General features: G+C 44.8%; 3 protein-coding genes, 1 long non-coding RNA gene and 2 pseudogenes across 10 annotated transcripts; 5 read left to right on the forward strand and 1 right to left on the reverse strand.

Annotated features, from left to right (window-relative positions):
• Nucleotides 1-42,243: 42,243 nt before the first annotated feature.
• On the forward strand, nucleotides 42,244-43,264 carry LOC122205521 (annotated as a pseudogene).
• A 50,473-nt stretch (nucleotides 43,265-93,737) lies between these two features.
• PIP5K1B (phosphatidylinositol-4-phosphate 5-kinase type 1 beta) lies at nucleotides 93,738-404,848 on the forward strand. 6 transcript variants are annotated; one of them, XM_042913809.1, is made up of 15 exons: nucleotides 134,564-134,772; nucleotides 134,931-135,088; nucleotides 217,202-217,270; nucleotides 265,516-265,646; nucleotides 274,497-274,614; nucleotides 283,564-283,716; nucleotides 289,439-289,738; nucleotides 312,524-312,735; nucleotides 314,314-314,397; nucleotides 314,504-314,552; nucleotides 317,880-317,964; nucleotides 321,110-321,265; nucleotides 328,210-328,354; nucleotides 378,359-378,476; nucleotides 380,870-381,139. In XM_042913809.1, exons 2-15 carry the CDS (start codon nucleotides 134,963-134,965, stop codon nucleotides 381,005-381,007), a joined length of 1,884 nt encoding a protein of 627 aa, XP_042769743.1. In that variant the 5' UTR covers nucleotides 134,564-134,772; nucleotides 134,931-134,962; the 3' UTR covers nucleotides 381,008-381,139. The 6 variants fall into 6 exon arrangements, with proteins under 6 accessions (XP_042769747.1, XP_042769743.1, XP_042769746.1 ...); XM_042913813.1 differs by lacking the exons at nucleotides 134,564-134,772; nucleotides 134,931-135,088 and adding an exon at nucleotides 93,738-93,885; XM_042913812.1 differs by lacking the exon at nucleotides 134,931-135,088 and having other exon boundaries at nucleotides 134,750-134,772.
• On the forward strand, nucleotides 170,185-176,793 carry PABIR1 (PP2A Aalpha (PPP2R1A) and B55A (PPP2R2A) interacting phosphatase regulator 1). The gene has a single exon (XM_042913814.1). The coding sequence runs from the start codon at nucleotides 174,342-174,344 to the stop codon at nucleotides 175,203-175,205; it is 864 nt and encodes a 287-aa protein (XP_042769748.1). The 5' UTR covers nucleotides 170,185-174,341; the 3' UTR covers nucleotides 175,206-176,793.
• On the reverse strand, nucleotides 225,884-230,743 carry LOC122205426. 2 transcript variants are annotated; one of them, XR_006196047.1, is made up of 4 exons: nucleotides 229,837-230,743; nucleotides 228,377-228,479; nucleotides 227,106-227,286; nucleotides 225,884-226,887 (listed from the first exon to the last, which is right to left on the reverse strand). It is a non-coding gene; the product is annotated as an uncharacterized LOC122205426 (long non-coding RNA). The 2 variants fall into 2 exon arrangements; XR_006196046.1 differs by having other exon boundaries at nucleotides 225,884-227,286; nucleotides 229,837-230,742.
• LOC122205425 lies at nucleotides 286,606-288,083 on the forward strand (annotated as a pseudogene).
• A 56,796-nt stretch (nucleotides 404,849-461,644) lies between the features above and the next one.
• On the forward strand, nucleotides 461,645-485,307 carry FXN (frataxin). The gene is made up of 5 exons (XM_042911932.1): nucleotides 461,645-461,827; nucleotides 469,902-469,999; nucleotides 472,428-472,548; nucleotides 481,044-481,141; nucleotides 484,719-485,307. Exons 1-5 carry the CDS (start codon nucleotides 461,660-461,662, stop codon nucleotides 484,867-484,869), a joined length of 636 nt encoding a protein of 211 aa, XP_042767866.1. The 5' UTR covers nucleotides 461,645-461,659; the 3' UTR covers nucleotides 484,870-485,307.
• Nucleotides 485,308-553,734: the final 68,427 nt, after the last annotated feature.

A 553,734-nucleotide genomic window follows, 5' to 3' on the forward strand; every position in this document is an offset into this window, starting at 1 on the left:
GTCAGGGGCTGGGGGGAGGGGTAGTGGAGAGTGGCTGTTGCATGGGTGTGGGATTTCCTTTTGGGGTGATGAAAACAGTTTGGGGCTAGATAGGGGGGATAGTGGCACAACACCAACAGTGGAACTAAGTGACAAAGAACCGCGTGCTTTAAAATGGGGGGCGCCCGGGTGGCTCAGTCAGTTAAGCATCCGACTTTGGCTCAGGTCACGATCTCATGGTTCGTGAGTTCAAGCCCTGTGTCGGGTTCTGTGCTGACGGCTCAGAGCCTGGAGCCTGCTTCGGATTCCGTGTCTCCCTCTCTCTGTGCCCTTCCCTCACTCGTGCTCTCTTTCTCTCTCACACAAATAAATAAAAATAAAAAACTAAAATTCCTAGGTGATGTTGAGACTGCTGGGTCAGGGACCACACTTTGAGAACCACCGACCCAAGCTACAGGCACAGAGAGGGGAAGAGACTGAAGGAGGGCTGAATTCTGAAGTGAATGGCAGCATCTATGCTTTCCCCCAAGCAGGTCTGTGACAGAGAACTCCAGAAGTCTGAAGTGCGTTGTGACCTTGAAATCTTTGTTCTTGGTTTGGGCGTGGACCCAGAGGTGTTGGCGTCTTCCACACTCCCAGTTCAAGCCCCGGGCCACCTAAGCAAAGGAGGTGGCTGAAAACCACTGTTGCCCTTGTTAGCTGCTTACTTACCTTGGGCTGTAAAGAGGGATTTATAGTGTGAGGGAACGTTGCCCAGTAGAGAAGCAAAACGTTTAGATGTGGTCACCAGCGTTCTGTGAGGCTGACCTCACGTGCTGGGGAAGGAGAGGGAACCATTCTGGTCCTTCTGATGGTCCTTGTGGCCCCGTATGTTCTGTGCCCAAGAAATACAGACAAAGACCATAGCTGCTCACCACGCCAAGCGATAACTACAGCTTTGGCGAAGTGTACTTTCTCCTTGTTTCTTCGAAGGAGCAAACGTGTGTTGTTGTCTGTAGACCCTTGATCTCCCAATCTCCCTTGCTGGAACATCTACTCTGGTCCATGTACCCATACTATGGGGAGTAACGGTTGCCAGGAGCTAGGGGTTGCTGGGGGTGGGGTGACTACACCAGAGTGGGGCAAAGAATTTGGGCGAGGGAATGTAATTAATTGTTCTACGTTTTGATTCCGGTGATAGTTTCATGATGGCATTCACTGGCTGAAATTCCCCAAATCGTACACGGAAAAGGATGAATTTTATGGCATGTAAAGTATACCTTCATCAAAAAATAAACTCCCCTCCCCCCCCCCCCCCCCCCAGTATTACAATTCACTTGTTCTGGGTTGGAGCCCAGGGATTGTTTCATAAAAGCTCCCCAGGTGGGGAATATCTGCTTCTGTCCAATATGGAGTGACAGGGACCGGATGTTTCCTTCCCACCTGAGACAGCTTAAAAAAAAAACCTAACAGACAAAATACATGAAACAGTAGTTTTCAAGTCATTGGACACCAACAACCAAGGACAACGATCCCTGCAGTGGAAGGGAGATAAATTATTTATTGTCTTGATTTTAGTGATGGCTTCATGGATGTATACATATATTTAAATTTACCAAGGTGCTCATTATTCATATGTGCAGTTTATTGTACATCAGTTATACCTCAATGAGGGTTGTGGGTTTTTTTGTTTGTTTTTTTGGGTTTTTTTGGTTTTTTTTTTTGAGTTCCTGAGGAGATTCCAAGAGTATTTATAGGTAAAGTCAAGAGCCATCAGCCCAAACATATGACCTTACTTGGCCCTGGGATCTAACCTCCTTTGTCCTAATCATTTGAGTCCAACGTAATGTAGTAAAAGAATATGAAGTATTAAAGTTCATGAGAAGACATGCTTTGCTTCAATGGAACTCATCTTGGAAAATAAGTTGGCATTTGCAGGATTTTTTTTTTTTGCTAATATTTTTTGCTAATGATTCTTCTGAGAGCTCCCTGGAAAGAAAGAGGAGCTCGACCTTCTCTGACGAATTTTTAAAGATTAGGACAAAACACGTTAATAATGACTCCTGGGCAATTACAATGTGTATTAAAAGCCGTAAAACTATTCAGAACATTTGACTCAGAATTTAAGCAAGTAGGAAACGGGCTCAGTTAATAATATAATACTATAGTATAGTATTATACTATACTATAATAGCGAAACACTATAATACCATACTCTAATACTATAATAGCGAAACACGTGAATGAACTCTGTGTCCACACAAAGGAAGTTGCCTGGATTATGCTGTGCCGGTCAGAATAGAGTTGGTCCGGTTCAAACGATGCTGTGAAAGAACACCTGATGACAAGAAAAAGTCTGTCCGATAGGATGCTTTGGTTCCAAGTAGCAGAAGGTTTTAAACAGCATGAACCGCAAAGCTCTTTATCTTACCCTGGAACAAGATGCCCAGTTTGGGGATGGTTGCAAGGTTGGTGAACTCAGAAGCTTGGCAAGGAGCAGCCGTGCTGCTTCTGACGATCTTTCTTTGCCCTGGCTGAACCTCTCGGGCCCGCTCCCTCACCTCTTACACCTGCAAAATGGGCTGCCCTGGGTTCAAATACCTCCAGCCGTGAAAGGGAGAAGTTTCTTTTTGCAGGGCAGTTTTTTTTTTTTAATTTTTTTTAATGTTTATTTATTTTTGAAAGAGGGAGAGAGAGAATGAGAAACACAGCGTGAGTGGGGGAGGGACAGACAGAGAGGGAGACACAGAATCCGAAGCAGGTTCCGGGTTCCGAGCTGTCAGCACAGAGCCGATGCGGGGCTCGAACTCAGGAACTGTGAGATCATGACCTGAGCCGAAGTGGAACGCCTAACCGACTGAGCCACCCAGGCTCCCCTGTTTTTTTGTTTTTAAGAACGTTTTCCAGGAGCTCCCCGAAGATTTCCCTCATGTCTCTTTGGCCAAAATAATGTCACACTTATTCCCAAGCCAATCACTGACAGGACCAGGGGAATGATCAAGAGTGGCCTAGACCATTAAGTTTCATTCCCTCAGGCTGGAGAAGATCCCAGCCTTCCCTCGGGCACAGGGCTGCCCTATATCTGACCAAAATCGGGGCTGGCTGGCAAAACAGAAAGGAGAGAAATGGCTATTAGCTAGGCTAACGGCAGGTAACACAAACAGTGAATGTTGATAGAGTTCCATTTTTAGAAATAAAAGTGAATATAGATCGGCCCAGAAAAAGAGAAATGCTGTCCATTTTTAAATGTTATCATCTCCAGTTGGTGTGATTACAGAGAATATTTGTTTTTCTTATGTCTGCTTTTCCTTTTGTCCCCTAAATTTTCTGTAATGAATACGTAAGGCACTTGAGCAACAACAAAAACCCTCCAGAAATGTTCTTGTAAAGTATTTACAGCCATCGCCGGGGCTTTTTGAAAAGTAAATACGAAGAGCAGTTATGTAAGATCAAACCCAGGGAATTCAGTTGAGGTTGGGCTCTGTCTGGTGCAGCCTCCAATGCCTGGGACCTCTTGCACCCACGGGCATCTCTAGGACCCTGAGGCCCCGCAGAGAGGTCAGCAGGTCTACTTGAGGGGGCGCCCCCTGCTGGCTGGAAGACTGTCACCAACCAGTTCTCTTCACCAGCACAGACCAGATTCTTTTTTTTTTAAATTTTTTAAAATCTTTATTTATTTTTGAGAGAGAGAGAGAGAAATAGAGCAAGAGGGAGACACAGAATCCTAAGCAGGATCCCGGCTTCCAGCTGTCAGCACAGAGCCCTACACGGAACTCGAACTCACAAACTGCCAGATCATGACCTGAGCCGAAGTCGGATGCTTAACCAACTGAGCCACCCAGGCACCCTGCACAGACCAGATTCTAAGCCAGTCCTCAGAGCCTGCGGGGCAGAGGAGTCTACTGTAGACCAGGTTAGAGCGCGGGGTTACCCGGGGACCCCTGTCCCTGCCACAGCAGGAAGACAGGACCGGAAGTTTGGAAATGGAATGCATGAAAAAGAAGACGAAAAAGCAGCGAGGTCACTCTCTGCCCCCCGAGCACACTTCCAGTGACTTCGCACGTAAGCACATGCATGTTATGGCCATGTCAGACTGGAATCGTATCCCGGTCTATCCTAAGCATCACCAATGGTCACTTCTCAGTCCAGACCTGGGACTCCAAGGATTGAAGGAGACCAAGAATGACCAAAGTTGGCCAATACTGAGAAAAGGCATTCAACGGCCAAGACGTCCCATGACATTCTCCATTTAGTCACCAAACCTCTGAGCCTCTCTCTCCAACCCAGCCAAACCTGGCATCTGCATCCAGCCCACCGCTGGGGGAGTTAACAGCGGTGGCCCCAGGGGCAACCAAAGACACCAGCTCTAGAGTAACTCAGACCTCCGCTCCTGTCAGACTCTGCCACCTCCTAGTTGTGCAAATTTGGAGCCGCTCCTTCACCTCCCTGTGCCTGTTTCTTCGCCTGTAAAATGGGGATGGGGCGCTTAAGGCATTAAACGAGCTGGCTCATGCAAGGTGTGGCAAACCTCAGCTCTGCGTAAGCCAGTGAGGACGCCAGAAGGGTAGCAGTTGCCTGCCGTTCACCTCTTCCAGCTGCAAGGAATCCCCTCCCGCCTCCTCACCTTGGGCCCTGAACACAGAGATTAATCAAGTGCTCTGGGGCCGGGACTCGGGGGCTGTCAGATTCACGTTTCTGAATCGAGGTTTTAATGGACGAAGATCCCAGGGGCTTGCTCTTGCCGAAAAGGAAATGGTTCTTTGAAAATTATACCCAGCTACCTTCACCTGCTCACAGCCGGACCACCTGAGGCTGGGGAAGTGAGCTCTGGCTGTGGGGAAAAAACAAATCGTGCGGAAAGGAGAACGTAGGTTTAAGGGCAAGTCTGTCTGGAAGGATTATGTGGGCGGTGGGAGGGATAAAACCAGACAAGGAAGAAACAGAAAGCAGCTAGGGCTAGACAGTAGAGTGAATCCTCTCTCTGGGAGAAGCTATAACTTGGATTTCTTTCCTTCAGAAACGTTGATTTCTTGGCTGTTCCCCATGTGAGGGGTTAGCCCAGCTCGGGGAATGGTGCACAGGAGCTTGGGGTGAGGTGGATAATAAGTTCTCTGCGGTGAAATTTCTGGACTGTGCTGCATTCATTCCACATAAAACCTCTCAGTCCTGCAGTACGCACAGGAATCTCTCTCCAGTGGGGAGAGTATTCTTGGGTGCTTCTCTGGACACCGAATTCTGGTTCAACAGCTCTTGAAACTGTCCTGATTGGGGATGGGCGGGGTGTGGGGGGGGAGATGTGGAGCATGTGAAGGTGAGAACTCTCAAGGTCATGTTTACTTACCTGCATTGCAAAAACTAAAATTGGGTTCCCCCCCGCCCCCAGAGCTCGCCAAGCTGTTACGAAATACTCCATGACAAAATGTGGCCAATGTGTCAGAGCCTTGTACTTGCCCCCTTTTCAACCTAAAGTATTTTGATGCATTTCCGGATTTCACTCCTCAGGAAGAGCCACCTCCTAACCTGTCACCTGCTTCCCCTGGCTTGTGCCTCCACGTGTTTAAATAATCTGCTACCACCGAATTTCTTGAGTCATCAAGCTAAGGCATAATCTGATCTCCTACTTTGCAAGGCGAAGATTTAACCCTTGGCTAATTCCCCCTCACCCCTGGCCCACCTCTATGTGGCAGTTAGTTTAAAATTTCTGATTAAATGGAGAACGGCAAAAAAAAAAAAAAAAAAAAAAAAAAAATTCTTACAGGCATGTTAATATTCTTCCTGCAGAGTCAAATAATATACTATGATTTTATTTCTTTGCCGTTTGCAAAATTTTCTTGTTCTTGGAGTTAATAATTACCTTATATTTTAAAATTTCCTTTGTTTTTGGTTTTTGGGTTTTTTAAATTTTTTTTTTAATGTTTACTTATTTGTGGGAGAGAGGGACAGAACATGAACAGGGGAGGGGCAGAAAGAGAGGGAGACACAGAACCTGAAGCAGGCTCCAAATTCTGAGCTGTCAGCACAGAGCCCATTGTGAGGCTCAAACTCCCAAACCATGAGGTCATAACCTGAGCTGAAGTCCGACACTTAACTGACTGAGCCACCCAGGCGCCCTTAAATTTCCTTTGTTATCCAGCTACTGTTGTTAATTCTTAAACTTGCCAACAGAATGTACTTTCCCACCAGCCCTATTTTCCACATACATCAGGTTTCCTTCCAGTTAAATATTGTTCCTGGCTAGGTTCCCCTGGAGCCCTATCTTCCTGCTCCAGGCCAGCCAGAGGCTCCCTTGGCTCTGCCCGGACATCAAACTGGGGCTGCCCTTCTCACGAAGTCCTACTATCTTGAGTTGGGGTCCCCTGTTTCCTAACACAGTCATTTTGGTAGAGTACTTTCAGAGAAGGGATACAGAAGATGTAAAAGTTTTGTGAAAATGACTGTATTCTATCTTCATACTTGGTTGCTAGTTTGGCTGGGTATAGACTTTTCCTTCAGAATGCTGAAGGCATTGCTCCTTTGACATATGGCTTCCCATGTTCACGTTTGGAAAGTCTCATGCTCCTCTGATTTCCAGTTTTGATCTATTTCTAGGGATGTTCTCTTGATCCCTCCGAAGGGGAAGAATATATTGAGCATTTGTCATACATTAGACACTGTGTTAGAAGCTTTACATACTCTCGCCTTGCTTAGTCCTCACCAAAAATAAACAAACCTGAGATAGAAATTACTTTTTCTCCTCTCACATAGGGTAACTGAGACTCAGAGAAAGTAAGTGTATTGCCCAACACATGGGGCCAGTCATTACAGGGTATACTATAATGAGGACTGCAAAATCTCAAAAAAAGTTTCTCCTGTCACGCATCCTCCATGATTGTCGGGGAGCTCTGCCTGTCACAGGCACTCACGGACCCCATTTCCGGAAGCTCTGACTACACACGTGCTTCCCTAATTGATGCAGCAGCAGGAAGGGAATGTGGCAAATCTCATAATGGTTCTTACAGTTTGTGCCTGGAAGTAGCACGTTCCATTGGCCAAAGCCTGTCACATGCTATACTGTATGTTCAAAGGCTGTGAGAGTATTTCCAGAAGAGAATTCTTTCCTGGCAATTTTTTCCGAAATGCTTCCCCCTGCCCCAATTCCAAAGTCCCAGTAACATTTAGCCAAGAAATTGGGAAAACAGGAAAAAGCTGTGATTCTCCTGTAAGAATTAAAATATAAGAATCAACCTAGAGATGTTACTGGTCCAAAGCACTCACTCGTGGCAAGGTGAAAGCAAGACCAAGAAACGCTAATGTGTGGAATCAGAGGTTAAGGGTAACTTTTCCAGGAACCAGGCCAGGAGCACCCCAGAAGCCAAGAGCGTCTCATGAGTCAGTCTTTCTAGCCGCTCTTGCTGTGGTATAAGTGAATCTTCATGGCTCTGTCTGCTACGTGAGCCATTCTTACACATAAAATAAATATCAGTAAGTTTGTATGCATAATATACTTCGCATGAGTCCTATGAGTTATGTTCTAAGAAATCAGTTTTGGAAACAAAATATATCCTTAAATTGGCAATTTCAACACATGATTCTACTTAGTGCTGTTAACTTTGGTAGGAGATCTGAATGTTATGTTGTTGGAACACAACCCAGCAACATGCACTGGTGTTTTCCAGTGTTTGAATATTCCCTCCAGGCACAGGTCTTTGTAAACACTTAAATGGAAGAAATGCAAAGAGCAGATGATGTGAATATTGTGGAAAACTCTGACAGGAAATCAGAAACTGAACAAAGATCTGCGTTAGTCAAGCAGTATCTATTTCAACAGCAAAATCAAAACCAGGGCAAGAAGATAAGAAAAATAAATATTTTTAATTTTCATCATTAAAAAAGGAAATAAACTTATATGAAGAAGTAGGTACTCTAGAACTTGACTCAAAAGTACTTTTGGATGTACTCCTAACAGTTAAACAAATGTGAAGGCCAAAAAGGAAATTGGTCAGGCAATTAATGCCTGTGTCTTCTAAATTTTCCTTTTAATAGTCATACTTTACAGAATTATATGTTGCGTTGTATTCAATTTTTATGGCAGTTTTCATCTGACATTTATCGTGTGTATCTTTCCCTTCTTTTAATATGTTCTATTGTCAAATTTCTGTATAAGGAAAAGACTGTTTTTGCTTGTTATTGAAATACCCAATCTTATCACAAGAAATCAATTCATAATAATAAACCATGCATTTATTATATACTTTTTAGTGGAAACTTCCAGCAGCATGATTCTATTAAAAAAATTGATCCAGTGGTTATTATGATTGCACATTATTATTTAAACAAGTAAATAGTCTCACGAAAAATAGAGAATAATTTATGATTTCAGAATTCTTGGGAATTCTGATTTCTTATTCCCAAATCCCAAAGACTGATGTCTCTCAGGACTCTGGAAGTATTAAGCAGTGGAAGACAGAACCTGTCGAGAGCCTGAGATTACCATAGTCAGAGATTTTTGGTGGGGCGCCTGGGTGGCTCAGTCGGTTAAGCATCCGACTTTGGTTCAGGTCATGATCCATGGTCCACGAGTTCGAGCCCCACGTCAGGCTCTGTGCCAACAGCTCGGACCCTGGAGCCTGCTTTGGATTCTGTGTGTCCCTCTCTCTCTTCCCCTCCCCCACTCATGCTCTGTCTCTCTCTCTGTCAAAAATAAATAAACATTAAAAAAAAAATTTTTTTTTAATTTGGTGACTCGTACTAAGTTTCACTTAAATGGTAGGCTGGAACCCAAATCTTTCTTATTCCAGAACTCATGTTTTGTCCTCTACCTGAAACTTCCTCTATTGTCACTGTGTACTAGTATTCATTCATTCATTCATTCATTCATCCAACAAGAACTTATTGGACCTCATGTATGCAGGAATCATACGGGTCTAGCCCGGAGATATATCAGTCAGTATTTGTTGACTGCCCGATTACCAGTCCCTAAAAAGTGCTCTAGCAAGAAACATTGGTTCTGAAGGAATGAGACATAGGATAGCCCCCCTTTTGATGGGGAATAGAAGGTAAAGTCAAGAGAAGGACAGGGCAGTTGGAATGGAATGTTTGGTAGATGGCTGCTGGAGTCTCCTCTTTGCTCTGTGCATTCTCACGAGCGCAAGGGAGGAAAGGAGGAAAGTCCCAGAGACGGTGGGCTTCTGAAAGAAAGATGAGAGGTCTTCAAGACAGTGAGGGGGAGTGCCGACTTTGGCATCTCACAGTCCCGAATTCAAATCCTAAGTCCGTGGTCTCGTCAAATCGCTGAAGTGCTCAGAGCTCTGGTTTTCTCATTGGAAAATAGGAACAACAATTCCTAACCTCAAAGCGTATCATGTGAGTTAAATATATTTACTTACAACACATCAGACTCTTGGTACAGCATTTGGAACATAGCAAATGCTCAGTGAGAGCTATTCATCATATTTGATTATCATTTTGCCTGATCCTCAATAGTCTTGAGAATTTTCGAGTATTTATGAGTAATGTGCCATACAGAGCTTTAGAAATTTCCTCAATGAATCAAGAGTTCTTGCCTAAGGGGAGACTATTTAAAATGCAGCCTGACTTTCTAGAGGGAGAAAAAAAAAAAAAAAAAAAAGACCTGAGCTTTCATATTTCCTTTTCCATTCAGTGGTGGGAAAGGTTTTTCTTAGCTTGTTTGTCCTGAAACCATGGATACCGCATAAAAATAAAAGAACGTGACTGCCCTGGGATATGAGATGCATGTGGTAGTCAGAAAGCATAAATAAATATATCTGATATGTTTCCAATATCTTTTCTTCTAAGGTAAATGTGGAACCCATCTCTCCCCAAGCCTTTTGCGGGGTCATGGCACGCCCTCTGGTGGCCCATCTCTTTCAATGGCTTTACCTGCCCCGATGAGCAATCTTTCAGAAGCCGTCTCCTGGTGAGTACTTCTCTTGTCAACTGAAAAGCAGGATCCACAGGGTAGGGGCCACTCTCTACAGTCAGAATCCTAGAAACGGTCAAGTCAGCGCTGTTTGCATGGTTTTCTAAGGGAAGATTGCCTTGTGGGTGGACACTGATGAGTTGTATATGTTTTTTCAAGAACACATTCCATATATATGTCACCTTGTGCCTGTCTTGATCTGTCTGGCCAGAGTCGAGGCTAGTAAGAGGTGGCACCACGATGACAAATCCCCCTGGTGAACTGGGCCAATTCTAGGCTGGGGGGGGGCCTCATATGCCATGGCGGGGAGTTAAGACATATCACTTTAACCAAGTGATCCTTACTGCAGTGGGGAGCTACCCAAAGGTTTAAGGGGAAAGGAGAAGGGGCATGATCAAATTTCTATGGCAGAAAGGTCACTCTGGCTAAAGTGAGAAGAACAGATTGTAGGTCACAAGATCTCGAAGGCCCGTGGACAGTCAGGAGGAAATGGCAGAAGAGCAGGTGTGGGATGATGGTAGCCTGGCCCAGGTGGTACAACAGGAGACAAGAGGCTGAATTCCTGGCGATGTTCAGAAGGTATCGTCATGTTAACCTTGGCTGTCAACTAGATGTGGACAGTAAGGAAGAATCAGGGGTAGAGAATGCTGCTCAGATTTTTGGCGGGGACAACTGGGTAGAAGGTGGTGGTATTTAATGACATTAGAACTCTGGAGGAGGCCCAGGTTGGAGGGGGTGACCCCCTCAGAGGAGTTCAGGTTAGGACATGTTCACGTAGAACACGTGGAATCTCCAGGTCGGGAATGCCAGGTCGTCTGCTCATCTGACTCTCGACCCGAGGCCCTTTCCACTGTGTATGGCCGCCCCGTCCTCCAGACATAGATCATTCTATGGAATGGTGGGGAGGAGGTGCTGTCAGGGACTTTAAGTCCCACCGGCCCAAATGATTTGCCTTAAGTATCTCTTTTGGTCTTAGGGAAGGAATAGTGGAGAAGTGCACAGAGAAAACCTCAACGTGACAGTCTTCCTTTTTTCAATAGCATCTCCCTGCCATAGCAATACTGTAATTGACTCAGGAAAGGGCCATCAAGAGATGCTAAAGCCAGTTTGTTTGTAAACCAATTATCTACACCGTCTAAAAGTGTCTCTCTACAGATTTATTATGACAAAGGGAAAAAAGTTACCCTAAGAGTGAAGAAATGTGGTAGCACCACCAAATGTCCGTTCATTGATTATTTATCAATTATAAAGAGGGAAAGATTCCTCTAAAGTAGAGAACTCACGGGGCACCTGGGTGGCTCAGTTGGTTAAGCGTCCAACTTCAGCTCAGGTCATGATCTCACAGTTTGTGAGTTCGAGACCCACGTCAGACTCTGTGCTGACCGCTCAGAGCCTGGAGCCTGCTTCGGATTCTGCGTCTCCCTCTCTCTCTGCTCTTTCCCTGCTCGTGCTCTGTCTCTCTCTCTCCTTCAAAAATAAATAAACATTAAAAAATGTTTAAACAAAATAGAGAACTCACTTTGACCCCATGACTGACAGTTAACCATGGACAGACTGACAGCAGGTGTTTCCTAACATGATGTCCTGAGAAGGACATATCATGTGCAGAATTTAAACTCATTCAAGGGACATGCCACACAAACCCACCTCAAAGGGCATGCCAGAAAACCACAGGCCTGTACTCTTCAAGAATATCATACGATAAGGGGCGCCTGGGTGGCTCAGTCGGTTGGGCGGCCGACTTCGGCTCGGGTCATGATCTTGTGGTCTGTGAGTTCGAGCCCCGAATCGGGCTCTGTGCTGACAGCTCAGAGCCTGGAGCCTGTTTCGGATTCTGTGTCTCCCTCTCTCTGACCCTCCCCTGTTCATGCTCTGTCTCCCCCTGTCTCAAAAATGGATAAAACGTTAAAAAAAATTAAAAAAAAATAAAAATTAAAAAAAAAGAATATCATACGATAAGAGATAAAGGTCGAGGAACTTCTCTGGAATAACAGAGACCAAAGAAACATGACAGTGAAGTATCCATATGGAATCCTAGATTAGGAAAGCATGTTATAAAGGAAAATATCGGAGAGACTGGGAAAAATTGAAAACAATCGTGTTCATCAATAGTGTTCTATCAACGTTAAATGTCCTAACTTCAATCACGATACTGTGCCCTTATTCTTAAGAGTCACTTGCCCGTATGTTTACCCATTCGGGAAGGGTCAGGGTGTCTGCAGTTTACCCCAAACATTTCCTGTCCTTGTCTTTGCAGGCTACTGTAACAAAATAGCACAGACAGAGTGAAAGGTACACAACAGAAATTTATTTCTCAGAGTTCTGGAGGGTAGAAATCCAAGATCATTGTGCAGCGTGACTGGGTGAGGGTCTGCGACCTCTCCTTATACCCGGACACGGGGAAGGGTTGGGGAGCACCGTGGGGTCTCTTTCATAAAGGGACTACTCCTCAGGAGCGCTCTGTCTTCATCGCGTAATACTTCCCAAAGGCCTCACCTCCTCATAACATCCCGTTGGAGGTTAGCATTTCGACATAGGAACGGAGGGGCGGGGCACAAACATTCAGCCGCTGGCAGCTCCTGACAATAATATGAATACGTATGCATGTATATGGAGAGATAAAGCAAGAATGGTAAAATATTACTACCTGACGACTGTGAATAAGACTATAATGTTCCATGTACTCGTTTTGCAATGTCTCTGGGGCTTGTTATTATTTTTACTCCAGATAAAAGGAAAAGACCTACCTCTGCCCAACCCATCCACAAAGAGAAGAGATTCTGAGCACAGAAATGTAACCGGTGTCTCTCGTTTAAAGTCAAATACAACAGTATTATCTTTTATAGCCACTAAATTCCATCTTGATGAAATGTCAAAATAGGAAACAGGTGAAGGAGTAATTTCCTGCTTCGCCAGGCTCTTAAGAATGTACAGTATTTGCTGTCCATTTAGAACCTGCCGGGTTTAGAGAGGAATTTGTTTTCTTTTCAGTGGAGGCACCTCAGATGAACGCTGCTGAGGTCCAAAGAGCAGCGAGCTGGGCTGCTGGCAGGTGTTCCTGGGTCCGTGGGCGCCCCGGGAACCAGGCTGGGGCGGGGGCACCCGCACCCGGCTGTTCCTGCAGGGGGAGGTGGGGACCCTGCGGACACTCCTGTTCCCGGGGGGGCTCTTTCTGGCTCTTTCTCACTGCCCAGGTGAGCTGGCGGGGAAGTCCGGGAATCAGAGTGCTGAAAGGGATCTTGGAAGGCACCTTAACTCTCTCTCCTGCCCAGCTGTGGATTTGAGCTCCCCTTCGGGGTCCCTGCCACGTGGTCGGCCAACCTTGGCCGGATCGTAGGCAGTGGCTAAGAACCCCCCAGCCGGCCCCTCCGTTTTCAAACAGCTGAAGTCACTTGGACATCCTTTCTCATAAGAACAAGTACCAGAGCGAAATGTCTACTTCGATGTTTCGAGGCCCCTGGTAAAACATTTCTAAGGAAAAAAACGTCAGAACAGGTTAACTCACATTGACTTACGGTCCATAAGTTAAGTCTTACAGGACTATCTATTTCAGATCCTTCAGCAAGGCTTCTCTGGGTAACATCTTTCAGAAGTAACATAAAATTACGGATCGGGGTGCTTTTTCATCACCTCCTGAGACATGCTCATTTTATGACTATATTTTTTTAAATTTTTTTTCATGTTTACTTATTTTTGAGAGAGAGAGAGAGCACGCGTGAGCAAGCAGGAGAGGGGCAGAGACAGACACACACACAGAATCCGACACAGGCTCCAGGCTCCGAGCTGACAGCACAGAGCCCGGTGAGGGGTTCGAACCCACGAACCGTGAGATCGTGACCTGAGCTGAAGTCGGAGGCTTAACTGACTGAGCCACCCAGGCGGCCCATGTTTTTTTAATAAAACAAAAATAGGCAAAATAGAATGATACGTATACATGTAGTATGCCTATGTATACGTGCAGAGAGCACGTTTGCGTGTGCAGAGGTGGGGATGTGGGGGGATAAGGCATTCTGAGGAGTGGGTGTGGGCGAGGGAAGCGGGGACAGGAGGAAAGAGGAAGGCTTTTACTTTCCACCTTACATGTTTTGTCATGGTCTGAATATTTTTTTAGAAGAGCGTGTGCTATTTTTATCATTAAAACGTGTCTCTCAAAAACATTTAAAAAACAACAGAAAAGAGAAATCACTTAAATCGAGCTGAAATCCTGTGGCCCAGCGTTTCCATTTTGTACTACACTGTGGGCAACACAGAATAAGCCTGTTCCTTCTTGCACACAGCAGCAAATCAGGTCCGTGAGGCCACCCCCCGGGGCCCTCTGTTTCTCTTCTCCAAGCTGCGTGTGCCCATCTCCCTCAGCTGCCGTTCAGTTGACAAGGTCTCAGGTCTCCTTGACATTCTGTCCCCCTCCCCTGAGCTAGAGCGGATCAAGGGGGCTCAGAGAGAAATCCGTTCAGAAGTTCAAATGGCAGTTGGTTGTCTGTTGAAAATTAGCAAGTCCGTGGTACCCTGTGTTCATGCATGAACTTGGCCTAACGTTGTGGGGTCTCGGGTATTCTATTAAGAGATGCGTCAGTGACACACAAAAGCAAGTCTGCAGGGGCCCTGTTATCAATACCACCACGAGCTCTGACCGCACTTGTAAAACCTGGCCGACTTACCAACGCGAGCCCAGCAAAGGTGGGCAGCAAAGAACAGCAAAGGTGATGCCTGATATCCGAGTCAGGCTTATCCAGAATAAAGCCTCTGGCACAGCTTGAAGCCGCTCGTTCCGTGTTCATTTACCATTGGAATGACCATACCTTCTGTTTGCCTGGTTGAGTCCTGCTTTAATGCCCATTTGTCCTTGCATAACGGTTAATAATGTCCCTTTTACTCTTAAAAGTCTTGGCAACTTGAGTGATGAGATATATACAGTCACCCCACTTACCACACATCAGAATAATAATAGTAGAGACATTTTTGTCACGTTAGAAGAGGAATTTCCCCCTGCCTTTGGTGATACCCAAAGCACCCGTGAACATTCCATATCCATAGATGCCAAATTTCAGGAAATGAGACGGCCGCTGGTGTGGGTGCTCCTGTCTGAGGTTCCATAACCACCTTGGAAATGGCAGCCCCCCAATTTCATCCTGGGAAGACCAGAACTAGATTCCGTGAGGTGACTGATTTCAACTGATCATCTTGCCCAGCCCACTTGGCAACAAGCCTTCACTTGGCACTCCGTCTCTACCTCTCCCACCCAGGAAAATTTATTCCCCCAGGAATCAGGAGCGTTAGCAACCGTACTCACAAGACCGGCATGTCCTATCGGCACGTAGCAAAGAAGAGAGCACATAACAAAGCGGTCAAGAGTATTGACTCTGTCACTTATGTGGGCAGGTTTCTTAACCACTCTATGCCTCAGTTTCCCCATCTGTAAAGTGAGGTTGACCGTGGTCCCTACCTCGTACAGCTAACAGGAGATTCGAATGAGTTTGTTGCTTTTTGTTGTTGTTGTGTTTTTTGGTGTTTCAAGTTTTTATTTAAGTTCCAGTTAACTTACAGGGTAATATTAGTTTCAGGAGTAGAATTTAGTGATTCAACACTTAAAAAAAATTTTTTTTAACGTTTATTCATTTTTGAGAGACAGAGACAGACCACGAGTCGGGGAGGGGCAGAGAGAGAGGGAGACACAGAATGTGAAGCAGATTCCAGGCTCTGAGTTGTCAGCAGAAAGCCCGAAGTGGGCTCTAACCCATGAACCATGAGATCATGACTTGAGCCAAAGTCAGACTCCCTTAATCCCCGTCGCCTGTTTTACCCATCCCCCACCCACCTGCCCTCTGGTGACCATCATTTTGTTCTCTATGGTTAAAGGTATGTTTCTTGGTTTGTCTCTCTTGTTCTTCCTTTGCTTGTCTGTTTCATTTCTTAAATTCTACGTATGAGTGAAATCAAATGGTATTTGTCTTTCTCTGACTGGCTTATTTTGCTTAGCATAATACTCTCGAGCTCCATCCACATTGTTGCAAATGACAAGATTTCATTCTTTTTCATGGCTGAATAATATTCCAGTGTGTGTGTGTGTGTGTGTGTGTGTGTGTGTGTATACATACACTCTACATCTTCTTCCATCTCAATCAATGGACCTTTGGCTTTTTCTATAATTGGGCTATTGTCAATAGTGCTGCTATAAATATCAGGGTGCATGTATCGCTTCAAATGTGTATTTTGGGGTCCTTTGGGTAAATACCTAGTAGTGTAATTTCTGGATCGTAGAATAGTCCTACTCTTAACTTTTTGAGGAACCTCCACACTGTTTTCCAGAGCGGCTGCACCAGTCTGCATTCCCACCAGCAATGGAAGACGCTTCCCCTTTCTCTGCATCCTTGCCAACACCTGTTGTTTCCCGAGTTGCTAATTTTAGCCATTCTGACAGGTGTGAGGTGATACCTCGTTGTAGTTTTGACTTTTCATTGTTTTAAAACATTGCCTGGCACCTAACCCGTGCTACATAAGCCTTTGGCAAACGGTAAATACAGTAACTTGACCTTGATTGCATGGCTTCAGACTGGAATGATCAGAGGGAAAATATAAATAAGATGTGTCTGAGTGGGTCTGCTTGGGCCATTTGAGAATCCATCTGGGCTCTGTTTAGGAAACATAACCAAAGAATAGAGTTTTATCAGCCGAAGCATCCCACCCACTGCAAACACGGAGGAAATTGTCCTTTCATAGATTAGTGCTCTGGACACCTGCCTGCCTGCCATTTCCTCCGTGTCAATAAAGGCTAAAATAGACCGACCTCATTAGTGCCGGGAGGACATGAGCAGTTAAATGGTTGCTACACGAATCCTGTTCAAAGGCACAGTGTCAGAGGAAGAAACAACAGTTAGGCCTCGTTACTGACGTTCCTTCATTTACAGGAAGCCTCAGTGGGTTTATCTGGGGCACACAATTGAAGTATACCTTCTTTATCATTTTCTCCCGTGAGGTCTCATCAGTGTTTGTGCACGGGGCAGACTGGGCGTTTCAAGGAGCCAGAGTTCTCACTATGCTGAACATGATCAACAACATACAGATTATCTTTGAACCGGGTCATCTCTGAATCTGCGCTCTCTCTCCCCATTCTCTTGTTTTCCCTCCCCTCAGCTGGACCTCCCCAGCCCCCGCCCCCACCCTCAGGCCTTAGAAGCCAGCCTGGCCCCAACCTCCCTTTTCAAGCCAGTTTTCGAATGCTCAGTGGTTAATTTACCCCCTTTCTTTTCCTACCTTCCTTTCCTGCATGAGCTAATTTGGCAAATTTTCCTAGTCATATGGCCATTCTGAGGAGTTTCAAGGGTATTATGAGTCAATTTCATTAATTCCAATCTTAGAGTTGAAGAGTCGACCTTGTTCTTTTTTTTTTCCTTTTTGTTTTTTTGTTTTTTTTTTTTTAGGTACTAAGGAGACCTCTCACTTGGCCTCCGACATACTACTATTCTCTGTGACTGGTCATAGATTTTGCTTGTTTTTTTCTTTTTAATATACATGTATATATGGTACTTAGATGAAAGAAAATAAAAACAAGGGGAAAAAAACCCCACTACTTTTGCTCTGAATTTAGAACCAAACTCTAATTCCTCTTCCAGACTGTCATGACCGCAAGGAAATGAGGAATATCCTCCCATAAAATGTTTCCCCTCCTGATTTCTTTCAGATGCTTCAAAGCAGTCAGGAGTTTGAGGTCTTTCTTTGGCCAAAGTCTGGTTCAGGTCATATATTCTCTGGGTGCCTGAGGCTGGGCAGTGTAGAGGAACAAATAACATTAGACATCTGTGCTAACTAGGACTGCCAGATTTAACAAAGGATGTTTGAATTTCAGGTACAAACGAACACGTGTTTTAGTATAAGTCTTTGCCGTTCAAATTGGTAATATCTGCAATATATGTCTCCTATAGACAGACTTATACCAACACGTATTTCCTGCTCATCTGAAACTCAAATGTAACTGAATGCTACAGTTTGGTTTTGGTTTTGGTATGTTGGCTACCCTACTCCCACCCCACAAGGTCAAAGCCCCTTGTCAGGGGCCCCTGTAAGCATACACAGATTACGCTCATGCTCTGACACACACTTCTTGTCCCCCTTCACCTGCCCCCCCAACCCCCCGCCGGTTAGGGTCTAGATAGTGCAGAGGGTGAAGAGAGGTATTTCTCCGAGGGACTGAAATTCCCCAGGGATGGAGAAGCGTTTGTTAGATCTCTATGACAGTCGTCAGCACAGGTCCCTTGGAGAAATTTCAGGAATTCATGCAAACACAAAGAAAACTCTCTTCCATAAACACAAAGCACACATATTACTACTGTTACCATTTTGGTGGACAAGAGAGAGAGAGAGAGAGAGGGCACATTGATACGGGTGGCCCAGCATTCATTCTGCCTTCTTCAGGGAGCCACACCCACATTTTGTTCCATACATGGCCCCTCAACCCATAGAAAATCATTTCAAGTGGGACTGCCAATCTGGATGTCACGAGCTCTGTTGGCAAGACAGTAGGCAGATGACCAAGGTGGTATTTCTATCTCCCACTAAGTGAGCCTCACAAACTGAAAATGCTGGATGTCTTTCCTTCCAAGAGGAAAACAGCGAGGAGATCGCCCATTGGTTCCCATCACACAGACGCCCAGTGCATCACTGGGTCCTGGGCCTTCTGAGAATGAATTCTTCAGCTTTCCTTTCAATTCTTTTATAGTAAATTGATTGCATTGATGGTCCCAATTGGTCACCTCCATATTCGTGCTAATTCCAGGGGTAGAATCCTATGAAGAGGTGGAGTCTAGTTCTGCACCCCTTGGGTCTCGGATGCCTTGTGATTTGCTTTGGCCTGAATACAGGGGAGGCGAGGGTGTTCCAGCTCAGAGCTTACTCTTCCAGAGGCCCTGTGTGCTCTTTCAATGTTCCTAGAACCCTGACTCCACTCTAAGAACAAGAAGGGCCTAGGTTGCTGAGGGATGAGAAAACATTGGAAGGAGGGTCTGGGGCCTCACTGCCCAGAGAGATATGGGAAAGAGCAGCCTACATTACGGAGCTGAATAAACTGATTTTTTTAAGCCACTGTATTTGAGATGGTTTGTTATGCAGCAGTAGCTAACTGATACATCCATGAACTTCCACATCCGTCCAATAAATTCTTTTTCTTGTCAGCCAGAATGAATTTCTGGGGCTGTGAACAAAGAAGTCAAATTGAGACTTTCCATTCTTTTACCAAAATATAATCATATGCTATATCCTCTTTGGGAATCTCGCTATGTCCTTTAGCAGTTGATTTTGAGCATCTTTCCCTAACAGTAAACTGGGCCCAGGAAAGGAGGAAAATCTACCCAATGCCACTTCTGAGCCTCTGCCCAAATCCTTTTACATCATGACATTATGGCCATTGGCCAAACTTCCATTTTTAGATATGCCTCGCATGACCTGTTCAGCAGGAAATGCCTTTGTTCAGTGAGAGTGTTGGACAGTATAATGATTTTTCACAGCTTGCTGGCCAAGAGAAGGACAGAGTCATGCCTCAGAGGTGCTTGAGAGCATGAACATTTCCAGGCACTGTTTACCTCTTTGGAAAAAGAAGACAGTAATTTTATTCAAAGTGTTCTATTCTCTTCAAAAGGATAAGATATGTGGATGGAGAAGACAGAAAAAGAGATAGTCCCTATAATGACTTTATTTTCCGAAAAAAAAATCTAAGTAATTGAAGTTCTCCAGTCCTTTTTTTCCTGGTCATCCTATTTCCAACATCTGCTTTTCCTTTTGTTTTTCACTGAATGGTGCCTTAACTTGACATATTATTTGTTTGGAGGAGTAGGACAAGGGGAGAATGCGATGTTGGTCTGATAATCTGAATCTTATGCTAATGGAAATACATTAAAATATCCCCCGCCCTGCCCCCAATAATGAGTGTTTGCCAAATGGATCTCCTGCAATTCTGCACATCTTTCTGTTGGAGGGAGTTTTCTGAATGCATCATCTGCTTTGGTCCTTTCCAAAATGGCGTACAACCAGAAGTCTATTATTATCTTGATTCTTTCTCCTTTGTATCTGATTTTTTGCTGATAATAATAGCTAGCACTGGGGTACCTGGGTAGCTCAGTTGGTTAAGCATCCAACTCTTGATTTGGGCTCAGATCATGATCTCGTGGTTCATGAGATCGAATCTCACATTGGGCTCCATGCTGACAGTGTGGAGCCTACTTGGGATTCTCTCTCTCCCTCTGCCTCTCTACCCCTCTTCCCTGCTCGCTCGCTCTCACTCTCAAAAAAAATCAATAAACTTAAAAAAAAATAATAGCTAGCATTTATAACATTTTCCTTGGCATTTCACTCACCGAATCCTCACAAAACCTCTATGAGGGAAGCGTTATTTCCCCAAGGCTTAGGGAAGGCAAGTTAGTCATACAAGGCCCTGTACGTAACAAGTATCAGAGCTGGGATTTCAACCCCAGTTTGTCAGACTTCTCAGTCAAAGTGTTTTAACTTGTTGCTATACTGCCTCAGTCACTTTGGGATTTTAAATAAAGACCAAAAAACCACAAAACACATTAAATCACAATATGGAACCCATACTTTTTTTTTTTTTTTTTTAAGGTGAAAGCAGTAAGTGGTCTTAATGAGCTTCTTTCCGATCCCGCAAGGGTAGGATGTTGAAATCATACCTGATCCTGTCTTTTCCACCCGAAGCAACTTTCCCAGTTTTCCACATAAGCCTGAGGGGACAGGAGAACACACAGTATCTCCCTGAATGAGACATGGGGGACCGCGATACAGAACCTTACGCAGAAACTTGAGAAACATTCACAATGTTAACTGCGGACAATTACACAGGTACTTGAGGGGGAGAAAGAATGGATGGTATGCTGAGCAAGCTCTCTCCTTTTTGAAGTGGATTTTATCTTAAAGGGTGGATATTTATGGAAAACACAAGATCACCTACAAGAAAAGCCAAGAGCACGAATGACAGCCCATTCTATCAATCGGCGTATCCAAAAGAACTTTGTGTAAGTAGGGAAATGTGTTCTAGCTGTGGTGTCCAATATGCTAGCCACTGACCTCGTAGGACTATCGATCCCTTGAAATGTGGCCAGTGCAGTGGACGGGACTGAATGTTTAATTTTCATTAATCTTAGTTACTTTTAAGGAGCTGGAATTTAAATGTTAATCGCTACATGTAGCCAGTGACTTATTGGACACTATAGGTCTAAATGGCTACAGAAGTGTCGTGAGTCTCGTAGGTGGAGGTCGGTGGGAAGGTTTCACGGAGACATATTTTGAGCAGCTTTCAAAGTGGAGTAGGGAGGGAGGAAAATGCAGCTGGAATGAAAAAGAAACAAAGAAACAAAAGCCTTGTCATACTAGAGCGCCGGAGGTTACAGATTCAAACGCCTACCGTAAGGACCATGAAAGCCACATAAACAAGGGAAATAGGGTGCGGTTAAGAGACAGTAGGGTGCAGTGGCGACTGTGGAAAGTTAGAGACACTACCTGCATCTAAAGCATCAATCGCTACTCCGCTCCAACCAGTTACCGCCATACAGAAATGCAGACCCACTGGTGACTATCTGCTTATGTTTTGAGAGAGGTCAGAAATTCAGAGTTTTATGTTGCCGTCTAGTTTCGAACGTTGGCACCTGCATCAGTGTGGGCTAAACATTTTCAGCAGACGTTGTCGGTGGCCTCCTCGTGTCCACTCGGCACTTGTCTCCGCCCACCAAGCTGCCTCCTGAACACAACTTTAAGTCTTGCTCGAAACACTGTATGCGCACTGGGCATTTGTGCAGGGTATGCCCGGTATGTTGAAGAATTAATGCTTTTGGAGGCATCATCCCACCAACGACAGACACACGGGGAGTGCATGAATCCCCAGTCTCTTCACCCCTCCGCTGAGACAGCCCTGAGGCGTCTTCTGGGTTCCCCCAGCGTTCCCTTGTGTGACTGAGCTGCCCACAGCAGACGCTGGCAGACAATGTATCATTCATTGGTTTCCACTCCTTCCCCATCCCACCTCCCCACGCACCCACCGATGTTTCCAAGGGATCACCTCCAAATAAGCCACTTGCACACGAATCCATACCTCGTAGCCCGATTTTAGAGGGACCCAAACAAAGACACGGTTGTCGCACACAAACTCAACATCTCAGTGGTGTTGATGTTCCCTCCCATCACAGCCAGTGCAGGTCACGGTGGAGACCCTGTCAGCTCCTTCAGGGGCAAAGGCTCCCTTCTTCATGAGGATCTACATCTGCTACGCTAGTTTCCCTCCGTGGGTCCAGCTGCGGATACAGCTCGAACACTGGGGGAAGGATTTGCCATGACACTGCCCAGAAGCGTATATTCCATTGGCAGAACTTAGTCTCGTGGTCCCTGCTCTACGCTGGGGAAGCTGGGACCTGTGGTGTAGCCGTGCACCGTTACAAAAGTAGCTGGTGCCGTTGCAGCTCGCTTAGACTTTGAAAAACACCGTTCTGGCCAAAGAAACCACGTATGTCTGTGCACCCCCGTCAGCTTGCCGTTCACCAGTTTGCAATTTCTGGCCCACGCATTATTGCCTAAAATTGAGAAAAAAAAAAAGTGCTAGTAAGTTACCCGAGTTGTGAACTTACACAGAATCAAGCATCACACCTTTTTCCCAGTTGGGTGATAAAATAGACGTATGGAAATCAAATCAGTTCTTCATTGACTAATTAAAATTTTTTTTGACATTTATTTATTTTTTGAGAGACATAGAGAGACAGAGTACAAGTTGGGGAGGGGCAGAGAGAGGAGACACAGGATCTGAAGCAGGCTCCAGGCTCCGAGCGGTCAGCACAGAGCCCGACGCGGGACTCGAACTCACGAACCGTGAGATCATGACCTGAGCTGAAGTCGGTGGCTTAACCGACTGAGCCACCCAGGCGCCCCGATTCATTGACTAATTTTATAATTTCTGGGGGGAGAATAATTTCACCTCTGATAGTTCTTCTGTGAACAGAGGCTCCCAACATGGTAGCCTTTCTTATTTCTTGCATCTCCGTGAAGTGTTGCTCTATCTGTAAATAAAAGGTGATTTAAACACAGTCTTATGCCCCGCCCCCTTCCTTTTGGACCCCTCACCCCCTTGCTCTTGACACTCCAGTCATGCTTTTTTTTTTTTTTTTCTTCCTCAAACTTGCCAAACTTTTCCCCACCTCCGTGGCTTTGCAGATACGGTTCCTTCTTAAAAGAATGTGTTCCTTCTCTCCACTCCTCCCATTTTCCCATTCTTTACCTAGCTGGCCCCCACGTATCAGTCGAGTCTCAGGAACAGAGTAGAAATGTTCTTTCCTCAGAGATGCTTTCACTGACCACCTTAAAATCAAGTCACTTTCCTCTGCCCACGGTCATTCTCGTTCATTCTGCCTGTGACTGTTTGGAACCATATTTGTCTATTTCATAGATGTTTTCCCCAGAGACTGCTCACTGCGGCACCACACACGCAGCACCTAGCAGGGTCTGGGGTGGTGCTCAAAATAGGCTCGAATAAATAAATACCAAGGAGAGTCCGCGGCTTTAAAGAATTTTGTGGGGATGTCTTTTCTCACTAAAATAGCGCACCCCAATCCGTTTTGCACGTTTGTTGAGCTTTACGGGGATTTCAGCAAGAGGAGTATTTGTACAACGAATGCTACCTGAAGCAACAAAAGAAAATAAGAATTCTTTCTTTAATCCCAGAAATTCATGAACCTATTAGTGTTTTCTAAAACTGGCCTGGATAAAACCCGCTGTGAACATTTATGTCAACAGGAGGGCAGGGTTGAAAGCTCTTTGAAAAAGTGAGGAGGCGTCACAGCGGAGAGGGTTATTTCCCAAGAGCATAATTGGCCTAAATAATCTACCAAGTTGTTCAGGGAAGAATAACATTGGGAGTTAGCTTCTGTTTCTCCCTGTTTTGTTTTGTTTACCTGTGTACTCCATCCATCATTCTGAATGTTACTCCCAAAGGTAGCCCCACCTTCCCCCCCCCCCCCCCCCCCCCCCCCGCCAGAGATAGTGGCCTGTGTGGAAATAAACTAAGGGTGTTACATTAAAAGTGGGTGGAGGTTTTTTCCGAGGGCATTTTCTCCTTCATGTCTGTGCTACATTTTGTCTTTCATTGTTCTAAAATGGCCCTGGCGGCATTATGCAGAAGTTAAAAGTCAGCTGGCCAGACCATTCGGTTCCAGGTCCCGCACCTGCCAGTTCTGATACCGAACGTGTCACTTAGTCGGGTCTCAGCCCCGATCCCTCATGTGTGAAAGGGGAATGTTGGCACCTCTTTCGAAAGGTGATGACGGCCATGCATGAGTAATGCAACACGTAGACCCTCTAGAAAAGGAGAAAGAGAAAAAGGAAAACTTACCTTGAATCCACTATGAACTTGTTACCAATTTATGTACCATAAACTCTCTGGGACGCACCTATCTTTTTCTGGAAACATCAAATGAAAGGGTGGTGGGTTATAAGACTTCTGTGGTGCTTTGGTGGTAACATCCTGCAATTCGTGGTAAATGACAAAAGACCCGGAGGTTCTGCTTTTGCTCGAGATTGTGTCACGCCAATCTCCAAGTGCACACTGCAGCTGTCTATCTAAGAAGCAGTGACTTGTTTAGTTTGAAATGTGGTTTTCGGTTTTGGGTTTTTGTTTGGGAGGGATTTGTTGCCAACTGGTGGGATTTGAAAGCGTTTTCCCCGTGGGAGGCAGATTCGGAAGTCTGGCCTGCTAAGACTCTTTTGGAAGCTGAAACTAATTAAAATATTTATTTTAGCCCCAGTAGCTAAGACGCAGCAGGGGAGGAAGTCCAACATTCATTTTTATGAAAGTGTAATTATACTCACTAACCTTTTGTGTACCCTGTTCGGCAACTGCCCCGGGGCCACCCCACCTCAAACACCTGCCCGGTGTGTGAGTATTTGGTAGAACAGTACTTAATGCCTGAGCCCAGGGCATGCGGGGCTCCCCACCTCCACCAAAGACAATAGAGCCTTGTTATAACTTTCATCACCTATAGACTCACCTCTGGGTGAAGTATTTTCCTAGTTTCACCTTCAGTGAGAGCCATAAAGCTATGCAAAAGAGAAAAAGGAGAAAGAAGCTAAAACAGAAAGCAGTTGCCCATTTCTGTATGTGGTATCACAGAGATTGAGTAAGACAGGAGACTGTGTAAGAGCCCTCTGTACTTCCTGACCACTTACACAATCCTTGACGAAATGTAGAGTCACGTTACAAGACAAGCTAATGTAAACATGCCCTGTTTTTAAATGGTGACAACTAATAATGATTGCACTTTCCATGAAAAAAGTGCTCAGGAGCCTGGGTGGCTCAGTCCGTTGGGAGTCCGACTTCGGCTCAGGTCATGATCTCACAGTCTGTGAGTTCGAGCCCAGCGTCGGGCTCTGTGCTGACAGCTCAGAGCCTGGAGCCTGCTTCCTGGAGCCTCGCTCTCTGCCCCTCCCCTGCTCATGCTCTGTCTCTCTCTCTCAGAAATAAAATAAACATTAAAAAAAATAAAAAGAAAAGAAAAGAAGAAAGTGCTCAGGGGATGAGCCTGGTAGATGACCCAGAACTAGGAACACTCAGGATGTCCAAGCACTGGGGCCAGAGGGTTCACTCGCATTCCCGTGTTACTCCTCCCTACTCTCCACCATAGGTGTTTCCATGAATGCTTTACGAACGAGGAAACTGAGACCCCAGGAAGGTCGGTGACTTGGGAAGCAGTTCTTAGCGGGCTGAGAACATACACCGAGGGGTCCCATGGACCCCTGAGGTTGGAGCCCCCGCTCCGCTAATGACCAGTGTGACTTCGGGCAAGGTACTTAATCTCGTTAAACCTCCATTTCGCCATCCCCAAAAGGGAGGTGATATGATAATGAGCTACCTTTCCTGTGAAGATTCATTGAGTTAATGTATGTAAAATACCTGGTGTGTCACCTGTCACTGGAGACTCGGTGATTCGCGCTTTGTCATCACTATCCTCAGTGACGGCATAAGCTTGGAGGGAGCACGAGCCAGGATACCAACCCGGGTGCAGTAGGGAGCAGTGCGAAGCCTGCTTGGGATTCTCTCTCTCCCTCTCTCTCTGCCCCCTCCCCCTGCCCCCCAATAAATAAATAAACTTGAAAAGCAAGAACTGCCGAGAAGCAGTCCTCCTGCCTCTGGGACACACCCTACGTGGGTCCTTGGACTCCTACCCCAGGCTTTTAAGAAAAATCTATTTGATGAGCTAAGAAGTATTTGTTTTATCAAGGGGAGAGAGACTCTGTGAGGCTTCTAGAATTCCCAGCCTTGATGAGGAAAAGGACTTACAGTGTATGTATTGTATTGTTACGGGCCACCTCCCCATTTTCTTCCCCCAAGACTTTCCTCCCACCCTTGGGCCCTCTCCTCCCTCTCCACCTCTTGACATCAGCTCATTCTTCAAGGGCCAGGTCAAATCCCATCACCTCGGCGTGATGTCCCGATCCCCCCTCTGGACCGCTGAAATGTTTATCTTTAGTTTAACACTTAATTGATTTTTCTGTTTCTTACGGACTAACCTCCCTCAAAGAGATTGTGTACTTCCTTTGTCTCTCCGGTAGGGTTCGATACTACGTTGAAAACCCAGGAGGCTCCAAATAGAGACGTGCTCTGTATAGATTCTCGTTGAGAAGTGGACGGGTCTCGGCATTTCTGAAACGCCCGCCTGGTAGTGAGAACTGAACTGTAAAGTTGGCACAGAACTTTAAGGCTTGGTCCCCACCCCTCAAGGTACTTTCATCTCTGAAGAGAACAAAGCTCGCAGCCTTTCGTAACTGGGAGACACTGTGGCAGAGAGGGCAGTAATGTGGGTTCTAGTTAATTCCCCCTGCTTCGCTTAACATTAAAACGGACATAATCGCAGTACCAACTTCACGGAGTCTTTGTTGGGTTTAAACGAGGTCACGCAAGTCAACTTCAGCGCAGAGCTTGGCATTGAGAGTTCAGAGTTAGTTACAGGTCGGTTCAGAAATGAGGAGAGCAGTTGTCCAAATGCAAGTACTCCAGAGGCTTACCTGGACGTATTCCAGGTCCAGCCCAAGCTGCCGTCAAATTCTTTCAAGGCTTTTCACGCTAAGTGTGAGCCCACAGTAGGAACAGACACTCTGCCCGTGCCATTTCCGTGCCCTGGGGGAGAGAGAGAGGGAAATAGCGCTGAAGAATTGATAGGAAAGGAACTCGCTTCTGGATCTGGGAAGTTGCAGTGGAGGGGTGGCTTTCAAAGTCACGGCCATGTATTGTTTTTTGTTTTGTTTTGTTTTGTTTTTTGCCCCTGAAATAGAGGGGTGGGTAAATTGGGGACACGGAAAGCAATAGGGTCCCAGGTGGCGAGCCCAGAGAAGTTGGTTGCTGTGTCCTCAGCGACGGGGCGAGGGCTGAGCTCACTGGGCTGCGGTGGGACTGTGTTTGCTTTTGTGCAGCAGAGGCCCTTAACGCGGGCAACCTTTCCTAAGGCCGCTTTGAGGACAACAAGCAGGCAGCTTTGGTATTACTGAGCTAGAGTCAGCTGGCCTCAGAGGCATCGTGGGGAACAGCTGTGCGGCTCTGGGAGCAGTTGTGTCCTTCCCTGGCGCAGAGGAGGGAGGAAATCAGCTCTCCGGGCAATGCCTTTGGTCCGCGTGAATGTGCTCTACAAGGCGGGGTCCGAGGTCCCTGGAACAGGTATTGACTTGGTTTCTGGCGGTCGCTGGCCTTGTTGGAAGCACCCACGACGATAAAACGGAGCTTCCCACTGGCTGCACTTAGCAGGGGGTGGGGGTGGGGTGGGAGGTACCACAAATGGTTAAAAGGGGGTTCTGGTTCAAAAGCTCCTGTTCCAAATTTAACCCGTGTGTTTGTGAACTTCTGGGGGGGGGGGGGGGTGGACACCTGCCTGGGGGGGGGGGTGTCTCAGGTTGATCCTATTAATATGCATCCCTCCAGCTGGGGGAAGTTACAGTGCTAGGTTGCACTTGGTTGAACCATGGTTTTGGATGCGAGCTTGCTCCTCGCCTGAATGAAGATAAAAGAGAACCGCCCACAAGTACAGATTCAGCAGAAGCACGTGTTGAAATACACAGAGGAAGCTTTGCAGGCTCAGCAAGGATTAGCTGAACCTTTCAGGAAGGTGATAAGGAAGACGCCCCAACGACAATAACAGCTACGCCGAGAGCATTTCCGGCTGGCGGCAGCCGTGCCCTGCGCTCGAGAGGGTTCCTGCAGTACCTCAGTTCTCGCCCTCGCGCTGCAGGAAGCTAGTAGGATCTTCCTCCAGGTTGAGGTGCCCCAGGCACTGAGAGGTCAGGTGCCTGCCCAGAGTTATTCCAGACGGAAGTTCAGTGGCAGGACTTGGGTGCAGGTTGGTCTGACTTCGGAGTCTCCGCCCCTTCCCCCAGGCTGTCCCCATTAGCCGCTGACACAGGCTTCGCTGACACCTGTAAGGACCGCCCAGTTGCTGGCCAGCTCACAAAATCCCCAGAAAGCGGGGCGGGGCACAGAAAGAAATACAAAACCAAGTGTGCCTGCAAAATAGTTCTGGAAGTTCTGAAAAAAAAAAAAAAAAAAAAAAAGTACCATTTGTGTGGTCACTCATTGGATGAGATAAGGGGCATCTCCCAAAGAAAAGAGTCATCCTTCCTGGGGTGGAGACCGTCTCTGCTTCCTGTCCAGAGCCCTTCCTTCAAAAGCCTGCACCTCGTAGACAGGAGGGGCTGGGTGTCATAGGACAAATCAGGTCTGGAGGCTGAAGGTCCCGAGTGAGAATCCCAGCCCTACACCAGACGAGCTCAATGCCCTGGGCGAGTCACCTCACCTTTTAGGGACTCAATTTCCTTTACTGTAGAAAAGGAATAATACAAAACGCAAGTATAACGTATCCCCTGGCCTACTTCACAAGGTCCCGTGGAGATCAAACTAATTATATGAGCCTGCTGTAAAACACTCGAAGAAACGTCTTCATTGAGCTTCATTCCTTGGAAATACTGCAGGACAGCAGGGAGGGGACCTCACTGAGGATTGAGAGCTTGGGGATGACCTTGCAGAAGAGGACAGCTACACAGTCTTCTGGTTCTGGAAGCCTTAAACAGGTCCACTCTCATTTTTAGGGCAGATCATAATCACGTTTGAAAGCCGGAAGAGTGAAGGATGGGATCCAAGGTTCTGTCCAGCTCTGTTTCAGTGAAAGTCGCCTTGCCAGCTTCCGTCCCTGTAAGCCCCCTGGCTTCCTCCTCCATGGGACTCTGCGCACCTAGGGAATGACGTTTCCCGGGGGCAGGGAAGCATAATGGTCAGGCCCCAGGGTCTGGATTGGGAGTTCTTAACTACCACCGATTTCTTCACCGCTCTAAACCCGTTTCCTAAGCAGAAAGAAAAGGAAGATGATAGTAATACCTACCTTAGGAAGTCATTGAAAGTATCTGGGGCACCTGGGTGGCTCAGGAGGTCAAGTGTCTGAGTCTTGGTTTAAGCTCAGGTCATGATCTCACGGTCAGGGGATCGAGCCCCATGTCGGGCTCTATGCTAACATCCCGAAGCCTGTTTGGGATTCTCTTTCTCCTCCCCTGCTCATATTTGCTCACTCTCTCTCTCTTTCGCTCTCTCTCTCTCTCTCTCTCTCTCTCTCAAAATAAATAAGTAAACTTTAAGAAAGCAAATATTTAAATAAGATAATTCTTGGGATGGAGACCATATCTGCTTCCTCTCTGGAGTCCTTTGCTCCAAAGCCTGCACCTCACAGGCACCGGGGGAATGTCTCAGGGTGCTGAGCCCAGTAGCTGGGAAATAATCAGTGGCTATTATTATTATTATTATTATTATTACCTTTACAGTTACGACTACGTGTCATTGCTGGTCTACATCCTCACTCCCGATACACTTGTTTAGTGTCTTAGAAAGTTTAGTGTCTTAGAAAGAGATTTTAAGGCCTTGGTAAAGGTTAGTGAAATCAATGAACCAAAAGCTGCTAAAATGTTCTAAGGCAAGGGGCACCTGCGTGGCTCAGTGTGTTAAGCGTCAGACTTCGGCTCAGGTCATGATCTCGCGGTTTGTGAGTTCGAGCCCTGCCTCACCTGCTTCAGATTCTGTCTCCCTCTCTCTGCCCATCCCCTGCTTGTGTTCTCTCTCTGTGTCAAAGAATAATTTTTTTTTAAAGTTCTCTCTCTCAAAGAATGAATATATTTTTTAAAAAAGGTCTAAGGCAAGAAGTCAGAAGCATCACCTTCCCTGAATCCAGCTTTCCCCCCAATGATCCAAATTGAAAACATGAATTAAGGCAGAGAGAATCTGCCTTACAAGATTATGCATCAGTGACATTGAAGGAATTTTATAGTTTATTTTTATATTATATGTTTATACTTATTTATATTTATATTTTGAATTCTATTATATTTCAATTATATTTTATATTTATATACCCTCTCAGTCCAGAGTATTGGAAAGAGCTTTTTTTCTCTCTTTTTTTTCTTTCTATAACACACTCATTGTCATTTACTATCAATTGCCTTAAATTTCCAGGCTTGCTTAATCCCCAAATCAAGCCCCTGGCATCCCCCAACAGAAGGATATTGGATGATTGCAAGTCTTCTGAAGTTTCCTGATTCAGCCTCCAAGGGCCATGAATTTAAGAAACTTCAACAAAAATGTCATTCTGTTTTCAGGATTTATAGGTTTGGGGGAAATTTTTCTTTCTGGGTGGGGAGGAAGGAGGGAAGAAAGAAGGCTCAAAAGCATTTCTCAGATTTCCCGAAATAGTGATGGAGACTCCCCACCCTCGAGGCTTCCTTTTTCTCTAGAAAAACAATGCTCCTGGTGTTTCCCAAGAGAGCCCAGAGGCTAGCCCTAAGCAAACAGATGTCAATGATTCCACCCTCCATTTTGCTGACCGAGTTGCTGGAGCTTAAAGAAGAGGAAGTAAGTTACTTCATGCGCACATCCTGGTAACCTGTAGCCACAGGTCAAATTTCACGAGATCTGTTGAAAATGACCAAAGACCCTCGTCTTGGAAAAAGATTTGAGCAGCCATTTTGTCTCAAGGAAGCTCCTTGAGTCCAGTGCAAAGTAGTTGCGGGTATGTCTTGGTTGAGTATGGCGTTTCCTTGAAATACGCAGACCTTTCTGGAAAAGATCACTGGGCAGAAGAAAGGAAGGTGCTTTGTGGTGGGGTAGAAACAGACATCGCCTTTCAGCCCCAGCAGGTATTAGCCCTCCGGCTGCACAGGAAAAGCCTGGAAATCCCAGAGCACCAGCTTGGAAGTCCCACACGCTACATATTTGTCTGAGCATTTTTATGCTCGTATCAACACTTGTCCTTCTGTTTGTGTAGATTAACTTTAAATAAACGTGTTCTCTTTTTGGGTGGCATTTCTTGTTTCATGGCTCTTGATTTTTTCTCTCCCTTCTGTTTCGTAATCATTTCTATTGCTCCTGTGACACTTTGAGAGGAGAAAACCTTTAACTGAGGGATGATGTTGTGATCACCTTGAAGCCACAAACACAGGGGTTCACCTTAACTTGGAGCATGCCTGCCTCCCTGCTCAGACTGGTTCTGAGCTGATTTGTCAGAGAGCGTCTTCTCTGGTGAGGCTCGTAGCCCAGCATGGCAGTAAGAACCCCACGGTAGGCAGAGGACGCCTTGAATCTCGTCATTACCAGTTGAGTGTTCCATAATCTCACGCCAGCTACGTCACGCCGTAAACCTCAGTTTCCCGGTCACTAAAGGTGGGACTACAGTAGCTTCCGTGTCACAGGGATATTGTAAGGATTGCATGATTTGATAAAAGTTCAGGAGACCCTAACTCCAACTGCGATACCTTATTGAGATCTTACTTACCTACACATCTGAGAGAGAAGACGAAAGGAAGTGCTTCAGATTTTATGACATCTTTACCACGACCCGCACTTTTCCTTGAAATTGTCATGTCTTCCAGTTTGAACCACGCCTTCTCTTCAACCTCCTTAGGGTTACCCTATGACGTCTGCTTTGGCTCCCTTTCTCTCCCATCTTCCTTAGGAAGAAACTTGGATAGGTCAAGGATCCCCTCTCTCCTTCCAACTAGGTCCTTCCCATCAGTATCGGAACCCCTCTTGGTGCCTCCATGTTAGAAAATAACCTTCCTGGACCACGTCCCCCGCCCCCCCACCTCCCCGCTACTACTCCACTCTCTCTTCAGCCTTTAACCAATTGTGTATTCATTGCTGCCATTTTTCATGTGTGATCCACAGCATAGAACATCATAATCCGGTTTCCAGCCCAAATATTCCTCCAAGAGTCTTGAGGCCCCTGGTGCTCTCTGTGTGGTTAAATCCAAAAGCCATTTTCGGTCTTCATCTCGTTGACCCCTCGTCAGCACTGGGTATGGTCCTTCTTGTTGGTCTTTCTTGGCCCTGAGACAATGCATCTTGGCTCCCCTTCCACCTCTCTGGATGCTTCTATTTTGTCTCTGTTTCTGGCTCCTCCTCCTCCCCCTTTCATTAAATGTCAAATTTCCTCAAGATTTGGGCCTAGACCTTCTTGTCACTTTGTGCCCCGTCTCCAGGAAATTGTTACAAATTATGATTTCACTTATCTCCACATCAGTGGAAACCGACTTCTATCTGCAGCAGAGTGCTTCTGTGTCATCCAGTCCTACAGGCTCAGCCACCTGTTACGTCTCCACTTGGAAGCCATTCTTCGTCAGCGTGCCCAAGACCAAGTTCATGATCTTTCCCAGCAAATCTTTTCCCCTTCCTTTGTACGCTAGCTCCGCGAAAGGCACCGCAATCCATCCTGTGGGTATCATTCTTTAGGTCTTCCTCTCCCTCACTCCGCATTGTTAATTTATCACCAAGACCTACTATACCGTCTGCTTCAGAAATAACCTCTCAAAATAATCCCGACTCCTACGCTGCCCTCATGTTCTGTTTTCCCAGCCCGGTTCCTTTCACCACCACAGCCGATCATGTTCTGTTCTTCCAGAAACCTTGTCAATGACTTCCTATTGATCACAAGAAAGTAGCCAGGATCCTTATATGGTATGGCAGAGACTACTTTTCTAGCATATCCATTTTCCCCCTCTTCACAAAGACGTGATATTATTGGGATGGCATCCGATCTCTCACCCACACACATACACAAGACATTTCTAACCTCCTAGACAGAGAGGAATAACCTGTAAGATGTAAGCAGAAGCTGTCAAATGGAAAGGCTAGGAAAGCCCTCGCGAAGCACTTCTAATTCTTCGTGCCTAAAATGTGGGTATGATGACTAGAGCTCCAGCAACCATCTTGAGACACAGAGGATGGATGTTAGAATTAGAAATGGTAAGGCAGAAAGATGAAGGAAGCCTGTGTCCTGGTGACTTTGTGGAACCACCGTGTAAGGCTTGACTGTCTACTTCTGGGTTTCTACATGCGTGAACAAAATCCTTGGAGTTTTAAACACTGTCATCGGATTTCTGGCTCTAGCAGCTGAGCTCAGTCTCTGGTTGATACACACGGGATTTTCAAGTCTCTCTGTGGGCTGGTCTCTTCTCTGCCCCACCAGCTCTCTTTGCCCCAGTCCTGCCCTTACGTTCTTCGGTATACACCAGCCTGAATTCTGTTGTTCACATACGTCACGCGGGCTTTCCTGACCAAGGCCTTTCCATAGTCTTCTCTCTGTCCCTAGGACTTTCCTTCCTGACCCTTTATCATCCAGCCTGACCTAATTGACCTCTACCCATCCTTCAGATCCCAGTTGAAGCAGAACGTGCCTAGAGGAATCCTCCCTAAGAATCCCTCTTTTCCTCTTCACTCCCTCCCTCCCTCCACCAGCCTAGAATAGGTTTCTTATTACGCGGTGTCGCAGAATTCTATTCTTTTGTTTCAGAATACCATTCTTAGGTTTAGTAATTAGTCATTTATTTATGCAATTATTTGGTAACTCTCTGTCTCCTCTATTAGCCTTGAACTTCATGAAAGCAAGGGCCACGGCTGTTTTCGTTTGACATTTTATTCCCAGCATCTGGCCCAGTCCTTGGCACATGTGTGCATATGTGTGTGCCTCTGTGTGTCTGTGTGTGTATTTGGCACCTAATAAATACTGTCAAGTGAATAATGAACTCCTCTAGTCCCCTTTTCATAATCTGTATCAAGACCCCTCATTCTCCTTTGCCTTAATCACTTTCTTGCCAAGATTTCCAACTACCTTGCAGTAACATTTTCATAGTGTTTCATGGCTTCAAAACACCTTCATACAAATCAGCTCATTTTCAGTCTCTCCAACAGCTCTGTAAGATACTTACCCAGGAGCAGAGCTTTTCCCAAACAAGACTTTGAATGTAAAATCAGTTATTAGTAAACTGCTTGTTTGTTTGGTTTTTAAGAAAGAGAGTACGTGCGCACACACAAGTGGGGGAGAGGCAGAGGGAGAGACAGACAGGGAGGGAGAGAATCTTAAGCAGGCTCCAGGCTGAGCACAGAGCCCGACTTGGGGCTCGATCCCATGATCCTGGGATCATGACCCGAGCTGAAATCAAGAGTCATTCGCTTAACTGACTTAGCCACCCAGGCGCCTCATTACTAATCTGTTGAAGTGGTCACCCAACATTTGTGACCACGTTCCCTCTCCTTTAAATCTTAAGCCTCAGCCATAAGCTGTGATTCTGAGAATTTTTCAGCCGGTCTGTAACCATCTATATACATATTCAATATACATATTCAAGCTGGAAAAAGATCGGCTAAGGAATAAACTCTTAACATCTCTCCGCCCATCCCCGTAGGGCTTTCTTTCTCCCCTTCAACTCCCTTGACCTCAGGCCCCAGGTGATGCTGCTGCTTCAGGCATGCTTTGAGAATCACTGTTCCAGGGGCTCCTCAAGGAACGAGAATGTATTTCTGTAAAGGAATCTGGCAGGGGAGGATTTGCTGCTCTGCATTTCACAGCAGCCTGCAGAGCGGGTCAACTTAGGCACAATTTCTAGCTCCCCAAGGACAAAACCATAGAGTCATGACAAGCCTGAGGACCACAGAGCTGCTGCAGATCACCCTGTGGGGAATGAGGGACGCACACCATCATCCTGCATGGGGAAAGCCCTGGTCGGTGGGAGGCTTGCCCGGCCTCCTGAACCTCCCCCTCTCCCAAGACTGTGGGTCTCAAAAGACCGCAACAGTACCCCTGTGTGCCGCTGGGTTAGCCCGCGTTTCAGCTTTTGTTTCACAGCTCCCCCAGCCCAGGCCGTGTGACCCTAGCCATCCACCATAGCCCGAAACCCTTGGCAATCTTACTCTCCTTGGCAATCTCACTCTCCGTGTATTTTATGGAGCATCCCACCAAGATGCTCACCTTGCTTCCCACTTTTATCCTCCGTTTCCCCTCCTCACATAGCCTGGGGAGATTGGTTTGTTCCTAAAGTATGGTTGTGTCTACTTCCATGATTGATTTTGAAAACCTATTTTGGATGAAAGGCCCAGGACCAACATAAAGTCTCGGGAGGCTTCACTATTTCTTTCACCCATTTGACAAATCTGTATTAAGTTCCAGGCCATGGGATACACCAGGAGAGACGACAGACATGCCAAGAAAGAAGCATGTCTTCAGGGCCCTGAGGAACCTCTCCGAAGCAACCATTTCTTTATCTGGAAAATGAAGGTAATAATGATCATAATAACCTTATCTTCTGCAGTTGTTAGTGGTTAAATTAGATAATATATATATATTTTAGCGGCATGCTAAGCACACCCTAAACACTTGGCACGACCTGGTTGTTATTAAACCAGATAGAAAGATAACAATACCGGTGTTTCAGTTGATAGGCAAAAGTGTATCATGCTTTATCGAGGTTCAAATAAAAAAGTGTTTGAAGAGGAAAGTGTAAAACTTTGTTACGTCTCCCATCGCCAACAGTACCATTCTTTGTTTTAAAGTTTATGGACTTATTTTGAGAGAGAGCATGCACACAAGCGAGGGAGGGGCAGAGAGAGAGAGAGAGAGAGAGAGAGAGAGAGAGAAAGAGAATCCCAAGCAGGCTCTGTGCTGTCAGTGCGGAACCGACCCAGGGCTCGACCCCACGAACCATGAGATCACCAACATTACCACTGCAATATTTAGTCATGTTATTACCCCAGGCCTTGCTTAAGGTAGATTGTATATCACCTGTAAACCAGTATAAGTTGTGTCTTTACTGCATTACCATCTGGTGCATGTACTGTTATTACCATCAAGGAATAACCAGTAACACTTTCGATGTCCTTACCGTGTGCCGGGCATTGCTCCTAAAAGCTTTGCAAGTAAGACCTCCTTTAAGCCTCGAGACTACACTAGGAGATAGATGCTCATTTTCATTGGACGGGGAAACTGATACCCAGAGAGTTGAGGTGACACAGACAACTTCACGTGGCCCTTCCAGTACACACGGAAAATTCTTTCCATTTACATGGATACGTGTGTGTCAGAGGAAAAGGTACCAAGCACATAAGCGTTCCGGATCGCACGATGAAGAGAATTCTGCTTCTGCCTGCTACGTTTCTTTTCCTCCTCCCCCCACCACGGCAGGTCTCAGCTGGCCAGGTGGTCCACTGTGTTAGACTTCTGTGCCACTAAATGATTAAGATGGCTGGAGGGAGAAAAGGACCGAGGAACTTGAGTTGGGTGTGAGAATAGTCTGAGGAAAGGAGCGTGGGCATTGCCGCAGTGTGTGTCGAAAGTGGGTGCAAGATAAAAGAGGAATTTTGAGAGCTCTGCATTCTAATGTGTTCTCGAAAGACAAGTAAATATCTTGAGTTATTTTTGAATGGCTTTTTTGGATGCCAGTCTGGGCTCCTTTGATGGAGAGAAGGCTTTGAAACTAGATGACATAGATGAACAACTTGTAAACACGATGAGTGTATATTTGAAACATTAAAACTACCACAATTCTCCTCCTGATTTTACGTGACTGTTCGCGATATCATACTGTTGGCGACAACAGACTTTGTTCTAGGATACAGACTCTTACATTTGCCAGGGGTCAGAACACATAGAAATTACAGTGCCCTTTGCAGAATGCCATGAAATATTGATAGGTCTAATTTCCTTGTAGAATAGATCACTTGAGCAAAGTTATCAGTTGAGCCAAAAACTGATCATGGGATATGAGAGCTAGAAAGTACCTCAACGAGATGGAAACACTCAGGATCATAGAAAAGTTTACTTCCAGCAATAAAGACTTCATTACATAAACTCTGCACAGGTCTTTACATCTTAACTGATACGAGCATTTACCATATCTTTAACAAATTAAGTGTATGGGTTTTCGGCTACGATAGGTTTCCTTCTAATTCATCCATTTTTAAGTAATAGCCAAAACGTCATTCTGGGCATACACATGTTAGAAATACGCTGTGGAAAAAAATTTTTTTAATTGAGAAAATGGTCATTCATTGCCTAAGAGTCTTCTGCAGATTGCGTGTCCCTTATTTTCTATTGGTGGTAGGACCTTTTAGCTCAGGTCACTGAGAACTGTGTCTTGTGGGAATAAAACACAAGAACCTGGGAACAAAGGTGGTTTGGGTACAAAGGTGCTTACAAAGAGGTCAGTTTAAGTCCTGCACCTGTTGAAGTCAGGCACTGATGTGCCGTTAACCACATAAGTGTTTGGAGTGTGTACATCTGATTGTGCAATGTATTTAAGAACCCACATTTTCACTCAAGAATTCCTATAATTCTTTGTTCCACGGGAATCATGATGTCTAATGACGTTACCAACGATTAGTCAAAATGTCTGACCCACATGACGTACCAATTTTTTTCAGTCAAAAGCTAGGTGTTTTGATTAAGTTGTGAATTTAGATGTTTACACTGATACGGATTCAGGTGATGTTTTAGGAAAAGTAGAATTAGACAGTGGATTTCCATATCTGGCATTATGCCAAACTACATAGCCAGAAAACCCTTCTAATACAGAACACATAGGATTTTAGATAAACTATAAAAACATTCTCTTAATTGACTAGTACCTGAAAAAAAAAAAAAAATATATATATATATATATATATAATAAGGAAATAAAAACAACCAAGGAAATTTTCAGTAGCCAAAAATAAACAAGGAATTGACAACCAGAGGGATCAACAAATAGATCTGACACTATGCGAGCTTGAGAAAGAAGGGTCTCAGTTACTTAGGTAGGGTCTTATATTTTAATAGCTTTGGGTCCCTACAAAGTGGGGAGTTGAAAATGAAATTTCTACGTAAAGCCATGACCCCAGAAGAGTTACAACTTTGCCCAATGGCACAGGGAACTTCTTCGTTTCAATCTAAAAACTGGTGGGGGGAAATGTCTCTCTTAAGAATTTATTATCACACGAATGTCCTCACATGGGTTAGGCATGGGTTCAGATCTCAAATTAATATGACCCACATCACTTAGGAAGCCATAGTTGAAAAATAAAAACCAAAGTGGTTTGTGGTGGGTCATACCTGTAAAAGTATGTGCAAACCTTCTCTGGAGGGGATACACAGGGTTTCAGATAATGGAATTGTCTATTAGTACCTATAAGTTTTTAAATAATTAAAACTTAAAAATATATGGAAAAGAACAGCTATGAAAAGTGAATAAGCTGACTTGAAAAACTGGCAAAGAAGAATTTCTAACAATGTAATTGTAGTTAATAAAATTTTAAAAAGGGAATAATACAAGCTAAATGCAGATGAAAAGAATATGAATAAACTGGAATACAGGACAGAAGAAATTACTTAGAAAGTAGCACAGGGAAAGAGATTAAAAGTATTAAAGTTAGGATAAGAAGAAACATTTAAAGAATGAGAAGTTCTGGGGCACTGGATGGCTCAGTCCGTTAAGGGTCTTGATTTTGGCTCAGGTCATGGTCTCACGGTTTGTGAGTTCGAGCCTCGCATCAGCCTCCATGCTGAGGTGGAGGCTGCTTGGGATTCTCTCTCACTGCCCCTCCCCTGCTCTGTCTCTCTGCCTCTCTCAAAAATAAATAAATAAACATTACAAAAAAAAAAAAAAGATACCTAGGAAATCCAGGACAAGGTAGTGAGAATTACATGTACTTATTAGATAGAAGAACATACAATGACCAGCGAAAGTAGTTATTCTTCTGTTCAGGAAGAGCAATGAAAAGAGCCACTCTCTATGCTCATTGGGAATGTGGTTACTGGGGAGAAATCCTTATTTAGAACAACTCTCTTAAACTTATCAAAATACACTTTAACTGGGTTTTATTAAAATGGTGCTTTTAAAAAATGATAGTCCATGGTAAGGAAGTGAACCACTTGGCACTCAACTTGACATCCTTTCAAATTGCGAACAGGAAAGCTATGAAGGCACAATAAGATAATTCAGATAATTAGCCTCTGAAGCTAAATGAATCTTTTACCAAAGGAAAAAAGGAATACAAGTTAGTTTTCAAACAGGTCGCAAGGTTTTTTTACTTTAGATCTATTTTATTTTTAACGTTGTATAAAATGCTAACTTTAAGAAACTAGAATGACTTAAAATATTACATTAGGGACATCATGATGGGGAAAATACCATTTAAAAAGTATTCAAGTAAAGGGGGTGCCTGGATGGCTCAGCCAGTTGGGCACCCAGCTTTGGCTCAGGTCATGATCTCACAGTTCTTTGGTTCAAGTCCCACATCGGGCTCTGTGCTGACAGCTCAGAGCCTGGAGCCTGCTTCAGATTCTGTGTCTCCCTCTCTCTCTGCCCCTCCCCCACTCACTCGCGCGCACTCTCTCTCTCTCTCTCTCTCTCTCAAAAATGAATAAACATTTAAAAATTAATTAAAAATATTAAAAAAATAAAAGTATTCAAGCAGGGGCACCTGGCTGGCTTAGTTGGTGGAGTCCGCAACTCTTGATCTCATGGTCATGAGTTCAAGTCCCATGTTGGGCCAAGAGCTTACTTAAAAAAATTTTTTTTTTAAATAATAAAATAAAATGTATTCAAGTAAGCACATGCTTATTGTAGAAATTATGGGCCTGAAGTAGGAGGATTCAGAGTTGGAAAAATATTGATATTGCCTCTTTAAATTATTTTGGGTTGATACATTAATGGCCAGATGTTAAGATTATTTTCTTGATTTTTTGTTAAGTGTTCCTTTCTTAAGAGATTTTTCCTTTTGGAATTGAACTGTGTTTTTACAGTTACCCAAAACACATCCTTACAATATGCTATTGTTCATAAGTAAAATTTAAGAATAATTTTTAAAGAACAGATTTATATTCATGGATCAAAAAGGAAATTATAACGGAAATCAGAATTATTTGAAATTAAACAGTCCTCATTTGCAAATATCTTCTCCCAATCTAAAAGTTACCTTTTAGTTTTGTTGATTGTTCCCTTTGCAGTGCAGAAGCTTTTTTTTTTCTTTTTTTTTCTTTTTTTTTTTTCTTTTTTTTCCGGAAGCTTTTTATCTTGAGGGCGTCCTCATCATTTTTGCTTTTGTTTCTCTTGCCTCCAAAGACATATCTAGTAAGAACTTGCCTCAGCCAATGTTACCGCTTTGTTCTCTTCTGGGAGTTTGATGGTTTTCTGTCTCACATTTACATCTCTCACCCATTTTGAATTTATTTTTGTATATGCTGTAAAAAAAGGGTCCACTTTCATTCTTTTGCATGGTGTCATCCAGTTTTCCCAACACCATTTGCTAAAGAGACTGTCTTTTTTCCATGGGATACTCTCTCCTGTTTTCTTGAAAATTAGTTGACCATATAGTTGTGGGTTCATTTCTGTGTTTTCTATTCTGTTCCATTAATCTATGTGTCTGGTTTTTTTGTGCCAGTACCATACTGTTTTGATCATTACAGCTTTGTAATGTAACTTGAAGTCTGGAATTGTGATACCTCCAGCTTTACTTTCCTCTTTCAGGATTGCTTTGGCTATTTGGGGTCTTTTGTGGTTCCATACAAATTTTAGGATTGTTTGTTCTAGCCCTGTGAAAAATGTTGTTGGTATTTTGATAGGGATTGCATTACATGCGTAGATTGCTTTGGGAGTATAGACATTTTAACAATATCTGTCCTCCAATCCATGAGCATGAATGTTTTTCCATTTCTTTGGGACTCTTAATGTTGAGAACAAGCTGAGGGTTGCTGGAGTGGAGGTGAGCGATGGGGGTGCGTTAAATGGATGATGGTTATGAAGGAGGGCACTCGTGGTGAGCCCTGGGCATTGTATGTAACTGATGAATCACTAAATTCAACACCTAAAACTAATAATACACTTTTGTTAAGTAACTGGAATTTAAATAAAAATGTGAAACTAAAAAAAAAAAAAAATTAAATTAAATTAAATTAAATTAAATTAAATTAAATTAAATTAAAACTCTGGGGGGCCATACTAGATGCAGCTGAAAGGAACATGAAGTAATCCAAAGAAAGAGGGACCATATAATACAAAAGGAACACAAATGAAATTGAAAACACATGTTGGTGTTTGACCACATGTTGTATTAATGACTGTGGTGTTCTCTCTCTAACCCTGAATCCCCTGAGAGGTGAAGAAAAAGTCACAAATATGAAATTTTCTCCTTTATTAATGATAAACTACTTACAGGGTATGACTTGCAGCAAGGGCCAAATGCGTCCCCCAGTACTCTCTGCCCAGCCTCCCTTTGTAGAACTTGGAACTCCACACTAGAGACAGCCAGATGCACTATTAGGATTGTTATCTTACACGGGTTTGGAGAGTAGAAAGAGATCCAGTTTCTGGTGTTTAGGATTTTTGATGGTTTACAATCACTCAATCAAGAAATGAGTCCCAATAATGGATACTCAAGATCACCTCCATGCAGAGGAGTAAGGAATATGAGAGAACATCAGGATTATTTAGGGAAACCTAATCACATGTAAACCATAAGTATTTCCTTCTAGTAAATACAATAGAGAGGATCAACCACATCAAACATTTTAAGTTTAATAAAGTAGACACATTTTGGACAAAGTTGAAAAAATAAAAAGGATATAGATAGAGCCCTAATATATATATATATATATATATATATAATGCTTTATTATATATATGCTTTATATGATACATATATATGCATTATATTATACATATATATATGTTCCATGTTAATACATATATATATTAAGTGCCATATATATATATATATATATATATATATATATATACACTCATATGCTTAATATATATACGTATTAACATGGAACAGGTCATATATATATATGCTTTATAATGACCTATTCCACATTAATACATATATATATTAAGCATATAAGCATATATATATATATATGGCACTTACTATATATATATATATGTATTAAGATTGAGCAGGGAATATAAACTAAGATAAAACAGATATTAAAATAATAAAGGACTTTTCTGCCCTCGGACACTGGTGAGTAAGCACGGTTAAAGTCTCCCGTCCCACCGCCATCATGTCTAAGTCAGAGTCTCTCCCAAAGAGTTTGAACAGCCGCGGAAGCTTTTCATCGGAGGTTTGAGCTTTGAAAGAACCGATGAGAGTCTGAGGGGCCACCGTGAGCAGAGAGGAATGCTCACGGACTGTGTGGTAATGAGACGTCCAAACACCAAGGACGCCAGAGGCTTTGGGCTTGTCACGTTTGCCACCGTGGAGGGGTTGGATGCAGCCGTGAATGCAGGGCCACACAAGGTGGATGGAAGCGTTGTGGAACCAAAGAGGGCTCTCTCAGAGAAGATTCTCGAAGACCTGGCGCCCACTTAACTGTGAAAAAGATTTGTGTCGGTGGCCTTAAAGAAGACCCTGAAGAATATCATCTAAGAGATTACTTTGAACAGTATGGGAAGATGGAAGTGACTGAAATCATGACGGACCGAGGCAGTGGCCAGAAGAGAGGCTTTGCTTTGTAACATTTGATGACCATGACTCCGTAGACAAGATTGTCATTCAGAAATACCATGCTCTCAGTGGCCACAACTGTGAAGCTAGGAGAGCTCTATCTAAGCAAGAGATGACAGGTGCTCCCTCCAACCAAGGAGGGCGAAGTGGTTCTGGAAACTCCGGTGGTGGTCGTGGAAGTGGTTTTGGTGCGAATGAGAACTTTGGTCACGGAGGAAACTTCAGTGGGCGAGGTGGCTTTGGTGGCCGTCGAGGTGGTGGTCAAAATGGTGGCAGTGGGGACGGCTACACTGGATTTGGTAACGATGGAGACAGTTTTGCAGGTGGTGGACGCTATAATGATTTTGGCAATTCCAATCAATCTTCAAATATTGGACCCATGAAAGGAGGAAAGTTTGGAGACAGAAGCTCTGGCCCCTGTGGCGGTCGAGGCCAGTACTTTGCCAAACCACGAAACCAAGGTGGCTAATGGCGGCTCCAGCAGTATCAGTAGCTATGGCAACGGCAGATGGCAATGGCATTGGCAATGGCAGCTTATTGCTGGGAAACATAGCTTAGCAGGAGAGGAGGGCCAGTGACGTGACGGGGAAGCTAGAGGTTACAACAGATTCGTGAAGTCAGCCGAGCACAGTGGTGGCAGGGCCCAGCTGCTACAAAGAAGACATGTTTTAGACAATACTCATGTGTATGCGCAAACAACTCGAGGGCTGCATCTGTGACTAATCGTATAACAGGTGACTTTAGTTTCTGTTCTGTGGAAAGTGTAAAGCATTCCAACAAAGGGTTTTAACGTGGATTTTTTTTTTTTGCACCCATGCTGTTGATGGCTAAATGTGATAGTCTAATCGTGATGCTGAATAAATGTGTCTTTAAAAAAAATCATGATGATAAAGGAATCATGTGAACTTTAAACAAACAAATTTAAAAGTTTAGGAAAAAAATGGATAATTTCCCAGGAAAATACAATTTTGTATGGCTGACTCAGAAAGAAATAGCAACCCAAATGGACTTAGAATCATTAGAGAAATTCACTCTATATTAAAAATCTACCCAACACTCCCCCATCTCCCACCAGAAAGAAAGAAAGAAAGAAAGAAAGAAAGAAAGAAAGAAAGAAAGAAAAGAGAAGAGAAAAGAAAGAAAAGGAGGACAAGAGGGGCACCTGGGTGGCTCAGTCAGTTAAGCCTCCAACTTTGGCTCAGGTCATGAGCTCCTGGTTGTGAGTTCGAGCCCCACGTCAGGCTCTGTGCTGACAACTCAGAGCCTGGAGCCTGTTTCAAATTCTGTGTCTCCCTCTCTCGCTGCCCCAACCCCATTCATGCTCTGTCTCTGTCTCTGTCTCTGTCTCTGTCTCACACTCTCTCAAAAATAAACACTAAAAAAAAAAGAAAAGAAAAGGAGGACAAGGAAGAGTTGGAAGAGGAAGAGGAAGGAAGGAAGGAAGGAAGGAAGGAAGGAAGGAAGGAAGGAAGGGCAAAGAACCATCACCGAATCCAAAGAAATCACAAATGGTTCCAGACAATTTGGACCACCCAGACTTTTCTCAAGGATGACTTAAATTTCTTCTCTGAGGAAGGGCAATTCTATTTTCCTTTAATTTCTTGAATTTTCTTTGGTAACATTTGCTTTCTTTTCATCAAATATTTAAAGGGAGGGGAACAGGCTATGAAAATATAGTTCCTTCATTAATAGAAAAGTGGCCAATGTGAGATAAATTTTGTATGTAACTCCATTTTAGGGGAATAGTCAATATTAATTTTAAAATTGTGTGTGGGTTGAGGGGGGCCACTCTACACCTATTAGAATGGCCATTTGCAACAACATGGATGAACCTAGAGGATGTCAGACACAGAGAGCCAAATACTGCAGAACTCACTTGTATGTGGAATCTGGAACTATCAGACTTAGAAACAAAGAATGGTGGTTACCAGATGCCAGGGGAAGGAGATTATGGAGAGATGTTGATTAAGGGGTAAAAGTCTCAGTTGTGTAAGATAAATTCTGGAAATCTAATGTACAGCAATGTGGCTATATAGTTAACAATATTGCATCGTATAATTGAAATTTGCTGAGAGGGTAGATCTCAAGTGTGCTCACCATGCACTTGAAAATTATAACTGTGTGAGGTGATAGATATGTTAATTAGCTTGATTGTGATAAATATCTTATGAAGTATACAGTCATCAAATCATCGAGTTGTATACCTTAAATATATATGATTTTTAATTGGATTGAAAAGAAATTCAGTTATGGCGTCAGCTCTGTGGCAATACTTTCCATTGCTAGGGTAACATCCACCAGGATGCGGTATATGCTCTAAATTACCAGCCAGTATATGGCGATGTTTCTCTTGTGGCCAGGAATCAAGGGGGTAGAAATGGGAGTCACTCCTTTCTCTACTGTCCTTAGGGATCCATTAGTAAAATGTTTGGCTTTTGTTCCACAGCTTTGGGATCTACTGATTTAAAGGTAAATCCCAAAGGAGAAAGCTTCCACTAGGAAACACAGCAGTGGGTTTTTGACTGGAACCTCACATGCTCTACTGATCGTTTTAGGCAACTCATGCCAAGGAACAAACTAGCAACGACAACAACCAGTCTCCATACTTGCTGACTGGGGTGATTGATAGATCCTGACCATCAAGGAGAAGTGAGGTCAGGGAAGAGTATGGCTGGAAGATAGGAGATCCTTTAGGCTGCCTGTTAGCCTTCCGGTGTCCTGCAATAAATGTTAATGGAAAACTACAACAGCCAGTACAATCAGGATTGCTAATGGCCCAGACTGTTCTGGAACGAAGGCTTGTTTCACTCCATCATGCAAGATTATGACTAGCTGCCCTGCTTGCTGAGGAAAAAGAAAATACAGACTATGGGGACGCCTGGGTGGCTCAGTCGGTTAAGCGTCTGACTTCAGCTCAAGTTATCATCTCACAGTTCGTGGGTTTGAGCCCCGCATCAGGGTCTGTACTGACACCTCAGAGCCTGGAGCCTGCTTCGATTCTGTGTTTCCATCTCTCTCTGCCTCTCCCCAGCTTGTGCTCTGTCTCTCAAAAATGAATACGCCTTGAAAAAAATTTTGAAAAAAAAAGAACATACAGACTATGGTAGCAAAAGAGAAAACTAATAAGTACCAGCTATGACTACATGACCAGTTGTAGAAATGAGGAAGATAGTATTTATTTATTTTTATTTTTTTAACATTCATTTATTTTTGAGAGAGAGACAGAGAGACAGAGCACAAGCAGGGGAGAGCAAAGAAAGAGGAGACACAGAACCGGAAGCAGGCTCCAGGCTCTGAGCTGTCAGCACAGAGCCCAATGTGGCACTCGAACTCATGAACCATGAGAGTTCATGACCTGAGCTGAAGTCGGATGCTTAACCGACCGAGCCCCCAAGGCTCTCCTAGGAAGGTAGTATTATAACTGTCCCTTGCTTTGATATGAACATATTCATAATAAATATTATCCATTGTAATTTTTCTAATCCTCCTACTTTTTAACATAGGATTGTTAATAGCAGTGAACTTTATATCCCAGTGTTTAAATTCAGGGCTGAAGGTGACACATAACTCGGCTAGGAGAGGTCTGAACATCATCCAGTGAGGGACAGCAGTGACACGTGAGTGTCTGTGTATACCTCTTTTGGGGAAAGGGTTTGCATCTTCCAGCTGTACGTGGGACAGCTGCATCATGTTATATAGAAGCCTGATTTTACTGTTGTCTTTACTTGAAAATTCAATGTGGTTTAAAAAGAGAGAGAGACTTGTATAGGCACGCCAGGGGGGAGGAGTGCGTTGTGGCCGTTTGTATGGCACCACCTTGTAAACTTGGAGCTCCGTTTCCCAGAATTCCATTGCGTGTATGGTTCCAGGTTGTAGTTGGCCAAAAAAGGAACCCGCGTGAAATTTAGGAGGCAGAAGTAGGGCAGCGGTCATTATTCTCCAATGGTCATTTTGTTGGCCGCTATGATGACAGATGGTTGTAGAGGTGTCCAACAGTTTCCGGCTGTAACTCACTCCCACCCTCTTCCACTGTATGCCCAGCTCCTCTTCGGAATTTCTGGCCCTGGTGACCAACAGCAGCCACTGACTCCCATCCAGATGCTTGACTCAGATCCCCAGAGGTAGCAGCAGCTTCCCTCAGACCTTTCCACGAACTCCCCCTTTGCAGCTCCCTTCTGGTAGCTTGATGGGTGTGGCTTTTCAAAATGACCAATTGGTGACGCCATGTCTGACCCTCCAACTTTCTACAGCTCTTCCCATGCAAGAAAAAGTTACTATTTTTCCATAAGAAGTCCTTTATCCTGTAACACACAAAATGACTCGTCTCCCTCCCTGAACTCCGACTGCTCCAGGTGAAATCAGACACATCATGAGCAACTTCTTGGCCGTATCTATAAGAGAGACTTCCCCTTCTTTATCCATTCCTTCTTCCTACTGCCTGGAGTGCAGACGTGATGGCTGGAGCTCTAGCAGCAACTCTTGGACCATGAAGGAGCAGTCTCACTCTATGGACGGAGGAACAGCGAGAGAAGAAGCCAAGCTGGTGATTGTGGAGCTGCCATTTACACCCGCTTCCCTCTGGCTTTTTTTTTTTTTTTTTTTTTTTTTTAATTTTTTTTTTTTTTAACGTTTATTTATTTTTGAGACAGAGAGACAGACTATGAACAGGGGAGGGTCAGAGAAAGAGGGAGACACAGAATCTGAAACAGGCTCCAGGCTCTGAGCTGTCGGCACAGAGCCCGACACGGGGCTCGAACCCACGGACCGTGAGATCATGACCTGAGCCGAAGTCGGACGCTTCACCGACCAAGCCACCCAGGCGCCCCCCCTCTGGCTTTTTGACATGAAAGGAAATACATTGCCGTTTAGTCTGTTCTAAGTGCAAGTTTTCTATCACTCATACCCCAAACTAGTCTTCTCTGGAATACTGCCTGAAGATTTTTTCTTTTTATTTGCTGCGTGATATTCCATCAGATTAATATACCTTATTATATTTAACCATTTCTCCTTGTGGACATAGGCTCCGAGGTTTACTCCAGCGTTCAGATATTATAAATAATGCGGCCGCAAATATCTTTGGGAATATATCCTCTGCCCTTCCTTATTTATAAACCTCTCCCTCTACCCATATGTGGAGGGAATTTTGCAGTCCCCATCTTTGTAGGGAGCGTCTGGAACACTAGAGTGCTCCAAGTATGTTTGAGCAGGGATGGATAAGTGAATGAATGCTCCACGACGTTAGTCGTGGTGTTGCAATGCTCAGTCTGTCACAGGCCTTCCCCAGTGCTCATCCTACTGACCAAGTTCTTACCTAGGATGCCACATCCTACAATCATCTCAAGCCCCCCCCCGCAAATAAATAAATAAACAGCACCAAGATGCAAGCTAATGTTCGTCTTAATATCAAATCCGTGCATTTTGTGCCTCCATCCATCCATCCATCCATCCATCCACCCATTTCTTCAAGAAACATTTATGGAGCCTCCCTGTAACGCATCAGGTATAGTATCTGATGCTGGGGATGCAGTAATGGAAAAGACCCAGTCCTTCATCTCAAACAGGTCACAGTCTAGTTGGGAGACCGTTGGAAAAGCAGTTACAATGCTGAGGGACAAATACTCTGATGGGATAAGATCTAGGTGTCATGGGTTAAGGGAAGGCCCTTCAACACAGTCAGGGCAAGGGGGAGAGAGGATATAGAATTCTTCAAGGGGTGAGCTCCACAACGTGGGGAGGAAGGTGGAGAATATTCCCAGGAAAGGAGAACAAGGCCCTTTCATGGATCGTGTGTCCTTCGCCGATGGCCAGTACCTACTCTTAACTTTCTTGAGCCTTGTCCCTCACTCCTAGTGACTCAGAGATACCTGGTGTGATGGTTCAGACTCCCAATCTCACTTCCTACTGTGCTCTTTAACTATCTTGTGTTCTTTGTCATCTTTACCCCTCCCCAAACTTGGCCTTGAGTTTGTTTTCTTATTTGAGCCTGTGTTCGGTTTCCTGGGGCTGCTGTAACAATGAACCGCAAATGGCAGTTTAAATAACAAGAGATTTACCATCTCACATTCAGGAGGCTGAAGTCTAGGATCAAGATGTCAGCAGTGTTGGTTTCTTCTGAGGGCTCTGAGGGAGGGTCTGTGCTCAAGTGTTCTTTGGCTTGGAGATGGCATTCTCCCGGAGTCTTCACGTTGTCTTGCTTCTTTGTGTGTTTGTCTCTGGATCTAAATGTCTTCTCACTGTAAGGATACCATCGAATTGCATGGGGGCCTACCCTCATGACCTCATTAACTCGATTATCTGCAAAGCTTATTTCCAAATAAGGTCACATTCAGAGGTACTGTGGTTAGGACTTCAGTACCTTTTGGAGGGATACAATTCAACCTTCCACAGAACGCGAGATCTCACCTCCTATCTAATTGTTCCTGCTCTGTCCCACCTGCTGCGAGGTGACGTTTAGGAAAATCACCACCAAAAAGTCCTGATGGTCCTGCTTGTGATTTTTTTCATCACTAATGTCCCCATGTTGTGGCTGGTGTTTAATGAAATTGACCACCTCCTCTGTGGGCTGTAACTATAAGGCCGAGGAAATGAACGACAGAGAAACCCATCTGACCTGGCAGTGAGGCCATTTCCAGGTAGCTTTTTGCAGATCCCCACCGTGTACTTCATTCTCATAAGCCATATGCAATTAAGCAGTGAGCCCCCCTGAGTCAGGCCCTGCTGCTCCCTATTGTCGAAACGAACATCTGGGGTAAGTAACGATAGCTGGATCACAGGCGCACATGAGGCTGCGTTCGGCCGTGTAGGCGGGGTGCAATGTCAGCATGAATGTCTGTTACAGGCTGCTGGGGGGAGGGCTCACTTGAATAACTGCTCAAAAAGGGAGGCCTGAGAGCACAAGTGAGCCACCCACCGCTTCAACAGAGAAGCAGACGCTTGCGGCTGGGAGGTTTATTAGTAAACCTGTTCCAGAGCCTCTTAACGAGCGCGCCTGGATGAGTTTCCCAGGATCCGTATTCGTGTTAGTGTCCCACCCGCCTGCCCCGGGCCCTCCCAAAGGTCACCTTCAGATTCACTGAATGGTTCCCAAATACCTTGAAGCCTTCTCAAACACCTGTCTCTTCTGCCTTAGGACTTTCTGTGGCCGGAGGACCATCTTCCCCAAGGGCAAAGCAGGCTGGGATCGCTGCAGAGTTAACTTCCGATTTCCCAGGTACGTTCTGCACCTTGTCTCAGAGGGTCTCCAGCCGAAATGAGCCTCTGTTATCCACAGTGGCACCTGTGAATTAACAAACTCACCCTTTATTGGGTTCCCTCCCTTCTCTGGTTTACCTCCCCCTGTTTCCTGGGATTCCCTCCCAAATAAACTACTTGCCCCCAAATTCTCATCTTAGAGCCTGCTCTTGAGGGGACTCACATTAAGTCAGGGCTTATAAACCCCCGAAACTCTAGGCAAACGTATGCATGCCTGCGTACTTTTCTGGGAAAGGGTACACGATTTTCATCAGCTTCTCAAAAGTTCTTACCCAGCACCCAAATAAGGGTAAAAAAAAACAGTGCTCATCATTTCATGGATAAGAAGAGTTATTTCTGTCAGGTTTAATCAAATCACTTTCAGCCTGGGAAACCAAAGGGAATGGAGTTAATATTTCAACTTGTTGACAGAGCAGCTTGATGGGAAGCAGGATGTGTGGGAGTTAAGAACAGGAAAGATGTTAACATACAGTCCCCATGTGCTGTTTCCTAGGCCAGTGATTGTCTAGGGCTAATCTGGTGTGTGGTGGTGGTGGGGGGGGAGGTGTTATTTTATGTCAAGGGGAGAATGGCCAGTCACAAAAAGACAAAAATTATATGATTCCACATATATACAATTCATGGGGGTAGAAAGTAGGACGGTGGTTGCCAGGGGCTGGAGGGAGGGGTAAATCAGGGGGGAGTTGCTCAACGGGCATAGAATTTCAGTTTTGCAAGATGAAGAAGTTCTGGAGCGTGATTGCACAACAGTGCGAACATACTTAATTCTATTGAACTATACGCTTAAAAATGATTGGAGTGATAGTTTTTACGTTTTGCATATTTTACCACGATGGTCAAAAAAATGTTTTTAAAAGATGTTACTGAGCTCAGTAAACAACAACCCACAAAGGTACTGTGACCCTCCCCCACCCCGCCATATTGGCATTCGGTCTTTTTCAGAGATTGGCGCTCCCCCACAGTGTGTAGTAAGGACTTCAGGGGCTCAGCAAGGTCTATGTGGGGGGAATACGGAAAAGGAGGTGAGGGGGTGGCCTTGCTCCCTGACCTAGGCGTGACTTTAAGCAAATCCCTTTGATGTCTTGATGAGTCGAGGACAACAGTCACTGCTGCGAAGCATCCTGGGTAATTGCCAAGAGAGTGTCCACTCAGGAGGAAGGGGGCCAGGTGTTGGGCTGAGAAGCTGCTCCAACAGGAACAACGGAAATGAAGAAGAGGGAGGAGAAAGGTCAGTGTGTTGTGTGAGGAGTGAGTACCAGGGAGGCAGATAGGAAACAGAAACTGGGGATTGGAAATAGCCAGGAAGGAAATAAGGATGAGGAAAGACCAGACAGTGAACTACTGGCAAAGATGCTTTAGACCGATGGGTCTCTCAAACTGTGGTCCTTGAACCCCGAGGGGTGTGGAGACAGATTCTTGGTTCTCAGTGCTCAGTAAGGATATTTAAATGTTGTTTTCCTCTTATCATGAGAGCTAAACAGTGATTTAAGTATATCCTACATAATATGGCCTTTGTGTGTACGTAATTGCTAAGCAATCCCCTCAAGTTAGAGACCTTGACTTGTATTGACTTCTAGAGTTTGGCCTCTGTTGGATGGGCTCTTAATAGCATGGTATCTGCCACTGTCCTCGTGTCCAAGACCTGTAGGGTCATAAATGGCCCCTGGAAACCTTTTCCAGAGTACGATTTTAGTCCCCCTTTTATTTAGGTATTGAGGCTCAACGTTTGCCGTTGTGAAAATGACGGGGATTTGCAGTAACGCACTGTTGTGACTGCTGCCGGTGGATGGAAAATGCAAGTGAGATGCTGGAGTCAAGGACCCAGCAAAGGACACTTAGCTACGCTGCCTGAGCAAAGGTCTTACAGGAGTGTGAAAATCCTAGGTGCAAATCCTAGAGCTGGTGACATAAAGAAAACTTGACTTGAGATCAAATTGTTTCTAAAATGTTCTTTCTTTTTTTTTTTTTTAATGTTTTTTTAATTTTTGAGAGAGAAAGAGAGAGAGAGAGACAGAGAGAGGGAGGCACAGAATCCGAAGCAGGCTCCAGGCTCTGAGCTGTCAGCACAGAGCCCGATGTGGGGACCGAACCCACGAACCGTGAGATCGTGACCCGAGCCGAAATCAAGACTCAGACGCTTAACTGACTGAGCCACCCGGGCGCCCCTAAAATATTCTCTTTCTAGTACTTACAGGATTTTGTGAACATTCTGATTGTGACCTCTTTACTAAACCCAGAAATTTGTTTTTGACGTCTGCTGTGGAAAAAAAATCTTGAGACGTTATTTCCCTCCGCTGATGCCACCAGTAATTAGATCCAAGAATGCATTTGGTCCAGGTTTTGGTAATTCAGTGGAGCTAACAAACTGTAACGTGAGTATGATAACTTTTCAGAGTTTATAAAGCAATGCAACATTAAAATTGCCCTTTAATTTGGTTAAATGTAAGATATGATTACGCTCACGTAAAGAAAACAGTACTGGGGAGCCTGGGTGGCTCAGTTGGTTGAGCGTCCGACTTCGGCTCAGGTCACGATCTCACAGTTTGTGGGTTCGAGCCCCGCATCGAGCTCTGTGCTGACAGCTCAGAGCCTGGAGCCTGCTTCAGATTCTGTGTCTCTCCATCTCTCGGCCCCTCCCCTGCTCATGCTGTGTCTCTCTGTCTCTCAATAATAAATAAACATTAAAAAATTTTTAAGGAAAAACAGTATTGTTATTAATATGATTTTACCTAAGAACAAAAGCAATAGATTCAAACTCAGGCATCATGGTACCAAATGCCCGGTACCTACATTATCAACTTAGTTTGAGCAGAACAATAATTTCCCAACTGTTAATTTAATATTATAAACATAAAATTGATTGAATTTCTTGTTTTGGTTTACATTTAACTTAACCCCCCCCCCCCCCCCCCCCCGCACTTTGTCTAGTATGTGAAAGTTATGGGCACAATGAGACTCTATACCTAGGTTTACTTGTAACATTAGTTAAATAATGTTACAGTGAATCCTGGGAAATCTATTAGACTTTGTCTTTTCAGAAGAGCTTTCTTTGTACGTTACTCAGTCTAGAGAAATACCGTCTTAGGGCCTGCAAGGAAGGCCATGTCAACATACACTAGGTTATCAGTGTTGGGAGATCATTCTCTAGGAGACCCTCATGTGCTTGTGCACATCTTGTGAGCAGCATGAAAATGCTGATCCTCTAGCTACTACTATTGCTGTGAGTAAAAAAAACCACCTTTGTCTCTGACCCAAGCGTTTTGTGTCTTCTGCCACAACCACGAAACTATAGCTGGCTGAATTGTTATCTTTCCAGTAGGGCAAAATCTCAGATCCTTCCTGGTTCTAGAGAGTTAAGCTGGCCACATGCAGGAAACGGGTCTAAGCTATGACCTGAATGATGAGTACAGTGTAACTAGATAGATGTGAAGCTGCCATTCCACTGGATGAATGTCACAAAGACTTGGAATGGAAATTGGTTGTGGCCTTTGGTGGGGTGGTGAATAGATTAGCCTGACTAGAATAGAGGGTTGGAGCAAGGAAGCACAAAAAATTAGATTGGGAAATTAAACAAGGGCTAAATTATCATGTATTGAAATGTTATGTGAAAACAAATCCTGTATGTAATAGAAAACCTTTGAAGCCTTCTACCTCTGAATAATTGGTTTATTTGTTCACTCATTTACTTAAGCTTCTAAGCAAGGAGGCGACATAATGAATGTCAAAGTATGATGGTACTGAAAGTGAAGTATGGTGTAATAAAACATCACCAGATTTCTTATCCTGACTCTGCCACTTACCAGGTGTGTGACCTAGTGCAAGTTATTTCTGAGTCCAGTGTTTCCATCTGTAAAAGGGGGGTAGTAGTCACCTTAGCTTAGGGAGGTATTGCAAAGATGGTAACTAATGTCTCTAAAGTGCTTAGTGCAATGCAGTACATAAGGGGTCAAAAATTGGTGAAGATTCTCAGCCAACTATGTGCAGAATATAGATATGAGAACATAGACCTCCTTTTTTTTTTTGAAGCTATAACAGCTATATAAGGATAAGATCATTAGGACCCAGACTAAGATAGTGATGGTGGTAACAGAAAGGACCTTGAATAAATGAAAAACTAGTAGAGCTTGGAGATTGGTTGGACATCATGAAAGCCAGCATTTTGTTGAGTACCTCCTATGTGCCAAGTGCTATTCTAAGCCCTTCAATATAGTAATTCAGTTCTCCTAAAAGCACTATAAGTAGATATTCTTAGTCTTGCCATCTTACAGTTGAGAAAGCTAAAGCTCACCGAGATAAAACGACTCACCTAAAATCAAACACCTGAGAACAAAAGCAATAGACTCAAACTCAGTCAGCACGGTACCAAAGCCTGGGTGCTGAACTTTCATGCTATGCTATCTCCGCAACATCGGAAGAAGCAAGGAAACAGTCAGTGAGGACTCCTGTCAGAAGTTCCAACAGCCCTGCAGCATGTGGTTCTGATGCTTGCTCTGTCTATTTTGCCTTTTAGTCTGCCTTGTAATTTTTTCTTGCTGGCCAGACATGATGTACTGTGTGGAAGGAACTACTGCTCTAAATAGGCATTTAGTAATGAGATGGTGAGGTGTGGGAAGTGTTCTACAGTCATGTGATTAGGTCTCAGTGTTTGAGTGAGCCTGTGCCTCTGGACTGTGAACTTCACAAGTGTTTCTCAGGGTTTTTTTTCTCCTCACATGGGACAGGTTGACTAGATTGGGCTGGAGTTCGGTATTTCCCTCTCAGTCAGTTAGCCTCTGATAATACCCTGTCAGGTTAGGCTCCTGAGGGCACACCTTGTTAAGAACAGAGTGCTCTGGGTTTATTTCAAAATTATTCCTTTTTCCTTCCACCTGCTAAAAGCCCAAGGGGATTTTTCTCCATATATACTGTGGGAACCTAGTTGAGCTCCTAGAGGTAAATTTCCCAGTACTGTGGAGACCCCAAGTGGGTCTCCCTGGAGTTTATAACTCTCAGATTTGTCCACAGTGAGCATACATCAACTCATCAATGACAGTTCAGGTTTTCTTCCTCCCAGTGGTATCCACTTGTGAGTCTCGGCTTTGGGAAACCGTGACTCCCTCTACACCCTTGTCTCTCCAGCCGTGGGGGCAGCAATTTGCCCTGTGTCCTCCAAGCATCCAAAAATAGCCGTGGATTGTTCAGTCTGCTCAGCTGTTTACTTGTTGGAGGGAGTAGTGACTTCCAAGCTCCTTATAGACCTGGAAGCTGGAAGTCTTCTTCACTGGTCTAGGACCTGAGGAGGGCAGGAGGGACAGAAGCTTGCCCTGAGAAAATGTGTGTGAGGGGGAACATCAAAGTGGAGGTGGCCTGCAGGTGTCTTTGTGAGAAGCTGGAGGTGAAGGTGGAGATGTGAGAGTTGCCTCTAACACAGGAGATGTGTTCCCTCAACATCGCCCTCTTTCACTGTGAAAGGAGTGTGCCCTTAGGTAGAGACTGCCTGGCACAGCTGACCAGGAATTGGAGAAGAGTTAGGGACATCTGGCATCTCTGGGACTGGGGTTTCAGGGGGTATTGTTATATCTTATATCTCCTCAGAAGGACACTCAGGCCCCTTCCGCCATTAGTGACTCTATTGTCCAAGAGCAAGAAGGTAAGACCATGGGTTTTTCCCTTTAGCCCCCGTCATTGCATGGCCTGCCATGGTTGACTCTTCATTTCCTCATGATAGACATCATGGTAAAATGGAAAAAGTCCCACAGTTGGAATTAGATGGATCTGCATTGAAATTGCAACTCTGTAACTCACCAGCTCAGTCGTTTTCTGTAAGTTAATCATAAATCATTGAATCTCGGAATTTTTTTAACTGGCAAATGAGAATAATAATACCTTTCTTACACAGCTGTTTTGAAATAACTATGGAAAGCCTTTAGTAAGTGTCAGTTACCTGCCCCGGCTACTCCGTCCCCTCCCGGGCTGGTTTTAAGCCATGGCCACGAACTCTTCGACACCCTTTCCACTGAGAGGTGGGGTCCGTGTCCCCTCTTCTTGAATCTGGGCAGGCTGACGACTACTTTAACCAATTGAGGAGGGTGTAAGTGTCTTTATGTGACTTCTGTGGTCATGAAAGACACTGCAGCTTTTTTGCTGGTTCACGGGAACACTTGTTCTCAGAGCCTGAGCTACCACGTAAGAAGCCTGGCCACACTGAGGTTGACATGTTGGAAAGCCCATGGGTAGGTGGTCTGGTGGACAACCACAGCCGAGCCCGGCCTTACCACCACTCCCAAGGCACCAGGCAAGTAGTAAAACTGAATTGACCCTTTCAAAGCAGCCCAGCTTCCAGCTGAATACCACAGACTGACCTCTATTGATGACACATCAGTAGAAGGATCACCCAACCAAACTCTGTCCAAATTTCCAACCCATAAAATTGTGAGATACAGTAAAATGATTGTGTTGAAGCCATTAGGTTTGGGGGTAGTTTGTAACCCAGCAGTAGTTAACGAGAACAACCCCTTCTATCCCAATCCCTCCTATCCTCGGCCTCCTTACCTAAGATTGCCAATCCTGAGTGTTTTCTGACTTGAATCTCATCCTTTCTTGTATCTCATTATAAAAAAATCTGATTTGGGGCGCCTGGGTGGCTCAGTCGGTTAAGTTTCTGACTTCAGCTCAGATCACGATCTCATGTGAGTTCGAGCCCCATGTCGGGCTCTGTGCGGACAGCTAGAGCCTGGAGCCTGCTTCGGATTCTGTGTCTTCCTCTCTCTCTGCCCCTCCCCTGCTCACTCTCTATCTCTCTGTCTCAAAAATAAGTGAGCATTAAAAAACATTTTAATGTGATCTGAGGGCAATTCACTGCATCTCCCTGCACCTCCTTCCATCCTTCCTTCAGTAGGAATTTCCTGGGTGTTTCCACTCTGCTCGATGTTAGGTGCGACAGTGATCCCTTTCCCTTCTGTCAAGGACCAGCACACTTGTTGAAAAGACCAGAGAGTACGTGATTTAGGCTTTGCCAACAACTACCTAACTCTGCTTTTGAACCACAAAAGCATTCATAAATGTAAGCAAATAGGTATGGCTGTATTCCAGTAAACATCACTTACAAAAATAGGCATCAGATTAGGTCGTCTCCACCAGGCCCAAGTTTGTTGACCCCTGATCCAGGTGATTAACACCTGGCCAGGAACCTGTTACCTCTGCAGATATCTAGTTGCTAGAGAAAGAGCATCCACCCTCTCCCCCTTTCAACTCCAATAGGACCTAGGACGTAAGCCGAGTCTTGGTTGACGGAGGGTGGATGTTCAGATACAGAGATCATGACACCAAAGTACAAACAAGGATGTTGAAGAGGCTGATTGAGCAGCAGAGGAGAATGATCCTAGAAGAAAAGTGATAGGTAAGGCAGGAATGCTGGAGGACCTCATTTTCTGAAATTGAAAGCGCGTTTCTTCGGCTCACTCATTTTTCTCTCCAAAGAGTTGTAAGGACAAGTCAGATAGGATAAAATGGCCGTGAGCTTCGTAGATGCCTGCCAGGTGTTATTAAGGCGATCGTCTTTGGGTTTCAGGAAAATAGCTTCTTACAGTAGATGTCTTTGCAACACGGTGTAAAACCTCTCCCCCTCCCTCCAGCAGAGCTGGCATTCACGGGAAGGAACCAGAATAGCATGTAACGTTCCATCAGCTCTTCCAGCAGTGAGACTAAATACACACAAACTCTTCCAAATTTATACCTGCTGCGAACGTGAACAGTGACACGGTGTCATTCTGCTGTGGGGTTCGTCTGGACGAATCACAAAGAAGGGTTACGCGCGCCCCATCACTTTCCTGCCTTTTCCAACTTCACCATCATGCCTTTGTGACCAAAACCACAACTCTGGCTTCACTTTCATTCTCCTTTATCTGGTAGCTCTGTCGTGACGATCGCGAATCCAGATTGAGATGGAAATTGAAAATTCAGAGGAGATACGATGCAGGTTTATCTGGCTCTCTCGGCTTTTTATCTTTAAATCAACTCAGTTTATTTCAGTTAAAGGGGTTTATTGGAAGGTTACACAGGGACATAAAGAGGGCAAGATATCTTCTCAGGGCTGCAAAACCAGGCAATCTCGTGAAAGATTAGCAAAGCGTGGCACCCAACGGTAGCTCCAATCCTCCATCCAAAGGTCAGGGAACCTAAGAGCGGGGCTTTGTCTTACCGTTTTCCTGCTGTCTTCTTCCTTAGTGTCCTTTGGCTTCTAACTTCACTGCCGACTGCTGACCCTTTCGAGCTCTCTCCTTCCCATTCCGTATGAGAAAGAGTGTGATTTGGATCGTCTGTATCCTGGGAAGAGTAGAACAACACCTGCAGGAAGGATAGTGCAGGACTACCAGACAGCCTGTCAATGTTGGCTTCGGATCAGTTTCTCGTGTTTGGTTCCATCAGCTGAGGCTGGTGGGGGCGGGGCAGGGGATGCAAAGCCTTATGACTTGGCTGTACTCATAGACTCCTCTCCAGGACCCGCCTAAGCCCCAGGTCCAAGCCATGGGCACCAAGAGGCGATGCTCTAGGACCTCCCTACGCTGCCCCTTCTCATCCTGTGTCCCCAAGTTTCCTGACTCTGAGTCTTCTCTTAATCATGATTCCACACCTGGCCACTCATATTTGCATTGGCTTCTGACTCCTCGAGAACCTTCAAAGGCGGTGGCTCAGCCTTACTGTGCCAACTGTCTCTGTGTCACATTGCCCTGGAAATAATTCTTCACCCGGAGGGGCCTGCTGGTGTGGAGGGCACAGTCCGAGCTGCTGAAACAGAAAGACCTCAAAGTCCAGAGGCTTAAATAAATATGAGCTTACATCTCTTCCCACTCACGGTCCAGAAGTGAGCGGTCTATCATTACCTGCTCCCTTTCATATGTGGCTTCCTTCTTTGGGTCCCAAGATGGCTGCTCCCGTTAATGCCCTTTGCCAGCCAGTAGAAAGAGGGGAAAGAAAACAAATGGGGAGTGTATACCCTTAGAAGGGGGAAACCCCGGCAGTTGCCCACATTACCTCTGTCCACGTCCCACTGGCAAAATCCTAGTCACGTGACTCCCTCCTGGCTTCTAGCCAGGCTGGGAAATGCAGTCTCTGGACGGGCAGTTGTGCCCTTCTAAAACTCAGAGTGGGCATGGGTGGGTAGGTCGTTGAAAGGAACGAGGGAGAATGAATTCTGTAGCACAACAAGGGGGCTCGGCTGCAGGGAACAACTTCTGGACTGAGCCCAGGGGCGGATCCAGATTTTATGGGACCCGAAGCTCAGGCACCTCCTGAAGCCCTCTTTTGGACAAAGAAAGCAAACTGATGACCACAGGTTTATGAATACAGGACTTTGGAAGAGACCCATTCTAGTGAGGGACCAGAAAGCTGAAGCCTTATCGGCTTCATGGTCAACCCGCCTCTGCTCAGGTACATTCACCACTGTCTCCATCAAATCCTCCCTACTTGCACAAATGGCAGGTTAGACCCCCCTCTACAGGCTGGATTTTCTAAGCTTTCAAAGCCACTGCCAAACGTGGTGGCAGCATCTTGCTAAATGGTAAGAAAACAAAGCAGAACATGTCCTAAATTTCCTCTTCCCGGTGCTTTTGCTCTAGTCTCTACCGATGCAATGAGGCTGGCTGGGGGGCTACCCCAGCAAGGGTTGAAGACTGCTCTGCCTCTAATGGTGTAACCGGGGTGTAGTCCTAAACCGCGCTGCCGTGAGTTCTCCTCGGGTGCAGTCTACTCCCCAGCCCCTGACTGGTGGAGAGACCTCCTTATTTATGGACAATTATTCCGTGCAGACACGATACCGTAAGAAGCCCGTTGGGCAGCTGCTCGTGGAAACTCTTACTGTGTCTTCATTTTCATATCAGTGAGCACGCTGTAGGAGACAAAGAACAGACTGAGGACCATGGCATTGTCCTGCACACAGTCAATCAAGACCAGGCTAATTAGATTTTCCAGGTGCTTGGATACGGTGGGACTGCGTATTACACAAATACATAGATAAACATTCCCCGGCCACGAGGACCAAAGGATTGCCGCAGAAGGCTGCAGAATAAGTCTTTCGAAAAGGCTTCCGTTCTCTTGCTTGCATGTTCTTTCTCGTTCAGGGAACATAATGAAACCCCAATACAATCGAAATGCCTGGACTTGTGCGTTATTAATGAGTTTTATGGAGTATAGCAGTGTCCCCCCCCCCCAAATGAAAATCTGAAAATATACGTGCCAAAGGCTAGATGAAATCAAATATATAAATACTAGCACGTGGAGAAAAATATTCAAAAACAGTGTGATGCATTCATGCCATCACAATAGCAATCAGGGACGGTGATTGCTGTTCATATCTGCATTCATACCGTCCCTTGACTAATTTTAATCTCCTTGACTTTATATGAGAGATTTTTTTTTTAAATCACGTTCCTCATTCGTTAAAGCTATAGCCTGCCCCTGGCTATTGACTGTGTGGCACATATACTCCGCCTCCGTGGCCTTAGCATATCTTCCCCTTTCCAAAGGTTAGCTGACACCAGAATCTCTAAACGTAAGAACGCTGTGGCTTTGTGACTTCTTTTTTTGTGAATATGGACATCTGGGCATTTGCGTGGTCACTGTACTCGCATTTCCTCTTACGTGTTGTGTGGATATCCCTCGGGGGTCCATCCTTAGTCCTTCCCGCCTCTTCCTTAACATTCATACATCGGTGATTTTTCGTGCCTTATCGCCAACTCAAAACTCTCCTCTTTGAACTTTGAACGGATCCTGTGGAGTATCTCCTCTCAGGTGGGACACAAGGACTACAATCTGAGACGGTTCCAAATATGAACGCACTGTCCCTCCCACCAGTTTGGTCTTCCTCTCATGCTTCCTAGCTCCATGAATAGCTCCATGAATGGCTCCGTCACCCCCGCGGGGTTGGGAGTCACATTTCACTCCTCCCTCCCATTGATCTCACTCTCCATGTTCAGTCCCCAGGCTGTGTGGATTCTACCCCTCCATTTTATCTCACACCTGCCTACTGCTCGTTCTCCACTGGGGAACCTTCAGCCAGAATTTCATGATCTCTTGCCCAAAGTACTGAACAGCTTCTGCTCTCCCTGCTTCCCGCTGTCAGGGTGATTTTTCTAACGACACGTGTCAGTTCTATTCCTGCCTCGTCTGAAATGTTTCACAATTCCCCACAGCTTTGAGGATAAGGCCAGAGTTCCCTCAGGATGGCCTTCGACACCCTTTGTTTTCCATCTCTCGCTTACCTATTTGGCAAAACCAATGTGCCTCAGAGCTTAGAAAAGTCAGTGCTTTCTTTGTTCTCCGAAAATGTCTGCGGTCTCCCCTTCTTAGAGGTCTCACCACCTCTGAGGAGCTTTCTTTCACCCTACCACCCTGGGTTTGGTGCCTCTTCTCTGTGCTCTCATCGCCCACTGGGTCTCCCTGTCCCACCGTTCCTGCCATACTGCATGGGGACTGCCCAGTCTTACTGGCTTCCCCCGCACCTATACCAGGCCCCTGAAAGGACTTGATCTCATCAGAAAGAGACACTGCCTTGTTCTTCTTTGTGTTGCTTACATCTTAGCATGATACTGACCCACAATAGGCGTTCAAGAAATGCCTATTAAATTAGTGAATTTGGTAAAAGAGAATCAAGTGTTAGATAGGTGGGATCAATGGCTGAGAATGTCTAGAAATTATGCGTTATAAAATCCACTGGGCGTATTCTCTTCTACTCTTTGCGGTGTCACTTTCTACCCTCTCAGGTCCAAGTTTCTTATCCCTTAACCCATAACTAAATGTGTGATGTGCACCTCCTCTGTGTCAGAAATGTCACAGCGCACCAAGGATATCTAGGATGTAAAGTTGCCCGTGGGATTATCTCTCCCTCAAGAATCTCATAGTCCAGGTTAGAGACATAGCTAAAAACAACTAATTATATTGCAGTGAGATCATTGTTAGTAACACAGGCGATATAGGAAGACAAAGGAAGAAACCTCTTGTCTCTCAGAGACAGAAATAAGGAAGAGGTGATTTTTGAATCTTGAAGCCTGGGTTGGTGTTTACCAGGATGATGAAGGTTTGGGCATGAGTATGTTACAGATGGAAAGGTCAGCCCCAACATTAGGTGACTGACTGAGTTCCGGAGATGGGAGGTGGAGGGCTTAGCTGGACAAAGTCACGAAGGGCAATGCCCACCGTGCCAAGAACTTTAGACTTGGCCTTCCAGGAGATGAGGAATCACTGAACAGTTTTAACCAAGTTTACTCCATTTTGCATTATTGAGGGACCATTTGGGGAGCTCTGTGGAGAGCTTTAGAAGAAGAAAGAAGCAGCGGCAAGATTAGTTAGGAGACTATTATAGGGTTGCAGGTCAGGTGTTATGGCAGCTCCATATCCTAGTGGTTACACATGTGGCCTTCACATCCCAGCTCTGTTGGTTGCCAGCTTCAAGTTACTGAACTTCTCTGTGCTTCAAGGTCCTCATCTGAAAATCCGGCTTGTCATAAAACTGATGAGATAGCCATCCAAGACTAAATGCGCAGTCAGACAAAGTGCTTAGAACAATGCCCACCTAATTCTATGAGGGCAAGAACCAAAAAGAACATAGAATAGAGGGACCAGGTCCAAAAAATATTTGGCAGGGAAAATTGAAAGCATTTGGAATATGACAGTATGTGAAGGTAAAGAAATGGGCAACTCAAGGATGAGTCCCAGGTTTCTGGCCTTCGCAACTGGGTGAGTGGTGGTGCCTTTCAGAGGAGGAAGAACAGGAATTGCTCGAAGGTCAGGGGTTGGTAGTGAGTTTTAAGAACGGTCACCTGTTACTTAGCAATGTCACGAACATTGGGTGCCTGACAATACACTGTACCGAGCGATGACTCCGAATTCCAAATTTTGTGAAAATTGTTCTAATTTTGTTGAGTCCAGCTTCAAACCTTTGAAACTGCAGATTTATCCTGATTTGCACACATAGTTTGTATCCCACAAGCAGAGCAAAACTAAGATACTGTCGCCGCAAAACTTCAATTTTCCATTTCAGGAATCAGGCTGTTTGTAATTCAGTTTTCCAGCAAACACTTACTGTTTGTTAAATCAAGAGCAAGAGCTAATATGCCTACAAGGATTAAATCTTCGACAGGGCAATTATACAAGGGACGGTGAGAGAGCCATGTGATTCTTTAGCTCACCTTCTTGGTGACTCAGGAATTTAGAACAAATTCCCTGGTGTGATTCATTTGAACCCACACCTAATCTGTCATACATTAAAAAAAAAAATTATCAGTAGGTGATACTCGCTCATGAGAAAATCAGTGAGCATTATGCCATAGAATTCTTATAATTAAAAATGATCCTACTGAGGGTCTAACAGAAGGAAGAATAAAACATCCTCCACATAGAAATTTTAAGACTTTAAGGAATCCAATTCAATGATCAGAATATGCAGTGTGAACCTGTGTGTGTAATTTCTACTTTTATTTTTTCATCACATATGCATCGAACAACTGCTTTCCCTAACACTCTGCAGGGTGCAGGGCACGCGACAGCATTCCAGGCAAATACCCACACGCTCTGGTGGAGTTCACGGTAACGCGAGGACATCAACACAAAAAATAAACCGGAAAAAAAATTTTTTAACGTTTTAATTTGTAATAAACGCTGTGATGGAAAGAAGGGGCTGAGCCTGGGGCTTACGGATAAGGAGGAGATAACCCTGAAAAGACTTGGGGGAAAGCTTCCGAGAAATTGGGAATAGCACACATGCAAAAAAGCCTGCTTAGCAATTCAAGAAAAAGACGAACACGGCTGGAGTTCAGCAAATGGGATCGGTGGGTGACAGCTTCAGGAAGGAGCTTGGCAAAAGTTTCAATGTTTCTTTCAGTACATGGGGGAGGGTTTCCATAAGAAGGAAGGTGGCTGATGTTTTCAGTTTAACCACACCCCGGGACCTGGGCAAAATGTTGCAGCTATCCATATCCTCGACACACTGTAGGTCACAATAACAGGCTGCCATTATAAGGGGCAAGATTCTTTCTTGGCATTTCCCACACTGGCACAGGTAGTTATGAATCTAGATAGCAGGTAAGTGCACTAAGGACTCCTCTGGGGTCCTGGAATAGTTCGGACCTTATGTTCAGGACGTGTTTCCTCCTGCTCTTGACAGGCTTGGGTAGCAGATTCCATCGCTCTGAAGGAGAGCTTACCTTGATCTCACTTGTGAACTGATGCTTAAGTCAGGAAGGCTCGGCCTCTGTTAACCCACATTCAAGATTCACGTCCGGGGGCACCTGGGTGGCTCAGTTTGCTGAGTGTCTTTTGATTTCAGCTCATGTCCTGATCCCAGGGTCATGGGATCAAGCCCCGTGTTGGGCTTTGTGCTGAGTGTAGAGCCTGCTTAAGATTCCCTCTCTCTGTCTCTCTCTTTCTCTCTCTCTCTCTCCCCACCCTCTCTTTCTCTCAAATAAAAAAAAAAAAATAAGAGAGATTCACATTCAAAAGGAATGCTGAAGAACTGAAATGGAGCTCACAAACAAGATTTTGGGAAGGTAAGTGGATTTTAAAAGAATGTAAGATTCTCTAGCCAGACTTATCAAGGAAAAAAGAGAAAGGGACCAAATAAAATCAGAAACAAGAGAGGAGAGGTAACAACTGACACCACAGAAATACAAAAGATTACGACCGAATTCTACAAAAAGTTATATGCTAACAAAATGGACAACCTAGAAGAAATGGATAAATCCCTGGAAGCATACAATCTTCCAAAACTGAGTCAGGAGGAAGTAGAAACTCCGAACAGACTGATAGCTGTTAATGAAATTGAATTGGTAAATCAAAAAACTATGGGAAATAGATGTCCAGGATCAGGTGAATTCACAGGTGAACTCTACCATTTAAAGAAGAGTTAATACTTACCCTCCTCAAACTATTCCAAAAAATAGAAGAGGAAGAAAAGCTTCCAAATAGGCTTTATGAGGTCAGCATTACCCTGACACCACAATCCAAGACACCACACACACACACACACACACACACACACGAAAACTACAGACCAATGTCCTTGATGAACATAGATGCAAAGATCCTCAACAAAATATTAGCCAACCACATTCCACCACATTTTAAAAGAATCATTGGCCATAATCAGGTGGGACTGATTCCAGGGATGCAAAGATGTGTCAATATTTGCAAGTCAATCAATGTGATTCATCACATCAACAAAGCAAAGGATAAAAATCACATGATCATCTCAGTAGATACAGAAAAAGCATTTGACACAATTCAACGTCCGTTCATGATAGAACTCTCAACAAAAATGGGTTTAGAGGGCACGTACTTAGAATAATAAAGGCCATATATGAAAAACCCACAGCGAACATCTTAATGAAAACAACCCTGAAAGCTTTTCCTCTGAGATTAAGAACAAGACAAGGATGTCCCACTCTCACCACTTTTAATCAACATAGTACTGGAAGTCCTAGCCACAGCAGTGAGACAAGAAAAAGAAATGAGAAGCATCCGTGTTAGTAAAGAAGAAATTAAGCCGTCACTATTGGCAGATGACATGATATTATGCATAGAAAACCCTAAAGACTCCCTCAAAAAAAACCCCAGGAAGTAATAAATGAATTCAGTAAAGTTGCAGGATACAAAGTTAATACCCAGAAATTCATAGCATTGCTATGCACTAATAGCAAAGTAGCCCAAAGAGAAAATAAGAAAACAGTCCCGTTGACAATTGCACCAAAAAGAATAAGATACATAGGAATCAACTTAACCAAAGATGTTAAGGACTTCTACTCTGAAAACTATAAACTATTGATTAGAGCAATTGAGGACAACACAAACAAATGGAAAGACATACTGTGCTTGTGAATTGGAAGAATTAATATTGTTAAAATATCCGTATTACATAAAGCAATCTACAGATTCAATACCGTCCCTATAAAAATACCGACAGCTTTTTTCACGGAACTGGATCACATAATCCTCCAATTTGTGTGCAATCACAAAAGACCCTCAATAGCCAAAGCCACCTCCAACAACAGCAACCACAACCACAACCAAGCCGGAGGTATCCCAATTCCAGATTTCAAGATCTACTACAAAGCTGTAATAATCAAAACAGTATGGTACTGGCAGAAAAACAGACACATAGATCAAGAGAAGAGAGTAGAGAATAGAAAACTGAGAAATAAACCCACACCTAAGGCCAGTTGATCAATGACAAAGGAGGCAAGAACATACAACGGGAAAAAGGACAGTCTCTTCAACAAATGATTTTGAGAAAACTGGACGACCCTGTAACACCATACACAAAAATAAACTCAGAATGGATTAAAGACTTAAAAGTATCAAACTCCCAGAGAAGAACAGAGGCAGTTATTTCTCTGACATGGGCCATAGCAACATTTTTCTAGATATGTCTTCGAAGCTAAGAGAAACAAAAGCAAAATTAAACTGTTGAGACAACACCAAAGTAAGCTTATGCACAGTGACGGAAACCATCAATAAAACAAAAAGGCAACATAATGAACGGGAGACGAAATTTGCAAGTGATATAGCCAATAAGGGGTTAGTATCCAAAATACATAAAGAACTTACACAATGCCAAAGATAATAATAACAATCTAATTTAAAAATTGGCTGAGGACCTAAAAAGACATTTTTCCAAAGAAAACATACAGATGGCCAGTAGGCACATGAAAAGATGTTCAACATCACTAATCATCGAGCAATTGCAAATCAAAACCACAATGGGATATCACCTTACACCTGCCAGGAAGGCTAACATCAAAAGGACAGATAACAAATATCAATGAGAGTGTGGAGAAAAGAGAACCTTCGTGCACTGTTGGTAGGAAGGTAAGTTGGTGCAGCCACTGTGGAAAACACTTTGGAGGTTCCTCAAAAAATTAAACATGGAAGTACCGTATGATTCAATAATTCCACTCCTGGGTATTTACCCCCCAAAAAACAAAAGCACTAATCTAAAAGGCTATATGCACCTTTATGTTTATTGCAGCAATATTTACTATAGCCAAGATATGGAAGCAACCCAAGTGTCCATCTGTAGACAAATGGACAAGGAAAATGTAGTACACACATGCGCACACACACACACACACACACACACACACACATCACAGGAATATTACACAGCCATAAAAAGGATGAGGTTATGCCATTTGCAACAACATGGATGGACCTAGAGGGTATTATGCTAAGTGAAATAAGTCAGCCTGAGAAAGACAAATACCATATGATTTCCTCGTGTGTGGAGTCTAAAACCAACCAAAAAACCCCCCCAAAAACCACAAATAGACAAAAAGCAGAACCAGACCTGTAAACACAGAGAAAAAACTGATAGTTGCTAGAGGGAGAAGGATGGGTCGGGTGGAGGGATGGGCAAAATGAGTGAAGGGGGAGAGGGAGATACAGGCATCCAGTTCCATAATTAATAGGTCATGGGAACAAAAGGCATGTCATGGGGAACATAGCCAATGATATCGTACTAGCAACATATGAGGACAGAGGGTCGCCACACCCGAGCGTCGTGTGATATTGAAACTTGTCGAGTCACTACACTGTATACCTAAACTAATGGAACATTGCGTGTCAACTACACTCAAATAAAAATTAATAATTTAACTTAATAATTTTTTAAAGAGGACATAGGGTTCTCTGACCCCTAGGGACAGTATTCTTGTTGTTTTCAGCATCTAGCTCAGCGGTTAGTTGGTACCAGCTGGCTGGCTGGCCGAATAAGCAAATACACTTGGCATGAGTTAGGACCCAGCCTGGCACAAGAGAAGGCAGCTTGACTCTAGAGGCAGCCAGACCTCGCCGCTCTGGGTTTCTGGGACCCTCCGCTTCTGCATCTGTAGTGCGGGAGTGACGATCCCTCTTTGGGAGGTTGGATGAAAATTGGAGATAATGTCCTGAAGCATCTGGTATGCAAATTAGCATTGATAATTTGGTTGCTATTTTTACTGTCATCATCTCAGGCTCCACACTTGGTGTCTTTGGCTCTCATCCATCTTCTAAACCGCCCGGTTGGGGTTTCGTCCGGTCCCCTCTTGTTGCCAGCTGGTCATCTCCTGGTTGGGTTGTGTCACTCATTTCTTGCCGATCCCCGCTCAGCCCTCCACAGCGGCCCACAAACCCACCCCCAGCCTTCCGACCCTCCAGCCTCCCTCCCATTTCCCTAAATAAGCCAAATTACTCGAAAATTGTTTCCTGTCTAGAACCCTCTCTTTTTCTTTCTCCACCTTCTCATCCTTCAGGGCTGGGTGACATTTGGGAGGCCCAACATGTGAGTCTTGATTGAAAAGAAGGAAGTCAGTCGACCGTGGCCGGATTTCCCATCCTATTTACCAAAGGTGCTACTAGGGGCTTCTTGGTTACCGAAGAGAGTACCGCACCTGCTCACAAGAAGCAAATAGGTGTAAAGCTTCATGAGCCTAAGAAATGCGCTGGCAGTTGGTAAAAACCAAAGATGTAGTTAAGTAAGAAAGCTCTCACGTGGATTATTAAGCTTCTGAGCAAAGCTGCAGAGAGGTGGTCCAGGAAAGGGGTCCACCAGACAGCAGTGTGAGTAGGAAACCCTCTCTTGTATCTCAGTAGAGACAAAAGTGATTCTGCGTGTGTTGTCTGTTTGTGGAGAGTCATTTGTAACTCACCCGGTAAGCAAATGCCTTTTTTCTTTAAGATGGAGCTAGGAACCGTGCCAATAAGGGAGAAATTAAGTGTCAGTATGTGTGCTGAGTACCCTGTAACAGAGACCTCAAGCCCTGTTCTCCCATCCGTCTTCCAGAACATTGTGGCCATGTGATTTTAAGCCTCTTCTTGAGGGGGAGTCTGGCCAGCTCTGGAGGAACGACTCCAAGATGCTAGCATCAGTCTCCCCAAAAAAGCCTTGCGAGAAAGCCCTAGAAGGACGCCCAGAGTTAACAAGCCCCACCCGTGCTCTGAGAGATGCTGGTCAGCATTTTAACTCCCAATTCCTCATCATGAGCAAACAGCCAACATTACCAGACAGCTTAGGAAAGCCTCCAACAATGAGATGAACAAATAAAAGCATAGCGAGAAAGGCACAAGCTATTCAGGGAGAAGAAAACTTCATCTCCATAAACTGTAATAAATATCCACAGAGAGAGGAGACAATGCCTCCATGAAATCAGAACATGATGCTGTAATAAAGGAAAATTTAGAAAACAAAGAGAGCTTTTGGAAAAAAAAAAAAAAGCTTTTAATAGCAGAAATGAAGATCGTTCAAAAGAGGGAATAGAAGACAAAGCTGAGAAAATCTCCCAGACAGTAAAGCAAAGTGACAAAGAGGAAAAGATAAGAAAATAGAGGAGCAGTCCAGAAAAGTCCATACTTAAGTGACAGAGGATTTTGTGGTAGAAAACACATGGGGGGGCAAAATCATTGATGAAATAATTCAACAAGCATTACGGACGTTAGGTTTACCTGTGAGCTGGGCGGCCCGATTAAAGAACTCACGGCACAGTGAACGAGGCTAGAGCCACACCAGTGCACGTCATTGTAAGTTTCCCGGGACACTGGAAGCAAATGTGGCACTTCCGAGGTCCAGAGAGGAAAAAAAAATAGGTCACCCCCAGGGGGACGGCCGTCAGAACGGGTTTAGACTTGCCGATGGCAACACTGGAGTCAAGAGAGTGGAGCCACTCCTCCAAAATTCTGAAGAAGAGCGGCTCTGTGCTGGAATCCCACCCTCACCCAGACTGTCTTTGTGTAAGAGGGTAGAATAAAGATGCTTTCTCGAGTGCGTGATCTCAAGAGATTTGCCTCCCATGTATGCCCCACCAAAGGAGGGAGTACAGCTTGGAGCAGAGTCCAGAGAAGGTGAGATCCAGAAAACAGAAGGTCCAACAGAGCAAAGCGGTGAAACCACTCCCCAGGAGCGTGGCGGAGGGAGAGCTCAGAGGGACGGCCCCGCCGAGAGGTACAGGGCAGCCCGTCCGGCTGGAGCAGCGTGGCAGAGAAAGAATGCTGTGATCAGCATGATGCTTTCTGCCACTGTCCTGTCTTTCACTAAAGGGGACGTGTCTGGGTGAAACTGGCGTCGGTTCTTATCTGCGCTTGGCCTGTCTCCCCTCCCTGCCCTGCTCCCTGGATCAGCGGGGGCACCTGTAACACACCAACGTGATCTGCTTTGTCCTATTCTTTTGTTTTTCATTGTGGCGAAAGTAGGTTTACCTATTTATTAAAAACTTAACCCCTTTAAATGTACAGTTCGGTGGTGCGAAGTCCATCCGTGGGGCTGTGTAACCACTCTCCAGAACTCTTTTCATTTTCCAAACCTGAACCTCTGTACCCATTCAGCAACAGTCCATGCTCCCTGCCCCAGCCCCTGGAACCATCCTTCACTTTCTATCTGTATGACTTTGACTGCGCTCCATACCTCATAAAAGTGGAATTATGTAATATTTATCTTTTATAGCAAATTGTTATTTCCCTTAGCATGATGTCCTTAGGGTCCAGCCATATTGGAATGGGAATGGGAATCTCCTTCCTTTTCTAAGGCTGAATAGTATTCCGCTGTGGGTACATAGCAGATTTGTTTCTTCATTTATCCACTGATGGACGTTTACGTTGCTTCCACCTTATATTGTCAACACTGCTGCTGTGAACGTGGGCACACAAATATCCCTCTGAGACCCAGTTTTCAATTCTATGGAGTATATATACCTAGAAGCAGAATTGCTGGGTCATACGGTAATTCTATTTTTTTTTTCCAGGTGTGTTGAGATACAGCTGACATATAACGTCATGTCAGTTTAAGGTATAAAACGTATTGATATGATACGCACACATACGGCAAAATGATTCCTAGTGTTAGCTCACACCTGCACCGCATCACATAATTACCACTTCTTTTCTGAAATGACAACATTTAAGATCTACTCTCTTAGCAATTTTCAAATATAAAATACAGCATTATCAACAGTAATCACTGTGCTGTATATTGGCTCTCGAGAACTTACTCATCGTATAACCAAAAGTTTGTTCCCTTTGACCGACATCTTCCCATCCCCCCACTCCTTAGCCCCTGACAACTATCATTCTAGTCTGCGTTTCAGGGAGTTCAGCTTCTTCAGATTCAAATATAAGTGACACCCACTTATTTATCTCTCTTCATTTAACTTTTTTCACTTAGCATAATGCCCTCAAGGCCCATCCGTGTTGTTGCAAAAGGCAGGCTGTCCTTCTTTCCCACGGTGGACTAAACCTCCATTGTGTGTGTATGTGTGTGTGTCACGTCTTCTCTATCCATTCATCTCTTGACGGGCACTTAGGTTCTTTCCATATCTTGGCCGCAATAAACGCGAGAGTGCAGTTACCTCTTCCAGGTCCCGATTTCATTTCCGCTGGATAAATACCCAGAATTGGAACCGCTGGATCATATGGCATTTCTATTTTTAATTTTTGGGGGGGGACCTCCGTACTGTTTTCTGTGGTGGTGGCACCCACTGACATTCCCACCAATGGTGCACGAGCTTTCAACTTCTCCACATCCTTGTCAACGCTTAGTAGCCATCCTAATGGTATAAGGTGCTATCTCATCATGGCTTACCATGCTGGGGAGAGCTGGGGGAATCCGTGGTGAACTTAGAAGATATTAGAGATCACATTCTTTGACCACATTTCTAGTAGACATCGAGTGTCCGGACCATTCCACAATACTGCCAGATACCCCAACTGTGGTGATCTGGGTTGAGTTCCCACAAAATGTCCGTTTGTCAAGTGGGACTGTAAGAATCCTCGATCTCACTTAACACCGAATTTTGTTCATGACTCAAAGGATGCAGGCAAGAAAAAGGCACAACCAGAACCTTCTTCTCCTGCTGGGTCCTCAAACCACCAGCTGCCAAACGATGTCCCTCCTCCCGCATTAAAAAACATTTTGGTGTCTGAGCAGCTGATGAGTTTTAAACCGTGTGGACGACTGCTCTCAAAGAAGGCTACATCTGTTTGGAGCCTCGTGGCTTTTTAATTCATTAACTATGCAGGTAGGAAGTGTTTACCTGAATACCCCCATTCTCCAGGCAGCCACAGCCCTTAATCCAAAAAGTACACATTTATTTACAATACCCAATCTAAACAGAGCAGGGGATTCCTGTTGAAAACATTTTTTACATAGTCCTTCCCCATATCTTTCTCCTCCTAAATATCACTGCCGGGATTATAGGGAGGTCTGGCTGAGGCGTCTCAGGGAAGGAGTGAATTACAGGCCTGTGCTAACCCTTTTTCTCCCATTTCATCCCCAGGACTCAGATATGACCTTGCCCGCTGACCTACCCCCTAGTCACTTCCATGCACGCCCAGGAACCTGCCCACGGGCTCTGGCTCCAGGACTCCATAGTTTATCCTTTCCCGAAGCCTTCATCCCATAGAGGTAAGATCACCCTGTCCTTAACACAGCTAGGCTTGTGCTTGCTACTCGGCATTTTAAATTTTTTTTTTTTCAATGTTTTTTATTTATTTTTGGGACAGAGAGAGACAGAGCATGAACGGGGGAGGGGCAGAGAGAGAGGGAGACACAGAATCGGAAACAGGCTCCAGGCTCCGAGCCATCAGCCCAGAGCCCGACGCGGGGCTCGAACTCACGGACCGCGAGATCGTGACCTGGCTGAAGTCGGAGGCTTAACCGACTGCGCCACCCAGGCGCCCCGCTACTCGGCATTTTAAAACGAAACCATATTTTGTTTAGATATATACATAAACATGTGAAATCTGTAAAAAACAAAACAAAACCAAAAACCAGCAAGGGACTGATGAACCCAAAGTAAGGTAAATGTTTACTTCAAACGTGGGAGGGAGGGGTATGATTAGGGAAGGATGCACAGGAGGCATTTTTTTTTTTTAAGTTTATTTATTTATATTGAGTGAGGGAGAGAGTGCGTACGGGAGGGGGCAGAGAGAGAGAGAATCCCAAGCAGGCTCCGCACCGTCAGGGCCGTCGGCATGGAGCCTGACGCAGGGCTCGAACTCACAAACCGCGGGATCATGACCTGAGCCGAAATCAAGAGTCAGACCCTCAGCCGACTGAGACCCCCAGGTGCCCCTTTACAGAAGCCTTCTAAAAGAAGAAGATCTAATTCTTCTCCAGGATATTGTGGACCCGGAGCTTTACTGGTTTTCCAACTGTACAATTTTATGCTCTTCTCGATGCACGATACGTTTTATGATAAAAACGATTGAATTAATTATAATTTCCTGGCGCCATGTCAGTAGTGAGAGGCGTGTCAGTGAATTCGTTTGGAAGCAAGCCCATCACTTTGACATGCGTGTTCTGTGAGATGTTCCCCGAAGTCACCATAGGATGGAGGGGGTAGTGAAGGAAAAAAAACCTAACCCAGGAAAAGGCAAGGCTCCTGACAGTCTGCCCTACTGCCACCATAGCTGTGCTTCAGAGGACAAGCCACTTCCTCTCTCTGGTCATCAGTTTGCTCATCTGCAAACTGGGATACTAATAGCAGGATAGTAGGGAATATGGCTCAGCTGCTGCCTTCATGGAACTTAGCAATCGTTGGGACAGAGAGGCAAGTACATGTAGGTTCTACGGGTACTAGAATGGGACAAGCATGAGGTACAGTGGGAGCAGAGAGAAGGGATCTCTACAGTTTGAAATTAAGGCGGTGCCACATATGAAATATGTGCTATATGATTTTTAAGGGAAGTTTCTATACTTTAGGGTTTAACTAGGAGGCTGCAGACATTGTAACTTGCAAAAGACAGCTAAAGGATCACTCTTGCTTCCTACCTCCACACGTCCTGCATACCCACCTCGATGACGTTACTTTTCCCTCTTCAGTGCATCGATTCGTGTGTTTGTCTCTCCCACTGGATCATGGCCTCCCCGAGGGCAGGGGTTTGTGTTACTTATCTTTGTATCAGAGATGCTTGGCATGTACATTGCTGTTTCCCAAGGACTGCGAATCAAGTGTTGCCCTTTTATCATGGCCTCTCCCTACCTCCGGTCCCTCTCTGTCTCTCTGGTCTCTTCTCATACCGCCGTCCCCTGCTCAGTACACTCAGACACTCTGGCCCTCCTTCTGTCCCTTGATCATGCCGAGCTCATTTTCACCCAGGGCCTTTGCACTTGCTGGGGACTCCTCCTGGAGTGCTCTTGCCTCGTTTCGTTCAGCTCAGCTTATACGCCGTCTCCTAGCACCTTTTTTCCTGTCTTCCCACCTGTCCCCTCGGCCCTATGATCTCGACTTATTTTCTCCAAAGCATTTGTACTACCTGTAATTAGATGATGTATTTACCTTTTATTTGTGGTCTCTCTCCTCCATCAGAGGAGTGGAGGGACCTCCAGTGTCTGTCCTGTCGTTTCTGCCCTATCTCCGTTAGCTAAGCTATTGTCTAGCATATGGTAGGTACTCAATAAATTTTTTGAATAAGCAAGTTCATGGACAGGTATTCTATAACTATTTCTGTAACTGAGATGAATAATGTCTTCCCGAAGAATTTTGCAATGAAGAAAATGGACTCAAAATTAGTATGCTAATATAGTGCCTGACACATAGGAAGCACTCAATAAATATTTATCCACTGAATGAATATACAGAATACATAAATAGCTCTTGCAAACCAATTTTAAAAACCCAAAACCAATATATAAATTAGCAAAGGAAGAACTTTTAGAACTAATGGGTTTAGCAAGGTTGCAGGATTCAAGGTCAATATACAAAAATCAATTGTATTTTGGGGCACCTGGGTGGCTCAGAAGGTTAAGTGTCTGACTCTTGATCTCAGCTCAGGTGTTGATCTCAGGGTCATGAGTTCAAGCCCTGCATTGGGCCCCATGCCGGGCATGAAGCCTACTTAAAAAGAGAAAAACAAAACATAGAGCCGAATTGACTGAAAGACACGTACCCTGTTCATTGTTAAATGTCTGTCCTCCCTAAATTGATCTATCCATTCAACATAATCCTTATCAAAATCTCAGCAGGATATTCTTATAGGTGTCAACAAGCTGATTCTAAAAATGACGTGAGAAGGCAAAGGAATTAGAATAGTCAGTACGTTTCTGAAAAAGAGGAACGAACAGGAGGAGGCATGCCACCGGATTTCAAGAGTTGCTATAAAAAGCCAGCAATCAAGACAGCGTGGAATTGGCAAAAGGATGGACATATAGACGAACGAAACAGAACACAGAGCCCAGAACCTGACGCGTACATTATTGATCAACTGATTTTTTTTTTTTACAGAGATGCAAAGGCAACAGAGAAAGATAGTCTTTTCAACAAAAATAGTACTTGAATAAGACATCCATGTGCAAAGGGGCGCCTGGGTGGCGCAGTCGGTTAAGCGTCCGACTTTAGCCAGGTCACGATCTCACGGTCCGTGAGTTCGAGCCCCGCGTCAGGCTCTGGGCTGATGGCTCAGAGCCTGGAGCCTGTTTCCGATTCTGTGTCTCCCTCTCTCTCTGTCCCTCCCCCATTCATGCTCTGTCTCTCTCTGTCCCAAAAATAAATAAATGTTGAAAAAAAAAATTAAGACATCCATGTGCAAAAAGAATGAACCTTGACCAATGTCGTGCACTGTATACAAAAATTAATTAAAAATACATCAGAGAGGAGTGCCCGACTGGCTCGTTCAGGAGAGCGTGTGACGTTTGATCTCGGGGTTGTGAGTTCGAGTCCCCTGTTGGGGGTAGGGATTACGTAAATAAAAAAAGTTTTTTTAACCTAAAAAAATAAAAAATAAAAATACATCATAGACCTAAAATGTAAACCTGAAAATACAAAACTTTTGGAAGATAACATGCAAAAAAAAAAATTCTTGTGACTTGGGGTTCTGGGAAGATTTCTTAGCTATGTTACCAGAAATATGATCCACAAAAGAACAAGCTGATGAATTTGAACATCATCAAAATTAAGAACTTCTGCTCTGCAAAAGACACTTCAGGGAATGAAAAGACAAGATAAAGACTGGGAGAAAACATTTGCAAATCACGTATCCACCACAGGACTTAGATCCGTGATCTATAAAGAGTTCACAAAAGTCAATAATAAGAGAACAAAACCCCATTTTTAGAATAGCCAAAAGATTTGGATAGACACTTGATCCAAGAGGATATATGTATGGTGACAGGTGGTAACCACATATAACATGATGAGCCTTTTGTAATGGATAGAATTGTCACATCACTATGTGTGCACCTAAAACGAATGTAACATTGTATGCCAACTCTCCTTCAATTAAAAACATTTTTTTTAATTGGAAAAGAAATAGTTGCTATTAAAAAAAAAAGAGGACATATGGATGGAAAGTAGTCACGTGAAGAGATGCCTCTCACCATTAGGTGTTATGAAAATGTAAATTGAAACTACAATGAAAAGCAATTTTACATACGCCATTTTGGAAATCTACGTCTGATAGCTCCCAACGGTGTGGAAGATGGGGAGAAACCGGAAGTCTTGGGCCCTATTAGTAGGTGTGTCAATTAGAATGATCTCTTTAGTTTGAAGTTTGGCACCATTTAGGTGGAAGATTCGTATACCCCAGGACCCATCAATTCCACTCCTAGACAGATGGAGAAAAACACGTGAAGTTATGCACAAGAAAGGTGCACATGAACGTTCGGGACAGCATTGTGTAGTAACGGGGGGAAATGTAGAAGATATGAAACAGGAGAGTGTATAAATTGTGGTTTGCCCGTACAACGGTGTATCATATTGCGGGAGTTACCAAACCATAGCTCTTGGGTCCAATCCAGCCCGATGACTGTATGCGTAAATAAACCTTTATTGAAACTCAGCCACCCCGTTCCTTGACGTGTTGTCTCTGGCTGCTTTCATATTACAATGGCATTGGGAAGTGCTTGCAACAGAGACTGTATGGCCCACAAAGCCTACAATATTGACTGTTTGGTTTTTATAAGGAGTTTGTGGGTGCTTGCTATACAGCGATGCAAAGAGATGAATCGGAGATACATGTACTGTATCAGTCAGGGTTCACCCAGAGAAACCGAACCAGTGGGAACCAGAGGGAGACATACGGTAAGAGGTTTATTGCCAGAAATTGGCTCATACAACCGTGGACCTGGCCAGACAAGTCTGAAATCCACAGCACACGTCATCGGGAAAGACAGACTGGAACAGCCGCGTGCGAGCTCAAGCTGCTGTCCACAGATGGAATTTCTTCCTCTTCAGAGAAGCCTCGGCTCTCCTCTTAATGTCCTTCAACCGATGGATCGCATCGGGTCCACCCAAATTATCTAGGAAAATCTCCTTGACTCGAAGACAGCTGATTGTGGACTTTAAAGCACATCTATAAGATACCTGCCTAGTAACACGTAGGTGAGTGTTTCATCGAGTAAGTGGGGAGTGTAGCCAAGTTGACACATAAAAGCAACCATCGTGCGTGCCAACAAAGAAAATCTTGTAAATAGAATGCTGAGCACCGGCAACACAACGTTGCCCCATGGTATGTGAGGTATGGGGAACCTTTACATAAAAGCTTAAAACAAGCCAACAAGAGAACAAAGGTGATGGATACATGGGTCTGTCAAACCATGTGAAGCAATGATAAACAGCTACTTTTGATCCTGACTGCCACCGGTGGGAAAGGAAAGGGATGGAAGTAAGGGTGGGTGTGCGGAACCTGTGATTTTTATATATTCATTTATTTTTAATGTTTACTTGTTTTTGAGAGAGAGAGAGAGAGAGATTGAGCATGAGCAGGGGAGGTGCAGAGAGAGGGGGAGACGCTGAATCTGAAGCAGGCTCCAGGCTCTGAGCTGTCAGCACAGAGCCTGAGGCGGGGCTCAAACTCACGAACCATGAGATCATGACCTGACCCAAAGTAGGATGCTTAACCGACTGAGCCACCCAGCCGCCCCTATCCGTGATTTTTTTTTTTAAAGGTATAACACTCCAAAGCAAGTAAGGCTTTTAAAAAATCTTGCTAAGTTTGGTCTTGATATTGCAATTGTTTATTGTATCATTGTGTTTTTAAAATTCTTTTTAATGTTTATTTATTTTTGAGAGAGAGACAGAGCACAAGTGGGGGAGGGGCAGAGAGAGAGGGAGACACAGAATCCGAAGCAGGCTCCAGGCTCTGAGCTGTCAGCACAGCTGACAGGGGGACTTGAACCCACGAATTGCGAGATCATGACCTGAGCCGAAGTCAGACGCTTAACCAACTGAGCCACCCAGCGCCCAAATTGTATTATTGTTAATACCTGTGTGTGTGTTTGCAATCTTCCACAATACTTTTTTTGAAATCATGATGATTGCCCTTCTTCAGACAAGCCTGAAAAGCATGTTCACACTGGATAGATAGTCAAGTTTGAATTAGAACCCCACTGGATAGGATCAGAGAATAGAAGCTTCTATTTTTCCCCTAAATGCCAGATACACCTTGGGTGGCTGCTTTGGGGATTTTTTTTTTTTTCATAGATCAGTGTCTCAGGGAATGAGCCTCACCTCCTGGGAGCTAAGTCCGGAAAGTCATGGTTTTCATGGTACTCTAAGCCTGTGCCCAGCGGAGAGCGCAGAGCAGGGTGTGAGTCATTCTTACTGGAGCATTGACCTTGACTGACCTCCACAGTGTCAAGGTCTATAGCCAAACAGAACTCCTCACTTAAGGAACTAGAGATAAAGAGGCGGGTGGCCAGTCACATGGCACATGGCCCCTGTTGGAATGAGACTTGTCACACCTCCCAGGGGGCTTTCAGCAGGACCTGCCCATGCATTCACAAGCTAAGGCACACGGTGCTGAGACACCCGGGGCTGAGGGTTCTTCCTGAACTACGTCAGATGACTTCTGATTTCATAAGTGGTGTTAATGTTTTTTTATGCTTATTTATTTTTGAGAGAGAGGGAGAGAGAGCATGAGCAGGGGAGGGACAGAGAAAGAAGGAGACACAAATCTGAAGCAGGCTCCAGGCTCTGAGCTGTCAGCACAGAACCTGACGCGGGGCTCAAACTCACAAACTGTGAAATTCTTAAGCGGTTTTATACACAGACCCAGAGAATACAACCTGCCACATGCCTGCAGCAGTGGACCGACTGACATTTCATACGGCATACCAACATAAGTCTTTTTGTGAAAATTAACTCTGTTTTTACCGTGAAAAAGAATTCGTGTCTTTGCAGAAATTCAACATATCTGAAAAAGCAAGAATGGAGAAAATATTAGTCTCCCAAGAATATCCTGATACTATGGTAGCGGTAGTCTTTGTTTTTCTTCGCCATATGTATGTATATTTTCCTGCACTGAAGTCATCCTTTCGATAATGATTATTGATCAGCTACTGCGTTCCACGCTTTCTTCTGGGCGCTAGAGATATATAGGAACCAAACAATCAAAGGGTCCTTGCTCTTAAGGAGCTAAGAGTGAGGAGGGCCAACCATAGACAAGTAAATGCATTAAGACACAAGAGAAATGTGGATAATATGTGGTGTAATGAAAAAAATAACGCCGGATGACACTGCAGACTTATAATGTGCTGTTCTAAGCCCTTCACTTCATCCGTATTATTACATCCGGTAAAACTTGTGCATCTGCGCGCGCTTTAGAGGGAAGGTGGTTACCGTAAATCTTAGAGTACAATGGTCAGGGAAATGCTCTTGGAGGAGATGACTGAGGAGTGGAGGTGCGCCTGAACAGAATCTTACAGCCTGGGGGTTAGGAGCCTTCTTGGAGAGGGCACAAGAAGTTCAAGTTCCCTGAAGATAAAATAGATTAGCATGTTGGTGAAACAGAAAGCAAAAGACAAGTATGGCTGGAATTTGGAGACGAGAGGGACAGAGTTGTCAGCAGTGACACCACGGATGCGTATTTTGTGATCAGGCCGTGGAGGGCCCTGAAGTCCACAGGAAAGGCATTCCAGTTTTATTCTATGATACTGGAAAGCCTTTGGAAGATTTTAAGCGGCAGAGTGGTAAAATGCGCTATCTATCGCCTTAAAGATCACGGGGCACAGCATTCGGCACATGGATTTGAAGGAGGCAAGAGCCAACACAAGGGGATCAGTTCAAAGGTCCCTGTGGTCGTCCAAGCAAGAGGCTGTGGCTCCTCGGACGAGGGTTAGGGCAGAACAGACGAACAGAAGACGAGCCAGATAGGATTTTGTGAAGGTGACACTGTTTTTAAAGTTCTAGGTATGCCATTTATTCTGCTGCACTTTATAAAATAAGGACTTGAAATTTCTTCTGAAACAGAATTTTCAATTACGGAATTACAGAAACCAAATTGGAGAACAAGCAGGGGAGCCTGCGAATGATACATCCCAGGAAGATGGCAGGGTGACCCCAGGACTGCCTTCCTTGGACTCTCCGAGGAAATTTTGAAAGCGGCAGAACGAGGCAAGTTTCTCCAGCTGTTCCCCCCACCCCCCCCCCACACACACCCATTTTACCCCCTATTTTCATGGTCTCATTTCGGTATGAGTAAAGGACAGCTTTTGTTACAGCTGCTACTCATGCAACAGCGGAGACAATCAGCTGACACATCTCCTGTGCCTGACTTCCCAGCATCCTACAGACACGATCTGAAGGTCAGGGACCCTCTTTGCTACAACTTTGCCTGCCTTAAGTCCATGGAAAGTTGAAGGCAGCTACAGGCAGGGCTTTACCAAAGGCTAGAGCACCTGCATTACTGGTTGTGACAAAGAAGCCGCTCCTCCTGCACCTTACTATCTACAGTAATGATGCCAAATATCTTTTTTCAAGTCTCCCTTGTGGAGAGATTGCCAATCTCAGAGTATCGTCTTGGTCCTTAAATTTTCGCTCTAATGACCACAGGATGGCTGCCTCTGTTTTCCAACCAGACTTGGCTACCATCTGGGTTTTTCTGATTGAATCCTCATGGTGTAATTTAACCCAGCCCTCCATTCTCTATATTTCCTATAAAGTTGTAAACCCCAACGCACGTAATCCTGACAACTGAGACAGGGCCATCAATGTGCCCGCTTTACAGAGGAATAAACTGAGGCACAGAAACGTTCCATTCCAGAGGTCATAAAGCCAGGGTTTGAATGCAAGCAGATGCTTTTAGCCTGCATACTGAACACAAAGAAATATATCAGAAAAGCACGAAGGCAAGTCCCCGTGGTCGAGCATTCTCCGCGAACAGATAACTGGCGGGTTTGTAAGCCTAGAAATCGATTAACTCAATTATCAACAGTTACTGAGTACCCGTAGTGCGTGCTGGGCTAAGCTGTGGGATACAAAGGTGGACCGGACCATGCTGAAGATGATGAGGGCTATCATGCCTGAGGGCTACACAGAGCCTGCTGTGTACCAAGCCCCATGCTAGGTGCTGTGGAGACAGTGATGATGGTCACAAAGTGAATTTCCTGTTGGAGCTCATTCTCATGCAAGATACACGGTGTGTTAAATGTTGTAATGGGGATTGTTCAGAGCTGTGCAGTCCAATCCAGGGTCACGTGTGGCTACTTAATTACAATTGAATAAAATTTAAAATTTAGTCCCTCAGGTGCACTGGCCACCTTTTTTTTTTCTAAACATTTTTATTTTCAAGGTTTTTGGAATCCATTGCCACATTTTTCCCCGGAAGAGTTTTGCCAATTCATACACACAAAAGCAATTCACTATAATCAGTGCCTGCCGCGAGCTGGTCCTTGGGAATAAAAGGCAGATCCTCGTGTAAATTCCAGTTTTTCCACATCCTCGCCAGCATTGGGCTTGAGTTTTCTTTTTTTTTTTTCTTTTTTTAAAAAATTTTATTATTTTCCTAATATAATTTATTGTCAAATTGGCTAACATACAGTGTGTAAAGTGTGCTCTTGGTTTTTGGGGTACATTCCCGTGGTTCATCGCTTCCATACACCCAGTGCTCATCCCAACAAGTGCCCTCCTCAATGCCCAGCACCCATTTTCCCCTCTCTCCCACCCCCCATCCACTCTCAGTTTGTTCTCTGTATTTAAGAGTCTCTTATGGTTTGACTCCCCCCCCTTTTGTTTGTAACTATTTCTTTCCCCTTCCCTTCCCCCTGGTCTTCTGTTACATTTCTCAAATTCCACATATGAGTGAGACATGATATCTGTCTTTCTCTGCCTGCCTTATTTCACTTAGCCTAATACCCTCCAGTTCCATCCACGTTGCCGCAAATGGCAGGATTTCATTCTTTCTCGTTGCCAAGTAGTATTCCGTTGTATATATAACCCACATCTTCTTTATCCATTCATCAGTTGATGGACATTTAGGCTCTTTCCATCATTTGGCTGTTGTTGATAGCGCTGCTATAAACATTGGGGTACATGTGCCCTTGTGTCCTTTGGATAAATTCCTAGTAGTGCTATTGCTGGGTCATAGGGTCGTTCTATCTTTAATATTTTGAGGAGCCTCCATGCTGTTTTCCAGAGAGGCTGCACCAGTTTGCGCTCCCAGCGCAAGAGGGTTCGCGTTTCTCCACATCCTCGCCAACATCTGTAGTTTCCTCTCATTTTAGCCACTCTGACCCGTATGAGGTGGTATCTCACTGTGGCTTTGATTTGTATCTCCCTGCTGATGAGTGACGTTGAGCATTGTTTCGTGTGTCTGTTGGCCATCTGGATATCTTTGGAAAAGTGTCTACTCATGTCTTCTGCCCATTTCTTCAGTGGATTATTTGTTTCTCGGGTGTTGTGTTTGGCAAATTCTTTACAGATTTTGGATACTAACCCTTTATCTGGTATGTCATTTGCAAACATCTCTTCCCATTCCATCGGTGCCTTTTCATTTTGTTGATTGTTTCCTTTGCTCTGCACGGCCCCCTTTGAAAGTGCTTTAGTTTTTTTAAGGGCATGTTACTTTTTCCTTTTAAAAACAAACAAGCAAACAAACAAGCCTGCTTTATTGAGGTGAATTTGTATGCCATTCAATTCACCCATTTCAAATGTATAATTTGATGGTTTTCATTATAATCACAGAGTTCTACATCCGTCATTGCCATCAATTTTAGAACATTTTCATCCTTCTCCCCACAAATCTAGCATCCATTAGCATTCATTCCCCATTTCCCCACCAAGTCCACCGCTCCCCAGCCCCAGGCAACCACTAACCCACTTTCTGTCTGTGTAGATCTGCCCATTCTGAACATTTCCTAGAAATGCCATCAAACAATGGGGCCTTTTGTAACTGGCTGTTTTCAGTTAGCATAATGTGTTCAAGGTTCATCCATGGAGTAGCACGTATCGGTGCCTCATTCCTTTTTACTGTTGAATAATATTCCGTTGTATGGATGTATTCCATTTTGTTCATCCATTCTTCAGTTGATGGAGATTTGGGGTGTTTTCACCTTTTGACTCTTGTGAATAATGCCATGTAAACTCTCGTGGGGATGTGTGTTTTCATTTCTCTTAGGTGTGCACCTGACAGTGAAATTGCTGGGTCATAGGTAACTCTGCGTTTAACGTTTTGAGGAACTGTCAGACTCTTTTCCAAAGTGGTTGTACCTTTTTATATTCCCACCAGCAGGGTATATGGACTCCGGTTTCTTCCTATCCTTATTAACACCTGTTATTATGTTTTCTGATTCTAGCCATCCAATAGGTGTGAAGCAATGCTCATGGTGGGTTTGATTGACATTTTCCTAGTGGCTAATAGCACTGAGTATTTGTTCACGTGCTTATTAGCCATTTGTATACCTTCTTTGAAAACAAAATGTCTATTCCCATCCTCTGCCCTGTGCATATGTTATTTTGAGCTAAAAATAGAGTATAAAATGTTGTAAAGCATAGTAAGCAAATACTAAATGCTGGGGATGGTCGTCTCTGGGGAAAGAAAATGGAGTCATTCCTTCTTTGCTTTTCTCAATTTTTACAACACACGTAAGCTTTTGTCATTGGCAGATATTAAATATTTTCCCCAATTCTTTGTCTTTTCTGATGTGAAAAAGTAGCACAAGATTGTTTTTGTTTTTTTAATTAGAGACAATATTAGCCTGAAGGTAACAGTAGCTAACACTTCAGCAGATGTCCCTCCAGGACATTTTTCTAGACTTTCTGCACTTGTATGAGGCTGCAGAATACACCCAAGTTCACGTTATGCCTTTTGTTCTAATCGTATCATAAACGAGCCCTTGCATATTAAATAAACCTCTTGAACTGTGTCTTCTGAAAGTCTCTAGAAAAAAAAAAATGCTACGGTATATCTCTTGGTGTGCAGAATGGTCCTGAAAAAGGGCGTCTTTCCCACAGTCATGACTTTAAAATGAAGGGGAAAAAATGAAGGCACACACGGATACACTCTGTCCCCCAACCCTTGGAAACCGCAAGCGCAGTAGAGCTTGGGGAGCATGTAGCCCGTCCTTTGCTTCAGTTGGACCCTCCCCCTGCTTCACGCAGGGAAGGACAGAGAGGAGCCTTACACAGTCCGAGCCAGCTGGGCGGCTGTCCAAAATTTTCTAACTCCTATCTCCATGGCATGGCTGTGCTTTTTGACTTAAAGTGTTTGTAAATCCCCACCACACTCTAAACTCCCATATTTTTTCCTCAAGGATTATTTGTGCGAGAAAAAAAACCACATTCCTCTTGCTTGCCCCATCCTCTTTCTCGTGAAGTCACCTGGGCCATCCGGACAGGCTGACTGCAGACAGAGCTGTGCTGCTTTTTGCCTTTCTTTTCCCCGCTCCCAAAGGCTCCAGGGATTCCAGTGGCAGTGGCTTCAAAAGCTGATGGCACAGATTCCATTTTTTCCCACGATAACAGAATCGACAGCACTCTTTGCTAGAAGACACCTTGACACTTGGCTTCAAGTGCTCGATTCTCGGTAACAGTAAAAGCTGTGGACTCTTTACGTTCCCGTGCGTGTCCACAAACGTTTCCAAGACAGGGTTGCCATCCCCCAACCCCCCACATCCTAGGCTGCTTCCAACCTAGACACTCAGGGAAAACACTAAGAAACAAGAATACAAGAAATCTGACGGCTGAAGACCCTCCCCTCAGCTCGCAAGCAGAGCTGTGCGAGAATAAGTTTAACGTGAAATGATTTGTCTTTATTCGGCGCATCGGGGAGAGACTATAGTGTTCTCCTCTCCTTCCCAGGCACAGGGCTGCAACAGATTTTTCCGGGCGTCTTGCTGGTGGGTGTTATGAAGGCCCAAGTCTGACCAGCAGAACGTGGGCGGATGCGATGTTTATCCCTGACATCTTAAATCTTTTGCCCTCTCGTCTAATTCAGCGGGCATTCGGGAATCGACAGTTGACCATTATGCTGCCACAAGATGGAAAGACCCAGGGTCCCCGAATGACCGCGTGAAGCCAATTCTGCCACCAAACTGTGTTGAACAGAGGCATGAACGGGCAACGAACCTTTACTGTATTAATCCACATTGGTTGTATCTTAAAGCAGTTGGCATAGCCTGCTTAATAGATTTCCTTTTTCTATCCCCCATCCCAGCAAAACGTTCTAGGTTGCCAGGACAGCTTGTGGACCGTGTGCTTAAAGAGATGTCAGGGTAAGCGTTCCATTTTGCTAGCCAAGCATTCAAACGTCGCCAAGAGACGAGGCTAGCCGGTGAGGTTCTGCCAAAATGCTTCCAAGTCAGGGAAGCCCCTGCATTTTCTGAGAAATAAAAGGAAAAATGAAGGTTGTGCTCCTGGTGCGTTCACACCGTGAGGTGTCACAGAGACCTTGAGACGTCTTAATGTGGGCTTTGCCGGGTGACGAAAGTGAACACCCCCTTCTCTTCCACAAGTATTTATTGTGTGGTTAGCATCATGCCCCCCATCTCGCCTCAGAAAGCAAGTCTGAGAAATTCAAGAGTTGGCCCTGGACGCTGCCCCTCCATGCAGGGGGACCTCAGATGGCGCATGGCAAGTGAACTGCAAGAATGTGTCAGCTACGCCAATGTGATGTCTCAGGTGGACGGCTACTGCCTGTATTCAGGGAGCTTAAGTGTCTCTTGTATCCATTCCCTTCCCTTCCCGGGTGACTCCATTATTTCTTGGTACTCTTTCTAGACCTGTCACCCTTTCGTGGTGACCCATTTGGTATCACGTAGGTTCGCTGTTGATGAGAACTGTTTTCGGTGTTGCAAGGAGGTCAAAAACAAACAGTATTTCCCGGGTTAGAACAAAGAAGGCTTTGGCTTGAATGAACTTTTGCTTAGTCACGAAGAACCCGGGGCCCGGCTCTGCTCTGGGGATAAGACGACAGCCTGGGTTTCACTCCTGGTTCCACAGTTGGATTTTGTGACTTTTACAACACACTGTTTCTCGGGGCGTAAGAGTCGCGATGCAGTTTGAGGAGTTTTGAGTGACACGACTGATGTATTTCAGCCTCTTTTCCCTACTTCAAGCTTCCCCTCCCCTTTTTTTAAGTTTATTCATTTATTTTGAGAGAGACAGAGAGAGAGAGTGCAAGCGGGAGAGGAGCAGAGACATAGGGGGACAGAGGATCGGAAGCGGGCTCTGTGCTGAGAGCAGACGGCCTGATGAGGGGCTCGAACTCACAAGCCCGAGATCGTGACCTGAGTCAAAGGCAGACGCTTAACCGACTGAACCACCCAGGTGCCCACCCCCCCCCCACTTCAAGCTTTTAAACCTCTCTTTTTAAGCCTCTCCAACCCAAAGAAGGTTTCTTACTCTCTTATGCAGACCTTGACCTTCAGCTTCCTGAGAAGCCACGCTCAGACCTGATGTACCAAATGTGTGTATACATTTTGTGTGCCTTTACACTACTTTCTGAACTGCTGCATGGTTTTCTGTGCTGCCGTCCCCTCTCTGTTCTCTTCCTTCGTTCTCCCCTCCGTTCTGACACTGTCTCGTTTTTCTTGTTCACTCTTCCAACCAAACCCCGTTAAGTCTATGCTGGTTTGTTTTGTGTGGTTTTTTTGTAACTTCTGGGCAAAGTGAAAATTCACCTAGAAAAGCTACCCACGTGAGTCTGGTGGTAACAGGAGAAAGACGCCACGGAGACAAGGAGTAAGTGAACACAGAAAACAGATCGTACGGGCTGGTGGAAATTCAGCTGGAGGTTTTCACGGCCTGTGCCTGTTTTTAAACGCGAAGGCAACGGAACATCAAATTTTTTCTTCATCTTAGGGTTTCCCCCCACCCCAGCATGAACCTTTAATTGGCAGCCATTTTCTTTGGGGAGTTATTCACGTGCATATGGTTTTCGCGCGATGCCCATCTCGACGCGTATCATTTAATAAGTGGAATAGGGTGTGCAGCTGCTACAGGGGCATATTTTCTACCTAAAAAAAAAAAATAGTTAGGAGAAAAGTAGTGAGGTAGTGGGAGTTGGCCGAGGTACACGTGTACTTCCTGCGAAGAGTTCCGCGTCCTTGACTCTTCACCCGGCTCAAGCCTTGGCACCGAATGTGCTACAGAAGGTGTCTAATGACCAGAGACCGTTAGGTTTCCAAGTGACCTCTCTGAGCCTCCTGTCTCACACTCTTGGGATACAGACCAGGAATCTCAACCCAAAAGAGGATGCAGACTTCACTGGTATGGGGACAGAGCTGCGAGGAGAAAACAGCCACTGGGGCTCCTCGCTCGGTGTTCTTCTCAAGCCTGAGAGGAAGGAGGGACAGAAGGCGGATGGGATTGAGGAAGCAACGAAGCAACGGGAAAAGAGAGCCCAAGCTCCAGGAAAGGGAAGATGGTCCAGGAGAGAAAGAAGAAAGGGACTTGGGGCTGAGGTGCCCAAGCCTTTGCTAACCTGAAAAGTAAACTCAAAGTTAGAGACCAGAGGGTCCCCAGGGGGGATCCGGTCCTCTGAAAGGAGCATCTCACATTGTACAGGGGAGTCGGCGAAGCATTTGGTTTGTCTGCTTAGAAAGGAAGTTTCTAGAAAGAGAAGGCATTGTGATGTTAAGATGACCCTTCAGAAGCTGTGAAGGCTGTAGTCTCTACTCTCCTACCGTTTGATGCCCCTGGAGGCTAGGCATGCCTTTCATGTGGATGCTTGAGTGGTTTCTTTCTAGTCAGAGACTTAATGGCAGACCGAGTTGCTAGATCTACCCACGGCCGATCAATGCTTCGCAGATTCCCTCTGGCCATCCTTTCTGGATCTCCCTTAGATATCACTAATGAAAAAGTCAAATACGCGTTAAGCAACCTAGAAGAACCCACACTTCCTCATTTCATAGAAAGGTCCAGAACGGAATTGTAACTAGCCCCCAATCCCCCATAGCTTAGAAGAATGTATCCAATGTGGTACCACAATCACCCTAAAACATAGCGGGCAGGATAGTCTCACCAAAATGGCTGTGACCAGGCCACTTTATCCCTGTACGTACACGCTGCCCTGCAAAATGTAGGGTGTATTTCCCCTCCCCTTGAACCCGGTTGCTCTTGTGACTGCTGTAGCCAATAGAATGAAGCAGAAGTAGCATTCTAGAACTTCCACGCTCAGTACCAAAGTTCCAGTTCCTCCCTCCAGGACGCCAGCTGCCGTGTAAGAAGTCTGACCCCCTTGCTGAAAAGACCACATGCTTTGGAAGCCACATGGAAAGAGACAGGGGGCACAGATGTGTGAGTGAAGCCTTCTCAGACCTTCCAGCAGCTGGCTGGTTGCAGCCAAGTGAGTGACACTAGCCGGTGCCCAGCTGACTCAGAATCATGAGAAATAGTAAATGGAGGTTGCTTTTGGGTTTCGGTTTTGGGGTGGCTTTTCATGCAGTGATGGAGGACTGAAGCGACCGCTTAAAAGAGGCACCACGCATTATTTTTCACGGACCTGGGAGTCGGGGGCGGGGGGTGGTTCTGCAGATCTGGACCGAGCCTGGCCAACCTCATCTGGACCTGCCTGGGCCTCTGCAGCCTGTGGAGGGCTCGCCAGTCAAGGATGGCCTCAGCCGTGATGACTCATCTCGGTAGCACAGGGTCTTTTATCCTTTAATGGAGTTGTCCTCCAGCGGTGGCAGGATGCCAAGAACAAGAACAAAAATGCACAAACTTTTTAACAAATAAACTTTTCAGGGGGTGCCTGGGTGGCTCCGTTGGTTGAGCGTCAGACTTCGGCTCAGGTCACGATCTCACGGGTTGTGGGTTCGAGCCCGGCGTGGGGCTCTGTGCTGATGGCTCAGAGCCTGGAGCCTGCTTGGGATTTCGTGTCTCCCTATGTCTCTTGCCCCTCCCTCACTCGTACTCTGTCTCTCTCAAAAATAAACATTAAAAAAATTGTTTTAAATAACAAACTTTTCAAGACGAGTTTTAGATTCACAAACCAACTGAGGGGAAGGTGCAGAGATTTCCCGTATCTTCCCTGCCTGTCCCCCACATGCTGAGCCGCCCCCCTGTATTAACACCCCCCCCCCCACCAAGAGTGGTACCTTTGCTATGGTTGGTGAACCTATGTTGACACATCATTATCAGCCAAAGGTCACAGTTAGGAATTTGTGCTGTACAGTTTATGGTTCGGACAAATGTGTAATGACAAGTTTCCACCACTGTAGTATCGAAACAGAGTAGTTTCACTGCCCTAGGAATCCTCCTTGCTCTATTCTTCAAACCTCCTCACCTCCAACTCCTGGAAACCACCGATCTTTTTCCTGTCTCCATAGTTTTGCCTTTTCCAGAATGCTATATGACCGGAATCAAACAATATGTAGCCTTTTCAGATTGGCTTCTTTCACTTAGCAATATGTATTTCGATTTCCCCTTGTTCTTCTCCTAGCTTGATAGCTCATTGCTTTTTAGCATTAAACAACATTCCATTGTCTGGATGTGCCAGTTCGTTTATCTGTTCATCTACTAATGAACCTCTTGGTTACTTCCAAATTTTGTCCAAATTATGAATAAAGCTGCTAAACACCCTGTGTGTAGGTGTTTGTTTTTGTTTTTTTTCAGGATGCTATTTTTTTAAATGTAATTTATTGTCAAGTTGGCCAACTTACAGAGTATACAGTGTGTTCTTGGTTTTGGGGGTAGATTCCTGTAATTCACTGCTTACATACAACACCCAGTGCTCATCCCAACAAGTGCCCTCCTCAATGCCCATCACCCATTTTCCCCTCTTTCCCCCAGTCAACCCTCAGTTTGTTCTCTGTATTCAAGAGTGTCTCGTGGTTTGCCCCCCTTTCTGTTTGTGACTATTTTTCCCCCTTCCCTCCCTCCACGGTCTTCTGTTAAGTTTCTCAAGTTCCACATATGAGTGAAAACACGATATCTGTCTTTCTCTGACTGACCTCTCTCGCTCGGCAAAATACCCTCCAGTTCCACCCGCATTACTGCAAATGGCAGGGTTTCATTCTTTCTCATTGCCAAGTAGTATTCCATTGTGTATATAACCCACATCTTCTTTACCCATTCATCAGTTAGTGGACATTTAGGCTCTTTCCATCACTTGGCTGTTGTTGATAGCGCTGCTATAAACATTGGGGTACATGTGCCCTTGTGTCCTTTGGATAAATTCCTAGTAGTGCTATTGCTGGGTCATAGGGTCGTTCCATCTTTGATGTTTTGAGGAGCCTCCACACTGTCATGTAGGTTTTTATATGTCATGTAGGTGCCACTAGTAATGACTCAGAGTTCCTGTTGCTCTACATCCTCGCTAGCGTTTGGGACCATCAGCGTTCTTCCGTCAGAAATTCTAATAGGTACGTAGAGCTATCTCGTGGCACGGACAATTTTCAAGGCTTCGCTTACATTAAGTCTACTGATGTTCTACTGGCCAAAGTAAATCGTACAGGTGAGCCCAAGGTGGGAGGGGACTACAAAATTGAAGAGAAAGGGCCTGGATAAAGGGAGGCCATTAATTGGAACCATTAAGGCATCAAATCTACCATAAGGAATCTGTGCATATTTCTCACAGGGGAGTATTAAAGGGCAGTAAGATGTTGGACTAAAACCTAGAAGCAACTAGAAAAGTCACATTTGAAATTAGGTAAAACAATTAGATGAGCGCTTTCTAATTTGTAAATGTTTCCAAGCTTTCTGCCAAGTCGCTCTTGCTCTGATATTGATGTTGTTTTATTTCCATTAGAGGGTGACGTTCCCCAATTTCTGTTGATATCTATGGAGAGACAGAATTGGGAAGAAATGCACATCTCATGTAGGACCAATCACTATGCGGTCCCTTGTTCCATGAATTAATTCACAGTAATGATAATGTTAAGACTCTTGGCAGAGTTCCTTAGGATCCTGTTTAATAAGAGCTTTTATTTTTTAATTTTTAAAAATGTTTTTATTTATTTTTGAGAGAGAGAGAGAGAGAGAGCACGCGCATGAGTGGGGGAGGGGCAGAGAGAGAGGGAGACACAGAATCTGAAGCAGGTTCCAGGCTCTGAGCCGTCAGCACAGAGCCCGATGCGGGGCTCAAACCCACGATCATGACCTGGATGCTTGCTTAACCGACTGAGCCACCCAGGCACCCCAGTAAGAGTTAGCTCTCTAATTAGCCAGTGGGCAGTCTGCTGTGTGACTTCTCTCTGGAAACCTAAGGCTGCTGGCTCAACAGAAGGGAGGTAGTGGGAAAGAAGGGCTGTGTTACACGTATATGCATGCATCTGTATGTAATGTGCGTGCTCCCCTCTGATCCACCGTGATTTCAGTCTGGTTTTACCTGTTCTCACCTCCCCGGCATTCCCAGGAAACACTGAAAACGGACTTTACATTTGCCTTTCCCACTCTGGGAAGCAGCTTCGTTTTCCACTCCCTGGATTTCAGAGCGGCCAGAGGAGCAAAGAAGGGGAGACTGGGATCACCATTCCCAGATCCTAGCCAGCCTGCTACTTACAGTGGTGTGGTGCTGCCCCCTATGCAGGGATTCACTGCAGGCAGATGACGGGTCCTTGGATCTGTTCTTCCTCCAGCTCCCCCTCTATCAACCCCAAACTGAACTTTGCTAATCCAGTGCCTCTGTTATTTCCTGTTCAGGAATTGGGAGTCAGGGAACCTGTTTTCTGGCTCTTGGGTCACTTAATGTCTTTGGATAGTAGTTTTCTCTTCTGCAAAGGGATCAAGCTGAACCAGATGTGTGTTCCTGCTCTGAACTTCGAAGAGTCTGTGATGCTAAGATAAAACCACGACAAAGTCAGGGCGCCTGAGCAGCTCAGCTGGTTAAGTGTCTGACTTTGGCCCAGGTCATGATCTCGCAGTTGACAAGTTTGAGCCCCGCGTCGGGCCCTGTGCTGACAGCTCAGAGCCTGGAGCATGCTTCGGATTCTGTGTCTCCCTCTCTCTCTCTGCCCTTCTCCTGCTCTGCCTTTCTCTCTCAAAAAGGAATAAGCGTTAAAAAACATTAAAAAAAAAAAAAAAAAGCCAGGACAAAGTCCCAGGATCCCCAACACGTGATGCCCTAAAACTCCCAGGAATGGCCAGACACATCTAGAGGAGGTAGGCTGGAAAAACTGTCCAAGAAATAATTGATATTTGCATTACCAAGGAATGACTATGCTCCATTCCAAGCTGATATTAAAACCATTACAAACTTACCCAAGGAAGGGGGAGAGAGGTACAAGAAGATTTCAAAACCAAAAAGAGGTGTTCATTTGCTGACAGCTTAGGAAGCATCCTTTCAATCAGAAATTGTGACTCGCTAAGCCAGGGATATGTGAGGATAGGGGCCATGAAGTGCTTTTTCTCCAACGGAACGTATCCCACGTTTTACATCCGTGTTGTGTTTTGTTTTGTTTTTTTCTAAACAAGGAAAAGGAAGGAAATGATGAGGGTGAGAAATACCAGTAGCTTCCATTCATCTGGGAAAGATCCTGTGGGTACCTTTCAGTTCCTATTAAGTAAATTCAGCTATCGTTTTCAAGACGGCCTTTTCCCCAGAGCGTCCGTACATCTGTCCCCTACCCTCTCTTCTCTCCCCCAACATCTGGTGAGACTGCAGGTGCCCCCACGCCCGCTCAGCGCCATCAACACGATGGGTCCCCTACTCCCACCACAGCCCATCCGCTCTTGACCTCTCGACTTCAGCCCTCCAGCCTTCTGGAGTCCCTCCAGCCTTCTCTCTCCCGGGACCCCTTCGCCAACCTACCCTACCTGTTGGGTAGGTCTTACTTCCTGGGGACTCCTGCTGTCATTGCAAGGGGAGACACCGGCGCCTTGGAATCCTAGCCGTCCCTTCCTGGTGCAGGGGGCACCTGTGCTTAAACGCTGGCTTCGCGCAAGCACAGTCCAGCGGGCAGGCGACCGGGCGCTGCGGAGGTCAGCGGCCTGAGGAAGGCCGGGAGGGGGGGTGACCTCTCCGAAACACGGCTCTGTTTGGCGGGGCTCCAAGACTTTAGAACGGCCGGGGGGCCCGTGGCGAGCCCTGGAGAAACCCGCCAGACCTAGGGGCCCGCCCCGGCCCCGCTCTCCGTCCTAGGCACGCGGCGGCCGGACGGAGCGCCCGGCCCCTCCGCACCGACTCCCGCGCCCAGTCCGACTGCGGCGGAGGCTCCCGCCGCCGCCGCTGCAAGCCGGTCTGCCTTCCCTGCAGGGCGTGCGGGGATGGAGCGAGGGGGTGGAGAGAAAAGGGGAAGAGCCTGGGCGGCCGGCGGGCGGGGCCTGCAGCCTCCCCGAGCCGCGGCAGCAGCCGCGCCGACTGCTCTCTCCGCGCCTCGCTCCGACTCAGGCGCGCACTGCGCCGGGACCCGCGCCCGCGCCCGAGCCCTGGGGGCGCCGCCGCTCCTCGGCTCCCGGCCCCCGAGCGCGCCGCGTTGAGGCCGCGCCGGGCAGGGGGGGGCTCCGGCTGCCGGGGCTTCGGCGGCCCGCTCGCCGCTCCGTGTGGCCGGAGGACTGGCGGGGAAGGAAGGGGAACGCGGGGACACACACACTCGCCGCGGCGCGCGCGCATTGCACACTCGCCGCCGCGCGCCCCCGCCGAGGCGCGTCCCGGGTGAGTTTGGCCCCGCGGCTCCGGCCCGGCACCTGCCGGCTCCGCGCGCCGCGCCCCGCCCCCGCCCGCGCCGACCCTCCGGCCCCTCCCGCCCCTCGCCCGCACAGATCTCCCGGCGCCGGGGGGGAAGCAACTACATCCCGACAACTTGCAGACTGTGGCGCAACTGGTCTCGACAGCAGAGGCGCCCGAATGCTGCCCGGGTGAGGTAAGTTTCCTGCGCGTCCCCGGCCCCTCCTCTCTAGACCCTCCTCCAGGGCTGGGGCTGGGGGGGCTCCGCGTCCTGACCAACCCCGGAGGTCTCTCCACGTTCGCACTTTGTCGGCGTAGTGCTGGGGGTAGGGTGGAGGTTGTGCGTGGCCACCGAAGCGGGACCTTCATTCCGCTGGGGCCACGGCCGCGCGCTCCCCGCGAGCACCCACTAGCTCGCCGCCCGGATCCCCTCCGGCCGCAGTAACCCTCGGGGACCTGTCTGGGTTCACCTAAGGGGGAGCTTCCCGCCCCCCCCCCCCCTTTTCGGAGGAAGCGGCTGAGTTTGGCAGCAGAAGGTGGGATCTCCCACCCTCCCCGGGCAATAAACAGAGGCGAACTTGTTAGGCGCCCCTGGGATCTCAAGAGGGGCTTGCGAGTCGGTGTTCTGGTCATTTCTGGCGCCGAAGCCGAATTGCACAGGTGCGGAACGGTTGCAGCCTATATGCAGCAGCCGACTTGGGCGTTTCGCGTTGTTCTCTCCCCCAGCCCCGTCAACGTGACGCTTCAGCAGCTGGGGCGAGGGGTGGGAATGTGGGGGCAACGGAGAGGGAGAATGCCAGGGCTCGATATGCCAGGCCGGTGCCCGGAGTCGCCAAAACTGAAGACAACCAGTCTGCTTATCTCGCATCTATGCAGATGAGCCCGTTGTATTCTTATCCGCCCCCCCTCCCCCCTCACCGCCCCGGTTCCCTGGTCTCTGGTGCCCAGCATGGTCGGGTAGAAACCTGTTCCAGAGAAGTTGTTTGGATAGGCTGATGAATTCTTTCATCTGATGTACAAAAATCAGGGCTCTCAACGAGGAAATGCTAGTTACTCTGATGCTTTTTAAAGGCAGAGTGTTGGATACTCGAAACACCCACCGACCCCGTCTTCGCAGGACCTTTCCAGCCTCCCAGGGGCCCGAGCTCTAAGGTGAATGACCCTTGAGAGACAGGTTGGGCCTCAGAACGTGTTAGTCTCCTGCAAAGAAAAAAAATCGGGTCTCCCCATCAGCACTCCTCAGCATGGGTTTGGGGATCCTCGGTTGCCCCTCCGGGGGAAAAGCATCCACCCAGACTTGTCCCTTTTCCGCGGAAGGGCTGAAGTGTTCTGCAGTTGTTGGAGAAAGGCCCAAGGGTTGGTTTCATCCCCCCTCTAATGTGATGAAGTAGAATAACGTTCATGGAAGCTTCGGGCAGAGCATTTCTAGCTGAAAGGAGGCCCTGAGAAAAAAAACCTTTCTCAGCCAAGCCCATGCCGGTGGCACGTTCGTTGAGTGAGCCTTGCACCTAGTCTCGGTGCTGAGGGGAATGATGCATTCCATGCTCCGTAATGGGAGTGGAGACTTAGGAATACCGGGGAGAAAGCGGTGAAATCTGAGCCTCATGAATAATGACATCTTAGTTGAGAAAGAAAACTGTTCAGAACTGAATGGTAAAACCACATTACATTTTTGTCCAAATTAAGACTAGAGGAAATCTAATAATAATACCTTGCATTTTGAATCCGTGCCTTGTTGTTAGTGAATGTTTTTCAATGCTCATTAAATTCTAACCATTTCTGGGGGAGGCAGGGCAAAGATTATTAAGCACATACTCGCAGTGGGAACGTGAGGCCCACAGATTCAGGGACTTACCAAGGTAACAGGAGGCTGGAATTAGAGTCACAGCCACGTTCTCTGAAATACACCCCCCCCCCCCCCATCACCGTAGTGCTGGCTCTGAACTTTAAGGTTTTCACGATGGCCAGAGTGCTTCTGCATTTCTTGTGGTCTGTGCTGTCTCACTGTGAATCACTGTTCACATTTGACAGATGAGGAAACTGAGGTTTAGACCGGGATGGGACTTTTCCATGGTATCCTGCCTAAGCTAGTGGAGGTTACAAGATAACAGAGCTCTTGATGTCCCGTCCACCGCTTTGCAAATGATGCCATCATTGCGCTCCTGATGGCGATGAGGGGACATCACGGATACTGCAGTACATTGGGGGACTATTAACCGTGTCTGCTGGTGACCTGAGTTCTAGTTCAGGCACTCTTTTTGGCTGTGTGACCCCGGGCCAAATCATACCACCTCTGAGCTTCAAGTGTCTGAATTATTTTTTTCTTTCTAGTCTTAGCATTTTATAATGCTTATCGATGTGTTTTTAATCCATCTCATCATTTTCTCTAGGGGAAAGAAAGCTTTTTTTCACCCTGCCTTGAGTAAGGGATTTAGCTAATTATCTCTTCCCCTTGTAATTTACTCCCGCTTCCCACTGACCACGTCCCACTTAGTGAGGGGGAGAAAATTCTGAGGGCACTTTAACTTAGCATCCCTATTGTTTAGTGTTACTATTTGACTTGGAAATATCCTGCTGGGCTGATCTACTGTAAAATACATATTAAGATTCACTTGGCTATCCCAGTCAACTCATACCTTTAGTATATTTTTAGCTTTGGAGTTTGTATGTAGTAACACTCAAGAAATAGCTGTTGAATGAAGGGGGTGAGTGAAATCACTCATAAGGAAAGCACATGCTGTGAAACAAAGCAAGTGTCTCGCCATGTAAATTCCCAACATCTGCTGACCCATAAGGTAATTTACCTACAGGAGGTGCGCCTCCTGAAGCTGGCAGAGACAGGTGCCTGTTACTCTCCTTCCTGAATACATCATATAAAGAAGAGTTTTTCTTTCTCCATGTAGGCAATAGACTCATGTTGTCTCTGTCATGCTCTTTTGCTCCCCTTTCCCTCCCTTAGTTGCTAGTAATGGGTAGCTGGCTGTGCATTGCTAGACATTGACTTATGCCCTTTTGTAAGAGTCTTGAGATGGAGAAACCTACCCCTTTTTTTTTTTTTTTTTTTTTGAGTAAGTTTCAAGCAGCTGCTAATACTGGCTAGAGGTTTCACAGAGGAAACCTAATTAACAAAACCAACCTAGTTTCTGTTCCCTTTAAGGGTCCTCTTTCTACCCCTCCTTCCCATATACACAGGAGTTGTGTTTTTATTTTCAGAAGAATGATGAAGAATTAGAATGGTTCTTAAATATTATGAACAGATCCAGCCATTGGGATTGAGGTGTCGGTCTTCGTGATAAAGAATTTAAATGTTAAATAGTTCAGAGACTTGTCGCTTTTACGGGTAAGACAACTGAGGAATCGAGAGGTGAATTGGCTTACTCAGGGTCCCACCTATGTTTTGCAAGAATTCTTAGGGAGGTTCACATTTAAGGTTGCGCTGGGGGTTCTGTGGTGAAGGTGCATTCTTGATTTTTAAAAATCATGGAGATTAACAGAAAACTTCTCTTTACTAGTAATAGTAGAGTGTCATAATTTTAAACGATTTAGTATGGAGATTTGTAAGTTTCTCATCCAAGCAGACACCATTAGAGAGAAAATGTTTGTCTGTTTTCATCTATTCACTCTGATTCTCCTGACTTATGTAGATCATCAGACTCAGAATTAATACTTTGTTGCAACCAGTGCTTGAAGAAAGGGAACAGTTGGAATAGAAATACAAATGTATGGTGGTTTTCCAGGCTTCTTTTCCTGGTAAATAAAACCAGAAGCCAAAGGTGGCCTTGCTGTAGAGCCAGTGAAGTCATAAATATGTATACATTTAATTTGCATTTTCATTTTGCTTGTACTTCAGTTAAATGGGAGTCCGAAGTTTGATATCCTGGGGGGAAAAATACATTTTTTTTTTTTTTTACTATGGCTAGAACCTTCATTAGCTACACTGTAAAACATCAAGTCCTAAATGTATTTGTTGCAGAAATGTGTTCTCTGTATCAAGTGTATTAACCGGAGTTGGAAAGAGTCCTTTCTTTTTTAGAAGCTGCCCAGTTAGGACTGTACATTATGTAGCTCAGCTGTTAATTTGTGGATTCATGTATGGCAATTCTCAATGCAAGGAAAATTAGGGAGGAAACCTAGCCTTCGGTTTTATTTAATATTTTTCTTTCTGAAAAAAACATCTAAACCTAGTTTAGTGATGAAATTTTTGAAATACTGTATAGAAAACCATTGGCTGCCATTGATGAAGTATTTTATTCAGCCAGGCTCCTTTCAGTATAAAAGATGAGGCCCGAGAAAACACGCTTGATTTTGTGTATTCCAGTTACAATCGTATCTACTTCTGTCTGGTTTTGCAGGAGGTGTATAAAGGAGACCATGATAGAGGAACATACAGGAATTGTACTCACAGGTTACTCCTGGGTAAGGTGTATTTGAAATACGGATAATAATCGGCACGTGGTTACATGTTGACTCAGCCGGCAGCGCCTTGGCATTATTTTAAGTTACAACTTGTACTTGAATGGAGAGCTGCGCAAAGTATGTGTTCTTCTGGTACAAAGTCTTCTGTGTTGTTTATGGGAATGAATGAACGACAGGTGTGCAGTATGTTTTGGGGAGTTTACATAGTGGGCGAGCAACTTCTGGAGACCTACTTGTTTTCTCTAAGAGTTTTAAAAAGGCACTTGCAAAATTATGATGAACTGCAAAGCATTGAGTGGACAAGGTTGCTTCCACTAAAAATGGGTGAGTGTGTATTTCAGTTGAGGTTCTACAGGCAAGGGTTGGACTTTCAGGCACGGAGGCGAGTGGACTAGAAAGTAGAATTATCTTGAATCGGAGCTCAAGTTCTGGGATGAAAGATAGGACTGTAAAAAAAATTTATTTGGTAAGAACGAGGTGATATTTAAGCTTTTCTGTCCAGATCTGGATCTTTGGTCATAACATTTGTTGATAAAGTAGGAAACAAAAACACTGGAGCGATGAAAAGCAATGTTATGACCTGCTTGAGGGAGTAGTAAGCCTTTCATGCGTGTTTAGCTAATATTTATCAGTGGGAAAGGTTGGGCACCAGGTTTTATTTTTGTATTCTTGGGACTTAGCACGGGGCTGGCAGATAGTAAGGGTTTAATAAATGGGTAGTGACTGATGTATGCATTCAGACAAATAATGCTCTTCACACCTCTGGGATGTTTTCATAATTATTGTAATGATTTTATTTTTTTCAGACCATTTAAAAAACATCAGTAGTTTCAGCAGTTGATAGGGGTCCTTCATTTTTCATCACATACAGTGTTTATTCACCAGACCCAATCTTTTTAACCAACATGCCTGGGAATGATTTTTTTTTTTTTTACTTCCTCTTTAACAGAAATAATAAACTGGATATAAAATGTGCCCTTTCTTTTATTATTTACAAGTACCAGATTGACATATTTTTAAAGCACCTGGAGTGGGTTAGTAGTGAGTATGGTTCAGGTACACAGATAAGAATGGACTTTCTCTAAGTTGTTGTGGTTTTTTTTCTTTAATGTTTGTTTATTTTTGAGAGAGAGCAAGAGGGTGAGTGAGGGAGGGGCAGAGAGAGAGGGAGAAACAGAGTCTGAAACACGTTCCAGGCTCTGATCTGTCAGCACAGAGCCCAACGCGGTGCTGAAACTCACTAACTATGAGATCATGACCTGAGCCAAAGACGGGCGCTTAACTGACTGAGCCACCCAGGTGCCCCAAGCTTCTCTAAGTTAATGAATTTAAGCGTGCCTCTTCTTGGGACTTTGGCCTTCTGTGATCATCTGACCTAAAGAGAACCTTCTTCCTCTGTCTTCTTCACTTCTCACAATGGATACTTGTACATGTATGTGTTTTACTTGTTTTTCTACCACCTTTGCCCAAACTCCCGCTCAACTTAAGAGTAGAAACTCCTTGGGGCGCCTGGGTGGCTCGGTCGGTTAAGCGTCCGACTTCGGCTCAGGTCATGATCTCACGGTCCGTGAGTTCGAGCCCCGCGTCAGGCTCTGGGCTGATGGCTCAGAGCCTGGAGCCTGTTTCAGATTCTGTGTCTCCCTCTCTCTCTGCTCCTCCCCTGTTCATGCTCTGTCTCTCTCTGTCTCAAAAATAAATAAACGTTAAAAAAAAAAAAAAAAGTAGAAACTCCTTGAGGGCAGAAGTCCTGGTTGTTTCACACGATTTCTCAAGTATTTGGTACATAGTAGGTGCCTGCTTAGTATTTGAATGAATGAATGAGTCCCATCCGTGCTGTGCAGATGAACTGGACCACCCCTGAGGGCACTGGAGTCGAACAGGTGCAGCTCTAAGACAGCTCTTAAGCGCTAGCTGTCGTAGCTCCACGGGAATGCCGAGTCCTCCAGGGGGAGGAAACAGAGCTTGCTTAGGTGACTAGATTGTGGCTTGAGTATGAAGCAAGGTCTCCGTTTCGAGAGTTATTATTATTCCTTTCTCTTCGCTCAAAAATGAACGGCAGCAAACTGTTAAGAACTTCTCAAGCAAAACCAAACATTCCAAAACTGTTAAACCAGGGCCTCAACATCCCTAACTCCTAAGTACATGCGGTGCGTATCTAAGCCAGCTTGTGATCATCTACGGGGCAAGTCCTAGGACCCTTGAGGTGAAAACTTCTCAAGGCTCAGCTGATGTTTCTTTTTTTTTTTAATTTTTTTTTTTTAACGTTTATTTATTTTTGAGACAGAGACAGAGCATGAATGGGGGAGGGTCAGAGAGAGGGAGACACAGAATCTGAAACAGGCTCCAGGCTCTGAGCTGTCAGCACAGAGCCCGATGCGGGGCTCAAACTCACGGACCACAAGATCATGACCGGAGCCGAAGTCAGCCGCTTAACCGACTGAGCCACCCAGGCGCCCCTAGGATTTTTTTTAATATATATATGGAAAGTATTTTTTAAGTTTTTATTTTTTAAGTTTCAGTATTTTTAAGTTTATTTGAGGGAGAGAAAGCACACTTGGGTGGGGGGTGGGGTGCAGAGAGAGTGGGAGAGAGAGACTCCCAAGCAGGCTCTGCGCTAACAACACAGAGCCCAGATGCCGGGCTCGATCTTACAAACCGTGAGATCGTGACCCGAGCCAAAATCCAGAATTGGGCGCTTAAGCAGCTGAGCCATCTGGGCACCCCAAAAGCTCTTGATAGTCATGGCCCTGCTAAGTGATGGGTCCTGCCAGGACTGGGAGACAGACCAGGGTATCTAGGTGATGAAGGGTGAGCCATGCTCTATGTATAACTTAGGTTTGGATGTGACTCCAGGAGGATAGCAGGTAAAGGAATCATTCCATGAGCTGATGGTTGTCTGGGAAGAGGAGACTGGCGGTGTCCTGACAATTTCCAGGGTATTTCAAGCCAGTTCAACATGCTAGAGATTGAGGGAACACCTGGCCCAGACTCTGCCACTGCTGTGGGGCGTGCAAAAAAGTATAAACATGGTCTGGCTCAGCTCGACCAAGAACTTAACGTATCCCAGGCACCTGTGATGTGAAGTGCTCTTTCTTGGATCTGCATCGTGCACCTGAAGGTGGGCCCAGCATCCCTGTTAACAGTGGAGGACAGGGAAACCTGTTCGGATGATCACAGGCTCATGAGCACCGAGCCAGTAAGAGTGGGGCTAAGGTTCCAGTCACAGCTTTTCTGACTTAAAAATTTTTTTTTAAATATTTTTATTTATTTTTGAAGGAGAGAGAGAGAGACCAAGTGTGAGCAGGGGAGGAGCAGAGAGAGAGAGGGAGACATAGCATTTGAAGCAGGCTCCAGGCTCCGAGCCATCAGCCCAGAGCCGGACGCAGGGCTCGAACTCACGAACTGGGAGATCATGACCTGAGCCGAAGTCGGACGCTCAGCCGACTGAGCCACCCAGGCGCCCCGTGGCTTTTCTGACTTTAAAGCCCACATGCTTTTCTCTGCTTTGTGCTGTTGCACCACGAAATGAAGTTTTGGGGGAAGAGCTTAAAAAAGGAAGACACAGGGGCGCCTGGGTGGCTCAGTCGGTTAAGCGTCCAACTTCAGCTCAGGTCACGATCTCACACTCCGTGAGTTCCAGCCCCGCGTCGGGCTCTGGGCCGATGGCTCAGAGCCTGGAGCCTGCTTCCGATTCTGTGTCTCCCTCTCTCTCTGCCCCTCCCCCGTTCATGCTCTGTCTCTCTCTGTCTCAAAAATAAATAAGTGTTAAAAAAAAAAAAAAGGAAGACACAAGTGAATCTAGAAGTTGTTTCTCCCACCTGAGCCTCTCTATGAGCTCCGGATTACGTAATTAACATTACGGACTTCGTGCCTGGGTATCTCAAAGGCACCTCAGATTTGACTCGTCTGAGACCAGGAGGCTGGTCTCTCTCCATCCCTGGTCCTCTCTCGCGGTTCCTTAGCTCTGTGATGGGCCCTGCCGTCCACCAGGTCACACGAGGCCGACATTCAGGAGCCGTCCTTGACCCCAGGGCATCCAACCTGTCCCGTTTCTGTTGCTTTTGCTTCCTGTGAGCATCTCCCCCGCCCGTCTGTTTCTCATTGTTCCTGCTGATTCCGTCCTAACCTAGCTTCTCATCCCTCCGCTGGATTCCAGCCAGAGCCTCCCTGGGCCCCCGAGTCCTCTTTGGCCCTCCCCTCGTCCATCACCCTGCTGCAGCCAGGCCAGTCGAGGTGGCCTAGACTGTGCCGGCCGCATTCTTGTTGCCCACGCGCGTCCTTGTCCTCAGGGAAGCAGACACATCCTGGCCTCTGTGGCTCTCCGGGTAGGTGGGCTGGTGAGCTCCTGCACAGCCTCTCAGGACTTGCTCTTCCACACTGATCTCTGCCCATGGCTTTTCAGTTGCTCAGTCACAGTTGAACCGTGAGTAAAAGACCGGTATTAATCTGTCTTAGTTCAGGCTGCTGTCACAAAGTACCACAGACGGTGCGGCTTAGAAACAACGGCGGGTTATTTCCCACAGTCCCGGAGGCTGCAGTCGCAGATCAGGGCACCAGCCCGGTCCGGGTTTGGTGAGGTCCCTTTTCTGGTTGCAGACTTCTGACTTCTTGGACCCTGACTTGGTGGAGAGAGGATGAGGGGGCTCTCTTCCTCAGGACATTAATCCCATTCATAAGGGCCCCAATCTCAGTAACTAATCCTTTCCCGAAGGCCCCACCTCTTAGTACCATCACACTGGGTTAGGATTTCAATATATGAATTACAGGGAACCCAAATATCGAGGCCATCGTACAAGCCTTTATGGCCACGTCATTGCCCTTTAAGAAATCATTCTGTGTTGAAACCCCGCATCCAGAGACCTACAAACAACAAATACAGTCCAAAGAAACGTCTCATGAGAGAAAAGTGCACTACACGAGATGTGTTCTGGTATTTTCGGAGATGTTCCTTCCCGCTTTAACTTACGAGCCTGTCCTGTTACACGGGATCGGTACGTTGCAGTGGTGAAACACCGCCTTTATACGGGGGTATTGTCTCTATTTTTTCGTATGAGCCTCATCCCAAAGTTCTCACTGACTTATTTTAGCAAGACCCTGAATACTGTAAGAAAAAACGAACCCGGCTTTAAAAATATGTTAAGAACCATTTGACGGTTTTTATTTTTTTCCTGCCTGAAATTCACTGAGACTTTGAGACTGCCCATTTTAATTGCCTCCCCAAGCACAAAAGGAAAGGAGCTTAAACCAGAGAACCCTGGGCTACTCAGAACTCTTAGACGGGCTGTTTTGCGTCTGGAGTGAATTTCCTGATGGCTAAGAGTTTGCTTGCTCCTTGAAGTCTCTTAATCTGTCACATCTAACATTTGCATGGAACATTCCCGCCAAGTTGTCACAACCTTCCCCAGTTCTTAAGATTATACAGAACAGAGTGTGTCTTTTGTACTATAATAAAGCGATAGCTTTGGATCTATTCAGGGATGAGAAGCTCTTTGCCCCTGTACCAAACAGCCCCACTTTACCGTCTTTGAAAATTGCATCTGCCTTTTCTTGAAAAAAAAAAAAAAAATTGTTTTGGGCCTATTTCTGTGACTTTCAGCAGTGATTGCCCCTTCATTCATTGTTTGCTGTTGAGAATCTGTTGTGATCTTGGGAACCAGATAGCACCCAAGTTGTCTGAATGATTTCCCAAATAAATTCGTATTAGGCGCTGACATTGATATTTAACAAAAAGAGGAAAACACAGGTTTTGAGGGGGGACCTCAAGAGTTCTTGATGTAAAGGAAGCAAGATTTAGTTTTTCCTCATTCACTTTGTTTTTTTTGCCCAATAAAGAGTGTGTTTTTCTTACCCTGTTCTGTGGCTGTTCAGATAAATAAATTTCTACCTCTTAGGCTGAGATACTCATGGTTTCTTTTTTCTTTTTATAAAATATTTATGTGTTTCCTACATGATGGCATAGAGCACACTTGCTTGACTTCTTAATTTAACTTAAACGGAGTTGTAATTTATGGGTGTTTTGGTGACACCTTCATTTTTAATCTTTGATGCCTTTAGAGGTAGTAGATAACTGAAGATATTTTTCTTCCCATTGGAGAAGTGCCATAGAAAAATTTCCCCAGTTTCCTGATGTACTTCTTCCATTGGAAAATAGACTTAAAACCTGCACTAAAACCAGGAAGGTGAATATGAGATAGTTAACTTTTTTTAAATGGAGAAATGTAGCTTATTTAAAAATTTTTTTTTTCAGTGTTTATTTTTGAGAGAAAGAGACAGAGTGTGAGTGAGAAAGGGGCAGAGAGAGAGGGAGACACAGAATCTGAAACAGGCTCCAGGCTCTGAGCTGTCAGCACAGAGCCCGACGCGGGGCTCGAACTCACGAACTGGGAGATCATGACCTGAGCTGAAGTTGGACGCTCAACCGACCGAGCCACCCAGGCGCCCCAGGGAAGTGGAACTTACTTTTAAGGAGTGAGGTGAACCACACTCTTTGTAGGCTTAGAAATGCCTTACAGAGGAACAAAAAAACCCAGGAGTGTTGTCGCTTTAGCAAGCTATGTTTAAATGATGCCTTTTTATTGTTTTTCCCAAGACATGCAGTTAGAACGATGTAGCGAAGATTCGTGGAAAGTGGAGTAAATGGGAATTGTCTCATGCTGAGGGTTAAGAGGGAAACATGACTTTTGTTTATGTTTGTAGAAAACAGAATGGAAATTCAGCCTGTGAGATTTGTGGAAGGTTGGGCCCCATTACTCAGTTTTGTGGTTTGTCAGAAACTCCCTCTCCTAAGTGGCTATTTATAAACGTGACCATGATGCAGCATTTCATCTTGTGCAAACTTTATATAAGACAGAGTCACTTGCCACGTAAATCAGAAGACGTCTGGAAGCGTTTGGAAACTGAGTGTTAAGCGTCCTACACGTGCACCTAGCAGCTCCGGAGACGATTATTAACAGTCCCTGCAGTTACATTTTTACTGGTTCCTTCCTTGTCTGCCTCCTTCACTGGGAAGTGATTTCCCCAGGGGGAGGGACTATGTACGGGTCACTGCTGTTGCCCCAGCACCTAGCAAGGTGTCCAGTGCAAAGAGTGGTTGAATGGATGAGTAACTGATGTCCTTAGGCTACAACTGTCTGTTTTCAACTTGCCAGCTCCCCTTCCTTTTTTAATTTTATTTTTTTTTAGTGTTTATTTTTGAGAGAGAGCGAGCGAGAGAGAGAGACAGAGTGCAAGCGGGGAAGGAGCAGGGAGAGGGAGACACGGAAGCCAAAGCAGGCTCCAGGCTCCGAGCTGTCAGCACAGAGCCCGACGCGGGGCTCGAACCCGCAAACCGTGAGATCATGGCCTGAGTCGAAGTCGGACAGTTAACCGAATGAGCCACCCCCCCAGGCGTCTCCTGTAGCTGTCACTTTTTATTTTATTTTATTTTATTTTTTTTTTTTTTTTTAAATTTTTTTTTTTTAACCTTTATTTATTTTTGAGACAGAGAGAGACAGAGCATGAACGGGGGAGGGTCAGAGAGAGGGAGACATAGAATCGGAAACAGGCTCCAGGCTCCGAGCTGTCAGCACAGAGCCCGACGCGGGGCTCGAACTCACGGACCGTGAGATCACGACCTGAGCCGAAGTCGGCTGCTCAACCGACTGAGCCACCCAGGTGCCCCTAGCTGTCACTTTTTAAAACACGGAACCCATCTCCCTTCCCAAGTTCTCAATTTTCATCAAAGGTCCCCTCATTCTTTTTTAACCTATTTTCAGAACTTTCACTGACGTTTATTTTCCTCACCCTTGTTTCCGTGCAGCTTCCAAGTCCTGAGAAATTAAACAAAAGCACGTTGTTCTCTGTTCTCACATTTCCTGTACGAACACCTGTTACTTGGACTATTGTGGCAGGTTCCCCATTGGCTTCCACATCCCCCCTTCTATTAATCATTGATAATATCTGCTATCAGAGATTATAATTTTGTCACCAGCAGGCCCCCAGACGCTTAAATGCTTTACCGTGCCCGAAATCTCAGCGCTGTTGTTTGGTCCACAAAACCATCCGTACTCTGGCCCTTACGGACCATTCATTATCATTGTTGTCCCTCCTGTCCTTGTAGGACTATAGTGTGACTGCAGGTACCATTTCTTCTTCTTTTTTTTTTAAGTTTCTTTATTTATTTTGAAAGAGAGAGCGGGCGCGCGCACACACACACACACACACACACACACACACACACACACACACGGTAGAGAGAAGGAGAGAGGATCCCAAGCAGGCTCTATGCTGACAGTGTGGAGCCTGACTTGGGGCTCAAACTCACAGACTGTGAGCTCGTGACCTGAGCCAAAATCAAGAGATGGACGCTTAACCCACTGAGCTCCCCAGGTGCCCCTACAGGTACCATTTCTTGAATGCTTACTCTCTAGCAGGCACAGCATAGAAGAAGACAGGTCAGAAAGGTTTTCGGTGCATTTTGGAACCATGTGACTGTGTATTGCATAGGGTTGGTGTGGTTGGAAGGAGACAGGGCTGCAGCGGGGTGTTGAGGCCAGACCGGGGACATCTTCTTAGACGTGTTAAGGAGTGTGAACTTTTCTTTTCTGAGCAATGAGGCAACAGCTAGAAGATTTTCAGGGACGAGTGTTGAGCTCGTGTTTTATGTGACATCAGCAACGTGGGCCGTAGTTTGGGAGATGAGGGAGGGGGAGGGACTGGAGACGGGGTGGGGGGTTAGTTACAGGGGAGATGAGGGTCCAGTGAAGGTAGAGAGGGAGGGGAAGAGTGAGCAGATTGGAGATGTCATAGGGAGAATTGATAGGACTGAGTGACCGCTCGCATGTGAATTTTGAGGGAATAGGAGCCGTGGAAGATGGTTCTCTGGCTTCTGGCTTGAGTGGCTGCAGAGGTTGGGGAGTGATGGTCTGGTTCTGTGAAGAGGCCGCGTGTAGGCGTTGGCAGTGGCAGGAGGGCTGTGATGAGGAGTCCGGCCTTGAACTTGAGTTTGAGGTACCCGTGGGATGGCAAGGTGGAGTGTGGCTGTGAGGGGAGAAGTCTATGGTGGGAACACTGGCCGTGATGGTCCCTGGCTCCGGGCGGCGTTTCAGGTCATGGGAGTCGATGAGATTGAAATCGAGTAGAACACCAGGCAGAAGGTCTAGAAGGAAGCTTTATGAGTATGGCTCTAAGGAGAGAGCCTCGGGATGGGGACAGTGTTACGGGTGCTCACCAGTGTCTGAAGCTGTGGATGAAATGAGACTTGGTTGAATGGGTTTAGAGACAAAGAAGAGAAAATGTCTGAGAACCAGCCTCATTCACTTATCTTCCTTTGCAGCTTACTTCTCTGTACCTTGGCTTCTTAGATCTATTCTTTCTGGATCTTTCATTTTCTTTTCCGTTTAAGGGAATGGCATCAGATTTTCATGACCCCCCCCCCCCCATACTTACCATGGTTCTGGAAAGCTTCTCTGACCCCACCATTTCCCACACTCAGTTGCCCTGAAGGGATTTCTTGACACACGTTCCCTTTGGGTTTCTTGCTCTTCTGACTTTCCGGGAGCTTTCCCTACGGGCCGGCTTTTCATCTGTTCTCAGCTTTATCTCACCAAGCAGATGCAGAGGCCTGACAGCACGGACCATGTCTTCTGTCTCTCTGTGTTTCCCACCCTCCCTGATGGCTCTAGTGTCTTCCACGTGTTACAGCCACCCCTTGTGATTGACCTGTATTCCATTTTATTTTATTTTTTTTAATTTTTTAAAAATGTTTATTTTTGAGAGAGAGAGAAACAGAGCACGAGCAGGGGAGGGGCAGAGAGAGGGAGACACAGAATCAGAAGCAGGCTCCAGGTTCTGAGCTGTCAGCCCAGAGCCCATCGTGGGGCTTGAACTCACGAACCGCGAGATCATGACCTGAGCTGAAGTCGGATGCTTAACCGACTGAGCCCCCCAAGTGCCCCAGACCTTTATTCCATTTTAGAAGACTGAAGTATAAAGGTGAATAACTCAAAGTTCTTTAAGGATTTTTACCCATGCTTGTGCCTTGAACTAACTTGAAAGTACCTGCTTATCATGGGTTTGTAGGTAGGATGTTCCGTCTTTCCCCGAAAAAATGAAATTTAGCTGACAGAAAGGTCCACAAAATGAGGGCCGAAGTCTGGTCATTTTTTTTTTTTTTAATGTTTATTTATTTTTGAGAGAGAGAGAGACAGAATGTGAGTGGGTTAGGGGCAGAGAGAGAGGGAGACACAGAAGCTGAAGCAGGCTCCAGGCTCTGAGCTGTCAGCACAGAGCCCGACGCGGGGCGCGAACTCACAGACCGTGAGATCATGACCTGAGCCGAAGTCGGACGCTCAACCGACTGAGCCACCCAGGCGCCCCAGTCTTGTCGTTTTTTATTCTAACTATTTAAATGTTGAGAGGAGGAGGAGAGCTCTCTGACAGCTCCCCTGTGCCTACCCTTACTTCACACAGAGTGTATCTCCTGGCTTCTCTGGGTCCTGTTTCCTGTGTTTTTAGACAGCATTTTGCATACATTTGCCCAGGCTGAATCTGGATGTGGTGAGAGTTCCAGCCTGAGAAGCGAGGGTTCTGGCTCATTCCGCCCTTCTCCTGACATTCTGATGACCTCTGGTCAAGTGGCTTGACAGTCTTGTGTGAATTTTTTCCCCCCTCATCTGTTGAATGAGAATCGATACACTGGCTCCTGGCTAGTTCAAAGGCATGTCGTGAGGCCACACGAAATGAAGGCCTTTGAGGTTCTTAGAACAAAAGCCTCATGCACATGATTTCGTAAGAGCTGCAGAAGGAGGTGAGGCTCCGGACAGCCCCATTTATAGCCCGTGGGTAAGCAGTTCTGACGCCAAGGATGTAACATCTGCTGTGACTGGGTTCCCATGAAAGAATTCTCCTTCCTTATTCCCAGGGGTCAAGGGTGACAGGTGGGATGCTTTGCCAAAGCCTGATGAGAGTTCCAGAATTTAAACCCATCCTCGTCATGGATGAGGAGAGCAGCATACCTTTATTTTTAAAGGTGGAGGGCTGTCAAAGTGAAACTCAGGTTTAGTTGTTAAAGAAACTGAATGTTCGTAGCAGCAGATAATTCATAGGACACGTTCTAAACTAGAACATCTGCTCAGTGTATTAAACAAGTTCGTTGCTTACTCATTTTCGATTGTACGGTGGATGGTTGTCATCATCCCACCTTACTGCGCTCGCCTAACGCCGTGCCTCACATACACAGATGGTCAGTGTTTCCATGAATGCCTTTTTAGGTGGTGTAGGAGAAGATCCTAGAAGTCATCCAGAAAGCACTTTTAATACCTGTGGGAAGTTGTTCGAAGCTCAGTGGACATCCCCTAAATGAGGAATGAGATGAAAACTTAATGACAGAAAAATTTGTGGTCTGATGACCTATATCAAGTGGCAGAGGGGTTTGATGGCAGTTATTGACATGGGTTAATACCGGATCAGAAATGAAGGGAACTCACAGAGTTTAACGTCGTTGGAACAAGGGTTGTGACGTGAGATCTGTAGTCATGACTTCGGGTCAGGGGCCAAAATTTGAATTCCTTACTCAACCTGGAAGTTGGCTTAGTGGCATAATCATAATCATACAGGTGCACTTTCTTGGTTTTCTGCCCTTATAGTCAGACTGTGGCCTAAGCCCGGTGGACTTGGTTATGCTCGTAGGCTAGATGGCAAATGGTAGCAACCTCCACAGAGTAAAAGTCTCACTGGCAGGAGGTGGGATGACATGAAGGCAGAGAGAGGTGAGAAAACAGGTGCTAAAGTCCTCATCTCCTAAAACGGGGGACTAAGATAGGCTTGTTAAAAGTTGGTGGCATTCCAGAGTTGTGCCATCTTGCCTTCCTACCGTCGGCGCGTGAGAGTTCCAGTTGCTTCGTATTTTCATCAATACATGATACACTCAGTCTTTTTCATCTTTGATATTCTAGTAAGTGTATAATGGTGGCTCATTGTGCTTTCACATTGTAGTCCCCTGATGGCTAATGATGTTGAGCATCAAGTCATGTTTATTTGACGTCCTTACATGTTCTTGGGCAAGGTACAGAACTCGCGTATTAATTCTAGTAACTTTGTTGTGGCATGCATCGATTTTTTTTTTAATGTAGACAATCGTGTCTGTGAACAAAAGCAGTTTTGCTTCAGTCAAGGAAAAAAATGGGTGGAGACACCAATGAAGACTTGAGTACTTCACATTAGGAAGGTAATGAGAAGAATTAAAATGGTATGGTGGAAATTCCTATCATGAATCAAGAATGAGGCATTGAAGCATGTGATCAGGTCATGGAGATGACCACCAAGAAGCCCAAACAGAAAATTTTGACAACAGTTGTCTTGGTAGAATTGTGGCAGGAACGGGAAAACGCGGAGGCGGTCGTGGTCATGAAGTTCTCTGTGTCATTTGGTATGTTACCTTGCATGTGCCTTTCTGTGATAAATCATTGGTATGTTGCGAATTAGAACACAGAGGTAGAAAGTAACATGAAGCAACTGAAATGGGTAGAGTGTAAGAACTGAATATTGTAAGAAATGCCGGAGGAAACCGTCAACGATCGGAAAGTTGTATAAGGGAAGGAAGCACCCTCGCGTAACCAAGCTGTCGAATACCTAGCATTTACCTGGGTACTCAGTACATTCGAGGTACTTTCTAAACAATAAACATGCATGAACTTGTTGAATGTTCATAGCGACCCGTGAGGTAGGTTCAGTTACCATTTTGTAAGTGAGGAAACCATGGAGTGGAGACATTAAGTACAGTTTTGGAGGCCACACAGCCAGATTTCAGAGCCGGGTGGTCCAGCTCCAGAACCATCCCTCTGGATCAGGTCTCATGGAGGACGATGGGCATGACACCCCCCAGTGCATTGGGTGCGCAATCCTTAATGCTACCATGGCTCGTTCTCTGAAGTCTTCTAAAGAGGTCCCTGACTTTAATTCATTCGCAGTTCAACAGATGTGTCATTGCCTGTTAACACAGTTCTCGCTAGTAGGATTATTCCTTTCTAGCCGGGGAGGGCAGTATATAATTTGTAATTAACATATGGTGTATAATTTAACACATAACTTTAATAAGTTCATTAGTGTATTTTTGTACACGTGTAATATATGATATTTACTCGTGTAATCTAATACAAGATGCTGTGGGGAAAAAACTAAAGCGGGACAAGGCGTGGAATAGAGGTAGCGGTGGGAGGGGGGTGTTCTTCTCCAAGGGAGGTCAAGGAATACCTATGAGCACTGTCTTAGCTCCAGCTGCTATAACAAATGTAGCACCAATGGGCGGCTTCAATGCAGACATTCACTTCTTTCAGTTGTGAAAGCTGCAAGTCCAAGATCGAAGTGCTGGTAGGTCTGCTGAGAGCCCACTTTGTCCTTTGTAGGTGGCCGTCTTCTCGTTGTATCCTCACGTGGCAGAGAGGAAGCCCCCTCTGCTGCCTCTTCTTACAAGGGCACTAATCCCATTCACCAGGGCTCCACCCTCATGACCTCATGACCTTGCAAACGCCTTACCTCCTAGTACCATCACGTTGGGGTTAGAATTTCAAGGTAGGAATTTGCGGGAGAGGCACAAACATTCAGTCCGTAACAAACAAAGTTCTGCACGAAATAGACGAGCACACTACACAGGTTTGGAGGAAAGCATTTCAGGCAGAAGGAACAGAAAGTGCAAAGCCCTGAGCTAGGCAGAGTTCCTCGTGTGAGTACTTGGTGGAAACCGGTACCTCCAGAGCTGAGGGAATGGAGGGGAGAACCCGGGGCCATGGCAGATAGAGTCTCCTACACGTGACAGTGACTTTGGGTTTGAATTTTGTGTGATGGGAAGTCCTTAAAGGGTTGAGAAAAGGAAAAGGACGTTAAAAAAGAACATTCTGTGTCGTCTCTCATGAAGAGGCAGTGTGTTTCCAAACTGATGGCGTTTCGCTGGTCAGTGAAAGTTTGCATGAAGGATTTGCTAGAGAAGTCTGGTCCTCTGTGGACAAGGGAAAATTCCACATTCGCAGTACTCCCACATGCGTTCCTTAAAGGTGATTTATTGACCTGGACGGTAGTTAAGTGTGCCTACATAGAGATGGTGACTCATGGTACTGTTACTGATTGCCTTCTAGGTGGAATAAAGTGCGTATGTTTAAACACCATTAAAAAATTGTGTTTCACCTGACGGTCGATGGGGAGAGGTGGATGGGGGAGGGGCTAAATGGGTGTTGGGTATTAAGGAGCAAGGGCGCTGGTTGTGATGAGCACTGGGTATTGAATGTAAGTGACAAATCACTAAATTCGACACCTGAAAGCAGTATTATATTACATGTCAAGTAACTAGAATTTAAATAAAAACCTTAAGTTAAAAAATGTGTTTCTGGGCTATAAAGGAATAATTGCAAGGATATATTCGTGGACTGATGTGTGAGGTGCGTATGGAGAGGTACACGTTTTTGAAGGAAGGGTTTGACTTGAATTTAAAATATTTGGATAAATGGAAATTCTAGACATCCAAATACATTCATTTTTTTTCAATGAAATGAGAAAAAAATCAACTTTTTTTTTTTTGCATCTTCATGCATGCTTTTTTATTATAACCATTCTGGGTGTGAGGGATCATCTTACTGATTTGTGGTTTCGATTTGCAGTTCCCTAATTATTAGTGATCTCAAGCATCTTTTCTTATGCTCATTGGCTACTTGTATATTTTCCTTCGTGAAATGTCTGTTTAGATCCTTTACCTATTTTTAATTGGGTTGTCTTTTTATTTTTAAGTTTGAATCCTTGTTATGACATTCTAAACGTTTATTTATTTTTGAGACAGAGAGAGACAGAGCATGAACAGGGGAGGGGCATAGAGAGAGGGAGACACAGAATCTGAAACAGGCTCCAGGCTCTGAGCTGTCAGCACAGAGCCCGACGCGGGGCTCGAACTCACGGACCGTGAGATCATGACCTGAGCCGAAGTCGGACGCCTAACCGACTGAGCCACCCAAGCGCCCCTGTTATGACATTCTAGATACAGGTGCTTAACAGATGCATGATTTGCAAAACTAGACTCCCATTCTGTGTATTTGTCTTTTTGCTTTTTCATGACGTCCTGTGAAGCATTAAATTTTTTTTATAAAATTTCTTTTAAAGTTTATCTTTTTATTTTTAATTTTTTTAATGTTTTATTTTTTTGAGAGTGAGAGAGACAAGAGTGTGAGCAGGGGAGGAGCAGAGAGAGAGAGGGAGGGAGGGAGACACAGAATCTGAAGCAGGGTCCAGACATGGGGCTTGAACCCACAAACCATGAGATCATGATCTGAACCGAAGTGGGACACTTAACTCACTGAGCCTCCCAGGCTCCCCTTAAGTTTATTTATTTTTGGAGAGAGAGCAGGGGCACTTGCGTGCAAGTGGGAGGGGTACACGAGAGAGAGAGAATCCCAGGCAGTCTCCATGCTGTCAGTGCAGAGCATGATGTGGGACTTGAACCCACAAATGGTGAGATCATGACAGCCAAAATCAAGAGGTGGACGCTTAACCCACTGAGCCACCCAGCTGCCCCTGAAGCATTAAAGTTTTTAACTGTGATGAATCTAACCTATTTATTTTTTCTTTGGTTGCTTGGGCTTTTGGTATCCTACCTAAGAATCCTCTGCCAAATACAAGGTCACAGATTTATATCTGTGTTTTCTTCTAATTGTTTTATAGTTTCAGCTCTTACAGTTTGGTCTTCAGTCCATTTAGAATTAATTTTTGTATATCGTATGGAGTAGGGTTCCAGCTTCATTCTTTTGCATGTAGATATCCGTGTGTCCCATTAACATTCGTTGACAAGACTATTCTTTCCCCACTTAGTTGTCTTGGCACCCTTGTCCAAAATCAATTCCACCATCTATAAAAGGGTGTATTTCTGAACTCTCATTTCTGTTCCATTGATCTATGGGTCACTTCTTAATGCCAGTACCAACTATATTGCTTCCTGTAACTTTGTCATCAGTTTTGAAATCAGAAAATGTGAGTCTCCCAACTTTGTTCTTTTCCAAGACGGTTCTTCTTTTGCAAGATTGTTTTGGTTCTTCTGAGTCCCTTGAGTTTCCATATGAACGTTAAAAGCAAACGGTCGCCCATTTCTGTGAGAAGGGATTTTCACAGGGACTGGATTGCATCTGTAGATCGGGAAGTATTGCTGTATTAACAAGATTAAGTTTTGCAGCCCTTAAATAGAGAGTGCCCATTTATTTCACTCTAATTTCCTTTAAAAAAAATTTACCTGTTATCATTATAACACCTTACAAAATTTACGGATTTTATTTACTTATATGCTCATTTCAAAAAGAATTTGAGGTGGCTGACCAAATTGCTTATGAATATAATAGGGTAGAAACAGTTGAGGAAATCTGGGGGAGGGGAGGCGAGAACCAGGAAAATAAGACTGAAAGAATAAGGTTAGTAAATAAACACGTGCCTCAGCGTATTGAGTATTTGTTGGGATATCACTTTTGTCCCAGGCTTTCCCGTGGCTGGCTTTTAGCATTTAATGTGAGCTAGTATAGAACCAAATGTAAAGAAATAGAAACCTGGAGGCATAAACTGTCACCTTTCTCCCACGCTCAGCTGTTATGGACGTCTATGCGAATAAACCTTGGCTTTTCTTTTAAATCTCCGGAAAATAGTTTCTTCCTCTCACGTCCACCATTTCCAGTGGGAAGTTCATGGACCTGCCCATTTACTGCAGAGAAGTGCCTCAGGTCGCTGTTTTGCGTCTTGTGCACACTACATTCCGAGGAAGAGAGAGGCTTTTTCCCCAAGCTCAAGTGCAGAAATTACGGTTAGAAAAGAATTAGCCTGGGTTGATGGAAAGTCTTTAAACTTCCCTTCTCTGGTATTTTCCACTCTTTTAATTTTTCTTTTTAATGTTTGTTTATTTTTGAGACAGCACGAGCAGGGGAGGGGCAGAGAGAGAGAGAGAGAGACACAGAATCCGAAGCAGGCTCCAGGCTCCGAGCCATCCGCACAGAACCCAACGCAGGGCTCGAACCTGTGAACGGCGAGATCGTGACCTGAGCCGAAGTCTGCTTAACCGACTGGCGCCCCCAGACGCCCTACTTTCCACTGTTTTAATGTTTCATATTCTTGCTCCAAAACAGGAAAGAGCCTTCCGCACCTCTGGTCCTTAACCCACGTACACTTTGCACTCTCTGTGGTGGTGATTTTATCCCAAGGGAGGTGTTCCCTTAGCAACCAACTTACCAGCTCACTCAGTTAACATACTTCCTATCTGTAATCAATACTCATTAGTGCTGAATCACTTCTTTGCTTTCCCTTGCTGTATTTTTTTCCTTAATTTATTTTTATTGAAATATAGTTGACGTACAATATTATATTAGTTTCAAGTGTATAACGTAGCGATTGGACAATTACATACATTACAGAATGGTCACCATAATAAGTCTAGTTACCATCTGTCACCGTACGAAGTAAGGACAATATTATTGGCTGTATTCCTTCTGCTGTACTTTATACCCCCCTGACTTATTTCTTTTATAACTGGAAGTTTATATGTCTTAATCCCCTTCGCTTATTTTGCCCATCTGCTACCCCTCCCCTCTGACCATCAGTGCTCTGTGTTTATGAGTCTATTTCTGTTTGTTTTGGTTTTGAGATTTCACGTACACATGAAATCGTATGGTACTTGTTTTCCTCTGACTTCTTTCACTTAACACAATGCCGTGGAGGCCCATCCATGTCGTCACAAATGGCAGGATTTCATCCTTTTTTTATGGCTGAGGAACATTCTAACGTACCTGTACATCGCAGTTTCTGTATCCATTCACCTGTTGATGGTTGTTTCCATATCTTGGGTATTGTAAACAGTGCTGCAGTGAACCTGGGGGTACATATATGTGTTTGAATTAGTGTTTTTGTTTTCTTCGCCTAAGTACCCAGAAGTGGAGTTACTGGGTCATGTGGTAGTTCTGTTTTTAATTTTTTGAGGAACATCATACTGTTTTCTGTAGTCGTTGGACCAGTTGAGATTCCTAGCACCAGTGCACGAGGGTTCCCTTTTCGCCACATCCTCACCAGCCCTTGTTATTTTTGGCCTTTTGGTAATAGCCATTCTGACAGGTGTGAGGGGATATCTCCTGTACTTTGGGTTTGCATTGCCCTGATGATTAACGATGTTGAGCATCTTTCCAGGTACCTGCTGGCTACCTTTGGAAAAATGTCTTTTGAGTTCTTCTGCCCATCTAACTGGATTATTATTTTCTTCTCCTCCCCCTCCCCCTGTGACTCCCCCTCCCCCTTTTCCTTCTTTGCTCCTTCTCCTCTTTTGCTACTCATTTCTATGAGTTCTTCATATATTTTGAATATTATCCCCTTACTTAATACATGACTTGCAAGTACCTTCTCCTATTCGGTAAGTTGCCTTTTTATTTTGTTAATGGTTTCCTTGGCTGTGGAGAAGCTTCTTAGTTTAATGTCTGTTTGATGTTAGTTTGATGTTTGTTTGTTTTTGCTTCTGTTGCTTTTGCTTTTGGTGTCAAATTCAAAAACTCATTGCCAAGACGTGTATCTGCCTTTGTTTTCTTCTAGGAGTTTCATAGTTTTAGGCCTATGTTCAAGTGTTTAATCCATTTTGAGTTAACTTCTGTGCATGATGTAAGATAGGGGTCCAGTTTCATTCTTTGCATGGAATGTGTAATTTTCCCAGCATCATTTATTGAAGAGACTGTCCTTTCTTGATTGTATATTCTTGGGCTCTTTCTCGTAATTGATTGACCATATATTCCTTTGATAATTTCTGGGCTCCCTATTCTGTTCCATTGATCTATCGGTACTCTGTAACTGTACTGTTTTAGCTACAGTAGCTTTGGAATGTAGTTTGAAATCAGGAAGCATGATGCTTCCAACTTTGTTCTTTCTCAAGATTGCTTTGGGGTATTTTTATGGTTCCATGCAAATTTTAGATTTTTTTTGTCCTATTTCTGTGAAAAATGCCATTGGAATTTTAATAGGGATTGCTTTGAATCTGTATATTGCTTTGGGTAATATGAGCATTTAAAAAACATTACGTCTTACAGCCAGAGAAGATATTCTGAGCACAGAATTGCTTTCCATTTATTTGTGTCTTCTTCAGTTTCTTTCATTAATCTCTTGTAGTTTTCAATATAGAGGTCCTTCACCTCCTTGGCTGAATTTATTCCTAGGTATTTTTATGTGGTTATAAATGGGATTGTTTTCTTAATTTCTCTTTCTTGTAGTTTGTTATTTTTTGAGGGAATCCTCAGGGTTTGCTTTATATAATGATTTGTCATCTGCGAAGAGTGACGGCTTTACGTCTCTGTGTCCAATTTGGATGTCTTTGGTTTCTTTTTCTTGCCCAATTGCTGTGGCTAGGACTTCCAATACTATGTTGAATAAAAATGGCAGCAGTGGGTACCCTTGTCCTGCTCCTGATTTTAGAGGAAAATCTTACAGCTTTTCACTGTTCAGTATGATGCTCACTGTGGGCTTGTCACATGTGGCCTTTATTACATTGAGGTATGTTCCCTGTAAACCCACTTTGAAAGTTTTTATGATAAATGGAAGCTCGGTTTTTTGTTCATCTATTTTCTGATTTCTGCATCTATGGAGATGGTAATGGGATTTTTTCATCTTTGATTTTGTTACTCTGGTGTTCACAATAAACAATTTGTGGATGTTAAACCATCCTTGCATCCCTGGAATCAATTCCACTTGATCATGGTTTATAATCTTTTTAATGTATTGTTGAAATGGGTTTGAAAAAAATTTTTGAAGAGTTTTGCATCTATGTTCATCAGGAATATTGGCCTGTAATTTTATCTAATTTCTTAGGTTGTGCAGTTTGTTAGCATAAAACTGTTCTTCATAGTCTCTTATGATCTCTTTTATTTCCGTATCATCAGTTGTAACATCTTCTCTTTCATTTCTCATTGTTTTAATGGTCATTGAAGGGTAAGAGTAAATCCTTAATTTCTGTCATGTAGAACAAAGTATATTTGGGTTTATTTATGGGAGATAATAAAATCTCCAGTCTAATTTATTTTCCAAGATATAAAAGAAAGATAAAATCTTAACATGTTCGGTTGTTTTGAGAGATTATATTAGAACCAATAAAATTAGGATTTTTGAAACACCTATTGAAATAGAAACACATCGACACACACACATGCACACACACAAGAAGGTTACTATCCAGAATGTATAAGGTGCAGATATAGCTATGTTACAACTAGTCTTTATTTGGATAAATGGCCAAAAGTTAAGTACTTTATCATTTTTATACATGAGAAAGACCAGTGTGTGCACAAAGAAGCAAACATAGTAAAGATACAAGAAATGCCACCTGAGGTCAACTGGGATTTTAAAAAATAATTAAAATGCTAAGTTAGAATATTGGTGTGGCTGTGTAGACTTGCAAATACACACAATTGGTAGCATTCAAATCAGTGCATATTTCCTGAAGGGTACCAAAATTATTTAACAAAAGTTATTATAATGAACGTACTCTTTAATATAGTAATTTCTCTTGGCAGGGGAAAAATAGAAAAAAAATTTTGTTGGAACAATATTAGTTTTATTTAAAAATTTTTTTTCATTTATTTATTTTTGAGAGAGAGAACACAAGTGGGGAGGGGCAGAGGGAGAAGGAGACAGAATCCAAAGCAGGCACCAGACTCCGAGCTGTCGGCACAGAGCCCGACACGGGGCTCGAACTCACAGACCATGAGATCAAGACCTGAGCCGAAGTCGGACGCTCAACCGACTGAGCCACCCAGGCGCCCCTAGAACAGTGTTAGTTTTAATGAAAGGCTACAAATAACTTTATTCTCTAACATCTGGGGAGACGATTGGACAAACTGTAATAGAACAATACGCTCTTCTTTGTATTATAGAATACTACGGAAAAGCCCCTGGAAAATAAATATAAAGTAGGGTATAGTGCTATAAAAGAGGATTTATAATTCAGTACATGGATAAGCAAGAGAAAGCGTAGAGTACTTTTATGCGATTTGCTTTGATGCTTTTGTTGACCTTTTTATTGGGTGTATTTGGTCACATACGAATATGATAGGATCACGAGAACATAATTCACAGGCTGTCGTACGATGGAGAAGATAACATACAGGGTCAACAAGATTTGGAGCACCTGATACCACCCACCAGGAGCCATTCACCAGTGACAGTCCCTTCCCTGCTTTCCGTACGGGTGAGGATAGGGCAATTGAAGAAATACTCCACAAGACTAATTTGGGATGAATGCCAATTATTATTATTATTTTTTAAGTTTATTTATTTTGAGGGGCGCCTTGGTGGTCAGCCGGTTAAGCGTCCGACTTCGGCTCGGGCCATGATCTCACGGTCTGTGAGTTCGAGCCCCGCGTGGGGCTCTCTGTGCCGACAGCTCGGAGCCTGGAGCCTGCTTCGGATTCTGTGTCTCCCTCTCCCTCTGCCCCTCCCCTGCTCACGTTCTGACTCTCTCTGTCTTTCAATAGTAAATAAACGTTATTAAAAAAAAATTTTTTTTTTAATAACGTTTATTTATTTTGAGAGAGAGTGCGAGCAGGGGAGGGGCAGAGAGAGGGGGAGAGAGAGGATCTGAAGCCGCTCCACGTGGTCAGCACAGAGCCCAACAGGGGGGCTCGAACTCCCAAATGGTGAGATCACGACCTTAGCTGAAATCAAGAGTCAGGCTTCTAACCACCCAGGGGCCCCAGGACTGCTACCAATTCTTGAGAAATGGCCCATATCAGCAGATGAGACTCACTTGGGGATTAAAAAGGTTTTAGATCTATTCTAACAGCCCATATCCTATTCCATTTGGAAATTGTGTCAAGAAGAAGTTTCTCAATTCTTAACCGATTTCACACTTTAAGTACTATGAGAACTAAATTGCAGGAAAGCAGAGGATTTGAGTAAGCCCACAGGAGTCACTGGAATGGAATTTGACCTGGACTATGTTGAGAAATAAAACTCTTGAGCTTGTCATATCAGGTGTATTGGAACTGACAGTAAATTCCATGGATTTCATTGGGTGCTTAAAGTGGGTCCTACCCACCTTGTATATACACTCGGTACAAATACAGATCAACTAGAGTGGAAACAGGAAAGGGATCAGTGATTTCCTGATTGTTTTGAATTGCTCTAATGTATCTTCTCTGTTTTTTTTTTTCCCCCGTGAGAATTATTCCTGAGATGGGACAAGATTGGGGCACCTCCTTTACACTCTTAGTTGAAAATTGTTCCTCCTTACTTATCCTTCAATCATTAACAGGTAAACAGATAACCATCTCTGGAGCCATCCCTGTTAAGGAAAGTTACCTTTAGCACAAGCCTACGGACTCTTTTAAATATGTGTGATAATTTCGTTTCAAGGGACATGGGTCATGTTCGAATGCTGCTTTCGAGCCTTAGAGTTAGTCTGTTCTAGACTAACTCTTGATGTCTGAAAGTTGCGGTGTTTCAATTTAACATCAGTTGACGAGTCTCTGTTCTACCAGGATGATTTCTGATACTTGTCCTGTCTGGGTAGGATGTGTACGTTTTGCCCTGCAAGTTTCCCAAGAGAGGGAAACTTGACCTTGCGTTGTGTACGGTGGACAGAATCTAAGATGAGCCAATTTCCTTTGTCTTCCCAGCAAAGAACAGCCTGTGAAATGAAGCTGATGTCGCCTATTTCGACGGGTTATTGGGAAGATGGGCTAAAATAAAGCAATATTGGTAGTAGGAATTAGGTAAATACTGAGTCGTTTGTTTTGTGCTTTTTATAACAGGTCTCAAGCTTTTTGTGAGGTGCTGAGGGCAAAGGGGGTAACATTTAGAGTGGGGGTGAGGTGGGGAGGGAAATTGCAAAACAGATGAGTGGGTTTCGCCCTCAACAGATTTACAGCAGATTAGAGGAGCCAGGCACTGTCAATTAGGGGTCGATAGGAGTGCTGAGTATGGCAGGGTTGGGGGTAAAGCCAGCCCAGGGGCTCTAAAGTAAGCCTTGGAGGTGGCAGGGGAGCTGGTGGTTCTCCAAATCTGAAGATGGGCTGGTGCCAAGGGCTTACAACATGCTGTGAAATTGCTTTTACAGGGGTGCCCGAGTGGCTCAGTCTGTTGAGCGCCTGACTTCAGCCCAGGTCACGATCTCGTGGTTCACAAGTTCGAGCCCCAGGTCGGGCTCAGAGCCTGGGGCCTGCTTCGGGTTATGTCTGTCTGTCTGTCTCTCTCTCTCTCTCTGCGCCCCTCCCCTGCTCACACTCTGTCTCTCTCTCTCTCTCTCTCTCTCTCAAAAATAAATAAAAACACTTAAATCAAAATAGAAGTTGCTCTTAGTGCTGCACTTCAAAAAGTGTTAAAATGTTAGAATTATGCTCTTTGCTTGTGCACATGGCCTTTTCTTTGCAGTGTTTCGGGAAGTATTTCATAATAAACAGATTGCAAGCCTTTTTATAACGTGGAGGCAAGGAGACTAGGAGACGAGGAAAGGAGCGAGCCGGGTTCCAGCACCTTCCGGCTCATCCTCCGCTTCCGGGGCTCCTGTGCTTCTATGTGAACCAGGCCAAGAGGGAGTTGCTTCTAGAAGCTCTCGAAATCTTTCCTGTGACCCTGGGGAATCAGTAGTGGGGTGGAGGAGATAAGCATTTTCTTTAAACCGCTCTTACGGACTTAGCATTCTCCGGTGTGTATTTCCAGTTATCTGCAGGCATGTCTCCTCTTTCCTGCGGGGTTGTAAGTTCCTTGAAGGAACGAGGGTTGCCTGATTATTTTTTTAGGAAATAAAACGTTGTCCAGAGCGGTTATCTTGACCTCAGAATCATGTTGACGGATGGAGTCCCCTGGATCACTTGCACTTACTTGTGGCAAAGTCCTGTTCAGGAGTTTCTGAAACGAATCATCCGGGGTTTGGCGTATCTGGGATCCGAAGGAAATTCATGCCCTTGCCACTTCTGACTTAGGCTCCACCGCCAGATCCCCTTCGGCCCACTTGGGCAGCGGCGATGGTACGTCTCACGTGGTCTTCATTCATATTTCTTCCGAAGCTCCCAAGTGTGGCCACCTCCTGTTGGCGAAAAGGACCTCAGAAGAGGGGGCGCTTGGTCTCCAGTCTGATAGCTAAGCCAGGCAGTCAGTTGGGTCTGGTAAACCGAAGATAGCGGGGCCTAAAGAAAATAGTTAACCCATCTAACAGGTGCGGCAAGGCCAGTAGTTTTTCCCCGGGCGAGGCATTCTGGGAGTGCTCAGGGTTAAGTAGCCCCTGGCCTGAGAGAGACGTCAGGAACACAGCAGAGTAGAGAGGTGCGCCCGCCCCTTTGGCAAAGCCTGGTAATTCTTGGCTGCGTGGAGTGGGCGTTTCAACTGATGGCTGCCGCCGGGGTCGGGCATCCTTTAAGCTTGTCATCCGGTGGTGACCATGAAGAAATTGGAGCCTCGGACCAATTCTGATGCTTTGCACCTGCGGAGGGAGGCCAGCACCTTGTTCCTTGTAATAGAAAGGAAGGGTGTTTGATTTAGGTGTAGACCACAAGGTGACCGTAAATACTCATGTACTTGGGTAATTGAATCGGCGCTCACTTATTTTTAGACATCATGTGAGAAGCTGGTCACCCAACCACAAAACTGCCAGCGGGAGATGGGAAGCAGATGGCCGGAGAGAACCTTGCTCTGTGTTGTACGTGCTCACACAGCACGGTGCTGGGGGCTGGTTACTCCTCTGGCCCGATGCCTTGTCTCTGCCCAGTCTCCTCGAAGCATGTGAGCTAGCCTGGCATTGCAGCCGAAACGCTACAGCCTTGCCTGCCTTAGTTTTCGCTGTTTGTCCAGCCTGTGTCCCTCGGTCCTTCACACTGGCCAACGTGTGAAGAACGATGGCTGACCGTGGTGCTTCCTAAAGAAATTTGAATCAAGTGCTCTCTTCCTTGAGTCCCGTTGTCTCTGCTGTACACAGACTCCGTGTGACTTTTAGGTTTGGGGGGCACAATTGGATAAACGTTTTCTCAGTCAGTTTGGGGCCTGTAGACCAAGGGTTTTTAACTTCCCTTCTGAGATCACCACTTACTAAAATACCTAGACTCTGTAAGGGATCGTTTAGCTGGTAAGATGCAGCGAGATGTGCTGCGGTGATTAAGAGCATGAATCTGGATTCGCATTCAGCCTCTGTTTCTTCCATGTGACCCCGGGAAAGCCACTCGGCTGCTTCACTCGTCAGCATGTTCGGCTATAAAATGGGGGTAATTGTGTGCCTCTGTCGGTGAGTTGTTGTAAGGTGGGATTCTTTGGAAGATTGTCTGAGAAGCCCTCAACTGTTTGCTGGTGTTGACTGGACAGTTAGAATGATCAGCGCGCCAAAGGTAACCGGAAAAGTAGACGAGTTTCACCCCATGGAGGAACTCAGAGTGGAGGTGAGGAGGTAAGATCGTGAAACACAACCAGCAGGGCCGGGAATGCGAAATAAGACGGGGCTACCGAGAGTTGGGAGAAGGGAAGGGTCACTCCGGTGGGGGAGGCACACAGGATTACTGCAGCTGGAAGAATGACCAGAGAAGGGGGACGTGTCCCAAATGGGGGAGGGGGAGGGGGAGGGGAGAAGGACAGCAAGAGCAAAGGCTGAGAGCTCCACGTGACCTTACGGCTGGGTTAAGAACTTGGCCACTGAGGACCAAAGGGTAGCAGGCAGGTGATTCCGGAATATGTCATGTGGACTAGATAGAGAAGATCCTACTCTTTTCCCTATGCTTTTTTTTTTATTATTATTGTGCTGACTGATACTTGCTCCCCTGGCTTCCTGTTCAAATGCCCTGAGACTCTCAAAGGGATGGGATTGTCTCTGCAGTCTGTGGAAGGCCAGAGGAGAAACTGGGTTGATAAACAAGGAAGAATGGGCTTATCTTCAAGCTATAATTTAATGGAGAAGCCATTCTACATAGCATTGGGTGAGGTTAAAAGGGGGTGGGAGGGAAGTCCGTCAGTTTGTCGTGGGAACCTTCTGCTAAGCAGACAGATGGAGGCTGGGGCTGATGGGAGTTTGTTAACACCACCTGCCTAAGTGGAAGAAGCAGTAGGGGTGATTGTCTCAGCATCTGCTGGGTGGCTAAGTGGACTCAAAGTCCAATACCTTTTGGTTTTGTTGGAGTCACTTGGCAGAATACAACGGGGGAAGTCGCTGCATGGGACTTACCACTGGCCACTCAGGAAGAATTACTGTAGGATGTGGAAGACCAAGGAACCTTTGAAGACAGTGCTGATGATCTGTTGGAATTACTTGCAGTGAACCCTTTAGAACTTTTTTAGACATAGAGAATTCTCAAGACTACAGCGTAGAGTGTGGGCGGCGCTCTTAGATGAACACGGTGCCCGCGTCCCAATTCCTGAACCAACATCTCTGCGTTATAATCGACTGAAGTGTGCACTCTATTCACGTTTGCTGATTTTCCCGACTGCCCTTTTTGTGTTCCAGTTTGCATCTGGGATACCACATTACATGTAGTTGTCGTGTCTCCATGGTTCCTAATGACGGTGCCAGTATCTTAGATTTTTCTTGTTTTTGATGACCTTGACAGTTGACAGAATTACTGTCCGGTGTGTTACAGAATGTCCCTCAGTTGGGATTTGTTGCATGTTGTCTCATGATGAACCCAGGGTAAGGTGTTTTGGGGAGATAATGTGCTGTTCTCATCACATCATAGCAAGATTACATATCCTATTAACATGACATCACTGTGATGTTGATCTTGATTGCCTGGGTGAAGCAGTGTTTGTCAGATTTCTCCACCGTAAAGTTATTCTTTCTTTCCTCCGCCTTTCCACACTGTACTGTTTGGAAGGAAGTCCCTATGTGCAGCCCACACTTTAAAAAGTAGGAAGTTACGGTCCTTCCCTTGAAGGAAGAGTTTCTGTAAGAATTATATGGAATTCTAGGGCACCTGGCTGGCTCAGTCGGTGGAGCACTTGACTCTTGATCTTGAGGTTGTGAGTTTGAGCCCCACATTGGGTGGGTAAAAAAAGAAAGAATGTGGAAATCTTCTGCATGGGAGATTTGTCTATTCTGCCCCCATTTGTTGATTTTTAAAAATTTTTTTAAATGTTTGTTTACTTTTGAGAGAGAGAGAGAGAGCATGTGCGCAAGTAGGGGAGGGGCAGAGAGAGAGGGAGACCCAGAATTCGAAGCAGGCTCCAAGCCCTGAGCTGTCACCACAGATCCTGACGCGGGGCTCAAACTCGTGGACCGCGAGATCATGACATGAGCCAAAGTCGGATGCTTAACCGACTGAGCCACCTAGATGCCCCATCCCCCCATTTGTTTATTCAGTCATTTATGTCTCTGTGGCCTCCTCTATGTTATACTTTTTTAGTTGTAATCTGATGCTGCTTTACTTTCTTATGTTGTCCTAGCTTTGGCCCCCATTTTTATTTGCTCTTTTAGTTCATTTCTGTATCCCTGACGTGCCCCCTATCATTGTGGGGTCTTGTTTGTTTGCTTTCGCACCTCCTTATTTCCTGACATTCTAAGCACTTGGGGCTCGTCCTGTGTGTTTCCTGTCTTGAATCTCTTGGAATCTGAAAACAGAAGAACAACTCTGGTCATGAGACATGGGGCTAGGGTGTTAGGAGGGCGGAATTTAAAACATTCAGTGGAAATACATTGGATCTCATGGATTTTAAGGGACATGTGACCCAAAAGGGCTGAGAGTTTCTGAAGAATGGAATTCTGGTTGCACAAAAACTATGAAACTTGATGAGACAGATGGGAGACGGCATCTGGGTTCAGAGGATACTTGATGACTAACTTGATTTTTAAAAGGCTTGTGCAGAAGACTTGTGATTGAACAGGGAGTTTCCATGAAAGGCATCACTAAAAGTTACTTGGCTGGTGGTTTGTGAAAACAGTATTGTGACAGCACTAAACGAAGTGGGTACAGTTCACCTTCAACCGAGCTACATATTTCATTTCTCTGAAGTCCTCTCTAATCTTAAGCGAGTCCCTTAACAAATATTCATGGAGGCATCGGGGTGACTCAGTTGAGCATCCCGTTTTTGATTTTGGCTGAGGTCATGGTCCCAGGGTTGTGGGATCAAGCCCCACATCAGACTCCACACTGAGCATGGGACCTGCTTCAGATTCTCTCTCTCTGTCTCTCTCTTTCTCTATTTCTTTCCCTCTCCCTCCCCTCCCCTTGCCCTCTGCCCTGCTTGCATGCTCACTCTTTGTCTCAAAAATTAAAAAAAATATATATATATATGTATACACACACACACACACACACACACAAACATACATATTTCTGTAACACCCACCGTGTGAACTCACTTAGGCTCCAGGAACACCCCAATAGGCCAAGCTGCTGATGTCTGCATTGTTAAGGAGTATACGTTCTAGTTCGGGGAGACGTATAACAACGAGGTATTTTTTAGAATGACAGATGGTAATACATGCCACAGGGAAAAGTAAGCAGGATTAGGGAATTGGGAGGTGGGCTCTGGGATTCTTACTGAAAATAAAGTCGTCAAGGAGAGCCTCGTTCATAAGGTGGTGACCTTTGTGCAGCGACTGGAAGGAAGTAAGGTAATGAAGCATTAAGATACAGATGACGTAGCCCCCCCCACTATTCTCTTACACAGATGACACCAAAAGGTATCCCAGTGTGTAATGTGTGTGGCGTGCTATTTCTAGTCGTACACGCTCACAATGTTCAAACTAGAAGTGAACACAAAACTGAACTATCACTTTGTAACAAACACACCTTGAAGTGATAAAAAGCAGTGCTGGTGAGGTTGTAGGGAAATAGACATACCCACCTCTTTACAGATGATGTAAGTGTTTGGAGAGCAGATCCAGGAGACGGCCCTGCCCTGCCCTTTGTCCTAGGAAACCTACCCCTGGATATGGTACTTGAGGCAGAGGGAGCAGGGCGTGTGGAAAGTATGAAGGAGTGTGCTTGGTATGTTCTAGGAATAGAAAGTTGGCCAGTGAGGCCGAGGTGGCGTCAGCAAGGCAGAGAGCAAAGGCGGGAAGCTCGGAGAGCCGGAGGGAGTAGGAGCCGTCTCGTGCCTGGGTGGAGGTCACTGCCAGTCACGTAAAGTACGCGTGGGTGCCTCTTCCCAGAGCCGTGCGCTGCCACGGACCTGGGCTCTGTATGTTCTTCTCGGGACTTGGGCTTTTTCTTTGCGATGACAGAAGCCGTTGGAGGGTTTTGAGCAGAGGAGTAAGGTAATTAATTCCATATTTGAAAAGGACCATTCTGGGTCTTAGGTGCTTGTGGGCAGAAGTGGGGGGACCGGTTACGAGGCCTTTTAATCTATTGATATATTTCCAACTGTTTCTATAAATCTTTTTTTTTAAATTACTTTATTTATTTAGAGAACGAGCAAGCGAGCCGGAGAGGGGCAGAGAGAGAATCCCAAGCAGATTCTACACTGTCAGTGTAGAGCCCAGTGCGGGGGTCGAACTCAGGAACCTGAGCTAAAATCAGGAGTCCCGATGCTTAGCCTCCTGAGCCACCCAGGTGCCCCAGAACCTCAGTCTATCTGTATGTATTTCACAGAGTAATAATCGGCATGCCTGCCGTTTCCCCATCTGTGTGTGTTAGCAATTTTCTTCCGTTGCCATACGCTCCTCTGTTTTATCGTTTTTAGTGGCTGCCTGGTCGTGTATTAGTGTTGCTGCTGTAAAAATTTACCATAAATGTAGTGACTTCCGAGGACACAGATGTAGTATTCTATGGTTCTGATGATCAGAATTCCTACAGTTGAGGTATTGGCAAGACAGTGTCCCTGCTGAAGTCTCTAGGAGAGAATGTTGTCTTGCCTTTTCCGACTCCTGGAGGCCTCCACGTACTTTGGTGCATGACCCCTTCCTCTGTCCTCAAAGCCAGTAACAGACCAACCTCAAATCTCATCTCTGAGTCTCTCCCCTCTGCTTCTCTTGTCATGGCTCCTTCTCTGGCTCTGGCCCAGGCAGGGCCCGCCTCTTAGCATGGCCCTTTGTGATGTGTTGGGCCTGCTTGGATAATCCAGGGTGATCTCTCCATCTCAAAATCCTTAAGTGAATCACATCGGCAAAGTTCCTTCTACCACGTAAGACCACATATTCACAGGTTCCGTGGGTCAGGCTTGGACATCTTTGGGAGGGGATGTTATTTGGCCACCCGTGGTTGAGGTTTTGTAGTTCATTTAACCATTTCCATTGTTGGATATTTAGACTGTCTACTCTCTCAATATCTATTGGATATTTAGACTGTTTGGGGCCATGATGATATTTCTGAGGGGCATATTTGTTTACTTGGACCTTCTTTGATTTCAGATTTATTTCAGAATGAGTCCCTTAAGATAAACATTCAGGTGTAGCTTTCCTGGTTTCCGAAGGGCATAAACATCTTTTGTATTTGCCCTCCAAAGGCACAGTTAACGTTATCCTAGGTCCAGCGGGTATGTCCGTTTTCCCTGCAAACTCACCAGCATGCTGTTGAAAGGTGGGTTTCCATGGCTTTTGCTACAAGATGACATTTCGTTGTTGTGTTAATTTCTTCACTGGCCAGGTTGAACCTTTTTGGCCTACGTGCAGGTGTGTGTTTGAGGCCGTACAGTGTGTGGTATGTCCTTTGTAGTTTGAAAATAGTGTCTTCGTTTGTTTTGCTTCTTAGTTATAGCTGGAGCTAGAAGAATGGAGACAGAGACTATTGCATAAATGAGAGGATGAGGCTGACATTAATACATGACACATACAGACCTATTTTGCTTCCCTTCTCCGGCAAAGAGAAAAATGATCTTCACAGTGAAAAGGGAAGAATTAAGGGGGATGTAGAAGACGGTGAAAGAACATCTAGTTAATCTGAAGGAGTTCAGATCTCTAGGACCTACTAGATCATATCTGGAGGTGTCGAAGGAGTTAGTAGTTACCACCTTTGAGACACTGCCAGTGATGGTTGAATAAATTTTGCAGGGGGGAGACATTTCAGAAGTTGAGAAACATGCAAATGTTCTTCTGTGCAACTTTTGAAGGAGTTTAATTCCTGACACGTCAGCGTATGAATCGTTCCCTTGCAAATATTCTGGATTACCATGCATGTGTGTGATTTGCAGACCCATAGAAGAGATTGTATTGATCCCTAGAAACCAGCATCAATTTACTAATGTGCAGTCACTAATTGATCACATTGCCTTTTTAAAAATGTTTTCATGTTTATTTATTTTTGAAAGACAAAGTGCGAGCGGAGGAGGGGCAGAGAGAGACACGGAGACACTGAATCTGAAGCAGGCTCCAGGCTCCGAGTTGTCAGCACAGAACCCCACTCGGGGCTCGATCTCACAAACCATGAGATCACGACCCGAGCCGAAGTCGGTTGCTCAACTGGCTGAGCCACCCAGGCTCCCCCACGTTGCCTTTTTCGAGAAGTGTTCTAGATCGGCAGAGGAAGAGAGAGCCATAGACGTGGAAGCATTTGACAAAAACCTTTCACACATTTCCTTACGCACATAATAGCAGTTGGAGGATGGCAGAACGATCCAGTAAGTTCACAGCTGAGTCTATTCATATGCCATAGCTCAGTTAACGATTGAGTGACAGCTTGGAAAGAAGTCCCCAGAGGCAGGACTTCAGATTTTTCCTTGGCTCTCATGTAAGAAAGATCCTTAGGACTTGGATAGAGATCTTTAAAAGCCCTGTATTTTATCTGGCTGATGACACAAAGTTCAGTGGGCCAGCTAATAAACCAGTAGAATAAATAGTCATGCTATGAAATATATATTGTCCAACTATGACAATGGCTCTAAACCATATTTAACAGAAATAATGAAAATTTCTTAAAAATGGAGGTTGCTTTGAGAAATGAAGCTGCAGTTGATTTTCCTTCTTTTATGGCTTTCCTGAATTTCCCCCCAATTAAGAATAAAAGCAGTAATAGTTTTCTAGCAAAAACAAGTTTGATTCCTGTTTGATGGGAGAATGCTGGGTGCTACCTATGGTTCATGTGAGAGCACAGAATAATGTGAAAATTGCTGGAATGATAGGAAAAGATCCAGGTGCTAACCCTGGCACTGCCGTGAGAGAGTTAGTTTTCATCCTGGGCAAGCAGTTGGCCTCGCCTTTCTGGGTGTGAGTTTTCTTATCTGAAAGGTGGGGACGGAAGGGGGGTGGGGTGACCTTAATCGCTCTGCCCCATTCCCGCTCTCCTGTGGTCATCAGGCACTTACAACTTGGTCCTCGTGCTCCTCAGCGAGTTGAACAAATTTCTAGACTAAATGGAACCTTCCAGATGTTTCTGGATTAAACAGACTGTTACAGGCCCTGTGTGAAAAGGGCTCCATTTACTTTCAATCTGCAAGCTCTTTCAGATCTCCCTCCTTCAGGGTCCTATGAGACTCCTTATTTTCAGCCCTTCAATCCAGGGTTAATTAAGCACTACCCTTGAACCCCTTTCGATCAACCAGCCAAGACCAACATCTGTTCTTGTTTAGGGCTCAGACCCACCCCTTGGGATTTCAGAATGAGCTGGAGCCTCTGTTTGACTGGTTCTGCATGGCTTTACCCTTTACCCAAGGAGGACTTGCCCTCAGCATCTGTGTCCTCCATCGGGGCACCTCAGACCATCCTGGTCAACATCTGCTCTCGATCACAGACTCCTCCAGCTTCCTCCCTGGCCACCACCATTTTGATTTAGCCGTATCCTTCATGAACATTTAATTTTGAATTTTTAAGCCTCACGTTTTATCTTTCCAACGTAGATCTCCATGTTATCAGTCCTAAAGGGGTTGAGCGGTTTCCTTGTGTGTCTGGTCAAATTCTTCCCTATCATTAGTCGTCAGATATGACCCAGCGTCGGTGTTTCTGCTTTTATGGAACATGACGTCTTAGACACCTTTGTACAGTCTAGCCTTTTGGCTTCTTTTGTCTTATTTCCTTAAATTCTCGCAGTTGAGGTCTGTGATTGAGGCCCAAAGCCACATGGTTCTTGTTTCGTTTTGGTCGCCTTTGTTTTGACTGACTGCAAAGCAGACAGGCCACTTGGGCACACTACGTTCTTCCGTGAAAACTTGAAGGTATTTCAGAATTGCGCGCTTCCGCTGAAACATGTCTATGTCCGTCTCCTTCCAGGGCTTCCCTCAATACCGAAGTCATTTGGGGGGCAGGAATAGAGCGCACCCTGAGGTCTCTCAGGTGGCAGTACTTTTCAGCCTGCTCTTACCTAGATTCTTTTGGGGCTTCGTCCACCTTGGATTCTTCCCACGGTCAGCATTTCTTTTTGCATTTTTGCAGCTCGACTCGGGCACTCCCAGCTCTGCTCTGCCTGTGCATGCTCCAGGCTTGGCAGCTAACTTCAAGTTCTAAGTCTCGGTTAATTACTGCTCGGCCCAGGCGGCAAGGCGACGGGCATATTGTCCAGGCTCCGGCATGCTCTCTCCCTGCCTGCCATAAGTGGATCTTGGGTTCATGCGTTATGTTTCTGGTTAGCCCGTAGGGAGTCCGTATGCTTGTCTGAAAAACAATTCTTTAACTTGCCACCTGTAGCCGGTCCTTCTCTGCTCCTGTGTCCTTGGAGGCCATGTCCCCACCCCCTTTGCCTAGAAAGCTCTCCCAGCCCAGCCAGCTGGAGATAAGCAGAGCGAAATGGAAAGCCACTCCTGTGTGGCCCCAGGCTGCTCTGTACACGTGCTTGCGTCAAATGTCCGAATTTTCTTCCTTAAGTGAAAGGTTTTAGAATTGATGCTTTTGTCAGATGGAGATGATGCTTGTTCCTAACAAGCTCCCTATTTACAAATAGGAAGTACCTAAAGCCTTTAAGGTGTGGGTGCTTCTAAAGAAGGTTTTCAGTCTGTCTGCTCTCCAGACCTTTTTGGGGCTGGGTAAACGTTAAGTAGTGTGGACGTCTGGGTGGCTCAGTGGGTTGGACGTCCAGCTTCAGCTCGGGTCGTGATCTCACGGTTCGTGGGTTTGAGCCCCGCGTGGGGCTCTCTGCTGACAGCTCGGAACCTGGAGCCTGCTTTGGGTTCTGTGTCTCCCTCTCTCTCTGCCCCTCCCCCACTCATGCTCTGTCTCAAAAATAAATAAAACATTAAAAAAAACTTAAAAATATTGCTGTATTACATCTGCTTAACATGATGCCACGGAGTGGAAGTGAAGTGACTATTACGTGTGTAGTTCGCAGCAGTAGAAGATAGAATAGCCCGTTTCTTAATTGTTCCAGAGATGCCTGGCTTCAAAGGATAGGGGTGCGTTCTGATACAGTTTGACCTTGAAAGTCTCTAGAGGTGGGCTTCTGTGCAATGCAGGCGTAAGGCCTTTGTAACCAGGACGCAGGTTCACTAGCTGTGACAAAGTCACTGGGGCTCCTGTAGCAACTGACTTGTTTGCATGTCATAAAACTATGATATAATGCTAGGCAAATATTTATTTAGCGAGAAGTGTAGGTGTGCACAGTAAGTCTTGCTCTTTCCTTATGGAGCATTTCCTTATGAAGTTCGTTCGTCCCTGACTCTAGGACACTGTGATATCATGGGAGTGGCACAGGCCATAAATGTCACAAGATCTGAGTTCAAGCCATGATTTGGCTAAGTTGTCTGCCAGTTGCAAGGCTTGAGGTTTGTAAGTCACCTGAGGGTCCAGACGTGTTTTACCTACATGATTGGGAGAGATTGGGAGAAATACTGAATTAGGTCATTTCTTTTTTTTTTTTTTTTAATTTCTTTTTTTAACGATTATTTATGATTGAGAGACAGAGACAGAGCATGAGCGGGGGAGGGGCAGAGAGAGGGAGACACAGAATCTGAAGCAGGCTCCAGGCTCTGAGCTGTCGGCACAGAGCCCGACGCAGGGCTCGAACTCACGGACCGTGAGATCATGACCTGAGCCGAAGTTGCACGCTTAACCGACTGAGCCACCCCTAGAACACACAGTTCTTTTTTTTTTTTTTTTCTTAATGTTTATTTATTTTTGAGAGAGACAGAGACAGAATGCTAGTGGGTTAGGGGCAGGGAGAGAGAGGGAGACACGGAATCCGAAACAGGCCCCAGGCTCTGAGCTGTCAGCACAGAGCCCCAGGAGGGGCTCGAACTCCCAAGCCGCGAGATCATGACCTGAGCTGAAGTTGGACACTCAACCAACTGAGCCACCCAGGCGGCACCTGAATCAGGCCATTTCTAAAGACTTTTTTGCTTTTCCGTATCTAATCAGTGTATCTAAATGTCATTTCACCTCTCCTCTTAAAATTATTTGCCCATTTCACCAGGCTTGGAAATACAGAAAATTACAAAGGAAAAATATATATATATAACCCGTATTTCCATCACACAGACAAAATCATCATTTACATTTTAAAGTATTTCGGGGCGCCTGGGTGGCTCAGTCGGTTAAGCGGCCGACTTCAGCTTAGGTCATGATCTGGCGGTCCGTGAGTTCGAGCCCCGCGTCGGGCTCTGTGCTGACCGCTCAGAGCCTGGAGCCTGTTGCGGATTCTGTGTCTCCCTCTCTCTGACCCTCGCCCGTTCGTGCTCTGTCTCTCTCTGTCTCAAAAATAAATAAACGTTAAAAAAAAAAAAAATTTAAAGTCTTTCCTTCCAGTCTTTTTTCTAAACAGATATAGGTAAGAGTGGCTAAACCATAGTGCGTACATATATGTCACAAGTGGGATCATACCATATGCACATTTTCATAAAGTGGTTTTTGTTTCATTTAACATCGTACTGTGAGTATTATCTCGTGTGGTCCGAGTAGTGCTGTGTTGACGTAAAACTACGTAAAAGCTTGGTCATTTCTGCAGTCTGTTCCAAATGTTCTCTATTCGAGAGCCCATTACAGGCACTCTCCAAGCCGAGCACACTTGTCTTGCAAACATCCTGTGAGTACACACAGCCAGGCTTTGCCGTCATCCCAAAGAATAAGCAGTAGGAAGACCCCAGAGCGCTTTGTGCCCGTGGCAGGGGGTCAGGTGGGCACAGCCAGGGACCAGAGTGAGGGTGACGGGGGGCTCCTAAACAGTGACATACGCATGGGACCCGGCAGGGTCTCTGGTGTCTTCAACAGATAGTTATGTCTGGGCACAACTTGGTGAAACAGAGCCGATGGGGATAACGGAAGGAAACTTGGTAACTAACCAAGGCTTTCCTGCCTGTGCCCTGCTCCGCCCCACTTCTCGCTGCCTTGGTTGGACACCCCTCAGCCCCTCCCCCACGTATCTCCTTCTCCTCCACGGGCCTGTTGCATTTTGTTCATGCTGCAGATAAGGTTCTTATCGTATCCTGACTGGAAGGTTTCTTTTGTAGCAGTTGCTGGGTGTGGGGAGGGGTAGGGTAGGTTACAAGACGTGCCAAGCGTAGGTCTCCCCTTCCTACATCACTGAACTTCAGGGTAGAAAGACAGTCTAGTTAAGGTCAGCAGAGCCTGTGAAGATGCGCAGTCACTGAATATTTTAAAATCGTTTTCTCTTTCTTGTTTGCTGGTGCGTAGCGTTTCAGCTGCATCACGGGCTGTATGGTTTTGGCGGGCTTGCACCCACGGGGGTGCCTGGGGTAGGACACACTCCACTGCGCGGGAGCTTTTACAGATGCTCTTAGAGGCCCCTTCTGGTTCTAAAATTCTGTGATTTCTAGCATTGTTTCTATGGGAAGAGGCATTCCAAGTTCCAAGCAGCTGAGCTGTGGATCTCCCCTCCTTTGAGTTGCGAAACCCCCATGTATGAAAGCGTCCTTGAATATGCAGGTAGGTGTATATAATTCCTTTTATGTGTACGCAACCGTAAGACCGCTGTCGAATGAAACCTCCACCTTATGTGGCAGCCACTGCCTTCAGAGCCTCCCGCCATTAGGTTCTCCTCACAGTGCTTGTTTGAGGTGGGCATTACTGCCTCCATTTTACAGATGTGGAAGCTGAGGCCCAGCGGAGCTAAGACATGACCGCAGGTCTGTCCAACTCCGAATCTTGTGACCTGTCTTCTTTGGTGCCTGCTGCCTCCATCCCTGCGCTAGCCAGCCTTCCTTCTCTCTGCTTCGTCCCCAAAGGTCCTTCCACAAGAGAGGTGAAAATTAATTTGTTTTTTTAATATGTTTTGATGTTTATGTTTTATTTTGAGAGAGAGAGAGAGAGAGAGCGCGCAAACGGGGGAGGGTCAGAGAGAGAGACACACACACACACACAGAATCCAAAGCGGGCTCCGGGCTCTGAGCTGTCAGCACAGAGCCTACGCACGGGGCTCGAACTCACGGACCGCGAGACCGTGACCGGAGCCGAAGTCGGACCACTTAGCTCACAGAGCCACCCAGGTGCCCAAATTCTTTTAGCTGTATCTGTGTTAAAGCAGTACTACTCGCTTTGAGAGACCCGACTCGTTGATTCTCGTAGATGGAGTCATGGACCACGATGGAGGTTTTTCACTCTTTTCTCAGTGGGCAGTGAACGGGCAGTTGACGTGGTCTCAGAATCTGTAGAAAGAGTAGCCTGAGGGAAACCTTCTGTATAACCTAACACTGAAGTATCCAATTAGAAACATCAAATAAACATACCAAAGCTCATCTGTAGGGAATAGACTGGGGTAGTCAACAATGATGAAAAGCAGGCCCCCCCCCCCCCTTAAAACATATGTACACTATTCACATGAATCTAGCTTAAAACATGAGCCGGGATCTTCATGTGTTCATTTGCTTACTTATCCATCGGATTTTCGAACCCGCTTATGTCCCAGATTCCATGCCAGGCCCCCGGGGACACAAAAGTAGATGAGACCCAGTCCCTGCCTTCAAGGAACTGAAAATCCAGTGGACAGTGGGCCCAGGAACATCTTTTAAAATTATCTCGGTTTTAAATATGCTCTCATGAGGGTAGGGCTTATGAGCGAGGATGAAACTCCTCGCTCATAGAGCGAGGTAGAGACTTGGCGAATATTTACAATCACGGAAAGAGCGAGCCCGTGTGTGTTGATCGGCAAAACCCACTGAAATATACTTACGTTGTAATTGGGCACTTCTGCACGGCTTACCAAAGGTGAGTTCTGGATCACGTTTGACTGCTCTGCCCTCTTGAGATGTGCTCTTCATGACATAGGCAAGGGGAGAATGAATGCAGCAAGGTAGACCCCCGTCCTGTGCTTGATTTCCTTGGGTTCACTGCTGGGTATGAGTTGAGGCTCTGCGCTTCGTAGCTGGATCCCCATGGAAGGAATCCTATTAGGGTGGCATCCGAGGACATGCTCAGGAGGCTTAAAATTGGGAACTTCTTTGGAGCCTGTTGCGTGAGGATCAGAGTTGAGCTCAGTGGTGCTTCCTGGTGGCCGGGATCCCTTCCTGAACCACACGTGTGTTTCTGGAAGAGGAGGAGGGTGTAGGGGATGCGAATCTCTTCTGTGGGCTGGAAGTCAGTAGGCTCCGTGTCTATAGCTGCCGAAGGCTCTGTGTGGCTCCGCGGGGGATGCAGGTGATACAAGGTGAGCCCAGGAACTGCGGTGGCCCCCGTGTTGAGGCTGGGGCACGATGGACCTCATTTTCACCAAGTCTGTTTTCCGCAAAATGTGCCGCCATGACGAAGTTCTCTGTGTAATCCTCCTCAAACAAATAGCTGTCGTGGGATGCTGTCACAAGACAGCTTTATGTCATCACCCACTCTCCCGTTAAAAGTTATTCAGCAGAGAGGCACCTGAGTGGCTCGGTCAGTTAAGCGTCTGACTTTGGTTCAGGTCATGGTCTCATGGCTCGTGAGTTCCAGCCCCACATAGGGCTCTGTGCTGACAGTGCCTGGGAATATTCTCTCTCTCTCTCTCTCCCTCTCTCTCTGCCTTTTCCCTCGCCACCCCACCCTCTAAATAAATAAATAAATTTTAAAAAGTTTTTCAGCAGAAAGCATTTTCCCTCTGTTTGGATGAAAACGTATCACATGACCGTGCTGATACGTCTTACGTTACAAAGAGTCCCCGCTTAATTTGCCAAATACTTAAAATATCTAATACCATGTAATAGTCAAACCTCCCAACTTCATTCCCATTCATTCCCCCTCCTCCTTCTCCATTCCCCCTCCTTCTCAGTCTCCATTCATTCCCCCTCCTCCAGCTACGGCCTCTTGCTGGGAGAAGGGTCTGTGGTTGGACGCTTTCTCTCTTGCTTACTCAGTGGCTCTTGCTTCTGGGTACGGAGGGGGTGGGAAGGACGGGACAGGGCCTAGAAAAGTTTGTATTGGCAGACAGTGTCACAGTAGAGCTGTTTTTGTGTTGCGGGTTTTTGGCATTGGATCTTGCCCTTAGGGGGCCCTTCGGTGCGTTCTTCAGAAACATCCTGCCATCCTGTCTGTGAGGACCTCCTCCCTCCAGCCACCTTGGTTTGGCTGCTGTACAACTCTGTAGTCTCGTTGCCACTCCTTTCTCAGTCTCTGGAAAGCTCACTGGTCCACTCGCTCTCCTATCTGTTGGGTTCCATTGCCATCCACTTGGCCCTCTTTGGGCGGAGACTGGCAGAGCCCCCTACGTATGCTCTTGGCACGATCCGAATCTGGGCCATGGCACATGCACATCCTTGGTCCCCACAGACTTGGGGATTGCATGCTGTTCCCAGTGTAGGTGTTGTGCCACTTGGCTTGTCCATCATCAGCCTGCCCGCCCGCCCATCCCCCGCTTTCGATTTCTCAGGCCAGAGTCACCAGCAAGGTCGTGGTGTCTCCCATATTGTGGGAGTCTCGTGCTCTCCAGCTAGTCCCGCTGAAGGCCTTTGCCGGACCGGAATGGGGAAGCCGGCTCTTCTTAGGCCCTCCCTCTGGGACCAGACTGCCCACGACTCGTTCAGTCGTTCCCTCCTTGTAGCCACCTGCAGCCTGACGTGTTTGCACCCTCGCTCTGGGTGAGTTCAAGAGCAGTGAACTTGGTTTGGGGCTGTGTCTTCTGAAGAAGTGCATCCAGGCCTGGCGCTTCACCTTGGAATGGGATGGCCATCTTATCCTGGTGGCTTAGTTGACACGTCCCTGTTAGCATCCTGGGATACGTTTTTGGGAGGCAGTGCTTATCCTCTCTCTCACTCTTGGAGGCTCACAAGGTACACAGCATAGAAGAGGCTTCCAGGCCTCCTGCCCGCTTGTCTGCAGCCTCTTCGTCTCCTGACCCTCCTGCTCCGAGGCCTGTGCTCACACTGGGTCTCCCTACTGGAAACTCACTGCCAGTTCCCTGCTCCTTCTTTGCAATGCTGGCTCCCCCTGAGCTTTCAGGGTTCTTTTTTTTTTTTTTTTTAAGTTTATTTATTTATTTTGAGAGAGAGTGCAGGGGAGGGACAGAGAGAGAGGGAGAGAGAGAATCCCAAGCAGCCTCCACGCTGTCAGTGCAGAGCCCGACACAGGGCTCAATCTCATGATGGTGAGATCGTGGCCTGAGCCGAAATCAAGAGTCGGTGAGATCGTGACCTGAGCCGAAATCAAGAGTCGGTGAGATCGTGATCTGAGCCGAAACCAAGAGTCGGTGAGATGGTGACCTGAGCCGAAATCAAGAGTCGGATGCTCAACCAATTGAGCCACCCAGGCACCCCGAGCCTTCAGGAATCTTAAATGTTGCTGCCCCAGAAAAGACTTTCTTGTCCCTCCCCCCCATCTAAATAGATCACCCCTTAATTATCTATCACTGCACCCTGTCCCCTTCATTTTCCTCACAGCCCATATTACAGATGATATTTTGTCCAAATAAAAATTCTACAGACTCTCCCATCAAATTGTAAGCCCCGTGAAGAAGTCCACGTCTGTTTTATTCAGTAATACCTACCTAGTTGGTGCCCGTTAAATATCTGCTGAACAAACAAAGGCATGAATTAAAAAAGGAAATGTGGCTTAAGCTATCATTTCCCAAATGGATCTCCTCTTTTATGTTAACTCTTAACATCTGGGGTCTTGGTTGTGTGGGATTCTGCCGCGGAGTTTAGGCATGCTGATAGGAGCCTAAACTTCTGGTTGTGTACTTTTGTGGTCATTAATGATGCCCCCCACCCCACCCCGCTCACTCTCATGACCTTCCAACAAGAACTTTGTTTTCGGCAAGCGGGGCAGGGCCATCGCCCCATTGTACAGATAAGCACACCAAGGGAAAGGAGTTAAGTGTGGGTTCCCCAAAGGGGTGAATGGCAAGCCTGGGCCAGAGCTCAGCACTCCCAATTCCGTCCTGGGCTTGTTCACTTCAGTCTCCCCTGCCGTCCCTGTTGTCACAGCCGTCCTCCGGCCGCGGTGCCTGACTGTGGCCCCAAGCACTGCTTCCGAATTGTGGGAAGGCCACAGAAGCGCAGCCTTCATTTGAAACGAAAAGACTAGTTCCTGATCCACAGCCCATCTTGCGTGGTGCAGAGGACGAGGATTTTTCTTGCAGATTCTGCCCTAAGAAAGCGGTACGTTCGCAGGTTTCAAATCCCCTCCCTGTCCTTGGCCTCCACAGCTGGAAGTTCATGCGTGATGGGAAGGTCGTCCTCCCAAGGGAGAAGTACAAGCTGGATTTTGAAGGAACGTGTGAGGCTTGAAGTCGGCTGGGCGACCGCCTCCCCTCTCCTTCTTTCCCCGGGTTGCCCCACAGACGGTCCTAACCCCAGGCACAAGTCCGAGAACTTCACATTCTTCCTTTGAGGAGGTTTACTCCACCCAGGGCCATCCAGACTCCCTAGGGCAACATATCGCCCTAGGCGATATGCTTGCTTCAGGAGGAGGGAATCTTATCTCCGACGTGCACATTCTCTGGTGTGTCCTATCTGGTTATTATCACATCGAAACTGCAGCTGTTGACGGTTGTGTAATTACTGTCTGTTGATTATACAGTAATAGACCGCCAATTTCATTGGTTAGTGATTACTGCTTCCCAATGCACACGAAAGGCCACGTTTTACTTCACGCTGGCTTCTGAACGGTCATCAGTGTTCACCCTCCTACTAATAATGCCTGATATTTGAAATGTCCTCCGGAGTTCGCTGAGCACCTTCCATTTGATGATCTCCTGGGAAAATGCAAGCAGGCACCTTAGGTTAGGGGAGTGGGAGGTAACGCTTTTCTCCGTGGTGTTAAGTAACTTTCAATGTTGGCATGATATGGCTATTTTTTTTTTTAACAGCGCGCGTATCTTAGGTTATTAGCGAAAATTAAAAAGTGGCTTTGAGTTTGTAGGACTTCCAGCTCTTTAAGCCTCCTCCTCGTCACAGTCCAAAAGGTAGAGTCATAGTAGATGGACCCTGTCCAGGATCGTATGAAATAAACCCTTGTTTCCCGGCCAGGTCCTAGTACCCTCAGATCTGAACCAGAATATGATTTAATACTACATTGTAAAGAAGTGGGTTGTCTACTCTATGCTAAGTTTGCTTAGCATAGAGGCCTCCACTGATTTATTTTGATTTTTATGGAGGTGAGATTCATGCGACCTAAAATGTCACCATTTTAAAGTGAAAAACAGAGGCGACCGCCACTATCTAATTCTGAGACATTGCCATCCCTCCCAAATAAAACCACCTGTCACTAAGTAGCCATTGCCTAGTACCTGCTCCGTGTAGCCCTGGGCAACTAATCTGCTTTTTGTTTCTGTGGATTTAACTGTTCTGGGTACTTCGTCGAAGTTGAATCACGCAATACGGGTCCTCTTGGGTCTGGCTTCTTTGGCTTAGCGTACGTTTGCAAGACTCACCCACGTTGTAGTAGATATCCGTACTCTATTCTTTTTGCCGGCTGCATACCCGGTATTCTTAATGTCACAAGTTTTATGGGGTTCTGAAAATTCCAGCACTGACCCCCTGTAGACCCACCATATCCTTCTCTTGGTTGGCATTGCCTTTCTATCTCAGTAAGCTTGGGATTTCAACCCATAATAACGTGCAGATCCTGAAGATGCATGTGCAGGTAAAGCCATAATCAGTTGCATATCACTCAAGCAAGACTCAGGAAGAAAGCTGTAGGCCATTTTCTGTAAGGATTACAAGTAATTCTTTGGATAAGAAGAGCTTCTTGGGGATAAGAGATGTGCGCTAAATTATGTCGAGGATAATAATGGATACAAACATTCTCAAGACTCTCGCATCATGGAAATCTGTGCTTTCGTGATTTTTATTGGCAGTGCTTAAAGCACCTGTCGATGTTTTTAAGTTTCTTTGCATTGGTTCCCACTCAGAGCTTGGGACCTGCTGGTTTAAGATCTTTTCTTCGGCCTTTGTAGGTGGAGTGATATAAAGAAGAACATGAGCTTCAGAGGCGGAGACAGCTGGGTTCGAATTTCACCTCCACCCCTTGTTAGCCATTGGTCCTTGGGCAAATGACCTGAGGTCCCTCAGGGGTCAGCGGATGTGTTGTCACCCCCTTGTCCTGAGCTGAAAAATCGCTCTCAAAGAGACCCGCGTCCTCGTCTCTGGAATGTGTGTTACTTAGAAAATAAAAGAATCTTTTCAGAGGTGATCCATTTAAGGATTTTGAGATGAGCAGACTATCCTGGATTATTATCCCTGTGTTCCTAATGCCATCCCAGCGTTCCTAATAAGAGAGGCAGGGGGATGACACATAGGGACACAGACTGAGCAGATGATACATAGACACGGAGAGGAGAAGGTGAAGTCGAAGGCAGAGACTGAAGTGATGCGGCCACCAGCCAGTGAGTGCCACTGCTAGAAGCAACCAGAAGCTGGAGGAAGCAAGGGCCAGCTTCTCCCATGGAGCCTTCCGAGGGACTACGGCCGCTGACACTTTGATTTTAGCCCAGGAGTACTGGTTTTGGACTCCTGGGCTGCGGAGGTGGGAAGGAGTACGTTTGTGTAGTTTGAAGCCGCAGGTTTGTTGTGCTTTGTTTCAGGTGTTGTCGGGAAACACGCCTCCTTCTTTGCTAAGCTAGTGTGTGGCTGCATTTAGCTGGCGTGTCACAGTTCGTTTTCCTCCTTTCTCTCCTTGCGTCAAAGATGGTGTTTCTCGAACTTTGTGTGCAGCGGTTAAAAGTTTTCACTCCAGAACTACGTTTGTCAGCCTTGTCGCCGTTGACCTCCTGGGCCAGATACTTCTTTGTGGTGAGGCTGTGCTTTGCATGGTAGGATATTTAGAAGCATTCCTACCTGGCCAGATACCAGCAGCACCTTCTGTCCAGTGGTAACAACAAAAAAAAGTCTCCAGGCATGGCCAGATAGCACCTGGGGGACAAAATAACTGTGCTGAGCACCGCTAACCTAGATTTGATCTCAGCTCCTTCACTCAAGAGCTGTGCGTTCCCAAGTAGGCTAGACAACCTCTCTGAGCCTCCGTTTCATGATCTATAAAATAATACCAATATCTACCTTACAAAGTGGTTGTGAAGGTAAGCACATTAGATAACGTACACGAAGGCCTCAAAATAGCGCCTGGTACCTAGTAAAGTGTTAAATAAGTGAAAATTTTTACATTATTAACACATGCTCCGCCACACCAGTTTATCACGCTGTTTTGTGTAGTTTCCCTTATAGAAATAATGGGCTTTTAAAACCTTTTCCGTGTAGTAACTTCTATTACAAAGATCAGGGTTTGAAATTAAATATGCTTCTTTCATTACCCGCCCCTTCCCACCCCACTGCTCCCCAACTCTGTACCTAAGAGTTGAGGAATCGTGGCTGAGTTCACACGCTCGGATCGCCCGTCAGCCGTGCTAACTCGCTGAACTCTTCCTATGATCCCGGTCCGTGAGCTGTAACAACAAGAAAACCCCTTTCCATCTGTCAGTGATCGTTCTATTATTCTGTAATTACGGCTTTCTCCTTCGTGATGTAACTGTTGAATTCACTTATAGACGTGTCAACGTCTCTATTCAAATGTGCGAAATATTTAGCAGCGTTTAGCAGTTTTTGGTGAAATGCTAGAAAGTGTTTTGAATAGATCCCATCATCTACTTTTGTAAGGAAGAGGAATGTGCTCCAACTATGGTTTAGGCCATTGTGTCTCTAAGCACGGGGGAAACTGCACAAAACAAAGACTCCCTCTTGTCACTGAGCTTGCGTTCAAGCACAGAATAATAATAATATGCATGATGATTAAATGGTAGGGTATATTGGAGGGTGGTAAGAATTTAGGAAAACAAGCAGTCTAGGGTAGAGGGGGGTCGGAGTTCTGGATAGGCACTTGGGGACGAGACGTGACCTTGAATAGGTTGGGAGCATTTTTCACTCTTCATAGAGGTGAATGAAAATGTCTTTGTGGACTGAGACTGATGTTTGCAAATGGACCTCTGCTTTTGATGAAGAATTGGGATACCTGAGTCTTTCCAGGGTGCTAAAACTCTGTTCCTTCTCCACAGTGCTGCCTGGGAATGTCTTTGAAGGTTAAGCCATGGGGCTTTGGTTTATCCCAGCTGCCGTGGGAATTCTGCATGGGAGCTGCCTCGCAGCTCAGAGCACTGGTATTTACGTCAAATAGATTATCTTTTTAATTCTGGTTCTCTACGTCTATAGTGGATGACTTTGGGCAAGTCACTTAATGTCTCCAAGCCCCACCCTCCTATGACCGTGGTAAGGATTAGAGGAAATAATGCATCGAAAGCGCTTAGACATGTGTCTAGACCATAACAAATCCTCCGAAAATGCGGGCAGTTTAGTTTTCCAGTTAGTACATAGAAAATGTCTAAGGTAGTATGTAAGTATTCGTGGTAATTGTAATTGTTTCAAATCTGTGCTGCCGCTGCTCTAATAAACCCTGCCTGCAGAAGGGAAGTCTACATCGAGAGCCTGTGAATTGGTTTTTCGTGAGCTTGGGGTCCAGACACACTTTGAGTGTTCTGTGCAAAATAACCTGAAAGGAGTTTGAAATGAGAGAGTGGAGGCAGGGCATCATTCAGGTAATAAAATCCAGCTATCAAAAAAAAAAAAAATGTGATTAATCAGTTATCATGGATGGTTCCATTGATGGACTTTTGTCTCTTAGGTAGCGGCGTGGCTATTCACTTAGCTGGTAGATGCTTAGATAGGCATTTGTTAAATGATGGAGAAGAGCAAGTCGCCCCGTGATGCTGAATGACTGCAGATGTTCCCGAGGGAGGGAGAGGCTTGATTGGGAAATGGTCAGGACCAGGAACAGAACATACACGGGATGCCCTGCTGTACCACCAAAAAAGCCCCAGAGGTCATGGACTTGGTGGTTGTACCACACTGTGATGTGCTAAGTGCCACTGAATCATTCACTTGAAAATGGTTGGTTTTGGGGCGCCTGGGTGGCTCAGTCAGTTAAGTGCCCAACTTTGGCTCAGGTCATGATCTCGCGGTTTGTGAGTTCGAGCCCCACGTCAGGCTCTGTGCTGACGGCTCAGAGCCTGGAGCCTGATTCGGATTCTGTGCCTTCTTCTTTCCCTTACCCCCCCCCCCCCCGCCCGCCCCACTTATGCTTTGTTTCTTTCTCTGTCTCAAAAATCAATGTTAAAAATTTTTTTCATATTCTATGAATTTCACCTTAGTTAAAAAAAATGAATTTATGACAGTGCCAGGACTAAGACCCCAACTCCGCCATCCCCATGTCTAGTCTTCAAAAAAGTCAGCAGAGAATAGGGCATCTTATGCTGGGACCTATGGAATAACTGTTCTTTAACTTTACAAATGTGTTAAAAGCTTGATGTTTCAGATATCCAACATTTGGGGACTGTTTGCTTGTTTGTAAAATTCAGCCCTGATACATTGTTGACATAGATAGAAGCCAATACAGTTTCCCCCTAGTATTTATCCCAGTATCTTGCCCGTAGTAGCTGCCCAATAAATCGGGATTGAACTGAATGTATGTTGTTTTCAGTGTTGCCGTAAGTTTAGGTGTAGTACGTCAGTGGAAATGGCGTTGGACTATACAATATTAGCGATCTCGAAGTTCACCTTGCTCTCAGTTGGGTAACCTTGAGGTGGGGCCACTCATATTGTTAGTGGCAAGGCCAGGATGTTGTGTTTTCCTCCCAGTTTTATTGAGATTTGATTGACATACAGCAGCGTTTAAGGTGTGTGCATAATTATTTGACTTACATATATCGTGACATGGTTACAGTGATAAGTTTGGTTAACATCCATCATCTCCTATAGATACAGGCAGAAGAAAAAAAATTGGTCTTTTCCTTGTCATAAGAAGCCTTGAGTAAATACTCTTGTAACAACTTTCAAATATACCATATGGCATTGTTAACTGTAGTCACATTGCATGTTACCTCCCCAGTAGTTCTATACCTTAAAACTGGAAGTGTGTCCCTTTTGAGCACCTACATCCAGATCCCCGTCCCCCCACCCTACCTCTGATAAATGCAAATCTGATCTCTTTTTCCTATGAGTTTGGACTTTTTTTCTTTTGTTTCTTTCTTTTTAGAGACCACATATAAGTGAGATCATACAGTATTGTCTTTACCTAACTTATTTCACTTAGCATAATGCCCCAAGGTCCCACTGTGTTGGCTTAAATGGCAGAATTTCTCCTTTTTATGGGTGCGTAATACTCCATTGTGTGTGTGTGTGTGTGTGTGTGTGTGTGTGTGTGTGTGTCTGCGTGTGTGTGCACCATATCTTCTTTGTCCATCCATTTGTTGATGGATACTTGGGTTGTTCCCACATCTTGGCGATTGTGAATAATGTTGCTCTTGAACACAGTGGTGCAGATGTCTCTTTGACCTACTGTTGTCTTTCCCATCAGATACAGTCCCAGAAGTGGAATGGCTGAACCTGACTGTAGTTCTTGTTAATTTCTTGAGGAACCTTCATACTGTTTTCTGTAGAGGCCGCACCGCTTGGGAATCCCGCCAACAGTGCACAAGGTTGCCTGTGTTCCCAGGTTGTTGTCTTTAAACTTAGTGTTTGTGAAAACATCCGTAGGTAATCCCATCAGCGATAGCACTGGAATATGATTCGTTTCCTTTTTTCTCCTTACTTTCTCTCTAAGATTCTGGCAACCCAATCACGTTTCTAGGAACATAAGACCCAGGTTTCATCTCTTCTTTTTGCCACTGCTTAGCCAATGTGTGTTTCAGCCAGTTCTTCTCCAAGTTTCTGCTAGCTCACCTATCAAGTGGGAGGAGTAGGGGCCAGGGACTGGACTAGACATCCTTCTGAGGCTCCTTTTGATTCCACCTGCCGTGTCAGGAATTAGCTGGTGAGTTGGTGTTGAGCTGACTTAAAGATGAGGGGTTATTGCAAGTTCTGTTTAAATCGGACCTGTTCCTTATACTGTTTTCGTGATAGTGGTTGAGAAAGATCCAGAAGGAATTAATATAGCCGCGGAAGAGGTGGCAAAGGGTCATATCTGGAGTGTGGACGAAGATTCTGCTGTATTTTAAGTTCATTGTAACAACAACAACAACAAAAAAAAAACAAGAAAAGAATCACAGGAAACATACTGCTTTGGAATTTGCTTCTTAAAAACTTAGGATGGTTGGTGCCCAGCTGACTGTCAGTGGGGCATGTGACCCTAGATCTCGAGGTTGTGAGTTTGAGACCCACATTGGGTATAGGGTTTACTTAAAAAACAAACAAACACACACACGTATTTATTTATATGTATATGTATATACACATAATTTGAATAATAAATAATATATAATAAAATCTAAGATGGCATGTATACATTTTCTGTAACTTTTTTACTGGTTGCATTTTTAACAGGCATAGTATAATGAGTACAGATTACTAGTATTGGCAATGTAATTTAACCATTAAGTGTTATAAAATACTTTAAATAAGCTTTAAACATCTCCAGTCATTTCCATGGGATAAATTCCTGGAAATGCAATTACTGAATCATTTGAGGTTACAAAATGATAGGGTTTTTTAAAATTTATTTTTATTTTTTTAATGTTTATTTTATTTTTGATGGAGACAGAGCATGAGTGGGGGAGGGGAAGAGAGAGGGGGAGACATAGAATCCCAAGCAGGCTCCGGGCTCTGAGCCGTCAGCACAGAGCCCGATGCGGGGCTCGAACTCACAGACCGTGAGATCATGACCTGAGCCAAAGCAGGACGCTCAACAGACTGAGCCACCCAGGCACCCCAAAAATGATAGGTTTTTTTAAACGTACATGACCAGATTTGTTTCCATCAAAATTGTATTTATCTAGATTTCAGACCAGCAATGAGATTGGCCAGTTTCCTGCTTGTTGGAAAACATTTGATGTGATCACTTTTTAAAAACCTTTAACATGTCGATAACAAAAACACTGTATGAATGCTTTAATGTGCATATATTTGATTTTAGGTATGTTTGAATATTTTGGCTGTTTGTATGATTGCTTCATAAATTGTCGTATGTCACGTGCCTGTTTCTAAAAGCAAAATTTTAATTTAATTCACAAGAAATTTTTATTGGTTAAGGTTATGAACTCCTTTTCTGCCCTGTGTTCAATTTGCCTGCCTTTTGGTTTTGTGTTTAGTAGTTTTACTTTTCTCAAAGATTGATATTTTATGCTGTCAAATCGCATAACATTTTTCTATATGAACTTGGCCTTTGTCATGCTGAGCCAGGCCTTTTCCACACCATTATTATAGAAATAGTACTGTAATTTTCTTCTAGTACTTCTGTGGTTTTCTTTTTCACATTTGAAAGTTATTGCACCTGAACTTTCTTTTGGGTAAGGCAAGAGAGATGGGGATCAAGTTTATTGTTTCCAAAGTGAACAGCCAGTTGAGCGACCTGATTTAAAATTCATCTTTTTGGCATTGATTTGAAATGTCAAATGCTGAGTTCTAGACTATTCTTCAACACTTTGCTGCTAAGAACAAAACGCGTTTCAGTTCCTGTAGCTTGAGAGCACATTTGGGTGACATCTGGTAGTACAATAGTTATTCATCCTCTTGCCCCCCAAATTTATTGAGTATTCTGGACAATTCTTCTAAAGGAAATTTAGAGTAATTTTATCAAGTTCTAAAGAAAACCTCCAGCGAGGTAGTAATGGGAACTGAGTTTCATTTCCGTATTTCTTTGGGGAGAATTGTCATCTTTACAATTGAGCTTGCCCCTTGGGAAGGATGGCACATGATTTCATGAGTTCAAGTCTTCACTTGTGTCCCGCACTAAAGTTGACATGGTTTTCTTTATGTTACTTCTGTTCACCTCTCTTTAAATGTACTCCTGTTTGTTTGGTGTCTTTTTCCTTGATAAATGTGAGTTTCATCTCCATTATATTTCTTAGTGGGTTATTTTTCAAGATTAAGGATATCACTGATTTTCTAAGAATGTTTATTTATTTTGAGAAGGAGACAGAGAAAGAGAGTGAGGGAGGGGCAGAGAGAGAGGGAGAGAATGCCAAGCAGGAGCCATGCTGTCAGCAAGGAGCCTGACACAGGGCTCGAACCCATGAACCGTGAGATCATGACCTGAGCTAAAATCAAGAGTCGTATGTTTGAGCCACACAGGTGCCCTAGGAAACTATTGAACTTTATGTTTTGGCTCTGATTTTTTTCCCCCTAGGCGATTCTACTGGATTTGATAAGTGGATTGATTATTGTTTTTCCAAATAATGTTAATTATATCTTCCAGTTCCCGTCATTTATAATTTTGTACTGCTTCGGCTAAAACTTGGAGAAAAGTATTCAAATAACAGAGGTGATGGGAGGCATCCTTACCTACTTTTTGACTTTAAAGGGAATGTCACTAGCGTTTGACCAGCCTGTGTGATTAGTGGCTCTCTTCCCACAGGACCTTGGCAATTCCAGTCTCTTTCTTCTCCAAATAAAGTACAGTTCATAACAAGTTACTGCTGTGTGGCCTTCTTGATGTTTAATGGTTAAACTGTGTGAAAATGGTAACTACATTTGCCTGGAGTTCTATGACTTCTAGGTGACCTCATCAGTCCTGTAAAGAAATACCTGTTCGCGTAGATGCTCAGTGATACTTGGCTGCCCTGCTGAACTTTGCAAAAACCTGTAAGAAATGATTTGGAATACATCACACTCAAATTAGAGGAGTGGGTTAGAAATTCCTATAATGCAAAGCCTTAATTTTGTATGCAGTATTATTAAGGTGTAGACGCACCACGTAGTTCAATGGTTTAAATTTCATTCCTACGTCAGCGAAACAGAGTTTAGTTTCAGCGTGTCTTACTTTGGAGGCTGCTCTCCTAAAGAACCCATTTCTGGTTTTCGTACTGGTCCTATTTTTTGGATTAGCAGTGTGGTACTTTTGAAAGCACATTTATGAGTGTCCTTCTGTTTAATGATGTCACAAGCAGTTTATGTATTGTGTGTTAATGTATTATGTGCTAGGGTCAGAGGAGCGTGTTAACTCAAAATATGTTCAAGTACCTTAGTAATATGGACTCTTTATTTTTTTTTTAAGTTTATTTATTTATTTTGAGAGAGTGTGTGTGTGTGAGCAGGGGAGGGGCAGAGAGGGAAGGAGAGAAGAATCCCAAGCAGGCTGTGCACTGTCAACACAGAGCCTGATGCGGGGCTCGAACTCATGAACTGTGAGATGATGACCTGAGCCAAAATCAAGAGTTGGATGCTGGAGCCACCCAGGCACCCCTGGATTCTTTATTTTTTAACACTCCCCCCTACCCATACAAAAAGAAACGGGGGGGGGGGGGAATATTGACATGTATAAATAATTCAAGGTTGCAACGTGTGCAAAATCTTGAAAAGTGTAAGGAATATAATCCTACGAATAGAGATTACCATTGTTGGCATTCACAGTAGTTTTTCCTTCATCTGTGTAATTGCCGTCATACTGTATATCTAGGTCTTCTCACCTAAACATTATAAATAGATGTTTCTCCTCGATGCGTAGCATTTAAATAGGAAAACAGGGCAGTTGGGCTGTGGGAGTCTGGGGAGAGATGATCCTTACAGATGGCCACAGTCCTGAGGATGAGTCCCAGGGGATGACCTCAGCATGGTCTGCCACCCTCCTGAAACAATCACGGACCCAGGTATCCTCAGCGAGCCGGGAAAGCAAAGCTGAGATTATCCCGCATGACCTCTGGGAGGCTTAGGGTCGCCTGAACAAAAACCCTCCTTTCCTCTGAGCAGCCCGGTGGCTTCTGGAAGCTGGCCTCACTCTCTGAGCCACCATGTAGATTTTGCTTTGACATCTTTGATCAGTCATCTGACACATGGAGGTATTACCCGCGTAGATGTGCTCCTGTTTTTTTTTTTTTAAACTTTTTTTTTTTAACGTTTTTATTTATTTTTGAGACAGAGAGAGACACAGCATGAACGGGGGAGGGGCAGAGAGAGAGGGAGACACAGAATTGGAAGCAGGCTCCAGGCTCTGAGCCATCAGCCCAGAGCCCGACGCGGGGCTCGAACTCGCGGACCGCGAGATCGTGACCTGAGCTGAAGTCGGGCGCTTAACCGACTGAGCCACCCAGGCGCCCCAGACGTGCTCCTGTTGTACGCAAAGAATAGCATGTAGAGGGAGAGCAGATAAATTGCCTTATTCCTAAGGCCGAATTCCAGGGATTTTTTTTTTAGGGCCTTTGGCCATGTGATATTTTACATAAATATTTTTAAGAACCCTGTTTGCCAGATCAGCATATCTCCCGCTGTGGTATAATATTAGTTCTAAAAACTTATAGCTGATCCATTACCAAAGTCAAAAAAGGGGGTGGTGGGAGTGCTTGAATTAGAAATTTAATGTGAAGAATTTGTGAATTGCTGGTATTTTCATTTTGTAAGTGTGGCACATTTGTGGAAGAAATAGGTTTCTAAAAATGTGTAAGTGGCTGCTCTGTGGCCCATGTATTCCTTCTTAGTTTACAGTTGTTTTACAAGGTCGTCTGTAAATTACAAGCCAACCGACAAATAAGTGAAGTTTTTAAGCAGAGTAATTTTGTAACTTTTTTGGGGGGGGGGCAGGCATCCTGTACTCCCAGTTGATTGGAGATAAAATTAGGGGCGTGTGGGTGGCTCAATTTGGTTGAGCATCCGACGCTTGATTTCAGCTCAGGTTATGATCCCTGGGGTGTGGGATCAAGCCCCACATCGGGCTTTGTACTGAGTGTGGAGCCTGCTTGAGATTTTCTCTCTCTACTTCTGCCCCTCTCCCTGCTCACATCTCACTCGTGCTCTCTCCCCCCCTCTCTCTCTCCACAATTGAATGAATGAATGAATGAATGAATGAATAGGAAAAGAATTTTTTTGTATCTTGGACATTTTTACAAAGTTTGGAGATTCTTATCATGTGTTTGTATGATCCTTTGCCACCTGTTCCTTCTATAATTTCTTCTTCACATCAAGCAAATAGCTTGTATTTTTGCCTGTGTTTCCATTTTCTAGAATTTCAGGTTAACATATACAAGTGTGGCAATTTACTCCTTTAGAACAGCACTGTTTGATAGAAAATACAGTGAGAGGCACTTACATCATTTTAAATTTTATAGTAGCCACGTTTTACCTAATACATCAAAAATATTATTTCAACAGCCACATGAGAACTCAATGATATATTTTATATCTATTTTTTCTTCAGACCAAATCTTCTAAATTCCAGCATATATTTTACACTGAGAACACATTCAGACCCTGGATTTTCATCAGAAATACTGGGTCTTTTCCTGAGATTTCATAAGTTTTCAACTGAAAAAGTAGACTCCCATTCCCAGGTGGTCTCAAACATACGTAACAGTAACATAAACCAGCAGAGTTTTAAAAACTTTTTACATTAAAATTCAATAAAATTAGGGACGCCTGGGTGCCTCAGTCTTTTGTGTCCAACTTTGGCTCAGGTCATGATCTCACAGTTCATGGGTTCAAGCCCCGTGTCAGGCTCTGTGCTGACAGCTCAGAGCCTGGAGCCTGCTTCTGATTCTGTGTTTCCCTCCCTATCTGCCTCTCCCCTGCCTGTGCTCTCTGTTTCTCTCTTAAAAAATAAATAAATGTCAAAAAAAAAGTTTTTAATTACATAAAATAAAAAATCCACCTCCGTTACACAATTTCAAGTGCCATTTAATTTTATGCCTGGTGTCGAATCCTAGTTATTGGTTGCATAGGGAATTGGAAGAGAACTGGCTTGAGGAAGAGGAGACTCCTATTGGATCTGTGATTAGCTGTGCGATCTGGAGTATACAGGGCCTGGAGGTCTTCATTTATAAATTAGTTACAAGGAATGGACCATATATGTTCTTCACTGCGGTCCCTTTGATGCTCACAAAATGTGATGAATCTTGGATGCAGAAAGCCTCAGAATGCAACATAACATCAATTTGAATGTATTTCAGACCACTGCTGTGAAATAAATCGCTTTCAAGTGTTATGTTTCACGACACATAGCTCAGGTGGGGGGAGAGAAGGGAATGGCCACATCGGCCATGGTAGTCCATGGGCGCTCTCTGCTCTCCTTCGAGGGGGGGCGGTAAATGTCCACGTGCTGTAGAAATTATAGAATGAGTGTATTTCTTTTCTCATGAAATTGCCTATATTCATTTCCTGTTGCTGCTGTAACAAATTCCCACAGATTTACTGCCTTAAAACGACAGATTTATCTTAGAGTTGGAGAGGTCAGAGGCCCAACATTGGTCTCCTGAGGCCAACAGTGACGCACCAGCAAGGTTGCCTTTTTCCTGGAGGCTCTGGGGGAGAATCTGTCTTCTTGCCTTTTTGAGATTCTGGAGGCCAGGAGCATTCCTTGGCTGATGGCCTCTTGCCGTCCTCAAAGCCAGCAGTAGCCGGGACAGTCTTTCTCACAGTCTGTCATTCAGATACCAGCTTTCCTGCCTCCCTCTTGCCTTTGAAGGACCCCTGTGGTTCCCCTGGGCCCACTAGATAATCCAGGATAATCCTCTTTTAAGGCCAGCCGATTAGCAACCTTAATTTCACCTGTATCTTTAATCCCCCCACCCCCCACACACCCCGACTTGGCCTAATCGCAATACAGTCACAGGCTCTGGGGATTAGGACATGGCCATCTTCGGGGGACCGATTTTCTGCCTGCCACAGTGCCTCCGAGGTTTCATAGATTTTGCCAGTAGTTTCGCAGCTGCTCATTTTTGTTGCTCTGCTCCCTTTTCCTTCTCCAAGACAGGCAGCAGTCATAAGGCAGGAGTCAACTGAAGGAATGAGGGCTAAGTAGTGACGTCGAACGGCTGACGCAGAATTTCTCTTCCGTGAAGCCTACCTCCATCTCCAGCTGTTTGTTGAAACTAATTAGATGCGGAAGGTTCTCTTACTTAGGACCATGTTCCCATCCATGGGATGATAGACTGTGACCTTCTAAAGGGAATAGGGATGTATTCCCTAAGTTTATTTTTCTTCCTTTACCTCTCATCAGAGACACCATAAATGCTTGCCAAAGGTCGGCATGAAGTTTTCTGTCTCTGCTGCGCAGGTGGTTCAAAGTTGGGGAGTGTCTTTCTTCTGAGGACGGAACCATGATGTCATAATCATAATGTGAATGTGCTCGTTAAAATGGAAGAATTGGACTGTATTAATTTGCACTTCAGTCCACTCTTCTGGGTAGATTTTTATGTCCGGCTCTCGCTGTAATTCTTTGTGTCTCTGGAGAAAACGCCATATCCATTTCCAGATGTGTTCTGCCATTATCAAAGGCTCAGAGGGAAATCTCCTGCGTGCGCCGTGAGCATTCAGAAAAAATGTCTAAGAAGCTGATACGGAGAAGATAAGGCAGAGATTTCTGAGTGTACTGAGTAAGCACCAGCAGCCTTTACCTTGAACTTGACGGTGTTATTTAGACTTTACCTTCTGCTGCTTTAGAGGGTAGTAGCCTGATTGGGAGACCTCCGTGGTTAAGCTCCGTTTGATATGATCATGATATCTGTCTCAGCCACTCACTCAGCAGTGTTGATGAGTGCATACTCTTGTGTGTCACGTTTTAGAAAGCGATGGGCTTACTGTCCTTAGAGCTGCCATACTGTACGAGGCTAGGAGTCACGATTTGTGTCACTGTGTCGTCTCCAAGAATGGCACCCCTCGCAGTGGTGCAGTGAAAGACAGCGATGCTGACATTGCCCGTGAGAGAGCCCCTAGCCTGGTGGGGAACAGATTTGCATCGAGTCCCTTAGTGCTTACATTACGTGTGCGTGGGCACCTGCCCAGGAGCACGGACGAGAGAGTGTCTTAACTTTTCCTGAAAAAGTTGGGGTATCTGGAAGGTCTCCCGGAGGAAGCCCAGCCTAAACCGAGTGTGGAAGAATGAATAGGAGGTGGTCAGATCGGAAAAAGCCAAGACGGTGCTCTGGGCCACGTGAGCAGTGTGCAAAAGCATATGGCATTTGCAAGACCTACGACTACTTCGGCGTGAGTGAGGTGTGAGATTCGTGTGGGAACATGATGAGGCAGAGCATTTAACCTTCCTCTGCCTCAGTTCCTCATTTAGTGAAACAAAGAAAACGTTAGCCACCTTTTGGGTTCTTGTGAGTTTTAAATGAACTACCCTAAGTAAAATGCTTAGAAAGGGGCTCACATGGGAAAATCACTTGGGACGCCTGGGTGGCTCAGTCGAGCAAGCCTCCCACTTCGGTTCAGGTCATGATCTTGTCATTCGTGAGTTCGAGCCCCGTGTCGGGCGCTGTGTCGACAGCTCGGAGCCTGGAGCCTGTTTCGGATTCTGTGTCTCCCTCTCTCTCTGCCCCTCCCCTGCTCGTGCTCTGTCTCTCTCTCTCAAAATCAAATAAAACATTTAAAAAAAAAAAAAAGAAAAAGCACTTAACAAACGTCAGCTATTGATGAAGACAATCACAGTCCTGTCATGTGAGGTTTGAAAAGTAGGCAAGGTCCGCATAGCGAAGGAATTTCAGCGTCCTAATGCTGGCATGGGGAAAATTATAAAGGAATTTTTTTTAACGTGCTTCACAGCTTTGTAGGTTTATAAACTCTGTGTCGTCCTTTTTCAAGGCTAATTAGACCCTCGTGAGTTGACTCATCCCACTCACAATCACCAGATTGATGAAAAGGGCCACCTTGTTCATGTACGTGCAAACGTGAAAACGCTCATCACGCTGCGATAATCATGGCCATGGGGTGGTGTATCTTCCTCCCACGAATGGGCCAACTTTTCTTCAGCTCGTCTGTTAAGGTCAGATGGTCTGTAGGTGAGGATGAGGGTCAGAGCAAATGCAGAGGAACATTCGAAGGGCTGGTTTCAGCAGATGATGTCAACCCCGTGGGTCAGTCCGGCTCATGAACTACGTGTCTGTTAGATGAAGATTCTCTGAACACGGGGTCCGGGGCCCCACCTTCTCTGGAGAGGCTCGAGACGCCACACTTCTCTTCTCTCTCCTTTGATACATGTCCATCTTTTCTGATACATTTGTTCCCCCGCTTTTTTCTTTCTTTACCTTTGTTTCAGCTTACTTGTAGGAGATGTCGCGGTTTTCCAGTTTATCTGGATTCTCTTTAAGGTTGGCTGCTCTTTGATGAGGCTTTGGGGTTTGCTTAATCTCAACAGTAAAAGTCTCCATAGTGGTCAGTTTTTCATTGTGTGCACGAGCTAAATGGTGGATTATTTCTGGGAGTATGTATTCATTTGAGCCCATCACCCATGGAGGGTGAATTCAGAGAGCTATTAATGATGTAGAGTGGCCTGTCCATTTCTTGATGTCATTGTATTTCCCTAATCTGTTGTTCTGGTCATCTCTCCCACTAAACTGTGGAATCCATTATATCCGGGGACCCGTAGTAGAATGAATGAGTTGGTAGGGTAACAGTTGTATCTTAAAGTTGTTGTATTTGTATCGAAATGAACATTCTTTCATCAGAGTACTATTGTAGGACTTCAGCCTTTTAGGATCTTTTACTGAATGCTTTAGGAATAGAAAAAACGTTTATTTTACTGGATTTTCATGCTACCATTTAAAGCTATAGTGTTATTTTATACATTTTTATCAAGCATTACAAGGTCAGGCTGATTAAGCAATACTTAAAAAGTAATGTTAAGACAGAATTATTCTAGTTATCCTTGGTAAAGGAAATCTTTTCTTGCCCTCATGTCCGTTATGTGATCTCCTAATCATAAATAGCAACGTATCCAAAAAAAAATCGATCTCAGGTTTCCAACTGTAATCACATTGATTTCTTTAATCATAGTTATTAAAAACATGGAAGCATTTTACATGTTCGTGTGTATGTGTTTTTTAAAAGGTGGAGAAGACCCATGTAAATTTGCTGCCTTATGGAATATATGTTCTGAATATTGTTCTTAAACATTGAAACAAAAACGCTTTGATGGAATGCTACATTCAGTGCTCGTTATCTTGAATTTACTTGCAGGTCATTTGTTCTCGACTGTTAAAAAAAAAAAAAGTGAATGTTCTTGCTCCAAAGGAAATTTTTGCTCCAAAGGAAATCAGTCACAATTGTTCCTAACGGGTGCTTATTTAAAACGGAGAGCTCTGGCAAAAATAAAAATGAAAGCTCTGCGAGAGACTGCACTCAAAATTTTTAATGTTTCAGACGTTACAGATGTTGACATTTTGATGAACCAGAGCCTGCCTCCAGTGTTATTTTAGTGGTCTGTTCCATGGAGCTGTGAGAGATGAGACAGTAGTATAATGAAACGTTTATTAAAATGCTTACAGTGCACGGAAAAGTTGGGCGTGGCTTGTGCCCCACTGAATTCTGTGCTCTAGCAAAAACATCGTATAATAATGTTCTGGTCCATATTTATGTTAATGCAACATGGAGATAATGGGGGTTCTCCCTCACTTGGAATAAACTAAAAGCAGAATTTCAGCAACTTTCAGCAACAGTACCAGACCTACTGCTAAAAATGCAAGGCATGTTTTTCTTCTTCTTCTTTTTTTAATTCTCCAGGAAAATAATAGGACCTACAGTGTTAAGGAAGAAATAGAATTTCATATGGCTGTTTTGTGTATAGGTAGATACTAGATCATATAAAGCGATTTCTTCATTGATTGCAAAGGACCAAAAAGCACATGAAAGAAAATATCCTATTTGTTAATAACTTTTTAAAGGCAAGCAGGCAAGCAGAGAAAGAAAGAGGAAGGAAGGAAGGAAGGAAGGAAGGAAGGAAGGAAGGAAGGAAGGAAAAAGCGCTACATTTTGTTACCTAAATCTCAGTTTTTTCAACGTTTTTTTTTTTTTTTTTTTTTTTTTTATTTTTGGGACAGAGAGAGACAGAGCATGAACGGGGGAGGGGCAGAGAGAGAGGGAGACACAGAATCGGAAACAGGCTCCAGGCTCCGAGCCATCAGCCCAGAGCCTGACGCGGGGCTCGAACTCACAGACCGCGAGATCGTGACCTGGCTGAAGTCGGACGCTTAACCGACTGCGCCACCCAGGCGCCCCCTTAAATCTCAGTTTGAGGAGAGCTATAATACCAAGGTTGGAGTAGATGTAGAGAACACTCTGTTGGGAGCATCGATTGATGTACACTTTCTCAAGGGCGAGGGTGTTCATCAGAAGCCTTGAAGTACATAACTTCCCATCTAACAGTTCCACCTCTGGGAATTTAGCCTAAGGAAAGAATTGAACGATGGGGCCTTAAATAAATACACACACACACACACACACACACACACTGATACTCATTGTAGCATTGTTTGTAAAAGCAAAAATTGGAAACTTCTCCAATTTCCATGAAGATGATCAGATTATGGCTCTTTTATCCCTGAATACTTTAGAGCTGCCTACAATGATACTATGGAAAGATGGCATAATATGGTAAGTTAGTTAAAAACTAGTGTGGATAATACAGTGTCATTGATGATTACAGAAAAAGAGTGTTAGAGCTCGGGTACCTGACAAAATTAACAGAAGCTATCACTGGATAGTGGATGGCAAGAAATCTTTGTTCTTCGCTTATGTTTTTTCTTTGCTTATTTTTTTATGTAAGGAATAGAGACTTTTTTATAAGCAAAACCATTTTGTGAAACTTACCTTTGACTATCACTTCTATATGAATAATTGGATGCGCGTCACAAAGATGTTAAATAATGTTCAACATAGCACTATTAACAGTTTTTAAAGAAAAATTTTTAAATGTTTTTTTATTGGTTTGAGAGAGAGCACGTGCAGGGAGGGGAAGGGAGAGAAACTGAGAATCCCAAGCAGGCTCCATGCTGAGCAGTGCAGGGCTTGATCTCAGGACCGTGAGATCATGACCTGAGCTGAAAACAAGAGTCAGATACTTCCCTGACTGAACCACCCATGTGCCCAATGGTTCTAAAAAGTTTTAACATATATATCCCCTCTTGTCAGGAATTTAAGTAAGAAAGTCATGGTATAACAATGGTAAAGCATGGCATAACAATGCTTCATAGCCATTGAAATTATAGATCTGTATGTATTGATACGGAAAAGATGTTCGCATCGTGTAACAAGGAAAAAGCAGGGCAACAAACATTGTGGGTAGGTAAGGAAAGTAGGTATGTAGACAGATAAAAGTCTGAAGTGTTTTTCATGATAGTCGCACTAGTAGTCCTTTCTGTGTGATGGGATTATGGGTCATTTTCAACTTGTTCTACGTCTCTTTATTTTTTCAATTGTTTACAACGAACAGATACTCCTTTGATGACTAGGGAAAGTAAAAATCAACAAAATTAGAGGCAAACAAGGAGAAATTACCACAAAATGCTATGAGATACGAGGGGACATTCTGTGGCGATAGATGAGTGGGTGGTGTTTCTAGGAAAATTTACTTTATCAGAGTGGTTCCCAGCAGAGAGATCCGAAGTCAATAACCACGTAAGAAATGAAAAACCTACCAAAAGGTGCTTTCTCAATTCAAAGTGCAAGCCCGGATGGCCTCAGTAAATTCTTCCAGCATTCAAGGATATTATTAAATAGGGTGAAGTTGCAAATTATCGAAAGGGGCTTTCGTGCGGGACATTTGGTGTAAACCAGAACCATTCTGCATAAACCTGGATACATTTTTCCCACCACGATTTCAGTGTTTTCTATGCATACGGCAAAAGTCAAACTTGGGAGTTTAAGATGTTAAAGCGATCTTTATGCCAGAGCTTTGCACTGGTAGTGTGTGTGCATATGTGCGTGCGTTCATTCACACACACTGAACGTCAGTCATGCTTATGAATATTGATGCAAAACCCCTCAGTGAAATACCACCAAATACAATTTAGCAGCACATTAAATAAGTACCATAATCGAGTGGGGTGCATCCCGGGAATGTGTGAGCTTGGCTTCACACTAGACCAAAAAAGAAGATCTGTGTGTTCATCTTTCAGTGCCAAAAATGCTTTGCTGTAATTCAGCGCCAGTGATACATTGATTGTGGCAGTGGTTACGTGACCGTACACATTTGTCAAAACTCCTTAAACTGTATTCTTTATGAGGGTGAATTTTAGGGATTGCCTGGGTGGCTCAGTGGGTTGAGCGTCCGACTTTGGCTGAGGTCACCATCTCCTGGTTCTTGAGTTCGAGCCCCGCGTCCGATTCGGTGTCTCCCTCTCTCTCTCTGTCCCTCCCCTCTTGAGCTCGCTCTCAGAATAAATAAGCTTAAAAAGAATTAAAACTTGGTACAATTAGAATAAGTAGAATGAAACAGAACATCGGAGTGGAGGTTGCAAACTTCGCTGTTATTTGTAGGTGTTTGAAGTGCACACCTGGAAAGTAAGAGAATCGGTGGAAAAAGAGAATCAGTGTGGCCAGTTGGAACGGGTGCCTGGTGGGGGAAGCGGCAGGAAGAGAGGGAAAAAGTGGATGCATACATCATCCGCTAGCACAGGTGTCTGAAGTATCGCCCACCATCATTCATAGGCAGTGCCCCACACCTGGCCCCTGCAAGGCAGTGCAGGACATTCTTTCACCTGCAGGACATGACTTTGTCCTCTCCTAGAGAGCATGTGGCCAGAGACAGGGGTTGAGCATAAATAAAAATGACAAGGACCTTACGAAAAGAGAAGAGGAGTGACAGTCGTGGGGCATAAGGGCTGAGCTTAAGCCCGACTTGCCTTTTTGTTTTTTTTTATTCGGTATTAGTGTTAGCTTTTCATTTTTTTTTTTTGATCAGTGTTAAAATGTGTTCACTCTTCACTTTTTAAAAAATTGAACGTCTCTAGGGGGGTCTGGGTGGTTCAGTCGGTTGGGCGTCCGACTTCGGCTCAGGTCATGTTCTCGTGGTTCGTGAGTTCAAGCCCCGCGTCGGGCTCTGTGCCGACAGCTCGGGGCCTGGAGCCTGCTGCGGATTCTGTGTCTCCCTCTCTCTCTGCCCCTCCCCCACTCACGCTCTGTCTTTCTCTGTCTCAAAAATAAATAAACATTAAAAATTTTTGAAAAAATAAAAGAATAAATGTTAGAAGAAAATTTTGAAAAAATTGACATCTGTCGACTGTGAGAGTCCACAGTTTTAGAAATCTGGATTTTCAAACCCCCCCTTTTTTTAAATGTTTTATTTTATTTTTGAGATGGAACAAGTGGGGGAGGAGAAGAGAGAGGGACAGAGGATCTGAAGTGGGCCCTGCACTGACAGCGGAGAGCCCGATGTGGGGCTCGTACTCACAGATCGTGAGATCACGATCTGAGCTGAGGTCAGACTCTGAACCACCCAGGCGCCCCCAACCTCTTGGATAACTGGAGGCTCCAGCATCCACGGCCGCCCTCCTCTGCAGGGGCAGGCGTCTGCGGGAGCTGACTGGTAGCTGCCTGCTCTCCTGAGATGCCCGAAGGTTCTCCAGTCTGCTGAGTGCAGTGCTGTCTCCCGGTGCTCTCGTCCATCTGTCCGTCTGCCCTTGGAAGCAGTTCAGTTGCGTCTCCCAGTGTTGGTGATAAACTGAAGAGCGATTCAGGGCAAACTGGGTTCTTAGTGGTGAAGCCGTGTCCATGGGAATCGACTAGTCCTCCCGTTGGGAAAAGTGATGGAAGAAAAATTGGAACAAACGATAAGATTTTTACTGCATTGAACACACAACTTGTTCATACCCAGTGATAACGTCCTTAATTCCCCCATCGTAGTTTTCACATGGAAAAATTGTTATTTTTTGAAATACCAGATGGAGGGTTCGTCTTGGCGGGGAGCTGGCCATCGCCCACCTCTTCCTCAACATTCTTCCTTCCGGGTTCTGCCGTTTGTGCAGAATTGCTTTTAGGCCAGGGTGGTCCTTCTCTTCTTTGACGATCATTAAGGTTAATTGAGCCTTTAGATTGTATACATTCCACAAGCAAATTCTACTTAACGGGGCAGGCTTTCACTGTCGTTTATGCCGTGGGACTTTTTGCCTCTTGTCTCCTGTGTCTGGCGGCCAGATCTGTTGGGTATTCTAGAAGCAATAGCAGCAGTGGCCTTTTGCCTACATTTTTCTAGAAGGAAGGTGGACGGTTTTATGTTGTCAGTCATGGAGCTGGTTCAATGTCAGTAGCGCCCTGAAACTATGGCTGTTCTTGATGAAGAAAAGAATGAGATAATTTCCCCAGATCTGACTGATCTAGAGCTAAAGCTTATTTTATAGACTTTAAATAAATATTTGCAATCTGTTACTGGTGTCCTCCTCATTCACCTCCTCCACCACGGCAGGCTTTTTCTCTCAATTATATGTATTTTTTCCTTTCTTCTTTGTACCACCCACATTCCTCTTACCAATCGTCTTTTCTCAGGAGAGAAACAAAAGTTTAAGCAAGTCCCATCCCGTGACCCATCGTTGGTGACATTGTTTTGCTTGTTTTCCTCTCCGTGTACGTGGAAGCACCTTGCACCCGGGTTCTCAGTCTGAATCAGCCAAGTTCTTCAGTGCTTAGTCTGTGTGGCTCCCCCCACCCCCACCTTTGTCACCTCCTCCTCCGGGCCCGGCTCCTTCCATCTTGATTTTTTTCTTTTTTTGCACTCTCTCCCTCTGCCTCTACCAGAGTCCTCTCCCCACGGTTACCAGGTGTCTCCCAGACACTAGAAATGCCCCCCCCCCATCCTTCTATTCTTCAGCATTTCCGCCACATGGGACAAGTGTCAGATGTCCCATGTGTAACCAGCAGCACTCGTGGGATGTGCGCAGAACTCTTTATTTTTGCCTCTTGGTGTAAATTTATTCAACGGGGAAAGGTCTGCTCTCGTGAATGTGAGACCCAGGAACCTTTCCGCTCGCTCGTGGGCGGTGAAGTGTTCTCCTGTCACTTGAAGTCACTGTCTGCAGCTGGTGTCGCAGATGCTGGGTGCCTTGCAATTGGCAAAGAGTCCAACTTCACGTTAGGGGCTCCCCTCCCTGGGTGGGGGGTGGCCGCAGGCAAAGCTGCTGGGCTCCTGGGGAGGGCATGCTTGTCTCGTCCCCTGCCTTTGGCCATCTTGCTGGGGCTCTCACCTCCCTGGGTCAAGGCAGGAGGAGGAAGGAATCCAGGTGATAGAAGAACAGAAATTCTCGGTCAGAGGTCTTACCCAGCTGGTACTACCATAAAATGGCTTCTCGTGTTCCGGGTTCAGCAAGTTAAACCAGACTCTCTGGGCGTGTTTTGGGTTCAAGGAATCTTCACAGACCGTGGGTCCTTCCTCTCAGCGGAAAGCAATCTTGCTCGTCTCCAGAACTCTTCGTACTTTGATAAGGACTTGGGAGCCGTAGAGGTGCTCTCTCCGCCTCCCCCCGTAGTTTCTAACCGTTGGAGCACATCAGACTCACTCGGGGGCAAAAAAAAATTTTTAATAGAAATTCCAATACCCCGCCCCTGGCCTAGTGAGTAGGAATCTCCGGACTGGGACTCTGTTGTGTTTGTTTTTCAAAATTCCACAGGTCATCCTGATGCTCCCCGAAGGCGGAAGACACAAGAGCTAGCCTGTATTATATTTACTCATTTGCAACCTACCTCCTTCCCGGACTCTCAACTTCCTTCGGGGTCCTTTTCATCTTTGCAACACCCTCTACAGAGCCTTAATCATAACAGACTCTGAGGACGTGTTTTGTGGCACGAAGAAATTTGAAATCTCAGGGTTCTGGCAGAGAAGCTGTGTTACCAGCATTGGTTCCGTCTTCAGACTGAAGTGTGTGCAGTTTTAGTGCTCAGTAAATATTGGATGATTTGCTGGCCAGGTAGTCGGTGCCCAAGAAGGAGAAGCAGGAGACAACAATCTAAGTAAATAAGATATGATCCTGGTTTGGGTTCCAGGATCTCTTTTGAGGAGTGTCCTGTCGGGCTGTGTTCTAAGAGCTTTGTGCATATCACCTGCGTTACTGTTCACCACAATCGGCTGCTAGAGGGACTGTTCTCATTTTTTAGGTAAGAAAAGTGAGGCTCAAGGAGGGGTAAGTAATTTGATCCCCAAGGTCACACCTTTGTAAGTTACAGTCAAGATTTAAACCCAAGCTTTCTGACTTCAGAGCCCAAGTTCTTTTTAAATTTTTTTTTAATGTTTATTATTTTTGAGAGAGGGAGAGAGACAGAGCGTGAGTTGGGGAAGGGCAGAGAGAGAGGGAGATAGAATCGGGAGGAGGCTCCAGGCTCCGAGCTGTCAGCCCAGAGCCCGACGCGGGGCTCGAACTCACAGACTGTGAGATCATGTCATGGGCCGAAGTCGGACGCTCAACCGACTGAGCGATCCAGGTGCCTCTAGAGCCCAAGTTCTTAGATACTGTGTTAGAGCACTTTTCACTGAAGGCAGGGGAGGGGGGAGTAAAGCTTTAGAAAAATTTGGGGAGATACTAGGGTTAGCCACCTCCTCCCTTCCCTCCCTTCTGCCCTCCTTTTCCGTGTGCCTTTCTCTCTGTAGTCTGCCTGGCTGCACTCTTGCCCTTGAGGAGCATTAATGAAAGAATCGAGGAAGAGGAAGAGGGCGTATGGACCTTGATGAGATGATTTCAGTTGATTCACTCCGGCAATGTTGAGGCAAACTGGGTGGGAGTGGAGGCATCCTACCTGACCAAGCCTCACTGGAGTCCTGGCATTAGGGGTGGGGCACCTGGGGGAGGGGGCGGGGACCCAAATGCTTTAGTAACAAAGGCAGAAGGGAAGGACACAAGGCACTAAGAAGGTAAAACCGAGGACATGGAGTGAGCAAAGACAGGAAGGAGAGGAGAGATCTAGATGATGTGGAGTTTTGACTTGCAGGGGGAAATTGTGGTGTAACTCATTTTTAACACCAGCAGACTGGGGGAGGGGAAGAGTGAATTTGTTCACCGAAAGGTGTGAAAAGTCCACGTGGGGACAATGCCTTGTAGGTGGTTACAGATTCCAGGCTCAAGGAGGGTCAGCCATATCTGGGGACAGAAGTGTGAGCCATCAGTAGAGTGGTTGCAGTGAAAACCATGGCCGTGGATGCTGTTGCTTGGAGAAGGACTCTGAGGTGCAAGGGAAACCCACGGGGCAAACATCGCAAAATAATCTGTACAAATTTAATAAAACATCCTGACTCTGTCCATCCTGGATGCCTTTTTGAGCCTGAAGAAATCGTTGGCTCTCGCTGAACCTCAGTTTACTTGCTGGTCAATTTTGGTACGCCTCATTTCTAAAGCCTCCTTCCGATCGGATATTCTGCCATTCTGACCCTTGGCACTGGTGCTCATGACTGCTTTGGGATAACAGGGCATTTAGTAATGGCCTGATTTTGTAAGGTCGCTAGGACCCGTAAGCCCTCGCGGTTCACGGAGCCCTCATCTGTCTGGCAATCAGAACGATGGTCCTGTGCACGTCCAGCCCACTGACCTTCTTGGAAGATCACTTGGAGTACCATTAATGGGGCAGGTGTGAGGAATCCACGGGTATTTTTTGAGACGCAGTAGGGGAGATTAAGAGCTCACCTCTGGGGGCACCTGGGTGGCTCAGTCAGTTGAGCGTCCGACTTCAGCTCAAGTCATGGTCTCGCACCTTGTGAGTTCGAGCCCCCATTGGGCTCACTGCTATCAGTGTGGAGTCCGCTTTGGATCCTCTGTCCCCCTTTCTCTCTGCCCCTCCTCTGCTCGATGTCTATCAGAAAATAAGCATTAAAAAAAAACCCACTCACCTCTGGGCTCCCATTCCTCTACCTGTACCGCTTAACCGGTTATGTCACCTCAGGCAACTTAGCCTCCTGAGAACCTCTATAAAATGAGGATAATAATCCTAGAGGTGGTTTCGGGCCTGAACAGGGTGATACACAGTCCTTATGAGGGTCCCTGGCATGCATGCCTTCACTAAATATGTTACTATTCTATGATGATGACAATGACAAAACCATTGGTGGAAAGCATCTTAAGAAATCAATCTTAGGGGCACCTGGTGGGATCAGTCGGTTAAGTGTCCGACTTCGGCTCAGGTCTTGATCTCGCAGTTCGTGGGCTCGAGCCCCACGCTGGGCTCTGTGCTGACAGCTCAGAGCCTGGAGCCTGCTTCGGATTCTGTGTCTCCCTGTCTCTCTGCCCCTCCCCACTCATGCTCTGTCTCTCATTCTCAAAAATAAATAAACATTAAAAAATTTTAAAAAAATTGATCTTAGACTTTTGGCTTTCAAAAGGAGAGAGAAAGAAAAATCTGTACCATTTCCTAATAGGTGGGAACTCTCAGAGGGCTGAACCCCACGGGTGGTAAAAAATACACTTCCTGTTAACAAATGGACTTGCGTTCGGTTTAGAAATGAGCTGGTGTAAAACTGAAGGAATCTGAGCACCCCTGCCCTTAATACTTGTTCTTTTTGCTACGTTTACTTGTCCTCTTACCCTTAAAGGACTGTGGGTACAAAGAAAAGAATAAATCATAGACGTCCCTCTGTGTCAGAGAGGTTAAGGGACTCTTGGCTACACATTGGTCACCTTCTAAAGCCAAAAAAAAAAAAAAAAAAAAAGTGGCCCTGAATCATGTTGCTTCTCAGCCTCTAAGTCTGGCTTCCACCTTCTTTGGAACATTCGACCTGCTTCTCAGAACATGCCTACGGAGGTCAGCCACCTGGAGGGAAAGACACATCTAGAGGAATGGTGACTCGTGCAAACTTCTCGAACCTTTCTGCAGTTCCTTCCCCTGTACTTCTTTCTGCTTGTTTTGTCCGAAAGAGGGCCGTGTTCAACCTGTTTGTCGGGCATCGCCAAATATGTGTCCCTGCACAGCTTATTATATGCCAGGAAGGACAGTAGCATGACAGCAGTAATTCAAAACAGGGTTTAAAATGAATAAATAAGAATAAGCCACTGGGATTAGTCGCCATTGAAAAGTTGAGAGCGACCAGGGAGGGTAGCCGCAGCCTCTGGGGATTAACAAATGGCTTGCTGTAGGAAATAGTATTCACTGATCCGGCCGCATTTTTACTTTTTAACTTACTGACGGCCTTTCTACCGCCCTGGGATCTGTCTCTTCTCAGACCCAGTAAAAGTCTTAGAAAGGAGGTTTATTCTTATTTCTCCTTGTCAGAAACTGTCAACCTGACTGATGATGAACCTTTCCATTCATACTTTTTTAAACCACAGAAAACGTCTTTTTCTATAAATGACGACAATCTCAGGGAAGAAGCCAAAGAGAATTTTCTTGCACAGAACCAAACTAAAAGGCGACAGAAAAAAAAAGGGGGAGCCTTCTGGTGAGAGGGGTGGAAAAGTGGGGAGGACCACTTCGTGATCATGGCACTGAGGATTGTAATAGAGAGGAACCCGTTGGTACAGGGCTTTTACTGTTTGTAAGGCCTAGTATAGACCTCATGCCTTTGATCCTTACGAAGAGGTTGTGTCCCCACTTCATAGATGAGACAAGTGAGGCCCAGAGAGGTTGACAAACTTGCCCAAGGTCATAGAACTACAAGTATAGTAGTCCGACTCCAGATTTGGCACTTTTTCCCTGTGGTCGCGCTATGTACTGATTTGTCGTGCCTTTCTGGAGGCTTCTGAGACACGCAACTGGAAGGCCCAAGTGTGTAAACCCAACTAGATTTGTAGCCTTTGTGTGTTTTGCAGCGAACTTTATACACGATCCATAAAGCCTTGAATTATTGTTTCCTTCTTGCCAGATGGATCACTCCTGCGAGTGAAAGCTAGCAGACAGGCAGAGAGAAGCATATAGCCACAGAAAGGTATACCCGTGCTGGCCTTGGCTTACAGTCTAGAAGTCTGGCCAAAGTGAAGGCACCGAAAAATGGATGCTGCCTAAAACACATAAAACCAGTGAGGGACAAGTGAAATCAACTCCTTTTTCTCTCCTATTGCAAGACTTAAGGCGGTAGAGTGTGGGGGCTGGATGGCTCTTTGTAATATCTTCCTTGATGTTCTCCTTTGGGAAAACTGAACAAAATAACTACAATTCACATTTACTTCTTTACTTGAACTTTGCTGAGGGTCTAGGCTATGAGACTTCTTCCATTAGGGCTTTGAGGCCCCTTTATACCATTTGGCCTGTGTGCATATGATGGGCCTTGCTCTGTGTGAGTGTTCTGATGGCTTTGAAAAATAAAGTGGTTATGAAAAATAAAACGCAAGAGTGGTTTTAACGTCCATTGGTAAACTTCTGCTCTGATTTTCTTTTTAATTTTTTTTAATGTTTATTTTTCTTTGAGAGAGAGAGACAGAGCACGATCGGGGAAAGGGCAGAGAAAGGGGGAGACACAGAATCCGAAGCAAGCTCCGGGCTCTGAGCTGTGAGCACAGAGCCGGACACGGGGCTCGAACCCATGAACCTCAAGGTCATGACCTGAGTTGAAGTCGGATGCTTAACCAACTGAGCCACCCAGGTTCCCTGACTGCTCTGATTTTCTAATCCTTGCTGTCACTTTAAAGTTTTTTTTTTTTTAAGTCTATTTATTTATTTTTGAGAGAAAGAGAGAGAGTGAGTGAGCAGGGGAGGGTCAGGGAGAGAGGGAAAGAGAGAGGATGCCAAGCAGGCTGGAACTCATGAGCCACTAGATCATGACCTGGGCCAAAATCAAGAGCCAGCCGCTTAACTGACTGAGCCACCCAAGCGCCCCTTATCGGAAAGTTTTAAGGATTAGGTGAAGCAACCTTGAAGGTAAACACTGTAGAGAATATCTATACTTCGCATACTCTCAGTAATTAGAGATGGAATGGTCGATCAGTTTCTGATGTCATCTTGTGTTTATTTTTCTTTCATAAGGATAACTAAATAAGTTCCTTGTGGTCAAAATCATGTCCTTAAATACAGTTCTCATTCTTGCCATATAGGAGGACAGCCCCTGCCAATTTCCTGGACTCCGTTTACTTTGACCATTCTATCTCATGAATTCAGCTGGGGGGGGGCGGGTATCACAGAGCTGACTTTGAACAAACACACAGTTGAGAAAATCCAAGGCTATGAAATGGGCTTCGTTTCCTCCTTCCTGCTTTCTTAGAAATGACCAGCTTTGAGGGCACTGTGGGAACAGGATCACGGAGAGGCAGTGGTTGTGTTGATGATCCGTAACCAGTTTCAGACAGGTATCCAGTGCTTACGTGAGGCTGCTAGTGTTTATGACCCCAGTGAAACGTAGCTTGAGGAGTGGGTGTATGTGTGTGTTGGGGGAAGGGGGCGGTGCATGTGTGTCTTTGTCCATTCTTCCGGCTGGCAAGGCCGGCTGGCTGTTCTTAGGCTGATACTGTTGTGTGTCAGAGAGATTTGGAAGAGATTCTAGTTTAGACTCGTGATTAGTGTGTGAACAGAATATCTTCCTTTCAATTGAAATACATTCTTACTTTCTTCCACCCTCCACTTAGATTTCAGCTTCCCATTCTCTTCCTCTGCATCGGTAACATTTTGAGGTCGATGATTCCTGATTCCTTATACGGTACAGTGTATACATTTCAAGTATTGAGTTTAATGAATTTTCACATGTGTATATACCTCTGTAACCAGCACCCATATCAGGAAATGGAACACTTCCTTGTGCCCCTCTCCGTCAGTTGTCCCAAAGGTAACCAATATGTTGACCTTCTACCACTAGAGATGGATTTGGGCTGTTCTTGAACGTCATAAAAATGGAATCACAGAGGATTTGTTCCTTTGTCTTTGGTTTCTTCCATGAGGTATCATCCTGTAACTCACTCATGTTGTTAAATAAATAATTCCATTGTATAACTTGATTCACCCATTCGACCGTTTATGGACATGTGGGTTGTTCCCAATTAGGTGCTTTTACAAATAATAATGCAAGGAACATTCGTGTACATGTCTTTAGGAGACGTAAGCATGCATTTCTCTGGGGTATATACCCAGGAGTGGAGTTGCTCAACCACAGAGCATACATATATTTCCTTCTGGTAGACACTGCCAGCATTTTTCCTAAGTTGTTGAACTAGTGGACACTGCTGAGTTTCTATACTTTGAAAGTCAAGTTTTCCTCTGCAGTATTTTTTTTCTGGGTTGGTGATGCTAGTAACTGTTGAGATATTTGAGATATTTGCTAGTAGATGTTGAGATATTTGTCATTCCATCTAAGAGTATACATATAGGGGCACCTGGGTGGCTCATTCAATTGAGCGTCCCACTCTTGACTTTGGCTCAGGCCATGATCTCATAGTTCGTGGGCTCGAGCCCCGCTTATGGCTCTGCACTGACCACAGAGCCTGCTTGGGATTCTCTCTCTCCCTTTGTCCCTCTCCCCAACTCACATGCACTTCCTCCCTCCCTTCCTCCTTCCCTCTCTCTCCCTCTCACCAAAAATAAAAAAAATAATAAATAAAAGCATGTACACACACACGTTTGTATTTTAAATTCATTCAGTATGGATCCAGAGGTAGGTATTTGCCTTGCCATACGCTTGGGGCTTAATAGTGAAAAGCTGCCCCTAGGAATTAAAAAGAAATTATCTGTTAGTTTAATATTATCATACAATTAACATACAATATTAATCACAATAAAATTTAACTATTGAATAGAAATCTGCTTTTATGACTCAGGAGTGAGCATGAATATCAACTATGTACGTGTAGTATTTAATTCATACCAGAGTGAAACCAGAAGGATGAATTGACTCAGGGACAGTCTCCTGAATCCTGCCTCTGGCATTATTCATTTGCAGCGGGCTGAATTGCATTTTATGGCGGCTGTTTTCTCCCATTTATCCCTTTGAGAGGAAGCAGTAACTAAATATATTAAACACTGCTTGGAGTCCTCAGCTCTGAGCATTTTAATTCTATCAAGAGTGTATCAGCATATGATTGAAAAAGAATGGAAACTTAGGGCTTCAGTTTCTCAGTTCACCTAACCGTTAGTTCAAGAGATCAACCTGTGTGGTCTGGAGGGCACTTTAATAATAATGTCGATAAAAGAAAACAAATTGTCCAAGTAAGTACTCAGAATCAGTGTAAAAAAGGGGTGCGTGGGTAGCTCAGTCAGTTGAGCATGTGACTTTGGCTCAGGTCATGATCTTGCAGTTCTTGAGTTCGAGCCCTGCTTCAAGGCTGTATGCTCACAGCTCAGAGCCTGGAGCCTGCTTTGGATTCTGTGTCTCCCTCTCTCTCTGCTCCTCCCTCACTCATGCGCTGTCTCTCTCTCAAAAATAGATAAACATTATCTTTTCTGTGTAGAAAAGGCTGCTAAGCTGGAGTTTCAAATAATAGAACTTTCTTCCATTTCAGTGGAGCTGTGCTAGGCCGTTCAGTCATTCATCATTCATTCACACAGGGATTCACAACTACTCTTGAGTCCTACGTACTAGGCCCTGTTCTAGGTACTAGGCATACAGTGGGAAATAAAGCGAAGGCCTTGTTTTTGTGGTTGTGGAGCTGATCTTCTCGAGGACAAGAGGCAAGAAAACAATATATGCAAATATGTCATTTGGTGCTCTAGAGGAAAATACAGACCACGTAAGGGGTATGGGAATGAGTGTAGGTTTGGTGTTGGGCACCGCTGTTGCTATTTATAAGGGACGGTCAGGGAAAGCCTCTAAATGACATTTGTGCCGACACCTGAAGGGATTGACGTCCACTGGAAGAAGAGTAAGCCAGGAGGAGTGGGGAACCTGCCTAGTGGGCTGAAAGACAGTAAGGGACCTCTGCAGTTGGAGGAAAGGCAGTGAGGGGGGCAGTATTTGGAGGCGGGGTCAGAGGGACAGCAGAGACCCACATCACATAGAGTTCTACAGACCGTTGTAAGGACATTGGCTTTTTCTCTGAATGAGAACTCACTGAAGGGTTCTCTTCAAGTCTTCCCTTGAGGATTACCTTGAACACTGGTTGGAGAATGGACTATAGAGACAGGGATGGGAACAAAGAAATGAGTAAAGATAGCTGGTAAGTGTATTCAGGCAGGAACCAAAGGGCACAGGTGTTCGATTTTGTGCATTTACCACCATCTCTTTGCTTTACTGGTAAAGATTATTGTACTTGTCCAGATAAGGATGAACACAGTGTTGGCACATTTGAGCCACGTTAGGAATACTTTAATAATACGCAAATTAGCAATATGCCGTGGCTCTTGGGAAGTTCTGTCGTTAATGCTTTTTTCTATTTATCCAATAGCAGTGTCCTTCTGAAAGGTCTTCCTCTCGTCTCTCCTGTTTTTATTTAATGTTGTACCATTCTTTGAGCCACTCACGCTCAAACTTGTCACCTGTGACGTCTCTCTCCATAGTCTACAAACACAGGGGGTCAGATACTGTTGTTACCTGCCTATCTTTCAAACCCATATCCTGTTTCTGCCATTCCCAACTTGAGTTTAGACCCTCCTTTTCACCTGTCTTTCAAACCCATATCCTGTTTCTCCCATTCCCAACTTGAGCTTAGACCCTCCTTTTCATCTCACAGCTGGCCGTCAGATTCCCCTTGTCCACTCCGTGGAAAGGGTAGCAAAAACAATGCAGGGTTTGAAGCGGCATCTTGATTCAGATTGGGCCATCCTGGTTCTTCCACGTACCTCTTGGGCATTTTGCAATTTTTGAACCTCAGTTGTCCCTCTACAGAATGAGCATAACAGTGTCTAATTGGTAGGATCGCAGTGAGGATTACGGGGGACTGTGGACTGTTGAGAGTGCCCGGCAGGTCCGAGGAGTGGATTCTTTCCGCTTCCATCCTTCCAGCTGGCTCCATCCTTGAGCTGCCTGGCAGGGCCCAAAGCGTAGGTCTCATTGTCTTGCCTCTTGCCAGAAACCTTTCGTGGTTTCCTTTTGCCTCACAGGTTAAATATGGGCCCTTTTGCCTGGCATTCAGAGCCCCGGTTCTCTCCCCATGACTTCCGTTTCCGACTTTGCCTCCATTACGGTTCTTCGTGTATTTCATGTAGAGCAAATTCACCATTTTTATTATCATGCTGTCACTTCTGTATGAGAACATCTTCACTCTGTTACCCTGTCTTGGGTCCTGTTGTCTTCACAGAGCTCACAATTGGAAGTGGCTTGTCTCAGTCCTAAAACATCACTGCACTTGGAGGAGTCAGTGTGGTACCCCAGCTCTGGAGCCAGAAAAGCCAGATGCTTCTGTGTACTGTCATCCTGGGGATGTTGCTTAATTTTTGCATCTCGATTACCCTTGCAAAATGAGGACAATAATACCTCCTTGCTAGGGTTGTGGTGAGGACTAAGCAAGGGACTACATGTGAAGCAGTCTGAATAGTGTCTGACACTTGGGAAGCTTAAGTCAGTTTCTATACAATTACAGGCATGAATAGCCAACATTATTGTATCATTAGGACCTGTATGTTATAGTGAACTCAAAATAAAAGCATTTTGAGATACAGTGGAGAAAGAGGCATGGACTAGGAACCAGAAGCCCTGGATTCTAGTGCTGGTTCCCATTACGAAATAAGCTGTGTGATGGCTAGTATGTCAGTTAGCCTCTCTGGACCTTACATTCTTCAGCCGCAGAAAGAGAAGGATGAACAAAAATCTCTAAGCTTCCTTTCAGTTCAGATAGCCACATGGATATCTGATAGCCACCTGCAATTCAAATCGACCAAAACGGAACTCTTAATTTCCACTTTTTGAAACACACTCCCTCCTTATCTCCGTAAATGAATGATACTACCATCTATCAGTGTAAGAAACCTGTGGGTTGCCTTTGAATTGTCTGTTCCTTTCATCATCTACATCTAATCTATCTGCCTATCCTTTTGGTTCTACTTCCAAAACGGATCTTGGTTCCATCCCTCCGCTGCCTTTCTGCTTCCACTCTTGCCCCCTTTCAGCCTCATTCCCACCGAGCCAAAGCGATATTTAAAACCTCAACCAGATAATAGCATTCTTCTGCTTTAAAGTCCCCGGTGGCTTTTCATTGTACTTAGGATGAGATCCAAACTCTTGTATGTCCTCCCACCACTCTCCCTCTTGTGCTTCAGCTGCCGTTTTCTCTTTTCCTGCCAGCTCCCCAAACTCACGTCTGCCTTGGGCTTTGCTGCTTTCTGTGCTTAGAATATTCATCCCCCAGATGTGGACGCAACTTGTTTCTTGGATTTAGATCTCCGCTCTAATTGCCCCCCTCCCGCTAGTGCCTTATCACACCATCCTGTGTTTTCCTGAGGTTTACCACTATCTGAAAATAGCTTATTTATCTCTCTCTGTCTTTGGTAGAAATGAAACGCCTTCATAGTAGGGCCTTTTTCCTAGCAGTGCTTCGTACATAGTAAGAATGCAAAATAAAAATACATGAAGGAGTAAGTATAAACCCATTTTTAAGGAGCTATCACAGTTCATATTAAGCGAAGGATTGTGTTTGTAGTTTTCCAGTGTGAAAACTTTCCCTTCGTTTAATCTCTCCTACTGAATGAAGATTACTGGGCACACATGCGTGTGCTAGAAATAGGACCGTGAAACAGTGTAACGACACATTGGTTTCTTCCCCTGACCTAAATGGCTCTCCAATTTACCATTCTCTCCATCTCCTCTCTCACACTAACACCTTACTGCAAATACCATCTTCTGTGGCCTAGAGGACTGCCTCCCCTCCGGTCTTTTTCCTGTAGGTTCTTATCTCCCAGCCATCCGGACTGCAGACAGCAGCCGGCGAGCTTTGCAGTCGTTGCCGTACCCTTGCTTGAAATTTGAAAACCGAAGTTTTCCATTGTTCTCGGGATAAAGGCCAGAATCCGCCCTGGTCCGCTACGTCCTGTGAGGCCGGCCCTCGGTCTCCACCGCAGCCCACGCTCCCTCCCTCCCCTCCTGGTTCCCGCCTGCCACCAAGCTGGTACGGCTTCCTGGACGGGTTCACTACCCAGCACCCATGTTGTCTCCTTCGGAACTCAGGATATTGTCCCTTCCTCGGGGAAGCCCTCCCTGGTGAGGCCAAGCTCCACTCCCCCTCATGCAGCCCCCTATCATCCACGACGTCTCTTTCAGTGCTCTGGTTTTATAAGCGCACACTCTGGAATACGGTAGCCTTGTAAACACGCGTAGCCGCGAACTCGCAGCTCAATAGCTAATTGCGGAAGAAACGTACTGAATAGTCGCCCGGCCGGTCCTCGCCCCTCCCCCTAGGGCTGCGCTGAGGCTGTTACGCATTAAGCCGGCGCCGCGGGGAGAGGAATGTCACCGCGCCTGCGCGAAAGGGCACGCATGCGCAAAAGAACGAGCCCGCTGACAGATTTGCGGCGGCAGCGGCGGCGGCGGCCCTGGCCCTGGACTGCGGGGAATGGGAGTCCTAGGTCTCTGAGCGCCGCCCCCGCCTCCCTGCCCCCGACATGGCTCAGGAGAAGATGGAGCTAGACCTGGAGCTGCCTCCGGGTACTGGCGGGAGCCCGGCGGAGGGCGGCGGCACTAGCGCCGGCGGGGGCCTCAGGAGGTCTAACAGCGCCCCCCTGATCCACGGCCTCAGTGACACTTCGCCGGTGTTCCAGGCCGAGGCGCCGAGCGCCAGGCGGAACAGCACAACGTTCCCGAACCGCCACGGCCTGCTGCTGCCGGCCTCCCCCGTCCGCATGCACAGCAGCCGCCTGCACCAGATCAAACAGGAGGAAGGCATGGACTTGATCAACCGAGAGACGGTCCACGAGCGCGAGGTGCAGAACGCAATGCAGATAAGCCACTCCTGGGAGGAAAGTTTCAGCCTGAGTGACAACGATGTGGAGAAGTCCGCCTCCCCGAAGCGCATCGATTTCATTCCGGTGTCACCAGCACCGTCACCCACCCGGGGGATCGGGAAGCAGTGTTTCTCACCATCCTTGCAAAGTTTTGTGAGTAGCAATGGATTGCCTCCAAGTCCTATTCCCAGCCCAACGACTCGATTTACCACCCGGAGAAGCCAGAGTCCCATCAACTGCATTAGACCAAGCGTTCTTGGACCATTGAAAAGAAAATGTGAAATGGAAACTGAGTATCAGCCAAAGAGATTTTTCCAGGGCATCACCAACATGCTTTCTTCTGACGTTGCACAGCTGTCAGATCCCGGTGTGTGTGTATCTTCCGATACCCTTGATGGAAACAGTAGCAGTGCCGGATCTTCTTGTAACTCACCAGCGAAAGTCAGCACTACCACCGACTCTCCTGTGTCGCCTGCCCAAGCGGCCTCTCCATTTATTCCAGTAGATGAACTTTCATCTAAGTGATTCACCCACCCATCTGAGACTCGGGGTGTGTTTTTTTTGCAATGGAGAGAAAAATCAAGTTGGAGCAAGCACTGAACTTTGTCAATTAATTTGAGGCTCTTTCCTATCTGACCCTTTTCCTTTTTTTGGAATTTCCTGAAATGTTGTTATTCTAGAGAACTTTTATGTCAGGTTCCTGCAGGATGCCCTTGAATTCAGTGTAGTAATATTTTCAGACGTTTTCCCAATAAGTGTGTTGAAGCATACGTCTTTATGCTGCTAATATGTTTAAATACATATGTTATCCCTTGATTTTTTAAAATAATTGAGAGCTCTATTTATTTATGGGATTATTAAGTTCTGATGCAAATATAAATGTTGAATTAATCAGCATAGTAAACTGATGTTTTAGAATTCCATATTTCATGCCCACACTAATTTTTAATATTACTTTTCAGTGATTGCCGATTTCTATTTGAAGAATAACTTACGTATTTACAGCAGTTTTTTAAAAAGAATGTTAGTTATAACACATCAACCCAGTGGTTGTCTCTTTTACCCAGGAGTCCTTGCATATTTAATTTTCTGGGTACATAAGTGGCTGGGAGGGGGAATGATGAGCAAAATATAAAAGCTTGCAACAAGTCTTTTAAAATTATAAAATAGTAAACATTTAAGAAAAGCATTTTCTAATGAAATTTTAATGGAAATTCTAATTAGTCATGCAAATGTCGCTACAGAAAAGTTAAAAAAAAAATTTTTTTTTTTTTTTAGACCAGAAAGTGCATTCTCTCGGGTATAATCCTGAAGTGACACGGGCCAGTGCCTTGCAGTCTCAGCCCACTGTACATAGGCTGAGACCAGGTTCTTTGTACCACTGCAAACTTAAAAGTTTTTCAAACATAGAAAACGTGGGAAGCTCTGCTGGACTTCACCAGGGCCCCCAGGCAGATAAAAGTCTCTCGTTGATTGACACGCTTTAAAATATCCAATTGTGCCTCAGTGAAAATCCTTGCCACCAAGGAGCCAGAGCAACTTTTGGCCACCTTTCTGTCCTGCCCATCTGTCACCTTCCGGGTTTTCCCTGGCTCGGGAGGGAAGCAGCTGTTTCCTTGCCAACAGGTCCTTCCCCCCCACCTCCCAACGAACTAGGGCATCACCGGTTAGACAGAGGTACAGTGTATCTTGGATTTCTGACAGTGAGCAACCACAGAACTGTGGGGTCATGTCAGGAACCTCTAGTTAAAGCTGTAGCTGGAGTCGACCGCCTTGGGATTGCCGACTGATTCAGGGTCAGTGATGTGCAAGAGAAAAATCAGTGGAGAGTCACGTAGGTAAATCATTGCTTAACTTAGGTTTCGTTTAGGTAGAGTTCTGAAATGTTCTTTTCCTTGCCTTGTTACAACTAAGACAAAATACGGAAATATTTAATAGCAAACGTTTCTATATTATACTTCCTATATCTTCCTTTGCTGGATAGATAGAAAGAATGGCAGCAAAAGGGGAAGGGGAAAAAATAAAAGAGAGACCAATACAAAAAGCTCCGACTTTCTTTAAGTTAACTGCTTACAGAGACTTTTAACGATTGTGTGGAATTTTTACAGCTATGAGAATAAATGGAACTGGTCAACTTTTGAAAGTTGCCTTAAGAATTCAGTGCAATTATGTCAAGGGTAAGATTGTTTATATAGGCTTAAAATTCTCTGTTCTGGGTAATAGTTCACATGCTTCAGTCTTGATCTTGTTCCTCAAATTCAAACCTATATATCCAACTTCCTGTTGGGTACCTTAACCTGCTTCCAGAGGTACTTTAACCTCAGCATCTCCAAAACAGAATTTATCATCTTCTCATTGAACCTGTTCCTGAATTACCTAAATTGATGTCCTCACTCTCTGATTTTCTAAACTAGAAACCATGAGAAGCATTTTTGACTTTCCCTTTTTCCTGTCACATCCAGCTTAATCACTTAAGTTCTGTCTACTGAAATGCATCTCCAGCCTCTCCTCTTCTCTATTTCTTTTGCCTCTGATTGAGCTTATGTTCCAGCCTAAAGTGGTCTCCTCACCCATTTTCTCACCCTCCTTTTGACCCAGTCTCCACACGGCCTCCGAAGTGATCTTTGTCAAGTAGAAAACTTGCTTTGTTTTCACCTTCCTGCTTGAAAACTTCCTTTGCTTCCCCATTTCCCACAGTTTAGGGAATGCTTTCTCTAGCCTGGCATGTAATAAGGTCCTTCATGAACTGGCCATCCTGGAAAACCACTGTACAACTCTGCTTATCCTATCCCAATACACATCCTTCTCACTCTGCAAACACTAGACTACTTGATGGTCCTTAAATATGCCATGTACTTTCATGTGTTCGTGCCTTTGGATGGATTGTTCCTTCTCTTTCAAATGCCATTCCTATCCTTTTCAGCCAGGCAAATGCTTTGGTTCTTTTTATTGCCTGTTAATTTTAACTATGAAAGAATGTATACCTGCTGATTATAAAAATATTTAAACAATGCAGTTATCTGTGGAGTAAAAAAATGAAAGTCTGCCGTTTACTATGTAAAATTCATCTTCCCTTCCCCTAGGTAATTTCTGTTAATTCAGTATATATTGTATAAGGTGTTTTACTCCTCATTTCCACGTATATCTGTATATAAATTTAGGAAACCATCATGTCATTGACATCTCTTTTCCTTTCTTTCCTCCTGTCTTCACCAAGTCTTAACTGATTTTCTCTTCCAGAATCTGTCACCTTGTCTTTTTCTAAACTGCCACCCTGACCTAGGCTTCCATCATTTTCCTCTTAGACTTCCAAAGTAGCCTCCTAATTCCCACTTGTCCCTACACCACTCACTCTGGTTGGCTATCCATTCGTTCTTCATACAGCAAGCAACTACAGTAATCCTTTTAAAATTGCACATGTGATCCTTCCATCCCCTAGCTTAAAGCTTTTCATTTGCTTCCTGGTGTACCAAATTGTATTGATTCTGGCCTAGGAGGCCCTAAGGGATCTGACCCTTGGTGCTCTGTCCCCTTGTTTTCTGTACCCCATTCTCACTGGCCTGCTTTCTTGTTAAAGACAGCATCTTCTCTGCTATTTTATGGTCCTTTTGCCAGATCGTTTTTTCTGAAAGTATAGGGAAACCTTTATTTCTCTAAGCTTATTTTTCTATATGGTTGGTAAATTTTAAATCAGATGTAGCTCTAAGAGTTTATAGAGACCATTTACATTATCACGTTCTTGTTCGTAACGTTAGTCATTACTTTGTAAAATGTGAGGACTTAGCTCATGTAAGAATTATCCTTCAAAGAAACATGTTTAAGGTATTAGTATTGCTGTGCTATAAACTTTGTGCTCGAAGTCCCAAAGCACCTATCAATATTTAGTTAAAGTTCAGTCTTATGTAAGAGACGTCTGTGGTATAGTTCCCTTTATTATATTTGTGAAAAACAATGAAAATGGAAAAAATAATGAACGGTCACCAAATACGCAGATGTTGGGTGTCCCAACCTATAAACATACTTAAAAGATTGCTTATAATCAAGAATAATCTGTATCACGTTGCGTCCCAGTGATTCACATTTATTACGTTAGGTCAACAGGTCACACTCCTACAGCAAGAGACCACTCTTAGATATTTGGCAGTAAGGTGGGAGAAAGTGTCAAGGCTTATAAGGGAAACAGAATTAGGGATTTTTTTTTTTTTTTTTTTTTTTTTTTGTATAGCCATGTTTATAGAGGAGTAGGAAACGTTTGAAGATCCAAGAGAGAGGTGGGAGACGGGAATAGTTGCCAGAACAACAAACCAAGGAAGATGTAACTTCTATTTCCTGAGTAGCCTCAGCGAATAGAAGAAGGGGTTGGCCTGAGAAAGGAGGTCTGAAGGCAGAAAGAAGAGCAGAAAGGCTAGGCAAAGATACCAGTACCTGCCGAATTGATTTGTTCTTGCAGAAGTTTATGGGTGGGGAAGAAGGTATCTGAAAAGTAGAAAGAACTTGTATCTGATTGCTTCTTTTTTTCCAATTATCAGGTAGTCTAGGATATTCAGGGGCGGGCGGGAGTAGATTCAGAAGCTTGAGCAAAGGAAAGATTCAATGTTGCCTCTGTGAAATTCCATAAAGCAGTGACTTAAGGTCAAGAGGAAGGTTTATGAGGCCACATTGGATGGCTGGTTGCAGTTGGATGGCAGGTGCAAAAGAAATGGGTTGGATTGACCTAGGTTTGGGCATTGGTTAAGTAGATCTGGGTTGAGTCCAGTGTTTGAAGCAATTAAAGCTTCTGCTAAAAGTGTAGCTGAATTGCTGGCCAGGGCCTTGAGGATGGTAAGAGAAATCAGCAGTGGGTGATGGATGAGGCCCCTCTCTTCACGGCCTTGCTTACGATCAGCCATGGCAGTGCACACAGAGAATCGGACCTCACTGCAGAACTCTCGCTTCAGCTTTGCCCGTATTTTTCACGGCTCGTTTTGTTTTGTTAGAGAATCGATCCTAAATCAGCAAGGCTTGAGTTGCACTTACAAAAATAAATAAGTAAACCATTTAAGTCACATTGCTCACTGTAGCCAGGCCGGTTCTTTATTCCTCCCCTAACTTGGCATCCAAGTAGAAAATTTTGTTAAAAGCTGAAATGACATATATACACATGTATATAGATATATATATATATATAGATATATATATACACATATAAATATATATGTGTGTGTGTATATATATACATACACACACACACAAAATTGTATATAAGGTACTTGCTATGTGGCAGGCACTATTCTAGGTACTAAACAAATCTATTTCATTTACTCCTTATCACTGTCATCTGAGATAAATGCTGTTATCCTCGTTTTACAAATGAGGAAGAGAGGTTAGCACTCAGGTTTCTAAATGTGGGGGGTAGGCAGCGTATAGTCGAGGTTAAGAGCACAGGCTGTGGAGCCCAGTGGCGGTGGTGAGGATTAAACGGGTCCGTGTATCTAAAGTGGAGCAGTGCTGGGCAGTTTCTTTAGAAGTGTCAGCTGTCATTATCCCCGTGGTTATGGTGGTTGTCCTGATTGTCATCTAGAGAGGATGTGCCAAGGAAGCTTTTCTTGATCACCCTTGCCTGGTGAAACTCCTGCATTCACACCGGTAACAGTATGCTCTCTATTCAGGGCATCCCATCCTTTTATGAGCTGAGTGTTTTCCACGTTGGAGAGTCTTTCTCGTAACCACCATGTTCCTTTGTAACTTTCACCGTTCAATTCAAGGCCGTGGCTCTGGAAAAGGCAGAACAAGCCTTATCTCTCTTTTTTAGGCGATAGCCCTTCCTTGACGGATCAGAAACACTGATCCTTTGTAATTACCTTCTCTTGCTTCTGGATTTGAGAAATCTTGAGCAGTTTTTTCAGTGTATTCCCCACCCCTGGGAAATAGGGCTAGTAGCATCCTTTACAGCGAAGATTTTCGCAAGATTGTGATCCCTTTGGTACTGCTTGCCTTCCCCGGTGGGAAAATGGAAGATGGCCTGATAACATGAGCCATTGCCTGTAATGATAATTAATAAGAATTAGCACTCATTTATTGAATGCTAAATTGAGCCCCTAGACACTATTTCCAGTGCTTTGTATGTATGTTTCATACATGAGATGAGAAAAACAAGTACATTTTCTCAAGCCTATATTCCTTTTTTTTTCCTTTTGAATTTAGGGTTTTTTTTGTTTTTTTTCTTATGTACAGAATTTTTCCTTACTTGAGATAAAGCACGTTTCCAGCTGGCTAGTGCTGTCCCTTGTATGTTGAATCAAATGATATGTTGATGTAAAATGATGGCTTTAGACGTTGTTATCATAGTAGAGGACGCGCAGAATTGTTTTCTTTAGTAATAGTGAAAAGTAAATTAGTATAGAAAAATTAGGATTTACATATTTCTTAACTGATTTGCTATTTGAAATAGGAAACCCCAAACCAAAATAAATTTTAGACTGTTTCCTTAAACACACACACACATATTTGTATATACACTCTCTCATATATATATATATATATATATATATATATATATATATATATATATATATATGCTTTGTTATATTTGATTTATACAGTATCCTTGGTTGTCCTTAGATTATCATTCCTAGGTCAACAAAAACAAGACCACTTTGATGCCCCGCCCCCCAAATTAGCCCTGTAGGTTAGAAATGTGTATTTTTCCCTTTTGTAAATTGAAATATAATTAACACACAGTGCTATAGTCGTTTCAGGGATACAATATAATGATTCAACCATTCTATATATTAGTGCTCTTCGAGATTAGCGTGATCTTAATCCCTTTTACCTGTTTCACCCATCCCCCACCCACCGCCTTCCTGGGAGCCACCAGTTTGTTCTTTGTATTTAAGAGTCTGGTTTTTGTGTTGGTTTCTTTGTGTGTTTTCTTTCTTAAATAACACATAGGAGCGAAATCATATGTTATTTGTCTCTGGCTTATTTCACTTAGTCTTATACCCTCTAGGTCCATCCATGTTGTTGCAAATGCAAGATCACCTTCATTTTTATGGCGGAGTAATATTCCATTGTGCACACCACGTCGCCCTCACCCGTTCTTCTGTCGACGGATACTTGAGTTGTTTCCACCTCTTGACTTTTGTAAATAATGCGGCAATAAACACGGGGGTACGTATATTCTTTTGAGTTAGTGTTTTTGTTTTCTTGGGGTAGCTACACAGTAGGGGAAACCCTGGATTATAATTCTCATTTAAGATTTTTGAGGAACTTCCATACTGTTTTCCACAGTGACTGCACCAGTTTGCATTCCCAGCAACAGCGCTCACGGGTTCCTTTTTCTCCACATCCTCACCGACATTATTTCTTGTCTTTTTGAGTGGAGCCATTCTGTTGAGGTGATACCTCCTCATGGTGTTGGTTTACTCTTCCCTGATAATTAGTGATGTTGAGCATCTTTTCACGTGTCTGTTGGCCATCTCTATGTCAGCTGGGGGAAGATATCTATTCAGGTCCTTTGCCCATTTTTAAATCCGATTGTATGTTATTTTGGTGTCGCATTGTATGAGTTCTTTATTTATTTTGGATATTAACCCTCACCAGATACATCATTTGCAAACCACAAAACTGCCAGAAGGCGCCATAGGCAGTGATCTCTTTGACATCGGCCATAGGAACATTTTTATGTGTCTCCTCAGGCAAGAGAAACAAAAGCAAAAATAAACTGTCAGGACCATACCAAAATAAAAAGCTTTTTGCACAGCAAAGGAAGCTGTCAACAAAATGACGAGGCAACCTACTGAATGGGGGAAAATGTATCTTTTTTTAGAGGAAAAGTAAGCAGGATTCAAAGGAGGATCCAAAACCTTTTATTGCCTAATAACAAGCTTGCCTTCTTTCTCTACAAGAATTCTCCCCAGAGGGCAGACATTTAAATTCAGAACAATTGAGCAATCTCTGAGAAACTTTATTATTTTTTTTAGCTTCACCTCATAGAAAATCAGTGCTGAATGAAAGGACCCCAAAAGGAAAACTTGCCTTTCAATACATTTTCGAATTTGTGCTTAGACTTCACGTTTCATGGTGACATGTCCCTACGTTAGACATTTTGAATTTTTTTAACGTTTATTCATTTTTGAGAGAGAGACAAAGCATGATTGGGGGAGGGGCAGAAAGAGAGGGAGAGACAGAATCCGAAGCAGGCTCCAGGCTCTGAGCTGCCAGCACAGAGCCCGATGTGGGGCTCGAACTCAGGAGCAGTGGGTTCATGGCCCGAGCTGGAGTTGAATGCTCCACCCACCAAGCCACTTGGGTGTTCCAGAAATTCAACAAATCTCTGAAAACACTTCAGAAGTGACTTTTAGTCCTATAGCTTGATTGTGAAGATAATTTTGTAACGGAGAATATAGACAGATAACATCAAATACTCAAGTTTTGTGTATGTCCAGCCTAACGTACACACACATGCGCACATTCACGTGTTCGGAAGCACACACACCTGACCTACTTGATGACCCTTGATCTGTGTGCCCGGAGCCATATTTAGCTTTCTTCCCATTTTAGATTGCCTCTCGTTTCCCCCTCCTATTTCCAAGTGCTACCCTACAAGAGAAGTAACCTCTCTGTGCCTGAAATCAAGTTCTCTTTTATGGACGTCTGCAAGAAGTACTTAGGGAGATGGAAAATCCCTCCTTAACAAAAAACCTAGGACTGAAACCAGAAAACAGAGAACCTCATTGCGTTTATGGACCTACGAAAGTTCGGCTCTGTATCAGTGCCAGGGATATTCTGGGTTGTTTCCAGTTGCCTACAATGGTCTTCCAAGCCAAACTAACATCTAGGGCTTGGCTCACAAAGGCATGTTGTGAAAGAAGACAATTGAGAAAGATCTTTTATGCCTTCTGAAAGTAGAGTGGTTGGTTGAGGTAACCGTTCCTGTGATTCGGGCGGTCCCTCCCCCTCGCTTTAGGGAGAAGGAACAGTTTTGCTGTTGGAGTGCCGGGAGGATTACGGGAATTCTAGAATGCCAGGTGGCCGTTGAGCGTTGGTATCTTCCGAACGGGAAAACGGGATGTTTGGGAGGGAGTGCGAGTGAAAGGTGGTGGGTGGGTCGGGTATTTCTGTTGGCATGTGAGCCAAGTTGGCACGTGAGCTCTCAAGTTCTCTTGGACTCTTGAGAGCTCCTTGTTGACTGGAGAGCGACCTTCACGGTGGTTTTCTTCATGGACCTTTGTTGAGTCTTTGCTCCACTCCTTTGGGGATTTGGAGTTGAATCAGGATCTGGTTTATGAATTTTTTCGAGCGTCTTTCTTGAATGTTCTCTTCTTTTGAGTCTTCTGGGGAAAAAAAAAAAACACAACAGTAAATGCTAATAATAAGAATGATCCTTGTCAAGTTTCTTTGAGTCAAGAATTACAGTTCTTGGGGCTCCTGGGTGGCTCGGTCGGTTACGCGTCCAACTTTGGCTCAGGTCATGATCTCACGGTTCGTGGGTTCGAGCCCCACATCGGGCTCTGTGCTGACAGCTCGGAACCCGGAGCCTGCTTCGGATTCTGTGTTTCCCCCTCTCTCGGCCCTTCCCCCGCTCACGCTCTGTCTCTCTCTTAAAAATAAATAAACGTTAAAAAAAAAAATTACACTTCTTGCTGCGCTTTACCATGCCAATTTCTACTGGGTTTCTAACTCTGAATTAAAATTCTATACCTATCTATATAGTCTTCTTCAAGGCCCCATTTTACCACACTGCTTGCTACAAGGTATTTCTGAAATGCAGCATGAAATGCTACCCTCCAACTACAGGATTAAATCAAATTATGCAGCGGGAGTGTAAGAAGACCTCCCCACCTCCATGTATCCCCTGAATTCCAGGACTCTAGCTACACTGAGCTTGCCTGAGGCCCCCCGGGGCTTCGCGTTCCCATCTGCTGCCTGTGTTGTGGCAAGCTGTGTCCTCTGCTGAAAGTGGCTCTTACTCCCTTCTTCTTCCACAGTCTGTACCAACCTTCTTTCATTAACCCCTTCAAAACTTAGTCCAAGAGGTACATGTTCCGGAAAGCCTTCCCTGATGGCCCCCGCCTCTCCAGCCCTGGTCAGTGAGATGGCTTTCTTCTCTGATCCTTTTCTACCTGGTGTTTCCTTCTGTAAAGTCATTAACAGGTTGCCTCGTATTTGTGTGGTTTCTTGTCTCTCTGCCATGTGCATAAACAAAGCCTCAGCCTTTTATTTTTGTCCTTACTACCTGTGCAGAGCACATTATTGTTGCTGAAACTTACATTGAATGGATGATTATTGGATGGATAAATGGATGAACGAATGGTACAGACTATTTTTAAGGAAGCCGGCCGTGTGGCTGAACTCTTTATAGTTTGCTAAGAGACTAGAAATTCACTTTTTGAGCGCTTCTGACTTGAGCATCTGTCACGTGCTTCACACTGGCTAGCCTCTTAGAATACACCAGTGGACGAAACAGAGACTCAGGCCCCTGTAGAGCACATGTTCTGTCTACATTCTAACAGGATAGAGGGAAAGGTGACCGCAAACATAGTAAGTACATAATATATAGAGTGAGGAGCAGTACGGAGGTCAGGGCAGCTGGAGAAGAGTTACTGAAGGGCAGGATAGTCGGAGGGGCTTAGAGAGGTGCACAGGAGGAGGGATTGTTGCAAATGTACGTGATGTAGGGTCTCGTGCACCGTGGAAAAACATTGGCTTTGATTATGAGAGATGGAGAGCCGTTGTGGAACTTGGTGCATACAATTGACATGATCTGTCCTAAGTTGTTTTTTTTTTTTTTTTAAGTATGAAATTTATTGTCAAATTTGTTTCCATATTGGAAACAGGGCTCATCCCAACAGGTGCCCTCCTCAATGTCCATCACCCACCCTCCCCTCCCTCCCGCCCCCCATCAATCCTCAGTTTATTCTCAGAGTTTAAGAGTCTCTTATGGTTTGGCCCCCTCCCTAACTATTTTTTTTCCTTCCCCTCCCCCATTGTCTTCTGTTAAGTTTCTCAGGATCCACATAAAAGGACCACACTTGCTGGGTTGACAGTAGGCTCTGAGAGGCAGGCGTAGAAGCAGGGGCACCTGTCAGGAGGCTTTCTGACCGTCCAATAAGAGATAGTGATGGCTTGGTTGAAGGTGGTCGCATTGGAGGTGGGGAGAAGTGGTTAAACTCTATATTTTGAAGGTAGAGCCACCAGATTTGAGATGGTCACATGATAATTCCAAGGTTTGGGGCCTGAGGAACTGGGGGAATAGAGCAGCCATCATTGCCTGAGATGTGGAAATCTATGAGTGCAGTCAGATTTTATTTTTTTTGGCTGGGTTTGGACGTGGGGGTCATCAGTACCTCCATTTTGGATGTTAGGCACATGATCCATTTTAGACATTCAAGTGGAGATATCAGGTGAGCAGTGAGATATCTGAGTCTGCAGTTCATGAGAGGGGGCTGTGTTGGAAATACACACTTGGGAGTCCTCTGCCTGTGGAAGGTACTTAAAATCAAGAGCACCCTTGAGATCCCTAAGGGTCAGTCACATGGAAGGCAGCTATGCTCACCACTGTGCCACCAACGCAAGGGTCAGTCACATGACCATGTGCCAAGAATAGAAGAGTAAGAAATGAACCTTGGAGCACTCTGTAACGTTAAGAGGTCAGGAAGAGGAATGAGAAGGAGCAACCAGGGAGGTAGGAAAGCAAAGACAGTATGGTGTCCTGGAAACTTGGGTGAAGAAAAGTGTGAAAGGTGATGGAGCTGTCTGGGACGCCCATCGCAGCTGATCTGACGAGGAGGACTGATGGCTGAGTGCCGATTTGGTAACATGTATATTACGGGCGGCCTCCCAAAGAGTCCTTGCCTTGGAGTGGTGGTGTAGAAGCCCCATCAGAGTAGCGGGAGCCAAATTGGAGTGAACCACATGGCTCAAGAAAGAGATCGGATCCTTGAGGATAAAGACGAGCCAAAGTAAGGGTCATCCTTCCTCTCTTTCTTATTGGGAAACTGTTTTTAAGTGTTTCCCAGGAAGTGTCTTTACCTATATATGATTATAGTCTGGGGGGAAGAAAACAAGGCCAAGTCACAATTTCTTGACTTGTTTGTTTGTTTTGCATTATTGTGAGGGGGGAAAAATCTGTAAATGTTTTGACCCCAAACATGACTAAACTGCAAAAGCTAAAGGCTTAACTGATTGGCTTCCTTCATGAATTCGTCGGATTTCGTTTTATTCCCTTGTCGTCTATTTTTGATGGCTTTTTTCCACTTATAAACTGAAATTGAGTTCCACACCCGTGACACAATTACTTCTGTGAGTTTGGCCCAGTTTCTTAACCCAGAGACATTTTCCTCTTCAGTGAGTGCTGTTATTTATTTATTTATTTATTTTTAAGTAGTTCATTGTCCTCTTAGATTTTATTCAGGGACCGATTTTTTTTTTCTTACTCCTTTTCAAAATTCTTGCCGAACGGTGGGAGAGGACAGCGCCAGTAATGATAAGGAAGAAAGAATGCCTTCCTCACGTGGAATGGCTCAGACCTCATTCTAAGTATAAAATACTGTCAAATTCATTCTTGTGGGTTGGGCAGCGTGTCCCGATCCTTCATAAAAGAGGACTCAGGGACGTCCAAGCCTTATTTGTACCCGGGACGGAACAGTGCCTGCTCTGGGGTCCGCTCTGTCCTGATACTGCATTTCTGTCTTTGGAGACTCCAGTCAAGTACTGCTCATTCCGTGGGGCCGCCTCTGCTTCTCTCGGTAGTGTGGGTTTCCTCCGAATCACCGTACTGCCTACTGCCTGGGGCTCTTTGTCGTTTTCAGCCTGTGTTTGGGGGTGGGGGGTGGGGGGTCCTAAAGTAATGGTTCCACAGCACAGTTTCTGCAGACTGGTAGAACTGCATTCCAGACCTAGCCTTCCCACTTCCCAGCTCTGTGATTTTCCGCAAACTGCTTAATCTCTGTGCCTCTTAGTCTGCTCACCTGTTAAATGGGAATAGCCCCTAGCTCAAAAGTAGTAAGGATTAGAGGGATTATAAGGCATGTAAAACTATTTACCTGGAAACTGGTAGCTTGAATGAGTGGCAGCCTGAAGAGTATGTATCATAATGAAATAATCCCCTATCTTGATGGCACATTTCCCGGAAGAAAGGGACACTGGCTTATGTATCTTTCCTCATACCAATGCTTATCCTTAGGAAGAACTCAGTAAGTGTTTATTATTGGTGGTCGTTGGTGCTTGGGAAACAGGGCATGTGTGCTCATGGAAAACTGCGATATGCGTGTCATAATGTATTTGATTATTGCATACCGGTGAGTGCTTCAGGCTTTTGGAAATCTTCTAGACTAAAATCCATACGGTGCACAGTCTTCGGGAGTGATGTTACAAATTTTATGGTACATGAAGTCGATAAGCTTTCCTTCTAGTTTCCCAAACACTCATGAAAATGCTGAGTTTCTTCCTTCTTGACATTTCACAGCCTAGAATAAAGAAATGTGCTTTAACTTTGACACAGTCTATGAAATTCTGTATAATTAGACGAGGAGCTTAGATGACTTTTAAGTAAACTTTTTTAAGCCATGTATTTCAATACTGTGAAAGAAGACTAAAGGCAAGTATCCACATAGGCTAAAATACACGCACACACCTACTTTCTAACGATAAAGCAATATAGGTTCCTTTTACAAACTTCAGAAAATTCCAACAAGCAAAAAAAAAAGTACACTTCACTGAGATGCCCCTGTGTATACTCCCATGTGGATTATTCTGTGCTTTTTCTGTGATTGAAAATGCGTATGTAATTTTTGCCCCCAAATGGCATCATACTGTATACTCAGCCCCATAAACTCTGCTATTTCTCATGTAATATACAGTTAATGTTTTAAATATGCCACAGCATCATTTTATCATCTGTGGCTGTCCCATGTTGTAGTTAACCAACTCTCTTTGGCCCTTTAGAATGTCTCCAGTTTTCTCTCAGTTACAGTGTTTTGATGTCCGTCTGAACAACTCTTGAAATGTAACGACCCTAGAACTTTCTTGGACTTGCCCATGTAAATTAGCTGACATGTTCATTTCCATTAAGTTTTGTCCACTCTAGAAACTTTTTTTTCCAAGTCAGTTTTGAATGATTTATTAACAGTCATGTTTGGAGCTTATGTGTGTGACTGGAAAAGGAAAAAAAGTGTAGTTCTCAGAAAATAAGTGTTGCAGATTTTTTTTTTTTTTCATGAATCTGCAACAGCCTTTTTCTCATTTGATCCAGACTAGAGAGTTATGGCAGCGTCGTCAGGAAGATGTTGCTTTGTATCTCCTACACTAGAATGATCCGTAATTCGGGGCTAGTAAGGTCACCAGTAGGTGGGTTGTTATGCTTCTGTCATTTCCCCGGAAGAAAGACTGAAACATAGGGAGTGGGTGGTGGTTGATGAAGGAGGCCAGTGTTAAATAGGTATCTACCCCACACACTTACGGCCACCACTGTTTCCATCTTTCATAGTTCTGGCAACTTTAGATCCTAATTTTCTAAGTTATCCAAGATACCACATATTACCTCCAACGGCCCATTGAAACATCTCAGAAATCTTGACATTGAAACTAGTATAGTTCTGTTTCATGCACTTAGAGATGACAAATGACAAAATTCCTTCATGAAGTTATGTATTTTTTGATAGGATTCTTTTTTTTATTATGAAATTTATTGTCAAATTGGTTTCCATACGACACCCAGTGCTCATCCCAACAGGTGCCCTCCTCAATGCCCATCACCCACCCACCCCACCCTCCCACCCCCCATAAACCCTCAGTTTGTTCTCAGTTTTTAGGAGTCTCTTATGTTTTGGCTCCCTCCCTCTCTAACTATTTTATGAAGTTATATTTTTATTTTTTTTTTAATTTTTTTTAACGTTTATTTATTTTTGAGACAGAGAGAGACAGAGCATGAACAGGGGAGGAGCAGAGAGAGAGGGAGACACAGAATCTGAAACAGGCTCCAGGCTCTGAGCTGTCAGCACAGAGCCCGATGCAGGGCTCGAACTCACGGACCGTGAGATCATGACCTGAGCCGAAGTCGGACGCTTAACCGACCAAGCCACCCAGGCACCCCTGAAGTTATATTTTTAAGTATTAGGGTTATAAAATGTGGTCACCAAATTTATAGGTCTTCAGAGAAGGAATAGTAGAGGTGACTTAATCATTCATTTTACAATAATGTCTGATGAATACCTACAACGTAGCTGGCACTGTGCTAGAAGCTGGTGTTACAAAGAAGGATGGGCAAATCCTTAAGCTGCTCTTTGTAGGGTCCACGCACTTACAAATAACTACCAAACAGTGCTAATACTTTGTTGCAATATGTAATAGACTTATTTCCCACGTGGTACAGGAATCCAGAAGAAGGTAATAACAAAGGTGTTGCTAAAGGAAGCAACTCTATTATGGCAGGTTGATAAGTGAATGGGTGTAAAAGGAGACAAGGGGAACCTCAGAGGAGTTATCCAGCTGTGTGAAAGAGTATATTCTAGGAATTTCCAGCAAACAAGAATCGCAATCCTCATTTAAAACAATTAATTCTTGGGGCACCTGGGTGGCTCAGTCGGTTAAACCTCTGACTTTGGCTCAGGTCATGATCTCACATTTTGTGAGTTTGAGCCCCGTGTGGGGCTCTGTGCTGACAGCTCAGAGCCCGGAGCCTGCTTCAGATTCTGTGTCTCCCTCTCTTTCTGCCCCTCCCCCGCTCACACTCTGTGTCTCTCTCCTTCAAAAATAAATAAACATTAAAAACAATTTAAAACAACTCTTGAGTTTAAAATTTTTCTTTACTATTTTCATGTTTTCTTATTTCTTTGTGTCTGGTTTAAAAAAAAAAAAAACAACCCTGATTGTTTATTGGCATATTCCTTTTTATAAGTTTATTAAATCATTGGATCCTAAAAAAGCAAATGAAACAGACGTGCCTTAGTAGGGTGTTCTTGTAACTACCTCCCATCTCAGTGACATGCTTTTTTTTTCTGCCTTGGATTTAATAGGTTAGAATTATGACTGCAGATTCCAGGAGATAGAAGGATAGACTAGACAAAGAATATGTAGTTTAAATTATTTACTAAATTTTTCATTCTCTTAGTACTACTCTGAAACACGGTCAAGATTGCTGTGTATATCTGTTGATCTCAGCATTGGAAGAGCCTCATGGGCTCTACATTCTGAGATTTGAAACAAAGTAGATTTACAGCAGAAATGAACCAGAGGTTTAAATAGATATGTTGTAAGAGAGCCATAATGACCTTAAATATTTTCCACATTAAAGAAGGCATATAGTCCTATGATGTTACTGCCATAATTTTTTTAATAAATGAATTTGCATTCATAATTTTTTTTTTTTAATTCTCCATGGAGTGCTACGTAGCAGCCAATGGGAATACTTGAAGAAAATAATCTTTTGGAGTCCGGATTTGAATTAAACTGCCTCCAAGTATAATGATTTATTTATTAATTTTGAGCTTGTTTTATAATCAAGGATTTTTAAAAATTTTCTTGGGATTTACTTATTTATTTTAGAGAGTGAGTGAGTGCACAAGCAGGGGAGAAGCGGAGAGAGAGAATATCTTAAGTAGGCTCCATACTCAGCATGGAGCCCTACAGTGAGACCATGACCTGAGCTGAAATCCAGAGTCAACATTTAACCAAGTGAGCCATCCAGGCACCCCAGCAAGGATTTTTTTTTTTTTAAGTTTAAGAAGCTTACTTAACTAACAAAAGTTGGGAGAGTAATAAATAGGGTGTATTTCTAATATGGTTGTCACATTGTTCACTGGGTAAATATTTCTTGAGCACCTACTATGGGCCAGATCCTGAGCTTTCATTAACAATTTTATGTCTAGTTTCTAAGAGACACATTAATCCCCTGGCTTCATGGAGTTTATATTATTGTGAGGGGAAATAGACATCCTCCTTTACCCCGCAGAAAGAGAGACTCACATACAGATAGTGAAATCATTTACATGCCAATGACAATAAAGGTTGGGAAGGAAATACACAAGGGGCTGAGAATTTGAATGGTAGAGAAGCAGTTTGGGAGAGGGTGAAGGGAAGGACAGCATGAGGTGAGGTTGAAAAGCAAGGTCAGCAGAAGCTCTTACAGGGTTTTAGAGGCCAAGGTGAGCAGTTGGAATTTTATTCCGAATGCAATGGGAGAAGCATTAAAGGTGTTTTGGGAAGGGAATGATCTGAAAGATTTTCTCGGATGATCCCCTGGCCCTGTGGAGAAGGGAGGCAGGGAGACCAGGACGAGGCAGTTGCGCGTTAGACTAGGCGAATGGTGCTGGTCTCGGGGCTGAAGGATAGCAGAAGGTGGAGAGGAGAGGTGGTTCTGAGAAATCAGCAGGACTGGGGGAAGGGCGGGGGAGGAGGGCAAGAGAGAAATCCGGGATGATGCCTAGTTTACTGACTTGAGTAAAAAGGGGCCATTGGACGGGCTGGGGAGGTCAGAAGCGACGGGAGTAGAGCGTTGGTGACCCTTCTATTATTCCAAATGCTTTGGCATGGCACGCAAGACCTTCCCTGCAGAACCTTCTGGAATCATGCCAGTATCCCTGTATAGGCACTGTAACACATAACTGCTAATTTCCAGAAGACACTATGTTATCTCACCTCCACGCCTTTGCAAATGCTGCTCCTGTGCCCTGGAAACACTCATTCTAGCTTCTTTCTACCTTGCTGTGTGCAAGCCATCGTTTCCGATACGACTTAGGTGGGCCCCACCCCCTCAGGGGAGGCTTTCCGGAGTCCAGGCCCCATGCTCCTTCCATACGCTCCTCTGAGCAACCTGTGTCCACCCTGTCTGAGCACAGACTTCATGGTTTTGTGGCTGCTGGGTGGACCTTTGTCTCCTAGGCAGTACTGCCCTGGAACCCAGGCAAAGGGGGGCCCTTCCCTGGAACCCCTAACCTAGGTCTTGTCCTTGAAAGGGCCTCTCTCTGGCCCTTCTCTGACTGCGCCCCTTCTCCATGGGGCAGCAAGTCTGAGAAGCCCAGGGGATGTGCCCAGCAGAAGCGCATGTATTCCTCTCTGTGCCATGCTCCATGGAACCAGGACCCCACCTTCCAGAATTCTCTGCATTAATGATACTGAGCCTCCTTTGAGGGCCTCTTTTCCAGGTCCCTCCTCTTGAAGGGCAGCCATGGCCCCAGTGACTACACCCTTGAGTCTGAAGGACAGGGAGCATCTTCCACAGGGCTGTCCACACATATGCACGCAGGTCCCTTTGAGACGTGGGACGGAACTGCGGTGGGGAAGAGAGGGTGGCAGCCCCAGGGTCAGGGGTGAGCCCTTTCTGGCCCCGACTGTCGAGGAGCCCCGGAATTGTGAATCCACAGCCCAGTCCAAAGCCCAGCCTTTCCACATCAGGTCTTTTGGAGGAATTGAAAACAGTGACGCTGGTGGGGACGGAGGTATGTGTGGACAGCGGGTGACCAGGGGACGCTGGCAAAGGAGGAGGAACCACACAGCATACCCCATGCGGGCCCAGACCCTGCACGTGTCAGGGTGGGCCTTTCCGTAGACAGCCGGCGTTTGACATTCAGGCCATGCCTTCCCTGGCACAGGACCTACGCAGGCACATACGTGTGTTTCTCACGGAATGCTCCAGGCCTCCAGGACTTCTCTGGCCTCGTGATGAATCAGGGCGGTCTGAACCTCCTGGAGCCCCCTGGGCCCCACTGCTCCTTCTTCCTGCTCGTACTGGCCTTCACCACCCATGCCCCTAAGCTGCCCGTGGACGCGGCCCGTATCAGGAGGGTGCGGGACTGCTGTGTGTGCTTCTACGAAGGTGCCTGCCGAGGAGTGAATGAAGGCTCCTTTCCGGCCCCCGCTAGCTGCCCGGCCCTGAACCTGCCGATGCCAAAGGTCCTTTATCTTCGCAGGGGCTGAATCTGCCCGGAGGAGATGTGTTTTCTCATTTTCTCCAGAGAGTTGGGTTTTTGCTGATAAGTCAGAAGGGCTTTTTTTTTTTTTTTTTTGGTCATTCACATGGAGGTGTTGGAAGCTTGCCAGGGTCATGGCAGGGTAGAAAATGTGGGTCTCCCCAAGATCTCCATTACTGTTAAGTTCTTGAGATGCTTAAGCTGTAACCATTCCAAGTGCCAGGATGTTGGGAGGGATGGTCTCTGTACCTGCATCCCTTACCCCTCCCCCCGATCAAGTCCCAAACAGGAAGCTATTGATCCAATCACAGGTGTCCCTGCCCATCCCCAGTGCCCAGGAGCCTCTCTTACTTAGCACCTGCTGCTGCCACACAGATAGATGGGTCCGTAGGTCTGCTAAGCCGTCCCTCTGTCTCCGGATCCCTCTGCCTGCCTTCCGATAAGGTGAATTGACATTGTGTTTGGAGGTGGGAGGGCGGGGGGCAGTGTACTTCCCTTGAGCGAGGACACAGCCCTGTGTATTTTGATGAAAGCCCCAAGTAGAGGTCTGCAAAGGCAAACGGCGGGCCTGGGCAGGAGGGGGCATGAATATTCCAGGGATACTTAGCAATGTTAACACTAGGGAAAGGGCACGTATTCTTTCTGTTGGATTGCTAAGAATCGCAACCTGGCTCCGCCCTTCCCAGATTTCTTTTACTTGGGCTCACCTTGAGGTTCATCCTCTTCCGTGATGCTGAAAAAAGGTGTGTTTAGTTCTGAGACATCAGCGCAGCGGTGAGCTTTGCGGTGGCCCGCCGGGTGTATGAGCTTTGAAATACCCTAAAGGTGAAGATCTGGAATGTTCCCCCCCCCCCCCCACTTTCAAAATGATTGGGAGTGAAGTGGTTTAATGACAAGATTCAGAGTCACTCCTGTGAAGTGAAGGCACCACTTGACAAGAAGTCTTTGCCAGAGTGGACAGATAAGCCCAAATCCTGAATTAGGTCTTCCCTTAAAGGTCCGGGTCCTTTGCAGACCCCAGTGCCATAGACAAACCCACTAAGGTCTGCAGGTGGAGAACAGCTTTGCTCAAGAGAAGCCCGGTCTCAGGGTGACGTCGCTCCTGTTTGGGGCAGCTGCTCCACGGGGGTCCTCACATTTTTCTCTTGCGTCTGATGCTGTGTTGAATTCTGATGGAATGAAGGATATTTGCCCCCGGGTGTTATGGCCCGTTTCAGCCTCTTGGGCCCTTCTAGAAGCAGCGAGGGGGTGGAGAGCAAAAAAGTCAGCATGTGGGCGTCACAAAACACATATCAGAAGTTGCTCCACAAGATGGACTTTGGGCATCTCTGGGTGGTGAGACCACTGGTCACATCAGTTTTCTTTGTGATTCTGTGGGTCACCTGGTATTTCTACGAAGATGTGAGGTGTTTTAAGTTTATTTCTTTGAGAGAAACAGAGATAGCATGAGGAGACAGCATGAGTGGGGGATGGGCAGAGAGCGAGAGAGAGAGAGAGAGAAGGAAAGAAGGAGAGAGAATCTCAAGCCGTCTCCACACCATTGGCCAGAGCGCCATGCGGGGCTCCAGCTCGTGAAACTGCGAGATCATGATCTGAGCTAAAACCAAGGGTCAGAAGCTTAACTGACTGAACCACTCAGGTGCCCCCGGAAGGGTGTGAGTGGTACTTAGGATCAGATTTTCTAAGTTACTCCACAAGAGAATCCATTCAAAGCAACTGAGACTGTCTTGTGTAAAATGGACCTAAAACAGCAGGAGAGGGGAGGAAGGGAGAAGGGAGGAAGAAGGAAAGCTATCTCCTGGAAGTCTCTGTGTCCCAGATTGATCACTGTCCCTGTTTTTCATCTCGTTTTATCACTCTGTAAACTGAACATTGATGGATCATCCAATGCTAGAAGGGAGGAGAAGAAAACATTAAGCATTGACTTAACGTGCAAGCCCCGATGAGAGGACATCTTCTGTGCCCTCCAGATGGCGTATCTAAGAAGTGTAGTGGACAGACTCCTAGATACATGCATCCGGCTTTCAACGTCCAAGTCTGTCCGTGCGCCGGGCGCCGTGCTGGGTTTTGTGATTTACACATAAATACACGGAGGTTGTTGCCCTGAAAGGGCTGTCAGTGTAGAGGAAAGAAAAGAACACGAAACTGATGATGGCGGTCAGTCAGTGAGACCGTCGGGGCAGGCCCACGGCATCTTGGGAGCACAGATCAGAGGCGGTGAACCCGGATTTGGGAGGGCTAAGCGTGGACTTCCAGAAGGCAGTGGTGCCTCAGCAGCATCTGGAAGACAGGGAGCCCCTGACCGGGGGAGGGGCAGGTGCCGCTGTGAAAGCAAAGACAGGAGGAAGGCTACCGGAAGCCATCCCGTATGGGCAGCCGCTGTGGTGGGGCTGGCCGTGGGGAGAGAGGAGTTAGAGATCATGTCAGGAGAGGTCAAGTGCTGTGCCAGAGACTGAGTTCTGCCCCGAAGCGGTGGGAAAGCCTCTGCCGGATTTTAAAGAAGGAGCGTGGCGTGGCCAAATTGGCATCCTAGAAAGGTCCCTTGAGCCGCGGTGTGCCCCAGAGAGGCAGACTGACGAGGCTGAGGCGGTGATCTGTGCAAGAAAGGATGACGTCTCACTTATGATGGTAGCAGAGAAAATGCCAAGAAGGGGTCAGAATCAAAGGCCATTAAGGAGATTGATTGGAGAGGTGGATGGGCTGGGATGGGGTGGGGGTGGGGGTGTCACAGAAGAGTCGGGATGGCCATCCCTTGATGTGGGGCTTGGATGGCCCAGTGGGAGATGGTAGTGTCCTGTGAGGGGGGCAGAATGTGAGAAATTGGGAGTTGGAGCTTCTAGGATTTGTAGAGCCTGTAAGACTCTGTAGGCACCGTGAAAGCCACCAGAAATAAATAGGGATGCAGAGCTCAAGAGAGAGATCTGGGATCCAGCGTTACTCGGGACTTAACACAAGGAGGTTATCTTTGAGGCCATTGGCAATGGAAGACATTATTCAAGAGCGAGAATAAGAGAATACAGAAGATCCCAAGGAACGTGAATAGTTAAGAGGGAGCCTGCCAGAGACAGAGAGGTGTTTGGAGAATTAGGGGAAAACAGGAAATGTGGAATCCGTGCTCATGCTTTCTCTCAGGTCCACCGTCCGTGGACAAAAGAGCAAATGATGGGTCACAGAAATGACCACGCTGACTGCATTTGCCTCTTTAATTTTTTTTTCATGTTTTATTTATTTTTGACAGAGAGAGACAGAGCGTGAGCGGGGGAGGGGCAGAGAGAGAGACACAGAATCCGAAGCAGGCTCCAGACTCCCAAGCTGTCAGCACAGAGCCCGACGCGGGGCTCGAACCCACAGACTGTGAGATCATGACCCGAGCCGAAGTCAGATGCTCAACCGACTGAGCCACCCAGGCGCCCCTCATTTGCCTCTTTAACAGATGTCCCAGGACATCTGCATCCGCCAGCCTGTCCTTCCCAGAACATCTGGGAATACGAGGTTCTCGTGTTTCTTTCACTGGGTACATTGCCTCCCCCAACAGTACCAGGGCCGTGTTGGTAAAGAACACCGGCGTAGGGGTTTAGGGAAAGCCAAGGACGGTGTTGGCCGAGAGCAGAGGGGCCCTCGGCCAAGGGGGACTGGTCGTTTGTCACTTCAACAGATATCCCAGAACCTACTGTGTACCGAACCCTCTCAGGTCAACGCTTCAGAAAAGTCCAGGAAGATAATGGAAGAAACCACGTGGGCAGAGCCGCAGTGTCGTGTGGCTGTGGGGGAGGCCAGATTGCTGTGCCCCTGGAGGTGAACGGAGAGGTGGAAGTGAAGGTGGGGAGCGTGTGTGTGTGTGTGTGTGTGTGTGTGTGTGTGTAGAGGCCCTTTCTGCCCCAAGGGAGGGAGAGGGGCCGGGGAGCCACCTGAGCACAGTGGGAGCCCAGACCGCAGGGCCCCCAGCGCTCTGGGTCACCTCTGTGGCCACGGAGATTTTGGAAGCAGAGCAGTGACAGGGGGATGAGGGCAGCTGGTGGTGCCGATGACGACACTAAAGTTTTGGAGCGTGTACTCTGTGCCACTTGGTCCCTCCTCACACCCGGCCCGGGAGAAAGGCCCCTGTTGTTTTTCCCCACTGCTCCGACGTGAGCACGAAGGCCCACGGATGAAGTGACTCGAGCAGGCCGAGCAGCTGTTGAAGCTGGACAGTGTGACGCAGAGCCTGTTCCTGTGACCACCACGTTGCCACCATCTGTCCCACCGGCGGGGAGGGCGACAGGTGGAGGGATGGGCCGATGACCTCAGCGAAGCCTGCGGCAGCCTCCTGAGAGCAGATCTTTTGTCTTTTTCACCGAAAGTCTGGCTCTGAGGATCAGTACCCCCACACAGAGTTCAAGGGCGCAGCGGACGCGTCCTGTGGGTGCTGTGGACACCGGGGCCCTTCCAGAACCCAGCTGCTGGCTGGGGAACCTGGCAGGGTTCACAGGGCTGGACGGCCAGCTGGCGGTAGTGCCGTCTCTGCCTGTCTTCTGGAAACACAGGGTCTTATCCGTGTGTCTGTCCACAGTCTCGCCGAACTGCCTATTCGCGGTCTCACTCACCTGTGACTTTGGCCGGCTCGACCGGACCGGACGAGGCCAAGGCCACTACCGCTTGACCGCCTCGATCCCCACGTTGTAGAATGTTCCCTGTGTGGCTAATCTGTGGTTTGGCCTGAGTCAGGTTCCCTCCTGAGCTCGTGGTGCAGCTGGGGTGGAGGTGGCGAGGGGACCGTCGGCACAGAGGGGCCGCTGTTCACAAGTGCCGTGATCTTCGTGGGCAGTGAAGCTTGAAATCTCGGTCATGTTTGACCTCACCTCGTATTCCCCCAGGCCCAGTTGGTATCCAGGTTCTGGTGATGTTTTCATTGTCAACACCATGCAGGGCTCCTTTCTCTCAGCCTCCAGCTCCACCCTAACCTTCTAGATCCCCATCACCAGAACACCTGCCAGATGCGGGCCTTCAATCTGACGCTCCCTTGCCTTTTCGTCTTGTCTCCTCTTAATATTAAAGCCTTCAGATGCTCTGTGATTTGTCTGACCCGTGATCGGCTCCCAAGGCCACGCAGCCTGGAGCTGATCACCGTCTCCACCTTGATTCCCCTCCATTTGGTCACCCTGATCTTCCTCTGTCACCAGATGTCCCCTTTCACACTCCTGCCCTGCCCTCTTACCTGTCACCTCCCTGTCCTCTGGACAACGCCTTTTACCCTTGACTCTCCAGTTAAGTTGTGGGTCCACTGCAAACAGCTCTCTGCCCAGTGTGTCTGAAAAACACTTGGGAACTTTAGTGATTAATAGCTGATTTATAATCTCTTGGCCTTGGTTGGTTTTTTTTTCCTTTTTAATTCTTTATTGCATTTTTTAGAACATTCCATATGAGCCCTCTGACTGTGATAATGGAATATTTGTTAGAAGCAAAGCCAAGTAAAAGGAATTAACTCCTAATCCTGTTAAAGACTTTCTCATTATTCCGTGTGCTTGTGTTTTGGCTTCTCTTTGAAGCGCTGTGACAATAGGGACCACGTAACTCATTATGTGTCCCCCAAAGTGCCTTACATACAGGATTGCCCGAATACACGTCCGAGGTGGTGCATACCCTCCCGGGTGAGGAGTAGGTCACACATGGCCATCTCATGACTCGGGTTTTCCCTGTCTCTACACATTTGTGTCTTTGCCTCCTTGGAAACTGCTCTTCCTACGTCTTGCAGTTAAATCCATTAAGCCCAGAACCGCAGACAGTTCGGGGGCAGACTGTCGCTCCCTCGGTGGCTTTCTGCCCTTAGCAGCTTTTCCTACGGGCTGTAGCCACAGCCCCTCTACACCCTTCTGTGTTCTCTCAGACCCCCCCCCCCCACAGACACACAGGGCCCCCCACCCCCAGCTTCTGTAGGGTATAAGGTCAGCTGTCTTTCATTGGCGCGCACGGGAGATCTGTTACTTGGGCTTTTCAACAGAAGAGGAAATAGACCCAGAAATGCTTGAGAAACTGCTGTAAGCTTCTGAATCCAAATATTTTCTTTCTTTCTATTTTCAAGAGAGAGCAAAAGTGGGAGAGGCGCAGAGAGAGAGAGAGAGAGAGAGAGAGAGAGAGAGAATCTCAAGCAGGCTCCATGTGCAGGGCAGAGCCCAACATGGGGCTCGATCTCATAGCCCTGAGATCATGGCCCGAGCCCAAATCAAGATGCTTAACCAGCTGAGACACTCAGGTGCCCCTGAATCCCAACGTTTTCTACCAGTCGTAACTGGCTTTAAGTTTGCATATGGCTTTCAGTTATTATTAATGTAGTAATTTAATAGTTCCTGGCGTGTGGTCTTAGGGGGAAAAGATGTTAACAGTTTAGAAATAAAACATGGACAGAAAGCATAATCTGGTAAATTAAAGAAATGAGACAATTTATTTTTTTAACTTTTTTTAATGTTTATTTCTGAGATCCGGGGGCGGGGGGTGGGTGGAGGGGGGGTAGAGAGAGACAGGGAGACACAGAATCCGAAGCAGGCTCCAGGCTCTGAGCTGTGAGCACAGATGCGGGGCTCGAACTCACGAACCGTGAGATCATGACCTTAGCCAAAGTCGGACGCTTAACAGCCTGAGCCACCCAGGTGCCCCAAATATGAGACAGCTACTTTTTTCTGTCTAATGTTGATAGTGAAGGCTTGGTTTGACAAGGCTTATGAACACTTTTAGCACAACCTTTGTTGGAAACACGAATTACGAGTGGTTCGTCTTTATGCTGAGCCTTTTGTCCTTGCCATTTATAGCTATTCTGTTGATTCACTTGGTGAGCTCCATTCTGAGAGTCGATGAATGTGTTTCATGAGAGAATTATAAGAGCCCTGCAATTTGTTTTGATTGGTCTCCATGTTGATTCATAGCGAGCAGGTGCCATCGTTTGGAATTGGTTTTGGCAGTGGCTTGGTTACATAAACATTAGATACGTGAAATGAAACCCCGTTTAAATTATTTTCATCAGGAAGAATAGGGGGAACTTTATGTCGAATCCAAGAGCACCGTGGGTCTGTTTCTATAGCTTTGGAACATAAATTTGTGCAGCCGACCATATGTCTGCACATACATGTGTATAGGTGGCCTCCCTCCATTGTGCAGCCATTTCTTTGACAGTTTCTGTGCATAGTCTAAAGAAAGAAATCCGACCCTGTGCTTTCTTAATATAGCAGAATTTTTCCAGTCTGAAAAATCTAGGCATTTCTACTTTGGAAACTACGTCAAGGATCGTTTTCCGTTTGGTGCATGTTGGTTGCTTATTTTGAAGCCTTGGGAAATAATCCATCACAGTCTTAATCCTTGATTTTTCCCACTTGCTTATTATTGTTGTTTATTGCCTAAGCCGCATTAGAAAAGCATCAGACCTCTTCAAGGCACTGAAGAAGGACCGGTAATATTCTTAACCTCCCCAACAGAGCTATTTACAAGGCTGACATTTTCCTAAGAATGGCTTTTGAGGTTTTCCTGAATATACATACATTTTCACAAGTGTGTTTTTCCTCAGTCAAAGGATTGAACATGGACTTGGGATCACCAGTAGAATGAGCATATGGAAATCTCTTTGTAACCCTTTTAAGTAACATCCTAACCTTTGGGCTGCTTTTGGGTAAATTCCTTAAACGCAAGTTGGACATCTCATGCACACCCACGAAAATATGTTAAGTATCTCTTTCATGCTGCTGGGTCTTGCTCTGAGCAAGCTGCCCTGAAGCCTGGCATCTTCCTCACTCTGCCTCTGAACCTCATGTCCCCCAAAAGCTGCTCTAAGTCCATTTTCAGTATTCTTCAGAAATGAAGCTTTCCGGGGTCTCTCCGGGCGGACTCGGGCTGTTCCTCTTCCAAGAACCCCAGAGTAAAAACACATGCCGGGTTGTAGTGTAGCTGTCCCCATGTCTGTCTCTCCTACTAATGTGACTTCTGTGAAAGATCTTTGTCTTGATGGCTCCAGGGCCAAGTTCAGTGCCTGACATGTAATGCTCAATAAATGACTGAATGAATTGGATGAAAGAGGAAAGAAAAAAAAAAAAAAGAACGCGTGAATTAATTTGCTGGCAGATAACGAAAATGAACTCAGAAGAGCACAGTTTAAACAGAAGTGATTGACATTAGCATGCGGGCATGACCAAGGCCCCAAATATTTTTTAATTGCTTTCCCTATTGGGAAATGTTCTAGGCAGTGTTACCATATGTAGCCTGAATGGCATGAACGCGTTTGGCTGTGACTATCTGATGGCAGATCAGATCCCATAGGGCGAGTTGCCCTTGTAACGAGCAAAGAATTAAGGAGCCTCCTCCTGGTTCCAAGGAGGATCTGAGAGGAGGCCTCACCCAAGAAGTGGCAGTGGCTCCAAACCGCAGGCACTGGCGAAGGGAGTCGGCAGAATTCATGGCGGAAGAGAAGTGGGTGGGACCCACGGTCACACAGAGTTCGTGGCGCACATGGGCATCGACACCAAACCTGCAGAGGCCTATTCTGGTGTTTTTCCCATCTGTCCCTGTTGCCTGGCTTCATCGGTGTTTAATGGAGTGCCTGTTGTTATGAGCAGACCAGGAAGGACTTGGGGGCAGTGCCCCTCACGTCTTGAATCTACAGGTTGGCCTGTTTAGTTGGGTAATTAGGTAATGAGCCGTTGGCACCCCCCTCCGCATTTGGTCTTGCATGAGGAGCAGACTCAATCGGCGGCGAATGAAAAGTACTGACGTCTGTGGCCCTGGCTGGAGACTCAGAGGTGCAAAGGGTCACCGCTAACTCACCTATGGTCCCCAGGTGTCACAACTCTGCAACTTGGAGTAGCCGTGGAGCTTTCAAAAGCTCCCCTGCCACCCGGTAAATTCTGAAACGCCCTGTAGGTTGAGACTCCCTGATGTAGAACGCGTTTTACAGAAAATCATCGTGTAAATAGATATTGTGGCCTAACCTTTGGGCTGCGTTTACAAATTGAAAGAGGAAGTGCACTGTTGAATAAATGGGCTTCCGATTGTTTTTGTCAGACAGCTAGCGGGGAGAGTGTGGCTTTGTGGAGAGAACTGACTTGAAGGCCCACAAAACTCCGGATCAGATCTGATTCCTGCCCCCACGTGACCCCGGGCACGTTGTCCCAAGTCACAGTCTCACTCTTAGACTTAACGTAGAGGCCGCAGAAGGTAGCCACCTACTTGAAGGCCTTTGCAGATCCCCAGAGTCCTAAAAATAGAAGTGTCCCAGCTCCTGGCCTACCTCCTAATCCACATTTCCTTTGAGATCGTGTTTCTTAGGCAGATCATTAGCACATACCTGCTTTCCCACGTTCATTACTGTTTTCTGTGTCATCCTGTGGTCTGTCATGGGCCTGTTTGTTCTCAGAGCCCGAGGTCACTCTTGTTCTTTTTTGGACCACTGGCCAGTCATCCCCCATAGGATGCACGTCTCAGGATCCTCATGTTCGATGGTTTTCGGTGGGCTGGCCCCTGGGAGCCATACACAGGGGTTAGCAGTTACAGGGGATAAGAGAGAACCCAGGGAGTTTCCCCCCTCTCTCTGCTTCAGGGAGCGTCTCCATCAGTGACTCTGTCTTCCCCATGCCTGTAAACATACCTCTCCGTCTGTGGTTCCAGCTTCTGCCGATCAACCTTCACCACACCGTTCTGGCCCCAACAGATAAGCTCCACCTTCTGTGGTTCATTAACACCCCTTTCTGTTGGTGTGCCTCTGGCCTTGAAAGTGGTGGTGGCTTCCTGCTGATGGGAATGTCTGCATTGCTTCACCATTTTTGCTTCACTTTCCAGCTCACCTATCACATTTAAAATCAACTCCGTGTATTAAGTTCCCTCTCTTTAACGCACCCAGAATGGTTTCCGTTTTCCCTACTGGACCCTGACAACTGGCTTGAAGTAATAAAGCGTGTCGATTGCCTTTACTAGTCAGAATGTCTTAGATGACCCCACGCCTGTGCCGAGAATACGGATTCCACAGACCCACCACACAAAGGTGGCGGTTTCGTTGCTTTGCTGTGTGATCCAAGAAGCTGCATTTTCACAAAGCTCCCTGGGTGCTTGTGAGGGCCAGCACTGGTATAGAGAACCGTAGAGCCAGGCGGAGATGGAGGTGCTTGGGGAGATGGTCCCTGTGTGCCTACACCCGCTAAGGGCTTCACTTCTACAGACCAGCCTTACAGCAAGAGAGCCTGCCTTGGGAAAATGAAAAATGACTACCTCCCGTGGATGTTATAGGACAGTCCGTTACGAGTGTCGATAGCACTGGCTAAAGTGGGATGCTAAGGGATTGTTTACAGTGGTAAATGAGCTCATGGATGGGACGGCTTGTCACACGTGGTTGTTGCTCAACAAATGACCGTGTGTCTTCTTCCCTCCGATTAAATGAAAGCTCAGAAATGGAGAAAGCTAAAGGGGTGCCTGGGTGGCTCAGTCAGTTGAGTGTCTGACTCTTGATTTCAGCTCAGATCATGATTCCAGGGTTGTGGGACTGAGCCCTACATCGCGCTCCATGCTGAGTGTAGAGCCTGTTTAAGATTCTCCCTCTGTCTCCCTGTGCCCCTCTCCCTGACGCGCACCCTCGCTCGCTGTCTCTAAAAAAAATTTAAAAATTAAAAAAAATGTAGAAAGCTATGAGATCATGTAAATTATTTACTCCTGAAGCTAACAGAATCCAGATACTAAATATCAGAAAGGATAGATAAGCAATTAAATAGTCAAAATTCATTGCTTGGTATATATTTCTGTTATCTGAACTGGTGTCTCAACAGTCTAACCATATGACACTGTAAGTTGGCTGTGTTCAATGTCAGAAATAATTTAAGAAAATAAGTCCTAACTGGGAGTCTGTATCAGATCACATGTTAACACATTTCGTAAGGAGACCTGACTCTTACGATTATGCCCTTACTTGGCCACTAAGAATTCTGCATTCCAGGCTCTTGCCAGAGACTGTAACTTTGAGGGCTCTACTGTCCAATTCTTATCAAAAGGTTGGTTATGAGAAATATTTTTCAGGGAGGATTGCCTGAAGCATATGCAGTCCATTCATTCCTCATTCAGATAGCCTAAATATTATTCATGGTGTAAGTCAAGTCATGGGATCTCAATGTAATAGCTTCTTGTCAGTTTCCCTCTGCTTGGCAGGATTAGTGAAAAAAGACACATCTATCCTTATGGAGTTTTTTTAACTCTGCGTTAAATGCAGAGACTCTCAGATTAAGAATACAATCCCATTTACGATTGCACCAAAAATAATAAAATAGTTACCTAGGCATAAACTTAACCGCAGACGTGAAAGACCTATGTTTCGAAAACTGTGAAACATTGATGAAAGAAATTGAAAATGACACAAAGAGATGGAAACCTGTCCCGTGCTCATGGCTTGGAGAATCAATATTGTCAAAATGTCCATGCTACCCAAGCGATGTATAGATTTAATGCAGTCCCCATCAAAATACCAACAACTTTTTCACAGAACTAGAACAAATCCTAAAATTTGTGTGGAACCACACAAGACCCCCGAATAGCCAAAGCAGTCTTCAGAAAGGAGAACAAAGCTGGAGGTGTTATACTCTCAGATTTCGAGATACACTACCAAGCTGTAATAATCAAAATAATATGGTACTGGCACAAAAACAGACATACAGATCAATGGAATAGAGAATCCACAAATAAACCTTCACTTAAACTATGAATTAATCTACAACAAAAGAGGCTAGACTATACAATGGGACAAAGACAGTCTCTTCAACAAATGGTGCTGGGAGAACTGGACAGCTACATGCAAAAAAAAAAAAAAAAAGGAAGAGGAAAAAGAGGAAGGAAGGAACTCGACCACTTTATTACACCCTATACAAAAATAAACTCAAAGCGAATTAAAGACCTAAATGTGAGACCTAAAACCATAAAACGCCTAGAAGAAAATACAGATATTTTTTTTTCTAGATATGTTTCCTGAGGCAAGGGAAACAAAAGAGAAATCAAACGATTGGGACTACACCAAATTAAAAAACTTTTGCAGAGCAAAGGAAACTGTTAGCAAAACAAAAGAGCAGCCTACGTATTGGAGAAGAGACTTGCAAATGGTGTGTCCTGTAAAGGGTTAACATCCAAATATATAAAGAACTTCTACAACTCAACAACGCAAAAACCCAAATAATCCAATTTAAAAATGAGCAGAGCACTTGAATAGACATTTCTCCAAAGAAGTCATCCAGATGGCCAACAGACACATGAAAAGATGCTCAGCATCACTCCTCATCAGGGAAATGCAAATCAAAATGTCAATGAGGTATCACCTCACACCTGTCAGAACAGCGAACATCAAAAAGACAAGAAATAACAAGTGTCAGTGAGGATGTGGAGAAAAAGGAACCCTCATGCATTGTTGATAGGAATGCAATCTGGTGCAGCCACTGTGGAAAACAGTATGGAGGTTCTTCAAAAAATTAAAAGTAGAACTACTGTGTGGTTGAGTAATCCCACTACTGGCTATTTATCCAAAGAAAACAAAAGCACTTTGAAAAAATAGATGCCACGCCGTGCTTACTGCAGCATTATTTACAATAGGCAAGATATGAAATCAACACATGTTCGTCAATAGATGAGTGGATAAAAAAGTGGTATATGTAGACCATGGAGTATTGGCTATATCAGCTATAAAAAAGAATGAGATCTTGCCATCTGCAATAACATGGATGGACCTAGAGGGTATAATACTAAGTACAATCCATCAGAGAAAGATAAATGCCATATGGTTCCATTATATGTGGAATTTAAGTGGCAAAACAAATGAACAAAGAAAAAAGACAAAAAGAAAAAAAAGACTTACAAAGAAAACAAACTGATGGTTGCCAGAGGGAAGGTGGGTAGGGGGATCCATGAAATAGATAAGTCATTGACTCATTATATTGAACACCAAAACTCATAACAAACACTGTATATATAATTATACTTCAATTAAAAAGAGAGAAAAAAACTCTCATAGGTTTCTAGACAGAGAAAACCAGTCAGTTACCACGACAGGGGCATCAGTCTAGCATGAAACTCCTTACTTATAATCCAGAAAGCAAGAACACAGCAAAAGCATATTTATAGAGAGTTGAAGGAACAAAGGACTGAGCTAAGAATCCCGTCACCAGCCAAGAGATCTAGTCATATATGAGGCCAAAAGAAAGACATGTTTAGACATGGAGGGACTCAAAGTGGGCCATCCATGTGCCACTTGTGAGGAAATTACTTAAGAAATGTTCCAGGGGCGCCTGGGTGGTTCAGTCTATTAAGCGTCTGACTTCGGCCCAGGTCATGATCTCACAGTTTGTGAGTTCGAGCCCCTCGTCAGGCTCTGTGCTGACAGCTCAGAGCCTGGAGTCTGCTTCGGATTCTGGATCTCGCTCTCTCTCTGCCCCCCACCCCTGTTCACACTCGGTATCTCTCAAAAATGAAGTTTTTAAAAAAATGTCTTAATACCTCCTGTGGACAAGGAAGAGAGAGGAGATGTCATGGGTTGGATTCTCTGAAAGCAGGCAAGGAAACAGAGTTTTTGCATGCAAGATATTTATTAGAGGTCCACACCTGTGTTAAGTGTTGAACTGTATCCTGCCAAAAAAAAAAATATATATATATACATATGTATACATATGTATACATATGTATACATATATACACACATACAAGTTCTAAACCCTGGTATCTGTGAACGTGACCTTATTTGGAAATAGAGCCTTTACTCATGTCATCAAGGAAAATGAGGTCAGGAGGGTGAGCCCTAATCCAATATGGCTGACGTCCTTTCCAGAAGAGGAAGATGCCACGTGAAGACAGACACGTGGGGAGAATGCTGTATGACAGGATCGATGCAGCCACAAGCCAGGGAACACCAAGGGTCAGTGGCCACCAACAGAAGCAGGAAGAGGAAGGGAAGGATTTTACCCAGAGCCTCGGGGGGAGCATGGCCCAGCTGACGCCATGATTTGGGACTTGCAGCTTCCAGAACCACGAGAGAAGAAATTCCTACCATGTGAAGGCACACATGTGGAGACTAATACAGCCTGTGAAAGGAAGAGGTGGGGTGAGCAGAGGGAGAAGCCCGGCTCCCCTGCAGGACCCACGAAGCGGGCCCGACTTGGCCAGGAGCTGCCCCACCATTCGGTCACAGGATGTGGGCAGCCCCGGAGAGGCCATCACCTCGCTGAGGTGGCTCTTGACAGGGGCAGACCCTGACGGAGTGGATAGGAAAATGTAGATTTTCTTGATGATTTGAAAATAGAATGATAACTAACCAAATATACATGGCATGAACTGTTGTCATTACTAGGAAGAAGAAAGTGGAATTGCAAGTTGGATTAATCCAGCAAAGAGGAAATGAATAAAAATAAATGTGGCAACAATAAATGTAGTTAATAGTAAATAAATATATTGGAAGCAAGCCAGATACAATCCTATCTCAATAGATGTGAATTTGTTAAAATCCCCTTTGAAATGACACACTCTTAAATTAGCAAAAACAAAACAAAACTCCAGTTTTAGGCTAGTTTTAAGGAACACAGATAAAACAAAATGACAGCTAAAAAAGTTCAATGGACAAAGATATGCCAAGTGTATGCAAGTAAAAGGAAAACGGAAGTGTACATGAACCACAATGGAACTCAAAACTAAAATTATTAAGAAAGGATCCTTTTCAAAGTAAAGAGGATATTTCACCAGGACACTATTATACATACATTATGCACTAGTCAGCATTGTTGTGGAAAAGTTAAGGCAAACAAATAAAACAAAAAAAATTACAGGAGAATATGATAGAACTATAACTATATTATCGTAAGCCAGCCAGGAAGAAACACCCTTATTGAAACATCTTTAACGTTCTAGAACTTTCTCTGAGAAAGAATCTTAGAAGTTGGGCCGAACTTGGTCAGTGCATTAATGGTTCTTTTTGAAGGGCCGTTGCTACATTCCTGTCTATAAAAAGGTTGAAGCCGTCAGTCGAATGGCGCAGGAAGAGTCCTTGATTATTGACATACTTGTCAGCATTGGACGTTCGCCATCTTTAAAATGTTTTCCAAGTTGGTGGGCAGGTAGTAGCATCTCAGTTATTATAATTCGTGTTCTCTTACCACTCAGCAGGCTTATCCCTTTCACAGGTTTACCAGTGATCTAGATTTTCAGTTCACACCCTTCACTTATTTTGATCCTGTGTGGTTTGTCTTTTCCTTCGTAATCAATTTGTAGAGTTTCCTAGTACGTTAGACACTAACCCTGTCATGTGAGCTGCAATGTAGTACGAGCAGGGGAGGGGCAGAGACAGAGGGAGACACAGAATCCGAAGCAGGCTCCAGGCTCTGAGCCATCAGCACAGAGCCCGATGCGGGGCTCGAACTCAACAAACTGCAAGATCGTGACCCGAGCCGAAGTCGGATGCTTAACCAACTGAGCCACCCAGGCGCCCCTACCGTCTGCATTTTTAATGAATTCCAACAGACTCAGTCTGGAGCTCTTACCTGTTTTATTTTATACTTATTTACAAATATTCAAAATCCTACCCTAGTTCATGACCTTTAACTTTGACATTATCAAATTTAAAACAAATGACAAGCAAAGAGAAACAGGAAATTTGGTGAATGTCCGTATGCCTTGGGGGGCAGAACAGAACCTGGGATATATGGTTCGTGCTATTGATTGCTGCCTGTGGTTCAGGGTTTGAAGAGCATTAATGTTTTCCTTACTGTTAAGTGTGAAGTGCTCATTGCATAATCCTTGGAGAATGTAGAAAAAATATAAAAATGGAAACCCGAAGCATTCATAATCCCATCCACAGATAATCACCAGTGCTTCTGTGAATTTCTTTCTTCCTTCTTCCAGGCACATATAGAAATATATAGAATTGTACATAATCTCTCTAAAATGTACTCATCTTGGCTCCCATAGTTATGAATGATGCACTTTAACTGGTTCAGGAGCATAGCAGGTCTAGGAACAAATGGTAATTACCACTCTGTCCATTTCATTGCCCATTTTCAGTTTACCAGAACATTCCCAAGAGTCTCATTTGCCTCCCCTGCACAGATGTCCCAGTGAAGAGGTCCGCGTGACCTTTGTTCAACATCGCCCTAAGAAAAGTCGTAGAGTACAGGCAACATTTCATGGCATCCTTTTATCATTATTGCCTATTTTGTAATGTCTTAGAGAAATTGCTTTTTAAAACTGGAAGTTTACCTATTTCTCTTCTCCTCTTTTCTACTGTCCATTCAGGGGTGACCTACAACATAATAAAAAGGATCATTTCATCATCTGTCCTGCATTCAAGCCCGTTAGTCAACCCCTCCCTATGGTGGGTTTTCCAAAGACCCTTCATTGTTGCTCTTGGAAGTTTCTCGGTTTTCAGAGCTGCCAAGTCTTAGAGGTTTAATGACTCAATGGCATCCTTTAGGGAACTCTTCATTCTGTTGCTTCTGTTACACCGTTGATGGGTAAAGAAAACCGTGCCCTTACTGTCATTAGCGCGTAATAAGTGGGAGACATGCACATACCCCTAGTGAGAAATGGGCTAGAGCTTCAGACAGATGATCCACCAAAGGAGTTCAAACAACCAAGTAAAATGACAAAGTTGTCTGTCTTGCTTTGAAACATACACAGGCAAAATAAGATGATATTTTTGCCCAGAATTGGCCAAGTGTTTAATCTGATTTTAAATGATGACCCTTGCTGCTGCGAGAGATACAAAGTTAGATATATTTTACCCAGTAAACATCGTTCTGTGAATCTTTAGCAGCTCTGATGGACTTGCCGTTGGAAATTCTAAGAACACAGAAGACAGTTTTACTCACAACAAAAAGCATCCTGAATGTCCGTTAATAAATATTGAACTATGATACATTTTTATGATAGTTATTCAGATGTTAGACCTTTTTCCAATTAATATTTAGTGATGCAGACAATGTTTATATAAAGCGAAAAGGGCCCAAGTACAAAGTTGTACGTAATGTATGACCCCAGTTTTGTTAAAAAATAAACACACATTTGAAAAAGATCAACTGGTAGAATAAGTGAATATTAACAGTTAATAGGATTAAAGGTGATAGTTTTACTTTTCTTTTTCTTATTCAAATAAAATACCTGTTTTTCTTCTCTTAGGGAAAAAAAAAACATTGTGTGAAATTTTCTTTTAATGTTTATTTATTTTTTGAGAGAGAGAGAGAGGGAAGGAACAGGGGAGGGACAGAGGCAGAGGGAGACACAGAACCCGAAATAGGCTCCAGGCTCCGAGCTATCAGCACAGAGCCCGATGTGGGGCTTGAACTCATGAGGTGTGAGATCATGACCTGAGCTGAAGTCAGATACGTAACCGACTGAGCCATGCGGGTGCCCCACAAACATTATTTTTAAATTTGAACCCCAGACATTATTTTTAAATTTAAAAGTATGTTTAGTTTTTAAAATGACTGAAAGATCATGAACACTTATACATTTGATTAAAAAAATCAAGGAACCTTCTCCATATATTATGAAACTTAATTCCAAGTTAGTTTGCAGAGTTTTGGGAGTAGTCTGGTTATGTCAGGAAAATGAAAACGTGGCATATTCAGTAGTGTTTTACATCTTTTTTTTTTAATTTTTTTTTTAATGTTTATTTTTGAGACAGAGAGAGACAGAGCATGAATGGGGGAGGGGCAGAGAGAGAGGGAGACACAGAATCGGAAGCAGGCTCCAGGCTCTGAGCCATCAGCCCAGAGCCTGACGCGGGGCTCGAACTCACGAACCGTGAGATCGTGACCTGAGCTGAAGTCGGACGCTCAACCGACTGAGCCACCCAGGCGCCCCAGTAGTGTTTTACATCTTAAAAAGGGCTTAAAATGCACATGGAGATTATGTCTATTGAAGTATGTACAGTCTAAAAGTCTTTTTCATTGATGAAGGAGGTTGTGTTGAGTTAATGACATGGCCATTTATTCCATGCCAACTATATCTAATGTTACCACACCGCTGGCACCTTCCAAAGAATCCTGCGTACATTGTGATTGTTGGTGTTGGACCCCTCAGTTATGTCTTGATCACCTTCCTTCAGGGGATCAGCTCTCTTCCCATGCATAAAACACCCAAGGAGATGGAATCAGATGCTGCCTGCATTGATCTAATGGTGTGTTATTATCTTTCTTAGCAATTTATTCATTCATTCATTCTATAAATATTTATGAAGCACTTACTATATGCCGGGTACAGTGTAAGTGTTAGAGGTACATCGTTGAACAAAACAGACTAAAGTCCCTGCCTCTGTGGAGTTTAAATTCTTCAGGAGGAGAAAGACTGAAACAAAAACCCACTGTAATAAATAAGGAAACTCTATTGTATGTTGGATACTGATGAGTGCTATGGGCAAAAAAGAAAGGGAGGGAGAGAGGAAGGAAGGGAGAAAGAAAGAAAAGAAAGAAAGAAAGAAGGAAAGAAAGAAAAAGAAAAAAGAAGAAAAGGAATAAAAGAAGGAAAGGAAGAAAGAGGAAGGAAATAAAAGAAGGAAAGAAAGGAAGGAAGGAAATGAAAGAACAAAAGGAAAGGAAGGAAAGAGAAGGAAGGAAGGAAAAAAGAAAAAAAGAAAGAAAAAGAAAAGAAAAAAGAAATTAAGGAGAGTTAAGGGGAATCAGGAGTATGGGGTATTAGGGCAGGGAGGTACCAAATAGGATATAGTTTAAAATAGGATCATCAAGCTAAGCATCAGATAGAAGTTGACATTTGAACAAAGACCTGAAGGAGATGAGCAGGTACCTGTAGAAGACAGTTCAGGCAGTGGGAATAACTCAAGCAAAAAGCTTTAGTGTAGCAGCATTCTGGTGTTTGAAAAAAAGCAGAGTACGTGAAGCAGGGGAATGGAGGGGGAGTTCAGAGGTGCTAAGGTCAGAGGAGGAATGGGAAGAGGGTGGGTAGATCGTACAGGACCACATCCACCATTGCAAGGACTTCGGCTTTTACGCTGGATGAAATGGGAAACCGCTGCAGGGTCTTAAGAGAAAAGGGACATGGAATGATTAGGTTTAAAGACAGATCACTGTGGCTGAGAGTAGCTTGCAGATGGGTGTGGATGGCCCTAGCAAGCCCTGTTGAGAGACCCAGAGGGGGTAACACATGCTCCAGACGATGGTGGCTCTGCTCATGAACACAGAGCAGGAGTGGTGACAGGTGACTGGATTCTGGATGTCTTTCAGAGGCTTTGCTGGCAGGTTGACTATGGTGTAAGAGAAGGAGGACTCTAAGATTTGGGGCCTGAACAGCAAGAGGTTGGAGATGCCGTTAACTGAGATGGCAAAGGTCCAAGGGAAGGAAGGGAGGGAGTGTCAGGATTATGGTTTTAGATTTGCAAATTTGGAGGTTTCTGGTAGATACCCACATGGAGACGTCAAGAAGACTATTGGATATGCAACTCTGGAGCCCAGAAGAGAGATCCACATGGTATTTGGAGACTCTCAAGAAAGTATGGATAGAGAAGAGAACCAAGGAGTCAGTCCTGGGGGTGCCTGGGTGGCTCAATCGGTTAAGCGTCTGACTTTGGCTCAGGTCATGATCAGGTTTGTGAGTTCAGGTCCCACAGCGGGCTCTGTGCGGACAGCTTGGAGCCTGGAGCCTGTTTCATATTCTGTGTCTCCTTCTCCGTCTGCCCTTCCTCCACTTACACTCTCTCTATCTCAAAAATGAATAAAAACATTTTTTAAAAATTTAAAAAAAAGGAGTCAGTCCTGGATACTCCAATATTAAGAGGTTACAGAGAAAGAAAGGAGAACTGTCTAAGGAGACTGATAGGTCAGGCAGAATGGGGACTTAGAGTTAGCCATTGGATTTGGCAGCATGGAGGTCCTTGGTGATTTTGATGAAGACGTTCACAGTGTAGTGGGGAGAGCAAACCCCTGGTTGAGGTGCATTAAAGAGAGAATATGTGAAAAGGAATCAGGGGTTGAGAGTAGAAACATCTTTTTCAAGGAGTTTCGCCGCAAGGAGGAAGTGGAATCCAGAAAAGGCTTTTATTTTGTTACGGTGGAAGAAATGGCAGAGCGCTGATGGGGTAGAAATAGAGTGAAAGATTGAAGCCGCCGAGAGGAAGGGGAGAATCGTAGGAATGAGGTCCTTGAATAGGTGACAGACTCTGCACAGTTTAAATAAGCTTTTCTTGTTTTAGAATTACTAACTGTTGTCACATTCATTGCCAGCATTTCCGCCTTGTTGCTTGCCTTTTAATATGTTCATGATCTATTTTGATATTAAATCAAGAAATTTGAGTGGTCAAATCAACTAAACTTTTTTATTGTGTACCTTTTATGTGTATAAAAATGTTTGCCTACGCAAGGATCCAATATTAGTTAAATACCTATATATTCGTATAAAGTAATTGTGTAATTTGAGCTTTTCCAGGGGGCGTGACCTAGCCTTTGGTTTGCCTTTTTTTTTCAATGAGCCTGAGACCTTTCAGGTATTATAATTCCACTTATACATTATTCAAACCTCACCAAAATATTATGAAGAGACTAAAAAATCAATTATTTTTTAAAAAATGTTTATTTATTTTGAGATGAGGAGGGGAGGGTGTGAGAGAGAGAGAGAGGGAGAGAGAGAGAATCCCATTGTGGGGCTCCATCTCATGAACTGTGAAATCATGACCTGAGCCTAAACCAAGAGTCAAACACTTAATTGACTGAGCCACCTGGGTGCCCTGAAAATCAATTATTTTTTAATTGTATTAAGCAGATATAGTGTGGGAAGCAGTAGTATGTGAAACATCTGTCCATATTATAGTTGATAGGTTATAATCCAGTTAGTTATATGGACACAAAGGAAATACAAATTTGTCTAAGAGAGTGCTTTGATGGGTGGGCAATCATAGGTCTGGTGAGGTTAGTTTGCCATGATCCATTCTTTAATTTCCTTGGATGTTTTTTTAGTCCTTTCAAGCCTGTAGGAGTCTTTTAGTCCCAATGCAGAGAAGTGGCTAGCAAATTCCTAGGTTTAATCCACACCATATTTATTAAAAGCCCAAGATTTAGGGGTGCCTGGGTGCCTTAGTTAGGCATCCGACTTCAGCTCAGGTCATGATCCCATGGTTTGTGAGTTTGAGCCCTGCGTCAGGCTCTGTGCTGGAGCCTGCTTCCAATTCTGTGTCTCCCTCTCTCTCTCCTCTCTCTCCCTCTCCTCTCTCTCCCTCTCCTCTCTCTCTCTCTCTCTCTCTCTCTCTCTCTCAAAAATAAACTTTAAAAAAATTAAAAGCCCAAGATTTAAAATCTGCTTCAACAACCTAATTGTCCATCAGTAGATGAATGGGTACAGTAGATGTGGTACACACACACACACACACACACACACACACACACACTGAACTGTTACTCAGCCATACCACAGGATGAGATCTTGCCACTTGAGACAATATGGATAGACCCAGAGAGTGTAATGCTAAGTGAAATAAGTCAGAGAAAGTCAAATACCAAATGATTTCACCAATATGGGGGATCTAAGGAACAGACGAATAAGCAAGCAAATGCAGAAGCAGACCCTTGAATCTAGAGAAGAGACTGATCGTTGCCAGACGGGAAGGGATGAGGGGGACAGGTAAAAATGGGGACGGGGAGGGGGATATACAGGCTTCCAGAATGAGTAAGTGACAGGGATGAAAAATACAGCATAAGGAATTCGGTCAATGGAATTTTGACAGTGTTATAGGGAGACTGAGGGTAGCTGCACTTGTGAGCAGAGCAGAGCATCCAGACTTGTCACATCACTATGTGGTACCCCCAAACCTAATATAACATTGTGTCTGTTATACTTTAATTAAAACTTTTTCTTCTTAAAAAAATAAAATAACATGTGCTTCAAAGGGTTACAAGAAAGTCAGAAGTGTTACCCCTCCTTGGTGTATCCTAAGAAAAGACCCTTAAATGTCACGGTTCTGGATTAAGTAGTTCTTCTTGTTTGCCAGATAAGTAACTGGCTATAAAAATTAAGGTGAATTAAAAGGTAAGATGCAAAACTCTTAGCCTTACAAAGTGAAAAGGACGCATGTTTAAACATCTTACGTATTCCAGTGAGACAAAAATATTTTCTCTAAAAGCATTGAAAGAAGTCACATAGGGAGTCAATAGTGTTGTGCGTGAAAAATAGAAAACTTCTCTATGTCATAATTATAATATGAAAGACAGCAGCATGGAAAATATTAATAACGTGCTTGGATACAGATGAATAACCTTGATACATAAAAATCAATAAGAAAAACACTAGTAATAATAACCATAATGAGTAAAAATCAATAACTAAAACACTCAGAACCCAGCACATGAGCAGACACAGTAATAGAAACCTCAAAACATGAGCGGCTCCTGGGTGGCTCAGTTGGTTAAGTATCTGACTTTGGCTCAGGTCATGATCTCATGGTTTGTGAGTTCGAGCCCCTCATCAGGCTCTGAACTGACAGCTCAGAGCCTGGAGCCTGCTTTAGATTCTGTGTGTCTCTCTCTCTCTCTCTGCCCCTCCCCTGCTTGTGCTCTGTCTCTCTCTGTCTCTGTCTCTCTCTCAAAGATAAGCATTTTTAAAAATTTAGAAAACTCAAAAGAAATACAGGGAGGTAAAAAAAGGCAAAAAAAAAAAAACAGGTATGCAAACCATCTTAACATTTACTAATAATTTTCAGAAGTGCACATTAATATCAAGAGATGCTTTCTTTCACCTCTGAAATTAGCAAAGATAATTAAAATGGTAATAGTCACTGAAAGCATGTAATGAAACACGCACCCACTCACCGAAGATAGTGCGAATGGGCATATGCTGGGAAAGAAAGTTACTATTCTTCTAATGACCTTGATATTCTAGGAATCTAAGAAAACACTGAAATTGGACAAAAATAGAAGCACAAAATAATTCTTGTTGTATTACTTGTAGGCGTAAAACCCTTGGAGCGCCTCACCTGTCCTTTAACGTTAGCGTCGTCGAAGGTGAAGTACTAACACGCAGTTGTGTTCACGCACTGGCGTGCCCTGCAGCCAGAGACAATGATCATTCCTACGATGAGATGTTTATAATCAAATGGGAAAACGCGTATTACCTAAATGTCTTTGAAAACTGCTGGGTGAAAGTGGTATCCGGACATTCTTAGCATAAAACGACAGGGAACCAAAGGTGGTCACGTAGAAGCCCAAATGTGAAGAGTGGAGTTGCCCAAGGGCAGTAGAATTGAGTACTTTTTTTGTCCTGATTTATATTTTTTGGTACTTTCCAGATACTTTTAGAGGAAGCGTCTATAATCAGAGGAGGCTTTTTTTTTTTTTTAAGACTTTATAGAAGAAACTTGTGCGTATGATTTGGGCTTGGACTTCTATACTGTCTTTCTTAGAGCATATGGGAGCAAGTATTCTACCAAAATGGTTTAGCGGTAAAGATTTATTTTGTAAAGACTGGGGAACACAGATTTTTTTTCTTTTTTCTTTTCCTTTTTTTTTTTTTTTTTTTTTTTGGTTAGTATTCTGAGAAATCTCTTCCTTTCTTGGAGATCAGAGTGATAACAACACAGATGTAATTAACCGAAGCGGATTCTCCGGGTAACAGTATTATTAGCATGTGGTGTCTCAGAGCCGAGTGGTAAGTTGACACAGGTACGTTTTTCTCCTGTAGATGTCGTCTGCTGCTGAAAATGGAGATGCAGCATCTGGAAAACAGAACGAAGAAAAAACTTACAAAAAGGTGAGTGACTGTTTTGTTTTCTTTCTTCGGTTCAGAAAGAGGAACGCGGCCGTTGCCTGGAAAGTTGCATATATCCGAGACCTTGTTTCCCTCTAAAGTAGTTGTGCGTAAATTACTGCCTTAGTTTCCTGTTGCCCTCACGGATTCAGTCGTTCAAACGACACAGAGGTATTGTCTTGTAGGACTACAGGTCACAAGGCCAACATGGGTCTCCCTGGGCCAGGATCCGGGTGGCTGTAGGCTGCGTTCCTTTCGGGAGTTTCTAGGGGACAGTCTGTTGTTCCCTTGTCTTTCCAGCTTCTCCAGGTTGCCTGTGTTGCCCGTTATCATGATTCCCTTCCAACCTCAAAGATGGCAAAGACCAGCTGAGTCTCTCTCAGTCTGTGTCACTCTGACACTTCAAAGAACGCTTGTGATTATGCTGAGCCCTCCTAGATAATTCAGAATAATCCCTTTTTTAATTATTACTAGTTTTTTATTTGAGAGAGAGAGAGAGAATATCCCAAGCAGGTTCCACAGTCCGTGCAGAACCCAATGCAGGGCTCGATCCCCTGACCCTGGGAATGTGACCTGAGCTAAAACCGAAAGTTGAATGCTCAACTGACCGAGCCACCCAGGCACCCCTAGTCCCTTTATTTTAAAGTCAGCTGATCAGCAACCTTAATTTCTTTTGCAACCTTAACACCTCCTTGCCAGATGACGTATTCACAGATCACCATGGGATGTGGACGTCTTTGGGGAGGGGTGGTTTTTCCATGTTGTACATCATTGACAGTTACTATGCTATATAGATCATTGACAGAGGTGGTTATTTGAAGACCCTTGAGAAGAAGGTTTTTCCATGTTGTACATCATTGACAGTTACTATGCTATATAGATCATTGACAGAGGTGGTTATTTGAAGACTCTTAAGAAGGCCCTTATGTGTGTGCAGTGTTCTGTGTCCAGTATGTGAATCTTTTTTTAAATAATTTTTTTAGATGTTTATTTTTGAGAGAGAGAGAGAAGGTGATCAGGGGGAGGGGCAGAGAAAAGGGGACAGAGGATCTAAAGCAGGCTCTGTGCTGACAGCAACAGCCCGATGCAGGGCTGAAACTCACAAATTGCAAGATTATGACCTTGAGCCGAAGTCACACGCTTCACCAACTGAGCCACCCAGGTGCCCCCAGTATATGCATCTTTTAATTGAGTTGCTACTTCCCACCGAAATTTTACACACTTTCTACCTTTGTATTTAAAAAAAAAAAATTGTAGTATGAACTTTTGTCCCATCCCTTTGTAAGCCTCTCAGATTCTGTGCCTTCAGCCCATTTCACAAAAATCCCCTTCCAGACGTTCCAGGGTATCTTACCTTGCCATTCTTTGACTTTGATAAATTCTTGGCTCCTGGCGAGGAAGCTAATGTTCAAACATATTACTGGGGAGTATATGTTCCCAGGCACCACTGCTCCTGATTTTAAATCGACTGCACATTTTACTTTTAAAAGTCCTTGCCCTCCTTCTGTCTTGCGAGTAGGAGGTTTGTATGTGCAAGGTCTATTATATCTTAACTTTTCCTTTTGCTTTTTACTCTTTCGTGGATAGCTAGCAAGAAGTTTTGCCATAAAGTACAGGAACCACCTGATCCAACTGCATATTCGAGTCATGGAATTAACAGGATATATTTCCTGTGCCATTTTCTTGTGGGAGAATATGCCCCTTTTCCTGGTATATCTTCTGACTTGCCTACTCAGCCAAACCTAGAAATATAAGCAGGGAGTTTCTGTCCAAAGTGATGACGTGGTGGGGGCAGAGTAGGGTGAAGTTTCCGGAACCAGGAAGTGTCATGTTATGTCATCTCAAACATGCGAATCTGGGCAGAGGCAGTGACGTCTCTGATGGCATATTTGACTCAGCAGCGTTGGTAAGGTCTTAAGAACCGAAAGTCAGATATTAAGATGGCAAAGAATTCCAGTAAATAAGAGAAGATTATTTAATCCTGGAGGATTATTAACAGGACAGAGTTTTTTTTCTTGTGCGTGGTGGCAACCGGATGCTTCGAATGGTCTCTGATTTTCAGACGAAGATGAGCAGTGGAGGGAGAGGTGTTTAGCTTCTCTGAGAAAAACACCGAAAAGCATAGTTCCTGAGTCTTCAGTCCTCAGTAAATAGGATGTTGATGTGCACAGGAGGAAGAGGGACTACTCAGAGAAAGTATCGCTTCGCTAGCAGGGGACGGCTCGGCTGAACTACTCCATTAAAGTCTTCTCCATGGAGCAAAGACATTGTCACACTGGAGGTGTTAATCACAGCGTTCCCAGAGGTGGCTGGGGTCTCCTTAGCTATTGGAAACGTGTTTGTCTCTAGGCCCAGATGAACCGTTATGCCGAATGAAAGAACTTGATGCTCACGTAGGGAAACCCCTGGGTGTGAGCTCTGAAAAAGCGGGACAGGGCAGGAGATGAGAAGATGTCATCCCTCTTTTCAAAAGTGAGGAAAAAGTACCTTCTGGAAACCAGATGTGAGACGGCTCCTCGGCATAATTTGAGCACGGATTAGTCAACATATGGTTTCCGTACAGTTAGAGAGGAAACACGTGTCTTGTACAAACCTGCAGAGGTTCATAAAGATATAGTTTGTGCCAAGTTGACTACATTTCTTATTCTGAGAGAGTCGTTAAATTAGTCACAGACAAGAAAGAACTCTCAAGTTGAATGAATCTTGATTTGAGGGCACCAGGAATATTCTGGTGGCATCCTTTCAGACCAGCCGGAGAAGAATGGAGTGAACGTCATGGTGACTGGGCTCGTACCTGGTTGGACTAATGTTCCCAACGGATGGCAGTTTTGTTTCCTGTTCTTTTGTGTCTCCCAGCCTGTGCACACGTTGACCCTGGGTAGCTTAATATTTTTTTGCGCATGACCTTAATGAAGACATGGAATTCGTGCTTGGCAAATGTGCAAATGACGAGACAGCTTGAATAGGTAACTAACAGACCACACGAATGTCATCAAGGCCACCATGCATTTCATTAAGTATTGGCCCTTTTACAAATGCTTGAAAGAGTTCTTTCCCAGTCCTGCCGGCCTGCCCATGAGGTATGCCTCTTTTTAATAAGGAGTTTGGATAATTCGTTGGGTTTTGGCCTCTGACTAAAGGCAGTCCAGGTTAAGAACCCCCTGACCTGTGTGAGGCATGGGAAGGATATCAAAGGAGTTTATAAGGATCTTACAGTTGAGTGGGAGGGACAAGACAGGAGTTCTCTCCTTTAGAACCCAGTAGTTAATAATAAAGGGTTCAAAGGAGGAGAAATCACTGTGGGTTAGAGTCATCAAGGAGGCTTAGGCTTTCTGTATCAAGCCCCAGATTTACTGGGCAGCTGTCAGTAGCACTCAGCATCATGAGGAATGGGATTTCCACATGTTTTTAGGGAACCCTTGGTGTCCATGGAACAATGTTATAGTCTCGGGTCTTGAGTATTTGCACATGATTAGTTAAGCTGGCTGCTCTTCTGTTCGTTCTGGTGACCATTTCCCTGATCCATTGTCAGTTCTTGACAACCCGAGAAGAATAGCTAAAATCAGTGGGTGAGGCGAATATCTTCAGCTAAAGCCTGCAACAAGAATTTTGACTTTCCCTGCTTAACACGAACATGTGGCCCATAAGACAAGCGTTAAAGGCTGCCTGGCTTTTTTTACAGAGTGTAGTATTTCCCTTCTCAGTTCATTTATGGAAGTGTCTTCCAAAAGAATTGTAAACACAAAAACCTACGGCAGCTAAGCAGGTAACAGGGGAGTGAACTAACCAGGGGGGCAAGTGGTAAAGAGGAGACATGTGTCTTCTGTATTTTTTTTTAATTTTTTTTAATCTTTATTTATTTTGAGACAGAGACAGAGTGTGAGCAGCGGAGGAGCTGAGGGGAGGGAGCCACAGAATCAGAAGCAGGCTCCAGGCTCTGAGCTGTCAGCCTCCGAGCCCCGCCTCGAACTCATAAACCGCGAGACTGTGCCCTGAGCCCAACCGACTGAGCCACTTAGACACCCACCATACAGTTTATTAAAGGGGAAAAAAAGACATAGATGCACATGGAAAAATTAAGTAATGACCCAAATTGGTATTAAGTGCCAAGGCAAGTGGCCTTTCACATAATCTTCTAGCAAATACTGGTGAGGCCAAAGCTCATTACAGTCTTCTAGAGAAAAGTCCTTTTCTTCAACTGGTTCGTTAGCAGTGCATTTTGCTGGGATAAAAATTTTATAGATGCCTCATTGCTTTCTGTCACGATGGAAAAATGCCACTCCTTAGGTGACTGTGAATTGATTGACCTACTCGTTTGTTTCACTGATGGGGAATCTGATGAGCACAGGGCTGAACGTGATTTGTGGGAGGGATCAAATAGCCCGGCCTGGACAAAGCCAAGTGTCAGTGTTTAGGGAAAGCGCAGGCGATTTAGGGGGTAAGGACTGGGTAACCTTAAAAGCTAGTTTGAGTTTGGATTTTGTGTTCTAGGCCAGCACTGTGCACTAGAACTTTCTGCAGTGATGGAAACGCCCTGTAATCTGCACTAATACAGTAGCGACAGGCTGCATCTGGGTGCTGAGGGTTTGAATTTGTGTCCAGTTTGTCCGAGGGATGAATTTTTAATTTTAGTTAAATTTCGATTTAAATAAGCGCTTGTGGCCAACAGCTACCATGTTGGACAGCTGAGTCGCAGATAGTGAGGTACCATGACATGGTTTGGAGACGAATGACGACAAATCTCAACTAAGGCTGACCTGAAAGTTTTCAGAGTAACGACTAGAAATTTTCTACTACTGATAGTAATGTGAGGAAGAGATTTTTTTTTTTTAATAAGGTGAGAAACTTAGAAGGAAGCAGAAGTCAGGACATCCGTTCACTTGAGATTGTTTTAAACTCAAGTAAAATACTGATGCGGGAGATAAGAGTTTTCTCGGTATTTTATACACGGAAGAAATTGCCCACCCCTCCCCCACCCGTCCAGAACAAAGAGATGTCAGAGTGCATCTAGGTCACCTAGCAGTTCTTTGTCAGGATCTCCCTGAGATTTAATCTCTCAGAGATTAAAATCTCTGGCCACGTAAGGTCCCAGTTCTGTGACTTGTCCCTGGGAATCAATCAGTGTTTCCCAGTCACCTGGGCTTGGACTGACGCAGGCAATTGTTACTGCCGCCATTTGCATTGCTTCCTCTCTCCAGGCTCCTCCCAACGTCATTCCACACCTCTTGCCCCTCCCTCTTTTACTTCTCCTTCCATCCTGGGCCTACCCACAATAGTATCCCCCTCCCCCTTCCCCAAGATCCGGGTTCTGATGCCTATTGGAGGCTGCCCTGGGCGTAGAGGTTGCCTACCTTCGACACCAACAACCCAAGCGTAAAACTGTCTACCTGATTTTCACCGTGACCTGCACCCAGAACGGCAGACTAGGACCCAGTGTTCTTGACCCAAGAACCCTAGTTCTTTCAGTTTTGTTTTGTTCTGTTGTTTTTTTTTTTTTAAGGCCTTAGTTGTCGTTTAATTGCAGTGTCTCTGCCAGTTTCCCTATCAGTGGAGGTAGGCAGTGATGAGGTAAGAGGGAATAATGCTAGCCCTTTACCACATTATAAGGAAAGATGGCTTTTATGACTTTTTAAACCTAAGGTCATGACTAAGCAAGGTAATGACTCCGAGAGACTTTGATCAAAGAGGAAGCATTTATTGAAATACGAACTCTTTTATAAAATATCTCTGGGAACATACACAGGCCCTGGTAACCTTGGCTGTCTCCGGGGAGAACCAGGTGGTGGGAGTCTTGAGTTAGGGAAAACTTGTCTGTATAAACCTGTATATATGTTTAATTTTGAACCGTGTGAATATTTCACCTATTCGAGCATTGAATCAGTGACGTTTTAAGATGGCAGTAGGGGCTGATATGTGTTCCATGCCCTGACTGTTCTTTTTTTCCTTCAGATTCTAGAAAGCCATCGCTTCCAGAAAGCAAGATACTTGCTTTGACCTCTGGTTGCACTACCCTCTGTAGCTTAGCGGAGACCTCTTTTTCTGTGCGTTGAGCAGCATTTCTCACGGATAGCAACCACATTGGTCTCTAGGAAGAGTGATCCTTCAGCATTCCAAGTGTTATTTCTAGGCACCTTAATTCAAAACACTCTAACCCAGCGGTTTTCAACCAGCACCACTTTGGCCCCCCAGGGAACATTTGGTGATGTCGTGAGACATTTTTGATCGTCACAAGTGGAGGGCTGGTGCTCCTGGCATCTAGGAGGTAGAGCCTGGCGATGCCGTGTCCTGTAATGCACAGGACAGTGCCCACAACACAGAATTATTGCAGTGTTCGTAGCAGCGAGGCTGAGAAACTTGGCCCAAACCAAACTCTCCTTTTAAAAGAGGGTGGATAGGCGCCTCACTCTTCTGGATAATAGTTGTGTAACCTGAGGCATTTTCCCTAATTGATGTGAATCTTAATTTTGCTCCTTGAGGAAATGTCACCAGTACCTACCCTGACAGCCTCATTGTGGGGTGAGCATCAAACACAGCCTGGGAATACCAATGAGTGACATCACTGCCTTTATTAGCAAAAGCAACATCTCTTGGCCTCTGATATCCAGTCAGATGCGTTCTGTTGTGCGTGGCTGCCTCCCGCAGTGCTGGCCCTGGCGACTGGTCACTTAGCATCCTGCTGCTGGCTCCAGTCTGGCCTGGGCATGGGGGAAGCACACAGTGAGGCCCAGAGCAGGACCTCGTGGCCTTCCATGTAGCCGTGGCTTCAGAATAAGAGAAAGACGTGCTCCTGATGGGGGGCTGCCATTATGGGTTTTTATCATTTGTTTATTTTTATTTCTTTTAATATACTTTTAAAGTGTACTTATGTTGAGAGTGTGTGTGAGTGAGCAAGCCAGCGGGGGATGGGCAGAGAGAGAGAGAGGGAAACACAGAATCCCAAGCAGGCTCTGCTCACAGCACAGAGCCCAACTCAGGGCTCGATCTCACAAACTATGAGATCATGACCTGAGCGGAAACCAACTGAGCCACCCAGGTGCCCCTGCCCTTTTTCTTTTAATTGAGCAGCGAGCGGATGAGCTACGTCATTCAGAGAAGGGAAATTTTTCGGTAATCCCATTAGATTTAGAAGCATGTAGAAGCATAGACCATTACCATCCACCCTGCTGGGCAGATCCTCCCTCCAAACCTTCTGCTTCCGGATAGTATCACCTGTGCTTCCGTGTTTTTCCAAACTAAGTCCTAAAGCACGTGATGACCAATCTGCCTTTATGACTTCCGGGCAAGACATGGCAGGTGATTCAGCAAAGTCAATAGGTGGCTTCCAACAGGTGGAGAAGCCAACCCTCCGATCACGGTGTTTCCTTGGACTGTTCATTTCTAAGTGACCTCCTTTGGCCTTGGCATTGGAAAGAGCGTCCAAGTGGTAAGCCACCCAGGTTTGCTACACTTCTGCGTTCTGATTAACTATGGAATTTCCATCTTGTTTTGGTCCCTGATGCCAGTAAACGTTGTCTTGGTGTCTCCAAAACACCCTAAAACGTGACATACAGCTTTCTTCGGGGGCGACAGGAACCACTCCATTGTTGAGTGTGGTGTTTATGGCAGGTGGGGAGGCTGGGGTTTTCAGTGCTTCTGCGGCCTGCTGGGCCATCTGAAAAGGAGCCCCTGCTCTCCAAGCACAATTTAGCTTTTGCTTTCAAATTAAATGGCTTTATAATATACTCCGGTGATCTACATGCCTCCCTGCACAGGTTGGCCAGCAGGGTTCTGATCTGGCCAGCATGCCTCTTGTCCCAAGGCCTATGGCTTGTCCATTTTTTTTCCCCAAAGATTTTAAGTAATCTTTACACCCACGTGGGGCTTGACCTTACAACCCTGAGATTAAGGGACACAGGCATCCCTGGCTTGTCCACTCTTAGCACTACCACCCCATTTCCCTTGCCTGGATAGATAGTTCACGGTGATTTTTAAAGGTGTCTCTTAGAAGTTGCTTAAGGCAGCGCCTGGGTGGCTCAGTCAGTTAAACATTCGTCTTGGGGTCAGGTCGTGATCTCACAGTTCATGAGTTCTGGCCCTGCGTCGGGCTCTGTGCTGACAGCTCAGAGCCTGGAGTCTGCTTCAGATTCTTTGGCTCCCTTTCTCTCTGCCCCTCTCGTGCTCGCCCTCTGTCTGTCTGTCTCTCTCTCAAAAATAAATATTAAAAAAATAATAATAAAGTTGTTTAAGCACAGGGAAATGAAAAATTCTAGAATTCTTTATTCTGGAAATCCAGAAAAGAAGGCCAGTAACATAGGAGAGGTTCTAGTCTTCTCTCTACTTACAGATACTAACAGGATAAATGCCATGTGCTTATTCATAGTTTTGCTGTCTTAGGGAGTTAGAATCATTGGTTGCTGGAAGAATCTTACTTACCAAATTCGATTGAGTTTATTTAACCAGAAACCTATTACTGTGGCAAATTAAAGCATGTTATTATTAATTAGAAGCAATTTTAAAAGCTGTGTTAATAATGGGGGGGGCCTGGTTAAACGTCCAACTCTTGATTTCGGCTCAGGTCGTGATCTCACGATTCCTCACATCGAGCCTCGTGTTGGGCTGTGTGCTGATAGGGCAGAACCTGCTTGCTATTTTCCCTCTCTATGCCTCTCTCAAAATAAATTAACTTTTAAAAAGCTATGTCAATAATAAGAGCAACATTTATCCAGTGTTTAGCATATGCCACACATCTGTCTAAGCACTTCAGAATTATTAACTCATGTAATCTCATCACAACCATTTTGCTACCCTATGGATGAAAAACTGAAGTTAAGTTGCCCACCCCAAGGCACCCACATAAGTGGCAGAATGAGGCTGGGATTTTAACCCCAACTGTCTCTCTCTCGGGTGTGTCAGACCCAAACCACTGCAATATTTTCTGAACCTTATGGTTCCTATGACATTAAATGGAAAGTTCTCATTTCTCCGCTAGAAGAATAGAAGCCAGGGGGTACAGGTAAAACTAGCCCCCTTTGGATTGGGAGCACAATAGTAGCGAATCATTCTGAAAAGTGTTTTCCCCGATTCAGTGGTTCCAAAGCCAGCTGTGCTTGTATGTTTCTCCTCTGAATACAGAATCTGAGCTGTAGCCGCAAAATAACTTTTTCTAGAAGGTACATATTCATTTTGAAATGAAAAACAATCTCATCTCCGGGTACTGGGTGAAACACTGGAAATAAAATGACAAAGTGCTAATTTCAAAAATCATTCTTGAGCACCGAACTAAAAATTGACAGTGAAGTATGAGATCCACCTGGAGGGGGTGATATATTTTGACCTGTCATATTAGGAGAGGAACACGTTTCAAACCTAGCTGTGCCATAGAAAGTCACAGGAGGGGTAATAACTCACTAACGACTTGCTCAATAGCAAAAAAGATCTGATAAAGCATTGGGTTGGAGGGTGAATACTTTGAAAGTTATTTTCCTGCATGAGAGTCACATTTCCCCAGATGGTACACCTGTGTTTTCTGGCAAGTTCGCTGTCTGCAGATCCTGTGTCTGTAGCTTTTATCGTAACACAGGAGGAAGATGAGGCATTCCAGCTCTCAGCACAGAAGCCTTCCCTGAGACAGTCAGCGCATCCTTAAGGAGAGAACAAGAAGACGACGGTTGTGGTCTCTGGGGATGTAAATTTAAGATTCCTGCTGTGTCTTTATCTTTTTTGCCTAACCCCCCCAGTTTGTATGTACATCCTGACATCCAGAGACACAAGTTGGATTGAGTTACAAGGAAAATGTTGAACTCTTCATAGAACCTAACTGTGGGGTTTTTTTTCCTCGGTGAAGATCACCCACTCTTACTTTTACGGGAGTGCTTTTTCTTCAGCCAAATCTGCTGCTGCCCACTCTGCATGATGGATCAGGGAGCGTTTCGTTTTTGAGCACATGGCCGACATACGGGCTGTCCAGGTGACATTCTAATTCTCCTGGGCTACTTTTTCATACTGTGACTTTGTCATTTTTTTAAGGACATGGTCGGTGCCTGGAATATAAGACACACATTTGCTTGTACGTCCAAGCATTCATTCATGTATTCAGTTGACAAATATTTATTTAGGTTGGCACTGTGCTAGGCCTTGGGGGTAGGACAGAAGCCTAGACGGAGCTCTTCCCTTTGCTAATAATGCTTTCATTCTCATGGTAGAGACAAACCGGAAGAAGTAAACAGAATAAAGCAATTACTAACTTTTAAAGTGCTCCGAAATAAACCCACACGTATATGGTAAATTAATTTGTGACAGAGGCAAGAATATACAGTGGGGAGAGGGTAGCCTCTTCAGTCACCGGTGCCAGGAAACTTGGACACTTGGGTGCCAAAGAATGAAACTGGACCCCTTTCTTACACCATACGCAAAAATTAAAATGAATTTCAGGGTGCCTGGGTGGCCCAGGCGGTTAAGCATCTGACTTTGGCTCAGGTCATGATCTCACGGTTCGTGGGTTTGAGCCCCGCCTCGGGCTCTGTGCTGACAGCTCACAGCCTGGAGCCTGCTTCAGATTCTGGGTCTCCCTCGCTGTCTACCCCTCCATCTCTGTCTCTATCAAAAATAAACATTGAAATGAATTTAAAACTTGAACGTAAGACCTCAAGCCATAAAACTCCTAGAAGAGAACATCGGTAAGCTTTTTGACGTTGGTCTCGGTGATGCTTTTTTGAACCTAACTCCAAAGGCAAGGGCAACAGAAGCAAAAATACACAAATGGAGCTGCATCAAACTAGAAAGCTTCTGCACGGTGAAGGAGACCACCCGCAACCTGAAAAGGCTATCTACTGCCTGGGAGAAGATATTTGCCAATGATAATATCCAATAAAGGGTTTAATATTCAAAATAAATAAAGAACCCAAACAACTCAGTAACAAAAAAACCAAACGATGTGATTGCCAAACAGGCAGAAGATCTGAATAGACATTTTCCGAGAGAAGACCTAAGATGGCCAAACACATGAAAAGATGCTTATTAGCACCAGTAGTCGTCTGGAAAATGCAAATCAAATCCACAACTCGCATCTGTCAGAATGGCTGTTGTTAAAAAGAGAGGAAATAACAGGAGTTGTTAAAAGGCATTACTCACGCACTGTTGGTGGGAATGTACATTGGTGCAGCCACTGTGGCAGACTATATGGAGGTTCTTCAAAAATGGAAAAATAGAACTGCCGTTATGATCTAACTTGCAGCTATTTGAAGAAAACAAAAACACGTATTCGTAAAGATAAATGTACCCCCATGTTCCTTGCAGCAGTATTTACAATCGCCACGATATGGAAACAACTTAAATGTCCGTTGGTAGATAAATGGATAGGTGTGATACACAAACACACACACACACGCACGCACGCATGCACACACACTGGAATTCTGCTCATCCATAAAAAAAGAATGAAATCTTGCCATTTGTGACAACATGGATGGACTTTGAGGGCATCATACTAAGTTAAATAAGTCAGAGAAAAACAAGTAATGTAGGATTTCACTTACACATGGAATCCTCTAAAAACGAACAAATAAAACAACTCATAGATACAGAGAATAGATTGGCCGGAGGGGGGAGCCGTAGGAGGTGGCCACGATGGGTGATCAGTATCCAGAAGTACAAACTTCCAGTTATAAAATAAATCTCAGCCATGTAATGTATGGAACGGTGACTAGGACTATATTATTGTATTGCATGTATAACATATAGATTACTGTGTTGACTATAATATCGTATTGTATATTTGGAAGTTGCTAACAGTAGATCCTGAAAGTCTGCATCAGGAGAAAAGTTTCCTAGCTCTGTATGGTGACGGGTGGTAACTAGACATATTGTGGTCACTTTGCAATATGTACAAATATCAAATCATTATGTTGTACCTCTAAAACTAATACAAGGTTATATGTCAATTGTACTTCAATTTTAAAAAATGCTATGAAGAAAATCACCAAGGGCAGGGGTGCTACTTTTTAGATAAAGTATTTAGGGGAGCCTCTTTCGATGAAGTATTCAGGGGATAAAGTATTTAGGGGAGGTGAGCTGGGGGCTGGGATCACAAGTGTGAGAAGGAGCCAGCCAACAGAAGAATGGAAGCAAGAATGTTCTTGACAGAGAGAACAGCATTTGCCAAGTCCTAGAAGCAGGAAGGAGCTTCACGGATTCCAGAAACCGAAGGAGAGGCTGTTGTGATGGAGCGTACTGAGCAAGGAAGCAGAGGCAAGATGGGATGAGAGCAGTGGCTCTGAACTTGAGGCCCCTATTATGTCCCAGGGGACATACGACCTTGCTGTCACAGCTGGGGACGCGAGAGGGGTGCTACCAGCATGCAGTGGATTAGAGTCCAGGGTCGCAGTTACACATTCAGTGATGCACAGAATAGTCCCCAGGTCCGTCTGGCCCCGAGTGCCGAGTGCTAAATTGAGAAATCCTAAATTAAAGAGATAGGTGGTGGCCTAAGTAAAGATGTACCCCAGGCCAGACCGGCCATGGTTGCCTATGTGGGGGGGGGTGCGAGGGCATGATAGGAATGTTTGGTGAACCCCGGGTTCTAACTCAAGCACCTGGGTGGATGTCGTGGTCATTGATCAAGTCGGAGGGGAGTGGTATCAGGAAAGGCTTGGGAAGGAAGATCCAGTCTCCCAGTTGGGACATGTTAGTTTGGAGATATTTTGAGCCAGTGAAGGGGGGAATTTGGTGGACCCTCCGAAATGTGGATTTGGAGCTCAGGGGAGAGGTCCGAGGTTCCGCTTCTCGTTGTTGAGCCATGGATCCATAGGAATTGGTGAGATAGATGGAGGAGAGGCCCCAGGACTGGCAAGCATTCACATTTGGAATACTACCTCTTAAGGCCCTCCTTCATGGAGTTATATTCCCAAAATAAACACAGCTGGCCAACTCATTCCCTTACAGTCTCCCGTGGGCCTTCCGTTACGTACAGAGAAAATCTACACTCCGAAGCACGACATACGAGTCCTTTACAGTCTGTCCCCAGTGGGCTTGTCTTGTCCCATCTCCTGCTGTTCAGTTCACGCCTAACTCCAGCCACGCTGAGTATGTGGATCCCGGCTCCCTTCTATCCGTGCTGATCATTCTAGAACACCTTCATTCCAGAAGCAGTTCGACCATTGCCCTTCCCCATGCTTCTAGGCGCTGACTGTTCATTACTCCTTCCCAGGCCTCCCTCAGCACCCTGCCCTTAACCTCTGTTGTATCACGGATGACTTTTGTTTTGTAATAATTGTTTGCAGTGATAGCCTGCCAAATGCTCACCTTGAGCAGCTAGAGAGCAGGGGCCTGGCCCAATCATCTTGACATCCGTAGGGTCCCATACAGTGCCTGGCCCACAACATTCAAGAGATGTATCACTTTTTTTTTCTTAATTCTAAAATTGTCATAGACTTTGCAGAGAGATATGTTCTTGAGCCTACAGTTCCGGATCTGCAGTTAGAGGTGAGATTTGTTGGAGGGTAGAAAGGTAAAGGTGGTGGTGGGGGGGGGGGGGTGTTGTGTGCAGAAAGGGGTGAAATTTATACTTTGGTTATTCGGATGGGAGAAAAAATACTTTGAAAGAGCTCAGTTCAGTTCTCTGGGCTTTTTGTGTTTCAGAGATGATAGTGATTATCTGTGTCAAGTGCATGGCTCTTTGAAACTTGGCTGTTAAGTTTTTGGCATCCGTAAGTCCCCTTGTCTATAATCTGTAGACCGCTTATGATCAGCCACTCATGGAAGAACTTCAGCAATGAAATTTTAAAAGGCAGTCTCTTAACTCCATCGTTGAAAGGTTCTTTTCTTTCTAGATGTTGCCCCACTTAGAGGCTGCCCCTAGGTAGATGCTGGTGACTGCCAGGGAGAAGCAGGATTTGACGGTGGTTGGCCGTCCATTTCTCCAGCATGAAGCCATAGTGAACATCCTTTTCTTTGTAACGTGGAAGACACAGGACCCCGTGATGTTTTAGAGCCGCTGTTTCAAAGGGAACGAAAGGGAGTAATAGCCTGGCACTTTCCAGAAGCCGTTACGACCCTCACAAAATAGTGGCGGTGTATAGATGTTGAAGCTGCAGTCAGGACCCAAGGCAGGGGGTGATGGGAGCCCTGGCTGCCATGCTGTTCCTTTATCCCTCACCACCCCTGGGCTGAGAGGGAGTCTGGCCGGGGGGCCAGGCTGGCTCTACCATTTATGAGCTCAGCTTCATGCGGGACACTTAGTGTCAGAGCATAGCAACAACCACGCTGTGGTGTGACCGGTAAATCTGATGAGGGATGAGAAGGCTCTCGGAAGATCGAAGTTGGCTGTGCAGATATTAAATTGGTACTATTGTCGCTGGATCCTTAGTCACCCCCAGTGGAGCTTAAGCCCCGCAAGAGCAAGGACTTGGCCAACCAGGTAGAACTCAACACAGAGCAAAAGAACAGGTTGTTCTTCACCTTCTCCGTGCTGTGACACTGCTCGAATTGGGAATTCCAAATGGCTTGGGACCCTGTTCTGTATTGATGGCCGTCCCTGCTGTGGAATATTGAGGTGACAGTTGTTTTGAAAGAGCAGCGGGATTCTGTGGCAAAGGTTCATTGAAGTCGCCTTAAAAAAAAGGGGGGTGTCCTATGTCCAAAAAGGAAAAATGTTTCCTTTGCTTTCCATTTCATTAAATAAAAATGAAAACTCTTGTATTATAGCTTTACCATCTTCCCGATCTGATTTAGTTTTAGGAAACTGATTTAGGCTTCAAGAGTCCCTTCTCTTCGTCTTTCTCTGCCTTTACATGTTCTAGCTGCTCTTCCCAGACCAGTGGCATTCTGGGGGGAACCAAATGTTATTCTCTCCAAGGATGTAGAGTGCAACAGAATGCGGTGAGCGTGTGTCATTGAAGACAGCAGGATGTGGACGATGGGGGTAGACGGGGCGTGTTGCGTGCGTTTTAAAGAAAAGCCCGGAAAAACCAAGCAGCACAAACAGCACAGTCGTCCTCCAAGATTTTTTTTATACTTTATTTTATTTTATTTTATTTTGGCTTCTTTCATTTTGTTTATTCTAGAGAGAGAGAGAAAGAGAGAGAGAGAGGAAGAAGGTCAGGGAAAGGGGGAGAGACAGAATCCCACGCAGGCCCTGTGCTGTCAGCACAGAGCCCAACTCAGGGCTCGATCTCACAAACCGTGAGATCATGACCTGCGCCGACATCACGACTTGGATGCTTAACTGACTGAGCCCCCCAGGCGCCCCTTTTTTAAAAATTTTTAACTTACTTATTATAAACTTGGAGACAAATCTGTTCCACCATTCCCTCCCCTGGTGTTCAATGGGATGTTAAATTTGGATATATCTATGATATTGTAAATTAGGAGTATTTTAAAATTGTAAACACAGAAGAGATTTTGAAGCGGTGAAGTTCCATTTGTGAGCAAAATCAAAGGCTAAATAAAGTCTCTGAGATTCTGTTAGGTCAGAAAAATCTTATTTTTCAAGGAAGTATTCATTGTAATAAAAACATTAAGTTTCCCTTTCCTTTGGGAATTGGAGGTATGCCAAGTTGATCTGCAATTTTTTTTTTGAGAGAGAGAGAGAGCGAGAGAGAGAGAGAGATGGAGTGAGGAGAGGAGGGGCAGAGGGAGCGGGAGAGAAAGAATCCTAAGCAGGCTCCATGCTGTCAGCACATAGCCCATTGCAGGACTTGAACCCGCAAACCATGAGATGGTGACCTGAGAGCCAAAACCAAGAGTCGGGCGCTTAACTGACTGAGCTACCCACGCGCCCCCAAGTTGACTTGCTTGGATGCTGATCTCCACACTTTTTATTCGTACATTTACTTTTAAGCAAGTTTGTGTTTTTAGGCATATTGGATACTTCGATTGACATGCATATTGCTAGTTTTTTAATTTGTTTTGTTTTTTGTTTTTTTCCTTGATTGTGGAAGTCCTGAATTGCTTCAGGGGAATTTACCGTTGGGTGGGAAGAAGTTACATAGGAGTAGTGAGTAGTAGGAGCTACATAAAGCCCTTGATTGATCCAAGGAAAAGGGTGTCTTGCTCAAGATGCCAGGTAGCTGCACAGAGGAGGAGAAGCACCTTGACCCTCAGAATCCTTGGTGCACAAGGCAGAGTGTGGCTGAATCTGGGTTAATGGGCCACAGCCCTTCACCCATAGTTTTCCATCCTCATGAAGGAAGAATTTAAACTGGCAATCTACTATTGAATAGGAAACAGGTATAATCATCCGCATCCTTCCTGCTTATAGACCCAAACTCACCCGTCCCAGGGTCACCTGCACTGGAGATAATTGGGCACCCAGTAGCCTGGAAAGAGCAGGCCCCCATTTTTAGCCCCAGAAGGTCTGTCTCCCTACTCGGTAGATAAACCTGGGCGTGTACACATGTTAGGTACACAGCTGTAGCCCTAAACACGTGGGATTGGCCTGTGACCTCTCAGAATCATGTTATACGGTGTCTGGACATTGTAGCATTATTTCCTGAATTGCCTTTCAAAAATCGATCTCAATTTACACTGTCCAGCTGATTTGGGAAAGCACGTATTTTCCCTGGTTGTCACTAACGCTGAGTGCTATTCATTTTAAAAACCTTTGCCAGCAAGCTAGATGAAAATGCCTTAATTTTCCTTTTAATTTTCATTCATTTTTATCACTGGTAAGTGTGACTATTTTTTTTTCCGAATAATTTTAATCCTTTGGGAGTTACACATTTTATTTATGAGAGGTACTTACGTATCAAGGGCTTGCATTTTTCTTGAAAGTGTTTTTCTGGTTCTAAATTAGTCTTTTAATTTTGCTTATTTTTTTTTTAACTCAAGCTTTTACGAAATCAAATTTTTTAATATTTCCCTAAAGGCTTTTGTCTTCACTCTCATATTTAAATTTTATGCTGGCAGTACTTTGTTTTCACTATAATATTCATAATACAAGACTTCCCAAAGAATTCTTAATTTTCAAAAGTTTCCTGATGATGTGTTTACATGGATTCCTCTAATTAAGCTTTGGAATTATAAGATTATGGCTTTTAAAAAGATTGCTATTGTGATTGTTGTTGAAATTGGTTTAAATTTATTAATGAATAAAGAGAGAAGTAGCATCTTTAACTGTTAAGTCTTGCCAAGAGTTCAGCGTCTATATGTTTGTCTTTTATGCTCCTCAGTAAATTATTTTCTTCCAAGATCTTGTAACTATTTTTTGTTAACTATATTCCTAAGTAATTTATGTGGGATTTTTTAAAATATTATTTATTTTTGAAAGAGAGACAGAATGCAAGCAGGGGAGGGGCAGAGAGAGAGGGAGACACAGAATCTGAAGCAGGCTCCAGGCTCTGAGCTGTCAGCACAGAGCCTGACACGGGGCTCGAACCCATGATCCATGAGATCATGACCTGAGCCGAAGTGGGATGCTTAACCAACTGAGCCACCCAGGTGCCCCAGGATTTTCTTTTTGTTCTTACTCTTGTGGGTTTTTTTTTCCCCTTCCCTGTTATAAATGGGATTCTCTTCTTCTCATTACATTTCCTAGCTGGGAATGTGTAAGTTCTCGCTGTGTGTGAGTTTGCTTTGTAAACTGTCAACTTCATTTTTGAAACTATTCTCCTAGGTCCATGATTGTTTCTTGGGTATGATAGGTAGCAATCATATCATCTATAAATTATAGTTTTTCTCTTTCTAACCGCTATTTTGAATTTAGCTTTCTTGTCTCATATTATTGGCTTGGTCTTTCATAATCATATCAAAGAATGTTAGTGATAAAAGGACTTGTCTTGTTCATGATTTTAAAAGCCAAATGGCTATTGTACTGTCTCCCAGAGTCCATTCCGCTATTCACATGGATTATTAATAGCTATTTACATAAAAATCCCTTAGTCAGGGGGTGCCTTAGTGGCTCGGTTGAGCGTCTGATTTTTGATTTTGGCTCAGGTCATGATCCTGGGTTCATGGGATCGAGCCCTGCGTCAGGCTCCACAGTGAGTGTGGAGCCTGCTTGGGATTCTCTCTCTCCTTCTGTGTGTCTGTCTGTCTGTCTGTCTCTCTCTCTCTCTCTCTCTCTCTCCTTCTGCCTCTCTCCCCTGCTCATGTGCTCTGTCTCTGAAATAAAAAAATAATTTAAAAAATGAGTTAAAAAAATCCCTTGGTCAGATACATTTGGGAAGTGTCATTCTTCTTCCAATAATATAATGTTGTAATTTAGCTCAAGAACTGTTTTTCGTGTTGAGAAAGTTAGTTTCTTACTCTGGTTTTTCTAAGAATTGTTTAAAATCTTAATTGGATATTGACTTTTTTACATAACTGATTTATGCAGACCATGGAAAGGCAGTCATTGAAAGCATAGTTAGCTTGTAAGATACTCTGAGTACTTAAAAGTAGTAATATTAAACTTTGTTTCTCTTAAAACATTATTTAATTTGGATTTGGTATCAGTCTGGATAGATGGAATAACTGTAGTATTTGCTTATAATTTGAGGCCGTTTTTAGAATTTCTTCCTTATAAGCCTTTTGGCCTTTCCCCCAGACCAGAGCAATCTATGTGGAAATTATCCCGACTTAATGCTTCACACAGGATTTCTGGGGTAGGCAGGTTGCTGAAATCCATCTTCCTGAGAAGTTTTGTTTGGGGCAAGGGAAAAAAAATAGACTTTTGCTTATTAGAAATTTTTTTTTGCCTGAAATTCTTCGTTTATTCATCTTAACTTTACTTTTGAATGTAATTTCCTATTATATTTGGGCTTCTGTTTCTCCCCTTGTAAAATTTGGAGTGTGGATGACAGCTAAATGCCATTTATGTTTCTTGGGTTTTTTAAATAGATTTGTTTTGGGTTTTGTTTGTGTGTTTCTTGATTCTGTGATTATTCCCGGCAGCAATTTCTTTATTAAGGGTATGCAAGATGCCACAGAAAAGTGCAAAAGAAGGGAGTTTACATTTTATTTCTCATCTGTGTTAAGAGTGTCTCAGGTGGTTTTCCTTTTGGTGCAAAGGTGATAATATCTTGCGTATTTTCCCACCCTTCCTTAAACACCTTTTGGATTAGAAACTCAGATCATTCTGTGGGTTTAAAAAAGATGAATCCTCTGTGGCCAGAAGTGGAGATTTCCTCTTTCATGTGGAGTCCAGGGAAAATGAATACACTGGAAAATTACCAAAATTGCCAAAGGTTTCAATCTTGTAGGAATAGAAAGTTAAGTGTGCATAAAGCACGGGACTGTGTCCCCACCCCACTTTCTCTTCAAGCCTAGGGGAGTCTGGCCACGATCAGAGTCTCAGATGTAGAAGTGGTCTTGTGGGGCGAAGAGAAGAAAGGCTAGAGGGCTGAATTCCTTTTGGATGCTACTTTGGTCACCTCTAGTTCAAAAAGCTCCTGTAGAGACCATCTCTCATCCAGAAGGCCAGATGTGTACTCATGTCAAAGCCATCACCCTGTTCATTCAACAGATGGTCATCTAGGGCCCGTTTGGTGCCATGCGCTGGGACCGCAGGCGTGCAAACCGATCTTAATTTCAGCCCTTTGCAAATTATCAGTGAAGAGGACCTTGAAAATTATTACTTGTAAGTCTTCGGTTTAAAGAAAGAGATATTCAGCCAACAATCGGTCCCCTGGTTCTGACTTCAGTGTATTTAAACTGCACTATGTGTGTGAGTATTGTGCTGGTGGGTAAGTGTGACTTCTGCCTAAAAAACAGAAGAGTGACCTAGCCCAAACCACTCTGGGTAGGTCCCAGTAGAACATCTTGTGTATAAATAGATTCATCCTTTGGGGCTAGTGGGGCAAAGGGTGAGAAGGTTGGGGTGCCTTGTGCAGATCAGACCAAAAAGCGTCGAGGGTGTTGTAAAATGTGTATGTGTTAGGAGTTCCCTCTTGCTGCTGTAACAAAATACCACAACCTTGGTGGCCTAAAACAACACAAATTTATTATCTTAACAGTTCTGTAAGATACACGTGGAGCACAATATCAAAAATCAAAACGGTTAAAATCGATAGCTGAAATCAAAAAGGTATCAAAAAGACCGCATTCCTTTTTAGAAGCTCCGGAGGAGAATCCATTTTCTTGCATTTTTCCAGCTTCTGGGTGCCACTTAGTTTCCTTGCCTCGTGGCCCTTGTTTCAATCTCAAAGTCAGCAAGGGCCACTTAGTCCTTTTCACATTGTATTTTACTCGCTTACCCTCCCTTTTGCCTCTTGTGTTTTCACTTTTCAGGACCCGTGTTACTATAGTGGGCCCATCGGGGTAATCCAGGACAGCACCCCCCATCTCAGGTTCAGCTGGTTACCAACCTTCATTGCACCTGCAACCTTGTAATGATTTGCTTTCTTCTTTTTTTAATATGAAATTTATTGTCAAACTGGTTTCCATACAACACCCAGTGCTCATCCCAACAGGTGCCCTCCTCAATACCCATCGCCCACCCTCCCCTCCCTCCCACCCCCCATCAACCCTTAGTTTGTTCTCAGAGTTTAAGAGTCTCTTATGCTTTGGCTCCCTCCCTCTCTAACTTGTTTTTTCCTTCCCCTCCCCCATGGTCTTCTGTTAAGTTTCTCAGGATCCACTCCACATAAGAGTGAACACATATGGTATCTGTCTTTCTCTGGATGACTTATTTCACTTAGCATCACACTCTCCAGTTCCATCCACGTTGCTACAAAGGGCCATATTTCATTCTTTCTCATTGCCAGGTAGTATTCTATTGTGTATATAAACCACAATTTTTTATCCATTCATCCGTTGATGGACATTTAGGCTCTTTCCATAATTTGGCTATTGTTGAAAGTGCTGCTATAAATTTTTTTTTTTTTCAACGTTTATTTATTTTTGGGACAGAGAGAGACAGAGCATGAACGGGGGAGGGGCAGAGAGAGAGGGAGACACAGAATCGGAAACAAGCTCCAGGCTCTGAGCCGTCAGCCCAGAGCCTGACGCGGGGCTCGAACTCACGGACCGTGAGATCGTGACCTGGCTGAAGTCGGACGCCCAACCGACTGCGCCACCCAGGCGCCCCGAAAGTGCTGCTATAAACATCGGGGTACATGTGCCCTATGCATCAGCCCTCCTGTATCCCTTCGGTAAATTCCTAGCAGCGCTATTGCTGGGTCTTAGGGTAGATCTATTTTTAATTTTTTGAGGAACCTCCACACTGTTTTCCAGAGCGGCTGCACCAGTTTGCATTCCCAGCAACAGTGCAAGAGGGTTCCCGTTTCTCCACATCCTCTCCAGCATCTACAGTCTCCTGATGTGTTCATTTTAGCCACTCTGACTGGCGTGAGGTGATATCTGAGTGTGGTTTTGATTTGTATTTCCCTGATGAGGAGTGACGTTGAGCATCTTTTCATGTGCCTGTTGGCCATCCGGATGTCTTCTTTAGAGAAGTGTCTATTTGTGTTTTCTGCCCATTTCTTCACTGGATTATTTGTTTTTCGGGTGTGGAGTTTGGTGAGGTCTTTACAGATTTTGGATACGAGCCCTTTGTCTGATAGGTCATTTGCAAATATCTTTTCCCATTCCGTCGGTTGCCTTTCAGTTTTGTTGATAGTTTCCTCTGCAGTGCAGAAGCTTTTTATCTTCATGAGGTCCCAGTAGTTCATTTTTGCTTTTAATTCCCTTGCCTTTGGAGATGTGTCAAGTAAGAAATTGCTGCAGCTGAGGTCAGAGAGGTTTTTTCCTGCTTTATCCTCTAGGGTTTCATTTACCTTCTAAGGAAACATACTCAGGCTTCATAGGTTCATAGGGATTAGGACCTGAACCTATTTGGAGACCTTTGTTCTGTCTACCACAATGTAACAGTGTCCTCCTCTGAGTACATAGGGCCCTTTGTCATCCCTTTATCACCTTCTTTAAGTCTGTCCGAGACTCTCAACAGACACTGCTTGAGCCCCTGAGGCATGGAGACTGTCTCCCATCTGTATTTCCTTCCGCCCCTCTCTTTCCCCTCACACTTCTATTTAACCAGAGTAAGAAACACACCTCCAGGACCTAAATCTCCCAGTAATAAAGTTACATAGGTAAGAGATCGTCTTACCAGGTGTAAGCATGAAACAGGGCTTCCGATGCTACCATGTGATGGAAAAGCAAGAATGGCTGACGTTCCTACCGTAACATGAAGCAGTCGGTCTTTGAACACAGTTTTTAAAATCAGATTTTGAGCTCACTGCTAGAGATAGTCTCCTGCATTTCCTGTATTATTTTGCATCTTCCACAGTACCACGTGCATGTTATTTCTTCGGTGTTTACAGAAGCAGGTCCCGTTTATGAAGCATGTCTGGAAGGAGGAAATGATGGATGGAAAATCTCTACATGGGATATAGAGTCAAGTGATCTCTGGATTGGGACCCAGGGCTAGAAATATGTTGGTGACTTCACATGTACCATGGGACTGGTATTTTCCAGCATCCAGTTTGGATAGACTTGAATGGATCTTTTTAATATCTCTTTGAAAAGGGAACATTAGCTGTCCTCAGAGATTTAACATTGGGCATAAAATAGGAATAAGATCATCACGTCTGATGACAGGATTAATCCTTTTTCTTGAAAGCAGAGTGGATACCGTGTGCGCGTTTTGCCGTTGCTGACGAAAGGGGTATAGTCACCATCACTCAAGGTGGAAATAGCAGAAATGATTAATTTAGAACAGAGAAGGATTGTGGGGTGGGTGGAAGTGACATTTGTCTGCATTATATTCTTAGAAACTTAGGCTGGTAGAGTTGGAAGTGCGTCTGAAAAAAACTGTTCATTAACATAGAAGAAGATAGATGCCCAAATACTCCAGTCGGTGGCCAAGAGCGTGCTGCGTGCAACACGCAGAGTTGGAGCCCTGGCGGCCAGTATCTGGACCCTTCTCAGTGTGCTGTACTCTTTTGCAGCACCCTTGACAAATTCGTGGGGTGACCAGGCCAAGCCATGAACCCCAGAGATGCCCTTCGTGTCGATTTCCCCTTGGGCGTTTCTCACGCGCACATGGCCGAAACATTCCCTATGCAGTTTGCCCTTGAGAACTAGAGTGTTGCCTGCTGTATGCACAGTAGCCCCTGCGTTTGTGTGTACGTGTGCATGCATACGTGGAAGGCAGAGAGGGTGGGCAGGCTTATTTGTACACACATGATGCCAGCCGCATTTTTAAGGACCAGGATCAGGACAAAGGCGAACAGAGTACTTTCCTGTCCTGCTTCTCCATCGTTGTTTTTTTCATTTTTTTAATGTTTATTTATTTATTTTTGAGAGAGAGAGAGAACCTGTAGCAGGCTATAGGCTCTGAGCTGTCAGCACAGAGCCCAATGCGGAGCTCAAACCCACAAACCGTGAGATCGTGACTTGAGCTGACGTTGGACGCTCAACCGGCAGAGCCACCCAGGCGTCCCTTGTTTTTTCCTTTTTTAATCATTTCATTGCTAGCATTTTGCACTTGGATTGATGAAGCAAAATATGAGTTAAAACAACTGTGAAGTTTTGGGGCGCTTGGGTGGCTCAGTCAGTTGGGCATCCGACTTCAGCTCAGGTCATGATCTCGCACTCTGTGAGTTCGAGCCCCACGTCAGGCTCTGCCCTGACCGCTCAGAGCCTGGAGCCTGTTTCAGATTCTGTGTCTCCCTCTCTCTCTGCCCTTGCTCCCCCCGCCCCCCCACGCTCTGTCTCTGTCTCTCTCAAAAATAAACATTTAAAAAAATTTTTTTAAACAACTGTGAAGTTTGAAGACCCCGTTCTTGATAAATAGAAGGTATTCCATTGTCGTGAATGACATACACAGACAACATAAAGTGACGTGTATTCACCGCAAATAAAAGGGTGATTTATGCTGGTGGATAGTGTGAGGGTTTTGTACTTAGATGAAGCTGTGGTTTTCAACTGGGGCTCTTTGCCCTGCCCCTTCCCTTGGTGGGGGGAGGGGCGTTTGGCAACGTGTGGACACATTCTTGACTGTCAGTTTGGAGGACGTGATGCTTACTGGCATCTAGGGAGTAGAGACCAGTGCACAGGACAGCCCTCCATATACACAACAAAGGGTTATCCAGTCTCAAATGTCCGTGGTGCCAAGGTTGAGAAACCCTGGCCTAAAGGAATCTATGGCTTATCTGATGCTTGGCTTTAGAAGGCTATGTCGGGAGTTGATGAACTTAGAAAGAGCTTGGCTTGTGGAGTAAACATACCAGGAGAGTGCCTGGCCCCGGGAAATTTCTGTAGGGCATCGGTTTGCCCACCCGTTGCCAAAATGCCACTTGCGAGTTCTCTCGGGCTTCTGTCCTCGGCGACAGAAATCAGCTTCCGTCTCCTCTTGACATCTGTGGATACTGTGGTTGAGAACTTAGATGTACTGTTTCGGTTTGGGGTCACGATACAGTTTCCATAACCAAGCACAGAATTCCAGAAGAGGATTAGGAATGTGAAGACCGAGGAACGCCTTACCCTCGTCCATTCTTTATCATGACAGCCCAGTCAGGGAACCCGAGGGCAGGTGAGGAAGTGGACCTCGGTGTGGTCAAATCGTGGCAGAGACCATTACAACAGCAAATAATTGGGGGAAAAAAAAAAAAAGCAGGGGTTGGGGGAGAAACGGGAAAGGGAGAAATGACTAGGAGGCCGCTAGAGCCCTGCCCGGGTGCTGTGTTCTACTCACAGATGGAGGGTAGGAAGAATGATTTGTATTTCCTTGTTCCTTTTGGAATCTTTGAAAGAAAATTTCCATACCGTTTGGGGTTTTTCCCCCTTGCCAGGTGGTTAAATTCCAAACAAATTAAATCATGGGATAGAGACACAGGTATTTCCAATAATGCTCCTGTTGGAGGGCTGGCTGAGGGCAGGTGGTTTCCCTCCCAGGAAAATAACACCCCTTTGCCATGGAAGCCTGGAAGGATGACGAGCTGTGGCCCCGGGGCACCAGAACCACCTGCACGTTTGGGTTGTGGCGGTCGGTGATAGAGACTGGACCTGCTTTCGCTCACCTCACTTCACAGTGAGACATGAACCCCTCTTGGGAAAGGCTATCCTTTGACCCGGCCAGACTGGAGAAGTTTTCCCCAGGTCATGTCCTGTATCTGGTATGTCCGTCTCACAAGCCAAGCTGTTTCTAATCAACCTTCCAGTAACAGCCTAAGGCCAAGGCCTATCAGATACTGGTTCCGGGAGGGAGGTGAAATGCTGGTGCCCAGGGACAGGACCCATCAGAGTGGCCTAAAAGAGCGGAGAGTAGAGGTGTGGCTCAGAAGACAGAGACAAGGTTGAGAATCAGTCAGGCCTTTTGCACAGAGACCCAAGGAACAAGGAAGAGAGAACAATACAGAAATTTCTAGACAGACAACTGCTTGCTTATGTGCATCCTGAAATTTGGCTGCTGCAGGGCCTAAAGAGGGGAACGCCCCACAGCAGGCGTGATGCCTCCCTAGGCTCATAGAATCTTAATGTCAGGATGGCCTTCATTTCTCCAGTAGCATCTGCTCAGTCGTTCAGCCAGTACCGAATTGAGTGCTGAGCGCAGCAGACATTTACTTGGTTCTTGTTCCTTTAGTTGGTAGTGAAGGTCATTCGTCAGTGCGGAGTCAGGGGTCTGGCAGCAGAATCCACCACGGTTTCCTCCGTTACTAGGAAAGGGCGAAGGAAACACCCCTCCATTGAGCAATGGGCAATGGGTCAGGCGCTTTCACTTGTGCTGTCCCAGCAGGTCACTTACCAGCCGGGGCCATCAGGGATCCATTTTGGGTGGTGCCGTTAGAAGACTCGTTGGTTGGGGGTCAAGTCCAGAGGTTGAAAAGAAACTGGCTAAGCACAGTCTCATCCTCTGACGGTCCAGAAAGGGGTCACAGTCTCGTGGTGAGCTCCGGTGGGAAGAATCCTGAACGAGGGGTTCATCAGCGGGCAGCTTTGACCCCAGTCCTTTTGACCTTAGGCGACATCAAAACCATTGTAACAATGCTCTCTCGGAGTTCAAGAGAAAAGGCAGAAACAAACAGCCCGTGGCCGCTCCCCCGCTGGCACTTCCGGAAATTGCACATGCGCGAAGCCAAGGTTGCTTCCCCTGGTTTCCCTCGTGAGAAATGACTTCCCTGTTCTCCTTTCTCAGTTCGGTCGTAACTTGAAAGACTTGTCATCTGAAGTAGACGAAATGCGCTGCCTTTGTGCTCTATTGTTTAATGAAGCGGCTGTACCTGAAAACAAAACAAAACCCAGAGAGATAATGTTGGAATAAATTAGGTTAAAATTTCCAGAGCAGGTGACTTCTGCTTGGTGACCGTATACACTGGAAAATGAATTCGGTTTGGCCTAGACATTTTTACACGTGATCTTGGCCATCGTCTACTCAAATGCCATCGTTTGTAGGGGAGGAAACTGAGACCCAGCGATACCACGTAGCTTTCTCAGAGTCTCACAGCCCCCCACCCCTCGGCATCGGGAGGGGCCCCAGACTCTGGTTTTTCTGCCTCTTTCCTGATACCAGAGGTCTGTCCATGTTAATACGGACATGTTGTATGGACATGTCTGTCCATGTTAATACGCAAATTAATACGGTGGGCCTTAGGAAGTCGGGGCAAGAGTCGTTGTCCGTGAATGTTTTTTCTTCTCTTTTTCTACCATTGGTCAAAAAGCTGGTCGGTGGCGAAGCGGAGAGATCCAATTAAGTGTCTTTTCACTTGTGTCTGGGGGCCGTTCCCCCCCCCCCCCCCCGTCTGCACCCCCAGCGTCCAGCACCAGTGGCAAGAGGAGGGAGGGAGCCTGGGACAGTGAGATGGTGGAATGGTGCCACGGTGGGAATCTGGAAGAAGCTTCTCTGTGAGCCAGAGCTGTGGTGAATGCAGAAGCACGTGAAGCAGGCAGGGCCCCCAGTAGAGCTTCTCAGGACTGCAGGGGGAGATCCTGGCCCCTGCCGCCCATCACTTCACCTTGGTGACCTGCAGCCCCCTGGCCAGGGACTCTTTTTTTTTTAATGTTTATTTGTTATTTAATGTTTATTTATTTTTGAGAGAGAGAGAGAATAGAAGAAGCCAGAATCCCTAGCAGGCTCTGTGCTGTCAGTGCAGAGCCCGACACGGGACTTGATCTCACGAACCACGGGGTCATGCCTGGAGTCAAAACCAAGACTCGGACACTTAACCAACTGAGCCACTCAGGCAGCCCCTGGCTGGGGACTGTTGTATCTATCTCTCTTTGCAGCTGGATGTCCGGCTAGGTTTTGAGAGGGCTTCCGTTCTCCAAGGAGCTTTGAGACCTAAGGAGCTTTCCTGGCAGAAGGGCTGATCCAGGAAAATCACAGTGATCTGGAAGTCAACTATGGAGACGTACAGAAGGCAAGGGAGTCACAGCCATCAGATGTGGAATGGGGGAGCTGTGGGCAGATGGCAGAGTCCCCAACACCTAACATGGCTGGGGTTTTTGTTGTTTTTCTTTTATTTTCTTCATATTTTTTAACATTTACTTATTTTTGAGAGACGCATAGCGTGAGCGGGGGAGGAGCAGAGAGAGAGAGAGAGAGAGAGAGAGAGAGAGAGAGACAGAATCCAAAGCGGGATCCAAGCTATGAGCTGTCAATGCAGAGCCTGACACGGGGCTCGAACCCACAAACCATGAAATCGTGACCTGAGCCGAAATTGGACACGCAACCGACTGGCCCCCCAGGTGCCCCTTGTTGTTGTTTTTTAAATAGGGTTCTAAGATAGGGGATTTTAGAAACTAAAATCTAGGGTAGTTCTGAGAGAGTGTGCAGAGACAAAATCACATCTTGAATACAGTGTACTCCTAGATCTTGAAACATCGAGTTTACGTGGGCAAAGAATGCTTAATCCAAACTTGGAAGTGAGCTTAGTATTTAAAATGATTCCCTAATGTCAGTGCTGTAGCATGATTATAGAGATTCTTGCAAAATACATACCTAGCCTCTGATATATCAGTCTGTACACTTTTAGTGTATAGGGTGTATAATCTTTCTGAACTTCAGTTTATTTTTCTGTAAAATGGAGGTAATAGATTTATGGCAAAAAAGTTATGTTAACTTGACCTGGCACATAACTTAACAACAGTTACTGCGAAACTTATGGCAATATTATATAAACATATCTCACCAAAGAAATCCTTATATTCGAGGCTTTCTATCCTAAAAAACAATCTTTTGTGGGGGGCGTGGGTGACTCAATCGGTTGAGCATCTGACTCTTGATTTTGGCTCAGGTCACGATCTCATGATTCATGAGATCGAGCCCCACATCAGGCTTTGCACTGTGCAGGGCCTGCTTGGGACTCTCCCTTGCTCGTACTTTCTCTGTCTCTCAAATAAAGATTTAAAAGAAAAACAATCTTTTGGTATGAAGCAAACACCTACATTCCAAATTTATAACCCCTTCAGATAAATACTGAACATTTCAGATCTTTTTGTTTATAATTCTCTTGGCATTGTTTTTCTATGGCTTTCCAGAAATACGGGCAGAGCTACTGAGCAGGCAGTAATAATACAATAAATAATTACTATTATCATCTCCCATAATTTTTTTTAATGTTTATTTATTTCTGAGACAGAGAGAGACAGCATGAGTAGGGGAGGAATGGAGAGAGAGGGAAACACAGAATGTGAAGCAGGCTCCAGGCTCCGAGCTGTCAGTACAGAGCCCGACCCGGGGCTCGAACCCACGAACCGTGAGATCATGACCTGAACCGAAGTTGGTCGCTCAACTGACTGAGCCACCGAGGCGCCCCTCATTTCCCATAATTTAATTGTGAATGGAGAGATAGCTTCACTTTGCATTCATTCAGGGAAGACAGCCAGATCATAGACATTTAAAGAGAGGCCATTTTTTAAAATCCCTTTATCAACATCCCTCACCCCTTGGGTCCTCTACCTGCTCGGTCTAGCCTCTAGGAAGTGTTGAGGGCCTGCACAGAGAAAAGTGGTTCAAGACTGGAAAACAGCACATCACTAGCAAATGATGCTTTTCGTTGTCACCCTGTAAAAAAACACTGTAGTTTTGGTTTGTTTCCTGTATGATTCTGTCACATTTAGCAATCAAATCCATCCCCTTTCTTCCTTTTAAATCTTAGGTCCCTATATAGGGTATATGTTCTGTATAGATGATGGGATCATCTGTTGTAGGATATATATGAGATATGTATCCTTAGAAAATTCCCTCTGGCCCACTCAGAGAGTTCATCTTGAAAATTAAACCAAGAAGGAAAATTAAAGTGAGAGAAATTTGGAAGGAAAAGCAAAGCTAGTTTTCTTTCTTCTTAGGCCTGCTTCTTTATCGTTGATCGTTGTCCCCATTTTACCTGTCTTTCTTTACAGAGCAAAAAACTTAGTTATTAAGAAAGTTAAGGGGCACCTGGGTGGCTCAGTCGGTTGAGCGGCCGACTTCGGCTCAGGTCATGATCTCACGGTCTGTGAGTTCGAGCCCCGCGTCGGGCTCTGTGCTGACAGCTCAGAGCCTGGAGCCTGTTTCAGATTCTGTGTCTCCCTCTCTCTCTGACCCTCCCCTGTTTGTTCTCTGTCTCTCTCTGTCTCAAAAATAAATAAATGTTTTAAAAAAATTAAAAAAAAAAAAGTTAAGTGATGCATACAAATCTAGGCGCAAACGGGAAAAAAATGAATCCAGGGATCCCCGCCCCAGGAAGAAGTTTCATTTCTGGCTTTGTTCTCCTTGTTTGAGTAAATGGGTAGCCAGCAAGCCCTCCTGTTTCCTGAAGTCCAAGAATATACGTCTTGAATTAAGACGTCTTAATATACGTCTAGAATTAATTAACTACCGAGGAGTAACCAGCGGACCCGCTGACTCTATGAGAGTGCCGGGCACTGGGCTATTTCTCTTCCTGAGCTGCATACATACGTCTCTTGAATACTGAAGAGGTCGCTTGGTGGAACGAAGGGGAAAGGTTGGAGGAGGTGTCTTGGCATTGGTAATAAAAGAACAAAATCTTATTTGCTGCAGGGGTTTGCAGAGGTATAGTAAGTTGCCCTCAATGTCTTTGCCTCCTTGAAGGAGTTGTAACTCTCCTCTCCTAATCCCTGAAATGGTAACAGCAGTTCTGTATGTGTGTCTGTGTGCCTCTTCGTCCATCCATCCTTCTCATGCAGCAAGAGCTTTGGGGGGGCAGGAGACCTGGGGCGGGGCTAGGGGTTCGTGTCCTCTGGGTAGGTGGGGATGATGTAAGGCCAGCAAGGATGGTGGAGAGAGTGCGGTTGCTGAAGCCTTGGGCGGGGAGGGCTTGGTTGCTTGTCTGGTCGCTGTCTTATGTAAAGCCAGGAGATGAGCCTAGATGCTCATTTTTTCCCGAAAGATCCCCAAATGCCGACATTGCGCTGAAACCTTTCTGCTTTGGCCCCACCTGGACTGCCCTTCAAACCAGTGCCCGTGTTTCCATGTGCCTTGCCTGGCAGAGTGCTGTGAAAATGTCTCCTGGGGACTCTCTAGGGATGAGGCGTGGCTCTGACCCACCTCCACGCCTCTGGGCAAACCACGCATCTGCTGGTCGGTGGAGAACGCAGATAAAAAGGATGGAACCTGGCTTGGTTATGGCCTGGAAATAGACCCACACCGCCAAGTTCGTACCGTGGTAGTTAGACTTGCCGTAGAATTGAGCTGGGCCTGTGCTAAACCAACTGGCTAAGCTGGCATCTCTGTATTTCTGTGTCCAGTCCTGATGTCGGATGTGATGGTCGCGAACACAGACTGGGGGTTAGCCGATCTGCCTTCCAGGGCCAGCTTCGTCACCTCCTCACTTTGTGGCCTTGAGTAAGCTTCTCTGTCTTTCTGAGCCGGTGTCATTGTAAATAAATCACGAGCAACAGTTTTACCTTCCTTGTAGTGTTGTGGGGATAACGTACACCAAGGAGAAAATGCCTCCCGTGCACTTAGTACAGCACCCAGATCTCAGTAAGCACCCGGGAAGCGCCGGGAGCCAACAGAATGGTGACGTGGTCTTCGTATGCTGCATTACCTCCCCCCTCCGGAAGGAAGGAAAGAAGCAGAGGTGTGGCAGGAAAGGCACCATCCTGTGAGACAGTTCCAGCTCCACATACCTGATCACTTCTCAGCACAGAGAAGGCCACCTGCAAGGCCCCTTCTAACGATACAGTGTAAGACTCTAAAAGGACAGGTAGCATCTTGACAGTTCCTCTGTATCTCTGCCCGGGTATGTTTCTCTGCCTCTCCCTCCCCCCAGGCTGCTGTTACGTGTTCCCCCAAAAGAGCCCCCTGTCCCGGTGAGCCAATTACAGAGCACTATATCGCTATTTGCCAAAAAAAAAAAAAAAAAAAACACAAAACGAATAGAAGTATAAATTCTAAGATACTACTTTGTCTTTTTTTTTTAATTTTTTTTAAATGTTTTTATTTATTTTTGAGACAGAGAGAGACAGAGCATGAGCAGGGGAGGGACAGAGAGAGAGGGAGACACAGAATCTGAAACAGGCTCCAGGCTCCAAGCTGTCGGCACAGAGCCCGACGCGGGGCTCGAACTCACAGACCGCAAGATCATGACCTGAGCCGAAGTCAGACACTCAACCGATTGAGCTACCCAGGCACCCCCTACTTTAAGTCTTAAGAACTATCTGGAGAAATGCAAAAACTGTATTATGGTAAAAAAAAAAAAAAATAAAGAAGAACCATTTGGTAGATGATTAAGAGATGGTTACTGTTTCTGCCCTGTGAGAGCTTATACCTTCAAAAATAAAAACTCCGGACAGCAGGCATAGAATCTTCCTATTTCAGAATTTCCAGGGGCATTATTTTGTAAATGCACGTGAGCTTTAATTAATATAAAATAATTGAGTGTGGCTAGTAGTGTGTCACCATAAAGAAATGAAAATTATTTCTATAACATTTTTTTTTGTGAGAGAGAGAGAGAGACCGAGTACGAGTTGGGGAGGGGCAGAGAGAGAGGACACAGAACCTGAAGCGGGCTCCAGGCTCTGAGCTGTCCGCACAGAGCCTGATGCGGGGCTCGAACTCATGAACTGCGAGATCTTGACCTGAGCCGAAGTCAGACGCCTCACTCAGCCACCCAGGTGCCCCAAGAAATGAAAATTATTCATTTAGAGGCAGATAATAGAGTGAAGATGCAAAAGGGTCTCCCTAGTCTCGGTGATCAGGAAAATGGGCGCTAAACCAGCAAGATTAGCAAAAATGAACAGTATCAATGGTAGCTCTGTTGGTGAGGGTTTGATGATAAGCACATTCGTCTTCTCTGTTGGTGAGAATATAAACTGATGAAATCTCGTTTGGAAAGCTTTCTGGCAGCACCCCACCAAAAGTATAAATGTGCGTGTCTTTCCATCGAACGGTTCTTCTTCTAAGACTCTATGCTGCAGAAATAAGAAAGAAATGGGAGTGAATATACAAGCAGGAGTATTCATTGCAGCATTATTTGCTCTTAGAGAGAACAAGAATCCTAATTGCTTTCAAAGGAAAACGGTTCAAAGAGTTGTGTTACACGCGAACCACGAAACTCTCTATAACCATTAGAGACGGTGAGATTCTGGGGGCGCCTGGGTGGTTCAGTCGGTTAAGCGTCCGATTTTAGCTCAGGTCGTGATCTCACGTCACGGTTCGTGGGTTCAAGCCCCAGGTCAGGCTGTGTGCTGTCAGTGCAGAGCCCGCTCCAGATTCTCTGTCTCCTTCTCTCTGTCCCTCCCCCACTGTCTTGGGTGTCCACTCTCTGTCTCTCAAAATTAAAACTAAAACATAAAAAATTTAAAAAAAAAAGAATCTGGGGCGCCTGGGTGGCTCAGTCGGTAAAGCCTCCGACTTCTGTTCAGGTCATGATCTCACGGTTCATGAGTTCGAGCCTGCATCGGGCTCTGTCCCGACAGCTCAGAGCCTGGAGCCTGCTTCGGATTCTGTGTCTCCCTCTCTCTCTGCCCTTTCCCCACTCATGCTGTGTGTGTGTGTCTCTCTCTCAAAAATAAATAAACATTAAAAAAAATTTAAAAAAATCTGTAGAGACAGACATGGAAGGATATTGTATGAAAACAGCAAACTGCGGTAGAGCACAGATAGTAAGATCCATTTTTATTCTTTAACACACACACACACACACACACACACACGCACGCACGCATTTTCATTGTGTAGAGAAAAAAGTCTAGGACACACCCAAAAGAAGTGATGATAGTTAACCCCGAGGAGCAAGATCGAGAAGGGCACATTCATGTTTTACTTCCTTTTTTTTGAGAAATGCATTAAAGCTATTTATTACCAAGCTATAGATGACAGGTGGTAGGCAGGGTGCGGTGGGAGGAGCTGACTGGTCCTTTGGGCTCCTTCCCTCTGTCCTCCTGGGCCTGGGCTCTGAGTGCCTCCAGCAGGTGCTCCCTGGCTGAGGCCACCTTTGACTACATGTAGAGAAGCCGCCCATGGACTTAGCATTTCCCTTGAGTAGGAGTTCATAGCTGTGCAAACTCCTGCCGCGGGACCCGGGCAGAGCCATCCCAGTGACCTGAGCCAGGTATTTGGCCACGGTGGCCACTTGTCCTCAGGGTTGCGGGCTCCCTGCTTTACTTTCTATAGTTAAGAGTTACTTGACTTGTACTCAATGAGCCTGAGTTAGTTTTGTTTTGTTTTTTTAATTAATCATTGCTCTCTGTGTAGACTTTTCTCTTTTAAAAAAAAATTCTTTTTTTATCTTTATTTTTGAGAGAGAGACAGTGTGTGAGCAGGGGAGGAGCAGAGAGAGAGGGAGGCACAGAATCCAAAGCAGGCTCCAGGCTCCGAGCTGTCAGCACAGAGCCCGATGCGGGGCTTGAACCCACGAACTGTGAGATCATGACATGAGCCGAAGTCGGATGCTCAACCGACTGAGCCGCCTAGGTGCCCCTAGACATTTCTCTTTCAGTCTGAGATGTTTTTGAGCCTGCATCACTGTTCGGGTAAAGAACATTCACACCTCATTTCACAGGTTACAAGCCCTCGGAATACGGGTTCAGTTACGTATAAAAGCAAGAACAGAATGACCATGGCTCACACAAAGTGGAAGTTTATTTGTCTCATGTATAACAGTTCAGGGGTAACTTACTTCCTCTGCAGAGTCTTCAGGGGCCCGAGTTTCCATCTTGTTTTGCTGTCGTTCTCATTGTGCGGCTTCCAGATACCATCAAGGAGGGGCTGCTTCATCTCTAGTCATCTCCTCTGCAGAGGACGCTCTCCCTGTTAACACTGTGACCTGGGAGGGGTGCCTGGGTGGCTCAGTCGGTTGAGCGTCCAACTTCAGCTCAGGTCATGATCTCGCAGTTGACGAGTTCAAGCCCCGTGTCGGGCTCTGTGCTGACAGCTCAGAGCCTGGAGCCTGCTTCGGATTCTGTGTCTCCCTCTCTCTGCCTCTCCCCTGCTCACGCTCTGTCTCTCTCTGTCTCAAAAATAAACATTAAAAAAAAAAACAAAAAAAAAAAGTGTGACCTGCGAGCTGGCCACATCATTTCCTCTCACTAGTCAGAAATTAGTCACCTGACTACACCTAGTTGCAAGAGAAACCAGGCAAAATACCTAATTAAAGTTTCTCGTACTGTATAATAGGGTCTCTTGACATTGGCACTCTTGACATTAGGAGCTGGGTAAGTCTTTCTCAAGGCGGCTGTGCTGTGTGGTGTAGGGTGTTAGCAGCATCCCTGGCCTGCCCAATTGATGTCCGTGGCACCTCCTAAGTATGACAACCAAAACTGTCTCCAGACACTGGCAGGTGTCCCTTGGAGGACGAAATCAGCCCTCACTGAGAACAACTGCTAAATAAGAGGGACAGATAGATAATGCAGACAGTTAGCAACATCTGTCATTAGGACTGTGTTGTTCCTCCCCAAACAGTGCTTAGCGCCAGCAAAATAATTTCCCTTTAAAATCAACAATTCCTAGGGCGCCTGGGTGGCTCCGTTGGTTGAGCATCCGACTTTTGATTTTGACTCAAATTACGATCTCACGGTTCATGGGTTCCAGTCCTATGTTGGGCTTCCCGCTGGCAGCGTGGAGGCTGCTTGGGATTCTCTCTCTTCCTCTCTCTTTGCCCCTCCCCCACACACTCTTTCCTTTCTCTCTCTCTCTCTCTCTCTCTCTCAAAATAAATAAATAAACTTGAAAAAAAAATCAACAACTCCCTTACAGGAAATATAATACTGTAAGACTAGTGAAACTTGATTTTGGTTGATTCTCAGGAGGTGAAAAATTAATCCTTTTTTGTTTTTATTTTTTGAATCTAAATTTGTAGTTTTTATCAAATAATGTTTCTATTTATTTTTATTTGAATATACAGACTTTGTTCCCTGGTGTGTCCAGTGTTAAGGATATTATACCGTGGCACGTTTATGATGCATGTCTCAGCATACACTAATATTTTGAAAGGATTACTCTGGCAACATTCATAATGCTGTTCTATCCTAAATCAAAAATCTCATCTGCAGTTGATGGCATATCTCTTTTTTTTTTTTTTTTTTTTTTTTTATTTTTATTTTTATTTTTATTTTTTTTTTTAATATATGAAATTTACTGTCAAATTGGTTTCCATACAACACCCAGTGCTCATCCCAAAAGGTGCCCTCCTCAATACCCATCACCCACCCTGCCCTCCCTCCCACCCCGCCCTCCCTCCCACCCCCCATCAACCCTCAGTTTGTTCTCAGTTTTTAACAGTCTCTAATGCTTTGGCTCTCTCCCACTCTAACCTCTTTTTTTTTTTTTTCCTTCCCCTCCCCCATGGGTTTCTGTTATGTTTCTCAGGATCCACATAAGAGTGAAACCATATGGTATCTGTCTTTCTCTGTATGGCTTATTTCACTTAGCATCACACTCTCCAGTTCCATCCATGTTGCTACAAAAGGCCATATTTCATTTTTTCTCATTGGATGGCGTATCTCTTTTAAGGGCAATTAAGTGCATATAATTTACCACTGCTGAATACCTTAAGAGCACAGTATTTTTCTGTTCGTGAGAAGTGTTTGCTTAATATGCTTTTCCATATTCTTTGTTCTGCCTTTTCTCACATGTTTAGAGAATCAAATCTTCCTTCAGATAAGTGGATACACAGGGATTTTTGTTAAAAGGCTGCTTAGTAATAAGAGAAAGTTAAATATAAAGCAAATCTGTCTGGGGCTTCTTCCAAGGGCGCTTAGTGCCCAGTATGTCAAAACGACCTTGTTATGAGCCAGTTTCACGACCTAGAAGGTCTGTACAGGCACAGCGGAGGATATAATTATTCTTACTCAGTATCTCCAGCATTCTTCTTTTTGAAAATGTAGATGGCTGCAGAAATTTTTTCAGAAAAGTAGTTGCCAACCATGAAAGTAACAGAATACCCCAGAAGTCATTTATGAAGCCACACTTACTGGGATAAGGGAACCAATGGGTCTGGCTGTTGTATGAACAGGGACTGGGTGGGGAGAATGGTGTTAGACGTGGGCCTAGGAGTGTAGGTGGGAAGCCAAATGGAGAATGGAGAAGGTCAACATTGAAGGCATGGAGACCCACCTAGATTTGTGGAGAGGCACTCGGATCTCTAGTGTGGCCAGGACAGCAAGCTGTCCCCCCAAACTTGCGGTCCCTCTGCCATAGCCAGACTTCCTCGTATCTCGGTGAGGCCGTGTGATTGATCCTTGCTGATGGACTGTAAGTGGGTCTTTACCTGGAGGGTCTGGACGGTGAATGGATGACAATACATTCAGATTGGTAATTCGAAGAGCATTTAGGGAAGGCACTGTTGGCAAAAGTGTGGGGGAAGAGTACAAGGAGACTACAAGGGACAGCATGGTATCTCGAGGCCAGAACTAACCTCGTTGTCTGCCTTAGGCCTGAGTGGTAAGAGAAGGGTACAGTTTCTAGAACCCCAAATAGGAGTTATCTGGGGAGGCTCACAAGAAAGGAACTATAACTTTCAGGACATAGCAGTCTAAGTCCAACCTCCCACTCCCTCCCCACACCCCACCATAGGAAGGAAAGAAGGGAGTAAACACCCTGGCTTCATTTCAAACATCCCATATTCTTCTGTGGAGGTGTCCCATTGGCCAAATCCAACTGGAAGACAAGGCTGGGAAGCCCTCGAATGTAGCCGTACGGGGAGTGTGCCAGGACACAGAGTAGGGTGCGGAAGGATTGGGGAGCAGACCTGGGGTACGCAGTCTGCTCTGGGACTCGTGGCAACAGCGGTAGGAAGTGGGTGTTCCTTCACCATTCCTGATTCTCCAATCAGCCCGCTGGGTTTGTAGGACATTGAGCCCTAGGGGATGTCAGAGCCACAGTGATACAGGACACCGCCCAGCAGGGGAAAGCGGAACACCGATCAGGGACACCCACAGTGGATTCTTCCTGATTAAGAAATAAAGTTGTGTTGCACTAAGACACTAAATTTCAGGGATGCGTTTTTTACAGACGTTAGCAATGGGGGATTTTTAAATTATTATTAGCGTAGTTAGAATGAACAGCAATTAGATTGTAGAAAGTCCTGCAAGCCCATCAAGAAATTTAGATGCATTTCTCTAAGTAGTCCAGAAAAAACAAAACAGTGAAGGTTTTTAATGCTGGGAGGTGGGTAGTGTTTGCTGTTGTTGTTTTAAAGCCTCAGAAGGATGAATCCAACAGTCAGGTGGTGGGTCTAATGGGACACAGTGAACAATCAGTTGAGGTACCCATGACCAAAACCCATGTTGTCAGCAGGACCCGTGATTCAGTCGAGGCCAGGAGAAGCTGAAGGGATGGCCTTTTAATCACAGTCCAAGATCAGATGCCGGCCCACCACGAAGAACTTGAGGAGGGAGGTTGTCTAAGACCCGTTTAGTGATCACCCCGCTCTATTAAAGAGCTTGGCTGGTCCACTTTGAGATGCGGAGACTGGAAAAGGAATTTGGAGAGAGTTGTGGTTGTGAGTAACTCTCAGAACGCAGAGTGTCAGGTGAGGATCTGCCCATCATCTGTAGCCCAGGGCAGGGGGCTTTGGTGAGACCACTGAAGAGTATCGTATATGTTCCCTGGAGCCTGGGGGATACGATTGACTGTAGTACTTCCTGGGAAATTAGAAGAACGAGAGAATCGTGGGGTCAGCTCTGATGGTGGCCAAGCAAAGAGAAGGCCCTTAGGGAGTGTACGAGGAGTTTCAGGATAAATGATATGTAACCAGTTGAGGGCACTGAGCCGGTGATAAAGCTGATGTGTGGTCATCTCTGAGCCTGGTCGAGTGAGCACCTGGGGGAACTATCAGCCAGAGGAGGTGTGCTCTCCCCGCTAAAGGTGAGGACATAAGCACCATGGGAGGAAGTAACTGCAGATCCTAGGCGAGCACGCCACAGAGAAAGAGAGAGAGATACCTAGCAAGCCTTTTAAGTGCCTGGGATGTCCTCCAACTCTTCAAGCAAGACCTTCCTGCCCCCCCCCCCAAAAATCAGTCAGAAAAGAGAAGCCCCCCATGGGGCACCCGGGTGCCTCAATCGGTTGAACGTCCGGCGCCGGCTCAGGTCATGATCTCACGGTCTGTGGTTCGAGCCCACATCGGGCTCTGTGCTGACAGCTCGGAGCCTGGAGCCTGCTTCCGATGCTTTGTCTCCCTCTCTCTTTGCCCCTCCCCCACTTGAGCCCTGTCTCCTTCTCAAAAATGAAGAAATGTTAAAAAAATTTTTTTTAAAGAAAAGAGAAGCCCCCCCCAACCCTTCCCACCGCTGGCAGCCAGCTTGTGCCAGACCAGCTGGGGGAAGGGAGATGGCTACAGAAAGTATATTTAAGGTTTTTATTACTAAGTGGACTAGACCAAATACTGACATGAGACCATTTTTGGTTATCTGACGAGCAGAGGGACCTTTGCTTCTGGTAAGTGCCAGATCTAACCTTGGGCAGGGGAAGATGTAACCCTAGAATAAATTTAGAGAAACCATGGGAGACAAAAACAAGGTTGGTAATGATTATGTTTCCTAAGAGTGTAGCAGTTATGTGGGGTTCTAGCATTAAGGCCTGGATTAAAGAAAATGAAATTAAAAAATGAGAAATTCCAATGTACACGTGTGTGTGTGTGTGTGTGTGTGTGTGTATGCATATATTTCAATTCATGCCTCAAAAGGTATTTGTAAACATAGTAGCAGTTCCTTGATTGAAAGACTTTTCTTTTCCCACATATAACAAAAAACTTAGAAAATTCACGAAGTACATGAGTTGGAAGTAGAAATCACCTATTATTCAACCACCCAGAGGTAATCATACAGTTTGATATATAGTATTTCCTTCCTGTCCTTTTTTCCTTTGTGGATGTGTATATCTACAGTTGTGAGGTTATCTTTTTCAAACTTGATTATATGTAACTTGCATCCTGCCTTTTTAACTTAATATTTTATTTTTCTAAGTTAAAAGCGCATTTTATTTTTATTTTTTTAATATAATTTATTGTCACACTGACTTACATACGATACCCAGTGCTCATCCCAACAAGTGCCCTCCTCAATGCCCATCACCCACTTTCCCCTCTCCCTTACGCCCCCCCCATCCACCCTGTTTGTTCTCTGTATTTAAGAGTCTTGTGTTTTGCCTCCCTCCCTCTCTGTTTGTAACTATTTTTTCCCTTTCCCTTTCCCTTCCCTCATGGTCTTCTGTTAAGTTTCTCAAGTTCCACATATGAGTGAAAATATATGATATCTGTCCTTCTCTGACTGACTTAGGTCACTCAGCATAATACCTTCCAGTTCCATCCACATTGCTGTACGTGGCCAGATATTATTCTCATTGCCAAGTAGTAATTCCATTGTATATATAAACCACATCTTATGTATCCATTCATCAGTCGATGGACATTTAGACTCTTTCCATAATTTGGCTATTGCTGAAAGGGCTGCTATAAACATTGGGGTACAAGTGCCCCTATGCATCAGCCCTTCTGTATCCCTTGGGTAAATTCCTAGCAGCGCTATTGCTGGGTCTTAGGGTAGATCTCTTTTTAATTTTTTGAGGAACCTCCACACTGTTTTCCAGAGCAGCTGCCCAGTTTGCATTCCCATCAGCAATGCAGGAGGGTTCCCATTTCTCCACATCTTCGCCAGCATGTATAGTCTCCTGATTTGTTCATTTTAGCCACTCTGACCCTTGTGAGGTGGTATCTCGCTATGGCTTTGATTTGTATTTCCCTGATGATGAGTCACGTTGAGCATCTGTTCATGTGTCTGTTAGCCATCTGGATGTCTTCTTTGAAAAAGTGACTATTCATGTTTTCTGCCCATTTCTTCACTGGATTATTTGTTTTTCAGGTGTTGAGTTTGGTAAGGTCTTTATAGATTTTGGATACTAGCCCTTTATCTGATATATCATTTGCAAATATCTTTTCCTATTCCGTCGGTTGCCTAAAAACACATTTTAAAAATATGGTTTAGGGACACCTGGATGGTTCAGTTGGTTCAGTGTCTGACTCCTGATTTCTTTTCCAGTCATGATCTCACGGTTCATGGGGTCAAGCCCCATGTCGGGTTCTGTGCTGAAAGCATGGAGCCTGCTTGGGATTCTCTCTCTTCCTCTCTCTGCCCCTCCTCTGTGTGCGTGTGCACACGCTCTCTCTGTCTCTCTCAAATAAATAAACTTAATTTTGTCAAATATTCTAGATGCAGAGTTGGACTTAGGAATCAATGATAACCAGAGAAAAGATTAGAGAATTTAACCCATAGCTTTCGAGATCCCACCAAGTTGTATTCATATTACCAAATAAAAGGACCACTTGGTTGAGACTCTGGTCGCTTCTTTCTTCAAATTCTCTTCTCTTGGTTTCTTGAAAGCCATGTTTTCTTATTTTCTTCCTACTCCTGCCATCACTCCTATGTCACCGCGAAAGGTTCTCCTTTCTGTCTTCTCCCTAAATGTTTCACCAAGCTCCAGGTCCTTCTAGAATACTCCTCTGTCAACCCCCAATGCCATTTATATGTGGAAAACACTTATTCAAAGTTTCAGCCCAAACCTCTCTTCTGAGCTCCTGACTTACATCTTAACATCTCTGACTGGGTGTCTCCTTGGCATCTCAAATGGAACACTTGATCTTCCCCCGAAAATATGTTCTCCTCAGTCTCCCCACCTCAGCCGAGCAAACTCCGTCCTCTCAGTTGCTCCAGAGAACCACCAGGATGTTTCAGGGCTTTGCTCGCCCTCATCACTAGCTCATGGCAAGTCTTAGCTCCTTCCAAAATATCTCTCCCATTCATCTTTCCTGTCCATCTTCTTGTCTATCACCCTCCTTAAGCCGTGGCTCTTTGAGCCACTACAGCAGCCCCCTAACTCCTTTCCCTCTACCCAGCAGCCAGAGCGATCCTTTTAAAATTAGAAAGCTGTTCCTTATCAAAACACACACACACACACACACACACACACACACACACACAAAACCCTTATCATGGCCTGTAAGGCCCAGATCTGGGGCCAGGGTCTTTCCAGCCTCTAGTTCTCACACTTTCCATGGGGCCCACTGCTGTGTATTTACCATGGTTTGCTTTCGGGTCCCTGAACTGCTGCTCTTCTCTGCCTGGAAATCTGTTCCCTTGACCTCCTAGTGGGACTCTCAGAGTTGCTCAAGGGCCAGGACCCTGTCCAGGCCACTTCTGTATCCCCATTTGTAGAAGAGCACCTGGCATGTGGGGGGCCCCCAGCCAGCCCTTGTCGACAGGACCTGCTGACTGGCCCTTCTTACCTTTCAAGTCTCTGCATGTGTACCGTTCCTCAGGGATGCCTCTCCTAACTCCACCTTTCCAAATTGACCTCCACCCTGTTGGCCTCAGTGACATCACCCTCTTGTTCATATCCCTGACTGCTCTTGTCATTGTGTGTGTGAGTCTTTGCCTAATGTCTGTCTCCCCCACCAGACCAGAAGCTCCCATGAGAGCAAGAACATTGTGCTTTTCTCTCCAGCACCGGTGCCTGGCTCAAAGAAAGTTCTCAGATCTCTGTTAAATGAACGAACAGCATCTGACTGAATGGCATTCTGAGGGGAGCTCTTCTCTTTACCTGGGGCAACCCCCGGGGAAAATGCTAGAAATCAGCCCTGAACTGGAGGATGATCTGCAGAATCATGGCACCCTCACAGTTGGCTATGTCCCAATCCCTACACTTTGTGCATTCGTTAGCTTACATGGAAAAAGGACTTCCCAGATGGGATTTGGTTAAAGATCTTGAGATGGAAAGATCCTCCTGCACTCTCCTGGCAGGGCCTCATGACAAGGAGGCAGGAGGTTCAGAGTCCACAAAGGCAATGTGACAAGAGCTGAGGTCAGAGAGAGAAAGAGAGTTGAAGATGCTGCTGTCTCTGAAGACAAAGAGGCCCCAAGTCAATGAATGTGGGCGGCTTCTAGAGGCTCGGAAAGTCAAGGAAACGGATTCTCCCCTGAGCTTCCAGAAGGAACACACCCCTACCAGCACCTTGATTTTAGGACTTATGACCTACAGAACTGTATGATGATAAGTTTGTGTTGAGCACACTCATTTGTGGTAATTTGCTACAGCAGCAGTAGAAACCTAACACACAGAGGGACTGGAGCATTGGTTTGAACAAGTGGAAGATGAGAGTGCCCCCCTCTCCCGTTCAGAAGGCTTTAGGTTGCCCACCCATAAACCATCCCATTTCTGTACTCCTACAGCTCGTTTCATGCAATCTTTCCTACTTTCTTTCCCTTTAATTCTACCACTGGGGCAAAGAAGCCTGTGCCTCTGTTCTTGAGTATAGGTTCAGAGATGAGGGGAACACGGACCTGGAGGTAGGGGTTCTCCCTGTCGGACAAGGATTCCCACCTCTCGCTGTGAAGAGCTGTCACTGAGCTATTTTTTCATGGCCCAGTCTAAGGCCCCTTGGCAGTGAACATCTCTAATTTAGAATTAGACTCTCTAGGGGCCTGGGAGGCTCCTAGTCGATTAAGCATCCGACTGCGGCTCGGGTCATGATTGTGAGGTTTGTGAGTTCGAGCCCCTTTTCGGACGGATTCTGTGTCTCCGTCTCTGTCTGCCCCTCCCTTGCTCATACTCTACCTCTCAAAACAAACGTTAAAAAAAATTTTAGTATTAGACTCTCTAGATCTCTGTGTGGTTTCGGAAAAACACATTCTGAAAAAAGAGAACATTAGAGTTTTAGGGCTTCGTGGACCTGTAAGGTCAGCTTGCTCAAAGCATTGTGTGTGTGTGTGTGTGTGTGTGTGTGTGTGTGTGTGTGTATGTGTGTGTGTGTCTGTCTGTCTGTCTGTTTGGGAGTGTGAGAATCTCTTTTTATATCAAGATGCAGGAGTCCATGGAGGTCAGGAAGGAGTAATACTGTAAGACAGGGTTGTTTGTCAAGCTAAAGGGTTTGGACTTAATCCTATAGTGAGGACACCAGGAACCCATTAGAGGGTTTTGCACAAGGTGGTGACATGATGAGATCTGTACTTTTGACAAAAATCACTCTGGCATCATCTATATTGGCTCTAATCCCGTAATTAGTTCATCGGAACACCTTGGAGGAGAAAGTGCCGTTGACATGAAATGTTTTCATACTTCCTTTTCAAGCCACCGATACCAGATGGCACGTTAAGTGATCCGGTTTCATAGACAATGTGCTGGAGGAAGCAGTCTCCCGTAACCAGTGTCACGTCGGTTAAATCTTACTGTCGTCAGGATCATTGCTTCCCTGATGGTGGGTTTCCATAGATGTTGTCAGATTGTTACTTACCACCATGATTATCTCATCGTGGGAGGACTTTCCGGCTTCGGTCAGATCAGATCGTCTCCAGCAGAAAAATTCAGGCTCGTAAGATAGTGGAAGATGGTGGAGTGCTGAACCAGGCGCCTCCAGAGACCAGAGCATCATTCCTGGCTCTCCCACACCCTGGCCAAGGGACTTAGACCCGGTTAATTTCCCAGACCCACGCTGTCTTTAGCTGTCAAATGGGCTTTATAAGCCCTCCCTACCTGCAAAACAGTCGTGAGGATCAAACATTCAAAGATAGCACTTTGAAAACTCGAACCTATCACACAAACCCAGAGCTGACGTTCGTTTTCCCCTTAGGATTCTCGTCAGCCCTGCGCAAGGGTGGGTTAGGAAAGAGGAGCTATGGAAGTATCAGTGGTCTGCTTTCGCGGTCTTCTGTGGTTCTTTTTTCTGACTATGCAAAGCTTTAGAGGTTGTTCTAGTATCCAGGCAACGTGTTGCCTCCACTTAGCCCATGCAAAGTCCTGAATTAAAAATAGGCTCTGTTTCGCTGTGTTCCGAAATCTAGAACTGCATGTTCTAAAGGAGTCAAAGGTCCCTGGTGGAGCTCGAAGGGAAAATGGTCATGTCCTAGCGCTGTGAGAGCATCAGCCAAGTCCTACAGAGAAAACCGGAGAGGCTGAGTGTGTGTGGAGCCACGGACTTGTTACTGGGTCGCTGGTCTGTTGGCTGGAATCCCGAAGGACCGAAGAAGGGCTTATGGCGCACGGTTGGCAGGGAAGGAATGTGCTGGTTGTCCAAGAGGAACCACTAGCCCTATACACGGGTTCTTTGTCACCATCATGGTTTACTAATCTGCTATCCAGAGACACTCCAGGTAGCATTTCAGTTTCACAGTTTTAAAGCACATCTTACGAGTGGCCGTGTTAGAAAATACGACAGCACGGCCATCCGCCTGCCGTGACTGCTGCCCGCTGGGAGAACTTGAGGTACTGGGTGGTGCCTTTACTGCTGGTGACTCAAGAAACCACATGCCCCAGTGAACACAGACATTCCCAGGAAGTGGGCAAGATGCTTTTTAATTCTCTGCAAATGCATGGGTGCCAAAGCATCGGATTTTACATGGAGGTGGGGAGAAGGAAACCTCAAGACTTCATCCCTCCCTTGGCAGCAAAATACCACACACACCCCCACCGCCGTTGCTGGTGGTGACATTAACAAGTGACATTGACCCGTATTTATACTGGTTTACCAAGCGGTTTACAGCTTTTCTTAGGTTGACTCATGGTTGGGTGTGATTAGAAGCAAATAAAATATTTCAGCCCTGGCATATTAAAAGGAATGGCTTCCGCAGGACTCCTTCCTCTGCTGAGGTCAAACAGCTAGACTTAAGAGGGAACTTCAGACTTGCATCCCAGGCTCATTTTGGGAGCGGGGATGGGGGATGAAAAAACAGATGTGGAAGCATCGTGGGCTTTGCAGCCAGAGTGCCATATGCTAGCGATGGGAGTGGGACAAGTCACTTCACCTCGCTGCGCCTTAAATCCCCACCTGTAAAAAGGGCAAAATCAGGGATCTCGACCTGCTAGGTGACGGTGTAGTTGCTTATAACTTGGACTCCCCACGTGTGAGTTCCACTTGCACCTCGTCACGAGCTGTGTGAGGATAAAAGCACTCAGAAGAGTGCCTGCCACTCAGTGAACGCTCTGTACGTCTGCGCTACGATTACGACAGGTTGTTGTTACGATTATCATCATTGTGCGTCAAGTACCAGGCGCGAAGTGTTGATCGAAAAAATACGACCTTTTGTTACCATTTCAGTTATGTCTCCCATCAGAGCGCTTGAATTTTAAGGGGGCAGAAAGGAAGGTAATAGCATCACAAGTCTGTTTTTTGGTGTAACTAAACAGACGTCAACAGAGCCCTTTCCCGAATCTTATTCCTTTGAGGATTCAAAATTTACTCTCATGCCATCGGAGAAAGATTTGTCCAGTGTTCCTTAGAGCAAGAGCGAATTCTCGAGCCTCACCCCAGACCTTCAGAATCAGAAAGTCTGGAGATGCAACCCATCGGTCTGCTCTTGATTTTGGCTTGGGTTGGCCATGCCCGTTGACTGTTTTTTTAAGACTGTTTTTTTTTTTTAGAGTAGTTGTAGGTTAACAGAAGCATTGAGAAGGTTCAGCGATTTCCCACCTGCTCTCTGCCTCCCACTATCAACATCCTCCCCCACAGGGTTGGGTTTGTTACAATGGATGAACCTACCTTATCACCTGGAGTCCATAGTTTACATCATGGCTCGCTCGTTATGTGTGTTCTGTGGGCTTAGATACCTGTGTCACGGCATGTAGCCATCATTACAGTATCATAAAAGGTGTTTTCCCTGCCCCGAAAACCCTCTGTGTTCTCCCTGTCTTCTCCCAACCCCTGGCAACCGTTGCTGCTTTTCCTGTCTCTGCGGTTTTGCCTTTGTCTCTTTTAAGTATCTCCGTGATTCTCGTGCTTCCTAAAGTTTGAAAACACCAGGTATAGACTTCTGCTGCTTTGACCACCTTCTGTAGTTGGGGTTCGAGGAGGAGGGTGGTCAAGAAACCATTGGTTATACTCCCTCATCTGTCTGACAGGTGTCCCGGCCCCAGAAGGACTAGAGGACTGAATTAAGCAGAAATACCGAGAGTTCCGGGTAGCAGTCAGGTGTGGGGAGGGACGAGCGCTTTGAGAGCACAGGACTCTGTTGATGGTTCTGGAACAGAACACGTCGGGGTGTCGGGTCCTCTGGAAAGTGCTGATGTCATATCTTGGGCCATACTGCTCTGAGTGATGGATAGAAATGTCTTTTGAATTTGTATGTGAGGTTAAAGTGAAGAAAATCCATTTCAGTCTTCCAAAGTCAGAGGTTTTGGTACAAAAGGTCACTGTTGCCAGTTGGTGGCATTGCAGAACTCGGGGAGCGAGAATGAAAATAGCAAACTTTTTTGTTTTTGAAGCCTAGTTGCCCTGGGGGCTTGAGTCCCAGTCTTTCGCCATCTTGCTGCCCTGGAATCTTGAAGAGGCATGTGGAAGAAGAAAAACACCGAGCCACTCTCTGCCTCCTCTAGGAAGGAGGGCAGGGAGTTGTGCTCAGAGTAGGGGGGATATCATATTTGCAGTGGGGTGAACAAGCCACCAAATGATGACTCCATGGGGAAGGGTTCGTAGAGTTGCAGAGTGGAAGTGACAGAGAAGCTCGGATCGATCCCGGCCTCCGGTTTGATCCTTGATCCTCAGATTTCCTGAATCGTGGAGATAATCCCTTCTTAAAGGCTTCAAAACTGGCTGTATGCATACGGCTCACAGACCCTTTAAACCTATTTGGATGCCGTTCTGTGATCACAAGCAAAGGACATACAGAACCAAGCTAGGTCGTATATCCTTTCCACCCCACCCCCAACACTGGTGTCCTCTAGCCAAAGTGCCGTGATCCACAGTCACCCGAGGTTGAACCCCAGACAAGCCACTGCAAGCACAGGGCTAGGTCCCCAATAATCACTTGGTGACTTCACCTGAAATGGCCACACTTGCACAAACATTGAGAAGCATGCCTTCTGGGGCACCTGGCTGGCTGGCTGTTAAGTGCCCAACTTCAGCTCAGGTCACGATCTCGCCATCCGTGAGTTCGAGCCCCGCGTCGGGCTCGGTGCTGACAGCTCAGAGCCTGGAGCCTGCTTCGGATTCTGTGTCTCCCTCTCATTCTGCCCCTCTCCCTCCCTCTCCCAAAAATAAACAAACATTTAAAAGATTAAAAAAAAAAAAAGAGCATGCCTTCTAATTTTCCTAAATTGAGTTACTTTGCTATTTTTCCTATTTTATTGGCTAAAACGACACACACACACACACACACACGTATGTGTATGTATGTGTACACATATATGTATATACATTATTCCCCATTAATGTATATACATTATTCCTACACAGGTCAGTGTAGGAAATTGTGATTGTGGATTCATGGCAAAACTAGTAAGCAATTTCCAAATTAAATTTTATCCAAAGGCTCAAATTACTTTTTGCTGTCTCATTTCTTGTGAAGATAAAGTACTCCTCTTGAGGGCGCCACCTGCGTGGCTCAGTGGGTTGAGCATCCAACTCTTGGTTTTAGCTTAGGTCATGATCCCAGGGTCAAGGGATCAAGCCCTGCGTCCAGCTCTATGCTGAGCCTAGAGCCTGCTTGGGATTCTCTGTATCTTCCTCTGCCCCTCTCCCCCACTTGCGCGCGTGCACATGCTCTCTCACGCGCTCTCTCTCTCTCTCTCTCTCTCAAATTAAATAAGAAAATACACTTCCTGATCCATAGGTGTGTTATAGAACTTCAGATTTTTAAAAAATGTGGCTATACCATTTCTTTTTTGGTACAAATTAGAATACCATGTGTTGAAAGCATCCTACCAAATTTCTAAGCTCTTACTAACAGAAAGGTGGAGATTTGGGACTGTAATTTGACCTTAGAAATATTTGTAGGAAATACTACCACAAGAATAATTTCATATCAAGAAGGGCCCTTAGTAGACCCACCGTCAAAAGAAGGAACCTGTCCTGTTTCCAAACCCAGCTTCCTCACGGTTGAGGAACAAGAAAGAAAATCTAACCCCCTTTTCCTGTTTCTGCTGCTTGTGACCTTGAACAAGGCCCTGACTGTTGAGGCTGACCCTGAGACCCTTGTTTTCTTTGCAGACTGCATCATCTGCTATCAAAGGTGCTATTCAGCTGGGGATAGGATACACCGTGGGCAATCTCACTTCGAAGCCGGATAGAGATGTTCTCATGCAAGACTTTTACGTGGTGGAAAGTGTGTTCCTACCCAGGTAAGAACATTTCTGTTTGTGAGGATTTCCATGCTAAAGAACCTTCCTGGTGGCCTCTCCACATTGAAGACTTTCCTACCAGTGAATGGGTACATGCACGCGTTGGGTCTTTAACAGGCCCAGAAGCAGCACCAAGGATTGTCACTTTCCCTTGTGCCACGTGGGTTGCGTTTATTTTTATAGGGAGATGGTAAGTAGGTTCTATGTAATGATGGTAACGCCTGGAAGATTGTATGAAGATTTGAGATTCGACGGGAAGGAGTGCACTACTCAGAGTAGTGTCTGTGTAGCGTTAGAAAAAGAGGGCATCCGCTCTGGAAAACAGTGTGGAGGTTCCTCAAAAATTAAAAATAGATCTACCCTAAGACCCAGCAATAGTGCTGCTAGGAATTTACCCAAGGGATACAGGAGGGCTGACGCATAGGGGCACTTGTACCCCAATGTTTATAGCAGCACTCTCAACAACAGCCAAATTATGGAAAGAGCCTAAATGTCCATCAACTGATGAATGGATAAAGAAATTGTGGTTTATACACACAATGGAGTACTACGTGGCAATGAGAAAGAATGAAATATGGCCCTTTGTAGCAACGTGGATGGAACTGGAGAGTGTGATGCTAAGTGAAATAAGCCATACAGAGAAAGACAGATACCATATGTGTTCACTCTTATGTGGATCCTGAGAAACTTAACAGAAACTCATGGGGGAGGGGAAGGGAAAAAAAAAAAAAAGGAGGTTAGAGTGGGAGAGAGCCAAAGCATAAGAGACTCTTAAAAACTGAGAACAAACTGAGGGTTGATGGGGGGTGGGAGGGAGGGGAGGGTGGGCGATCGATATTGAGGAGGGCACCTTTTGGGACGAGCACTGGGTGTGGTATGGAAACCAATTTGACAATAAACTTCATATATTGAAAAATAAATAAATAAACACATCTTCCAAAGTTTAAAAAAAAAAAAAAGAAAAAGAGGGCATCTGAGAAGCAACGGCTGATGCCAGGATTTTGCGTCCCGTCATTCACAAGATGGGCTGGGGGCCCGCAGTTGGGCCTCCTATCTGGGTTCAGTAGCGTAGCTCTTCCTCCGTGAGGCCTTCAACTTAGCTCTCCTCCAGAAAACTTAGGAGAATCCCGCCCGTTTGACACCATAGGTGGTGTCAGAAACACCCCGGTTGACCCTACAGGTCACCTCCAACTCGATCGTGTTTTGGGGGGGAAATCCGTTCAACAAATCAATCTGGGGCGGATGGTGGAGACAGTTGCGTATCTGTGTGAATACACGCGGTGCCACAGAACTGGCCACTTACAGGTGGTTTAAATGGTAAGGCTTCTGTTACGTATTCTTTGCCAAAAGAAAGTAATTAAGTTAAAATGTGTTAAGTCTCGTGCTAGCTTAGGATAGGAAGAGAAGTAATCGTTATTAAATTGGAAATGTCCCCGCGACTGCAATGGCCTAGCAAATAAAAACTCAGCTATTTGACTTGGGGGTGCAGGGCAGTCGCTTTGTCTTCGGGGCTCTGCGGATAAATGTGTAAGACACAGTTACATTTTAAAATATAAGTATTGCTCCCCAAACGAAGCCACTTTGGGTATGAGTTGTTACTTACTGGGCTCGGGTGAGAATGGCTGGGGAGAGCCTTTGACCCTCAGTATCTTCGTTGCTTTATTTTTTTTTCAAGTCTTCAGGGAAATGGTACTTAAGTTCATCTCTACATCTAGTTGTCAACTGTCCCGAAATCAACCCATTAGGTGGTGAACCGAGACAGCCTAGTTTTGCTTTAAATGCTCTTGGTTGAAGAATACAGTAGATCTATCAGGAATTTTGAAGGTTGCTTCTCTAGGGTCCTGGGCAGCCACCAGAGCTAGCTTCCAGACAATGAGAACAGTGACAGGTGCTCCGTGTCTGCTGGTCTCTTCTACCCACCGTGTCCAATCAACAGAGCCAGCTTTGGACGGGCCCCGGGGAAAAGCGGGGCCCGAGCATATGGGCCCCAGACCAGCACCCTCAGGATCACGTCGAACTTTGTTAAGAAGTCAGATCCTTGGGCCCCACCCACATCAACTGAATCAGGAACTTCAGGGATGGGCCCGAGAAATCTATTGAACCATTCCTCCAGGAGATTCTAAGCACATAATTGTTGGAGAACCACTGACCTCGCGTGTGACTTCCCATGTGACAGGGATGATCTTTCTCGTAGCTACCAAATTTTGTTCTTGGAGTTCTTACGTGATTTTTGCAACTAATGTTAAACTCCAGATGACTTTTCAGCAAACACCTAAAATATCAAAATTACATCTGTGTCCCAAGTAAATTATGCGTGACACTCTATGAGATACTTTACAACAAGGAGCATGTAACTAGGTTTTCATGAGCTCTTTCTTGGTGCCATGAATCCTTCTGTTCGTGGATGACTTATTAAAAGCATACTGTATCTTGATGATTAAGGCAAAACGAGGTCTCCTTTTTCTTCAGGAGTAGAAAAGCCAACAGTGTCCATGCCTAGAATTTGTGTCTTTGACCTTCACCCTCTAGGCCACGGAGAAGCATCAGCCCCTGTGTGGCACCCATGTCGCTGGGGGAGGGGAGGCTTAGCTAATGACCCTATTGGGAGGAACCCACTGTCACTTAAAATGTATCATTTTAACATATATATAGCTTTTTAAGCATCAGTGTGATAGGAAGCATTTGATGCAGACAAGAATTTCTTTTAGCAAATGCCATATTGTTTTTTTTAAAATAACATACACACTCTGGATGTGTTTCCATGAAAACGGAAGAAATGGATGTGGGTCTTGCCTCAGTTTCCTCATCTGGGCTGTTCGTTAATTTTGCCAAGGGACTGAGCCCAGCTCTTCTCAGTGGAGGTGATATTGGCTCTTTTGGATAAGACAACACTTTGTGCCAGGGTACACGTGTTAGGATATTTGTCACCCCTGAGGCCTTGCCAGTAATATCTATCTCTTGGTTACTCTCGCAGCCACAAAGCTCCCACAGAGTGATGAGTCAATTCAGTACCTTGGCCATGGCGACCGTTCCATGGATATAGACCCCCTGTGAAAATTAACAAACTGTACTTTATGTCAGCTACACATCCGTAAAGCTGCCAGATAAAGTTTCCTCCCTGGCCATCCATAAACTCCCACACTTGCCTGGAGACAGGAGGAAGGGGGAGGAGGTGGGCAGGACTGTCTCCGACCGTCCAAGTCTTTGATGGCTCTACAACGCAATGAATCTATCTGGGTCATAGAGAAAACTCATTGCATTGGGTGTCTTGAGATGTTCTAAGTTACTGCCACTGTCTCCCTTAGCAACGAAATGTGTCATGTTTGTTTGTTTACTTATTTCAAAGTGGTTCACAGTTATTTTTAGATATTATATCCTGTTCCACACATCATTTCATTTTGTAGATGGAAAAAAAAAAAAGCCGCTGGACTTGGGATTTGAAGGATGATAGAAAATCCCTTTCAACAGGGGCGCCTGCGTGGCTCAGTCGGTTAAGCGTCCAACTTTGGCTCAGGTCATGATCTCATGGTTTGTGGGTTCGTGCCCCGTGTCGGGCTCTGTGCTGACAGCTCAGAGCCTGGATCCTGCTTCGGACTCTGTGTCTCCCTCTCTCTCTGCCCCTCCCCTGCTCGTGCTCTGTCTCTAAAAAATTCAATAAAATGTTAAAAAAAATTGTTTTTAATCCCTTTCAACAATCTGGTCCCATGATCTTCCATAGTCAATGTAGATTAGTAAGAGAGCTATGACCACATCGTAATCTTTTGATCCCAGGTTCTGCAGTGCAGTCAGAAACTCAAGGTTGTAGATAAAATGGCATGTGTAAAGGGACTAGGAAGAAAGAGGAGGATGTTTTCTAATGTTTTGCCATGCAAACATGACCCTGACATGGCAAAAGGAAGCAAAATTGATGAGTGCCAGCCGTGAACCGCCCATAGTTTAACTGACATAACATTTATATGATACAGCATATAGCATTAACTTATTGTTACTATCTTTCAACTTTACCCAAAAATCCATTTTACAGATGGAGTAACTGAGGCCCGGAGACAGGAAGTGTCTTAACCCAAAGCTATACAACCAATAAATGGTGATGTCAGGATTTGAACTCAGGGACAGCCGACCCTAAAGTTTTGTTTTTCCTTACACCGTGGCAGGAAAGCACGGTAACAATAGTTCCGCTTGTTTGAATCAGAGAAAGTACCCAGCTTCCACCTTAGAAAGTTTTCCCTCCAGCCCCTTGACAAGCAGCTTTAATCCTGTCCTCCGTTCCGCTTCAAGAGACGCCATCCCGGCTTTGTCTGCAATGGAAAATAGGGCTTGAAAGCTGGCAGTAAAAGTTTATATATCTTTCCATATTCAAGAGTAATCATCTACCCAAAGAATTTATAAAAGTCTCTTGCATTTTAATCTCCTCCCTCATAAAATGGAGTTCAGTTTGGCGAACACAGATTGCTCTCTGTATGCACTCTTGGGGGTGGATGGGAATAGCCAAGGGATACCCTCATTGGGCAGAGAATTACCCAGAACTGCTGTGAGGGTGCGACATTTTTCTACGTGGCAGGCAAACGTAGAGGTCAGCAGTTCATGTGAGCATTGCCAGATTTCAGTGCTAGATGTTAAGGTTTTGACAGATGAGGCAACTGCCTGCATTTCAAATAATACTGACGTAAACTCATCCAAGAACCCATCTCTCTCTTACCATGGGTCAGCACACTCCAGCCCATGGGACAGACCTGGCTCCTTGCCCCTTTTTGTTAATAAAGTTGCCTTGGAACACAGCCACATCCATTCATTTACATATTGTCTGTTTTCCCACAGCAGTAGAGCTGAGTGGTTGCAACAGAGATTCTTTTTTTTTTTAATTTTTTTTAATGTTTATTCATTTTTGAGACAGAGACAGAGCATGAATGGGGGAGGGTCAGAGAGAGAGGGAGACACAGAATCTGAAACAGGCTTCAGGCTCTGAGCAGTCAGCACAGAGCCCGACATGGGGCTCAAACTCACGGACCGCGAGATCATGACCTGAGCCGAAGTCGGACGCCCAACCGACTGAGCCACCCAGGTGCCCCACAACAGAGATTTCTTAAAGGATTGCCAGCCCCTCATCGGTACAGACATTCTCTAGCCCGTCTACTGTGTGGGTGGATAACACACAAATCATCAAAGAGGATGCGTGGCTGTTTCTGGACAAGCCAACCAGGATGATGTCCTTCCAAGTCAAAACTCTTCAAATATTCGTTCAACGTTTATGGGGTAGGGACGGGGAGACACCAATTTCCTACTCATAAAAGGCGCATACCTCTTCCTTTAGTTCCAGATAAGAGGTTTATTGTGTGTAGTGATTGTTATATAACATTGTAACTTACTTGAAATTGCCTTCAAACACGATTTCCCAGGATGGTACCAACTACTTGGGAAGTTCAGCATATAGACAGTGATATCCCGTGTTCCAAGTACATGACCGCCCAGGATGCAGTATTTGGTTGTGGAGTTTAAGCTGCTTTCATCTGCTGATTTTTAAAGATTGGCTGTTAGCTGGCTGGCCTTAAAAGATGGTGTGGCCTTCTGGGTGTCTCAGTCGGCTAAACGTCCGACTTCGGCTCAGGTCATGATCTCATGGTTCGTGAGTTCAAGCCCCGCGTCGGGCTCTGTGCTGACAGCTCAGAGGCTGGAGCCTGCTTCGGAGTCTCTCTCTCCCTCTCTGTCTATACCTCCCATACTTGGGCTCTGTCTCTGTCTCTCTCTCAAAAAATAAATAAAACACGAATCTAATGTTCTCATCTTGTTTGTTCCTGACCAGCTTAGGCCATTACTGTTGTTGTTGTTGTTGTTTTTTACCTGCTAAATGGGAATCGCCAGGTAGTGGCTAGTGCTTCCTTCAGACTTCAACATTGTATAATTCTAAACGTCCATTGCCACTAAGAAATACGTTTTTGTAAATTTGTTTAATGTTTATCTTTGAGAGACAGGAAGAGACAGAGCACGAGCAGGGGAGGGGGAGAGAGGGAGGGAGGCACAGAGTCCGAAGCAGGCTCCAGGCTCCGAGCGGCCAGCACAGAGCCTGACACGGTGCTCGAACCCACGAACCGTGAGATCAGGACCCGAGCCAGAGTCGGACGCTTCACCGACTGAGCCACTCAGGCGTCCTGAGAAATACATATTTTTAGATTTAATAATAGCAGTGGTGGGGCGCCTGGGTGGCTCAGTCGGTGGAGCATCCAACTCTTGGTTTCAGCTCAGGTCATGGTCTCACAGTTGTGAGATTCTCGCTTAAGATTCTCTCACAGTCTTGGTCCCCCAACTGCATAAGAATAAGCCATTTGAAGAAAAACACCAAGGAGTAGAACACGGGGGTTTTATCTTACTGTGTGAACATTGAAGCTAATGTCATGCATTCTAATGGAATCAATGACTTTGATTGCATGAGCTACCAAGGACAGAAGAGGGTGGAAGAAATAAGAAACTGGCAACACTCTCAGCCCCCTGAAAGCAGCCCGATTCGGAACCCAAGGATCTGTACTTGCTTTTACTTGTTTGCAAGGGGGCAGAGGCATGTCAGTGGTCACTTTGAGCCTCTTTGATTTTCTCTCTTATTTCTGCCCAGCCAGCATCTTCAAGTTACTCCATGTCCTAGGAGTTCCAGAATTATTCCTCTTGACAATCCCATAGGACCTGGAACTGAGTATATGTCCCCTGAGACGTCTCAAAATACCGACTGAGGAAATGTTCGGATGCGATGTCCGGGCAGCACATGAGCATTGTGAATATTCAACTATTCTCGCTTCAGGAAACAGCAACTGTTCAGATGAGTAGGTGATTTGGGGCCGTTTCACACACGGAGCTGATGCAGAGGTGACGGCTCTTATCCCGGGCAGTCCCGGTCCCTGCGCCACTGCCCTGAAGGGCAAGCCTTGCTGCTGCCTTAGTGCAAGCTTCACCTCTGCAGATAAGATGTATTATCTGATGTCAATCCCTGGCAATACAAGCCAACTACTTCCGCTGGAAGTCACCAGAAGAAGCCGTCATCTGTGACCACGCGAGAGGAAGAACTGGCCGTAGTGGATATATTGAATAGATAATCTCCTAAATAGCTTTCAAGGGTGATTTTTGACGATGATGGGTTTTTTTTAACTAATTAATTTTGAAATTCCAGTGTAATTAGCATACAGTGTTATGCTGATTTCAGGGGTACAATATAGTGATTCAGTAATTCTATGCATTAGTCAGTGCTCATCAGGATAAGTGTACTTTTTAATCCCCATCACCTATTTCACCCCTGCCCCCAGCTGCTTCCCCCTCGGGAGACCATCAGTTGTCTATAATGAAGAGTCTGTTTCTTGGTTTGTCTCTTTTCTTTGTTCGTTTGTTTTGTTTCTTCAATTCCACATAATGAGTGAAATCATACGGTATTTGTGATTCTCTGACTTGCTTCACTTAGCATAATACTCTCTAGATCCATTCACATTGTTGCAAATGGCAACATTTCATTCTTTTTATGGCTGTTATATTCCATTGTATCTGTCTATATCTCTAGACTATAGTGATTTTTCTTTTTTTTTTTTTTTACCTTACCTGGTGAGTTTTGAACCTAACCTTCAGGTAAGAATCAACTTTACTATTTTACCATTTGTCTTAAAAACTCACTGTTTTATTCAGAAACTACTTACTGTCAGTGATGTGCTGGGTACCGATACAAAAATCTGTACAAAAATCTGGCTGCCATGGACACAGTTAAACTGTTGTAGGTTCCAAGTGTTTGTTGCATGCTGAAAGCGTTTTTCTTTGCACAGGCTTACTCGTATCCATAAAAATTAGACCATGACAGAGTTGCCTTAGAGCCTCAGTGACCCACTTAGAATGTGGTAAAGAGAGATCTTGAACCTCTCTACAAAATTGTATTAATCTACTGAATTGTTCTCATTTTTCACAATGAAAACTTTTAAGTACAGGTGGATTAGGTGGCTTGTCGGATGTTGGGTGAGATATATTATAGTTGTAGTCAAAGACTAAAATGAATGATAAACATCAAAATTCAGGCTAGTGGATGCCTCTAAGGAGAAAGAGAGTTTTATGATTAATAAAAAGTATAGAAGGCAGTTCAACTATACAGATAATATTTTATTTCTTAAGCAGCATTTTAGATTCATGAGTATTCACTGGTTTATTTCTTTATACCTTTTATGTGTCATAAATATTGCACAAAAATTTTCAAAGATGAACCCAGAAGAGGGGGGAAAAAAGATAATGATGTCTCTGGGAATGCACATCAGGGTTTTAAAATCGCTAAAATATTTAAGGTCTCTTTTCCTATAAATATGGATGTAAGAAATAGTTCAGATTCAGGACTCCCCCATTTCCAGTGTGATGATTTTGTGAGTGACATTTTTAAAACCATTTCACTTATTCCTAGTTTAAAATCTTTATCCAATGTTTATGGTCAAAAAAAAAATGCATTTTTCAAATCATTCCATGCACTAAGCCCTGAATCTTCTACCTAAAGCATTACAACTGGTTTCACTGGGGACGATGGAAAATCACAGGAGAAAAGTCACAGGCACAGGGGGATGATGAAGAATTTTCAGGCTGAAGACACACTGGGATTGGCAGGGAATATGGGCTTGGAGTGGCCCCTGCTGACTTAGCATCTGGTTTGACCTGATGGCCATATTGCCCTTGGACATGAGCTTAGAGAGACCCTCAACTGGGGTATGTTTTTCTAACAGGGAAACTGGCCCGGGACTAGTAGAACTACAATTTGAAGTCAAAATTGTCTTTACTAATTCATTCATTCTCTCTCTCTCTCTCTCTCTCTCTCTCTCTCTTTTTTTTTTTTTAATATTTTAACTGCAGTGAAGGGAGCAATCTGACCCCAGCACATCATTACCCAGACTTCAGATTTAAGACCTATGCTCCACTGGCATTCCGATATTTCAGAGAACTTTTCGGTATCAAGCCTGATGATTACTTGGTAAGAACCTGTCGTTTTCCTTCCTTCTTCAGAAACGTGTGATCTAAACATTTGTCTCGTAGCAACAGCGACAAGTCGTGTGTGTCTCTTATTTTAAAATGCTCTGGAGCCTCGTAAAAGGTCCAAGTTTTATAATGATGATAAATTTAGCTTCAGGCAACATGATTTGACTCTGCAGCCCTTACTGATAACTACAGAATCTGCTATGGTAATTGATATTTAAATAACTGTGGTGTTGGTTGCTACGTCAGATCATTATTCTAACAGATATAATTAGTTATAAATACTCCTGTGAATTTTGCTGATTGCATTCTACTTGAAAGCCTTCCTGTTTTAATTGCCTTATTTATTCCATTCATCTCAAACCTGCCTTGGCCTGCAACCATATTCACCTTGACCTACAATTTGAACAGGATTTTAAAGGTGCTGGATAGGCTTGTTCTCAACATCTTTTGATGCAAGCTCTTTTTAAATGTGTTTTTATTTGGTGCAAGGGCATATTTTATCCTTAGAATTGTCGTTTCTGTCCATCATCTTTCTGGCACGCAGCAGGTGTAACACAACAGCTTTTTTGTGAGGTAGTCTGATCTGACCTCCTGCTCGAGGAACCCGGAACTTCCTTTTTGTTTCAAGAGAAAAATGGTTTATTTCATAATTTGATCACTGTTAACACCCTGGGGCTCTTCACAATCCGTTTTCAAGAAGCTGTAGGAAGGATGCCATCAAATATTTATTGTTCGTCCTTTCCTGAATGATCTTAATAAGACTTGAGCCAGATCCTGGAATAAAGCTTTGCACGGGAAGTATAGCAACATTTATCACTGGGAACAGAGACTATCGAAACTGCATTGTATAATTTGGCTGAGATGCACATAATAAAATTCAAAGCTCATTCTCTTCTGCGCCGATGAAAACCTGCGCGTGACCCTCTTCTTTTTTTTTTTTTTTTTTTTTTTTCAGTTTTTATTGTAACTCCAGTTAACGTGCTGTGTTACATTAGTTTCAGGTGTATAATATGGTGATTCACCACTTGCATACATCACCTGCGGCCAGCACAGCAGGTGCACTCCTTAATCCCCATCACCTGCTTCCCCCACCCCCACCCCCACCCCTCTCCCCTCAGGTATGCCTCTCTTCTTTAGTTGCGCCCTAAGAAACTCATATGACTTCTGCTCAGTGAGATGATGCTGGCTCCTCAAGGCACGTTACCAAGACTTCACAGGGCAGTGGGAACTGAGTAAAAGTCCCTGGGCAGTCCTGCTCCCCTTAAATGTGTCCATCCAGGTAGCTTTCTGCCTCGCCACGCCCCTTGAGCTGTGATGTCAGGTGTCTCTACCCAGCCTGCCCTCCCCAGCTACTCCAGTGCACGAACCCATGCGTTGGGGGGAGGGGGGGTGTGGATAGGTACTAGAGAAGATTCTTTGGTTTCTGACCATTCTCCCATTACTGAGTGTCACTGTCATTCAGGAAACATGTTGATGGAACTCAGTGGCGTCTTGATGCTGTTTTATTGAAAATGAGATTGTGCTCTCATCTGCCACACGTTAGAAATCACTTGGGTTCTCCTTCTGAATTTCCTTGAGCTTCTGCTAACCGAGGAGATGGCATTTGCTTGCATTTCATAGCACAGATCCCGTCATTGTGATGAGATGGCCAACTGCCTCCCCTTCACCTGTAGGTCTGTCTTTGGCCCTCCTGGGGCCACTGAGCTACATGCTGGGAAGGCAGTTTTCGCGCTCATTCTGTCCGGCAAAAGGGCTTTCTTGGGGGAAGGCCTTTTTCTGATCAACGGGGCCACGGCTTACAGAGTTTCCTAGTGAGCCTTTAAGTTGGCAAAGTTACTTTCATCACGGGGTTCGAGTGTGTACAGAGGAGCCCAGGAGACTAAGCTGATAGCTTTGCAGAGCAGAAGTCTTCCTTCGTGGAGCTGGCAAAAGGTAGATTAATCGATCATCGGATACTTCGAACGCTTATGCAACAAAAATACTTAGCCACCGATTATAGGGAAATTTGAAAGTTAGAAGCCATGACCCTCAGGGAACTTAGAATCCAACCGGCAAGATGACTTTATGTGGGCGAAACATCAGTTCTACCAGACAGCAAATAAAAAGACTAGAGGGAAATAGCAAACAGTCCAGGATTTCAGAGGAGGGAGGGGGTCGGTCTCTCTCTGTCGCATAGAGGATCAGGAGGGCGTGAAATGGTTTAGCTCTAGTGACTTAGAAATTGGAAGGGATTTGAGTCGGAGGGAAAGAAGGGAAGTTGACTGCACATTTGATGATGTTGAGCAGTAATGTTTTTGGTGGGATGATGGTATTGGGGGTTCAGTTTCAAAAGAGGAGTCTTTGTCTTTTAGAGATGCATGCCGGAGTCTCTCTGGAGGAAATGAGTTGATGTTCTGGGATTCGCTTTGAGAGACTATGAGGGAAGCAGGCAGAGGAGTGATGGGGGTATAGTGGAAACAAGATTGGCCATGAGTTGATAATTGCAGAAGCCAGAAGAGAAGCATATGGATATTAATTACACAATTCTCTTTGCTTTTATGCAGGTTTGAAATTTTCCATAATGAGAAGTTGGGGGGAGGGGCAGGGAGAAAAAGATAGGAACAGGCAGGTAAGAATGCTTTTCTTCGATTCCATTTTTCCACCTCCCGTATCAACACAGTCCAGTAAATGCACCCATCTCTGGGACCTACGAGAAACAGAGGGCACTGGCCCTGTAGCTAAACATGGCTACCTGGTCCCCAATGGTTATGGCCATCTACCTGCCCTGCACTGAGACACCCCCCGGGGACACCCCCAGCCCAGAACTAGAAGCTTACCTCCAAACCACTTAATCTGAAAACCCCAGCCAGTGATCTCAAGTGTGGTAGAGGAGGAAGGGGTTTTTCACCTGACATGACAGGCTTTCCAGAATTAGATACAACCATCAGACTTTTTAGTCCAACCGTTCATTATAGATGAACAGTCTAAAGCTGGGGTCGGTGAAGGAGGCACCCAAGGTTTTCCACCTTGGTAGGCGCAGACCCCAGACCAGACCTGGGATCCCCCAGCCCTCCCCCGGGCTCTTTCCCATTCCCCAGCTGCCTCTCAGCCCAGAGTCTCAGACCTCTCATTAAATGTGTTCACAGCGTAAGACTCCCTTGACCATGAAACCGTCAGCTGTGATTATCCATTCTGAGACACCTCCCCAACGGGGTCAGACACCCTTCACGAAGCATTTTTTTGGAAGAGTTAAGCCCAAATAAAACACAGGAAAATCAAATAAGACCTCCCTTAAAAAAAAAAAAAGGATACCGTGCAAATGCCAAAGTACATCCTGGCGTCTGTCAAACTGGGGCTAGTTGAACCCAAGTTTGTGAAGATAGACTGATCTAAAAGGGGAGAGAAGGTAACATGATAGAGTGATCGGTGACTCTCCAGCCGGGCCTGATGCTGATCCCCCTGATATGTGTGCATTTCCACTTAGTGCTGTGGTCTTGTATCTGGACTTTCGCCTGAATTACTCTGTTTACGTTCTCAGTACCATTAACATCCGCCATCTGCATACGGATTACAAGTTTCATGTTGGAACATGCATAATTTGGATTGTGAGACCGCACACTGAAGGTGCTTGTGCATACACAGCCCAGCAGCCTGGCTGTGCCTCCTTCCTTCCTTGTTCCAAAATAAACGCCTCTTGAGGGAAGGCCAAGGTCCCCGGAGCATTTTTTTCCCATCTCTGCTTGGGCAGCAAGCCTTCGGTTTGATTTCCTTCTCCCCCAGGTGCCGGAGTGGCCCAAAATCCAGGGTGATTTGTATGACGTCTTTCCAGACTCACCGGCACCAATAAGAGCAGGGTGAATATTTAACACTATCAAGGGAAAGAAATGGCAGGAAAACTTATCTCCACCCCACCGTGCAAGTTTACATTGTTACTTTGCCTTGGCGGGGGAGGCAGGGCATTAGGGGGTGGGGGGGGCAGCTGGATTGCACTTTGTAGTCTTTTCCAGCGGGAATAGTCCGGAGGCCCTACAGGAAATAGAAGGGAGACAATGAATGCATCGGAACAGCTTGCACAGAAGAGAGAGCCTGAAAGGAGGTACATAAGACGCAGGGTACACGTGGGGCCTTGTTGATCAAGGCTAATTAAAATGTTCCCGTCTCTCCTCTTTATTTGCTCTTAAATGGCAACATTTCAGAGCAGGTTGCTTAGCGCGGAGCGTGGTAACCAAGAGATAGGGTGAGGTATCACGGGATTATACACGAGGACGGTAATATTCCTGATTGATCTCAAAATGCCAGTTTCTTGCACACCACTGCACTGCTGGTAGTGACCCCCAGCGAGTTATTAAGAAATGCCAAAGCGATTTATTTTTCCCTGCATATCAATGTATAAATTACCTATTAAAGGAGGATTTGACAAGTAACCAATGAAGTATTTTCCCTATAATGTCACTGCTTCTAGAAGAATTTGAGGCTTTAATTAGAAGCAGATGATTAGGTCTGAATCCAGCTTTCTCTCGACCGCTCTTCCTGAATCACCCCCTAATTTCTCTATTTGCAGCCTCTAATTTCTGCATTCTGTGTTGTTGTTCGACTTCCGCAACATTAACTCCTGTCTGTAGGAAGGCTCTGTGCGGGGAATTCAGAGCCCATAAAACAAAGAATCAGAATTCCTAAAGAGAATCTGGGGGTCTGTCTTCGCTCTTTAGAAGAGCTTGGGGTCCACACCTTTATTTTCCAATGTCTCAAATCTATGATTTTACGGGAGACCCATTCTTCTTCTTGACTCACTGTGTCCCAGCGGATCTTCGGGTAGCCTCCTGGTTGCTGGGGCTCAGCCGAAACCCTTAGTACACCAGTGTTCCTCACCTAGAAGGTGTGGACTCACTCGCCTGTGTGTGGTCATGTGATAAGACATAGCCCAGCATTAAATCCTTAGCGACACCTGAGTGGCTCAACCGGTTAAGCCTCAGACTTCGGCTCACGTCACGATCGCACGGTCCGTGAGTTCGAGCCCCACGTCGGGCTCTGTGCTGACAGCTCGGAGCCTGGAGCCTGCTTCGGCTTCTGTGCCTCCCTCTCTCTCCCAAAAATAAACAAACATTAAAAAAAAGAAAAAGTGGGGCGCCTGGGTGGCGCAGTCGGTTAAGCGTCCGACTTCAGCCAGGTCACGATCTCGCGGTCCGTGAGTTCGAGCCCCGCGTCAGGCTCTGGCCTGATGGCTCGGAGCCTGGAGCCTGTTTCCGATTCTGTGTCTCCCTCTCTCTCTGCCCCTCCCCCGTTCATGCTCTGTCTCTCTCTGTCCCAAAAATAAATAAAAAATGTTGAAAAAAAAATTAAAAAAAAAAAAAAAAAAAAAAGAAAGAAAGAAAGAAATAGGAACAGCAGTAGGTACGTGGTCACTCTTTGCCAGGGTTTTGGAAAGCATCCCCTTTGAAAACCTTCAGCTGCTTTCTTGTAGACGTTAGTGTCTTTGTTTCGGAGATGAGGTTCCTTGGACTCCGAGATGCCAAGGTACTTCCTCCAGGTCGCTGAGGTGGCCGCTGGCAGAGCCGTGATGTGAAAAAAGGTGATTCCAAGTCCCACGCCCTTCACACTCAACCAGCTCTCCAGGTGGATCCTGCACCCACGGCAGGAAGGCACCCTCTGCTTCCGCTGGGCTTTTACGGCATCCTTTGTGCAGTCTTATTTTTCCTCGTCTCTGCATCACTCGTAATGACCGAGGCATTCTAATGCTGCTCAGCAAGAAAGCCTCAGGAAGCAAGCCCGGGGCCGCCTGGGCGGCTCAGTCCGCTACCCATCCGACTCTGGATTTCGGTTCACGTCACGATCTCACGGTTAAGAGATCGAGCCCCTCGTCAGGGACTCTGTGCCGACAACACACAACCTGCTTGGGATACGTTCTGTCTCTCTGTCTCTCTCTCTTCCTACCCCCGCCTTGCGTGTGCTCTTTCTCTCTCTCAAAATAAATAAATCCACATGAAAAAGAAAAAGCAAGCCTGGAGGAAAGAAGTAGAAGATAGAAGGCAGCACGCAGTTACTTCTTTCTTTTCTTGGAAAATTGTGTTTCCCTCATCCACGTGCTGCCGAAGCAAGAGAATTTAAAGTCACCAGTTAGAACTGCCTTTTAAGTGTTTTTTCTCCCGGTTTCTCCCTCCCCTCTCCTTGTCCCCCACTCCCCCACCTCCTACTCCCTCCTCTCAGCCTTTTCTGTGATGGACACTTAAATATCCAGAAGCCCAAGGTAGAAAGCTTTGGGCAATGTTGCCAACGTTTGCACCCTTAGGGTGCGACTGTTTAAACCCCCGCCTTTGCCCCTCACCAGGACTGGTCTCATCTCACACGCTGGGTCTTGACCTTTTTCTCTACACTTGGTGTTTCTCTAAGTCAGTAATGGGGATCCTCAGTTCATGAACACTGAGCTCCGTAACCAGACATTGACTTCTCTTTTGGGTTTGTTTTGACGTTTTTGGTGAGATCGACAGCCCTTCACCTTAATTGGTGAAATTCAGCCCTTCATCCGGCAAAAATTCGTGTCGTGCCTGCTGTGTGCCAGGCACCGATCCTGCCCTGTGTCACCGCGTAAGGTATGAGTAGCCGGTGCCCTTGTGGAGTTCTGCAGGCTGGTGGGGACTCGGGATCCTGAACAGGCACGTGAGGGATTTTGTGGTCACTTCCACGATGAGAACCAGAGATGCGGTGCCAGGAAGCAGACACGCTGTAGACGCACGGGAGCGGGAAGAGGGCTCCAGAATAAGTGCTCTCCAGTCCCACACGCGTCCCTGCACGCGACGTCCCACAGCCGCTCCCTTGCTGTGCACCCTGCGTGTTCCTTTTGTCCACCTGCGGTGGCTTCTCAGCACAGTGGACAGAGCGGTCGGTCCTCTGCTCCAGACTTTCCAACGGCTTTCAGCTCCCTTAGAGCAAAGTTCCAAGTCCTTGCAGTGACCCATGCCACCCTGTGCGGTCTGGCCCACCTGCCCTCTGGCCGCTTTGCTTGCAGCCCTCCCTGCTCACTCTGCTCCGGCCACTGGCCCCCTGGCTGTGCCTTGAGGTCCCCAGATCTCAAGACCTTTGCATTTGGAGCTCCCCTCTCCCTGACACACCCTTCCCCCAGACAGCCGCAGGCCTCTGCTCAAGTCCCCACCCCCTCCCCCCCACAGTGAGGCTTTAGTGACCCAGCCTTCTTGAAGTTTATCGCAGCCCAGTCCTCAGTCACGGCTGGGACTCTGCCCCCTTTCCGTGCCTCATCTTTCTCCACAGCACTTAACTGCGTTCTGATGTATAATTGATTTACTTGGTTACCGTCTGTTTTCTCCTCCTGGGCTCTAAGCTTCATGAGTGCTTGAGACGTAACAGATGCTCAGCAGAAGTTTTCTCAGTGTTAAATGAATACATGAATGAGTAATAGCCCGGTGAAGGTAGAATGGAAGTTGTTTGGGATAAAGGAAAATGCACAGTCCTCGTAGTTGAGTGTCGCTGGCACATTTGAGAATATGGGAAGCACCTCTTCGTGGCTAAAGCTAGATTTTAAGGAGGGAAGTGATGAAAGAGAAGGTTGGAAGGACAGGTGGGGCCATGCATGGCCTTGAAAGCTCTGTTAAGGGATTTGGGTGTTCTCATCTATCCAGACGTCGGAAACCATCAAAAGATGTGACGGCATGGAAGGACTTGATCAGATTGGCATCTTAGAAAGATCTCCGGTTTCCTGGTGGAAAATGCAGGAGAGAAATGGAGAGTGGATAGTTGAGGCAAGGTGGAGTCTCCCATAGCAATCAGGACATGATGTAAAACCACTGAATTGAGGTATGAGCAAAAGAGATGGCACGAAGCGGGCAGATACCATCGCTAGTCTGGGTACGAAAGATGAGGAAATGGGGGGCATCGAGGTTGATGCCCAAGTTTCTGGTTTGGGAACAGAATAAATAATGTTTCCGATCCTTGAATTAGGGAAAAGAAAGAGGTTGAAGGGATGCACATGATGTAGAGTTGCCATGTATAGTTGTTTAGGGTGTGCACTGCCCAAGAATACCTGGCTAAGCTGAAGAAGTAGAGGCTGGAATCCAGCCTTTGTTTTACTTATCAACCTTGTATCTGACCCAGAGCTCCATCTTCCAGAAGAAAATCACCTCTTTCTAGTTACTACAGAGGCATCATAGGGGCTGACCATAGCCCTGAGATGAATTTGACTTTGAACTTGTTACAAGTGAAGTGCTTATGGTGTAACCAAATAGAAATATCTACTGAAAAAGTTAGGCATACAGGGGCGCCTGGGTGACTCCGTCGGTTAAGCGCCGACTTCAGCTCAGGTCACGATCTCGCGGTTCGGGAGTTCAAGCCCCGCGTCGGGCTCTGCGCTGACAGCTCAGAGCCTGGAGCCTGCTTTGGATTCTGTGTCTCCCTCTCTCGCTGCTCCTTCCCCACTCCTGCTCTGTCTCTGCCTCTCAAAAATAAATAAACATTAAAAATGTTTTAAAAAGTTAGGCGTACAGGTCTGGAGCATTATAGAGATCTGGGCTGGAGCTACAGGTGTTGAAACCATGCGTGGATGACATCTTTTGGGAAAGCAAATAGAATGGGTGTTAGTGTTCAAGTGACAAATACACAGTATAAGTTGTACCTTCAGTCATTATTTTATGGGCACTTGGTGAAAACAAAACACCTTAGACAACAGTACTGTTGACGTTCGTTCGTTGGAAAGACATGATGATTCATGATTCTGTCATATGACACTGGAGGTGAGAAGGCGTTTCTGTTTGTCATAGAATCATTAAGATAAATGGATCAATTAAATTTCTAGAAATCCCAGAGAGCCCTCTTAGTGTACATGGAACCTCCTTTGGAAGCTCATGGAAGAGAACTTTCTGTTTCAGAATGGCCAAGATCATAATCCTACGATTTTCCTCCTTGGAAGCATCATGTATGCTAAATGTATTTTTAATCATTTATTTATCTACTCTTGTAGTATTCCATCTGTAGTGAACCTCTAATAGAGCTGTCCAACCCCGGAGCCAGTGGATCCTTGTTTTTTGTGACCAGCGATGATGAATTTATCATCAAAACCGTTCAGCATAAAGAAGCTGAGTTCCTTCAGAAGCTACTGCCAGGCTATTACATGGTAAGTAACCGTCCCATCAGTAAACTCCTACTTGAGATTTCATTATTTTCCACCACAGTTCCCCCCCACTCCCCGCCGCCATGCTTTTAAAAAAAATTATTTAGTTTTCTTTATCTGTGATTTATTTTTTAAGACTTTGTTTATTTGGAGAGAGACAGAGACAGGCGTGAGCGGAGGAGGGGCAGAGAGAGAGATTGGGAGAGAGAGAATCCCAAGCGGGCTCCGCACTGCCAGCAGAGAGCCCAACACGGGCGGGGCTCCGTCTCACAAAACCATGAGATCATGACCTGAGCCGAAAGCAAGAGTTGGACGCTTGATCAGCCAAGCCACCCAGGCGCCTCTTTTCCTATGCCTTTTTACAGTGACCCTGTGCCACGTTTCTTTCCCTTTGGTGAGCTTTGGGGTGTGTTTGGATTATACTGCAACGGTTATCGGATAGATTTTACAAGGTAAAGGAGCCTTGTTGTAGAGCAGAGTTGACCCACACCGTCCTGGGTTCAGATCCCAGCTCAGCCATCACCTAACTGTGTGACCACGAGTAAGTGACTTAACGTCGGAGCTGTAGTCTCCTTAGTCTGTGAAAGCTGGGAAATGCGTGTCTTTGACAAGTGTTGTGATGGAGGAAGGGTACAGGATGCGGGATAGAGGAAGCATTGCATCACAAGACTCTTGGCGTCCAGTACGCGGTAGGAATATGAGTGGTTAGCGCTCATCGAGCGCTAAGCTGTGTGTGAAACACAGCTGTAAAAATACTACTTAAGGGGCGCCTGGGTGGCTCAGTTGGTTAAGCGTCCGACTTCAGCTCAGGTCATGATCTCATAGTCTGTGAGTTCGAGCCCCGCATCAGGCTCTGTGCTGACAGCTCAGAGCCTGGAGCCTGCTTCAGATTCTGTGTCTCCCTCTCTCTCTGCCCCTTCCCCGCTCATGTTCTGTCTCTCTCTGTCTCAAAAATAAATAAAAACATTAAAAAAAATACTACTTAATTTCAGAATCTGCTGGAGACATTAAGTGTTGTAAATTATACACATAAATATAGGGGTCAAAAATCTAAATAAAAATCTTAGTGGAGAGCAGACACAGATTTTAAAAGGTTTGTTTGCTCCTGGGGCACCTGGGTGGCTCAGTTGGTTAAGTGTCTGACTTCGACTCAGGTCTTGATCTCACGGTTTGTGAGTTCAAGCCCCGCGTCGGCCTCTGTCCTGACAGCTCAGAGCCTGGAGCCTGCTTTGGATTCTGTGTCTCCCTCTCTCTCTGCCCTTCCCTCTCGCCCTCCCTGCCTGCCTCTCTCTCTCTCTCTGTCTCTCTCTCTCTCAAAAATAAGTAACATTAAAAAACCTTTTAAAGGTTTAATCCTAAACAAAACGGAAATTGTTTTAGAGCATATGGTCTATGTACTTTGTATTAGAGAAAACAGAAGATCCAGAAAAGCCAGAAAAATGCAGCCAATTTTAATTCTTTTTCCAGAGCTACATATTACTAACATTTGGTGTATGTCCTTCCTGATATATTCTATTCATACACACATTTTTAAATAATATAAAATTGGGATCAAACTGACATTGCACTTTACTCACCTGCTAAGTGAATAAGTCTTAAACTTCTTTAGTTCTAAGCTTAGATAGAACTGCATTGTCCAATATGGTAGTCCTTAGCCAGATGCAGCTTTTAATTTGAAATCAATTAAAGTTAAATGAAATTGTAACCTTTAGTCAAACAAGTGGTTTATCTGAATCTTACTTGTAAGCTAACATAACAAATAATATAATTTACCCAGTTAACAAGAAAAAATGTGAACATCACGTGATGATCCAAATAAATGTTGGGTAGAAATGAAGGCATTCAGAATTCAGCATCTCTTCCTAATTAAAATTCTTTCAACTGGGAGTGAAGTTTTTTAACATAAATAAGTGAACACACACGTACGATGCACTCATCAGTCTCCAAGAGTTCACCTAATGCCTCATGGAGAAGAACAAGTGCCCTTTCGTTGGAAATAAAGATAAAGGTGTCCTATAGAGGTCCTGTCTGGTGTATTTGTGAGAATTTCTAGCAATAACTTTTGAGCACAAAAAGAAATAGAAGAAAAGTATAAACACAGTTCTCTATAAACAAAACAGTTAAAAAGGAGCAAAACTTGGGGCACCTAAGTGACTCAGTCGGTTGAGCGTCTGACTTCGGCTCAGGTCATGATCTCACAGCTTGTGAGTTCAAGCCCCACGTCAGGCTCTGTGCTGACGGCTCAGAGCCTGGAGCCTGCTCTGGATTCTGTGTCTCCCTCTCTCTCTGCCCCCCGCCTTGTGCTCTGTCTCTCTCTGTCTCTCAAAAATAAATAAACATTAAAAAAAAAAAGGAGCAAAACTTCAAGAAAATTAGCCAGCAGTTTCTAGAGATGACGAGAGTCCAGATTTGCAGGATATAAGATAGGTCTACACACGCCACTGTGTTCCATTATGCAGATCATACAGAGTAGGAGAATAGAAGGAAAAAAAAAAGGATATCCTGTGTATGACAACAGGAACTTGTAGTGAACATGATTAGAAGAATAAAGATCCAAATAAATGAAAGCATACTATAATTCTGATAAGGAAATCGAGTTATAGTAAGAACTATAATGTGTAAACAATAACCCCAAAAGAATTTTTTTAAGTTTGTTTATCTACTTAGAGAGTGAGCATGAGCAGGGGAGGGGCAGAGAGAGAGGGAGAGGGGGAGAGGGGGAGGGGGGGGGGGGGGGAGAGAGAGAGAGAGAGAGAGAGAGAGAGAGAGAGAGAGAGAACACCTCCAGTAGGCTCCACACTGTCAGCACAGAGCCCAACTTCGGGCTCGAGCTCCGGAACTATGAGATCATGACCTGAGCCGAGATCAACAGTCTGACGCTTAACTGCCTGAGCCACCCAGGTGCCTCCCCTAAAAGAATTTTTGTAATAAGAACTCTAAAATGCTTGCATCTGTAAAAACAAATATGTAAGATCAATATGAAAGAAACTACAAATTGTTATTCAAAGACATACAAAGTTCTGAAATAATGAGACACGCGTCGTTCCTGAACTCAGTATTGTAAAGATTTCAGTTCTCCCTCATCAGTTTAGAAATCCAATCTAATTGCAATCGTGAAGGCTTCTTTGAGAAAACACCAAGTGTCAGCTGACCCCGGTGCTGCCGATGAGCCTGGGGGGTCTGGGGGCCCTGGAATGGGAGACCACGGTGGGGGTCGAGGACAAGGAGTGGATCCCGGTCACCAAGCTGGGCCACCTGGTCAAGGACATGACGATCTGGAGAAGATCTGTCTCTTCTCCCTGCCCATCAAGGAATCTGAGATCACTGACTTTTTCCTGGGGGTGTCCCTCAAGGAGGAGCTTTTGAAGAATATGCTGCTGCAAAAGCAAACCCGTGCTGGCCAGCAGACCAGGTTCTAGGCATTTGTGGCCATCGGAGAGGACAATGGACACGTCGGTCGGGTGTTAAGTGCTCCAGGGGGGTAGCCAGTGCCGACCGTGAGGCCGTGATCCCTGCCAAACTTGCCAGGGACCTGTGTGGTGAGGTGACTCGGGGACAAGATCGTCAAGCCCCACACTGTCCCGTGCGGGGTGACCGGCCGCTGTGGCTCTGTGCTGATGCGCTTCATCCTCGACCCCAGGGGCACTGGCACTGTCTCCGTCCCTGAGCCCAAGAAGATACGGACGATGACAGTACTGACAACTGCTACACGCCAGCCAGGGTCTGCCCTGCCACCCGGGCAACTTCACCAAGGCCACTTTTGATTCCCAAGACCTACACCTGTCTCTTCCCCACCTCTGGAAAGAGACTGTTCATCAAGTCTCCCTATCAGGAATTCACTGGCCATCTTGGGAAGCCCACACCAGAGTCTCCGTGCAGAAGACCCAGGCTCCACTTGTGTTCGCCACATAGTTTTATACAAGGAAAACAAAGTGAACTAGGTCTGTGTTGAAAAAAAAAAAATGCCAGTGGGATTTTTCCCTGAACCGATTCATTTGAAAATGAAAGCAAAACAAACAAAAGAAAGTGGAAACAAATATCGTTTTAAGAGCATTTAAAAAAATAAACGGTGGAAGGGGAAGGTTGTAAGAACAGACAAAATAGTTTTGATAAGAATTAAAATGGTGGATCTGCCGGAACATGTACCAAAAAAATCCATAAACCTGCACTAATATTAAAGATGTGGAATTAGTATAGTTCTAGACAAATAGATCAATCGAGTCAGATAATTCCTATTTTCAGATCTTTCTCACACACACACACACACACACACACACACACACACACACGAAATAATTCCATATGGAGTAAAAACCAAATGTAAGTGAACAAAACTAGTAAAAATTTGGAAGAAACTAGAAGAAATTATAAGCTTGGGGTATAACATCTATATAACAAATATATAGGAATATATATAAAAGTTGGGAATTGGCGGGGAGGGGGGGCACCTGCATGACTCATTGGTTGAGGGTCCGACTTTGGCTCAGGTCATGATCTCACAGTTCTTGGGTTCAAGCCCCATGTCGGGCTCTGTGCTGACAGCAGCCTGGAGCCTGCTTTGTATTCTGTGTCTCCCTCTCTCTCTGCCCCTCCCTTACTCACACTATGTCTCTGTCTCTCAAAAATAAATAAATGTTTTTAAAAAGATTTTTTTTTAAAGTTGGGAACTGGAAGAAGGATCAGGGGTAGTAGGGAGCCTTTTCGTGACATAAATGCCCTCCAGCAAACTTCTTAATTTCTCTCCTACTTTTAAAGTGAAACACTAAAAATAGGCATGCATTTCTTAATAGTAGAAAAGATAACATGACTGGAAGAAAATATTTGCCCTGTAGAGAATAGGAAAATGCTAAATATTCAGAATATATTGAGAAACTCCCAACAATAACCCAAAACTACAGGCAAAGGATATTAATGCATAATTCTTTTGGAAATGGCCAGAAATAACATTAAAATGTTACATTTCTCTAATAATCCATGGTATTCCCATTTTGGAGAGAACAAGTGTCCATTTTTTAATGATCTTGCTTACAGAGCCTTTAAAGCTTGATACTTTGTGGCCCTGGTGACGAGTGACAAGAAACAGATGGTCTAACAAAGTGTGGCTGTGAATTGGTCTACCCATTTTGGAAGACACTTTTTCAGGAGCTATTAAAATTTTAAGTGCTCATCTTTTAGACCCCAGCAGTGAGTTTTCTTTTTAGCTCCTTTAGAGCATAGTCACACATGGCTCTAATCCATTCTTTCCCTGTTTTGAGTTGGGTCTCATTTGGGACACTCTGTTTTCAGTTCAGTTACTTTTAATACCATGGGTTTAGAATGATCAAGTTACTGTTCCAGTGAACCACCGAAAGAGCCAGATCAGAAATAGCAATATTTTAGTAATGGCCTTTAAAGTTTATTTATTTTTGAGAGAGAGAAACAGAGTGGGAGCAGGGGAGGGCCAGAGAGAGAGGAAGACACCGAATCTGAAGCAGGCTCCAGGCTCTGAGCTGTCAGCACAGAGCCCGACGCGGGGCTCGAACTCACGAACCGCGAGATCATGATCTGAGCCGAAGTCAGAGGCTTAACCGACTGAGTCATCCAGGGGCCTCTAGTTATGGCCTTTAATAAAGATAATCACATTCCATTTTTCATTATCATATTGGACGAAAGCACATATTTGATGGAGCATTATTTTATGAAAATTGGAGATTTAAAACATTTTTTTCCCTTTTTCTCTTTTTAGAATTTGAACCAGAATCCGAGGACTCTTTTGCCAAAATTTTACGGACTGTACTGCATGCAATCGGGGGGCATTAACATCAGGATCGTGGTAATGAACAACGTCTTACCGCGCTCCATGAGAATGCACTTCACATATGACCTGAAAGGCTCCACGTACAAGCGAAGAGCTTCCCGAAAAGAGAGGGAGAAATCCAACCCCACCTTCAAGGACTTGGATTTCCTGCAGGACATGCACGAAGGCTTATATTTTGACACAGAAACTTACAACGCGCTCATGAAAACACTTCAGAGAGACTGCCGGGTAAGGAAATACCATTGCCGGGATTGCCCTGGGAAAGGCTTCTGTGATAATGTCACCTTGGTAAGGAATGTCCAGAACAGACGTGTGGAATCCCTTTGTTAACAATCCCAGTGCCCATCCATGCTTCCTTGATGTTGAAGGAATTGGTGGACGATAAGGGAATTGTCTAAGAGTGTCTATGAATTTTAGTAAAAAGCAAAGTCAGCTTTCTTTGATAAAATTAAACAAGAATTTTTTTTTTTTTTTTTTTTTGCTTTCCATCCTCCCCTGTGGTTAAACCGGAGGGAAAAGGAATTGGGTGTAATGCAATGATTAGCAAGAAAAGCCATATACAAATTTTGGCACAGGTAACATTCCAACTGGGGAGAGAAGTTCCCTGGATACTTGGTGTGGGTGCAGTACGCTCGCTGAAATTATTTTGGGCCATCATGAATGAGTCCCAACACTTAGAGCAAAGACCATAACGTGGTAACTTTGCCTGCAGGATTGTCAAAAGGAAGAAGGAATTCATAGTCCCTCAGCCTGCCACTCTTAGGAACAAAATAACAAGACCCAAAACCTGGGAGAGATTTTTCCCGATAGGGTGAATTTACAGAAAGTAGGTAAAGGTTCCCTTGGAGAAAACGATGGAAGTGGAACTGGGATGGCTTCTGAAGAAGGATGATCATCTGATGAACACGTTCTCAGAAAGAGCGTTTTGTGCCCCAGGTGAACCTGGGAATACCGTCTAGCTCCAAGCTAAGTTGGGCATAGCGGAGGTGGCCAGGGCTTTCTCTAGGAGTGGATAGGCTTCTGGGACGTATGAGCTGTGTCTTCCAGACTGTGGCTTTCCGGACCTTGTGTGGCCCTGGACAGACGACCCACGTTGGTGCACCGGGGAGGGGGCGAATCCTTGCTGAGAAACACAGTCCTACTATTTATGGGTCGTTTCTTTCTACCTGTTAGGATGTGAATGACGATGTGCAAAGGTATGTCATTGAGTGGGTCGTTTCATTGACAACGAAGTTACTCCGCAGCGCCTATTCTTAATGCCCAGTGCGCCAGACCAGCCTAGGATTTTTTGATGTACGTTTCCTTTCATTTTCTCAACATCCGTTTGAAGTTTGTCACCATTCTCCTTCCCATTTTAACTGGTGAATCATCAGGCTCTTAAAGAGGGCAAGCAACCTGCCCAGCGTTACTTAGCAAGTCAGGGGCGGCGCCCACACCTCCTTGGGTACAAAGTATGTGCTGTTCACAATTGACGCGTAATGGCTGGCTGTAAGGAGTTTTTGTTTTTCATTATCTTTTCACAAGTCAAGGGAACTAAAGCAAACCAACAACAACAACAACAAAAATGTCCAGCTGAGCTATTCAGCTATCTGGGTGGATATGAGTGATTCATGTTTTTCTTTAAAAAAGAAAAACGAACACACACACACACACACACACGCACACACACGTTTGAGTAGAAACCTTTTCCTGTGCTTTCTCTGCCCTCACAGGATGTGGGTGAAAAGTGACTCTCCGTTCCCTAGAGTTTAGTACAAGCCTCTCCAATTTTAGATTTTCTCTTTGTGTGCCTGTGTGCTTCTTGCCTCTTTAATATGGAAAGCCATTTTTTTCTGTGTCTTCTAAAACCACAGGTTCCTATGCCAAAAAAAAAAAAAAAGGCAGGGGGGTAGGGAGTCAAATGTAAAAGAGCCGTTGCACGAGACTTGCTGTTTATTAGTGTTTCTTGAGCCCAGTACTGACAGGACGAAGTCAAACATGTCTCTTCATCAGGAATGAGTCCCTGGAGATTGGCTTCTTTATTTTTTATTTTTGGAAGATTTGTTGTCTTAAGGAAGGTCAGTGAAGAGGTCCTGAAGCCAGCTCCCTCTCATCCACCCCCTTGGGTCTTGACCCTGACTCAGACTGTGGAACTTTTTTAAACGATACACAACACTCATCTCCAGAAAGGCTTTGCTCAGGCTGGTGTGGGAGCCTTTAAATGCCTTGCTGTGAGGGAACCCGAGTCCCTTCCATGATCTCCCTTGACCATGACCACGACCTTTGTGATCTGGAGTCAGCCCCTGGCTCCCCGAGCAGAGCTGCCTTGGGGAGCTCAGGCGCATTTCCAGAATGGTGGGTCTCAAGGTGTAGCAGTCACAGGCCGCTTGGCAAAACGGACGAAAGCTGTGAACCGTCTCCCCAGAAGAATGCCCATCCGCTCCCCAGTTCCTGCGACCCCTGGAGCCCATCACAACCCACCCGCCTCCCCGAAGGCTGAGTCCCCGTGCCAGAGCCAGGCACGATCCTCTCCCTCTCTCTGTGTCGTCAGGTCGTCCTCAAAAGGGCCAGCCCTTCCCAGGCAGACACGAGAAGCCTCCTGACCTCGTGCTGACCTCTCGCTTCCTGCCCATTCCACTTCTTCCGGTTTTTGGCTTACCCCCTCATCCCCAGGATCCCATTTTCCTTGCGTGAGCACCGGCCAGAAGACACCCGCGTGGTTCGTGGACCCAGCACGGCCTGGGCCTGTTGTGCCCTGCTCCCCACAGTCTCCTTCCCCGATTCCCAGCTTCCCCAGTCTGAGCTCGGGCCCTCGTCGGTAAGCCTGCCCCCCTGGGATGGTCCATCCCTGGCTGGCCCCTCCGCACAGCACCTTAGCCTCGGAGCTCTTCCAGAAAAACCGAATGGACTTCATCTTTCCGTACGGTTGAGACAAAGATTCTTCCCAAAAGGGCAGGGGATCCCCATCCTGGGGCCTCCCCAGTCTCCATGTTGCTGTTCCTTACCGGCGGTGTCTGGGGAACATGGACGTGTGAATCATCAGGTCCCCTTTCTGGAAGCATTTCCTCTCCCTGGGCCTCACTCTGTGCCTGTTGTGACAGCCCTCGGCACCCGTAAGTGAGCTTGACCCGGGATCCGAGTCGTGATAGCGGAGTACCATCAGGACACCCTAGGTCACTTGCTGTCGAAAACAGGAAGTAGGATTTATTCAAACCATCCCCATGCGATGTAAGCTGAGAGGCAATTCTTTCTCTGGACTCAGTAAGTCACCATGTCCCGTCCAGTCCGCCTTCTAAGTCTTGGATCTTGCCCCCCCCCCCCCACCTCTTTCTGCACAGCCGCGGCCTTTATTGAGACCCCGACGGCTCATTGCTGGGAGTTTTGCAGTAGCCTCCTCACTCCTTTTCAAGATCTCTCTCTTCCACCACATCCAAGTGCTGCTGCCACAGTGATCAGAGGACCACCTGCCTGTGCACCAAAGCCCACTCTTCCTAGCTTGGGCCATTACCATCCTTCCTCCTCTGGCCCCGGCCACCTTCTCCGGACGCTTCTCCAGCTCCCTTCTCAGCCTTCTCTCACCTCCATGCAGAGCCCCTTCCTTCCGCAGCCTTTCCCATCTCCTGGACACATTCTGTGAAGGTTCTGGCTTTTTCCTGTGTGCCTCTCTCTGCTGGGCTCTCCCTCCCCGCTTTCCTTCACCTTTCTCCCTCACCTGCCCCCCTCAGGACCGCCGCCCTCACTTGCTCTGAGACTACCATGCTGTGGCTCCCCAAGCACCCCGGATTCACATCTTTTGTGGCATTTAATGCACTGTTTTATTTATTCACATGCAGGTCCGTGAGCTTGAGAATCAGACCTTCATCTGTCTTTGTATCTCCATTGCCCGGCGCTTAGTAAATGTTTACTGAGATACGTATTTGAACAAAGGAATAAGCACAGTAAACTATGTGATGACAAAGAGACACATTTAGGTTACATCTCCAAGAAAAAGCGGCCTTTGGTGACTTCTGTGTGTCTGGCTGAGTTTTGAGTGCTGCTTGTGGAGGAGGAAATATCCACTTTCACTGATGTGGCTGCCCTGTGGTCACAGAGATTATAATGTGATAAAGCACATGATCTCCATTTCGAATCCCAGTCAAGGTACTGAGTGTCCCTGTATTAAGCCCTTTGTATAATAAAAGTGTATTTCTCTTTCAATTGTTTTTTCATAGGAACAATATTGGAGAAGTCATTAGACTTTAATACTGGCCCCTGTCTCCTTTAGGTGTATATCTGATCTGCCCAGCTAGACTGTCACTGTCTCAAAGGCCACAGCTCATTCCTTATATTTCTCTGCAGGTGCATTACCTGGCTTATTGTATGCACTCAGTACCTATTACAAGATAATGTAAAAAACTCTTTTGAATCGAAATTTATGTGTTCATTTTGGAAGAATAATTAGGAACTATTTTTATCTTCATTTTTAATTTACTGTAATTATTTCTTCTCCGACATAGCCTCTCTGTGAAAAATCTAAAGAGTCCCATATCGTTTAATTAACTTGATAAATTATTACATCCTACAATATTTATCGATAACTCGGGGGAAATGACATTGTTGCCAAGTATATTAGTGAGAACTTGGGTTTATAATCCAAATATTTCTGATTCCTTCAAATGGGAGTCCTATCAGGCACAGTCTTGGTCATTAATGACCCAAATGACTTAGGTTACATTTATTGTCATTTTTTGTTGAGCGGCAAAGTTATTCATTTTTAAATAGCATGGCACCAATTTTCTTTTTTCACACAAATGGCTGTCACCATAAATATTAATACGTTTTCAGAATTTAATGAAGCCAGTCTTAAGAATACTGAGACTTTTTGATGTGCAGAGTGGGATCCATCTAACTATGTGTGGGTCTAAATTTGCAGATCAGGTTCTTCTCAGCTATGGGCACGTTTGCCTGGGTTACCAAGTAGCTTATTTTCTATACTACTTAGTTTCGCATTATGGCTAGTGCTTACCCCTCAGCTGTAATTTTGTTCAGCATTAAGATTTTACACTTAGTGTACACAGTTTTTTTTCTTTCTTTTTTATTCCAGTCACCTTCCCAGTTATCATTAAAGAGGAAAAAATGCTGGGACACCTGGGTGGCTTGAGTCAGTGGAGCGTCTGACTTCAGCTCAGGTCATGATCTCCCAGTCCGTGAGTTCGACCCCCGCGTCAGGCTCTGTGCCGACAGCTCAGAGCCTGGAGCCTGCTTCAGACTCGGGGTCTCCCTCTGTTTCTGCCTCTCCCCTGCTCATATTCTGTGTCTGTCTCTCAAAAGTAAATAAACATTCAAAAATTTTTTCAGTAAAAAATTTTGTTTCAAATAAAAAAGGAAAAAATGCTTATTCCTCATATATATAAGAAGAACTATGTAAGAAGGAATATATATATATATACATATACATGTACGTATATGTGTATATATATGTGTATACATATATATACACACACATACACACATATATATATGGTCTTATATAAAGACCTTATTTTTGTTAGGTACAGGAATATCACCAACTCCACATCTCTGTACCATTTCTTGAAAGATTACTTGCCCCAAAAAAGGCATAAATAAAGTCACCATCTTTCAAATTATGTTTTACAAACACTCTAATCCCATGATGTATTGGATTTGCTCCATTGTTTTAGATTATAAGTTTTGCTCTGTATGCTATTATTGTTTTGATAGCATTGCAGTATAAACACAAGGCAAAGTCAACGTTGGTGAACAAATAAATAAAACCAACTCCTACTATCAAAGATTGTTTGAGCTGGAAAGAATCATAAAGGTCCCTGGGAAATAGTAGAACACTGCCTTCCACGCTCTGGTGTCAGAGAAAATAATTTTGGACCTAGATGTCTGTGCCTGGCCAAGCCAGATTTCCTTGTGAGAATAAAGACATTATCACGTTCTCAGGGACTTAAAAAAGGTTTCTACTTATAAACCCTCTTTTACAGAAATTTTTACTTTGAGATAATTGTACATTCACATGTAGTTGGAAAAAATAACACAGAGAGATCTCATATACTCCCCACCTGGTTTCCCCAGTGCTAACATCTTGTATGACCTTAGTGTAACATCAAAACCAGGAAGTTGACATTGGTTCTGTCCACTGACCTTCTTCAGATGTTACTAGTTTCGTATGCACTCTTGTGTGTATCTGTAGGTGGGCATATGTGTATGTGGTTTTATGCAATTCTGTGCATATGTAGATTGACTTAACGGCCACAGTTAAGTATGGAAAGGTTCCTTCACAGAGATCCCTCCTGCTACCCTTTTAGATATAACTGGAGCCACCGCCCTCCCCCAACCCCTCCCAACCCCTTGCAACCGCCAATCTGTTTCCTTTCTCCGTAATTTTGTCCTTTCAAGAACGCCATGTAAGTGAAGCCGTCCAGGATGTAACTTCCGAGATTGGCTTTTCTCACTCCGCATATCCATCCAAGTTACTGTGTATATCAGTAGTTGCCCCTTTTCACTGCTGAGTGATGTTTCATGGTGCGGATATACCGCCGTTTAACCATTCACCTGCTGAAGAACCTGGGGTTTTTCTCTAGTGTTTGATTATTGCAAAAACAAAAAAACAAAAAAACAAAAAAAAAAAAAAACAGGTGCCGTGAACATTTCCTTGCAGGTTTTTACATAAGCGTTATTCATTTCTCCGACAGAAGTGCCCCGTGCATCTGCTGTGTCACATGGTAAGCACGTGTTCACTTTTGTAAGGAACTGCCATGCTCTTTCCCAGAGAGCCTCTACCATTTTACATCCCCACCAGCAGCGTATGATCTCATTTCTTTTCATCCTGTCCTGCGTTCGCTGTCTTCCATATTTTTTTATGTTAGCTATTGTGGTAGGTGTGTGTTTAAGTCTCTTGTTTAAGAATTGCTTGAGTATATGCTCCGGCAAAACAAAAGATAAACCAATGAGGCCATTCGGAGATGCAGGGAACAGTGGCGAAAAAGGAAGCTGAAAAACTTACGGTTAAGTTGAGTGGTTGATCAGTAGGGTTGCCTATGAAGGAGAGCCTGAGGCACAGGACTTGGCCACGTGTGTTTCTAGTAATAAGCCTTTCTCTGAGACTTTGAATGCTCACAGGACTTCATCTAGATCTATGCAATAGCCATGGATATTTCTCAATTATTCTGTAATTGCTTCGGTATGTGTTTAATGTTTGCCCACTAAAATCTGCCCTTTAGGAGAACAGGAGCTATATGACTTCGTTTTGTTACCTTTAAACCACTTAACAAAACAGCACTTGGCCCCATGTTGGTCTTTTGGGAAAGCCTTAGAGATAACAGTTTCTTGAGGGTGGTGCCTGATGTCCCAATTTAAGACAACACCACACCTGTTCATCAGCCCTGGAAAGGGGTTGATGTCTGCTCAGGCTTTTGCTGGTGGCCCCAGGTCCGTCATGATGCAGGTGGATGATGGCAGGGAGCTTCTGTTGGCAGTGGGAGAAGGGGGAAAGTGGTCAGTATGAGAGAGTTCTGGGGAAGCTACAGAAGCCATTGCATTGTATTGCTTTTCTTCTCTAGCTGTTCTTGACTTTCTGCCAACTCGGGAGGTACCTCACCTTGAGCCAGACAAGTAATTCTCAATACTTGGCAAAACCAGCTGCTCCAGTTTTTGGTGGAGGCAGGGTCCCGTCTTAGATGCAGCGTGCAGATACTGAAGTAGCTGAGCCTTTAGAACACATCATCCATAATACGTAATCCGAAAACACAAGCACAGGATAAGGTACTTGACATCCTATCTCCTGGATTTCAAGCCATTTTCAAGGCTCATTGCGTCCGCAGGTTGGAGCAGTTGACATTGATTGTGGACTTGCTTCGTATTAATTATAGGTGGGTTCTCGTTGAGCCTCCCCATGGCCCTGTGGCATAAGTGAGTGCCATGATTCCCTTTCTAATATGGAGAAATGGAGATGCGGGACAGGTGACACCTCCCGGGTCCCCAGAGCTCACGTTCTGGGACCCAGCTCACACACAGGCATCTCTGACTCCAGACCCAGGCCCTCTTACCAGTGCGCTCTCCATAAGGAGCCTCTAGGTACCAAAGGGGAACATCTGCTAAAATGAAAATCGTAAGTCCCACCACGGGTTTGAAGAGGGTGGGCTTCAAGTGCACGGTGACAGTTTTCCCGCTCCGACGCAGAGCTGGTGGGAAAGGTGCTGTAGAGAAAAGACGCTACGAATGCAGAGAACTCGGTTTGGACAGGGCAGTGGGTTACCGTGCGACCTTCTTCACCGAAGGAGGGAGCGAGGAGAACAGTGACCGAGGAACACAAAATAAAATCAGGAACCCAAACGTTTAATTTTAAAAGTTTAATGGAAAGTGTAATCAAGCCCATTAACACCTCCCAACTGTTACCAACATGCCTGTGCATCAAATCCGATTGACTGAAGAGCAGGACTTCTTTCTGAGAAACGTGACAGTTACAGTGAAGTAGATGGTTTGACAAAGATTGTTTTTCACCTCGTGTGGAGAGGGAGACGAGGCTTTCGATGTGCTGTTGGGTCCTGCGTGAGCAGCTTTCAAGAATGCTCCTCGACTGCCAGCAGAAATGGCAGGATTTTCAAGCCAGTGTTTGTTTTTACCCTCCCTTCAAACCAAATGGAGCCTTGTAAAAATTTCTACAGAAGAAAAATAGGAGGCTGAAAGCATCTTCCTCGCCCCTAGGTAAACTCCTTTTCCTTTGCCTGAAAGATCACCTAAAATGAGAGAATTTAAGTATCCCCGACATATGGCGGTGGTGGTTCTGTGCCTAACCAGCTTTCGTTTTAAGTAACTTGTCACGCAGAAATAGAAATATATAACAGTTCAACTTAATAGAAGCAGAAGTCCTTGGGCTTATGAAACGGAATGCTGCCATATCTAGTATATAAGGGTTTTCTGCTCGGGTGTGCAAAGAACCTGCCTGTCTTTGATTTTCTAGTTGACCGTAAATGCAGAGGTAAGGTCAAGCAAGGTAGGTTCCCGAATGGAAGGACTCACAAAATATCCGAGGGGAGGAAGGAGAGTAAAGGAAATGTCCCCACTGGGAATCCTGGGAAGCCTGAGGAGAGCCACAGCAGGAAGGGGAAGTGACCTCAGGGGGACGTGACCGTAGCAACTCTGCCTTTGAAGATGGGTCTGGAAAGCCTTTGAGGTTGGCCAGTGTGGATCCGGTTGTGGATTCCAGTGTGAGTCAGTAACATGGATGACCGTGTGAAGTAGAGCAGGACCGTCAACGCTCAAACCAAAGGAGACAAAGGACAGCAAACCCTAGTGGCTTCTAAAATGGTGCTGAGAAGCTCCATAGCTTAGGAGAAACTTCTGGAATTTGGTGATGGACGGAGTTGCAGAGGCTGAAGGAGCGTTCGAGAGTTTCCAAGGTCTGGGAAAATGTTACGAAGTTTAGAAAATGGCTCAGAACTATCTCGTGGCATGTTACCCAGCTTGCTGTGCACCCGTCACACGTGATCTTGTCTTCCTCCCGGAAACCTTCACCTCCAGCAAGTAGAAACACTTCCAAAGGGGGAAATCGGTTTGATTTCGGCGGGACTTTATTCTATTCGTTTGACATCCGTGCTGAGTCCCCGCGCTGCTGCGGGAACCCGGGGCCCGCGTGATGGCCTTGTGAAAGGCAAGGTACTTCCTGGGCCACGTCCTAGTTCCAGCGCTTTCCAAGAAGACGAGCACATGCTGGCTTCTGAGAGGCTTTGGCTCACGTAAATAGCTGCTCATCCCCGTCAGCGGCAGTCAACACTTTCCATCTGGCCCCCTCCCCTGCAAGTGAATGTTCCTTTGATGTCACCAGTGTTCTTCCTTCAAAGACATTTTTTAATGTAGTGCTTTGATCAGGCGAGTAGAACTCTTCTCTCCTCACTTTCATCCCTTGAAATTCTGCCCTCCTGCCTGGCGAGGAATTTCTGCCTCCCCCACAAGCGTGAAGTGGCCAAGAACAATCTGTTATTTATGAGTTTATGGATTAAATTTCAACTTTTTATTTCAGACGGACACACCTGTGCCCCTTCCTACATGTCTGCTTCGAAAAACCCGTTTCCAAAGGGGGTGCGTTTGCCCCTGGACACGTCGGTTGCCCATAGCTCTTCAGGATGCAGGGAAGTTAAACCCTGCTGGTTACCTTAAATACCGGTGCCCAAACCTGAATGTGAGCCTGCTTGGAGTCCGTGTCTCGCTGACTTCCTCCCTTCGTTTCTCCACACGAAGACCTCGTGTGTAAACTTTGCCCGTTTGTCCACGTTCTGCTGGCTCCAGCCGTTTCCAAAACCAAACGTGCTGGATGCCAGCACTCTGCTCCCCAAGTTCTCGTTCTCACGCACCTGCTAACCTGGCTTCAGACAATGACGTGCATCCTCAGGAGGTAGAGATTAGACATCCACTGATGGTCCTCTCTCTGAAACAGCTCCCCACCTTCTTTCTAGATTATTTGCAATTTCAGGGAAAAAAACAAAAGGCAACAGCCTCATCTTCACAGAACAACGAAAGCAGTGATCCCAGGTTGCAGATTTCCTTCTCTACGCTCAGATGTGCAGGGGAAAGTCGAGTTGGTTTTTTTTTTTTTTAATTTTCCGCTACACTTGCTCACTAGAACCCACCTCCACAAACGTAAGCTTACACATTTAATGATGTTTCCGTCTCTTCTCGTTTGGTCACCTCCGCAGTTTAAATATTCTCCTTGTTCAGAGTTGAGCTCTCTCTCTCTCCGGGCAGGTGTAAGCCATCCCTCTTTCATTCCTCCATTTTTTTAGGGAAACACCATTGGAGTTTCTATTGCTTGGTGATACATGGAGACAAGAACATTGCCTCAAGCTCCATAACTTTCTGTATTTTGTTTTCCCCTCTCAAATCCTCACTCTCGTGCCCCGTGGAATGTGGCATTGAGTCGCCCTCTTAGACGTTCTTCAGTTGTGACCGTGCACATGCTACTATTTTAAAAACTAAATTGTAATGCCTCAAGACCCCAGAGACTTTCTGTAACTTGCAGGGTTTTCTGTCCCTTCTCCAAATTCGCCCTCTAAGCATGCATTGGGTGTTCTTTTAGGCTGTGCGTTGCTCACCGCCAATGGTGACTTTCCCAAACCCAAGACTCCTCCTGCCCCGTGGAACCTTTCGTGATCTCGGAGCAGGGACTGGCTTGATTTCCCTGACTTCAGACCACACCGGCATCTCATTTGACAAATCCTTTGTCACCTCCCTACTGAATTAATCCCATGGCATTCAGCAAATAGTTTTGAATTCTTGCTCTGCATAAGGCTCTGTGTGAAGTCTGTGGGTACAAAAAACAAAAAATGAATAGACTATGGTCCTTACCTTTAAGGAGCATAGAGTTTACAGTTTAAATGCAAACCGTCAAGTGCTTATTTATGGCAGACAGGTACTCCCATTTTTCTTCCCTCTCCTTGTCCATTAGAGTGAGCAGAGAGAGGGAAGGCGGGGGGTACTTTTTCCCCTTTACCCGGAGAAGAGGAAGACTGTAGTGGCTCATGATGAGGATCCGGGAATCTCACCTCATTCATTGAAGTAGGTGTGGAAACGTGCAGCAAGTGTGGTTTGTGAGTCTCCTTGAGCAGCTGGCCCAATGCCCAGAAGATACATAATCAGAAGGGCTTGGCAGTTTTAATACATTAGGGGTTTTTTTCCATTTTTAATTTTTTTGTATTTTATTTTTAAACATGAACTTTATTGTCACATTGGTTTCCATACCACACCCAGTGCTCATCCCAACAAGTGCCCTCCTCAATACCCATCGCCCACCCTCCCCTCCCTCCCACCTCCCATCAACCCTCAGTTTGTTCTGTTTTTAAGAGTCTCTTATGCGTTGGCTCTCTCCCTCTCTAACCTCTTTTTTTTTTCCTTCCCCTCCCCCATGGGTTCCTGTTACGTTTCTCAGGATCCACATAAGAGTGAAAACATATGGTATCTGTCTTTCTCTGGATGACTTATTTCACTGAGCATGACACTCTCCAGTTCCATCCACGTGGCTACAAAAGGCCATGTTTCATTCTTTCTCATTGCCAAGTAGTATTCCATTGTGTATATAAACCACAATTTCTAAATGTGTTTACAAAATAATTTAAGGCATCTTTAGTTGTAGAAACAAAGTATCTATGAAGAAAAAACCCAAATTCACCCAAAACCGAAGTTGGTGTATAGATATGACTGTATATATGGTCATATATAATCTTTTAAAATGGTACGTGGCTATCTCTGATGCCTATAAAATACACTTTGAGGGGCGCCTGGGTGGCTCAGTCGGTTGAGCGTCCGACTTCGGCTCAGGTCATGATCTCACGGTCCATGAGTCCGAGCCCCGCGTCGGGCTCTGTGCTGACAGCTCGGAGCCTGGAGCCTGCTTCCGATTCTGTGTCTCCCTCTCTCTCTGACCCTCCTCCGTTCATGCTCTGTCTCTCTCTGTCTCAAAATATAAATAAACATTAAAATAATTTTTTTTAAATAAAATAAAATACACTTTGAGTATTGCAAGCGTTTCACGTGAGCACAGAAAGCAGTGGTACGTGTTAATCAAGCACAGCCCAGAGGTCTCAATCACTGCATTAGACACAGTGCAAAACACATCGTTGCCGTAAGCAGACTAAGGATTGAATATTTATTTCAGTCTGGTTTCCCCGCCAAAATTGAAGAGCTCGTCACAGCCTATTTTTTCTTTTTATTGCATTAGCAAAGCGCACTCCGAGCCTTATTGAGGAAATTAAATTAAATTTAAAAGGCAGTATTCAGCTTTAACTGACTTGCACATACAGGTAATTCAGAAGCCGGACTCCAAGGGACCTACTTTGCATGGAATGACAGACCCTTGGGTTCATTGTTCCCTAAACCAGGGCATCCAGGAATGTCTCCTTTCGTAAAAGCTACAGGAGACTACCTTCAGTTGTCTTATGTTGTTGAAATTCACACGAGTGTTTTTGCCAATCACGTATTCTTTATTCAAGCGCGAGACTATAGGCGAGGGGGGGAACATTACTCGGGGCCTTTGATACACCTTCCCGTCAGCTCCACGTTTTGTTGACTTGGTTATTCTTTAGACCTTCTGTCAGTGAGTGAGCAGGTGAGGTGAGGAGCAAACATAGCAAGTTTCCTGCTTTAACCCCTTAAGTTAGGATCCCAGATAATTAATTTTCATCTTTGTGCCCTCTCTACTTGCCACCAGCCGAGACAGTAGTAAGCGAAGTCCACATGGAATATAAATGCATTTCACCTAGGGCTGCCCCGGGTGGCTCAGTTGCTGAAGCACCCAAAACTTCGGCTCAGGTCATGGTCTCACGGTTCGTGGGTTCAAGCCCCACATCAGGATTCTCTCTCTCCCTCTTTCTCTGCCCCTCCCCGACTTGTGCGTGCTGTCTTTCTCTGTGTGTCTCAAAAACAAATAAAAAATAAAATGCATTTCACCTAAGCACCTCAGTAAATTAAACTTTCCTTTTGAAAAATTCAAATATACACAAAAGGGGACAGAATGCATGAAGAACCACTATGTTCCCTGTACCCAGCTTCAGGAATTTTCAACTCCTGGCCAATCTTGTTTCATCTCACTGCCTCCTGCCCCCACCCCTCCCAGAATTTGAAGCATGTTCTGGGTATCCCATTATTTGACTCAAACATTAAGAATCCCTAAAAACTAAAGACTCCTTTCTAAAAAACAAAACAAAACAAAACAAAAAAAACAACTATAATTTCATTATCGTATCTTTACAAAATTAGTTAATTCTTACTTGTCAGTGTTCAAATTTCTTTTCTTTTTTTTAAAGTTGGCTCTGCGCCCAGGGTGGAGCCCACACTGAACTTGAACTCATGACCCTGAGACCAAGACCTGAGCTGAGATCAAGAGCCAGACGCTTAACCAGCTGAGTCACCCAGGACCCCCCGAAACCTCTAATGGCTTCAGAAACAGTTGGGTTAGTTTGGATTAGGATTTAAACATGGTCTACTTGTGGGGCGCCTGGGCGGCTCAGTCAGTTAAGCATCCGACTTCGGCTCAGGTCATGATCTCGCAGTTCTTGAGTTCGAGCCGCACATTGAGCTCTGTGCTGACAGCCTGGAGCCTGGTTCGGATTCTGTGTCTCCCTCTCTCTTTGCCTCTCCCTCACTCGCGTTCTGACACTTTCTCTCAAAAATAAATAAAACATTAAATAAATAAGGTCTACTTGTTAAGTAGCAGCCCCCCTGCCCCAACCCCCTCACTTGTGTTTGTAAATACCTCTGGCGTCCGTAGGTTTGAAAACACTGTGGTCTTTATCCTTCTGACAACACAGAGCATGTAATCACAGTAAATACTTTTAGTACTGAGGATTTTTCACAAGCATTATCATCTTGAAATGCAATATCAAATTCTTATGTCGGAGTTATAAGATGTAGTACTGTAGATTCTTAGTGAATATTTTGGTTTTCTGTTGCTGGCTCACGTGGATAGCACTATAAAAAGTACACATTTCTGCTATGATCAGGGTGCACATCAGGGACCACAAAGCAAAAGAAGCCTTTGGTGGGTGGAACAGTCTGGTATGTATGATAGGAAAAGTGTAGATACAACCAAGCGTGATTCCATAGAGGGCCACTGACAGTGTGCTTCATTTTTCAGAGGGGAGATGTGTTCTCGATGTTTTATGGAGATCGTGAGTATAATTTTCAGGAAGCAAAGAGTTGAGATAGGCTTTGAAGAACCAGGAAGATTTGAAAAGATAGTAAGGACCTTCCAGAAGACACAGCATTAGCAGTGCTATCAGGGGTTACATCTTTAGGGCACATTTATGGGTAGTTAAGGGATTTCAGCTTGACCAGCCTGGAAGATATGTCAGTACAGATCTTAAGTATGGGATAGGCAGTTGTTGGCTGGGGCCACCGTCGCAAGGACCTTCGGTCACAAGGACCTGAGTGGTGGTGAGAGACTGAAGGTTTTTGACCTGGTCAAGTGAGGGGGGTGGTCGGGAATCCATGGGAAGGTGGAGGGAAGAGAAGTTGAAATCAAAGCATTAGCACAAAGGAATGTTCCAATTAGAAGCTGCAGGACTAGGCAGGTTAATGAAAAGAGAAGGAGTCAGGGAGTCTGAAACCCACATCAGAATGATTTCGAATAAAAAAAAGTAGGGGAAAGAACTGCTTTGGGGGAAAAATAAGCCTTTACGGTTACAGCAAGGCAGTTGCATAGAAGTTTCCAGATGTCCAGAAGCCCAATGCAAATACGCAGGGCTGAGCTCAGGAGTGAGTTTGGCCTAAAGAAAAGATCTTAGGAATTGTCTGTAGAGAGGTGATAGCTGGACGTGACCCCCTAAAAGATGTTCACGTTTTTTCCACTTCTCCCTCGAACTCCCCTGCTGCCATCTGCGTTCAGGTATCCTCTCTTAAAAAAAAAAAAAAAAAAAAAGTTTTTTTTATTTGATTGGAGCTGATGTTACATTTGTTTCAGGTGTGGCACGTAGTGATTGGACAAGTGTAAACATTAGGCTGTGCTCACAAGTACAGCTGCCATCTGTCACCATCCAAGCTATCACCATACCGTCAACTCTGTTCCCCGTGCTGTGCCTTTTGTGACTTGTTCATCCCACAGCTGGAAGCCTGTGTCTGCCCCGCCCCCCCTTCCCCCATTTTGCCCTTCCCCCTACCCCTTCTCTCTGGCAATCATGAGTTCCCTTTTGTTTATTCTTTTTTTTTTTTTAATTTCACATATGAAATAAATCATGTATCTTTCTGTCACTTGTTTCACTTTGCGGAATACCCGTTAGGTCCGTCTCTGTTGTCACAAATGGCATTATCTCATCCTTTCTATGGCTGCATAATATTTCATCGTGCGTATACACATATGCATCTTTCTTATCCTAAATTCGTCTTTCAGTGGACAGTTAGGTTGCTTCCATACCTTGACTATTGTAAATAATGCTGCACTAAACATAGGGGTGCAGATACCTTTTTGAATGAGTGTTTGCATTGTCTTTTGGTAAATACCCAGTAGGGGCACTATTGGATCATGTGGTATTTCTATTTTTTTAGTTTTTGCTTATTTTTGAGAGCAAGAGAGAAAGATGAGGGGAGGGGCAGAGGGAGAGGGAGACAGAGGATCTGAAGTGGGCTCTGTGCTGAGAGCAGAGAGCCTCATGCGGGGCTCAAAAGTCGTGAACCGTGAGATCCTGACCTGAGCCAAAGGAAGATGTTTAACCGACTGGGCCACCCAGGTGCCCCTCTATTTTTAGTTTTTTGAGGAACTTCCATACTTTTTTCCATTGTGACTACACCAGTTTGCCTTTCCACAAGCAATGCGCGCAGGTTCCCTTTTCTCCGCATCCTCACCAATACATGTTATTTCTTGTCTTTATTTTTTAAGTTTATTTATTTTGAGAGATCGGAGGAGGCCCAGAGAGAAAGGGAGAGAACAAAAATCCCAAGCAAGCTCAGCACCATCAGCACAGAGCCAGACATGGGGCTTGAACCCACAAACCATGAGATCGTGACCAGAGCCAAAACCAACAGTCAGATGCTTAACCTACAGAGCCACTCAGGCACCCCTCTTGTCTTTTTTATTATAGCCATTCTGATAGGCGTAAGGCAGTATTTCATTATGGTTTTGATTTGTATTTCCCTGATGATTACTGATGTTGAGCATCTTTTTATGTGTCTCTTGGCCATCTGTATGGCGTCTTTGGAGAAATGGTCTATTCAGGTCCTCTGGCCATTTTTTAGTTGGAGTTTTGGTTTTTCGTCTTGAGTTGTGTAAGTTCATATATTTCGAATATTAACTCCTTATTGGATATGTCATTTGCAGATACCTTCTCGAATTCAGTAGGTTGCCTTTTTGTTTTGTTGATGGTTTCCTTTGCTTTGCAAAAGCTTTTTAGTTTGATATAGTTCCAGTAGTTGAATCTTGCTTTTTGTTTCCTTGCCTTAGGAGAGACACGTAGAAAAATGTTGCTATGGCTGATGTCAGAGAAATTACTTACTACCTGTGCTCTCTTTAGGATTTTTGTGGTTTCCAGTCTCACATTTAGGTCTTTAATCCGTTTTGAGTTTATTTTTGCATATGGTATGAGAAAGCAGTCCAGTCTTATTGTTTTGCACGTAGCTGTCCGGTTTTCCCAGCGCCTTTTATTGAAGAGACTGTCTTTCTCCCCAGTTGTAAGTTCTTGCTTCCTTTGTCATAGATTAATTGACTGCATAGGCGTGGGTTTACTTCTGGGCTGTCTATTTTGTTCTATTGATCTGTTTTTGTGCCAGTACCATTCTGTTTTGATGGCTACACTTTTGTAGTAATATCTTAAAATCTGGGAGCGTGCTGCCTCCAGCTTTGTTCTTCTTTTTTCAGGATTGCTTCAGCTAGTCAGGTCCCAAAGTAATTGCTGTGGAGCCTAAGTATCGTCTCTTATCCAAGCTATTGAAACCCTTTAGTCAAAAACAGGCACCCTTTGTGTGGGGTATCTCTACAGTTTCCTGACTGTTTTCTTCCAGGCCTTATTCCAACCTGTAATTGGGGTTTGTGTGATTTTGAGGATGGTATTGTTGTCTATTTTACTTAGCTCTGAAGTCCTGGCAACTTCATTGTGCCTGGGACAACACTAAACACTCACTTCTAGTCGAGTCGAGAGCCCATGAATGTCGCCGCTGAGAAGCAGAGAAGAAGAATGTTGAGAGAATTTCAGTGAACATCTTTGGATCATTGCCCTGCGGATGATCCAGAGGAAGTCGGGACTTGGGATCACGATCCAAAGGAAAGACAGACCGGAAGGCAAAGAACAAGAGCTGAGGGCACGTGGAGATTCCGGGGGGCGTGGTCAGCCCGGATGATTGCACGGGCGGGGGGTGAACGGCCACGGTAACAGCTAACAGTTATCGGGCACTCTGTGTATGCCAGTTGCTGTCCTAAGACTCAACGTGGATTAACTCAGTCTTCGAAGTAACTCCGTGAGGCTGGAGTTCCCGTGATCTCTCTCTTGCAGATGAGGAAACGGGGCCCAGCACAGTCCATACTTTGCCCCGGGGGCGAACGAGTAGGGAAGCCATGGGTCGACCAAGCCCACCTGCCCCCGGAGCACAGAGTCTTAACCACCGTGCAGCTGCTGTCGCTCCTCGTAGTAGGGGGACAGAACACAGTGCGGGGGGGGGGGGGGGCAGTGGGGCACAGCAGGTGGAATAGAAAGAGGAGGACCAGGCAGTCTTTGTCACATGTGGCCACGAGGAGAGGACAGAAGTGCCTGTCGTTCTGCATTAGGACGTTTCCCACACCATGTCACCAGGCCTCCAGAAACCACATGTGAATTAAGAGCAGTCCCCACCTGTCACCAGCCGTGAGAACACGGAGAAGGTGCTTTCTTCAGGAACAGATAGTTTTGCTGCCGTCCTCAGGATGCTGCTTTGACCTTGACTTTTTACTATCTTCCAGTATCATTATTGCCTTAAAACAGTCCTTGGGAAAGAAGGGGGAAGCCAATCTGACTTTGGCAATAAAAGCGTTAGCGATACTCCGTCTTGATTTCGTTTTTACACGCGTCTGTGAAATCAGTCCTGCTTTCTTCTTTTTACAAGTGGGGAAGTAAAGTCTCGCCAAAGCTAGACAGAAAAGCACCTGTGTTTGCATTGCAACCTGAGTTTTGCACAGCAGCCGCACGGGCGCAGGATCCCCCAGCGACAGCCAGGTCAGGCAAACATTCTGGGAAAAAAAAAAAATGCGCCTCAGTGACAGACTTGACTGACGGGTGTCTGTCCTGTTGCAGAATGTTGCACACTCTCAAAGCCCACACATGCAAAGATTTTGGCAGATATATTTGATTCCTTTAATTAAGGAAGCAGGAGGATATGCATAACAACGACTTTGTTCCTAATTGATGTGGGTCTGCAATGCACATGACTAAAATCTGTTCCCAGGATTTTTCATTACGGAAGTTTTTGAATTTGACTTAAAATACATGCCTGCATATTTATCTTTTCCTTCCTTAACATTTTTTTTTATATAAGTGGTGACTTTAACCTGTAATCTAATTATCATGGCCAACTTCCCACACATGGGAATAGAACTTATCTTTTTTAAGCCTTTCACTCTGAAAGCGGGAGCCTGGCCTGCTCAAGACAGTTCAGGGTCCTTCAGGGACTCCCAACAATCCAGTTTAGGAGTACAGGGAAAAATGATTCACTTTTAAAAATTTACGTGTAGGGGCACCTGAGTGGCTCAGTCGATTGAGCGTCCGACTTCGGCTCAGGTCATGATCTCACGGTTCGTGGGTTCGAGCCCCGAGTCAGGCTCTGTGGTGACAGCTCGGAGCCTGGAGCCTGCTTTGGATTCTGTGTCTCCCTCTCTCTGCCCCTCCCCTGCTCGCTCTGTGTCTCTGTCTCTCAGTAATGAATCAACATTAAAAAATTTTTTTTAAATTAAAATTTACATGTAGCTTTTTCTTAGTTAATTCTCCCTTGAGGCTTGTTTTTGTTTGTTTTTTTAAGTAAACCAGATAGATACTTGGCCAGTTACAGCATCAGGGGTTCAAATTGGACCCCAGCTTGACTTTGTGTCACTTAGAAAGTGCACGTGTCCTCTTTGGCCTGTCCTGAGGCAAGAGAAGTGACTGGAAGTACCAACCAAACTGTATAGGTTGTACGTGGCATTGAAAATATAAGAAAAAATGTTTCATAAAGAAAGCTTTTGAACAGGCACAGCTAACTTGTGGACGCTCTGCAGGGACAAAGAAAGAAAGATGATGGTGTCAAGATTACCTTTCCATTTTCCCGCCTCTCAGTTTACCTCTCTGGATGCCCGCCAGGAACATTCACACTGTTGTCTCGCGGTCTGATGAGCACTTGCTTTTGAAGCCAGTTTGCCGCCCTGAAGGGACTTTTACCAGTGGGTAGTTCGGGGGCTGTGCCGGGCATGAGGCTGTGATTTTTTTGCCCGCCGAAATCAGGACTCTTCCCCCCGACGGATCGTGCGGTCATCGCTTTATACCCATTGACCAGAATTGCCGTTCTGTCAGCTGATCTTTTCCTCGTCGGCCTTCAACCCAGAACTTTTGACAAGGCCCACGAGGGCGCTGGTGAGCAGGCTGAATGCACAGTTGTATTTTCGGTGGCTTTCTGTGCATTTTTATTTTCAGAAGTGTAAGGTTAAGGGCGTTTACTTCCGAGATGACGTCTGTCATCTCTCACACTAGTGTGAGCAATGAGTCACTATGACTTGAAATCAGGATGACGATCGCAAGCAGTTAATTCGACATTTTCTTTGTACCCGGAATGTTCCTAGGCTCTTTCTCTGCATGTCCGTGTTGAATTTTTACAAAGCACCCCATACAGTATACAACATTATTGTCACCACTTTATAGAGGAGGAAGCAGGCAGAGGGGGGTGATGTAAGCTGCCTAGGCCACACTCTTTACCTTTTATGTCCTTCCCCCGGACGCGTGCACACTGACAAATGTCATTGGGAAGACTGGTGGCAATTGTCGTGCAAGGTCTCTGATGCCACGTGGGTGGGCACTGTTCCCCAGCCATCTTTGCGGTGTGGCTGAGAATTGCAAAGCCCAAGGACCTTGTACCCTTGTTGCTATCTGAAGAAAGCATCCAGTATCTGAGGGTTTCTCTTCAAGAGGCTGGGTCCTTGGCAACTGTGATGCAGAACTGTTTTGTTTGCTTATGTGGCTCCGTGCCACCGTGTGGGGGCATAAGGCACCGATAAACCTCTGTGGGGAACCGACCAGTGAGTCTGAGGCTCACACGTTGGGTCAGTGGTGAGGAACTTTTCCTGCCACCCTTCCCACCTCCTCCAATCTTGGCCTCCATTTCTTCTTAGGGTAGGGAGGCTCGGTCCACACTGCTGTCAGGCCACTCTCTGATCTCATGGGTTATAAAGTTCCATGGCCAAAACCTCTAAAATAGTAAGATTTTCCTCTCAGCTCTTGCCTGCCTCCTTTCTTTTTTATTTATTTATTTTTAATTTTTGTTTTAAATGTTTATCTATTTTTGAGACAGAGGGAGACAGAGCGCAAGTGGGAGAGGGGCAGAGAGAGAGGGAGACACAAAATCCGAAGCAGGCTCCAGGCTCTGAGCTGTCAGCACCGAGCCTGATGCGAGGCTCGAACCCACGAACCGTGAGATGATGACCTGAGCCAAAGTCAGATGCTTAACCGACCGAGCCACCCAGGCACCCCCTTGCCTGCCTTCTTTCTTAATTTAGTAAACCATAAGATGAATAGTTGATGCTCATGTACAGCCCCTTTCATTCTTCCTCATTGATGGCAAAGATGTACGAGACCCAGGGATAACCGTATTTCTGGAAGGCCTCCTGTGCCATAGTTCACAAATCCCGTGACAGATGGTATTCATGAAGTGGCAGCCACAGGTGTTTGAATACTCGGGCTCGACCCCTGTTCCCTGTATCATAAATGTCTGATCAAAAAGCAGCTAGGCCGAGGGGGAATGAGAAGCCTTAGAAATGCTGCGTATTCTGTCTCTGGTTAAACAATGACTATAGACTCTGATCCTCAGAGGCGGTTCCTAACTAGGGTACAGTGACAGATTATCATGTTGTTCTGCCATGCAGGCTTGGCTTAATTTCTGGGCTTTTTTGATTTCCCAAACAGCTTTGTGTGAGAAACGCCAGGCATTTAAAACCCTGCTGTACAGGAGATTCATGTACAAAGCACAAGGAGGAGAACTTTATCATGGAGGAAAATGCCCCATTTTCATGCGCTCCTGAATACTTTTCCTCCACTAAGGAAGCATCCTGAGTGTCAGAGCCCCACCTACGCTGGGAAGCCGTGTTGACTGCTTCTCCCCTTGACCTTACCTCCTACCGTTTTCCTGTCAGAACACCTCTACCTCCTTTGTCTGGCGGCCTCTGCTACTTTTATTTTTATTTATTTTTAATTTTTTTTAATGTTTATTTATTTATTTTGAGAGTGAAAGGGAGAGGGAGAATCCCAAGCAGGCTCCATGCTGTAAGCACAGACCCTGATGCGGGGCTCAATCCCACAAACATGAGATCATGACCTGGGCCAGATCAAGAGTCTGACGCTTAACCAACTAAGCCACCCAGGTGCTTTTGAGATCTTAATTTTTAAAAACACTTGTACAGGGGGTGCACCTGGGTGGCTCAGTCAGTTGAGCGTCCAACTTCGGCTCAGGTCATGACCTCGCGGTCTGTGAGTTCGAGCCCCGCATCAGGCTCTGTGCTGACAGCTCAGAGCCTGGAGCCTGCTTTGGATTTTATGTGGGGGTCTCTCTCTCTCTCTCTGCTCCTCCCCCACTCGTGCTCGCTCGCTTTCTCTCTCTTTCTCAAAAATCAATAAACACGTTTTAAAAAGTTTAAAAACAGTTGTACAGGGAACCGAATGGCAGCTTTGAAAGACACGCTTTCCAAAAAGTTTAAAAACAGTTGTACAGGGAACCGAATGGCACCTTTGAAAGACATGCTTTCCAAAGGAGACCACCGAACTCCAGCAAGGTCAAGATTGGGAGAACAGAATCCAAACAAAAACACATTCCGGCTGAGTCTTCACGCTGAGGAGGCTTCTAGAGACCAGTACCCGTTGGTGTCTGTGCTCCTCGTGCTGAAGAGTGTGGCTGCTGGAGTTGCCTGCCCGGGTTCCTATCCCGACAGCACCACTCATGAAGTGTGTGATATTGAGCAAATCACTTCCTCTCTCTCTCTCTGTCTCGATTTGTTCGTAAGATAGAGACAATAATAGTACCCAACTCAAAGAGGTGTGAGGGTTGAATCCAAGGTGACCTACTGAGAACCTGGCCCGTGGGAAGTGTTCAATAAATGTTATGGGTGAAACATTTATGAAGGGTTAGGAAAAGATGTGCTCCCTTTAAATTTGCATAAAAAATATCATCTTGGAGCCATTGTGATAATCCTTACTAAACAGGACCTAATAACAACCACAAATGTTTTTATTTTGATTCTTCCTCTGTCAGCCATGTGTCTGCTTATCTAGAGCTCTCTGATCCTCCCCAGATGAGACTTAGGAGCCATTTCAGTTGACTGGCCTGCTGGTTCTTGTTCTTACTCAGGTGCTGGAAAGCTTCAAAATCATGGACTATAGCCTTTTGCTGGGAATCCACATCCTGGACCATTCCCTCAAAGAGAAAGAAGAGGAGAACTCACAAAACGTGCCTGATGCTAAACGGTCGGGGATGCAGAAGGTCCTCTATTCGACAGCAATGGAATCCATCCAGGGTCCAGGGAAACCAGGAGACGGGATCATCACAGAGAACCCGGACACGTAAGTGTGGTCGCCTACCTGCCCACCCTCCTGGCCGGGGGAGCCCATGTTGGTGAGGTAATTAAATGCAGTCATGTTCCTTTCCTGGTGGCTCTTGGAGAATGGCTTCCTATCTGGTGCTAAAATGGATCAAGCAGCCTTCGTTTCTCTTCCTCTGCGGATGACTAGAGGAGTAGCAGCTCTTTGGGTTATTATCATTCTCTGATGCGCGCGGTTTCAGTGTTTCAGTATGGCCCCATTTTTGAACAGGCTGGAAATGTTTCTACCCCTATTTACTGCATATTCAAAACAGGCACCACGACAGGAGACTATGAATTTGAATAAACATGCGTTGAAGCAAACATGTGACAGGAATTACGTTCACAATTCAGAGCCACTTATCCACATAAAAAGATTCTGCTGTTGTAGGTCCTGTACCCTGGCAGATGTAGTCTCTTGGCCTCAGCCAGATGTGATGGTAACTGCAGGATTAGTTGGCACAGAGAAAGTGCTTCTTGACTAACAGAAACAGCTACAACCAAAGAAAGCGATTGAAATGGTTGACTATGTCATGCGTGTTCACCAGCTGTGCAGGAGACTGAATGAAGGGCATCATTTTCCTAGGCCATAAGGGGCTGCCTTCTGGGGGTCTCCAACAATGACTAAATCACAGGCATGTTTCACCTTTAGAAAGGAACTCCATACGTATTAAAGCTTTAAAAATTCCTTTCTTATGAATCTGTCTCAGTGTCCAATAATCAATTAAACCAATTATTCTCTATCAGTATAGTGAGCTACACAGCCATTAAAAAACGCATTAGCATTGAATATGAGGAAATGTACATCGTTTAGCAAATGAAAAATGCAAGTTGTAAAATATGCTAACTTAAATGCTTTTGCGGGCTAATAAATACATATACACATACGTTTCCCCTGGAAAGGTGTACCAAATGCTAATAGAAGTCCTTGGCATCCTTGGAATGGGTTCTTTTGTATATTTAAAATCTCACAGTAGATATATAAAAGTGTTGCATTTTTAAAACGTAGTGTTTTGGGGCACCTCGGTGGCTCAGTTGGTGAAGCGTCTGACTTTGGCTCAGGTCATGATCTCACAGTTTGTGAGTGTGAGCCCTGCATTGGGCTCTGTGCTGACAGCTCAGAGCCTAGAGCCTGCTTCGGGTTCTGTGCCTCCCTCCCTCCCTGCCCCTCCCTTGCGCTCTCTCTCTCTCTCTCTCCCTCCCTCTCAAAAACAAATAAACATTTTAAAAAATGAAATAAAAAGCAGTATTTCAGTATATTTTGAAAATTCGTGCTTGCAGTTTTAAAATAGGAAGAATTTTTTGTTTGGATTCTTCTCATCCAGCTGTCCAGAGGTGACAGCTCTGGTTTCACTCTCCTGTGTGGGAAGTATATCATTCTGGATTCCCAGGAAGACTCTACCCAGGGGCGGGGGGGGGGAAGGAAAGAAAGAAAGAAAAGAGAAAAGGAAAGCAAGTTCAGAATTCTTAAAGTTGTCCATTTTTATTTAGTCTATTTTAGAAATTATGTCCACTTCCTAATATATGTTGTAAAATCTTCTCTCTTTTGCCCTATCAACAGAATGGGAGGCATTCCAGCTAAAAGCCATAAGGGAGAAAAACTACTTTTGTTTATGGGCATTATTGACATTCTGCAATCATATAGGTAAGTAATTTGGGGAAGAAGCCTTTATTTATTTCAAAGTAAATCAACAAAAGGCTTTGGGAGTGATTTTATATTCTCATTTTTGTTTCTGTCTGTTTACATTTAGGTTAATGAAGAAGTTAGAACATTCCTGGAAAGCGCTTGTTTATGATGGGGTAAGTGACTTACCATGTTCCTTGTTAAACTATTTATTTCTCTGATTTCTCAGACTTCAACGTATGTGTAGGAAGTCACATCAGCAGACCAGACGATGTTCTCTTTTTTGTTGTTTTTTTTTTAACATTTATTTCCGAAAGAGAGAGACTGAGGGTCAGCGGGGGAGGGGCAGAGAGAAAGCGAGACACAGAATCCGAAGCAGGCTCAGGCTCTAAGCTGTCAGCACAGAGCCCGATGCGGGGCTCGAACCCATGAGCCTTGCTATCATGACCCGAGCCGAAGTCGGTTGCCTAACCGACTGAGCCGCCCAAGTGCCCTAAAAGGATGTGTTGTTTCTATGTCAAATCTCCAGGACCCTCTTACAAGAGGATGCTGGGGAAAAGGGGGAGGGAGACTGATTGCAGAGCCCCTGGGAAGAACAGGAGGACCATTGAAATGAGATTCTCGGTTCTCACCGGAGTAAGCTGTGGAGCGATCTGAGCCTGACTTTGGTGGGACACAGCCCTGGATGTGAACCCTGCATTCACCACTTTACTAACCGTGTGATCCAGTCACATTGCTTGTTATTTGGCCTCCCTGGGCCTGGTTTCCCATCTGTACCAGAGATATAGTGATAGCCCTCACAGGGCTAATGCAGGGATTAAATAAAATAATACACTGTCGTGTTCGACACAATGCCGAGCACAATAAAGACGGAAGAAGTGAAAACTTACATACAAGTTGTTACGGATGTACGTGACTAAGACTGAACGGTGTGAGGGTCTCTTAGACCCAGAGTTGCATAGCAATCAAAAAAAAAAAAAAGAAAAGAAAACAATCAATTATCCAGAGGTATTCTCCCTCCCCCTCTCCCTCCTGCCCACTCAGTACACAGACACGTTCCTATCTACGTGTTACATGCGAAGTTTTTGCTACTGATGGAACATTTACTGGCCTCGGCCTCCCTCAGTTAATAAGCTGACCACAGAATATATTGGGCAGAGGTTTGCTCGCACATTTTTTAAAGATGTTCGCAGCTGCTTTCCTTTGAAAGAAGATAAATTATAGATATTATTCTCTTCCTTTATTGGAAAAGAGCACTGACTTCCTCACTTCTGTGGAAGGCTGGTAATAACCTCTCTGCATGAAAGATCTGCATTTTGTCCCCAGGCTGAGGAATGGGCTTTGTCAGAATGCACTCGTAAACAACAGGTTCACAAGTTTGCTTCTGAGAAGTAAATGTAGGCTTACTATTTAAATCGAAGATTCCTTTTGTTTAAAGGCCAAGATGGCGGACTAATATTCTCCCTTCCAGCTGACAAAAATAGAGACTGTTTAATGCCTTTTTTAAAATATTTATTTATTTTGGGGAGAGCATAAGCGGGGGAGGGGCAGACAGAGGGGGACAGAGGATCTTAAGTGGGCTCTGGGCTGACAGTAGGCAGCCCGACTGATGTGGGGCTCAAGCTCACGAACTGCGAGGTCATGACCTGAGCCAAAGTCACATGTGCACCCTAGCCACCCAGGTGTCCCAAGACTGCATAATGCTTTAAACATGGAAAGGAAAACAGCCAACACCCTTCCCGTTCTGTTTCCTAAGACGACTTTAATTCCCTGTTACCAGACTAAGATTTCTGATCTGAATGGCCTAGTACTCAACTGGTCAGATGCATCTAAGAGGCCCCTACCTTTGTCTAGTTAAAATATATCTTCCGTGTTTTGGTGGTGGTTTCTTTTTTTTAAGAGAGTCTCTGTGTTGATTGTTTACTTGTGGAATTACAAGCGGTAAATAAGACTCACTTTTGTTTATTTGCAAACGTGCCTCTTATTTAAACAATGTTTCTTCATACCGAAAGAGAACCACAGCCCAGCTTCTCTTGGAAAGAGAAGGTCTGGGTCTTAATCATCTTGCACCATAAGATATTCCTCAATATCTTATGCACTTGTTGTGAATATGTGTCCACTTCAGACAGGAGCTGCCAGAGTACTGGGGGGGGAGTGCACGTCAAACCAGTAGGAAATTCCCACCACGTCTGCAACATCACTGTCTAGGGGACCTTGGCCAAAGAAGGTTCCTCTACGCTGTCCTTCATTACATGCTAATTACAGAATTACCTTATGCCTCATGTAATTCCCTATTTCACAGATGAGAAAAAACGGAGGCACCAAAACACTGCCTTTCTCCTGGATCACACAGCTTCTTAAAGTTAGAACTAACACCAGAACCAGGTCTCCAGACCCCTGGTCCAGTGTGGGTTTTTCCCTCCACACCTGGAGCGGGAACTTCATACCATCTAAATTTAAACTTTCAGAACTTTTTTTTATTGGAATCCACAAACTTAGAATCAAAATGGAACATTAATTTGTTTCTGGAAATGTATATCTTGGAGAGCAGGTAAATGATCACTGAATAAACATACAGAATTCGCTTCTTCATCCATCTCCTGTCCTGGATTTGTAATAAAACGCCCCTTCAGTCCTGAAGACTCCTGCCAAGCATGAGAGAATTGAGTTAACAGTTTAATTCAATTCAATTCTATCTAATTAGTGGATAATTCAGCATAACGGAGGTCATCAGTCAGCCGTGTCCCCTCGGAATCTTCCCCGTGTTTTGCACCATTTTACTAGGAGATAAAACCAGTGCTCCTTTTTGACCTAGATGCCATTTTTCCATTAGGGTTGTTTTGCTTATTTGTGTCCCCAGTTTTTTTTTTAATTTTTTTTTAACGTTTATTTATTTTTGAGCAAGAGAGACAGTGCACGAGCAGGGGAGGGGCAGAGAGAGAGGACACAGAATCTGAAGCAGGCTCCAGGCCCTGAGCTGTCAGCACAGAGCCCAACGCGGGGCCCAAACCCACAAACCGTGAGATCATGACCTGAGCCGAAGTCTGGCATTTAACCGACTGAGCCACCTGGGCGTCTATGTCCCCAGTTTTTGTCCCCAGCTCAAACCGTTCTCCTTCATTTCAGCTGAGACTTGAGGTGCTCGTTGCCTACGTGTGAAACAAAGAATCTAAAAGCCCCACATGGCACACAATGCAATCAGAATCAACTTATTACATGTTTTGCTTTATAAAGCAGCATCTTTTTGCTAGCTCTCCCCAGCCCCCCTTCGTACTCTGTTTCATCATGAGTATCCACAATCTTTGCTCAGATTGTCTTTGCCTCCTTCTGCAGCCTGACTCTTGGGCACCACAGGTCACAAGACTTTGCTCTTCTCTGGCTCTCAACATCCACACCTTCTGGTTAAGGACATGGGCTTAACAGAGAACCGATTGAATTAGATGGTTCTTCTAGCTTAAAATGAACTGCAAGATAAACCTGTGATAACTGATTTGTATTTTCAGGATACTGTTTCAGTTCATCGACCAAGCTTTTATGCTGACAGATTTCTAAAGTTTATGAATTCCAGAGTTTTCAAGAAAATTCAAGGTAAGGTTCTTAGAATTTTTTTTTTTTTACTTTTAGCGCTTACTTGCTGACTTTCTGTTGTGTATCCTTCCAAGATTTTTAGTGGAAGGTTTGGACTAATTTATCTCCCAAAAGCTGTGATCACTTAATAATTATGTAATTACCAGTAATTTACTGATGCCATAATCATTAGAGTCTTATTGTGGAAAAAATTAGAAACTGCCTAACTATCCAGTCCTGTAATTTACAGATTATATGATGTATTAAATATATTATGGTACAATCTAATGGAATAATATGTACAATAAAATTCATATTCTAAAGGTACATTTAGTCCTTATAGACATAGATTTATTCACACAGACACACACACGTATATGTAGTTCATTGGTTTGCATATGTAAATTCACAACAAATGCTAATGGAATATATAAAAATCTGATACATTAACAAGAAAAAGGATGAAAACCAAACGATCATCTCAACAGGTGCAGAAAACGCACTGGACAAAGTACAGTATTCATTCATGGTAAAAACTTTCCACAAAGTAGGTTCAGAGGGAACATACATCAACATCACAAAGGCCATACATGAAAAACCCACAGCTAACATCATACCCAATGGCGAAAACCTGAGAGCTTTTCCTCTAACATCAGCAGCAAGACAAGTATATCCACTCTCACCACAAGCAGTGCTCAAGTCTTTGGGCCTCAGGGCCACTTTACGTTCTTTTCAATGATTAAAGACCCCAAAAAAGCATTTACACATGTGGGGCTATGTATATCACTATTTAGCATATTAGAATTTAAAATTAAGGAAAGTTTTAAATACTCATTAATTCTTACAAAGTAACAATTTCAAAAACTGCGTGTAAAAAGGTCAGTTTCAACAAAAAGGTAAAAAAAATTTCACAGAAAAAATAATCATGAAGGGATGCCTGGTGCCTTAGTTGGTTAAGCGTCCAACTTCGGCTCAGGTCATGATCTCACAGTTCGTGGGTTCGAGCCCCGCATTGGGCTCTCCTGTCGGCTCATGCCCTTTCTCTCTCAAAAATAAATAAACATTAAAATAATAATAATAGTAATAATTAGGAAAAGCAATATTTTCTAAAACAAATAATTGACTGAGAGAAGTGGTATTATTTTACATTTTTTCAAAGCCCCAATTCTGGCTTAATAGGAGACATCTAGAATCTCCTATCAGCTTCTGAATTCAGTCTGTGGCTAGATGTCCTGTGGCATCTAGAAAACTCATTAGAGAGTGAGAAAGGCTAATTACGCCTTAATATTGTTATGAAAATAGGTTTTTTTAGTTATTTTATTTGTTTTTGTTAAGTAATCTCTACAGCCCTGTGGGGCTCCAACTCATGACCCCAAGATCATGAGTCACAAGCTCCACTGACTGAGCCAGCCAGGAGCCCCTGAAAATAGTTTTAACATTGAAGACCTTCTAAGAGGGTCTCAGGAGCCTCTAGTACTCCCTGAACCACATTTGAGATCCTCCGACTTAAAAGTTTTAAAATACTATGTTGGAAGACAAGAGGTGAAGGTTCATAAAAGTCAGCAGACAGAACCTTAAAGCAGAAGCCAGTGCGCGTAATCCCTTCACACCTAGATAGCAGGTGTCGCCATTGTCTTCATAGGATGAGGAGTCAAGGTGAATGTGACTTATTTGGGCCACTTATTTTCCAGTAAAATCCATTTTGATCAGTTTTTAAACATTCAAAATTTCCTCCCCTCCAAGAAAACCCAGGTCTGGTTTTATCTCTTCTCCCCCTCACGTCAGCCAGGAAATAGAATACTAGCGAGCGAAGAAATGAATACCGCTTAAGACAACTTCAGAGAAAAGAAAGACACCTTGGGTTTCCTGCTTTCTCCTTCTGTGACCTTGGGCAGGTCACAGCTTTTCAGCTCTCTATTTCTGGTCCTATAAAAGGGCTCAGACAACCGTTGTCTCCCTCAGACAACCGCGTGGGTAATTTGAGATATGGAGTGTGATGTTAGTCTCCAAACCCTAAAACCCTCTACAAAAGTTATTTATGATGATGATCATATGATTATGGTTATAAGACTGCTCACAAGACACACAGACTTTTCCTTCTCCAGAACTGGAGAGAATGCCCACCATTCTTCCCCATTTGTGTGTCCCAAAGTCCTTGTCCAATTAAGTTCTTGCAAGCTGCCTACGGGCAGGCCCCAGATGAGCGTTGCAATCTAAGCTCTGAGCTTCCCAAGGCCAGACGCAATTATTCTAATGCATCAGCTGTCAGGTCCCCCCTGCATGCAAACCTCCACAGGTGGAGAGACACTGCCAAATACCAGTTCAGGCAAGGCATAAACAAGCCGCAACTTCTCTCCTCTCCAAGGAAATTCTTTAATAACTGCGTTGAGCCAAGAAGAATTATTGGAACGAGGACTGAACAGAGATGGGGATTGTGTGGCTGCGGCTAAAACAGCTCCCAGTGATGTAGCCGAAGTACAGGCACAGCCTTCAGCGAGCAGGATTGATAGCGAAGTCCATTTGCCCTGGTTCGGGTTCCCAACACACTTCTGAAGTTGTAGAATGCTGTTGGGACAAAGGTCAGGAGTGAACGGTACATCTGATATAGCCGTGACCTCGAAAAGACCCAGAGGGCAGGAAATTTCAGTGGAAAGTCACTTAAAAGAAAAAAGCAACCCGAAGTAACTTGACTAAATTAGGCTTCCTGAGTATAAGATTAAACATTGGCATGTTTAGAAATTCCTAGTCCCAAGTTAATAAAACCAGGGTCATGAGAATTCTCCTTGCTTTACCATCTGCCTTTACCAACCCACCCGACCTCCTCCTAGCACTAGGAAAACATTGCTTGGAGGCAGAAAAATTCTCCTTTAGCCTCAAAACATGTGAATTTCACCTCGGGTGAGCCTTAACTTCAAAATCTGGAGATGTATTCCAGTTTGCATGGACTCTAGGCCCTTGTAATCGAAGTCAAGTCACTGCGGACAAAAAAAATTGCCCAAACGCCAACAGTTTTGTCTCCCTTTCCTCGTGTATGTAAATCAAAGTTTCTTGTTTTATTTCTCCTCAAACAATGACTAATAAGGTAATAAATAAAACCTTAATTAAAAATATTAATGTGCTTTTACAGTAAGTATCTTTCTTTGTCTCCTTTGTCCTTCCTGTCTAGCTTTGAAGGCCTCACCTTCTAAAAAACGGTGCAACTCCATCGCTGCCCTGAAGGCAACCTCCCAAGAGATCGTGTCCTCAATTAGCCAGGAATGGAAGGATGAGAAGCGGGATCTGCTGACCGAGGGGCAGAGTTTCAGCAGCCTTGATGAGGAAGGTAAAGACATTCAACTTAAAAAAAAAGAGGGGGGGAGGAGTTCTTCTGATTTTATTTATATAGGTGATGTGGATTCACAATAGAACAATTAGAACATTAGAGGGGCTCCTGGTGGCTCAGGCGGTTGAGCGTCCAACTTGAGTTCAGGTCATGAGCTCACAGCTCTGAGTTCGAGCCCCGCGTCGGGCTCTGGGCTGACAGCTCGGAGCCTGGAGCCTGCTTCGGATTCTGTGTCTGCCTCTCTCCCTGCCCCTCCCCTGTGCAGGTTCTGTCTGTGTGTCTGTCTCTCAAAAGTAAATACACGTTAAAAAAATTTTTTTAAAAAAACATTAGAACATACCTGCTCTCAGAAACAAGACCTGGGGGCACCTGCCTGGCACAGTAGGTAGAACTTGCCACTCTTAATCATGAGTTCAAGCCCCATATTAGGCGTAGAGCTTACTTTAAAAAAAAAAAAGACACAAATTGTGTTAATGAATTTTCTAAAGGATACTTATAGTATGACTCGCTTACTATAAATTTTTTAAACACGTAAACAATATAATATATGGCTTAAGGTAAAAAATGTTAGAAATACACTAAGATATTCAGAAATAAGGATCAGTCACCCCACTACCTGGAGGTGACACATATGAACATCTTTGTGTTTTTACTACTTGGACCTTGTTCTGTGCATGTGTATAATGTGTGTGTGTGTGTGTGTTTCAAACATACACATTATATGCTTATATGTATGCACATATACATATACACACACTGTAACAATGAATTACCAACTTATTTAGGTCTTTAATGAATTTAATAAAAGTTTTAGAACTTTCCTCTTGCTTGTCATATATCCCTACCTTTTGTTAGATTTCTTCTCTAATGGGTAAAGATGTAGACCTGTATTTTCTATCTTTCCAAAGGGTATCTTTTGAAGATGTGGGTTTTCTGGCGGTTTGTTGCTACGGTGTTAGACCTCACCTCTTTGCTCGTTCCTTTGTCACTTGCTAGCTAGAACTCCTGGTACAGTGATGAATAGAAGCGGTGACCGGGCGGCCTTGCCTTGTCCTGATTTTAAAGGGGAGGCTTCTCACATTTCACTGTTGAGAAAGAAGTTTGCTGTATTGGATACCCATAATCGGGTCAAGGAAGTACCTTTTTATTGCTGGTTTGCTAAAAGTTTTTATCAGGAATGAGCATTGAATTTTATCACATACTTTTTTGTCTGTCTGTTTGAATTGATTAGGTGTTTTCCTTTTCTAATTGTTAAAGAGGAAGTGACAGTTTCAACTTTTTTTAATCTATGTATTCTTCTGGGAATCCCAGCAATTCCTGAAAATTTCTTCTACTTAGATTAGCTCTCCAGGGGCGCCTGGGTGGCTTAGTCGGTTGAGCCTCTGACTTGGGCTCAGGTCATAATCTCATGGTTTGTGAGTTCGAGCCCTGCCTAAGGCTCTGTGCTGACAGCTCACAGCCTGGAGCCTGCTTCCAGTTCTCTGCCTCCTTCTCTCTCTGCCCTCTCCTGCTCACACTCTGTCTTGCTCTCTCTCTCTCACAAATAAACATTTAAAAAAATTTTTTAGGGGCGCCTGGGTGGCGCAGTCGGTTAAGTGTCCGACTTCAGCCAGGTCACGATCTCGCGGTCCGTGAGTTCGAGCCCCGCGTCGGGCTCTGGGCTGACGGCTCGGAGCCTGGAGCCTGTTTCCGATTCTGTGTCTCCCTCTCTCTCTGCCCCTCCCCCGTTCATGCTCTGTCTCTCTCTGTCCCAAAAATAAAAATAAAAAACGTTGAAAAAAAAAATTTAAAAAAAAAAATTTTTTTTAAAGATTAACTCTCTTCTCGGGGTTTTCTTTTCCTCAGAGTCACTAGGACAGGGTGATACTCCTTCTCCCCTCCTGCAGCACTTACCCACATGTTCCACGCTGGGATTCTTTCTTTTCTCATCTCCCTAGAAACCAGCTCAGACCCAGATACAGTGATACCAACAAAAGAGTTAATGAAATGCGCTTGCTCCTCTCTCTGGCTGGATGGCTGCAGTTTGTGGCAGCCGTGACTCCCTTTTCCTAAGCACCTCTGCACCAGCACTGTCCCTCCCACACTGCTGGTCTTCTTAGGGCACACAGAAAACTGTAAGGTGTCTACAGTCTGGGAAATAGGATTAATGGATTTTTAAACTGTATTAGTTCATCTTTTTTTATTTTTTTTAATGTTTATTTTTGAGAGAGACAGAGCATGAGCGGGGGAGGGGCAGACAGAGAGGGAGGCGCAGACTGCAAAGCAGGCTCCAGGCTCCGAGATGTCAGCACAGGGCTCGAACTCACGAACCGCGACATCATGACCTGAGCTGAAGTCAGATGTGCAACTGACTGAGCACCCCCCGGTGCCCCATAATCTTTCAAATAGGATGCACCATGTGACTTCTGAAGTTAAAGCAACAAGTCTAGTTGTCAGTCTGGGGGGGAGGAAAGGGGTATAATACAGACACTACATAACATCCAGAAAGTCTGGATGGAAACATTGGAAGTAGGGCACATGTGCTTTTCTTCAGCTGAGCTCTGGGACCCACTGTTTCATATCTAAATGAGTTTATCCGGACAGTTCTTTCTACAAAGTTTTTATCATGCTGTGTACTTGGGGCCTTCCATTTTCATAGTGCACCAAATTGCCTCTAGTTATTAATCGTCTCTTCTGTGCCACTGTCAGCATATCTTGGTTGTATTAGTTTTCTGGGGCCATGTAACAAATTACCAGAAAGCCAGCCGCTTAATAGAACCTCCAGTGATTAGCTCACAGTTGTGTAAGTGAGAAGTCTGGAAAGGCTCCCCTGGATTCTCCGGGCACCGTTTATCAGGGATCTGAAGGCATCAGCTGGGCCGCGTTCTCATCTGGAGGTGTTGGGAAAGAAATCCTCCCAGGTCATCGTGTGGGCAGAATTGGCATCCTTGCGGACCCCATGCCTGCCTGTCTGATAGCTGTGGGCCACATCCGGCCCCTCGAGACCGTGCACATACCTTGCCAGGCAGCCCCCTCCCATCTCCAACAGCCCTTCTCCAACAGAGAATTTTGTACAAGTGAATCCTTCTCTCACTTCCAATCCCTGACTGCCAGACACACATTTAAAAGGCTCAAGTCGGGGCGCCTGGGTGGCTCAGTCGGTTGAGTGTCCGACTTCGGCTCAGGTCACGATCTCACGGTCCGTGAGTTCGAGCCCCGCGTCGGGCTCTGGACTGATGGCCCGGAGCCTGGAGCCTGCTTCCGATTCTGTGTCTCCCTCTCTCTCTGCCCCTCCCCCGTTCATGCTCCGTCTCTCTCTGTCTCAAAAATAAATAAACGTTAAAAAAAATTTAAAAAAAATAATAATAATTAAAAAAAAAATAAAAGGCTCAAGTGATCGGGCGCCTGGGTGACTCAGTCTGTTAAGCATCTGACTCTTGACTTCAGCTCAGGTCATGATCTCGTGAGATCGAGCCCCACGTCAGGCTATGTACTGGTAGTACAGAGCCTGCTTGGGATTCTCTCCGGTCCTCTCTACCCTTCTCCTGCTTGCACACACTCTCTCACTCAAAATAAATAATAAGGAAAAATAAAGGAGCTCAAGTGATGAGGCCAGGCCCATCTGGATAATATCCTCTAAGCTGGAGTTAAGGAATTAGTAACCTAATTACACCTGCATAATTCCTTTTGCGGTGTCAAATTTATAATTACAGGAGCCAAATCACATTCACTGATATGACCCCCACTCAGAGGGAGATGGTTCAAGCATACATATCCCTGGGGATCATCCTAGAATTCTGTCTACCATGTTAGTTTCTTAAAAAAACTGAAGGATATAGGAGCTTGAGGAGATAGTTCTCTGTTTTAAAGAGCTGCTCCTAAGAGATTGGGGCTCACCAGTGTCTGGCCCAAGTTGCTGGACAGGTCGCTCAAACAACCTCTGGTTGATGAAGTCAAGCTGGGTGCACCCAAAACTGGAGTCTTGATGAGCTCTTTTCAGTCCAGCCCCATCTGCCTTATATTGAGTAGCAATCCTTTCAAATCTGATGGACAGTGGTTTTTCGGACCCACTTTTCAATGTTATTGAGAGTTTCAGTGTTTTCCTCTATATTGAATGAGAAGGTGGGATCAAGCATATTAAAGGTCACTAGTCAGTTGTCCTATAACATTGAAGGCCTCTCTGATTTTTGCATGTTGAGTGCTTGGGGTACTTGCTTTTTTATACAGTCTGTTACCATCTGTTACTCATCATGGTAATTCTTTATTTTGACCAGAATAGGAGGCAGAGATGTACCGTCTCACACGTTTTACTTTATTTTATTTTATTTTTTTAATTTTATTTTTTTTTAATTTACATCCAAATTAGTTAGCATCTAGTGCAACAATGATTTCAGGAGTAGATTCCTTATTGCCCCTGACCCATTTAGCCCATCCCCCCTCCCCCGCCCCCTGCAGTGACCCTCAGTTTGTTCTCCAGATTTATGAGTCTCTTCTGTTTTGTCCCCCTCCCTGTTTTTGTATTATTTTTGTTTCCCTTCCCTTATGTTCATGTTTTGTCTCTTCAAGTCCTCCTATGAGTGAAGTCATAGGATATTTGTCTTTCTCCAACTAATTTCGCTTAGCATAATACCCTCCAGTTCCATCCACATAGTTGCAAATGGCAAGGTTCCATTCTTTTTGATTGCCGAGTAATACTCCAGTGTGTGTGTGTGTGTGTGTGTGTGTGTGTGTGTGTGTGTGTGTGTGTGTGTGTATCCCACATCTTTATCCATTCATCCATCGAGGGACATTAGGGCTCTTTCCATACTTTGGCTATTGTCGATAGTGCTGCTATAAACATGGGGGTGCATGTGTCCCTTCGAAACAGCACACCTGTATCCCGTGGATAAATGCCTAGTAGTGCAATTGCTGGGTTGTAGGGTAGTTCTATTTTTAGCTTTTTGAGGAACCTCCATACTCTTTTCCAGAGTGGCTGCACCAGCTTGCATTGCCACCATCTCACATATTTTAAAGTGTGTCCGGTCTCGTGGTCCAGAGTCCAGCCCTTCCGTGCCTACCCCCTTTCCCTCTGTGCCTCGCTCCATCCTTTCATCTCCCCCTCTTCAAACCCCACATCTAAAACCTCACACTCATGCGATAGTGCCTATTAGGACCATTTTCCATGCGTATGCTTCCTAAACATGCATAATTTTGAGCCTGTCATGCCAATGAAGGGATCCCAGAAACACTTTAAAGTTATGTTGTATTTATTATCGCCTGTCTTGGTTTAGCTTGGGGGAATGATGAAAAAGAATCTGGGTACACATGGTGATGCTGGTTAACAACAGTCTGTTGTATATTTGAAAGTTGCTAAGAGACTAGATCCTAAAAATTCTCATTACAAGAAAAAAAAAGTGTTGTATTGTAACTACTATGTGGTGATAGATGTTCACTAGACCATGATGATCATCTCACAATATACATGTTTATCAAATCATCACGTTGGACTCTTAAAATTAATACAGTGTTACATGTCAATTATATCTTCATAAAAATTTTAAAATGAAATTTGGGGTGCCTGAGTGGCTCAGTCAGTTGAGTGTCCGACTCTCAATTTTGGCTCAAGTCCTGACCCCAGGGTCATGGGATCAAGCCCCGTGTCAGGCTTCATGCTAAGTGTGGAGCCTGCTTAAGATAGTCCCTCTCTCCCTCTGCCTCTCTGCCACCCATTCTCTCTCTCTTTCTTTTTTTCTCAAAAAAAAAATAATAATGATGATGATGATGTCTCCCTAGGTTGAAAAAATCACCCATTCTCTCTTTCTTTCTAAAAAAAAAAAAAAAATAATAATAATAATAATAATGATGATGTCTCCCTAGGTTAAAAAAAAAATCAGTGTGGGCCTAGTTATAAAAGTTTAAGGACCAGGATTTGTCCATAACTGTTATGTCCACAGTGTTCTAATTTTTTTTAAATTTTTTAGCATGTATTTATTTTTGAGAGAGCATGAGCAGGGGAGGGGCAGAGAGAGAGGGAGACATAGAATCCGAAGCAGGCTCCAGGCTCTGAGCTGTCAGCACAGAGCCCCACGCGGGGCACAAACCCATGAATCATGAGATCATGACCTGAGCTGAAGTTGCACACTTAACCGACTAACCCACCCAGGTGCCCCACACAGTGTTCTGTTTTTAAAGCAACTCTGTTCTGTGTGACTGACCTGTCATTAAAACACTGTCTCTACCAGGCTGGGCAGTAAGGGATACAAATTTGTCCAAAGTTTAGGTTAGGATGATTAAAAATGGTCTGGGAAGCATGTGTTTCCCGGCTGTTAAAAAGTCTGAGTACTGGGGCGCCTGGGTGGCTCAGTTGGTTAAGCGGCCGACTTCGGCCCAGGTCACGATCTTGCGGTCTGTGAGTTCGAGCCCCGCGTCGGGCTCTGGGCTGATGGCTCAGAGCCTGGATGCCTGCTTCCGATTCTGTGTCTCCCTCTCTCTCTGCCCCTCCCCCGTTCATGCTCTGTCTCTCTCTGTCTCAAAAATAAAAGTTAAAAAAAAAAATTAAAAAAAAAAAAAGTCTGAGTACTTAGATCTAAATTGAGGAGGATAAATACGTGCATATCCCAGGGAGGGAGAGCAGGTGCCCTGTGTGTTTCTACATTGGCCAATCATCCTGTTAATCTCTGTCACATTATCTCCTTAAGCTCCTACGAGCTTTTGATGTCATCTTTTGAAACAGTAAATCACTTTCTTAGGTTTTTCAAAGAACATTCATAATATCATTTCCATAAGCTGTTTTGTAAATTAATGCAGTCCCCTTTCTGTTTAACCTGTTTGCAAGGAGCTGTCTTACAGGTCTGCTGTAGTTCAGACGAGTGAGGTGAATTCATCATTTAACTCGCAACCTGATCTGCGAAATGAGTGCTTTTGACTCGACTCCACTGCATTTACTACTGAGATTCATGAGTCTCTGTTCTGCTTTTGTCACCCAGCCCTGGGATCCCGACACAGGCCGGACCTGGTACCTAGCACTCCTTCACTCTTTGAAGCTGCTTCCTTGGCAACCACGATTTCTTCTTCTTCCTTATATGTCAATGAACATTGTCCGCACGACAGGACTATGCTCTATTCAAACAGGTAAGACTTCGCGCGATCACATTACCCGTCTGGCTGTTACCCCCTTAGTGCCACAGTTACACGGGTATCTCTGAACAAGCACATGCTGTCCCTGACAACCAGGGTGTGACCGTCACCTCCCCTGTAAGTGAGAGGAAGTGAAAACATGCTTGGTTTTTACTATGTCAAGAAGCACCTCTAGGGGAAAACCCTCCTTGTGTTTCTTCACAGTTAATCATTATGTCCTATAGACATTATATACTCAGTTCTCGGGAAAAAGATGGATGTTTCATCATTTCATCATTTCACCGTTTCTTATGAATGGATTTTTTAAGCAGGTGTTCTTGGTTAATATTGCACATAGCTGCAAAGATATTTGAATATTCTCTTTTCGTTCGAGTGACCTTAGTGGCCATGGTAGAAACAATAACTACCCCCCAAAGTTGTCCCCATCCTAATCCCTGGAACCTGTGCCTTATATGTTACCTTATAGAGCAAAAGGGACTTTGCCAATGTGTTTAAGTTAAAGATCCCAGGTGGGAAGTGTATCTTCAATTATTAAGGTTGTCTCAATGAAATCGCATGGTCTTTTTTTTTTAATATTGTTTTATTAACACTACAGTGGTAGGCAACTTTATGCTTCTGTTTTTTCCTGGATCACTGAGTCACACACAATTCAAAATCCACTAGGAGGCTGAGAGCCTTTACATTAAATGTATCCTCCCTAAAAATCCTTAACTGTATGCCAGTCTGTCCTCACGCAGTAAAATTCAGTTATGCACAGGGTCTTTGTAAGGGGAAGACAGAAAGGTTAGGGTCCGATAAAGAGAATTGCAGAAGCAGAGGGCAGAGAGAGATGTTAGAAGGCCCCATGCCGCTGGCTTCAAAAGGCGGAGGACAGGGCAGTGAGCCCAGGGAAGCCAGCAGCCTCTAAAAACCAGAAAAGGCTAGGAAACAGGTGCCCCCTTAGAGCCTTCACCGAGGAAGACAGATCTTCCAACATGTTGAATTTCAGGATTTCTGACCAGAGCTGTGAGAGAATAAGTTGTGTTGTTTTAAGCCATAAGTTTGTGATAATTTCTTATAGCAGCAATAGAAAACTAATACAGTGACTCTCAAACATGCAGTGATTTAGTGTTTCAGTGTTGGGGGGGGGGGGTGGTACTATTATTTCCTAAATAGAGAGTCACTTAGTTATTAAATACTTTGGCTTTTTATTTTTATTTCTTTCTCTGTTTATATTTAGAGGGAGCGTGTGAGGGGGGAGGGGCAGAGGGAAAGAGAGAGAATCTTCAGCAGGCTCCACATTCTGCACAGATCCGAATGCAGGGCTCAATCCCACGACCCGAGTCGAAATCGAGAGTCAGACGCTTAACTGAGTCAGCTACCCAGGCACCCCTCGATACTTTTGCTTTTTAAACAAAACATTGTCAAATATCGATTCTAGTAATAGGAGATGATATCTTTACACAAAGATCACAATGTTGCCTATGGGCATAGCTGGTTGATTTTTCTCTTTCTGTATATGCAATTTTGGTTTTTTAAATTTTTTTAATGTTTATTTTTTTTTTAGAGAGAGAGAGAGATGACAGTGCACAAGCAGGGGAGAGGCAGAGAGAGAGAGAGAGAGAGACACAGAATCTGAAGCAGGCTCCAGGCTCGGAGCTGTCACCTCAGAGCGTGACACGTGGCTCGAACTCACAAACTGCGAGGTCATGACCTGAGCCAAAGTCGGTCACTTTACGGACTGAGCCACCCAGGCACCTCTGTATATACAATTTTGTAACTAGCTTCAGTTGCTGGACAGGGACTGCTCTGTATATGTTCCTGATAATTATCTGTTAAATGTTGAACTGGCTCTTGTCAAAAATCTGGCTCTTGAGAATCAAGATTGGATTCGTGCAGGTAAAGTCCTTCTGGCACAAGTCATTTTCCACCTATCCACGGTTGCAGCGTGGCTCACTTCCAGAATGAGGACTCCGTATGGTAGGCTCCTTTTTAACATACGCATATTTGTAGATTCCAGCTTGGTCTGGAAGTTAAGGTTTGGTAATTGGAGCTTCTGTAGAAATTTCTTCCCTCTTGCCGTTTGCTGCTCTCTCCGCTAGATACCGGTTGGGGGATAGTGGGTGAGGCAACCAGTCTTGGTCTGGAGAAGTGGAATGAATGGCAGGGTGAGCCTTCAGTCTTAGTAGGGCTTCAGTTTAGATTGCTCGGGTGGAAAAGCCAACAAATAAGGCTCCATTATAAATTACTCAACTCATCTAAACTGTAAAAGAAATTTGGTTTGCTTCCTTAGGCTAGAAGAATTTAAAGTGACCTAGCGGTGATGTGTACCTGAATGTTCAAATTTGTGACATAAATAGTCAAGCGACAGCTTTCCTATCTGTGTGGTATAGCTAAACGCCATTGTTTTGCTCTCACGTAGAAATAGCGGCTCAAAAAAATGGCTGGAAAGTCACAGGAAGCTCCTTGCAAGGTCAAAAAACAATTCCACATGAAGGCCTGGTGGTTTCTTTTTTTTTTTTTTTTTTAACGTTTATTTATTTTTGAGACAGAGAGAGACAGAGCATGAACGGGAGAGGGTCAGAGAGAGAGGGAGACACAGAATCTGAAACAGGCTCCAGGCTCTGAGCTGTCAGCACAGAGCTCAACGCGGGTCTCGAACTCACAGACCATGAGATCATGACCTGAGCCGAAGTCGAAAGCTTAACCAACTGAGCCACCCAGGCGCCCCAAGGGCATGGTGGTTTCTTATGTTTGCTACTGTTCTCATTATCAGGGTCACGTAATTGGATATGCTATTAATTTATCAGAATTTTCAGCACAAATACAAAAGGGTTTTTGGCTTGTGGGTTTGTTTGTTTGTTTGTTTGTTTGTTTGTTTGTTTGTTTTGGTGGCACTAGTCGTTAGTAAGTATGCAGTATCTTGGCCAGAAGTATTCAATTCTTGGGTATTCATAAAGTTCCCCCAGCGTCTGGAACTGTCTCCTTCCTAGCCAGCGTTGCAAGCTACCTCTGCATACTCCAGGGCTGTGGTATAATTCTTGGTACTTTTACTTATGAGGATGCTGGTTATCATATATTGGATGGGGAAAACAGTGTTATCTGTGATATTTTTCCCTTCCTTTTTTGAAGTGAACTGTTGGAGATAAACCTTCTTTGGCATGGTATCTCCAACTTGCATTTTGATATGCTTAGCGGGCAGGTGGCAACAAGAAACCACTCTGTCTTAGACAGAAAGAGATTTGATACGGGGAATTAGGTGCTTGCAAAGTCCCTGAAAAGGCTGTGGGCTAGACATCAGGAAATCGCTCCTGGATAATGCCACTGAATGGGCCCACCAATAGCCCCACAGCCTTGGCCGCAGTCAAGCAGGTGCCCTGCCAACAGAACGCAAGCTAGCGAAAGCATTTTGGTGATCCCTGAATGTTTTTAAAATAAGCTAACATTTGGGGTGCCTGGGTGGCTCAGTCGGTTGAGCGTCCGACTTCAGCTCAGGTCACGATCTCACGGTTCGTGAGTTCGAGCCCCGAGTCAGGCTCTGGGCTGATGGCTCAGAGCCTGGAGCCTGCTTCCGATTCTGTGTCTCCCTCTCTCTCTGCCCCTCCCCCGTTCATGCTTTGTTTCTCTCTGTCTCAAAAATAAAATAAACGTTTAAAAAAAAATTTTTTTTTTTAAATAAAATAAAATAAGCTAACATTTAAAAATCAAGCAGTTTTGGGGCGCCTCAGTGGCTCAGTCGGTTAAGCGTCCAACTCTTGGTTTTGGCTCAGGTCGTAGTCTCACGGTTCGTGAGATCAAGTCCTGAATCGGGTTCTCTGCTGATAGTGCAGAGACTGCTTGGGATTCTCTCTCTCCCCCCTCTCTCTGCCCCTACCCTGCTCTCGCTCGCTCTCTCTCAAAATAAATAAACTTGAAAAAATAATAATAAAAATCAAGTCATTTCACTAAAATCCCCTTTTGAAAAATCAAAAGGGCCCGTTTAATCTGGGTCCCTCTTGGCTCTGTTGCCTTTGGCATTTATCCGCTGGAGGGGGGAAGCCTGGACCCTGCTTCCCTCACCTCTGATGTCTCCTGCCTGTTCCTCTGGGCATTTCTGGTTTTAGCCTGGAGATAGAAAAGAAGCCAAAGACGTATCTCCTATCTTAACCACTGCTTTAGGGGAATCATAAGGAAAAGGGCCCAAAAAGGCCCAGAGGTGCTAAACAGAAACCTCTAGCCTGTGAACTCCTGGGAATCAGTATCCCTACCTCCCCCCCACCACCCCCAACCCTAAAATAAACAAACGTGATTCTAAGTCTCTTCTGGCCTGCTCAGTTTTAAAACCTAATCCAAATAGCCTGGAAAGAAAATGAGTTGAATATTGAACTTAAAATTCACATCAGGTTTTTTTTTTTTTAATCTGTGAATCATTTTTGTGTTAAGGCACAATGGCCTGTTTTGTCCATTTTGACTCTGTGCCTTACCTATCTGCGCTTAAATAAGCCATAAATACTTCAGCTAGCAATGGGCATTCTGTCAGTCTTTTTAAAATCCTTTGAAAAGTGTCGATTAGTGCCGGGATGTGTCCACACCTGAATTGTATGTTGCAGTGGGAAGACTGCTCTCTCTTCAAATTATTCCGCCTTTTAAGGGACTAGTCTCTGTAACGGCAAAAACTCCAATTGCAATCTCTTCTTCCCCTCCTCCCCCTCCCCCTCCCCCTCCTCCTCCCCCTCCCCCTCCCCCTCCCCCTCCCCCCCCTCCCCCTCCTCCTCCCCCTCCCCCTCCCCTCCCCCCTCCTCCTCCCCCTCCCCCTCCCCCTCCCCCTCCCCCTCCCCCTCCCCCCCCCCCCCCTCCCCCCCCTCCTCCTCCCCCTCCCCCTCCCCCTCCCCCTCCTCCTCCCCCTCCCCCTCCCCCTCCCCCTCCTCCCCCTCCCCCTCCTCCTCCCCCTCCTCCCCCTCCTCCCCCTCCTCCTCCCCCTCCTCCCCTCCTCCTCCCCCCTCCTCCCCTCCTCCTCCCCCTCCTCCCCCTCTTCCCCCTCTCCCCCTCCTCCTCCTCCCCCTCCTCCCCCTCCTCCCCCTCCTCCTCCTCCCCCCCTCCTCCTCCTCCCCCTCCTCCCCCCCTCCTCCTCCTCCTCCTCCTCCTCCTTCTTTTTTGTTTTTTGTTTTTTTGGAAGTGTACTCTAAAAATTGAGTAGGAAGCAAAGAAAAGATTGTATTTTTAAAGTATATATTTAACCTGATGATTGGGAGTCCCTGTTTTCACAGTACAGTTTGGTGTTCGGGCATGTAGTTCATAGTGATGGAGGCAAACTCAGGTGGGCACGTGCTTCCCAGTCAAATGGCGGGATTTAAATTTTGAATCTTTGATCCTTAAAGTCTTCTTTCCTAGGTAGAGCTCTGTTCTTTTAGAGGGGGTATAAATGAGCACTAAGAAATGCAGAGGCAAACGTGTTTTACCTCAAAGATAAGAACAACTTAATACTGTGGAAATTCGCTACATGCAAGAATTTTATTTCTTGCCATGAGTCCCGGCACCTTTGGTAGCAAAGCTGGCGGTCTGATCCTGCACAAGTATCGAAAGCCCTCCTGCGTCCCAACCTATTTATAGCTTCCCCATCAAAAATACCTTTACCTTTGGGGTGCCTGGGTGGCTCGGTCGTTAAGCATCTGACTATCGATCTCGGCTCACATCATGATCTCACAGTTCATAAGATCAGGCCCCGTGTTGGGCTCTTCACTGACAGCGTGGAGCCTGCTCGGGATTCTCTCTCTCTCTCCCTCTCTCTTTGCTCCTGCCCCGCTTGTGCGCTCACTCGCTGTCTCTCTCAAAATAAATAAACATTTTTTAAAAAGGGGGAAAAATGTCTTTACCTTGATCACTGCTCTGGCTGCTCTCCTGTTTTTCTAGTGACTGTTTCAAATAGCTGGCTCATCCTAGAGGCATTTGGAGTGTTACAAGAAGGGCAGTTATGTCACAGGAGAAGCCACTGGTCATCTGCACATAGAGGTGACAGCTGGCAAAGGCCCCCTAAATGTTGAGTCCAGCATCAGAGATCTCAGAGGCTGACCCAGGGGATCTGACTGCAGTTCTCTGCCATTTTTTTCCTGCCACTAGAATCTCATAAAGCCAGGAGAGCACGGGAGTGACCATACAGACATGTCTAAAAGACCAGGAAAGAGAAGTGCAGAGACATGCGCATTCTGTGACCTGCTGCCACAAGGTCACACGGTGTGCTGGTAGGATTTAACTGGAACACGGGTCTCAGAGGCCCAACCTCACATTCTCTCCTCCGTACCCCCCGTTCACTAAAGCCTCTTGTCCTTGTGCTGTTGTTCTTGCTGTGTGTGCTGTGCGCAGGGAGGCTGATGGGCCGGGGTTTCCTAACATGAACTCTGGCTTCATGATTGAGCCACTTTTTTGCCGCTTAATAACTGAAGTATTTCTGTTAGACAAAGTGGTGGGTCTATATGAATGTCTACCAGTGACGTTTGTTCTAGAAGTCATTGGCTAAGTTTGCTTATTAAGAACATCACGATGGGGTGCCTGGGTGGCTCAGTTGGTTAAGTGTCCGACTTCGGCTCAGGTCATGATCTCACAGTCTGTGAGTTCGAGCCCCGCATCAGGCTCTGTGCTGATGGCTCAGAGCCTGGAGCCTGCTTCTGATTCTGTGTCTCCCTCTCTCTTTGCCCCTTCCCTGCTCATGCTCTGTCTCTCTCTGTCTCAAAAATAAATAAACATTAAAAAAATTTTTTTAAATAAAAAAAGAACATCATGACTAGGTGGCTCAGTCAGCAGGGCATCCAGCTTTTGATTTTGACTCGTGGGTTCTTGGGTTTGAGCCCTGCGTCGGGCTCTGTGCACCTGACAGCATGGAGGCTGCCTGAGATTCTCTCTCTCTCCCTCTCTCTCTGCCCCTCCCACACACTCTCTCTCTCAAAATAAATTAATTAAAAAAAAAACCATCATGGCTATGGGAACTTTTCTATCATAGCAGTAGTCGTATTTCAAACCATCGATAATGATAGGATCACAATAGTATAGTAATAGCTAATTCTGGGACAATCCTAAGAGTCTGTGTTAAGTTGTTTACATGCATTAAAGGGATTTAATTCTCCCAAGCAACCCATTATGGCCATCATATCGATTATCTCCAGGCACGCTTCACAATGTTAGGTCACCCCCCAAGGTCGAACGGCTGCCAGGTAGAGCCATGGTCTCCAGGCACAGCACTGACACAGAGCGTGAGGCCCCAGCCTCAGCCCCTCACCGGCTGCCCTCACCTGTGTTGTCCCGGCTCCGACCACGTGACCTTGAGACGACGCTGCTCATGGAAGTTGGGTAACACCCACACAAGTTGTCTCCCTCCTCCGTTTCGTGCGTTTTGCCTTTTCTTCTTCCGTGTGATTGTTAAGTGAGGATTTTCACTTCTCCAGATGTGAGAGACCAAGGGTTCAATTGCTAAAAATATGACCTACTAACTTAAGTCCACAAGCAACCTGAAATAGCTGTTTCTTCAAGTTTTTATTTCTAGCTCTTTGAGTAGACTTCCGTGTCATTACGTGATCCCAGAGAAGAGACTTTTGTCAGGTATCTTTCTGCTTGATTTAGAAAATCCCATATCTTGCATTGACCTAATAAGGTTAAGAAGGGACATTTGTGACTTAAGAGATGAGAGGAGACGAAGGTGGGTTGCAAGAACTTTCTAGCAGTTCCGGTCCTCTAACAATAACCTCAAGGGAGGGACAGCATGTGCCCGTGACATCTGCCGTGCACCTAGCGGCTGCCTGCTGAACCGGGTGCCGATCTGGGCTGCACCAGCCCCTCAGGAGGTCTCTGTAGCCCTCCTGTAGATGCTGAATATTCAGTATCCTCTCCAGACCCTTTGCGCTTTTATGGTTCCTCATCCGGTTCGTCCTTCCTTGCAAACAGACCACATCACCACCACTGTTCCCCACCTCCGGCCAACAACCATCATTATAAGTCACCATTTAGGACATTAGCCCCCAAAACAGCCCCTTCGACGTCTCTAATGTTGGGAAAGTTACTTTACCTTTCGGGCCTCGGTGTCCCCACTTGTGAAATGTGGATTATCATACAACTGCCCCAAAGGGTTGTTCTTACCATGAGTTGAAATGGTAATTGGAAAGCCCTCGCTGGTACCTAGTAAACACCATCAAAGTGTTTGTTAAAATAAAATAGCAAGACCTCATTGTTTTTGTCAAAAGGCCATCCAGAGTGCTTTGTTGGGTAGCGTCTGGTCAAGGAAATGGAAAACACATTTGGAATTTCAAACAGAATTTATTTTTTTTAATGTTTGTTTATTTTTGAGAGAGGGAGAGAACCAGCAGGGGAGGGGCAGAGGGAGAGCAGGACAGAGGATCCGAAGCTGGCTCTGCGCTGACAGCCGACGGCCCGATGTGGGGCTTGAACTCACGAACCATGAGATCATGACCTGAACCAAAGTCAGACACTCCACCGACTGAGCCACCCAGGGGCCGCTCATACAGAATGTAGTAAGAGGAATCGGTTACCCGCTGTGACCGGAGGCGTGTTAAGGGGACGTTGCAGAGAAACCCAGGTAAGTAACTGCAGGCTGCGGCTCCCGGCACCTTACAGAACATAGACTCACGAAGGAGGCCCCACCTGGGGACCTGCTGCCCCCATAAGAGCAGGGACATCGGAGTAGGACATCACCAGAATTGCTGGGATAGCGGCAGGGACACAGCTGCTGCCGGAAACACTGCCCTCGGAAGGAAGGAAGGAAGGAGCACGAGAGAGAAGAGGACCGAAAGCTTCTCTCTGCCCATCCATCCCCTCATCATCCTCGGCCCGCAGAACCTGGCACTGGAGCCTGAGCGGTGTAGTTCGCTGACTGTTGGCCGCAGCTTCACAAGGTAGAGTTGAATTAAGGTATCAGTGGCAGCCACAGCCCACAGGGCAAAGACTGGAGATGCAAGGTCACTTAAAAAGAGAATTTGAATGATCAAAGCTTGACACAAAGGCAGAGAGTGCATACAGGAACAGGAATCGATCTGGACTCTATACGCTAAAAGGAATCACAGAGCCAACTTATTGCCGTGACGATATAATCGTCGTATGTAAAACAGACGTAATTTTTTTCAAATCAGCTGTGTCACTGGGGATGCCAGTATTTACCAGCAAGCCTGTCCGATCATCGATAATGCTTTCCCTGCCTCTGCGCTAGAACGGATGCTGGTGGTAAATGCCTCTAGAAATGTGTCCGCGTGGGATAGATAAAAAGCTTCTTGAGCTCAAGAACTCCACAAAGAGATTTGTAAGCCTGGGGATGCTGGGTGAGGACCTCCCCCCACCCCCCCTCGTCCTCCCCGCCCCCGATAGAGCAGCAGATACGTGTTCAAGGCTGGGCATCTGTCGCCCATGCCCTAGCCAGACACTTTTATTGCCGGTAATACCCTACCTACCCCATCACATCAACTGAATATAACTCAGTCTGGAGTGAACACATGCGAGGGGCTGGTGGATACGGTGTCCCTTCTGTTCTTCGTATAACGAAGAAAAGGATTTAGTCACCTCTTCCCTAGTGTCGGGAAACCAGGTGACCAAGCAAATGATGATGCGGGTTTGGGAAAGAGTAACTAACACCCTTCAGGATCCTCAAGCAAAAACCTGCCTTGTTACCCAGGCTCCCAGGAGAAGATCTCATTTGGGGAATTAGGACCATTTTAAGCCCTGCTGGGATGACAGGCAAACCAAACAGTGATGTCCCCTCCCTTTCCAGTTGTGACTGAGGCACCTGCAGAGAAAATTGGAGCTTGATAGAAGCTTCATAATATGCCTGCCAGTTTAGTTTTCCCCTCCTCAACCTCAGCACAAAAAAAAAAAAAAAAAAAAAAAAAAAAAAAAAAATCACATAGTCTGCACCTGGATTTTACTCGATGCCTTTTTTTTTTCTTTTTTTGACAAATTGTGGAATTGCTTCTGAAGTGATTAGCTTTTCAAACGACCCTTCATATATTTTGGCATGGGCAGGAAATTGAAGTGAATTTTTCAAATATCTGACATTCTATGAGGAATCATTTAGGATTCAGCATTAATTCAAACACTCATTTTTTCCCCTGCTGTCTTTTATTCATTTATTCATAAATTCGACAAATATTCCTCGGGCCCCAAACATGCCAGACGTTGTGCCAGGGGCAGACGTGATTCCTCTCCTCCTGGAGATCAGAGTCTAGGGGGGGAATGTGTCATTACACAACTGTAGAGTATTTAGATTTTTTTTTTTTTTTTTGCTGAGGTATAATTCATACGTAATGTTATTTTAGTTGCAGCCGTGCAGCCTAATGATTTGACAGTTGTCTGTATTGCACAACAGTCACCACAGTAAATCTAGGTACCATCGGTCACCACACAGAGTCACAAAACAAAGCTTTTTTCTTGTGATGAGAACTTTTAAGATTTACTCTGTTGGCAGCTTTCAAGTTTGCATGACAAGGTTGTTGACACGCTGTCCATACGCTGCATACTACATTCCCCTTACGACTTATTTTATAACCAGAAAGGTTTTTTGTTTGCTTGTTTGTTTTTGAGATAGAGAGCCCAAGTGAGGTGGGAGGGAGGGGGACAGAGAGAGAGACTGAGAATCCCAAGGAGGCTCCACACTCAGCCCAGAGCCCAACTCGGGGCTCGATCCCACAACCCTGGGATCGTGACCTGAGCCAAAATCAAGAGTTAGACACTCAACTGACTGAGCCACCCAGGCACCCCTATCACTGGAAGTCTGTACCTCCTGACCCCATCACCCGTTTCACCCACCCCTCCAACTCCCCTCCCCATACTGTCTTCTCTGTATCTGTGAGTTTTGTGTGTTTGTTTCATGTTTGTTTACATTCCACAGACAAATGAGATCATCTGGTATTTGTCTTTCGGTCTGACTTCACTTCCCTTTAACATAATACCCTCAAGGTCCATCCGTGTTGTTGCGAAAGGCATTTCAGTCTTCGTGTGTGTGTGTGTGTGTGTGTGTGTGTGTGTGTGGCTGAGTAATGCTCACATTTTTTGATGAATTGGTACATGGCAATATTTCTAGGTGCCTTTTGTGCAGTCAGATTTTTTAATGGATCCAGTTTATGGACAAGTCATATTGGAAAAAAAGGGGGAGGGGGGCAGAATGCGGCCAGCCTGACGATATCCTCAATTATCAAAACTGATCTCCCCCATCCATTTTCTGCCCCTTCATTCTTACGCCAAAACACATCTCTGTTTCCCTTGACTTGAGCCACTAACGCTGCACCTCTGGGAGGATGGTTTGCTGGAGAAGTATCTCTGTGGCCTTCCCTGTCCCAGGCCCTCCTTCATGAAACCTCTAGAGAGATACCTGTGCAGGTGTGATTCGGCCCCACATCCCGGTCCCTGCGTGCTCCTCAAGAAATTCTCAGGCACGTGCGAGTCGCAGAAAAAAAGTTCTTGGAAGATAATCCTCTCCCTCTCCATCTTCCCTGAGGGGCAAAACAATTTCTTTGCCTTGTTGTTCGGCTGAAATACACACGGGCTCGTTCAAGGAATTAAGAGAATATAATAAGAAATTCCTGAAATGTAAAATCACAACAGTAGGAGTGAGGTTTCAGGTGATAGTGGGACAGGACCTCCGTGTCTTGCTCACATCTCAGACCTACCTGGACACATCCGAAGCAGGGCCTCCCTTGCCGTAAATCTATTTTAGATTAATGACCCCTCTGGAGAACTCTCCAGCCTGCCGCAAACCCTCTGCCCAGCTCAGCCCTCTCCGGCCCTAAGCCACACGACGCTACGTTTCTGTTCAGCAGCTGTTCTTGACCTCACTGAGTCTACAGAGATCCTTGACTCAGGGGCCGAGAAAAGTCGGTCTAAGATCCCACGGGCCTTATGACTCTCTCACTCGGCTTAGAGGTCATTTTGGTCCTTCTCGGCCCCTGGAAGTCACCCTGTCAATCCTGACCGTTTCCCTCCATCCATTTGGTTTGGCCCCATCATGTTCCACTTCTGTTCTGATTAAGCCAGTCTTGTGCATCTTGGTCTGTCGCCCTAGATAGCCCCCCGCCGTGTGGCCCCACGCAGGGCAGCACACAGGCTCGTCCAGACCTACCACTTAGCCGTTGTCAGCTGCTGCGGCCTCTCTCTGAGGCGCCCCTTTGGCCCACCCACTGTGTTCCCATTTGCCTTCTGAGCCGTCCCATCGTGTCGAGCTCTGTCATCACACATGGAGTATCGGTGACTGCCGAGGCCTGACATCCGTGGTGAGTGAATTTACGCCAGGCCCCTGACAGCCCTTCTCCAGCCACGGGTCCTCTGGTGCCGGGTTCCGCCACATTCCTGAGTTTAATTTCTTCTCTGATGCACTTCACATAATACACAAAAAGGAACAAATACCATTTCACGCAAGGCAAGAGGAGAGTTGATCCTTTGTTTAATCCTCTGTGATCTGTGGAATTATCTCCACAGGAGCTGGCTCTGTCTCCCTGTAATTTAAGTGACTTGCTCATCTTTGGGGGAAGAATTTCACCCAAGTGCAGAGAGGGAAACTTGGCTGCTGGGCGCTCGTTGATTTCAGAGAAACGAACAGACCCAGCCCCCTACAAGTGCGCTCAGTGTATCTCGCAACCAGCCTTTTGCTCTTAGCGCACGGTGGTCATGGGGGTGGGGGTGGGGAGGCGGATTAGGTAAGGGTAATGAGGGAATTAGGAGGCAGTGATAAAATCTCAAGTCAGAATAATATTAATCTAAAATGTAATTATTTAATAGCCTGTTTTCAAGGATAAAGTAATAAAGATGAAATATATAATGATGTAAAGGACCTCATTAGTTTTCTGGCCACCCACATTAAAAATTAGCATTTGGAAGGTCACAAAAGAACTTAAGAAGGGCCAGACTTTCTTCCCAACAAAGGCTTTGGCTGAAATGAAAATGTCATTCTAACGGGCCGCTTGGAGGGCTTATGCGTTAGCGTTTCTCTGACGTTCCTCCTGTTTTTCCTTATCACGATGGAAGTGTGCTTCCTTGTACTTAATTCATCTGAGAAGACTTGTTTGGTCTTTTATTTACACATGAGTGCGTCTGGGTTGGTGCCCTAGTAATTCTCACTGCTGTGCCTGGCCGTCTCCTTTGTCATCCCTGAGCTGTGACAGGAGAGAAGGCAGGCATGCCAAGGCCAAGGCCGAGCACCTTGTGACTTTTCCCCACCCACCCTCCCAATGCTTTTCCAATCTTAGTGGCAAAACTCACCCTGTAAGAGCCATAGGGTTTGGGGAACAGCAGGGTCCTTTTGGCCTTGTGCCAGCCTTTAATTGTTTTGTATCCAAATTATATGTGCCAGGTTTAACGAATAGTTGTATACAGTTTGTTAGGAAAAAGAGCAGGTCCTAGCACACGTCCCTTTACACTCCCCGTCCCCAAATGCAGCCACCTTCAACTCTTCTAGCTGGTTCCTTTGGCATTTAATTCCATATCTCTGGGTAGCATGCGACTGCTGCCATTTCTTGATCTTTCTGGTGTAGGCATTAGCTTCCCACCATCGAAGACGGAGATGTAGCTGTGTTTTCCCCACCCCACACCTACCACGTGCATACACCCCTCTCGCTCGTCCACCTCTTCCTTCTCCAGTAGGTTTCATCATGCTCGCACCTCGATCTGTATTGAGTGTTTTAGTAAGACAGTGTGAATACCCCTGTGTGCTTTCCTTTTCTGTCCGACTCTTTGTTCTCCCTGCAATAAATACCGTCTCGTTCTGTTATTTACCTAGCTTTCTGTTTGTCCTTCCTGGGAGCCTAGACCCTGCCCCGGCTGTCTTCATTGTTTTTCCAGTTGTTCAGATACGTTAGGTTCTGTTAATTTCCTTGTCTTGTAGAAGTTTCCCCCCCAAAAGCCTTCTTACCTTCTCCATTCCGGACTGATTGCCCTCTAGGGCCTGAGGCATATGTGTTAGGTTGGGATCTGGGGATCCTAATCACCTCTTGTCTGTATTGGTTCCCCTGTTTCTCATATCCTGTATTTTCCTTTTTTTTTTTTTTTTGGTTTATCACTTCATTTTGGGGGAACCCATCATTCTCCAGTATCTTTCTAAGAAAAGGATTTACGGGAGGCAGAATATTCAAGGCCTTCTTTGGCTAAGAAATGCTTTATTCTAACCCCAACACTTGACGGATAGGTTGGCAGATCTAGAACGCTCTGTTACAGATTTATGTTTTCAAAATCGTAGAACCTTCGCTGCATTATCTTCTGGTTTCTGGTTACTGTTGAGAAATCCCTTGCTTTTCCAATTCCTGATCTTCTGTATATGGCCTCTGTTTTTCTTCAGGAGTTTGTAATGTCTTCAACTTCTCTCTTTTTACTCAGCATTTCATGATCATGTGCCTGGCTGTAGGTCTGTTTTCAGCCACTGAGTGTGGGACACTCAGAGGGACTTTTCAGTCTGCAAACTCGTGCTTTTGAGTTTGGGAAAGTTTTCTTAACTTTTTAAATTTCCTCCCTTCTCTTTTCTTCTTTCTGCAGTTCCTTCTATGCATGTAAGATATACTGGATTTGTTTATATTTGTTTATTTTTCTTTATTTCCACCTGTGTGTCCTTCAGTCCCACTTTCTCTGAGCACTCCTTTGCTTTTCCCCCAACCTCCGCTGTGTTTTTCATTTCTATCGTCAGATTCTCCAAGAATCCTTTTGTGTTCCCTGGGGTTCCCTTTTGTGGCAGTCTTTTTTTATTTCATGCTTGTAATTTCTTTCCTCTGTGAGGCTATCACAATTGTGGGTTTCTTGGTTTTGCTCTGATTTTTGTCTTTTCTCCCTTTCTGGTCTCAAGTGTCCTGTGGGCTGCATTTTCCATTGGTTCTGGCCTGCATCTTTCACGTTGGAGGTTTCCCTCAAATTTCTGGAAATCCTTGCTCATTGCTCAACCACAGGCTTGAAATGGGAGAAGAAGTTGTTGCCCGGAAGCTTCAACCTCTGAACCGAGCTTGATGACCAAGCTTTATAAAAGGTGGTCTGTCTGGCCTCTGGGAACCAGTGTTAACATTTGCTCATCTCTGCTGCCGAGCTGGCCAGATTCCCCAGTAGAAGATGCTTCTAGTTTCTTGCTCAGAGGGGAAGGGCCTGTCAGCCTTCTGAGACCTGGGGCAGGAAAGAGGATTGGGTGTCTCAGCATCTAACATGCATACTTTCACTTCATTGCTCTCTTTCCCCTCCCCTGCCAGTGGTGCTCGTGGGCCCAGATAGCCTGTCTTCTATGCCCCCATCAGAAGCAGGGGGAAAGTACCTTCTAGTCTTCTCCTGGGACAGGGCAGAGTATCTCCCTGGCTATCTGTCTCTTAGCTTCTCCAGCGGTGGCTTCAGATTCGGCGGTCTGGGTTGGCTCTCACTACCTGTCCATGTGTTTTCTAGGCTCCCAAATGCTGGAGATTTTAGGCTCTTCCCTTCTAGGCTAGATCTCCTTCTAACCCTTCATTACAGTCTTCGAGGGGGTTCAGGTGACAGTACAGTCGCATGGGGTTTGTTGCATCTGCCTCTGCTGCTTCGTCTGTAACCAGGAAAGGCCCAGAGCCTTGCTGAGAGAGGATCCCGAGGTTGTCACGTCGTAGCAGAACTCGAACTAGCAGGTACCCTTCCTGACTCCTTGTCCACGGCAGCCTCTTTCAAAACAGACACGCTCCTGTTGGAGTGTGTTGGATGCCAAGTCCCCAATCTGGGACCCTCCAGATACACCTGAGAGGCCTCCTGGGTGCTCACCATCAAGTCTTATCCCACTGAGCACCATCACTGCCCCCATCCACCCTCCGTGGCACCTCACTCTGTCCTGTCCACCTCCTGCTGGGTCATCTGCCCTCTGCACTGGAGGCCCACAGCCCCTAGAGCTCTGTGGCACAGAGGGGAGAGCCCCCTAACTTGTTAGAGGGGGGCCCAAAGCAATACTGCTTGGGCCTGGTGTTTTGCAGACTTTTAGTAAAGCAGGTCTTTCTGGCTCTTAAATTTCTTTTGCCTGCCCTTCCCTGCCCTTCCCCTGCTGTCCCTCTCCCTCTCTCCCTCTGTCTCAGTTTCTCTGTCTCCCTCTCCCTCTCCCCCTGGTAATCAAACCCGGGTCCGTGGAGTTTGCTTTCCACACATAACTAAACATGCCCTCTGATACTAAAGACGTGACTCCATTCATTTGCTTTGGCAGAACATTCTTATTCCTCTGCACGTACACTTGCCCCCGGGCCGGCCCACAGCCCCCCAGTCCCATCTAAATCCTGCACGTGGACATTGCTTTGTCTCAGTTCTCAGGCTGGGACCCTTACCACGTCTCTTAATATTTTCTCAAATACTTTAATTCGGTATCCTCAGGCATTTCAGTGCAGGGGGGAGGGGGCCTTCTAGCCACAGGAGAAGACGCTAGAGAGGATGGAAAAGATGGAAATCTTTGCTCTCGGGAAACCAGAATACTTGTGCCGATAGGTGTGCACAGTGAGCCAGGAGAACAGCTGAGACAGACAACTTGCTCAGCACCGGCTGTGATGCCCACAGCAAAGGGACGGTGCTGAAGACAGAAGCCACACGTCCCGGACAGGCCTGTCCATTTCTTTGGTGTGATAAGTGCTCGGCAGATGCTTTTGTTTTTTCTTTTTCATTATCCAAATGCACCACTTGACGTGCTTATGTGTATTTGAACTAAGAAGGGAAATTGTGTTATCAACAAGTTTAATTCCAGGCAAGCGTGTACACATCACCATCCTCTGGCCACGTTTGGAACAATAATTAAGCAATCTTCCTCTTCAAGTGCAGACAGATGCTTGGAGCTCGTCACCTCTGGCACCGTGACAGCGGCGTTTTTCCGTTTGCTCTCATGTGTCACTCAGTCCCATGTGCCCTTCTGTGGTTGAGACCTTTAAAATTCACTCCCTTGTCTCAGTGACATAAAAACCGTTCTTAGTAAACAAGGGGTTCCCACATAAAGCCCTCTCGGTGTCTGGAGACCCGAGGAACTGGATGTTTTTGTTGAAGAACACACGGAGCCCAGGCGTAACTGGAGCGTGGCACCTCTTTGCCAAGACAGGAAGGAGAGTCACCTGAGAGCTGGCCTCAGATTGAAATAATTACATGGATTCAGGGCAATGCTGAGAGCTTTATATTTTTATAAAGTCTTTTACTCTGTCATTATGGAAGACTTTTTTGGAAAACTGGTGAGTTATAGGAACTTAGTAATCGATGCCCAATTTTTACGTCTTTTGTTTATGGTAATAATCCAGAGAGCGTGAATGTCTGCTCTGTTCCACGTAGTCTGCCAAGCACTTTATAGATACTATTTTGTTCAGTGCACCTGTCAACCCTGTCAGGTAGGCATTGGTGGCGTTAGTAAAAGGGACTTACTTAGAAACACACATGACAGGAACATAGGAAAGCCAATTATTGGGGCGCCTGGCTGGCTCAGTCGGTTCAGCATGCAACTTTTGATCTCCCATGTTGAGCGTGAGATTGTTTAAAAATACAATCTTTAAAAAAGTAAATCTAAAAAAAAGAAGTTGGTTATTATCAAGGCCATTGTGCACCCAAATCAAAAGCATAAGTTGGCCCACAAAGTGAACTTCTAGATACTAATAAAATTTTTTTTAATTTTTTTAATGTTTATTTAATTTTGAGAGAAAGAGTGTGAGCGGGGGAGGGGCAGAGAGAGAGGGAGACACAGAATCCGAAGCAGGCTCCAGGCTCTGGGCTGTGAGCACAGAGGCCGACGTGGGGCTCGAACTCACGAACTGTGAGGTCATGACCTGAGCCGAAGTCGGACGCTCAACTGACTGAGCCACCCAGGCACCCCATGTCATAATTTTGATTAGACTGATACTCACCTGATTATGTCATAAACACTGTTCACCTCTCCTCTTGTGAAGTGTCATTACTTTTCTTTGTATTTTTCCCAAAAATGAATGATGTTCTGTTCTGCTTTGCTAACTTGGTTGTCTGTGTGTTTCTTGCCAGTTGAATCTTCTTATCAGGTGAAGAAGTCTGTCACCATGTCTGATTGGTTCAGATGCATTGGATAGTATATCCTTGTCTGCCCCGGAAGACTGTCTCCCCAGAGCCTCCTGATCTGACCCAGTCTTCTCGCTGTGCCTGGTGTGCAGCTATCCTGGGAACTTACTTCACTGTTGCTCTGGGGATTCCATTTGCCTCTGGTATTGGCTCCCCTGCTTATAGTCCTCATGTCTTCCTCTTCTTGGTTTGTTCTCTTGTTTTTGTGGAGCACATCCTCCAGTATCATTCAAGATAAGGTCTCACTGGAAGTAAATTTTTTGACATCTTGCATGTCTGAAAATGTTTTCATGCTAAGCTTGTAAACTATTGTAACTAATAGTTTAGCAGGGTATAGAATTTCATCTTGGAAGTAGTTTTCCTTTAGGCTTTTAAGGGTATTGTTTCCGTTGTCTTCAAGCTCCCCCTGGTTGCTTTTGAGAAGTTCAAAGTCATTCTGCTTCCTGATCCTCTGCATGTGACCTGTTTGCCCTCCCTCTGAAAGTTTAAGCATTCTCTGTTTTTCCTGACAAATTGGACTGGAGTGGGTCTTATTTTCATCCATTGTACAGTATACTCATTGGGCCTTTTAAGTCTGCACACATCCTTCACATCTAGGACATTTTTTTTTCTTTCCTTTTTCCTTTTCGTTTTTAGATCTGGGATCTTTTCTTAAGGATTTCCTTGCATATGTTTTCTCTGTTGTCTCTTTCTGTGTCTCCTCGTTTGAAAATTGGAATTGCTGGACTGGCCTTCCATGTTTCCATTATTTTTCTCTGTTTCTATCTCTTTTTGCTTTGTGGTGTGTGTGTGTGTGTGTGTGTGTGTGTGTGTGTGTGTGTGTGTGTGAGAGAGAGAGAGAGAGAGAGAGAGAGAGAGAGAGAGAAAGATTACATCAGATTTTCATACAACTCTGTTATTGAGTCATTTCCACTATTATAATTGTTTTTTTTTTTTTTTTTTTACTTTCAGAGACCTCTTTCTCATCTTTATGATTTCTTTTTTTAGGTATCATATTCTTTTATTTAATAGTTACAGTAATTTACCTGAGGATGTAAATGATGGTTAAGACATGAATATTTTGGCATTTTCTGCCCCCTGCATAATCTCATTTTCCCACCAATTAGCTGTTTTCTGTATTTTCCATCTCTTTTACAGTAGTGACTTTTCTCAGATTTCTGGTAACCCCTCATTGTCTGCCCTGCTCTATGGAGACGGAAAGTGAATAGTAGTTACCTGGTACAGAGTAGCTGGGGGAATGAAGGGTGCTTGCTCATGAGAAAGATTTTCTTTCTGGGGTGATGAAATGTTCTAGTTAGTCATGGTGATCGTTGCACAACTCTGAATACACTAAAAACCACTGGATTGTGCACTTTAAATGGATCGTTTGTGTGGTGGGTGTATAATATCTCAGTAAAACTATTTCCAAACAAAGTGGGACACTACCAAGATGATTTAAAAGTTCACAATGTGTGATTGGGGCTTGTTGTCTACGGGCTTCACTGTAGGCTGATCTGGCCAAGCTATTTAGTTAAGGGAACCTCTGATAATAATATCTTTGGTGTTGGGTTTTTCTTTATCCCCCCTTGAATTGATTAGATTCCCCAGGAAAGATTGCACCAGTCTCCTTAGGCTGGAGGATAAAGGCTGACTGCCAGCATTCTGGGCTGACTTCCAGCATTCTGGGAGCCGAGTGAGAAGGCTGCCTTTCAATCCAGCAGGCTAATACCTACTGAGTCTCCTCATTTCCACTGTGGTTGCTTAGCCCCTGGTAGCCCCCAGTCCAGAGACCCTCTATTCTACCCACTTGAGAGAATACATCTCCTTTTTGTTGTTGTTGTTGTTTTTTACCAGAATTGAGACAGGGCAGTTGCCCCCCGGTAGGGAGTGAGGGGAGATGATGTGTCTGCCTCTTCATCAGACTTGCAAACAAACGTACCTATCTTTGCTGACTTCCCTCTTCACACACATGCCCACACACACACACACACACACACTCACACACAAACACACGCACACACACACACATCTTCAGAGATACTTGGCATCCCTAACTCCTGGGCTTTTTGAGGGTTCTGTGGTTTCACGCTGTTACCTCAATTTTACGAGTTTTGGGGTGGGAGGCAAAGGCAAAAGAGGTGTTCACACCATCTTTACCTGAACACAAATACATGTTTGGCTTCTCCACTTATTCAGGATCATAACAATATATGTGACTTGCTCATTTAAAATTCTGATTTGCAAATAATAGTAATAATAGTAATAATAATAGTAATAACAATAGGGGTGCTTGGGTGGCTCTGTCGGTTAAGCATCCGACTTCGGCTCAGGTCATGATCTCACAGTTTGTGGGTTCGAGCCCCGCATCTGGCTCTGTGCTGACAGCTCAGAGCCTGGAACCTACTTCGGATTCTGTGTCTCCCTCTCTCTCTGCCGCTCCCCCGCTCACACCCTTCCCGTCTCTTTCTCTCTCAAAAATAAATATTAAAAAAACTAAAAATAATGATAGTAATAACCCAGAATAAACATTTGCTTCTGGACACATGCAGAATCCAGATTTGCATGTATTCCTCTGCTCCCAAAGGAGAATATATTTTTCATATGCAAATAGGAAAATGAGTCCCCTCTGGAGTCACAGAGCCAGGTAAGTGCGCTCACAAACCATATAAAGCTTACGATGAGGTGATTTAAGATAAATGGATTAAAAAAGCTTCTGCTCAAGTCACGAAGCTTTTCTTTACTTCAGCAAATGGTTCGTGTTCTTACGTTCCTCCTGCCTGGTAAAGCTCGCACAAACTGTACCGTTCATTTTGCATAGATAAAACTGGATGTTGAATACCTACCTTCAGTGCTCTCTTCATGTGGTTCTTTAATTCAAAGGGAGTCCTGCAGCTCATTGAGACTAAAGCTGTAGCTCAGGGTGTTCAAATGATTGGGAGCCCAGTGGCCACACTTACCGCCCACTGTGATATTTGACCTTAAGGCTGGGAGCTCATGTAATTGCTCTTCTGCATTTCTGATGCCTAGAATTGCCCCTGGTGTCCCATTATCTTTTCTCACATGCTCATCAAGTGAAAAACCAAGAGAGGGAACTGTATGTAGTCAACAACACAACCGTGTCGTATATATTCCAGAGAATTCTAAATTGTCTCCACCTTCAAGTAAACATGTCAGTGTAATACAACCTTGGGCCGAGGTCTGCTTGTTAATAACCATGATCTCTAAGATTACCAGTCTCTAAAACCTTAGGATTCCGTTTTTCAGCCCAAAACGCCCCCCTTCTTTTATTCTTAAAAAGAACCTGTATCACTCCATTAATAAAAGAAACTTATATTTGATTTAGATTATTAACCATGGTTGCTTGACCTTTCCAAAACATCACAACCATTCAGGACCGGCTACATGATTTGCGGGATCCCATGCAAAACTAAATGTGGGGCCCCTTGTTCAAAAATTCTTAGTAATTTCAAGATAACTGCAGCATCGCCGCAGGCAAGGGGCCTCGAAGGGTCACGTGCCCATGAAGCCAGCCCTGCAACCGTTTCTGGAGGGAAGACCCTTTTGATGTTTCTTCCAATAATAGTTTACTTTGGGTCAGCTATTCAGGGACTGTGCTTCCCCTGCTCAGAGCCTTTTACTGTGATAGCAGCTGGGGACATTGATTCCCCAGCCTTCACCTAAAACTCTGCACTCCACATATAACCTGGAGTTGAATCATGCAGCTGTTAGACTTGAGAGAGCGGTTCCGTAGACGCTGTGTTTCACACTGTGGGCATGCAGTGTTTGCTGATGGTGATTTCCAGGTGCTGTGACAGTAGCTTTCAGTGGGTGACATTTTTCAAGCTGAATTAAATCTTGAGATCTGATCCCCAAAGGAGAAATAAAGACCTTGACTGAAAATGTCTCTCCTATTTCTCAGCTACTGGCAGTCGGTAGAGCTGCTGATCCCTCCCATCACTTGTTTTCCTTTGCCAGTAAGTCACCCTTCTCCTTGGAGACAGCTTTTGTATTCAGGCATGTCCCAGGTTTCCTCGACTTTCCCGGTTTGAACGTGAATCCAATAGAAGTTTAGAAATGTATGTGGCTCCACTCTCACCTGTAGAGGCACTTTACGTGGACACCGTGGGCTGAAATGTCTCTTAAGGGTTTCCAGGAGGCTGGTTTGATGCCATTGAGAGAAGGCCTCACGAGAAGTAAAGGGCTGGGGGCACCTGGGTGGTTCAGTTGGTAAGCGTCCGGCTTCAGCTCAGGTCATGATCTCACGGTCCATGAGTTCGAGCCCCCCGTCAGACTCTGTGCTGACAGCTCAGAGCCTGGAGCCTGCTTTGGATTCTGTGTCTCCTTCTCTCTCTGCCCCTCCCCTGCTCATGCTCTGTCTCTGTCTCTCTCCTTCTCTCAAAAGATAAACAAACATTTAAAAAACAGTTTTAAGAGAAGTAAAGAGCATGAGTTATTCATCACAAGTAGGCATCCAGGCTTTGGGATCTCTGAACGGGGGCACGTATTAATACGCTGAGCTTTGCATAAATTGACATCCCAGGTCTGTGGTTGCCTCGCTGGGAGGGGTGGTCCCCTGGACCCTCCCACAGAGTCAGCAGGACCTGACCCAGGGCTGACCTGAGTCCCCTGCTGTCCTGGGAGCTGCGGGAGCTGGCACGAGGAAGCAGGCTAAGAGCTTTTCTTCCCAAGGGGGAGAGTCACAACCCGTGGCCTCGCAGTTACAAAGAGGCGATTGTTCTGTGGGAGGAAGAGGTTTGAGGGTGACATTAAAGAAGTGGGCTGCTTCTGAAAACGTAAGCCTCTCGCTGGGGCTGAATGACCGTCCGGGAGAACTGCTGTCCAAGGCAGACAAACGTCACGCGGCTTTCTAGAGTGCCTTCAAGCTTCCTCGGAACCCTGCAATGCTGGGTTTCTCTTATGGTAACTCCCAAGAGGAGAGTGCTCGATGCCAGCAAAGACAGAGCCTCGTGGGCAAATCTACACAAATTTAACCCCTGTCTTTCCTTCCTTATGAACAAAGCAAAAGTAAACCAGAAAGCGTGTTGCCTTAAATCGACCTGAGGCTTACACTTTTCATACTTGGCACAGCGCGCTTCCTCCGAGGAAACCGTAAGGATTCTCTAGCCATAATTTCCAGTCTGGACAGGCAAGCTAGCATTGAGGCTCTTGAATTAGAACATCACTTTCGTGGCCACCAGCTACGTGACGTAACTTTCCAGGCCTCAGTCTCCTCACCTGTGGTGAAAAAATAATGACATCTACCTCACAAGATTACTGTGAGGATAAAGCAGGAAAATGTATATGACGCCTATCCCGTATGGTGCCTAACATGTAACATACAGGGGCACCTGGAGGGCTCAGCCGGTTATGTGTCCGGCTTCGGCTCAGGTCATGATCTCACAGTTCGTGAGTTCGAGCCCCACGTCAGGCTCTGTGCTGACAGCTCAGAGCCCGGAGCCTGCTTCGGATTCTGTGTCTCCCTCTCTCTGCACCCCTCTTCTGCTCATGCTCACTCGCTCTTTCTCTCTCTCTCTCTCTCTCTCTCTCTCTCTCTCTCTCAAAACCAAACATTAAAAAAATAAAATACAACATATACTCAGCTATCCATTTTTTAATAAGATAGTCCTGCAAACATTTTTGTAGACATACCACAAAAAGTAAGTCACTGTGCCCAGCCAGCAGGATCAGAGGATACCTGGAATTCTCCTGAGTCCCCATGAATGAGTAATTCCATACTTTATCTGTATGACCCCTGGACCTCCAATCTGAAAGCTGGTTCCCACTAGGGACTGGTTCCAACCAGTGCCTCTAAAGCTGTGATTTAATTTGAAAGTTCAAGGAGAAGTACAAGGGGGCGGAGGGTGTCCCTGGAGAGGCCGATGTTCTAACAGAGTTGACTTCACTCTTGCCGCTTCTGATGGAGAGTCTGGTTTTCCAAGACCTAGCCTTTAAGCTTGAATTAATATCACTTGGGGATTAGGAATGGTTTAAGGAAACTAACCCGTTTCTGAATCGCTAGCACATAGGAAACACACAAAGTTTGTCCAGTAAGTGAATGATGGAGTAAATGAGGTTAATCTCAAACCTTTGAATTAACCATAAAATGATACCAGAGTGCTATATTTGCTAAGGATTAAAAGACCCAACCCATTTCCTCAGTGGTTCCATACATAAGCCATCCACATCAAAAAAAAAAAAAAAAAAAAAAAAAAAAAAAAAAAAAAAATATATATATATATATATATATATATATATATGTATCTGTCCTCCATTAAAAAGAAAAAGTAATTAGTATTCATAAAGTAAAACAACGGGAATATGTCAGAAGGCAGAGGGGACCACTGAAAGAACTCTCAGTGGCTAAAACTGGAACAACAAAATAACATAGTATTGAATTATAACTCAAAGAATAAATATGAGCCCATATTGATGTTAGTATATGATTGAATGAATGATGGTGAATGAGGGAGAAGAGTCACATCTCCATTGCAGAATTCCAAATAATTTATGTAGCTTCTCTGCCCTCAAAGAGGTAGACCGTGGCTCCCCATACCTTGAGTAAGGGCTACATTTGGTGGTTTGTAATCAGGATACAGTATGGAAAGAAGGTTCGGGGTAACCTTGCCACGGAGACACCTGATAAACACCATCTTGGCCAGGCAATCCAGGTTAACATCATCACGGATGACATGTGAATAGTATATACCCTTGATAGGAGGTGATGAAAATAGTACTTTACCTCTGTGATCTTCCTCCCCAAAACCTATACACCCTAACCATGGGAAACATTACCCAAACCCAAATCATGGGCCACTTTATAAAATGGCTCTTAAGTACTCCTCAAAAGTATCAAAGTCTTCGAAAACAAGGAAAGTCTGAGAAACTATCACAGTGTCTAGGAACCTGAGGAGATGTAATGTGGTACCCCGATAATGTGACCCTGGAACAGAAAAAGAATATTCAGGAAAACTTAGAAAATCCAAATACAGTGTGAAGTTTAGTTGTGTCTTTGTTGTTGTTTTATTTTATTTTGTTTTTTTAGAGCACAAGCGAGAGAAGGATAGAGAGAGAGAGAGAGTCTTAAGCAGGCTTTGTGCTGAGTGCGAAGGCTCGGTCCCATGACCCTGAGATCATGTCCGGAGCTGAAATCGAGAGTCGGATCCTCAGGGAGGCGCCTGAGTGTCTCAGTCGGTTAAGCGTCCGGCTTCGGCTCAGGTCATGGTCTTGCAGTTCATGAGTTTGAGCCCCGTGTGGGGCTCTGTGCTGACAGCTCAGAGCCTGGAGCCTGCTTCGGATTCTGTGTCTCCCTCTCTGCTCCTCCCCTCCTCACACTCTGTCTTTCTCTGTCTCTCAAAAATAAAAAAAAAATGTTAAAAAATAAAAAAATTATAAAGAGAGTCAGACACTCAACTGACTAAGCCACCCAGACGCCCCCAGAGTTTAGTTTAAAAAAAAAAATGAGGGGCGCCTGGGTGGCTCAGTCGGTTAAGCGTCCGACTTCAGCTCAGGTCACGATCTCACGGTCCGCGAGTTCGAGCCCCACGTCGGACTCTGGACTGATGGCTCAGAGCCTGGAGCCTGCTTCCGATTCTGTGTCTCCCTCTCTCTCTGACCCTCCCCCGTTCATGCTCTGTCTCTCTCTGTCTCAAAAATAAATAAACCTTAAAAAAAAAAAAAAAATGAGTTGGTGCTTTTTCCCTCAAAGTGACTTCACCAAAATCCACACCACAAGCCTGCGTTATAATAGCACTTCGTTATAATGTGAGTTTAAAGGATCATGTTTAAAATTACCTCTTGAGGCTTTATTTGAAAGAAGTCGTACTCATTATACAATGTGTACATAGAAGGACAACTCAGTCTTCTAATAGTGTGGGTCTTTTTTTGCAGCTGGGCTTAACTGTGATTAATGTATCAGGCAGATTATATTTCAACCTGCCATGGAATCTGCATCCATGTAAGGCTGGATATGGATGACCTTGGCTCTTACAGCTCCAACTTCCAGTCTCCAGAATTTGGGGACGGATCAAAGATGTTTTTCAGGCATATGTGCCAAGGGTAAGGAAAAGTTCCTTGCTTATATTTAGCTATCCATACTGAACATGCAGATAGCTGTGATTTTTTTTTTATGCCCCAAATGTAGAAAACCAGGCTTGTGTATCTTCCAAGGGGAAGGTTCACGTCCAACCGCACTCCATACACGGCTGCCTTAATGAAACTTACCCGTAGACTTGACTTGGCAACATGTGTCAGCATCGTTACGCTGCTATGCTCTTTTTACACCCACGCCAGCCTTTTCCACCCTCAGGAAGATGAAAGTCAAAGCAAGAAGACATATGGTTTCTCTGAAATTGGTTCTATGCACACTAGGGATTTTTATATCTGAATAAACAATCAGCCGGTCCCTTCCTGAGAACGTGTTACATTTCCTCTGAACTCGTAAACTTTGCTTAGGTTTCGTTTGCGGGACTAGCCCTGGGTAAACACGTGCAGCTTGGTCCAACTTAAGGAAGAATCAAGTACCGTGTAGAGATAAACTACGTCCCCACGTATCGTAGGTCGTCCTTTTCTTGGGGACCTGCATGCCACTTAATAATGATCTCTCCTAATAGATTATTCCTGGATGCTCCAGTTGAGTTTCCGATCAGCTCCCTTTTTTTAGGGGAGATTAATGGGTAGAATGCATTGAGATAGGAAAATTAAAACTGCGTAAGGCTGCGTCCTCCGTCATTGTGGTACATGTAACAATTCTGTAGAAATAATAGATATCAGCTAGGATTTTTTGCTTGCAAGCGAGAGAAACGTATTGTAAAGGCAATCACTGGGAAAATCGCAGTTCCTAAAATGCTTAAAATTCTGGCTAAAACCACTTACATATATAAATAAATATTACCTTAGATGTACTCCCATAACTTTTTCTACCTCTGTAAAAGTGGGAATAATCATCCTATCCCATAGAATTGTGTTTTGTTGTTGTTGTTCTCAGAAGCCCTCTCAGGGTCCTTTGCAATCCCTGACCCCTTCCGCCTCCCCAAATGTCGCCTTTATTCTGACTCGTAACACCGCTAACATTTCTGTGTTAGTTTTGCCCGGCTTTGAACATTATGTAAACGTAATCATACAGTATGATTGGGTCTAATGTCTTTGCCCAATATTATGTTTGTGTTTTAGCCACGTTGTTTGGTATGGCTATATTTATTCTCATTGCTGAATAAGAGCCATTATAGTACACAAATATTTATCCATTTTTTTTTTTTTTTGAGGATGGACATTTGGGTTGCCCATAAAGCTTCTAAGGATATTCTCCTACATGACTTTGGGTGTCATATGAATGCATTTCTCTTCTTTTAAGCTTATTTATTTTGAGAGAAAGAGAGCGTGAGCAAGGAGGGGTAGAAAGAGAAATCACAAGAAGTCTCCACGCCCGAAGCAAGGCTCAATCTTACAAAACATGAGATCATGACCTGAGCTGAAATCAGGAGTCGGATGCTTAACCAGTTGAGCCACCCAGGCACCCCCGTGTGAATGCATTTCTGTGGGGTCTATACCTAAAAGTGGTATTGCTGGGTCATAAGGTAGGTGTGTGTTCATAAAGTTTTCAACTCAGACTGCCCCCAGCAGTATGTAAGAGTTCTGGTTGCATTACATCCTGGCCGGGGCTTGGCATTAACCATGGAACTGTTGGAGGTTGAACTCTGAATCGCATCTACTAGCTCGTTGAGAGCTTGTCCTGGTAATGACTTAATAAAAATTAACTGTATTTCCACACTGTTGGGAAATATACATAGCATCTGCAGCCATTTTCCATGCTTTTGCAACAAGTGATATTTCGGTACGCTTTACTAGTATCGTTTTTATCTTATGGGAATCTTAACTGGGTGGGACAACGTGTTAGTCCTCCCTGAGCTGAACTCTTTTTTTCGTGTGTTTAAAGCTTTGCTAGGTGAAGTGTCACTTTGGCCGCTTCCACGTGAGCGTCCTGTCCCAGCTCCGAGTTGCATCCCTGAGACATGGAAAGCACCAGGCCCTGCTTCTCGCAAGCTGTCGCCTGCTCTCTTCCCCGTTCAAAACCAAGACAGGCATCAGTCCTGCCTGGATCACGCTGGGGTTCTATTGGCACTGTTAAAACGTTTATTCACTTACCAGCTTGCCAAATCTGGGTCTTGCAGCCTTCTCAGGACCTCCTCTGCTTCCTGTATGAAACTGTGATGATAACACCGACCTCAGTGGGTTGTTTAAGTTGTGAATGAGGCAGTATGCAGAGCCAGCTTGGTGCCTCGGTGAGGGGCAGTTATTACTGTTATTAGGGGTGATGGCTATTGTTGTTGCCTGATCTTAGGCACAGCGTGCTTAAAACTATGGAATTGTTTCATTGAACTGTGTTTTTACTTTTTTTTTTTTCTTAATGTTTTTATTTATTTTTGAGACAGAGAGAGACAGAGCATGAGCAGGGAAGGGGCAGAGAGAGAGGGAGACACAGAATCAGAAGCAGGCTCCAGGCTCTGAGCCATCAGCACAGAGCCCGATGCGGGGCTCGAACTCACAGACTGTGAGATCATGACCTGAGCCGAAGTCGGACGCTCAACCGACTGAGCCACCCAGGTGGGTGCCCCTGAACTGTGTTTTTAAAAAAGACCACAGACTCAGAATTTTAAAATAAGACTTAGCCGTTTATAGGAACAGCATTGACAGAAGGTATAAGAAAAGCAGTCACCAGCCCAGGGACTTGGACCACCACCCCCTATTTTCCTAACACATCAACGTTATAAAATATCTCTAGTGCCCAAGCACATCCTATGCCTCCCCCTCTGACTCCTTCTGGGAATGGCTTTCTGATCTACCAGAAAAGGGAGGCTTGTTCTTTCGAGTTCTTACACTTCAGTAAGGAAGGCTGATAATACACACTTGAGAGAAGGTCAGATAGACTTTTGGAAACTGGGGAAATCACGGCATTTGTTCAAAAGAACTAGAGGCACCTGGGTGACTCAGTCGGTTAAGCATCTGACTCTTGATCCCGGCTGAGGTCTTGATCTAAAGGTCTTGAGTTCAAGCCCTGCATTGGGCTCCGTGCTGGGCGTGATGCCTACTTAAAACAAAGGGGTGGGGGGGGGGGGGGAGAGTGTGACCTTGGAAACCTGTAGGAGGGTCTAGTCTTCATGGTTATTCAAGAGAAGAAATTCAGGATGTGTTTGTTGAGTTTTTAATTTATTATGAGACACAAAATTCTCTTGATGTTGGAGCCTGATAGCCTCGCTTATAAAAACTGACCATTATCTCACCCAACACCTTAGCTTTATAGATGAGGAAATGAAGGTGCATAGAGGTGATGGTATTTTCTCAACATCGCTTAGAGAGGTAGCAGCAGACTCAGGATCGGAATTCAGGTTCTTCATCCCTGGATCCAAGTGACCTTTCCATCGATGTTTTCTTAGATCTTAGATTTTATAAGAGAGGATGTTGACTTTCTAAAATCATTGACTGGGGAAATTTAAAACTGTTCAAAGGATCATTTGTTCTTCTTTAAATTGTTTTCCAGTGAAACTCCGTGCCATCTAGAATTATAGCTAGGGTTAATCATGGGTTGTCAGGACCAGGCACTGTGTCAAGTGTTTTAGATGCTTGTTCATTATGTGCTCGTAACAGGACTGGCCTAAGCTTTAATGATTACGGCGGGTGTTTGGTTTTCTCTGGCAATTAGTAGGAAATTGTCGTACGTACGCAATACTGTGCAGAGCGGATTGTCTGAGATCATCTTTCCCACACTTCGAGGAAAGGTTTTGGTAAGACAAACTAGGTCATTAATACCAAGACAGATGAACTTTTATTCATCCAAATGTTGTGGATCTTATTTCCTTAATATAATCTTCCATGCACACAGGTAGATGCTCCTTGTTAGTTTTCAGGTTTCGGAGCCAAAAACAATGGGTCCCAACTCTTCAGAGTCAAAATACCCGTGTAATTGTGTTTTTAATGGGAGTTGATTAAGAAATGACACACGGACCTATGAATTTGAGTGCCTCTCGTAATTATTCTGGAGTCCCACTGGGCTCTGCGGTTCACTGACGAGTAACATTTTGGCCGACCCAGTGGGGATTCCCGTGGAAACAGCAACTTCAGGAGATGTACAAAAAAATCGCTCCTGACGTTTTCCTTTGCCTCTGTCGAGCGGTGTGCGGGAGGCTGCTCCTTCTGACTCGCGAAGGGCAGCTGTCAAATTTTGTGAGCCATTGGTCAAGCACAGCCATCACTGGAAATTAAACTGTGTAAACTTAACAATTACAGGAGTTACATTTTTTAAGGGTAGTCGTCAACGCTCATCCATTCTTGGTGACTTTACTACGTGTCTTTTATTTGTATCTTTTATTTGCTCCTGAAGGCACTTAGATACGCGGTGTCTGTCTAGTGGAAATACCGTATGGTGGTGCGCTACTGTGCGTTTCTTCCCGTGACGTCACACTGGTAGATTGACGTCGAAGTATTTACTCCACAGCAGTTGTCAAGCGCTGTGAGTCAGGGCTGCGTTTACACTTTTGTCGATTGTCTCTTTTTTTTTTAACTTGAAAAGCGTATGGGAGCTGTAGCCATTGCCCAGCCAATGGCTCCAAACATTGAGGAAATACTCTTCCAGTATTTGGAATGCTTTCCCATTCAGGAAAGATGTAGCCCATATCCTCGACAGAGGAGTGAGATTCGGACACGTGCCTGTACTTCATTATCGTCTTATTCGTGTAAAGGAAAACATGAACCAACATCCTGGTAGAACTACAGAGTCATCATTTGCAGTCGTAGGTTGGCTGTAGATGCAGACATTCTACAAAACTCCACAAAAGCGTTCTGTGACAACCGGTTATATGGAAAGTTAGGGTAAAAATGAGTACATCTTAGGGGCGCCTGGGTGGCTCAGTCGGTTAAGCGTCCGACTTCGGCTCAGGTCATGATCTCGTGGTCCGTGAGTTCGAGCCCCGCGTCGGGCTCTGTGCTGATGGCTCGGAGCCTGGAGCCTGTTTCAGATTCTGTGTCTCCCTCTCTCTGACCCTCCCCTGTTCATGCTCTGTCTCTCTCTGTCTCAAAAATAAATAAACGTTAAAAAAAATTTTTTTTAAAAGTGAGTGCATCTTATAATTTGTAAACTGGGTGCTACACCTTCTTTGTCAGTCAAATGTATACTACAGATACATCTCTTTCTCCCAGAACACTGGTTCTTACACATTTATCAGTAGGCCACTCCCTTGGTGCCAGGGAAGTCCGTAAACTGTCTGTTTCTTCGTTATCATCTTCAGTGATAAAACTAATAACAGCTAAAATGATTAAATACAAGCAACAGACTTGCTACTAATACCCTATTGAATCCTCACAGATGCTCTTATATTGCCGGGGATGAGGAGACAACGCGGAGGATAAATTTAGGCACCTCCAGCTTTAGTGGAAAAGAGGCCATTTAATAGTTAGCTTCCGAGGGCAAGGAGCATGGCAGACACTTGCATATAAATTATTCGTGTCTACCTGCAGTAAATGAGGAACGTTCTGCTCTACCACTATTGTACGGGTAAAGAACTGCTCTAGTCCCAGCCGAGTAACAGTGGTGAGCGGGGAAGGCCTGAGTTAATGACCCAGAGCTTTCAAGTTCCTCCCCCTGAATCATCTCAGATGCAAGAGAACAAGTCCGACTAAGGAAATGGTGTGAAACTACACATACTGGGAGAGCATTTTTGTGAATCGCCATTGAGAAGTTTCCCGTAGATAGGATTTAGACACACATACGAAAGATGGGCATTATCCAAACTAAGCCGAGTTTAAAGCAGATGCCAAAAACAGGTCACTTAGACTTCTTGGAAGGAGGTGGAATGAGTGGGGAAGAGTGTCATTTCAGTGCAGCTTATAAACGTGAATATTTGTATTTACAGAACGCTAGTCGCCGCATTAATGTGTCATGAAAAGGCAGATGTGTGAACCGTGTGAGATAATGGGCGGCTTATGTTGTGGTGTTTTACAAAGTGCCTAATCACTTCTTAGCTGACCTGTGCGTGCTTTTTCTGGAAGGCAGAGTTTATTGTGGGTGACAACGTGGCGAATGGCTGTGTGTCTGACCCTGGTATTCCGGCCTCCTAAACACCAGCCAGGTCCAGCCTCTAGAGCCACACTGCCAGCCCTTCTAGGCGCTCTCGACCCGGCTGCAGGGCAGAGCCTGCGCTGAACCTCGAAGGCATAGACGGGGCCTTCGGCAGTGACCACCGTCTGCCTCCTCGTTTGTTGCCACATCCCAAACTAGATCATTCTGGTCCCCCCCATTCACAGAAGCACACGACACCATTTCTGGGCTGCATGTCAAGTCTTATCATGCTTCTAAGCCAGTATTTCCTTTTTTTTCCCCCTCCTTTTGTTTTTAGATTTCAGTATATATCACAACTTAATAACATTAATTTTGTTTATTTTTGGGACAGAGAGAGACAGAGCATGAATGGGGGAGGGGCAGAGAGAGAGGGAGACACAGAATCGGAAACAGGCTCCAGGCTCCGAGCCATCAGCCCAGAGCCTGACGCGGGGCTCGAACTCACTGCGAGATCGTGACCTGGCTGAAGTCGGACGCTTAACCGACTGCGCCACCCAGGCGCCCCAATAACATTAATTTTGAATGCCTGTGACACATCTCTGCAAAGTACTTTTGTGAAAAGGTTACATAGGAAATAGTACGTGTGCAACTCGTCAAAGTTTTATCATGCCAAATACATTGGCAACTTATTCTCCTACTTCCTATTCTTTGCATGTGCGATTACAAACTGTTCTCCCCTAGAATTCGTTTGCTTTTATAACGTACAATTAATAAAAAGGTGTATGTCAGGGCACCTGGGTGGCTCAGTCAGTTGAGCGTCTGACTCTTGATTTAGGCTCGGGACATGATCTCACGCTTCATGAGATCGAGCCCCAAGTGAGGGTTTGCGCTGACAGCATGGAGCCTGCTTGGGATTCTCTCTCTCCTTCTCTCTTTGTCCCTCCCCTGCTCACATGCACGCTCTGTCTCTCTTTCTCTCTAAATAAAGAAGCAAGCATTTTTCAGTGTGTATCTTTAAGACTTCTAATATGATTTGATCCATACACACAGTGAAATTACCACTGTGGTCCAGCCAGCTAACATACCCATCTCACGTTGTTATTTTGTTTGTTGGTTGCTTTGAGACCGAGAGCTTGGTTCTCCTTGCCCACGTGTTAGCTTGTCTGTTTCCTTCCCCCCCCCCCCCCCCCCGATAGGGACTCTTGAAGGTAGGGACTGTGTTGTTCGTCTCTTTGTTTTTTATTGGTTGGTTTGGATTGGCTGCGGGGGAGGGGGTTGTTTTCTATGAGGTCTCCTCTCTTAGTACCTTTCAGATATACAATGCAGTGTTGTTGACTAGAGTCACCGTACGTGATATCCTCCCTCAGGACTTCTTTCTCCTAGAGCTGGAAGATTGTGCCACCGTGTGCGTGTGTCGTGTGCGTGTCTGTGTGTCTGTCACGGGAGCACCTGAAATCCACTCTCAGCAAATGGCCAGTATATAATACAGTTGTATAAGCTGTGGTCAGCTTGTTACATCTACACCTCTAGACTTCCTCATCCCACAGAACTGCGACTTTGCCGTCTTTGGCCAGCACGTCCCATCCCCTTGCTCTTGGCAGCCCCCGATGTACTCTGTGTTTCTACACAGCTGACTTTTTGAGACTCCACATAGAAATGAGATCATGCCGTTGTTTAGTTTCATTGTCTGTAAGGCAGTATTTCTTGAGGTGTAATCACCTGCTTCAGAAACAGGTTGTTTAAAACATCACTCCCTGGGCCTGTGGGTGACCCTAATGTGTATTAAAGTTTGAGGACCGCTATTTAAGTGGGTAAATTGACTTTGCTTTTAAATCACTTAGGTTTGGGGTGCCCGGGTGGCTCGGTTGGTTGAGTGTCCAACTTCGGCTCAGGTCGTGAGATCACAGTTCATGAGTTCAAGCCCCGCATCGGGCTCTGTGCTGACAGCTCAGAGCCTGGAGCCTGCTTCGGATTCTGTCTCCCTCGGTCCCTCCCTACTCGTGCTCTCTCTCTCTCTTTCAAAAATAAGCAAAAATTTTAAAAAATACAGCACTTAGGGGTGCCTGGGTGGCTCAGTCAGTTGGGCGTCCGACTTCAGCTCAGGTCATGATCTCACAGTCCGTGAGTTCAAACCCCGCATTGGGCTCTCTGCTGACAGCTCAGATCCTGGAGCCTGCTTCACATTCTGTGTCTCCCTCTCTCTCTCTCTGCCCCTCCCCTGCTCATGCTCTGTCTCTCTCTGTCTCAAGAATAAATAAAAACATTTAAAAAATTTTTGTTTTAAAAATAAAGCACTTAGTTTTGTTCCTTATATTATAGGAAGGGTCTTGGGACGAGGAGTCACTGCCTGAGATTAAAGCCCAGTCATGATTTGAAAATGAAAATAAGGGGCGCCTGGGTGGCTGAGTCGGTTGAACGTCTGACTTCGGCTCGGGTCATGATCTCGCAGTTCGTGAGTTCGAGCCCCACGTCGGGCTCTGTGCTGACAGCTCAGAGCCTGGAGCCTGCTTCGGATTCTGTGTCCCCCTCTCTCTCTGCCCCACCCCTGCTTGGGCTCTGTCTCTCTCTGTCTTTCAGAAACAAATAAACATTAAAAAAAAAAAAAGAAAGGAAAGGAAAATAAGTCCAAGTTGTTCCTTTTAGAGATGCCAATGCTGAACACCTCCCAAATCTTCCCAGCCAGGTACCGCCCTTTCTCTGCCCACTGGAGCACTTTCGATTCCTCTGCCCCTAAACTGCTTATGTTTCTAATGACTCAGGACGGGGTGTTGCCCTATCCAGCAGACACAGGTAGTTTATGCGACATTTCCCAGTCATTCAAATCAGAGCTTATAATTAGTCTGGCACTGGCCTAGCCACACACGAGAAAACTTGTCATTCCGAACATCTCTGAAGCCAGCAGCCACACTGAAAATCAATTCTGCTTGTGGTTTTCCGATAGCCCTGAACGGTTCTGGTTACAATACACGTCTTTGAAAGCAAAGCTGCCTTATCATCTGTTCTCATATTATTTTTTCCAGCAGCTTCTGCGGACTTTTAAGTAATAGTAATTTGGATGCTGACCAAATGAGGCCACGTTTCTGCTGAGGGTAGTCATTTCAGCCCTCTGCATTTTTAGCCCATTGGTATACAGAAGGCCTGAGTAAACTCTAAAAGCTAAGGCGCAAATATTACCTAAAGATTTCTGGTAAATAATAAAGGCTCAACAAATGCTTGGTGGATTTTACTGAGGGTAGGGCCTTTCTTTTTAAAGCTAGAAAACGTAATGTCCAGTAGAGAAGAGGAATAGTACTTTTCTCAGATCCCCCAAAATACTAACTTCCTGAAGGTTAAGGTTACTGGTGTTAAGGGGGAAGGGAAGGGAGAGTGAGTTTTAGTGAGCCAGCCTATTTGCCAAGGCAAGGTTTTCCTGGAAACGTTTATACCCCTGTATGGGGTCTCTAGGAATGCTACAACCAATTGCCACACGCTTGGGTGGCTTCCACGGCAATGTATTGTCTCAAGGTTCTGGAGACCGGATGCCTGACACGTTGGTAGTGTTGTTTCCTTCCAGAGCCTCTGCGGGAGAATCTGCTCCATCTTGTCCCCTGGTGGTCTGCAGGCTTTGGCATTCCTTGGCTTACAGAAGCATCACCCCGGTCTGTTCTTCGGGCTCACAGGGTGGTCTCCCCGTGTGCCTGCGCAGACATCAGTTAGACTGCATTAGACCCCGCCCTACTCTAGTGTGAACTCGTCTTCGTTATATCCGCCATGACCCTGTTTTCAAATAAAGTCACATTTTGAGGTCCAGGAGGCCAGGACTTCAACATAGGAATTTTAAGGGACACAATTCAACCCGTAACACCATCTCTCTGAATGAAGCTTTGCTTTTCTGGACTATTTTTTCCAATCCTTGTAGCAAGTAAGTGTAAAGAGCAGAATATCTGGCTGCCTGACATCATCTGTAGTAGGAGTTAGTTACATCACTGAGGTGCAGTATATTGCGCTGATGTTGGGAATGAATGTCTTCCTGTTCAGTTTCTCTGAAACTGACAGCAAAAGGCACCTCCAGCACCTTAGACAGCAAAAGGCACCTCCATTTCAGCATCCTGATTTCAGACTTTCTGATATGCTACTCTGATCTCAAGCTTTGGTTTCTGGGGAAGTTGAGAGATGGCCAACTAGGCTTAGAATCCAAGCTTTCCAAAGCTGGAAGGACCTCATCAAATTCAAAGCCCTGATGTTTACAGAGGAGGAAACGGGAGCCCCGGTATATTAAGTGGGTCTCCTCACTCCTTAGCTCCTGTGTGTCCTCACAGCACACACAACTTGTGAGTACCAAGAACTCAGCTACCCTGCCTCTTGTTCTGGGTCATTCTTCCACGTCCCATATTGCTTCCCCCAGCCATGGCGGCCATGGGCCCCCTGGGATACAAAAGGTCTCAAATTCCTGGTGCCTTTGTGGTGCTTTGCTGAAGCTAGAGCACAATCACCTCTTTTCAGTGCCTGCCACTTACCTGGGGGTGTTTTCGTGGACTGCTCATATTAGAATTTGTTTTATCCCCCTAAGCTTTACCTCTGGGACCTACTTAAATAGATTATCTCTCAACTCCATGCATAAGCACTCTGGGAAGGAAATTAATTCTGATACTAACGTCTGCCAGATTGAACAGAAAACATGTTTTTCCAAGAGAACAGAAATGATTCATTGTAAAGCCCGGGAGAAATTTCTTTGATTGTCAAGGTTTTTAATTTTTGGTTTTTGGTTTTTTTATATTTTATAATGATAATATATGTACTTACTTGCTTTTTTTTTTTTTTTTTTTAGCAATCATTATGTATTTTTCCTATTTTTTTCAAAGACTTAAGTCATTGACCCAGCCATGTATAAACTATTTACTGACTTATGTTTTGCTTTTAGCACAGTCCCTGGAACAAAGTAGGCACTCAGTCTACTTTTGGAGGAACGACTTAGTTTCAGAGTAGAAAAGCAGATACAGTTTTCATGCTGACGGTTCATTATTGGAATATAATTTGTATATGGTAAAATGCACAAGCCTCAAGTGTGTCGTTCCACAAATTTTGACAGATGTATACACACAGGTGACCATCACCAGATCAAGATAAAGAACATTCCCTTCACACTAGAAAGTTCCCTCCTGCCCCTTCCCAGTCAGGACGCCCACGGTCATGGAGACATTCTCCTTTGATTTCACGCAGAAGCTGAATATCTTAGAAGCACAGCAAACGCCTATTTCTCTGCAGTAGTTGGCTATTTGGAGGCAATATGTGTAGGGCGTGGCTCCAGTCATCAGGCCTGGGTGGAATCCAGGGGCCACCATTTATTAATGGTGGTTTAATAATTCCATCATTATTAATGGAATAATAATGTGGTTCGAGGACTTCGTCTGAATACTCACGTTACAAATAGGAGGAGACCCAACCTAACAGGGTTATCTTGACCAATTAAATGAAATAATGCATTAAATGAAATAATCACAGCATCGACATCGATGTCAGTGACCAAGGCCAGCTTAAAGGCGTATGGGAAGAAAAATAAATTTCCTAGAAATACATGGTGGGAGAGGTCCCTGAACTTGAAGGAGGGTTCCTTTCTGGAAGAGGTTTCTTCCTCTAACCCCTCCCCACCCCATGCTCCTCATTCTTGCGTGTGTTTCTCAGCTGCTGGGGGCGGGGTGGTTGGGGAGGGGCGCTCAGCTGCCCCCAGCTCTTAGAACCGGGAGCAGCGGCACAGATTCCTGTTCCCCGAACTCCGGGACCTGGCGGCCCCTCGTTCACTTGTCTCTTCACCTGCCGGGTCAAAGTGCCGCCCTGGGTGCTGCGTCTGCCGCAGGCTTGGCACCTCGGGCGCTCACCTCTGTGAGGAGACAGGCAGGTTCACCCAGAGCAGGAGCCCCACAGGGCAGCCCTCAGTGGATTCTCCAGACAGTGACCGCTCCGACCGCCCCCCCCCCCCCCCCCCGGGTACACGCGGCCTCCGCGTCTAAAAGTAGCAGAAGTGGGAGAGCACCGCGCGGCCCGTGGCTGGCCTGCAGAAAAGGCAGAGAGGGAGCAGCAGATCTCTCTGGAAGCCCCCTGCGTGGTTTGGGATCTGGGTGGCTGAAGCATTCGAGATGCCCTGACCGTGGCCGAGGGCTCCCCACGTGTCAGGGGGCCACCCCGGGGAGTCTCGCAGACCCGCCTGCACGCTCAGCCCAGGAGCTCACCCTGGAGGAGGCGCGCCGCCCTGGCACCTGCAGGCTGACTCTACCCGGGCTGCAAGCGGGGCCCATGGTTCAGCGTTCCCCACCCCATGGCTGCCTCAGCCCCCCACCCCCCAACCATAGCGCCGAGAGGGGAGCTTTTCTGAGAGGGGCGGGGCGTTGGATCGCATCAGAAGTGCGTGCCCCTACGCGGCATCCCTCCCTAGGCCCGAACAAGTATTTGCAGCCTGTAAGTGAGACTTGGCTGCCCTTGTGGGTTTTCTCTACAGGGAGATCTTTCCTGTCCGCTTTTCTCATCAGTTAACGTTCTGGCGGCTAAACTCAAAAGAGCAGAAACGGATTCTTTGCAAAATGTTAGAATAAATCTGTGCAGGCAGGTCGCGTCCAAGCCCCACCCCCACCACGGACCAGGTGCAGTTTTGAGAGGTGAAACTCAAGGTGCTGCTGCTTTGCATTTGGACGGAAGAGCATGACCCTCTGACCTGGTCCCCTGGATGACCCCATGAGGGGGGCGGGGCCTATCACTCCCGATATACACGAGGAAGCCCGGGCTCAGTGTCAGGACCTGCCCAGACCAATAACTAACGATCCCAGGAGCAGGGCTAGTAGTCCATTCTCTCTCTCTGGGTTTAATCCCCATGGCAGGGAGTACATTTCTAAAGGGCAAAAACACCCCCCAAGGTGAAGCAGCCTAAAACATGGTGAATCTAAGCAAAACTAAAAAGATGACTCCATTTTTTCTAATGTAATTTATTGTCAAATTCATTTCCAGTGCTCATCCCAACAAGTGGCCTCCTCCCTGCCCATCAACGCCTTTCCCCTCTCCTCAACACCCCCCCCCCCGCCCCCGCTCATCTACCCTTGGTTTGTTCTCAGTCCTTGAAAGTCTCTTATGGTTTGCCTCCCTCCCTCTCTGTAACTTTTTTCCCCCTCCCCCTCCCCCATGGTCTTCTGTTACATTTCTCAAGATCCACATATGAGTGAAAACATATGGTATCTTTCTCTGACTTATTTCACTTAGTATAATACTCTCCAGTTCCATCCACATTATTGCAAATACTAGGATTTCATTCTTTCTCATTGCTAAGTAGTATTCCATTGTATATATAAACATTTTCTTTGTCCATTCATCAGTTGATGGATATTTAGGCTCTTTCCATAATTTGGCTATTGTTGAAAGTGCTGCTGTAAACATTGGGATACAAGTGCCCCTATGCATCAGCCCTTCTGTATCCCTTGGGTAAATTCCTAGCAGCGCTATTGCTGGGTAGCAGGGTAGATCTATTTTTAATTTTTTGAGGAACCTCCACACTGTTTTCCAGAGCAGCTGCACCAGTTTGCATTCCTACCAACAGTGCAAGAGGGTTCCCATTTCTCCACATCCTCTCCAGCATCTACAGTCTCCTGATGTGTTCTTTTTTGCCACTCTGACTGGCGTGAGGTGATATCTCAGTGTGGTTTTCATTTCTATTTCCCTGATGAGGAGTGACGGTGAGCATCTTTTCATGTGTCTGTTGGCCATCTGGATGTCTTCTTTGGAAAATTGTCTATTCATGTCTTCTGCCCATTTCTTCACTGGATTACGTGTTTTTCAGGTGTGGAGTTTGGTGAGGTCTTTATAGATTTTGGATACTAGCCCCTTGTCCGATAAGTCATTTGCAAATATCTTTTCCCATTCCATCAGTTGCCTTTTAGTTTTGTTGATTGTTTCCTTTGCGGTGCAGAAACTTTTTATCTTGATGAGATCCCAATAGTTCATTTTTGCTTTTAATTCCCTTGCCTTTGGAGATGTGTCAAGTAAGAAATTGCTGCAGCTGAGGTCAGAGAGGTTTTTTTTCTGCTTTCTCCTCTAGGGTTTTGATGCTTTCCTGTCTTACTTTCAGGTCCTTCATCTATTTTGAGTTTATTTTTGTGTATGGTGTAAGAAAGTGGTCTATTTTCATTCTGCATGTTGCTGTCCAGTTCTCCCAGCACCATTTGTTACAGAGACTTTTTTCCATTGGATACTCTTTCCTGCTTTGTCAAAGATAACTCCATTTAACCTTGTGGTTGCAAATATTTTTCTTTACACAGCCCAGCAAGCGTGGTTTTGAATCCAGAGTGGGGAAACAGAACAGTGACTCCCTGTTGGCCAGGCATGAACAATATTTCCATAGCCCTGATAATATAAATCTGCATGTCAGTTTTCTAATTTTAGAAACAATCCATGGACAAAGCAGGAAAACTGTGGTTATAGCTACAAGATAGAATATAAACGTTAACAGATATGACAAAGTAGAGAGGAAAAACTTTTTAAGTGTGTCTGATACAAAGCGAGAGAGGAGGGCAGGAACAAAGATGAAATAATATGAGAAGTTAAAGATACATGGCATATGCTTAATGGAATTTTAAAAGGTTATTAAGTGTATCATTCATAGTTACATACTAAATATAAATAGCAGCTATTGGGAGGAAGTGCCGTGTAGGAAAGGTGTATGTCCTTCCTATTGAGGGTTGAGAACCACCAGAAATGCTAAAAAGAGAAATCACTGGGGACGGTTATTTCTGCCATGTTAAGTGGAAAAAGTGGCTAAATATGGGGGAAAAAAAAAAAAGACAATACCATTGTCCAGCTACTTTTATTTCCTGCCCCTCTCTTCAGTGCTGAGATGTTTCCAAAAGAAAATGGCTTAAATAAAACCACGAGAGAAAGAACACTAAAATCTCCACCTAAGTGGCACCTAAGTGGCTCAGTCAGTTAAGCTTCCGACTTTTGATTTTGGCCCAGGTCATGATCTCGCAGTTGACAAGCCCCGCGTGGGGCTCTGTGCTGATGGCTCGGAGCCTGGAGTCTGCTTCCGATTCTGTCTCCTTCTCTCTGTGCCCTTCCCCCGCTCATGCTCTGTCTCTGTGAAAAATAAATAAACATTAAAAATAAATAAAAAGTAAACGTTTTTAAAAAGTGAAATCACTCCAGGAGCTGCCCCCCACCAAGGAAGGGGGTAGGTTGGGAGTCAGGACAGGAAAGTATTTTCATCTTATGTCATTTATATCATGTGATATATTTTTTGTTACTTTGATAAAAGAAGATGAGAAGATAAAGGCACTGAGAGGTTAACTTTATTTTATTTTTTTAGTTTATTTGGAGAGAGCATGAGCAGGGAGGGGCAGAGAGAGAGGGAGACAGAGAATCCCAAGCAGGCTCCTGGCTGTCAGCGTGGAGCCCAGTGCAGGGCTCGACCCCGCGAACCATGATATCATGACATGAGCTGAAATCAGACACTTAACTGAGCCAGCCAGGCGCTCCTGAGAGGTCAACGTTTAAAGAAAAAAAACTGTGGATCATACCATGTGCCCCCTGAGCAAATGCCCCCTTGAGAATTAGCCATAAAACACTCATTAGGTCTGCAAACAGAAATCAGAGTGTTCCAGGCTATAAAATCATCGATGACTGTTTTCAGCAGGGCAGGCTGGCTGGTGCTCTCCAATGAAGCCAAAGTAATGTTGCTCGTAACATTGTGTGACATCAGAGAACCATTAATGTCTGTCTCTCCGCCCCCCCCCCCCCCCCCGCCGTCCCTGCAGGGGGTGAAATGCCCCCTCCCAAACAGCTTCCCTATGACAAGTTTGCACCGTGTGCAGAGAGCTGAGCCCTGAGCAGCTGCAGAGTATTGGCAGTTCCTTTGATTTTACAAGGGAAGAACAGAACTGGGGAGATTAACAGTTTCCTGGATGCCTTGTTGCAAATTAGTCTCAATTAGCCCTCAGTCTGAACTGAGGGAATTGTGGCAAAAGTTGATGGTGCAGAACCCAGGCAGGCAGCCAGACTCTTCAACCCAGCCAAGTAACATCGCTTCTAGAAATGGATCTTCCGGAGCTGGAGGCTAAGGAATGGCAGGTCCTCTCCCACAACCACTGGGCTTTCAAAGGGCATTGCTCCCAAGAGAGATGCTCTTACAGTGACCCCTAAAAAGGACTTTGGAAATCTGTCAAATTAGAAATTGATTCCAATTTCTAATGCCCAGGAAATCTACAGTGCAGTAAGAAAACAGGGCTAAGGAGCAAGAATGTCCCCTAATGTCGGAATGGTAGAGAAACAAACATGAAATTGACCAGTGGCTCAGGCATTTAAGGGAAAATTCTCTTTAGAACTAATCTTACCTTTACTCCTCAAGGCATCTCCAAGGACGGAGGAAATGGCTGCAGGCAGTGGATCCAGGTGGCTCTGTTGGATGGTTTATTCTTGTATTATCTCCCTATTTAAAAAAAAAATTTTTTTTTAATGTTTATTTATTTTTGAGAGAGAGAAACAGAGTGTGAGCAGGGGAGGGGCAGAAAGAAAGGGAGACCCAGAATCCCAAGCAGGCTCCAGGCTCCGAGCTGTCAGCACAGAGCCCAACATGGGACTCGAACCCACAAACTGTGAGATCATGACCTGAGCCAAAGCCAGACGCTTACCCTACTGAGCCACCCAGGCTCCCCTCCCTATTTTAATAATTACATTTCACTAATTTTTTGAAGTAGCAATGGACGTTCGCATGCACATTCAAGGATACAGTGGAAAGGTTCTGTGGCACAAATAACTTTGTATTTGTATTCTATGTGAAGCGCTTCTTGATTAGCAAAGATACAGCTTTATCTTCAATGGTGTCTCTGACCTTTATTAATCTCTTGGCTAAAAACATAACAGAATGTTAAAATGAATTGTTTTTATTATCAGCTTCAACTGAAGCCCAAAACAAACGTGCAGGACTTGAAAAGCAAGTGGGCAAAAACCAGTTGTGCAACTGGTAGCTGACTACCCGTCTCCCACCTTTAAAAAGGGTTAGACAAGGGGCGCCTGGGTGGCTCAGTCGGTTAAGCGTCGGACTCTCGACTTCAGCTCAGGTCTTGATCTCATGGTCTGTGACATCAAGCCCTATGTCCGACTCTGTGCTGACAGCACAGAGATTCTTGGGATTCTTTCTCTCCCCTTCTCTCTGCCCCTCCCCATTTGCACGCTCGCTCGCTCTCTCTCTCTGTCTCAGAAATAAACATTAAAAGTGTTTTTGAAAAAAATAAAAGAGGGGCGCCTGGGTAGCTCAGTCGGTTAGGCATCCGACTTCAGCTCGGGTCATGATCTTGCCGTCTGTGAGGTCAAGCCCCGCGTCGGGCTCTGTGATGACAGCTCAGAGCCTGGAGCCTGTTTCAGATTCTGTGTCTCCCTCTCTCTCTCTGACCCTCCCCCGTTCATGCTCTGTCTCTCTCTGTCTCAAAAATAAATAGATGTTTAAAAAAAATTAAAAAAAGAAAAAAAGAAAAGAGGTTAGAGAAGCCAAGAAATGAGTGGGGCAGTTAGCCTGTGATCATTAGAGAGAGCTGTCAGGGAGTGGGGTACCTGTCCCGGCCCAGGAATAGGTACTTCAGTGGGATACTACAGAGGGCAGGATAGTGTCCCATGGAGTAGAGGGGACATACACGTGTCCCCTAGTGTCCAACTCATGCCTGAGAGCCTTAAAACTCCACTGGAAGAGCAGGGAGAGTTTGCTGTGTACAGATGGTCTACGCCCCTCCCTCCCTTGTATCTCTTTTCTGTGCTTGAAGTATTTGCCTTCCTCAATACTATGTAAATTCCATGAGGCAGAGACATTGATTTTCATCTCTGCTCCCTCCTGGCCCCTAGACCACAGCGTGCATAAAAGGGTGTTTGTGTGGTACATGCAGGAGGCTAATCCCTCCAACAACCTTGCATGTTTGATATTGTTCTCATTTTATATGTGGGAAACTGGAGCTTCTAGTTCCAGAGTTCCAGAGAGGTTAAAAAAGTTACCCAGTATCACCCACAACCACGCACATGAGCCAGAATTCAAAACTGTCTCGTTCCAAAGTTCCCAGTCTGCCTGTGCTGCGTTATCAGCTCAGGTATCTGTTTTCCTAAAATGCATTCTCCCCTTTTCTCAGGCGGTAGTTAGTACCTGACATAATAGTTTTAGGGAGGTAACATGTCAGTTCTGTGCTCGGATCTCACTATGTACTAAATAAGGAGGATAGCAAATATAAAGATTAGTGGATTGGTCATGTAGCTCAGTGCCAAGATGTATTAATGTCAGATTATTTCGAGTGCATTCAGTGGGACTTAAGTGTATCAATGCCTGATGATTGACATAGGGCTGTATGCATTTTGCAGAGTTCTTATGTCATTTTTTAAATTGAAATGTTGGAAGCTTAAGTAACTTGTTAATTATGTGCATTTACCATAAAATTTCCCATCTTCGTCATTTAATTTTTTTAATGTTTATTTATTTTTGAGAGACACACACACACACACACAGAGTGCAAATGGGGGGAGGAGCAGAGAGAGAGGGAGACACAGAATCCAAGGCAGACTCCAGGCTCTGAGCTGTCAGAACAGAGCCCGACATGGGGCTCAAACTCACGGGTTGTGAGATCATGACCTCACCATGTGAGATCATGACCTAAGTCAGACGCTCAGCCTCCTGAACCACCCAGGCACCCGTCCAGAACTCTTTTCATCTTGCAGAACTGAATGTCCCCATGAAGTGACTCCCCATTCCCCCAGCCCCTGGCAACCACGGTTCATTCATCTTTCTACCTCTGTGAGTTGAATTACTCTAGATGCCTCATGTAAGTAGATTGATACAATATCTGTATTCTAATGCCTGGCTCATTTCACTTGGTTCCATGTTCTACAGATTCACCCATTAACGTGTCAGAATTCACTTCCTTTTCAAGGCTGAATAATTCCACCTTGTGCGTATGTATCACATTTTGTTTATCTGTTTCCTCCATCGGTGGACAATTTGATTTGCTTCTGCCTGTTGGCCCCTGTGAACAAGGGTGTATTGTATTTGTTCACTAGGGCTGCCTTAACAACGCTGCATTGACTAGGTAGCTTAAACACCAGAAATGTATTTTCTTATACCTCTGGGGACAAGAAGTCCAAGATCAAGATGGCAGCAAGTTTGGTTTCTTCTGAGGTCCCTCGCGTGTCTTCACACGGTCTTTTATACGTCTTTTGTGCACGTACACATCTCTTAAGGGCACCAGTCATATTGGATTAGAGCCTTTCCCAATGATCTCATTACCCTTAATTACCTCTTTAAAGACTTTATCTATAGACACATTGTAAAGTACTGGAGGTCAGGATATGAACGGGGGTGGGGTGGAGGGCGGTCAGGGGAGACACAATGTTTAGCCCGTAACACGGGGTGAACAAATATAGGAGACTCCGTTTTCAGTTTTTTGGGGGGTATATACCCAGAAATGGGATTGATGGATCATATGGTAATTGTTTTTCACTTTTTATTTTTAAAGTTTATTTTTGAGAGAAAGAGAGACAGAGTGTGAGTGGGGGAGGGGCAGAGAGCGAGGGAGACAGAATCCGGAGCAGGCTCCAGGCTCCCAGCTGTCAGCACAGAGCCCGACACGGGGCTTGAACTCACGAACTGTGCGATCATGACCTGAGCTGAAGTTGGTCGCTCAACCGACTGAGCCACCCAAGCGCCCCCAGCTCTTTCTTTTTTTTTTTTTTAATGTTTATTCATTTATTTTGAGAGAGAACACACTTGGGCCAGTGGGGGAGGGCAGAGAGAAAGGGAAAGAGAATCCCAAGCAGGCTATGCACCGTCAGCACACAACCCAATGCAGGGCTCGATCTCATGAACCGTGAGGTCATGACCTGAGCTAAAACCAAGTCTGGCACTGAATCGACTGAGTCACCCGGGCACCGCAAGCATCCGACTCTTGATTCCGGCTCAGATCCTTATCTCACAGCTTGTGAGATCGAGCCCCAAGTCCGCTGTCTGCTGACAGCATGGAGCCTGCTTGGGATTCTCACTTCCCTTCTTTCTCCGCCCCTCCCCCACCTGTAGACCCTCACACATGGGTGTCACCAAGCATGCTCTCTCAAAATAGATAAAAATAAACTTAAAGAAAACTCCCACCCAATAGTGGTCATTCCCTGTTGTCCCCCCACCTCACCCCCGGCAACCACTCATCTGCCTTCTGTCTCTTCTAGATTCGCCTGTTCTCTACGGTTCACATAAGTGAAATCATACAATATGTGGTCCTTTAGGACCAGTTTCTTCCATTTAGCATAAGGTTCTCAACATTCCCCCATGTGGTCGCACACATCTGACCTTTGTTATTCTTCTGCTGAATGACATTCCATTGTAGGACTTATTTACCCGTTCATCGACTGGTAGACATTTGGGTTATGAACACTTTGGGGCTATTCTGAAGCCTGCGTCCTGGGAGCATTCGTGTACGGGTTTCGGTGCGGACGCATGTTTTCATTTGTCTTGGCTGTTTGTCTAGGCGTGGGATTCCTGGGTCGGTTGGTTTTCAGGACCCCCCACCCTGTTTTCCAAAGCAGCTGCACCTTTCTACAACCTCGTCAGCAGTGGAGGAGGGCTCCCGTGTCCTCACATCCTCTCCGGCTCTTGTTAGCATCTTTTTTTATAGCCATCCTCATGGGTGTGAAGGTGGTATCTTGGTTTAGTTTTTCTTTGCATTCCCCTAATGAGCGATGATGTTGAGCATCTTTTCATTGGCTTATTGGCCATTTGTATATCTTCTCTGGATAAGTGTCTATTCAGATCCTTTACTCATTTTTCAACTGGGAGATTTGCCTTTTTATTGTTTTAAGAGGTCCTTACGTAACCTGGATTTAAGTCCCTATGAGCCTCATTTTCATCCCCCAAATATAATGATGCTCAGAATGTTCTGTTGGAATAGGAAAGAATCCTGATACATGTGAGAAACAGTACAAATAGAGTGGGTTTTTTTTTTTTTTTTTGGTATCTGTTTGATTTTATCTAATTTGATCAGATAACAACAGAGAGAATCTGGTATTTCTTGTTTTCTATAATATAACAGTGTATTTTTGGTAAAATAATTGATACATGTACCTGTCAAATCCCACAGGATACTCTGTTTTTCTCAACCATGTAAGTAGCTTACATGTAAGCTAGTAGCTTACTCATAGTTACCAAAAATAGAAGATAAATGTTAGATTGAAAAATATTTAAGTTTACTTCCAGGGGAGTGACTGGATCACAAAAGGATGGGAGAAAAAGGAACACGACTTTTAGCTATATTTTATGCTACATGTATTGCCATTAAAAAATTTTTTTAATTTTAAGAAAAACCACTTCCAGGGGCACCTGGCTGGTTCAGTCCACAGAGCATGCAACTCTTGATCAAGAGTTCAAGCCCCACTTTAGGCACAGAGCCTACAGAGCTTTCCAGAGCCTCCACAGAGCCTCTGGAAGTGAAAAATCACTTCCAGAATCTTCTTGGTTATACTCTTAAATATCACAACTAAAAACTCAGACAAGAAGGGGAAAACTTAGCTTTGAACTTCACCAAGTAAATTCTATGTTCATAAAATTCCCCAGAAGCCATTAGAGACTTTTTAATTACATAAAAATAAATTAATGAACCCCAAAAATAGGAATAAAAATCAAAAGTCATACCACACTCATATGTTCTCTGACCACCTTGTTTCTTGGTTTGATGTTTAAGTAGATAATTCGTCTTTCGTGAGTGACAGTATAGCAGCTGAAAAGCAAACGTCATTTAAAACCCATCACTGCATCCTTACTTTTGGTGCAAAAAATAACTTGAGCAGTATTCACGGCTACACAGTGCTTCTCAAAGCAGCTTCCCTTGCAGGCTGACAGTTTACCAAACCAAGAAATCTCTAAAGGTTTACAGAATGGGGCGCCTGGGTGGCTCAGTCGGTTGAGCGACCAACTTCAGCTCAGGTCAGGGTCTCACAGTTTGTGAGTTCGAGCCCCGCGTCGGGCTCTGTGCTGACAGCTTGGAGCCTGGAGTCTGCTTCGGATGCTGTGTCTTCCTCTCTCTCTGCCCCTCCCCCACTCACACTCTGCCTCTCTCTCTCAGAAATAAACGTTAAAGGTTTATGAAGTCAACAGCTCCATGGAGAGAGGTCACACTCACCCTGCTCTTTCAAGTCCTTCGGGACAAACTGTGTGTCCCACACTGTGGGGTTTTTGAAAACAAAGAGGACTTTTTTTTTTCTACCATGTCCAGAATGTAAGAGAAAACCTGTCCAGGCAAAGTGCAGTGGCTTTTACCCCTTCGTTTTCACGTTCCCCCCCATCACCAAATGAGAGGCCCACAGGAGACTCCCGTGCCTTTCTCGCTACTTTTGTAGTATTTTTACAGTTATTGTCTCAGTATCTTTTATGATCAGAAAAAATGCAAATGAACCTGATTTATTAAGACTCATACAATTCTAGTGATCCTTTTTTTTTTTTTTTCCAGTACTGAAAAGGTCAGGATTTCTAACTATGTGACATAGCTTCAACTGATGGGTAAACATGTACAGAAAGAAAATGATGTGTCGTTCCCAGAGTAGGGACGGGCAGAGGATTAGAAGGTCCTGTCAGTCTCCTGTTGAGCTGGGAGGCTCCAACAAAAAACTCAGAGGATGGCTTCGGACTAGAGTTTTCAGAAGCAGTGAGCTAGGAGCGGGGCCCTGCAGGGTGGCAGGACCTGGTCACAGGGCAGGTGAGAGGGAGCAGTCTTCCACACTCCTGCTCTCATCCCCTGGCAGGTGGGCTCCGCCTGGCGATGGCCAGCCCCTTGCCACAGCTCACCGGGCCCCCATAGTCCTCTCCTCCACTGCTGTTGGCCACGCTGTGTTCTTGCAAAACCTTCCCGTGGAAAATTCCCAGTTTAAAGATCTAACTTGCGCATTCCTGAGCTCCTAGCTCGATTCCCAGTGTCACTACTATCAAAGTGGGTTGATTACTTCAACAGGTGCCAGTGGCTCTCCCATCATGACAAAACAAGGTGGTTTTCCCTCGTACCTCACTCACGAGTATGCCTGTCTGGCCGCCTTCCTTTGCGTCTCTTGTCCTTCCTGTTACCAAAGGCACACGTAGGCTGTTTTCACCAGCACATCACAGAGTGCTCGGTGCCTACGTCAGTCATCATCAGGCAGAGTGTAGGCCTTGGACAACAGCATGAGCCTCACCTTGGAGCTTATTAGAAATGCAAACTGATGGGCCGCCTGGGTGGCTCAGTCAGTTAAGTGTCCCAATCTTGGTTTCAGCTCAGGTCATGATCTTGCAGTTTTGGGAGTTTGAGCCCTGCATCAGGCTCTGCACCAACGGTGCTGTGGAGCCTGCTTGGGATTCTCTCTCTCCCCCTCCCCTGCACGCACGGTCTCTGTCTCAAATAAATAAACTTAATTTAAAAAATGCAAACTGATGGGCTCTGTGTCAGATCAACTTCATCAAATCTGGGGGTATAGGTCCTAGGAAACTGGGTTCTAACCAACCCTCCAGGGGATTCTGATGCACACTTACGTTTGAGAACCATGGTTACAACTGGACCTTCCCCACCTAAAAGGAAAAGAGAACAGCAGAGAGAAATCATCACTACGGATGGTGCACAAGGTTATCTTTATCAACTACCAGAGCATGAATACTCCAAGTGGAAAATGTAGGCAGTGGGAACCAATTTCTCAAAGTCAGAGCTGAGCCGTGTGCCTCTGGATTATAGCTCTCCACCCTCCCAAGGCTGGGGACCCACAAATCACTTCTCAGAAATTTAAAGTATCTTGGAGGAAAGTAGACAGAAAAATCTGCTGGCACCACCGAATTCCTTAAACTCAAGTGAGCCTATCTCCGGGCAGGACCTTATTTCCTTTGAACTCTCAAAATCATTTTTTTTTTTTTTTATCCCGAAAGCCCTTCCCAAACTCTGTTTCTTTAGCCACAACTTTGCAAGTATCCGTGGATTTTGCTCCTGAGGCCACGTGCTCATCATTCTTCTTTGTTTTTCCAGTAAAGGGTTACCTTCCAGTTCAACATTTACCTTGGAAGAGGGGACCATCTACTTGACTTCGGAGTCCAATGCTCTGGAAATGCAGGATGATAATGCCTCTGTGCTTGATGTCTATTTAGTAAGTAATTTTCATTTCTTTCCCTTCCCTTCTGGTTGACAGACGGACCCAGGCCTCAGCCGACACAAGAACAGGCATGCTTGGGTTGTTTTTTTTTTAATTTTTTTTCAACGTTTTTTATTTATTTTTGGGACAGAGAGACAGAGCATGAACGGGGGAGGGGCAGAGAGAGAGGGAGACACAGAATCGGAAGCAGGCTCCAGGCTCTGAGCCATCAGCCCAGAGCCCGACGCGGGGCTCGAACTCGCGGACCGCGAGATCGTGACCCGGGCTGAAGTCGGACGCTTAACCGACTGCGCCACCCAGGCGCCCCCAGGCATGCTTGGGTTTTAAACAAACAGTGGCACCCTGTCACTTCTGTAAATGGCGTGTCTTTCCACAAGCCATGTTCTCCCACAGTTCGCGTAGAACATCACACAAAAGAATAGGTAGGGTGAGACGCAAAATCGGCGTATGTAACCAGCGAACAAGTCCCCTGCTCATGAGGCAGGGTGTGGCTTCTCCATGTTATTCTCAACAAAGTCAGGCCTTCTTTAACTCAAATGTGTATCCTCTTGTGTGTAAATCTTCTCGAATTCTGGATCACTGCCTTGGTAAATTGGTAGCTTAAGAGGCACAGAACAGGGTTGTGGGGGAAAGTCAGCACTCAAGAATCTTGGCTCTCTCCCTCAGTTGTCACCAACCAGCTGCGTGATCCGGACAGGAACCTCTCTGTGTGTCCTTATTTGCCAAAGGAGGGAAATAACGCCCGCCTCCCGAGGCTGCTTACGGGATGAGGAGTGATCCCGTGTGTGAACACCCTTTAGTGCCTGCCCAGTTTTCTGCAGTGGCTTAACTGAGTTATTAGATGAGGGCTGGAAAGATACATGATGGACTCAAGTGTAAAAGAGGAGAAGGGGCATTTACCCTACAAAGTACCTCCCACACGCATTCCCCACGTCCTCGTACACCTGCACAAAAATCCCATGAAACAGGCTAAGTGTTGATTTCAGGTTTTCCACACATGTGTGTGCAAGCTCCATGTTGGGAACCAGCATAGGAACACCCCCACACCACCATTTCACACTTGTCCCTATGCCCCAGCCTAGCCCTGTATTCCCCCCAAGTATACTCTGGAGGACATCAGTCACCGAGAATGCTACTCATTATCCCAGAGGCCTCCAGTGTCTTCCCTCCCCTCCCAGAGTAAGATCCACAGTCCTCAAGGCCCTGCATGGTCCGATCCACCCTGCCTCTCTGACCTCCTTTCCCTGCCTCTATCTTTCTTGCTGACACCATTCCAACCACACTGGCCCTGGTGCTCCTCCCGTAACCAAGCATGTCTCTGCCTCAGGACCTTTGCATTTGCTATTACTGTCTGGACATAATTTGTTGTTCCATGCTTGCTCCCGTGCTTCCTTCAGTCTCAGCTCAAACATCTCCCTCTCAGATAAGCTTTCCTTGACCTCTTACATAAACTAGAAGCCCTCTCCCCACAACAACCATTGGGAAAGGACCTCTGAATATCCTGATTGTGGCACTAATAGAATTTTTTTCCACTGGGCACACTCCTCCCACACTGCCCCCACTTTTTAAAATAAGCTATGATGTATTGTAAAATCCTTACCGAAGAGCTGGTTCCTCTCTACCACCAAGAAGATAGGGAATTAAGTAGGAAAAAAAAAAAGTTTATAGTAATTTTTTGGTCCCAGGGCAAGTTTGGTTTTATCCAGAAGTAGAAGTTGGGAAGTCTACAATGAAAGAGGAAGTGAAATCTCATCTTCATGCGCTAAGAGTTTGTGCTCCTTGTGTGTTTCTTTTAAAAACCAGATTTGCACCAACTAGGGGCACGGGATACTGCTGTGTGCAATGTAAGATCACAAGGTGGTTAAATGGCCCTGCTAATGCCAGTCCCTTATCTGTTACCCTTATTCCTTTGGTAGAAAGCTTGTCTCCTTAGTCATTTCAGCTGTTCCTCCCTGGTATTAACAGTTTCATTTATAAAGAACCTGCTTATTTACTTTTATCAGTGTCTGATTTTACTGTGCTGCTTCTGTGCCTTTCTTGGACACTGACAAGCACAACATTTCACTGAAGGATAATGCTTGCCTCAAGAAGCCACAGGGAAAAGCCACGATATTAATGGTTGGTTGTATTGAAAACACTTGAGCAGCACTTAGAACTCAAGGGATCTGGGAGTTTAGAACTGAAAGAGACAGTGGTGATAGTTACCTGGTGGCTGTGGTCATCTGCCCAGCCTTCCCCGCACAGGGTTCCTTGTGGTTCAGCAGCACACGAAGGGAGAGGACTCAGGCAGCCGAGGCAGTAGAAATTCTCACCAAGCTTGGAGAAAAGCTGCTCTAGCCTAATCCTATTTTGTAGCTACCAACCATAAGCCCTTTAACATTTTTCAGTGTTTCCTACAAGCCTGGCAATGTCCTAAATACTTGGTCTTAAGCCACTTAATCCCCACAACCCACGAAGCAAATGGAGCTCCGTTGTACAGAAAGATCATCAGTTTGCCCCAAGTTATGCAACCAAAGAGTGACTGATTAAGCACTGGGATTCAAGGACCCCACTGGGGGGAGTCTACCCCAAAGCCCCTCACTTCCTTCAGTCTCACCGTTGGTGTTCACTTCAGTAAATTTCGATCAAAATAATGATTTTCCAGAACAGAAACAAATGAGAAGAGCAGCAGTATTTTACATCTTTAAAATCCCTAACTTCTGGTTTAATAGAAGAGGCTGGATTCTCGTGTTGTTTCCGCCTCAGTCTGTTGTGATCGGGCACGTCTTCATACGACCCTGTGTGCCCACCAGAGGGCATGGGAAGGAAAAGGCAGGTGACCTCTGATTATTATTTACAAAGATGTGATGGATCCCCAGAAATGGTCTCCCACCCACTGTCCTAATCCTTTCAGTTAGCCCCTTCCCCTGCTGCAGAACCACATGGGACATAAAGGAATGACCCAGAAATAGGCACCTGGGTTCTGTGCCTATCTCTGCCTCTCACCAATCGTGGACTTTGAATTGACCACTCTTTTAGGGCCTCAGTGTTTTCATCTATAAAATGGATCATTAACTCACCAGCTCTGGCCTGCCGTGACTTCCTCCAAATTACATGGAGTTGTGGTAAAGGAGGTTTTGCCAGAGTCACAGCAGTGGTTTCTCCAAATGTTGCTGTCTCATCACCTTCTCTACCCTGAACCTTCACGGTATTTAAACTTAAATTTTTTGGCAATGCATCTAGAAAGTGCTGCACCATTGATTTGTAATTCCAGGTTGTGTTTTCACGCTGGAGGTTTTTATTTTTTATTTCGCATGCCCTTTCAGTTCCAAAAGGATACAGCTCCTGGGCCACCCTTTGCAGTTTGCCTCCACACTCTGAAAGAGTGAATGGAAAAGATAAACAGGAGAAGAGAAGACCTTTTTTCGTCTTCCTCTGGACCTCATTAGAATCCTCTTAATCAAAGGCATCCTTACTTGAAGGGCATTTGGAGGCTTTGGTGGTGACATTGTTTTCAGCGTTTAACCAGAGATAGGCAGGTTTCTCTTATGCTTCTCCTCCTTTAGGATACAGTGTTTCTCTACAGATAGATACAACCTAATCCCCTGGTGCTATTATTTGTCTATTAATATATAATACTGCGTAGAACCCTTTAAAAATAGATAGGATTTAAAACCACATCATGTATGCACACCGGGTAACCTATGAAATTCCTTTTAAGGATCCACCCACGTTATACACTTGTCAGTTCAGCCAGCTATCCTGCTTTCCGCTGTGCTCTGACATGAAACTGAAAGCATAGTTTACCTGGAAAGGCAGCTAATTGTCCCACCACCCTTACTAAAGCATTGGGTTCAGGTTCCGTGTTTCCACTAACCTGCGTTCCTTTGAAAAAGACCATTCGCCTTCCCTCCAGAGAGTTCCAGGCTCTCTGCTTCATTTGCAAATATTCAAGTCAAGGGAGTTGTTTTTCAGGAGGGTTTTATGCAGTGACCAAAGATGCGTCTGCCATTGAATTTTGAGTTGATGGCACAGATGAGGGTATTTAAAAGAATACAGCAGCGATGAACAGGCTCTGTTGATTGAAAATGGGCAATCATGCCGTCTTCATAATAGAACTAGATTCCACTTTTTGAATAGTCTCAAATATGCTAAGGCACTGACGCTGTCCCCGTAGCGGTTATTCCACGTCCTAAGGCAGCTTCTTTGCTTGATGTAGAATGCAATTTAAGGAGAAGGGGAACAACCAACCAAACGCTGCTGAAAAATGTTACGGGTCTGACTAGGGATGGGTCCGTGGGGGATCATGGGATTGCTTTAAGAACACAGAAGTTTGAAAGATGCCACTAAACAATGACTTTCTTCTCTTTAGTCTCCAGGTTCTACCCTTTTCTTTTTCACACCTTCCCTATTAACATCCTCTCAATAATATGTGCTTTCATCCAGAGAGGTGTCTCTGCAAGATGGCTGTTTGAGGTGTAAAAATAGCTGTGGGCAAAGGAGAAGAAACAGTTAAGCCATTTCTTAGCCTTGCCTGGATTGGAGATTAATGCTCTGATGTGCAGCTGTTGGACAGCTTGATTATTTAATGTGTCTTTAGGGTGGCTAATAATACTCTTTGATCACAGGACGAAGAGTGGCAGAGAAGTGAAAATGATTGAATTAACAGCTTATCGTAGCATTATGTATCAGAAAAGCCTGACCAAAAAAAAAGAAGAAAAACACTTTAAATTAGGTCACGGGGGTCTTAGAAAATCCACTGGAACTTTCTGGCAAGAGAAACAGCATTTGTGGATTTCGCTTCACTGGCATTGAGCTTAAAGACTTGTATGCGAAGTATCAGGTCCCTTTAATCACTCCCATTTGAGCCAGACTGGCTGCCGCAAGGGGTGTTTATTTGAAACGGGGCAATTCTATTGCTTCTCAGCAGAGAGCTAGAATCCCCATCTGCCAAAGAGGCTGCTTGGGATCTTGGTAGATTTTAGTGAGAGCAGAGAAGGAGGATGAGGAGGAAGGCAGTGCCCTTGGCTTGTAAGGCATTTAACCAGAATGCAGTTTCCTTCTGCCATATCACCACATTGGGAAGAAATGGAGAGATTTCAGCAAGAGCAAAGTAGCTCCCTTTGTTTATTCCCAGAAATGCTTGGCCCCCTTACGTCATTGACCAAATAATACTTGTAAGACGTGCAGAAGAACGGACAAATGGATTCCCAGCTCCTAGACCTATGGCAACTGTGAGCGATTCCCATACTGACACAGTTTTCAAATTAACGAGGCAACCCATTGGTCTGGGATAGGAGGACTCCCATAGGATTGTGGTTTTTATATATATATAAAAAAAAAAAAAAAACTGTTAAACTACTGTTTAAGGATTAGCTAAGGGCATTGGTAGTCACCCAGGCATTCTGGCTTTTCAGTTAAATTACACCCATAATTAGCAATTGAATGACAGGCTGCAGGGAGGGTAGCAGAGATTTGTTTTGTTTTGTTTTTTTCCTTTCTGTTGGGTCCTAGCTTTGTAGTGCCTCCTGGCCTCACTGGCCTGCTTGATTTCTGCCTTGAGGTTAGCTCTGCCTGAGGCACCTGCATCCAGGGCACCCCGAGGGTCACCCCATCATTTTTCCATCTTTGCCTCCTGGCGCTGGCTTCTCTCCACGTCCCCACTCCCTCTAGAATCTCCCTAACGCTTCTCTCTGGGATTTCAGTTTCCATGTTCTGCGTCAGGGGGAGCCAATGTTTGCTACTCTCCCGAGCCTTTCCAACTCTTGGGCAAAGCGAACAGTCTCCAATGGTGTGACCTTGGAAGCCGCCAGGCATGGAGCCTGCAGGAACAAACTCCAAATGAACCCACATTAGGAACAGATGGGTTTAAAGAAAGCAAATTACAACCTATCCATGGACCGAGTGAACAGGGCTGTCCTCATTCCTACCATTTCCCTCTTATGGGATCTGAGGAGGAAGGCGGCACATTTGGTAGGGCGGAGAAGGTGTATGCATTATGCACTGAATAAAAAATAAATAAGGAGTCCCTGAGTGTGGCGAACGGTATGAGGAGGACTGAGGAGTGGGGCTCTGAGGGCTCGGCTTGCTTTGGTTTGTCTCTACCAGTGTTAGCTTCCTAGGGCTGCCCTAAAACCCAGTACCCGTATCTGGGGGGCTGCAACAGAAATGTATCATCTCACAGTTGTGGAGGCCAGAAGTCCAAGATCAAGGTATCAGCAGGGTTATGCTCCATGGGAAAGCTCTAGGAGGGGATGCTTCTCCCTTCCTCCAGCTTCTGGTGGCCCCGAGGGGTCCTTGGCATTCTTTGCTGTGCAGCACTAATCTCTGCCGATGTCTTCATGGAGCCTTGTCTCTGGGTCCCCTTCTTGTGGACCAGAAAGCAAAGCTAAGGTGACCCCCCAGGGGACTCCTACCACACTCCCAGGAACCCAGCCAGGGACTGTTTTCCTCTTGCAGCAAGCCCTGCTGCCACCTAGTGGTGGAAAGGCACCTGTGACCACGGGGCGCAAGGAGTGACACAAGTCCTTGAATCCTAAGAGCAAGCGTGCCTGCCGTTCACTGGGCTCTGTCCACACTGTGGACTTTCTCGCAGACCCTCCGTGCCGTGTGTGCACGACCAGCAGGGCCACGTCCTCCAGCTGACAAAGGCAGCTGCCTCGGACGGGCCCCGCACCAGCCACCTTTCAGGTTGCTCTGCAATCCGTGTGAGGAACAGGTGCACCACAAGAGGGGCTCATCTTCCCCGGGGTCCGAGCTTGACCTCCTCAGCTGTCAAGGCCAATTCTTCCGAAGCCTCTTGGAAAGGCCCCGCAGCGGTTTGGGGATTCAGCATAGAAAATGCTCTTTATACTGTTTTCAGCAGCAACTTTAACAGAGGATCGACAAATACAAGGTCGGAAGATCCTTTTCTTCACTTTGAATCTTTGACAAGCCACCCCTTGCAGCCTCTCAACTCCTAGGTGGCTGTACTTCTCGAAGTAACCCCCAGTAAGGGATGGCCTTGAGTATCTTACAGATTTTTCACTTAAAAAAGAAAACTTTCTAAATCCCAGGAATGGTTACCATACTGGATTAGAGGGCTGCTGTAACAAAGTACTACCAACAAGGAAATTTATCATCTCCCAGTTCTGGAGGCCAGAACTCAAGGTGGGGGGGGTTGTTTCCTTCTGAGGGCCGTGGGGCAAGGATCTGTTCCAGGCCCCTCACCTTGGCTTCTAGATGGCTGTCTTCTCCGTGCCTTCACGTGGGCTTCCCTGTGTGTGTGTGTGTGTGTGTGTGTGTGTGTGTGTGTGTGTCAGTCTCAGTGTCCAAGCTTCCCCTTTTGGTAAAGACATCCATCATATTAGGTCACTAGGGCTCCCCCTAGTGACCTTCTTTTAAGATCTTGAGCTCTATATAGAGCCACATTCTGTGGTTCTGGCTGTTAGGACTTCCACATAGGAATTTTGGAGAGATGCTATTCAACCCATAATTGCTTCTGTTGTCTTTCTATCAAGATAAAGGGTAGCAATAGAAATGCGGAGGCACAAAGGCTTGATGGGGGAACAGCTTCTGGTTCCTGCCCTCTGCATGGAGGCCAGGGGCCTCTGGCCTCTGTGCTCTCCTTCCCTACCTAGGTGGAAGAGAATTCAGTAGTCTCATCCCAGAGCACTGCTCCTTTTCAAATAAAACCAAGATTATCTTCCTACACCCAACGTTTTCCAACTGCAGCATGAGCAGGGCTCTGAGTGAATTGGGTTGAGGCCCCAGGGCTATAGGATCTACTAGGTGATAACAATTTTGGATTTACAGTTAGCAGAAGTCACTCAAATGCTGGAAAGTCCAACATAGAACTGCCAGCCTGTATGCATCACTGATGCCCTCAGGCTTCTCTCGGGTTTTTGGGAAACAAATTAATCAGCAGGGAACTGTGTTAAAACAGTACAGTGGCCATAACAGTTTAAAAAAAGAGGGGCCGTCATCTTAAATTCATTCCCCTGAGACATCCACAGTGCGTGCCCGATTTTTCCTCGAGTGTTCTCATCTCACCAGTATAGACACACCTCTTATTATAGGTTTTACAAATTCGAGGTTTTTGACAACTCTGCATTGAAGAATCTCATTTTTCCAACACCATTTACTTGCTTTGTGTCTGTGTGTCACGTTCTGGTAATCTTTGCAGTATTTGCAAACTTGGTTTGCAATCAAACTTTGTCATTGCATTTGTTTTTATGATCTCTAATAGTTTTAGGGAGCCACTAACCACACCCACCTCAGCGAACTTAACGTTGTGTGTGTTCTGCTTCACCAATCAGCCGTCCCCCTCTCTCCCCCTCTCCTGGGGCCTTCCTAGTCCCCAGGACACAATGATACTGAAGTTAGAGGCCACTATAGGGTTATTAACTGGCCTAAGTGTCCAACTGAAAGGAAGAACCCCATGTCTCTCACTTTACGTCAAAAGCTAGAAATGGTTAAGCTTAGCAAGGAAGCCATTTTGGAAACTGAGATGGCCCAAAAGCTCGGCCTCTTGCACCAAACAGCCAAGAGGACAAGCTCCTGAAGGAAATTTTAAGTGCTATTCCGATGCACACCTAAGTGATAAGAAAGTGAAACAGCTGGTGCCCCTGGGTGGCTCAGTCAAGCATCCGCCTTCGACTCACGTCATGATCTCGGGATTCGTGAGTTCGAGCCCCACCCCGGGCTCTGTGCTGACAGCTCACAGCCTGGAGTCTGCTTTGGATTGTGTCTCCAGCTTTCTCTGCCCCTCCCCCACTCAGGCTCGCTCTCTCTGTCTCAAAAATAAACTTTTTAAAAATTGTTTTTAAAAAAAGGGAACAGCCATATTGCTGATATGGTCAAAGTTCTAGTGGTCTGGATAGAGGACCACATCACCCCCAACATTCCCTTAGGCCAAAGCCTAACCCAGAGCAAGACCCTAGCTTTCTTCAGCTCTATGAAGGCTGGGACAGGTGGGAAAGCTGCAGAAGAGAAGTCTGAAGCTGGCAGGCGTTGGTTCATGAGGTTTAAGGAAGGAAGGCACCTCTGCGACATACAAGGGCAAGGTGAGGCAGCAAGTGCTGATGTAGAAGCTGCAGCGAGCTCTCTGGATGATCGAGCTGAGATATTAACAAAGGGGGCTACACTAAACAACAGTTTTTCAATGTAGATACAACAGTCTTAGAAGAAGATATAATCTAGGACTGCTGTAGTTGGAAAAGAGAAGTCAGTGCCTGGCTTGAAAGCTTCAAAGGACAGGCTGGCCCTCTTGTTAAAGTCCCATGAGCCTCTAAGTTTAAGCCGGCACTCAGGTACCATTCTGAAAATCCCAGGGCCCTTAAGAATTGTGCTGATTCTACTCTCCCTGTGCTCTCTAAATGGAGCAAAGCCTAGATGGCAGTATATCTGTTTACAGCATGGTTTACCGAGCATTTCAAGCCCACTGTGGAGACCTAGTGCTCCGAACACAGTATTCCTTTCAAAATATTACTGCTGACAATGCACTGGATCACCCAGCAGCTCTGAGGGAGATGCACAATCAGATTGCGGTTTCCTTGCCTGCTGACAAAACATCCATTCTACAGCCAATGGAGCAAGGAGTCATTTTGAGTTTCAAGTCTCAAAAAATACATTTCATAAGGCCATAGCTGCCCTAGATAATGATTCCTGTGATGGATCTGGGCAGAGTAAATTGAAAATGTTCTGGCAAGATTTACTAGATGCCATCAAGAACATATGTGATTCATGGGAAGAGGCCTAGAATATCAGCCTAAATTCAAGTTTGGAAGAAGTTTATTCCAGTCCTGAGGGAGGACCTTGAGGGAGTCCGGGTTTCGGCGGAGTCAGTAACTGTGGATGGGTGGGAATCTCAAGAGGGCTAGTGCCTGAAGATGGGATTGAATGGCTGCAATCTCCTGAGAAAACCTGAACACGTGAGGCACCATTTCTTGTAGATCAGCAAAGGAAATGATTTCTTGAGATGGAATCTGTCCCTGGAGAAGGTGCTGTGCAGATTGTTGAAATGATAGCCAAGAATTTAAACTATTAGGCACACTTAGTTGATAAAGCAGTGGCGGGGAAGACTGACTACAATTTTGAAAGACGTTCGGCTGTGGGGACAATGCTGTCAGACAGCATCACCGTCCTCCAGAGAGACGGTTCAGGAAAGTAAGAGTCAGCCGATGCCACCAACTTCATTGTTGTCTTAAGAAATGGCCCCAGCCACCCCAGAGTATGCCTGCAGTCTCTCTGCTGGTCGGCGTGGAATTCTGATAGGGCATTTATCGGTTGGCAAGAGGCCGGGCATGCCCTGTGCTGCCCGCATCTTGGATTTCAACAGACATTCTGCCAGACTGGGCACAACGTGGTAGTTTTCATCCCAGTTGGACATGCCCTTCAAGAACATTTCACATTCGGCCTCACAGGTTCTTGGTGAGAGGCCTACTACAGTCCTTGGTTCTTAGCCAAGTATTTTCACCTCTGATCCCAAGCCTAATTTTTTTTTTCTTTAAGTGTCCAGGTAGGCAGTTTGGACCATAACGTCTCTAAGGTTCCTTCCATCTATGAGATGCCATAGTCGTGTCGCTTAACCTAGTCACGCCCGGTGTCCTCGCTTCCGTAGCACTAGCCTGAAGAGTCATCTCCCCCCCACCCCCAACCCTGCTCCAAGAATGTGGTGCGCTTTTCTATCTCTGCAGCTGTTGGACGAAGAGAAAGCCCCCCTCCCATCTATCTTCAAGAGATTGTGTCTTGTGAAGTAACCCCCAACATGAGGTAGACAGGAATACAATAAAGTGTAAATAGAGCCTTAGCTAAGGAAAGGAAGAAAAAGATTCAAAGCTTCCCAGAGTCCAACAGTGACTGTTTTGTGTTTGAAATTCAGGGAGTGCTGAGAAATCAATCTAGTGAACCCAGAGCTGGAGGGGAGTCCAGAGCCCCTGGGATGAGGTTAGGGTGAGGAATTGTAAAGCCTTTATGTGCATGTGTGTGGGCATGCCGGGGAGCTTTGGCTACGGTGAGGCAGGACTAGTTGTGCTCTCAGGGCAACAGAAGCAACATTAGCCAGAAGAAGAATAGAAAATAGAAAGGAAACAAAGCAGGGCTGTGGTAAAGAGAATTCAGAAATTGCTGAAGAAAATGGGGGCTTGGTGCAGAGAAAGGGAATACAGGATTATTGCCTATGTTAGCCTGGAGAGAAAAAAACCAAATGAGTGCTTTCCTTGTCTATATGGTGGGCAAAAATTTCAATTTGAAACCAAAATGAAGCTGTATTTGGAAACCATACAGGGAAAGAGCCTACTTATGTGGGGCCCTTGGGCTATCCCCCAAGGTAGATGTAGTTAAAAAAGAGCATCACCCCAAGGGTTCATGGAATGTGGAGACTTCATGGACCATTTAGTGCTGGTCATATTGGCCAGCTTGGGAAGCTCTGCCTGGCCACCCCATTCTAGGTGTTACATTTTCTAAATGTAGGTTTAATGACTTTACAAAATGACAGTAAGGACATGCCTATCACAAGTTACTTTGGAGCATTTAGACCATTTACATTTAATTAAAAAAGATAAGATGGAAGCATGAATAAATAATCAAGACAGTCTACCTGCTGCCTACAAGAAACTCAACTTCAAGTTGAGTCTTGACCTCAAGGCATATATAGACCAGTGGAGGGATGGGGAAAAGCCAGTATATCAATACTTAAAATAGACTTTAAAAGAAAGACTGTAATAAGAGACAAAGAAGGGCATTACCAGGGTGATAAAGCAATCAATTCCACAAAATAATGTAACAGTTGCAAATATCTATGCACCCAACAGTGGAATGCTGAGTAAATAAAGCCACTATTAAACATAAAGGGAGAAATCTGCAGTAATACAGTAATAGTAGGCGACTTGAACACCCCACTTACATCAATGGGTAGATTATCAGGTAGAAAATCAGTATGGAAAGTGTCTTTCAACAACACATTAGACCGGATGGATCTAAATATATACAGAATGAATAAAGAAAATTTGGCATAGATATAGAATGGAGTATTACTTGGCAATCAAAAAGAATGAAATCTTGCCATCTGCAACTACGTGGATGGAACTGGAGGGTATTATGCTAAGTAAAATTAGAGAAAGACACCAATCATATGACTTCACTCATATGAGGACTTTAAGAGACAAAACAGATGAACATAAGGGAAGGGAAACAAAAATAATATAAAAACAGGGAGGGGGACAAAACAGAGACTCATAAATATGGAGAACAAACTGAAGGTTGCTGGAGGGGTTGTGGGAGGGGGGGATGGACTAAATGGGTAAGGGGCATTAAGGAATCTACTGAAATCATTGCTTCACTATATAATAACTAATTTGGATGTAAATTTTAAAAAATAAAAAATTTTAAATAAAGGGAGGGAGACAAATAAATAAATACAGAACATTCCACCCAAAAGCATCTGAATACACATTTTTTTCAAGTGCACATGGAACATTCTCAAGGATAGATCACATGTTAGGCCACAAAGCAAGTCTCAGTAAATTTAAAAAGAATGGGAAAAAACACAAAATCCATGGAGGCTCAACACCATGATACTCAACAGCCAATGGGTCAAAGAAATCAAAGAGGAAATCAAAATACATAGAGACAAATGAAACTAAAACCAACAGTCCAAAGTCTTGGGGACACAGCTATAGCTTTTACAAGAGGAAAATTAATACTAATACATACTTTTCTCAAGAAAAAAATATCTCAAGAAAAAAAATCTGGGGGCACCTGGGTGGCTCAGATGATTAAGTGTTCCAACTCTTGATTTCAGCTGAGGTCTTGAACTCACAGTCGTGAGATCGAGCCCGCCCCCCCCCCCCCCCCCACTCAGGCTCCATGCTGACAACACAGAGCCTGCTTAGGATTCTCTCTCTCTCTCTCTGCCCCTCCCCTGCTGGCTCATGTGCTCTATTGAAATAAATAAACTTAAGAAAAGAAATCTGACCTTACATTGAAAGGAACTAGAAAAAGAACAAACCAAGGCTAAGGTTAGTAGAAAGAAGGAGATAGTATCAAAGCAAGAATAAATGAAAAAGACTAAAAACACAAAAGAAAAGAGGAAACCAAGAGCTGGTTCTTTGAAAAGATAAACGGAAATGATAAACATTTACCCAGACTTTCCAAGAAAAAAAAAAAAAGACTCAAAATCAGAAACAAAAGAGAACCACCAACACTACAGAAACACAAAAGATTCTAAGAGTACTATGAAAAATTAAATGCCAACAAATTGCACAACCTAGAAAAAATAGACAAATTTCTATAAACAATCTTGCAAAACTGAATCAGGAAGAAGTAGGAAATCTGAACAGGCTGATGACTGACTCAGTTTCATTGCTGGTAATCAGAAAACTCCCCAAGAAAAGTCCAAGACCAGATGGCTTCACAGGCAAATTCTACCAAACATTTAAAGAAGCCTTAATACTTATTCTCCTCAAACTAGATCAAAAAATAGAAGAGGAAGAAAAGCTTCGAAATACATTCTACAAGGCCAGCATTACCCTGATACCAAAACCAAAGATACTACAAAAAAAAATAAAAAGGAAAACTAAAGGCCAATATTCGACTAACATAGATGCAAAAATCTTAGCAAAATATTAGCAAACCTCATTCAGCAATGCGTTAAAGGATCATTCACCACAATCAAATGGGACTTATTCCTGGGATGCAAGGATGGTTCAATATTTGTAAATCAGTCAACAGGATACATCACATTAACAAGGGAGAAAAATCATACGATTATCTCACTAGATGCAGGAAAAACGTTTCACAAAATTCAACATCCGTTCTAGATGAAAAATTCGTGTTAGAGAGATCATACCTCAACCAATTAAAGCCCATGTAGGAGAAACCCAAGCGTGACATCCTACTCAACAGTGAACAAGAGCTTTTCCTGTAACATTAGGAATAGACAAGTCTACTCTCACCACTTTTATTCAACATGGTAGTGGAGGTTGTAGCCAGAGCAAATTAGACAAGAAAGAAAAGGCATCCAAATGGGTAAATAGTGAAACTGTCACTGTTTGCAGGTGACATGATGCTATGCATAGAAAACCCTAAGATGCCACCAAAAACCTATTAGAGTAAGTGCTGTCAGTAGAGTTGCAGGACTCAAAACCAATACACGGCAAAGTTGAGTTTCTGTACCCTAGTAACAAAGAAGCACAAAGAAAATAACTCCCTTTACAACTTCAACAGAATCAAATACCTAGGAATAACTTTAACCAAGGAAGTAAAACACCTGTACTCTGCAAACTATAGAACACTGGTAAGAGAAATTGAAGAGGACACAAACAAATGGAAACATAGTCCATGCTCATGGATTCTAAGAATATTGTTAACATGTTCATTCTACCCAACTCAGTCTACAAGTTCAGCGCAGTCAGAACATCAACAGCATTTTTCACAGAACTAGGACAAGTAATACTACAATTTCTAAGGAAGCACAAAAGACCCCCAATACCCAAAGTAGTCTTAAGGAAGAAAAAATTGGAGATAGCACAATCCTAGATTTTAAAATATAGTGCAAAGCTACAGGAGTGAAGACAGTGTAGGACTATCCTAAAAATAGACACACAGATCAATGGAACCAAATAGAGAGCTCAGAAGTAAATCTATACATTTAAAGGTCAGTTAACCTATGACAAAGGAGGCAAGAATGTACAATTAAGAAAAGACCATCTCTTTGATCAGTGGTGCTGGGGAAACTGGATAGCTACAGCAGAAGAATGAAATTGGACCACTATCACACCATACACAAAAAGTAACTTAAAATGGATTGAAGACCAAAATATGAGACCTAAAACCATTAAATCCCTAAAAGGAAACAAAGTTAGTAATTTCTTTGACATCTGCTGTAGAAACCTTTTTCTAGGTAAGTCTCCTCAGGCAAGGGAAACAGAAGCCCAAATAAACTACTGGGACTACACCAAAATAAAAAGCTTCTGCACAGCAAATCAAACCATCAACAAAATGAAAACACAACCTACATTTGTAATTGATATATCCCATTAGGGGTTGATCTCCAAAATACATAAAGAACTTATACAACTCAACACACACACACACACACACACACACACACACACACTTCATTTAAAAATGGGAAGACGATCAAAAAAAAAATTGCGAAGAGGATCTGAATAGACATTTTTCCAGAGAAGACCTACAGATGCCCACAGACACAGAAAAGATGTCCAGCATCACTCATCACCAGGGAAATACAAATCAAAACCACAGCAAAATATCACTTTACACTGGCCAAAATGGCTAGAATCAAAAAGCCAAGAATTAAGTGTTGGTAGGACGTGGAGAAGAAGGACCCCTCATACGCTACTGGTGGGAATGTAAATTGGGGAAGCCACTGTGGAAAACACTACGAAGGTTTCTCAGAAAGTTGACAATAGAAATACCTTATGATAATCGCACTACTGGGTATTTACCCAGGGAAAATGAAAACACTAATTCTAAAAGATCACCATGCTCCTGTATTTATTGCAGATTTATAATAGCCAAGATATAGAAGCAACCCAAAGATGGCAGTGTATATTTCTCAGCCATAGAAAAATCATGAGATCTTGACATGAGCCACAATGTGAATGGACCGAAAGGGCATTATGCTAAGTAAAGTCAGACAAATACCACCTGATTTCACTTGTATGTAGAATCGAAAAAACAACACAAGACAAAAAGCAGAAACAGATTCAAAAATATAGAGAACAAAATGATGGTTGCCAGAGGGGAGGACGGCAGGGAATGGGCAAAGCAAGCGAAAGGGAGTGGCAGATCCAGGCTTCCAGTTGAAGAATGGTTAAATCACAGGAATAAAAGATATAGCAGAGAATCTGGTCAGTGGTATTGTGGAGGCAGACGGTAGCTACCCATGCGGTGAGCAGAGCAGAACATACAGACTAGTCGAATCACCACGTTCTAGATCTGAAACTAATCTAACATTGTACGTCAACTACGCTTCGATAAAAAAATTATTCCAAAAAAGTAAACATTAGGTTGAGGGTGTGAGTTTCTTAGGCAGAAAGTTGATGGGGGGGGGGGGGGAAGGAAGGCTTGGAAATAAGCCTTGAAAGGAGGCCTCAGAAATGAAAGGCATGTCTCATCTCTGATGCCCCCTGCACATGGTTCTGAAAAGTGAACTTCAGCTCTCCCCATTGGGAAGCCCACCCAAAGTGCCCCACTTTCAGGGTCCCCCCTGGGATATCTGGTTCCCCCTACTGCAATCCACACTTGGAAAGGGCTTCTCGTTAGCAAACAGACTGCTTATGACTTGCTCTTTGATTTCTGTGTCTGTGCTTTAAATCTTTTTAAATATGAAAAAGCTTTGCGGTCTTTGACCACAAGTGTGCATTATTGTGTGGTTTCAGTCACTGAAGTAAGCACTTGAGCTTCAGCAGAAATAAAGATGCATTTCTGTCACACACTCTCAGACGTAAACACGTACGTGGCATAAATAACGCTAGGATCAGGCCACAGGAGTTCAGATCTTGGCTTAACGATGGGTTTAGGTCCCACAAAAAGGTGACAGTATCACAAATACAAAGTACACGTAAGACACCCCAGTTCCTGAACATCGTGGCTTAGCCTGGCCTGCCTTAAAGTGCCCAGGATACTTACATTTGCCTAAAGTTGAGCTAAATCATCTAGCACCAAGCTTATTTTATAAGAAGGTGTAATTTATCAAAAACTGCACTGAAAGAACAGGAAGGTTGTATGGGTACCACGAGCACGTGGCTGGCTGCCACTGCCCAGCACCCTACGAGAGGATCATACCACACGTTGCTAGCCCCGGGAAAGATCCAAGATCAGAATTCAAAGCTGGACTCCCACCAAATGTCTACGGCTTTCGCACTATCATCAAGTCGAAAAAAATCCTAAGTCAGACCATCCTAAGTCGGGGGCTGTCTGTACCTAAATACTCTTTTACTTTTCCCATCGGCCATTATCACACCTGTACCTTCAGGTCTCAGAATTTCAAATATTACGTATTCTCCAAGTACCACACGCGTAGGAAGAAACCTTGCCATCGCTGCGCACACACAACAGTTCAGTGGGTGACGGCTCAGACGACGTTGTCTGTCTGTCATCCCTTTTCTGAGATCTGGCCGGGTTCTCTTGCCAAAACACCAGTTCCCATTTCTGTTTCTAAAGCCTCAAGGCCAGGGGTGGTTGCATCTCAGGGCACCCCAAAAGTTGCTCGTCTTTGGGGCAATAATACGGTGAAAATCCCATCTTCGATGGGGGGGGTGGGGGTGCAGCTGGAGGTACCAGCCTGTGCGCCCCATTGTGGAAAATCAACTCAAAGGCTTAGTCTCCTTCTAGGATCATCAGCTGGTGTTTCTTTCCAGTGACCGGTAAGGACTTGAGGGGTCTAATTTGAAGGAAAATTATAGCACATCCCCTCCTAAATAAGAGGATACGAAAATTGCTTTCTGCAGACTTCGCACTGTGGCCGAGCGAAAAGACACTATGCTGTCAGATTCCACACAGATTTAAAGACCTGTTTGACCACCTCGTTTTATTATAGTTCTAAGCACAAAACAGACACTTTCATGTAACCAATCATGTCGTCCCAGGATTACGTTAGGACATAGAGAGTTGGCAGTTCTTACCGCACGTGGACATTCTTGTACCCTAGAGGTGACAGTAGGTGTTAATACAAGTTTAAAAGAAACTTATACAACACCCTCACTTTAATAAAAACAGGTGAATATTAAGGATTTTTCATTATTTTTAATAGTAAGGACAGTATATTTCATTATAATTTTTAGTGTTGATATTTGAGAGAGAGACAACAGGGAGGGGCAGAGAGAGGGAAACACAGCATCCTAAGCAGGCTCCAGGCTCTGAGCTGTCAGCACAGAGCCCAATGCAGGGCTTGAACCCACGAACCGTGAGATCACAACCTAAGCCAAAGTTGGACCCTTAACCGACTGAGCCACCCAGGTGCCCCTAGAGAGTGTATTTCATTATAAAGCCTTTGGTTTTTTACTAAATTATCAATGTAACCCAATTTGAGAGACACCCAAATACTACTTTTTTTCAAATAGTGATTTATATACAGGAACTATTGACAATAAATTTGTTAACCATACTTAATACAATCTTTTGGTTTGAACACAACAATGGGATGTGTTGACACAGCCCACCATGACTGCCCAAGTCCCCCCAGCTGGCCAGCCCATGTCGAGTGCGTTCTGGATGCTGGGTCTCCTGCCTCACCTGCCGAGAGGCTGGCCAGCCTCAGGCCTCAGTGACAGCAACCACCCCTCCTTCGGTGATCACTCCTTTCTTTACTGTGGTCAGAATACACTTCCAAGTCAAAGCTAAACTGGTTTCCGTGAGTCTGCCATGGTTGTGGTCTCAGAGCCATTTAGTCTCACTCATTGGTCTCAACAGATGGGAAATTACACTCTTGTCCCTGGACTGGGACATACTGATCAGGGTGTCCAATGGGAAGAGATTGAGAAGGGTTAAGCTTTTGCTACTCTACTCCACACATTCTGATATTCTAACCCCCACCCCGAGGATCCAGGCTATCTGTGCCCCTATTATTGAGGACATGTATCTTAGGACTAAATGAGTACCCAACTCTTCCTTCCCCGTGGCCTTCAGTAGTTGGAAGACAGCTTTCATGCCCAGGTCTCTACTGGGCATCTCTAGGTCTCTACTAGACCAAAATGCCCAGGTTTGTAACCATTTTCATGGGGTCTTGGGTTTGAAGCCCTTCCGTGTTGGGTCATCTCGGCCATGTGTCCAACTGGGTCATGGCTTTCTCCAAGTTTATCGTTAGAAACCAGACACAGACTTCCAACTGTGATCTAGAGAACAAGAAGAACAGAACTGTCACCTCCTTCAGTCTTTTGTTTTTTAAGAAAGCAAGACTGATAGGGGCGCCTGGGTGGCCCAGTCAGTTAAGCATCCAACTTTGGCTCAGGTCATGATCTCACAGTCTGTGGGTTCGAGCCCCAGGTCAGGCTGTGTGCTGACAGCTCAGAGCCTGGAGCCTGCTTCAGATCCTGTGTCTCCCTCTCTCTCTGCCCCTCCCCTGCTCACACTCTGTGTCTCTCTGTCCCGCAAGAATGAATTAAAGTGTTAGAAAGAAAAAAACAAAGCAAGACTGATAAAGCTGATCAGTAGGAACGTATCATTTTACATGGATTTTTTTTATGTCCCTCATTGATACGCACCACACTAAGGGATCAGACTGAGTCTGAATAAAGTCCACTTTACAGACATCTGTCCTGAGAACGTGGGCAGCTTCCCCTCTGCCCACTGCTGTGGCTCATGACCCCTGGGCTATTTTTGGAAGATGATTTAAGTATTAATTAGAGCAGGTTATACATTTAGGCAGGCAAATCTTCCTAACTTAGATTAATAGGAAACAAAATGGAAACTATTAAAAATTACAAATCCCAATAGGCTTAAATTACATGATAAAATATTCCTTTTTAAACAGAATCTTTGACATAGCCTCTTAATTTTCAAAATCATTTCAAATGCATTTGCTTTTTCAGCCTCCAAATGAAGGTGTTGGACCACACATTCCAACACCTCCGACCTTCTCAACTATTTTGAGGACACAAGCACGCGGCTGACACTAAAATCCCTCTTTAATCTGTGTATGTAGCTTGTGTGTGTGTGTGTACCCACAGTCACATACATACATGCACTGTATTTCCCCCCAAAAAGTTTATCCCTTAAACTACCCTGTAAGGTAGGATTTATGACTCCCATTTTACAGCTAAAACAAGGTATAAAGAAGGTTAAGTAGGGTTGCCTAGGGGGTTCTGTAGGTTAGGGGTCCAACTCTTGATTTCGACTCAGGTCCTGGCCTCACTGTTCCTGAGTTCGAGCCCCGCATCGGGGTCTGCACTGGTGGTGTAGAACCTGCTTATGATCCTCTCTCTCCCGCTCGTGCTCTTTCCCAAAATAAAAAATTTTTTAAAGAAATTTCTTTGCATAACATCCTGTAGCTGTAGTACTTAGGAAACCAGTAGGTTTAACCAGCTACGTCTGCCTCTAAAAACTGAACCTGGTACTGCCTTCCCCAGGTAGATCTTGGTTTAACGGTCATAGACTGAACCGGCAGTCTCTGACCTTAAATGGTTACCATTTTAAGTTAAATATTTGCTGGATATAATTTTACTCCCTCGTCACGAGGACAGTGTTTGAAAACGAACACGGCACTCATGAGTCAAGACCAGGTTCAAGTTGTTCTGATTGGCTTCAGGCCTGCTGTAACAGCACATGCCCCAAACCCTGTGCCCTTAGAGGTCAGGGGTGCACCTTAGCCAGCGTTGTTTCCTTCTGAGTCTTAGCACAGTGCTGTGCTGTCACAGGAACTCGATACACTCGGTGTCATCAGAGGCCACAGGTCCACCAGAGAAGTGAATGCTATGATAATCATCACAGAAGGACCCCGAGCCTAATGCACCCTGACTTCTACCCGCACATTTCCCAGGCACAAGGCTTAGGCCTAATAATGACCTTGTGTTCCCTTTCGTGAGGAACAGTTATAAATCAAGGCCAAAACTTAGGTTTACAGCTGTTTTTTTTTTTTTTTAACCTCCCCAGTAAGTGAAAATGGTGACCATTCTACAGTTGTGGAAGAGAAGTTTCTCCACTCCGGAATTACCCAGAGGAACTCGACTGACCCTCCTGGCACACAAGAAACAATCAGTGGATATAGGAGTTTGCAAAGTGTGGGGGGAACCTTGGTCCATAGGCTGATCAGCAGATGTGATGTGAAAACCATCACACTATTCTATCCTTTGCTGTTGCTTGCTGAACTGCGAAGAACTTCATGAACTATATTCAAGCTGCTTTCTAGGCCATTGCCAATCACCATTTTGGACTTGGAAGTGCTATTTTCCTATTGACACTTGCATTATTTCATTTTGCATGCATCCAGTGGTTATACATGAGCAACATATGTAATCTGCTTATTTTTAAAAACATCCATCCATGCAAAATGGTAAATAAAGTATAAAGTCTGCTCTTTTTTGCAAAATGATAATCATAGCCCATGTCATTAAAAGTTTAAATTGGTTTCATATCAAGATCGGTGTAATAGGTCTGCATATACTTTATAGGAAACTAGCTTCTATAAAGATTTTTTCACTGTTTACTAGTGAAATGAGAAGAGCAAAGCTATTTATAAAAGGCCTTATGTCGTGTACATACGTTGTCTTTGAAATATTTGTGATTTAGTTTATTGCTTGTAAAAGAGAAATTATATAATTTATTTAGTAAATACTATTGTAAACTATAGTTTTATTGAGAGAAATAAAATATTTTGTTCTCAATTGTGGTGGGACATTAATTCTGATGGTTTATGGTCTTTACATTTCTTTTATTAGTTAAAAACAGATAACCTAGGGTGCCTGGGGGGCTCTGTCAGTTAAGCGTCTGACTTTGGCTCAGGTCATGATCTCACGGTTTATGAGTTCAAGCCCCTCATCAGGCTCTGTGCTGACAGCTCAGAGCCTAGAGCCTTGCTTCAGATTCTGTGTCTCCATTCCTTCCTCCCTGTCTCTCTCTCTCTCTCGGAAAGATGAATAAACATTAAACAAAATTTAAAAAAACACATAACCTAGATATTTCTCCATTTTTAGACATTCAGGGATCCTTTATCTCTCATGATCAAAGCAGAGAACATTCTCTGGATCCTGAGAGAAGATACAGTAGATTCTGTTCAACTTGTTCAAGAGAATTTCTCAAACATCCTGGTGGATTAGGGTGCACTATCTTATACTGAGGTAACAAATAATCCCAAAATCTCTGGATAGGGGAACCAGAGCAGCCCCCTTCTAGAACATGGCATTTGTATGGCAGAAGACAAAAAAGTGACAGTGGAAGCAGGCAAGAGGAGCTCATAAAGCTTCTGCTTAGATGTAGCTTACATTCTCTTGAATGTCACCTTGTGACATGGCACTGGCCCAAGTAAACGACACTGACAGGACTGATGCCAGAGGAATGGGAAGTCTACTTCTCACCAAGGAATTGACTCGGCAAAGAGGTACGGTGAGTATTTTAAGCTATTATTGCATCTACACCATCTCATGGGTTTCCCCAGCCGCAGAGGCTTACGATGGAGAAACACATCATTGGAAAGCAGAATGACAAAGGCTACAGAAAGCCATTCCTGATGATTAAGATGCTCAGTGTAAAACACTTCAAAAGTTCAAGCCAACAGATTCTTAAAGGCAAACATGGTATTCACTTTTGTAACTATAACCTGAAGCCATGGTTCCTCAGTGTGAGTAGTAATTTTACCTGCAGAGTTGGTGCTGGGCATCTATCCTGGGTTGGGATTTCAACATAGAATTCTCATGAAGCCAACAGCTGAGGACCCTTTCCCTCTTTCCCTAATATTCCTGTCCTAATGAATTCCCCCACCTCAGGTAGAGGTTTACCTAGCTGAAATGCCACTCTCTCCCCTCACCCCAATTTGTAAATCTACCCATATCTGGCCTACAGACTCTTCCGTGTGCCCTCCCCTGGTGCCATCAATGCCTCTCCATTGGTGTCCCGAAATTCACTTCTTACGACTTGTATCATCCTGGATTCGTTTTGCCAGTTCTTGTATTTCACATAAATGGGATCATATGGCATGTACTTTCTATCAGGCTTTTTGGTGTCCCTGTTCAACACTATTTAAAATTCATTTCCTTTTATGTAGCAGAGGCTCATTCTTTTTCACTACCGAGTAGCATTCCATTGTATGAATTCCACGGTTTTCTACACAGTTGCCGATTGGAATGTAGGCTGCCTCCGATTTAAGACTATAAACAAGCATGAACGTTGGAAGATGGATGACAAGAACTCCTAGACGTCTTCCTTCACACAGCTGCTAGATGCAGACAATTGTGACTTCTAGCACCTGTACTGGATATGGAAGAATTTTCCGTGAGGAATATCCCTATCAGGAAGGAGATGATCATCCTCTAATTTGCCTAGGACAGCCTGAGATTATGCCCGACTCTCAGGCATGACGACAGTACAGTCTTTTACTCTCCCCACTCTTGCATTTGGACCACCACGATATTACTTTACCAAAGGAGAGAGTTTACAGATCATAACACTGGCGATCTCCCAGCGGTTGACTTAGCCAGGGCACTGTACAATGAGTTTCAGCTACCAAGCCTTCCCCTGCCACCAGTGCTCGTGGCATTTAGTCCCCACTCTTCATGAGCAGGCAGCTAAGGATCAAGAAACATCTGAGGAAATTCTCTAAAACAGAACAAACATACCCACAGAAAACTGAGGACCGAGAGAAATGGAGTATATGAAGCAAATTTGGAGGAGCCTGGCCGGCTCAGTCAGTCAAACGTGCAACTCTTAATCTTGGGGTTGTGACTTTGGGCCCCACGGTGAGTGTAGAGATTACTTGAAAATAAAATCTTAAAAAAAAAAAAAACAAAAAAAAACAAAAAAAAAAACTTCGAGACAAACAAGAATTACCATTACATCTTTATAGGTAACAAATTATATGGCATCCATTAAACAAGATCACGATGCTATTACAAAAATGAACATTCACAAAACATCAAGGAGCTCTTGGAAAGTCAAAGCATAAGAGTGGAAAGTAGAAATTAAGAGAATGATCGGGGTGCCTGCCTTGTTCAGTTGTAGACTATGTGACTCTTGATCTCAGGGTCCTAAATTCAAGCCCCATTGGGCATAGAGCTTACAAATAAACAAAAAAAAAAAAAAGTGATTGGAAGATAAGACTGAGGAAACATCCAAACAATTTTTTAAAAGAGGAAAAAGAATTTCAAAATTTTACAGACTATTCCACCAGATCATATATCCAATGTTAATTCTACAAAGAGAAAACATAGACCATGGAGGTAAAGAAGGCTTCAAACAAATAATTTAAGAAAATTTCTTCAAACTCAAAAACATGACTTCCCAGATTGAAAGGGAATGAATGCCCATAAAGACGGACAAAAATGAACCTGACCATGCAATTTCCAGCCACCAGGGATGATCATGAGACTCTCTAGACCTTCAGAGACTAAAATTAATTTTGTATAAAGCTCAAGGGTCAGAATTGAATCAAAGTTATCAACAGCATCACTGAAAGCTAGAAACTAATGGAGCCTTCAAACTTCTGAGAGAAATTTATTTCTAATCTATAATCCTATACCCTGTATGTTACTTAGGTTTCTCTCGACAAATAGGAGCGACATAGACATAGCTAATAGATGTAAGAAATTGGCTCACATGATTGCGAGAAAAGGCCACTGTGAAATTCAAATGGCAGGTTAGCAGGCCGGATATGAAGGTGTTGATAGAATAGTTGTGAGGAATCCTTTCTTCTTTTCTAGAAAACATCACTTTTTCCTCAAAGGCCATCTCTTGATTGGATGAGGCCCATCCATTTAGCAAGGGTAATTTTCTTTACTTAAAGTCAACTAATTATGGTAGTATGCTAAGCAAAATACATCAGTCAGATAAAGACAAATACCATGTCATTCATTTGAATTTTAAGAAACAAAACAGATGAACATGGAGTGGGGGGAAGAAAGGGAGGCAAGCTGTAAAAGACTCTTAATGATAGAGAACAAACTGACAGTCACTGGAGGGGAGGTGGGCTGGGAATGGGCTAAATGGGGGATGGGCATTAAGGAGGGCACTTTGTTGTGATGAGCACTGGGTGTTGAATGTAAGTGATGAATCACTAAATTCTACTCCTGAAACCAATATTACACTAGGTTAACTAACTTGAATTTAAATAAAAACCTATCAATATAAATTACTGTTTTAACAAAGTCAACTAATTACGGACCTACAACCACATCCACAAAATATTTTTTAGCAATACCTACATCAGTGTTTGATTAACTAACTGGGTACTCTACCCTAGGCAAGTTGGGATGTAAAATTCACCACCACCTCATCAAGACAAAAAGCTTCTGCACAGCAAAGGAAATGACCAAACTAAAAGGCAGCCTGTGGAATGGGAGAAGATATTTGCAAATGACCTATCAGATCAAGGGTTGGTATCCAAAATCTATAAAGAACTTCTCAAACTCAACGCCCCGAAAAACAAATCATTCAGTGAAAAAAAAGGGCAAAAGACATGAACACTTTTCCGAAGAAGACATCCAGATGGCTAACAGGCACGTGAAAAGATGCTCAACGTCACTCACCATCAGGGAAATACAAATCAAAACCACACTAAGATACCACCTCACACTGGCCAGAGTGGTTAAAATTAACAACTCAGGAAACGAGATGTTGGCGAGGATGTGGAGAAAAGGGAACCCTTTTGTGCAGTTGGTGGGAATGCAAACTGGTGCAGCCGCTCTGGAGAATAGTGTGGAGTTTCCTCCAAAAATTAAAAATAGAACTACCCTACAAGCCAGCAATTGCACTACTAGGTATTTATCCAAAGAATACAAAAATGCTGATTCCAAGGGTGTTTATAGCAGCACTATCAACAATAGCCAAGCTATGGAAAGAGCCCAAATGTCCATCGACTGATGAATGCATAAAGAAGATGGTGTGTGTGTGTGTGTGTGTGTGTACATACATGAATACATATACATATATATACACAAATATATGTATATAATGGAATATTGCTCATATTAGCAATCGAAAAGAATGAAATCTTGCTATTTGCAACAATATGGATGGAACTAGAATGTGTTATGCTTAGTGAAACAAGTCAGAGAAAGACAAATATGGCATGATTTCACTCCTGTGAAATTTAACAATATAGATGAACCTAGGGGAAGGGAAGGAAAATAAGATAAAAACAGAGAGGGAGGAAAACCCTAAGAGGCTCTTAAATACAGAAAACAAGATCAGGGAGGGGTGGTGGGTGGGAGGATGGGCTAAATGGGTGATGGGCATTAAGGAGGGCACCTGTTGGGACAAGCACTGGGTGTTCTATGTAAGTGATGAATCATTAAATTCTATTCCTGAAATCAGTATTACACTGTATGTTAACTAATTTGGGTTTAAGTAAAGTTCTTAAAAAATAAAAATAAAATTAATTACCACACCCTGAAAAAATATTACATAAGAATAGAATAATCCATACAAAAATAACTTCCATCTTCCTTTTACCTAGAAGCTTCAAAATGTGTGTTTTGCCAAAATGAGATAATGAACCAAGAGAAAGAATGCCATGAAAATGAAAGGCATAAGATCCAGAAAATAGGACAAACAACCCAAGAGGGAGGTGAAAGGAATTCCCCAAGACGAAGGTAAAGGGATATCCCAAGATGTCAATAATGGAGAAGATCCAAAAAACACTCAAGATTAGAGGTCAGATGGCTCTGGGCACCAGTTCTCCAAGAAGGTGAAGATACCCAGGAGATTTATAAAATGAGGGCATAAAACTTTAACTCTCCATACCCTGGAATTGATCCTGGAGTTGGACCGGGGGTGGGGGTTGGGGGGAGCTTTGGATGACATTAACAGAAAAACTGGAGAAATCTGAATAAAGTTTGGAAATTAATTAACAGTGTTGATGAAGTTTCATCTCTTAGTTTGGGCAAAGGAATCATAGTTCTAGAAGATGTTAACAGTAAGAGAAACTAGGTCAAGGGTATATAGGAACTATATTCTATCTTTGCAAATTTTCAGTATATCTAAACTGATTCCCCCCAAAAAAGTATATCAAGACTGAAAAATAAATGGTCAAAAGATTTAAACAGACACTTCAAAGAAAATATATGAATGGCAAATAAGCACGAGATGCTCAACACCATTAGTTATTAGGAAAATGCAAATTAAAATTATAATGACATTTCACTACCCATATATTAAAATGGAAAATTTTTTCTTAATTGACAATGCCAAGGGCTGGTGAGAATGTAAAGCAATTCTAACTCTCGTATTTTTCTGCTAGGAATGCAAAATGGGACAGCCATTCTGGGGGGAAAAAAAAAACCTTTTCAGTTTATCATAAGGTTAAACAGACCTTGGAAGCTTCTGGCAGATGGCAGCTGAGTAGGACTATATGCTCACCTTGTCCCACAAATACAACTAGGTAACTATCATCTCATCCAAAATACCCCAGAAATCGACCTGAAGACAGGAAGAACAAACTTGACAAGTGAAGAAAGAGAAGAGGTCACATCAAAGAAGGTAGGGAGTGAGGAGAAGCAGCTCAGGAGAGAAAGAGATCATGGCTGCTGTGATGAGCAGACAGCTGTGGCCACAGTGTGGCCACAAGGCGAGAGACGGACCGGCACACAGAGGAGCGCGCAGGGCAAACAAATCCCCACAGCCAGTGGCTTGAAAACTGAGAGGGCCTGAATTTTGTGAGCTCTTGCGAGCAAAGGGGCTTGAAGCTTGGAGTGTAAAGGTGAGCGGGCTTGGCCAGGATACGGTCCAGAGATCCTTGCGCTGCTCTTGGGAGAGAAGGCAGGCCAACAACCCACACCTCCAGCATGGGATCTGGTCTGAAGAGCACCAGGGGCGCAGAGTGGGGACGTTAGTTGCTCTTCCCAGAGCACGAGCTGGCCAGCACCACGTCACCTACTCCTACCCCTCAGCGTAAGCACAGGGCCACGTGCAGGACCCAGCCCAGCACGGACACTCACCACCTAACTTGATTACACGGAGCCCCGCCCCCCATGCCCTAGGGTCACCACCCCTCCCAGCCTCATGTGCCTCAGTCCCAGCGCGGAGGGGGCACCCGCCCCCACAAGACGGGCCCCAAACCCCTGCTCATCCTTGCATCTCCTCACCTGGGACTTTTGCAAGGCCTTGGTTCCAGCAACAGTGGTGCTAAGTCCCATTTCACCAACGGAGCAGGGCACACCTACGTAAAATGCCCCCCATTCAGGCCGGGGACCCAATACTGCCCACGACAGGCAAAGAGAGCCTCTGCCGATGTCTGGCTTGAAGGATCAAGGGGCCAGGACACAAAAGCAGAGCTCACGCAGCACCCATTAGAGACGCTCCTGGAAACAGGGCCCTGGGGACAGAGGACACGACCCTGCAGGCCACTGTAGGAACTCTTCTTTGTAAGGACATCACCCTCAAGAACAGACGGTGTTGGGAAAACTGGACAGCGACACGCACAAGAATGAAAACAGACCTTCCTACACCATATACAAAAATCAACAAAATGGCTCAAAGACCTACATGTGAGACCCAAACACCATAAAAACCCTAGAACAAAGCACAAGCAGCATTTTCTCTGCCATTGGCCATAGCAACTTTCTTCTAGATAGGGTCCACTGAGGCAAGAGCAACAACAACAAAAATAAACTGTTGGGACTACATCTGGGGCACCTGGGTGACTCAGTCGGGTAAGCGTCCACCTTCAGCTCAGGTCATGAGCTCACGGTTCACGGGTTCAGGCCTTGGAGCAGGCTCGGTGCTGACAGCTCAGAGCCTGGATCCTGCTTTGGATACTGTGTCTGCCTCTCTCTCTGCCTCTCCCCTGTTCGTGCTCTCTCAAAAATAATTAAATGTTTTTTTTTAAAAAGTCAATATAGAAGCTTCTGCACGGCAAAGGAAACAATCAAGAAAACTGAAAGGGAACCTACAGCATAGGGAAAGATATTTGCAAATGACATAGTATCCAAAATATATCAACAACTTATACAACCTGGGGCACTTGGGTGGCTCAGTTGGTTGGGCTTCCAACTTCGGCTCAGGTCGTGATCTCAAGGCTCTTGGGTCCAAGCCCCAAGTGGGGCTCTGTGCTGACAGCTCAGAGCCTGGAGCCTGCTTCAGATTCTGTGTCTCCCTCTCTCTTTGCCCCTCCCACATTCTCTCTTTCAAAAATCAATAAACATTAAAAAAATTTTAATGGGCAGAAGACATGAACGGACATTTCTCCCAAGAAGGCATATAAATGGCCAACACACCTATGAAAAGATGCTCATGTTACTTAGTATCAGGGAAATGCAAATCACAAGTACAATGAGGTATCACCTCACCCCTGTCAGAATGGCTAAAAGTAACAGTACTAGAGACGCCAAGTGTTGGCAAGGATTCAGAGAAAGGGGAACCCTCTTTATGCACTGTTGGTGGGAATACAAACTGGTATAGCCACTCTGGAGTATAGTATGGAGGTTCCTCAAAAGTTAAAAGTAGAACTCCCCTACAAGCCAGCAATTGCACTACTAGGTATTTACCCAAAGGATACAAAAATGCTGATTCAAAGGGGCACATGCAACCCTGATGTTTATAGCAGCATAGTCAACATAGTCAAACTATGGAGAGAGCCCCGATGTCCATCAACTGAAGAATAGATAAAGAACACAGTGGAGTATTACTCAGACATCAAAAAGATGAAATCTTGCCATTTGCAATAAGGTAGATGGAGCTACGGAGTATTATGCTCAGCAAAATAAGTCAGAGAAAGATAAATACCATATGACTTCACTCCTATGTGGGGGAATTTAAGAAATAAAATGGAAGAATATATGGGAAGGTGGGAGGAAGAGAGAGGGAAACAAACCATAAGAGACTCTTCACAATGGAGAATGGAGGGCTGATGGAGGGAGGTGGGTGGGTGATGGACATTTAGGAGGGCAATTGCGTTGAGAAATGGGTGTCATATGTAAGTGATGAAATCACTCAATTCTACTCCTCTAAATAGTATTACACTGTATGTTAATGAACTAGAATTTAAATAAAAATTTGGAAAAAAAAAAACAGAATTATCCTATAATCCACTAGTTATACCACTATATATTTACCTAAACACGAAAACACTAATTACAGTCCTATGTTTATAGCAGCATTATTTACAAGAGCCAAGGTATGGAAGTAGCCCACTGTCCATCGATTGATGAATGGATAAAGATGGGGTATGTACAGGGCCCCGGGTGGCTCAGTAGGTTTAGTGTCCAACTTCGGCTCTGATCTAGTGATGAGTTCGAGCCCCAAATCGGGCTCTGTGCTCCGAGACTGGAGCCTGCTTTGGATTCTGGCTCCCTCTCTCTGCCCCTCCCCCACTCATGTGCTGTTCTCTTTGTCTCTCAAAAATGAAAAAACATTAAAAAAAAATTTCTTAAGATGTGTTACGTACATATGTACATGTACACACACACACACGGAATATTATTCAGCCAGAAAAAGGAATGAAATCTTGCTGTTTGTAATGGCATGGATGGATCTAGAGAGTATAATGCTAAGTCAAAGAAGTCAAAGACAAATACCATCCATATGATTTCATTCTTATGTGGAATTTAAACAAGCGAAAGGGGAAAGAGCACATAGAAACCAAGAAACAGATTCTTAACTACAGAGAACTGATGGTTACTAGAGGGGAGGAAGGTAGGGGAATGGGTCAAATAGGTGATGGCGATTAAAGAATATGCTTGTTTTTTGTTTTTCATGTTTATTTATTTTTGAGACAGAGAGAGGGACAGCACAAGCAGAAGAGTGGCAGAGAGAGACAGAGAGAGAGAGAGAGAGAGACAAAACCTGAAGCAGGCTCCAGGTTCTGAGCTGTCAGCACAGAGCACGACATGGGGCTCAAACTCACAAGCCATGAGATCATGACCTGAGCTGAAGTCGGACACTTAACTGACTGAGCCACCCAGGCACTCCAGGAATACACTTCTTCTGATGAGCACTAGGTGATTAAAATAAAAGCAAACAAACAAAAAAAAAAGTACCTTTATCATATGACCCAGAAATTCAACTCTTGATAATTTACCTCAGAAAATTGGAATTTTATGTTCACATGTAATAGACAATGGGGAAACAGTCTCTTCAATCAATAGTTCTGGGGAAAACTGGTGCAGCCACTCTGGAAAACAGGATGGAAGTTCCTCAAAAAATTACAAATAGAACTACCCATGGGGAGAGTCAAGATGGCAGAGAAGTAGGGGAACCCAAATTTCCCTCATCCCTCAAACACAGCAGTATTGAGGTCAGAACACTTGGCATTCCAGGAATCCAGGCCACAGAGTGACAGAAACACCTCCATGAGGGTACAGGAGATGGTGGGACACAGGTGCATGTTTGTGAATTGGGAGAAATAAAATCGATGACAAAGGCACGGACTGGGGGAACCCCTTCAGAGGAAGGGAAAGAGAGGCTGTGCAAGTGCGGGATTGTATTTGGAGAAGAGGAAAACCTCTCTGGACCACGGACTAGGGAACAAAGGACATGGAGAGAGCCAGTGTCTACTTTGCAAACAGCCTTAGGAGTGAAGAGTAGAGTTTTCAGGGGTGCACGACTTTCTCCAGACTGCAGCCACTGCAGATGGTCATACCCAGGGGAAAGAGGGAGCCAGCCCCGGAGGATGGTAGCGATCTTAGGGGCACACTGGGAGAAAACAGTCCCTTTCCTTGGGTACTGTGGGAAGAGGGTATATTGCCCCTCCAAGGACAAAAGACCCTGCAGGCACCAGCCAGAGGCCCTTTGTTGGCTGGGCAGAGAGGCGCTATTCCGGAAGCTGTCCATGCAGAGCAGGATCTTTTAAGACATTGGGGCTTGAATCTCAGGTGAGCGCCTAGGAGGTGCAGGAGACTGTGGAGCAGGACAAGCCGGTCCACTCGTGTGGCTCTGAGAGGACTGCCTAAACAGTGTGGTTTGGGACACCCAGTCTGAGAAGGAGAGATTGTGTTGTCACCATTTTTCTCCCCATCACCAACATGATGGGGCTTCAAGAAACAGGACAATGGCCCCAGTGGAGGCAGGAGCTGCTCACACCAACCCCTACCCTTGACTGGTAACTGCTAGACCAGAGTGAAATTGACCCTGAACAAACCAGATGGCCTCTCCTCCAGACCAGCACAGCCTTCAGTCTCAGGCACCAACAGACAACTATCCTGCCATATATATAAATATAAATATATATATATATATTCTCACTGTATATATATATTTCTTTCTTTCTTTCTCTCTCTCTCTCTCTCTCTCTCTCTCTCTCTCTCTCTCTCTCTCTCTGTTCTGGTTGTTTTTTTAATCAGGCACTTATTATTTTTATACCTTTTCTGTATTTCCTTCTTTTTTATCTTCCTCTTTCTCTCTCCCCCTCTCTCTCTCCCTGGATTAAGCCTTATGGTTTCTTTGACTCTCTGCCTCAACTTTCATTTCACCCCTGTCATTTGTCTCTTTGCATGGGATAAGGCTTCTTCCACCCTCCCCCTTTTTTCCCCAGGGTTACATCAACGAACAAATCAAAGCACACCTGTGGAAGATCCAAACCACCACTATGAGCAGTGAGATAAAGCGACCAGAGATTCAACAACAGACTCCAAATATGCTTCCTGAAGTGCCAGGCCCTAGACAGTGTATGACCCTTTTTTGATGTAGTAGTACTTTCAGGTGCAGGAAACATAACAAGCTATTAAAACACATAACAGACAAAAAAAACAAAAAACAAAAACAAAAACAAAAACTAGCCAAAATGAAGAAATGGAAGACTTCTCCTCAAAAGAAATTCCAGGAAGAAATGGCAACCAGAGAATTGCTCAAAAACAGATATAAACAATGTATCTGAACATGAATTTAGAATAATAGTCATGACACTAATAGTTGGGTTTGAAAAAGCATGCAAGTCAGCAGAGCATCTATTGCTGCAGAGATCAAGGACCTAAGAAATAGTCACGATGAATTAAGAAATGCTATAAATGAGATGCAAAATAAATTAGATGCAGTGACAGCAAGGATGGAAGAAGCAAAGGGAGAATAAGTAAATAGAAAATTATAGAAACTGATGAAGCTGATAAAAAGAGAGATAGGAAATTACTAGTTCATGAAGGGAGTAGTAGAGACCTAAGTCATTCCATGAAACGAAATAGTATCTTTATCATAGGAGTTCCAGAAGAAGAAGAGAGAGAGAGAGAAAAAGGAAGATGTTTATTTGAACAAATTATAGCTGAGAACTTCCTTAATCTGGGGAAGGATACAGACATCCAATCTCAGGAAGCACAGAGAACTCCCTTCAAAATCAACAAAAACAGGTCAACCCCATGACGTATCATAGTGAAACTGGCAAAATACAAAGATAGATAAAGAGCGAATATTGAAAGCAGCTAAGGACAAACAGGCGTTTAATCTACAAGGGTAGACACATAAGGGTAGTTGCAGACCTGTCCACTGAAACTTGGCAGGCCAGAATGGAGTGGCAGGAAATATCCAATGTGCTGAATAGTAAAAATATGGAGCCAAGAATCCTTTTCTAAGAAGACTGTCATTCTGAATAGAAGGAGAGAGAAAAGCTTTCCCAGACAATCAAAAACTAAAGGAGTTCACGACCACTAAACTAGCCATTCAAGAGATCCTAAGGGGGACTCTGTGAGTGGAAAGCAGAAAGGCCACCAAAGACCAGAGACATTACCACAAGTATCAAACCTACAGTTAGCACCATGACACTAAATCCATATCTTTCAATAATCACTCTGAATGTAAATGGACTAAATGCCCCAATCAAAAGACATAGGGTATCAGAATGGATTTAAAAAAAAAAAAAAAAACCCACAAGATCCATCTATACCCTGCCTACAAGACACTAATTTTAGACCTGAGAACATCTGCAGATTGAAAGTAGGGGGATGGAGAACCATCTATTATGTTACTGGATATCAAAATAAAGTTGGAGTAGCCATACTTATATCAGACAAACTATATTTTACACCAAAAACTGTAACAAGAGATGAAAAAGGACATTATATCATAATTAAAGGGTCTATCCATCAAGAAGAGCTAACAATTGTAAATGTTTATGCCCCAAAGTGAAAGCGCCCAAATATATAAATCAATTAATCACAAACATAAGCAAACTTATTGATAATACTATAATTGTAGGTGACTTTAATACTCCACTTATAGCAGGGGACAGATCAACTAGGCAGACAATCAATAAGGAAACAATGGCCTTGAATGATACACTAGACTAGATGGACTTAACAGATATATTTCAAAATTTTCATCCCAAAGCAGAATACATATTCTTCTTGAGTATACATGCAACATTCTCCAAAACAGATCATATACTGGGTCACAAAACAACCCTCAAGAAATATAAAAGGACTGAGATCGTACCATGCATATTTTCAGATCACAACACTATGAAACTTGAAATCAACCACAAGAAAAAAAAATTGGAAAGCCTTTAAATACGTTGAGGTTAAAGAATATCCTACTAAATAATGAGTGGGTCAACCAGGAAATTAAAGAAGAAATTTAAAAATATATGGAAGCAAATGAAAAGGAAACTTGACAGTCCAAACCCTTTGGGATGCAGCAAAGGCAGTCCTAAGAGGAAAATACATTGCACTCCAGGCCTATTTCAAGAATCAAGAAAGATCCCAAATATAGAGCCTAACCTCACACCTAAAGGACCTAGAAACACAGCAGCAAAGCAAGCCCAAAGTCAGCAGAAAAGAAATAATAAAGATTAGAACAGAAATCAACAGTATAGAATCAAACACACACACACACAAAACAGTAGAACAGATGTATCTCACAGCTGGCTTTTTGAAAAAATTAACCATTTGATAAACGCCTACCAGATTTCTAAGAAAAGAGAGTACCCAAATAGATGTAATCATGAATTAAACAGGAGAGATCAGAACCAACACCACAGAAATACAAACAAGTATTAGAGAATACTATGAAAAATCATATGCCAACACACTGGACAATCTGGAAGAAATGGACAAATTCCTAGACACCCACACAGTATCAAAACTCAAACAGGAATAGAAAATTTAAACAGACCCATAACCAGCGAAGAAATTCAATCGGTTATCAAAACTCTCTGAACAAGTAAGAGTCCTGGGCCAGATAGCTTTCCAGGGGAATTCTACCTGAGATTTAAAGCTGAGTTAGTATCTATTTTTCTCAAGTTGTTTCAAAAACTAGAAATGGAAGGAGAGCTTCTGGACTCATTCTATGAAGCCAGCATTACCTTGATCCCCAAACCAGACAAAGACCCCACTAAAAAGGAGAACTAAAGCCCAATATCCCTGATGAACATGGATGCAAAAATTCTCAACAGGATACTAGCAAATCAAATTCAACAGTGTATTAAAAGAATTATTCACCATGATCAAGAGGGACTCATTCTTGGGCTGCAGGACTGGTTCAATATTCGCAAAATCCATCAATGTGATATATCACATTAATAGAAGAAAGGATAAGAACCATATGATCCTGTCAATAGATGCAGTAAAAGCATTTGATAAAATACAGCATCATTTCTTAATAAAAACCCTCAAAGTCGGGATAGAAGGAACATACATTAAGATCATAAAAGCTATATACAAAAGACCCACTGCTAATATCATCCTCAATGGGGAAAAACTGAGAGCTTTCCCCCTGATACCAGGAACATAACAGGGATGTCCACTCTCACCACTATTGTTAAACATAGGGTTCAAAGTCCCAGCCTCAGCAAATAGACAACAAAATCAAATAAAAGGCATCTAAATTGGCAAAGAAGAAGTCAAACTTTCACTTTTTGCAGATGACATGCTACTCTATGTGGAAAACCCAGAAGACTTAACCAAAAAAGTGCTAGAACTGATCCATGAATTCACCAAAGTCTCAGGATATAAAACCGATGTACAGAAATCAGTTGCGGATCTATACGCCAATTATGAAGCAGCAGAAAGAGAAATCAAGGAATCAATCCCATTTACAATTGCACCAAGAACCATAAAATACCTAGGAATATGTCTAACTGAAGAGGTAAAAGATCTGTTATGCTGAAAACTATAGAAAGCTTGTGAAAGAAATTGAAGAAGACACAAAGAAACAGAAAAACATTCCATACTCATGGATTGAAAGTATAAATGTTGTTAATATGTCAATACTACCCAAAGCAATCTACACATTCAATGCAATACCAATCAAAATAGCACTAGCAATCTTCGCAGAGCTAGAATAAACAATCCTAAAGTTTATATGGAATCAGCAAAGACCCCAAATAGGCAAAATAATGTTGAAAAAGAAAACCAAAGCTGGAGGCATCACAATCCCGAACTCTAGCCTATACTACCAAGCTGTAATCATCCAGACAGTATGGTATTGGCACAAAAACAGAAACATAGACCAATGGAATAGAATAGAGAACCCAGAAATGTACCCACAAATGTATGGCCAACTAATCTTTGACAAAGCAGGGCAGAGTATCGAATGGAAAAAAAGACATTCTCTTCAGCAAATGGTGCTGGTCAAACTGGACAGCAACATGCAGAAGAATGAAACCGGACCACTCTCTTACCCCATACACAAAAATAAACTCAAAATGGATGAAAGACCTAAATGTGAGACAGGAGACCATCAAGACAGTAGAAGGGAAAGCAGGCAACAACCTCTTTGACCTCAGCCGCATCATCTTCTTACCCAACACATATCCAAAGGCAAGGGAAATAAAAGCAAAAAAAAAATGAACTATTGGGACCTCATCAAGATAAAACCCTTCTGCACAGCAAAGGAAACAATCAACAAAACTTAATGGCAACTTAAAGAATGGGAGAAGATATTTGCAAATGACAGATCAGATAAATGGTTAGTACCAAAAATGTATCAAGAGCTTACCGAAAATCAAATAATCCAGTGAAGAAATGAGCAGAAGACATGAGTAGACACTTTTCCAAAGAAGACATAGAAAGACATGGAACACAGGTGGCTAACAGACACATGAAAAGATGTTCAACATAGTTCATCATCAGGGAAATACAAATCAAAACCACAATGAGATACCACCTCACGCCAGTCAGAGTGGCTAAAATTAACAACTCAGGAAACAACAGACATTGGCGAAGATGTGGAGAAATGGGAACCCTCTTGCAGTGCTGATGGCAATGCCAACTGGTGCAGCCACTCTGGAAAACAGTGTGGAGGTTCCTCAGAAAATTTAAAAATAGAATTACCCTATGACTCAGCAATAGCTCTATGAGCAATTTATCCAAAGGATAAAGGAGTGCTGATTCGTAGGGGTACATTTACCCCAATGTTTATAGCAGCACTATCAACAATAGCCAAATTATGGAAAGAGCCCAAATGTCCACCAACTGATGAATGGATAAAGAAGATGTGGTGTGTATGTGTATATGTGTGTGTATACACACACACACGTATACATACATACATATATATATATGTATACACACACACACACACAATGGAATACTACTTGGTGATAAAAAAGAATGAAATCTTGCCATTTGCAATAACATAGATTGAACTGGAGGGTATTATGCTACACGAAGTCACTCAGAGAAAGACAAGTATCATATGATTTCACTCATGTGGAATTTAAGAAACAACAGATGAACATAAGGGAAAGGAAGCAAAAATAATATAAAAACAGAGAGAGAGAAACCTTAAAAGACTCTTACATACAGAACAAACTGAGGCTTGCTGGTGGGGTTCTGAGTGAGGGGGGAGTTCTAAAGGGGGAGGGGCATAAGGAGGACACTTGTTGGGATGAGCAATGGGTGTTATATGTAAGTAATGAATCACTAAGTTATATTCCTGATATCATTATTACACTATGTGTTAACTAACTTGGATTTAAATTTTTTTAATGAAAAAAAAAGTTCTGGGAAAACTGGATAGCTCCACGTAAAAGAATTATACTAGGGGCGCCTGGGTGGCTCAGTCAGTTAAGCGGCTGACTTCGGCTCAGGTCATGATCTCGCGGTCCGTGAGTTTGAGCCCCGCGTCGGGCTCTGTGCTGACAGCTCAGAGCCTGGAGCCTGTTTCGGATTCTGTGTCTCCCTCTCTCTCTGACCCTCCCACATTCATGCTCTGTCTCTCTCTGTCTCAAAAATAAATAAACATTAAAGAATTATACTAAATCACTTCCTTATACCACACACAAAAATACACTCAAAATCGATCAAAGACCTAAAGATGAGACCTGAAACCATAAACTCCTAAAAGAAAACATAGGCAATTATCTCTTGAACATTGGCCTTAGCAACATTTTTCTAGATCTGTCTCCTCAGGCAAGGAAAAACAAAAGCAAAAATCTATTATTGGGACTACACCAAAATAAAAAAAGTTTGTACAGTAAAGGAGGACATTTACAAAACAAAAAGCAACCTGCTGAATAAGAGAAGATATCTGCAAATGATACATCTATATCTGATAAGGGGTTAATAGTCAAAATATATGAAGAATTTATACAACTCAACACCAAAAAAATCTGATTAAAAAAATGGGCAGATCCGAACATTTTTCCAAAAATATACATACAGGTAGCCAACAGATACATGAAAAGATGCTCAGCATCACTAGTCAGGGAAATGCAGATCAAAACCACAATGAGCTATCACCTCACCGTTGTCAGAAAGGTTAGAGTCACCCAGACAACAAGTAACAAGTGTTGGTGAGGATGTGGAAAAAAAGGAAGTCTCATACACTGTTGGTAAGAATGCAAACTGGTACAATCAGTGTTGGAAAACACTACAGAGGTTTCTCAAAAAATTAAAAATATTAGTACCATATGATCCAGTAATTCCAGTAATTTACCCAAACAGAATGAAAACACTAATTTGAAAAGATACAGGCACCACTATGCTTATTACAGCTTTATGTGTACTAGTCAAAATATGGAAGCAACCTAAGTGTCCATTGATAGATAAGTGGATAAAGATGGGATTATATATACAGATATAGATATAAGTGGATAAAAATGTGATTATATAAATGTGTGTGTGTGTGTGTGTGTGTGTGTGTGTGTGTGTGTGTGTGTGTGTTTATAATGGAGTATTACTCAGGAGAAAAAATGAGATCTTCCCCTTTGCAACATGGATGGACCTATAGAGTATTATGCTAAGTCAAGTCAGACAAAGATACATACCATTTGTATTTCACTTATAAGTAAAATGTAAAAACAACAACAACAACAACAAAACAAAATGAAGAAGCAAATCTGTTAAAACAGACAACTGGTGGTTGCCAGAGGGAAAAGGATGGAGGCATGAGTAAAGATGGGTCAAAGAGTGGGAGGTACAGGCTTCCAGTTACGGAATGCCCAAGTCACAGGAGGAAAGGTACAGAATATACATTCTTCTCAACTGCAGATAGAATATTTACCAGGAGAGATCACAGGATCGGATGTAAAACAAGTTTCATCAAGTTTAAGAAGACCAAGATCACACCAATTATCTTTTCCAACCACAATATGAAACTAGAAATCAACAAAAACAAAGCTGGAAAATCTACAAATGTATGAAAACTAAAGACACACACTTGCACAACCAATGTATCTAAGAAGAAATAAAAAGGGAAAATTTAAAAAACTCCAAACAAATGAAAATGGGAACACAACATATCAAAACCTAGGGGATGACGCAAAAGCAGTTTTAACAGAGAAGTTATAGCAATGAGTGCATCTGTTAAGAAATTACAAAGATCTTCCAGGGTCATGTGACCACAATTGGTGAAAAAGGTCATCCCTGGCTCCTTTGCCTTTCACAAGAACTAACCGCTATTCAAAAACAAGACACCGCTGAGACCAGAGTATGGCAGTCAGGCTGAAGCATCTACCCTCTGCTTCACCGAGACTAACAGAGTACATTACAGGCATAGGAGGAACACCTACACGCTGACTGTAGCCTCCCCAAGAAGTCTCCTCTGGGCTTATAGTTCCTCCAGTATAAAAAGAAGGCCCAGGATGGACTTACAGCTCCTCCAGAATTGTGAGTCACTTTTTAGGACGTCCAACTTCAGTACCACTCCACAAAAATTGCAGGAGTATATTCAGAGCTTGACCACTGGCAATCTGATTGTGATGGAGAAGGAGGGAGAATCTGCCAACAACCGGATTCCCAAGGAGGGGAATCTTGGCAGCCTGAGTTCCCACCTGTGGCACTCAAGTGGTCCCAAGCAGGAGTTTTGCTCATCTACAGAACCAAGATGGTGATGCTGTCTATTGAAAGGAACTCGGTAGGGTGCAAGTCTGCCTGATTTGCGTGCTCAAATAAGTTCTAGGCTTTGCCAAGCCTAGAGACTGGTCTGTCGCTGGGCACTCAGGGAAGCGGAGTCAAAGGCTGGTCCACTGCTAAGTGTAGCTGCCAGCCCCGCCTCATCAAAAAGGCTGGCAAGAACATCTGGAAGCTGCACAGCTCAGCCATGCAGAAGCACAGAGTGTGCTCCCCCAGTAATTCCATTCAGCCAGGGAACTTGGGGTCTGGGTCAGTTTCAGTCAAAACCACAAACCAAGAGCGTTACCACCTTGAATCTGTTTGTTCTACTTTTCTCAGGAAGGGAACCCTGCCCATTGCTCATACAGCCTTCAGCTTGTCTTCATCAGAGCACATGGGAAGCTATGTAGTCCATTCAACAAGCCTGCTTACAGTGTCACTTAAACAGAAAGTACAGCCCATGGCATTCCCTATCTGCAGAACATAACCAGTGGCCTTGTATGGCTATGAAATTCAGTGCACGGTCTTGCCTTATTTGGGTCTCCAACCACTTAGCCATGCAGACACTGGGCCCCATCCTGCTGCCCTGCCAAGATAGGAAAGCTAATTCATAGCCCCACCTACTGCTGAGTGTAATAACCAGTCCCGACAACCTAGTAAGTGTGACCAGAGAATCCAGTCAACTGCAGGGTCCATCCTACAGCCTTGCTTGGGTGGAGAACAAAGCCAGCAGTCCTACCCAACATCTCTCAGCTGGCACTCCCTCATACAACCTTAAGGCTTGGACAGTGGCCAGGCCCCAAAATAGACCCTGATAACAAGCCCCACCTGCCCGAGGATATTATAGGCAGACATGTCCAGAAAATGAAATTCAGCTGAACAGTAAAGAATTGTCTTTGCCAGAGTAAACATGTAAAGCCTGGGAGAGGAGACTGCTTATTCAAATGCACAAATACCAAGGTAAGGAATCTAGGAGCCCAAAAAAGTAAGGGAAATCTAAAACCACTAATCAAGTTTTAATAACTGACCCTAAACAAACCGATACCTATGAACTATCAAAAAAAAAGATCTTAGAACAACACTCTTGAGGTTTAGTGAACTACAAGAACACACAACTTTAAAAAAAAAAAATAGGAAAACAATGCATGGACAGAATTAGAAGTTCAAAAAAAGATACCATCCAAAACAAAACAACAAAAAACAAAAAACAGCCCGAGGCCAGAAGATAAAAATTACAATGAATGAAATGAAGAATGCAATCAAGTGCTTCATGGGTGCTTGGGTGGCTCAGTCAGGCGTCCTAGTCTTGATTTCAGTTCAGGTCATGATCTCACAGTTCATGGGTTTGAGCCTGCATCAGGCTCTGCATGGGCAGCATGGACCCTACTTGGGATGCGCTCCCCCTCTCTTTGCCCCTCCTTTGCTCATGCTCTCTCTCAAAATAAATAAACTTTAAAAAGAAAAAAAAAAAGAAATCAGTGCTTAAAAAGCAGACTCCACCATTCACAACGAACAATCTGTGACATGGAAGTCAGTGGTTCATGCAACTCTTGATCTCAGAGTTATAAGTTCAAGCCCCATGTTGGGTAAAGACATTACTTAAAAATCAAATTTTGGGGGGCATCTGGGTGGCCCAGTCAGTTAAGTGTCGGATTCTTGGTTTCGGTTCAGGTCATCATCTCATGGCGCATGGGATCGAACCCCACAATGGGCTCTGCGCTATGCAGAGTCTGCTTAGGACTCTCTCTCTCTACATCTCTCTGCCCCTCCCCCCTCTCTAAAATAAATAAGTTTAAAAAAATACTATCTTTTAATAGAACAGCAAAGTGGGGGCACTTAAGTGGCTCAGTCATTTGAGTGTCCAACTTCGGCTCAGGTCATGATCTCAAGGTTCTTGAGTTTGAGCCCTACAGTGGGCTTTGCTGCTATTAGCCTGTCAGCACAGAGCCCGCTTCAGATCCTCTATCCCCCTCTTGCTAACCCTCCCCCACTTGTGCTCCCCCCAAAATTAAATAATTTTTAAAAGAAAAAACAAGGAGGATAGTCCAAGGAACCAAAAGGAAAAAGAAAATGGTAAAGAAAGAACTTATGAGACATCCATCAAAAGAATGTCATTATTGTTTCATTTTATGTTTATTTATTTTTGAGAGAGAGAGAGACCGAGTGCAAGCAGGGGAAGGGCAGAGAGAGAGGAGGAAACATAAAATCCAAAGTAGGCTCCAGGCTCTGACCTGTCAACACAGAGCATGACACAGGGCTCCAGCTCACAAAGCATGAAACCATGACCTGAGTTGAAGTCAAACACTTACCCGACTGAGCCAAACACACATCCCAAAAGAATATTTGATTTTAAAGAGTTTCAAGAAAAAAAGAAAGGGACAGAAAATAAATATACCTTATAAAAAAATTTATCAAGTAATAATGACTAAAAACTTCCCAAACCTGGTAAGAGAAATGGACATCCAAACCCGAGGTCCAAATAACTCCAAAGAGGTTGATCCCAAATAGTGCTAGACCAAGACATGTTGTAATAAACTGTCACAAGACAAGGACAAAGAAAGAATTTTGAAAGCATCAAGAGAAAAGAGAGAAGTTACATACAAGGGAATACCCATAAGACTGTGAGTGACTTAAAGCACCTTAAGAATGGGATGATTTATTCAAAATATTTAAAGAAAAAAAAGAAACCTATCAACAAAGAATTATATACCCAGAAGAGTTGTCCTTAAGAAATCAAAGGCTTTCCTAGCGGCGCCTGGGTGGCTCAGTCAGTTAAGTGTCCTACTTCGGCTCAGGTCATGATCTCACGGTTTGTGGGTTCAAGCCCTGCGTCGCGCTCTGTGCTGACAGCTCAGAGCCTGGAGCCTGCTTCAGATTCTGTGTCTCCCCCTCTCTCTGTTCCTCCCCTGCTCTGACTCTGTCTCTCTCTCACTCTCTCAAAAATAAAGATTAAAAAAATTAAAAAAAAAGAAATCAAAGGCTTTCCCAAATAAACAAAAATTGAGGGATTTCATTACCACTAGACCTACCTTACAAGAAAAGATAAATGAAATTCTCTGAGTGGGAGTAAAGGGACAGTGATCACCACCATAAAAACCTAAGAAGGTAGCTTAAATTCCCTGGTAATGATAAATATATAATCAAAGTTTGATTCTGTAATATGGTTATAATGAAATGTAATTCAATTACAACTCTAGTTTAAAACTAAGGAACAAGTCTTGTAAAAATAACCATAACTACAATTATCTGATATTAGTTAGTTACAAAATACGTTTTAAAAATATAAACTGTATCATCAATGACCTAAAATATGAGGGGCAAAAGTAGTTAAAATGTCAAGTTTAGGAATTCTATTGTAGTTACAATTTTATCAGTTTAAAAGACTTTTAACAGGCGCCTGGGTGGTTCAGTCGGTTAAGCATCCAACTTGAGCTCAGATCATGATCTCACAGTTCGTGGGTTCAAGCCCCGCATCAGGCTCTGTGCTGACAGCTCAGAGCCTGGAGCCTGCTTCAGATTCTGTGTGTGTGTGTGTGTCTGTGTCTCTCTCTCTCTCTCTCTGTGTCTCTCTCTCTCTGTCTCTCTCTCTCTCTCTCTCTCTCTCTCTCTCCCCGTCCCGTTTGCGCTGTCTCTCTCTCAAAAATAAACATTAAAAAATTTTAAAAAAACGTTTTAAGATATTTTATGTAAGCCTTATGGTAACTTCAAGGGACAAACCTATAATACTTAACATTAAACAACATGATAAAAAGTCAAAGGAAACGGCTATCAAAAGATATCAAAACATTTTTTTAAAAGACAGCCGCATAAGAAACAGGAAAAATTAATCTATACAACAGCCAGAAAGTAACAAAATGGTAACACTAAGTCCCTACCCATCAATAATTACATGTCAACAGTTAAATTCTCCAAAAGACATACAATGGCCGAATTGATCTTTTTTTTTTTTTTTTTTTTAATTTTTTTTTTTTATTATTTTTTTTTATTTTTTAATATATGAAATTTACTGTCAAATTGGTTTCCATACAACACCCAGTGCTCATCCCAAAAGGTGCCCTCCTCAATACCCATCACCCACCCTCCCCTCCCTCCCACCCCCCATCAACCCTCAGTTTGTTCTCAGTTTTTAACAGTCTCTTATGCTTTGGCTCTCTCCCACTCTAACCTCTTTTTTTTTTTTTTTTCCTTCCCCTCCCCCATGGGTTTCTGTTATGTTTCTCAGGATCCACATAAGAGTGAAACCATATGGTATCTGTCTTTCTCTGTATGGCTTATTTCACTTAGCATCACACTCTCCAGTTCCATCCATGTTGCTACAAAAGGCCATATTTCATTTTTTCTCATTGCCACGTAGTATTCCATTGTGTATATAAACCACAATTTCTTTATCCATTCATCAGTTGATGGACATTTAGGCTCTTTCCATAATTTGGCTATTGTTGAGAGTGCCGCTATAAACATTGGGGTACAGGTGCCCCTATGCATCAGTACTCCTGTATCCCTTGGATAAATTCCTAGCAGTGCTATTGCTGGGTCATAGGGTAGGTCTATTTTTAATTTTCTGAGGAGCCTCCACACTGCTTTCCAGAGCGGCTGCACCAATTTGCATTCCCACCAACAGTGCAAGAGGGTTCCTGTTTCTCCACATCCTCTCCAGCATCTATAGTCTCCTGATTTCTTCATTTTGGCCACTCTGACTGGCGTGAGGTGGTATCTGAGTGTGGTTTTGATTTGTATTTCCCTGATAAGGAGCGACGTTGAACATCTTTTCATGTGCCTGTTGGCCATCCGGATGTCTTCTTTAGAGAAGTGTCTATTCATGTTTTCTGCCCATTTCTTCACTGGGTTATTTGTTTTTCGGGTGTGGAGTTTGATGAGCTCTTTATAGATTTTGGATACTAGCCCTTTGTCCGATGTGTCATTTGCAAATATCTTTTCCCATTCCGTTGGTTGCCTTTTAGTTTTGTTGGTTGTTTCCTTTGCTGTGCAGAAGCTTTTTATCTTCGTAAGGTCCCAGTAATTCACTTTTGCTTTTAATTCCCTTGCCTTTGGGGATGTGCCGAGTAAGAGATTGCTACGGCTGAGGTCAGAGAGGTCTTTTCCTGCTTTCTCCTCTAAGGTTTTGATGGTTTCCTGTCTCACATTCAGGTCCTTTATCCATTTTGAGTTTATTTTTGTGAATGGTGTGAGAAAGTGGTCTAGTTTCAACCTTCTGCATGTTGCTGTCCAGTTCTCCCAGCACCATTTGTTAAAGAGACTGTCTTTTTTCCATTGGATGTTCTCTCCTGCTTTGTCAAAGATGAGTTGGCCATACGTTTGTGGGTCTAGTTCTGGGGTTTCTATTCTATTCCATTGGTCTATGTGTCTGTTTTTATGCCAATACCATGCTGTCTTGATGATGACAGCTTTGTAGTAGAGGCTAAAGTCTGGGATTGTGATGCCTCCTGCTTTGGTCTTCTTCTTCAAAATTACTTTGGCTATTCGGGGCCTTTTGTGGTTCCATATGAATTTTAGGATTGCTTGTTCTAGTTTCGAGAAGAATGCTGGTGCAATTTTGATTGGGATTGCATTGAATGTGTAGATAGCTTTGGGTAGTATTGACATTTTGACAATATTTATTCTTCCAATCCATGAGCAGGGAATGTCTTTCCATTTCTTTATATCTTCTTCAATTACCTGCATAAGCTTTCTATAGTTTTCAGCATACAGATCGTTTACATCTTTGGTTAGATTTATTCCTAGGTATTTTATGCTTCTTGGTGCAATTGTGAATGGGATCAGTTTCTTCATTTGTCTTTCTGTTGCTTCATTGTTAGTGTATAAGAATGCAACTGATTTCTGCACATTGATTTTGTATCCTGCAACTTTGCTGAATTCATGTATCAGTTCTAGCAGACTTTTGGTGGAGTCTATCGGATTTTCCATGTATAATATCATGTCATCTGCAAAAAGCGAAAGCTTGACTTCATCTTTGCCAATTTTGATGCCTTTGATTTCCTTTTGTTGTCTGATTGCTGATGCTAGAACTTCCAGCACTATATTAAATAGCAGCGGTGACAGTGGGCATCCCTGTCGTGTTCCTGATCTCAGGGAAAAAGCTCTCAGTTTTTCCCCGTTGAGGATGATGTTAGCTGTGGGCTTTTCATAAATGGCCTTTATGATCTTTAAGTATGTTCCTTCTATCCCGACTTTCTCAAGGGTTTTTATTAAGAAAGGGTGCTGGATTTTGTCAAAGGCCTTTTCTGCATCGATTGACAGGATCATATGGTTCTTCTCTTTTTTTTTGTTAATGTGATGTATCACGTTGATCGATTTGCGAATGTTGAACCAGCCCTGCATCCCAGGAATGAATCCCACTTGATCATGGTGAATAATTCTTTTTATATGCTGTTGAATTCGATTTGCTAGTATCTTATTAAGAATTTTTGCATCCATATTCATCAGGGATATTGGCCTGTAGTTCTCTTTTTTTACTGGGTCTCTGTCTGGTTTAGGAATCAAAGTAATACTGGCTTCATAGAATGAGTCTGGAAGTTTTCCTTCCCTTTCTATTTCTTGGAATAGCTTGAGAAGGATAGGTATTATCTCTGCTTTAAATGTCTGGTAGAACTCCCCTGGGAAGCCATCTGGTCCTGGACTCTTATTTGTTGGGAGATTTTTGATAACCGATTCAATTTCTTCGCTGGTTATGGGTCTGTTCAAGCTTTCTATTTCCTCCTGATTGAGTTTTGGAAGAGTGTGGGTGTTTAGAAATTTGTCCATTTCTTCCAGGTTGTCCAATTTGCTGGCATATAATTTTTCATAGTATTCCCTGATAATTGTTTGTATCTCTGAGGGATTGGTTGTAATCATTCCATTTTCATTCATGATTTTATCTATTTGGGTCATCTCCCTTTTCTTTTTGAGAAGCCTGGCTAGAGGTTTGTCAATTTTGTTTATTTTTTCAAAAAACCAACTCTTGGTTTCGTTGATCTGCTCTACAGTTTTTTTAGATTCTATATTGTTTATTTCTGCTCTGATCTTTATTATTTCTCTTCTTCTGCTGGGTTTAGGCTGCCTTTGCTGTTCTGCTTCTATTTCCTTTAGGTGTGCTGTTAGATTTTGTATTTGGGATTTTTCTTGTTTCTTGAGATAGGCCTGGATTGCAATGTATTTTCCTCTCAGGACTGCCTTCGCTGCATCCCAAAGCGTTTGGATTGTTGTATTTTCATTTTCGTTTGTTTCCATATATGTTTTAATTTCCTCTCTAATTGCCTGGTTGACCCACTCATTCGTTAGTAGGGTGTTCTTTAACCTCCATGCTTTTGGAGGTTTTCCAGACTTTTTCCTGTGGTTGATTTCAAGCTTCATAGCATTGTGGTCTGAAAGTATGCATGGTATAATTTCAATTCTTGTAAACTTATGAAGGGCTGTTTTGTGACCCAGTATATGATCTATCTTGGAGAATGTTCCATGTGCACTCGAGAAGAAAGTATATTCTGTTGCTTTGGGATGCAGAGTTCTAAATATATCTGTCAAGTCCATCTGATCCAATGTATCATTCAGGGCCCTTGTTTCTTTATTGACTGTGTGTCTAGATGATCTATCCATTTCTGTAAGTGGGGTGTTAAAGTCCCCTGCAATGACCACATTCTTATCAATAAGGTTGCTTATGTTTATGAGTAATTGTTTTATATATCTGGGGGCTCGGGTATTTGGCGCATAGACATTTATAATAGTTAGCTCTTCCTGGTGGATAGACCCTGTGATTATTATATAATGCCCTTCTTCATCTCTTGTTACAGCCTTTAATTTAAAGTCTAGTTTGTCTGATATAAGTATGGCTACTCCAGCTTTCTTTTGGCTTCCAGGAGCATGATAAATAGTTCTCCATCCCCTCACTCTCAATCTAAAGGTGTCCTCAGATCTAAAATGAGTCTCTTGTAGACAGCAAATAGATGGGTCTTGTTTTTTTATCCATTCTGATACCCTATGTCTTTTAGTTGGCGCATTTAATCCATTTACATTCAGTGTTATTATAGAAAGATACGGGTTTAGAGTCATTGTGATGTCTGTATGTTTTATGCTTGTAGTGATGTCTCTGGTACTTTGTCTCACAGGATCCCCCTTAGGATCTCTTGTAGGGCTGGTTTCGTGGTGACAAATTCCTTCAGTTTTTGTTTGTTTGGGAAGACCTTTATCTCTCCTTCTATTCTAAATGACAGACTTGCTGGATAAAGGATTCTCGGCTGCATATTTTTCCTGTTTAGCACACTGTAGATATCGTGCCAAGCCTTTCTGGCCTGCCAAGTTTCAAAGGAGAGATCAGTCACGAGTCTTATAGGTCTCCCTTTATATGTGAGGGCACGTTTATCCCTTGCTGCTTTCAGAATTTTCTCTTTGTCCTTGTATTTTGCCAGTTTCACTATGATATGTCGTGCAGAAGATCGATTCAAGTTACGTCTGAAGGGAGTTCTCTGTGCCTCTTGGATTTCAATGCTTTTTTCCTTCCCCAGTTCAGGGAAGTTCTCAGCTATAATTTGTTCAAGTACCCCTTCAGCACCCTTCCCTCTCTCTTCCTCCTCTGGGATACCAATTATGCGTATATTATTTTTTTTTAGTGTATCACTTAGTTCTCTAATTTTCCCCTCATACTCCTGGATTTTTTTATCTCTCTTTCTTTCAGCTTCCTCTTTCTCCATAACTTTATCTTCTAGTTCACCTATTCTCTCCTCTGCCTCTTCAAGCCGAGCCATCGTGGATTCCATTTTGTTTTGCATTTCGTTTAAAGCGTTTTTCAACTCCTCGTGACTGTTCCTTAGTCCCTCGATCTTTGTGGCAAGAGATTCTCTGCTGTCCTGTATACTGTTTTCAAGCCCAGCGATTAATTTTATGACTATTATTCTAAATTCACTTTCTGTTATATTATTTAAATCCTTTTTGATCAGTTCATTAGCTGTTGTTATTTCCTGGAGATTCTTCTGAGGGGAATTCTTCCGTTTGGTCATTTTGGAGAGTCCCTGGCGTGGTGAGGACCTGCAGTGCACTTCCCCTGTGCTGTGGTGTATAACTGGAGTTAGTGGGCGGGGCCGCAGTCCGACCCGATGTCTGCCCCCAGCCCACTGCTGGGGCCACAGTCAGACTGGTGTGTGCCTTCTCTTCCCCTCTCCTAGGGGTGGGATTCACTGTGGGGTGGCGTGTCCCGTCTGGGCTACTTGCACACTGCCAGGCTTGTGTTGCTGGGGATCTGGCGTATTAGCTGGGGTGGGTGGGCAAGGTGCACGGGGGCTGGAGGGGCAGGCTTAGCTCGCTTCTCCTTAGGTGATCCACTTCAGGAGGAGCCCTGTGGCAGCGGGAGGGAGTCAGATCCGCTGCCGGAGGTTTGGCTCCGCAGAAGCACAGAGTTGGGTGTTTGCGCGGAGCGAGCAAGTTCCCTGGCAGGAACTGGTTCCCTTTGGGATTTTGGCTGGGGGATGGGCGGGGGAGATGGCGCTGGCGCCTTTGTTCCCCGCCAAGCTGAGCTCTGCCGTCCGGGGGCTCAGCAGCTCTCCCTCCCTTTGTCCTCCAGCCTTCCCGCTTTCCGAGCAGAGCTGTTAACTTATGACCTCCCAGACGCTAAGTCGCGCTTGCTGTCGGAACACAGTCCGTCCGGCCCCTCCGCTTTTGCCAGCCAGACTCGGGGGCTCTGCTTGGCCGGCGAGCCGCCCCTCCGCCCCGGCTCCCTCCCGCCAGTCCGTGGAGCGCGCACCGCCTCGCCGCCCTTCCTACCCTCTTCCGTGGGCCTCTGGTCTGCACTTGACTCTGGAGACTCCCTTCTGCTAATCCTCTGGCGGTTTTCTGTGTTCTTTAGGCAGGTGTAGGTGGAATCTAAGTGATCGGCAGGACGTGCTGTGAGCCCCGCGTCCTCCTACGCCGCCATCTTCCGGAACCCCCCGAATTGATCTTTTAAAAACATCCAGTGATATCCTGCCTACAAGACATTCACTTTAGCCTTAAAGGTGTACATAGATTAAGAGTGAAGGGACAGAGGTATGTTTGGCTGGCTCAGTTGGTGGAGCAGGCAACTCTTGATCTCAGAATTGTGAGTTCAAGCCCCACATTGGGTATAGAGATTACTTACAAATAAAATCATTTTTTAAAAAGTGAAGGGATGGAAAAGATATTTCAAGTAAAAGGTGATCAAATAACAAAAAATGACAACAAAAACAAGGTAGCCACACTTTAATCAGACAAAAGAAGCTACAAATAGTAAAGAAACTAAGAAGACCATTATATACACTGATACAGGGCTCAGTCTGTCAAGAAGATACAACCTTGTAAATATGTATGCACCCAACATAGAGACACCTAAATGTATCCAGCAAAAACCAATGGAACTAAAAGAAACAAAACAGCAATACCCCACTCTTAGCAATTTCTCTGTAATTCTGAGAATCAATAAGCAAACAGTGGATTTCAACACTATAAACCAAATGGACCTAAAACACATACAGAACATTCCTCTGACAAAAACAGAATATACATTGTTCTCAAGCTCACGTGGAACATTTAGAGAACAGACCACCTGTTAGGCCACAAAACAAGTCTTAGCACATTCAGGAAGACTGGAATGATACCAAGTATCTTCTCTGAACACAACGGCATAAACCTAAAAAATCAACAGGAGGCAAACAGGAAAATTAACAAATCGGTGGAAACTTTGAACCACCAGTGATTCAAAAAAGCAATTCAAAGTAATAAAAAGCATTCTGAGACATGAAAATGTAAACACAACACCAAAACGTAGGAGATACAGCAAAACCAGACCAAGGACTTACGTGGTGCTACCACAGCATAGAAGATCTTTTCCCTTCTCTCCACTCTGTATGTGTCATCAGTTCTGAAGTAAGTCTCTTCTAGGCAGCATATAGATGGGTCCGTAATCTACTAAAGATTTAATCCATTCATCTCGTGACTGGAGCATTTAGACCATTTACATTTAAGGTAATCACTGACAGGTACGTACTTCTTACTATTTTGTTCATTGCTTTCTGGTGGTTTTTGCTGTCCTTATCTGTTCCTTACATCTCTTGCACTCCTCCCTTTTTATTAGTGACTTTATTTAGTGTTATGCTTGGAGTCCCTTCTCTTCATTTTTGTGTTTCTACTCTAAGTTTTTGGTTTGTGGTTACCATGAGGTTCATATATAACATCCTAAGTATTTAGCAATCTATATTAAGTTGATAGTTGCGTATATTTGATCACATTCTAAAAGCACTACATTTTTACTGCCCCCTCCATATTTTACACACGTCATATTTTACATCTTTTTATTTTGTATCCTAACTTTTTAGATCTATTTTTAAATTTGTATTTTAAGCTTCGTACTTACAGTGAATCATCTATTCCCTTCATTCTGTTTGTATTTACCCATGAAATATTTTCCTTTCCTAACTTTCTTCTAGTTTACAGCCTCTTCACTTCTGCTTCAAGATTCTTTTAGGGGCACCTGGGTGGTTCAGTTGGTTAAGCACCCACCTTTGGCTCAGGTCATGATCCCACGGTTTGTGAGTTCGAGCCCCACATGTGGCTATCTGCTATCAGCACAGAGCCCACCTTGGATCTTCTGCCCCCCCCCCCCCGCCCCACTTCTCTCTCTCTGCCCCTTCCCTGCTAGTGCTCTTTCTCTCTTAAAAATAAGCCAACATAAAAAATTTTTTGATAAAGATTCTCTGGAGAGAAGTGGAGGGGCCAAGATGGCAGAGCAGCATGGAACTTTTTTTTGCCTCTCTCATCCCTGAAATGCAGCTAGATCAACACCAAACCATCCTGCACACCTAGAAAGCTGATTTGGAGATTAACGGAACAATCTGCACAACTTGAAACACAGAACTCAGCAGGTACGTGGTGAGGAGAGGTGAACTGGGGAAAAGAGAAGCCGCGGAAAGCAGTGAACTGTTTTTGCTTGTGCAGAGAGGACAGAGATGGGGGGAGAGTATAGGAAAAGCACTTCCCCCCACCCTGGAAAGCAGCTGGAGATAAAGAGAAACAGTGGACTGAACAAAAAAGGGAGAAAGGAGAAAGGGACTGGAAAGGACTGAACAAATCAAGGGAGAAAGGAGAGACGGTTTAAATTCCAATGAGACTCTATAAACAGGGAGAGCACAGAGTCTGAAACCCCACAGCTCGATACCTGGCAGAACTCTGGTAAGAAGGGCGAACCCCCAGGAACAGACAGAGAGGTCTGAGGGGTCCTCAGGCCACACAGGGAGAGGTGGTTTCCCTGATGGGAGGATATTTGGTAGAAGCTATGCAGCCTCCCCACAGGCAAAGGCCCCAGTAGACCCCAAATAACAGCCACATTCACTGGGGTTGGAGCAAGGATGGTCAAGGGTGAAACATGGCGCCAGATGTGTGTTGTGATTTACCATGATCCCTGAAACACAACTGCCACATGATCACACGAACTTTTTCTGGGGTGGGCTGGCACCCACTTGCAGTTTCTGGGCATCTACACCAGCAGGGTTGCACGAATGTACTAGGGAGCAGGCCAGCACCCTGCCATTGCTCAGTGAGACCCTCCCCCAGAGAATCCGAGCTGGCCAAAGCCCCAGGTCCCTCAGAAGTGAGGGGTTTGGAAACAAATCCCCATCTGAGATAAATTTCAGGAGGGAGGTGTCACCTGGTAGGCTGACTGCTTGGTCATGGACAGTGCATACAGCGGAGTGGATCAAAGCTGGAGACAAACAAGGGGTGTTTGATTACCAGCCTACAAGAGCACAGAGTTCTGATACTAGAGACTGGGTAGCTGGGTAACACCATTTTTACCCCTCCCGTGCATGGGCATACATGCCTACATGTGCCACAACATTCCACCCCAGTAAACTAAGCAGTGCCGTCTAAAGGAGAACCGAGCCACTACACCAAACCTAGCCCAAGTGGGCCAACTGTGCTCTACACCAACACCACACATCTCTCCGACTGCTTAGTTTGCAGACTATAAAGTGCTTTATAGTTTGAATTCTAGGGGAAATGATGTCATTTCAATCATCTTTCATTCTGTTCGCTGGTCCATCTGTTCAATTTTTTTCTTTTTCCTGAATACAGGAGGAGAAAATTTTTTATTTTCTGTTTTTATAACAAGATTTAATTTTTTCTACTATATTTTTTACTTTTTTGTAAATTTTTAAAATTCTATTTTACTTTCATTTCATTTTATTCTATTTTATTGCATTCATTTTTTTTATTTTCAAACATTTTCATTTTTTTCCCCCTTTCCCCCCCACTTTTCTTCTCTTTCCCCTTTTTTCTCTATTCTATCAAGCTTCTTTCAACAACCAGACCAAAACACTCCTAGGATGTAGCATCCTTTATTCGATTTTTTTGTGTTGTTTTTAATTTTTTAATTTTTATTTTTTGTTGTTTTTTTATTTTATTATTAATTCTTTGTCTTCCTTCAAAATGAATGAAATGAAGGAATTCACCCCAAAACAAAGAACAGGAAGAAATGACAGCCAGGGACTTAATCAACACAGATACAAGCAAGATGTCTGAACCAGAATGTAGAATCACTGTAATAAGAATACTAGCTGGGGTTGAAAAAAGCATAGAATCCCTTTGTGTTGAGATAAAAAGTAAAATCTACTCGGGACGAAATTAAAAATGGTATACCTGAGTTGCAATCTCAAATGCTGCCACAGCGGCAAGAATGGATGAAGCAGAGCAGCGAATCAGCAAGATAGAAGACAAACTTCTGGAGAATAATGAAGCAGAAAAGTGGGAAACTAAGGCACAAGAGCACGATGTAAGAATTAAAGAACTCAGTGACTCATTAAAAAATAACATCTGAATCATAGGGGTCCCACAAGATGAAGAGAGAGAAAAATGGGTAGAAGATTTAAGTTAGCAAATCATAGCAGAAAACTTTCCTAACCTGGGGAAAGACACAGACATCAGAATCCAGGAAGCACAAACTCTCATTAGATTCAACAAAAAACAAGGCAGCAACAAGGCATATCATAGTCAAATTCACAAAATACTCAGGCAAGGAAAGAATCATGATAGCAGCAAGGGGAAAAAAGTCCTTAACCTACAAGGAAAGACCCATCAGGTTTGCACCCAACCTATCTACAGAAACTTGGCAGACAAAAAAGGAATGGCAGGGTACATTCAATGTGCTGAATCAGCAAAATATGCAGCCAAGAATTCTTTACCCATCAAGTGTGTCATTCAAAATAGAAGGAAAGATAAAAAATTTTCCCAGCCAAACAAAAACTAAAGGAGTTCCTGACCACTAAACCAGCCCTGCAAGAAATTTTAAGTGGGACTGAGGGGAAGAAAAACAAAAACAAAAAAGACCAAATGTAACAAAGACGAGAAAGGACCAGAGAACACCACCAGAAACTCCAGCTCTACAGGCAACATATTGGCAGTACATTCATATCTTTCAGTACTCACTCTAAGTGTCAGTGGAAAATTAATTAATTAATTAATTAGTGTGTGTATATGTATGTATGTATATCAATGGACTAAATGCTCCAATCAAAAGACATAGTATAACAGAATGGATAAGAAAACAAGATCCATCTATATGCTGTTTACCAAAGACCCATTTTAGACCTAAAGACACTTTCAGATTGAAAATAAGGGGATGGAGAACCAACTATCATGTTAATAGTCACCAAAAGAAAGCCTGTATAGCTATATGTATATCAGACAATCTAGATTTTAAAATAGACTATAACAAGAGATGAAGAAAGGCATCATATCACAATTAAGGGGTCTATCCACCAGGACGACCTAAGATTTGTAAACATTTATGCTCCAAGAAATGTAAACATTTATGAGAGCACCCAAATATATAAATCAATTACAAACATACAGAAACTCATTGATAATAATACCATAATAGTAGGGGACTTTAACACCCCATTTACAGTAATGGGCAGATCCTCTAAACAGAAAACCAACAAGGAAACAATGGCTTTGAATGACACACTAAACCAAATGGACTTAACAGATATATTAACAGAATATTTCATCCTAAAGCAGAATACATATTCTTGAGTACACATGAAACATTCTCCAGAATAGATCACATACTGGGACACAATTCAGTCCCAGATTGAGATCATACCATGAATATTTTCAGACCACAGCACATGAAACTGGAAATCAACCACAAGAAAAAATTTGGAAAGATAAAAAACCACTTGTAGACTAAGGAATATCCTACTAAAGAATGAATGGGCTAAGCAAGAAGTTAAAGAGGAAATTAAAAAGTACACGGAAGCCAATGAAAATGCTAACATCACACCCCAAAACCTGAGACACAGCAAAGGCAGTCATAAGATGGAAGTACATAGCAATCCAGGCCTTCCTCAAGAAGGAAGAAAGGTCTCAGATACAGAGCCTAACCTTACGCCTTAAGGAGCTGGAAAAAGAACAGCAAATAAAACCCAAAACCAGAAGAAGACAGGAAATAATAAAGATAAGAACAGAAATTAATGCTATCGAAACCAAAAAAACAGAACAGATCAATGAAACCAGGAGCTAGTTCTCTGAAAGAATCAACAAAATTGATAAACCCCAGCCAGATTAATCAAAAAGAAAAAGGAAAGGACCCAAATAAATAAAATCAAGAATGAAAGAGGAGAGATCACAACCAACACAGCAGAAATAGAAATAAGAGAATATTATGAGCAATTATACATCAGTAAAATGGGCAATCTTGAAGAAATGGATAAATTCCTAGAAACATATAAACTACCAAAACTTAAACAGGAAGAAATAGAAAATCTGAACAGACCTGTAACCAGTAAAGAAATCGAATTAGTAATAAAAACAAAAAAAACAAAAAAAACAAAAAAAACAAACAAAAAAAAACTCCCCAAGAGTCCAGGGCCAGATGTCTTTCCAGGGGAATTCTACCAAACATTTCAAGAAGAGGTAACACCCATTCTTTTGAAGCTGTTCCAAAAAAATAGAAATGCAAGGAAAACTTTCAAACTCTTTCTATGAAGCCAGCATTACCTTGATTCCAAAACCAAAGACCCCACTAGAAAGGAGAACTACAGACCAATTTCCCTGATGAACATGGATGCAAAAATCCTCAACACATAGTAAAAGAATTATTCACCACGACCAAGTGGGATTTACACCTGGGATGCAGGGCTGGTTCAACATGCACAAAACACTCGATGTGATACATCACATCAATAAAAGAAAGGAGAAGAACCATATGATCTTCTCAATAGATGCAAAGAAAGCATTTGACAAAATACAGCATCCTTTCTGGAACGCTCAAGAATGTAGGGATAGAAGGATTACACCTCAAGATCATCAAAGCCATATATGAAAAACCCACCACTAATATCACCCTCAATGGGGAAAAACTGAAGAGCTTTCTTCCTAAGGTCAGGAACACTACAGGGATGTCCACCCTCACCACTGTTATTCAACATAGTGCTGGAAGGCTTAGCCTCAGCCATCAAGTAACACAAAGGAATAAAAGGCATCCAAATCAGCCAGGAGGAACTCAAACTTTCACTGTTCACAGACAACATGATACTCTATATGAAAAACCCAAAAGATTCCACCAAAAAACTGCTAGAACTGATCCAGGAATTCAACAAAATCACAGGATATAAAATGCACAGAAATTGGTTGCATTCCTATGCACCAATAATGATGCAACAGAAAGAAAAATCAAGGAATCGACCCCATTTACAATTGCACCAACAACCATAAAATACCTAGGAATACACCTAACCAAAGAGGTGAAAAATTTATACAGTGAAAACTATGAAACACTTATGAAATTGAAGTAGACACCAAAAAAAAGGAAAAATGTTCTATGCTCCTAGGTTGGAAGAATAAATATTGTTAAAATGTTGATACTACCCAAAGCAATCTACATATTCAATACAATCCCTATCAAAATAACACCAACATTCTTCACAGAGCTAGAACAAACAATCCTAAGATTTGTATGGAACCAGAAAAGATCCCGAATAACCAAAGTAATCCTGAAAAAGAAAACCAAAGCTAGAGGGATCATAATCCCAGACTTCAAGATGTATTACAGAGCTGTAACCATCAAGACAGTATGATATTGGCACAAAAACACTCACATCAATGTAACAGAGAACCCAGAAATGGGCCCACAAACATATGGCCAACTCAGCTTTGACAAAGCACAAAATCCAATGAGGTAAAGACAGTCTCTTGAGCAAATGGTGCTGGGAAAACTGGACAGTGACATACAGGAGAATGAATGTGGACCACCTTCTTACACCAGATACAAAAAGAAACTCAAAATGGATGAAAGACCTCAATGTAAGACAGGAAGCCATCAAAATCCTCGAGGAGAAAGCAGGCTAAAACCTCTTTGATCTTGGCTGCAGCAATTTCTTACTCAACACATCTCCAGAGGCAAGGGAAACAAAAGCAAAAATGAACTACTGGGACCTCATCAAAATAAAAAGCTTCTGCACAGGGAAGGACACAATCAGCAAAACTAAAAGGCAACCGACAGAATGGGAAAAGATATATGCAAACAACCTATCAGATAAAGGGTTAGTGTCCAAAATCTATAAAGAACTTACCAAACTCAAAACCCAAAAAACAAGGAATCCAGTGAAGAAATGGGCAAAAGACATGAATAGACACTTCTCCAAAGAAGACATCCAGATGGCTGACACATGAAAAGATGCTCCACATCACTCACCATCAGGGAAATACAAATCAAAACCACAATAAGATACCACCTCACACCAGTCAGAATGGTTAAAACAAACAACTCAGGCAACAACAGATGTTGGCAAGGATGCAGAGAAAGAGGATCTCTTTTGCACTGCTGGTGGGAATGCAAACTGGTACAGCCACTCTGGAAAACAGTATGGAGGTTCCTCAAAAAATTATAAATAGAACTACCCTATAGCCCAGCAATTGTACTACTAGGTATCTACACAAGGGATATAGGTGTGCTGTTTCGAAGGGGCACATGCACCCCACTGTTTTTAGCAGTGCTATCAATAATAGCCCAAGTATGGAAAGAGCCCAAATGTCCATCGACAGATGAATGGATAAAGAAGCGGTAGATATATATATACAATCGATTATTACTTGGCAGTCAGAAAGAATGAAATCTTCCCATTTGCAACAATGGGAAGATTGGATGGAACTAGAGGGTACTATGTTAAGTGAGATTAGCCAGTCAGAGAAAACCAAGTATTATATGACTTCACTCATATGAGGAATTTAAGATACACAACAAATAAACCTAAGGGAAGGGAAGCAAAAATAATATAAAAACAGGGAGGGGGACAAAACCTAAGAGACTCTCAAATACAGAGAACAAACTGAGGGTTGCTGAAGGAGTTGTGGGAGGGGGGATGGACTAAATGGGTAAGGGGCATTAGCAAGGACACTTGTTGAGATGAGCACTGGGTGTTATATGCAGGGGATGAATCACTGGAATCTACTCCTGAAGTCATCATAGCACTATATGCTGACTAAATTGGATATAAATTTTAAAATAAATTAATTTTTTAAATGATACTTTTAATCTTTTGACTTTTTTTTGCTTTTGTTTTTGTTTTGTTTGTTAAGGCCAGTGTAGTGGTGATGAACACCTTTAGTTTTTGTCTGGACAGTTCTTTTCTTTTTCAATTCTGAATCATGCAAAGCAGAGTATTTGTATTTGTAGAATTTTCATTTCCACACTTTGAATATATCCTACCATTCATATGTGGCCTGCAATATTTTTGTTGAGCCATCAGTTTATAATTTTATGGGGTTTTCCCTTATAGGTAACTAGTTGCTTTTCTCCTGCTGTTTAAAAAAAATCCTCTTTACCTTTAACCTTTGACATTTTAATTCTTAAGTATCATAGTGTGGATCTTGGGTTCATCACTTTAAGGTTCTCTGTGCTTCCTGGACCTGGGTATTTGTTTCTTTACCCACAATGGGAAATTTTCAGCCATAAAGCCTTAAGTTTCATGCCCCTTTTCTTTTTCTTCTCCTTCAGGTATACTGAAGAAAATGGAAGAGGACATGAACAAACAAAAAGATATATTATTCTCACATATTGGAAGAATTGATATTGTTAAAATGTCCTTATTACCCCAAGCAACCTACAGATGCAACGCAATCCCTATCAAAATGCCAATGGCATTTTTCACAGGACCAGAATGAATAATCCTAATCCACAAAAGACTCTGAATATCCAAAGCAACCTTGAGAAAGCAGAACAAAGTTGAAGGTATCACAATCCCCAATTTAAGATAAACTGTCAATCTATAGTAATCAAAACAGTATGGTGCTAGACACAAAAATGGACACATAGCTAAATAGAACAGGATAGGGGCGCTTGGATGGCTCAGTAGGTTAAGCATCTGACTTAGGCCCAGGTCATGATCTCATGGTTTGTGGGTTCGAGCCCCGCATCAGGCTCTGTGCTGACAGCTCAGAGCCTGGAGCCTGCTTTAGATTCTGTGTCCCTCTCTCGCTCTGACCCTCCCCCACTCATGCTCTTTCTCTCTCAAGAATAAATAAACATTAAAAAAAATTTTTTTTAATAAATAAATGGAACAGGATAAACAGCCTAGAAATAAGCCCACAGCTATATGGTCAATTAATCAATGACGAAGGAGGCACAAATATACAATGGAGAAAAGACAGTCTCTCCAATCAATGATGCTAGGAAAACTGGACAGCTACATCCAAAATAATGAAACTGGACCACTTTCTTATACCATACAAATAAATCCAAATGAACTGAAGACCTAAATATAATACCTGAAACCATAACACTTGTAAAAACAAAACAAAAACAAAAACAAAAATTAAAAAAAAAAAAAAAAGGCAATAATCTTTTGTACATAAGCCTTAGCAACATTTTTTCTGAATCTGTTTCCTCAGGCAAAGGAAACAAAATCAACAATAAACAATTAGGACTACTTCAAGCTAAAAAGATTTTGTACAGAAGAGAAAACCATCAACAAAAAGGCCACCTACTGAATGGGAGAAGGTATTTACAAATCAAATATCCAATGAGGGGTTACCATCCAAACTATTAAAGCACTCCTACAACTCAACACCAAAAGATATTGTATAATAATAATAATAAAGCAAATTTTTTAATGGGCAGAGGATCTAAAGATACATCTATCTAAAGAAGACATACCGGGGCACCTGGGTGGCTCAGTCGGTGAAGCGGCCGACTTCGGCTCAGGTCATCATCTCACGGTCCGTGAGTTCGAGCCCCACGTCGGGCTCTGGGCTGACAGCTCAGAGCCTGGAGCCTGTTTCAGATTCTGTGTCTCCCTCTCTCTGACCCTCCCCCGTTCATGCTCTGTCTCTCTCTATCTCAAAAATAAATAAACGTTAAAAAAAAAAATTTAAAAAAAAAAAAAAAGAAGACATACCAATGTCCAACAGACACATGAAAAGATGCTCAACATTACTAATCATTAGGGAAATGCAAATCAAAACTACCATGGCTATCACCTCATACGTGTCAGAATGGCTAATAAGAAAAAACAAGTAGTGAGTGCTGGTGAGAATATAAGGAAAAAGGAGCCTTTGTGCACTGTTGGTGGGAATGTATACTGGCATAGCCATTCGTGAAAACAGTACAGAGTTCCCTCCAAAAATTAAAAATAGAAATATTACATGATCCAGGAATTTCAGTAATGGGTATTTCCCCAATGAAAATGAAAACACCAGGGGTACCTGGGTGGCTCTGTTGGTTAAGTGTCCGAATTTAGCTCAGGTCATGACCTCACAGTTCGTTAGTTCGAGCCCTGCATCAGGCTCAGTGCTGACAGCTCAGAGCCCGGAGCCTGCTTCAGACTCTGTCTCCCTCTCTCTGCCTCTCCCCCACTCATGTTCTGTTTCCATCTCTCAAAAGTGCATAAATGCTAAAAAAAAAAAAAAAAAAAAAAAAAAAAAAAAAAAATTGTTAATAAACATTTTTAAAAATTAAAAAAAGAAAACACTAATTCAAAAAGATAAATGCACTTCTATGTTTACTGAAGCACTATTTTAAATACGAATATATGGAAGTAACCTAAGTGTCATCAACAGATGAACGCAGAAGTGCCTTCCTGGCTCAGTCAGGAGAGCATGCAACTCTATCTTGGGGTTTTTTAAAAAAAAAGATCCATACATAAAGATGTGGTAGTAATAATAATAATAAAGATCTAATAATACAATACTAATCAACCACAAAAAAGCATGAATTCTTGCTGTTTATGACAAGATGGATGGATCTACTGGGTATTATGCTAAGCAGTTCGTCAGACAAAGACCAATACCTTATGATTTCACCTATATGTGGAATCTAAAAAACAAAACTAACAAGAAAAAAAAAATCATGGCGCCTAGGTGGCTTAGTCAGTTGAGCGTCCAACTCTTGATTTTGGCTTGGATCACGATCCCAGGGTCATGGGATTGAGCCCTGCCTTGGGCTCTATGCCGAGTATACAGCTTGCTTGGGATTCTTTCACTGTCCAACTCTTCCTCCCTCCCCTGCCTGCACACTAAATCAATAAATCAGTGAATCGTAGTCTGATAACCTGAAGGTCAGCATGATGGTTTAATCTCAAAATTACAAAATAAAACTGCCTCCAAGCAAAGAAAGGAAAGAAACCAAAGACACAAGCACATGGAAAAGTACACAATTTTCATGGAGTAAAAACAAAAACAAACAAAAAAACACTGTTAAAATATCCATACTACCCAAAGCCATCTATAATTCAATGCAGTATCTGTCAAAACTCCAACAACACTTTTTACAAGTAGAAAACACAGTTCCACAATTTATTGGAACCACAAAAGACCCCAAATACCCAAAGCAATGCTGAGAAAGAAGAACAAAGCTGGAGGCATCACACTTCCTGATTTCAAACTATGCTACAAAGCTATAGTAATCAGCACAGTATGGTACTGGCATAAAAACAGATACATAAACCAATGAACAGAATCAAGAGCCCAGATATAAACTCATGCATATATGATCACTAATATTTGGCAGGGGAGCAAAGAGTAAAGAGTCTCCAATAAAAGGTGTTGGGGAAATTGGATATTAACATGGAAAAGAATAAAAACTTCTATCTTAGGAAAAGTCAACTCAAAGTGGATCAAATACTGTAAAACTAATACTGTAGAACTCTTAGAAAAAAACATAGGGAATAATGTACTCAACATTGGTCTTGGCAATGATTTTTTAGACCCAACACCAAAAGTACAAATAACAAAAACAACAATAAAATCAACAAATGGGCCTATAAACTTCAGAGGTTGTACACAGCAAAACTAACAATTACCAAAATGAAAACACCACCTACAGAAAGGGAGAAAATACTTGCAAAACATATTGAATAAGGGGTTATTATCTGAAAAAGATTAAAAAAAAAACTCACAAAACTCAGTAACAAAAAAAAATAATTCAACTTAAAAATAGAGAAAGTAAATGGACATTTTTCCAAAGAAGACATCTAAATGCCAACAGATCCATGAAAAGATGCTCAACGTCACTAATTATCAGGGAAATACAAATCCAAACCACAGTGAGCTATCACCTCACGCCTGTTAGAAGGGCTCTCATCAAGAAGACAAAACAAACAAACAAACAAACAGATGTTGGTGAATATATGGAGAAAAGGGAAAGTTCGAACACTGCTGGTGGGAATGTAAGTTGCTTCAGTCACTATGGAAAAAATAGTATAGAGAGTCCTCAAAAAAATAAAAATAGAATCACCATATGATCCAGCAATCCCGCTTCTATATATATATGCCCCCCCAAAAAAAAATCAATGCAGATTATCAAAAAGATGTATGCATTGTCATATTTATTGGAGCTTTAGTCCCAATAGCCAAGATAGGCAAACAACCTTATCCATTTATCTATTGATAGACAATTAGGAGTATATACTACAGGGACATCTTGGTGGTTCAATCATTAAGTGTCTGACTGGATTTCAGCTCAGGTCATGAGCTCACAGTTTGTGAGACTGAGCCCTGCATCAGACTCTGTACTGACAGCTTGGAGCCTGCTTGGGATTCTCTCTCTGCCCTTCCCCCACTCACATTCTCTCTCTCTCTCTCTCTCTCTCTCTCTCTCAAAATAAACATTAAAAAAAAGAGGATGTGCTACACACATGCAATGGAATATTGGTCATGAGAAAGAATGAAATCCTGACATTTGCGACAACAGGGATGGACATTATGGCACATGATGCCAAAGACAAATACTCTCACATGGAATCTAAAAATAAAAATAAATCCAATAACAAAAAAGACTATAATGGTGTTTACAAGTGAATTGGGGCTAAGACTAATGATGTTTAAGTTTACAAATTTAGGGGCACCTGGATGGTTCAGTCAGTTGAGGGTCCAACTCTTGATTTAGGTTCAGGTCACGATCCCAGGGTGGTGGGATTGAGCCCCATGTTGAGGTCCTTGTCAGGACTGGAGCTTACGATTCTCTCTCTCCCTCTGCCCCCAATCCCTGATTGCATGCTCTTAAAAAAAAAAAAAAAAAAAAAAATCCAGGGGCGCCTGGGTGGCTCAGTCGGTTGAGCATCCGACTTCAGCTCAGGTCACGATCTCGCAGTCCGTGAGTTTGAGCCCCGCGTCGGGCTCTGGGCTGATGGCTCAGAGCCTGGAGCCTGCTTCCGATTCTGTGTCTCCCTCTCTCTCTGCCCCTCCCCCATTCATGCTCTGTCTCTCTCTGTCTCAAAAATAAAGAAATGTTAAAAAAAATCCATCATTAAATAAAAGTTTTAAAAGGTTATATTTATGAGTACTAAAATAGCTATATTTCTTATACAGTTTAATAAATACGGTACTAGGAGTATGTAATGTGATAAATTCATTACAACAACAATATAGATGTATCAAAGTAACATGACAAGAAGTATACCTTAAATTTATACCATGTTAAACGTCAAATTTATCCAATGAAAAGAGGAAAGAAAAATACTGGGGAAGTGGTATAGGAAAGACTCAGGTATTTCAGAGACCCTTTTAGATCTGTAGTCATTATTTTGCACCTTAACAAAATGCATTATATGTAATTTTAGAAAGTTATTTGAAATACATGAGCTTTAAGTAAAAAATGTGACAGGAGTAAAATAAACTTATTCTGATCATGAGTGAAGGTGGAAAACAAAAATGGGAACTGTTGTGCACTGACGGTGGGAATGTAAATTGGTGCAGCCTCTATGGAAAACAAAATAGAGGTTCTTCAAAAAATTAAAAATCTAACTACCATAGGATCCAGCTAGTCCATTTTGGAGCATTTGTCCAAAGGAAATAAAATCATTATTATTTTTTTAATGTTTATTTCTGAGGCAGAGAGAGAGAGAGAGAGAGAGACAGAGCATGAGTGGGGGAGGGGCAAAGAGAGAGGGAGACACAGAATCCAAAGCAGGCTCCAGGCTCTGAGCTGTCAGCACAGGGCCTGATGCGGGGCTCAAACTCATGGACCATGAGATCATGACCTGAGCCAAAGTCGGTTGCTCAACTGACTGAGCCACCCAGGCACCCCTAAAGTCACTATTTCAAAATGGTATCTGCACCCCAATATTCATTGCAGATTTATAATAGGTGAGACATGGAAACAACCTAACCATCAATGGATAAGTAGGATACATACATACACACACACACACACACACACACACACACACACACACACACATAGTATTCAGCCATAGAAAGGATATTCTGCCATTTGCAAGAACGTGGATGAAACTCAACAGCATTATGCTAAGTCAAATAAGTCAGACACAGAAAGACAAACACCGCATGAGCTCATCTCTCTGTGGCATCAAAAAATCTAACTCATAGGGGTGACTGGCTGGCTCAGTGAGTAGAGCATGGGACTCGTGATCTTGAGGTTCTGAGTTCAAGCACCATAGCTTACCTTAAAAAGCAAACAGCAGTGCTTGGGTGGCTCAGTTGCTTATGCTTCCAACTCTTGCTATCAGTTCAGGTCATGATCTCAGGGTTCGGGAGTTCACGCCCTGCATCATGCTCTGCACTGACAGTGCAGGGCCTGCTTGGCATTCTCTCTCTCTCTCTCTCTCTCTCTCTCTCTCTCTCTCTCACTTTCTCTGCTTCTCCCATGTGCTCTCTCTCTCAAAATAAACTTTAAAAAAATTAAAAGTGTTTTACTAAGTTTCCAAGTGTTTGGTAATTTTAAGAATTTTCCTGTTGAGTTCTCCTTTAATTCCACTATGATCAGAGAATGTACTTTGTAGGACTTAAATCCTTTTAAGTGTATTAGCATTTGTTTTATGGCCCAGAATATGGTCTACCTTGGTGGACATTCCATGTTCTCTTGAGAAGAATGTGTAGATCATTGGGTAGAGCGTTCTAGAAACGTCAACTAGTCTGGTTGTTGATAGTATTGCTCAGGTCCTTTGATAGTCTTCATAACTGATAGAACAAATGGAAAATCATTAAAAGAACATACCACAGAAATGTATGGGAAGGCAGAGTGTGCAACAAGCCCTTCCTCACTCCCTCAGGCCACCAGGTCAAAAGACAGAGCCGGTGTGCACTCAGTGCTCACAGTGAGTTCTCAACGGCCCTCACCAGTGGATTCTCCACAACAGATTGTCCTAGGTCACAGATTCCTAGCTCCAGACATACCCATTTATTCTCCATCTTTCTCTTCACCTTGCCCCTTAAGTCTGAAAGGCAGTTCTGCACACCTATGTTTTGGTTTCCCCACTCAGACGAAGTCGCTGTTAGCCATTACAAGTGAACACAACATCCATTCGCCCAGCCCTGCAGGCTGGAGCCAAACAAAATGATGACAAACTCTTAATTGCTTGACTCCAGTTAGAAGGTTTCTACTGTGACTAAGTTTTTTATAATTCAGCAGATGTTGTTTAAGCAAGTGTCTACTGTGCACAAGGCCAAGTTCTGAGTTTATGGTTTAATGTTAAGCCATTAAGAGGGGATTGACTGTATATTCAGAGAGGGTCGGGTTGGACGGGAAAGAGGAGAAAGCAAAGACCTAGGGACAGAGAACAAGACCAACATTCACCAAAGGGAAACAAACCCACATTCCTTCAAGAAATAGCAAGGGGGAGGGGAGGTTGGTCAACAGTCAGTTGGCTAAAACCCTGCCCATGTCTGACTTAGCTCTGGATTATTCAATAGAACGAATACACAAAAAGAAATCACTGCTAATTTACCCTCAAAACCCAAGCCCCACGCCTTGAAAGTAGGCCAGTTTGGTAGAAGCAGTCATGCACCATTCCCTAAGTTCATATGACATTAGTCACTGAAGCTCACTTGGAAAAACACAGGGGCTCGACGGAGCACAGGCTGCATACTGGAAACAGCTCCAGAGTAAGAGGTCAGAACATCAAGTATTTAGCTGTACCAGAACCAGCCCACAATAATTACACGAAGTTTCTCTAGTTTTTGTTCTGCTTTTCTTCTCCTCCTGAGGAAGCAGCGGAGTCCTCGGCCTGGAGATCCCTTTGCACCCACCTAAGCCTCTTCTGATCGGAAAAGATTCGAGTAGCAGGACACAGGTGTGTCCGCTACGTCCTGCTGGGGGCCGGGCTATGGAGCCCAATGAGCAGGTGAGAGCCGGCCCCACTTCCCTTGTGCCCATCAGAAAGCCATCACGATGATCCCTCTTCCCGAAAATTCTTCACTGGCCATCGCACCAGCTGATTCTCCTTTTTACCATTTACGTAGTTGTTTCCAAACGGCTCACGGTACAAGGCTTGTGGGATTCAATTTTAACTTGGTCTATAAATTATTTTAAAATCTTTTAATATTTATTTTTGAGAGAGAGAGAGAGCGTGCGTGCCCCTGCTAGCAGGGGAGGGGCAGAGAGAGAGAGAGAACAGAGAATTTCCAGTGGGCTCTGGGCCAACAGCCAAGAAATCACCAACCCGGAGATCATGACCTGAGCCAAAGCTGGACTCTCAAGCAACTGAGCCACCCAGGCGCCCCTCTATCTATAAAATATTTTATGAGAACAAGGAAAAATAACTTCCCCAGAATTGAAACAAGAACTACAAATGTCTATCTCCATAGAAATTACTTATGTAATCCTGCATGTTCTGGTCCCGAAAAAGATGTTACCATAACTGCATTTTGACAAGCCAGCTTCTCGTTTATTTTCCTCCTATTAGCAGGATGGTGTAGAACAGTTTTGAACACCACGTGTCTGTACAAGCAGGAAGGATATACATAAAATGTGGACTAAAAACTGGTATGGCCTCTGTTCTATGAAAGACGAAAAACTCCATTATGGGAGTCAGGAAGTTTAGAAGGTGGACAAAGTTCCTGGTCACTTCTAAAGTACTGACTGCATTTCTTCATCTTGGTGATCATCCCTCGATTGGTATGACTGATTTTGTTACTTTTATAAAAATAGGTTGACACACATGATCATCAGCACTATAATGTTGTCAAGATACAGAAAGTCAACAGTCCTAATATAGCCCCACTTATTTGCCTAAAAAGATTCCTTTTTCTAGTTCAGTTTTTATTGCAAAAACTTTTTTTAATGTTCATTCATTTTTGAGACAGCTCAAGCAGAGGAGGGGCAGAGAGACAGGGAGACACGGAATCGGAAGCAGGTTCCAGGCTCTGAGCTGTCAACACACAGCCCTTCGCGGGGCTCAAATCCACAAACCGCCAGATCATGACCTGAGCCGAAGTCGGAAGCTCAACCGACTGAGCCACCGAGGCGCCTCTATTTTTTTTTTCTTAATGTTTGAGAGAGAGAGAGAGAGAGAGAGAGAGAGAGAGAGAGAAAGCATGTGTATGCAAATGGGGGAGGGGCAGAGGTGGAGGCAGAGAGAATCCCAAGCAGGTTCCATGCTGGCAGCAGAGAACCCAAGGCAGCTTGATCCTAGGAATTGGGAGATCATTACCTGAGCTAAAATCAAGAGACGGATGCTTAACCAACTGAGGTACCCAGGTGCTAAAGCTTATTTATTTTTGAGAGAGAGAGAGAGACAGAGTGTTTGACCATGTGGGGCGGGGGAGGGATGGAGGTTCCAAAGTGGGTTCTGTGCTGAAAGCAGAGACCCCTCCCCCCCCAACTCCTGACACAGGGGTTGAACTCACAAATTGTGACCATGACCTGAATGGAAGCCCAAAACTTAACCAACTGAACCATTGTGGAGTTCCTAAAAATATCCCTTCTGATAAGAAAATGTTAATAGTGGTTACTTGTAAAGAATAGCACTAGAAATGTAGGGAAATGTGGATTGGAGTAAGGGAAATTTTTATTTTTCACTTTACAAACTTCTGAACTGCTTAAATTCGTGTTCACCATGAATTACTTTACTTACTATAAAACAAGGTAGAACTACAAGTTTTGAAATGGGAAAAACCTGTAAATTAAATGAAGGCAGTAAGTTACATTAACATGAAAAGGAACAGTTAATGTATGCACACATACCGTACATACATATTTACATATATACCTCAAAAAAGACTTGTAAAAATATACCATCATTTCATCGTACTTACCTCTGAGGATGAGAGCAGAGTGAAGAATAATTTATTATTCTATGTTCTTCCTTATTTGGCTTTTTACAAGTGCATTTACTTACACGTTACTTGCAGTAAAGTGGGGACAATTTCTACAAAACTTTTCCCCCTACTTTAGAAGCTCTCTGCTTTCTCCTGATAACGGCGCTGGGACCTGCTTTTATCTGATTCAGATGGGCTTTCCAATCACAGGACCCACCCACCTGTCAAGTCAGAGATGGGCACATGACCCAAGACAAGCCTATCAGTTTCTCTCTCTCAGAAATTTGAATCTGGAACTACCTCACACCTATCACTAGCTAAAATCAGCAACTCGGGAAACAACAGATGCTGGTGATGATGTGGAGAAACGAGAACCCTCCTGCATTGTTGATGGGAATCCAAACTGGTGCAGCTGCTCTGGAAAACAGTGTGGAGGTTCCTCAAAAAGTTAAAAATAAGACTACCCTATGACCCAGCAATAGCACTCCTAGGAATTTACCCAAGGGATACAGGAGTGCCGATTCATAGAGGTACATGCACCCCAACGTTTATAGCAGCACTAACAACAATAGCCAAATGACGGAAAGAGCCCAAACGTCCATTAACTGATGAATGGATAAAGAAGATGTGGTTTATATACACAATGGAATACTACTTGGCAGTGAGAAAGAATGAAATCTGGCCATTTGCAACAACTGGAGGGTATTATGCTAAGTGAAATAAGTCAGGCAGAGAAAGACAGGTATCATATGTTTTCACTCATATGTAGATCTTGAGAAACTTAACAGAAGACCATGGGGGAAGGGAAGGGAAATAAATAGTTTCAAACAGAGAGGGAGGCAAACCATAAGAGACTCTTAAATACAGAGAACAAACTGACGGTTGATTGGGAGGGAGGGGAAAATGGGTGATGGGCCCTGAGGAGGGCACTTGTTAGGATGAGCACAGGGTGTTGTATGTAAATGATGAATCGCGGGAATCTACCCCCAAAACCAAGAGCATGCTGTATACACTGTTAGCCAACTTAACAATAAATTATATTTTTAAAACATGAGAGAGAGAGAAAGAAAAAAAGAAATTTGAATCCGGAGCCAAAACACAAGGGGGCTGCAGACATTTGCAAATGAGTCATCCAAAGCTGGCATCTTATAAGGCTGCCCATGTGCCTCTAGGGCTGTTAACCATCAAGCTTCTTTGGCACCTGACCTGTCCTTCTCAGCACTGGTTTTTCAATTCTTCCTGATGTGTCCTTCCAGTAAATTTGTTAAAATATTTTTTTAAAAGCACATGGAGAGAAAGGGAGCACAAATTTATTGAAACCAATAATGAATTTAGGGTTGATCACATTAAGTCCACATTTCCTATAGAACATTCAGGTGACAATGTCTAACAGACTATTAGAAATAAGTATTTGGAAATCAGCAGAGAATAAGAATTAGTGGCATATGTTTAAAAGGTGTAAGAGTGAGGGGCACCTGGATGGCTCAGTCAGTTGAGCATCCAACCCTAGCTCAGGCCATGATCTTGCAGTTTGTGAGTTCGAGCTCCACGTTGGGCTCCGTGCTGACAACTCAGAGCCTGGAGCCTGCTTTGGATTCTTTGTCTCCCTCTCTCTCTGTTCCTCCCCCACTCATTCTCTCTCTCTCTCTGCCCCCCTCAAAAATAAACATTAAAAAAAATTTAAGAGGTCTAAGAGTATAGCCCAAGTGTGTGATCCAAGGGAGACAAGAGGGTTAGGGATGGGACTGCGGGAAACACCACCATTTCAAGAAGGGGGAAGACATATCAGACACTACTATTAGCCCATCCTGGTGGAATCTGATGACGCATGTCATACCCAGTCCTTCTGAGACCTTGAAGGTGATCCCTCCTGCACACCTCCTGACGGGGCATTGTTGCATGCTTACAAAGCGTATGATGCCTGGTCATTGTCAGGTCACTTCTAGACAGTGGAGCCATGGTACCAAGTAAGAAATTATCCCCAGGACAAGACGCTAGATCCAGACATGTGGACCGTGAAATAAGAAGGTTTTGCAACCATTTAAGGTAAAACAACAGAGGACTTTCTCGGTGACCTCTTCCCACCATTACCGTAACACGTAATTCATGGCAAAGAGTTGGGGCCCTCGAAGCAACAGAAGAGCACTTTATGCTTCCCTTCAGAGGTCTCACCCGGACCACTCGATGTCCGGTGACATAGCACATCTACCAATAACACCAGAACAGGCCCCCGGTGGTACCGAGCATTCACGCTACCCTGTGCCCCCGTCCGCCATATAAATCGGAGGTCACAAGTGATCCGGCCCAGGGGGTTAACTATACACTGGAATCACCTGGGACATTTATAAAAATTGATTCTTCCTCCTGCCTCCGGAGGTTCTGATTTAATTGGCCAGAGGTGTAACCAGGGCCTTAGGAGTTTTAAAAGCTCCCCAGGTGATTCTGATGTTCAGCCAAGGTTCAGAACCCCTGAAGAAGACCATAAATATGTTTTGTTTGACCTGTACTACGGTAGCCCGTACAATATATTTTAAAATTATTTTCCAACAATTAAAAATCAGTAAATTGCATGTACCCCAAATCATCCCGATTTCGGTCTCCTGTTGGAATCTCTGTCCACAGTAGGCCTGCATTCCCACAGGACACCATTCCGCTGCAACGAGTTGCAGTCACAACTTACGGTGAGCATTTTCTCGGCACTCCCCAGTCCTCCCCACCCTCCCCACCGTCACCAGGCACAGGACCAATGACGCTGCTGCTTACCATCCTGCGTGTGCTGTGGGTGTTCCTACATCAGGGTCAACAGAAGCCCAACACTGCCGTGTCCCAGCAGAAGCAGAAAGGAAAGGCAGTCAAGAGGGCCGTGCATTTCAAAGGGCGGCCGCCCACTTCAGGTACCCACCCAGCCCCTCCAGCTTAGGGGTATGTGCCCTTGATTGTTTTCCCAGCAAGAGCACCAAGACGCTTCATAGCCTATATAACAAAAACCTAAGTGAGAGATCCCAGCTGTAATTATCTTAATAATTAGCTCTCTAATACAAAAAACAAAACAACAACAACAAAAAAAAAACCGCTGCGTTAAACAAGTAAGAAAAATAGGGTTCACAATGGCTCCAGAGAGGGAACCCCAGAAGTGAGGAACTCCAGGAAGTTTGAGGAAATTTGTATTCAATGTAAGGGACAAAGGGAGCTGAAGCCAAACCTGACGTGTGAGGTACAGAAGCACCAACCTAAGGAGGGGAGGGGAGTTGAAGAGAAGGGAGGAGAGGAATGGGGAGGAGAGAGGAGGGGAGGGGAGGGGAAGAGAGGAGAGGAGACAGGAGGGGAGGAGAGAGGAAGAGAGGAGAAGAGGGGGGAGGGGAGGGAAGGAGAGGAGAGGAGGGAGGAGGGGAGGGGGAGAGAGGGGAGGAGAGATTACTACTTTAGAGGTGGAGTGCAGCCTTCCTCCCCAGGAGTTGGGGCCCAATACAGCCAAGCTTGATTTTACTTGAAAAAAGTAAAGGCTGCCTTTTCAAGGCTACCTACCATTGGTACTTTCCAGATTTGGCTTCTGGGGCTGTGCATACTCTCCTCTCAGCCTGCTCTCTTTCCTCCCTGCTCTCATCTGTTGGGCCAGCTCTTCATGAGGTCAGGCTCCAAGGACTCATGCCCTCACAGTCCTCCCCTCACCAATGGCGGTGGCGGGGCAGGGAGGGGGGGGGGGTTGCTGGGACACTCTCATGTGCTCCTACAGTGCCCTAGAATTACCCTATCACAGCACTTAGGTGGCTTTTGTAGGTACTTTTAAATTATCTCTCTCCTCCCAAAAATCAACTCAAAATGGATTCAAGACTTAAATGTAAGACCTGAAAGTAAAACTCGTAGAAGAAAACAGGAGAAAAGCTTCATGACATTTGCCTTGACCATGATTTCTTGAACAGGACACCAAAAGGCACGAGCAACAAAAGCAAAAAGTAGACAAGTGGGACTACATCAAACTAAAAAGCTTCTGCACAGCAAGGGACACCATCAACAGAGTGAAAAGGCCGTCCACGGAATGGGAGAAGATATTTGCAAACCAGATGTCTGCTAAGGAATGGATTAATATCCAAAATGTATAAGAAACTCCTACAACTCAAAAGCAAAAAATAAATAAAAACAGACAAAAACAAGTAACCCAATTAAGAAATACACCAAAGACGTGAATAGGCAGTTCTCCAAAGAAGAAGATCTACAAATGGTTAACAGATACATGAAAAAGATGCTCATCATCACTCATCAGAAACATGCAAAACAAGGGGCACCTGGATGGCTCAGTCAGTTAAGCCTCCGACTCTTGATTTCAGCTCAGGTCATGATCTCACACTTTGTGGTTTCCTGTGATTGAGCCCCGTGTTGGGCTCTCTGCTGACCATGTGGAGCCTGATAATCCCTCTCTCTCTGCCTCTCCCCTGCTCTCTCCCTCTCTCTCAAAAAAAACCCTTAAAAAAAAAAAAAAAGAAAAATGCAAATCAAAACCACTATGAAATATCACCTCACACCTCCTGTCAGGAGGGCAATTATCAAAAAATCAAAAGACAACTGTAAGTGAAGATACAGAGAAAAGGGACTCTTATGCACTGTTCATGAGGATGTAAACTGATGCACTCTCTATAAAGAACAGTATAGAGGTTTCCCAAAAAAATAAAAATAGGATTTCCATATGATCCAGAAGTCCAGTTCTGGATACATATATTTAAAAATTGAAATGGGGATCTTGAAGAGATATCCGTACTTCACAATAGTCAAGCTATGGAAACAACCTAAATATCCATCGATGGATAAGTAGACAGTGATAATGTGCTCTATACATACAATGGAATACTATTCAGCCATTAAAAAGAAGGAAATCCTGCCATAGGTACAACATTGGATGAACCTGGATAGCATTATACTAAGTGAAACAAACCAGCCACAGTGCACAATCCCACTTACGTGTGTTATCTAAAATAATCAAACTCATGGAAATAGTAGAATGGTGCTAGGAGCTGGGGGAGGGAGAAAAGGGGAGTTGCTGTTCAGCGGGGATATGGTTTCGGTTATGCACGATTAGTAAGTTCTGGCAACCTGCTGTATAACATTCTGCCTATAATTAACAATACTGTACTACCATGCAGTTAAAATTTGTCAAGAGGATAGATCTCATCTTAAAAGTTCTCACAATAAAACAATTTGGGGGGTGCCTCGATGCCTCAGTCGGCTAAGCATCCGACTCTCGATTTTGGCTCAAGTCATGATCTCACAGTTTGTGGGTTCAAGCCCTGCAGTGGGCATTGCAGAGCCTGCTTGGATTCTCTCTCTCTCTCTCTCTCTCTCTCTCTCTCTCTCTCTCTCTCTGTGCCCCTCCCGCATTGGTACATGCACTCTCTATCCCTCTCAAAATAAATTTTGCAAAAAAAATTCTCTCTCTCCTGCAGGAGCTGCATGAGAACCTGTTTGTTATCAATCTTGTTTACCACTCTGAAGTACAACCATGGTGCAATAAATAATGATGGATGGATGGATGGATGGCTGCAGACATAAATGAGGCAAACATGGAACTGGAGGGGAGAACATGAGTGAGACAGAGGAAGTGGAGATTCTTACTCAGAGAGCAGGATCTTGTAGTTGAGATTTAAGGAAGAACCATTTAAAATGACAGTCAAGTCCAGGGTATAAACTTAGATATTACTCAGGATCCCGACTGAAAAAGGAAACCTCGCTGAGGCAATCCATAGAGAAAATTAATCCGGGGAGCTCACTGGAAAGGTGACAGAAGAGCTGAAAGAGCTCCTGGGAGAAATGACACAAGCTCTGGATTAGAAAATGCAGAAAGCGCAGACCTCATCAAAATAAAAAGCTTCTGCACAGCAAAGGAAACAACAAAACTAAAAGGCAACCGATGGAATGGGAGAAGATATTTGCAAATGACATATCAGATAGTTAGTATCCAAAATCTACAAAGCACTTATGAAACTCAACACCCAAAAAAACAAATAATCCAGTGAAGAAATGAGCAAAAGACATGAATAGACACTTCTCCAAAGAAGACATCCAGATGGCCAACTGACACATGAAAAAATGCTCAACATCACCCATCATCAGGGAAATACAAACCAAAACCACAATGAGACACCACCTCACACCTGTCAGAATGGCAAACGTCAACAACTCAGGCAACAACAGATGTTGGCGAGGATGCGGAGAAAGAGGATCTCTTTTGCAGGAATGCAAACTGGTGGGGCCACTCTGGAGAACAGTGCGGAGGTTCCTCCAAAAATTAAAAATAGAACTACCCCACGATCCAGCAATTGCACTACTAGGAATTTATCCAAAGGTTAAAATGCTGTTTCGAAGGGACACATGCACCCCCATGTTTATAGCAGCACCATCGACAATAGCCAAAGTATGGAAAGAGCCCAAATGTCCATCGACGGATGAATGGATAAAGATGTGTTGTATATGTAGATACAATGGAGTATGGCTTGACGATAAAAAAGAATGAAATCCTGCCATGTGCAACAATGTAGACGGAACTAGAGTGTATTACGCTAAGCAAAATAAGTCCGTAAGGAAAAGATAGATATATGATTTCACTCATATGTGGAATTTGAGAAACACAACAGATGAACACATGGGAAGGAAGGAAAAATAAGATAAAAACAGAGAGGGAGGTAAACCGTAAGAGACTTCTGAATACGGAGAACAAACTGAGGGTTGCCGGAGGGGTGGTGGGGTGGGGGATGGGCTAGATGTGTGATGGGCATTAAGGAGGGCACTTGTTGGATGAGCACTGGGTGTCATATGTAAGAGACGAATCACTGGGTTCTACCCCTGGAGCCAAGACTACACTGTACGTTAACTAATGTGATGGTGACTCACGATCCACACACATGAGTTCACTAATTGTTCGTGGAGCTTCACATCAGAAATGGTTCCTATTAGTTCCCATGGCTTTCACTCAGGCAGGACAAGCGTGCTGGAAGGAAAGGGGGTGGGGCGGCACCAGGAAACCTCTGATGCAATTCTTCGTTGTCCGGAGACTGTTTCCTTTCCCTCTTCCTCTGGCAAGGCCCTGTCCAGAGCCCCAAGGCCAGGCTGTCTCTCAGTTGGTGTTTTACAAGCAGGGAACGGGGAGCAGTTGTCCCCACCTTAAGCTGAGCCAGCTCTGAACTCTCCCACAATTAAAAATAAATTACCACAGCGTAACCACAGGCGCCTGGGTGGCTTAGTCAGTTAAGCATCTGACTCTTGGTTGCAACTCAGGTCATGATCTCACGGTTTCGAGAGTTCAAGCCCCACATCGGACTCCATGCTGACAGTGAGGAGGCTGCTCGGGATTCTCCGTCTTTCTCTCTCTCTCTGCCCCTCTCCCACGCATGGTGTCTCTGTCTCTCTCAAAAATAAATAAACATTAAAAAAAATTTTTTTTTAATTTTTAAGTTTATTTATTTTTGAGAGAGAGAGAGAGCGTGAGCAGGGAAGGGGCAGAGAGAGAGGGAGACACAGAATCCGAAGAAGGCTCCAGGCTCCAAGCTGTCAGCACAGAGCCCTATGGCTAGAACCCACGAACCGCAAGATCATGACCTGAGCTGAAATTGGAGGCTTAACCGACTGAGCCACCCCAGCGTCCCCCAAGAAATTTTTTTTAATAATAAAAAAAAATACCACAAATTTAGCAGCTAAAAAAAGGAAAGGAAAGGAGAGGAGAGGAGAGGAGAGAAGAGAAGAGAAGAGAAGAGAAGAGAAAAGAAAAGAAAAGAAAAGAAAAGAAAAGAAAAGAAAATGAAACCCCAGCATAACCCCTTCTGGGTCCCAGGGTCCTAGGCAGGGGTGCCTCCTGCTGGACACTGGAGAGATCTGGACTAGTTTTCTTCAGGAACGTCTCCTTCAGGGAGGGGGGTCAGGACCATCAAAACTCCCTTTCCCTCAACTCCTACCTCAGCATAATATATTTTAACAACACACATAAATTCATTTCAGTTCATCAACAAGTTCACCTCTGAAAAACAGAAGTAGAAGGAGAACAAAGGTGCCAATTACTTTCATCTGGAAGTCCTGACCTTATATACTCAGGCTCTTGCCTAAGGCTGAGGAGAGAGAGCAAGGAGGGCCCTGTGTCCCACAGAAAGTACTGGAGGGGGTGACAAGTGCATCAGGCTGGGGGAGAGGAGAGAGCTGGCACGCTGTGATGGCCAAGGGTAAAGAAAGGGTAACCCCCTCTTCTTTCCCCTTTTGCCAGACCACCCACTCCTCTGCCCTGCCTGAGTGGTAAGGGGAAGCACCTAGATCAGCTGGAGGGACCCAGCTTCTCAATGATCCTGCAGTCCCCTGAGACACAGACCATTGTCGGTTCTCTGCAAGCCAAAGTGGTCCCAGGGTGCTCTCTGCCCTTGGGGGCCACAGGTGTATGAACATAACTTTTTTTTTTTTTAACATTTATTTAATATTGAGAGACAGAGAGACACAGAGCATGAGCAGGGAAGGGGCAGAGAGAGAGGGAGACACAGAATCGGAAGCAGGCTCCAGGCTCTGAGCTGTCAGCACAGAGCCCGACGCGGGGGCTCGAACTCACAGACTGTGAGATCATGACCTGAGCTGAAGTCAGACACTCAACCAACTGAGCCATCCAGTCACCCCTGAATAGAACTCTTAACTAAAGGCAGCATGGCCTACCATGAGGCCAAGCGTGTGACTCGAGTTTGCTAACGGCTGTGTTTGGCACATAGAGTTTCACTTAATCCTCAGGGAAACCTCCAAGGGAAAGGTGTATTCATCCGGTTTTACAGATGAAGAAAACAAACTCAAAGGTTAAAAACTAGGCCAAGGACACATAGCCAGGGGCAGAGCAGGGACCTGAATGCAAAAATAAGGCTTTGGGTCTTTAATTCAAACTTACACTAGAACAGTGATAATTCTGTCTCCCTCTAGGGACATTTGGCAACTTCTGGAAACATTTTTGTCACAACTGGATGGGGGAACACGTACTACTGCCATCTAGTGGGCAGAGACCAGGTATGCCGCTGAACTTCAAATGCACAGGACAACCCCCACAACAAAACTGTCCTGTCCACAATGTTAGTAGTGCTGCTATTGAGGGACTCTGCTCTATGACAGTGATTACGTTTGACTTGTTAGTTGTTATTAATTATATCTCAAGAATGTAACCTGGGAGAAAAGTCATAAGATGCAAATGATTCTTGTCTAGGAAGGTAACCCAGACGCCATAGATGCACATGTCTGAAGGACTCTAATTGATTGTGTGTCTGACTTCACAATCTTGTTCCAGATCAGTCTTCCATCCTCTTTAAACCACCTTCGCCTTCCTGCTGGTTCCGCATTTCTCTAGGGTGGCCATTAAAAAAAATGCGACACAGTAGGCTGGCCTACACAACAGAAATATATCTCAGTTCTTGAGGCTCGAAGTCCAAGATCAAGGTGTTGGTATAGGTGTCGGTTGGTTTCTTGAGGCCTCTCTTCTTGGCTTAACAGGTGGCTCTTGTACTGCCTTTTCACATGGTCTTTCCTCTGTGCTTACGGGGCCTTGGTGTCTCTTCCTCATCCTTTAAAGAAATCAGTTATATTGGATTAGGACCCCATCTTCATTACCTCATTTAATCTTAGTTACCTCTGTAAAAGCTCTATCTTTAGGGGAATCTGGGTGGTGTGGTTGGTTAAGCGTCCGATCTTGGCTCAGGTCATGATCTCACAGTTTGTGAGTTCGAGCCCTGCATCAGGCTCTGTGCTGACAGTGCAGAGCCTGCTTGGGATTCCCTCTCTGCCCCTCCCCCCCTTTCTCTCTCAAAATAACTAAACTTTTTAAAAAATGAAATAAAAGCTCTGTCTCCAAATCCAGTCACATTCTGGAGTACCAGAGGTTAGAATGGCATCATATGAGTTTTGAAGCACAGTTCAGTCCATAACACTTGTCTAATTAATCTGAAACATATATAAGAATTATGTTTAGAGAAAGAATGAAATATGGCCTTTTGTAGCAAGGTGGATGGAACTGGAGAGTGTTATGCTAAGCGAAATAAGTCATACAGAGAAAGACAGATACCATATGCTTTCACTCTTATGTGGATCCTGAGAAACTTAACAGAAACCCATGGGGGAAGGGAAGAAAAAAAAAAAAAAGAGGTTAGAGTGGAAGACAGCCAAAGCATAAGAGACTCTTAAAAACTGAGAACAAACTCAGGGTTGATGGGGGGTGGGAGGGAGGGGAAAGTGGGTGATGGGCATTGAGGAGGGCACCTGTTGGGATGAGCACTGGGTATTGTATGAAAACCAATTTGACAATAAATTTCATATTTAAAAAAAAGAATTATGTTTAAATATGTTAATGTATTTGCCTTGCAAATACATCTGAATCCACAAAACCCACGTTTCTACTGCATCAGGCTGCTTCCTTGAAGGCTATTGGTGTATCAACACTAATTCAACAAGAAGAATGACTCTCTAAAGGAATACTTCAGATATATCACATGCTTCTCTCCTCTGTCCCCTCAACCAGCCTCCACTAAAAGTGTTTTGTACAGTGAGAGGTCTCTGCCTGAAGCTTTCTTCATTTGTCAACTCAAGGTTCAAACACAATCACGCATGGCCCCAAGGGACCCTGCAGGGACACTTTCTTAGCATATAAATCCAAACCTCCTTTTTTCTGGCTACTGAAAGTGTCGATAATTAGCATATTACTTAACTAATTTACAAGTTTCTTACGTATTGTCAAAAATATTTTGGAATTACTGATTAATTTGTTGACTATCTTATGAACTTAATCTCTTTTAAGCTCAGAGTCGTGTATCAAATTGCATTCCAGAACTTGGATTCACATTCTGGTCCCATAGTCAGTCTCTTGAGACAAACTGCTATTTCTCATCCATCATTGTAGAAAAATTTGCCCTGGGCAACTGTCGGAGAAGAACATCCTGGGCAATTTCTCTTATCAATCAATCCAAGCAAATGCAACGGACTGGCTTTTCCCCAGAGCTGAAGTCACCTCCCGGCGGTAAATTCAGTGTTAGGCTCTAAGACAGAGCACGAAGGTGAAGCCCGAGGCCAGGCAAGGAGTGAGAAGTTGGAGACAAGTTTTTATTATCGACGGCGCACGGAGGTAGCGCTTATTTCCCAGCTCCCTGGCAAACTCCCACGCCCTCTGTCTAATATGCCCTGCCCCCTGTCAGCTGACCAATCAGCTTAGCCCACCCCCTTAGCAACAGCGATTGCTCCAAGGGGCGGGCCTATGATCCCACCAGAGCCAATCAGAGCCTTTCCTGGGACTGACGTCCCCAAACCAGGGAAATTGCGGCTGTAAACAGCCTGTAGAGCAAGAGCACTGGGCCAGAAAACAGGAGGCCTGGCTTCCCCTGGCAGTCGTCTGGCTCCTCAAATTCTGACGTGCTCTCAGAGTGAAGAGATGCAGATGTTGTGCAAACTCTCAAACTTGCACAGTTCAAGAAGACCCGCCAAGTGATTTTCGAAACCGGCTGGATCTGGAAGAAATTAAACCGAGGACAAACCCCTGTCCCCTCCCAAGTCTTTAGGGTAGGGCATTCTCTTTCCTAGTCTACGTAAAGCTCAGCCAGATCATTCCGGCTCCTGTGTTGACACAGAACCTAAGAGTATCTCGGCCACTGGAGATCTTAGAACGTAAGTTCCATGAGACCAAGGAGTCTTGCTTATTTTGTGCATCGCCATACTCCAGCATTAGAACAGTGTGCAGGCATCAATAAAATCCTCGATGGAATAAACTCTGACGTCTCAAAGGTTCAATGACTAGCCCAAGGTTGCCCCCAGCACGTCACAGTTGAGCCTAAGACTCAGTGACAGAGAAAGGGAAGAGTAACCGTTGAGATCGCACTACGAGCCAAGTACCATTACCACAAAATCTGTACGCTATTTCATTTACTTCACACCACACCGTGTGCCGGGTACCCCCAGTATCCCTATTCTGCAGGTGAAGCTCAGCTAGCAGGTCACAGAGCAGGGTTATCCATCCATTCCAGGCAAACAGTAACTGAGCACCTGCTACTTACCCAGCACCGTGCCTAGCGCTGGGGAAACCAGAGGTGAAGAGAACAGACGCGGAGCTTGCATGGTAGTGTGGCGAACGTTCAGTTAGCAGGTAACACGTGAACAAGCAATGGATTTGCCATTTGGGAGGCGTGCTGTGGAGGAAATCAATGGAGGGGAGTGACGGAGGGAAACGGGACAGAGGGAGAAATCTCCTTTAGGTACAGTGGTCCGAGAGAGGCTCTTTAAGGACGGCACATGCAGACTGAGGCCTGCAGAGAAGGGGCCCCCTGTGATCAGCTGGAGGAAGAGAGCTTCAGCCAGAACAGCAAGAGCAAAGGCGTAAGGCACAGCAGGGCAAGGCAAGGTTAAAGACCAGGAAGTGTGGCAAGAGGGTACAGGATGACTTTGAAGGGGTAAGCAGAGGTCAGCTCTCTTTCCCCAAGAAATATATATATTTATATATAATTCTATCATATTGATTATATAGTTGATGTTAATTAATAGCTACATACCAATTATCGAACACTATGTTCATATAATAACTATATAATGCTGATTCTACTAGAGTGATTATATAATTATATATAACTTATCTATATTTCCAATACATATTACATCATAAAATACACATATAAGGGTATATTGATAATACAAACCATGAAATTTATATAAGATATATTTATATGAAAGCACATAGATAAAATGTATATGCAATATACACACATTAGCATATCAGTCACTGTATATAAATTCTTTAGGTGTTATCTATAAAATATATAAAATTTAATAAATGTATATAAAATTTTAAATTAAAGAATGAATTATATAAATTATAATTCTCTCTTAAAATAAATAAACTTAAAAAAAATTTTTTAGTGTAGTTAACAATGTTACATTAGTTTCAAGTGTACAACACAGTGATTCCAAGAGCTTAAACGTCACGCTGTGCTCACCACTGCCCCTACCGTCTGTCCCCATATATCGCTATCACAGTACCACCGACTCCATTCCCGGTGCTGTGCCTTTTATTCTGGTAACTTATTTCATTACTGGAGGCCTGGATCTTCCTCTCCCTCTCACCCATTCTGCCCATCCCTCCACCTCCACCCCCCCCCCACCCTGCCCCTCAGTTAGTTCTCTGTGTTTACAGGTCTGATTCTGATTATTTATTCGTTGGGTTTGTTTGTTGAGATTCCTCATATGAGCAAAATCATAGGTGTCCTTTTCTCAGTCTGACCTCAGCACAGATTGTGAGGCCTTCATGTTCTCTGCTCTGCTACCCGGAGCCTGCTTCCTTGGCTGCAAAGACAGGGCAGTGACATCCGCTTTGCAGGGAGCAAAACTTGGGAGCACGTGCCGGGGTCTCCCGTATGCCAGAACATGCTAAGCACACTGGTGAATACTAGTGCCAACTCCCCAAGTATGTAATAAAGTTGTGAGGGTATGAGAAAGGCCCCACTATCAGTGCAACAGCGGCTGGCGCTGGGGCTACTAACCAAAACACTTCCCTTCGCTCTAGTGAGGGCTTCTCAGCCCTGGCACCATTACCATTCTGAACTGGATAATTCTGTGTTGCATGGGGCCATCCTCTCAGTAGCATGTTATCAAACAGCATCCCTGGGCTCTACCCACTAGATGCCAGCACACACCCCCCCCAACCCTCACTTCGTTTTAACTATCAAATGTATCTGCAGATCATTTACAGGGGGGACATGGCCTCTCCACGCCTGGAATAGGCATAACAGGTGCTCAATAAAGGACTTACAGTTAACTGAAGGAAAGACAATATCTCTCATCCAAAAGAATGTCCTGGACAACCTCTCTGATAGCCTGTCAGATCCCACCCCTCCTATTTTTCAAGGCCCAGTGCAAATGCCACTTCCTCCATGAAGGCTTCCTTGATTGTCCCCACCCCTGCTTGTATACACTCTCCCATTCAATGCTGATATCCGATAGTTTGGGTTCCTCTTTGAACCTTGTCATTTAGTGTCCCACACATTTACACGTGTTTTACCTCCACTATTCACAAAGTACCAAGGAGGCTTTGGAAAAACTTTAGCGCCAACTATCGATCTCCTCTGCCCACTATCTTCCCCATAAAAATGACATTCTCTGGTATGCGCACTTGCCATTTTCTCAAGCATATATAAGCTATGAAAGAAACGTTCACAATCTGTATTCCTTTGCAACATACTAAAGTAAAAATGTCTTTTAAGGTGTATTAACAACTTAATATTTACCATACGCTTAGCAGGGTCTAGGGCTTGTCCCCCCACAAAAAAACACTTTACATAGATGAACTCACTTTACCCTTAAAATAACCCTAAGAAGTAGAAACTTTAATAAACTCCATTTTACAGATGAGGCACAGAGAAGTTAATGAGCCTGCGCACTGGTCACATCGCCGGGAAGTACAGAGTTCGCTTTTAAACCAGGCGATCCCTCTCCTGTCTGCCCGCTCCTAACTGCTATAACCTGCTATGGGCAAGCGGCTTCAAGACCTGCACCCCATCCAGTTCGTGGCAAGACTGCAGCTCTCAAATCCTTCCTGGCTAGAAATCAGCAGCAGGTCACTTGGTCTCCGACACCAGGGACCTTGGTTACGCATTCACTGTGTTGCCTAAGGGGTAAGCTGTGTGCTCTGCAAGAAGCGCGCTCTCCATTTGCGTGAAACAGAGGTAGTACCGCGCTGGGAAGTTCTTCCTGAGGTCTAACCTTGGGCCATTTCCCACAGCCAACAGAAGAGGGGACCTGAGCGCCCGGCCGAGCCGCGATGCCTTCCACCGGCGACCACCAGATGTCGCCGCGGCGTCCCCCGAGCGGGAGGGCGGAGCGGCCGCGGACTGCGGGAGCAGCATGTGGACGCTCGGGCGCCGCGCCGCCGCCGGCCTCCTGGCCCGCTCGGCGCCCGGGGGCTCAGCCCGGGCCCGCGCGGGGGCCCCGGCGCCGAAGAGGGACGCCCCGCTCTACGGCCGCCGGGGTCTGAGAGTCCGGACGGCCGCAGCCCACGTACCCAGCCACGCTGTGAGTACCCGCGCCGCGCAGCCTTCAGGGCCGCACGCCGGAGGGGGGAGGCCGCGCACGCTGAGGACGCTGCGGGCACGCGCGCCGGGCACGCGCGCCCCGTCCGCTCCGGAGGAACCGCGGGCCGGGGACGCGCTCGGCGGGGGTCGGGGGGGGGGGCCGGACGGCGGCGGAGCGCGCGGCTCCGGCTGCCCAGGGCGGTGCCGCCCGCTCAGCCTTCTGTTTCCCGGGGTCGCATTTGCACCGGCTTCTGCTTTCGGGTGGAAGGGGCAGTATCCTGCCATGCAACTGCGGGGGAACGCAACGCAGGGGGCCGCAGATCCGTTTTCGGAGGCCGTGGTTGTCTCCAAGCTCGCCACTTTGCTTTTCGAGAACAATTTAAGCGATACTAGATACTGTACTGGATGCTGTAATGTACCTATATATGTGTGTGACATACAACATCAGTATGGCACATAAATATATATAAATAAAATAAAATAGTACAGGGGTGCCTGGGTGGCTCAGTCGGTGGCCCACTCTTGATACGGTCATGATCTCTCGGTTTGTGAGTTCCCGCCCCACATCCGGCTCCTTTCTTAACATCGCAGAGCCTGCTTGGGATTCTCGCTATCTCCCTCTCTCTCTGCCCCTCAACTGCTCCTCCCTTTCTCTCTCAAATAAATTTAAAAAAATAATCAGTACAGTATAATAGTACCAATATAATAATATGTATACACACACACAATTAGAGCGATGTTTTCAAGCACGGGCTTTTCCGAAAGAAATGCTTCCTCAAGCGAGGTGGAAATGTCAAGGCTGCGGAGTACAGTAGCTAGAGCAGCAAAGCTTTTGGAAAATGACTGGGCCTGCGTTCCAAATTCTGGTTCGATTCACCGGAGCTGTGTGACCACTGCGGATCTGGAACCTCTCTGAGGATTGGCTTCCTTTTCTGTGAAGAGATTTAAAGGGTAAAGCCCATTTGGCCTAACTGGTGTAAGGATTACTTTGGATTAACATATATAAAGTCTTCAGCCCTGAAAGTTAATTCCCCTGGGGAATGCAAAGGAGCGTCTGACCCAGTAACTCCCCAGACTTGAAAGGAGGAAGCTGAAAGAATGGCTGTGGGGTTGAGGAAGACTGCAGGGCAGGATGGACACGGTGTTTAATCAGGGTCTTGAAGATGGCCAGGGAGGGAGGGGGGCGTATTCGCGCAGGAGAACCTGCCTGCCTGGGGGAGGAAAGCAGACGGACATCCGCTCTGAGTGGCTGGTAATGCCGGGTGGGTTGTCCACGCGGACGGAGGCAGGTGAAATCCAACTCAGATTGCCTGTGGAGCTCTGGAATTTGGACTTTATTTTTTAAATTTTATTTATTTTGAGAGAGATCGAGCGTGAGCAGGGAAGGGGCAGCGAGAGAGGGAGAGAGACCGTCAGAAGCAGGTCCAGAGCTGTCAGAGCAGAGCCAGAGAGAGGGCTTGAACTCACCAACCGTGAAATCATGACCTGAGCCGATATCAGGAGTCCAGTACTTAACCCACTGAGCCACTCAGTCGCCCTTGGAATTTGGACTTCAGACTTAAACTTCCCACCGCCCTACTATTTGGCCGTGTTTGAAGACAAGTTAGGATTGGTTGCCAATGTTCAGAGTTGGGACCTTGATACTGGGTTCCCAGGACTCTCAGGAAAAATAGGCGGTTATGGCCAGGCTGGTCCCACGATGCCCCAGCGCAGAACACAGACACTTGTTACCCCTCTCCTTCTATGCCGCTCCCACGGGGAGCTGCCCTAGCTTGTACTTGGACCCCTGCTGGTGTGGGCCAAGGGTTGCCAGCAGTTTTTCATTTAGGACAGTGACAACATACGGCATGGTCTTTTGGGTGGCATTTAGTGGCTGAAGGGCTGCTGACTCAGCAGCGTGCCCAACTCACAGCCAGCACCCAGGAGGCAGGCACTGGCACACACTGGGATTGGGGGTAACTGGGAGGTTGGGAGGTAGTTAGCTCCCTGGGTCACCCATTAGGCCTCCTCTGCCACAGTCACTTAATCGGGTTTGCTGAACTTGTCTATCACGCGGCTCCCTCATCCATTCCTAGTACTTGAAGAGTTGGCTCAATGACGGTGGCAACTGGGACCGCCATGTTTAATTTTGTCAAGGTGTTAACTGTCCCCAGGTTGGCCCCGAAAGTCCCCATGCACTCCAGAATCCATCAGGACCTGGCTTCCTTCTGGGGGCCTCTTCCCATCCTTATTTTCTCTACTGCCATTCCTACTTCTCCAGCACTGTCCAAAAGACATGGAAGGGGAGCCACATGTGTAATCCTAAATTTTCTAGAAGCCATATGGAAAAAGTAAAAACAAGCAGGTGAGATTAATTACAGCAACACAAAGTGGCACCTGACTGGCTCCGTCAGTGGAGCGTGTGACTCTTGATCTCAGGGTCATGAGTTCAAGCCCCATGTTGGGCATAGAGCTTACTTTTTTAAAAAAAAATGTCAACAACACATTCATGTAATCTAGCTTTTCACGGTATCATTTCAACATTTAATCAATACTGAAAAGTCATTGAATTACTTAGCATTCTTTTTTAGTACTCATTCTGACAAATTCAGCTTGCACACTTCAGCACCTGCCAGCTCAGATCTTAAGCTGAATTGCTTGTGGAAATGTTTCATTTCCATTTCTCAGAGTTCACTATTGAAAAACAAAGTCACACACTCGAGCTGTTCCAAACATGTTTTCAGTTTTCCAGAAACTTGACTCAAGTATCATTTTTAAATGACGATCGTGTAAGGTTTACACTCCAGGTCCTTGGTCCCACCAGCCACGTTCCAGGCGCCCCATGGCCACGTGTGTGTGGCTCGCGGCTTCTGCACACACACAGCTCTGGAGTAGAGCGTGTTAAGCTTCTGATTGTCGGTTCTTAGCTCTGGCTGCTCGTCAGAAGCCAGGATCCCCAGAAATGCCTTCCATCTAAGTGTGTGGCTCCGTGGCCCAGGGCTGCCTCTGGTTCCATCATGCAGCCCCTGACCCTACTGAGAATGAGAGTGGGACGGAGCTGGTCCTCCAGCCTTTTCTTTGTCACACAGGAGGCCCCTCCAAGGAGGAGATGATGTCATCACCTCTGACCTAACTTCATAAGCCCCTGCTGCAGCCCTTGCTGCACACCTTGGAAGGCTTATAGACATTAATTTTTGTAGAGGGACAAGATCCTCACCTATGATCCCATGATCTTTTGACCTTAGGCCTGGCAAGCAGGTTATGCCCTAATTAACTTTGTTTTGTTTTTTTTCTTTTTTATTTATTTTTATTTATTTATTTTGAGAGAAAGAAAGAGCACATGGCAAGGGGCAGAGAGAGGGAGACAGAGAATCCCAAGCAGGCTCTGCACTCTCAGCGTAGAGCCCGACAAGAGGCTTGATCTCACGAATGATGAGGTCATGACCTGAGCTGAAATCATGAGTTGGATATTTAACAGACCGAGTCACCCAGGCGCCCCGCTTTATTTAGGTTTATTTGATTTATTTTGAGAGAAAGAAAGTGCGAGTGGGGGAGGGGCAGAGAGAGAGGTAAAGAGAGAATCCCAAGCAGTCTCCGCACCGTCAGCATGGAGCCCCATGTGGGGCTCAAACTCACAAACCCATAAAATCATGACCTGAGCTGACGCTGGATGCTTAACTTGCTGAGCCACCCAGGGGCTGCATCCCTAATTCACTTTAAATTCATTTTTATTGTCTTCCACAGACAATGTATGTGCGTTTATACATACAACAGTGTATATAAAACATCTATCTTGTTTAAAGGTTAATAACAAACTCCCATGTTTTCACCACCAGATGAAGAGAGTGAATATTGCTGGGGCGCCTGGGTGGCTCAGTCGGTTAAGCGTCCGACTTCGGCTCAGGTCATGATCTCATGGTTCATGAGTTCGAGCCCCGCGTCAGGCTCTGTGCTGATGGCTCAGAGCCTGAAGCCTGTTTCACATTCTGTGTCTCCCTCTCTCCCTGCCCCTTCCCTGCTTGTGCACACTCTCTCCCTCACTCTCTCTCTCTCTCTCTCTCTCTCTCTCTCTCTCAAAAATAAATTAACGAAAAACATTTTAAAAAAAACGAGAGAGAGATTAGAATATTGCTTGTTCCTTGAAAGCTCTCCCCGCTCCCCCCAGTCCTTCCTGAAGGGAATCTGCTCTCCTGAATTCTGTCAGGCATCCCCTCCTTTTCTTAGAGTTTCACCCCCTACATATGTCTCCCTAAAAAACATTTTGCTGCGTTTATTCCGCTGTGACTTCTTCCTTGCATTCAGGGTTGTTTCTGAGCCTCATCGATACTGATGTGCACAGTTGTCATTTATTCGTTTTCTCTGCCGGGTAGTAGCCCATTGGGTGAGTACATCACACTCTGTCCAGTCTCCTTCTGGTGACATCCGGGTGATCCCGCCGTGGCGCTGCTGGCACGGATTGTGCTGTTGTGGGCGTTCCTGGCCACGGACAGAGGCCCTTTTTGGATGAATTCCCGAGAATGGCATTGGCTACGTGAGGAGCCAGCAAATGTTCAACTCACTTGATGCCACAGTGGTTACACCAGTCCACGCTCCCCGGCGGTGGATGAGAACTGTGTCACTCTTCCAGTGTTGTGCTCTGCCGCGGGGGGCCCCCGGAGTGAGGGCTGTCCTCCCTGCTAGCCCCCCAGGCCGGGCCTCACCGGGGCTGGTCCTCCATTGGGTCGTGCGGTTCCAGGGCTGGAGCCGGAGACTGTAGGCCTAGCAACCATCCCGGATCTCCTCAGATGCCTCCCGTGCTGAGCTCAGGGACCGACTGAACCCTGGAGACTCAGGCTTAGCAGACCCATCACAGGGCAATAGTCCAAGGGCTCCAGGTGGCTTGGAAGCAGGGAGGGCAGCTGCCGGGAGGCTGCACGGGGGAGCACCCCTAACACAGCCCTCAGCGCTGCAGATTCCATCTGCCTCCCTCTAGCAGAGCGGGGCTTCTTCCCTGATCCCTGCCTCCTGAGGAGGAAACAGAGGGTCTGAATGGTTAAGCAGGTACCCGGGGAATGTTGGGTTGGGGAGAACAGGTAAGAGACCAGCAAGATGTTTCTGGCAACAGTCCCTTCGATGATTACACACAGCCGAGTGTAGACTTCCACTCCTGGCTGTTGAGTAACTTGCATTAGCCCGAACCTCCCACCAAGGACAGCCATCAGAGATACAAAAAGCAGAGCCAGGAATGAAAAGAGAAAAGAAGGCTGTGTGAAGGTATCAGAGAGACATGACAGGACTTGAGAGGACCCTGGAGAGGAGGGAAATTCTGAGCCCCTAGTCTCAGACTTCCCTTACATGCCTGAAACTCTGTACGGTTCCCAGGCGTACGATTCTTTCCTTTGTGGCCCGGACCCTAGGGCCAGACAGCTTTGGGTTCAAATCCCAGCTCCTGCGCTTGTCTCTGAGTCTTCGTGTGACTTTGCTCAGTTTCCTCATCTGTGAAATACAAATACAGTCTCATCTTCATTTTTCATGGGTCCTGTACTTGTGAATTCACCCACTCAATAAAATGTATCTGTAACCCCCAAATCTATACCCAGGGTGATTCTGCAGTCACGCTTGGGCGCACGCAGAGCAGCAAAACACTGGAGGCGCCCCCCCCCTTGCATGTTCCCACCCCGGGTCAAACAGGGTGACTCCCTGCTTTGTCTCTCAGCCCCCACACTGTAAACAAGTGTCCTATTCACCGGCTACTCAGTGGCGCGTTGTTTGCATTGTGATTTTGTTGCTGATTTCACCGTTTAAAATGGCCCCCAGCCTAGTGCTGAAGTGCCGTCTAAGCCCAAGAAGGCTGTTACGTGCCTCGCGAAGAAGACAAGTGCCCCGGATCGGCCCCATTCACGCCTGAGTTACGGTGCCATTGGCCCCGAGCACAGTGTTCATGAATCAAAAATATATATTAAACAGGATGTCTTTAAAATTTTTTTAGGGTTTATTGCTTTTGAGAGAGAGACAGAGAGAGAAGACAGTGCAAGCAGGGGAGGGGCAGAGAGAGGAGACACAGAATCGGAAGCAGGCTCCAAGCTCTGAGCTGTCAGCACAGAGCCCGATGCGGGGCTTGAACCCACGAACCCTGAGATCACGACCTGAGTGAAGTCAGATGCTCAACCAACTGAGCCACGCAGGTGCCCCTTAAACAAGATGCCTTGAAACAGAAGCACATGTAAAACAAGGTTATGTATTGATCGGTTGGTCAAATGTGACCTGAGGCCAGCAGTACCCTAAGCCTGTATTTCCCTTAGGAGCAGCTCACTAATCTAGCATTCTTGGTGACTTTATAGAGCATAACTGTCGCGAATCACCACTATAATAATAGTACTTGCCTCACAGGATCGTAATGAGGACTAACCACGTCCATTTCTATCAACACCAAGGGGACGGTGAACACTCTAGAATGTGTGGCTATCACGCCGGTTCTCTCACTTCTTCAGAGCCAACCTTTTAAAATCATGCCCACTTTGGGGCACCTGGGTGGCTCAGTTAAGCATCCAACTTCAGCTTGGGTCACGATCTTGCAGTATGTGGGTTCGAGCCCCGCATCAGGCTCTGTGCTGACAGATCAGAGCCTGGAGCCTCCTTCAGGTTCTTTGTCTCCCTCTCTCTGTGCCCCTTCCCTGCTTGCACTCTGTCTCTCTCTCTCTCTCTCAAAAATAAACATTAAAAAAAATTAGTTAAAACCATGCCGTCTGGGAGCGCCTGGGTGGCTCAGTTAGTTAAGCATCCAACTTCGCTTCAGGTCATGATCTCACAGTTCATGCGTTCGAGCCCCACATAGGGCTCTCTGCTGTAAGTACAGAGCCTGCTTCAGATCTTCTGTCTTCCTCTCTCTCTGCCCCTCCCCTGTTTACATGCACACATACTCTCTCTCTCAAAAGTAACATTAAAAAGTAATAAAAAATCAAATCAAATCATGCCCTCTGTGCTCTGCATTTCTGTTTCCCCCTTGTCTGCTCACTTCTCAGCCCCATGCCCTCTGTCTTTTCCTTTCCGAGTTTGCCAAGGACATTGATGGCTCATGAGAATAACAGCTTTGAGCCGTGCTCCAGAGTGACCTTTGGAGAATGTGAGTCTTGCCACGAAGCCCCTCAAGCCCTTGGATGTCTTCCCAGGATGAGGTCCAGCTGAGTGCCGTCACAAGGCCCTGTGGCCCCTTCTCCATCATCTCCACTCCAGATGTATCACTTTTCTCTCCCTTTATAGGCTCCATCCCCTCCCACACTGGGGCAGGTCCCTTAGCCGGGGTCCCCTCTGGTGTCTGTCACTCTCCTCTGGTTATGTCATCTGGCTCTCCAGCTGATCAGTAGCGTTGGCTGCTTCAGAGATAGGAGCCTGGACACTCAGTCGTTATGGACTGGGATCAATCAACAGGTCCCATGGTCTCCTGCAGATCGTGTTAATGAGACCTGCCTGTCTGAGGTCCGATCCTCTCTTCTGGACATCAGCAGACATCTGCCTCTTACTGTTCATTGTTGCTTGTGTTCGTCAGACTCCAGGAGCTTTGCTGATGCCTCCTTGCCTGGCCTGTGCTAGTCGCCTAGAGCAATGCTGCCCAGTAGAGCTTCCTGTGGTGGTGACTGTGTTCTGTGTGCCACTAGCCACACGAGACCTCAGGACGCTTGACACGTGGCCAGTTCAACTGAGAAACTGACTTCTTAAATTTTATTCCAATAAATTTAAATGTAAATAGCTGCCTGTGGCTCAGAATTATTATTTTGAGCAGCACAGGCTTAGAGAGAGCCTGAGAGAACTCCAGGTAATGTATGTACGTAAAGAACGTGAAAACATTTCCTAAGAAACACTCCTGGAGGAGCCCCATGGTTGGCTCCATCGGGAGAGTGGGCAACTCTTGATCTCGGGGTCAGGAGTTTGAGGCCCACGTTGGGTTACTCAAATAAATTAAAAAAAAAAAAAAAAAGAAAAGAGAAGAGAAGAAAGAAAGAACTACTCCTGGAAAACTTGAATGTGGTTATTCTCGAATGTAGGAGTGGTGAAACCATGCATTCACGGACTGTAATACACTGAAAAATGGTAACGTTCTTCTTAACTTTGGCTTTTAGAGTTTGTGCGGCCACCGCCTCGGTCAGACTGTGAAGGTCAAAAACCAGAGTGTCTGTCTGATGAACATGAGGACAGCGGGAACTTTGGGCGACCCTGGGTAAGATAAAGCACCTTGCACATCAGAGACCTCTTCCCCTGTGCCCTCCCTCTCTCTCAATACACGACATAGGCCTACGTGCACATATTATCTTTTTTTTAATTTTTTCCTTTTCTCTTACCATTTTTTTACCAAAAAAAAAAAAAAAAAAAAAAAAAAAAGAAGCCCATCCCATACAAAGCCTGTTATCTCCCTTAGCGGCAGCATTCATAAGCATCTTTCCACGTCACCACCTACCTACCACATTATTTTTAAGGAAATAATATGAAGCTTTCTGGATACACCGACCATCGTTCACTTAACCCATCCCCTGTTGCTGGACATTTAGGTTGTCTCCAGAGTTTTGTTATCATTCTCTTGGGTGACTTAGCAATTAGGGTAGGCCAAGCCTCAGTAACAAAGAGACCCAAACCTGTAACAGCTCAAGCCAGTGGTCTGTGTCCCTGTGTGCAGACATCCCAGGGTGGGCATGCCTCTGTGCAGTGATTCGGTCAGCCAGGCTATTCCACCCTCCTGTGACTTGTCAGTACCTTACTGTCCCCTGCACGGTGGAGGCTGGTCACCCCGCCCATCCCACAGAAAGGGACAAGGGCATGGAAGCCCTGGAAATGGCTTATCACCCACTCACATTTTAGTGGGAAGGACATGGGCACATGGCCACAGCTATTTGCAGGGGACGCTGGGAAATACAGCCCAATGGGTAGGAGGACGCAGTGGCTTCTGGTGCAAAGCTCCCCAGCACTGCTCCAGTCTGCCCCCCGCCACTGGTGTCCGCATGGACCCTCCTTTCACACGAGCGCACACACACAAACACACACATACACACACCCAATGGAGAGGGGCTGGTTCGCTTCCTCATCAACTCTTGATATTTCCTGTCTCTTCTATTTTAACCATCATTCTGGTGGCATCTCGTTGTGATTTTTCTTTTTAACGTTTATTGATTATTAAGAGACAGAGAGACACAGAGCGTGAGCAGGGGAGGGGCAGAGAGAGGGGGAGTCACAGAATCTGAAGCAGGCTCCAGTCTCCGAGCTGTCAGCACAGAGCCCGACGCGGACTCGAACTCACAATCTGCGAGATCATGACTTGAGCCGAAGCCAGTCGCCCAACCAACTGAGCCACCCAGGCACCCCTCATTGTGATTTTTTTTTAATGTATATTTTCCTGAAGATCGATAAAGTTATATACCTTGTCATATGTGCACTGGCCATTTGGATATCTTTCTAAAAATGATTCCCGTTCAAAGTTTTTTTACCCTTTTTTTCTATTGGGTTTTCTTTTTCTTATCGACTTGTAGTTCTTTCTATATTGTGGAAATAAGCCCTTTGTCAGATACATGTAGTGCAAATAATTTTCTCCCACTTTGTGGTTTGCCCAGTATAAATCTTAATAACAAAAGCAATGGAAATAAGCACAATGTCCGGCTGAAGGAGTCAGGTTCAATAAATAACATAAAATACCATGAAAATCTGTATGGGCTAATATGGAACAATTTCCAGAATATATTAAATAAAAACTGCACAGTGCTTCATTTATGTATTAAAAAGAATATAAAGGGGTGCCTGGGTGGTTCAGTCGGTTAAGCATCCAACTTCAGCTCAAGTCATGATCTTGCGGTTCAGGAGTTCGAGTCTCGCATCAGGCTCTGTGCTGACGGCTCAGAGCCTGGAGTCTGCTTCGGATTCTGTGTCTCCCTCTGTCTCTGCTCTTCCCCTGTTCATGCTCTGTCTCTGTCTCTTTCAAAAATAAGTAAATGTTGGGGCGCCTGGGTGGCGCAGTCGGTTAAGCGTCCGACTTCAGCCAGGTCACGATCTCGCGGTCCGTGAGTTCGAGCCCCGCGTCAGGCTCTGGGCTGATGGCTCGGAGCCTGGAGCCTGTTTCCGATTCTGTGTCTCCCTCTCTCTCTGCGCCTCCCCCGGTCATGCTCTGTCTCTCTCTGTCCCAAAAATAAAAAAAAATAAAAAATAAAAAAAAATTAAAAAAATAAGTAAATGTTAATAGTAGACCCTCCCTAAGGTCTTTTAAAAAAAAAGAGAATATAAAATTCTGGACAGATACAGAAGAGACTGTTACTCGTAGTTGACCATGGATGGGGCTGCTTATTTGGGAAAAAAAGTTTTCTTCCTTATAAACTTTTTCATGTTGACTAACTTTTTACACTGTACATGTTAACTATTTTCCGTGTATTTTTTAATTTAAGGAAAAAATAAATATGTCGGGGCGTCTGACTTGCTCAGTCAGTGGAGCATGTGACTCTTGAATCTCGTGAGTTCAAGCCCCATGCTGGAGGTAAAGCTTACAGTGAATGGATCAATCAATCAATCAGCCAGTACAATGAATCAGTCAATCAATGAATCCATCAGCCAGGTTGACATTAATAGAATGGAGCTGTTTAGGAAGCATGTGTTTTGTGTTTCCCCTGCAGCTCTCTGGATGAGACCACCTACGAAAGACTGGCAGAGAGGACACTGGACTCCTTGGCAGAGTTTTTTGAAGACCTCGCGGACAAACCTTACACACTGAAAGACTATGATGTCTCATTTGGGGTACCTCTTAGCTCATTTTCTTTTTCTTTTCTTTCTTTTTTTTTTTAATAACTTTTTTTCAATGTTTATTTTTGAGAGAGAGAGAGGCAGAGCATGAGCAGGGGAGGGGGAGAGAGAGAGGGAGGCACAGAATCAGAAGCAGGCTCCAGGCTCTGAGCTGTCAGCACAGAGCCCGACGCGGGGCTTGAACCCGTGAACCGCCAGATCATGACCTGAGCTGAAGTCGGATGCCTAACTGACTGAGCCATGCAGGCGCCCCTTTGCTTATTTTCATTATTCTGCTTCTTCCCTAAGAATTCTAGCTCACTAAAATAAAGAATTCCCCTCTAGGGGAGCCAAGCATCCAGCAGCGTGTGGTTACGTGTCGGACCGAAAGATTGGAGACGGTGTTGGAGCCTTGCTCCACCAGGCTTGTGACCTTGGGCAAGTCACAGCCTCTGTTTCTCCTTAAGTCCTATTTCTTCTTGCAAACAGTGGTTCTCAAGCTCCACTCAATACCTATAAAGGTAAATGGGAGAAGAACCCAGGCGTATGTTTGTCTAGCAAGAGGCCTCTGATGCAGGCCTGGGGAAGCCTGAGCTAGACTTCTGCTTAAGCAGGATGTGTTCAGAGCACGCAGACCTGGGTCCCACTCCTGGAGATTCTGATTCATAGGTCAGGGTGTACTCTCAGGAAGCAAATTCTTGAAAAGCTCACCTGGGATTCTAATGTGCACCCTGGGTCCCACCCCTAGAGATTTTTATCTGGGAGTATGTCCCAAGCAAGGCACGGGAGCTTTTTAACGTTTTTATAATCAGGGCACCTGGGTGGCTTAGTCTCTTGAGCATCTGACTCTTGATTGCAGCTCAGGTCGTGGTCCCAGGGTGGTGGGATTGAGCCCTATGTCAGGCTCTATGCTGATCATGGAGCCTGCTTAAGATTCTCTCTCTCCCTCTTCCCCTCTCCCCTGCTCGCCAGTGCTCTCTCTCTTTCTAAACAAACCAACAACAATAAAGTTCTGTAATCAGTCCCCAGATAATCCTAATAGGCAGCTGGCGTGAGCCCCAGATCCCGGAAGCCAAGGCAGTGCTGCTGTGCACCGACTGACCACCGGGTGGCAGACTTGAGTAAGGGGCCACCTTTGGATTTACAATTCTGTTGAGGCCTTAGGGACCAGCTCCCTCTTGGCCAGGAGAAAATCCCCCACGGAGGTTAATCCTCTTGACAGCAGTTAATTAATAGTTGGAAGTGTCATGAAGTGTGCATTTTGGATTAAACCATGGAATTATTTAGGACGACCAGCTGTCAGGCGTAAGTGATAGAAATGGTGTTGGATATTGCCGTGGAAACAGAAAAGGGACTCCACCGGATGGAGTAGGTAGCAGAGTCTGGAAGATTTCAAGCCTGGTTGTAAGGATAGGGAGGGACTTCGCGGTCAAAACAGAGGCAACGGGGCGAGACAGGATTGGATGCCTTCCAGGCGATTTCGGTCAGCTCAAAACGCAGCATCTTCCGGGTAGGGCTCTAGAAATGCCTGTGCGGACAGCCTCAGAAGGCAAGTTGCTCGGGAACCATTACAGACTGGCCTCCCCAGCTTGACTGCCTGTGGGCTGATGGAGCTGGGGCGTTAACAGCTCTCCTCTCCCCCGGCCTCCCCATCAGGGGCTGGCTGGACTTAGAGGGAAACCGAGTCTCGGGCTGACCTCGGCCTTACATACAAACATTCATTGACATTGGATAAGCGTCCAACTTTGGCTCAGGTCGTGATCTCATGGTTTGTGAGTTTGAGCCCTGCGTCGGGCTCTGCACTGACAGGGAGGAGCCTGCTTGGGATTCTCTCTGCCCCTCCCCGCCCCTCTCAAAAGCAATACAATTTTTTTTTAAATGGCACAGAAACAGTCCCACCACTCATTCTTATCAGATTAGTGAGATTACTTAGTGACTCGGGTATTTTGCACGAGTGTTTTCATTAGAAGCACGTGGGGCAGTATTCTTGGAGCGGGATTCTGTTCACCTCCCTGAATCAGGCAGCCAATGTTCCTGGTCAGTGGTGGGCCACAGGACCTTCCTGAATCTTCCCTGCGGAGTCTCTCTCTGAAGAGTGACCCAGCTGCTGGGCTTTCTGTAAACCATTCCAGTAAGGGAGGCACCTGTGTTTTTCTGGCCAGAAAAACCTTCAGTATCACTCTCCTCACCAGGGGAAAATTACTTCTAACAAATCATTTGCTAATTACGAAATTCTCTAGTATAGATGTAGAAACTAAAGGCTTATATAGTAGCTGCCTCTGTTGTTGGGACTTCTGATAAAGAACTTTGAAATGCTGGGGTGCCTGGGTGTCTCAGTCGGTTAAGTGTCCGACTTCGGCTCAGGTCACGATCTCACGGTTCATGAGTTCGAGCCCGCCATAAGGCTGTCTGCCGTGAGCACAGAGCCCGCTTCAGATCCTCTTTCTACCTCTCTCTGCCCCTCCTCATTCCCTCTCTATCTCTGTCAAAAATAAACAAACATTAAAGATGAAAAGAAAAGAAAAGACACTTAAAAAAAAAAAAGAAGAAGAACTTTGAAATGCTATCTACCCTGGGGTGTGAATTCCTGATTAGTCTCCCAGGCGCTACCTAACTTATATATTCCACATATAAATCTATTGAAACTACATTGTAGGCAATAGAACACCTGTAACACTATTACTTGAGCTTTGTTGGGGTGCCATCTTTCCCTGTCCCCAGGGTCCGGTTGGGCATCACCTCCCCTGGGAAGTCCTCCTAGATGCTCCAGGCAGATACCGCCCTTACCTTCTTGCCCAGCACGCTGAGAAGGACTCCACCGATCGCCCCGTGTTCTGTCTATTTACACATCAGCTCCCATGGCTAGACCAAGCGCCTCGGCAGCCAGGACACCGTCCATTCTGGGTGTCCCCAGCACCCGCAACACGGCCAAGTTACATGACAGGGATTTAACAAGTGTCGATTCAGTACGTACATGGAACGGCGCCCACTTACTTTAACAAAACACACTTCCACTGATGCCGGTCAGCATCATCGGTATTTTCCCAACTTGCTACTGGCCGAGTGGACAGATCAAAGTGGTAATCCAGACAGGCATAAGAATACGTTCGTTCTGTTTGCTCCCTGTGCAGTAGGAGACGTGAGCAGCTCCTGACTGTTGCGTCTTCCTGTCCGTGGGGTGGGTAATGTTGGGGGTCAGTGTCTGGGTCCAGGCCTCACCCCCACCGGCACTGCCATTAGAGGGGACACCACCAGAGCGGAAAGTACCGCCCGTCCCTAGGCCTCCGTGGCGTCTGCTGCTCGTGACCGGCGAAATCTGACCAGAGAGCACCCTGCTCTCTGAGGGGTTGATTCCAAGCCACCTTCCTTTTGTGCCTGCTGGAGCCCTGGCCCCTGACATTTTGATGAGAATTGGTTTGCAGTCATGTTCTTTACTCACTAAGCTGTTGGCATATCGCAGCCAGACATTTCTTAACCTTTTCTGGGCCTTCTCCGGAGAAAACCTTCCCCGAACACCTATGAGTACAATTTCAGCTTTGCAGCGGGGGCTTTCGCAGACACCTGAACACCACCTCTGGGTCCCAGGTCACGGACCCTTGCTCAGAGGCAGCATTTTATTGGATATGGAGACAAAGCATCTAGCTTCTCATCCTGGATTTGTATTTTCTTTCCAAGAGTCCTTTAAAAAAATTTGTTTTAACTGTTTATTTATTTATTTTGAGAGAGAGAGAGAGAGAGAGAGAGAATCCTAAGCAGGCTCTATGCTGTCAGTGCAGAGCCCAACGCAGGGCTCGAACCCACTAACCATGTGATCATGACCTAAGCTGAAATCAAGAGTTGGATGCTTAACCCACGGAGCCACCCAGATGCCCCTGGCGAGCGAGCGGCCTTAAGCGAATGAGCTTAACTCCTGGGAGTGGCAGGTTCTTCAGCTGTAGAGTCAGTGACATCCCTCCACCTCTCCGATTTCTATTAGGGACTGATTTTTTAAAATGCTACACGCTCATTATTCTTACTCTTTAAGAGGAAGTTGGTATCTGTATTTGGAGTATGGGAAGCCACGTACACATGAAATCGCCTGACTCTGCCTGCCATTCCCTGTGTGTCTGTTGCTACAAAGTGAGCGAGCGACAGCGGAAATTGCTCCTTTTGCCGCCATATGTGGAGGGCTGATACTGACTGGCAGGAATAAGCCGCCACCCGCTGCGGCCAAGGGCTCTTCTGATTGTGTGGTGCCCGGGTCAGCAGCGACAGACTGTTTCAACTCTCTCCCCACTTCCCCTGCCCTCCTCTGCGTTTAAGTCGGCCCACACTCCCAAAGCAGTCTCCGATTGCCCCTTAAGGAATAATGCTAATGAACAAAAAGCCCGCCTCATCTGGTCTCCTTGGGGCCGGTTCTGAAAGCATTAAAACTCCTGGTGACCCAGTAAGGCAGCTTAGTTTCCTTCCGCTCCTTCCCTCCTCTTGCCAGTTTCCTCTGGAAACAGCCGCTGGCTCCACAGGGGAAAAGTACTGACACACAAAGAACAGGAGGAGGGTGGGGACTAAGTGCTGAGACCTCCTGCCTTGTGTAACCTGGCCCTTAACGTCACGCACGTTATCACCGTGCCTGGTCACCCTCCGCTCCGTTCCCGCCTCCGCCGATGTAGGTTTGCGTCCATCCGGTATTTTGCACAGAGAACGGATGTGCTGCACACTGAGGGCGCTTGGGTGAAGAGACAAATCGGGGCGCCTGGGTGGCTCAGTCCGTTAAGCACCGGACTTTTAGCTCAGGTCATGATCTCACTGTTCGTGGGTTCGAACCCCGCGTCAGGCTCTGTGCTGACAGCTCAGGGCCTGGAGCCTGCTTCGGATTCCTGTTTCCCTCTCTTTGCCCCTCCCCAACTCGGGCTTTTTTTTTGTCTCTCTCTCTCTCTCTCTCTCAAAAATAAATAAACATAAAAAAAAAAAAGAAAAGACAAATCTGCACTCAAGGTGCTTGAAGTGGTGGAGGAGAGGGGGTCTGTGCCCGGCTAACAGGCGGGTGGCTCAGATGCAAGGAGGAAGGCACAGAAGGGCTGTGGGGGCACCCACGCACAGGCTCTGGCCCCAGCTGCGGGGTGTCAGGGTAACCACGCCAGAAGTGCCTCAGCTGGGGCTGCTGGTCTTGGGGGTGGGGGGGGAAGGGGTGCTGCAGAGAAGCTGCTGGGGCCCGCAGGGGGCGGGGAGGTGGTGGGAGACAGCTTGCAGCCTGTGCATCTGGAAGAAATCTCACAGTTGCTTTATGAATATGCTCTTTGTGAAGGAGCAGCCAGTTCCCTGGAATCATTGCAGAAGATTTTGAGTTGGAAGGGGCGCCTGGGTGGCTCGGTCGGTTAAGCGTCCAACTTCGGCTCAGGTCATGATCTCACGGTTCATGAGTTCAAGCCTCGCATCGGCCCTCCGAGGTCAGCACAGAGCCTGCTTAGGCTCTGTCTCCCTCTCTCTCTGCCCACCCCCCTGCTCACGCACGTGCTCGCTCTCTCTCTCAATGAAACAAGAAAAAAAAAAAAGGTTCTGAGTTGGAAAGAGATGATTTTGGCTTTGAGCAAATAGGATCTGCCACCCCTGACTGGTCTCCTGTTCTAAGGCACAACAGTGATCAGGGGTGTGCACAGGGAGCACCCACGCCCCTCCATCGGTGCACGGAGTCTCTGAAGGAGGCAGCACAGATGTTGTCCTGAGGAAGGGGGCAGGGCTGAGACTCGGACCCCACTCTCTGTTCTCTCCTCTGCACCTACCCCTCCTTCATCGTGGGGGACAAGGAGGCACGACGGGGCATTGAAGGACCAGATAGGTCACACTGGAAGCAGTGAACATCTTGAACCCCTGAGCCCGGTATCTCATGAAAGAATAAGCCATGAAAGTATGTACGGGGCGAGAAGGAATGGGGAATGACTGCTTTTGGCTGCGGGGTTTCTCTTTGGGGTGATGGAAATAGTCTAGAATTAATGATGTTTGCACACGTTATGAAATACTAAATGAAATGAAAATGAAAAACACGTTGTGAAATACTAAAAACTACTAAATTGTACAGTTTTTTTTTTTTTAATGTTTATTGATTTATTTATTTTGAGAGAAAGAGAGCGGGGGGAGGGTTAGAGAGAGAAAATCGCAAGCACGTTCCACTCGGTCAGTGCAGAGCCTGACGTGGGGCTCAAACCCACGAACCGTGAAATCATGACCTGAGCCAAAATCAAGAGTCAGACACTTAACTAACCGAGCCACCCAGGAGCCCCCGAATTGTACCGTTTTAAGACACATGTAAGTAAATGAAAGGTGGTAGTTCTACCAAAATAGTAAAGGTGGGTTTCAAGAAAAAAAATTTTACAAGACGTACTTATGGGGCACCTGGCTGGCTCAGTGAGTGGAGCATGTGATTCTTGATCTTGGGGTCACGAGTTCAAGCCCCACACTGAGTGTACAGATGATTTAGAAAATAAAAAATAAACTTTAAAAACAAACTTATGTACCCTTTGCTCCCAGCCCTTTTCAGAATGCATTTAAAAACTGGCAGACATGCCTGAGAGGGAACAGCTTATATCCGTGGTTCATGGGATTGAGAGAGCACTTCGTGTTATGTAAGGAACAACCTGTTTTGGACCCACACAGACCTGGACTTAAGATCAGCTCTCTCAGTTCCTACGTAGTCCTTATTCCCCGGTCCCTGTGTCCCTCACCTGTAAAACTGGAATAACGATTCCCATCTCTGATGGTTACGATCACGGTGGAAACACTTTTACACAAAATGCCAAACACCGAGCCTGGCACAGAGTGGGGTACTAGACGTTAGTGGTTACTACTTTTATTGATGTTTTCATTTTATTTACACTCTCTGTATTCCTGATGTCTGTGCGATTTTTGTTTCTTTTTTAATCAGAAAAAATGTTATTGAAAATAGCCTGGGTGGCTCAGTCGGTTAAGCATCTGACTGCGGCTCAGGTCATGAACTCACAGCTCGTGGGTTCGAGCCCCACATCGGGCTCTGTGCTGACAGCTCGGAGCCTGGAGCTGGTTTTGGATTCTGTGTCTCCCTCTCTCTCTGCCCCTTCCCTGCTCGCACTCTGTCTCTCAAAAATAAACATTAAAAAAAAAAAAAAAGATAAAATATATATATATAGCCCAATAGAGTCCTCCTCATCCCTTGCCCATCAGTTAAATTATTATTATTATTATTATTGTTATTATTATTACTGTGGTCTACCTTTTTAATAGCTCTTTGTGTTTGAGAACCAAACACAAAGTGTTCTCAGAAGCATTCGGGGCCTCTTGATTGGACAGGGGCTCTAGAAGCCCAGAGAAGGGTGGCCGTGTGTTTGCACGGGTTATGCCTCGGGCGGGGAGCCTTGAGAGAGCCTCCCTCCTGCACAGCAGCTCCAGTAAAGGGAACTGAGCTGTGTAGCTGCTGCTATAAGATCCTGCACATTCTAAAGAGACCTCAGACCTTGGGAGTAAAGGGCCCCTTTGTTGAAAGAGTGTTTTCAAATTTAAATGAGCACTTATTGAGTGAAGATGGACCAACTCGTTTTTTAAAGAATTCAGGCCTCTTGTAGGGGAAAATAAAGCCCTTGAGAGCAGCCTGTGAGATGTGTGGGAAGGGTCTGAGAATAAAACTAGCCTGGAGTGTCAGCCTTCTACTAGCAGAGCAAACGTTATCACTCTTTTTTTTTTTAATGTTTATTTATTTTTGAGAGAGAGAGAGAGCAGGAAAGAGGCGGGGGGGGGGGGGGACAGAGTTTTTGAAGCAGGCTCTGTGTTGACAGCAGAGAGCCCAACGTGGGGCTCAAACTCACGAACCACGAGATCATGACCTGAGCCAAAGTCCGATGATTAACCGAGGGAGCCACCCTGGCACCCCTAAGATTGCTCTTGTAAGACAAGCAAAGCAGGTAGTTTACTTCTTTCTTTCTTGCATTTTTTCCTTGTTTTGGTAATGAACTTGTCCTGTCCGATGTTTGGGCTGACATGGCTCTCTGGTGGAGTTGGTGTCTGCCTTTTTTTTTTAAGTAGGCTCCATGCTCAACGTGGGTCTTGAACTCTCAACCCTGAGATCAAGAGTCAGATGCTCCACCGCCTGAGCCAGCCAGGCGCCCCGGTGTCTGCATTTTTTAAAGGCCTCTTGTGTGTTCTGGCTGGTAGTTAAGGGAACCAAGGTAGCAGGCGGGATTCGGGGCCTCCCATTTGCCAGCTGTAAGACCTCAGACAAGCTGCGGCTGTGTCCTCACCTCGAAAGGGGAATAATGATAATTCTTGCCTTGCTGGCCTCGCAGGGAGTAAGAGAAAGCAGGATGAGGTCCAAGGATTATTGTGATTAATCACAGTCTTGCCCGGAGAGCAGTGTGCTTTCCACATGACCTGCCGATTCTATACACGAAAGACGTCTCTTCAGGGTGTATATATATTGTGTGCTTGTATAAATGGACCGTATCCAGGTCTGAAGCAATTGTGCCCAAGAGCCAACTTTGTCTTTTATTTTCCTCCTGATCCACTAGAGTGGTGTTTTAACAGTTAAACTGGGTGGAGATCTAGGAACCTACGTGATCAACAAGCAGACCCCAAACAAGCAGATCTGGCTGTCTTCACCATCCAGGTAGGTCCCGAAGTCGAAGCCTGGCGGTGTTCAGCTCGCGTGCGATGTGGCGTCGCGGACCCTTTAAAGGGGGTGCCACTTTGTGGGCGGGCGCTTGTAAGCACACCTCTCCCGATGCTTCGCGCTCCCCCCATCCTTGTAGGATGGTCAACTCTGCTTCTGTACCTTCTGTCTGCCAATCATCTGGCGGATGTTGAGATCCTGAGATGCTGGCGGATATTGAGATGTCCGTGAGATCGGAAGCAAAACAGTTTAGAACTTTTCAGAACCTGGCCCGGACTGTCTTTCTCTATTAAATCATTGCCCCGCCTTTTGAAAAGCCAACTTGTGATACTGCAGCATTGGAAGGAGTTACCCTTCGTCTAAAGAGCAGGTTAAAGTTTGACCTCTAGCTTGTTCTGAGCATCTCCGCTAGAGGTCGGTTGAATTCCCTCCACGGAATTAGGCGGCTTGGCCTGTGGAGGTGGGAGAGCCTCTTAAGCTTCGACTCCAGGGCATTGAATCCCTCCTGCCTCTCCCACTGACCTTTTTCAGTCCAGTGGAATAAAAGATTGTGTTGTAGGCCCCCCGCCCATGCTGCATCTCAAGGCCTGAGAACGTGCACGGAGAGAGGGTCCCTCATCCGTCTGGATCCATCTGGATCCGTCTGGGTGGTTGTTAGAGAGTTATAGAGAGACACTCACAAAAAGCTCTCAGACCAGCCTTCCTGGGCCATTCGTTAGCACTTCCAAAGAGAGCACACACTGTGAATTGGGAAAGGTCCAAATATAACCAGGACGGAGTTCTTTGAAAGCCCAGTAGTATTTGCATTAAAAAAAAAATTGTAACTGTTCTCCTGTCCCAACGTTCACATAATTTTTAGGCAGTTAATATTATACTGTTTATCATGCAAGGGTGTGTAATTATCGGTTCAAAATAAGTAAAGCGTTGTGCCTCCTTCACCCCAACCTCATCGAGGAAGTAGGTTATAATTTAACAAAAACAATCCCAGAAATCACTCATTTCTAGCAAGGCCCCTTACAGATTGCATTGGTTTTTTAGACCCAGCCAGTTTATTTGAAGTTGGATGTTTTACCCTGTGTGGGCCAATCACACTGTTCTCTTTGGCCTCAAACAGTTGTCCCAACCCCCACCAGAGTGGTGATAACTGTCCATGCTTACCTTCACCCCCGGAGGAACTGGACGAGAAACTGGGTGGACCAATTCAAACACAGCCATCACCTTTGGGGACCGGTGGCTGTATAAATACCGGGCAGGCCACCGGATCCCCCGGTGATGGCTCAGTTCCCTCCGTGTTGTATCTGGAGGCTGAAAAAGCCCGCCTCGTGTTTGGACACACCTGCCAGTGATGGGCTCCTAGCCCAGGCTAGTTTAGACTCTCATTCTTGATGGGAATCTGGAAAGAAAATCTGCCAAGGAGCCACATACTATCACAGGTGCTGTGTTCCCCAAGGAAAAAAAGGGTTATTTTCCACTGGACTTTTCACGCCCAAAATAATCTTTCATGGGGCTGCATTTCTGATATTTTGGGGGCTTTTTTCAGATGACAGCTTTTTGGGGGGTGTAGAAACATTGGCCTTCCCCGGCCACCCTGCCCACTCGGGGAAGTTGTAGGACGGGATACAGCAGAGGCCTGGGTGGGCACCGGGATGCCAGTGTCTTGACTCCAAGCCCTGGGGGGCAGTGGAGGGGTCTGGGGGGTTCTCACGGTCTACCTGGCACTCCGGCAGCAAATCAGACACCGGGGCCAAGCGTGTGTTCCGTGGATTTGGTCCAGACTGTCAGCTCTTGGTATGTGGCCCAGATACTTTGTATGTAGCAGGTTGTGCATATTGAACCAAGCCCTCTGTCCTTTTGGCTTACCCCTCTCATCTCCATTATTAGGCAAGGTTCAAACCCCAGAATTTGGTTGATAATACAGAGACCTTTCATGTTTTTATAGCCCCCAAAGATGCTCCCCTTCTAAGCGTCCCTTCTTCCCTGGCAAACTCCTCCCAGTCGACTTCGGGAGATCTCTGCCTGAGTGTGCAGGTGAACCCAGCGCCCCTTCTCGTGGGCCCCCGGGGTTCTCTGCTTCACCCCCATTGGGGCATCACGGTGGACCAGCACTGTCTGCTGGCTTGCCCACCCCCCCCCACCCCCTGCACTAGGCCGAGAGGAGGCAGGACTGATGGGCACAGTTCTGCACCTCTGGAATGACACCACACGTCAAAACCCAAGCTCGCCCAGGCCCCACAGATGCTGCATCCCAGCATGAATGGATGGATGGATACTCTTGTTCCCTGGGTGAGCTTGAGGTGGAGGAACTCTCCCATTTCGTTGGCTTAAAATTGAATTAAGGAAGGGGCGCCTGGGTGGCTCAGTCGGTTAAGCGTCCAACTTCGGCTCAGGTCATGATCTCGCTGTCCGTGGGTTCGAGCCCCGCGTCGGGCTCTGTACTGACAGCTCAGAGCCTGGAGCCTGTTTCAGATTCTGTGTCTCCCTCTTTCTCTGACCCTCCCCTGTTCATGCTCTCTCTCTCTCTCTCTCTGTCTCAAAAGTAAATAAACGTTAAAAAAAATTGAATTAAGGAAAAAAATATATTTTTTTAAATAGTTTAGATGTTTGCCAAGGGCTGGGGAGAGGATTGTGAGGGAGTAACTGCTCAATGGATACACAGTTCCCTTTTGCGGGGTGAAGGGTTTTGGTAGATAGAGGTCGTGGTTGCACATGTTATGAAGGTACTAAAATAATAGTAAGAAGAAGAATATTGGTAAGGGCAAATCATGCCAGTGGTACACAAATGGCCATAATTTTAAAAAACACTCTGGGGGCGCCTGGGTGGCTCAGTCGGTTAAGCATCTGACTTCAGCTCAGGTCATGATCTCGTGGTTCGTGAGTTCAAGCCCCACGTCAGGCTCTGTGCTGACTGCTCAGAGCCTGGAGCCTGTTTCAGATTCTGTGTCTCCCTCTCTCTCTGACCCTCCCCCATTCATGCTCTGTCTCTCTCTGTCTCAAAAATAAATAAACGTTAAAAAAATTTTTTTAAATACATAAATAAAATAAAAAACACTCTGGAGTGCCTAGGAGGCTCAGTCAGTTAAGTGTCCAACTTCAGCTCAGGTCATGATCTCATAGTTCGTGGGTTCAAGCCCCGCATCGGGCTCTGTGCTGTTCAGAGACTGGAGCCTGTTTCGGATTCTGTGTCTCCCTCTCACTCTTTGCCCCTCCCCCTCACACACTCTGTCTGTCTCTCTCTCTCTCTCTCTCTCTCTCAAAAAGAATAAAGTAAACTTTAAAGAAAAAAAAACCCACCGCCTCTGACATAGCACATATCCTACGTGAGTTGGGAAAAGCAAAAGCTCAGAATGTCATCTGCAGACTCATGGAGAGGGTTCAGACGTTTTCAGGACTCGTGAATCGTTCCGGAGGGTTCACTGTGTACTTGGTCTTAGAAAGAAAGACCCCGAGACAAGACAGGCGTCTGCCTTGTGAAATGTACTAGCTGGAGCGTCAGTGCGGCCGGTGTCTGGGTGGCCGCGTGTGGGGGTCAGCATCTCTCCGCGCAGACCCTCTGAGGATCTGTTGTGTCTTGCAGTGGGCCGAAGCGCTACGACTGGACCGGGGAGAGCTGGGTGTACGCCCACGATGGCGTGTCCCTCCACCAACTGCTGACCACCGAGCTGACGGAAGCCTTGAAAACCAAATTGGACTTATCTTCTCTGGCCTATTCCGGGAAAGGCACCTGACGCCCAGCCCAATTCCAAAGACGTTAAGAGCTGTGATGCCAAGACCCCTCCTTCGTCCTGCCGCCGAGTGTCTGGTTTTTTTCCATTGCCACCTTTGAGGACACTTGCGTTGCTGGGAATGGCGCCCTAGAAAGAATGCGTGGCCTCCCACCCTCCCCCAGGTTCGGATGTTTAATTTCCACAGTTTGTTTTTGGATTTATTGTCCGGTTTCCTCCCTCACAGGATATCACTTCTCTTTTATAATCGTCCATATGCTCCTACATTTGTATGTAGCCTTACAACCAGGAAAAATCAGAAGGGAAACTTCCAGGAGAAAAGTGACTTGATTTCACTATTCATTCTTTGAAGGACTCAACTGCAAAAAGCCACGTGAAAAGCAGCTGGCCGGCCTCATCTTTCTGTCCCCAAATGAGCCTCATTAAAGAGTTGCCTATAAATGCTCCCTGCCACGCGTCTTGAAATTGTAAACAGGGGCTCCTGGGTGGCTCCGTCGGTTAAGCATCCGGCTTCAGCTCAGGTCATGATCTCACAGTTTGTGAGTTCGAGCCCCACGTCGGGCTCTGTGCTGACAGCTCAGAGCCTGCAGCCTGCTTCAGATTCCGTGTCTCCCTCTCTCTCTGCCCCTCCTCCGCTCTTGCTCTGTCTCTGTGTCTCAAAAATAAATAAATGTTAAAAAAAAATTAAAAAAAAACAATAAATTGTAAACACTTCTCAGCCCTTTGGACTGAAAGTGTCGTTGACATTCAGGAATTCTCAAACCAAAGGTCATTCTCTCTTTGCACTTTGTGTCTGCCAGGGTGTGGACTGCTAGAGACTCAGGGTGATGTGATGCCTTTTCTTCCACAGAGACACACACACACACGTCCATATGCACACATTTCATTAATTGTGTGTGTGTTTGTATATTTTTTAAATGTTTATTTTATTTTTGAGAGAGCATGAGCAGGGGAGGAGCAGAAAGAGACGGGGACAGAGGATCTGAAGTGGGCTCCATGGTGACAGCAGAGAACCCAACGTGGGGCTCAAACTTACCAACTGTGAGATCATGACCTGAGCCAAAGTTGGATGCTTTAGTTGACTGAGCCACCCAGGCGCCCCTGTGCGTGCGTGCGTGCGTGTGTGTGTGTGTGTGTGTGTGTGTGTTTAAGTTAAAGGTGCTTCTAGAATCAGCTGCTATAGCACAGGTCTGAGAATGCAAAGAATCTCCCAAAGACAAGAGGGAAAAAGGAACCATCTTCATAAGCTCGTGGGTGTAGTATTATAAGCTAGGTCAGTAGTATAATCAGCTAGGTCACGGGGGTGAGGAGGTGCTTTGTAAATTATGAAGAACCACATAAATAAAAAGATGTTCATGTTAACGTAAGGAGCCCCTGTCCTTCCCTTGGCTCAGGTCACCCTCTTCTTGGGAAAGAAATGTTTCTCAATGACAAGTATGTGCAAACCTGTGGCATCATGGTTGTCTGTCTCTGGGTGGGTTTCACAAGCTCCCTGGACCTCGGTTTCCCCTTGTGTTAAATGAGAGGGTAGAACCGCATAGAATATAGTCGTATAGTCACTTCCCTGGGTGGCTCAGTCAGTTAAACGTCCGCTTCGGCTCAGGTCATGATCTCCCAGTTCATGAGTTCCAGCCCCGCTTCAGGCTCTGTGCTGACAGTTGGAGCCTGGAGCCTGATCCGGATTCTGTGACTCCCTCTCTCTCTGCCCCTCCCCTGCTCACACACTTGTCTCTCACTTTCTCAAAAATAAATACACATAAAAGAAAGAAAGAAAGAAAGAAAGAAAGAAAGAAAGAAAAAGAAAGAAAGAAAGAAAGAGAAGAAAGAAAGAAAGAAAGAAAGAAAAGGAAGGAAGAAAGAAAGAAAGAAAGAAAAAAAAAGAAAGAAAGAAAAAAGAAAGAAAGAAAGAATGTAGTCAATTCCCAATCCAGACATTCAGTGGTCCTGTTAACAGGCTGGTTTCATTTCCTTCTGGTAGACAAGGAGATGACAATGAATGATTTTTTTTAAGCTGTAGAGTAAATATGGTTATTGGTTTGCTCTACTTGAACTTCAGTTGAATTCAAGTTCATATAATACCCATCTGATCGTGTCCTTGCCGTTGGCAGCTTGTGCTGTAGACTGAATGTCTGTATTCCCCTGAAATTCCTGCGTTGAATCCCAACCCCCAGTGTGATGGCATTAAGAGGTAGGGGCCTTTGGGAGGTGATTAGGTCATAAGGACAGAGCCTCTTGAATGGAATCTGTGCCCTTATAAAAGAAGCCCCAGGGAGCCCCTCACCCCTCCCACCATGTGAGGACTCAGTGAGAGGACAGTCATCTATGACCCGGGGAGCAGAACTTCACCAGATACTGAATATGCTGGGCCTTGATCTTGGACTTCCCAACATCCAGAACCGTGGGAAATAAATTTCGGTTGTTTATAAGTTACCCAAGGCTATGGTATTCTCTTATAGCAGCCCAAATGGACAAAACACCTGCCACACCATAGGACCTTATTTTAATCTTTACTGATCTGCATGTTAATGTTACACATGAAAAAAACAAAGCTCAGGAATATAAAAAATTACCCAAAGTAACCTGTTTGGTTACTTTTTAAGTTTATTTATTTATTTTGAGAGAGGGAGAGAGAGATCATGAACAGGGGAGGGGCAGAGAAAGAGGGAGAGGGAGAATCCCAAGCAGGCTCTGTGCTGGCAGCAAAGAGCCCAGCTCAGGGGCTTAGGCTCAGGAACTGTGAGATCATGAAAAGAACTTTTTTTTTTTTTTTACGTTTTTATTTATTTATTTTTGACAGAGAGACAAAGAGCGCAGGGAAGGGGCAGAGAGAGAGGGACAGAGAGAGAATCCCAAGCAGGCTCCATGTTGCCAGCACAGAGCCAGATGGGGGCTTAAACTCACAAACTGTGAGATCGTGACCTGAGCCCAAACCACCAGTGGAACACTTAACCGACTAAGCCACCCAGGCGCCCCAAAAAACAACTCTTAACAATAGAACGATATAAACAAATGCTAAATGGATATTTAAAAATTTCCTTTCTTCAAAATAATTTTATTTTTTAGTTTAAGTGTCATAGGTCAGTACCAGTGAGAAAAAAAATAAAATTGTGTGTGTGTGTGTCTATATCTTGCTTTTCATGGAAGTTTCACTATCTTGCTTACTTGAAATTCAGTTAAGTGATGCACTCCCCTATCTGAGACACAACATAAAAAAATATATTTAAGAGGTGCTTGGGTGGCTCAGTCAGTTAAGCGTCCGACTTCGGCTCAGGTCATGATCTCGCTGTTCGTGAGTTCGAGCCCGACACGGGGCTCTGTGCTGACAGCTTAGAGCCTGGAGCCTGTTTCAGATTCTGTGTCTCCCTCTCTCTCTGACCCTACCCCATTCATGCTCTGTCTCTCTCTGTCTCAAAAATAAATAAACGTTTAAAAAAAAAAAAATATATATATATATATATATATTTAATCAGGGTGCTATAACCAAAGAATGTAAATTAGGGGATCTGTGCCTTTTTTTTTTTTGAGATAGGGAGCGGGGAAGGGGCAGAGAGAGAGAATCCCAAGCAAGCTCTGCACTGTCAGACTGGAGCCCAACGTGGGCCTCAATCCCGTGAATCAGGAACCATGAGATGGTGACCTGAGCCAAAATCAAGAGTCACACAGATGGAGTTAGCCACCCACGCGCCCCAGGGGATCTGTGCTCCTAATACTTTCCTTGTGGGCTAGCTCTTCAGACCTATTTACTTTTACTTTACATACAATGCTGACTGTTTTAATTATTTAGGTTCTAAGGCCCTGGGCGATTCCTATCTAAGGTGTGAAAGAACTACAGCCCCAAGAACAGCCACAAGGGAGGAATAAAAACTTTCTCCGAGCAGCAAACTGGAAAAGCACCACAGTGTGAGGCCAGGAGCCTCCCATACCTCAGACCCAGGAACACTATCACGTTTATGGGATCACCCACATTAAGGATGAGTTTTCAGGGAAAAGTTGTAAGTGTTCAGTATTACATGTTAAAGGAGGCAAGAAAATATGCGATATGGGGCGCCTGGGTGGCTCGGTCGGTTAAGTGTCCGACTTCGGCTCAGGTCATGATCTCACGGTCCGTGAGTTTGAGCCCCGCGTTGGGCTCTGTGCTGACAGTTCAGAGCCTGGAGCCCGTTTCAGATTCTGTGTCTCCCTCTCTCTCTGCCCCTCCCCTCTTCATGCTCTGTCTCTCTCCATCTCAAAAATAAATAAACGTTAAAAAAAAAATTAAAAAAAAAAAAGAAAATATGCGATATAATTTTAGAAAGTTTTCTATTATGATTAGCTTCAATATACAAAAATCAGTATATAGAGTGGATAGACCCTTGGCCACTTGAAAATGTAACTACCCAGAACGACTTATTTTCCTCTGCTTTGAGGATACAGAGAAACACTGGGGTATGTAAAAGAGAACTTGAAATTTTTTTTATTAGAATTAAAAAAATTTACCCAAACTCTGCTACTGACTTGTTGACATCAGCCTCACATTTCTTACCTGTAAAATGGGGATGTCTAACCTGTGGCACCTGGGCCCACATGCGAAGCACTTAATACATAATAAACACTATCACATGCCCAGCACGATTTCATATTCAAATTTGGGAGTTTCCCCCAAAGTATTATCTATGACATCCTCTACACAGCCTCAGACTTAGTCAAAATGCTCATTTTGGTTACCTTGGTGATAGATTCTGATTTCCTGGAACAATTCTTCCTGCCTCCTTACAATGCTTATGTATATATTTTTAAGTTTATTATTTATTTTTGAGAAAGACAGAGAGAGTGTGAGCAGGGGAGGGGCCGAGAGAGAGGGAGAATCTCAAGCAAGCTCCGTGCTGTCAGCGAAGAGCCTGATGCAGGGCTTGAACTCACGAAACTGTGAGATCATGACCTGAGCCGAAGTCAAGAGTTGACCAACTGAGCCGCCCAGGCGCCCCTACAACACTTATATTTTACTCCATCTTCTGCATAGTTTCTAAAAACAGTTTGGCCAACTTTAATAGATTGTATTAAGTCGTAAGTTTACAATATGTTTCTTAGCCTCTGCCTGCCATCATATGCTACTAAGCCCCATTGCTACATCTAAAGAAGGACCCACACTCCTAAATGTGAAGTTTGCGTGGACTGGCCGTGCAAGCTTGCCGAGGAAACCTGGCTTCACTGCTCCAAGGTATACACCAAGATGAAAATAATTTTAGGTCATGTCCAGTTGAATTCTTGGCATGGATTTATCTTCTGTAAATGAAAATAGTCACATACCAGAAGGGGAAGAAAGGCCTCTGGTATGACTTACATGAATTTTTCCTCTCGTTGAAAACTATGACTTCGTGACTATCTTTCTACATACAGCTATTGTTAGACATTACATCACATTACTGTTAGACATCTTACGACAGTAAGAAGTGCTTTCAAATCCTCAGTTTGACCTCATTATCCATAATATCCTAAAGATCCCAATTAATGGCCCCTTTGGAATATATAAAACTGAGGTCATCATATTCTGATGTCTGCTAACAGAATGTGAGTTCACACAGTCCATCTTTTCTGGATATATTCATTAAGATGTAGACTGTTTTAACTCCCAAGAAACTGGGTAGAGAAGGAGGGGTGCCTGGGTGCTTCAGTCGGTTAAGCAACTGACTCTTGATTTCAGCTCAGGTTGTAATCTCGAGGTTCGTGGGTTCGAGCCCCATGTCAGGCTCTGCGCTGACAGTGCCGGGCCTGCTTAGAATTCTCTCTCTTTCTCTCTCTCTCTATGCCTCCTCTGCTCATGCTCTCTCTCCCAAGAATAGATAGATGATAGATAGATAGATAGATAGATAGATAGATAGATAGATAGATGAAAGGAAGGAAGGAAGGTAGGAAGGAAGGAACGAAGGAAGGAAGGAAGGAAGGGAGGGAAGAGGGAAGGAAGGAACAAAGGAAGGAAGAAGGAAGAAAAAGAAAAAAACTGGGTAGAAAAGGAACATACATCACCATAATAAAGGTCATATATGGCATGCCCACAGCTAACATCATACTCAAAAGTGAAACGCTGAGAGATTTTCCTCTAAGATCAGGAATCAGACAATGATGCCACTCTCACCATTTTTATTCAACACACTATTAGAAGTCGTAGCCAAAGCAAGTAAGCGAGAAAAAGAAACGAAGGAAAGGAAGAGGTAAGACTGTCACTATTTGACTGTCACTATTTGCAAATGACATGACTATACAGAAAACCTTAAAGATTCCAACAAAAAAAGTTTGCAGTTTTAAATAGTTTCTGTAAAGACGCAGGACACAAAGTCAATACACAAGAATCAGTTGTGTTTTCATACAGCAACAGTGAGTTACCTGAAAGACAAATTAAGGAAGCAATCCCACTTACAACATCAGAAGGATTAAATACTTAGGAATGAATTTAACCAACAAAATGAAAGATCTGTACACTGAAAACCAGAAGACATTGATTAAAGAAATTAAAGAAGATACAAATAAACATAAAACTATTCTGTGTGCATGGATGAAAAGAACTAATATTGTTAAAAAGTCCAAACTACACAAGATCTGCAGATTCAGTGAAATCCTTGCAAAATTCCAGTGGCATCTTTCATGGAAGTAGAACAAATAATTGTAAGTTCTGTATGGAGCCACAAAAGGCCCTGAATAGCCAAAGCAATCTTAAGAAAGAAGAACAAAGCAGGAAGCATCACACTTAATCATTTCAAACTATACTCTAAAGTCATAGTAATCAAAACGATGGGGCGCCTGGGTGGTTCAGTCTGTTAAGAGTCCGGCTTCGGCTCAGGTCATAAACTCACAGTTTGTGAGTTCGAGCCCCGCATCGGGCTCTGTGCTGACAACTCAGAGCCTGGAGCTCGTTTCAGGTTCTGTGTCTGTCTCTGTGCCTCTGCCCTGTTCGTGCTCTGTCTCTGTCAAAAATAAATAAACAAAAAAAAAAAAAATTTTTTTTTAAAGTGGTATATTATTGGCATAAAGCAAACACATAGGTGAATGGATGGAATTGAGAGCCCAGAAATAAGCTCACACACATATGGCCAATTAATCTTCAGCGAAGGAGCTAAGAATATACAATTAGGAAACGGATATATCTTAATAAATGTCGGGAAAACTAAACAGCCACATGCAAAAGAGTGAAACTGGGCCCCTTTTTATACCAAACTTAAAAATCAACTTGAAATGGATTAAAAGCTTGAACCTAAGACCTGAAACTATAAAACTCCCAGAAGAAAACACAGGGGTTAGCTCCTTGATATCAGTCTTGGCAATAACTTTTTGGATTTGGCATGAAAAGAAAAGGCAACAAAAGCAAAAATAAACAAGCGGGACTACATCAAAATAAAAAAACTTTTGCACAACAAAGGAAACCATCAACAAAATGAAAAGGAAACTTATAGAATAGAAGGAAATATTTGCAAACCATATATCTGATGAAGGTTTAATAACCAAAATACACAAGAAACTCATAAAACTCAATAGCAAAATAAACAAATAAATAACCCAATTCAAAAAGAGCAAAGGACCTAATGAGACATTTTTCCAAAGAAGATAAGCAAATGGCCAACAGGTACCAAAAAAAAAAAAAAAAAAAATTCAACCTCACTTATCATCAGGAAAATGTAAATCTAAAACCACAGTGAGGTATCATCACCTCACACTATTAGAACAGCCATCATCAAAAAGACAAGAGAAAGGTCACCGGGGTGGCTCAGTGGGTTAAGCATCCAACTTTGGCTCAGGTCATGATCTCGCAGCTCGTGAGTTCGAGCCCCGCATTGGGTTCTGTGCTGACAGCTCAGAGCCTGGAGTCTACTTCAGATTCTGTGTCCAGCTCTCTCTGCCTGTCTCCTGCTCACACTCAAGAGATAACAAGTGTCAGTGAGGATATGGAGAAAGAAAAACCCCTTTGCACTGGCAGTGGGAATGCAAATTGGTGCAGCCACTCTGGAAAACAGTATGGAGGCTCCTCAAGAAATGAAAAATAGAACTACCGTGTGCCCAGCAGTCCCACTTCTGGGTATATATCCAAAGGAAACAAATCCATTATCTTGAAGAGAGAGCTGCATTCTGTGTTCATTGCAGCATTATTCCTAACGGCTAAACTACAGAAACAACGTAAATGTCTGCTGATGGTTGAATGGACAAAGAAAATGTGGTACATATAAGTGTGGGTGTATGTGTGTATATATGTACACACACATATATATATACACACATACACAATGAAATATTATTCAGCCTTTAAAAAGAAGAAAATTCTGTCATTTACAACAACAAGGGTGAGCCTGGAGGGCATCATGCTAAGTGAAATAAACCAGACAGAGGATAACGAATCCTGCGTGGTACCGCTTATGTGTGAAATCTGCAAGTCAACCAATCAAATCAGTATTTTTTTCAAGTCAAATTCACAGAAACAGTAGAAAAGTGGCTGCCTGGGTTTGGGGGGATTGGGGGAAAGAGAAGAAGGCTGGTAAAAGGGTAAAAATGTTCAGTGACAAAAAAAGAAATAGATTGTTTCTATTCTTGTAGAGATAATAAGCCAGAACTAGAGCGTTGACTCCAATAAACCAGAACAGATTTATTGAGCTGTTTACCGAAGACTTGCTTAAGCTGTTGGGTAAAGAGCTTGCACCCAGCAGGAAAATTAGCTCCCAAAGACTTTCTTCTACTCTGAAAAGTCAGGCCCCTTGAGGCTCCATCCAGGTGTAAATAAATATTAATGCAAGACAGGCTGCTACATTTCACTTCTGTTTCTCTGATGTGTGGGAACATTAGTAGCACCATATCTTGATCTCGAAGTTTTTAGCTTTTATTTCTGCCAAGTTAAGTGGAAAAGGTAGCTAAATTGTACGGAAAAATAAGACAATGCCATTGCCCAGTTACTTTTATTTCCTACTCCTCCCTTCAGTGCTGAGATTTTTTCAAAAGAAAGTGGCTTAAAGAAAACCATAAGAAAAAGAAAACTGTAAAATCTTCAAGTTTCAGGGATGCCTGGGTGACTCAGTTGGTTAAGCGTCCCACTCTTCTTTCTTTTCTTTTTTAATGTGTATTTATTTTTGAGAGAGAGCGCAAGTGGGGAAGAGGCAAAGAGAGAAAGAGACATAGAATCTCAAGTGGGCTCCACACTGACAGCGAGAGCCCAATGTGGGGCTCTATCTCACAAACTGAGATCGTGACCTGAGCTGAAGTCAGATGCTTAACTGACTGAGCCACCCAGGAGTCCCCTAAGCGTCCAACTCTTGATTTTGGCTCAGGTCGTGATCCCATAGTCATGAGATTAAGCCCTGCATTGGGCTCCACACTGAACATGGGGTCTGCTTAGGATTCTCTCTCTCCCTCTCTCTCTGCCCCTCCCAACTCACACACATGCTGTTTTTTTCTCTCTCTCTCTCTCTCAAAATAAATATTTTTAAACAATTAAAAAAGAGTATAAAATAAATAAATAAATAAGTAATTAAATGTATAGATAAAATCTCCAAGGTTCAAAATAATAGAAGCAGATGAATTTAGAATCAAAGTTGCTGTGTCAGGCTTCCCAGGCTGTGCACTGCACAAATCTAGGCACTGCTATTCACAGAGATTACAATAACCAGCATGGTGCCACTCAGAGTTGTGCAAACTGTTCAGAGCATATCCCCTGATTGTGCTAGAAGTCATCTCACCAGCCCATAAACAAGTCTCCTCAAATGTTTCACCGAACATTCCTTAAATCTGCCCCTTCTACCTACCCACAATCAGGTCCTCATCATTTCTCACCTATATTATTATTGCAGAAGATATCTTGCTCCCACCTCCCTCCCTTTCTCTCAGCCCATCTTCCATGCTGCCCCCAGAGGGAGCTTTCAAACGTGTAAATATGATCCCTTACCTTTATAAAACCTTAGCAGAACCAGACATGAAGACTGAGCTTCTCTGACCTAACGCTGCATTGACACTGCAGTATAATTATGCCCTTATTGCCTGCAGTCGCAACACTTAAGCTACAATTCCAAACCACCACCTTCCTAAAAGCCGTGCTGTTTCACCCAGCTCTGGACTTGGCCAGCCTTGAACCCACGTTGGTCCTTATTCCCCACTTTTCTGCCTAGGGCATTTGTGTTACCTGAAAAATGTCCCTGGCACAGCCTTGCTGTGCCCTCCTCCACTGAGCCTCTTTACCTGGACCCCCTTCATTGTCCCATACTCTGTCAGTGCTCGGTATTTCTCCTTTCCACTGCTGATGGCAATGGGAAGGAACTAGTCTAGAACATGTCCCTTCTGCTGGATTATACACTCCACGAGGACAGAACTGCGTCTCCCCTGTTTACTGCTGTCCCCCCAGCAGCCAGCACGATTCCTTGTGCACAAAAAAGGGCTCCATAAATGTCAAAACGAATGTGTTGTGATTACATGTTTACCAGTGTAGCCCAAGTAAATTCCAAATAAACCTAGTTCCAAAAGTGTTAACAAGAAATGTAAATTTTATAGAAAAACGGAAGGGAAGGGGGGCACTGTCAATGAAGGGTGCAGGGAAGGGAAAAAAATATTTTTCCTCTACCCATTGGGATTGTCAAGCTGGGGGCTCTATAAATTAGACTGACAAGACAGGGGCACCTGGCTGGGTCAGTCAGGAGAAAATGCAACTCTTGGTCTCGGGGTTTTAAGTTTGAGCCCCACATTGTGTGCAGAGATTACTTAAAAATAAAGTCTTAGGGGCGCCTGGGTGGCTCAGTTGGTTAAGCGTCCGACTTCGGCTCAGGTCATGATCTCACGGTCCGTGAGTTCGAGCCCCGAGTCGGGCTCTGTGCTGACAGCTCAGAGCCTGGAGCCTGCTTCGGATTCTGTGTCTCCCTCTCTCTCTGCCCCTCCCCTGTTCATGCTCTGTCTCTCTCTGTCTCAAAAATAAATAAACGTTAAAAAAAAAATTAAAAAAAAAAATAAAGTCTTAAAAAAAGAAAAGACTGGGGCGCCTGGGTGACTCATTCTGCCAAGCGTCCAACTCCTGGTTTCTGCTCAGGTCATGATTTCATAGTTCGTGAGTTCAAGCCCCGCTGACAGTGGTGTGGAGCCTGCTTGGGATTCTCTCTCTCTCTCTCTCTCTCTCTCTCTGCCCCTCCCCTGCTCACTCTTCTCTCTCTCTCTCTCTCTCTCTCTCTCTCTCTCTTAAATAAATAAATAAATAAATAGTTTGTAGTGCAGATTTTAATTATTGTCCTTTCCACCAATAAGAGTTGTTAAATCCTTTTCCTGGCAAGGGGGAGGGAGATATATCTACAACTGGAAATTTCCTTTAGGAATGTAAATTCCCTTTACAAAAGGAAAACTTGAGTCCTGTTTGTAGAGTTTTTCCTGAGTCTGCTGATTCTCACACTGGCCTTTGGCTCCAAATAATTCATACACCAAAAAGGCATATTTTGGAGTGACATATTCTGGTAACTTTCACTTAAGCCAAACAGTAAAGATGTACAAAACTATAAAATAATGCCAGTTTTTTAAACTCCATGTATTTTGTTGTGTTTTAAAAATACAGTTATCCCGGGGCGCCTGGGTGGCTCAGTCGGTTAAGCGTCCGACTTCAGCTCAGGTCACGATCTCGCGTGAGTCCGAGCCCCGCGTCGGGCTCTGGGCTGATGGCTCAGAGCCTGGAGCCTGCTTCCAATTCTGTGTCTCCCTCTCTCTCTGCCCCTCCCCCGTTCATGCTCTGTCTCTCTCTGTCTCAAGAATAAATAAACGTTAAAATTAAAAAAAAAAATACAGTTATCCTAAAATATGTCATTAATAATAATAGGTAATAATTGCCTTATTGTTCTTTATAAGTAACTGAACTAATACATATTTTTGAAAATTTCTCAGTTTTAACTTTACATGTGGTAAAAATGGATAAATACAGCAAGCACACTGTAGGGGCCAAGGTTAGGCCAACTCAAGATGGGCCACTTTGGCATAAAAATTATCTTGAGTTAAAAAGCAATAGAAACTCGGGAGATCCAGGAAAAACTCCTTACCTCCCCCATCAACTGCCTAAAAAGAATTTAGATATAGCACCTGCTCCAGAGAGAGAGCTCAGCACAGATAACTGTGGTTAATCTGAAACGGGTATGGTGGAGGAAGAACCCAGCAAGACCTTGTCGCATCATCAAAGTCCTTTATGCCCCATTGTTTCTGAGTGGCCCAGCAGGCGTTTGTTTACTAAACGCTTTCTCCATTTCATCTTCCTGTGAATTGCATTCCTTCCCTTTGGGGTCCCAGACCCCTACCCCCTTCTCCTTAGTTCAGAATGACCAGTGTACCTCATGCCCGACTTTCCTCGGGATTTCCCTGTGTGTGTGGATTCCCTGTATCTACCTAATAAATATGATTTTCTCCTGTGAACCTGTGTCATGTCAATTTGACTCTTCATCTAACTAGAAGGACCCTTGAAGAGGACAGGAATTCTTGCTCCCTGACACATACAAATAAAAGCTCTTCAGTGCCCTGTACAGCCTTTTTTTTTTTTTTTTTTTTCTTGAACAGACTATTTTTAGGGCAGTTTTAGGGTCACAGCAAAACTGAGTAGAAAGTAGAGAGGTTCCCCATATGCCCCTTGTCCCCACCCTTCGCACATGGACAGCCTCCCCCATTATCAACATCTCCACTCGGGTGGCTCATTTATTACAATTGATGAACCTACGTTGACATGTCGTAATCACCCAAAGTCCATGGTTTGCATTAGAGTTCAACCTTGCTGTTGTACATTCTATGATTCTGGACAAATGCATGATGACATGTACCCATTATTACAGTGAAGGAGTTGAAGACGACTCAAAATATGCCATTGTGGCATACTGACTATTTTGAGCAGAGAGCACTTGAAAAACAAAATGCCAGGAGAGACTTTCTCTGACCTCCCCTTATCTGCCTCCTTTTGTAGGCAAAAGAAAATTCCCTTGTTATAAATCCCCTCCCTAGGAGTTTGACCATCCTGGGAGGTTTGACTCCTATCTCAGGAGAAGAGACTAGAAGTCAACACCACACCCAGACAGACTTAGTCACACACACAATCTTATCTCCCATTTACTCTTCCAAAGGGCTCGTCCGTCTGTTCTAAAACATATTTACTCTCCCCTAAGTGACCTACATCCCCTCTCTTCTTCCCCAAGATCTTATATAAATTCCAATCTCACTGCTTTTCTTTTGTGATACCTCATGCACATGATAATAAAAATTAATGAATTTATATATATATATATATATATATATATATATATATCCTCCTGGTAATGCACCTGTTGTCAGTTTATGTCATAAACCCAGGCTATTACACCTAGGAAGATAGAGGGAAATCCTTCCTCCCCTAGAATACTATTGTGAAAAAGAAAACCACAGGCCCAAAATGGCATCACTTTGGTCAAGTCACCGAACTGGGGTTGTAACTAATCTAACTGCAGTTTCAGCCTCCCCCGAAATTGTAGTCTTAACTGGTCAGTCAGGAATGTTCTGCTCAGTGAGGCAATCTGCCACAAGGACCCTCCCCATTCCCCAAAGGAAGATGAGGTAATGGGCATGGGTGTGATAAGACCCCTGTTCTCCACCCTGCCTCCCCACCTGCCCCATAAGTGACCACGCCTCCAACAATCCTTTTCTCTTGCTAATAACTTTCTTGCCCCACCCTCCTTCTTATAAGAACCTTCCTTCAGGTACAACTCCTAGGAGCATCCCTCTACTTCCCGCCTGGCATGCTGCCCACTGTTTAATGAAGCCAGTTACAGCTTCAAATGTACTTGGTCGAACTTTGTTTTTAAAGCATCCTACAGAGTACTTCTGCTGCCCCGAAAATCCTCTGTGTTCTGCTTCTATAACTTTTAAGACTTTAAGGGATCCTGAGATTTTTTTTTTTTTAAGTTTGGAACCACTACACCAACCTAACATAGTGATCCCACAATCCGACCCCGGTTTCCTGAGTTTCTAGAATTAGCATGAGACTCCCAATTCTAGACTCTCAAGGGCCTCTGACAGCATCCCCTATGCTGTCACTGAAAACCCTCTCCCTATTTGGGCTTTCTACTTTTTCTTCTGCTCCCTGCTTTTAAGGGCCCTTTGTCCTTTTATCCAGTTTTGTGCATCACCTGCAGGGTCCTGCTTCTTCCAGATCCCATACTAGTCCTTTGAAAGGCAAAGGGACTCTTCCATATGGCACAGGGGATGGATGAGGAAACTGAAGAGCCTTCTCATCGGTCTGCCCGGGGATTGAGCCATCCATAAGATAATGGGAATTTTCCAAGGACCTGACTCCTGTATCCTAGGCCAGGTTTGGCTCCAGTCCAGGAGGAGGAAGTAGGGAGCGGGAAACTGAACCTCCTGCTCCAGGTTGGCAGTGTCGGGATGGGCAGGGGGCTCTCCCCTGCTCTCTGCCTTCACATTACTTACAATAACGGCTTCCTACCTTCATAGGCTCATAGCCCTTAAAGCAAGTGCAGCCCTAGCTGGAGGGGCCTTTCAGGGGTTTTAGAAAAAACTAACAAGGGTAAAGTTTAAAGATTGCAAGACGCCATAAAAACATCACAGTGAATACCCTTTCAGACACTCATTGGAATATAAGTGGGGCTCAGCTTTCTTCCCTTCACAACTGACCTAATCCTCATCTTTGTGGGTTGTGACCACTGTGGTGCCTATATGGGGTGTCTTTCGATTGGGTGGGGGCCCCCAAATGTGGGGCGATGATTGGGTGGAAGCTGGTGGCACTGAAAGGTGAAAGAATCCACCCAAGGCAGAAGGATCCACACACTGAATACACTGCAAGGGAGCGGAGGGCAGGATAACGGAGAGGCTGTCTGCAACAAGGCCTTGGGAGGGGAGTGCTTTTAAGGAGGGAAAGTGAGGAGGTAGGTTGACGTATGGAAATTTCCCTCTTTTGGTAACTGTAAGCCCAATGGTCGGTTAGGACCCGTGGATATTTTGGGGTGGGTCGCCTGATGGGCTTGTCTCTACTCAGCCAGGTGGTCACTGTGGCCCCTTTGGCTTTCCATCGCTCAAGCCTGTGTGCCTGAAAGCGCCCTCCACAACCACCATGTGACTTGGGCGACAAACTCCAGCTTCCTGGTCTGCACCATTGTTTTAAGAACATTTTGCCAGGACCATCTCATGCCCAAAGTAAAACATGCACCCCTCTTAGACCAACTCCCAGCTCCCCAGAGGGATTCCTATAGAAACCAAAATCTGTGTGGCCTCTGCCGAGGCCATACAGATGCTAAATGAGCTTATCTGGAAAATCAGAAGCACCTCCCTCAAGGGAAGTTGGCAGGCTGGGAGGGGAGGGAGGAAGTTGGAACTCCAAGGCTTTACTAATAACCCCTGTCTCTCCCCCAGTCCTTCCCTACTCCCACCCTCCCCATGACCAAGAAAAAGGAGTCCCTGGGGCAGCTTGAAAGGAAGGAGAGATTCCCAGGGGCTTTGGGAAGTGAGGTCAGAGTTGGGAAGGCAGGACATTCCCAGTGGAAAGCATTCAGGACTGCCTTTGGGCTGCAACCCTTCATAAATACATTCTTCTCTAAAATCCCATACATGGGTTTAGAAGACTAGAAGATGGGCCATTAAAGTAAATAGTATTAGTATAAAATTTTTTTTAAATAAATAGTATTACTAATATTAATAATCAAGGGTGTCAGTAGTGTTGAAAATTTTCTGGAACCCTTTCCTGAGTTGCCTAATGCCCAGAGAAGGAAAATAACAGTGTTTAGTCGTAAATTATATGATCAGTGAACATAGCTTTCAAGATGATGTGTCAGGGCTTGTGAACTGGGTTTGTTTTGGTCTAATTAGATGTTTGTCGTGTGTGTGTGTGTGTGTGTGTGTGTGTGTGTGTGTGTGTGTGTGTTTATGGTTTCATCACCTTTTTTTTTTTTTTTTGCCTCTGGCTCTTTCTAATTAAAAAAAAAAAAAAACTTTGGGGCACCTGGGTGGCTCAGTTGGTTGAGCACTGGACTCTTGATTTCAGCTCAAGTCATGATCCCAGCTCATGGGATCCAGCCCTGCATGGGGGCTGTCCTTCTGCCCCTCTTCCCTGATCACGTGCGTGTTCTCTTTCTCTCTAAAATAATAATAATTTTAAAACCACTTTAAAAAGATAGGAAATGAGGGGCACCTGGGTGGCTCAGTCGGTTGAGTCCAACTTCGACTCACGTCTTGCAGTCTGTGAGTTCGAGCCCCACATCAGGCTCTGTGCTGACAGCTCAGAGCCTGGAGCCTGTTTCAGGTTCTGTGTCTGTTTCTCTGCCTCTGCCCTGTTCATGCTCTGTCTCTCTCTGTCTCAAAAATAAATAAAAGATTAAAAAAATGTTTTTTAAAGATAGGAAATGACACACACACGTTTGATGGACCTGTGTTTATGTTAAACAATTGGCTCCCTAAATTTACTGAGACAGGGTAACTGTTAAGGGCAGGGATTTTGCCTTTATCTAAGGATTCATTTACTCAACTGATTTTTATTGATTGCGTATTTGGTCCAGGCCAGGAGCTAGGTTGCTAGGGTGAACAAACACATCCCCTCCCCTCAAATAGAAAAGTAAACAAATAAAATGCACTGGGTAGAGTTCTGATCACTGAAAATTGTAAATAGAGACTGCCTTGTATTTATACAGACATAAGTAAGATACTTTTTAAAGTATAAAAGGTAGTATAGTTTTATATAAAAGGTAGTATATAAATAAAGTTTTTTTTTAAGGTAGTATATATATATAAAGTTTTATATAAAAGGTAGTATAGCTGACCTTTGAACGACACAGGTTTGAACTGCGGGGGTCCACTTACATGCGGATTTTTTACAGTACAGTCCTGGGAATGTATTTTCTCTTCCTTATGATTTTTAAAAAATTTTTTTTTAACATTTATTTATTTTTGAGACAGAGAGAGAGCATGAACAGGGGAGGGTCAGAGAAAGAGGGAGACACAGAATCTGAAACAGGCTCCAGGCTCTGAGCTGTCAGCCCAGAGCCCGACGCAGGGCTCGAACCCACAGACTGTGAGATCATGACCTGAGCCGAAGTCGGACGTTCAACCGACTGAGCCACCCAGGCGCCCCTTCCTTATGATTTTTAAGTTTATTTATTTATTTGGGGGAGAGGGGCAGAGAGAAAGGGAGAGAGAGAGAATCCCAAGGGACAATCCCACTGTCAGAGCAGGGACTCAGTCCCTCGAACCTTGAGATCATGACCTGAGCTGAGATCAAGAGTTAGACGCTTCACTGACTGAGCCACCCGGGCACCCTCCTTCCTTATGATTTTCTTAATGATGTTTTCTACTCTCTCACTTTATTTTACTAATACCCATTTTACTAATACGGTATATAACACACAAAGTATGTGTTAAGCCGCTGTTTATGTTACTGGCAAGGCATGCACTCAGCAGTAGACTATTAGTGGTTACTGGGGAGTCAAAAATGGTACTCAGATTTCGATGGCACAGGGATTGGCGCCCAAGACCCGTGCATTGTTCAAACGGTACACCGTACAAACTGTTCTGCAGCAGGGTTTTTGTTTGTTTGTTTTGTTTTGTTTTTGCTTTTTACTGTGCAATATATCCTGGAGGTCACTCTACCTAGTAGTTGTGCATTTTAAATAGATGCTTTGGCCGTAAGTGAGCGGTAGGCAGGAGGACTGGGGACAGTGGGGAAAGGACTGCTGGATAGCATGTCCATGGCCAGGTGCCTGGTCAGGAGTGGGAGGCATCCAGGCCGGTGCTTCACCTGTTGGAAATTTCACTCACCCTCTTCACTTCTCTACAGCTGCTCTTGTGGAAGAGAAAAGGGTGAAACCTAGAAGCTATTTTATTTACCCTGAAGATATGGTGGGCTAAGCGCTGTGTTCAATAGATCATTACTGGTTTTCCATTATTGTGACAAATGCGATTTATTGTAAGGCTTCAAATCCCGATGTGTAAATCCATAGGAGGATGTTAAGCATCTGTACCCCTGTGACGTAATGCATAGAAAATTTAAGACCTGAAAAATTGTCAATGTCTAGCATTTCCCACCTTTCCTACCTTCAACTCTAGGATTCAATAATTCTAGGCATCCATTGGGTACAACTTTGATTTTGATAGATACGTAAATAAATAATAAAAGCATTGATTTGGAAGAGAGCAGAAAATTAAAATTTGGGGAGAGGACTTCTCTTACCTTAAAATCTTCAGTGCTGGGGCGCCTGGGTGGCTCAGCTGGTGAAGCATCCAACTTCAGCTCAGGTCATGATCTCACGGTTCGGTTCTTGAGCTCAAGCCCCGCTTTGGGCTTTGCACTCTCTCCCCCTCTCTTTCTCTCTCTGCCCCAGTGGGATTCTCTCTCTCCCTCTCTTTCTGCCCCTTGCTCGCTCACTCTCTCTCAAAAAAAATTTTTAAGTGCTTTATCAATGTGACTCACAATGACTATACTATTTATCGGGCAAAGGCTTGCCTTTTCTAATTGAAAGGATGATTTTCTAGGTTCTTCTCCCTGCCAGTACCCATAAATTTGATGAAGAGGTACAGGAATGGCTTTAGGTAACCTAAGCTGGTTTCGTTGCAAATGAAATGGGGGGTGGGGGAGGGGGAAACCAAACCCAAACAGTGGTGAGTTGGGAAATTTGTAACAAGCAGATCTCTGTGGGGGCGATGCCCTAATTTGTATAGTTTGTCAATATCCATGGTGTAAGTACTCCTTCTGCGGCTGAGAGTGTAACCCATTTGTTCCAATTTGCCTAGAACCTTCCCAGTTTCAGCGCTGAAAGTCCTGAGTTCCCGGAAACTTCTCAATTCCCGGGAAACAGGGCGGTTGGTCAGCTGAATGGCTGCTTTCAGGCTCCCCATATGACATCCCTGAACATGGAGTTGGGAAGAGATGTACACATGGTTCAAGGCTTGTGAGGAACAGCCTCCCACATGCCACTGGCGGGGGTTTGCATGGCCAAGTTGTTCTCATTACCTCTCAATTCACCACCACCCCGGCGTGATTTCCTGGAGCTATATGAACAAAGTATGGCATGCTGAGTGGCTTAAGATGCGGAAATGTATTGCCTCACGGTTCTGGAGGCCAGAAGTGTCAAACCAACATGAGGGCAAGTCTATGCTCTTTCTGCGGGCTAGGGGGGAATTTGTTCCGTGCCTTTCTCTTAGCTTCTAATGCCATTCCTTGGCTTGCAGCTGTAAAACTAGAAACACTCCCTTCATTGTCACATGGCATTCTTCCCTCTGTGTCTCTTGTCTTTGCTGGGGCCATCTTCTCACAAGTACCCCAGCCATATTGGATTAGAATGCGATTAAGTACCTCTGTAACCACCCTATTTCCAAATAAGTTCACATTCTGAGGTGCTAGGGGTTAGGAGCACAACATACATTTTTTGAAAGGACACAAGTCTACCCATATCAACCCCCTTCACCAATCTCACAACAACCCCCAATAATAGGTCTGAACTCAAAGTTTTAGAAATACAGCATTCTAAAACTTAAATCTATTTAAAATATTTTGCCATATATATATATATATATATATATATATATATATATGGGGGGTTTTAATGTTTATTCATTTCTTTTCCACAGAGAGAGAGAGAAAGAGAGAGAATGAGTGGGGGAGGGGCAGAGAGAGAGGGAGACACAGAATCCGAAGGAGGTTCCAGGCGCCCCTGCTGTATGTATATTTGTAATTGAATAAATAAATAAAATTTTGCCAATTGTAGAATCCTCGGACTCAATTTTTTGTCTTTTCTTTTTTTTTTTTTTTAAGTAAACTCTGCTCCCAACACGGGGCTGAAACTCAGGACCCCAAGATCAAGAGTCCTATGCTCTAAGGACTGAGCCAGCCCCTCCTCTGATTCAATTTAAAAATGCTTTACTGTGGTGCCTGCTTGGCTCATGGTAGAGCATGCGACGCTTGATCTTGGGGCTGTAAGTTCAAGCCCCATGTTGGGTACAAAGATTACTTAAAAATAATGTCTTTACAAATGTAAAGATAGGGGCTCCTGGGTGGCTCAGTTGGTTAAGCGTCCGACTCTCGATTCCAGTTCAGGTCATGATCTCCACAGTCATGAGGTTGAGCCCCGTGTCAGGCTCCATGCTGGGCAGGGAGCCTGCTTAAAATTCTCTCTCTTTCTCTCTCTCTCTCTCTCTCCCGCAGCCCCTCTCACACTATGTCTCTCTCAGAAAAATAAATAAATAAATAAATAAATAAATAAATACTTTGTTAAAATTGTTTCTCAGTGATGAGAACTGGGGTAAAATTTCATTTTCTTTACTCACACTTTCCTATAGTACCTGTGTTTTTCCCCCCAAAAATAGTCCTATCATTTTTACGTTTTGACAATTAACAACGGATCTATATTTTCAGAGAATGAAGAGAACCCGGTTATTCTATTTGCCCTGGGAAGGTGATCACTGATATCCGAGCTGAGGGGACACAATGGGACATGTGTGAAACGGGGTAGCACACAGTCTGAGAAGTCACCGTGAGGCCAGGCATGCGAAGGGGAAAGAAAGTACTCTCTGAAAGGGAACTCACGGAGTCTTTACTCCAGCATCTTCCCAAGGGAGTCCCGCAAATTCTATGGGAATAAGAATAATTTATGGCCAAGAAAATTGGGGACGCACAGCACTCTGACCCCTCTTGAAAAGTCACAATGCACACATCTGAGGAGTCTTGCAGTATAGAAACCTTTTTAGCCCAGAATTTCCTAGATGTTTGGATTCAGAACCCTTTTGGGGAACACACATTAATCTCCTAGAACTGGTGTTTTCCTATGCCCGAGTCCATCTCTCCCATTTTATAGATAAGAAAATTGAGCCTCAGAGAGGAAAACTGAGGTCACACAACCCATTAAAGGCAAAGCTGGGACAAAAACCTCAGCTTCCTGGCCTCCTGCTCATTCGTTTGTCCCCATCCCCACTGTTTGCTACATTTCCTCTTGCTCAGGGTTGGTGAGATACTCTGTCAGGATTACTGGGGAAGAGGAAGGTGAGGAGGACATCCCCACAGGATTTAGGAGAGAAGGAGTCAAGCAATAGTTGGAGCCATAGAAGTAAATTTGTTTGGGACGGTCGTCGGCTTTTAGGTTTGTCTGGTTTTTGTTTTGGTTTGCTATCTACGATAATTCTCAGATAACTTGAATTTTTTACAGAAATGGTTATTCTCTGAGTTGCTCCTTTGTAATCCACAAATCAGCCAAGTGCTGTGTATGCAAATTGCAGCTTGCACACTGAGCTGAGTCTCCACCTTCTGTCCACCCAATCTTCCACTGGACTTCATAGGACTCTCAAGGGGACAGATGTCCGTGGTGACACAGACCAGACAATGAGCTTTCTTGTGGCTCAGCACTGATTTCTCCCTCCGTGCTGACACAAAGACAAATATCAACACCTCAAAAAATTAAAAACAGAAGTACTCTCCGACCCAGCAATTGCACTACTAGGAATTTATCCGAAGGATACAAAAATGCTGTTTCAATGGGGCACACGCTCCCCCGTGTTTAGAGCAGCGCTATCAACAATGGCCAAAGTATGGAAAGAGCCCAAATGTCCATCAACTGATGAATGGATTAAGAAGATGTGGTATATATACACAATGGAATACCACGTGATGGTGAAAAAGAATGAAATCTTGTCCTTTGCAACAATGTGGATGGAACTGGAGTGCATTATGTTAAGCGAATTAAGTCAGTCAGAGAAAGACCAGTATCATATGATTTCACTTATATGTGGAGTTTGAGAAACTTAACAGATGAACACAGGGGAAGGGAAGGAAAATAAGATAAAAATGGAGAGGGAGGCAAACCATAAGAGACTCTTAAATACAGAGAACAAACTGAGGGTTGATGCGGGGTGGGGAGTGGGTTAAATGGATGATGGGCATTAAGGAGGGCACTTGTTGGGATGAGCCCTGCATGTTGTATGCAAGTGATGAGTCACTGGGTTCTACTCCTGAAGCCGAGACTACACTGTATGTTAGCTAACTTGAGAATTAAAAACCAAAAAAAAAAAAAAACCAAACAAAACCAAAAAAACCCCCAAACACCAACAAAGCTCTGCCTTCTTCAGTTTCAGGACTCACTTACCAAGAGCGCTCTTTTTCCGGTGATGACACACAGTAAACACCCGCCCTGCCAGCTTCCCTCGGAAATTCCACCAGCCCTAAGGGCTCAATCAGGTAAACACAGACAGGGCCAACTCTTCCCTCTGCTGATGGGCACCTGCCATGAAGTCACACTTGGCACCATTGGGTTCTGGCACGGCACGGACACCAGCACCCACCCCTGAAGCTGAGAAACAATAGCCTTAATAAAGGGTCTAGTGGAGGAGAGTATCATGTCCTGGAGGTACACAGTTGATTCTGGCAAACTCACTTTGAGTGCCTATTTTTCCTCTTTTTAAAAATACTGTGTTTTTCTTCTAAACATGGAGACTTTGGGGGTAAGGGAATAAGAAGATCAGAACTATGTCTTTGGGTTTTTTCTTTTCCCCCATCACCTATTTCACCCGTCCCCCCTCCCCCACCTTTCCTCTGGCAACCACCACTTTGTTCTCTATGGTTAATAGTCCTTTCTTTGGTTTGTCTCTTTTTCTCTTTGTTTATTTGTTTTGTTCCTTAAATTCCACACGTGAGTGACATCATATGCTATTTTTCTTTCTCCGACTTATTTCCTTTAGCATTAAACCCTCTAGATGCATCTATATTATTGCAAATGGCAAGATTTCATTCTTTCTTATGGCTAAGTAATATTCCATTATGTATGTATGTATGTATGTATGTGTGCGTGTGTGTGTGTATATATACTTACATACACACACACATCACTTATTCTTTATTCATTCATCTGGAGATAGATACGCTTGAACTGCTTCCATAATTTGGGTATTATAAATAATGCTGCAATAAACATAGGAGTGCATGTATCTTTTCAAGTCAGTGTTTTCATATTTTCTGGGTAAATACCCACTGGTGGGATTACTGGGTCATATGGTAATTCTTAATTTTTTGAGGAACCTCCATACTATTTTTCACAGTGAGTGCACCAGTTTGCATTCCCACCAACAGTGCAGGAGAGTTCCTTTTTCTCCACATCCTTTACCAACACTTGTTTCTTGTGTTTGTGATTCTAGCCATTCTGACAGGTGGGAGGCGATATCTCATTGTGGTTTGATTTGCATTTCCCTGATGATTAATGATGATGAACATCTTTTCTTTTCTTTTCTTTTTTTATTTTTTTTTTAATGTTTATTTATTTTTGAGAGAGAGAGACAGAGTGTGGGCAGGGGAGGGGCAGAGAGAGAGGGAGACACAGAATCGGAAGCAGGCTCCAGGCTCCGAGCTGTCAGCCCGGAGCCCGACGAGGGGCTCGAACTCACAGACTGTGAGGTCATGACCTGAGCTGAAGTCAGACGCTTAACCGACTGAGCCACCCAGGCGCCCCGATGAACATCTTTTCATGTGTCTGTTGGCCATTTATATGTCTTTGGAAAAATGTCTGTTCATGTCTTCTGCTTATTTTTTAATTGGATTATTTATTTTTGGGCTGTGAGTTGTACCAGTTCTTTATATATTTTGCATAATAACCTTTATCAGATATATCATTTGCAAATATCTTCTCCCATTCCAAAGGTTGTCTTTTAGTTCTGTTGATTGTTTCTTTTGCTGTGTAGAAGCTTTTTATTCTGATGTAGTCCAATAGTTTATTTTTTATTTTATTTCCTTTGCCTCAGGAGACATATCTAGAAAACTGTTGCCACGGCCAATGTCAGAAAAATTCTTCCTATGCTCTCTTCTAGGATTTTTATGGTTTCAGGTCTCACATATAGGTCTTTAATCCATTTGGAGCTTATTTTTGTGTATGGTGTAAGAAAGTGGTCCAGTTTCATTCTTTTGAATGTAGCTGTCCAGTTTTCTGAACACCATTTGTTGAAGAGACTGTTTTTTACCCATTGCATATTCTTGCCTCCTTTGTCAAAGATTAACTGACCATATGATCGTGGGTTTATTTCCAGGCTCTCTACTCTGTTTCATTGATCTATGTGTCAAAATCAGACCTATGTTTCAAAAAAAAAATAACCCAGATAACTCTAGAGTCAGTGTTGAGGGTAGACTCGATTGAAAACAAGACATGAGAATACTGGTTTCAGACCTACATTGTTTTTTTGTTTGTTTGTTTTTAAGGCTTTTTTTTTTTTAAGTAATCTCTACACTCAATGTGGGGCTTGAACTCACAACCCTAAGATCAAGAGTCACATGCTCTTCTAACTGAGCCAGTCAGGTGCCCCTGTTTGCTTGCTTTCACTCATTCATTCTGAAAACATTTAGGAGTATCTACAATGTGCCAAGCACTGTTCTGGGCACCACAAATATAGGAATGCACCTGCTTTCCTGGATCTCCCTTTCATCTAGGGGAATATAGATGATAGAAATAGGAATACTACTCAGTGATGGGTAGTAAAAAGTGTGAAGAAGAAAAATAGAGGTGCCAGGCTGGCTCAGTCCATAGGGCATCTGACTCTTGATCTCACGGTCATGAATTTGAGCCCCACGATGGGTGTAGAGATTACTTAAAAAAAAAAAAAAAGGAAAATGAAGGCCTTGAGAAGGCTAGAACATGCTGGGTAGAGTTTTCTCTTCTTCTTTCTTTCTTCTTTCTTTTTCTTTCTTTTTTTTTTTTTTGGTGGTAAAATGTACATAAGATAAAATTTACCATGTTACCCAAAAGTAATTTATTTAGTGGAGAGGCCAATGCAGATCCATGAAGAGAGACAATTCAGTGCTAAGCACAAACTCTTTAATCACAGAGAGGATTTTCATATCTGTATTAAAGAGCATGTGCTTTGTGAATGCAAATTTATGAGGCTGTGATGTCTACTGAGTTTCTGTTTAGAGTTATAGGACTTGCTCCTTTCAGATATGAGTGAGGAGTCATGAGTTTCCTTTGGAAGTTCCATTAGCTTAGGGAAACTGAAGATAGGAAGCCTCATTTAAAATCGAGCTGGGGGCCCCTGGGTGGCTCAGTCAGTTAGGCATCCGGCTCTTGGTTTTGGCTTAGGTCATGATCTCATGGTTTGTGAGTTTGAGTCTTGTGCCATGCTCTGTGCTGACAGTGCGGAGCCTGCTTGGAATTCTCTCTCTTTCCCTCTCTTTCTGCCCCTCCCCTGTTCTCTTTCTCTCTCTCTCAAAATGAATAAACTTAAAAAAAATAATAGAGCTGGAAGGGCACCTGAATAGCTCAGCTGATTGAGCATTAACTCTTGATTTTGTCTTAGGTCATGATCCGAGGGTTGTGGAATGAAGCCCCGTGTCCGGCTCTATACTGAGCATGAAGCCTTCTTAAGATTCTCTCTCTCTCCCTCAGCCCCTCTTCCCAGCTAGTGCTCTCTCTCTCCCAAAAAATAATAATGAAATGAAATGAAATGAAATGAAATGAAATGAAATGAAATGAAATGAAATGAAATGAAATAAAATAAAATAAAATAAAATAAAAAGGAATTGGGAGGCCAGCAGGAAGAGCTCCCATGCCCTATTGCTCATCGTCAAGTGCAGACCCAACCAGAAGAGAAGGACCATGCATTCCCAAAAGGTAGAAGCCTACCTTATGACTGCAGCAGGAGGAAGGAAGAACTCCTTGCCCAACAAGCTCAGCCAGTAAGAAAATACCACAACTCAGCCACCGAGAAAGCATCACCACCTGAACTCTCACTTTCTCCAAAGGACTTTTGTCCAAAGTAGCCCCTCTCAACCTAATCCTTTTCTTTATAAAGTAGCTTTCTCCTCCTTTGATCTTCAGACTTGCCTATGGCTTGTCATAGCTTGCATGTCCCAAATTACAATTCCTCTGCTATCCTCAAATAAACCCACTTTGCTGGGAAAATAACTGGCTGTTTTACTTTTAAGGTCAATAGCTTGTTGGTACATATTTTGCCTATGACAGGAGCAATTAATCTTACATTAATGAGTACATTCCATTTTTCTGGGTACAGAGAACAACACGGAAAGGTCTATGTCTCCTCTAGTTGGTTAACAGAAATAACTTTGTTATTATTATTATTTTATTTTAGAGAAAGTGTGCAAGTTGGGGAGAGGGGTAAAGGGAGAACGAGAGAATTTCAAGCAGGCTCCGTGTTCGGCACAGAGTCAGACATGGGGCCCAATCCCAGGACCCTGGAATCAGGACCTGAGCCAAAAACAAGACACTCAACCAACTGAGCCTCCCAGGGACCCCAACAGAAATAACTTTAGACCTTAATCCATTCACCCAATATGATAATTTTGTCATCCATAAAACCTTCATGTATTCTGCATGATGCACCTAATTCCTGTTCAATCAAAGATCCTGCAGTGGAGGAAAAGAATTTTCTCCTATCTTTCTAAACTCTTGGCTGAGACCCCCTTGTAATAAAAGACAGATTAACAGGAGCACAATAAACAGAAATTTAATGACATGTATACCTGTTGTGTACATGGGAGAGACCCAGGAAAACTGAGTAACTCTCTGAAGTGGTCCAAGCCATCACCTTAAATAATCTCCAGTTAAACACAAAAGAGTTGGCAGATGGGGCAGAAGCAGAGGGTGGGGGTCACCAAGGAAAAGCATCTCAAATAAGGGTAAGGTTGTTTTGTAGGCTTAAATCTTTACCTTCTCCATTGATTAGAATTTCTAGAGATTTAGAGACCTCCTGCTCTTCCTGGCACAGACAGGAAGGCAAGTGTAAACTGCTGTTACAAAACCAAGTAACTCTCTCCTGCCTGCCTTCTCAAAAAAAAAAAAAAAATTATCTTAAACTAATCCTTATGCCAAAGAGACGTATTCTGGGGTGGCAAATTCTGCTTTCCTTCAATCCATCATGAGTTCTGACTTATCTAGATATTTGAGATTAACTTGCTATGATAATACCATGCAGAAGTCACAAAACCAACCCTACCCTACAGCCACACAAAGGAAATTAGAAGATTCATTTAAAAAACCAGGGCGCCTGGGTGGTTCAGTCGGTTAAGCGTCTGTCCTACTCTTGGTTTTGGTTCAGGTCATGATCTCATGATTTCATGAGTTCAAGCCCCACATCGAACCTGCTTGGGATTTTCTCTCTCTCTCTCTCCCCACCCCCTTTGCCCCTCCCCCACTCATGCTGTCTCTGTCTCAAAATAAGTAAATAAATTTAAAAATTTTTTAAAAAGAAAAAGAAGATTCATTTAAAAAACCGAACATGTTCTCCTTTGAGTTGTTCTTCTAATTTGCTTTCCCTGGAAACTTGCAGAGAAACAAGCACATTTGCCCCAGGTGGATGCTTGTTTTCTTACTGATAGGAAAGCTGTAAGAGGAAATGGAGTTGTTTTTCCTGTAAGGAGGGGCAAGCCTTGTAAATATAGGCAGAGCCACTGCAAATTCCTAGGGTAAGAGCTTTGAGGTGTGTACAATGAGTTTGCAAAATTTTCTAGAAGGCTCATAGAGCACACAATAGTTAGGGCTGGATGATCTATGTTTGGGCAGGGAAAGCAGAGACTCAACAGCTTATAAAGATGCAACAACTACACTGTGACCTGCTGAGAACTCGTCAGTAACTGTTCATCTCCAGGAGGTTTATTTTTGCCGTCCGTATCCTTCATCTGAAACATCCGGGCTGTATGTTTTGGAATTCAGAGTTCTTTGGGAATACGGTCTGTATACTGTATAGCATTGCATAATACCTCCAGCAGTCTGGGGCAGTACTCCAATAATTAAACCTATGGATATATCCCCAGGGAGATGTATGATTATTTATACCAAGTAGAATACATAAGGACCATAAAATAGACTTCGATCATCAATTCAGGTCAGATTTTGCTGCCAAATTGTTTAGTACCAAACTTTTGGTTTCAGAGACAAAATTCTAAAATTTCAGAATTGCGGCTAAGGGACTGTGGACCTATAGGACTTTTCACTGCGTAATTCCAATAGCTTGCTTGAACCTATCTCGCGAGTGGTTACGATGCTATGAATCAAGGATCCGGGTCTGGGCAGAGATGAATTGCTCAACATCACACCCTTTCACAAAAAGCGCAAGTCTGTAATGGGAGGTATTTTGTTGAGGGGTATTTAGTGTGTATCATGAGACCTGAAAAAACGCAAGTAAGAACTAAAACACATTTGCTGGGTGCCTTTACCTGGCTCAGCAGAGGGCAGAAGCCCTATGAATCATATTCATCTAGGCAGGTGCAGGCCACAGACAACCGATATCTCCCAAGTGAATTTGAAAGGATCTTATTACCCAGGATCCTAAGAGGGTCGTTGCCTTGTTGCCTTGGGAACCATAGGTAAGGATAATGAAGTCAGGTCCTCATTTTAGTGACTCCTCAGCTCTTGATACAATGTCTTATAGACATGGCTGCCTCACGGTTGCCAGACCCACATTCAGGACGTATTTCTCCCGGACAGTCGACGCTGTGGTACCTGTGGCCGCTTCATCCCTGACAGAGAGCGGGGACCATGCTCTCCATACAGGCCACACGCTGGACTACCTCCGGTTTCTGTCTGCTGGGTTTCAGACTGGCAAGTGGGAGGCAGGGCAACCTGGACAATGTGGTTCATAGGATGGCTCGGGAGCCAGGTAAGTCAGTAGCTTTTGTTTTGTCCCCACTGTGGGTATTCACTATGCAAGGAGCATATAGAACTTTCTGGTGAGGATCGTTTAGTCATATCAAGGCCAGAAATGAAATATTTTACTTCCAATTCATTATTTATATAGGGAATCATACTGTGTTGAAGAGACAATTTAATGTTTCTGCTCAACACATAATATTTATTGAGCACGTATTATGTGTCTCCGTGCCAGATATAAGCTCTGCAGAGTGGAGAGGCTAGGCTGTAGTGTGTGGGGGGGGAGGGTATATGTGTGACTAAGAATAGCCTTAGGAACCCACTTTGACTAATGTAAACAGGAAAGCTCATAGGCAGATTCGGCCAGCGTGGGCTTTTGCCTACACGATGCCCTAGACGCCTGAAGGTAGAGAAATCATCTCCAACCTATGAGGGTCAAAACTCCAGACAAAAATGGCAGAAAGACCGGAAAAGTCTTGTCCTCTGTTTGCATCTCAGAGATGCTGTAGCAGATATTTGTGATGTAAACAAAACAAAACAAAACAAAACACCCCAAAACCCAGAGGTCTATCTTGTTTGGCCACTGTGCTTGAGATTCTGTTCTCTGTACTGATCAAAATTCTGATACACTATCCTAGAACTTTTTTCTCTGCGGGTGTGTATAATTTCTAGCACTAACAACAATCTATGAGGCAGATAATATCATCCTCATTTTTAAAAGAGAAAAGAGGTCGAGTAGGTCTAGTGAGCCTACCTCAGTCACACAACTAGAAAGTGACCACACGGGGACAGATGCCCAGGTCTGGGGACTCCAACACCCAGGCTCTTTCTCCACCTGTACCACGGGCCCCTCTCCAGACTGGCAGAGGAAGAGATTCCTCCAAGTCTCTTTTAAAAGTGCACGACGTTAGAAGATCTTGAACCAACACATTAACAAGCACTTGTTAAAAAGTTAAATGACTGGGGCAACTGGATGGCTCAGTCGGTTAAGTTGATTTTGGCTGAGGTTAGATCCAGCCCTGCGTTGGGCTCCCAGCTGGGCAGGGAGCCTGCTTGAGCTTTTTTCTCCCTTTCCCACTGCCCCTCCCCTGCTCGTGCTCTCTCTCTCTCTCTCAATAAATACATAAATAAGTAAGTAAATAAATAAATGACATGGCTCAGATCCCACCACTTTTCATAATACTTTTTCTTTGTGCACAATTGTTCTCAATCCCTGTTCATTAGCATGCAGAGCTATTCTGTATGTCCTACTTACTATTCTGCGTTTTCCAGCTAATAGTGTTTCTTGATGTTCTTATACATCCCACGATATTTTCAATAAAAAAAAAATTCCGAATGCAACCTGTAAAATGCTGAAAAAGGGCGAGAAATTATCTGTGCTATCCCCAAACAAAACAAATTCACTGCTTGCATTTTGGTTTATTTTGTTCCCGTCCTTCTGCCTGTGGGTTTCAGTTTTGCATAGTTGGCAATCGTGGTATGGAAATTTGTCTTCTGTCATTTATGCTGAATATTACGTTATTATCCACAGACTCCATGAGGCCAAAACCTTCGTTTTTTGTTCATTATTGTATCACCTGAGCATGATAGAGTAAAGCCGGTTCAATAAGCATTTGTTGGTGGAATAAATATTACTACATACTCATTTTTTTTTAAGTTTATTTATTTTTTAATGTTTATTTATTTTTGAGAGAGAGACAGAGCGTGAGCGGGGGGGGGGGGGTGGTCAGAGAGTGGGAGACACAGAATCTGAAGCAGGTTCCAGGCTCTGAGCTGTCAGCACAGAGCCTGACGCGGGGCTTGAACTCACAAACTGTGAGATCATGACCCGAGCTGAAGTCGAATGCTTAATCGACTGAGCCACCCAGGCACCCCAATACTGCTACATATTCTTCAGAGTTAACCTATATATGCCCACATAATTTTCCTTTTGTGGCTATATCATCAATTACTTAATTTTCCCTAATTATTGGATATTTTCATTGTTTTCAATTTTTTGCTCTTACGAATAACGTGTTCATGGAAAGTCTTGTTCATGTAGCTTTCTCTGCATTTATCCTATTGTCTGAAGATGGCAGCCCAGGGTGAAATCACAGGGTCAAATGACTTGAACATTTTTTACGAGTCTTGATGCGTTTCATGAAAACGCCTTTTGAAACGGCGGGAGCAGTTTACAATGGCAATAGCAACGTAGCACCATCACCTGCCCTGGTCTGTGTTGTTTTTAAATTGCTATTGATTTAAGTGGAAGAATCCCTTAATCTGTGCATGCTTGTATAACCTCGCGTTAGTGTTGCAGGCATAGTGTGCCAAATAAGTACTCATTGAAATGTGAGTCCACTGTTTCGCTCAGGTCCCTAATAGCCCCCCTATTTCCCAGTACATTATAAGCACAGGTGCAATTCAACCGTATATCTCTGGTTGGCCTATACATGTAGACACCAGTTATAATGATTACACAACTATTATTTTGTTTACAGGCTTTTTTTTATGGTTTAGTGCTCTTCGAGCATCACAGTAAAAAGAAGATGATTTTTACATTAGATACTATGAGGAATCATGTCCTTTTTCCTACAGAGTTGTTCAATGAATTTATCTCTTTCTGTGTCTCCATGTATTGCTAGTTTCATCTCCCCCCCCCCCCCCTAGAAATTCACAGGCAATCCCACCTCCAGGGATTTTCAATATACTTTTCACATGTGTTTACACTTACTTTTCACCAGGAGCTTAGCTGGAGCTTAACAGTAATCTTTGGACTGTTAACAAGTGATCAACAGAAAGTATTATTTCTTTATGAGCTGTTTGTCAAAGTCCAAAGACTAACATCACTGAGTGCCAGAAAGCAGGCAGTGTTCCAATTACTTAAACTGCTATTTAAAAAAAATTTTTTAACGTTTATTATTGAGAGATAGAGAGACACAGAGAGTGAGAAGGGGAGGGGCAGAGAGAGGGGGAGACACAGAATCTGAACCAGGCTCCAGACTCCGAGCTGTCAGCACAGAGCCCGATGTGGGGCTTAATCCCACAAACCGTGAGATCATGAGCCAAGGTCGGATGCTTTATCAACTGAGCCACCCAGGCACCCAAAAACTGCTATTTTTTTAGAAACAGTTCCCAAAGCTTTGGCCACAGAAAGTATCTAGAGGTAACCCCTGCCTCTCAAGGGAGTTTAGGAAGGACTTAAAATATCATGCCAGGGGCATCTGGGTGGCTCAGTTAAGCGTCTGACTTCAGGTCAGGTCATGATCTCACGGTTTGTGAGTTCGAGCCCCGCAGAGGGCTGTCTGCTGTCAGCACAGAGCCTGCTCAGATCCTCTGTCCCCCATTCTCTTTGCCCCTCCCTCATGCTCGTTCTGTCTCTCAAAAATAAATAAACATTTAAAAATAAAATAAAATATCATGCCAAAATAGAGTGGACTATAAAGTTAAAGGGGCTCAAGGTAACTGTTGCAGGGATTGCTCAGCATGGAGAAGGGATTGGTCTTTGGTTACTCCTTTTGCCTGTCTTCTCAATACCCCGACTTGTAGCTCTACGGGAGGCATTTACCTGCCCCATTTCTGCCTCTGCTTGGGGAGAAGGTGGGGCTGCTGCCTGCCTTGCCCCATGGAGGAGGGACCTGGGATTTCTCCAGACCCAGGAGCAGCCTTGTGTTTAGACCAGACAGGTGTGACTGGGGGTGAGGCTGGGATAAGGAGTGTTGAGAGAGCATTCAGGGGCCACATGGCCCATGCAACTGTGGCCAGGGTGTTTCTGAGAGCTACAGCTGCTTCGTTCAATGTGCGGGACACTCCAGGGCCCCGTGAGTCCCACCACTAGGTCCCACCAAGACAGACATCCTCCTTCCCATTAGGATCCCTACAAGTGCCAGCCAAAAGATACCTGGAAGCTCTTCTAGTTCATTCCATGCATTTATTTTACTTTGCTTTTAATTACACTCAAAACAGTACCCAAAAAAGCAAGACAGAGAGCGAGTGCAGGGGAGGGAGAGACAGAGAATCCCAAGCAGGCAGCACAGAGCCAGATGTGGAGCTTGAACTCACGTGAGATCATGACCTGAGCTGAAATCAAGAGTCTGGTGCTTAACTGACTGAGCCACCTAGGGGCCCTAACATTTTTTCTTTAAAACAAATTTGGGGGTGGGGGTGGGGGCCCTGGATGGCTCAGTCGGTTCAGCCTCTGACTCTTGATGTTGGATTAGGTCATGATCTCCCGGTCCTGGGATGGAGCCTTTCATGGGACTCTGCAGAGCCTGCTTAGGATTCTCTCTCTCCCTCTCTCTCTCTCTCTGCCCCTCCCCTTCTCATGTTCTCCCTCTCTCTCTCTCAAAAATAAACAAACATTGAAAAAATTGTTTTTAACTTAAAAAAATTTTTTTAAGTAAATTACACATGGGGCTTGAACTCATGCAGGCTCCACCGATTAAGCCAGCCAAGGACACCTTTTTCTCTCTGTTTTTAAAAATTGTATCCATATGGGGTGATGGAGGTTAGCTGGACCTATTGTGGCAATCATTTCACAATAGATGTAAATCACACTACCAAGCTGTGCACTTTAAATTTGTACAGTGATGTAAGTCCATTGTTTTGCAGTAAAACTGGACAAAAATGCCAAACATACACAGGCAGCAAAGTCAAGATTAGAAACAAAACTCTTCCTGGGGCTCCATGGCATACCTATTGCCAGGAATGGAAACACTTGTCTTACCAAGGCAAGTGCCCCACTTTAGACTGTGATTTGACCTCTTCCCCATCCTGCCCGTCCAGCCCACAGGTGAAGCACAGTATTGATTTCAGAGCCTCTGGACGCAGAACACAAGAGCTCCCAGTCATGAGAGGCAAGAGAATAGGGCTTTGTCTCCCAGAAAGGCAAGATGGTTTCTGTGGGACTGCCTTGGGGCCCAGGGAGGTGACTCTTTATTTCTCTGAGCAGATTTTGCAATGTGTAGTCTTCCGAGTGGAAATGTGTATTAGTTACTGAAAAGGCTGTTTTGCCGATTACAGGAAAGCGCAGACAAAGGAATACATACAGCATGTACCCAGAATGAAAAGAGTGGGTGGGAAAAGGCAAGATAATGTCAGTTGCCAGCTATGCCAGCCAGAGTCCCTTTCTTCCCTACCTGCACACATTCAAAGAAAATCCAAAATCCAAGTCTTTCAAGTGTTCATTTCAGCTCAGACACGGAAGGAAATTAAACAGGTATTTTAGTGTGTATGTGTGTGTGTGTGTATGTGTATGATAGGTCACCCAAACACATGTAGTACCAACATCAACCCCATATACTAGATTAAATCAGTGGCATGTAATTAAAACGTGTTTTTACTAAGTTAGGGAATATCAAGTTTACCCCAAAAATACCTCATCAATTTTTTTTTTAATTTTTTTTTTTAGCGTTTATTTATTTTTGAGACAGAGAGAGACAGAGCATGAACGGGGGAGGGGCAGAGAGAGAGGGAGACACAGAATCTGAAACAGGCTCCAGGCTCTGAGCTGTCAGCACAGAGCCCGATGCGGGGCTCGAACCCACAGACCGTGAGATCATGACCTGAGCCGAAGTCGGACGCTTAACCGACTGAGCCACCCAGGGGCCCCGCTCATCAATTTTTAGTGGTTGGTGATTTTGAATCAGGGCCCAAATAAGAAATACACACTGTATTTCATTGATACCACTTAAGTCTTTGAATCTATAGGTTTCTTCCCCCTCCATGTTTAAGGACTTGCTACTTGTTGAGGAAATTGGATCCTTCGACTTTTTGAGTTTCTCACATTCTGGATTTTGTTGATTGCACCCTGTAGTAGTGTTGTTTAATGTATTCCTCTCTTCTAGAAATTCTTTTAAACTGGTAGTTGGAGGCTCAGTCAGTCCAGCTTCGGCTCAGGTCATGATCTTGCGGTCTCTGAGTTTGAGCCCCGTGTCGGGCTGACAGTTTGCTTCGGATTCTATGTTTCCCTCTCTCTCTGCCCCTCTCCTGCTCACACTCTGTCTCTCTCTCTCAAGAATAAATAAACATTAAAAAAAATATTTTTTTTTTGTCAGCACAGAGCCTGTCGAGGGGCTCAAACCCGCAAACCGTGAAATCACGACCTGAGCCAAAGCCAGATGCCCAACTGACTGAGCCACCCAGGTGCTCCTAAAAAAATACTTTTTAACTGGTAGTTGGATCTAGAAACTTGGACAGACTCAGGTTTGCTCTTGTTTGGCAAGAATGTGTCATTTTTGGTGTTGTATATTTCCATCAGATGGCACACAATGTCTGGTGACCTTCTCTGTGATGTTAGTGGCCATCGATGACTATTGCCCTGATCCACTATTTTATTAGGGTTTTGGAAGATGCTGGTATTTGTTGCAATTTTCAATCCTTACTTGTTGTTGGCTAGAATAATCTCTTCATCAACTATTTAGTTATCCTGAGATACAGTCTGTACATGTTTTAGCCTGAATTTCCAAGAAGGAAGAGCCTTGAGACATGGGCTTTATTGGGGAATGTGATCCTACAGAAAGAAGTAAGGGGTGGGGAAAGCAGAGAAAGCCAACTAAAGGGAGATTCACCCAGTAGGCTGCTGCTTCAGGCACCCGATTGGTTGATCTGTGTGACTTAATTTCTGAGAAGCAATGCCTACTGAGTCTCAGGATAATTCCTCTTGGGGGGAGAAAGAAAGGAATATTCATACATCAGCTTCTAGCCCTCGCTGATCGCTGATCAAAGGCTAGACGATGAAACACGGGCGCCTGGATAGTTTCCATGAATCCCCACCCTGGCGTTGACAAAGAAGCACTGGGGTAGGAGGGAGGAGATGAGGTTATTTTCAGGTTGTTCCTGCATGAAGCTGGATAGAGACCACCTCGACCTTGTTGCTGCTGCAGTGACTAGAGTAAGAGACACGTGAGACAAAAAGGCAGGTGAAATGTGTTAATTCTTTTATAATTTACCAGCTTTCAAAATAATGAATTAGTTCTATTGCATCTGCAAAGGTAACCAGTTAGAGTTTTTTTGTTTTTGTTTTTGAGTATCATTATGACTTATAGACATATAAGTATTTGATAGGTCTCAATTCATTGCAGGTATGTTTCTTCCTGATGCTTAAAATTTATCACACTTTGGCCGGTGGGTGCTTCCACAAGTTGGCTCTGAATCCCATTTGATGTGAACCTTGGTTTTCGATAGCTTCCTTGCTTTCTTCATTGACAAGATATTCCACGCTTATTTCCGCTCAGGTCATGATCTCACAGTTCGTGGGATAGAGTCCCGGGTCGGGCTCTTCACTGACAGTGCAGAGCCTGCTTGGGATTCTCTCTCTCTCTCTGTCTCTGTGCCTCTTCCCTGCTCATTCTCCATCTCTCTCTCTCAAAATAAATAAATAAACATAAAAAAAAAAACTTTAAAAAAAAGAAAAGAAAGAACTTGTTGATAGGCGATGTGGAAATGCAGTTTGGAACCGAAGGCCAAGAAAGAATTAGGAGTCTTTGGTGCAAAAAGGTGGTTTTATTTATTTTTTATTTTTTTAAAGTTTATTTATTTATTTTGAGAGAAAGAGAGAGTACTCGAGCAGGGGGCAGAGAGAGAGGGAGAGAGAACTCCAAGCAGGCTCCTCACTGTTAGCACCGATTCCAACACGAGGCTCAAACTCACGAACTATGAGATCATGACTTGAGCCAAGATCAAGTTGGATGCTTAACCTACTGAGTCACCCAGGTGTCCCAAAAAGGTGGTTATATTAATGCACAGGGACAGGACTTGTGGGCAGAAAAAGCTGTACTGGGGTTGTGCCGGGTGACTGATTATATACTTCGAGTTGGAGGAGGTTAGGGAGAGCGTATGTCCCTAAGGAATTTTGGAAGGTTTCCAGGACATTGAGGGGGCTAGCTATTGTTAGGAAAAGGTCATTTATTATTGTCTAATAAAACCTTACTTGTGAGACCCTTCAGATGTATATCTGAGGGGCATATGCTTGAAGGATGATTGCGAACATATATTTGAGGGGTAGAGATAAAGGAAGTCTCCAAAGGAATTTCTATACATTTAAAGTAGACTCACAGGACCCTGGGGCGGAGGGGGTGTCTGAATAATGTTACCCTAAGATTGCCTTTTGCCTTTAGCAAAGTGTCAACATGGAGGCAGCTGAGCTCCTAGAGGAAAGTCATTCTTGTCTCAAGGACTTGTCAATGGGTTGTAAGTTGTAAGGAAATTTTTTTTCTTTTGCTTTGTTTCCCCCATCAGTAGGTACCCCCAGAAATCTAAACTAAATGAACTTGATAAGAAGCACTGTCATTCATTCCATTATTCCTGGTAGAGGTTTGGGTGAGAAGGAGACCACGAGGTTTCTCTCTCTCTCTCTCTCTCTCTCTCTGTGTGTGTGTGTGTGTGTGTGTGTTAAAAAACACAATGTAAAATTGACCATTTTAACCATTTTTAAACATACAATTCAGTGGCATTGAGTACAATTCATACTTGTGTGCAACCAATGCCACTATCCCTCTTCAGAACTTTTTCATCATATCAAATTGAAATCTGCACCCATTAAACAATAACTCCCCATCACCTTCCCAGGGTTTTTAACGTGACTAAATGAAAGAAGCACCTGCTTGCCACTTTCAGGCACTACGAAGCTTTCGCCTTCCAGGCCGAGCCGGGATTCATTCCCGTGGTGACTAAGCAGGCTCTCGGGTTAATGCTCCCCACACCTATTGTCCCAGCGGGAGGAACCGGTATTTCCGGATTGGGGCCTCAGACCCTGTGATCCCGGCTAAGGGCGAGGTTCATGGGGGAGGGGAACGGAAGCCGATCATAAAGGTTAACTTTCCACCCACATCACCAACCTGCCTCTCACCCCACTCCACCCCCAAACAGAAACAAAGACCCCCGCGCCACCAAACACCTACAATAATGGCGCACAACCATCCCTCCCGTGCTCTTTTGAAGGGTACTGTGGCTAACCCCTTCCAAGCTCACACCCCCGGGGAGGATCAGAAAGCCGACCAGAGAACGAATCAAGAAAGCAGCACAGCGAATCCCTTTTGCTCTAGGGCCGGAAGAAAGCTCAGTGGCAGTTTTGCGTAGAAGGGAAGAGGCAGGGGAGTGGATTCCCAGGCTGGAGGGACTAGTAGCTCCTGCGGCCGCAGCTCCTGCCCCACCGCTGGGTGGCGCGTGCGAGCCCCCCCGCAACCGTTGCTTACACCCCAAAGTAAAGCTGCAGTAAGCTGCGTTTCCTGCCCTGGCTCGCGCAGCTGGTACCCGTGGGGACTCCAGGAAGGAGGTGACCGCCTCTGCCCACTCTCCTCCCCTCCGCGCCGCGGCTCTCTGGCTCTCTGCTGCCCACTCCCCCTGCCCCCACCCTGGATTTTTTTTTTTTTTTTCTTTCTCCCAAACCTCCAAACAGGAAATAGTTTGAGTCCACAATAGTACACAGGAGCAGCGACCGAGGCCACTCGTGCCCGCCCATTCCCCGGGCAGCGTCCCGCACTCCGACTCCGGCCAGGCGCCGCCAGCTACGAGCGCCGGCAGCGCACCGGACACCCGCCCGGCCGCCGGCACCGCGTCGGAGCGCGCCCCCGCGGCCCCGGGAGCCGCCCTCGCCCCGCGCTGGACCCCGCCGACTGCGGCCACCCCCAGCCCGCAGGCGAGTACCCTCCTCCTCCCTCCCCTGCCCTGCCCTGCCCCCGAGCGCCCGCCGCGCGGCCGCCTGGGCTCGGGCGTCGCCGGGATGCCTCCCTCCAGTCCCAGCCTGGAGAACTAGGGATTTGCGGGGTGTGGCGGGGCGCTGGCGCCCTGGATCGGCGTGCGGGCGGAGGTGAGGGGCAGCGAGAGCACAAGCGAGTTGATTCCCACCCCCACCCCCCCGGTCTCCCTGTGGATTCGGTGTGTACTTTACTGGGCCCTGATTGTTTCCTCTCTGGGCGTGCTTAGGGGACTTTTTGCCTCCCCGTCCTGCCGGGGACGATAGCGCATCGTGGGGTTTCTCTTGCGGGACTGTCGGCAAGTGGGCTCGAGTACGCACCCGAGGCGGCTACAGGTGCTTGGGAGTCACCGTCTTTTTCCTACCTGGCCTGGCGCCTTCACCAAGGAATGGGGACTGTTTCACTTTCTGTTGAGCCTCTCTTTAACCAGGTTAAAAGGGCCTCTGAGTTTCTGTTGCCAGCGTTTGCGGTACGTGTAGGGGGGCAGGAGCTGGTGCCTGGAGGCCGAGGGAGGCGCTAGTCAGTTGCAAGCAGGTGGGGACTGCCAGTGGAGTCTCGGTCGAGCCTCAGCTGCGGGGCTTGTAGACCCCGCGCAACCGAGAGCTGGAGTGCACAGTCCCGGAGGTGCCCGCGGGCCAGAGCTACCCGCAGAGCCGCGACCTGTGCCCCTAGCGCCGCAGAGCCCTCGAGGGTTCCCCCGCCCTTCACGTTAACCTGCTGGGCGTTGTCAGTTTTCCAGGCTGCAGGGCTCTTCTATAGGGAACTCCGTCAAAGCGGAGTTGGAGATCTTTATGTTGGATAAAGGCCACCGAATTCCAGGCATTCTTCGAGCTTGGGAAGGGTATTTTTAAGTTTTGAAGGCTGCCCGGAGGCTTTCTGTGAAGTTGCCTCTGTCGACTGCCCTTATCGTGGGTGGCAGATTCCTAGTCCGCGAGATGGGTGGATACACCTGGGAAGCCCCCCCTCTGTCAGGCTTTCTGGCCAAGATTCTCAACGCAGTTTTACAAATGGTGGGTGGTAGGTAATCCACGTCCTTAACCGATTCACTTGAAAGGTGCGACCAACCGTCTTCATGTCCTGGTGAGGAGACCGTGGTTCTAGATGACCATCAGACTGATTGGGCGATGGTCTTTTTACTCGGAAGCACTCTTGGGCCTTGCTGGTTGAAGTGAGGTTCAGGGCAGCAGCTGTATCACCTGGCGGCCTGTTAAAAGTGGACCCAGACCTGCTGATTCAAGATGCCCAGGGGATCGTTTCCATAATAATGTTTGAGAAGCACGGCCTGTTCAATGTGAAGACGTGAATTACAGTACACTTCCATACATTTTCATCAAGTCCTACGTTGGAGCCTTCATTCTGCCAAACTAAGACAATTAAGTTGCATGGGGCACAGCCCCTCCTCCATCCATAGAGTCAGGCTCCTCAGGGACATTTGGATGTGTGGTTAGCATACTAGGCTGTGAATTTTTTGTTTCTGGATACCTTCATTCTTTGATTGTTGCTACTATGGTAAAATATGCATAACACGACATTCACCATTTTAACTGTTTTCACACGTACAATTCAGCGGCATTAAGTATGCTCACATTGTTGTGCACATCATTATTCTCCGTTTCCAGAACCTTTTCATGGTCCCAAACAGAAACCCTACCCATTAGACAATACTCCCTTCTCTCCTCTCCCCAGCCCCGGAACTTCTGGATACTTTAAATGGTATATTTTGTAGGGTAGAGAAAACGTTGAATAGGAATGCAAAGTAAAATCATGTTCACAAAGTATGTATAAACATTTAGAGATTCCTGAGTCACTGTCCTGGTGGACATGGCAGTATAGCTCCAGGTTATTATTACTATTATTAAATTTTTAAATATATTTATCTTTAGGAGAGAGAGAGAGAGAGCGAGCATGAGCAGGGGAGAGGCAGAGTCTGGGAGACACAGAATCGGAAGCAGGCTTCAGGTTCCGAGCTGTCAGCACAGAGCCCAACGTGGGGCTCGAACCCAGGAACAGTAAGATCATGACCTGAGCCGAAGTCCGGCCCTTAACCGGCTGAGCCACCTAGGCACCCCTGAATAGCTTTTTAAAAAGTTAATATTTATTTTTGAGAGAGAGAAAGAGAGTGCATGAGAGGGGAGAGGCAGAGAGAGAGAGAGGGAGACACAGAATTGGAAGCAGGCTCCAGGTTCCAAGCTGTCAGCACAGAGCCTGATGCAGGGCTCGAACCCACGAACCGTGAGATGATGACCTGAGCTGAAGTCGAATGCTTAACTGACTGAGCCCCCCCACCCCTAGCTCCAGGTTTTTAGAGTGCATATGATTTCTTTTAACAGAGACAACCAGAAACCCATGAGGGTTTCCTTTTTGTTTTGGCTGCAAAGGAATGGAGTTACTCGGGGCTCAAGCTGCTGTGATTAGCTAGTGCACATTAAAAACTAGATGCCTGGTGACATTTATCTCTATGCTTCCGTTAACTGACTATTTTAGGTATCCTGTTTATATTGGGTTTATTATTTCTTTTTAACAGTGACTCAAACTCATTTGTGAATGTAGTTGGAATAAACCTTAAGGAAAAAGTTGTTGCTTGGGAAATAGGGGGAGAGGTCACAGCAAGACTTCAGAAAGAAGATTTGAAATAATTTTCCCAAATACCCCACACTATGTATTTTGTCTCTGCTTTCATGTTAAATGAGTCATCTGGTCCCACAACATTATTTCTAGTTGTAAAAATGTTTGTATAATTGAGAAAAGCTTGTAATAATGGAAGTCATTTGCCCGCATCTACTTAAGATTGTCCAGCTTGTGATTTGAGGACACGCTTTTCAGTGAGAACACAAATACGAATTGGCAAACTAATAAAAGTGGTTTCATTCATGAGCTAAGAAAGTCATTGTTATGGATCAAGAATGCGGTTTTGGGGGTGCCTGGCTGGCTCAGTTGGTAGAGCATGCAACTCTTGATCTCGAGTTTCTAAGTTTGATTCCTCGCCCCCCCCCCCCATTGGGTGCAAAGATTACTTAAAAATAATATCTTAAAAAAATGTGGTGTCTAATCCATAAGTGATCAAGGATATTGGGAAGATTTCCTAAATAGCTGAGTAGTGGGAAATCCTTCAAATTCTTCCTAGATTCCTTTTTTTCTTTTTCTTTTTTAAAAAAAATTTTTTTTTTTAACGTTTATTTATTTTTGAGACAGAGAGAGACAGAGCATGAACAGGGGAGGGGCAGAGAGAGAGGGAGACACAGAATCTGAAACAGGCTCCAGGCTCTGAGCTGTCAGCACAGAGCCCGACGCGGGGCTCAAACTCACAGACCGTGAGATCATGACCTGAGCCGAAGTCGGACGCTTAACCAACCAAGCCACCCAGGCGCCCCCCTTTTTTTCTTTTTCTAAGACACTTGACTTTTCCTGTGTTATGACTTTTATCAGAATGAGCCTATTGACTTGTAGGAAGGAACTTACAGCTTCCTTTCGCTGAAAAATTCCTTTGAAATGATGAATGAAAGATAATTCAAATGGGTTAAGATTAGACAAACAATTCTCCCTTTTGAGGAGATTCTTATATTCACAGAAATGCAGATTTTTGTGAATTTTGTAAAGCAAAAGAGAAAAGGTTTCCCTTCCTCACTGTGTTCTCTTCTGAAATAGCAATGTAGTTCAGAGTTTTCTTTGGTGAACAAATGCTGTTTTGTAGTCTACACACGAGGAAAAAAATTCCATAGAACACGTCCAATGAATGGTTTTTTTCAGTGATGCCAGGGGAATCATTTGGGGAGTTTAGTAAAAATGGATGACGTTGGTCATCATTCTCCAGATCTGAGTAGCCTGGGTATTTGGAAGAACCCACCGGTCTCCAGAGGAGAGATCAAGGTGCTGACCTGTTTGATTTAGAGTCCATGCCTATTGTGAATCAGGTATTTTCAGATACATTCTCATTAAATCTTCACCATGACCTTGAGAGAGGTATTTCTTCTTTCCCCTCATTTTACAAATGAGAAAACTGAAGCCAGTTGTGATCTTCCTACTCTAGACCATGGTTCTTTCCACTGGTCTTCTATGTAGCATCGTCTCTACCTATAAATTCCCCTACATCTCCAAGAAACTGTGTATTCATTAATATCTCTTGGAACATGAGGTATTGGGTCCTCAGGCAAGTACGAAGATGAGCCAGTGAAGTAAATTCCAAGATAGCAAAGGATTTAAGAGCAAAGGGTTCTTTTCATGGTACCGCAAGACCCCTGATGAGTGATGAGTTAGATTATACTTGGCTTGAATGTAGCATTATTGTAGCTGGTCTAGCTTCCAGAAAAATCAAGACATGGGCATTCTCCTTATTGAGATTGGCCAGCGTGCTGTCTCTGCATACTGGCCAGCCAGTGTCTATGTGGAACCCTGAGACACTACAGACAGCATAGAAGAAAGGGCACAGGATTTAGGTGTGGGACTAACATGTACCCTGAACAGCCAACTGGGTAGAGTGAACTTCATATACTCAGAGTGTCCACATCCTGAAATATAAAATTAGGGGCATACTTATCTCCCTGTAAGTTTATAACAAGGAATCCAAAGTGCTGGTAAACTGTAAAATGATAGCAGAACCTATTTCATTTTCATTTGGGAGAAATTTATAATGCAAAAAAGACAGAAGAAGCTACATATTTGAGGTACCTAATACTTTTTAGTTCACTGAATCTGTTTGTAATTCTCTTCTCGCTTTAGGCCATTAAAAAAAAATAATTGTATTGAGATATAATTCACATGCCATAGAATTCACCTATTTATGTATGTATGTATGTATGTATGTATGTATGTATGTATGTATTTTTAAATGTTTATTTATGTTTGAGAGAGCGCAAGCTGGGGAGGGGCAGAGCGCGGGGGACTGAAGATCCAAAGCAGTGGGCTCTGTGCTGACAGGCTGACAGCCGCAAGCTTGATGTGGGGCTCAAACTCACTACCCCGAGATCATGACCTGAGCTGAAGTCGGATGCTCAACCACCTGAGCCGCCCAGGTGCCCCGCAATTCACCTATTTAGATCAACGCATTGCTTTTGAGTGTATTCGCAGAGTTGTGCAACCATCACCATGATCAAATTCAGGGCATTTTTATTGCTCTAAAAAGAATGCCACCCCGCCATGAACACTTTCCACCGTTTAGCTGGCACCTCACAATCCCTTACCTCCCCCTCCCTAGGCAACGACCACTCTACTTTCTGTCTACAGATTTGACTATTCAGGACATTTCGTATAAATGAAATTACACATTATGAAAGAAGGCCCTGCACGTTGCCTTCTTTCACTTAGCCTAATGCTTTCATGGTTTATGTACAATGTGGCATATATCAGTGCTTTATTCTTTTTATTGCCAATGAGTGTTCTATTGTGTGTGTCTGCCACATTTGGTTTATCCATTCATCTGTTGATGGACATTTGAGTTGTTTCTACTTTTTGGTTATTAGGGCTAATGCTGCTGTGAACATTCATGTACATATGTTTTTATGGGGGCATCTGTTTTTGTTTCTTTTGGGTACATGCCTACAAGTGAAAACCATATAATAACTCTATATTTAACATTTTCAGGACCTGCCAGACTCCTTTCCAAAGTGGCTGCCCCACGTTACAGTCCCACCAGCAATGTAGGGGGGTTCCAATTTTCCAACACCCTCGTCAGCATTTATTGTTTGTCTTTTTTTTTTTTTTTTTTTTTTTTTTTTAGCCATCCTCTTTGGTGTGGAGTGGTTTCGATTCACTTCTGATGGCTAATGATGTCGAATATCTTTTCACGTGCTTATTTCTCAGGCCATTTGTTCTTGACTTTTTTTTTTCTTTTATTCTTTTTTAAAGGAAAACTAGACGGAGAAAGGAAAATCAGTTTTGAATAGATTCCCTAAGTTCCGTGGTTTATAACGCTGAAAATGTAAATTGAGCCCTTTGCATTTCTGAAATTAATTTCAGTGTTGGGTCATCTATTTATTTGCTGTAGGGCCTCGTGCATGTGGTACCTGATGTTCCAAAGGATTTGAGGGAAGAATTAATGAATACATAGTTTCTCGGAGATGAAGGGGAGTTTAGTAGGCAGGGACTTATTATTCTACATGCTGACTTAATGCTCACTAAAAAATCATGCACCTCTCAAATGTTAATAACGCACCACATGTGTGCATGCCAAACACACCAAGAAAATGCGTTGGTGCCAATGGTGAATGTTTTAACTAAATGATGAATATTTGGGGCGCCTGGGTGGCTCAGTTGGTTGAGCGTCCGACTTCGGCTCAGGTCACGATCTCGTGGTCTGTGAGTTCGAGCCCCGCGTCAGGCTCTGGGCTGATGGCTCAGAGCCTGGAGCCTGCTTCCGATTCTGTGTCTCCCTCTCTCTCTGCCCCTCCCCCGTTCATGCTCTGTCTCTCTCTGTCTCAAAAATAAATAAATGTTAAAAAAAAAATTAAAAAAAAAAGATGAATATTTAACTAAAATATCATTTGATACTGTGTGGGTTAATATTTGCCCAGTCTACTTATGAAAATATACAGTCATAGGCTTTAAAAATCATGTTAACACATTTGTATATATACAAGACATTGTTTATATTTTATTGGGGTGCTCTTCATTTCCATGTACCCCCCCACGGAGGGCACGCTCATGGACGTTTTTGCAGGAGTTCGTTCATTTTGTTCTTTCCTTCTCACGCTGCATGGCAATGCTTTTCTCTGTAGCTATGTGGAGAATTCCCTTCATGCTCTATAGCCACAAATTAATCATGAATTTTCAAAATACCTGTTGCATTTTGGAGGCCCACCGTATGGAACTTGGGTTGTGCTTTTACTTGTGTTACTGGTAAATGTGGGTAGCATGAAGAGAAGCAGGGAATTGGGCTGCATTTGAGACTTGTCTGAGATACCTGCGGGAGTGAGTAGTGCAGGGGATCTCAAACCTTAGCCTGCCCCTGAATGCCTGGAGGGCCTGTTCAGACACATTATCTCCAGCCCCACTCCTTGAGTTTTTGGCTTCTGTAAGCCTGGGGTGGGGCTTGAGAATCTGCATCTCTAACAGGTAATCAGGCGATGCTGCTGCTGGTCTGGGGATTGTGTTTTGAGAACCAGTGGTTTGGAGGCATTTGGAAGTGTCAGCCTGGAGCTGGAGTGAGGGAGGGGACAAAGCTGGAGGTCAGCTGGCACCCTGTGCATACGGGAGCTTGGTAGAGCCAGGGGAGTGGGTACCATCCCAGGGAGGCACACATAAGTGCTGGGAACTGAAACGTAGGAATATGGAGAGGAGAGGTGGGTGGAGAAAGAGAAGCCTCTGGGATCGGGAAGGAAGGGGCAGAAGGCTCAGAGGAGACCAAGGCCAGTTGACGCCCACAAACTCCATTTAAACAGGGGGGTAAGGGCATGTCTGGGGTGTGGGTTGCAGAAGGGGGAGGGTTGGGCTGTCCCTGGCTAGTGGGTGCTGTAGCTGTATGGGCGGGGGGCAGGGGCTGGGGGGGGGGAGGGTGCTGACCTTTCCATCCCTTTCAGAAAGTCCAGCATTACCGGGTAGTGGGGTATGCTGCTTGGGACCGCAGGGTCAAGCGTGAACTTTCCTCGTAAGATCAGGAGCCCCTTTAGTCCTGCAGACCACGTCCTGGAGTCACAACTGACTGCTCTCCCTCTTCTTGCCTGTCACTGCTAATCATCATCAGCCTAGAACCTAGGTGAGCTTTGTCAATAAGAAACAAGAGTCCTGGGGCTCCTGGGTGGCTCTGTCGGTTGAGCATCCCACTTCGGCTCAGGTCATGATCTCGCAGTCCGTGAGTTCGGGACTGGCGTTGGGCTCTGTGCTGACAGCTCAGAGCCTGGAGCCTGCTTGGGATTCTGTGTCTCCCTCTCTCTGTGCCTCTCCCCCACTTGTGCTCTGTCTCTTTCTCTCTCTCTCTCTCTCAAAAAAAGCAAGAGTCCTTTGTGCAGATAGTGACCTTGAAGTTTACTTTTCTTCCTTTCGTGTATTTGCTGGTCAGCTTAATAGCTTTAGGATCTGTGCTACCACATGTCTAGTCTCCTTAGCATGACTGGGTATAAGCCGATTCAGAGAGTGGGTGCTGATAGTCTGTGTTGTGAAGGTCAGGTTTGCTGCAGAAGAGAAATCCAAGAAGGGCCGTGGCAGTCTACCGCGGTCGGGTCTTCTGAAACTTCTGGGACGACCCTTCCTGCTGGTTTCATGCAGCTGAGACAAACATCCCCTATTTTAGTTTACATTTTAGTTTCAAGGAATCTTCATTGTATCTTAGGATGTAGAGCATTTCTCTTGGGTTTGGGAAGGAGGCCAAAGCTTGCCCATGTTGCCATTTGGGGGCATCTGTTGTGAGCAGGGGAGAGGGTTTATCATCTGTAGCTGTGAGCTTGCTGCTCAGCTCTGCCTGGTCGGCCAGGAGCTGAGCGAGCGCCTGTCTACTGCAGGCTCGTCTATCCGCCCCCGGTCCCCCTCAGCCAGTTGCACACTTTTACATTCCTGCCTGGCCCCTGTGGGCTCTGGGTGTGTGAGTCCTGTCACCCACCGGCAAGACTGGACAGGAGGTATTTCACAACTCTGCTCCTGTGCCGAGACAGTGCACCCCAGCTTCAGTGATTTGTAAGAGGACTCACAGGACTTAGCACACAGTTGTCATCGCTATGATTGTTACAGTAATGGACGCAAAGCACAATCGGCAGGGGGAAAAGGTGCACAGAGCAGAGTCTAGGACTTGCTACGTCGGCATCCTCTGCACGGCGCTCACCAGAAGTTCAGGCTCCCAGATGGAAAGCTCGTCTTAGGATAACTTTATGCTGTTTATGCGAACAGTTCAGGGAGAGTGAGCCACTCTTATCAGCCCTGGGAATGGTGGAAGACTTCCCCAAATCCAACTTTCCAGACTCCGGCCAAGGGCCAACCTTGTAAGCAGTCCTTTCAAAGGATGTTGACTATTTTGTGCACCGATGGGGAGGACGATGGAAGGTGAGGGTGGTGACAGAAGCCCCTGTGGCTGGGGAAAGGGTCCGTCCACCAGTCCGTGCAGCTTCGGAGTTCTGGGCTGCGGGAGCCTTCCTCTGTCTGACCAAAGTGGGAGAGGGCGGAAGTGAAGTTGGGGTTTGCACTCAGATCTGGGTTTCGGGATGATAATAACTGGGATTCCTTCACCACAGGGACAAGGAAGGCTGGTAGGACACATCGCAAAAGAATTCAAAGCCCTGTTCATTCATGCGCTCATTCATTCTTTTTATTATAACTTTTTTTTTTTTTAGGTTTTATTTATTTAAGTAATCTCTGGATCCAACATGAGGCTCGAACTCATGACCTTGAGATCAAGAGTCACATGCTTTTCTGATTGAGCCAGCCAGGTGCCCTATAACTATTTTTTTTTTAAAGTAATCTCTACTCCTGGGGCACCCGGGTGGCTTAGTCGGTTAAGCATCCGACGTTGGCTCAGGTCCTGATCTCATGGTTTGTGGGCTCGGCCCCATGTCAGGCTCTGTGCTGACAGCTCAGAGCCTGGAGCCTCCTTCAGAGTCTGTGTCTCCCTCTCTCTGTCCCTCCCCTGCTTGCACTCTGTCTCTCTTTCTCAAAAATAAACATTAAAGAAAAACATTAAAAAAATAATAAAAATTAAAAAAAAGATCTCAACTCCCAGCATGGGACTTGAACTCACAACCCCAAGATCAAGAGTTGCATGCTGTACCTACTGAGCCAGCCAGGCGTGCTCCCCCACCCTGCTCATTTGTTCTTTTTTTAATGTTTATTTATTTTTGAGAGAGCGCAAGTGAACAGGGGAGGGGCAGAGAGAGAGGGAGACAAGATCAGAAGTGGGCTCTGTGCTGACAGCAGAGAGCCAAGGCGGGGCTCGAACTCACAAACCTCGAGACCATGACCTGAGCCGAAGTCGGACGCTCAACCGATTGAGCCACTCAGGCGCCCCTCATTCATACTTAACACATGCTCTTGATGCCTGTACCCTACCAGGCAATGCCCCAGGTGCTGGGGATACCATGGGGAGCACAGCAGAGTCACTGCCCTCATGAGACCCACCCTCTAGAGGGAGACAAATAAGTGGCAATTACATTTCATTATGCTGGTGACACACCAAGGGCCCCGGGGCGCCTACCCAGGCTTAGTGGGTGTAAGAAGGCATGAGTTTTATAATCACACCAACCTGGATAGGAACCACACCTCCACTGCTTATTACCTGTGTGCCCGTGGGCAGATTGCTTCCTCACTGGGTGCCTGAGTGTCTTCCTCTGAAAACGGAGATTTTATGATCATTTCTTAAGGTGCATGTGAAAATCCAACAAGGTGATGCGTGTAGAACACTTATCCCAGTGGCTGGCACGTGGATATGTTGGCTATGTAATGCTTTGGTGACATCTAGGCAAGGGGAAGACTGCGTCAGCTGGAGGGATGGGCGTCTGCCCTTACCCTTACTCTGTGTGGAGTCTGATGCCGGCCTCCCTCCAGCCCTGGGTGCAGAGGTCCTTGCTCTGCTTGCTGGTCTGAGAACATTCTTTGCTGTCTTGCTTTTCTGGTTCTTGGGGATACTTTCCCCTCTGCCCGAGATGCCTCAGATCCCTTTGTCAGCCTAAGGAGTATCTGTGCATATTATTAAGACCTAACCCAAGTAATCACCTTCTCTGTGAAGGTTTTCCCAAGCCAAGATGCTCAGACAAAACCGTCCCGTCTCTCCGTGGTCCCACGGTCACTCACATCCCTGTTACAGCATACAGTTATTTGTCACTCCATTAGACTGGCTGATTCTTGAAGGCAGGGGTGCTTGGGTATTGTAATGGGTCCAGTGTCGATCAGTGTTCCATGGGGGGTGGCTCAGTGGTTGTTCAGGGGGTGAATGAGTGAAAGAGTGTTGGGTTGGACTAGAAAACTCAGTAGGAAATAGACGTAGTGTCAGCAAAATAGGCCTCTGCCCTCAGAGTAGAGCTTACAGTCTAGAGGGGGAGGCAGATGATAAACAGCAATCAAATAATGTAATTAGAGACTGAGAAGTGACACAGGAGAACAGTCTGGCCCAGAGGCAGGTACAAGGGCAGCTGGAACAGAGGGAGAGAGGCGAGGTCCGAATGTTGATGCCCCGAGCAGTGTGCACTCACCTTCTGGAGCCTGGGTGGTGTTGGAGGCTAGAAGGACTGGTCAGGCAGAGGCCACACCAGGAGAGCCAGGAGTCCTCCAGAGGGGAATAGACGGGCAGAGCAAAGACTACCAGCGCATCAGCTGGCAAAGGGCAGGGCCGAGAGGAGAGCTGAGTGGACGCTTGGGAAGTTGAAGAGGTCCACTCCAGAGCACTGAACGTGGGTCGAGGAACTCAAGGTTGATTGAGGAAGTATCACCCATTGAGTTGAGAGATCTGTCAGAGCTGGATCTGGGACCTTGGTCCATTCAGGCTTCCGTAACAGGATACCACAGCCTGGGTGGCTTTGACAGACATTGATTTTTCACAGCTGTGGAGGCTCTGAGCGTGAGATAAGGGTGCCAGCAGGGCGGAGTTCTTGGTGAGGGCCCTCTTCCTGGCTTGCAGAAGGCCGCCTCCTCTCTGTGTGCTCCCATGGTTTTTCCTAGGTGCGTGTGCACAGAGAGAGAGAGAGAGAGAGTGATCTCACTCTTCCTCTTCTAGTGAGGGCACCTACCCAGTCATGAGGATCCCACCTTCCTGACCTCATCTAAACCTAATTTACTTCCCAAACATGCCACATCCAAATAGCATCACACTAGGGATTCGGGCTTCAATTTAAGAACTTTGGAGGCACGTATTCAGGCCATAGAACTGGGGCCAGTAAATATTTGCTGAGTAAATAATAAATAATTGTGGCTAGTACTTACCGCTTCCTATGCTCCAAGCCCTAAGAGTTTTGCATGTGTTCATAAAATTTCATTCTCACGGAACCTTAAAATGTAAGTGCTATTATTATGCCCTATTTACAGATGAGGAGACTGAGGCCCTGAAGAGTTTAAAAGATTTGCCAAGGTCACTCAGCTAATTAAGTGTGAAGCTGGGATTCAAACACAGGCAGTCTGGTTCTAGAGTGCTGGGACATTATACCTTGCTGCTTCTTAATTAGGAATCAAACCCAACATCATTGGGTATCTGTCTCATATGCTGGTTCCTGAGCAAAGAGAGGCACTAGAGATACAAAGATGAATGGGACAGGGGGCGCCTGGGCAGCTCAGTCAGTTAAGCATCCAACTTTGGCTCAGGTCATGATCTCACGGTGCATGAGTTTGAGCCCTGCATGGGGCTCTGTGCTGACAGCTCAGAGCCTGGAGCCTGCTTCAGATTCTGTGTCTCCCTCTCTCTCTCTGCCCCTCCCCTGCTCTCGCTGTCTCTCTGTCTCTCTCAGAACTAAATAAAAACATTTAAAAAATTAAAAACAAAACCAAAGATGAATAGGACATTGTACCTACTTTCTGGGCCATCATAAAATGCTCAGGGAGACAGACGTATAAAATCAAAAACTTTTGAAGTCTATTCAAATGTGTTCAACCCAACAAGGAACTTTCTGTCACCTTCCTAGAGTAAGTACATAGAACCATTCTCAGAGGTAACTGTTTTCCTATTTCAAATGTGTCTGAGGGTTGAAGTGCTCACCAAAAATCTGTTGTTTAGGGAATAGTGGGCTGATTCATCAAATTAACATCCCCTGTTTAGTTTTGGTAACGTGTATAGTATAATAAGAATAATTAAATGGTGGTAACAGGTACCCTAAACTTTGTAACACTGTCAAGATTCAATTTGGAAAAAAACAGAATCACTTATGTTAACAAAAATTTTTTAACAAAAATTTTGAATAATTTCAAAATATATTATAGGGAAATTTTAAACAAAATGACTTAGAAATCTCGAGGTGTTTCAGGATCCTGGATATTAGGGGCACATGGAAGCTTAGTGAACCCAGGAGGTAACTCACTTCTGTTTTCTGGATGAGGCGCCTCAGGGAAAACCCAACCCCTGAAGGGGAGGATTGGGAGGACAGTGACCTTGGTGGGGAGCCACCTTGGTGATGGTGGGGGTGGGGCTTACTGGAGAAGGAGAAAGAAGAGGATGTTTTATTCCCACAAACTCCACGTTGGGATCCCCTGGAAAGAGCACATTGGCAAAGAGGAAGGAGAGGGAAGGGGAAAGTGTGCAGCCAGGGAAGGGTCTCGGGGTAGGGGGTGACACCCTCCCGTCTCAGTGGAACCAGGCACCCAGGGATCCAGGGACCAGGGAGCAAATGCTCTGTCCCGATCGTCAGGTGCATGGGGATCCAGTCTAGAAGGCACTAGAACCGAGTAGGGACGGGTCAGACCTGGCCTGGAATATTGACTCTGCCACTTGGGCGCCGTGTGACCTAGGGCAGGTTTCTCAACTCTGAGCCTTAGTTTCCTCTGCGTCAAAGTGGGGGGCGATAGTATTCCTACCTTCCTGAATTGATGTGGCTCAAGTTTTGTTGCCTTTTTGGTTATTCTTTGTCTCAGGTCTGCAACCTCCTGTCTTGAACCAGCCTCCCCCACTCTCAACCAAGGATCACGAGCTCTTTTTTCAAGGGACAGAATCTGGTTCTGAGAAGAAAGGGTCTTTCCAGGTTTTCAGGGTCTTTGACTGTCTTTCTGTAGAGCTCAGCTCTTTGAATTCTCCACCCGTCTTGTCATTTGCTTCAGACCGTTCGTCCTCTGGCTCTGCCCCCACAGGTCATAACCCACCAAGATCCATTTCTTTTTCATTTCCTCTCCTGAGGGATTTGGACCACCTTTCAGTTCAGGCTTGCTCAGTCTGGCTTCCTTAAGGTGACCTGTCCAGTCTGCTTTGCTCTTTCTCTTCTGCCACAGTGTGGGTGTAGCTTGATTTTTCTCTCCATCTCGGGTGGTCAGATACATGCTTGATTCTGGAACATCGGTCAGTTTCCTCCTGGATCTCCGTGCCTTTTTGTGAACATAGTCTCCATCTCCTGATTCCACCTTACCACCCTGTTCTCTTCCACAAGAGAAGCTGACCTTGAGTGAGTGAGGGTCCCAGCAGCTCCAGCAGACCGTTGCTCTGACCACCCCCCCGCCCCCCCCCCACTCGGGCAGAGTGCTGTCTGCACATCCCCAGTCTTGGTCAGCTGCGCGTAATAGTTTTAAGTGCGATTTAGCTTCTTGAACTCGTGTTTTTATGGATCCGGCTTCTGCTTCCAGAGACCGGCTCATTTTCAAAGTATTAGACATTGGTTCCTTTTGAACATGGAGTATTTTTTTTTTTTTTCCTAGCTGGTTTGCTATGAGGCCACTGCTGGACCAAATCACAGGCTGGATGTGTCCAGGCCATCGGGTACTTCTGGGCTCTTGTCTTTTTCCATCACGGGGCAAAACTTCATGAGAGCTTGACATTTTTTTTTTTCACTGTAGGCAGCGTTATGAGTTGAACTGTATTCCCCACAATCCCCCCCCCCCAAATTCATATGTTGGAGTCCTAACTCCTAGTACTTCAGGATGTGACTTTATTTGGAGATAGGGTCTTTACAGAAGTGATCAAGTTAAAATGAGGGCATTACGGTGGGCCCTAATCCAATATGACTGGTGTCCTTTATAAGAGGAGGAAGTTTGGACACAGACATGTACAGAGGGAAGATCATATAAAGACACAGGGAGAAGACAGCCATCTGTAAGTCAAGGAGAGAGCCCTGCCTCATGGCCCTCAGCAGGAACCAGGCCTCGGGTGCCTGGGTGGCTCAGTCAGTTGAGCCTCCAACTTCCAAATTCCGCTCAGGTCGTGATCTCACGGTTCCTGAGTTTGAGCCCTGCATCTGGCTGTCTGCTGTCAGCGCAGAGCCTGCTTCGGATCCTCTGTCCTCCTCTCTCTCTGCCCCTCCCCCACTCACCCTCTGTCTCAAAAATAATAAATGCATTTCTGTTTTTTTAAAAAAAGAAGGAACCAACCCTATCAACACCTTGGTCTTGCACTTCCAGCCTCCAGAACTAGGAGATAAGAAATAAATTGTAAGATTTCTGTTGGGTGAGCTCCCTCGTGTGTGGTACTTTGTCACGGGAGCCCTAGCAAACTAATACAGGAAGAATAAGAAATTCTGCCTGAAGCCAAGTGAACTAATGGCTAACAAAGCAGCCATCACAGCACGGTCCGCCTTCTCCCACCGATATCCCGGGAGAGCGAGCCTGAGGCTCACATTATCAGGTTCACACTCAGCAGCGTCCGCCGGGTTCACTACGATTAGAGCTTCGGGACTGGACAAAGCTCCTCCGTGGGCCCCACTCTGAGGCTCTGCGTCCAGCTCAGCCACAGCCCTGACCACTGAGCAGGACTCTGCCTGGAACCCAACCTGTGTCTGACAACCCGGGAGAGGGCCAGGGCCAGGTGCGGGCCCATGGGAAGTCAGCCCCCTCAACTGCCACGACTCCTTTCTTTTACTTAATTCCCTTCCATGGCCCAGAGGACCCACCCTGTCCTCTGTACTTGGCTAAACACATCGTTCAAATTTATCATGGTTCCAGTATGAATAGATTGAAGCAGAAAGTATTTGAGAGATGAGAAGAAGGAGCGTTTACCCCGGTCTGGTGTGTGTGTGTGTGTGTGGGGGGGGGGTGTTCCACCAAAGAGAGCTTTCTGGAAGAAATGAAGCTGCAACTAGTTAGCAAGGAAGAGAGAACAACACACATGTGCATCGCATTTACTACAGGGTGCACGTTACATGTGCTGAATGCTTGACACGCAATGACCGATTTCGTTTTTAAAACCACCCTGTGAGGTCAGTGGTATTATTAACCCTATTTACAGATGACAAAACTGAGGCAGTGAGACACTAAATGACTTGACCAAGATCACAGAGCTAATTAGAGGTGGAGCTGTACTTCAATCCCGGGGCACTGTGGCGCCCCAGTTCATGCTAGGGAGTGGAAGGGTGTGTCCGCAGGGGAACCGTGGGATTGTGTGCACTCCTCTTTCCAGCTTCTGGCAGCCGACTGCTGTCTCTCAACACTTCAGAGCTGGTGCCGTCCCTACCAAGTTCCAGGGACTCCGTCCCTTTCCTGAAATCGCAGAGCAGAAGTGACTTAATATCCCCTTAACCCGCCTAATGGCCAAGCCCCTCTTGACTTAAGTCAGCTCCTGCGGTGTTCTAAATTTTGGGCAATGCCTTCTCCCTCATCTGCTCCCAGGCAAGAGAACTGCCAGAATCCTACAACTCTAGGATCAGATTAGAAACGTAACATGAACACAGTTTCTACCAAAAACAACAGGGAGCAGATTTCCCACACATGCGGAGTGGAAAGTTTATTTCTTTGGAATGAGGAATCCATGAATTATTGCATATGTGCGTTATTTGGGAGCAACAGTTCATTAAGTGATTTTAATGTTGGCTATTAATTGTTAAGTAGCAGAGGCTAAAAATCTGGGAACTATTGTAAGGGAGAACTTCCTTAGTTGGTGGGTACCACCCGAGCTGAGCCCCAAGACCCTCTGTTCTCTTTTTCACGATTTCCATCACTCACTCCAGCCCCTGGGTTCTTGTTACCTTCAGCCAGCCTGTTTTGCAGCCCGTTTTTTCCTACAAAACCACTCAGCCTTGGGCTTTTCTCTTTCACTGTGTGTTGAAGGAAGTTATAGCTGCAAGGGAGGGTCAGAAGTTTGTAAGTGCACCTTGTTCTTGCCTGCAGAGAAATGAGGATAGAGGAAGGTTTCTTGAAGAGGTCTTTGGGAAAGGAAAAAGGACAGATGTCAGGGGTGAAAGGGAGGGAGGGACGAGATGATACGCATTGAATGCACCCCTGTATTGCAATCTTATTCCAGTTTTATAGGTGATGAAATAGGTTCAGAAGGGTCATGTAACTTGTTAGAGATCTCAAGGTGTTAAACAGCAGAGGTGGGATTCAGATCAAGCCTTCCCGTTGAAATGCAGCTCTCTGGGGCTGGTATACTGGGCACCATGGGACGCTGGGACGATGGCTTCTGCGTCTCACACCAGGAGAACCGGGAGGGGGCAATGCAAGAAATAGAAAAGGGAGGGGGATGCAAGAGGAGGCCGCGGGCCGGGCGGGGGCGCTATTTCAGATATCGGTTTGGGTGGAAGGACAGGATGAGAAGGACAGATCTGGTGGCATCCAGTTGAAGGTGATAGTTTAAATAAACTCAGTAGCGAGTGCATTCTGAAGATGGCTGTGAAGAGGACAGGCTGGTTTGGGCAGAGGCGGGTGAATCTAGGGGAGCCACAACTAATCTTGAACTCTTTGGTAATTCTTTTACATCCTGTGGCCTGTTTTTCTTAGTGTTCTGGTAAGTCAGCTGAGTAGCAAATATGTAGATATGTGTGTGTGTGTGTGTGTGTGTGTGTGTGTGTGTGTGTATATAGATGTAGATAATATGAAGACATTAAGGGGACAGAAAATATGACTTGCATAAAGTCATATGGTTTATTTGCAGTAAAGCTTAGAAAAAAAAAAAAAAAAAGAAAAATAGCTGTTTCCCTGACTCTTCTATTTTAGCAAAGGCTTTTTCCAGCTCCCTGAAAAGCAGACCACACCCTATAAAACAGCCCATTTGGGGCATCAGTTCATTTCCATTTTTATACTTCTAAAGAAACAGTTAAAACACCCAGTGAAGAAGGATGTCCCCTGGTTTTCCTCTGGCAGAAATAAAGTAGAAATAACCGGTTCAAAGGGAACGTCAGTCCGATCTGTGTACTTTTATGTTCAACTTTAATCATTCAGATTCAAGTATCCTTGATTATCGTGACTTAAAAGCTCTTTTTGGATCATGTAGACGTAGACATAAAGTCATTTTTTAAATAGGTAAGTGATTTTTAAGCAGACAGCTGTAGTTGTAAAGCGTTTCTAGAACTCTAAGGGAATCAACTAAATAAATCCATATTTCTAAAGAATTTCTAGATTTATAAAGAAAATGATATGAAGTACATATCTGGATGGGGTATTTGGGCTACATTTGTGCTTTCTGTGTTGTTGTCCATTATGAAGGTGTTCACACAAAGATGACATTTATTTACTTATTCATTTATTTTTAATTTAATTTTTTATTTTTAAAAATTTACATCCAAATTAGTTAGCATATAGTGCAACAATGATTTCAGGCATAGATTCCTTAGTGCCCCTTACCCAATTAGCCCATCTGCCCTTCCACAACCCCTCCGGTAACCCTCAGTTTGTTCTCCATATTTACGAGTCTCTTCTGTTTTGTCCCCCTCCCTGTTTTTATATTATTTTTGTTTCCCTTCCCTTATGTTCATCTGTTTTATCTCTTAAAGTCCTCATATGAGTGAAGTCATATGATTTGTGTCTTTCTCTGGCTAATTTCACTTAGCCTAATACCCCCAGTTCCATCCACGTAGTTGCAAATGGCAAGATTTCATTCTTTTTGATTGCAGAGTAATACTCCATTGTAAATATATACCACATCTTCTTTATCCATTCATCCATCGATGGACATTTGGGCTCTTTCTGTACTTTGGCTATTGTCGATAGTGCTGCTATAAACATGGGGGTGCATGTGTCCCTTTGAAACAGCACACCTGTATCCTGTGGATAAATGCCTAGTAGTGCAATTGCTGGGTAGTAGGTTAGTTCTATTTTTAGTTTTTTGAGGAACCTCCATACTGTTTTCCAGAGTGGCTGCACCAGCTTGCATTCCCAAGATGACAATTTTTTTAAATGGATAAATAAATAAATGATAAAACTGAACACTCTCATTTATGGAAGGAAAGCACATTCTTTCTTAATTATTTGCTAAGGCAGAATTCTTTTCCTCATGAAAGACGCAGTTTGAGTTTTGCATGAGGTCATCATAGATTAGAATCACTTCGTAAGAGCTGTATGTTAAATGCGTAAAAAATTCCTACAGAAAACGAAACTTTAAACAAAACGTGCCGTTTATGAAGTTTCGTGTCACTTTCACCCAAGTAAAACAGCTTCCACCGGGTAGCAAGTTTAACTTGATTTTTTGTCGCTGTTGTTAAGCTCAGGTTTCATTTCTTACTTTGAGAGGGCAGCGTAGTAAGTTTTATCACGCGTCATTAGAAATACAATTTGTCAGAACAAAGACTGTTGTGTAAGTATAATTACATCTTCCTGTATGATTAAATGAGGGCTGTATTGTAGCTTTTCTCAGCCGCGGCAGCTGTAGCAAACCACGTTCAGCCCATAAAAGAATTCCTGTGACTAACTGGTACTAATTGTTTACAGAACCGCCAGTGGGAGTAATATTCATGAACACTCTGGAAATGAAATATCCCAAGACCAAAGTGGTTTATCCCTTGTTGTCACCACTCTGTAGTGGTTAGATTATATTAATTGTATGACCAGGCCAAGTGAAGCGAGAGTTCTTAGTTTTTTGTTGTTGATATGGAAAGGTAACTGCATTCCTGTGTTTGGGCCTCTCATCTTGTAAATGGGAAACTGAGGCTTCAAGAGCTGTTGAAGGCTTATATAAGTCACTGACTTTTTGGCTCACACACCTCTATCACATTTTAAAGGACACCCTACAATATATATGAGTACACACTAATTTCTAAATGGCATATTTTAATGTAACTTAAAATATATTAGTTCTCAGGGTGCCTTGGTGGCTCAGTGGGTTAAGCGTCTGACTCTTGATTTGTCTCAGCTCATGATTTCATGGTTTGCGAGATTGAGCCCTGTGTGGACCACACTCCCTGCTGACAGTGCAGAGCCTTCTTGGGATTCTCTCCCTCTGTCTCTCTCTGCTTCTCCTCCTGCTCTCTCTCTCAAGAATAAATAAACTTAAAAAAAAAAACCAACAAATTAGTTCTCAAAGTATTATGACTATTTAAAAATAAACACTCAAACCAAATTTTTAACAGATAAGAGAAAAAAGGAAATAGATGGTTTAATATTTTCTTTCCAGACCCCAAAGATTTTTTTATAAGTTTATTTATTTATTTTTGAGAGAGAGACAGAGAGAGAGAAAGTAGGGGAGGGGCAGAGAAAGAGGGAGAGAGAGAATCCCAAGCAGTCTCTGCACTGTCAGTGCAGAACCCGATGTGGAGCTCGAACTCACAAACTGTGAGATCATGACCGAAGCCTAAACCGAGAGTTGGATGCTTAACCGACTGAGCCACCCAGGTGCCCTTCCACCCCAAAGATTTTTGATGTGTACACCCTGCTTTGGAGACTACTGATTTAGGTCATTCAGGTTAAAAACAAAAACAAAAACTAAGAAACTTGCTGTTGAGGAGAGAATCTGTAGAAGAAAGGTTCAAGATTTAGGGGGAGGGGGTAGAGTTTGGGATACTTACTCACTATGGATATCTAGGTTAATCAGGATTAACACATAATGCCTCCCTCTGTTTTACTTCCCTTTTATATAGGAGTCTGTTTAGACAAGGAACAGCCCAGCTGCTAGAGCATATTCACTGGGAAAAATATAGCTTGAAGAAGTCAGGGAGGTGGCTAAGTCAGAACTTTTTCAGAGTGACAGAAACGCAACTAAAACTAAATTTCACAAGAGTCAATGTTAGCTTGGATAGAAGCGTAACTGGGATCTCCCGGGATGATCGTGGCCTTAGACGTGGCTGGATCCAGAAGCTCAGATGATCTCATTGCATCTCTGTTGAGACAGCTCTTCCTAAGTGCACTCGATGAGCCCTCCTCGAACTGTGGCGGGGAACATGAGTGCTGACGGTCCTGGTGTCCCGTCTCCCCTGGTCAGCAGCTCCGACAGGAAAGGGGCGTTTCTTTCTGAATGTCATATTTTCATCCCAGGGAAGACTGGCCCATGCCTACCATGACTCATTAGGTGGGCTACTGTTAAGGACATCCCACCTTTAACCCGTGGAAAGAGGGCTAGAAAGGCCCTTCGAGCTGAGGGGAGACATTTACAACTACAAGGATGGGACAGGGTCTGAGCATATCCAGACAATATACTTTCACGCCATGAGAGCTCGCCTGTGTTGCGTTATAGAAGTATATAAAAAGATATTTAAAGGGGTGCCTGGGTGGCTCGGTCGGTTAAGCGGCCGACTTCGGCTCAGGTCATGATGTCTCGGTCTGTGAGTTCGAGCCCTGCGTGGGGCTCTGTGCTGACAGCTCAGAGCCTGGAGCCTGTTTCAGATTCTGTGTCTCCCTCTCTCTGACCCTCCCCCGTTCATGCTCTGTCTCTCTCTGTCTCAAAAATAAATAAACGTTAAAAAAAAAAATTAAAAAAAAAAGATATTTAAAAACAACAACAACAACAACCCAAACAGAATTGTTTTTCTATTAACTAATCTTTGCTATTGACTCAAGCAAAGAGTTTATAGCCTTTGGAAATGTGTGCTATAAAATGACAACCGGAGCTCCTTGTCAAAGCGCAGCCTTTTGAAGAGAGGTATTTGTAGGAGCAAATCAGCTTCTGATTTTAGTTCATCCAGAGGCCACGCGGGTTTTTTGGACCAATTATTTCCAGACCTTGAGATAAATCACCTCCTGTGCCATTAGTACTTGAAGGATTAGCGGCCTCAAAGATTTATGTGCGGATTAATTGGGGAGTGTACGTTAGATTGCTGTGTTTAGAACCACGGTTGTCCTGCAAGTCATTTTCGTTAGTGCTTTAGTCAAAATTCTTTAGCCTTATATAATACTGACGTTGCAGGGAAATCCGAACGAGCCCTTTCTTTTTTTATTTATTTGTGGCTTGGCCTCAGCCTGCACTCTAGAGTTTAACAGCTCGCGCTAGGGGTACACGGAACATGTGGCAGCACAGGGGCATCAGGTAGTTCAAAGATGACTTCATTTGCTTCAGCTGAGCGGTGCCCGAAATTGACATGACCTTGTACTGAGAGAGACAAGATGAGGTACAAGAAATACATGGCTATTCTGGAAGCCGCGGTTGGTATCACCCCGCTTAACAAAAGGGAGCTTCTCCCTGAGAGCAGAAGACATGTGAACCTCTGGCAGCACCCCGGGTAAGCAGAGGAGACCAGAAGATGCTTTGTCTGTGTTTGGGTGAGGGGGGCGGGTTCTAGGTGGAGAAAAGGGTCATCCGTGTCCTGAGGGTCATAGACGGCGAATTGGTCATGGAGAACCTGTTTCTTCCTGGTAGACAGGGCCTTGCCAGACTGAATTAAAATAGTTAGTAATAAAATTCATGGTAATAATAAGTTTCAGAAAAATCCTAGTCTAACAGCCAAGAAGATGAAGTCATGGGTATTTTTACATTCAGATATTTTAATCTTCTGATTTTGACGTTTTTAAAAATATGGCCTGTATGTGTGCGTGGCAATTCTCAAAGATGAAGTAAGTGTGCCTTATTATTTTTTTTCCCTACAATGCAAGTATTCTTCTGACTAAAGTGTACATGTGGAATGTTTCAGGTAAATACTTTTTATTTTACTTTACATGTCTTCCTAATGCCCCACTAATTGTCCATGCTGAAGAAGGGTTTAGATGTTCCTTTTTGAATAATTAGAGGCCTCAATTCCTGCTTTCTTCTCTAGAGTCCCTTTTTTTAAGTGTCTTTTACACATTGAAGAGAAGTTTAATTTAAGGTGTCTGTAAGGCAGATAGTATTTTTAGGGACTGAACTGAATTTTTCAACTGTATGAACCACACACATTGGCACTTACTCAAGGGTCAACTTGAGGTATCTGTGGAGCTAATGATACTTCTTTGTTAAAAGTGGAAAGTCACTAGCTTATTTAAAAACACTTTTTTTTGGTAGTTTTTGTATTTTTTGAGAGAGAGAGAGACAGAGAGAGCAAGCAGCAGAGAGGCAGAGAGAGAAGGAGAGAGAGAATCCCAAGCAGGCTCCGCGCTGTCAGTGTGGAGCCTGATGTGGGGCTTGAACTCATGAACCGTGAGACCATGACCTGAGCTTAACCAACTGAGCCACACAGGAGCCCCATCCCTAGCTTATTTTTATCATAGAAACAATATACATTCATTAGAGAAGATTTAGAAATATAGGGAAAAAAGGGGCAAAATCATCCATAGTCTCATCTCACTAAGAGAATTATTATAATCATTTAGGTCAGTAGTCTGCAATGGAGGGAAGGAGGGAGGACATTTGGCAATGTTTGGGCACAATTTTTTTTTATATTAAATATAATTTATTGTCAAGTTGGTTTCCATACAGCACCCAGTGCTCATCCTAACAGGTGCCCTCCTCAATGCCCATCACCCACTTTCCCCTCTCCCCTACCCCCTATCAACCCTCAGTTTGTTCTCAGTATTTAAGAGTCTCCTCTGGTTTGCCTCCCTCTGTCTCTGTAACTTTTTTCCCCCCATCCCCTCCCCCATGGTTCTCTGTTATGTTTCTCAGGATCCACATATGGGTGAAAACATATGGTATCTGTCTTTCTCTGCCTGACTTATTTCACTTAGCATAATACCCTCTAGTTCCATCCATGTTGCTACAAATGGCCAGATTTCATTCTTTCTCATTGCCAAGTAGTATTCCATTGTGTATATAAATCACATCTTTGTTATCCATTCATCAGTTGATGGACATTTAGGCTCTTTCCATCATTTGGCTATTATTGAAAGTGCTGCTATAAACATTGGGGTACAAGTGCCCCTATGCATCAGCACTCCTGTATCCCTTGGGTAAATTCCTAGTAGTGCTATTGCTGGGTCATAGGGTAGATCTATTTTTAATTTTTTGAGGAACCTCCACACTGTTTTCCAGAGTGGCTGCACCAGTGTGCATTCCCACCAACAGTGCAAGAGGGTTCCCGTTTCTCCACATCCTCTCCAGCATCTATAGTCTCCCGATCTGTTCATTTTAGCCACTCTGACTGGTGTGAGGTGATATCTCAGTGTGGTTTTGATTTCTATTTCCCTGATGAGGAGTGACGTTGAGCATCTTTTCATGTGTCTGTTAACCATCTGGATGTCTTTAGAAAAGTGTCTATTCATGTCTTCTGCCCATTTCTTCACTGGATTATTTGTTTTTCGGGTGTGGAGTTTGCTTGGTTCTTTATAGATTTTGGATACTAGCCCTTTATCCAATATGTCATTTGCAAATACCTTTTCCCATTCTGTCGGTTGCCTTTTAGTTTTGTTGATTGTTTCCCTTGCAGTGCAGAAGCTTTTTATCTTGATGAGGTCCCAATAGTTCACTTTTGCTTTTAATTCCCTTGCCTTTGGAGATGGTTGAGTAAGAAATTGCTGCGGCTGAGGTCAGAGAGGTTTTTTCCTGCTTTCTCCTCTAGGGTTTTGATGCTTTCCTGTCTCACATTTCAGGTTCTTTCATCCATTTTGAGTTTATTTTTGTGAATGGGGTAAGAAAGTGGTCTAGTTTCATTCTTCTGCATGTTGCTGTCCAGTTCTCCCAGCGCCATTTGTTAAAGAGACTGTCTTTTTTCCATTGGATATTCTTTCCTGCTTTGTCAAAGATTAGTTGGCCATACATTTGTGGGTCCAATTCTGGGATCTCTCTTTTATTCCATTGGTCTATGTGTCTGTTTTTGTGCCAATACCATACTGTCTTGATGCTTATAGCTTTGTAGTAGAAGCCAAAGTCTGGGATTGTGATGCCTCCCGTTTTGGTTTTCTTCTTCAATATTACTTTGGCTATTCGGGGTCTTTTGTGGTTCCATACAAATTTTAGGATTGCTTGTTCTAGCTTTGTGAAGAATGCTGTATTTGGGCACAATTTTGGCTGTTATAACCTAGGGGGTTGCTTCTGGTATCTAGTGGATGGAAGCCAGGAATGCTGTCCAACATCCTAAGTACAGCCCCTCTACCCCCAACACAGTACAGCCCCAGTACAGCCCCTCTACCCCCAACAGTGAATTATCCAGCCCAATGGGGTGCCTGGGTGGCTCTGTCAGTTGAGCATCTGACTTCAGCTGAGATCATGATCTCAGGGTTCATGAGTTCGAGCCCTGTGCTGGGCTCACTGCTGTCAGCACGGAGTCTGCTTTGAATCCTCTGTCCTTCCTCCTCTCTCTCTGCCCCTACCCCACTCATGCTCTCTCTCTCTCTCAAAAATAAATAAACACTTAAAAAAAACAAAACAAAATAAAACAAAAACTTAAAAAAAAAAAAGAATTATCAAGCCCCAAATGTCAATAGTGCTGCTGTTGAGACATTTGATTTAGTCAGATTTTCTTCCCATATGTAAAAAGTAGTTTTTATTAGAAACACATTAGATGTTTCTTTAAAAAATGTTAGGGATGCTTCAGAATGGAATCCTGAGGCCTCATCCTCATCATTATTAATTATTTTACAGTTGTCTCGAGGAGGGAAGGAAGTGTATATGTGCACCGAGAGGGCAAGGGGTATATAGTGACTCTGGGAGTCCATGTGGGTTGATGTTTAGTGATGAAGACGTTCTGTAACGACCAAATTGTGACTCTTCAAGTACCCCCAAGAGGTTGGGCTTACTGGGGTCGGACATTTGTCCTAGAATGGCAGAAGTTTACAGCCGGGAGGACCTCCTGTCAGGGATGGCAGACAGGTCTCCGATGGCCTGATAAAGCTAGGTGATGTGCGGGCTGCTCGTAGCATCAAGCTGGGGAGACCCCCAGGTCAAGTCTGGGCTTAGCAGAGAAGGGGTATTGTGACTGACGAGAGATACTTGTTCTGGACAGAATGATACAGGAAATTGGAGAGGCGCAATGTGTGGCCTATATCGTCATCATTCCTTAATTCTAATTTTAGTCTTTGATTTTTACAAGTGTGGACTGAGCCTCTTTTGAGTCATCACGGTCGAGGGCTTGGCCCTCAGACAGCAGCTGGATGTTCTTAGTTTCTGGCTCAAGATCATTCGTTATAAGGGATTTTCCCTAAACCCACGCAATTCAGATGTGTACATTGATTGCCGCATTATTCATTTCTTTTTGGAGATAACCTTTTGTAGCCATTGGAATGAGTAAGTGCCTTAAGTAGAAACATCTCTGCTTCTCCTCGTTTCCCTAAGTCAAGGCAAATAGAAGTCAAACGATTTGTTCCAAATGATTCTTAATAAAGGAAGTTGGATGCTCTCTCTCCCTTCTCTCTCTCCCTCTCTTCCTCATTCTCCCTCCCTCTCTCTCTCCCTCATTCTCTCTTTTTAAAAAAATTTTTTAATGTTTATTTATTATTCAGAGATAGAGACAGAGTCCAAGCAGGGAAGGGGCGGAGAGAGAGGGAGACACAGAATCTGAAGCCCGCTCCAGGCTCTGAGCTGTCAGCACAGAGCCCGATGCGGGGATCAAACCCGCAAACTGCTAGGTCGTGACCTGAGCCGGAGTCCGACACTTCACCGACTGAGCTGCCCAGGCGCCCCTCTGTCCTTTTTTTAAGAGAACATTCCCTTAAGCCTGATGAAATGGTGCTGCATCACAGAACAACGAGATCTTTCTTGTATCTCTAAATACTTTGAGCTCTTTACACACACACGGACTAAACGTTGTTTTGCTGGTTCTCATTCTTTTGTTTGCTGACTCCCTCTTCACCTAACACAGTCTTCCTTTGCACATCTTCATATACCTCACTAAGTAGTCAACTCTCCTTTCCTGGAGATCCTAGGAGGGGTTATCTCCTGCTGATGAATTTCACCAATCCGTTCCAAATCTTTCAGGGTCACTTTGATGTCTTATTTTTCACATTTGTAATGGACATACGAATCTCTGTTAAAATGCAGATTCTAATTCTGTAGGTATGGTGGGGCCCGAGGGTCTGCATTTTAACAAGCTTCCAGGTGCTGCTGTCAACCCAGGTGATGACCAGTCAGTGGTCCAGGCGATGTTGATGGTTCAGTCCATGAACCACACTTTGAGGAGCAAACTCCTAGAGACATGCTCTCCGTGAGCATCCTTGCTTTCCTCTTGACCTCAGACTTTTCTGATCTTCCTGAGGCCTTGCCGTCCCCATGCCTCCCTCCTCTCTGCCGTCGTTAGAGATGTCAGTGGTGAGATGGCAGGTGGCTGGCGGTGCTTGTGTGGAGGGAAATCTGCCCTCGAGCATTCTGACCAGAGATCCCCGTTGGGCTGGTTGAGTAGACAGTGAAGCTGGTATTTTTTTTCCAAGAATTCAGGCCCTTTCATTCTTTTTAAGAAATATTACAATTGCTGCAGCATGTAATACTGCGTAGTATTCAAGAACAGCTGCTTTTGCATTTTAAAACATAATTGGAAGTCAGGTCATGATTCAGTTTTCAAGACCTCAAGGAATTCATTCACGCCAACGCCCTCCTCCTTTGACTTGAGTACTTTGTCTTGCTGTCTGCAAACAGGGCTGTGCTTGGACTTCTCTCTGCAAACTGTAGTCACATGACAGAACAGAACAACCAGCTACCAACCAATGACCATGTGTTGCAAGTTCACTGAAGCACAGTTCGGATTACTTCCGCATGCGCGCGTTCACCCCAATGCCCGCCACATGATAGGTGCTCGGCAAATATTTGCCAGTGCTTAACTTGGCTTCAGCATAGCCACAAATAAAGGGAAAAAAAGTGTTTAGGGGGCCCTCGGGCGGCTCAGTAGTTTCAGTGTCCGACTCCTGATTTCAGCTCAGGTTCTGGTCTCACGGTTCGTAGGATCGAGCCTTGCATCAGGCTTTGCACTAGCTGTGGGAAGCCTGCCTGGGATTCTCGCTCACTGTCCCTTCCCTGCTTGTGCTTGTTCACTCTCTCTCTCTTTCAAAATAAATTTTAAAAAATGTTTAAAGGGATTGACATTCAAACACAGAAAAAATACTGATCCACCTATGGATTTTCCTTTTAATATTTGTCCAGTTTTTTTTTTTTTTTAATGTTTATTTTTGAGAGAGAGAGACAGAGCAAGAGCTGGGGAGGGGCAGAGAGAGAGGGAGACACGAAATCTGAAGCAGGCTCCAGGCTCTGAGCTGTCGGCACAGAGCCCGACACCGGGTTCAAACTCACGAACTGTGAGATTGTGACCTAAGCAGAAGTCGTTCACTTAACCAACTGAGCCACCCAGGTGCCCCTAAAATTTGTCCAGTTTTTCAGTGCTAACTCATGTTACCCAACATTAATTTTACATATCTGCCAATACCATTGAAAACTAAGAATATAATTTAGTTCTTTTGCAAGCTATTATTAGATTTAAAAGTAGCCCTAGTCAAAGTACCCCTAATCAATGGTAGCATATTTTAGAAATGGTTGATTGTTATTGGTGGTTCCTATACGGTCAAAAACCTTGGGACTATTATAAAAGAAAGGTAAAACCAAGATGTTTTAGAAATGCAAAGATTCAAAACAGTTAAAAAGCAATCTGCTTCAATACAAGAAACAAGCACTTTTTGTGGCTGGGATACCTGTAGAAAAATTTCGTATTAAGGCCAAAAGCATAACCAAGCCCATCTTGATTTGCTGGCCACTTATTTATCTTTGGAAGTAATAATAGAAACCAGGCATGGGCTGGGCTCTAATCCTGTGGCTTGCTTTGTAGGCTGTCCAGATGGCCTTGCCTTAGCCAGTTCCTACATTTCCTGCTGATCCTTGCAGGAGAAGGGAAATGTGTCCCCTGCCTGTACAAATAAAATCGACACTATCTTTTATTTCTGTTTCATTGTGTAGAGAGGGTTTTGCACAGACACCACAATATCACTTTGTCTCGCAAGCAGAAGAGTAGGTCCAGAACACTCGAGAAGCCACATTCTTCCTCCCACTGACGTGACTGCCCTGTGTGAAGCTGCCAGGGCCCAGGCCTCGCTCAGAAGTGAGCTTGCCTCCTTGTGTGGTTTGAAAGCCATATGCAGGCTTTTTTTTTTTTAAGTTTATTTATTTCTTTTGACAGAAAGAGAGAGAGAGAAAGAGAGAGAGAGAGAAAGAGAGAGCACGTGCGTGTGGGGGGGAGGGGCAAAGAGGGAGGGAGAGGGAGAATCCCAAGCAGGCTCCATGCTATCACTGCAGAGCCCAAACATGGGGCCTGAACCCATGAATTGTGAGATCATGACCTGAGCCAAAATCAGGAGTCGGACCCTTAACCGACTGAGCCACTCAGATGCCCCCATATTCAGGATTAATAAAAAAGTGCAGAAGGGATGTTTCTTGGATTTTCTTAGAATGAGGGGTAAAAAAAAAAAAGTGCCATCTTTTTTTTCTAATATTTTTTTAAATGTTTGCTTATTTTTGAGAGAGGGAGAAAGACAGAGTGTGAGTGGGGGAGGGGCAGAGAGAGAGGGAGACACAGAATCCGAAGCAGGCTCCAGGCTCCCAGCTGTCAACACAGAGCCTGATGCGGGGCTCGAGTCCATGAACTGTGAGATCATCACCTGAGCCGAAGTTGAGCCACCCAGGCACCCCACCTTTTTTTAAATAGGTACATTAAAAAAAACTTATTTTTTTTTTTAATTTTAGAGAGAGAGAGAGTGAGAGATCGAGGGAGAGGGGCAGAGCAAGAGGGAGAATCCCAATCAGACTCCATGCCCAGTGCAGATGTAGGGCTTGATCCCACGATTCTGGGATCATGACTTGAGCTGAAATCAAGAGTTGGACGCTCAACCGACTGAGCCAACCAGGTGCCCCAAAGCCATCTTTTCTAATGGTGGGCAATCCATAAATATAAACATAAAGATGAGCCAGTATTATAAATGCTATGAAAAATGAATTTTCTTTTAATTTAAAAATATTTTCTCTATTGTTTATTTTAAAACGGTAAATTTTTGGACACCTGGGTGGCTCAGTTGGTTGAGTGTCTGGCTGTTGATTTCAGCTTAGGTCATGGTCTCACCAGTTTGTGGGATCGAGCCCCATGTCGGGCTCTGTGCTGACAGTGTGGAACCTGCTTGGGATTCTCTCTCTGCCCCTCCCCTGCTTGTGCATGTGCGCACTCTCTCTCTCTCTCTCTCGTGTGCTGTCTCTCTAAATAAATAAATTGAATTAAATGATAAAAAATAAAATGGTAAATATTATTTACCATTGCACTTAAATATTATTAAGTGCATTTTACTGTAATTAAAAAAACTAGTTTTCTCTAGATGTTTTCCACCTGTTGAGTATTTTTTCATCTGAAAAGTGAATTCTTATAGGACCTTATTCCTTAGAATGATGGTGCCAAACTTTACGCGGGTACTCATTTTCTCCATTTTTTGAAGACTGAAAATACTAGGAGCAGTAATTCCACTCCTAGATACATACCTGAGAGGTATGAAAACTGTCTGCCTAAACACTTGTGCATAATAGCCCAAACGTGGAAACAACCCAAATGTGCACTGGCTGATGAAAATATAAAGTATATCCATGCAATGGAATATTACTTGGCCATAAAAAGGAGTGAAATTCTGACACAGGCTACAGCTTGGATGGAACTCTAAAACATTATGCTAAGTAGATGAAACCAGTCACAGAAGGTCACATGTTTTTTTAAGTTTGTTTTTAGAGAGAGAAAGCGTGTGCAAGTAGGGGAGGCACAGAGAGAGGGAGACGGAGAATCCCAGGCAGGCTCCACGTGGAGCCTGACGTGGGGCTCGAACTCATAAACTATGAGATCATGACTTGAGCCAAAGTTGGACACTTAACCGAGCCACCCAGGCGCCCCCAAAAGGCCATGCATTTTATGCGTTTGTTTATGAAGCATCCAGTACAGGTAAATCTGTAGAGACAAACTTAAATTGGTGGTTGCCAGGATGGGGTGGCCAGGTTGGGGAACCAGGGCAGTGCAGGATGAGGTCTAAGGGGTGCGAGGCTTCTTTCTTGAAGTAATGAGAATGTTCTAAAATGGATTATGGTGATGGTTGCACAACTCTGTGAATATACTAAAAGCCAT

This window comes from Panthera leo, chromosome D4 (genome assembly GCF_018350215.1).
Source record: "Panthera leo isolate Ple1 chromosome D4, P.leo_Ple1_pat1.1, whole genome shotgun sequence".
NCBI lineage: Eukaryota > Metazoa > Chordata > Mammalia > Carnivora > Felidae > Panthera > Panthera leo.

Excerpts from the sequence above, each read along its gene's own strand:
- FXN (XM_042911932.1), top strand. The coding sequence starts at position 461,660 with ATGTGGACGCTCGGGCGCCGCGCCGCCGCCGGCCTCCTGGCCCGCTCG. Across the intron at positions 461,828-469,901 it reads CCCACGTACCCAGCCACGCT|AGTTTGTGCGGCCACCGCCT; the intron begins GTGAGTACCCGC and ends TTTGGCTTTTAG. Across the intron at positions 472,549-481,043 it reads ACTATGATGTCTCATTTGGG|AGTGGTGTTTTAACAGTTAA; the intron begins GTACCTCTTAGC and ends CTGATCCACTAG.
- PIP5K1B (XM_042913809.1), top strand. The coding sequence starts at position 134,963 with ATGACCGCAGGTCTGTCCAACTCCGAATCTTGTGACCTGTCTTCTTTG. Across the intron at positions 274,615-283,563 it reads TCAAGCCTGATGATTACTTG|TATTCCATCTGTAGTGAACC; the intron begins GTAAGAACCTGT and ends CTACTCTTGTAG. Across the intron at positions 283,717-289,438 it reads TACTGCCAGGCTATTACATG|AATTTGAACCAGAATCCGAG; the intron begins GTAAGTAACCGT and ends TTCTCTTTTTAG.
- PABIR1 (XM_042913814.1), top strand. The coding sequence starts at position 174,342 with ATGGCTCAGGAGAAGATGGAGCTAGACCTGGAGCTGCCTCCGGGTACT.